The sequence below is a fragment of the Pseudopipra pipra genome, chromosome 2 (genome assembly GCF_036250125.1).
Source record: "Pseudopipra pipra isolate bDixPip1 chromosome 2, bDixPip1.hap1, whole genome shotgun sequence".
In the NCBI taxonomy this organism is placed as follows: domain Eukaryota; kingdom Metazoa; phylum Chordata; class Aves; order Passeriformes; family Pipridae; genus Pseudopipra; species Pseudopipra pipra.
The window spans coordinates 75555470-76132185 of record NC_087550.1 but is presented as its reverse complement, the minus strand read 5'-3'; the positions used below and the strand labels follow the sequence as shown (position 1 = coordinate 76132185).

Sequence of the window (576716 nt, the reverse complement as noted above, 5' to 3'; positions counted from 1 at the left end):
CTTAAGAAGGTATTGCATTAATAAAATCCCTTGCACCTGTCTCTGTAAAAGGGGATAAACACAGCAGATTTTCAGGGGGTGATTAAGAGAGCGTCGGGTTGCAGTGAAAGGCTTAAAGGGGACAAATTAGCCTTTGCTGTACATGGAGATAAGGCAAAGGGCTGCAAGGCTGAGCTACACATTACAAGCTTTTACAGGCTGATTAAAAGGTTTTGGGTTTTTTAAAGATGCCATGGGGATATCATATGACAAAACATCTTGAGGCTGTTTATATAACTAATAAAAAAAAGATGGTAAACTACTGTGCTGGAGCTACCCTTAGGGCTGCTTGTTGATCTTATTTATTGCATCCAGAATTACATTTGATTCGTAACTGTTCTCGTATTCATTCTGTGGAAAGTCTTCTGGGACACATGGGGAAAATGTGAGGAATCAGTATGATTTTATTGCATTTTAATATGAAAATATACTAGTTGCAATACTTCTATGAGCTTGTTAGTTTATAAATACGATCAAGTCTCAGCCACTGAATCCCCTATGTTCGTTCCCTTCACATTCTTATTAATTTTCAGATGGCAGTTGTCTTCAGAGTTTCACAGAACTCTGGGCCAAGAAAGCCCTTTTATCACCTTATCTCACTTCTTAGAGGTGGATATCCACACAGTTTTACCCCTATGTTGTCACGACTAACTTTTTGTGGTTAGAATAAGCAAGCGCTGAGGGAGATCTGGCTCACCATAAGTATCACAAAAGGTTATCAGGTAAACTACAGAGTAACAGGTCTTTGTAAGTATTTAGAGATGGTTCTAAAAGAGAATCAGAAAATGGCAGTAAATAGTCAATTTTCACTGTAGGTGTACAACATCAACGATAGTCCATAAGAGTATGTGTTGGGCTCCATAATATTCAACATATTCATAAGTGACCTAAAATATAGGTGAAAAACAAAGTGAAAATAATGTTAATGATACTGTGCCATCTGAAGTAGCAAAGACCAGGGCCAATTATGAAGGATCCAACAAAGAATCTTAGGAGATTAGGGAAGAAAAGAACTACCAAAATGAAGACAAGTTTAGGTAAAGTGATGTTCATAGCAAAGAATCATCTTACATTCTGAATTCTGAGTGAAACACTATCAATTAGAGAAATGATCTTGAGGCTACACCAGAGAAAACCCTTAAGATATTAGGTGAATCTCAGTAACAATAACTACTGAGTTTTTAGAAATGAAACACAGTATAATATGGAGAATGTCATTATAAAGCTGTACAAAGCATTTTGCTTTCTGTCTGTGCTGTAGGTACCCAGAAAACAAAATGATATAGAGGAATTGGATGAGGTTAAGAGAAGGGCAGCAAAGAATATGAAAAGCATGAAACAATGTCTTTACAAGGAATAAATAAGTATCCTGGGACTCTTCTGCTTGAAAAAGAAATGACTGAGGGGGAAATGATAGAGCATGTAGAGAACTGATCTATTGTTCTCTGCCCCTTGACAGCAAAGGAACTAGTAGGCATCAAATGAAGCTGTCAGTTGTCAGGTTCAAAACATGGTTACAGATAGACTGTGCCTCACTTTGACACAGTGTTATGGATGATAAAAATGTAAATGGGCTCATAGGAGGACTAGACAAATTCATGTCAGAAAAATCCATACAAACCTTTTCTGCCTCAGGTAGTCTAGTAGGCTAGAAGTATTTCCATATGCTGTTGTGGTTTTTCTCTGGACATTTGATGTTAGTACCTTTTGGAAAAAAGACCTTGTGCCAACTTAATCTTTAGTTAATCTTGTTTGATGTCCTAGTATCAATTGCCCCAGTGATGCCAATGTCTACAAAACCTAACAAGACAGATGCCAGAAAAGAATTAAGACAGTAAAGGCATTTATTGAAAACAAAGGGAAAAAACTCATCCTTTCTCTCCTTTTTGAACTGTCTTTAGTAAATTGTTGCACCTAAGGTTATCTTTAAAATCACTTTATACCTATAGGATAAAATTTTGTAGTCTAATATAGGTAATCATTTACCCAACCAAATTTTCAATCAAATACATCGTATTGTAGGAATTTGAGAGATTAATAACATAGTATACATGAGACAAAGAAATCAAACATCTTCTGACTTCATCTGTAGGTGACATGGAAGAGTACAATTGTAGAAAAGTGACTCAAGTGGGCATGAGGTTTGACCTGCCCTACTTCTAAAAATGCAGATGTTTACATGTGAGCTATACTTGTCTAAATTACCACTATAGTCAACACAGACTCAAGGAATACCTCCACGAGGAGTAAGGGAATGATTCAACAAATAGGAGTTTTCTTCAGATATGTAAAAATTTGAAGCACCCAGGAGCATTTTCTCTGATATGACAGATATTATACTAGACATACAACTGAACCGTATTCTTCTGGACTCACAGCTGGAGGTCTGACAGCCTGCATGAAAGCATCCCAAATGTTTAAGTAACTTAGTCACATTCTGTGTGTTTCCCTGAGCATGACGTGATCGGTCTCTACACTTCATCAATGGTATCAATTATATTTTCATTCATTCATTAAGAACAGAATAGCATAGCATAGCATTTAAAAGAATAAATGGAATAATTCCAGTTGGAAAGGATGTACAATGACACCTTAGTCCAAATACCTGACAAATTCAGGGTTGACCAGGTTAAAGAATGCTATTAAGGGCTTTGGCCAAATGCTTCTTAAACACTGAGGTATTGCCCACCTCCCTAGGATGCCTGTTTCAGGGTTTGACCTATTTCTCAATAAAAAAATGTTTCTTAATATTCAGTCTGAACCTTCCCATGTACAACTTTGGTCATTCCCATGCATATCCTGTCACTGGATCTCAGGGAGAAGGGATCAGTGCCTCCCTCTCCACTACACCTCCTCAGGAAGCTGTAGAGAACAGTGAAGTGGTTCCCCAGACTCCTTTTCTCCAAACTAGACAAGCTCAAAGTCCTCAGTCAGTCCTCACAAGACATAATTTTCAGTCCTTTCAACGGCTTTGTTGCTGCCCTCTGGATGCAATCAAGGACCCCAACATCCTCCCTAAATTGTGGGGCCCAGGTCTGCACAGAGTACTTGAGGTGAGGCTTCGCCGATGCTGAATACAGCGTTGGTGTATTCTTTCGACTGGCTCTTGGTGCTTTGTTTGATGCACCCCAGGATGGGATTTGCCCTCCTGGCTGCCAGGACACACAGCTTACTCACATTGATCCTGCTGCCAACCAGCACCCCCAGATCTCTTTCTGCAGGGCTGCTCTGCAGCCACTGCTCCCCCAATTTTCACTTGTGCCCAGCATCACTCTGTCCCAGGTGCAGAATCTGGCATTTAGACTTGTTAAATTTCATCCCATTAATCATAGCCCAATGCTCCAGTGTATCCAGATCTCTCTGCAAGACCTTTTGTCCCTCAAGAGTGTCAACAGCAACTCCCATTTTGGTATCATCAACAAACTTGCTGATGGTGTGTTCAGGTCCTGCATCCAGATTGTCAGTAAATACATTGAACAGGTCTGGCCCCCAGGACTGAGCCCCCAGGAGCACTGCCAGTGACTGATCACCAGCCAGAAGTAGCCCCACTCACTACAACCCTTTGAGCTCTGCCCCTCAGCCAGTTCTTCACATATCAGGTACAGTATTAGTAACATGCAAACATTTGTAAATGGATATAAAAATAGACAAACACCTAAAAACTATAATTCTAAATATTTACAGTGTACTTAGGGTTGACTCAAAATTTCACTGTGATAACATAAAATGTATTTTCATATTTCAAAATTCATTGTAAATACTTTAAGTATATTTGAAAGCTATGTGTAATGAAAATGGCATTTTCTGAAAATGAAGTAAGGATTGTTGTAGTAGTTTGTATCAAGTTATAATAAACCTTGACACATTCAAAATCAAATAAAGAGATATAAAAGCCATCTCATTATTCAGTAAGCCATTTATAATGAAATGCGCATTTTTTTAAATAAAGAGAATGCATTAGTAGTAGTTATGTTAAAATTATTCATTTCTCTAAACCTGTTGTAAGTTATGGATGTTTATAAATGTATTAACTTGTCTTAAGTCATTGACAGACAATCCTTTAAGACACTTTGAGAAATCTATTTCTGATTTAAGTCTATTATCTTCTCCAGTTAAAGCAAGACTGTAACATTTTAAAATAGCACAATTAATACTTGGAATTAATACTCCTTACTTTAAAAATCTATTAAATATGAAAGTTAGAAAACATTTTTGAATTATTTATAACAAGGAAGATAGTGCATTGCACTTTGAAAACAAATAATTTTTCTGTCAAAATTTTCATGCTATGAAATTTTGCACCTCTGAAGGATTAATATAGTGTTGATAAATTTTAAGATTTTGATGTCAAGATACTCTGGAATATCTTCTGATTCCTTATAAAAGTACAGAATGTTTGCTATGTTCTTTATTTGAACATATAGTCTTCACTTGCCAAAGTAATGAACCCACAATATTTGTAAAGCTACCTTGAGAACCTTGGAAAATGATACAGAAAACTGGAATACGTCACTTTTTATTAGGTGACTGCTGAATATACCCACAAGTTCCTGTCTCTTTTTATGGCACAATATAATTTATGACTTTTACATTTTGTTACAGATATTGTATATTAATAAGACTGGAAGAACATTTTGTGGATTACCACGCATGCAGAATTTCAGGAACTGAATGCTGTGAAAATGCTTCAGGGCTATATTTCCATGCTAGGGTTGCTTGCAGTGGGAGATAGATCTTTTTTCTGCCCAAGCCCTGGAAGTGCTGTTTGGAAGGCCTCACCTACAGGCTCTGCAAAGACGTGTCTGCCAGGGGGCTGTTTGCCGCTGGCCAACACAAGCATCTCAGAATTAAGAGCGAGGAACTTGCAGGAGTACAGGAATAGGCAGGCATTATACTGTGAGCTCCCAAAAGGTAGCATGACTTATGTTTGTTGTATCCAAGATATACCCTTACTGAGTTGTTTTTTCACGTTGTTTTCCATCTTCTACTTCCTGTCTAGAGTCTTTTTTATGCATGACCCTGGGACTGAGATAAAAGCCGCAATAAGGCAAAGACAGAAGGAACAGGTTCAGTGCTCTACATACGTTTTGAGAAAGGTATTGCTGCTGTTTTATAGAATAGCAGTCACAGATTTATTTATAAAAAAGAAGAAAAAGGAATATTTCAGTCAAGGAAGAAGTGGTATCACACAAATGTAATATGTAATTTTTTCATAGTGCTGATGGGTTCAACCCTATTCCTTGTAAAACTATCATAACCTAGATCTCACATATTACTGACTTTATACATTTAATTCATTTTTAATAGCAGGAATTGTGCAAAGGATGAGCACTATTTGTGTTCTACACTTCTAATTTCCTTTCATAAATTGCATCTCTGATTTTGTTCTCCACATACTAGGTCAGAATTATGTCTTCCTGATTTCCTTCTTCCTGCCTCAAAGGCCACTGAGGAAAATGTAGGGATTTCATAGGTTACCTGTTGCTGAAAAGTGCACAGGGAAAGTCATTAGTATTTATCCTCTGTAAAATATTGAATAATCAGGGAAGTAACTTTCCTCCCAACCCTCCCTCAGTAGATTTAAAATTAAATGGTAGCAAAGAGATACTCAAAGAATTTTGTTACCAGTTTCACCAGTACAATATTGGCATACGGACTTAGATAAAAAGCATGGAATTATTTTCCTAAATTGCTGTCATAGTGAAAAAAAATTTTCTTTAGACAGTTTGGACCAGCTATGTATTACTAAGCTGTGAATGATGGGGTTTTACCTACATTGATCTTTCAAAGGTAAAGATATAATAAATGCCAAAAATGCATATTTGTCTTAGCTAGGTCTGTATCTTGAATCTTAGAGAAAGAGGGGAAGTAGTGTTATTTTATAGGGTCTTAATTATGGCATAATTTCATGCTGAACCCCTACAGCATCAGGCACTGCTGTGACATTAAAGTCCTTTTGTGATATCTGTGTGGTGAAAGGTGGCAAAAAAAAATCACATACTTCTTTTATTTCAAGTGATTCTATTTTAGGGAAGGAAGTATTTGATAAGTGCAGATTGACTGAGCTCCTCTGTAATGCTGATGATCAAGAATTACTTGAAGGATGTGAAAGATGTTCATCTTTAAGGACTGTATATATCATAATGAGACTAAGGGTGTAAAAGGAAAAACTAAGACAGTGAAAGGTGGGATTAATCTCATCCATCCTCAAAATACATATTATAGACATAATATGTCATGACATCTACATATTGATTAATTGTTTTGATTCCACCTATATTTATTGAAAGAAAGACTTCTGGTTACAGTTCAGTTTGCCAAGTAAAATAATAAAGTCACTTAACATCTCAGGCTAGGTGATGTGAATCCCATCTGATCAGTTTCATTAAAAATTTTAGTGATCATTGCATCTAGTTTAAGAGGAAGACAAATTAACGTGGAGAATAAGTGAAACAGTAAATAAACAACTTCTGTAAATTACTTTCAGGAGCATTCTCAGCATGTGCGGGAGTTTGCAAGCTGGCATGAGCCAGACCTGATGAGGAGCAGGTAAACAATGAAATTATATGGACAATCACTGGACAGTGCTCGAGCCTGTTCACAGACCCTGATTTGCATACTAGTGGAGACATGGCTAAAGATTCCTCCAGACTAGAGCTAGACTCCAGAGCATACCCAAATACATTGACAAAAAAAAAGAGATTTTGAAGTTAGGACACTAAATGAATCTGCAGTGAACTGCAGCTAATATCTGTGCCCTATCATCAGGCTATGGATGGTTTCCTTAAGTCCGCACAAAGTTTCTTTCACAATATTCCATTGCTTCGGTTTTTGTTGCGGAGAATGATAGTTTAAGAGATGCACATTTCTGTTATGGATTATTTCTTCTTGATAATCTGAGATACAAATCCATGTGATCATAGATTAGCACCCGGAAAAAAGCACAATTGCAACACAGACAAGTTCAGTCTGGTCCTGCCTACCATCTCCCAAAGAAACTTACAAGGGATAACAACTTGGGGAAATGTTATCTTTTTGCTTATCTCAGTGAAGAAGGCTAAATGACTCTGCACAGCCTGGCTCAAATATGTGCCACACAGAAAAAAAATTGAGGTTTTGATTTCATAATGCATATGTGGTCAATGGCTCCTTTTTGTCAGTTAGGCTTTCTTTGTGAAGTGGTCTTTCCTTTTAGGAATGGACTCAGGCTAAATCTAGATATTTGAATAACAGAGTCTTGGCTCCTTCTTTGGTATGCCTCTGATACAAAGATGTTTCATTCAATTTCATTAATGTTATTTTGCAATTTACTTTCTTTACATATGCACTCTCATTAAAAAGAAACCAGATATGTATTTGGAAAATGTTAATAACTAAATGATATTTCTATTTGCTTAATTCTGAAAAGTAGATAAGGAAGAAATAGCTAGTGATAATTACCAAATTTCAATATTTATAGAAACCAGGCACTTGTGTAGATAATAAGACAATTCTCAACGTGCTTTGATGATGATGAAGTGCCAGTTTTCTGTAAATATTGAAATAAGGTAATTATTACTTGAACTATTCATTATTTATCTGGTTTCAAATCACAATACAGTCAAATTGCCATTTTTTCATGTGAAGCTAAAAATAAGTATTGTATTAACCTTTTATATACTTTCTTTTTAGAAGTAGCTTGAAAAGTATTTCACAAGATGTATTGAGATAGAATCTCTATACACACAAGCAAGGAAAAATTTGTTGATTTAGTTTTGAAGTTAAGAAATGAGGTTTCCTGTAAAATGAACTATCCAATAGCTCTTTAGTCTCTGATCCTGCAAACACAGACAAAGATAAATCTATTTGCCATTTATGTACATACTGTACACCCATCAGAATCAGAATCATTATTTTTATAGCATGTTGATTTTAAATGTATCATGACAAAGAGGATAGGTATGAATAACTGCATTAAAAGAGATAGGTAGCACTGTTGTGTGCTCTTTCTTGTGCCTCTTTCATTGTTATGATATCAAATTTTTATTTAATACCTCTGCAATTATTTCAAGCCTTACAGACACCTATCTGCTTTTCTAACTCAGAAAATGCAAAGCTTAAGAGTTTGTAGAATAGTAACAAACTGTGACTTGGGAGTTTGCATAACACTGAGCAGAAAGGATATTCTTTTAATGGACTATCCCCAAGAAAGATATTATTTACATGTATCCAAGCCACTAAATTTACATTATTTCCATCTTCCAGACATGTACTTGACCTTTTATGTTTGTTCATGTGCATATGTTACATTCAAAAATATGAATTTTCTAAGCATGCATATGAGACGAGAATAATAGGTAGTGTTTCTCTGGGTTCAGTCATGGGCACTAAGGAAATGTTCTGGCTCGGTTCCGTCCTTTCTGTGTCAACAAATCTAGACACCAGCATGCATATCAACCTAGGAAGTGAAAGTGCTCATCTCTCTCTATTTCTAGGTGAGGAAGCAAGCAGCATAAGGCAGATTCAATGTGCACCATCTGATGGAATTGACTGAGCATGCAGTCTTGCTGCAGACAGACTTCAGATATGATCTGTAAATTAAATTGCTGTAAAAGGGTGGTCATGTCTCTATAGCAACATCTATCTCTGAAAATTAGAGCATAAATATCTATAGGTAATCAAATCTTAAATCAAAATTTTCTTCATCTAATTTATTGCAACAGAAATGTGGTAAGTATTATATCCTATATTTTTAATATATAACAAATTATGCTTATTGATTTGTCAAGGTTAAGTTTTAATTGTAATGGTTTTTTTTAAGAATAAGTGTATGATAAGGAATCAGAAATTTTCTCATTGTTTCTTCACTGGAGACACGTAAAGTTGAATTAGCTCCTTGAAATTAGTCCTAGCCCCTTTAGTCATGTCTGTACTTGTACATAAAAGAGGAAGGAGAAACATCGAGCAGGCTTTGCACATACTGACTCTGTCAGTTCCTGGCTTGGTCCTGGCCCTTCTGATCAACATGCTTCTGCACAATGCTCAGGCATAGTTCAAGGGAAACTACTTGGAAGAAATAATTATTTATGGGCAGTTTTGGTCAAAACTGGCATCCTGTCACCCTTGCCACTCCTCCAAAATTATTATAGCAGTCTTTGCACCTTCAGCTGTTCCAATACCTTGTGCCATATCCATCCTGCACACCTTTTCCTATCCTCAGTTTCATGCTGTGAAAGATCTCACTGTGATGAGCTACAAGACAGTCTTCGTACTACCATAGAAAAAAAATGCACAAAAGATAGTTGCCATTTTCAGGGCCAGAAGAGGTCCAGGGTTAGAAGCTATGAAGATAGAACACGACAAATATGTTTTTCCTTGGTCTTCAAGGCCAGAAAAAAAAAGATCCTGTGCCTTATCTATTAATAGTTTGTTCAAATACTGTTGATTCTCTTCTTTAGCTTCCAGTCTACTCTAGTCTTTATAAAGAAGACCATTTATTATCATGCTTGTGTGTCCCTGTTTACAATGCAAACTAAAACGGTTGTGCTGCACTGATTTCAGATCTCGTGAAGGTGTTTGTAGGCCCATGTCAAAAAATACTGCTATCAGTTCTTCCTAAAAAATTCAATTAAAGCTATCTTCTTCACAAGCTTTGTTTTGTTCCCCAAACTACTTCTATGATGAACATGTATATTCATAATATTTCAGGTTTCTGTTTTGAGAATAAATATATAGAGATATCTGTTAAAAATCAGTAACAGAAATACTGTAGCTTATCATAAGGCAATTTTTAAAAAGTTCAAAAGACATGAACTTCTTTGCCCTCTGCTTTTATAGTATCTCTTTTCCTATTAGCATATTTATTTCTGTAAAAAGCAGAACCTTTCTCAAAGCTTCATATATTTACTGTTACTGGATCTATCAGGGGACAACATTGCCACCCTTTCTTACTGGATTTTTATGAAAGAGTAAACATATTACACTGAAAGAAATGAGACAAACATTGTGCTCTGTAATTTTTCCAACACCCACTTTATTCTCTTAGTTTCCTCTGAAAACTCTTTGCAACATGAGCATATGATTATTGGTAATCCTGTTAGACTGAATATAATTCATGCATGACAATCTCTTCAGTGTCTCACTTCCATCTGGGATTTCTTCATCAGAATACACCTGAAACTTGATTTCATTTCATAACTTAAAAGAATGTTCCATTTTTAACATTCTTCATCTAATATCAAACACTACTTTTCTCCTTGATTTTTTTCCAAAAAAACTTTGACTAAACAAAAAAATAAGGTTTTTATTTTGTTTGTTTTTAAGTGAAATGCATGGTGTTTACTAAATTTTAGACTGAATGTTAAGTGTTTTATGCATATACAGGCACATTTGACTAGCAAAACATTATTTGAAAAAGCTCCTAATAGAATGAAATTATGCTCATCATTATTGGATATACAAATGAAGTTGGGCTGAAGAGATATGACAGTGGGTTTTTTTTGTTGGTCAAAAAGTCAGGTAAGATACATAATTTCTTCTTTGGAATTTTTGTGCATTTTGAAGTGCTAGAGTTGTCGCTATGTTCTTTTATTTTCACATTGCCGTTTTACAGAACTTTACAGTTAGCGGAAATCCAACTCCTCATTTGTTTTGCAAGCTTTTCTGATAAGAGAACGGTTCTTCAGGATAAGTAACAGCAGGAACTGTATTTTTACTATTTGTGAAGTACCACTTCCTTGCCAGAACAGATTGAACTTCAAAGCCTGACTAAAAGCACCATACATAGTTTATTTATTTGGAAGATATAAAAAATAAAAGCCAGACCTGGGGTTGCTACAATGGTATTTCAAATAAACTATAGTGACAGCCACGTATTTGTCAAAGGCTGAATACGCTTTTCATCAGCCAAACTATTACTCTGTTCCTGAAGTTAGTAATTGATTGCTAACTTAACTGCTTTACTGCTGCTCAAACTGTCACACTGTATCCAGAGCACAGAAAAAAAGTACTCATATTTATGGATCTATTCCATCCTTTTATTTTCTTTAATAAGCAGCGTTTTTAATGGTTGCTTAATCAAAAATTCTAGTCAGACTCTTTTAATTGGTTTTTGACCTACATTCTATTATAGGCCTGATTAGCAATTCCCTAATCAAAGCTGAAAAACATTCTTCTTTGTGTTCAATAATTTAGAGATCCATATGGGAGCTGTATTGTTGCTCTTAGTCTCAATGTGAATTTAGTTCATTCTATGCATGTAGTCTTGAGATTCACTTGAGCAAAAATAATTTCAAACTCAAAAAAAATGCCTAATACATCCAAAAATGAAATCAGTTTCTAAAATGTACTTCTTCGTTGTTAAAGATATCTACAAATTCAATCACTGTGTATTTTGCTAATTAGCAAAATAGCATAATTGTTTTACAAGAAGCTCCTAGGACTAAGTCTTAGGATGATTACTTTGAACCATGTGTCCAGACTGCTTTTGAGGCTATCAAGTTCTAACAGGCAGGTTTAGGAAGGACATTCCCATTCACGAACAAGGCACAGAAGATGACAACCCTCTCTTTAGCATCCTGCTTCCCTAGTGCCAGGAAAACAAGAGCAAGGTTTGGAAATATTTGCTGACCACAGAATGCTGCAGCATTGTGATTAAAGGTTTTTAGGGCCAAAGATCTGCTTAAATCCCACTGGCCTGTAAATCACATCATTCCTGTAGCCTCCAGAAAACAAGAGAGTGATGTGAACAGCTTAAAGACCACACAGTCTTTTCTCAGAGAAAAAAAATGCCCTATCACAGAGGGTATAGCTTACAGTACAGGTGAAGAGAAATGAGGAAGCCTGGAAAGCAACTCACTGATCTTAGAGGACTTGGTGACTTCTGCCCTATTGTGGACTTCTTGGTCATCCTGAAGCTCTTCCTAAATCAGGGACCCTACCATGACAAGAGCCTCTTGCTTTCCCTCCAGCCTTTTTCCTTTGCCATTAATCCACACAGAAAATTGTTGTCTGATTTCAGAAGTGCTTTATGTTTAGGGAATTCTTTCAGAAAGCATCTCGGTTGTCTTGCTGTTTATGCTCTCTTCAGTATACACACAGACAAGCACTATATATCTGATCACTGTCCTCTTGGTGATTCATTCAAACAGTTGAACAAGGACTTTTACAGTTTACTGGGAAAAAACTCCAAACTGTGTTGTAGCTCAAACTGTCCCTCAGTGTATTGACAAGTAAAGAATTTGGAGGAAAACATGGTAGCGCAGCCAAAACTTTCATCAAAAACTGCATGCACAAGGCTAAACCCAAGGTATTTAATCTAATTTGCTGATGACTTTAGCTGCCTGGTGGGTTAAAGCAATACTCAAACCTTAGAATTATTTAATGAGCATTCTAAGACTATGGATGAGGGAACAAGTTCACTTGTTGATAATCCTGTGACGTATTTTTCACAGCCAGGGAATTTTATGTATCAGAATAGACTTTTTAAGGAATAGAAAATCTACCTTACATGCATATTCAGTGTGATACCTGATGCTTTGTCAGGCAGTTTTCCTCAGGGAACTGTGTTGAAATTCATTATAAATATTCAGCTTCTGACATGTCTGCAGATAAATTAGTACAATCCAGTAGGTAATTCCTTTTTTTCAAGAATCAGACACACTATTTTCATCACCAAGAAAATACAAAAGAGGCATATTTTTATATGCCTCGTGAATAGTGCATGAGAAGCAACACAATGTGATTGAAGTTCTTTTAAACAGGTACTAGGGCAGAAGATGAAAGCTGAAGAGATTTTGTGTCCTACATAGCCTTATAGTCATAATTTTCTGCAGAGTTTAAAATTGTAATGAGTTTATTCTCATTATGTACTTTTGTACACAAACATACACATCTACTGTTATGAAAATGCATTTGGTCCTTAGTGTTGTTTTCCTACACTGTGACAGGAGAAAAGATTTTCACATTTTTAACAAAATTAAAAGTCACATCTTGGGTGGCTATAGGGATTCTGTTGGTATTTATAGAATCAACAGGGATAAAAAATAAACACAACATGAAATTCAGAATCAATCTTAAACTCAGAAGAAAGATTACACTAATAAAATTTAGACCCTATCAGGTAGGCATTATCAGCACAAAGGTTATCACGATGTTGTTTGAATGTTTATACTAAAATCCCCAAATTGCATGCAAATGATAGAAACTGTCAGAGAAGACAAGTGAAAAACTCAGTGTGAAATGTACTTTTATGTCAAGGTTATAAAAGCTACCCATTTATGTACCGTATTCACTATGTCTACAATAAATTAGATGCCATATAATTTAATCTAAAACACACATTATGATTTCTGAAGCTAATGAAGGATCTGGGAAAAAAAAACTTCAGAGAGCACACACAAAAATTGCCAGGAAATCACTAGGGGTCTTAAACTACAGAAGGAAGTGAACTGTAATTGCTTAAAATCTTTATGTAAATGTTTAGCTAAAATAAATGATAGAGACTACAAGCTCAAAGGACATTCCTGCCTATTGGGTTTAAAGGCAGGTTTAGATGCCAACTGAGCAGGGTATGATCACTTTGGAATAGCAACTGTAGTGATACATTCTATTCAATTACATACTGAGAAAACACTTATTCCAATATGTGTCAAGTTTCAGTCAATGTGTGTAAAGTTTCAAGCAGAGTGTAACCTTTCACGGAAGAAAGATTCAAAATTTTCAGACTATACAAACATAAAAAAGAAACTAAAAATATGTGTTGACAAGAAAGATGAGCATCTGAATTTCACCATGACTTTATGAGGTTAAAGGTGAAATATTTTGTGGGGGAAAAAAGACAAACAAAAAATCAACAACAAAAAACCCCCACCAAACTCCAAAACCAAAACAACAGAAAAAGATACTTGTTTTCTTATCATTGTGCTGAAATAACCGTGCTCCCATTCCTTATGTATTTTTTTTGAGCACCTCAATCATAGAACATTCAGAATTTTAAAAGATTAGCTGCTGGTAAAATGAATACATTAAGCAGAGAATGTATATCCTCATCTGGATTACAATAGATTCTTTATTCTTCCTCAGTACTCTAAATTTAAAGTGAATATTGTAACAAAGTGATGGTAAATTTGTAGAGATGTAATGAGTTGTCATCTATTCCTGACCCTATTTTAGAAGTATATTACTGTCTTTATAGATGGAGAGATGACAGAAAAGAAAAAGATTAGGTAGGTATAGTATAACACAGATCATCCCATCTTTAGGCAGAATCACCACTTGCAGCCATCACAGCATTACCTTCGTGAGGACAGATGTTATCAGTATTGATCAATGTTGAAATTATAGAGATATTTCACTGGGTTCTCCAAGAGCTCAATACCTAATATTATTCCTCGGTTTTATCCTGAAAAATGATGGATTTTGTAAGTAATGGCATTCTTGGTAGTATTTATGTCAGAAATGGTACAAACTCATTTAAAGCTCAGAGATGGTTCCAAGCCTTATCAGTTAGAGATATCAACCCCAGAGCTTCTGAAAAATGAGAGCCGAGAATTCACCTCTTGTAACTTAGACAGTGCTGCTTAATATCCCTGTTTGAGATGGTAAGATGACATCCTAAATTGCCATACTCCATCTGCTTCCAGAGAGTGGGACATTCCAACTCTCCTGTCATAGGCAGGGAAACCTTCCACTAATTCAATCACAATGATAGGTTCCATTCTAAACACCTCTTTCAGTTTAAAAGCACTGCCCCAGTCAAGCAGGTCCTTGTCTTTCTCATCATACGGGCCCTAGAGCTGGACACAATATTCCAGCTGCATTCTCACAAGAGCAGAGTAGAAAAGAATCACCTCCCTCAACCTGCTGGCTACAGCATATGATTTGTTCTCTGCGCTGTGAGCGCACACTGCTGGCTCATACTCAGTTTTTAATCCATTAATACCTCCAAGTCCTTCTCCTCAGGATTTCTGTCAGTTCACTCATCACTCATCTTGTATCCATGTTTGTGACTCTCTATTCCACGTGCAGGACTTTGCACTTGGCCTTATTGAACCCCATGAAGTTTGCACAGGCACATCTCTCAAGTCTGTCAAGCTCCTTAAAGACATCCCATCCCTCCAGCATGTCAACCACACCACACAGCTTGGTGTCATCAACAAACTTGCTGAGGGGACCCTCAATCCCACTGTCTGTTTCCCCAACAAAGCTGTTAAAATAAAAAAAAAAAATCATAGAATCATAGAATCATAGAATCAATTGGGTTGGAAAAGACCTCCGAGATCATCAAGTCCAACCCTTGGTCCAAATCCAGTCCATTTATTAGATCATGGCACATATTTCTATGTGCTGGGATTTATAGTATGTATGAGGTCTACTATTGTGATAAAACCTTTACCTTTCTTAATCTTTTTCTTCAGAGACATAAAACATTCTTTTCTCTTTGTTTTCTGCTCCTCTTTAGGCATTCAAAATCTGTTTTGTAGATTTCCTCTTTAAAAAAATAATTGAAGTTTATTCTAAATGAGAGAAATCTAGGCTTAAGAATTCTGGATATAAAAGTTCATTTAGTACTTGAAACTCAGGTGACAGGTCTTTGAAATCAGTGTTTGAATAGAAATAATATTGAAATGTATTAAAAAAGTAGTTCTTGGGGAAGCAAAAATGCTTTGTTGATGTTTTTACAATCAATAACTGGAGTTCCACAAAAACTGAGGAAAACAAAATATTTACTGCTCAGTCCAGCTATATCAGTTTTTCCCTGGTACAGTAATTCCTATTAATTTAGCAAGAAAAGCTGTCAAATTTCATGTAAGTATAGAAATGAAGAATATAAAACCCTTTATCTTTAATATAACTTTTTTGGACTGTTCTTTAGTTTCAGCTATTTCACATTAATGGCTACATTTTCTTAACTCCCAATAGTCCAGATGGAACACCTCATACCAGTGGGATGAAATTGAACATGGAGTCTCTTTGCGGAAATCTTTTCTGCTTGGAGTTGGTAGGTACCACATTTTTCATAAATCACATACAGGCCATACTAATTTTTCTTCCCCATGCATCAAATATTTTTCCACACAGTTTACATATCTTTAACTCTAAAAAGAAGACATCATGTATTATGTGTTTAACTGAGAATAAAAAATAGAAAGAGATACCATCAAACTTCTGGACTAACAGTCTAAGGGTTTAAGTCTGTTTATAGTTCTGTAAAGAGCATATTAAGAACATTTCCCACAGACATGTCACAGTTAATATCATAAAATTGTATATAATATATCACAAGTGTAAATGGCAATATAATTGTGAGAAATTTACCTTATCAATTTAATTAATGTTATATATATTTTTAATAGCAGATTGAACAGTTGTGGAAAAGCCATTTATATTAAGAGAATTTGGGTGCACTGTAAAGCTCCCCTGCACACCCAAGTACAATTACTTGTGATTAAAACAAAATATATTAGATAATTGTTGTTCAAAATTGGTATATTATCTTAAAATTGCTAAACACTAGCTCTGTGACCAATTTTATGTCTTCAAAGCTGATATATATGAGTTAATATCAGAATACTCTTCTTAATTTTGACTATGTCAGTAAATAAGAAAGGTATACTTTCTTGTACAGTTTCATAAAATGTTCCCTTCTTTTAATGTTAGTGCATGCCAACTTTTCGAGACTAAGATATGAGTCCTCCATGCTAGATGTGCTACACAGGTAAGTGGAAAAACACCCAAAGCAATGTCTTGCCTAATTAAAGTTGATAATAAGTAGTATATTTTAAGCATTGTGAAACTAGTGAACTAGAGAAGAAACATGGGTTATAAAGGTTACATCTTTAAACATTAAGAGAAAAGCTGTCCAATTTCAAATTTTATTGACATTTGATCATAAAGCACATTAACAGCTAGACTGTTATAGAACTGGGAACATGTCTCATTGCAATATGAATGGTATCTTCAGTAATATATTCCACAGCAGAAACACCTCTGAATGTCAGAAAGCTTCACATTCAGTGAGTTTTTAATGGACAGGTGCATTTTACAGTAAATTTTTCCATTTATTGAGAGAACTGCCTATGGGTTGTGGGCAGAAGCTAAAGTGGGATCACAACTCACAGAAAGACATACATATACTTGCTGCAGAAAAGGAAAAAGTCTTCAAAATTTTTCACACAGAAACAACCTCTCTTCTCCCCTTCCACCCAGGTAGGTATCATGAATTTAGCCTAGTTAGCCTAACTGTTAGCAAAAAGCACTGTAACAACTCTTTTTTAGTAGAGGTAAACAAAATATAAAAATCCATCTGTTCCAAACAACAGAATATTTGAGTTCAACGAGATAGATAGCCAAACTATAAAAGCAACCTGCTGATCATCAAGTGCAAACATGTCTTGGACTATCCGGAACAAGCAGACTCTGACACAACACTGACTGCAATTTGGAAAAAGACTGTGATATGATCAGACTAATCATCAATGAGATATTTTCTACCCAGCCCTATAAATGAGGACAATCAAGAATACTCAGAGATGCCAGAGGAAGATATTCCAGCAGGGACCCAGAAAAAGGAGATCCTGTGAAACTGAAGGGAACCTGTGACTGTGCAGCAGGATTTGGGACCACAACCATGACTCCAACACTTCAGACCCTGTGGCCCAGTTCAAGAAATGCACATCACATAGCTGGGACTGCTGTGCTACATGAACATTGAGTAATTCATAAAGTTACATATATCTATGATTAAAGTATTTTGGTATCCACATGCATTGAGTATCCACACTGTGGTTTGGTCTTAAACCACAAGAATCGGGTTTCCATTGCCTTCTTTTTTTTTTTTTTTACACTAATGAGAAAATTAAATGGGAATTTTAATAAGCAATGGTTCAAGATTTTCTGCTTTCCTGCTACATTAAGAAACACATCCATTACATTTTGGAGAGCTGCTGCTCTTTAGAGGCTGAAGAAGTGAGACTGAGCAGGGTCAGAGTATGCAGAACTACGTGCTCACTAGAACACTCCTCTGAGTGCAGCTTCTGCACCTCATCTGTGTTACAAGTAGTTGCCAGTACACAACCTTAACCTTGCAGAAAATGTCCTAGTATCCTACTCAGGACTAGGTGTTTTCTGTCAGCCAGTATTTCTCCTGGGCCTCTTGTGGGCTTAAGATATAATAATTATTCTGTGTACTTCTCCACATGTTCTGTTGCTCTGGAGAGCAGTGTAATGAAGCTTGCCAAGATAGGTTTTACTGCATGAAATGGAGGACAGTAGTCTTAATTCTTTGAAAGCTGAAAATGGAAACAGTACATGTTTCTGGAACACCTGTTTCTCTTTTTCAATTTCTTAATTAAGGTACAAAATTTGTTTAGAGTAGAAAACTTCAATGGAAGAAATTGCCTTCTCCAAGAACAGAACAAAATCTTTGATGAGAAATATTTTGACCTGATTAGACAGGTAGAAAAGCATGTATTTAAATTTTCAATAAGGGACACATCCACTGGTAATGGAGGTGACTTAATTTTTTTTTTTATTTCCCTCCTACTCCTTACCATCTACATATCCAACAAAAAAAAGAAGTTCTAGTTTAGAGAACAGTGGCCCAGTAAAAATGCAAATGAAAGCTTATGCCAAAAGTGCAAATACTCTGCCCTGACCTTTGAAGCACATTACCAGCTTGTTATGAGAACTCACTGCATGAACTTGAGCTTGGTACCAGGTGTCTCTTGTTATGATGTCGAGTTTAAACACAGGATAATAGCAAGTGCCTTGAAAACGTATTTGAAAACAGAGAACCTAGACCTACAAACAACCCATAGATCGTCAATTGATTACTGGTCATTGAAGAAGTACAACGTTGACAGTGGAGAAAACACTGCTTTCAGCATAGTAAAGAAAAGAAACAGATAAGCAAGAAAAACTAGCTGAGCAACAGGACAAGGCATCTGCCTATGAAAGTAACACCCTCACTGTGCATTGCAGTCTAGTGGGCAGAGACTAAAGGCTAAAACTGCCAAGAAGCACAAACATTGTATAAAATGACAGGATTTGGAGTGGAGGTATGGAGACAGAAGTATTTATAACAGGAATTGTTCCTGCAGAATTGATGTAAGATCACTGGAATAGTGAGGGAGCTGTCTTCTTTTGCTGCCTGCTCCAAGAGCAGCAGCTCTCCCTCTCTCTGCCTGTTGCAGGAGCCCTTCATTCTTTTGACCTGCTAAGGCTGTTGTCCAGGATTGTGCGTGGAAGGGTATGGGAGGGTGTACATGTGCATTCACGTTTGTGTCTCTCCTTCCCTGCAATTTCTGTGTATTTCTTCTCTGTAACACTAACTTGCTAGTAAAGCCTTATTCCACATAAACAGTTCTATCATTTCCTCCACTGCCCTTTACCTTACTCTGTTCTCTTCATGTATCCTCATATCATATAGTTGGACAGTGCCTAGACTATTTTATAACTATTTTATAACCTATTTTTTTGAATCCTAGCACCAGTCAAAATATTCTACGTGCTGTATGCCAGGAACATGTTAGGAATAGGTGACTGTATGTATATCTGTCAGTCAGCTCGGTATTTTCTAATCAGTGGTGTAACTACTATCCTAATCTTTGTCCTTGCTCCCTTAATCTGAAAAATAATGACTTATTCTGTCACTTATGGAAGTTTGTTCCCTCCCTGGGGCCTAAAAAGATAATGCCTCATAAAGGTTACGACATCTTTATACACTTCATAGAATCATAGAATCATAGAATCAAGCAGGTTGAAAAAGACCTCTGAAATCAAGTCCAACCTTTTATCCAACACCGCTGTGGTTAGTAGACCATAGCACTAAATGCCATATCCAGTCTTATCTTAAAAACTTCCAGGGACAGTGAATCCATCACCTCCCTGGGCAGCCCATTCCAATGTCTGATTACTCTCTTCGTAAAAAATTTCTTCCTAATATTCAACCCAAACGTCCCCTGGCAGAGCTTAAGACCATGCCCTCTTGTCCTACTGCTGGTTGCCTGGAAAAAGAGACCAAACCCCACCTGGCTACAACCTCCTCTCAGGTGGTTGTAGAGAGGGATGAGGTCTCCCCTGAGCCTCCTCCTCTCGAGGCTAAACAACCCCAGCTCCCTCAGCCTCTCCTCATAGGACTTGTGCTCGAGTCCCTTCACCAGCCTCGTTGCTCTTCTCTGGACCTGCTCCAGCACCTCAATATCCTTTCTGAACTGAGGGGTTCAGAACTGGACACAGTACTCCAGATGTGGCCTCACCAGCACTGAGTACAGGGGAAGAATCACTTCCCTGGTCCTGCTGGCCACACTGTTCCTGATCCAGGCCAGGATGCCATTGGCCTTCTTGGCCACCTGGGTACACTGCTGGCTCATGTTCAGCTTCCTGTCAATCCAAACTCCCAGGTCCCTTTCTGCCTGGCTGCTCTCCAGCCACTCTGTCCCCAGCCTGTAGAGCTGCCTGGGGTTGTTGTGGCCAAAGTGCAGGACCCAGTGCTTGGCCTTGTTGAACCTCATCCCATTCTAATCAGACCATGTCTCCAGCTTGTCCAGGTCCCTCTGAAGAGCTCTCCTGCCTTCCAGCAGATCAACACTCCCCCCCAGCTTGGTGTCATCTGCAAATTTGCTAATGTTACACTCAATCCCCTCATCAAGATCATCAATAAAGATATTAAACAGAACTGGGCCCAACACTGATCCCTAGGTGACACCACTAGTGACCAGTTGCCAACTGGACGCAGCACCGTTCATCACCACTCTCTGGGCTCGGCCATCCATTTCTCCTTGACTTCATTTGTCTTAAATCCATTTTCTCTGTTTTAAATAAATCTGACTTATAGAAATTTGATGGTTATGTGGATATTTCAGCAGCTCATTTTCAAGGGCAAGACAATCTTGCAATTCAAATAAGAAATGCTAAATGAGAGCTAACTGATATAGTCAAAGGGAACATGTAGGATTTACCTTTACTTAGGAAAATGTGATTAAAAATGCAACAGCAGATTTCACAGGAAGTTAAAATAGTATCACAGAAGGTATGATAGTGAAATAGTATCACAGAGCTTTTAAGAGACGTGACATCCCTGGTTTGTAGTGAGCTCTCTTGCTAGATTCTAGCCAATACATATTTTTGATTTTGTTATGTTTTTCCTCTTTCCCATTTCAACGAAGGTGCAATATTTTACTGCGATTGAATAGGGTAAAGATTCCCAATAGTGAAATCTATTACATGGTGACACAGTCTCCAAAGGAAAGTAGTAGAAGCTTTATTGCTAAGTACATTTAAGTCTAGATGAGACAAAGCACTGGAAAATATTCTTTAGGGAACAATCTAGTGACTACATGAAATAGAAGACCAAATACCATTAACATCCATGTTACGGTATGAATTCAAGATTGTTGTTAGAGAGCTGCTAGATGAGTTTAATAACATAAAAACATCTGTATTTTGCAATATTTTACTCATTATTATAGATTCCAGGGTTAGTAATTTAACCATACTTCAAAGAAAGTATACAATAATAAGGACTAAGCCGTAGCCAAAAATATCCATCTGATTCTAAGTGGTTGTTTTTCACACAGCAACTAGAAAATCACATCAACAATCTGGCTATACTTCATAATCATAGATTCTGCCTAAGAATAACAATTCAAATAGCATGTAAGTGAATACATCCACTGATTTTCTAATTGGCTGGAAATGGACAATGGAGATAGAAATAAAATGCTTTCAAATAAAACATGTTGATGTACCAAGATAATCCTTTACTGACATAAGTATAATGCTAGTCTATATTAACTTCAGGGGTGGTGGTAGAAGGATCTGGAAAGAACACTGTCAGAAAATGTGTAGATCTCATTCAAAGGGAACAATGTTTACAATTTACTTTACAATGGGATCTTTAAACTTCTTATTGTTGGGGGGGTTATTTTTTTCTTCTTCTTTTCTTTCTTATGATTTCCACTTGTATTTGAGATAAATCATTGAAATGATTCGTTTGCACTTATAAATAATACCATCTAAACAACTAATAAATGGAAATGTGTGTCAATGCAGCATTGGAATTTTGCTAGCTTTAATGTCCTGATACATAGAAACACACCAGACACTAACCCAGGTGCTCTGTCACTCCCACTCCACAACAGGAGAGGGGGAGAAAATAGTGTGTAAGATAAATAAAGAGATATCACTTATCAATGAACAAAATAGACTTCACTTGAGCAAGAGTCCATGAAAATTATCAGGGGGCTGGAACACTTCTCCTTTGAAGAAAAACTGAGAGAATTGGGGTTATTTAGGCTTGAGAAGAGAAGGCTCCAGGGAGACCTTATAGCAGCCTTCCAGCACTTAAAAGGGGGCTTATAAGAAAGATGAAGAGAGACTTTATACCAGGGCCTGTAGTGACGGGACAAGGGACAATGGTTTTAAATTAAAAGAAGGTAGATTAAGATTGGACATAAAGAAGACAGTTTTTATGATGAGAGTAGTGGAACACTGGAATGGGTGGATGGCCTATCACTGGAACTGTTCAAGACTAGGTTGGGTTGGGATTTGATTAATGTGAACTAGTGGAAGTTGTCCCTGCCCATGACAGAGGGGTCAGACTACATGATCTTTAAAGGTCCCTTCCAACCCAAACCATTCTATGATCTATGATGAGACACACTTCCTCTGTAAATTGGCCCATCCTCTGGAAGCAGATGGAGTATGGCAATTTAAGATGTCACATTACAGTCTCAACCAGGGCTGTTAAGTGGCACTGGTTATGTTAACAGAGGTGAATTCTAAGCTTATTTTTGAAAATTAATGGAATTTAATGGCAATTAAAGTAGATTTGGATGGTGAGAAGCAAAGGCAAAATTTAAAACAACACCTTCCCCCCATCTTTTCCTCAGATCCAGCTCCACTCCTTCAGTCCCCACTCCTCTACCTCCCCCTGCCTTAAGTGACACAGAGAGATGGGGAATGGGACACCATGATCAGTCTGTAGCATCTCGTCTCTGCTGATCATTCTTCTTCAGACCTTTCCCCTGCTCATAAGGGGTATTTCCAGGGGCTTTAGGAAATATTCATGTGTTCTGGCATAGGGTTGTCCACTAGTTACAGTGTGGATATCTGCTCCAGCACAGTTCTCCATGGGTTGTAGTGGGACAACCTGCTTCATTGTGTTCTCCCCCACTGTCCATGGGGCAATCTCTTCTCTGGTGCCTGGAGCACCTCCTTCCCAGCTCCAACCCTAACCTTGGCATTTTCATTGTTGTTTTTCCCTTTTTTATCCCCTCACAGTGCTCTTTGGCATTTGTTCCCTTTCTTAAACATGTTTTCAGAGGCATCACACACTTGGCTGATGGGCTTAGCTGTGTCCCGCAGCGGATGTGTCATGGAGCCAGCTGGAAACAGAGTAGCCAGGGTAGATCACTCTTCAGCCCACCCACTTCTAAAACCTTGCCACACACCCCCCGTACACAACTATAGGAACTAAGAAAGCCAATCTGAACTTCTGACCAAGCATCAGTTTAAAAGATCTATTTAAACCAGTTTTATCGCCTTTCAGCAGTGACCAAAGAGGTCTGCCTTACATATGGGTAGACAGAGTTACAAGGAAGGCAAACACTGACATTTGTGGTGTTTCCAGCACTGTTTGTTTAAACACTGTTCATGCACATGTATGTGCCTTTTTCTGAAAAGGAAAGACTAGAATACTAAAAGACATCTATAGATGGAATTTTACTCCATATTTCTCAGTGGTATAATGCACCAGGGCCTGAAAACATTTCTGAACACTATGTATGATTCAAGTCCGTAACTTGAGATACGAGAGAATCTCTCTATCCAATACTGCTAGTACGGATTTTGTATCTTGTTGATTATTGTTATGAAGGATAAGCAGTACAAATATAATTCAGCCAGAAGCTTGTAATATTCCTCATCATGTGATTGGAAAAGAAAGTTTATGTAAATTTTATGTCTGTTCCGTGCTTAAATACTTTTTTTCTCTGTTCAGATGTCTAAAGCTCTTTTGAATTCAGAAAACAACTTGAAATATGTTGTTATCATCCTAGACATTTACAAACATAGCGTTATTAAAAAAAAAGTGGCTTTTAGCTCTCAAGGACAATGCTGTAAAAGCAGTAAAAGTCATCATACAAAGATTCATAAGTTTATATCTGCATAACTTATAATATCATTTTCAGTCATATTCTGTATCATTTTGCTTCACCTTCTATAGAATGTGGTTGTATATTTTTTGTGGTTGAATTATTATTAAGATAACCATTTATTTTTTTGACATACTAAAAGGTATTATGAAGAGTTGTTTAATGTAAAAAGTTTAGGGAAATAGATGTTTCTTGGGAACATCTAGTTATTTTAAAGTAATTTGAAAATGTACAGTCGAGTCCCTTATCTTCATGCTAGGATTTATGTTGAAAGTGATCTTTCTATAAGATAATGAAAGAATGAACTAAAACAATGAGGTATTCTTTTAGAAAGATGATGTTCTCTCTGTACAACTTTAGCAATACAGCTATAAAATGAAATGCTCTGATAGATTGCTTTTCCACTCTCTTAACTTCACCTTTGCATGACCAGGGGTTTTGTGTGAGAAACTTTTTTCTGAGCCTTATATAGTTTTTCATCTACTATAAGAGTCCGGGCAATTTCAGGTACATATAAATTTGTTCTTTCATAACAGGGAAACTATTTACTGGTTACGTAAAAACCGTCTGAACCCAGAAAACACAATGTGTGTGGTGGGGTTTTTTTCTTTTATTGTTGCTGCTGTTATTTATATTTATAGAAACAATCTAGATAAAAAACTCATTATTACCCTTAACATGAATCTTTCAGAAACATTGTTTTATAAATTTAGATCACTACATGCTAACTGATAGGACAGGAATAATGTCTTTTGAGTAGCTAAGTATTTCACAGTCCTTGGAATATTTGCAAATGTACATTTAAATCTTTCTAGGAATTATAGAAACTCTATGCTATAAATTCCTCTAATACTAGAACTGTAAATATTACCTTATGAAACATGCTTCTGTTTGTCTTTTATAGCTTGACCTGATTTAGCTCTTCTTTTAGAGACTTTAGATATTACCTGAGAAATATATTAGCCCTTTCCTTCCTAAACTCATGTATTGAGAATCGTTCCAGACATACAAACAAAACTATTAATAAAAAGGGTTTAAACATGACACCAGTCACTGCTAAACCAAAACAGAGCTCATTTTAAGTCAAAACAAGAACATAGTTAAATTTGAAATTATTGAGAAAAAGTTCCTGTAGCAGAAAAAAAACCAGAGTTGTACCAGAAAATTGTCATCTGGATATCAAATATTAGTTATTTACAAAATAAATTATTTCTCACATTCTGGGCTACCTAAGTTTTACCAAGTTAAGTGTATAAAGCCATAAATGCAGTAATAGTAAAGTATATCACCTCTATTAGCAGGCTATAACTTGTATGTATGGAAGAATATAAAACAGGATGTGCACAGGGCTGGCCTTGCTCTTCTTCCAGAAAACTACAGTGTGGGCCTTTTGCAGCTTCACTTGTATTTGAAATGTGCTGTCTGATGGGCACAGCCAGACCATTTTTCCATGAAATTGTTGAAACATTTCTTGACTTTCTGGAAAGTCTTGTGCTGAGTGAAAAAGTATTGAAGTTGCCTTCTTCAAACCTATTACCTGAGAATTTCTTTGGATCCTTCTATGTTCTCATATTGTATGATATAGTGACAATATTCCTTATTTACCTCCATGATTTATAACACTCTTATATACCACCTAGGGTCATGCAATGGTTTCTAAAGGAGATATAGAGGAGAAATATAGTATAATAATTGCAAAAAGGAGGCTTTAATCTCAATCAAATGGAGAAGATTTACCATGTCTTTTTTAGACTCTGGGTAGATGCCAGCTCAACAAAGAACTAGTAGTAGGAACTCCTTGCCAAAACCTTCACTATTAAGTAATTTTTTGACTATAGAAATGTTATTTTAAGTAAAAAAGAAAACAAATCCACAAACAAAAAACTCAGCTCAAACCAAAATCAAACAGCTGTTTAGCATGCAATCTCTACAAGTAGTTTTAAAATATTTAAATTCTGGTTCTTTTTGCTTACTGTCTCTCCATGAACTCTCAGCTCCTAAGTCCACTTCCTATTATCCACTATTCTCTTCAGTGTTAGGTAATGCACTCTGTTTGCTCAGAAATCACACTTAATTTTTCTGATTTATTTGTTCTCCATTATTTCCTCATCCTCCAATATTTTCTCTTCCATCTCTGCTATCAGCTTGATAAGAGTACATTGCTATCCACCTGCATTTTTCTTCACTGCATCGCTGTCAAATTTTCTTCATTACACTCATGCATCTCAGATGCATCCAAAGATATGTGATTTTCTTCATGGAACCTTTCCTTGATTTCCCATCAATTTCTTAGTTTCTGGAAGTTCCATGTCTTCTGTCCACATCATTTTGCATTATACAATCTCTCTTTTGTCAAGTTTTATTTTCTTTAAGTAGACAATAAAGATACGCTCAGATATTTTGAAATCGTAATTCCTATTTTATTCTCAAGCTTAAGCCAGAGAGATTTTCAATATTATCCTGCAGTTCATCTTTTTAGAAGCCACGTCAAAAGTGTCTTAACAAAAGGAATAAAACAAAGGTATTTAATATTTTTATGGCAGGTTTCAGGGTCACCCTTCTAATACTAACTGAGTCACTTCATTTTATATATTCAATTTCTCATAATTTTATGTTGTGAGATGGGTCAACATAACAGAGCAACATGTTATTATTTTCTTCTTACAAAAGTTAAAGTACTGAAGGAAAGCATACAGTTGAAAAATCCAATAACAAACACTGAAATAGAAATTTAAGTTTAGTGGTGTGCCATACTTTGGGGTTTGCTTTAGAAGAATGTTTGAGGCATGCCAGTACAATGGAACAAAAAGCTTACTTAAAGGGATTTTTCTTTTCAAGCAAAACCTGTCTCAATTCTCTGGAAATGTAGGAGCAGAGAACTGGAAAGGCACTTTCTCTCTCCTTTACAGTTCTGCACAGAATGGCAGTATTTTGTTTGATTGGTTTGGTTTTCTTTCTTGTCCATAAAGAAAACTGGAATAAAGACACCTTTTGTTTTGCATATTAATGTCTCCTTATATACTTATATAACTCACAATAGCGGTACAAGAGTATCCCTTCCCTATCCCTCCCCATTTTACGATTCCTTAGTTTTCTACTCAGTCACAGATCACCATTTTTCAAACAACAGTTGAATTATTTCAGGTTTGTCTTTTTTTTTTTTTTTTTTTTTTTTTAATCTAGAATGCCAAGAAACTTCTGTCGTGATTGTGAAAATCACGGGGTGCATTAAAATATAACAACAACATGAAAACAAAAATATATTTCATGTGTTTTGCATTTAAACATGGCAAAAGAATAGTCACTCATATAATTTACTGAATAAAAAACCCGATCCTGCTATTCCCATTTTCATTGAAAGGTCTCTAATCTGTCAGTAAGTCCTAGCAGTGCTGCTAGCCCACTCTATAGCAACAACACTGAACCAGATAACTTTCTGTAACTCAGCCATCATGACCACTTTATTGTCATCACATGTAAGGAGCACAGTGTCTACTTGGAAGAACTGTCTGAGAATCTGAAACAGAGCATGAAAGAAAAGAAGGCTTCCTCTGCCCTGACTTCTTTACTTCCTTTTCTGCATAGTTATTTTTCTGAACAAGAAGGGATTTGTTCATTCTGATGAGGACTTTGATGTTTTCCATTACACTGAAATACTCAGTGTATCAGGGGATTCTCAACAACATGGATCCACTTAATTAATACTTAATTATTCTGGAAATCCTACCAAAGCACTTAAAACAATTACAGCAATAGCAAATGAACTCATCATGAATTCATCAAGATGCACTAAATTAATTAATACTGGTTGGACACTCATTTTCTACAGATGTTGAACGCACTGTAGGATATTTTAGCTGAATCAAAAAAACAGAACTTCTGGAATGTTTATTTAACCTATGTCGGGACCAAATACCATTTTCATTTATCACCTATAGAAAAGCATATAAATTAAAACTTATAAAGCCTATGTGGCAAACTGCATTCGTATTTTTCAGTGAGGAAAATGACAGAATAGAATTCTTTTTAATACGGTGTCAATGGTGAAGAGAAAGATGAGTTATATATGTCACCTTGGAATTTCCCTTAAATAGTGAGTGTTTGAGAAAACCATTTCTTGTTAATATACTTCTACTCTTTATAGACACAGCCATAAGAAGAGTAGATGGAGCCTTGTGGGTAAAGAATTCCATGCAATGTTTTCACGTTGGAGATATTTAATCTATTTTTGGCCTGTAGAAAAAACTTTGTGTAGGTCAGTTGTCTTTCCATGTCCTTAACGTGTAGGAATAACAAAGCAGAAGGACAACAGTAATTACATAGTCCAGAATACAACACCCTCCATGCAGCACCACAAGAAGGAAAGATAAAGGGATAAGTCATCTAAGAATACATTTTTTAGTGTTTCACCAACAGGCACAGGTATTTTCAATAATTCAAATCTTGTCTGCAATTGCCCATACATAATATTTATTCATTCCTGAAAGCAGGTACGCTATCCTATATCAAATTTCTATAAGGAAGTTTTGCCAGACATTTATTTCCTCTCTACCCCTACCCATAATTAATAATACAGTATTTAGCAGAGAAGTTGGTTCTGTAGTAAGAGGATAATTTGTCGAAGGGTTATAGGCAGAAACAAGATCTTTGGAGCCTGTCATGAACAAGGGACCAAATTACAGTCAAACTGTGTATTGTAGTGTGTGTATTATATAACATTTATGGTAGGGATGAAAAAGAATGTGTGGGATTTTAACATGTCTCCCTCAAGAAGATTGGTGTGAATAAGGACTAAGAAACACTCTAAATAGCCTTAAAAAACAAACAAAAAATCTCATTAGATGCCTCAGCGGAACCATCTCTAGCACTGCTTAGCATAGAGGTTGTATGTTTTTACTGATCAGCAAAATAAAGAAGGAAAAACTAAGCCAAAAGACTGGAAATTAGAACTAAAAAACAATGAAAAATTATTACGTTAAAAACCAGACAAAACAAGCCTGTCTTGAAAGTTCAGACAAAGCAGTCCTTAGCATTTCCCAACTAAAGCCCACTGTAGCCTGATGTCCTAACTATATAGTAACCATATGTTATATTAAAAAAAAAAAAAGTGTTGTTAGGTAACTAGATGCAGATTTGTTACCTAAACATAAAATATTTGTTTGAATAATTTATTTTAAAATACCAAATGTATTTTAAAATAATATTTCTACTTCCATAAAGTTTCATTTTATATACATAACAAATATTGCCAGGAAAGCTGGATTCGGTATACCAGCTGAATGTTTTTAACATTTAAATGCAAAAGATCCTTAAGTAAATTTACATTTTCCCATTTATTTTTTACTACTACAATTACCACTAAAATATGAACCAGATAAGAGAGAATAAGAATATAATGGAATCTTTCTTTGGATAGGACAAAGTATTACAAAAATTTCAAACCTGTCTTTGCTGAGTTGATTAAACATCCATTATACACTTTCAATTTACTATGCTGTTTTAATGCCAAATAATTTCAGACTTACTATAGCACTTTTTGTCCTGGGAAGTGCTACTTATCTTTCAGCGTAACATAATTTAATAAAATTATATTTTTTTCTAAATTTTCTAATGGAAACAGATAGCTTAAGACAAATAATCCTATACCAATTAAATAGGGAATGCAAGACCAAAACATCAGGTATTTCTTGATAATGAGGACACCCAAGAATTCTCCATGTCATTTGTGACACAAAGTACTTTTCTTATGGAACAAGCAGGGAATCTATTTCACTCAAATTGATTGACATTTCTCAGAGGGAAGATATTGACTTTTATTAGCCTCTTTTGGCTTGTAGCTTTTTCTTTCACTCTCAAAGTCTTCAAATAAATTGTTTCAGTGGACGCACACACAAAGAAATAAAACTCCTTTGACTTGTGATAGAGCCTTTGCTACAAACAGCAATATTCATTGCAGTCTTATTGCAGAAACTCCAATAGAGGAATAATTCACATTGAATTATTAATTTCAAAGTGCCCTGAAAATTAAAAAATACAAATGAAAAATATAGAAACAGAGTGAAAAAATGCAGTGGCCGAATGGAGTACTTACTAGATATCAACTAAGTTTTAAATACCATTTCCACTTTCTTCCTAACACAGAAAAAAAAGATAACTTTTTTTTCCCCCCTATAGCATGTAGTTTAGTGGAAGTGCTTATAAACATTGAAGAACTAAATTAGCTGCCCTTCATAATCTGCACCTGGCTCATGTTTATGGTGCAGTGTTCATGTGATTGGCAATGACAGTATGCCTTATGCTTTCTGACCATTTAGAATCACTTTCTTAAAAATTAAAAGTCTGCAAAACAAGGTTAAAGTTTAATCTTTTGTTATGCTAATTAAGAGTACCAAGTAGTTTAAAAACAAATGTCAGATGTGTGAGGACCAGATTTTCATAGTTACTGATAATAAAAGCCATCTTTACTTCAGTGATCTTTTCACTGACACTCGTTAGCAAAGGTAAGGCTACTCAATATGAAAAAATGTTAAAAGTCATTCAAATGAGTCTGTAAATGTGTGCAAATATTTTTTTCTAAAGTATGCAGAATATGAAGGATGTTTGGAATAACATTTTTTCTATGTTTGTTTCAAGTATATCTGTTTTCTTCCTACAGATACTAAACCCTGTGCTTTAATAGGAATAAAACAAAGCAAACCAAATTAATTAAAGCAAACCAAAAAGATCAGAATGTGACAGAAAGACACCTTGGGTAGATACGTAACAGGAACAATTAACCAATGTGCTTCTTGCTGGTTTTTGTATCAGTTTGAATGCTTTCCCTGTCACTGTAATAATCTCTGATGAAACTGTGAGAACATGAATGGTAGCAGAAGAAGTGACCCAGTGCAATGAACAGTCCTGGGTAAAGAACTTACACTGAGGTCTAGTTACCTTGTTTCCTAGCATTTCCTGCAATGAAAAAGTTCCAAAGGGAAATCTGAGAAAATGCATTTCAAAATGCAGTAAACATTTTAGCCTAAAAAAAGGTAAAAACCCTTTTCCCTTCTCTCTTTTAATTTGGCTGGAGAAATGGAAGACATAACACCGGTAATTTTCTAAAATATGTAGGTTCTGTGACACGAGAAACATATCTGATGAATCCTATGCTGTCCTTTCAAACACCTCCTTTTGAAGAAGAGTAATAATTTCCTTCCTATAGTAGAGAATATTTTCCAATATTTCAATGAAGGTAAATTCCCCAAATATGAAATTTACGTAATATATAAAATAAGTGCCATTATTTGTTACACGACACAGAAATCCTTTCTGAATTCCGCTGTATTAGACCATGGAACAATATATTCCACAGTCCAACAGGAGATGGAGGAATGTATTAATAAGAACTTTAAAAAAAATTCCCAGTAGCAGTTAATTTTATTATGTATTTTTGCAAAACTTTGATTTGTTTCTCCTCATTTTAGCTTTTCAGCTGTCCTAGCCTTATCTTTTCCTTTTTCATGCAACTCCTACTTGAAATGTTGAAGGTCAGAGTTGAGTTCAGGTTCTGTACCAGAGTAACTTTTCCTTTGCCTCAATTCTCCCCATGACCTTTAAATCCAATTCAAGACAAAACACAATCTCACCAATAATTTACCCCAGTGGTGATCATCATAAACAAATGTGTGCTTTTAAAATGAGATCACAGACTAAGTCGAGCTACATAAAAGAAGAGATAAAATTAAAGCAAAGACATACAAATATTTTGTGTCCTTGTACTGCAAAGAACAGTTTTGAATCAGGTTCTAGCCTATGAAATATCTGATTCAACAGATCATCAACCAATGATTGCCTGATTTTTTATATTTTTTTAATCAAAATTGTTTGCCCTTATCAGAAAAACTGATATCACAATGACAAGGAAGTCACAGCTATCATTTTAAAACTAACATTGTTCCTTGGTGGCAACCACAAAAGTACAATGGAACAAAGATTTTTCATTCAAACTTTACTTTTCTTCTTTTTCAGCATTCATTTAAGACCCTTCTTACTTAAAATTGTAAAACTATACCCCCAAACTCTTAGTTTCAAAATAAGGAGGTAATATTATAAATATGCTTAGTTTTACACATAATAAAGCTGTGTCTGTTCAAGAGATAATAGAATTTCTTGTGGATGTATGAAGCAGTTGACACAACTGACCTCTTCCAGAGCTGTCACAGCTTGCAATGTAAATATGCATGAGATTCACATTTTTAAGCTGATAAAAGGCAAATTCAACATATTTGAAAAGTAAGGCTCAAAGGTAAGTGCTGAATCAATGAAAAGGCAAAGATCATCACAAAGCACAATGAAAACAGAAGAGGCCTAGAATTTGTTCAAGGACAAACTTTTAGATAAAATGAAGGACATTATAGTGGCAGTGGCTAATTGTTAAATCCACAAAGACCACGTTACCTTCTAATTTTATACATTCAAAAATATTCTTTCAGTTGCTAAAAGTCATCTTAGCAGAGAGGCTGCAAACATGAACAAGAAGTTATCCCAACAATGACAGCATAATGAGAAAGTCACTATAATCAGAGGAATAAAAATTATTATCCTAGTTATTATTGTTCCTGCTGAATTTTATGCATTGTGACAATGCTTTTTCTAAGTGTCATCTGAGTGTAATCTCAGTGACATACCAGATGGAATTGGCAGTACAAGTGTGGGGTTTTTATTACTGTGGTTTTTCTAATATAGGAACTGGAATAGAGAAATTAAAACTTCATGAATGTTGTTAAAAACATTAGCAATATTAGCAACACAAGCACAGTCATTGTCCTAAAAGTACACAAGAAAGATAGACAGATGAAGAATAAGGACAGCAAAAGTATTACAGAAACACAAAAGGCCAAAAAAAAAAGTGTAAATAGCTTTCTATCTCCTTGTCTTTATTTCCCTTTATCTGAGAAACAAAACAGACAAGAGGTAATGGGAAAAAGGGAAACTGCAAAATATGAAAAGACAAAAAAAGCGAAGAATGAAGAAGAAGATTTAGTGCCAAAAGGGAAAACATTAAGATGTTAGATGAATATAATAGCTATGGCTTCTGATATTTGTTATAGAGAAATAAATGATATAAAATAGAGTGATCATTAAAACAAATTTATAATGTAATAATATGAGTACCATGATACCGGATCAGAACAAAACTCATTCTTTCTTCCATTGCAGATATGTAGGTAAAGAATATAAGACACAGGACAAGTATAAATTGATCTTTCCCTAGACTGCCTCTCAAAAATCTGACAAATGGTAGTTTAAGAACTTTCTAGGTGGAAGAATAAGTATTGTGTAAGAATTTCATGCAATAAACTATGTGTCTAAAATCATTGCTGCTGCTTTTATGAACCCAAACACTGGGGAGAAAATGATCAGGAAAATGATCAACACAAATATTTTCCTCTAACTTTCCTTCCTTCTATATCTGCCATGTTAGAGCTCTATTCTAAATCACAAAGTGCAACCAGGAACTGGCCCTGGGAGAATGATCAGAGGTGATGTGCAAGCTTTCTGCTGGCAAGGATGGCAAAGATATGAGAAGAAAACAATAAGCATGGGATCCATTACTATATGGAACCCAGGAGCCCTTAGCCTATTTTTTTTTATGAACCAGTTCATCAGTCCTCTTGTTTAATGAAAAATCAACTTCTTTCCCACGGTACTTTTGATGTACCTGATTATGTAACTTTGCTGAATCCGTGACTACAGGATGATGTTCCCTGAATTTTTTGCCATACTGAATAAAACTGAAACTCAAAGCTGGATTTTGGCAGAACCCACACAATTAAAACTATTTCTATCCATATGTTTTATGATAATTTCCTATGTAAAACTCTATAATTTTTTTTACTCATCTTTCATTTAGAAATTTAACCTTTTAGTAATCTGCTTTCTATTCCCAAAATATATTTCCTCTATTGTAAAGATAGCATGTTCATGATATTTTCAGACCCAAGATGTAGTACAGTTAGAGAAAATCCAGCAAAAAAAAGCCATAAGGGTGGTAGAGTTCCAACTCCTATGGCTTAGTAAGAGAGTTTTAGTAAGAGGAGTTGCTACAGACTGAAGAGAAAATTGAAGACATGATAACTGTTCTCAATGTCCATAGTGGAGAAGTCAAAAAGTATCAGACTTAAAATAAAGGAAGAAAACTTTAGGCTAGACTTGGAGAAAGATTTTCTATTAGAAGGACTTCTAAGAACTAAATAGGTTACTGAGTTAAATTGTAGAGACTCAAGATTGGCAACCTTTAAGACCATATCTGACAAAGTATGTCAGGAATGACCTTGCTAGAGTTGATAAAGATTAACTCAATAAAGTGGAAGAATACCCCTCCAACTGCTGTAACTCTGATTGTAGCTCATTATTGCACCTGGGAGTAGATTGCACATGCCCATTTAGAAACAGAGAAAAATGGTATTAAGCATAGCTCTAAAGACATTGTTGTTTAAATACTTAAATTCAGCTTTTGCAAAAAAAAAAAAAAAGAATATATTTACATGGAGATAACTTTTTTATCTTTTTTACATTTAAAAAATCAGTCTTTGAAAAGAAATTGCTATTTGTAAACAGGTTGACTCTCTAGTAAACTTTATTGAATGAAAGTTATAACTGTTGTATAACAAGGAAATTCAAATTATATTTGTGGATGAGCAGCATGTCAGGGCTGTGCCTATGCACATACCCAGCACACTCAGCCATCAATTCCCTGAGTGGTTCCAGAACTTTGCATCTGTCGTTAGCAAAGATGAGACAAGGAACTTATCTGAGACAAAGTGGCTCACTGAACTGCTCTCTGGTTTCAAACAATGCATTCATATCCTTACTCTAGGTAGCTGTTGTTGGACCTAGACCAATTGTTAGGCACTGTTTGTATGGACAGATGTATTGATAAACACCCTGGGTATACTGTCAGGTAGTCACAGGAACTCTCCAGACAGGTCCTTCTGCATGTGCCTAAGATATTTCTAAAAAGTCATATTTTAGAATTTTTTCCTGCAGATTTGGAAATTTTTATTTCACAGAATGAGTAAGATTGGAAGGGAATACAGTGGGTCATCTGGTCCAACCTCCCTGCTCAAGCAGGGTCATCCTAGAGCCTGCTTCACAGGACTGAGTCTGGGTGGGTTTTGAATAACTCTCTGAGCAGCCTGTTCCAGTGCCTCACCACCTGCAAAGTAAAGAATTTCTTCGTAATATCTAATTTAAACCTGTCCTCTTTTAGTTTAAAGCCATTCCCCCTTGTCCTATCACTACATGCACTTGTAAAAAGTCCCTCTCCAACTTTATCATAGGCCCCCTCTAGGTACTGGTAGGCTGCTAGAAAGTCTCCCTGGAGTTTTCCCTTCTCCAGGCTGAACAACCTCTCTCAGTCAGTGGAAGTACCCATGCCCAACATTCCACATGTGCTGTATCCAGCCGGTCCTGGACTGGATGCTGTGGGAAGCTGATCTCCCTCTTGGGCCTGCATGACAGCTCATCTTGAGCCTCATCTCTGGCACTGTCTGCCCCCATGGTGCACCAGTGCTGGGGGCTGTCAGTGGTCCTGCTGCTGGTCCCAGCTTTGTCCGCTGAGCTCAGACCCTGTGGAATGGTGCTCACTGAGGAGATCCTGGCCATCCCTGGGGTCCTCCATGATGCTGCAGACATGCGCTGTTTGTGGACATAGCTGGTCCTCCTGGATGCAAAGATCAGGTTGGGACTGTTCCTAGATCAGCCTGACTTTGTGATCTCTTCACAGAGAAAGGTCATGAGCAGCAGGAAAGGGAAGCACCCAGCTACCACATGGACAGGCTGCAGGCTGCTGAAGGCAGCCCATGGAGGATGGGCACATGGCCAGGCATATGCTGCGCTATTATGGCACTTGAGGACAATGAGATTGCCTATCCCTGTGTTGTGGAGGGGTGCATCCAGCCCCAGCTTTTGTTCTGCTTTGTGGAGTATTCAACTTTTGCTTTACCTATTAAATTGTATCTATCTCAACCCTAGAGCTTCCTCACTGATCCTTCCAATTCTCTCCTCCACCTCACTGCACAGCAGTGAGTGAGTGGCTGTGCAGGGCTTAGCATATATATATGTAAGTATATAGATATTATATATATGTATATATAACAGCAAACCTCATTTTGACCAAAATAATATTGGAGAAATTCCTGAGTTCTTCGATTAACCCCATTTGTTTGTATGCATTATCTTCAGCATATTTATACTTACATTTTAATTTCTTACTTGATTTTGTAAACAGTGAAAATATGGCTTTAGCACTTCTAAAAAAGTAATATTATTTCAACGTATTTCACCCAGTATTTCACCTAATGTACCAGAGCTCTTGTAATGTAGCTCTTTCAACTGTTGTATTTTAAACTCTTTTGATTATTTAACCCTGCTAGGCTGTAACAAGTCATGGCCTTGTTCTTACATAAAATATTCACGTGCTTAACTTTAAGTAAAAATAACATCATAAAAATCAATGAGCTAAGCAGATGTTTAAAATTAATCATGACAATAAATGTTTGGAGATTCAATGCCTCTAAATTATATGTACCAAAGGTATTATAGTAACTTTCAAGGAATTACAAGAATTTTTACAAAAAAATCCTAAATGGTAGCATCAAATTAACACTTCTGTATATATTACTGAGTAATAACTTTGGGCATTACCTTTTCCCCTAAAAATTGAAATCCTAGGCCAAACCAAATGGAGTTTCTAATTTCTAGAAGGATGAGCCCTGATTAAGAAGCATATGTAGTGAAGGGAAGAAAGCAAGAGGGAATAGTAGCCAGAAGTTATAAACAACTTAAAAATAATTTCTGAGTGCAATATTATTCAGAAGAATTTCAGGGCTATTTCCAAATTTGTGTTATAATCAAGTGCAACTTATGCAAAATTTAACACATAAAAATGTAAAACAGACTCAAACATTTTGTTTGAGTTTTTGCAGGTGCCTCAATTCCTACTGTGTCAAATTACTTACATAGTTTACACAAGAGTCATGAGATAAAATTCATAAATGGATTAAAAGAAACAGTCACAACCTTTTAGTGTTGCTGGTATTCCCACAAGGCCTGTCTACAATGATATACTTATGCTTTCCTTTTTTTTTTTCTCATTGGTCCAGATCTTCCTGTCATTATTGGTTGCACAATAAGGTCCAGCTTCAACCTGAGATGTTCATCTGTCCCTGTCCGTATTCTAGGTGGAGAGTTAACTATTTACAATGAATCTTCCTGGGCAAGGATTTTAAGAAATGTATCTGGTTTCATGGATTCAACTCCAGCATCCTAACCACACATGTTGGTACAGTATTTTATTATACATAAAACCCTGGGGCCTCATTTTCTTATTTCATAAAAGATATTTTCCCTGGTCACATATAATTTGGGATTTTTGTTGAGGACATGTGTTTTCACTTCATCATACATTGAAAATTCTTCCAAATTAACCACCCTAGAGCAAACAAACTAGATAACTTGGTTAATCAAAATTAGAAAAGTAAACAGGTCCTGAATTCTTAATGGACTGCCAGTCTGGGAAGACAATTTGTATCTTTCAACTTGAATCGCGAAAACTATAGTATCTTTAAGATTACTTTGTTATGACTTTGAGGGTTCCAAGTCTTTCTTCTACTCTCTCATCTCCTCCTTTTATGGCAAAAGACATGATAACACTGGCCTTAATCTATGACTTTGAGGGTTCCAAGTCTTTCTTCTACTCTCTCATCTCCTCCTTTTATGGCAAAAGACATGGTAACATTGGCCTTAATCCCTCAAATAAAGCGACAGGTCAGCCTTTGCTATTAAGTAGCTTGATGTTAATTCCTACAGTCCAGAGATAAACAGGTACGTTTGGAAAGCAACATTAGGAAAGCAATTTCAAATTCACAGAGTACGATTTGTTCTTTTCCATTGTCAAGGCAATCCTGATAATGTGAAGATATTTGCTACTGCCCTGTTAATCTGTTTTTACAAAGAGCTGTCCATTCTCTAATCTTGCTCAATTTAGTGAAGGCATTCTGCTTTTTCACTGCAAGAATTGCATTGTATACAGAACTTTTAGGTCAAAACAAAGTTCTTTGTACTTTCTTTCTACCTTTTCAGTGATTTTTGGTCATAATCATACCTACATGGTTGTACTCACATCTAACACTGATTGATCGGGGGTGTTAGTGTTATTGGCTAATGCATTTTCCATGTAATTCATTTCCTTATTGTGTAAATATATACCCTTACAGGGATCATACAAAACCCTTTCATAATGTGATGAAAATCAGAGAAATCTCTTGATGTCCAAGCTCACTGTAACAGAACCCAGGGCTGAGCTTAAGTCTGTCAGGTACTTAAGTTCCCGTCTCTGTGACAAAAAATGCTCTGGTATTCCCAGTTGTATTAGATATAGTTGCTTCTGGCATCATATAAGCAGTTCATCTGGTATACAACCCAAAATTATCTTGCTAGGTGGTCTGCCTAGATCTGGTCACAGATCCAAAATTTTAGGGTCTCAAACCAGGAACTTGTAACCACACACTGTCTTAGCCCAGAAAAAAGTATTCAGTTTCTGGTCTAGGGTAGCTAGGCAAGAATGTGACCAAGGATGACTTCGGAAAATTATTATAAAATCCATAGAAGTAAATATAGTAATAAGAGGCAGAAATAAAAATAAATAAAAAAATAATAATTGGGCTCGGCAAATAGATTTTCTGCTGAAAGCTGTCTCAGAAAATATCCATTTAGTTCTGTTTGTTATAGAAATCATCATGAAGCTGTATGCCTCCTAGTCATGGAATACAAACCAGATAAGTCTATGTAAAAGTATGCATGAGACACATTTACACTTTTATTACAATTTCATATATTCTTTAATGTGATAGAACTTGTCCCAAATACAGAACTTGCAAAGTCTGTAGGAAAAGACTCACATACAAAAAGGCAAATATAGGTAAATGGTATGTTCAATAAGGAATAAAAATAACAAATAAATCAGAATTCTGCAACAAGCCTTGCATCTTCAAAAAAAGGTAATGAGGTTCCAATTGGCAAAAAGTGTTGAAATGCTTAGCCCACTTGCTCAACAATAATCCATTCATCCATGAGCTTATTCCTGAAAAAAGCAGTTTCCTACATGGTTCATGATTCTGAAAGAGGCTGCATATTCTCAGTATGAGATTTCAAGGCACAGAAAGGATCTCTGGAGTAAACACACATGTTCTAATGACATAAAGGCATAAAAAAATAAGCTGGAAATAAATTAAAAAATATTCATTGCTTACAGATAATTCTACTCAAATATTACTCTAGAATAAGGATGATCAGCTGTAAGAATAACTAGCTGCATATTCTGACTCATCAGTTGAGTCTTACACAGACTGACACAAGGTGAACAACAAAACTGGCACAGTGTGCAGGCTGCAACTGGCAGAGAAGAAAATTCAGAGCACATTCCGTTTACATTAAAAGTCTGATGCAAAGCCCATTGTTCAAAAACACTCTGCATAAAAGGTGCAACACGGACCACAGAATCCCTGAGGGATTCTGGAAGGGCAGAGTGGATACTGTCCTTGTCTTATCTTACAGAGTTGGTGTCATGATCCCAGGATCCTGATGATCGTAGAATCATAGAATGGCTTGGGTTGGAAGGGACCTTAAAGACCCTTTAGGTCAAAGAATCACAAAATCAATTAGGTTGGAAAAGACCTCTGAGGTCATTCAGTTCAACCTATGACATAACACCACCATGTCAACTAGACCATAGCACTGAGTGCCACATTTAGACTTTCCTTAAACACCTCCAGGGATAGTGACTCCACCGCCTCTCTAGCCAGTCCATTCCAAATCCCCTGCTGTGGACTGTGGATCCACTAGACTGAGTAGTTCAAAGCCCTATCCAACATGGTCTTGAACACTTCAAGGGATGGGGCATCCACAACCTCTCTGGGCAACCTGTTCCAGGGCCGTACCACCCTCACATTGAAGAATTTCTTCCTAACAAAGAATTTCTTCCCATGATGACTTTGCTTAATTCCTAATCAATCAGGGAAGCAGTGGACATATATTTCCTGGAGCCCCCTACCTGAACTTGACTATCTAGGAATGGTGAAAGAAACAAGAACTCTGTAAGAAGATGAACAAAACAGAAAAAATACCTGATTCACTGAAACATGAAATGCCCACCTTAAAGTTTCTCTGCTAAAGAAAATGGTGTAAATGATAGTGGATCCTATAGCTTGAGAGGCTAACTTTTCTGCCAATTGCTTAAAAACAACATGCAAGAAATAGATCTCTAAGAAAAAGAAAAAAAAAGACTGTGATTTAGGCTAGACATCTTAAATGTTAATATTTGGGTTTGATGATATTACTAGCTCTCTGTCAGAAATACCTGTCACAGACTTCATTAAAAAAATTAAATCAGTGACCTCCTTACTCAGCTTTAGAAGGGAAGACAGGTCTGCTTTATATCATATTAATTTCTTTAAATTACAGTCTGCAGTCAGTTATACCAGCTTATTGCATGTTTATAGTGCTCTCTCAAAAATGTTTCAAGTAGAAATGTCATTCATTTATATGATTATTGTTATGAGACTCTTTCTCTCTGCCTCTTTCAGGAAGGAAGTACAGGGAGTTTGCCCTGCATCTGTTTGGCAAAATGCAAAACACACAGGAAATCTACCTACCTTCAAGAGATTTCTGTTAATTGTGCCCCTGGATGTACACTGATATACAGATCCAGAGTGGAAAGACGTATTCTGAGACTTCCTATTAGTGCCCTGCTACACATATGAGTGCTTATACCATACTTTTTAGACCATGATATCAACGAATTTGAAACATCGGATCTCAGCTACCAAATCTTATGAATAGCCATTTAAAACATAGGAAGCACAAAAGCAGAGATTCAACAATAAATATAGACCACAATATTACAGATGCATAAAATTTATAGAATTGTAACAATATGTACAAAGTAGAAAATCTTATCTGGTTTATTCTAAGAAAGAAATGCAGAAGATTCAGTTCAGGTATCAGATAAAATTCAGACTGATTCCTACTTTATCCATGTAAGTTCAGCCAAGCATAATAAATCCTTCACAAACTGTAAAAGCATGTATAAGCTCACTTTAGTGAGAAAAATAGTATTGCTACTTGTCATCATAATAGAGGATCATCACAGGTTAATTTCCTTCTTGAAACCTCTGCATATGGATTGTAACCAAACCTCCAGATGCTTTAAGACAGGATAAACAGCTTACAGTGAGTTACAACGTCTGCAATGGGTAATTTTGAATCAGTAAGATTTGATTCTATTAAGATAAGTATCTCACATAGATTCAAATCTGTTCCACTTCTCTTAGCTAATTAGAAATTTACTTAATTATAATGGATAGTTTTCTAGGCTGTCAGAATTAAGTTTTAAACACTGCCCACAGTCTGAAAAACTTTTTTATTACATTTCCATTTCCAGGATTTTATTTAACCATTATTAAACTGTTGTGGTAAGTCATAATACATACAGCATGTAAGAAAAATCTTTTTTTTTTCATACTGTAACTTTCCCTCAGCTACAGAAATCACTTTTTTCCCTCTAGGGTGCTCTCCATGAATTACATTTGAACCTTCACTGTGTGTTTATGTAAAGAGAGATAATAATAGAAAAAGTTATTCCTCATTTAATTCTTATGTTAAATAATTGTGATTTCTATAACTCCTCCACATAGTCATCATGAAGTGCAAACTTTAATGTTCTAGCTGCAGGGTAAGTTAAGAACACATAATACAATAATTAATGGAGTGTAGGGTAAGTTAGGAACACACAATAATTAATGGATTGTAGGTGGGTCATACAAGTATAACATTTCAACCATCTATTTCTTCTTCAAAATGGTTATGTGGTGAACTGGTTCCAAAAGCCAGTGCACCACCATAGCAATGTAATTTCCTTATCAGGGCATCCAAAGACTGAACTATTCTGTTTAAGTGATGCAGTTTTAAAGTATCTCTAGAAATGGGGGGTTTGAAAATTGGCTCTCAAAGTAACTGTGAAGTTGAAATTGTTATCGAGTAGAAATACCAAGTTCAGAGCTCTCTCATTTTGATGTTGAAAACAGAAAAGAGTTTCATAACATCATAAGTTGCTTGCAAATATTTATTTGGTTCTTTTACATGGAGGGACAACTTAATCCAATGAAGAATTTAAATTACTTTACTTTGGTCATGTAGAAAAATTCACCTCTAGGGAAATCAAATTTTAAGAAACCAGGGAAATCATTTGAACATGTGAGTTTTCTATTCAAATTTGATTGGGATTATTAGTCTGACTAACCTGGTTGTTTTAAGCAAATGTACAAAGATGAAATAGTAATCTGACCACTCAAAGAGGTGTGCAGGGTAAGGATGTAACAGATATCGTCAAAGCCATAAGCAGATCTGTTACAAGCATGTGTTAGACATTTAGATTGCAGTGTCTTCTGTTTTCTGTCTTTACTTTTCCTACCAGTTGACATCTGTTCCCAGGCGATATCTCCTTGCCAGCTGATTTTGCTGCACCCAGAAAAGTCTTACATATGTCCTTCCAACTCTTTGTAAATGGTAGAGTATGTGACTGTAGAACCACCTTTTCCAAAAAAAGTCTTCCTGCAAGTCTTTTTAGAACAGTCATGGTCAGGTTAAGCACAGCACTCAGATTGTAATTTATCTTTAAGAATGATCTACTTCTCACTGAACTGTTAAATTCAGGTACAGTGAACTACACTTGTAACTAGAACTACACAAGCAGAGTGAATTCATTATTAAAATAATCAGTATAATAAGGGAAGATCTAGATAATTGCTAGTGGAGAAAGTTGCATAGTCAGTGTCTCCCAAATTACATTATTCAAATGTGTGTACTCTTAAAGACAATCTACAAAACTATCTTTAAACCTTTGCCATATTTTGTGCTTAAAAAAAGGCTACAACAAGATTGCAGAGTCTACAATGTGCCTCAAAAGACTATTTTCTGCCTCCTTTCTTCGGAATATTTCTGAAATTGTCATACACTTCTCCAGATTCTAATGTAGCAACTAATGCTTCATATGTATTTCTATGGTCCATCTATTCTACACAACATTTTGCTTCTGTTTTGATAATAGATTAGGAGCACTTCTGCAAAGCCTGTCTATAAATACTACAATCAGTGTTAGAACAAAAGTAGATCTAGCCAAAATATGTTAGTTCGTTTCAATAAATTGTTCTTATCATAAACCACTTAAAGTGTTTCATCGAATAAAGAAGGTTTCTACCTTCATACAACTTCCAAGAGTTTATAGGGAGCAAGTTCTCCAACAGCAACAGAATTTTAGCATGTAGAAGCTACGAAAGAAGACTTTGTCAAGATTTTGATACATAGATCTCTAATACATTAGCATATCATTTTTCTTCAGTTCCTTGGCTCTGTTCTGCCTCCTCTCTCTCCTAACAGCAGCCTTCTGATGCTTTCCTTTAATTGCACACTGCCCTCTGTGTCTTCCAATCTGTTTACTGACCAACAGTATGTGCTGGCATTTTGCGGTTTTTGAATAGGATTTGTGAAAATATTTGTAAATATTCCTGCATCAGTGTTGCATAACCAACTGTATGAAGAACTATTTGCATTCACAGGCAGAAAAATAATTTAACTTGTAACCTTTCCAGCTCTCCTGTTCTATGTATTCATTAAGATCTTTAATCATTTCTCCCACCTGCCCTCTTTTTTTTAAAGGTCACATTTGGTTTCAGATTGAAAAAGACCCTTTCTTAAATATATATATTTGCATATATAAAATTTATCAAAATTTGTAAGTAACATGTTTCATGTCATCAATTTACTAGCAAAAACCCAGCAGTACCTATTTACCTTTTCACTCTTTCTCAGACAATAGCATTTTATGACTGATTTCTAGGTCTATATGATCCAACTCCCAGTCATAGTAAAGAATGCCTAGAATAACCAGTAACAAGTAATAAAAATAAGATGAAAAATTGATTACACATACAGACATAAAATCAAAAGTTTTGGCAGCCTGAAGGATCTCTAAAATATACGTATTATGCTTATATCAGGAAAAATGTTTTCCACTGGAATGAAAAAAAATCCAGTTGATGTGCATTTTTTCATATACAATATTAATGCCTTCTTTTAGCTGTAATGCTTTATACTTTTTTCTTTAAACCTCCTTAGCTTGTGTTTAATCTTCTTAACTGAAGTGTCTAATTCACAATCTTAATTACCAAGGTTTTCCTCTCTAGCCAGTCACCCCTCCAGGGAATAATTTAGTAGACCTAAATTCTCTGGAGTGGTTTATCACTTTCAATTAGCTATTGAGGCAGCAGAAAGCGGAAACTTTCCAAAATTACAAGCACTGTACAAGGAGTAGCATGAGTTCATGCCTTCACATTTAAAAAAACTCGTGTATCAGTTTGCTCTGCTTGAAAGAGTTTTGTGGCACAATATTCACCCTAAACTTTTCCTTCCCAGCTGGAGATAGGCAGATTCCTGTTGCCAATAGTCTTGCTATTTATTCTTACTATACTAACTGCTAGAACACTGCTCAGGAGAATCAGAACAGAGCAGTTCAGGGTACTTAAACTAGACTGCCAGAATATCTTTATTTCTTTTCCCACTGACTGGAGCCTACATATGCAAATCTTGTAACTGAGCACCAGCAGAGGAATTCAAATTCTGACACCTAAATCTGAAAGACTTAACTTAGCCCTGAGTACCTTCCCTGTCTTAAAAGAATGTCAGTTTTATGTACTGATCTTTGGGAAGAGATCTTCCAGATTTCTAGATATCTGGAGCATGCCCAGATGTCCAAATAACCTCTAGTGAAAGGACATGTCGCAGAGCTGTAGAAGGTACCTCATGCTCTTTAGGCACACAGACATATAACCTCACTGCAAATGTGACAGAAAATTTTGCTACAGAGTCTCCTAGGTTTATTGTAGTGTCATAGAATCATAGAATAGCCTGAGTGAAAAGGGATTCACAAGGATCATCAAAGTCCAGCTCTTGTACCTGCACAGGACAGCCCCAAGAATCACACCATGTGCCTGAGCGATTTATGCAAATGCTTCTTGAACTCTGTCAGGCTTGATGCTGTGGCCACTTCCCTGGGGAGCCTGTTCCAATGCCAAACCACCCTCTGGGTGAAGAACATTTTCCTAATATCTAACCTAAATATCCCCCAATGCAGCTTAATGCCATTCCTTCAGGTCCTATTGCTGGTCACAAGAGAGAAGAGATCAGTACCTGCCTCTCCTCCTCCCCTCACAAGGAAGTTGTAGACTGCACTGAGGTCTCCCCTCAGTCTCCTCCAGGCTGAACAGATCAAGTGACTTCAGCTGCTCCTCATATGGCTTCCCCTCTAGACAATCTTCACAGCCCTCCTTTGGATGCTCTCTAATAGCTTTATATCTTATATTGTGGCACCCAAAACTGCACAAAGAACTCGAGGTGAGGGTGCACCAGCACAGAGTAGAGCTGGACAATCATATCCCTTGACTGGCTCATGATGCTTTTGCAGATGCTAAGTCTCAGTGCCAAATATACTGCAGGTCTACTGTATTTCCCCTTGCAAGTGTTGGAAGGACAAGGGTAAGTGCTGGAAGGTATCTTCTTTAAAAGGTTTGAACACCAAGGTGTCCTTGTCTGCCTCATTTCATGCTGAAATCTGGTTAACCATTACTGTGTTTTAGAAGTTCTCACACTGAAAACCCTATGCTAGAATAGCATTTGACATAGTTTTTATACTTAGTAGTGGTCTTTCTAAACAGAAAGTTACAATTCCAAAATTATTCTATGCACCTATATTCTGTGTTCTGTGCTGAGCAAGATAGTTCATATGAAATAAGAATATGTTGTCTATGGTTCCTATTAAAAAAAAAGAAAGTAATGAAGAATTGATATTTTTCAAAGTAGATCTCTTTTTACCATTTTTTTCAGCTTTCTGTTACTGCTTTTCTCCATTCTAAGCAAGACTGGAAGCAAAAAGTGCACTAGAAATTTTAGAAGGAAGATGGTTGTCATGAATTTGTCATGAATTGCCATGAGTTGTCATGAAGTTGTCATGAGTTGTCATGTCAGCTGTAAAATGTCAAAGGACTGAATTTTCAAATGTGCTTATCACTGTCAGTGAGGGAAACTCTCTAAAGTCCCCCATCCCATCATTTTCTTTGGGCATGATGTGCAGAAGGAAAAGCTTCCAGTTTCAAGTAAAGGAATAAATGGGAAAAAGAAGAGAGCTTCTGTCTTTGAAAATATGGCTGAGGCTTAAAAAAATTGCTACTCTGTTTCAAGTCTGGCCTATGGGTCCTTTTGCAGTTTTATGATAATGATAGAAGCTAGTTTTTAATATTACTAGTTAGGGAAAATATTAAAAATTAACCCAGTGCAAAGAACATGGTTTCTAATGACACAGCTGGCCATTATCACTTTTTTATCCTTGAAAAATGGTTCATAGGTGGTGCTAACTGTAGTCAGTCACTACCCACTATCTTGTGCTGACAGATAGCCACTCTGCTCTGGAGGGCACTTGCAGAGTGAAATTATTTTTAGTTGCAGATACTTAGGAGCTTCAAGTCATTACTATGAATCATGTGACATTAAACACTAGCGGCAAGCTGCCACCTCTGAAAAACCCTTTACTGTGACCCATGAGTATATGCACAATTAATATCAGATTGTACATCATTAAATTTTACTGTCTGACTTATGAATGAGTTCTGCCCTACAGGTATGGAAAGAAGAAACAGCAATGATCCTGCTTACCTGCCTGGGAACAAGTAACTTACTTTTGATGTGTCTTCCTCCATTACTTATAAAAAGACTGTTAATTACATTGGTGATATATCACCATACATTTTTTTTTCCTAATAGGGATTTCAATAAAAACTTACAGCTATTTATAGCAAATATTACTTCTTTCATCACTGACTAAAATTTATGTAATTTAATTAAATTATGCCCCGGTGATATTTTGAAAATGAAGTAGCTCTGAAGTAGCCCTTCAATGGAACTTAATTAATATTCTATCAGAGTATACTGCACATAAACCTAATTCTCTCAATAAGATGACACTCTCAATAGAAAAAGGTAGGAAAATCGGACCTTTTAACTTAGTATTATAAAGTTCATGCAGTTCAGATGCCCTGGCAAAGTAATTGTGCTGAACAAAAAAGACTGATGGAAAACTAACGTTTACTTGAGGATAAGTGTCTTCCAGAGAGGGTGCTCTCAGTGGTAGTGGTGATGCTGCATGTTTTGCATATTCAAACTCTGTCAGAATTTATGGGTGCTGCAATTAATTCTCATTAGTTTTGGCAAATGTTCAACACAGCTAGTTTTCTTGTCTTCTTATCCATTTATAGACAGCAGTCAATATACAATATTCTGTTTTCATATTTCTTTAAAATTTGCTCTTTTATTTCTCTAAATGCAGCCATCCAGGCTGCATCTGCACTATTTCCACTAGCTAGTGATATAATGTTCCTTTTTATTCACCCAGTCATACAAAGCCTTTCTCTGAATTTACTTGTAACTGTATGACTCTAGGTAATGACTGCAAGATCAAATTTTATGAAAATTTAACACCTAAAAGTTCTTTTTTTTATTTATATTTTGTTAAGATAAAATAACTCCTCTTTTCCATGAAATAAATTTTTGGTAATTTTAAACCGACATTTTTCAGAGACTTTTTCAAATAGAAAAGTAAAGTTTTTTATAAAAAGGGAAGAAAATTACATCATCCTTTACGAAGGTAATTAGATTTTGCCCTCACAAAGATAATTTTAATAGTTGCAGAACATAATATGAGAACTTGTATGGGCAGACACATATGTAGGCAAAGGGAATTATTTTTTTTCTCAGGTGAAGATAAATATTTCAGGGAAGGAAAAGTATTAATTAGCATTATAATGAAAATTTGTGAGTTAGATACAGTGTGTAGTTTTTTCACTTCAAAAAAATCTTGGTCAATACAGATTTATATATTAATAGCCATATTCAATATAATACGCAGAGAAATGTAATGTGTACACTACATGTAAATTAAGGCCCCTCTTTCTTCTTTCTTATCATTAAACATCTACAGAGTACCATCACAGTGATGCAAGTTCCATCCACAGTAAAACCCTAATCTTAATTTCCATGTTTTCAAGTGATTATATTAATATTTATATAAAAACAATGCATATCTATGCAGAATCAGATATTTTGGATGTCCCTACAGTATATACATTCTAGTTGACCAACATCACTATAAGATATAAAATAGTCAATTTTCTTGCAGACAGAGAGTGTGGACCGATGCAGTCCAAGCCTGCTGCTGCTATGATTCAGAGTCAGGCTATTGCTCTTGCACTTTGACATTAACAGAAAGCTAATGCATGCTTAAAACAAAGCAAGTGCAATGTGATGTTTCAAAAAAAAGGACGTTTTTTAGTATTATGTACTTTCTTGAATCAGGTCTCACTGTTTGTGATGGGAGCAGAGTGGCAAAAATGGTAGTTATGATTACTACAACAACTGCAAGTACTGCTGTTCGTATCTTTAGTGGCCTTTGGTTCTGTGGCCTTTTTCCATCTAAATGCTATGTAGGAAAGGTTGACAGAAAGGGAGTCTGGTTTTCATCCCCTCCACATCTGGGTGAGAAAATACTGCTCCCTTTAAGCTTCATTACAGGAATTGAATGCATTCTTTTAAACACTAGTGTTGTTGCATATAGATTACAAACAGTTGCCTTTCCAGAACATACAGATTAAGACAAGTAAGGGTTTCTTTAAAACAGGCTTGGACAGGAGATAAGCTTTGCATGGGCCATGTGTGAGCCATGTGTACTAGATAGAATATCACCCAGTGTGAACTGGCCTCTATGTAACTCTGCTCCTTGGCACCAGCTTTGCAGCAATCCCTGTTGAGGTCATTTCAGTCCATTTGATAAGTGGGAAAGGACAGCTTCCCTTTAAATCTGGGAGCAGAGTAAATGAAGTCTACTGCAAAGGTATCAGAGCCAGTTTGGCCAAAGGAGGAAATAAAACATGAAGTCATTTCTGAAATTACTCAGTTTATGGGTAATTGGTAGTTACCCTTTAAACTACCTGGCATTCAAAAGACAACATATTCTAAATTTCTGGCAGCCATTAGAATGTTAATGTTTAAGGTTGGCATAAATTAGACTTACCTGAGCCAATCTATTACATGCTACTCTTACATACTTCAGCTGAGCTGTTCATGTTTTTGTTACTGTGGATTACCTCTTTTTCCTTTATTGCTGTGCTTCGATACAGACACATTTTGTTTTAATTGAGTGATTATAGCTATCTTACAGATTTGTTTAGCAGTGTTCAGCTGTTATCTACATTTGTAATCCTCATCTTTATAATTAATGTTATTTTTCTGATATTTTAATGTGAAATCACTTTGAAAAAGACAGTCTTTAACTGCTAATATAAACTTTAAAGAGATATGCTTACATATGCAAATATTTTCAGATATTCCGAGTTGAGTATCAGTGCTGCACAAATTTGCCCAAGTGGTTCAAATTTCCAAAAGCTCTCAAAAAACTAGTAACCTTTTGGAATAACTTGAAGTTAAAGTGACAAATGAGGGATGATGCTGAAGTTTCAATAATTTCAAATGACCCTTGTTCATTTTTTTAACCAATAAAAAGAATGAAACAATGAGCAAGCTTAGATTTTGAAACAGAATAAAACAAAGCACGGAGACAAATCACCGACACAGGATCTGCAAGAAAAAAAAAAAAAAAGAAAATATTTTGATTTTGAAGAGGAACTTTTGCCTTCAAAATTACCCTGCTTCACAGAATGACCAAATCATTTATTCAGTTATTTCTGATTCAAGTGTACTTTGCAACTATGCAGCTGAAATTCACTGAAGGAGCAAGTATGGACAAAATGACAAGAAATGAGATGAACTGACAAGAAATGGGATGAACTGTGCGTATGTTCACTGTCACAGGCATAAATGATGCAAAAATGCGCTCACCTTTTGCGACTAGTTCTTTTGACTCCTTTATGTATCTTCACAACAGTCATTTTCACTTTCATTTACTTAGAGCCATATGCCTGGGGATCTTTCCCATTCCCTCTGAGCTGCAGTAAATTTTTTCTTAAAGTCTTCCCTGGCTCCCTTACCTTTTGATTCTATTAACTATAAACCAGATTGAGCATTAAAACTGGTATATAACATCTGAATTCATTATGTATGTTATATTGAAATGTAATTTCAATTGATTTTATACTGTAGCTGTCCTAGAAACTTTAATCAGATTCCCCCTTCCATTTTTAATATAAAACTCTCTGTTAACAAATAAAAGAAGACAAAAATACAGCCACTTAAGATCACACATAGAAACTCTTTGCAACAAGCCTATTATTTTTGAAACAATAGCAAAGTATCTTATATTACACAAGACTGCTTTTTCTTTCCTGATAGCAACTGTTTGAGTTTGCATTAAATTGTATCTTCAAGTAAGAAAAAGCCCTTGAAGACAGAAATGTAGAGTGTTTTGTTCTGAGATTAAAGGAGACATTTTCTAGGCTGCTGCACAACCATATATTAGTATACACTTATTTAAAAACTTTATATTTCTGTACACTTTTGTCATTATTCTTTTTACATAAATTTCACTTTGGAATCTAAACATGAATAGTTAACAGTTTTCAAATGTATCAGTGAAAGTGAAATTGTTCCAAGTTAAAATGGAAATGAAAGCTTTGAAAAAATATGAATCTTATTATTCAGTACTACCAAAACCAATTAATTGATAGAATTTACAATTTATTTTGAAATTAAATTTTAAATTTACTAGACTGATAATTTACCAAACTGCAAACACCAAAATGTTTTGAGTTTTATCTCTATAAATGTTTTCAACTGCTTATTGGAATTATATTTTTGGATTTTTGATGACCACACAAAGAAAGTAAACTGTTTCTACAATAGAACAAAAGAATACCTTTGCACGACTTAATTTCTCTATTAAGCTTTCAAAGGCACAGCTAAGTAATGCAAGCTTTTGCAATTTTTCTCTATGCAATAAGGAAGACATATTGTTATTTGTTACTCAAGTAGGTTGTAAAAATAATATAGTCCTTTGGCAAACACAATCCCCCAGATAACCTACATTTCTTCATAAAAAATCAAACAGATTTTTTTTACTGGAGTGCACTATTGGAAGAAACTTGAAGAATTTTTACTATCACAAAAGCAATTTCCCAGCATGAGAGAGCACTTCATCGTATTAATCAGTAATAACCATGTAACTACTCTGTACTATTACTTAACAGTTTTCATTTTGAGTATTTATAGTAAGAAGTAGCAGATGTTTTGAAAGTTAGGTGTCTTGGTCTGCTTGACATACATTCAGATGGATAGACCTATTTTAGTCTATCGGAACAGGAAGCCGGGTCACTCAGTAAAGAATGGTCAATAAAAATGGTGAAATAGGTTTTCTTCCAAGGACTGATAGCTGGATAATTTGAGAAAGGGATGGAGAAGAATCACGAAATACCTCTGGATCGATGGCTATTAATTTAAGAGCAGCACATTTCCTGAAATGAAACAGTTGATGTTGTTATGTGGAACAATTACCATTTTCAATTAACTGACATTTCACATAGCTTTGAGACTAGAGGAAGACAATAACCCTCAGCACCTAATCTCAGCTCTGCTGTTAGGTGAGCCTTTTGTCAATAGTTCTGTACTATTATTTCAGAGGCAAACCAAATACACTGTGAGCAGTTACTTTCTTTGTCCTCAAACACTAAGGACTCCATAGACACAGTTCAGGCACAGTTCAGATGCAATGAGCATTAACACAACAGTCTGCCATACTAATGTGTATATATATATGTGTGTATATAACTATAGATATTTAAAAATACATGTGTATGGTTTTAAATATCTGTATATGTGCACTTTTTTTGCCATTTCATTAACATGAGCAACTCCGAGATTTTATGGTTGTTATAGTGTGTCACAATGAAATGGTAAAATAAATATCAGTAATACAGCAAGTTATCTCATTAGAATGATATTAACTAGTCTGCTCATCAACACTATGGGTTTTATCCTGCTGTACAAACCACCATTTAATTTCATAGGCTAAATTCTTACCACAGATCCAGACAAGTCTCTATAACGACACAGTTCTTTTAAGCTGACTTTAGATCCCCATAGAGTCAAAAATTCAGGAGAGAAGAACAATCAAGAAGAGCATGATGCAGGCTGTGAGTCAATAGCTGCCAGCTGTTGTAATTTTGCACTAACCCAAATCTCAAGTGTGTGTGGGTTGGTACATCTTTCTTGGTACTCAATTTGGTTATTGTTGGTTCCTCCTGAGAGCCAAATAGTGATTTTCGTGACATTGAACACAGGACAGGTGAATGAAGAGCCCAGCAAACACCAAAGCCAGCTCAGGAAGAGAGATGGAACACATGAATGAGAGATGCAGCAGAGGATGGGACTGCAGCAGCCCATATTTACATCAGCTTAGGCTGCTGTGGAAACACAGGTGCAGTAACATATTAATAAAAAAATTAAATAATAATAAAATAATAATAAAATTAATCTGGCAAAAAACACAGCACTGTGCTAAATTCCTTGTGCTTTCAGTTATTTCTGCTTTTTATCAACTTACTGTTTAGAATGAAATGGATAAACAGCCCAAGGATCAAGCCAAGAGCACAGTTTCTTTTTAGTTTCAGCCACTTTGAGAAGCACTATAGACTTGAATTTTTTTAGACACAAAAACCCAGCTAAAATACTTTAGAAATCTATACAAAGTGAGCCACAACACGAGGAAAAAAATCAAACCTACAGTCAAACAAATACTAACATGTTAAAAAATTATAAAAATAATTAGCTGGATTGAAAAATAACTGACTGGATTGTGAAAGTACGGAAGTGGATCAGCTCATCTTTTTAGCCTCTGAATAGAGTTCTGGAGAATGCAGGTATCCATTGATGCAAGGTTTGACTACCAAGAGACAAGCAATTTTTTCTATGATGTAGGAGAACAACTTAAATATCTATTTAATATATTGGGCTGATCTTTAGCTTGCAAAAACTGGCTCTTGGTGCAATGTAGAAACTATAATTGGTGAAATATTTCATCAGGAAATGAATAAAAATGTTAAAGAATAGAATGGAATAAAAATAAACATATACCACTACTTCCCTAAGAGGTGGAACTGTTTTCAGTTTTTACCTGCTTCCCTGTCTGAGACTAAACTATAATCCTAGCCACAAATGTTAGTTTCTCTTAAAAAGAAATCCCTACAATTATTGTTAATTTCTTTATATATGCAAAATAGTTTTAAAAGCAATGGTTAGATACAGAATTGTCAGAAGATATAGAAAGTATTTATTTAGACTGAATATAGAGCTTAAGGAAATTTTCTGAATAATAAACTAATTTTGACAAAAATTCATTAATCAGCATTATCTTAAGCTTTAAACATGTGGCCACTGATTTGAAAAAAAATATTTATTGAACAATAACAATAAAACATTTTCTTTTCTATACTGTATATATTCATATTTTGTTATTCTTTTTCTTTGCATCAGTGTGTGTTCTATTGTATTCTAAGCAATGGTACTAACATCTGTTATAAATGTGTTGTTCACAGATGTCTCCTCTCATCGTCTCTTTAAGAACACACATGCAGCTTTGATTGTTTCTAGATTTGTTTCTTTTCAAAATCAGCAAGACAAACACACTTTTTACACTGGAGGAGTTATGCTTGACTGCAGGTGACTTTCATTTTCAGGAAGGGGTAACAGAGTTTGCAATGATTTGTAGCTCCATTACGCTTTAGTACCAGAATGCCTGGAAATTTTATACCCCGTAGAAATTATTTTCCTTTTTGAAAGGTTTCTGAGTGCCAGAACTGTGCAAATATCAGCCCTAATTTTAAGCCTGGAATTCTTAGATATCATTGGCTTGGTCCATTGAACCAATCTTGAATATAATTAAATACTTGTAACAAAAAATGGTTTCAATAAGTAAAAGACGTTAGATATTCTGTAATCCATGTATGGTACACAAATCTTTGTAGTAAAGTCCTGTGCAGATTTTTCTTGCTGCAGTTAATGAAAAAGAATTAAGATCTTAAGATCATTGGCTTCCTTCACAATGGGTGTAGTGCTGTTCTTGGGAACTTGGTACGAGTTATAGGCTTTACATAGCAAAATCAGGATGTCAGTTGCCTGAGAATTGGAAGATCTCACTTCAGAGGTCAATACAGCTTCTACACTGTGGTATAATAAATATTGAGCACTAAGATGAACGACAATTTGTTCCTGCATGTTAATCTTCATCCTAATATTTCCATATTCTATGTTCCATTTCTTGTCTAAATTTGAGGAAGAAAAATAAAGTCTGTAGCAAACTACTAGAGGACCCTTTGCTTCCAAATGTTAAGCACAACATCTCCCTGATGCTAATCTGTTTTCTTAGTTTTTGCTGGTCTTCTGACCTTCCATATTTGTGTAATGACAACTATCCAAACAGTCAATGCAAGGGAAATGAGGAAATTCTCTTTGAGAACCCTTTGAGTTCTGTGAAAACTCTACTAGATAAAGTTACTTGCTTCTTGTTCAAGTTATTTGTTTAAATAACTTATACCTTAATTACTCGGTAAAATGTCCAAGAAGGATCATTGATAGATTTGCCAAATTCTTAAATTAGAAATCCTGTTATGTAATTACAGTAAAATTCTTCTTGATTAAAACTAAATTAATATCGAATGTAAATAAAACATATTATCTATAACACCTACAAATGCATCAGAGTGTTACAAATGTATATGAAAGGTACTCTGTCTCACCTTTATCAATCTGACTTTCTGCCAGAATTCATGGCTTTGAGGCATTCCCTCTTTCTGCACTAACACTTTTTGCATTAACTGTAGATTAGATTTTCTTGCTGAATTGTAGTAACCAATCTCACTTCTGGAATCCTCCGGGGGTCCAGACAAATTTAATTTTTCTACCTGAAACTTTTATTTCCTCATCTAGGAGGCAGTTTGCTTATTCTTCTTAATTAAAGTAAGCATTATTTCACTCGCTTAGGGATATCTCCTTGTTAGATTAGATAACATCACCTGTAATTTAGTGACTAATTAATGTTTCCTCAATGAGCTGTAAAAAAATCTCATTTTGATTTCTACTTTGCCAATGAAGACTAAGTTTCACAAAATAGATTGAAAAAAGGCTCTGAATTCATGTGCATATGATTTAGCTGCATGAGTTATTGATGCCAAAAGATTGATCCCTTCCCTTCCCAAACCTTCCCTTCCCTTCCCAAACCTTCCCTTCCCAAACCTTCCCCTCCCAAACCTTCCCCTCCCAAACCTTCCCAAACCTTCCCAAACCTTCCCTTTCTTCTTCACTTCAGATGCTATATCTGACTTTTGGATGCCTTCTCTAAATTTCCTTAGCACACTAAATCAATTGAAAACTAAATTGGAAGACAAAACTGGATCTTTTTCAGCTGAATTAGTAATTTTGATCAAATCCTGGCAATGCCTGCGTTGCTTGGCAATGCAGGAAGAGGTGAAACTGCAAAACCAGAAGAGAAAGTGGAAGGACAGATAAGCAAGTAAAGAAAGAGGAGGAACAAGAACCTCTGCTGCTGGCAGCAGCAAGCCACCAGATTGATCCATGAAAGCATGGCTTCATTTTGCCTGTTTCAGGAGTGAGTGACTCTTACACCGAATACTACTTTCTGTACCATATGGACAGTGACAATACACATCGTATGTAAACACCCAAGTAGGATAAGGATATGCAACATGGATGATCTTAAGCAAGACAAGGGTGGCTCTTGCTTAAGATCACTCACAATCAGTTTGTGTGGTGATTGTTCCTCATTATGTGTCTTCTAAGTTTCCTATAACTGGATGGGTTTTTACTTGCTTTAATTTACATGACCACACTGTTGATGCCTATGTGTAATAGTGAGCTTTTTTCAGCCAGTTAATCAAAGGTATCTAGTTGAAGTGATATGTAGTGTTTGAGATATTCACAGGCAGCACACAAGACATAGGACCTATAGAAGTCATATGCTGTCATAGTTTGAGCCGCTCCCCCCAGGGCTGGGAGCTAGAGATGGTCCCAGGAGATGGGACCCAAGAGAGTTTCCCCTGAGAGACCAACTGCAGCTGTTTTTTTTTGCTCCTGTGAAATCAGATATTCACAACAGCCAGAAGTTGTTGAAAGAGTGAGAATGAGTGTGAGAGAGAGAGGCTGAGGGGGTGGATGGGGGCCCCCTGAACCCGGGGGGGGCCCTGTGCCCCCGCGGCCCTGGCTCGGCCGGAGTGTGTGTGTGTTGTGAGGGAGAGACTCACAACCATGAGGTGAGAGGGGGGAGGTCTTCAGCCCCTTACAGAGGGGCCGAGCCCTCTTTCCCTCCCCAGCCAGGCTGCGGGGCTTGAGACAGTTTATAACTGGACTGAGCACCCTACGGCCAAGGTGAGGGGGCTCTTTTTCTTCCCCCACTGCCCGGGGAGGCGGTAGTGTGAGCTCAAAGCAGGTGAGGCATTGGAGCCGAGCCAAGAGACAGGCCAGGAGGCTCGGTTGCCCGTTGAAGCTGTTGCGATTTGTTGCAAAAGCTGGAAGAACTCCAGGCAGAAATGGGAGATGGGCCAGAGGGCTCAGAGGTGCCGACGTTGGGTTTGGATGTGGGCTACCGAAACTGAAAGCTGCAGCAGCTAAGGAAGAGTGAGAGAGCCAAACCAGCAGGTTTTTCTGGGTGAGGACTTTTTGGTGAAAACTATTTGGGGTAAAGGATTGAGCAGAGACCCAGAACCTGTAACCTGGAGAGTGAGAATGGAATGTCTTACTCCCTGGGAGGAAAACTTCATGAACCAGGGAGAAAGGACTCAGAGCTGACTCCCTGAACCTTTTGTGATGAAGATCCTGATGAGGCAAGTTGTTTCCCTTGAAGCTCAGGAGGAGACCTCAGCATGGAACTGAGGGCTGATGGGGGTGCACGAGAACCCATTTTCCCTCATACCCCAATGAGAGAGAGACTTTTTAACTGAAAAGAGACTTTTATCACCCTGAAAACTTCTCCTGAACTGATGTGGGAGGGGTCAAGGGCTGGTAGGATTATTGTTAATACTGTGTATTTGTTTACTCTTTAGTTTCTATAGTATCTATTGTGTATAGTAATAAATTGCATATAATGCCTTCCCCCATACTGAGTTGTGTCTGTCTGAAAACTTCTCTTCGGTGTTGAGATAAATTGGGAGGGGGTTTGGAGCTTGGAGATCAGATTTTTTTTTTTGTGGGGTCAAACCCCCACATATGCATACATCAATACACTGAAAATGGTACTAGTGACTTAGACAGCTGAATCTCATTTTCTTTCTTGAAGAATATAAATCATATTCCTTTTAGAAATTCCTACTTTATAGGCTCATCTAAGTTTTCTATTCCTAATAAACAGGACTGAATTAATCAGCAAAGATGGAAAAGAGATGCTCAATAGCCCTGATTCTAGAATATGGGTTTTTTTCAACTACCTGAAAAAATTCTAGCTAGGGACATGTATTTATGAACATACATATACCTGTAATATATATTATACACAAATATGCTGCGTGCCAAATCATAACTAAGAATCTGTCCCACTGTACTCATTTAGGTCTTTATCTAACATACACATATTAATGTATTTATATGGAACATGGTAGTTAGTTATATGCTTGAAGCTAATGTTGTAAGATTGAGATCTTCCATAGTAGGCACTACCATCTCAGAATTTGTTTTGTTGAAATCTAAATTAGAATAAGGGAAGTACTAGATTGAACTATAGCTCTAAAAAGCAACGTTTCATATAAACCTCATGTTAAATGATGGGGTCAAAGTTTTTCATTATATACTTAAATTTATCTCCTCTTAGCATCGAATACCAGTGTAAATTCCACATGAGATAAAAACAGTCACCCATTCCATTTCTTAATATGAATTTCAATTTCATATTTTCTGTGATTACATGAAGGAAGCTTAGAAGCTAATGCATTTCTAAGTTTTTCGATATTTTAAAAGGCATGAATCACTTTCTTAGTAAGTTAGACACCCACTCCTGAGTTCATTTGTCAGGAGAATCTGCTGTTCTGTGTAAATCATAATTTCTGTGAAGATGAATAATAATCTGTCTTCCTACTATGATATTTCAATTCCTCCCTTTTTCTCTAACTAAATAGTCTTTTAACATTGTAATTGTTTGGATGAATGCTCCTTTGAAATGTTTCCTCTTTATTGAGATTCCTGCTCTACGTCTTTAATGAAATTGCTGGTTAAAGACTTTATATATCACCATAATGTTATGTCACAAAGGTCCTAGTTCTATCAGGAATCCCTCATGGAGTTTACATAGTCACAAATGTTCTACATTATTTAATTGCCTTTTCTCAAAGTTAGTTTTACAGACGCAGATGTTATCTTTTCCAAGGATATACTTAGGGCTAAATCTTCCATTGGGGTCAAATCAACCAAAAGGTTATTACACAGTGCAAAAGAAAACATTTCCAAGGCACTAAATAATAGTATAGTTGATCTGAACATCAACAGAACTGAACGTAGTATACACAAATGGTTCCAATAAAAATGTGGAGGCATTTTTTATTATCAGAAGCCGTTACATTTAGCTGTATGAACTTCTCCAAAATGATATATTTGTACTGTTGGAATAAAGCCATATCTAATATTACAAATGCACTCCAGGTGTTAGAGAGAAACGTCTTCTTAGGCATTTACCCAGAACTGCTAGAAAAAAAGAAGAGATGGATAATTTACTGTGTTACTTGGACAGATGTTTAGGCCTGGTTGTTATGGAAGCTTGCAATTTTCATTCGTGCCACCGCAAAGGATATGTTCTCAAGGGTAGACAAGGAATTGCTAGCCAGCAACTAGGCAAAATTAATTTATCAGGTCAGTGCTTCATATTGAGAATTAAGAGAAAAATGGGTGAATCTAATATCTAGAACCCTTTATAGTAGCCTCAAACCTACTTCAGCTCCAGTTCATAACGATTATTAAAATACAATAGGCAGGGAAAATTTGTGTGATTCAGCTAATCATGCAAGTGTATGTAAGGCATACTATTATAAGAACAGACTGGCATGGCAACTGTAATTTATTGCAAGTCTTAGTACCCTTGCAAGCAACTCAGTCTTTCAAGAAACCATCCAAGAGGACCTTATACATAAGCAATCACTGTTCTATTATCAAATCCATGAGTGACTGCTAGAGGAAGAAGCTGACACCGTTATTCATATTTTCGGAGGAAAAACCACCCTACTTACTGTGATCATAAAATTCATAGTTAAATCTGTGTTTTGTATGAGCTGCCTGTTTTCACTTGTATGTGATAGTCTCATATTTTTTTTCTCAGTGACTGATACTTTCCGTATCAGTTTCTTTATATTGGAAACACAGCCAGTCAAGGACATCAATACCTAAAATCAACATCTTATATTTTAGGCAGTCAGTCACCTAGAATACTGCATTAGTCAGTAAGCTCCTGCTGTAGTGTATTGAGAGTAAGGCAACAGCTAATAAAAGCCTTAGTAAGAACTGAGTCCAAAACTAAGGTTCAAAACATTTCTCACATGAAAAACTCTCTATTTACCAAATACCTTCCCATTTCACTGAATTTCCTAAGAAACTTGAAGATATGCTTCCAAACATGGCCTGAGCTGTCCCAGTTTAAAAATCTCATGATTTGCTTCCCATCTAAATGGGTTCTATTAAGATGTAGCAATGGGGAGAAGAATACTGCCTAACTTGTGCCTTGATTTTAGGGACCTAAAACAGTTGAAGACAATTACTCGTTCCTTGCACACACAGCCTAATGGTTTCCCTTTAATGGTACCAGAGAAAGGATTTATTCTCCTAACTTAGATTTGTAAAGTTAGGTGGACTGGATCTTATCTTGGGGATCTATTATATATATATATATATCTATTTATAAACACTGATTTTATTGGTGATGAATTATGCCTTAGAACAATATATTCCTTCCTATTGACAGCAAAGACAACTTCAGGTATCTGACTTTGATGTGGATATCTACACTATAAATTTGGTCAATGAATATCACCTTAGACGTTATTCTTGCTCTCTCTCTTCAGAATACCTTATACACATCAGCAGCACACAGTTTCCTGTAGCTGTGGACATTTTCTTTCAAAGGAAATTATTAGCCATTATTAGTAACATAAATTGCCATATCTGGAATAAATGCCAGATGAGCTCCCTAATGGTAATATCGAATCTCTTTGGCTAAGACAATGTTTCATTATGCGTTATATCCTAAAGTGGGTAGATGGGAAGTGTACCATGATCTGTTGGAGGTCAGGACGTACTGGTAGGAAGTAGGAGACACAAGTATCTACATACTGAAGACTGTGTTGAAGCAGAAAGCTCTGCTTTTCTCTTTCCTGTAACTATGACTACTATAAATGGGGAACTTCATATATCTTTCCATCTTTACGGAAAAAACCCAACACTTTGTGTAACCTGACCCTGTCAATCTTCATTGGACATTGTCAGCGTATAAAACATGTAAGGCATTTGAATGGAAAAACTGCTAAATCAGACCCTAAACTTAGCTGTTAACAGATTGCCCAGATGACATATTCCTGTTCTATGTCAAAGGCTGATGTCTAAATATAGTGATATCTGAAATACCTGCCAGTTTTGAGGATATCCACATAAGGCTACCAGGTTTGCTGAGGATATATGGGGAAATCTGTGACCCTCTTGACGTGAAGACTGGAGGTTACCTTAGGTCAACCTAAGGTCTGAAAGGTTACCTTAGGATATCTCAAATGCAAGTAGATGCCCAAACTGAGGCCACTGCATTAAACTGTACATCTCCATTGATTTGGGCACCCAGTTTGCATGTAGACACCTAAATCTGAGCATCTTAATCTGACAGATTAATCTCTTTACATTCCAAAGCAAAGAAAAGAAATAAAGGCATTATCTTCAAATTTAGATAACCTCCATACAAGCCTGCACTCAGTCTAATCCTAGATTATTGTATCTTAAATAAACGCTTTATGTATGATACAGATTCTATATTGAGGGAGAGTTTATAGTGTTTCTATTAAGAACTATGTGTTTTTAGGTGGTGACAATATTTGATTTACCTGCAAAGGTGATGCAGTGTGGCAGTGTTTATGGATGGTGTACCTATAGAAATTCATTGTACATATTTGTGATTGCAGATTTGATCCAAAATATCATGTTTCTAAGATCAGTCTTTAAAAAAGCTTCCACACACTTTCCACTCACTGTCAATGGGTGAGTGTAAATGAAAATATTGAGGGGAATATTATAGAAAGGGTAAGATGAATTTGTTTGCAAACATGAGTATCACTGACACAACTGCTTGAAAAGCTAGAAACATTTATAACTTTTGTTGGGGGGAGACATTAATAAGGCCAAATAAATCATATCTCATGAACTGCATTGGAATTTATTGAGGCTTAACTTTAGTTGGTGTTAGTATCACACATGGTGTGTGAATTCATTAAGGAAACAATACAAAAGAAGCTGGACAGTCACAGATTGCAATTCTAGGTGGAGAAGTTTGCTCTAAAATATATGGCCTTGGCACATTCTTCTTGCTCTTGGCAACAAACAGTATCATCATAGGGGCTTTCTATCAAATTGATTAGGATTCAATTTACCATGCTTTCCCTTACTCAGCATTTGTACTGACCTTTGAGAGAAACTAATCCATCATTACCTATGCAAACACATTTCATTTGTCTGCCTTCTTGAGAGTTCTTGTCAAATAAATAAATAAATAAACACAAGTCCTGACACAAGGAATACTCCTTCTAGGAAATGATGAATCACCAGGAAATTCTTGCCTTATTGGTAGTCCTCTGTGACAATCATATGACACTTCTATAACTTCAACAACGTTAACAAATGCTTGTAAACACTCTATCCATCTTTCATGGAATTGCATTACTTTAGCACTTGTCTTTCCCAGAAGCATTCACTCCTATTTAACTGAGTATTTGATTTAGAAATCACAGCTGTCCTAGTAAATAGAAAAATCTGCATCTAAGCAATAAATGGTGAAATTGAGTAAATATCCACAATATGCACTCCACCACTCCAGTCAATATCATAAGCATCTGTAATTTAAACATAATCAAGTGTTTCTTTTGTTGTCTTTGTTCTACAAAGCTTAAAATCAATTTTATCCATCAACGAGACAGTGAAGAATTTAATCTGAACAATTTCATAGTAGATGATTTTTTGAGTTTGTTTTTTTTTTTAAATAAGTGTAGTTAAAATCTGTCTCTAGACTCAACACTTCCTGCAGAACTTTCTCTGCCACGGATAACTAGATACCTATACTTTTCTCATACAGTAAATGTACTTTAATTTGCATGTTCCATTGAACTACATTTCTTTGTATTTCTCAGTTGTATGACCAGTTTTCTGGATGAAGCTACATGGAGTTTTTTGGTTATAGAAGATTTTTAGGCTTACGTGACATTTACCACCCCAAAAATGCTAGGAATAGTAGAAAATGTTACATGTTTTGTTTTTTTCATTCACCATCCAGCTTTGCAGACCGGTGTCATATAAAACCTAGGTTCATGCAGTTATGTTGTACATGTGTTTGTGCATGTACAAGGCTTTTAATTGTGCTGTCTCCAGCAAATTTTTAATCCAATCCTAGCTTCAACGAAAAATGTTGAAAAGGTTTTAAAAAAGATATTGTTTCTGTGTTTTGTAAAAGTAGCTAATGGAGAACAGAGGAGGAGCCTAAAGATGCCATCTCAAAAAAAAGCTGAAGCATGCACAAATATCTTCTTCATGAGTTCATACTTTAGGGGGTACATCTCAGTTAACCTCTGATGCACGCTGGCACATAACCCTAGAATTTTGATTCCCTGGTCATTCATGATGGAAGCTCTTTGGGATGCATAAGAGGATTTCATCTGCATGGATGACAGAGTGAAGAAAGCACATAGTCCTGATAGAGGCTGATGATGAATCCAGGTCTGCAGCCTTCGAAGCTGTCCTAACTGCTGGACCAGATGTCACCCAGACACAGCCAGAGACATGTTACAAATACTTCAGCTAACAATGGAAACTTCAATCAGTCACAAGACACAGAATTGTAGTAAATAGGTTTCACTGTTTCTGATGCTTACAGAAAATTGCCTTTATTTTCTTTGTGAAAAGCTTTGCATTTTTGCTTTCACAGAAACATGGGGTAATTTCCCTCTGTGCCATTCAGGTCTTATTCATGGGAAAGGAACAACTTTACTTGAAATGCATAGGAAACATCATTATGTTAGAAGTATATCTTTTCTAAAATGTGGCTCAGTGCTACATCTTTTGCATAAAATATTTACCCCTCTCGAATAGTCAGTTTTTTTCCTCTGTCCACTACCTTTTGTAACAACAAGCTTAAGCAAGTAGCCCCCACAAAGTTTTATGTATCGAATAAGTATAATGTGAAGAAAAATTTTCATTCTCTTAAGGATCTTTTGGTTTTAGCTCTTTAAAGAGATACTAGGTTTTTTTTCCTGTGCTAAAATAGTTAGGTCAGTTAAGAAGCTTGATTGTTAACATCACTGTTGTACAAAACAAAGGCGGCTGTTTTTCTCTGTCGTAGATATAACAAAGGATTATAACAACTGTATAGCCTATGATAACAATATAAAACCAAATTAACTCCATTTATGGTGTCTATATTCTTTCTTTTGACCACATACAAAACATTTCTAATTTTTTTCTTCCTGGGCTTCATGTAGGTATTTATTTTGATTACAGCTGAAACATTTTCCAACAAATGGACATTCTATTTATTATTTTGCATGACCACCACCAACGCAGTATTTCCATGTTTCACAAACATTAGTCTATTTATTGTTACAAAATCTAATGGTGACAGAAAAATATCATCTCCATTTCTACAATAGTGGCCAAAGACCCCACAGTTTAGAATACATCAGAACCTGGAACTGAACCAAAGACCCAAAGTCCCAGCTCAACACTTTCCTGTTAAGACTATCCTTCTAAATTTCCTTGCAGATTCCCTTTCTTAGTTGCCATTTCAAAAAATGCTCTACAGCATAAAATGATAATTACGTAAGCTTATTTACAGCTCATCAAGAGTTTCCACAACTTGAAACAGGGAGCAACATTTTGTTTAGTATGAAGGAAATCTATGTCAGGTGTTTTCATCTTTCCTAGAGTTTAAGTCCAAGTAAAAATACTGTCAGCATTGCTGTGTGATATTAATTCAATATAGTTAATTATCTGGATTGTGTGTAGCATGATATGACTTCTAATAGAAAGAGGAGAGGGCATTTTAATAGATAGGCCCATAGATATAGCCATCAGTATTATTACTTCTCAAAATCTTTTGTACCTTCTCATGGGTTTACTAGCCCCTCTGGGGCTGAAAATGGTTAGTTCCAGAGGGCTTCCAATGCAGGCAGCCAATTGAAAGTCTTGGTAACGCCTCTACGAATTACATATTTTAGTAGCCGGAAAAGAAGACTTGTTGCACACAAGAAATTAGAGCCATGAAGTAGCAGAGGGGCCGCAGGGCCCAGCAGGGTCTGGGGCCTTTCCCCCCTCAGCCCTGGCCTGGGGGCAGGCGTGGCACTGAGGCCAAGATGGGCCCCTGGCAGAGACGCGCAGCAGAGATTAGAATAATTCCAAAGAGCGAGAGAAAAAGTTGCCGGGAGTTTCCCAGCCGGCCTCGCCGCCTCCCCTCACCATGACCCTGAATCGGTGGCAGCACGCAGCACACGGAGCGCAGCAGGCCTGGAGTGGGCTCGGAGGAGCAGCAGCAAGCTGGATGAGCCAGAGTGTGCCTGCGTCCGGGAGCGGAGAAAGAGAGAACAGCCAAGCTGGAACATTCTGGGATAGGGCTGAGTCGAACCCCAAGAATCCTGTGACCCGGAGAGGGGTGACTCCCAAACTTGGAGGGGTCTTCCCTGAAGACTTATCCCCTGGGAGGGACCTCCATAGAGCAGGGATAAAAGTCTTAAAGCTTTAACTCCCTGTAATCCGTGGTGAAGATTCATGGTGAGGCAAGTTGTCCAGCTTGCAGCCCACAGATGAACCCTTGGTGGAAGCCAAGAGGTTGGAGGTGGGGGCAGAAATCCCCACACCTCATAGAAGAGAGAGAGAGAGAAACTTTCCAGCTATGGCAAATCGGAGCTGTAGTCCTAGAGATAAGAGAAGAAAAACTTTTATGTGCTGCAGAATTAATTTGGAAGACTTGTAGCCCTGAGAGTGAAAAGAGACTTCTCCTCCTGGACTGATATGGGGAGAGGAGAGGTGGTTTATCATCACAGAAAAACTAGTGAGAATTGCTATATATATAACTCTTTAGTTTCTATTCTGTTAGCAATAAATTTAACATTATCCTCATGTTGAGCCTGTCTTGCCTCTGTGTGAAACCTCTCTCACCTTTTAAAAATTTTGTGGGGGGTCTGAAAAATTAGGCCAAAGTAAACCCATGACATACCCATACTCTTGTGATTGCATTTGATCCAAAGATCATTGTGAGACTGTTAAGACAAGGTCTTTATTAAGAAAAGAACATAGGAAACCACATTTGGAATATAACTTTTTGTTATTTTCTTTCATATTTAAAGTTTATATATTTTTATCTATTAGAAATTTCTCAGGTATTATATATTAATAATTGTATATGTATAATTATATCTTATTATTAATAATATATATGCAGATATATATTATTATTTACCTAGTAATTAGATGTTTAATTGTGAACAAGTTAATAATGTCCCCTTTTACAGTCAATGGAGAAGAATCTGCAGTGGATTATTTATTTGATCCTCCTTGGAATGAAACTTATTCGTGAAATGGCTGTACCTTTCCATTGAGCAAATAAAAATACTTTTGAGGACTCAGGTTTTGATACTTCTAGAGGCCTAAATTAGGACAGATTAATTCTATCCCTATCTGTACAAATAATTTTGTCTGATCTGAAAGAAATATTCTCACGTTTTTCCACTTCACCACTATTTTGCAGAACAAGATGTATCTTGATACTGAATAGAATTACCTTTTTTGTACTGTTTGTTAGCACAAAAGCACTTCATTTTAGAGAAAAAAGCAAAGGTATTTTCTAGCTATTTCAATTTTTTTATACAATATGTACAATGATTTAAGTAATTCTTCTGTTTATAAACCGCGAACATCCTTTTAATTCTGTCCAAAAATTATACACATCATAAATCAGCTTTGAGAAAGACTGTCCTTCAAATTGCATCTATAACATAGTGTAGATAACTTCATAGTTCACAGCCACTTTTAGAGAAACACTGGGTTTAGATTTCATCATCTTTCTGTGAGAAAAAGAAATGCTTTCTAACTCAGTACTTGGGTCCATCTGTCAGGCAATACTGAAATAAATGCTTTCTATCATAAGCAGCTAAGACTGTGGGACACTTCTATGTGCTAAGATGCAAGGTCATCCAAGGAGATATGGTTTATACCATAATTCTTATGGTATAAACAGTAATTCTTAGAAACAAGTAAATTATCTAACTACTTCTCAAATAAACTTAAAAGTAATATTGCATCAGATAAAAGCCATCTGTTTCCAGTTATCACCATATATATTATATGTACCATGAGCACACACCTCTAAACATATTTTATAAATGGTATTACTACTTGTGTTATGATTTCTGGGTATCATTACCAAGTAAACTGAAATGAGTTTGTTAAACTGTGATTGAGTAACAGATTTCTAGCCTCTTGGATAAATTTTTATGAATAGGTTTACCAGACACTGTGCTTTTTAAAGAAAATTATATTCATATTGACCATAAAAGAAACCCAGAACCAAAACCAACCAACCAAACACAACCCCCAACTTAACTGACTGCAAAAGCAGGGCATCAAAATATTTTAAAATCTGTGCTTTCAGCTCTAGGGCTTGCATCTCCAAACACAATTTTCAATTGTCTAAAAACTACAAAGCAATACACAGCATCTGCCCTGGTGTACCTGCAGCCTTTATTTTATATGTAAAAGGTGTTCATTCACCAGCTCTCTTAACCTATTTATGTTAAGGAGCTTTATAAGTTTGTTACATTTGGGAGCCATATAACCCTAAGGCAATTCAGCATTATGTTAAAGTATTTTATCTTTTTGCACTATCTGTCATAAGGTAGAATTCCATACAGGAAGGTGTGAAATTCCCAGAGATATTCAGAGCACTGAGTGTTCCAAATAACTTAGGGCGTTTGGGTCTTATTTGGTAAAGCATTTAGGGATGTGCTTTAGCATTCTGCTGAATCAACATCTAAAGTCCGACTTCTCCTACACTTTTTTGCCACTTAATTGTCAAAGGAAAGAATGAGTAGGGTAATTACAACTTTAAACAAGCTTTTTGTTAAAAAATGACAGTACAGGAGACTGAGCTCCTCTAATAGGTAGTCACTTAAGTGTCAAAATTTAAGCAGGATTTCATGAACTTTCATGAATGTCAAGCAATATGGATCTACTGAGTTTGCTGTACTTTTAAGTAGCCCCTTCATCAACAGAAATAGGCATTTTGGTTTGGCAGAACCAAGTAACTGACCCTCTCCCTTTTCTATTTTTCATACAAAACAAACTATCATTGTAAGTAAGAAAACAAAGAAGCAGCAAATATCACTTAGAAATATTGAGTTCCATAATGAAAAATTTTAGTTAGAGGAATTTCTTTCCATAATAATTTGCTTTCAAGCAGGTTTAATACTAGTAGACATTTGCTTTGAATACTTTTATGCTAAGTGATATTTTATTTAACACATTCATTTATCCTCCCCAAATTCATCAGCCTACAGAGTAATAAATACTAGATTATTTTCCTCTGCATAGCATACATGTAATTATTTTTCATTCACAGTTTGCTAACAATATAGGCTTTTAATGCAGCCTCCAAAGAACAACCTTGGCAGTTTATCTAGGAAAATCAGTTTACATGACTCATGACAATAATCTTACTTATTTAAAAATTAGCCTTCCATTGAAAAGTTTAATTCCTGTAAACAACATATATTAGGTATATTTTAGCATAATCCATGTTAATTTAAACAGTGGCAAGGCAAGGACTGCAGACATACTGGAATGCTATAAAATAAATATTAAGGTTTACTCTCTTTTGAGAATAAGAAATCAAAGAAGCTTTTATAAAAAATTTAAATGGTCATTATTTGGCTCCAAACATAACCTTACACTCAGCAAAGGTTTTATCTTTCAGTATCAGAATTGTGATGAAGTCATTGTGGTACTATTAACATCAATATTTATTATGCTGCACTTCTAAGGAAATATATAAAATTTAATAGGAGTAATTTTTCTATATGTTTATCATGATCATAGGCTTTTAAGTGATCGCATAAACTGCTGAATACAGTTCCTTTCTGTTACAGGTACCCCCATCAAAAATTTGTCAGGCCTCACATGACAGTGAATTTGATTTCTAGTTGTTGCTGCTTCTATTGCAAGGATATACTGGAATTTTGCTTACACATCACTGATAAACCATCTCCTAAAATTCCAGACTAAATTCATTCAGGACCAGTGACAAATGCTTGTTCTCATTCAACACCACCCTTTTGCTAAACATCTTTTTCTCTCTCCAATGTTTACTCCCCTGATGTCTTTGTAATGTAACTATAATTCTTCTCCTAATCTTAATTCTGGTAGACTAAGTAAATTAAATTCATTCACTGTCCTCTTATAAAATAAAATGCTCTTCATCCTCCTGATAACGTTAAGAGCCATTTTTGCGTCTCTTAATTTTAAAATTAACCTTTTTATAATATGAATGACCAGAAGTACACACAGGGTTCCAGGTGATGTTTCACAAGTACAATGCCTTGTACTACAGTATTTCATAGAAATATAAGCTCTTAATACAATTGTTTCATCTAAGAATCTTTCAGATTCTACTTTGCTATTTATCAGATGCACCACATTGATCATGTTGTCTCATATTAATCACACCAAATCTTTGTCTGATTTTATAATTTCCAGTTGATAGTCTCAGTTTACAGCAGAACATCTTCCATGTAGATGTCTTAGCGCTGTGTTCAACATCATTAAGTTTCATGACATTGTCACTACTCCAGTCCTTAAGGACAGTCATATTCCTATTGTCTTATATATAAATGGTTCTTCCAATTTAGCCAACAACAAATTTCTTCAGAGTTTTCCTGTATCTTGCGTTTAAATTCTTACTGAAATAATTATGTAAGGTTACTCTCAAGGGTATTCTTAAGATACACCATTCTTAACATTTCAGCTCTGTATTTCTCCTGATGGACCAGTTGCTCTCACTAATTTTTTTCATCTCTTTACCAATTTTATAACTGAATTAATTCCCATTTTTCCACCTTGAGATATGAAATTCAGATGATAAAGTTTCCCCGCATTTTCTTGTTCAAGAGACTCAGTTGAGATATATATATATATATGTAATTAGATTATTCTGGCATTATTTATATATATAAATCAATGCAGTATTTTATCTTATTTTATTTTTACTTTTTAGGTCTTTGATTGTTGTTTTCTTCCTCATTTAATCCAAATCTTATAGAGCATGGCCTAGTGAGATGGCCTACATTGTTTTACCTGACTTCTTAACCATTCACTATTCTTCAGACATATGATAATACTGCAGATTTTAAAATTATTCTCTTCAAACTGCTTTTGGTTTCAAATGTCAGTTGTGTCAGAATAGTCAGTAAGATATAATTCACTTTTCTAGAGAAAACTGAATTTTAGAGCATTGCACTTCTTTAGTTTTATTTCTGTGTTAACACTTGTAATTTTCATTTCTATACATTTATTCCTCTTAACCTTATTGCCTTTATTTCCACATCTAACATCAACTCCTTGGTGAGAACTGGGACATATTTCAGGTAAGAATAAATGGGCACTGATTTCAGATTTTACTTTCTTTAATTCTTAACAATATTTGACATGTTGCATCCTCTGAATAATAGCTTGAAAAATTATTTGTGTTTTAAATATTTACCTTGAGGTCTTTTTATTTCAGAAGTTGAATGGTTATCATACCCTGCAGGTATGTATGCAGGTATGCAGAGAGTAAACCTTGTTTGCTTGCTTTTTCTTTGTCTGATAATAATATTGTGCTCCAAGCATTAGCAAGTATATTTTGTACAGTGTGTGCTGTCTTGTAGTCTACCAGTTATATGACGTTTTGTCTAATTATCAAATAACAGCCATTCAGCTTTGTAGATTTTTAGAGAGGATGCTTGTGCCTGAGCTACTTCCCCACAGAGAATGCAAATTGCATTCTTGAGTTTCATTTTCCTGACACATGCCAGATACCTTGTTTAGGATAAAACAGATATTTTTTTTTAAATATATCTTCCTATTGCCTACACAGCTTACAGGAGTAATTTGGTCCCATAGTTTCAACACCCCTGTTTAAGTGTACATTTACAAGGTTTTCATGTGAACTAGATCACTAATCTTTTTTTACTGTAAATGGAGATTTACTCAAGAATACAGTCTCGATGGTGTTGAGCTGCAAAAATCTAGGTGTTCTCTTTAGAATGAACTATATAACTTCTACTTCTGATCATGCTTTAGGCTGAGTTGCACAGCTATTTATATTCTGGAGAATAAACTAGCCCTAAATGACTGTTGGTCACGTATATCCAATGAGGTGCCTTCATATAGAATTGCAGTATTATTTTGCTTGATATAGTAATATTGTTCAGTTATGTTCATGGCAGCTTGCTGCAGAAAGAACAAGATCGAAGCAGAAAGGTTAAAATGTGTGGAATGCCCATGACAAACCCCTAGTGTCTGGGCTAAGCCTGAATAAAAAGGTCTGATATTTATTTTTATGTCCTGAGTAAACAAATATAAACTGTATACCTAGTTTGACAGAAATAAAGCATACAAAATCATAGAATCACAGAATGGTTGATTTACCCACTTAAACCTTATTTATTTGAAATTGACTTATTCAAGAGCTCTCTTTTCCACCTAGTGTTCTTACTTCTACTCCCCAAAGCATGAATTTCCCATGTAAATTCCCATTTTAATACATTTTATTCTGATATAATCCAGTAACTCAATCTCTGATTTTGTCTGGGCTCCTGAAAAAGTTATTTTCAAACACCGTGTCTCTGAAAGTGGACCAAACTATTTTAGGTTAAAGTTATGTGCGTGGTTTTTAAGGACAAATATAAGTTTAAGATCAGAAGTACAAGTAAATAATACTGAAACTTGCTAGAAATAACAGCCAAATCAAAATTAGAAGAGTATAACTGAAGCCCCCTGACTTTAAGATGTTTTGGGATGTGTGGGTGGTGGTGTTTGCTTCGTTTTGTTTTCAAGAACAGTAAGCATTCCATTATGAAAATGTCATAACAGTCAAACACAAATTCTTATCAAAGGCCATGGAATTGTAACCTATGTAGGGATTAGCTAAGGATTGCATTTAGCCCTATTTGAGACAGAAACCTTGAATTTTAAATTAATACAAAAATAGATAGATGTTACACTATATGATGTATGAGAGAAACTGAGAACTAAACAGGGTCTTGGAAGATGAGATTAGTAAAAACAATAGGTGTTTAAGATGTAAAGTATATTATAAATTTAAAAAAACATTTACTTAAGTTTCTTTGGATCTAAGTACATTTATTAATTATTTAGAGACGAGATAGTATTTTTGAAATAAACATGGAACAGAACATGTTTATGCTGAAAATAATTTCATTGTTATAGAAAAATAAAAGAACTAAAGAGCTCCTAGCACCACTTCCTCAAGGATCATGACATACCATTTTATCAGTTCCTTGGGATTTGAGGAAAAAGAACAAACCAATCAAATATACACTTTGATACTTTCTTGTATAAGAAGAGGCATTCCAAAATATAAGTAAAATACACTTTGGATGAGGCTTCCAACAAAAATGGCCCCCTTACATCCCTAACTTATAGACAACTCCTGAATGTCCCAGTTTGGTGCACTCTTGGGCCACAGCATATTTCCAGAATAGATAAGTTGGTTTTTTTCCCAGAAGTAGTAAGTTGTCAAAAGAACATTACTGAAGAACAGCTAAATGTACACAGTACCTAAATGACAGGCAGACAATTCTAAAATTTTCAGACATTTACAGAATGTTTTATTTGGAAAAACAATAACACTTTATAACACTGTATAAAATTGTAAAGAATAAATCAGAAAAATATACAGTGAGGAAGCTAAAGTTCTGCAAGTCTCACACGGATTATCAGGATGTTTCCCTATCAAGGAAAACTATTGCTCCCCTCTGCTTTGTGTTTAGCTAACAGAAGTTTTTCCCTGATAGGAAAAGAAAATTGTCTTCAATTTATTTTAGTAAATACAATTCCCTTGACCTCTAGTGTTTCAGGAGGGAGCAATTGTATCGATTTCAGAAACTGAATTAATGACAACAATTTATATGCATAACTATCCTTTAGTGCATTTCAGCACATTGCCATTTTTGTTCGATGTGTTTGCAGTGTCCCTTGTCCTTTGTGTTAAGCTTCACCACAGAATACAAGCAGCAAGGAATTGGTTCAAAAAATGTTTCATGTTCCTTGGATAGTACTTGCTGTTAAGCATTTAGGAGTTCACTGTCAGGATATGGATTAGAAAATGCAAATTACTCCCAAAATATGTGTTCCTTCATCTAGAAATATATTCTAAGTATACATTTGCATATAGATATACAGATATTCTATGGATAGATAGATATAATATGTATTTTATATATATATACAATATATATTTCTATGTGTATACCACGTATGTATTTATATAACAATATATGCCAAGTGTATTTTATATATATATATATATAAATATATATATATGTATATGTACCAAGTTTACATCTTTCTGCTTTTATAAGTAAGTTTCCATATTAAAAGATAATCAGATGATAGGGATTGACAGTGTGTTTCTTGCTTCAGGAGAAAGTATCTATGTATTTATACAACTGGAAATTATGAAGAAAAAAATTACATAGCCTGAGGGTGTTTTGGAGAAAAGCACAACCTTTCACATTTTTTGGGTCACCCCACATTTAAAGCTGAAAAAAAAATGTTCTATTTTAGCTGATGTAAACAATTGTTTTAAAATTCAAATAGTCGACGTTTGGGTTGTTTCTTTTTTATGTTTTTCTCTGGCGGGAATGATCATAAGCATTTTCTGTAATGAACACTTAGAAGTCAACATAAATTACATATTTTTTAATGCAACCAGGTAGCTTAAGCTTGCAATAGACCCAGAAAGTTCATTAATGGTCACGTATTTTGTGAATAGGGCAGGATCCTTCTGTTCTAATGACTCTCATTTGGCTTTATAAACTATAATCATCTCATATGTTTGTAAGTCTATGCCCACCAAAATCCCATTTGTATTCCTACTCTTTCCAAAACCTGGGGGCTTCTCTTCAGTGCTTGTTTATTTTCCAAAGAGTTTGCAATTTAAAAATCCCACAGAGATTTCCAGCATCCTTTCTGAGCTCTTTAATCTTTGCCTTTTGACTTAAAAGAGACAATTTTGTGCCAGTGATTACTTTTCAAAAGAGATTAAATACTAGTCCCTAAAATCATATTACAATTTAGCCCTTTTTTAGAGTGGAAGGAGTCAAAAAATCTCACAGCATTTGGCCACAGCCCAGAGAAAATAATTAAAAATTTAGCATCGAGCTAAGATCCAACTCTATATACTGGTCATGAGTAGATAACTTTTCATACAACAGGCACCTTTGGAAGAATCATGAATACTTTGAAATGCTGTCAAAACATTTACGTATCTCAGCCTGTTACTGAATTCCACAGAATAAGAATTATATTTCACTAGGTACTATATCCAGACTCATTTTTCCTGGTTCTAAATATATGACTAAGGTGACCATTTGAGGAGATAAGTTATCTGAATTATTGTTACTGAGAGACAGGCACTCGTTATTAAAATAAACACCTTTCCAAAGGATTCAGAAGTACAAGGAATGTACAGACATGCATAGATTGTTTCCATATAGTACCTCAAGTGAGATGAGATGAGTCACTAGTCTAGGGATCATCATGCACAAACACTCTGGTTTTAAAATATAGATTAATTTTTAAGATAACCTCCAAAAATTGCTTTTCTGCTAAAGACTGTCGATTTAAAGTAACGTGCAAATGTAAGCTATGATATTGTGAAGGAATCAAGTGAAACAGATATTAGACTGGTGCATAAAAATAAGAGATATTTCAGATCTAAAATGAAGTATTTAAATAGATATTTAATCAGGGCAGTTAACCGGTAATGACACCAATTTATCAAGAAGTGGAAGCACATTCACCTTGTAACCCCTCCCCCACACCAAACCCATTGCATTTTGAAAAAGATTGATTGAGTTTATTAAAAAGTCAACACTGTAATTTAATTATTATAAGACAATGTCAAACAGTGTGTAAATTCTGTGAGTGCCAGAACTATGGTCCTTTCTCAGGCTAAAGCCTGGTACAGTTAGTAGACATTTTCCTCTATAAGGAGTACATGATTGAGCACTGCATGAACAAATAGGAGCTACAAATTAGGATAAGAAGAGGAAAAAATACATTCCCCCCCCTCCCCCAAAGAACATAGGAAAGTACTGGTGTCAATATTTTTAAAAAGTATTATAAAAAAAAGACCACATAAAACTTAAACATATATGTTTAGCAAGACACAGTTCTCATTCTGAGGCTCATTTTTACACAGATAACCAAAAGTGGGTTTACAAGACAAAATCAGCTTTTCTGAGCCAAATATGTTATGAGATGGAGAAAATTGGAATTTAAAAGAAATAAAAGACTTCACTTTACTAACGAGTCAAGTAAGAAAATAGATATACCTATAGAAATTACTATAGCACCAAGTCCCTCTGACAGAAAATATGAAGCTATATTAGTGGGAAACATAATTTTTAAATTTCAATTTATTGCTCCAGTGACTAATTGGCTGACATTATTTGATCCTTTTCTCCTCTATGCAAGTTAATTAAATCAGAATTACATATTTATTTGCACATATCTCTCTTGTTACAGAAACACTGTGATGACTGCTTGACTCCTTCCTCGGTGTTTGTTTTGTTTTTAATACCATTTATGATCACAGTATAGTCCTGTGACACTAGCAAGAACAAGCAGCACAGAGACTCATGCAGGATTCTGACAGACATGTATTCAGGACCAGAAAAGAGAGGGAAAACATAGATTACATCAGCTTGACATGGTATGGAAAAAAAAAGAAAATCTGAGAACAAAAGTAGGCCAGAATTATCCTCTCCTCTATTTAGGAACTTTCTGTAATGTTTTATAGTTTGCAGCATGATATTCACAGAGATAACTGATAAACAATGCTTTTAGAGAGAGGAAGCAGCTAAGCTACTGATGTTTATAACAGAGGTGAAGATCTGTGAGCTTCATGAGATCATTGGTTTGAATGTAAATTGCATTCAGTGCCTCAAAAAATCGCAGTAATTTTATCATTAGTGTTGTAGTTTTAATTAAATAGGAAGGATTTTTAGTGATCTTTTTCATACCATCACAAAATTCAGAACATGGGAGACTGCCCCTCATCTGAGTTGGGTAGGGAAAGACTGTCCCCAGTGTCTTGGGACCTGCCAGAAAGGTGGATCCCTGAAGTGGAGCATCCCGTGAACTCAGGAGATAAAAGGCAGGCGTGTGGCAGAACTGCTCTCTTTGTACCTGTTCTTTGCCCGCTGGAGCACCAAGGACTTTTGGAGCCTTTTCCCAGGAACTGCCCTGCCTCACCTGGGCCATTTTTTGCCTCAGCTGCTCCATTTTCACATCAAACCAAGGTCGCCCCGGCCCAAGTTGAACTGTCTTAGCACGACCAGCTATTGTTGCCAGCCTGGGAATTCCCCTCTCAGGAGTCACAGCCGTCTCAGCCGAAGCCACAGCCACAGCCACTTTCACCGCTGGAGACCAGCACCACATCAGGTCAACCCCAGACCTGCCATTGACACCCACATGGTTTGCTTCATCAGAACCCACATCACCTCGGCAGCACAGGACTTTTCCTCAGAAGAAATATTCTTCAAGGTTTTGTTTTAACCTAGGGAGAAGGGGGTAGCTAGGTAATATTTCCTGCTATTTTTTTGTTGTTGTTTCTTTCCTGTACTGGTGTGGCCTCATCTCAAGCACTGTGTGCAGATTTATGAAGAATAGTTGTTTTGTTTATCTTGGAGAAGAAAAGGCTGAGGTGTCCTCATTGAAGCCTACAGCTTCCTCAGTGGGGCAGCAGAGCAGGGCGTGCTGATCTTCTCTCTCTTTCTTAGTGATAGGACATGAGGAAATGGAATGAAGCTACATCAGGGCGAGTTCAGATTGGGCATTAGGAAAAGGTTCTTCACTGAAAAGGTGGTTCGTCTCTGGAACAGGGTTCTCAGGGAAACGGTCAAGGCCCCAAGCCTGTCAGAGTTCAAGGAACATCTGGATGATGCTCTTATGCATATGATTTAGTTTTAGGTAGTCCTGCAAGGAGCAGGGAGTTTGGCACAATGATCCTCGTAGGTCCCTTCCACCTTGAGATATTCTATGATTCTACGACTTTGAACAATTTTAGATTGTAATTTTCCTGGGAAACAAAAGGGGTTTCCTATTCCACATAGCTGAACGGGTGTTATTGCACACTAGAAACCTCATTGATGATGACTAAGGATGCAGAATGAGCTCTTTGAATACAGTCTGATATAGAGTAAGCTCTAAAACCTCCTCAGAAAAAAGATTAGGAAAGACACTGAGCAGGCTGAATGGCTCTTTCAACCCTTAAAACAACTGGACTGCTGCTAAATTTAAGATAATTTGAAGTCTAATAGCTCTTGGCAAGAAGTTTGACATATTCTCCAGCAATTACTGTAATTTAATTGTAGTTATCTTACAGTATTAAAGTGTAGTAGGCAATTTCCTGTAATAAGCTTGATTAAGATACCTCTCATACATCTAACATCAGTTTTAAGTCTGCTTTAGAAGATGAATCATGCCCCACAGAACCTGTTTCTTTTCATTGCCTGTAAAGAGTATCCAGATGATTAGCTCGTAGGTAGAAGACTACTTCGTAGACAAATATATTTGGCCAGCTGAAGATTATCCTTCATGTCTACTATACATGTTTGGACAAGAATGATTCTCAGACTTTGAACTCATACTTTACCTTTTTTTCCATTTTAAGAAAAATCAGTGTTACACTGCAACACAATTTCCCGAAGTAGGAACTTCTCTATTTGCAAACATAATACTTCAAGTCCCAGAATCATAAGGTATAAAAGTAGTCTCAAGCCACAAAGAAAAAAGGGCAAAGTTAGGGTATGAGTCACATGGCGCACACAGGTAGTAGCAGTAAACATAAAGCCGTATTAGAGAACTAAATAATCTCTTCTGAGCATTAGATACTTGAGCTCCTGGTTTACCCACTATATTTCTAAAGAGTAAATTTTGGTACTAACTTAAGCACAGAACCATTAGGCAAGTCCTAAACAATTTATTTAAATATCCCAAGTCTTCAGAGGCCAGACTGTTTTAGTTGCAGTAAAGCACTAAGGCTCGTAAAGTCTGATGGAAAAATAGAATCATAGAAACACAAAACTGTTAAGGTTAGAAAAGACCTTTAAGATCATCAAGTCCAATCATTAACCTAGCACCACCTCCACGTTCACCTCTAGTGCTATATGTACACATTTTTTGAACACTTCAAGGGATAGTGACTCCACCACTTTCTCTGGAAGTCAGTTCCAATGGTTTACATATTTTCTGTGAAGGATTTTTTCCTAATATCTAAACCTCCCCTGGTGCAACTTGAGGCCATTTTCTCTAGTCCTGCCACTTATTACTTGGGAAAAGAGACTGATACCCGCCTCACTACAACCTCCTTTCAGGAGACCCATAAGGTCTCCCCTCAACCATCTTTCCTCTAGGCTAAACAACGCCAGCTCCCTCAGCCACTCCTCATAAGACTTGTGCTTCAGCCCCTTCATCAGCTTTGTTGCCTTTTCTGGACTTGTTCCAGCACCTCAATGTCTTTCTTATAGTGAGGGGCCCAAAACCGAACTCAGTACTTGAGATATGGAAAGTCAGTTTGTAATGACTAATTATTAGCTGAACCACAGTAAAATTCCAATGTTGACAACAGCAAGGATGATATTTCTGTTTAAAAAAGCATCTATGCAGAAAGCTTAATACAAGTTTCAGTATTCTTCTAACAAATCCCTTTCTCTGCCTATCAAACACAGTTATCAGCTAGACTGTATAGTAAGCAGAATCTCTTTGTTGAGATAATTCTTAAATTTTGTGTTGATCCTTTTTTCAGCTGAGTTGCAAATCATTAGACAGCCTTATTTAGAAATGTCTTGGTCTTTGTTATTAAGCTCTTAAGATGAGTATCTTAAAGTGCTCTCTTGTCATTGATTTAGACTGAGTGAAAAAGGTGTGTATTGAACTTTTGAAAAAAGTATTGTATTAAACCAGATGTGAGTACAGGAAGCAGACTTTTGTTAAAATTCTCTTCTTTGCATTTATTCTTGAGCCTGAGGTGAAACAACCTTGTTAAAGGTTAATTTCCCATCCATCAACTCATGAAGTTACCTGAGATACTTGAAATTCTATTTGTCATGTTTCTCACATTGTTATCCGTTTTATCAGCTTTCTAACTGTTGTGTTTTTGTTTCACATTGTCTTTCCGGAGGGATAGACCTTTGACAAAAATGTTGATATCCTTAATATGTAGAATAAGAATAAATGAATGAGGCAAAGATTGGGTTTGGTCCCTATACCATTTGTACTTCACATTCATGGTGACAAAGGCTAAACCACTGAAAAGCTAGAAACTGTTTCTATTAGAGATATGAGGCACTCTAGAAAAAGTGACAGAGAAGAACTGATAGGCACTTATAAGCAATAATTCAAGAACTAATATGGTTCATAGATATCTATGACAAACGACAGATCTAGTTAGTAATGCTAGTTGCTTTCTGTGGTTGTCTAACAGACAGAGAACACTTTGATAATGGCTCAGTCTTCTCTGAAAACAAAATGGTCTTCTTTGAAATCATTGTGGCTCATCTGCTCCAGGATTTTTCTATTCCAGCATGAAATTGACAGGAAAACATGAAAAAAAACCCAAAAATAAAACAAAACATAAAACGAAATAGAACAAACAAACAAAACAACAAAACAAAACCAAAACTAATCATAACCCCTCCCCCCCAAACATTAAGCACTTATGTTTTTCTTTTCTTTCAGTGATTAAAGCTGGCCCATCAGCTCTTCTGTTATTGGCACAAGTTTGGTTTACCAAGGCTTCAGCAGCCTAGGACTATGCGTTATTTGTGCAAACGATAAAAGCTAGACTGAGACCTCTTTGGAGCTTGCTACGAAATTAAGGAAGGTGATCTTTTACAAATGAACTACTTTATTAGCTAAAATTATTTTACTTCTTGGGTAGCTATGTTATCAAGATTTATATTTATCACTTGAGCTTTTAAACTGATTATTTCTAACATGTTTGCACAACAGATGAAAGTATGGTCTACAAAATAGCTGACATAAGACACTTGAAAAAGTGTCTTATTCCTTGAAAAGGAATTAACTCTAAGGCAAACGTATCATGTTTTTCCTGTGGGAAATGCTTTGTTTTACTATTGATCATCCACATATTTCATATCAGATATGCTTCTGGTAAAAGAAGAAAAATAACATTTTCAATTTAGATCTCACAAGCCTGTCTGCAGTATGGCAGAATATGTTACACACAGTGTATATAAAAATCAGTAGTGGTCTTTTTCTATATTTCTTTATTGTACTACAAAGAAATTGAATCAGAATTTCAGAATTTCAGAACCATTTCAGACTCAAAGTTGCCTCTTGTCCCGGTTTCTCTCTGAGTCCAGAACTCAAATAAAATATTCAAGGCCGAAATTTTCTAAATTTTATGATCCACTGTTGATTGGTAATAAAGATAGTAATGGGAAAGGAAAGAATGTAGTACATATGAACCTAATAAGTATACAAACCTAATAAGAATACAATACACTTATAGCACACATACAAAGGAAATGTAATTCATGCAAGGCATCAACAGAGAATAAGCAAGAGAAATTAAAAGCAATAAAAAAATTGAATTCTTAAGTGTGTAATACCCCAGCATTATGTACCATCTTTCTATATTTGGTGTCATGATTTTCCTGCCTGATTATAATGCATTTGTACTTTCATACACGGAAAGTTACATGTTGAGACAGAAACATAATTTTTACTATTAGTGAAAATATTATTGTTTAACTATTATTAAGGGAACCGGTAGGTTCTCCACTCCTTAAAGTCTTTAGATTACAGCTTCAAGTCTTCTTGGAATATATGCTTTAGACAAACACATTTAAGAGTTAATGTTAATTACTGATAATAGTATGTAGTTAATTTACATTATAAGTATGAGAGTAATGAACTGTTATGCCCTTCTCCTATTTTCAATGCCACTCATGATTTTAGAGAGACCCACAGTTTTCTTTCATCTCTCACTTCCCCTCCTTCCCATTTTGTAGTGTATTTACTGATTGCTTGTGAAGAAGACACACAATAGCTTAGATTGTCTGTCTGCCTCTATGAATCTTATCTAGACCTTTTGCAATGGGATTGTGGAAACAAGTTCCCTGACTACACTCATCCAATGGTTTGCACAAGACCTTTAAAGATATTTTCTGCTTTGTTCTCCATTCACTTCATAGTAATTCTTAGGACTTCATTTTCTTGCATGTTCATTCCTACTGAACACTGTTAGTTTTACAGAGCTACCTATAAATATCTTAAGAACTACTTCCTGAGTAATATCACCAGTCACTGAGTACTGTGTGGTCCTTTTGCATCTCTCAACTATGAGAATAATTTTTACTATTAATAAATGTGTTCACTTCAATACTCATGCTTTTCTTGAAAGCTTTTATCAATATGGTGAACAGCATGAACATCCAGATCCATAACAACCTCCTAATCTTGAAAAATTAATCATTCGTTTCCTGTGTTTTTAGTTGTTCTCAGAACTTCATTCCCAAACTTTTTACAAATCTTTAGTGGGCACTGGCTGGGGTTTTTTTGAAAGTCCAAGAGCACTCTAGTAGATCTTGTGAGTCATGGGTTAATTTTGCAAAAGGCATTTCAGCTCTTCCTCAGTGTATCACTTTAGTCTGTCTGCTTGATGATCCATTCTTATAAACAACCTCTACATCTTTCTTAACAAACTCATCAGGCATTTTTGTTTCAGGATTTCTTTTGATGATTCTTTGTGGCAGTATCTTGGCCACTGCCAGGATAGTTTCAATCTTTTTTTAAGTGTCCAAGTCTATTTTTTCCATGAAATGCTTAAAAAGTCTTGGGTGACTAGCATGTTGTCCTGGTTATTTGGTATAGTTCTTTTGTGAATCTGGTATGTCATATCTTCCAGTGACATTTTCCAATTTGAAACAAAATCTCTGCTGCTTTTCACATCTCATTTGGAACTTCCTCCAAGCTTGGTCTTATGTGGACCAAGGAATAAAAAAAATCCTTTTTTTATGCTATGGCCATGGATTGTTCAAATATTCCCTCAATACTTTACTTGTATATTGATCTTAAAAAAAATGGATGCAATTAGAATGGCTAGTAGTTGTTTGGAAGTGAATTTTATAATTCTTTGGTTTAGAACAGATAAAAAAGTGTATGAAAATTAGGGTCAGAATTATTATTTTACAGCAGAAATGTAGGATACTGGCATACCGTGAGAACATAATTGTTTCTAAAAGACATGTTCTTGTTTTACAATGAAAGTTGAAAATGGGACATTTTCTCTTAAACTATATGTAATACCTCACACTGGTAGTTAACATTGCAGTCCAGCACACACAAACTAGCATGTTTTGATTCAAACACTTCTGGTGGAGAAGAAAATGCTTATCTCTACATTTTACACTCATCCCTACAGAAGCTACCAACCCAAAAGAAGTTGTCAAAAATAAATTAAAAGCACATTTCAAGAGATGAAAATTCACCAGAGTATTCAAAGAAAATAAAACATCAGAGAAAACCCTCTCACTTTCTGACTCACCTTCAGTCCTGTCTAGTTTAAACAAAACTTGATGTAGGTCAAAACATTGAAAATTCCATTCCCAGTAAGCTTCACTTGGGTAAACAGAATGCTTGCCTTGAATATTTTTATTATTTTCCCCTCATGTAGTATATTCTCTCAACATGCAAATATATATGGGGTTTTTTTAATAAATCTAATATGAATGCTTTTATTTCAGCTAAAAAATGTTCTGGTGTTATTTGAATACTCAGGCTTTTCAAGGTAGTAATAATAAGAACCTTCTTTCTTACTCTTATTGTAAAAATGTCTTATCTAGTAATTTTGCTCCTTTTGCATTGTGAGCAAAGCTGAGACTAGAGTCTAGCAACAGATATGTTTCAGCTCCTTTATATTGCCAGGTAACATAAAAATCTGTATGCATAAATATGTCAGACATTGCTGGTTTTAATAATATAATGGGAAAAAAAGAACAAGCAGTCTCCAGTGCACTTGTATATGCATAAGCAGATTTTCAGAAGTGCTAGCCCTAAAAATTGCAGTTTGACAGACCTACTTATGTGAATCAAATAAGTATTTATTTTTCAAAGGTAAATTGTGAATATGTTATCTCTGACAATGGATGTGCTATGGTTCAAAAACAATTTCTCACAGGAGCTTTTTTGCTGCATTCATACTAAGGAGCTTTTTAACAGAAATACTTCTTTATACCTCTGGCAGTAGAAAAGAAGATGGTAAAAATAGAGCTTGCACTGTATTTAGAAAGTACTATGTGTGACTACAAGACCATCTTTGTTCACAGAACTATGACACAGATACATGAGATTTGAAAGATGTTACTGAAGTCAATTAATTTAAAATAATTCTAATTAAAATTAGATTGGTTATGGTATGCAAGTGGGGAAGTCAATTTTTCATCTCCATGATTTTTCCTCAGAGACTACAGTAATTCTGCAATACATCATTACAACTTTGAACACTGCTGCTGTTTGATGAGATCAAACAGAATGATACAGAATGAAACAGAACATTCTAAGATGTAGTATGGCTCAATAAAACAGCAAAATATTTATATAGTTTTCAAGTGAATGGGAAAATTGGTTCAGAAAGCTCTCAAAAGTTCTTCAAGTGGTTTTTTTTAAACATTGAAATATTATTTAAAGCATACAACTGGGGTTTTTTTACATATAGAAAAAAAGAAATGCTAAATATTTTTTATAAGATTCCATGGAACTGTAAAAGCAGGTTTTACCTTGACAGATGAATGTTTTGTAAATAACTACATGAATTTAAAGCATCAAACCTACTCCACTAGTACTTTAAACTGATAATTGCTACTGAGACAATATTTGAGGTTCATTCCACCACATCTTGGACAGTTAATCGGTCTATCTTTAGTGACTGTAGGGAGAGAGACCTAGACTTTTTGCATTCATCTGAATGGCAAGGACAAAGCCCTGAGCATCCTTGTCTGACCTCAGTGCAGGCACTGCTTTAAGCAGATTGGATGGGAGATCTCCTGAGGTTCTTCTAAACTGAACTGATATCCAGGTCTAGAGATGTAACAAGAAACAAGGACTAATAGTGTTTGCAACAGAATATACTACAGAAAATTACGTATAACTGAGACAAGCAATTTAAAGAAACCAGCTAAGCAAAGTGAAGAAACAATGAAGAAGGGGACTGCAGTAGCCAAGCAGGCAACACTAAATTGCTCTATAACCAGTGGATTGTCTTAAAGAAATTCTTAAGGTGGTCACTTAGAACTTTGGGGGCTCCAGACAGAAATGACCACCAGAGGTCCTCAGTGAAAGCCCTGAGCCACCTTATAAGGACAGGTATATATGCTAATTAGTGCTGGGAAATGTCACGAATACATAACAGGAATGTGGGGAATGAAAATGAATAATCATGTAATGCTAAATAAGCTGTAGTGAAGATACCTCAGTGTGCACTTTGGCAAAATGATTACCAGTGCACCCAGTGCAAACTGAAGAATGCCTGCCTGCTAAAACTCACAAATTGAGTCTTAGAGATTTCTTATAAGTGCCGATTTTAGGCGACGAAATAATTCCATGGTTCTGATTGAAGAATGATAGTCCAAACCACATTATGTGAGGTTCTTTTCACACTTTGATATTTATTATGCTTCGATTTAGATTTTTCACCCTGAAGATGGTCCTGTTGATCCACAGTGACATGAATATCAATATGAAGGGTGGCTCCTCTAAAAATGGTGTTATTACAGCATGCATTGACACCCAAATGAGTGTATTAGAAACAAACACTGAGAGTAGATTGGGAGGGGTTTAGGGCAAAGCATCTTCTAAACCATCACACACTTAGACCATATTGGAAGTCAGTATAAGCAGAGGCTTTGAGTTCTTTTTTGTCATCTAGATATTGCACAGTCGCAATTGAACTTAATTTGGAAAAGTTTTGCTCCTGAGATTCAGAAAACAAGAAACAAGGTAAATATCCTAGAGATTGTTTATGAAGTAATTAAAAATATCTAAAAATACATAATTCAATGCTTAGTAATATGATAATCTGTTTTTAACAAATGTGCAGCTATTTTGATGCTACCTATTAACACATATCACTCTGGTTCTCAGAAGACACATTAAAATCTTATAATGTCTGTTTAAATGAATGCCTGTATACAAAACAGTGTGGTGCACCATATGACAAATTTTTTCCTTGCTAGGCAATAATTCATTGTGTCTATTCATTTTAAACAACTACCTCTGCAGGAAATGAGTGATAAACAATTTATGTGAAGGGGACCTGATAGCTATCATGGTCCTCCGGAAAATATGCTTTAATCACAGGTTTGTTTAACAGTTGCAGTTTATAAGATCATAAAATGAAAGCAAAGTATTCTAAAACAGAATAAAATGCTGTTATACAAGGCCATTATTTTTTAATTCTTCCCCTTGTGATTCATATGTAATCTTGTAAAGCACATGGCAGAAAATAAGCTTTTGTCTTCAGTAGAATGTAGTAAGTTTAATGAATTCTGTATATGGTTGTTTCCTCTTTTCTTGTGTATTGCCATAAAGACAAAGTGGAGTGTTCAGATAAAAGTTGAAAACCTATTGTTACTAGAGAAATTGTAGTTTTGTAAAATTTCTTTGGTGATCTGATTCAGTGAAAATTTTCATAGGTTGAGTTACAGACAATATCTAGGCATACACAAAAAACACATCTAAATTATTGTTTTGTTTTGTTTTGTTTTGTTTTGTTTTGTTTTGTTTTGTTTTTTCCAGCAGATTCTCTTGTTCTCTTGTGGTTTAGTCTACATTACAAAGTTTGACTATTCTTGTGCTGAGTACTAAAGTCCAATACAGTCAGAACACTAACTGGAAGTGCAGCACCTCAGCACCCTTCACCTTGGAGGGGTAAGTTCTGTCTGGGAACCATTGCTGCTGGATGTTTGTTGGTGTGCATAGGTAGGCATTTTCTTTTGATATTACTACAGGCTTATGCAAGATTAAATGGATTGTGAGTTTAAAATTCTAAGTGTCTGAACACTCCTGCTATTTTTGATTGGAAGAAATAGCATTTCCAAGTGTGTCAGGCCACATACAGACAGTCTAGAGGTATATGATTTCTTCATTGACTGAAAAGGAATAGATTCTCATCTTTATATGTCAGTTAAGTACTGAAGTTAGCTGAGGTGAAACTGAGCCTACATAACTGACACAATTTTAATTTAAATTACTACTTTTTTTCTTTTTTAAAAAGAAAGGGTAGATGATGCATTGATAGGCATAAATAGTCAAATGAAGACTAGTACAGATATTATTCCCATTCAGTTAGTTTTCAAATATTACAGTGTGATATCAGATTTTGACTGGTTTTGATCCACACAAAAATGTTTTTTTTCTAAGTTTTTTAACATGGAAAATAACAATAATTTAAGTGACAAGTTTTTTCTTCAACATAGCCCTCATTATTTGTAATCATTCAGCCACTGTCTTAGTTCCCAGATACAGAGGTTGTGTTTATGTCAGTTACTTACGTCATGCACTACATATTCTATTATTACAAATTATGAAGTTATTGTATTAAGCATTAAGCTTAAAGTGTGTTCCATCTGTCTATGGCACCCTTTTTGATTTAGCAAAAGAGGATCATCTAAAGAAAGATATACTATGTCACACTACATAGTAGGCACTCTAAAGAAGTTGGAAGCACAGGAGAGGACCTTTCCCAAAGCTGCATGAAGCCCATATTGGAGGTTTTCTATGGATAAAGGAATATTCAGAAACTTCCAAAATTTATACTTCTTGGCATCTGAAAATTCCCCAACTTTCTGCAAAAATTTACTGCATAAATTTAGGAGGAAAAAACTTTCTTTCCTTGTCTACCCAGAGAACTACCCACTTCAAACAGTGCCAAAGAGAAACATAACAAATCTCTTGTTTTTTCCAGAGTTCTATTCCTCCCAAACCTATCTCACACACAGCTGCTTTCCCAATTGTCACAGTGAGACTCTCAGATTGCTTCTCACTCAATCCTTCCTGACAGAGCAGACACTAAAAATCAGTCTTCTTGCCCTAAGACAGAGAAGAAAGCAATCCATACTTCTTTCTTTGAATGGGTGATGGAGAGAAGTTATTTAAAAATAAATGAATTAAAATATCTCAAAAATAAAGATAATTAAAATAGTAGCTTATGTCTATTCGTGTCACTTCAATATCAGTCATGTCACAAATCATGCAAGCCATCAGTGCCACAAATCATTAAGTCACACTTAACTGTACTTGACTTTTATGGCTGACTGCATTGATAATATCTCTTGCCATTAGCTGAAATGCCAGTATGCTGGTGAAAGCAAAGCTGTTCAGTAGAAGGCTATCAGTACACTGAGCAGATTGTGGTTACTACTTTCAAATAACTTGTTTTCTGAAAGTCCTGTTCTCCTCTTCACCTGGATTTTAAAGCAAACAAACAAATAAATCCTGTCTCTCAATTTTGTACTGTCACACATAGGACTATCAAGAGGATGAGACAGAGCAGGGGATGACTATAGTGGAAATTTTACAGGTGTTACAGAAATGAGAGTCTATCATGCCAGTTCATTTAAGTTCCCTTTATGCTCAAAGTACTTACCAAGAAACTAAAAGTGAACAAGCCCTGAAGGGCCTATTCAAAAGTATTAGCAATAAACCAGCCCCCACTGTGTCATTTAAAAGTTACAAGTTCTAATTTCATGTGGGAGTTATCGGGAAAGTTTGTCTCTACTGTGATTATATCAGCCTGATTTTATTCCCCTTGTCATACCAAGTCTCCATCTTTTTTCATGCATAATTGGCACACATCGTGGGTATGTCTCTAATCTGCACAATTATCTACCTACACTGCTTTTCAATTAAAGGATCACAGTGCACATGGTGATAGCATATTCTTGAAAGGCCACAGTCTCTATATGCAAGTTAAGAGTTTTGCTATCAGAAGGGGATGCACGGGTTTTCACCTGACATTTTGCCTTTGGTGTAGCTCAGTATGTACAAGAAATATGAAAAGCAATCCTCAGTCTCTTTCACTGACAAATATTTAACTGAACAGCTGGGGACAAAAGTTTTGGTGCCCTTGGCTCTGAATCGAAATGTCAGTAGTAGCACTATAATTCAGCGTCTATACCTTCCTACACTTGAGAGAATGAAATCTGAGTATTACCCTTATAACAAGACACTTTAACATTTACCAGTGCATACATGGACACAGCAAATAAACAAACAGCACAAAAATGTTTGAATTATTGCAAGAGGTTTTGTGATATATTATGAGCTACATTTTCAAAGGTCAAAAAGCTATGCATATTGAACACAGAATTAGAGACCGTGTAGTACTACATGTTAACCAATTAAAGGATTTTTAATAATATATATTTTGCCTTCCACAGATGAAGTCTATATTCTAGAAAGTCAGTAATTACATTTTGGAGGAAAAAGATAATGAATGCTGTTTAATTTTTCTTCAGAAAAAAATTGCTTCTAAATTTTTGTAAGTCTAGCAAAGAGAAGGCATTCCAAACAAGCAGACATTGCTTTAGTGCCATCTTGCTTTTTGTTTGTGTTATCTTGAAGAAGAATCCCATTTTTATCTATGACATCCAGCTCAAGATTGCTTTTGATTTCACTTGCCTAAACAGACCAAGAAAGCAGGGTCTTACCCACAGTTAAGCACATCAAAGTCCAGTCTATGAACACACTCAGTATGAATCCACAGGGAAGAGTGTGTGGAATCCCATCTATTTAGTCATTCTGGTAATCACAGAGACATAGCCACTGTCTCCCATGCTCTAGCCCCTGTTCTAACAACGGATCTACGTGATAATTTGCTTGCTTAGTCCAGTGTTGTGTACATGAAATTATTAACTTCCTAGTTTTTGATTTTCACTAAAAAAAAACCATTCTGTAATTTCATTGTTTACCTGTACATTCTCCTCACAGCCATGTACTTTGTGGATTACTTCAGTTTCTGTTGTGTAATGTATCACACTTTTCCACTTTTCATCTGAGCTTCAATGTTTCTTCTGCTTCACATTACCAGTAAAAATCTCTTTCTCCTTCTTTCTGGGTAATCTGAGTCATAATTGTGCCTTTTTTAATAAATTATTTTCATTTTTCATTTTGCCTTCTCCAGTATATTATTTAACAAATTACATACCCATATCTTAACTAGGTCTGGATACTTTTAGACTTCAGAGAGTTAAAGGGGGTCTGGGATGTTAATATCACAGTCATCATCATGGCTAGGCTTCACAAACTAAGATTTGGGAAGGACTCTACCCACACTTGCAACAAGCACGCTGGTGGCTAAAGAGGCCAATGTGAGATAGACATGTCCGGTTGCAAAAGGCACAGCAGAAAGACTCCTTAGGTGGTATCGACAGGACATGGATCTTTCTACGATGTCTTTTCTCCTCAAGAGTGATCCTGTGTGCATTCTCAAAAGAAGCAGAGCATTATAGATGGTGTGTCTCCAGACCTCCCAATTGGATGATCGATATGGTTGAGATGTTGTTTCAGGGAGTCCTTGTATCTTTTTCTTCGGAGCTCCTCTCTTGCGGCAGCTGGTGGCAAGTTCACCACAGAGCATGACCTTAGGGAGGCGGCACCCATGCACAGATTGGACTACTATGTGACAAGAAAGTTCAGATTTCTACTGTCTCACTCCTATTTGGTTTATTTGTCATGAAGATATAAGTAATTCTGTCATGACTACTCTTCTATACATTTCTTTATTCAGCTGTGTTGTTGTGATAATTTAAATAATGAGTTTATTTTCCCACTCCCTCACCTTCTCTCATAAAATTTCCTGTTATTATATTCTCCTGCCTATACATTTAGCATGGACTTTCTCTACAAGTCATGAAGCAGTCCAATAAATTTTACTTTCTCATACTAACCCCTTCACCTATTACCAATGTCAATGCTTCTCACCTGCCTTTTTAAAGAGATTTTATTCTGTTCATCTGAATTAAAGTAAAAGATTTAAATGCACTGTTAAAAGAAGGGCAGATGCTTTGAATATTCTTCCATTATGAATCTTAGCAGTAAATTCTAATGTATTAATTTAATATCACTCTGTGGCCCAGAGAACAGACATAGATTATATAGATAAAATATGCATAGTTACCATGTCATCCTCTGCAGGTTTTTTTCTCCAATTTATTATGCTGTATATTTTGTCATATATCACCAGGCAATGAAAAAGGAGCGCTTTAAGTTTCTCCTTGTAGATGCCTTAGCAAAGTAGATTTAAAATCTCATAATTAATTCTAGCTGTTATCTCCTTAAACTTAGTATTAAATAAAGAAAAGCAATCCAAAGCATATTCTTTGTCCTAGATGAATAGTGAGTCTGTACAAGGTTAGATTCAATTCTGTGCCATCAACATCTAAGTGCCTGGAGGTTGACTATACACAAATTATCTACGCATCTATCACAGTCAAAGGGCATCTGGGGATCTATTCCACTTCTTTAGTAGAGACATACTGTGTAATTTGACATGCTTGACTGTCACCATAGCTTATTTTTCACATCTGATATCTGGCACTGGGCCACAGTATACAGACTCATTGGCTCAAAGGACTCCAAAAACTCCAGATTCAGGTGACCAATTTTAGGGATGGAGGAGCAGCTTTCCAAACTCTGCTGTGCTGTAGCTGTCTAAAAAGTAAGTCATTATGTTAGCATTTCCCTTAGGTTCCTGGTATGTTCAATGGGAAGACTAGATGTTTAAAGCTGAAGAAGATTATTCCTAACTCAGCAGGACCTCAGTATAATTCAGCCTGTCTGTAGTATATGCTTGCCTATATAATTCACCCAATTAGTGTTATCAGAGAGTAGCTCATATTTCTGTCCCTTTAATGCGCCATTCACATTTGATTCCTTGCTAAACACTCCCTCAGACACCGTGAATTATTTTAAATTAAATGATTCTTTATTCTTTATTTTCAAATGTCATGGTTTTGCACCTTTATTTCCTGATGAAGGTGGCAGAGCAATTCCGGTTTACCACCTATCTCACAACTTAGTTTTGTGACAAAGCTCTCAGATTTGTGTCTATAGCAAATATGATTAATGATCATTTGGCAAAACTATCTGGGTTAGTGAACTTGCTTTTTTTTTTGCAAAATATCACCTTGAAGTGAGTATATATTCAATATAATGACATAACTAGGTTTTAATTGTGTATTTACATATTTTAATATTCTCACTGTACAGATATAAACATTCTTATATCAAATTAAAAATAGAAAAGTCCTGCAATCTACAGAAAAAGTTGTCCCAAAAACAATGTGCACAAAAACAAATACTCAAAGGAATATAAATGAAGCAATGAAGAGGCCAGGGTCATGAAAGTTAAGCTTGCTCTTTTTTTTACTTGTCTCAAGAAATAATTATTTACTATAAATTTTTAAGATTGGTATAAAACTGTTGTGACAAAGGTAGAAATTAGAAATCAAAAAGAATCAGATAGTATTGCTATACGTATCTGTGATACAATATAAATTTCAACTAAATATAATACATTTCTTCTTAGAAAGGACTTTGTAGTCTGATCTTAACAGAAAGATGACATCTTCATCTTTTCACCTGATGAAGTTGGCAAAATTTATGTTTTAATCATCACCAGAACTCTAAAGGCAACATTTATTGATAGGTATGAATTTTTTTAACTTTCGCCTTTTTTTTTAGAATATGGTCTGTGAGTTCATTTTGACTCTCATCTGTCATGTTTTGGCCCAAGTAATATTTCCATCTACAAGTAATGACGAGGTTGCAACCAGATTTTAGATGCTGACTCTTTTCTGGGCTCACCTTGATTGGAATTAATCCCAAATACATTTAGCTGCTGAATTACTAACCTACTTTAAACCTATCATCAGGCTTTTTTATTTTATAAAAAGACATAGACACACCTTTGGTGAATGATGCAACCAATCTGAAGACAAATGTCTAAAATAGTTGGGAGAAATAATAATGCTCTGAAAGGGTCTATTTCTTCCCTATGACTATAAAGCAAGGTTATATGACTGTGGAAGGAATGCAACAGACAATGAAAGGAATTCTACTCATTGACATCCAACTGTAAGAGTACAACATAATTCAATGAAGAACACACTGAAAGAATTGAGGAGCACAGGATGGCATTTGTGTCCAAATATAACTATCTATTCTAAACTAGACATCTAGATTTGCTCTGTAGACAAAGCCACTAAGACTTTCCATGGCTCACTTCTGAGGTGGTGTTTCATGATGTGAAAATATTAAAACAGATGATGGTCTCCAAGTAATTTTGAAATATGGGTATACAAAATCATACTGGTATGGAGATCTAGGTGATTGCTTTGTCTTTCAGATTGCCCAGTTGATTCTAACCATGGCTAGTGACAGGACTTAAGGAAATGGCATGAAGTTGAGTCAGGGGAGGTTTAGATTGGATATCAGGAAAAGGCTTTTCACCCAGGGAGTGGTTGAGCACTGGAACAAGCTCCCCAGGAAAGTGGTCATAGCACCAAGCCTGAGTTCAAAAAGCATTTGGACAATGATCTCAGGAACATGGTGGGACTCTTGGGGATGGTCCTTTGCAGGGCTAAGAGTTGGACTCATTCTTGCCCCTTTCTAACTCAGGATATTCTATGATTCTACGATTCTAAGTACTAATGGTAAAATATTCTTGGCGTAGATCAGTTTTCTTCTTCCCCAAGTCAGTGAACTATCTGTGCTTTCCTCCTTTTTCTTTGAGGAAAAGCAGGCTATCAGTGCTGCAGTGTTCCAAGGAATGCCTACATCGCTGTTACTTTTCAGTTACTTAAGGAACATTAAATCTGTTCCCCTTTATTATAATTTAAATGGAACAGTGAAAAATAAACCAACAATCTCATTTGGAGTAAAATAGGTCTAAGTCTAGGAGTAGGTGTAGGCAGAGGTTTAGGCATGTAAGGCTTTTTATTGTGTGACTCATATTTAAGTACTTTTACTCATACATGCACTCAGTATTCAAGTCCCAGTTTAGTACTATCTTGAACTGGGACCTGAATATTAAGAGGTTCTCCATGTGAATTCTTTGTGTAGTAGATTTTTTAAGGCAGTGATTGTCATTAAAATACCTTTCATCACCACTCAATCTCTGAGAAATTTGAACTTCTTCGGATTCTTCAGGGCACAGTTTAAAAAAACAAAACAAAAAACCCACAACCTAAAAAAACCCAACCAAACAAACAAAAAAATATGTCCAATAAGTTAACATAACCAAGACTGATTCCTTATTTAACTCATTAGCTAATCCGATTGCTTCAAATAGCCAGCTGAGTGTAATGCAAAAAGAAATTCCAAAATTGTATACTTTTATATAACGTGGAGTTTCTATTCATGTAAAATAGTTCCAATTAATGAAAGATTTACTATTTGTTTCAGGTAGCAGAATAAAGGATCAAGAGTAAAAAATTAGATTAAATGCTATATGTTTAATCATCATACTTAAGAAATTTCCTAGACAATATGAGAGTATGAAGTCAATATTTGTGTGTGGGTTATGGAGTACCACAGTGTCCAACAGAAGCATAGCTAGGCAAAAATTTCTGTTGAAGCTTGTGGAGTGTGGTGTCCATGTAGAAGGTAGTCCATATGGCCATGTAGAAAGGGACAACATTCTGTGGGAACAAGTTAAGCCAACAGCACCTGGTTTAGTTAATTAGGATCAAAAAGGAGTGTTTTGGCCTTGACTGGTGTTTTTGACAGTGTTGTGTTCTCAAAGCGAACACCGCTTCATGGTCGGTGTGGTCTGCATGTTCTTCTGTGGCTGAAAACAGTCAAACATGATACGAGTTGTGAATGTGTGGAATCAAAACATCAGTTTAGCAAGATCCTGGGAATTCTGGTTAACTGAATGACAAAATGAGGTGCTGTTTACAAAGGAACCGTAATAAAAGAGAAAGGCTGAAAAAGATCGGTGGACAAATCCGGAAATCAACCTCTGTGTGGTGCACAGTTCCATTTCTTTCAGAATCCATATTTGCCATACATTCATAAATAATGAAAGTTAAATTTTCATACTAGATTCCCTGATCTGATCCACTTTGCACACAGGAATCTGGGGGAAAAAATCACATAAAAGACAATTTCTACAGATTTTCCCAAGCCTATTGAAGCCCCAGCATTACAGATTTGGCCCAGTGTTTCTGATTCAGAACTGAAATGTAACTTATGCACTGAGACAGAGTCATCAGAAAACACTAGAGAAGTAATCAAACCAATTTCTTCAATACACTAAAGCATTTTTTTTTACTCAGGTACTCAGATCATCTGATAATCTGATTATATCCATACAAAACCAGACAAAATTGGCAGGTTATTTTTCAATTTCCATTTTCAGAGTTGATTTTAAGGAAACCTGAGAAATGTCATTTAAATTCTGACAAAATAGGATCAGATATCCCCAAATTTAATTTTAAAAAGTGAAGGTTTTGTTGAATACAGTGCAGCAATTAAATATTAGCCTACTTAGGGCTTCCATATGGAAAACATTGTTAAAGGAAAGTTTGAGATCTGAGAGAAAGAAAGAACTACAATGAATATTTGCAGCACTTGAACACTTACAACATCAATTGTTTATAACTAAAGCAGACATGTCATGTCGATAACAAATAAATATCAACAGCACTTCTGAGGAAATGCCTGTAAATTAAGATCTATGGATTAATGTGTATCCATGGTGCTTCACTGTCAGAAAAGTGTCTTGCTTATCACACAGCAGAGCTACCAGAGAAACAATAGAAAACAAGACCAAACATATGAAAAGACTTCTATTTGAAAAGAGAAATAAACACAAAAGAGCCTTTTAGTTTGAGAAGGCATGTCTCAAGCAAATCTCACAGCAGTAGTGAAAGTGCTCATTTTCCTATGATAAATAGTTTCTTATGATCTTCTGAACTGCATCATCAATTATCAATTTCCTACCTTCTATGGCTCCTGGGATGAAGATGCAGACATATTGATCAAAATGTCACTAAATCATCAATTGGCAAGAGATGTCTGGGTGCTAATTTCAACACTTTGCCCTTTTCATCAGATTCAGGGGGATGTGGGAAAAGAAAGGAGTTTCCTACAAGGCAATCATTTTTCTGAAATAAACAAATATATTCTTATTCACTCCTTCATAAATAAACCAAAAGGTACAGTTTGCAAAAATAAAATCTATTCATTACTTGTAATGTAAAATCTTACAAGAGAGAAGAAATTTTAAACAGTGCTTTGTGTGATTTTGTATTTCAAAAAGTTAAGAAATGCAACAGAGTTTTAAAGATATGAATTACAGATTAAACAGTGGGAAAAATGTGCTTTGACATCAGTGTCAGAAGACAAGTACAAAATGTAACACAGCCTTCTGATGTCAGACACTGCAGACCTATAGGGTTTAAATGGAGTCCTCTCATCATTTGCAGCCCTCAGGGTTTCTTGATCTGCCTGGAGACCAACTAAAGATGGCTATTGCTCAACTTGTTTTAGTTTTAGCTTAGCTTTGTACAAACATAGTACAATGCTTTTTTGTTAGAATAATTTTAGTATATTTCTGTAACTAGCAAATTGTTAAAAAATAGTATTTATTCTTTGTAGTTATGACACCATGAACTGCAAGAGTAGTATATAAACAACCCTCAGTTAGAGCTGAGCATATTCAGTTATGGAATCCTACCCCCCATGACATTATTTTCACTTCTTGCATAGCATCTTGTTGTCGGAGAAGAGAGAATAAGGTCAATTGCCTGGCCTGTTTTGAATGGACTATTGTTGCGATACCTCTGATAGGAAACTTCCAAACAGGTTTGGGGGACCTTCAGTGTCCACTGAGAACAAAGCAGTATTTACTCCCATTGTGTTGTTAAGACAACACAAACACAATAAACACTAAATTGAAAAAGAAAAAAGCCTAATAATACAGGCATCAGATAATTCATTCCCCATAAGTACCTTAATTTTCAATGTCTTAAGTACCTGCTGTTCGTCAGGTGCTTCACAAAACTAATGAACTTAACTCCTCTTGTGTAAACTCTTGGTGATAAGCTCCCCAATAAGAAGAGAGAAACAATTCAGAGGCCAATTCATCCTGTCCCAAGAGTTGTCAGTTCTTTTCATTGTTTATGCAGAGAGGATATGCAAATAATTTAGACTGCCTGCCTCTGCTTGAGATTATTACTTAGGTATCATACCCATAGCAAAGAGCATTCAATATCAAGCTTCCCCCCACATTCATGACAGGTGTTTCAGTGTGCTTTTGAGTACCACTGAGTGCATTTTATTTGAACACTATAAAAAAAGTAAAATAGCTTTCTCAAAGCTGGCTAATTGTAAATTTTATTATTTGCAGCACAGGATCAGTATCAGCTATGTCCTTTTCTTTATAGACATAGGGCAGAATATATTCTTTATCCCAGAGAACTTTTAGTACTTTTTACTACTATTTTGCTAAACTCACTGAGTTTATACTTCTGGTTTTGAAGATTTTTTTTTTTACAGACCTTTATCTAATGCCCTGGAACAAAATGTTTTTCAGTTCTGATGCTGTGGTGTAAGCACTTGAATTTACAGGAAATAGTGTGACATGAAACTAATTTTTGTATATATTGTATCAATAAATCCACCCATGAGTAAAAATATGCCTGAGTTAAAGAGTTTATATCAAAATCTCAATCTTCCTCATATTCAAAAGTTTCTGACATAGTCTTTCAGAACAGTCTCATCACTGTCCTGAATAACAGTATCATTGATCTGGAAGCATTATGAAAGCTGAAGATATGTTGTGGTTTAACACCAGCAGGCAACTAAGTGCCACACAGTGACTTGCTCACTCCCCAACCCCTCTCCATTAGGATGGAGAGGAGAACTGGAAACAGGTAAAACCTGTGGGAAATAAAATAGTAATAATAATAGTAGTAATAATAATTATGATTATGAAAAGGAGAGAGAGATAAATAAAACCCAAGAAAGACAAGTGATGCACAGTACAATTATTACCCACTGACTGATGCCCAGAACATCCCTGAGCAGCTCCCCCCCAGCTTATATAAGGTTCTATGCTATGAAATAATCCCTTTGGCCAGTTCAGGTCAACTTCTGGCTGAGCTCCCTCCCATCTTCTTGTGCACCTTTTTGCTAACAGAGCATGGGAAACTGAAAAGTCTTTGATTTAGGGTAAGCACTATTTAGCCACAACTAAAGCATCAGTGTGTTATCAGCATTATTCTCATCCTAAATTCAAACCACAGCACTGTACTGATAAGAAAATCAACTCTTTCCGAGCTAAAATCAGGGCAATATGAAAGAGTGAAAAAATAAAAGTAGCAGAGCCAGTCAGGAATTATTAATCTGTCAATTATCTGCTAGCAAATATGAAGTCAAATTCGTACTATTACTAGAGTGAAATTATACAGAAATAAAAACGATACAAAGTTCTGTCTATAAACTTAAGATATGGAAGAAAGATTACTTAATGTTAAAAAAAATTTACTATCTGATAAATGTTCATAAAATCACCTATCAAATTTTGGAATTTTCCAACTATGATTTATAATTTCGAAGTGCCAAAAATCATTTCTGCATATGGAGCATTTTAATTCTTTCTGCAAAACTTCACACAGCTGTAGTATGAATGACATTTAATTTGATACAAAAAAATATGATTTTTTAACAGAAAAATTAATTTAAAAATTCTACTTATTAACAGAAAGTAATTATAAATATGAGAAGCATACTAGCAAAATAAATGGGGAATATTTAGTCCACATAAGAAAAAACCTTGTATGCACTATTTCATTTTTCATTATTCAGTAGTTATATTATCCAAAAAGACTTCAAAACAAGAAAAATACTTTAAGGCAATTTTCCTGTTATTACTTTTACACAATAAGCTCAAATTGTGCTGCTTTATATATATATATTATTTTATGAAGCTGGATAACAAGAGTTTTAACAAGTCTCTTCATTCTCATATTTAAATTCATAGTGTGATGGATTCATATGAGAACTTTTCAATGGTACAAAAAAGAAGTCACTGAATGACTTAGCCATACTTGATACATTAGTAAGAAAATACTAAAAATACTAAAGTGTTAGAGAATATGCCCACTGTATTCTATTAAATTTCATTCCCTATTTCCTTCCGTAATGATTTTATTTAGTTTAAATTGATTATTTACTCAGTTTAGAAAAATTACTCTTAACAGTAATAAGCTGCAGTAAATATATTACTTTCAAGTAGTAAAACGCATCTTCAGTAAGCCTTTTCTCATTTAGCCATATATATTTAAAAGTACTATAGATTACAGATTATCAAAGGAGACCGTTTTGAAGTTGTTTCAGGTTTTGAAAATGCATATGTAAAATACATGTGAAATCAAAATGCAGTGGTTTTACAAAATAATAGAGCTATTCTTTGTGTTTCCAGTGCTTTCCCAAAAGATAAGGAAATAATTTTGTGTGTCCTGATTTTATTACCTCATCTGTTCCTTCTTCATTTCATACTACTTCTTTTCTCTTTTTTATTATGTTTTAGGAAAAAAGTAATCCCCTTTGTATTATGTGTCCAGAACATTTACAGATGTTTTCAGAATTCTTTTTACAGCACCTTAAGGATGAGAGAGTTTTTTATTTCTGCTATTTTAAAAACAATTCTTTCAATATCTGGGAGATATTCTGCTGATCAGATTCAAACAAGATGAATAAAAATACTCCCTCTGTGGCAGTGACTCACAAGTTTTATCTCTTAACTCAATAAACTCAGAATATATCCTGTAAGTTATTGAACACTGGTGAACTGTATGCTATGAAGCATTTTCTCCTAGTTTTATACTATCCAGTTTAGAGATAAGAAAAGTTCAATTTTATCAACCTGGTGATTTTTACTTTATTTAAACTAAACAGTATATTTGAGAAATATAATGTTGGAAAATTTGGAGACTTACCTACTCTTAAAGAGTAGCAGTTACTTTCAAGAGTGATAAGTAAAATGGGAAAGAGGGCTGACATATCAAAAATGAGTGTATATACATATATATATATATATAAAAATATATATAAAATATCACTTTACAGTGGGTCTTAAACCTAATCATGGAATACTATTTTAATTTCAAATTTAGCCCTGTGTAAAAACCTGCTTAGAAAGTGATATTTCGTGATAACTCAGTATGCTAAATCAGTTCATAAAAGGATGGATTTTTCACCTCAGAACATTTTGTGAATGGAATTTTGTTCACTAGACATATGTATTAAGACAATTAACTTATTCAGCATTATCTATGAAATACTTGCTACTATCCCTGAATAGTAGCACATCAAAAAAAAGTCTGGCAGTTATATAAGTGCCTGAAATTCTGGATGCCTCTACTTCAGTTTCTGACTATATGAAGTTTCTAAAGTGTATTACTGGGTTCTTGTCCTTTGTCCATCGTGCAACAGGAAAAAAAAGTTTCAATACACTTACTACTTTCCTATTTCAGAGCAATTATGTCAGTAACAATTATAGGCTGATAAGGCCCACCTTAATCCCTTGGAATGTGATGGAACAACTAATCCTGTAAACCAATCTGATAACCTTCTATGATGAAGTTATTGGCAGTGACGTGGGCAGCAGCTGAAACACAGGAGGTTCCCTCTGGACATCGGGAAACACTTTTTCAGTGTGAAGGTGACCAAGCACTGGCACGCGTTGCTCAGGAAGGATTGTGGAGTCTTTATCCCGAGAGACATTCAAAAGCTGTTTGGATATGTCCCAGACAGCTGACTCTATGTGGCTCTGCTTTCAGCAAGCAGGTTGGTCCAACAGACCTCCGTAGGTCCCTTCTACTGTGATAAAACTGACTAGTATAGCAGTGGAAGAAATTCTGTTTATATTAATTTATTTCTCTCCACCCAGCTGATGTCCTTGTTACACCCAGCCCTATTTCAGTCCACCAAATTTCTATAAAGGTGATCATGTCTAGAAAACATAGTGTTTATATCACAAAATGCATTTGTAAGTCTTCCTTTTATTCAGGTCTGTCCAATTCTACAATTAGATTTTGTCAGAAATCGGATAGTCTTCCCAACCCTTCCAGTTAAGGGTTAGCAGAAAAGTTCTGACATCTAGTATATCTCTCACTGTGAAATGAAAGATGAGATGATCCTGTAGATACTTGAAGGATAGATTACCATTGGCTGTTGGGTTCTTTTCCAACCACTTTTCACTTGACTCCAGGTCAGGTGGATGAAACTGAACTGGAGGAAACACTCCAACAGCTAACCACTGAAGAATAATAATCATAATAATAATCATAACAATAGAACTAGAGTGGAGCTAGACTGCATTAAAATCCCTCAAATAATTATAGTGCTGGCCCTGGAAAACAAATATTTTTCTCTACAGATCTCTTACCAGGCCACATTACTTGTTCCATAGCAAAGTAGCACTCCACAAAGGTGAAAAGAGTGATTGCTGTCGGGCTCAGGGGAAAGGTTAGATGGGGCATGACTCCTAATCTTCTGTGACTAGTAGGCCAGAGTATTTACTCATTTTGTAAGAGCTCTTTAAGAAACATGTTTATATTACAGTTCTTGAAATGAAGATTAAAGTACATTTTCCTTTTACATAAATTTACATACTTAACCACTGCTGGCCTGGACTGGATTAATGAAGAGCCCAACAGATAGTGGCAGCATGTTCTCCAATTACTGGCCTCTTGGACCACCCAAGTATTCATCTTATAAACCACAATAGTCCAAAAGATCTTCCAATTCAATTTTAGATATCCTGTAAATACATAATATTTTTTCTACTGGAAAGAGATGAGTAGATTATCATGCATCTGCTTATTTTTATTTATGAAAATCTTAACTTTACCTACTTCTTGACTGTACACTTGAACTCATCTGTGAAAATATAGTGATGTATTTACCCAAGAGAACCATTTACTTTAGTCTCCTTAAAATAAACATTACAGGAAGATCGTTGGTGTTTTCTCACTAAGAAACTTACCTCATTTATGACATATGCTGTTTCTATGATAAAGTACTGTATGCAAGATGTATTGAAACTGAAATAATAATGAATTACAGTCTGAGCCAAATTAAAAATTCATAGCTTTGTTATGCCAGAATTCTACATGTAATTGTGCATACTCCACATACTCGCAGTGTGATAGTATTGGTGAAAAATATTTTTTTCTATTATTATTTCAAAAATTAGGTTTACAGATTTCAAAATATAGACTATATAGACCTTTTTTTTTACTAAAAAAAATCTCACTATTCTTTCTGGTGGATAACTAAATTGCACAGAACTTACTTTTCATTTGTAAGATGACTTTCTAGGAACAAGTAACTGTAACAAACACTTCATATGTGCTCAACCTCCTAGGCACTCCTGTTTTTATCTCATTTCCATTTTCCTCCCTAGCCACAACAAAAAGAGGACTGATGCATCCTATTACTTGGTAAAAGATGTGTGATCTCAGCACTCTGTTAAATCCTCTTTATTGTCAGAAGCTTGTTCATTCCACTGAAAGACAATGAACAACTTTGCAATTTTTTCTCTGTGTGCAATAAGGGGAATGTGTCACACAGCAGATGCTTTTATTAAATCTCAACAGAAACTCCCAGAACTAGCTCTAACAAATTTGCAAAAGAATCTGAATCTGTTTTTTTTTTCTTGTCATTGTTCTACTTCCTTAAGCAATTACTAGTGGCATCACATCTTTGTATGAAATTAGCAGAAAAGATTCACTCACATCTATCTGTGCATTGTTGACCATCTCAGTGATCCTTTTCCCAGTCCTTTGAGTAGCCCTGTAGACCTGAGAAAAATGCCATTTTTTGATGAGCCTCTGTAGAGCAGGTTACAAAACCTATTTCTTCTCCTTCCACAGGCCCTGAACAGTAATCCATGTGTGTCAACACTTTATGTTATAACAAATAGCAGCCAAAATGGCTGACTGCAGAGAATTATATGGTTTCAAAAATTTCTGTTACCAAAAAATCCCCAAACCCACTTCCAAAACCCCTGAAAAAAAAGGCTTTGGATGGGGTCTGGCAGTGTCAATGTACTTCATGCTGGCAGGAAGAAAGCCTAATTGGAAAGGATTCACCAGGGAATCCTCAGGGGCTGGCAGAAGTTCTGTTTCCTGTTCCAGAAAGAGGATAAAGGGAGTAGTGAGTTGCGCTCTCCTAAAGACTGAGTTGTATTATTAGTCTTAAGAATGTAGGAGTTTCAATAGTTGGACTTGATAATCTTGGAAGTCTTTTACAACATTAATAATTCTATGATTCTATGACTTCATGATCTGTGTAAAAGAGCTTAGCAGGTCTGCCTAGACTTGAGCAGAGTTTTCTGTATTGCTTCTGTTGGTGGTGTCTATAATAGAGAGACTAAAGGACCAGAGGATCTACTGTAGGACCAAAAGATGAAGATGGAAGGTGACAAATAGACCAGCAGTCTTCCACTCTTCTTTTCCTTACCATGTTTAGAATTGTAAACAGGGGATTGCTGCAAAGCTCTCCATCATCTTTGTAGCTACATCCAGCTTGCAGTGTTCATCAGGTATTTCAACAGTAAAAGAAGATAAATTATTTTTTTACCTGTACCTTTTCACAGTCTCAAAAGAAGTATTTTCCATTCAAAATTACCATTTTAAAAACAAAACTGTACAAGTGATGGGTTCTTTTTAACCTAAAAAAATTTAAATATTCATTGATGCACAAGTCAAAAGGCCTTGAGGTTGCCACAATAAAAAAGAACGACATAGCAAAGAGAATTCTTCAGAGCAATGCTTTCTTCATGGAATAGTTTACGTTTCCTTAGGCATTTATTTTGGCTGGGAGGACAAGCTTAGAAGTCAAGTAAAAAAAGTGACTTTGCAAGCTATCTCTAATTGTAAAGCCTAGAAAATGATTGTCTGTCTCTTTGCATAGAAGCAATTACTATTTTTATCATGCTAACTTTCTCTTGCTACGCTTGATAACGTATCACACATATTTGTCACTTCTGGAGTTCAGCTTAAGATGTACTGCATTCTTTACCCTAGCATTATGCTGAAGTGTACTGGATTTTAATTAGATAAGTTATCATCATTCAGTCAGAGCTGATACTGTTGCAACATCTAAATCGTACTATCTTTGCACTATGCTTTTTTTTTTTTATTTTCCATTAACTTTCTATGATTCTATGGTTATTGAAAAATGTCAAACTGGGATCATGATCTTAAATTAGTGACTGAATTATTTTAGGGTTTTATAAACTAATCACTTCTTTAACATTCAAATTATATGAAATGCACAACGGAACAGTGGTAAAAACCTTAGGTCTTCTCAGGTACAGCTAGGAGTCCTAATTACCAGCTGCAGAAACATGCTGCCTCATGAAGCTTTCTCTAGGTTTTTGTGAATCTGAACTTCCTATGTATGCAAAGAGGTTTGGCTTCAGTCAGAAATAGAGAGGCAGCTCCCACCTACTGCACCCTAATGTAGAGCAGGAGTCGCAAACACAGTCCTGATTTACACTGAGACAAAACTCAGGTATCCACTCTTGAAAAACTATCCTATCCACAAAGTTGCTATATAACATTTTGGACCATAAAGCTACCTTTTCAACGAAAAAGAGGAGTCAGAAATTATAACAGAGAACTTAGCTGTCTGAACGTAGGAGTGAGTTTCAGAGACTTGAACTTGCAAATTCAAAGGCTAAATCCAAGTGAGCCACTATTTCAAGAATACCCCTCTCTGTTGTCCCTTGTGTATCCATCTCTGTACTATGAGGGTTGTGATGACACTCCTCAGTACTCCATTTTCCCACTTATATGCAATATGTTGAACTTAATATAAGGTTGCAACTTCATTTTACATTTTTCACAAACAGCATCATACATGGACTACAATATTACAAAAGGAAGGGAATGAGAAGGAGCAGAAAAGGATTTGATGATCTTGTGAAACAGTTCTAGACATGTGAGCTCTGATTCTCTTATAGATTATGAAATGGGGTAAATGGGACTTCAGTGAAGTAGAGAATTAAGGCACAAATACAAAAACTTTAAAAACCATTTTGAGACTCTGCCTTCCAAAAATAATTATAAAATTATTTTGAAGAGATAGTGATTTCTGACTGTAGAGTCATATTGTGTGTTTCACTGCTCATTTGCTAAAGTTATGATAATATCCCAGACCTCTTAGCCTACTTAACATCTACTCTGGTTTGAAGTTTTCTATTATCATGCACAGGAAAAAATTTAGGAATAGAGTTTAATAAGAAGACATTGTGGTGATCAGGCTCAGGTCTTGGCCAGAAAAGAGCAGTTTGTTTACATGCACCTGAATACTTTTATCCCCTCTTCTCCCACATTCATTGTCTTCAGTCTAACTTGTCTTCTCCTTTACCTTGCCTTTGGCCTTTCCCCTAAGCATCCCATAGTAAAGTTTTGTTGAATCCAATGCTTTCAAATGTCCCAGGACAAGTCTGCCTTTTTCCATGAGATTAATTTTATTCATCCTTCCCCTTTTTTACCAGTTAAAAAGTTGTAGTTGAACCTCCTCAAGGCTTTGAGTGACCCATTCAAAGGCCTAACAGGCAGTGATCTGAGAGCTCTGGTCTTTTCCAATGTCTCTGTTATCTCCTGGTACTTAGTTTCTGTATCTGGTTGCTTAATTTATTATGCCTCATGGTTCTTTACATTGAGCAGCCCATTAACAAGCTTGCCTCACAAACCAGGTATTAGATTGCCCTTACATACCCTTACACTATGAGGCTGCAGATCTATCTGCAGATCTATCAGCTATTGAGACTGGCTTGTTACTCTAATAATTTACCACAGGACAGTGTTCAAAGAGAAATCCGATCTAATTAAAACCAAGTCAAGAGAGTTAATAAAATAAGCAACACTTTCCACAGGCCCAAGACCCACACAACATGGGACACAACCATAGAAGGGTCTCCAGAAGTGAGTATCAATTAATCTTTTAATATCAAAAATATTTAAACTTTTGAAAAGAAAAAAAAATCAACTGCTTTGTCAGTGAGCATTTGGCCAACAAATCTATGTAACAGGTCAGAAATAAACTTTTCAGTTTCATTAAAAAAGACAAAGTTTCATTAATAAAGACAATCATTATTTTACTTATCTCCTTTTTATTGAATATTTATTTTTAGAGTGTTGAGTATCAGTTTTGTACAGAATTATTGCAGCAATGTAAAAAAATTACTATTTTTCCATTAGAAAAAAAAAAAGATAGTGTAGGAAAAGAAAATTTCTTTTAAAGGAACAACACTTCTCATGAAATGTACACTTTCCATCAGAGTCTGAAATTTAAATATCCTATTTTTAAATGAAAGAAGATTAATAACAGTAAAGGCACTACAAAAGACACAAAAAGAATACTATAAGCTCCAAATAAAGTTTTTTATAGTATGTGGTGGAAGTTCCAAAATATAATCTGTTTTTAAATATGTTGACTGTGTGGAAAGTGCTGCTTGTTTTTAGAAGAGGTGGAGCAGCAGAGTTTATTTTTTTCACTACAGTTGCAAATGCAGAGATGTGTATGAGAATTATTTCTTAAAGCTGGCTCAAAATGCAATGTTCTAGTTTCCTTTAATAAAACAGAAAGTTTTCTGAATAAAAATGTCCAGAAGCAATTCTATTTTTTTAAAACAGTAACCCATATTTTAAGTCATTAGTTCTTACTGCCATTTTTTTCAATTAACTGCTTTCCCAAGTAGCACATGTATAATAAAATGTGGATATGTTGATTTATAGTAACTTTGACAATCAGTCTATATTTTCTACCTGCACTATCTATTTTTATGTCTAATAAATAATTTTAAGGCTATGCAAACTGTTAAATACTACTAAACAGTAGTAAAGAAATTATCTTTACTTCTCCAAAATAAAAACATGAGTGCTTCTAACTATTAAAAAGTCTCCAATATTAAGTATGCTTATATACGTATTTGCATAGCTAGTTCAAATTTATTAGGTGCACTTTCTCTGAAATCAGTTTTACTTTCCTGTTGAAAATGTGCATGATAGCGTAGGAGGATGCTAATGTGGAAAGACAGAGCAGTATCTTCCTGCTGCACATTAACCTTGACTTGCACACCATCATAAAAGTTGTATGAAGAGAATCTGAATAACACTAGATTAGGTTATGATTTTGCAAAATGGGCAGAATACAAATTCTATAAGTGCATTGCAATTAATAATACTTATCAAATGCATGGTGCTCTTATGTAGTTCAAAAACATAGTAATGGAATTTTAAAATGTCATCTGGGTTTCCCAGTAAATAAAGGTAACCCAATAAATGTTGTTCTTTTGAAATAAGTGGCACTGACTTTTCACTGGATTACAAACTTCTGTTCTAACTCTGTGAATTAATCTGTGCAGAATACCTAGTCAGTAAATTACACTTAATTGTTTCACTTCCTACTAAATATATCAGTGAAATGCAAATAATAACACTTATATTTAAAAAGTTTCTTTAGAAAAGTGTACAGGTAACAATTATTATCCTAGAACAATATGGAACTCAGCAGAATTTTCATGAAACTACATAGGGCACAGGAAATAGTGTTATGAGGAAACTCTGATTTGAAAGAGTACAGTTGAAAGAGTTCAGTGGAACTAACACAAACTATGGTTTCAAGAAATACCTGTTCCACTAGATAATTAACTAGGGAATGATAGTGAACATTGAGCAATTTATTACTATAAAAGAAAAAGCACATCCATATCCAGTCACTAGTAATCTGCTCAAAGAGATTTGTGTGGCATTTACTGCAGAGTTGTTCATATTGTGATACATCAATAAAAGCAAAACAGAAAATGGTCACCTGAAATCACCATGTATTACCACAGGTTCTCTCTGAGTATATGAGCTACAAGGCAATAGTAGAGGCGATAGCTATGTCTTAGTGCTAACTCACCTAAAAATAAAATAAGTAGCTTGGCTGCTGGTAGCAAGAAAACATGGAGGGTGTGGAGCCCTTTATAAACTGAACTATTGAGATTGTCAGGTGGCTTTTAAGACCTCTTATCCTGTCTTTAGGTGTTCCTGTATATCAGGTCAGAATCGAAGAATCATAGGACCATAGAATGGTTTGGGTTGGAAGGGACCTTAAAGATCATCTAGCTGTAATTGCCCAGCCATGGGCAGGAACACGTTCCTTTAGACTAGGTTGCTTGAAGCTCTATCCCGCCTGACCTTGAACACTTCCAGGGATGGGGGAGATGAGGCATCCACAACTTGTCTGGAGAATCTCTTCCAGTGTCTCACAATCCTTATAGTAAATAATTTCTTCCTAATATCTAGTCTAAACCTATCGACTTTCAGTTTAAAACTGTTACCCCTTGTCCTGTCACTAAAGGCCCTGCAAAAAAGTCTTTGTCTTCCTTATAAGCACCCTTTATATATTGAAATGATTCAATCAGTTGCTCTCGAAGCCTTCTCTTCTCCAGGTTGAACAACCCCAACTCTCTCCATCTGTCATCATAGGATAGGTGCTCTATCCCTCTGATAATCTTTGTGGCCCTTCTCTGGACCCACTTCAAGACATTCATACATTTCTTGTGCTGAGGACCCCAGAGCTGGATGCAATACTTCAGGTAGGGTTTCACCAGAGCAGAGTAGAGGGGGCGAATCACCTCCCTCAACCTGCTGGCTGTGCTTCTTTCAATGCTGTGCAATAAGCAGTTGGCTTTCTGGGCTGTGAGTGCATACTGCCAGCTCTTGTTCAATTTTTTGTTCCCTAATACCTCCAAGTCCTTCTCTGCAGGACTAGTCTCAATCCATACATCCCCCAGCCTGGATTCTACCCAAGCAGAAATTTTGAAACCTGTACCTTCAAATGCTGCCACCTGTGTCAGGGCAAAATTAACTACAGCAAAAAACTTCTAGGTTAACCTTGTTTGACTTACCTGGAGAAACATATAAAAAGCACACCTACAGTCATGACAGCTGAGAGACTGAGGACCTGGTGCCTCTCTGCTGTGAGAATCTATCAATCTGGAGGAGGCAAACGACTACATAAGTATTTCTAGTGCACATCAGGATGAAAACAAATGCATTCATTTAAACCAGTATGTTGGCTTTGCCTTCACATGAACTGGGAGAGCTCAGAGTTACAGAGGAGAGACATTTTCAGAAAAAAAATTCCTCACTGCCCCTCAGCAACTGCCTCCTAGCTGAAGTACAGTATATGAATATGACAGTGCAAATCATTTCAGAAAACACTAACATATTAAATAGGAATATAAATTAGTGCGCTAGCAATAAGAAAGCATGGTTTCACACATTCCCAGACTTATTCCCAACAAGTCAACTAAATCTATGCCTAGATTACAGATGTTCTTGCTTTCAATGCATAAAAAATTCTGCTGCCTAAATTTTCTGTACAATCAGTAAAGATGAATAGACATTTCCAAAGGTCTCTAGATGACAACATATACTGTAAAAATGTAGTTTTTACATGGTATACAGTAAAAATGTTCTACCTTAAATCAAGGTTTAAATCTTTAACTAAGGGTCAGAAACGAATAAATCAGGGCTGGTTTCTTTAGAAAGAGGAGAAAGCAGCAATGTTCCCTCTCCATAACATTTGCACAACGAATGACACATTCACTTTAGATGTGGGACACCAGGTCCTCTGTAGCCTCAAAAGCTAAAACTGGCCTCTGAAGAGACTCCTAGTACAGAGCATGTACTAGCACATGGCCAGCCAAGAGACCAGCAGAAGAGCAAACAAAAACAATTTGTGGCTTTTTTACAAAGGAGAGCACACAAGTGGGATTCCAATCTTTGATCCTTGGAATGTGGATGTGACACTCTCCTAGTGAAGGAAATTGTTGATTTCAAACAGTCTTTGTGCTTGTGCATACTCCAGCAGCTCTTCTCATGGTGTCTCTGCTGTAATTACTGTAGCAGACATTTTGGGGACCTTATCTGACCTGCACTGAAAAAGTTTAGGTTACATCTTGCTCCTGGGTAGTGCTTGAAAGTTGGTTTCCAGGACACTTTCGGGCCAGTGAGGTAGATGCCTTCTGGTAGGTACTTAAAGGGTTGGGTGCTGCAGGAAAGTAAATAGAATGAAGTGGCGGCTGGAATCCAAATGGAAATTTAGTCACTCAGTGTGTGGGCCATGAAGGGTTTAAGGAAACCAGGTTTAGTCTTTCCCTCCTAGAAGCAGAAATGGCATCTCACAGCTTCAGCTTCTCAGTTTAGTAAAATCAGTTTGGGTTGGTTTGGGGCTTGTGTGTGAGCGGCAGCCTCTAGAGAAATTATTTCTCTTATGAGGGCTAGACATTTAAGAGCATCTGTCTAATGCACTGGCTTCAGGCTAACCTGGCTGCTGATCACATACAATTATTTACTGAATGACTTGAACAGGAGGCCTGTCCTCTGATTAAAGACGGATTCAAGACAATGTGGTTTTGTGTGTGTCAAGGGTCATAATATAAGAAAAAGCTTCTTACAGCACTCAAGCTGTTATTCATTACAACCCTAATGAAATGCTTATGAGATGGAAAGTACAGAGTACAATTCCACATTCTTTTCAATAACCAAGCTAACAAATGCAACACAGTTTAATGGTAAAATGGAAGAAATACTAAAGAAGGAAAATTAGTTAGAAAAATCACATATACAAAATTTACCTGTATTCCTCAAGGCAGGTCTACAGAGATTTTAGGGCAACCCAAATGGGCCACATTACAGACAACGTATTTAGTGAATGCTCATATTAAAGCCAATTTATGTATTTGGGTTTTTTTCATATATTAATAATATTTCTTCTTCTCTAAAAAAAAAAGAGAACATGCTAAATTGTTCACTGTATTAGAAGGTCTTCAAAGCTCTCTTCCTGATAGCAATTTGGAGAAGGAAAATAACACCATGAGATATCAGCCTACCTTCATACCTGGAAGGAATTGCTTTGAGCCTCAGCAAAGAAAAGTCTAAATGATTCTGACTCTAATCTAGGTTGTAGTCAAGTTAATTTACTCTATGCAGTCTTGTCTTGGAGAAACACTTTTCAGATGAAGAGCACAATGAAGCTAATTAGATTGGAATGGAAACTTAATATTTTCATCTACTAGAGAAGAACTGTAACTTGAAGTGAGAGAAATTGGCAGGATAAGTAAAACAAACCTGGTGTGGTTCTCTGGGATGGGCAGCAAAACTTCAAGGGGCAACAAGGATCACTTTTTAACACATAGAAATTCATCTTAGAAAGGGTAATCCCTAACATCTCATTTTGTAACTAATATTTTGAACACAGGAACGTGATTGTTTTAAGGCCAAAAAAACACTATAGATTTATATAGTGTTCCAAAAACAGGGTTCCAAAACCAGGGAAAAATGAGAACTTGTATTATTTACATATGAGACCCTGATAATTGCTATGACATCTATAAAGACGTGGAAAGAATAGTAAATGAGAAAAGAAACTCATTTATTTACAGTGACAATTCTGGAGTACCATTAATGGCTACCTTGCAATTTTAACTGAGGAAATAAGGTCTTTCATTTATTTAGTATGTATTTGGTTTTAACTCACAGGGGAACTGCATCTCATGCAAAAGAAATTGTGATGTAAAAAGTTTGGACTTTCTTTTCCCTATATTTAATGTGCTATTTCATTATTTGGAACACAAAATAAAAGTCACTAAAAAAAGCAGAAAGGACATTGAGAAGAAACATTTATCAGCCACTTAGATGGTAAGCTGAAAATACTTAAGAGTTCAGACTGAATGGAAGTTTATGCTCAAAAATGTATTGAGGAAACCCTGTACTTCAACTTCCATTTTCTTTACAGAAGGCACTGCAAAACAAAATAAAATTGTTTATAAATGCATCCCTACTCAGATTATTTTTAATATTTTACTTAGCTATGTTCTGTTTCTCTCACAGAAAACCACCTTTTTTTTCTTTGTGTTTGATATTTTTTGTCTTCAGACTAAAGATGAGTTTTTCTTCCCTTTTTCTTCCACGACTGTTCAGTAAGAAGCTTTATTTTGTGACTTTTGTCAATGGCCAAAATCTGAGGATTTTGGCTGAATTTCTGGGACTTTATTCCAAGACATATTTTTGCTCTTTCTGGCAAGGCTATCTGCAAGTAGAAGCAAACAGGTTATGAAAGTCACACCTTGCTAAATTAAGGGTTCTGATGAGGAAAGAAAGCTATAATAAGATTTAACAAGTTAAAATATTGGTTAAAAACTTTCAGTATGTGAAAGAAATGAAGATGGTTAAGCTCTTACATTTTTTCAAAGTTAGGTCAAGTATTGAAAAAAAACCCCTGAAACTGTAGTAAGGACATATATGATGACACAGTATGATATATAGGAATGAAAAAAATAATACATCAATTTGCTATGCAGTATCGCAACAATTGGTTATATTGTGTGAAGTATTAAAAAGTAGGCTAATGGAATTGATTGACTGATTGATTGATTGACTGAGAAGAAATTGAATCAATACAAAATTTTCACTGCTAAATGAAAGATTGCCATCTGTCTTCCTTCTCTTACTTCTGCAGTCTAATTGCACATATAGGAAGTCATAAACTAGGTTTAGACCAGTCAAAAGGAGACATTAAAACCAAATCATTTTCAGTATTTTTTCATGTGCTGAGAAACTATGAAGTTCACTGAGCAATGTTTATAGGAAAAAGTCTGCCTAACTAAATTGCTGTAAACCATTTATTAATACTGCGGTAACTAAGAAAAAGAAACATCAAATCTAAAACCATTAAGAAGTTATTAAATCATGTCTCCTGAGGAAAGAGCACTAAGTATGACATGAAAATCAGGGTTTTATGAAACATTTGCAGCTTAAACTAGTGTAGTGTCATTTCTTACAGAAAGAAAACCAGACAGTGGTCAGTACAAGAAACATTGGAATAATGAACTGGCTTGGAATACCAGGGAAACTTCTAGCTGGAAAACGTTGAGTTTCATAGGCCTAGGAGCAAAGTCTAGTTAAAACTAATGAAGACAGAATAGAAAGGGCAAAAGAGTGAGGCTAGCTAGCATGATCTCCTGAGAAGTGGAAGAGGCAGCTTTTGGACTTTTGGTATCACACCTCCAGCAGCTGACGTGCAAATAAGGGTGCCTCCAGAACTTTTTGCCCCACCTACTCTTTTGAGACTGTTATAAAATAAAATACTACTCTTCTCTTTGAAAATGCTCAAATGCTTACACTAAGGCAAGTAATAAGGTTTATATATGATCTGCTGACTCAGGTCCCTAGAGATGAGCTGCAAACACTTCTGTCACTGTCCTCACAATTTCTAATAAACTCCTTTTGGCAGCTCACTGTTCTGTGTTGGATATTGTTAATATTATTCTAACAACTTCCAAAGGCACGGGCTACTCTGCAGCTGCTGCACCCTTCTAGTTTGCATGTGGGAGTGAAAGAATCTAGCTGTTTGACCTTGGTACAGAGTAGGCACATATCATTGAAAGATAGAGATGTGAGACCCAGATATAGAGTAAATGATTCTTTCTAAGGGAATTGCTGACGGTTATTCCACCACCTGTGGTGGTGTTCATCTGGTGGTAGTGCATCTCTAAAATGTGGAAAGGTCCTACTTGGTTAAAACACATGACTTTAAGTAAAACTACTTATTAAGGAAAAGTCTTAAATACTAACTACTCTATAGTATAAGAAGTTAAAGAAATCTCTTAAGGGTTCTTAACTATTCTCAAATGTACTAAAAGTTAAGAAAAAATGTTTTATCTTACAGAATTCTATAGCAAGAGAACAAGTTTTATTTGAAACTTTGTTTTCTCTTGTAACACACTTTTCAATAATCTTCTCATCCACTAAGCAATATCAGTTGCCCATTAACAAGCATTTTATGATAAACTGAGCTTCACTTGAAAACTGAGATGGATTTGAAGCCACAGAAGTGGGATTACTGTATTCGTTCTTCAGAAAATAGAAAGGAATATTACCATGTTTTCTGTGGAAAGAAGACAATTTATAATTCTTTGCCCAAACCCAGTAAATGAATACAAATAGCTTAATTCATCCCAGCAAGGGAAAGTCAGATTTTTCATCCTTCTCAAACCATTTTACAAATGTTTGCATTTATCTTGGAACACTGATTCTCTGCAACTAATTCAAAACAAGAAATTTAAACCATAATGGTCATTTTTAATAGAAGCTTGCAGGAAATCATATTTAAAGGCTGCTAGCCAAAGGCAACACTGCTGTTACATGTCAATTTGAAGTTCGTTTCTCTCTCTCTGGATTAATTTAATTTTGATTAATTCTGATATGGATTAATGAAGGTACTTGTAAAATTAAATTACAAAACATATCACAAATGCCTCCTGTCATAGTCCTACTTCTTTTATCACTTAGACTTTATCAGACATAGAGAGAGTGCAAAGTGTGATGAACTTTGTCTTTTGGAACCTGGAATGCATTTGGCTTGCAATCAGTTTGAAGGCCTAATAAAGATTTTGCTTCTGAAACAGTTCCAAAATGTTGAGAATTTATAATTGCATCTGTCTTGAAAGTATTATTATATTACCAACTGGATAATGTTGATCCAAGTTAGATTTCAGACCACTTCTACTTTTCAGAAAATCCACAGACACTAAATATAATTGTTAATGAATATAATTAAATAAGCATATCATTAGATGTCTTTGTAGACTCATTTAATGGAATTGAAACATTCCATGTTGAAAAAATAGTTAAAAGTATCAGTCACTAGAGAAAATTTTAAAAAATTGCCTCACTATGTTACTGGCAGCTTTACGAATTTTACAAGTTTAAATTTTTAAGTAGAGAACCCACAAATTTTTTTGTATTAATTCATGAATGTGCTCAAAGTTTATACAATTCCTTCCCAAAGATGAAAGAATGAATGAAGAATAAATAAATTTTGACCTTCCTGCAAAACAACTTTACCTTTAAAGATGGATCATGTAGGGTGATGCTTCACTGCATCCAATACATTAATAGTTATTGAGCTGATGGAAAGTCAATTTCACCAGAACTTGTTCTGTATCAGAAAGCAACAGTAAAAGGAAAAAAAAAAAAAAGGACATTCAATTCATGCTTCCTGTAAATGTCATTGTACATTTTAATAGGAAAAATGTCTTCAAAGACTTGAATGAATAAGCTGTACATAAAAATGAAAAAACGCCCACCTATACATATTCTTATCATGCTCTGGTTTAGGAGTTCACTGATTTCCAAGTTCAATGAACCTTTGAAGTCATGCAGGACAAGTGCCTTCAATAGCCAACAGTGTCTGGCAAAAGTATGACTTCTTCAACTCCTAAAACAGTACTAGAAGAATGTGAAATGATATAGGCATCACTATTATACAGGTATCTAGAAATAATTATAAGAGACAGCTAGTATCATTTGCTATGCCCATAAATTATTGCATACTTACCAGGGTATATGAAATAAATAACATCTGACAGGAAAAAAAAACATTATGAAGGTATTCCTGAACAGAGAAAAAAAAAAAAAGCAAATTAATAAGCTAGACACCCCAGAAGGTGAGAAAACACCTCCTGTTTTCTAACATTTTGGATTCTGGATGTGAAAAATACCAGACAGATTTACACAAGGATTGCTTTATCATATTTCTACTGTACTGAGATTAGTGTCAGTATATACTGAATATGTTTCCAGCAGCTCAATTATTTTAATTAATTGAACATATGCAGTGCAATAAGAAACAGTTATATGACATGGTCATCTAACTATCTCAGTGTATTATATTAAGCAACAGTTACATTCTAAGAAGACATTAAAATTAAACAAGTGATAGCACAAATCATGCACTGAAATTCAGATTCCACTTCATCTCTGCCTAAAACTATAATCTGAAACTAATCCCCTATGCCTGGTATTGAAATACTTGTGTTTTCACAACTCTGCCATCTTGGAGGTTTTTTTCCTAATGAGATGAGTACCACAAGCTGTTCACAGAGATTGTAAGAGCTGAGCTTTTCCATATGGAAACTAATGCGTAATTTAAATGCACCTTGGTGAACACTGGTGTTCCAGGGGGTCCAGAAATGCCTTACAGAGAAGTGAGAGAGAAGTATTTCCCAACTCAGCGTGATTAAGCACTCCATAAATCTTTTTTGTTCACAAAGTACAGGCATTTTTAAAGTTTGAGCTAAAGTGATAAACACTGTCCTAAGTGTTATTTCTTAAATGTTACTTAAAGCTTTACTCTTTCAAGACTGCTTTTTTGGTACAGACTTTTATATAGCTTATGTACTGGAGATATGTCCTTACATGGAAACCTTCATTAAACACAGATTAATAACTTTTCTAGGTGATAAACAGTGCAATGTAGTGATATCGGCTTGCAAACAGAATAATACAGGGCATAATAAGAAAAGATGAATAGCAGGAAGTCCACTGAAACAAATGGCATGTACATCAAAATCCTGCAAAGACTCCTAAGGAAAGTGAAAAATCCCCTGGCGTTTATATGACAAAAAAGGTCAATCTGAATTATTTTAAACAGTTAAACAAACAGCTTGTTTTCTGTCAATTATTATTTATTTCATGCATCCTTATAATTATGCAATCACTTACTGCAGATGACCAGACCCAAGCATGTTTTGTCTCAAATATTCTGAGTATTGTTACAGGAAAGGTGATCAGAGGCAAGGGTCCTGAGGAGGTGGAGTAGTGCTGTTCTGAGCCAACATCCAGCTCCACCTTGAGTCTCAATCCCTCCCCTCCCTCAATTCACTTCTGGGAGAAGGGCTGGCTGTGCATGTGTGAACAAAAGGCACGAAAAGTTTAATTTACTCAAGAGTTGTGCATCAGGTTAACTATAAAGGACATGCATTGGGCCCTCTCACTCTGTTTTTTTTCTGGCTTTTCTTTTTTCTCTCTTCTCTTTCTCCTGTCTTTTGCTTTCTTTGTTTATAAAGCATTGGCAGTGTGTACCTTTGAATACCAACCTGTTTGATGGGAACCCTGGAAAAGACGATAAATTATTATCACATTGAAATTAGTGTAGCTAGTATCAATCCTTTTAAAACTTAGCAAAAGCACAACATATTTGTGCAACTAAGTGCTATGTGTCTGATCTCATTCTCCATTACACTTGAAAAACAGATGTAGAAATGTGTACATACAGCCCCCAGCATTTTCTGTGTTTTCTCTCTGTGACAGAATGAAGTTAAGATGTTGAAAAATATTCTTGCAACTACACCTTTACTATAGCCTCAAAATTGCATTCTATAGTGAGAGTTAAAAATCCATTATGAGAGGCTTATTGGAAATATGAGTACATATCAGCTTTCTTCTTATTTTTGTCTGATCTGTCTGAACAGGTAGATTACACATCAAGACCACTAGTTACTGTATGTGTGCAAACCTTTGCCCATAGGGAATTGTTTAGTCAACTTTCCCAGCAATCATTCTTAGGATTGAAGACATTAAACATTTTTGATTAAATGACCTTGGTACAAAGACCAGGACTATACTGATGAGATTTACTGACTACAGAGAAGGACTGAAATATCTCACAGGAGTAACTGGATGTTTCTGATGTATGAATAACAGAAGAATAGCTCAGTTGATTAAAGCATGGCACTAATAACGACGAGGTCATGTATTTGATCCCCATATGGACCATTCACTTAAGAGCTGGACTTGATGATCTTTGTGGACCCCTTCCAACTCAGAATATTCTGTGAAACAAACAAAATAATGGAATGAAAATCACCAGTAGTATAGACTGACTGAAATACTTCGGGACTGAAGAGAAACAATAAAGAAATATTATTTGTGTTAGTTAGCTGCAAAATGACTAGGAATCATCAGAATAAGGCAATGATGGACAACACCAAGTATTATACTGGTTGCATCGTATGACATATTTTTAGTGTAGTTCTGTAAGACCACACTTCAAAATATACAAATTATTGTTCTAGATTGGACTTTGTACAAAGTAAAGTGAAAAAATATTTAATACAGTCTACCAGTATAGATTGTGGATACAAAATTACACTACAAAACCAATGCATTATGAATGGAGTATAAAGGTAGCCTTTGACTGCCCTCAGCATCCCCTCCTGATTCCCTGCTTATGCATTTGGGACTAAATAAACAGAATCTGGTTGTGATTGCAGTAGGAATGGCACAGTTCAGCTACACACAGTGAAATTCTCCTCCCTTCTCCTAAAACTGCTTAGATGCAGATGGCCTATTCAGACTTCCCTACATTTTGAGTCTACCATTAACAAATTTGCTGACAACACCAAGTTGGGTCAGTGTTGATCTGCTGGAGGGTAGGAAGGCCCTGGACAGGCTGGATGGATGGGCCAAAACCAACAGCATGAGCTTCAACAAGACTAAGTGCCGGATCCTACACTTTGGCCACAATAATCCCATGCAGCACTACAGGCTGGGGAAAGAGGGGCTGCAAAGCAGGCCCAGAAGAGAAGGACCTGGGGGTGCTGATAAGACATCAGCTGAACATGAACCAGCAGTTTGCACAGGTGGTCAAGAAGGCCAATGGCATCCTGGCCTGTATCAGGAACAGTGTGGCCAGCAGGACTAGGGAGGTGATTCTTCCCCTGTACTTGGCACATAGTGGTAGAACTGTGTTCAGTTCTGGGCCCCTCAATTCAGGAAGGATATTGAGGTGCTGGACCATGTGCAGAGAAAGGCAACGAAGCCGGCAAAGGGTCTGGGATACATGTCCTATGAGCAGCACTTGAGGGAGCTGGGGTTGTGTAGCCTGGAGAAGAAGCAACTCAAGGGTGACCTTAGCACTCTCTACAACTACCAGAAAGGAGATTGTAGTCAGGTGGGGATCAAACTGTTCTCCTAGCCAACTAGTCATCAGACAAGAGGATACAGTCTTAAGCTGTGCCATGAGAGGTTTAGGTTGGACATAGGAAGAATTTCTTCACAGAAATGGTTATCAGACATTGGAATGGGCTGCCCAGGGAGGTCATGGAGTCACCATCCCTGGAGGTATTTCAGGAAAGACTGGATGTGGCACTTAGTGCCATGAATTGTTTCAGGCCTAAATTGTGCCATCCTCATGCTAGCAATTCATGCTGTCAAGTGACAGTGTCCCAGACCAAGCTTTTACTTCATTTAGTGTAATACATAAAAATAATGAGTAGAGACTGTGAAGCTTTAAGGTTAACATTACAACACAAAATGGAGCTCCTACTCCATCCATGACCTTCCCAAGAGAATGGTTTTAAGACAGCATTGTCTGTCTGTTGGGAAATTCATTAAACATTTTCAGGTAAGCAAGAGACTTCCAGGGTCTAAAACTAAAGCAAACCAAGCAAAAAACAAATTAGCATTTGCATATATAAACCAGCAAAATCATAGATCTATGCCTTCAAAGTATTTTTACTAGATACATTATTTCCTACCACTGAATCCGCACTATAGTGATCTAATGTTGTCACTGAATGTTTCTTGAATGTGTTGCATAGACATTTTACCTATGTTCTTCAATAGTCACTAAAGTTTATCATATGTGGAGATTCTTTTGTTAGTTAAAATATCATGAAGTACACATTTCCATACTTGGAAATGGAAATTTACCATGACTCTCCCTCCTTGTGTCTCCTTGGCATAACTTGTTTCCTCAACATTTTAGGGGTGGTGTTGAAAAAATTTGTGTTTATATATACAGTAAATTTAGATCAGCAAAAGCTTTCAGACAGATAAAAAATCTTGGCTTTTTGAAACAGGGATAAATTAAATACAGTAAATGCTATTCTGTAAACAATAGTATTCTCTTTGTTTTTGCTTACGGAATAAAATGTTATTAAGAATAAGAATATAACCTGTGGTAAGAAAAGTAATATTATTAAGCTGACTTTCATAAATGTGAATGCTAATTATAGCTGCTAATCCAATGAGACACATTTGAGAGGTGTGGATAATCACCACAAATTTCACCTTTCTGTGAATATAGAATGAAGCATCAGAGACTCATTTCTAAGCATATCAACTTCTGTCAAGAGATTTTCATTACATCAAACATTGATTAAGTTAAACTTAGGTCTATCATGCAAGAGATGGCTTTGAAGTGCTGGTAGGCATCATTTAAAATGTATCTTTGATGAGACCTCTATTACAGTGTGTGAAAAGAAAAAACAGGAATATTGTCAACTTGCATAATGTACTTGGAAAGTACAAAGTTTTTGTGCCTTTTATTAATTTAAATCTGGAGACTGTGGAGGAGCAAAGGATAAGCAATGGAAATAATTATAATTAATGTTTTTGATGCTTGTTGTTTTTGCTCGTAGAAAGTTCCTGTTAACAAACCGGGATAAACTTTCCATGCTACTAGGATCTGTGGGAGATTTTGTATGTGGGAACAAGAGCTCATACATGCACATACACTGTATGTACAGAGGAATATATACACACTGTACATTTATATACACTGATAGATGCTTCCCGATAAAAAGAAAGTCTTCATTAGTTTATGCAAGTTTTATGTATTACGGACATAGACAAATGCTATCTTAGTATCTAGTCTCAAAGCACGCATATATAGTACATATATAATTATATATTTCTCAGTGTGTTTATCTCTTACAATAAAGTATTTTTTTTACATTTATTTCATTATTCTGCTACATGAGTCTCCACTTCACATGAATGTACCTCATTTAACCTCTGTGCCATAGCATGTATATTTCTGACACCACAATTTCTGCTTATTTACTGGATAAAATAAAGGAATACATATATTCCAGCGTTCTACATTGTATCTTTTCTGGTTCTTCCTGAAATCAATGAGAATGGTAGCACATTCTCAGGATTTTACTATGCTATGCATGTAATACTATCTTTCTTTTTTACATTGGCTAGTTTTGACTGGGACAGTTAATTTTCTTCACAGTAACTGGTATGGGGGTTTTGGATTTGTGCCGAAAACAGTGTTGCTAACTCAGGGGTCTTTTAACTATTGCTGAGCAGCACTTGGAGAGAGCCAAGGCCTTTTCTGCTCCTCACCCCACTCCAACAGTGAGCAGCGTGGGGATGTGCAGGGATCTGGGAGGGGACACATCCGGGACAGCTGACCCCAAGTGATGAAAGGAATATCCCACACCATATGGCTTTGTGCTTAACATATGAAGCTGGGAGAAGAAGAAGGAAGGGGGGAACATTTTGAGTGATGGTGTTTGTCTTTCCAAGTCACTGTGATGCGTGATGAAGCCTGGATTTCCTGGAGATGGCTGAACACCTGCCTGCCCAAGGGGAACAGTAAATGAATTACTCAGTTTACAGTTGACTTTATTATTATAGTCAGTAAAAGAGCCCAAAGAACACAAAAATGCTACTCAATATTTCATTAATGCCCAGAGAACCTCCTGTCTTCAAATGCAATAAATCTTTTGGAAGAAAACAGACTAATTCTTTAGTTTGTAGGAGGATCCTGTGATAAGTTAAGATCATTTCTCACAGCATTGAGTCACCTTCTTCTTTCACTGTTTCCAGTAGCAGTTTAGAGTACTATGTCTTCCAGGAGCCATTGCTCCAAATTTTACTAAAAGTCTTTTCTACACAATACTGTGCTCTGAGGAGTCTTCCAGCTCCCAGTAGGGTCAAAAGAACACTGAGGTACTCAAAATGAAGCCTTAAAAGCAGTTATTATGAGGTTGGGGCCTCGCATATTATTTTTTACATTGAATAAGATTACTATTTTCTAGACCTTTACTGTCATTATCCTGCTGAACTGCCACATCACCACTTGATAAAACTTTATAGACATTTTCTAGTACCCAACCCCTGGTGCTTTTACAGTCCTGATCAGTTGTCAGGGATAAATGCAAAGGACAAACTGAAGAGTACAAGGATTGTAACTCAGCAGTTGCATTCTCCAGGTTAAGTCTTGAGTCCAGCACTGTTAAGGAGACACATAGTGAAGCTTCCAAGGAGGATTCATGGGATGATGTTGACATCCAAGCTGACTCTAAAGGCTCCTTCCACAGACAATAGAGAGAAATGTGCTCATCTAGGAAATGATTCACCTCAATTCCAGGAACTCAGTTAAATTGCCTAAACAAGTCTAGTGACATCTGGGCTAGGATATCCCACATGGTGTTCCACTGACATGACAGAAGGGAAGAATTCTGTTGCAGAACCTATAATATCTGGTGGGGTTTTTTTTAAGCATCAAGGAAGCCATTTCAAACATCTGCCAAACCCTAAATTTTGGTTGCCTTAGAGCATCTGAAATACCTTTAAGACCTCAAATTAGCCCTAGATGTCTATGTGAGAATAAGATGTGCCCTACGAATGCCTATTTCTTTCCTTAGCAAAGATATTCAAGGATAATTAGATCAGACACAGATGACTGCAGTCAAGTGAGATGAATACTACTCTGTAGTGGTATTTGTAACCCTCCCTGGGGTTTGTAACCCTCCCTGGGAGGGAAACGGAACTAGGATAGGTCACCTGATGTATATTTTACCAATAAGGTATTCCATACCATGTCACGTCAGCTCAGACATAAAGAGACGAGAAGGAAACAACTTCCTTCTTCTCTTCCAGGACAGTTGCATGGGATAGATGGCTGTTTTCAGAGGAGGAAAACACCTTTCGTGGGGAAGTAGCCTTTATTGTTAGTTTTCCGTGTGTGTATAGTGCTTATAGTTCTCTTTTTTCTTTGTTGCGTATAAATGAAACCGCTTTTCTCAGCAGCCTCAGTTTTGCAAGTTTTTTTTTCTTTCCCCCCTTCCCTCCTCCTTTTCCCTCTGGGGGAGGTTGGGCAGAGTCTCAGTGGACACTGGGCGTTCAGCCAAAGTAAACGATAACACATTCTCAGTGGTAGTTAGATAGTGCTTTGAAAAATAACGACAGCAAAACATATAGGACTTCTTCTATTACTCCTCTCTTACCCTGCCTGCAGGTACACTGTTGCAACTGCAGAACTTCCAGGTCTTTATACTGAGGAAATTATGAGGTGTGTAAATACTCTGGCTTGGAGGCCATTTGCCTCTGATATGGTGTATTTCATGATAATCATATTGTAAGGGGTGTAAATACTACTCATTGTTCTTTCTTAAGGAAAGGTTTTATTAAGCAAACTACATTTGCTGTTATGCGAGAATGGTGTAGACAATTTACTAGCAATAGCAAGGCTACAAAAATTTCAGTCAGAAGATCCCTTTTTCTTTTTCACCTTTTTCTGACCTTTTTTAATTTAACTGTAAATCTGCAGTAAATGCAATGATCCTCACTGTTGCTTTGAATTAGTATTGTAGTTTGTTGCAATTCCCTTGATCTAGTAAGATTGTCTAGTCAGCTATCAACAAACAACATAGACAGGAGAAAGAAAGGAAATTAATTCAAACAGACAAAATTTAAAAGGGCTAACTATAATGCTTATAGATAATGTTGTAATTTTGGTTTTCTTCTGTTTTTAAGATCATATAAAAACATGTAAAGGGCTTTTGGTGTCTAGGAACACATTAGAGGGTGATCTAGAGTCATTTATAAGGTCTATTTGTGCAACTCTATAAAAAGGAAACCATAACACATGACCTTCAGAAGCTGAAGTGTGCCAATTGAGCGCTGTAATGGAGTTCCATGATCTGTATTACATTTTGTGGAAATAATTTCAGTTTATGGAGAGCTTGTGTCTGCTCCATGAAGTGTTGTCACAGCTGAGAGAGGTTTGTACAAACCAGCTTCAAATAAGCAAGGCTTTTGTTTGGCAGTACAGTTTCTAGTGGTCTAGAACTGTTGCATGTGATCGGCAAAGGCAAAATCAAGACACTTCCAAAAAAAATTTCCAAAGAATTTTTATTACCTTGCATATTTGGAATGGGGGCACCTATAAATAAAAACTATAAATATATCTTTTTTTCTTTTTTTTTTTTTTTTAAATTATGCTCCTAATGTAGGGAGACTACAACCATGTCCTTACATGTTAATATTGGCTCAAGTTTTGCTGATGAACCGCTTGCTTGTTTCTGTCTTTAGTCCTGCCAATCACAATCTGGAATAAGCAAGTCTATATTTTTATGTAAATATAAAAACATGGTGTACAAGAAAAATTATTCAAATAATTTCCTCTAGTAAATCAATAATACGCTATTTTACTAGAATTCACAGTACAATTAAACTGCAGAACAATCTCCTGAACAGTAAAATGATTTTTTTTTAACTGAGAGCCAGTACCTTAGAGGATAATATCTGTGTTAACAAAAAAAGGGAGATAATTAAAACCTTTATAAGGCATCTGTCATCCAACTATATTCATTAGGGATTATAAAGAACTCTACAGATTATAAAGACATTAAGAAAAATTCTAAAATCCCTCCCCAAAACAAAAGAGAAATATTAGAGAAAAAATAATGTTCTAACCTTCACATAAAAGCACAGATGTATTAAACAAAAAAAAACAACAAACAAACCTCTAACTTTGAGTACAATTCTGATGTGTAAACAAAACAATCACCATGTAGCATTTGCTGAGAAGAAGTGGAATTATGAGATACAGTGTGGATCACAGATTATTGCACTTTAATTTCTAAATGAGCTTAGACATCTGTGAAATTAAAACCCCAGGGCAGACAATTTATGTGACACTATGTTGAGAAAGGAACAAAGCTTTGAGATGCAAATTCCAGCTTTCCATTGCGTCAGAGCAGGTAACCTTGCAAACAACCTTCACACAGGTTGTTCCACTCTGACTGATGTCTCCCATATGTATCTATTTCTTCTCTCCATTTTCCAATCAAGGTGACAGCAGTTCCCTGTTCATTTTCTAAAGAGACTGATAAAAGCCAGGCTGGACCTGTACCTGTTATTAACCTCTCTTGTACTATTATTGCTTATTTTTCTCCTCTGAGATAACCGGTTACATTGCACTTGCTCATTTTTGCATGTGATGTGTTATTACATAAAAACGGTACTGCAAATGTCAGCCTCTTACTGGGTCATTAAAGTCAGGTCATGATATTTGAAAATTTGATGTTCTTAACCTTTTCAGGAATTAACCAAAATATATTATGGGATTATTTATCTTTGTTTGTTGTTTTTGTCATCCTTATTGTTGTTGCTTAGATCAATTATTCATGATTACAGGCCATATATTGTGCTATAAAAAGCCATGAAATCTATTTGATTTATTCATATTATTGAATAAACTATGATTTAATAATTAATAGTATTTACATACTTATTTTCACTGGCCTATTTGAGTCTCCTTCATCATTGTGAAAGAATAATTTTGAGCTCTGTATATGCACAAATAGTTACTCAAATGTCTTCTATATATATACTACAGTATGAGATAGAACAAGATGGGAAATGGCCTCAAGTTGCTACAGGGGAGGTTTAAACTGCATATTAGGAAAAATTTCTTCACCAAAGTGTTGAAACAGGCTGCCCAGGGAAGTGGCGGAGTCACTGTCTCTCAGGGTATTTAAAGAACGTGCAGATGTGACACCTTGTGGACATGGTTTAGTGCTGGACTTGGCGGTGCTGGGCTAATGGTTGGATCTGATGATCTTAAGGATATTTTCCAGCTTAAATGATACACAAGTAGAAATGCCATTGTTTTTTCTATATGAAAGTAAGGATTTTATGCCTACCATTAGCATTGCTGAATCTTCTTCAGTTATGTACACTTTCATATTTCTTACAAAACAAGGCTAAATAATAGATATTTCTCCTTTTCAATTGTAAATTAAAATATTTGACAAAATATATAGCTATGAAAATGGGCCACCCTGAAATTTTGCAGATCCGAATGAAATGCAAATCTCAGCTAGTACTTGAAACACATTACATGACACAGGGGCATTCTAAGATGCCAGAAATTGTGATACTTTCTTATATAACTGCAGGCCCCAAAGACAAATATCTCTAGGGTTCATTAGTTTTTGCCATCCCAGCATCATTTTGTGCCAACAGATAGGGAAAAAAAAATTAAAAAAGATGGTGTTCAAATACTTGCCATGTTTGCTTTGAATTGGAATCGAAATTCTTCTGAGAAGCCATTCAGAACAGAGGTTTTGAATCCTGACTCCATCTTCTACTCACATACTCAAAATCATATTCTCTAAAAAAATCAATTTAATTTTTTTTTTCTTGACTTCTTTAGTATAACACAGGAGTATATGGTTTCTGCAGACAAGATATTAATATGGGTTATCAGTTGTCTTCCTTTTGGGTATCAGATTAAAGATATTCTTATGTAAACAACATACAAAGGATATGTCTTCTAAAAGCACACCTAAATTTTAATTTATATGTGTCTATTTTAATCCATTTATTCAACACACTTCATGAAAAGAGGTCACCTAGAAAGTCTTCTACGAGAACCTTCTTTGGTTGCTAGTATAATAATTTTGGGGAAGTTACTAAAGAACTCTGTGTACATATTTTTCACTAGATTTTTATAGATGCTTTTATAGAAGAATAATGCCAATGGCACACCAGCCATCTGCTGTCCAGATTTAAGAAGTGAATTGTCATTCCTCAATCCCAAGGAAATATCACTCTTTTCCTGGTATATCCTTCATGGGTAAATGCTCTTGAAAACTTAAGACAACTCCCAAAGGTACAAATCGGTTTTTTGCAGTGACAATATTCAAACTCACTTAAAACATGCAGTTGACAATACCATGCTAGAGAAAATGGTTTGTGAGTCTTTTTCACACTCCTGAGAACTGCTATTGAAACAAAGTCTTTACAGACAGAAGAATATCAAAGGGCGGTTTTATAAAACATTGGTTAAAACATTCAACAGCTCCTAAACCCAAAATATGAACTGTGCAAAAGTGCCCTCTTATCATAGCAATCACTCTTATTTATGAGAAAAATGGCACAAAGTTGTCATAACTTGTAAATAAAATAAGCTATAAGAAATTATCACAGAGTAATGACTCTAGTAGTCATGAAGATCTGAGCTCCAGAGGTGATTTATTGTCTTTCTGGGAAAGTGAATGAGCACAGTGTAATAAACTAATTCCATGTAGGAATCTTTTTATGGAAAGCTTTTGCTTCGTGTTAGCACAATAAGCTGTTGCCTCAGTTGCTGACGTGACATAACCAACCAGGAATGAGAGCTGCGTCAGAAGGCCATTCACAAAGGGAAATATGTAATTCTTCCTTGGAGTCTTATGGTGGAGAAGCTGACTCCAAAATGTCAGCAGTACAGCTCTTCAGAGAAAGCAGATTATGCCTTCATTCATTTTTCTGGGGCATTTTCTATGGCAAATTTATTTTGCTTTTTGTTATTGTGTTATTACTACCAATGCAATCCTAAATCAGTGGAGCACTCATTAGAGACACTCCAATACTTGAACTATTTTTTTTTCTTTAAGAAATCCTCATCTTTTCATGTTTGTCTTAGACTTATGGACCAAGACTATATAGTTCACTGGTGGCTTGATCCAATCCATCTACAAAATCTTTCAGACCTTTGAATTTCTTTTTAAGACAGTGTCTATCTTCACTTGACCTTTACTAGGACAAGGCTGCATAATCTACCTTTATTTTTGAAATAAACATTTCTCCAGAGCTTTGACCCTTTCTTCAGAGAAATATTCCCCTGACACACTTGAGAAATAAATTGTCTAAATGAACTTTTTAATAACTTTTTACACAGTATCTAATTGTGGACTAGCCTAGCAGGCAGCCTCAGCAGGTGCATTTCTATCAAAATAATTTCACTGCATTTTCTATATAATTGAATTGACTAAGTTCTGCTGCATCATGATGTTTTCTCTCATTATAATGACAGCTGTGATATATTGCAAATTAGTTGCTTGTGTAGAAGAAAAAAGTAAGAAGAAAAAATATACATTTTAACTATAATTCTTCAAACCAAGCATCTGAGGAAGAGAAAAATCAAGCAACAAATCATTAACCCTAAAATACGTGGCAAATAATCTGGAATGTTAAATAGTTTTGCTCCAGAAGTACCTAGACTGTTTTCAGAACACTCATCATATTAGGAACAAAAAAGTTCTTTTAACATTACTATGTGCACTCAAAATATTATTCTTTGTATTAGAAAAAAAATACTAATACCTTAAAGAAACTCATGGTGTTCTTCAGTTTTTTAGCAGTGAAACTAGCTCTGAAGTTCTGCCTGCTAGTGTATATAAGATTTTTTTCACTTTTATCACTAGGAACGCCCATTTTAAAACATTCAGTAAATATAAGCAGAAAATATCATATGAATCATCTGAGTGCCCTCCTATAACTGCAATTTGCAACCATTTAGAAAGTGCCCTAAGAATAACTTACTATCTAAAAAAGAGAACTTATTCACTAAAAAAACCACAAGTAACAAAAAGAGTAAAATTACTCTGCATCTACATCTGTTTTCAAAAAATTACAGGGTGAATTTACAGTCACTGGGAACAGTGACTACAGAATTAAAAGTAGCTTTTATACGCTGCTGTATTGAAGTGTGTTCAATTTTCTAGTAATCAGAAATTAACTTCCTCAAATAGGACTTATTATACTACCATAATTGTGATTTCTGAGTCTGAATATTACTTTCTCTTTGTATTTGTAAGCACATGTGGCACAATAGATAAATAGTTAATAAAATTATTGGGCTATTGAGTAGATAATCACTTTCTCACTACAAGTTCTCAAAGATTTCACCTGAATTGAGAAATTCTTACTGTTCCAAACACCATTTTAATGTCAATTAGAAGCATTTATATCATTATCTTATACCCCCTCAAAACATGTTGCTTCTGTCAAAACCTTTTAGACACATGGAAGTACAATTTTTCACTACTCAATGCAGCACTTTTCAGAAAAATAAAGAATGATGAGATTAGATACTAAGGGAAAAATTTAGTTGTGACAGAAAGGCAGGCTGAAAGAAGAAAATTGTAAATCAGTAGTATTCATCTTATGTAAGGCCCTCTGCTACATGTGGCAGAATGTGTAGTGTGTGTGCTTCTTTAATAGTCCTTCATCTGAATGACATATCAACCATATACACTTCTCAGTAGTCAACAGCCTACTTCCAGCTCCAAAGTGCTCCTCTTTGCCTCTAATGTCAGCTAAAGGTTCAGGCATAACATTGTGGAGGGCAAGAGAAAGCTCTCAGGAAATAAAAATGATTACTTGTAGGGAGATTGTTGCCCCGAGGATAATTCATCAGATTTACTGCTTGTTCACTGCACAGACTGAATTTTTTTTAGGAACGATGGCAGCAGGAATAGGCTTCAATACTTAGTATGTGACACTATTTAGTGTCAAAGCCCATTCCAGGCTGGAGAGTGGAGTAAGCCCTTGACCTCCATTGACTCAGACAAAAGTTTATAAACCTGACTTATACCTAGACCAAAATATCAAGTATCTTTTGAGAAGTCAGGAGTATCCAAAGCCTCCTTTGGGGTTGTCTGTCATATATTGCAGAAGTCTTACAAGAGAACTGCATACTTCTGGATCAGCAGAAGAAGAATACCTTGAACACCATATTTAAAGTAACTGAACCACGTCATAACTGTTTATAGGCAAGTTCAGTATAATAACTAGTATGATCAGTGGATGCCCAGGACCCAGTTCAGCTGCTCACACAGACGCTATGTGTGGGCACTGCTTGATTAAATTGGGACAAATGAATCGAGGCCCTACATTTAGGGCCATCTACTTCATTGTAGATGTCTATAATCTGGAGCTTTATTTGTGGCACAATTTAATCAATTACTTGACCAATCACTGATTTTACTTTCGGGAAACATGAATTCTCCCCACTCTTTCTTAGAATTAATTGAAAAAAAAATTGGAATACTATTCCAATATTCAAGTATTTCAAGTATTCAAGTATTCAGGTTCCTCAAAAGAGGAAGGAAGATACAATGAAGGAAATATATTGAGAACTGCATTTTCAAAGGTTTTAGGAATTCTTTCTTCAAGTAAGTATCTATTTGCTTTTAGGAGTATATGAAATGTTTTCACAGATTTGTGGAAGGACATTGCCTAGAAATCAGGGCAAACTTCACAGGCCTCATTGTTCATCTTTTACAGACAGTAGAATTTATAGAAGTTACCTATCAGTGCTTATTCTAGCAGAACTTTAATGCACATGTGAAGTAGAAAATATTATTTAATAAAGTTTGGCACAAGCCTTAATATGATACCTAGAATTTTCTATAATCTCATAAAATATAGACTAATTCAAAACCTCTACTATTTAATATTGGACAAGTTATTAATGTAGCAGCAAATTAGCTATCAGAGAGTTTTTCTGCTAGGTACTAGTATTGCTGAATTTTGTGAAAGAAACTATTGTTCTTTCATTTTTGTCCTTTCCAGTAACACTCTTGCTGTCTCTACCTCTAGCTATTGCCACAAGGATTACAGAAATTTATATGGCTCTCAAAGGCCAACATATCATGACCTTAAATTGGAAATGGGTTTATGTAAAATTCAGTGGACTAGAGTCCAAGAGGGCATGTTCACCTAACCTCTCAGATAATAAGTATGTGGTTCATCTGATCTACAACAAAGGTGTCTAACATTTGCTTTCATGCGCTGCATTGGGGAGCTTTTGGATGAACAAGACAAAGAAGTTGTCATAGGAACAGAAACAACTCTAGTTTTTCAATCTCCCATGGGAACAGTTACATCATCCAGTGGAACTATCAGAACTTCTGTTCCTTGATTTCAGTTTTTCCCCTTCTGCCTAACATTTCTGGCTCTGTAATGGCATGGCTTTAACAGAAAGACACTATTTGCCTATGTAGTCCAGAACTTGAGAACTGCCAAGACATTCATGGGGACGCAAGCTTACGGCACCTGGGGAAAGGAAGGAAAAGTTCCAGATATTTTAGTCGTAAAGCTCTATTCTACCACTCGGATACCAACTGTTTGTTTAGAAAATGTTGGCATGTGAGCATACATTATAATGTTTCCTAAAATGCAAATTATGTCATAAAAAGTGAGATGCTAAAGAAACTCCGTGAATGAAGATAGGAACAAGATGATCTATGTGACCCTATCAATGTATCCTAAATTTCTTTTCACATTTTGCCACAGACCAGACGTGCTTTGATATGCAAGGTGTTTGAATAGCTAATTGTTATTTAAAAGTGTCATTCTGGCATAATCTGTATAAACATACATTTGGAGTGCACAACATCCTGTCAAATACAATTTTAAAAAAATCATATTCAGTAAAATGGTTATGAATGCCTATACGGGTTGCATATGATGCAAATATTTCTGGCTTAATTGAAGTAAACAATTTTTTTTTCCCCTTGTCATTTTTGTTATTTCCTCCTTCAGAAAATGAGATTCACCTTCAAATGTAGTGAAAACATATTTCCTTCCAATTAACGGCCTTTGGAAAACTATCCATTACATCTATTTTCTTTAAAATACTAAGTTTACTATTCAAAGTCAGAAGTCATTTGTAAAAATTTTGTTAGAGTAGTTTCAGTGTTTTACTTTTAATACAAATTTTAAATTAAACAGTCTCCCACTGAAATAAAGGAACGCAGTAATTATTTAGTTTTGTAGAAAAGAAAAACAAAATTATATTTTCACTTCCAAAATATTACTTAGTTTGAATAAATATTTAATATTTTTATAATTATATTTAAATTATAGTTAAATAAAGAATTTATAAATTTGAAACCTCAATGATACTATTTTCCTGAAAATTGTTTGTGAGAAGTGTTCTATCTACCAATTCTATTAATACTTATTTGGTAATTCATTTCAATTTCACTTTATTTTGGTGTTGACACAAAAATTGGACCATCTGCAATGAAATCTTTCAAATGGTTAGGTTACAAACAAAATTTACAAAACAGAGCCTTTCAGCTGCCATGCAATTCCAAAGCAGCAGCCTGTATTCACATCTGCAGTTATGATAACAGTATAAATCATCAAAAGACTAGGAATTATTTTTTCTGAAACTGAAGTTGCTATTGTTTGTATATGAAATTGCAATAGGGTAGGCAATGCCATAATGCTCAGTGGTTCATTGCCTTTTAGCTTTACCAGTTCTTTAACACCTCACTGGGTGGAAGAATGTGGATGTTCAGAAACATCTTAAGTTTTACAGCCAACATCTACAGGAGCTTTTCTGAAACACTGGGTACAGTACAGCTGTACAGTCAAGGAAGACCAAACATAACCCCTGGCAGCACTACAGGCTGGGCACAGAGTGGCTGGAGAGCAGCCAGGCAGAAAGGGACCTGGGAGTTTGGATTGACAGGAAGCTGAACATGAGCCAGCAGTGTGCCCAGGTGGCCAAGAAGGCCAATGGCATCCTGGCCTGGATCAGGAACAGTGTGGCCAGCAGGACCAGGGAAGTGATTCTTCCCCTGTACTCAGCACTGGTGAGGCCACACCTGGAGTACTGTGTCCAGTTCTGGGACCCTCAATTCAGGAAGGATATTGAGGTGCTGGAGCAGGTCCAGAGAAGAGCAATGAGGCTGGTGAAGGGACTCCAGCACAAGTCATATGAGGAGAGGCTGAGGGAGCTGGGGTTGTTCAGCCTGGAGAGGAGGAGGCTCAGGGGAGACCTGATCACTCTCTACAACTACCTGAAAGGAGGTCGTAGCCAGGTGGGCATCAGTCTCTTCTCCCAGGCAGCTATCAGTAAGACAAGAGGGCATAGTATTAAGCTCTGCCAGGGAGGTTTAGGTTAGATATTAGGAAGAAATTCTTTACAGAGAGAGTAGTCAGGCATTGGTATGGGCTGCCCAGGGAAGTGGTGGATTCTCCATCCCTGGAGGTTTTTAAGATGAGACTGGATGTGGCACTTAGTGCCATGGTCTAGTAACCACAGCGGTAGTGGATCAAGGGTTGGACTTAATGATCTCAGAGGTCCCTTCCAACTCAACTGATTCTATGATTCTACGATTCTATGATTCTATAACATTTCCTTATAAATTAATCAGATAACATCGAATATGATAAGCCATTTATGTCTTTGTAATTTTTCTCAGAAAGCTACATTCAAAATTTCAGAAAACATAAAAATATTTAGGTATAACTATAAATGTAAGCGGCAGAAACTAAGTTGAGAATTTATTTTTTTTTAATCCAAAGGTTCCAATTAATAATAACAGTAAAATATAAAATCTAAATGGTAAGACACCTAATAGCTTTTTATTAAATCAGAACAGTTTGTGGAGCTGCACATGCGGAAAAAAATACTTTGTAATTAATAGATCAATGGTGTGAGAAAGAAGGGGTGATCTGTTTTAATCATAAATTGATCTCCCTTATTAAGGTCATTGAAAGTGGCATTATAAGTGAAGGAGACATAGCTGAACAGTTTCATAAGCTAAATATTTTCCATAAAATACAAAAGCCACTGAAATTTGTAGGGTGAATAGAAAATAAATATAAATCAAAGGTGAGAGTGAACAATTTTAGCAACTTATCGTAATAATGAAACCATACTTTGCTAAAGTATTTAATGCAAGAGTGGTAACACAGAGCACATTTTACAAAAATACTAAATGGCAAGTAGGGATGTTTTGTGTAAGAACAGCTAGGGGTACAGGTAATTTGCCCCACATAACACATGTAGGAACTTTAGATCTTTGCTTCCAAGTACTGTGCTAAAACTTTGTTTTTCTTGTAAGATGTTAGATATGTCAGATGAATCATTTTCTAAAACCTTTACTTATGTCTATAGGTTACAAAATAATATATTAAAATGTAGATATTCTATATTGCAGGCAGTAGCTTACAGAAATAAACTCTATTCAATTTTCTCAGGTAGTGAGTCTTATTTAGTCAAAGCTTTCCATTTTATTTTCGTTGGAGTTAGATTCGCAATCAAATATTTCCTAGGAAGATCTTGAAATCAAACATGTATCCCATCCTCCTTGGCATGACTTCATACTTCCCAAAGCCCTACTTGAAATTGGTCAGCTGATTTACAGTTCTGTGAAGGCACTGAAAGCTATGCTGTTGCACCCCTTTCAAGGGTTTTTCCTACACAAAATATAATGCATCTAATCAACTTTGGGTGACTTCTATATTTCATAAAGAAGCAGTTATGTATGGCACACAATGGTTAACAGTAACATCTTGATTCATTAGGAGTCACACAGAATTGCTGACTTTCAGAGAGGCATTAAGTTATGTTTCATGAAATATTTGATAAAATCTCTACCATAGATATTTTATTATTAACGTAGTCATGGTTTAAAATACTTTTTTAGGATGTAGTCATTACTACGTGCCAATCATTATTCTTTTTTTTAATTAATGGGGGGTTTATTGTCTTTTAAAGCTCACTGACTACTTTTATAAAAAGAATGTTTATATACTGGATCACCAAGGGTTTATTCATATGAGCTTCATGTTCTGAAATTTTTATATTTCATATATTTTTCAGTGAAAAGGAAAGGAAGCAGGGCAACAGCTGACATACCTCAGTCTAGTGTTTTGGAGCTTTTTTCTACACTTCATTAGTTGAAAAACTTTCCTCAAAAAATGAGGACATTTTTTCGCATGTAGAGAAAAAAAAAAACAACATAATTTTAGTACAGACACACATGTGGACACATCTAGTCTGAACTATATCTATATGTATATATAGATATATAGATATATAGATATATGGGTGAAGCTAAAAGCACCAGGAAAAAACAGTCTCTTCAGTGAAACAACTCTATTTTCTTAATGGCTCTAGGAACATCAAATATGAAATACAAAATGGCTCTGAACTATAAATAAATAAAATAAAAAAGTTGAATCACATCTCTGGTAGAAAAAAACATGATAAAGGAAGAGATGTTGAAATTCAGTAGACTCTTTTCTCTCTGAATCTGATGTTACAGAAATGTAAATTATAGCATTAGCTCACGAAATCTTTCAAGAGCATTCTTTCGAAGGTGATCACTTGAGTGTATTAAGGACATTGCCACTGTTCTCAAAGTATGTTTTGCTGCACAAAGTTAAGATCTAAGTGGTTTTGTCATTGAAACAATTGTGTGTTTTCTGTCATAAACAGTTATGTATTGCTCGATTGCTATGTTGAAAAGTTTATATCTTTCATCTTTGCTGAACTTGTATTTCTGAGAAACATGAACTCTATTTTTTGTATGAAGTTTCTAAAGCACTTCCCTGTGGAAGACAGGTAGTACATAAACATAAGATGCTGTATCACAAAACAGGAGAAATCTTCCTTTATTCATATTCTGCTCATATTTCTGGGGGAAATCCTGACTCCTAAAGAAGTTAATGAGAATGTTGCCACTGACTTTGTTAGATCTGGAATTTGATTCCTCAAATTTGTCTTCTCTTATCTTCAAGAATCTCAAAGCACTCTTGTCCCTTTTTCTCAGACTCCCATTGTTCTTCCTTTACAAATTACCCCTTAGGTAGAAAGAAGGCAGTGTATCTGCAAACTCATTTTGTGTTTCCATTAAGATCTAGATCTCAGTGGCACTTGGTGATGCTGCTGCTTGTCTGTATCACATGTAACTTTGAGGTTCCTCCCCTTTGTAACTTACAGTCTTTAGCTACCATTTGAGTTAAAACCTTTTTCTTGATTATATGTCTAAATTGCTCCTTTGGGGAAAGAAATGGCTCTCTCAATTCTGATTAAAAACTTCCCTAGGTGGAAGAGCATTCTCTTTTTTTTTTTTTTTTAATTCATCACTTTGAAAATGCTTAATTTGAGCAACTGTAGCCATGTTACATTGTAAATATTTTTGTGATAGCTCTCTGTAGCGACCATGGACAGAAAATTCTTCAATAGATGTCTAAATAGGTTTCAAGAGTTAAGGAGCTTGTACGAGACTGGGTAAGGTAAAGGCGAGAAATGTTAGTACACACCAAATAGTAGAGAGAGGATGTGGTTTGCTCAGTCCTATTACTTTAAAGCTCCTGTAGCAGTTACTTGCAGATCTGTAGCTTACTCTGAAGCAAAGTCTTAAGTATGCTTGTGTAAGTATGAAGAAGATCCTCAAAATATCTGGACTGTGTCACATATACTAACATGACAACATTACCTATCCCTTTATCAATAGGTAGGCATACGACAAAACTCAGGCAGAGCCCAGTTCTCATTTGTACCCTTACCCAATATCACTATAGCTAAATATAACATGAATTCAAGTTTCATATTAAATTTCAGTTAAGCTGTTGGTCTCTAATTTCATGTTATAAAAAAAAGGATAAAGATCCTGGAGATATCAACCTGATAATTTACTTCATATGTCTGGAAACTCGGAAAAACACATGAGTGACAGAGTCTGATGGATCCTTAACACTGGAAAGAAAACCATTTGTGTTCTTCAGTTACCAGACACATGCTGAATGTCTGGCTTTGGTAGTCGGATACTGTGAAGCTGAATTGACAATGAATTCTAATGTGAGATATTATTTAAGGAACACATGTTGAACGGCATAGGTAATAAACTTTTGGCTCCAAAGAACATGAACCACTTCAACCTCTTTCACTACAGATGACATTACTTCAGTTGTAAAACGAAGAACAAATCTCTTTTTAAGTTCTTGCAGTCCATGAATTCTACCTGCATTATTGATATTTGCCCTTTTGCTTTTAGAGCAAGTACTCTCAATAAGCATTCAAGTTGCTATCATAAAATCCATATTAAAAGAAGTAATAAAAAACCAACTTAGATAAAATGCCCATTGGAAGGAGATGCTGGATAAAGTATATCCTTGAAATCCTTTCTCCCATTATGTGCTTTACTACATTTTGCAATATCAATAACCTAATAATATATGAGTAAATAACACCCTTCAGTGTATTATTCAACTATTCAAATAAAAAACCTTGAATTTTCTTACAAAAAATTGTAAACCAGATCTGTGACTGCTATAAAGAAATTAATTAGAATAATGTTTATAATGGATGTGTTTTAAAAGCACAGCCAAAATTCGAAGGATGAGTTGTTTCTGAATTTTCCCCACTACCCATTTATTTTCACCCTTTTTTTACCACCAATTTTCCCTTCTAATAATTCCATAATGTTCAATATTTTCACACTAAATATATCACTCCTAAGAAATAATAGCCTTTATTTCTAAATTCTTTAACACAGTCTTTAATTCAGCTAATCTGCCCACTCTTACCTCAGGTCATCTCAGGTCACTGCTGTCCACCTACCCAGCTGGTCTACCCTGACTGTGAGGTACTTCAAAAGCCTTACCCACCTTAGCAGGTATGCATACATTGCTAGGTGAAACATGGACATACATGGTCCATTTTCTAAGTCGAAGACCAAATAAATGGCCTAACAACAAAGGGCCATGTCTTATACTTGATCCTACCTGTTCTGTATGTCTCCATCAGATTTATCATATAATTATAACTTTCTGCCCTTTTTTTTTTTTTATGGACACAAATAATTTGAGGGCTGTACTGAAACATGTGAGCACAGCTGTCTGATAGCATGAAACTGAGGATGTGGGTGAATGCTTGCAGTGACAGTTCAAGGTGCAAAGAGACATAGCACTGAGCCCCAGGAGATAAACTCGCCTCCACTGTCAACTGCTCACGCTGCCCAAGGAGATCCAGCACAGACCCTGTCCACCCTGTGACTGAATGGGGTGCTGGAGGGTATGATGTTTGCTTGCTTTCCAGGTAATTTTTAGAAACATAGATATACTCTCTGAATTCATATAATTTCAGAGCTTATATTTGTGTTTAGGAAGAATAACTCTAGGTTCTGTCTTTTAAGATGTTCCAGTTACAAGATAAAATGTCCATCCTGCAGAAGAGGAAGGAACAACTCTTCAAAACAAATAGGAAGACACGCAGGAACTGTCAGCTGTTCCACTGCTTTGCACCTTCTCTGAAAGCAGATGGCTCTAAAACAAGCCCAAAATCTGTCTGTAAGATAAGGGCCTAACTCATATTTCCATTCAGGCAAAATACAATTTGGTCAACTTCATAAATCACAAGAAAACACACTCTCTTTACATCTCACCACTAGAAAAATCATTAAAGCACTTTCAGATGCAAATTAAGAAAAAGTAGTGCAAGATATAAATAGCCCAATTTAAACTTTAGATCACATAAAATGTTGAACCTCTGAACTCTGAATTATTAGAATATCTCAAGGTTCATCCATCATTGCTTACATACCAAAAATATTGGGTTGTCACTTCTATACCTGAAGTCAATTCACCTCTACTACAAAATAAGAAAAAAATTAATACAATTTTTTTTATACTGGCCTCTATGTGGTTTAATCACAACAAATCTCATGGATATACATTTTTTTTTCAAGTAAACTGAGATAAACCAAACTGATGTTAAGTACTTCTGCATATTTCTAGGAAGCATCATGGTTACTAATTTTAATTTTTTTTTCAAGAACAGAAATTAGTGGTGGTGCAGTTTTATTAAGGTCTACAAAGCATATACATAAACCTTTAAATGCAGATTATAATCTTGAAGTTGAACTGGCCTGCATTATTCCTCTGGCATGCTCCTATGTGCCTAAATGTCCACTGGCTCTGGTAACAAATCAGCCTGCAGAACTGGAACTGAATGCTATGAAACCATAATACTGAAGATATCATTTAATGCTGGCCATATGCACAATCCTGACTGCAAACTTTGTTTGTTCTTAAAAAAAATCATCATCATATCACAGGTGGGCAGAAATACGTACCAAGACTTTTTTAACATTTAGTCTCAGCAGCCTCTTTTTTTCTGGCTTTTGCTTATCCAGCTTCTGTTTTCCAGTGTTCAAGTCCTAATACACCTCACTAATTTAACCGAAATGTGCAAAAAGATTTAGTGTGATGGAAAATAAATTCTTCTCATTTCAACTTGCACAGCATATCTGTTTTATTAATAGGTAAGTGGTTATTGGAAGATATATATTCATCATTTATTCAGGAACATATAAATGTATGTGAATCATGGAGGAAGGAAGGGATATAGTTCCCATTTCCACATTTTCAATTAGATAATACTTTATCAGATTTTATAAATCTAAGCTGCTCCATGTTTTATTTCTTTTCAACTGCTCATATTTTCCTGGAATTAAGTTTTTATTTATATATGAACCTCATAGCAAGTTTTGTTAACTTACAAAAACAAAGGTTGCCATACGCCTTCATAAACAGAACTAGTCACACTTTTATTTGCTTTTATTAGTTTGCTGCATCAATATAGAGCAGATTGTTTTTGAAAGGTACAGTTTCATACTACCAAAGAAGCTCCAGAGAAGAACATACAATTTCAAAACTAAAGTACATTTCATGAGGAGCTATTCTTTAAATTAAGTTTGATTATATATGGCCAACCACAATGTCAAAATTACCATCTAAAAAATGATGGGGGCCCATACTACCTTTTTAACATTTTTTCAAAAAGCAGTATAACTGGAAAAAGATGCAAGCATTATAGTAATAAGCATACTGAAAATTATAGTAACAAGCACTCTGAACTATCTTCCCTTTACCTGTTTTCTTTTTTGTAGCTCTATACTTTTGGTTGCAATATTTGAAACATTGATCTCAAGTTCTTTATATCCTGGAAGTTACAGAAAGTTGTTCAATACAGTATCAAAATAGATTAAAGTATATGCGTTTGAAATGGATATTTCTAACAACTAAATTAGATTTTCAATGATCTCACTGGCATATATCTATTCAGATTGCAACAATTCATAAAATGAAGCACAGCTTCAGTGGTGTTTGGATTTATAAATATTCTAATCTCTTTCTCACAGGTAAATAGTGATACATATAAACTGTTAATGTCATTTAGGATTCTGAATTGCTGATTTCAATTGGTTTTGCAGTACAGAGGGTAAAATTTTCTTTATTATTTTTGGTTCTTTTGTTTCTATTTTGGTTAATAACCACAAAGTCATTCAAACTTGAATGCGGAAGATATGATGCACCTTAATATCATTCTTCATAATACCTTATTGTTTACATAAATTTCTAAGTTGCTCAAAAATCATTGAAAAGCTGTGCTTTTTTATTTAAGTAGTTATAATATTAGAGTACAGGAGTTAGAGCGATGGAAGCTCAGGGATAATTATATTTGTTATAATGGCTGCATTGGTATAGAAGTGCCATGAAAAATCACAAGTAATAAGTTTCAAAGATTCTCAATGCATATGAATTAAACAGAAGTAAGACAATTTAACAGAGTATTCAGTAAAACATCCTTACAGAAAAGGAATATTCACATCATACCATTATCACAGAGAATAAACTATACACCAGGCACTGAAAATTTTAGTGTTGCCATTTAATGAAAAGATAAGAATTAGTGTACCAAATCTTCTTTAATTAAGATGAATTAATTTAAAAATCAACGATGAAAACTAATGTAATAAACTTGAAATGTAGTGGAAAATAGCTTTTTCTAACCAGAGACTTTATAAATTAGCATTTTCTGAACATTTAACAGAAGAGTGTTTAGGGAGCTTAAAAATGTATATGTAACACTAAACAAAATGCTGATCTTAGTTTAGAAGATCAAACCCTATTTTTTAGCTTTTGAAATTAAGTGTTAGGCATTACACTATGTTCAGAGTTAGTGAAAAGACAAATAATTCAAAATTTCTGTGTGGAAAAAAATAGCTCTTTTACTGAGCCTCTAGAAGGAATACCGAGAAGAGCAATTAAGTATACAATAAGTGGGTGCTAATAACAAACACAGCATAAAAATGGCACATTTGGACTTTACAAAGCTAGGAAATCAGAATTCTCTAGATGTATCCCAGGTGCTCAAAAAATGTAGGTTTATACTCAGTAGTAGTTTGAACAACTGCCTTGATGCCTTAAACCCCTAATGTTTTTTTTTATTTTTCTAATATTTGTAAGACTTGTAAGTTTTATAAGTAGTCGAAGTAGATTTTAAAAGCAGTAACCTCCCCCCCCCCCCCTTTTGTCCCTTATCTCTTTCCCTTTCTCTAGCACCCTTGTTTATAGATTCCTTAACCCTCTTACCCCATTCTATGCTCCCTACATCAATTCTACTCCTGAATACAGCAGAGATGTTTGGTCTTTTGTCAAGGCAAGGCCTAGATTGTTGGCAGAACAGCATATCAGGGCCTAAACCACAGAGTACGGTCAAGAATTAGGTAACTATGTACCCTTTGTGCTCTGATGAAGACAAAGATGGGATGAATAGGGGGTCCCGAAATACACCCCAGACCCATCTTAAGGGGGTGGACCCCGGGGCGGACCAGAGTAAAGGCCACAGGGTGGGCACATCTGGGATTGGATGGAAGGTATTGTAAAATGTAACCTCTCAGGCAGGGCCTGCACGTGTCTAAGATGTAACATCTTAGCCTTGGCAAAATAAACCCTTTTCTTATCTCACCCCTAATTAACTGCTCTGGAGACTTTTTCAGCATCAAAATACCACGGCAACAGCCTCTTACTCTTGTCTACTTAGCTGAGTGAAGTGCCCTGTGTTCACCTGGAAAAGCAGTTTGTGTGACTGCATAGGAAAAACATTTAATTGAATGGTTGTCATTTCAGACAAGTCAGTTTCCCAATTTTGATTTCTGCACAGCTGCACAAACGCCCATGCTAGCACAGAACTGATGCAGGGACAGGAAGAGGTAGCTGAGGTGAGACAGATGCACAGGATGAAAGAGACACTAAAAAAAAGTTAATAATGAGCCACAGCTGGAATCATGTGGAAGCCTCATCAACATTGCAATAAATTAGGGTTGTTAATTCAGGTATCTGATGAGATACATGCAGATCTGTAGGTACAGCACTCCTGCCCTTTCCTTCCCAAAGTATACATTTAAAAGTAAAAAAAAATTGAAAATTCTCACTGTTTACATGAACTAAGAATTCTACTTCTAAGAAGCACTCCATAGAAATCAAAGCAGTGTTTTCAGGTATATCTAACAGCAGAAACTAAAATTAAAAAATGTTTCTTTTCTCATTTAATATAATTTTTAGAGGCTGTGTCTTTTTTTCCTCTCTTTTTTCAGCCGAGTGATGAAGCTCGTTTTGCCATTTCTTTCTAGAAAGTAGCAAAAAAAGAACAAAGTAACGTTTTTCTCATGCTGCAATGTTGCTTGGGGAAGTAACCAAGAACCTTGTATTAAGACACCCATTTCATTTTTCTAGTATGAAAGTTTTCTGTGTTTTGCATGGAGATGCTCTGTTACAGAGATGCTGTTTTCTCCACGAAATTTTGAGCTTCTCTTAAGATGCAAACAGTTAAATTGTCATCTTTTTTTCCTGATTTCTCTACTAATAGAAAAAGGTACCTGTACGCCAAGCAACACAAAATATGTAATTTAGGGATTAAATTTGTATTGCACTAAAATAACATTAACAATGCCCAATAAACTAGAAATTGAGAGAGAAGGTAGCACGGTACAAAAATAATGACATGCTCTTTCCAAACGTCATATGTCCCAGTCAGTTTGCATAAGGATTTTGGGAAGCTGAAGCTCCTCTTAATCTCAGGTGAGAGACAAAGAAATTTAGGGCAGACTACAGCTTTCTTCTGACTGTCCTTTTTCTGTTTCTAGGACAGCCCTTTGGTTCAGATACTCAAATATCAGATGTAATACTGTTGTTATATATGTGAAAGTAATGTGGTGTGTAGAGCAAGGAGACTCAAGTTACACATAGGAAATGTTTACTATTTTTCTTAAGAAATAAATATTAAGAAACTGCCCTGAAATTTTACATTATAAAAGCTATGCAGCACAGATTAGTAAGTTTCTACCTTATGAGCATTTACACAGTATCCCAGCACATTCAAGCTCATTCAAGCACACAGGACAAAAATTAAGGTTCACCTCTATTATTCCCTAACTTCCAGGTGCTTGACTTTGAAAAGCTCAATTAAATATTGTAATTTCTTTTTATATACAATAGGAAATAACTGGATCAGAAAGGAGCTAATAACTACATCATTGCAACTTGCTTGCTCCTGGGCATTCTTTGCATGTAAAAGTGGAAATAGTTTAATTCAATTTTTTTTTCCATTACAGCATCAGGGACAGCTTGCCCTATTACTGAGTGAATCCCACTATTAAGGAACAATTTAACTGATTAAATAATCATGCAAGCATTAATTTTTTTACTTATCTTGTATTTATAATATGTAAAGACTTTTTTTTTTTTTTAGCTCCTCCTGGTAACAGTTAGAAGCTTTATTTCATCTCCACTTTACTTCAAATAAAACATGATTTTGTCATGTATCATCAGCAGAGAGAGACTAAGAACATTCGCATACTTTGTGAGATCTGAAATAGAATCAACAACAGCAATGACTGGCCTGGTTCTCTGACAGAAAATGTAATAATTACATGACTTCTGGATAGACACTTATCCAGCACAAATGAACCATTAAGCAAAATAAAGTCTTCACTAGACTCACAAGTTCAGCACTTTGACCTCACTTTGCTCCCTCAAGTATCTAAATGCCAGACAGGAACTCTCACACAAAGAAAACTCACTCAGCTAGTATTAAGACAGACCCCATTTTACTATGGATATTTGATGAAGAAAACTTTGTCTTCACCAAGTAGGATAGAACCAAGGTCTAGTTACATATTAGCTTCAACAAATCTGAAACTGCTACTCTGCAAGCACAGTAGGTCCAGTGATTGTTTTTATATCAGCCCCATGTAAAGTAATTAATAACTTACAAAATAGATCTAATTAAAGACCCTATATCTAGCCACAAATCTGTCTTTCTTATGTCCATAAATAATTCACTATCAGTTGTAACAAAACTACAGTACAGAGGTAAGTTTTCATTGAATTGAGTCTGGATGACAGCACTTAAGTAGGTTGTCTTCTGGGTCTAAAATACTTTGGGGAAAATAAAGAACCTGGACAAGTAATTCAGAAACACTGTGTTTTTTTCTTTTTATTTAATCCCATTTCATCAAGTCACAATTGGGTTAATTTTATGTCTCCTTGTGTTTGGAGGAAGGTGGCAGGATCTGCCTGAATTCTGGATGTCCTGGGAGAGAAAGTAAGACTATGCAATGATCAGTGTACAGTCAATACCAATTATTCCTTTAAAAGATGGGGTACAAGTAATCTATATTAAGAAAAATATGTATAAATAAATTAAATGTCTTCAAAAGAACACACATGACTTAATTTCAATTGACTTAATTTAATGAAAAGCTATTTTAAAGGCCCTATAGCTGAAAAAGAATGAAATGGGAAAATGCAGCTCATAGTAAGGAAAAGACAGGTAAAGCCAGCACTGCAATGATTTAGCTTTAGGACGACCTTAAACTTACCTCTTTCAGTTTTGCAGCTAAAATTCTCTACCAAGCTCTCCTAATTTTGGAGAATGAGGCCAGATTCTGAGCTCCTTTCTAGTAATTTGTCACAGTTATCCTGTTTTCCATCATTATTTTTAACCTTCTAACTTCCTGTCCTTCCAGTCTTTGTTTTCATTCTGCTGCTTTCTCTTCCCCTGATGACTTCAGATGTTGCTTACGTGAGGAAATAATGTGGTATTTGACTCATGGCTCTTGAGCCTTTGACAAGAAAGCCTCTGAAATGAAAGATTATATTATGGGGGTCTAGAAACTCAAGTACTGAAAATGCAAATAGCTAGTATTTCTAATCAAGTTTCATGTTTAAGAAAAGCTCACAATCATCTTCTATGTGCTTAAAATGGACAGATATTAAATTCTATGGAGACATCTGGGAAAATGTCTCACAATGGAGTAGTGCAATACAGGAATGCATATATAGGTAAAGTCCTACCCACATTTCTATAGGGACAGATGAATATGAGGAACAGTCCACAAGGTATTTTTTTAAGAAAATCAATGTAGTTATTTAAAAGTAGTCACATACTGTACTGAGGAAAATTAGGAGAGAGGACTCAAGCCTGAAAAAAGAAAGTAGACTATCTGGCCTCTGGAATCAAAATGGCAGCTTTTTTAACAAATGAATTTAACAAATCCATTTCTTCCAGGAAGCCCACTGGTGAAATAGGTTCATTACCTGAGGATATTTTCCTTTCTATACATTATATGTAAATGTACTGATGTTCTAAAACTGGAAACTTTACTAGAAAAGAGAATTTTGTCCCTTAGGTTTATTTGGTTTTAAAAAGGAATATGTAATATAATCAACAGATTAGCTAAAAGATCCTGTATGAGTACCTTCATTTCAAAGGTGGTGTGGCTAAACAAATGAGAAATGTCTCTGCAACATTTAAAAAATGGGAGACTGCTCCTTGCCTACCTTGTCAAATGAAAACAGACAAGCATTTAATGAGTAGTAAAAGTGAGAAATGCAAGTATAATTATCTTATCTTGTCTCCTGTTCTGGTCTCCTGCTTGAAATCCAACAAGTATTCACATAAAACAAAGTTTATAAGTATTTCTACTCAAGTTGCACCATGTCCTGTGTAAAGAATTAGCTTTCATAATTCTCTACATATTAAGAGTACGCTACCAGGAAACTCGTGATACTTTGTTGAAATTTACTGGTTAGGGACTCAACAGGTTTTAAGGGCTTAATATTTCAAATAGGTCTGATCTGGATGGGTTGACAAACAGAATTTGCTGATAGTCAACACATAAGCTGCTCCAAATTGTGAATTCTTCACAGATATCTTTAAGGAATAAGTAAGCAGAAAAAAATTCTCTTATCACTGTCATGGAAATGACTGAAAGTATTACTTCCCTTCAAATTTTCACACATAGGAAAAATAAACCTTAATCAGAGAAATAAAATGTTTGCCCAATCAAGCACGTAAGAGCAGTGATTTATAATAGAAATTACTACATAACCTTAATTACTTATGATTTGCAAAAGTGAAAACTAGGGAGATTTGTAAATAATCGAGCTTAATAAACTGTCTTCCTCCTCCTCGCACAACATATTCTGAATTAAGAGTATACATTAGAAGTAAAAATTGTACAGAAAGTTAAAACCAGCAATCATGACTTGTTTGTAGAGGATGGATATTTCATTTTAACTAAAATCTTCCTCTGCAAATCCTTAAAATTACTTTCTTGGGATTATGGTGGATTAAATGACTGCTCAAGGTAAGACTGGCAGAATTAGGTCCTAAGAGATTTCCTATGCTATGCTGTGATCCCTGAAGAGTAGGAGTAGGAATTACACTACTAAAATTATGAAAGCCAAATGGGATTTATTAGTTAATATACGCTTTAAGAAACATTCCTACATTAACGTGAGTAGAGACAAGATGACTTAGAACTGCATATTTTAAGTGAGTCTAATTTGACACTTTCAACTTGATCCTTGACAAAGCTATTGTTGATTAATTTTATTTTTAAATGCAAGAAAGTATAATTATTTATATTACTGGAATATATTAAAATTATCAAATCATACAATAAACCCGATTACAGATGGGTTGGGTTTCTTTTATTACTTGTTTTCATTTGGGTTTTTTTGGGAAGATATGTTGTTGGGATGGAGGGAGAGATGGGAGAATACAAAACCACGGCCCATTTGATGGGAAAAAAAGAAACTGAGAAATTATACTATGATTTATTTCATGAAAGGAAAATATAACTCCTCATTGTACATTGAAAATGACACATTTGAGACACTGAACAAAATGAATTTTCTTAATACAGTACCTCAATAAAGAACTACCAAATGCAGTAACTTGATATCCCATCCACTGTAAATATTATATTTTTATCTTATCTGCTTTTGCAATACACAGTTTCTTACCAAAATATTGCAGTATTCAAAAACTATTCAAAATGCTTTCTGTAAGACTTTTTTAGAAGAACAAATAAAGCAAAGCAAAGACCTTTGAAACTATAAATATAAAATTGTCTGTGATCCTGTTTCATTCACATTTCTTCATGATTATAATTAAAAGACACAAAAAGGTATGCCTTGCACCTTTGGCAATAGCCATTCTATGAACCCAGGTGACCTAAAATTCCCTTATTCTCGTTTTCTCTTACTTTTCATTTATGTTACTGCTTTTGTTTTGCTTTGTTTTGGGGTTTTTCTTGTTGCTGTTTAGATTAGCCTATTTGTGTTTGAGACTGTTACTGTAGGTTTCATCTACAATAACATCTACATATAACTTCACCATCTACAATAACATGTAATGCACAATCCATAACAAGATACTAAACCACATGACATGGTATTGAATGGCAGCATTTCTGGAACCACTGTGTCACTTAGTTCTGTGGTGTGACTGAAGAAGTGAAATCTGTGCCTGTGAGGAGAAAGGAGACTGGTGTGTTTAGGGGCAGATGTTTCTTCAATAAATACTATGATGATGAAGAAGCACAAAGTTGCCTGAGTATGAAAAGTTAACATCAAATCATTTTTGCTTTTACTTCAACTTTCTTAATACACCTTGTTCCAGCTTAGTTTGAAAATAAAAAAAACCCCTCACAATATTTATATCTAACTGAAGGTGATTTGTATTATACAGACATAGAACACAATGAATGAAGTCATTTCTGCTTGCACAAGAAGAAAGTGTTCTGAAAAGCCCAAGAGTTAGTGCATCATTCAGCTAGTAATACAGGTAAAATATTGCCTATAATCACAAGTGTATGGTACCTGGTATGTGTGCAGGACTACTGTTACTGAATGCAAATCAGTCATTATCATAAAAACACAACCTTGAGTTTGCGAGTTCCTCATCTGCATGTACAAACTAGGGTTTCAAACATAAAAAGCAATTTTTTTTTCAAAATGCAAATTGGATTCTCACACCTGCTTGGATCTCTGACCTTCTGTAGAGACCTATTTGTTTCTTTTTATAGCCTTTGCACTTATTTATTTATTTTATTCTCACTGCTCATCATTTATATTCTTTCCCTAGGTCTCTGTCTCTGGTGTTCATTTTTCTCTGCTTGTTTATCTTGTTTGTTTATTTTTGCATCTCCTGTCTATCAGTTCTGCCATCCCATGTAGCTTTTACTGGTTGTCTTTACTATTTTTGGTTAAGCATTGCTTGAGGTAAATGAGATTTCATGTGGCTATGAGAGGTTTCGGAGGTATTTAGCCAGGTCCCAGGCTACGGAAGTTCTTTCCCCAGGTAGCCCCATTTCCAGGAGTCATTCCACCTTCTCCTGCATCTCCAAGACATGTGATTGTCTCATCCTCTCCTGAGGATCCAGTTCATTACAAAAGCCTACTCTTCCTCTCCCAAACCTGCCTAATAGATGATATGGACATTTTTCAGTTGTTTCTCAGTACAGACTTGCTCAAATGGGGTAGACACAGTTCAAGGTGTTCTACAGGGCAGACTCAGAGGCAAGGTCTTGGTTCAAGCTGTTATACTCAAGGAAATGAGAAGGATGAATAGGCTCTTTAACCAAAGACCTGGTTAAAGGATTTATGAAAGCCATACAAGGTTGAGAATCTATGCTCGTAGTAGCATCGACCATTCACCAATCCTCCCACGTGTTTAGTTGCTTATGCAGAAAGTGCCTGACTTTTTGGACTAGAAACACTTTGCCCTCCTCCCCTTGGAGAAAGCCAGCAAAACAGGCACAGGATTATTGCTACTTTAATCTAGATCCACCTTGTCCATATAAGCATGATGTCTAAATACATGGTGGCCCTAAATGCATCAGTAAAAGTTTGCCACACCAGTAAAAGAAGTGGGTGTTTTTAAGGTTAATTAGTCAATTTCCAAGGTGACAATACAAAGAAAAAGAGCTGATACTTATGCCACTAATACGTATGTGTTTACCCAGAAAAAAGCTGATAGTCTTTCTGAACTCTTTTACTATGCTTTTTCTGTTGAAATTAAGTTAAGCAAACTATACCTAAAATAGTTTTGCACAGGTTAATGAACTACAAAGAGGTTCAAAGTGGCCTAAATTGTACTTTAACATATTATTATTTCACTAACAAAATTAAAATCCTCACAAGGGGAAGGATGAGTAAAGACAAAAGACATCTTTGGAGAAAATATGCAGAAATTGATGGGGAAAGTCAATTCTAAAATCTTTGAGGAGAGTGACTAACAAGATGTGAATCACCTATATTATATATGTACATTTTTCTGCATACCTATGTCTGATAGTCATTGTATGTTGGACTGTACTTTGAAATATGTAGAGAGAAACAATAAAGAAGTATTGCTGACAGGAATGCTTTGCATTATTCCTGTGATTGATCATATAAATCATGACAAGCTCAAATCATCTGCCAGGAAAGACATTTCCCAGACCCAATGGTTTCAGGAATAGACATGGAAAAAAATATAAGAAGTTAGTTCTGGTTTTACTTTCAAGACTGATTAATAGGGTATCCAAAATCTCCCACCCAGCATCAAACAGTTTTAACTCTTTATGGCTCATTTCCCTTCATTTTCCTTTCCTTCCCCAACTCAAAAACCTTACTGATGACACAGTTCCCTCCAGAACTGTTCTGGCAATGTTCTCATTTTTCTTTTCTTTCTAATTTTAGTTCAATTTGCCTTTAGAGTACTTATTTAGAATCAGTACAATTTGGTTAATAAAGTAATGTGCCTTCCAGAAACCAGAGCAAAACCAGAAAAATATGTGTGAGAGAAAAGCAATTTGAGTAGTTACGACAAAAATAACTACTGGCAGCAACTACTGAAACAACTGGCAATGTATAATTAGTATGTAACACATTCTAGAATCCAAGCAGGTTATTAATTCTATAACCTAATAAAGTAACTAATATAACTCTGAAGTCCTAAGCATGAGTAGCAATTGGATAGGATATCCTTTTGTTTCAGGCATTGAGAATACAGCCCACTGTTTCTCAGTTAGGTAGCTTCACCTTTGACCAAGTAAAAATATCAGTCAAGTTTTGGTAATATTTCATCCAAGATATTGTAAATAGATCTCATGTAAAAATAGCATTACATACCAAGACAACAAGTCTAAAGTTAGTCAAGTTAACATCTATAAGTCTTTTTTCTTATGTCCCATAAAGGCAAGAAATATAGACATACATGTTGTGGTTTTCCCTCCAAGTAAGCAGCTGTAAAGAATTCAAAGAATTCTCATTTTATAGTATAACGATTCACATATGGTCAAAACATACAAGAAGGTTAATACTAAGAGAAATAATTGTCAGGAAACAATATAAGGAAGGTCATAATTTAAACAAAGCTGTTGCTGCAGTTTACAAGAGCATTCTTAGTCTTGGCCCACAGTCCTCGGTCTGCTACCTTTAAAAATGTCTTAGGAATTCCTTTAAAGCATTTTCATAATGAATAAAATTATTATGAAGTTGTTCACACTGCTGTATTTAATGTTGAATCAGCAATTTTACTGTAACCTTTGGTTTCACAGGTTCATAACTGTATGGTAAACATGTTCTTCAGACTGCAGCTTGGCATAGAGAAACATAAAACCATCATAAAAACAGCAATTCAACTATCAAGAAAAATGTATTCATTTGTTTTCAGATTTTGAAAGAAAAGGAGCTCAGATAAGTTTGGTAGTCTAAAAATTATTTTACTCTGAAAACTAATAAATACATTAAGCTTTAGTGTGCCTTTTTATGATTGTCCTGCTTTGTAATGAAAATAGGTTCATAATGACAAACTGATGTTATTTCAAAATTTTCAGAAGTATTTTAAATTATCCATAGTGCTCTAGAAATGTCCACAACTTTGTGTCAGGAAATAATCTGTGGTGACTTTTAGCCTTTTAATAATGCTTGTGTGTACAAAGAGTATGTTGTCAAGGTTGACCATAGCAGCCTTAAGTCTCTATCATATCATTCGTTCAATTAACCATTAAAAAAAAAAATTAAAAAATAATAATAACAATAAGTAAAGGCAGAGATAAAGATGTAATGCTTTACAGAAGGAATAATGGCTTTTCAGAATTAATAGCATTGTTTTGCCATTTTGATCCTCACATAGCTGCTAAATCATATATGGTACAATAACTGTACCATATACCATAATACAGATGAGAACTCAATATAAAACAAGTCAAGAATTACCTTATAAGGAGTCAGATAAAACCTTGAATATTCAGTGGTCCAAGGTGTGGATGCTTTGACTACACTAGAAGTCTTCCATTGGGCAGGAGGGGGAGATAATGGGTCTGGTCCTATTCCATACTCTTTTTCTTTTGCAAAGTACACAATTTGTCTAACTTCTCTGTTGGGGTCAGTCACACTGGGGAACTTCTTTCAGTGATGCATCTCTGTCCTCCTGTTAAACTGAAAGACTACTGAGTCTGTGGTTTTTATTTAAATACATGCTACCACAGAACTGTGCCTGCTGCATGACTTCCTATAAGCTCCATGCTTTTTTTGACCACAGTTCGAAGACCCATGTTCTGTATGGAGGACACCGATTTCTGTTGAGATGCCATATCACAAAACACTAGTCATTGCATATTCAGCTAGGTTTACACTGCACTGTCTCCAAAGAAATATGGGGCTTCACAATTATAAACTGGCTCCTTTTAGGTTATTTATTCATTGCATAAAAGCAAAGAATATTTTAAATACTTCACAAATGTTGAAGGAGGGACATTGTTTAGAATAATTCTTATTTTCAGGCTACTTTATAAGTTTCCCATTTGAACTATTGCATTAAACTCAGTGTTCAAAAGTCACCCAAAAGAAAGGTCACAAGACTAACTTTCTTCTACCAATACAACAAAAAAAGAAGTTGCAAAATACAAAGTAAAAGGACACCGGCAGGATAAATGTCATATTTTTTTTAAGTGGATGTCATTTCCTTAGCTACTAATAACATTAGATTTATAAGACTGAGAAAGGAAAAGGTAATTTAATTTTCACCATTTGTTTTGTACATTGTCAAAGGTCAGTCTCTTCACAGCACAGTATCTACTTGCATCTGATAGCATGTAAATCAGTTCACAAACAACTCCACAAAAGAAACAAAGAAAAACAGTATTAAAAAAATTAAAAAGAGCTTAATGACACAATTTATAAGCGATAGGAGAGATACACCTTTGTGAAGTATTGAGCCTTGGAGCGATACGAAGGAACCAGCAGGGCTATGTGTTTAGTAATAATCAAATAAACTTCTACAGTAAAAGAACAATTACAGCAAAAGAACTCTTCCTTTTTCCCACAACAGCTGGAGGTATCCAGACAGTTTAGAAATCCTGGATTAATGATCACTAATTCACCATAGACTGTCTTCTCTGATTACAACAAATGTATTTGGGGCTGAAAGAAATCTTACTGCTATCTGGCTACTTATCATTATTAGTGTTATAGTACGTGGATGATACTAAATTAATACAAAGAAAATAGTTCTCTTTCTGGTCAGTGCTTCAGTACCTTGAAGAGAGCAACTAAAATCTATTATAGCAACCAGTCAATGTGTATTGTGCCTCAGATCATTGTTCAAAAGTGTCAAGCTACTCTAATTTAAAATATTCCTTTCTTTACTGAAGACTTAAAGCAGTCACTAGAAGCATCAGGAAAGATGTCAGTACTACAAGTTGTGAGAGCTCTTGGCAGCAGGTGCACTTGGCAACAAAATGGAAAGAATGAACACAGAGAGACCAATGCTGCTGGAGTGCAAGGCACAAGCACATTAAAGTTATTTACAATATCATTGCAAAGCATAGCTGGCAGAATGAGAGGCACCAGGACAGAGCTAATCCTAATACAAGAATACAGGATAATGCACTGCACTAAGCCGGTGACAAGGTAAAAATCTTGTGCTCCGTATTGTTTGATTACTTTTCTACAGAGCAGGACAATCCCCTCCCTCGACCAGCTGGTGATGCTTTGCCTGATGCCCCTCAGGACACGTTTGGCCCTCCTGGCTGCCAGGGCATTGCTGACTCATATTCAACTTGCTGTCAACCAGGACCCCCAGGTACCTTTCCAAGGCACTGCTTTCCAGCATCTCATTCCTCAGTCTGTACGTACATCCAGGGTTGCCCCATCCCAGGTGCAGAATCCTGCACTTCCCTTTGTTGAACTTCATATGGTTGGTGATTGACCAGTCCTCTAATTTATCAAGGTCTCTCTGTAGGGCCTCCCTGCCTTTGAGGGAATCAACAGCACCTCCCAGTTTTGTATCATCTGCAAACTTCTTTAGTATACCTTCGAGTCCTGTGTCCAAGTCATTTATGAAGATATTGAACAGCACAGGGCCTAAGATGGAACCCCATTAGGGACAGGTCACCTGTCTGACGTTACCCCATTTGCTATTACCCTTTGCGCCCAACCCATGAGCCAGTTGGTCAACCACCACATGATGTGTTTATCCAGCTGTGCTGGACATTTTGTCCTCAAGGATCCTGTGAGAGGCAGTATTGAAAGCTTTACTGAAATCCAAAATGATCACATCAGCTGCTTCCCTTGATCAACTAGGTGGGCTACCTTGTCATAAAAGGCAATTGGGTTTGATAGACAGGACTTTCCCCTCATGAAGCCATGCTGACTAGAAAATATCAAGACAAAGAAACAAGTTTCCCAGCTTCATTGTTGGCTAGAGTTAAAAATGGCAGTGCTTCCCTTCACAGTAGGCAAAGCAAGCCATAATCTCCACTCCCTGTACATTCATCACACAAAAATAAGTCAGCTTCCATGGGTTAGAGGTCACTGAAGTGGCTCTGACCCATAACAATGCTTAGACTTGTTCAGAAGAAATGAGGGCCCTCATGCCTTTATTCAACTGATAGGATCATTGAGAAATTCTGTGACCAGTCGGAGGACCTCTGTTAAATGCTGGGGTGTTAAAAGAGCACCTAATTCAATACCTCACTTTAAAACAGAACAAGTCTTAGTCCCAAGACTTAGACTTAGAAAAATATTTGGTTTATGAAAGAATAAATTGCATCCAGCCAGAAAAAGACACTGTAGCAAACCTTTGCCAATACAGGAAAAATAAAGCTTTTATTCAAAACCCCTACTCCGATTCTAAACAAAACAGTCCAATTGCTGGTTACAGAGCAAAAGCTAAAGAAATCTGACTACAGTGTAACTGATATCTAGAAATGTCTTTGCCTCCTAATCTCATAGCATTGTCTGAGATTTTACTTTTAAGTAGACATTTCAATAGGAAAGGAATTTCAAAATTGAAAAATAACATATTGCTGCTTCGCAAAACTTAATGCAAAAAATTTTGAGATGCTATAAGTACATCATGTATATGTAACTAGGAAAGTAATTTCAGCAGAGGCTAAGGTTTGCATTCGACAAAAACTTAGTGAAAAAAATTACATGAAAGTAAATTAAATACCATGGGAAAACAAACACACTTTAAGAGGTTATTTATTTCATAGTACAATTAATTTATGTTATTCACAGAAGGCATGTTTCCTTTCACTGTCTCTATTGGGCATCCCAACTCTTAAGTATGAGACAGATGTTTTCTTTGAGCAACCAGTTAATAGTCAGCAGATAATTGACTGGTCAAATCTGTAGGAGTCCCTCAGAGGTTGTAAAACATTCCTCAACATTTGTAATATTAATGACAAGTTTATCCTTGCAAAGAAACAAAGACTGCTTAAGTTAAAAATTTCTTTTTTCAGTCAATTACATGAGTACTTTCAGTTCTGAGCAGGGACTGGCTTTGTCCATGATAAAAAATGGAACAGACTGAATTTGATTTATTAGGTTCTTGTAACAATTGTTCTTACTGGAACAGACAGAACACATGCATGTTTAGACTGTGAAATTAAAAATGAAAAATTATACCAAAAAGTATGAGAAAATGACATGCAGTCGTTATTATACTACATAAACAGTCTTGAGATACTAATAATTTTTTTTCTTAAGTTTACTTATGTTCTTAGAATTTTCCTCATGAATGTACTAAAGATTTAACTCTCCAGTGTTGCTAAGAAATTTACATAATCAATAAGTTCTCAAAGAACTTCTCAGATGTTAGTAATGAAAACTTGGCAAGCATTCCTACTATCAGTTTGGTAAAGTAAATACAAACATAGTTGTTTTTTAAAAAAGAAAGACTGAAATATTATGTGCATAGTTATATGATGCACTGCATGCAAGATATTAGAGTCATTATTTTTAAAAAAACAAGAACTTCCTTTGGCCAAAAAGCATAAGTTATTAGCTGTATCATCTTCACTGAAGCAGTAGACAGTGATTTACAACTGAGTAGTTTTCACCAACATCAACTTCTTTAATAAAAAAAGAGTGCCAAACCAACCAAAAGCAATAAAAAAACCCCCAGTCATATGTATTGCTATTCAGACGTTCAAATATCCCAGGTCTTTTCTAAAAATGCATTTCTATGTTACATATCTATAATCTGTTTATCAGTCAAACTCAAAATTTAAACCCTTTTGGAGGTTTAAATTTTATTTATTCCTTTGGTTTATCAGAAATTAAAAGATATTATTTCCATTGTTCTCAATTATTTTGCTATACAGTACTTCTTAAGTCACATAAAAACTTTTCAGAAAGAAATTAGATTTCTTTCTTGAAAAGTAAATAATATTTAGACACATAATTATCTCTGAGGATGTAGTCTACAAGAATCCTAGTTTCCATGCAGAAAAAAACTTGGGCAATTAGAAATTGAGAGAAGTGTTTGTTTAAAGTGCCTAATCTATTTTTTGAAAATCAGGTTTATTCTTGAGGTTGGATTTTCATGTGAATGTATTTAGATAACCTTCAGTTTTCTGAATCTCTCTCTTATCATCATAGAAAAGTAGTTACAAAAAAAAATTCATCCAGGTTTTCTTAATTACATAGAGTTTGATCAATAAAACTTTATTTGGAGTTATCCAATTTTCTTGATAGAATGTAAAAGTGAATATAGATTACTCTAGATTTAGGAACTGACTTTTAAAGTGAGATAAATCCCACTTTATATTACTTATAGTCATTGTTTGAACAAGAAAAGAATTTAAAAAATCTGTACTTCTTTTATACTTGAACTGAATATTAATTATACGTAAGCTGGCTAATAATAAAATTTGGACTCTCTATTTCAGTTATATATTTGAGGAAAGGATTAATAAAAATGTTGATAAATGAAAAAAAATCAATTTTCTCTGAGTATAAAAACCTAGGTCTCTTTATAATGCAATGCATAGTATTTTGGACATTATTTGTTCAACACAGGAAAAAGATCTTTATATTGTAGGCATTCATTAGGGCATAGGAACTTACTGTGCTATCTCCTATGGCTACGCAGCACTAAATTCTACAGTGATATAACACATGGCTTTTTTTATTTAGTAAGTCAAATAAAACCTGTAAGAAAATTATCTTTTCCCTGTAGCCAAAGACACATAGTAAAAGTAGGTAGGACTTTAAGTCACTCTTTAATATCTCAAGCTTCATTATTAAAACAAAAAAAAACAAACTATGAAATAAGAATGTGTCATGCTTATGCAAAGCAGGTCAGAATTTTCCTTGTGGGACAAATGACCTTACAAGCTAAGTAGCAGATAAAAAAAAAAAAAAAAAAAAAAAAAAGAAAGAAAATGCCATTGGAATGGATTTTAGATATTAAATGTGTAACATTTATAACCACTGTGTATAGGTACAATAATCTGTCAATGTATACGTGGTGGGTTGACCTCAGCCAACAGCCAAACACCTTCTAGGCCTCTGTCTCACTCCCTTCTCCCACAGGACAGAGATTCAAGGCAATGACAATATATAAAATTAGTTTCATTAAACAGCGTCTGGATAAGTCTACATGAGTATCTACCTAGTCAGTAACTGACTTTTTCTTATTTCAAGTTGTAGGCAACCCACTCATTATCAGTAGAAATGGCAGCAATTAAAAACTGGAAAAGCCATCAGTAAGACTATTATAATACAGTGACAAACACTAAGCTATTCAACAGCCAGAAAATTCTGTTCTAGGAAGGATTTATTTTTATTTTATTCAGAAATATCTCTTCCACATGAAAAGTAGATTTTCAAATATATTTACATTATTTTTGTGTCTTTGCAAGTTAATGATGCTGTAAGAGCTTTGTAAATATAATAAAAAAATGTAACTAGTTTGTTCAAAGACAAGGATTTAGAGAAGAGTCCTGAGAGAGATTAAGCAGTAAACAGAAAACTCTCTGTAATAGAATCTAAGACAATTATGGTACCAGTGATTGAATAACCTATTCATTTACCCTTTTAAAGGATCAAAAGAAAGAAAAGAATTTTACAAGCTGAACACTTTTAGATATTAAATGTAGCATATTAAATTAAGATCTTCCCTTTCAGACTGCAAAATCCTTTATAGCAAATGCTTTATTTCATTCATATTTAAATTATATGAGTTCATAGCAACCTCAGAAAAATCAGAATTAATCTGGGTTTTTTTAATGCTTGCAAAATTCAGGTCTTATCAGGGTCCTCAAGTCAACTAAGTCTACAGATCAGCATGGCTGTAAATGACAAACAATCAATTTATACTAAACTTCACAATTGAAAACACAAAATTTTGTCACTGACTTCAGTTTTTCATATATTTACAAGTCTGCTATTACACAGATTTTCCTTTTTTATTAATACCTGTAGTTAATAGACATTATGCTATACTCCAAGCAAAATGGAAATAAATACAAAAAAAAAAAAAGACCATTTCTTCAAAAAGCCTACAAAATTTTTTTAATCTCTGTCTTTAGGTTTAAGAATGAAATATTGGATTATAAAGTCTTGTAAAAAAAGAAGAGTACTGGTTGTCACATCACATTTCTATAATTTAATCCACAGCACCTATAAACAGAAGAAAAAACTATAAATAAAAATATTAAAATTTCCCCATTTATGATTTTTTGTTTCTGACAGCCAAATACAAAATACCTATATACTTAAATTTATGTTTATTTATAGATTTTAGTGCACTTGTTTGTATAATTTATAACTTAAAATAACTAATTGATTGATTTTCAGTTTTATTCTGATGCAAATCTTATGCTCAATTAAAAAAAAGGAAAAGAAAGATTGAGTATATAATGATCTTCAAGTTATAAAGTATAATAGGACTATTATGTCCGATTACAATTTTGAAAAGTAATTATGTTTCTTTTCAAATATCCTGAGTTATTTCATATCCATACAAATTTCATAAATCCTTTCAGATTACCCAGGTTCAAGTAATTGCTTCATTCTAAAAATAAAGTCTTTATACTTCTTGATATAGTTGTTAAAATATATGTCTCTTTTCTCTGGAATTCGACTACTTCAGAAAAAATATGTTATTGGCACTGTATGCACTGGGATATAATTCAGGACTTCAATAACTTCACTTATTTGAAGACCTTTCTCTGCGATATGGATAGATTAAAAAATTTCTGTAGGGATAAGGCTATATTGGAATATACAAAAATAAGATAAACTCAGTTACTTATATTTGGAAGATTTCTGTTACCTCTCAAACTGGTCTGTTTAGTACTCTTCAGGTTTGGTGATGGATAAGAGGATTTTACCATCATAAAAATATGTATACAATATGACATCTGGTAAATATTCAAGATATTAATCCAAGGTTATGGTATAGGGAAAAAGCCTCTTTTATACTCAATACATTTTGTGGAAGCTCTTCATATATTTTAACTATTCAGCAGTATAAGCAGGTACAACAATGGTCTGTTTACACTTTTCAGAAATTACAGAAGTAAAATTCTACTACTGACATTCACCATACGTTTCTATAAGAATAATATATATTTATATTTCATTTAATTATAATTTAATTTATCCAAACACATAAATTTGAATGTTAGGGTGTTTTTTAGCAGTGGTTCTATTCCTTTAAATATTAGTTCTAATTCCTTCCTCTGATTCTCTAGCTAGACATGCTTTAGCAAAACAAAAATACCAGAATTCCAAAAGCAGAGTAGTCACCACGAATTCAAGATAAAACATATGGAAACAAAGATTCAGGAGAAATCTTTCAATAGGATTTAAGAATAAGGGCTATTTTTTTAAGAATAATCTGGAATATAATAAGAAAGGAGGCTATCAAAAAGGAAGATATAGGAGAAAAAGTCTGGGAAACAGACAGCTATTTTTTAAGGATAAGGCAGAGTGAGATAAGTGATGCAAGATTTTGAAGCATTAGATGATTCACAGAGGTTTAAAGTAGGAAATATGACTCCTACTACCATGAAAGTACAAGGTGGGCACTGTTTTTCTGTACTTGAAACAAAACAAAGGGGTAACAGAAAAGGAAGTACATTTATTTAATTTCTAGTGTGGATGTATTCCTGTGTGCATGCACAAGTGGCTCTAAGGGACCAACATCAATATTGGAAATACAGATAAGATGGTGAGATCCATAAAGTGATTTGCTAGTAGAAATAATGCATATTCTGACTAGAATGTTTTTCACAACATTGAAGTACATTGTCTCACTCATACCAGTGAGTTGTTGTACATTTGGTGTAATATAAATGGACAGAAAAAGCCCAAACAAATAAAACAATAAATAAAAAAGGCTAAGAGACCTGATAATGAAAAGTTATTGCATTATCTAGAAAAAGCAAAGATTCCTCCTAAAAAGCCAGAATTTCTCTTCTTTGCAAGCATTCCTTATTGGTAGCAGATCCACCTAGAAGATTTCTTCTTATGAAAGATGATGTGTCAGAGGAAGGATGCTTCTGAAATTAGTCTAGGTTCAAAACAAGTTACAGTACCTTATTATTGGAAAGGTCTTACAGCCTACTCTAAAAAATACCTGCTGAGACTCAGATGTGAAGTGATAACATGTCAAGCTCCTAAAACTCAATTATGGCTTATAAATGTCACTAAAGGAAAAGATGTACACTGAATTTGTTAAAAAAATCCACCACTTGCTAATTTAACATCTTCTGTTTCTGCATTTTCCTTTGTAGGCATTTTATTTCAATTATTCACCAAGGAAAGATCAGCTCTTAATTTTATAGGCAATGAATGTTAGCACTTTGGAAGTGAAGATTTGAAAATCTCTACAGATCTTCTCAGAAAAGATAAAAATAAATCTAAAATATATTATTCAAGACTGTATTTCTTTAATTATGTATGTTAGACAATTTCATACCACACTGCATTTGAGGGATTTGGTTGGGTTTGGTTTTGAATAGGAAACTCTGGCAGGAACAGGTATTTCTCTGAAATAAATTAGTACTTAGTAGTAGGAATTAGGGAGTAGTTAGCCCCAGTACTTTGTTGTATCTATTTTTACCCATCCTCATTTCTAATGATCTAATCTGACTCTGTTTTTTTTTTCTCTAATCATCTTTCTGCTATGGGAGAGCTTAAAAACATATGGATGTCTTCTGTTCGAATGTTAAACTATATACTGGGCTTTATAAGATCCTGCGAAGAGGTGATGGGTAGCAGGCCTTAGTATGCCTCAAATATTTTTATTTTAAGCATACATACAATTCAGATAAGTATAATTTTATTGTCAACTAAGAGAACTGCACTAAGCACATAATTCCGTTGAAAAGTTCTCTTTAATGACAACCCAGAACAAACCATTCATTCATTCCTATCAGTCTTCGAGCTTTCAAAAAGACCATATATACTGCAACTAGCTGTGGAAAAGAAGTGAAGATCAATATATTCACTATGGAAGTAAATAGATAAAATTTTATACAGGTGTGTGATCTAACCCTGGCCAGCAGAAACAGCCTTACACAAGTGCTAGTTCACCCCTCCCCAGAGGGAGGATGGAGAGAATCAGACGGGTAAATTAGGAAACTCATGGATTGAGATAAAGACAGTTTCATAGGCAGAGCAAAAGGTGCACACACAAAGCAAAAAAAGGAACTCACTCACCACTTCCATTGGGCAGGCAGTTTCCATCCATCTCCAGGAGAGCAGGACTGTGCAACAGTGACTTGGGAAGACAAACATCATTACTCTGAATGTCCCCCACATTTTCTCCTTCTTTCCCCCTCCATAGCTTTTATCGCTGAGCATGGCACCATAGGGTATGGGATATCCTTTCAGTCAGTTGGTGTCAGCTGTCCTGGCTGTGTCCCCTCCCAACTGTCTGTGCACCCTCAGTCCCTGTTCTGATAGGGCACAGTGAAAAGCAGAGAAAGGTTTTGACACTGTGTAAGCACTGCTCGGCAATTGCTAATAGATTGCTGTGTTATCAATACTGAATTGGTCACAAATCCAAAACATAGCACCATACAAAGTACTATGAAGAAAAATAATTCTATCCCAGCCAAAACCAACACAACAGATAACTTCTTTTATTCTGGTCAGGGGAGGAAGGAAATATGCAGTTCTAGTCTGATCCGTCAGTAGCCTCAGTCTTACTGATATCTGTAGCCAAGATGGATAAAGGGCATCAGAAGCACAGCTTCTCACACTTTGGATTTAAGATGCAATTGTTTGCCTTTGGATTGCAGAGAATTAAAAGTTTCACACTTCATCCATGAGGAGAAAAAGGAAAAGCAAATATGATGCGACAGACTATTAGTCATTGCTTTAAGGTCACTATTAACCCTGAGGTGATAACCATGATTCAGAAACCTTTGTAGAAGACAAAATCGTAACAAGCTTTCCTTTTAATAATCAGCTAGTAGAACAGAAATATCTGTTATCTATTTTTATAATAATTTTCCTCATGTAGTTTCATCAGACACCATGTAGTCTTAGATTATTCACATAACTTTATAGTACAGAAGAGGCAACTCTTTTTCTAGTCTTTGATTGGCTTCCCTTAAAAAATACATTCCTGTTCAGTGTGGGTCTAGTTCACACAAGAAAAACAAGCATTGTCTTACTTTTAAGGCATCATACCAATTATTTCTGTTTATCTAAGCTGCATAAAGCCAAAAGGGCTTTGTTAATGTATGCTATTGTATATATGCTGTAAAACCACTACTATAAATAGGATATTAATTTCAATGCAAAGAATAAAATAATTCCAATAAATACAGTTGATTCAATTAAATCTTTAGTAGTTTATTTACGTATATTTTTATGGGACCCCATAATTAAAGAATCAGAACCTGGTAGTGGGAAGGAATTTAGTGGAGAAATCAATATTTTATGTTAAATGTGCTAAAAAATAATTTGAGTGCTTTTTATACAAAACTCAGAGCAAACAAGCTAACTGTGTTCATTCTCCACACTGTATGTCTCACAGCTAAATCCTCTACTAATAAAAGAAAAATACAAGATCTGGTCATTTTTTAAAATCCAGTCTCCAGTCTCTGACTACTTTTTCACTCTTCATTGCCTCAGAAAATATGAAAAAAGAAGCAATAATGCATTAGGCATTTCTTTCGCTCTTAAACTCTTGGTAGAAACTATCATTTTGTTTATATAGATTAAAAGAGGGAAGAGAGCAGATGTCTGAGAGTACACTGAATTCATGAGTATGATCAATATAACTTAACTTTTTAGACCAATATTTACTGAAGCTAGAGATGGTCACTGGCTCAGGAATGGGGTTTGTTGCCCACATAGGAAAACATGGTAATCCCATAGTATGTAGTATCCCCTTCCTTCTTTATTGTCCTTACTCTCACTCATTGCAATAATAAACTTGGGAATAGGAATAGATATGGTAGGGGTTATTATGAGGACTATGTTCCTCTATGGTCCTGAAGTCTGTTGAAAGGATTAAGTCAGCTAAAGTTGTGTCAGCTGTCTTAAATTATCAGTTTCTGGATATTTACTACCCTTGTTAAGGCAGAGCTCCATGAGTCATGGGGTTACATGAAAATGTCCTTTAATATATTTTAGCATTGCTTATAGTTGTGGAGAAAATTTGGAAATTTTAACAGCTTAAAACAATAAAAGTGGAATAAAAGGAAACAAAATGCATTAAAATACTCAGAAGAAAATTCAAACCTATTCAAAATCCAATTCTTGACCTGTTAATTTTTGCCATGTATATTCAGTGAAACCTTGTTAAAGCAGCATGAGGGACTGCTTGTTCAAAACACAACAGCAGTGAGATTTTATCCAAAGTGAAGGAGAGCTAATAGCTGGCTTCAGATGGATGGGTGAAACTGAAACATTCTGTGCCAAGAACAGTCCGAGAAGACAGTAGGAAAGCAAAGGATATGGTGAGGAAAAATACTATAAAACACTCCAGAAAAAGAACCAAGGGATCGAGCACTTTTAAGACAGATGTACTGAATTACAGACATGTAGTGGTTTGGACTTTGTTTTCCCCAGAGGCTAAGAGAAGTGGTAGACCCCAAGGGGTGGAAACCCCTGGAAGTTTTGAAGTTCTGTCCAATGGGCGCTCCTGCAGAAATGTAAACATATCACAACCAGACCGGAAGAGAAGAGTTGTAGTTTTGATTGTTGAGGAGAGGTGGCCATGTTGTAGAGCCACGAGGTAGGGGCCCTAAGCCCCCTGGGGCCTCTGGCCCCCTCCCAGCCGCGGCTGGGGGGATTGCAGAGGCTTGGAACAGTCCTTAGACTGGACTAAGCGTCTGTAGTATGCTGGGAGATGCTTTTTCTCCATGGGCACAGAGCAGCAGCCGGGACTGACCAGAGAAACGGTGGCAGAGAGCCAGAGATAAGGACCTGAACTGGAGGAGCAGCAGAAGCAAACTGTATTCAAGTCATTTGACAATTTCAGTAAAAACTTTTGGTAGAAGAATGTTTAATCAAAAATAATAATAGGCTGATATGTGAGTTGTAGTTTTGCCCCAGAGTAATCAATTGTTCAATATTCCGTCACTTGACAAAATATTCTTTCTGGTTCCTTCCTACATATTCCTTCAGAAATTTGAATGGAAGGACAGAGTAATCAGCTAATATTTCATGAAGATAGCTAAGAAGGCATAAATTTCAGTGGTGTAAAAGGCATCCCCAATTTTCCCACCACCTGGCAGTGCTCAACATGCCTTTCAAAACCATGGCACAGAGACCCAGCTTTTATTCCATATAGTAACTTCTGAATTGATGACAAATTTTGTGGCAGCTAAAGAGAGGAAAGGTATTACTAACTGAGGAGCTACTAAGCACACTGAACAGGCTGAATAGATGTTCTGGATGTGGAAACACATCACTTTTGACCAGTGGACTACAGGAAGACAGGGAATATAGGTGTTTTGGATTTTAGCAATGCTTTTTATGCTATCTCTCACAGAGTTTTGCTGAATAAAATGTCCAGCATACAGCTAGACATGCACACAACATGATGGGTGAACAACTGGCTGACAGGTCAGGCTCAAAGACTTATGGTAAATGAGGTAACACCTGTCTGGTGGTCAGTCACTAAAGGTGTTCCCTAGGACTCAATTTCACTGCTCTTCAATGTTTTTAGCAATGACCTGGACACAGGAATTGAGTGCACACTAATTAAGTTTTCTGATTATGAAATTAGGAGCCATTGATTTCCTCGAGGGTAAAGAAGTCTTTCAGAGAGGTCATGGTAGAATAAACTGCTGGGCAGTGACCTACTATATGAAATCTAACTAGGACAAAAGTCACATTCTGCACCTGGGATGATGTATTCCTGAATGGATGTATAGATTCAGGAAAAAGAGACTGGAGAAAAGTCCTGAAGAAAGAATCTGGGAATTTTGATTGACAGTAAAGTCACTACAAGTCTGTAATGTGCCCTGGCAGCCAAAAGGGCAAACTGCATCCTGGGGTACATTAAGCACGGTGTAGGTAACTGGTCGAAAGAAGTGACTGTCCCACTGTACTTAGCATGGGTGCAGCCTCACCTCAAGTACTGTGTGCAGTTTTGGGCTCCAGAATATAAGATGGACATAAAAATATTAGAATGTGGTCAAAGGAGAGAAACAAAATAGTGAAATAACTGACTGAAAAAAACCTTCCTCTTGCTTTCCTCCAACCCCCTACAGAGTTAAATTGGGCCTGCTTCTAATCACATAGAAACACCATAAACTCTAAACATTAGCTGACAAACCTGCTTGACCTCAAGACATGAACTCTTTAAATATTAACTGAGAAAAAAATATTGACAATACATGGCATAGAATTTGCATTGTATAGTGCTTGTAAATAATATTTTTCCACCTTTTGCAGCAGAAAACCCTGTATGGCTTAAATTCCACATATGCATTCTGGTTGAACATTTCATGATATTCACATTTGACAGTGGATTGGTGTCCCACTGAAAATCATACGTGCACACCCTCTGAATATATTTGCTTGCTTTTTTATGTAGGCACCATTCCACCTCTGAGGACAAACAATTAATTAATTGAGAGCTTGTTAAAAGGAAGGGTTTTTAAAGTGCTTCCTCCTATTGTAATTTTTTATAGATTATCAATTTCGTCCTTTTTGACCATCATGGGGTGCACAGTAAACTTCCTCTCTCTTCTCCCTTGTCACCAGCAAGTAGCATAGGTGTTGAGAGGTTAAAATGCTCAAATTGTTCTTAAAATAAAATAAAATAAAATAAAGCATCCTTTTAGGAAGACCTTTTGGGGAAATATTTTTTGGCTGCCCTGTTTCTTTACTGCCTGGGGAAAAACCTAGTTTCTAAAGCTAGTGATGGACTGCAAGAATTAAAAAAAAAAAAAAAAAAAAAACCATGACACTGCAATAGATAGATGATCTCAAACCTCTCTGCTATTAACTGGATGTAGAAGAAAATGAAATAGCAACCTAAGAAGACTATTTTTTCAAAGTGATTTATACAGTATATTAAACAGCAGGAAATTCTTTCTAGAAAAATCCTTTGGAGAAAAAAACATATATTAATGTTTGGTACACTGCTCTAGCACATAAATATCCAAGGTGACAAACACTGGAAAAGGGTTGCAGTTAATGAAATCATAACATAAAATAACTGTTTCTTTTAATTCCCAATATGTACATGCTTTTATTTATTTTTTGAAAAACTAAAAAATATTGCAGAATCTCATTCTCTTACCAAATGAAGACCCTGTCCTTTTAGGATACTCACAGTAATACCTTCACAAGAGCAATCAATCAGATGCTGTATCTGATAATATTCATACTCTTCTCCCCTGTCATCAGTCTTCACTGTTTGTAAGTGAGTGCTACAGTGGCATCTTCTGGCATAGAGAAGAATTAATTGCCTTCTTTCCATGAAAGAACATTGCTATTAAAAGGGTAAGTTAAGAAACAAGATTAAAGAACTGAAATAAAAAGCACCTGCTGTTCTTCAATTATCCTGTTTAGAGCAATTGAAACAGCAATGAATGGTGAGAAATTAAAATCCACTTCTTTGGTAAGTGGCCATTTGGACATGAGAGTTTATGTGTAAGGCAACTGCTTGTAGAGCTGTTAGTATCCTACATAATGACCTATAATTATGTCAGTTGATATAAGATGACAAATGATAGTTAATTAGAAAAAGGGAGGAGCAATAAAAAAGACAAAAAAAAAGGCAATAGATAGGATTAACTAGAGGAGGAATGAAATCTGATTATTCTCTGTGAATTCATATCTAAACACTTTCTTTTACAGTTTATAACTTGCATTTCTTAGAAATTGCTGCATAGGAAAATAAATTAATGTTTATGGATTTGGGGACAATGAAAGTTGCTAATGAACTGAATATTAAATTTGAAATTTTAGTAGAAAACTACTTTATAACTTCATAAAAATATTACTGAGCTCAAAATTTTTAATCATAATCTCTTTAATTATATATTATATTTTCCTTTTCAATGATATATTCTATGTCATTATGCATCACACATCTTGCTCAGTGCATTCACATAAGAAGCTAATTTAGAGAAGCAGAAGCAGCAACTTTCTCAGTCCACTGACAAGAGCCTTAAAGGGACATTGTTGCTGAGCAAAGCCCATGAGAAGTTCCCATTTATTTCTAGTGTCTATGGAATTTTTCATTTTCTGTTAATACAGGTATTGATCACTGGACCATTTTTCACAAGGTGAAGCTACTGGGATTTTGGTAGTTGGTGACTGTCTCAAAGGATCTAACCCTGAATTCATCAAAATACTTGGCACAGAAATGGAAGGAGCTGAAGTCCTGACTGTATATAAGCAGATCTACAAGCAAACACCTGTTAAATTACTGCAGACAGACATGTAGAAAGAGTAACAGATTTTGCCATCTGGCAGGCCAAACCTTCTGCAGTGTGTGTACATGAGGAGACTCTCAGCTGGTTCATGACCAGAGCTGGATTAAACAGCAAGTGAATAAAATGAGCTGGCTGTTTCCTCAGCCTGTCCTCTTGACATCACTTCCAAAAGTGATTCCCCCTTGATAAAGAGAGATGAGTCCCCCGTGGAATCTGACACACCAGTGCCTGATGTGCTATTGCACTGGGTTTATGTGCCCCAGCTGTGAGAGACTAAAAATTGAAAGTTATTACTGGCTTGAAACAACTCTGTGTGTGTGGGAGGGGACAGATCAGGTTCTGCCAAGGTGGAATGATGCTCTACCTCCCGCAACAGCCCCATCTCCATGAGAGCCTTCAGTGCAGCTGTCAGTCCCTGGCACACAGGGAGCATTGCCCCACACCGCACCCCCTGGAGCCCCTAAACCAGCCCAGAATGGCTGGAAGACCGAAAGCCCCACCTGGGGGCGGAGCAGCCACAGGAGTCCAGATAAAGTAAAATCAACAACACGGCCCTGTTGTCCCTGGATCTGTGGTAGTTGGTTCTGTGCTGAACTGAAGGCGGTAGCTGTAATTCTCTCTCTCTCTCTTCCTTTACTTCTTCTCCTTCTCCTAACGTCCTTTTTTTGATATTTAGGTAACTTAAACCTGGATGGGTTAAAATTTGCTAATCAATGCTTTCTAAAATGCCTTATGTTGATTTAATATTTGTTTTAAATTTTTGCCAAGTTCCCTTATTTTCCAAAGTATGCCAGTAAAAGTGTGTTATTTTGACCTCCTGAAACCATCGCATTTTTCCCTGAGCTTGTGGGGCGAGCCTGGGGTCCTACACTTGTGCTGGCAGTGGGGGCTGTGGGGGTTGCCTCTGTGAGGAGAGAGTTTGATGCCTTGTGCTGGACTCAGGTAGATTCAGTGACATCCAGTGGATCCACCACAGGGCATGGATGAGCCCCATTAGTCAGGACGGTGGTGCCTCTGAAAACATATTTAGGAAAGGGCAAAATGCTGCCTGGCACTGTAAGGAAGGAGGCGAAAAAAAAAATGTGATAGAAAACACCAAGGTGAGAGACGAAAGAGAGGGAAGAGGTGCTCCAGGCACCAGAGCAGAAATTGCCCTGCAGACCCTGGAGAGGAGCTCATAACCATGCTGCAGCCTGTAGAGGACTACATGCTGGAGGAGGTGAATGTTTCCTGAAGGAAGTTGCAGCCTTTGGAGAGGACCCACACTGGAGCAGGAAAGAAAATGTGAGAAGGAAGGAGCAGTGGAAAGGAACTGTTATGAACTGGCTGTAATCCCCGCTCCTTGTCACCCCTGCACCACTTGGTGGCAGAAGGAAGTAAAGGAGCTGGGAATGAAGCAGTGAAATAGAGTGAAAAGAGGTGTGTGAAGTGGTTTTTTACTGTCTGACTCCATTTTATTTGGCAAGAAAATAATTTTCTTCAAGTTGAGTGATGTTCAAGTGCTTGTGATGTTAATTGGCAAGTGACCTTCCTGTTGTTTATTCTTGACACAAGAAATTTTTTTGTCTTATTGTATTTTTTTTAACGTTTGTTGAGGATGGGGAGTAAGAGAACATCTGAGTGGCTATCTGGCCAGCACATCTATATTAATATATGGCAGAAGGCCATTCAGTTTGCCTTGAAGAGTTGGTCTCTGTTAAACAGTTATGGTGAAGGTCCACTGCCATTTGTGGTTCAACTATAGCAGCTAGAGGAGATACAGCTTCAGAGGACAGGCAAAGTGGGCAGCAGAGGCCACCTTCTCAGCTAAATCAATTTGCAAATGATAGTCAGTACTCTTAACTTCCTTGTATTTAAGGTCTGTCTAACTGTCTTATGTGTCTAAGTCTTGAAACTACCAGAGACAAGCACATTGTAAATTGTGAATGTATTCAAGGGTCTTATGATCTTCATTTAAATATATGAGTATGCATGTTTAGTTTATTAAATATTAAATCCCTGATGTGTACTTTTAACTAGTCAACCCTTCACAAAGTTTTAATAAATTTCAAGGTCTTCTGCATGTCACAATGTATGATTAGTATTTTTGTCTATAAGCAGCTTTTGCTGAACAATTTTATTAGGAAGCCTTTTCCTTAATTAATAGTCCCTGTTTTTGGTGTGGGTTTTTTTTGCTAATGACTGCATTTATCTATGAAAGGCAACAATACAATATGTACTAAGTGATTATCTTGCAGCTATTTAGCTCATATGTAGCTTCTTCCTTTAAGAACAATTGTCATATTCTGATTTTGCTTCCTGGTATTTCAGAAATAGTGTTTTTTAACAGCCAGCTATCTCCACTCCGTCTAACTACTGACATATTTTCCAAATGTCACTGTTTTAATCCATACTCTTAAGAGTATTTTACTTTCTGTATCACTATCAACTGTGTAAGAGCCACAAACTGTGTTTTTCACATCCCAACACTGATCACAGGATCCACTCTTTGGCCTTGGAGATGGAGACTTACATATATGAGCATTTCTATTTAAGACTATAGACATGGGGGGAAAAAATTAAAAAAAGAAACAGACACAATAAAGGTAGTGTACAAGGACATTTCTTCTTATCTCTCATACATCATTCTCTATTCAGACTTGTTCTCATTCAGACATCTGTATCAGACAACTTCCTCAAAAAAAATCGTCTCTTTGGCACTAATTTCTTATTCTTGGACATTTTATTTCATTCTGTCACTGTTGTGAAGGTTACATTTTTGTTTCTCCAGGTTGGGTCACACAGACATTTTGGCCCTGAATTAAAGTGGCATTGATTGACTTGTGTCCATAATGCTTAGGGCATTACTGATAATAAAATAAAAACAAGGGATCCATGTCCTTTCTAGAAATCTGACATATCTTTCCATCTAATCTATGTTCATAACAAGCCCAAATCATACGTCTGTAACAGGCACTCAGGAGGCCCTTAACTTCAGCTTTTGCTGTAAAAGCAGTTACCTGGGGATGACTGGATGTAGCACAAACTTGAGAAAGAAAGCCAAATGGGAGAAAAGATCCATGTTTCAGAGACCTAATGGATTTGACATAAAAAAGTGCTGGTGACTACATGGTTCCACAAAGGATGCTTTGATGAAGTCTGTGTCTGTTGAGCTGTGGCATAACCCTCTGTTTCTGCAACTGGGTAAATCACAAAGGCAGGAGATTTTCCCTTCCTTAAGCATGTCTACTGGCCTTGAGCAGTGTCTGCTTAATGGGGCTCTAAGTAAGAAAAATGACTCATGTTTAGTACATCTAATCTCACTGCTACTGGCCAACATCTGGCAGGGTTGTTCTAGTTAGACAACCTTTGAAAACACGACGAGTGGAATTTATCTCCAGTTTAACTTATCTAAATGTAGGTATGTAGAGTACAAGGTTTAATGTGAGCTGGCTCCTGCTGGAGTGACTGGAAACAGAGTTCATACAGACAAAATAAACTAGTGAGCACATATAGAAACAGACTCCTGAAATAATCTGCTAAAAAAACAGTATGTCTAGGCAACTGAGTCCCACCCATACAATTAGGTGTCTGAACTATCTTTTACAGGTATTTCATTCTAGAAAGTTAAAACCAGTATTTTTGCCTATTACCAGACTAATTCTAGAAATGAGGCATCACAATCATAGGCCAGATTGGAATTATACAGATGCCTAACCACTTCCCTTTAAAAGAACAAAAGAAAAGGGAAAGTCACTTGGTACCTTGCAGAACAATATTTTAGAGAATACAGATCATAACTGAGTATTTTAGAATAGGTTCACTATTCTTTAGGAAACTTTTGATGATTTACATTTTAATATATATATATTCACACATGTTTTGCAGATTTTAACAACTGGATCCTGCATAGGCTTGTATCTCACATACATATTATTTCTCGGGAAAAAAAGATAGTGCTAAGTTTCTGTAACAAACAAAAATTAATTGATTATCTTTTATTTAAAAGTTTAAAAATGGTCTCGGCATGAATTACTGAGAAGCAGATTAGTCAAGGCATTAGAGTTTTAATCACTAACAGTTGAAGACATAAATATTAAACTAGGTCTCTACATACGTTGCAAAGGGAATTCTCAGGATCACATAGACTTAGACTTTTTTTAAAGAATGTAATAAAGACTGGAGACACATGAGCGGCCCTAGAGCTACCTTTCATTATAAATTACCTTTGAGTAAACAAAAGTGTGATGGTTACTATCTATTTAAGAAATAGATAGAAAGATAACAGTCTGATATGATTCACATCTTTGCAAAAGGAGAACATTCTTTCATAAGTAGATTTGAAAAGTGTTTTACAGTTCCTTTTTAATTCAGTGAAATAATTCCTTTGTAATGTAATGGCCATGAAAGTTTTGCTTTGTTGTAGTTTTACATTTACTTTTGTGTTCAAAACCTAAAAGAAGTAGGTAAAACAGATACCAAGACAGTCTAATAACAAAAGACACCATGAGATTTACAGCCATTCCCACATTTTTTTTGCTTCACTCACCATTTTCTTCATCTCAGTTGATGGAAAACAGGAGTGATTTCTTCTCCTAGCAAACTAGGCCTTTCAGACAACATGAATTGCATTTTATAGATCTTATTTGCTGTATTTGCAAGTGCCCCCTCTATTTTTTATTGTAACAAATCATTAGTGATATTGACAATAAGATTGTAAAGTACATTGAAAATATTTAACCCTTATCTAAAAATAAGCATAATTAAATCAAAACCAGAGTGAAAGCAAAAGAGCTCCTTCGGGAAGGAGCTGCCTAACTAACTTTAGATACCCATACTTGAGGTACTGAATCTTGAGTCCTTTTACAATCAGCTGAGAGAAATAAGGATTGTAGGACACAATTCTTCTCATCCTAACAGATGAGTTTAATGTAAGCCTAATGAATTGCGTCCTCATGTGTTAACTCATTTTCAGTGATACATATTTCTTACAGTGACTATAAAAGAAGTCCAAATTTTTTAATTCATGAAGAAAAATCCCATCTCTGTACCTATTGTTATTAAAGTAAGATTACATTCTAAGGGGAAAAAAAAGGAAACATACAGTAGGCTATATCTGTCCTCCAAAAACAAACAAACAAACAAACAAAAACCCACAAAAACCAAAACCAACCAAACAAAAAACCCACCCACTTGGAAAAAAAAAAAAAAAAACACAAAAAATATGAAGAGACTTAAAAAGAAAAATTCAAAATTATGAGTTAAAGAAAGATCTCCTAGACATAATAAATTCACACATGAGGGCAACTAGAGATGAAAGTGACTATTTAGAAGGTCACTAAATATACCTTGACTTTTGGATGCTTATTTGAAGCAAAAACTCCCAGGTCTGTGAGGATTAGACATCACTACTTAGAGAAAGGGATTGATTTAAAACAAAACTGCTTGAAAGGAACATATTTTTGTGGGAAAACTCTTGCTCACTTTTATTTTGTATAAAGGAAAACAATAAAAATTCTCGTCCACTGAATTCATGGAAGTATATGATAGAACAGTAAAGGTGGTTTGAACCCAGTGATCAAGAGTTATAAAAAAAATTTCTCTTCGTATCCTCAATGCAGTATCAGGAAACACATTTCAAACAACACATAAAATTGAAAAAAAAAATTTATTGAATTATATCCAAAGAATAATCAGAAATTATTAGAAATATTAGTTGGCATTGGTTCAATGAAATAATACCGTAAAAACAATGCAGTAAAAGGCTCCAAATTTCTGATAACTTCAGAATTAGTGAAGTAACTTCAGAATAGTGGTATTATTATAACGTAATTAACTTAAAAATATAATTAAAACTTTGTAACTCCTACTAAAGTAATTATGTGGTCTCTCTGGGAAATACAAACTCATATGAAGTTGGTAAAATGATGCCTATGGACTTCAGAAAGAACTCAATCAGAACTAATTTCAAATCTAACATATTAGCCTTATTATTTTCCAATTAGCCATACTTTGCATAAACTAGAAGTGTATTTTAACTTGATTTTGCATATATCAGGTGCACATGCAAAAGTAAATAGTACCCAACCTAATATAGAGTAGATAAGGATTTTTAGTGTCTTGTGTAAGAAACAAATACATAAAGGTACACTTCTCTTTTTTAAGAGCTATTTCCTTGGTAAAATTTTCAAAGTTCTTGTCTGTTAATGGGATGAAACAAAAACCTTTTCAACTTTTTTTGAGGAAAACAAAGACCTAAAGTCAGACACTAGTGAAGTGCTTATTCTGGTTTTATTACACATGCCAGCTGTAAATCTTTAACCACAGCTCTAGAGACTTAGCCTGATTATTATCTCCCTCTAGTTTTTCCTGTTCTATCCAAATAACTAAACAGTCTTTGGTCCAGAGAGAGACAGATTTACAATAGGTAAAGGTAGGTAAATAGGTAAAAGTGGGAGACAACGTACTTGGGACAGTGTGATGCTTTTTGAAGGATTAACCTTGACCAATATTCCACTGGCTCATTTGAGGGCATTGGATTAGTAAATAACACAACTTTGATGGTATCACATAAAACTTCAATAATATTCTCATAGGCTATTACTGATTGGGAAGGTAAGGGCATCTCACCCTTCCTTCTCACAGAAAGACTGTCATAATCTGAGCTCTCCTCTCTCATTTCCTTGTGTTTTGTGGAACTTAAAATCTTTTGAAGAGAAAAATTTATGTAATTAGTACATTTCAATGAAAAAATTACCTTTCAAGAAATTACTATTTACTTTCAGCAAGCAGATACATATTGTCAACATATATGATGTTCAAAGATTCTTCTGTATGCATGATCAAGTGTTGGCACAGAAATACATAATGATATAAATATTGAAGCATAAACAAAGCCACAGTGATATACAAGTTCCGATGATTTCCACCAAAAAAAAAAAAAAAGAAAAAGAAGACTTGTGGATTCCTAAGCATAGACCTTCACAATGAAGTTTGGACAGGTAAAGTTGCTGAATGCATAATGACATAAAGCATTGTGGTGGGTTGACCCTGGCTGGACTCCAGGTGCCCACCAACCTGCTCACTCCCACTTCTCAGCTGGACAGGGAAGAGAAAATAAGAGGGAAAATAATTCATACATTGAGATAAGGCAGTTTAATAAAGCAAAAGTGAAATGTAGTGCACATACACGCAAAGGAAAAAAAACCAAAGACTTTATTCCCTACTTCCCATCAGCAAGCAATGTCCAGCCACTTCCTGATAAGTAGGGCTTCAGCACACGTAGTGGTTACTCCAGAAGGCAAATGTTGTAAATATCAAATGCCCCATCCTCCTTTCTTTTTTTCTTAGGTTTTTTATCTGAGCCAACACCATATGGTGTGGAATATCCCTTTGATCAGTTTGGGTCAGCTGTCCTGGTTGTGTCCCCTCCCAAGATCTTGCCCAGCCTCAGCCTACAGATGGGAGGAAGAAAGTTGAGAGACAGTGCTGGTCCTGTGCCAGCACTGCTAAGCAGTAGCCAAAACTCTGATGCTTTATCAACACCTTTCCAGCTACCAATGAGCTCCATCTCAGCCAGACTCAATACAAGCAGTGAGAGAAGAAACAAAGTAATTCCATTTGAAATGCCATGCAAAAACTGAGAAAAGTTACCAGACAACTTTCTCGAATATTATTATGCAAAAAGGTGTGACCTGCATATTCATATTATACACTGGAAAAAAACAAATGACAACATTTCAATTTTTAGTTGTTTCCTATTAAAAGAGTATTGGCGCTCTCTCTTAACAAGACGTTTTATCATGAGTTAATATTTGAGCTCGAGTGATGAATTTAACCTGAGTAATGTATTGAAGCTGTACCATCAGGTTGAATCATTTCAAAAACAAATAAGGGGAAGGGTTACATAAAATTTGCTGAGGGAATTCACAAAGAGGCAGAAATAAAGTCAGATAATACAAAAATTCATATTTTGTAACAGTATTGTCCGGTATTAACATGTTACAATCCATATGAAGATTTTTATGACAGAGACTACCAAAACAAAAACAAAGAAGCACAATTGCTCTTTAAAGGTTTTAAGCTATCATATAGCATTTAATGAACACCCTCACTGGTCTGAAACAGCACATCAGAGCAGTGCAATTATTACAAATGACCTGCATTAATAATATGAGGTTATGTTTTGCTGGTAATTACTTTATAATATTACCACTAATTCTGAAGTTATCAGAAATTTGGAGCCTTTTATTACAGGTATTATTTCACTGAACCAATGTACAAATATTTTCAGTCACAACTACCAGTAAAGAAACAAACTTCCAGCAAAATACTAATGTTTATTGCTTTCTCATTCATTTTTTTATATTTCTTGAGGAAAATGAATAAAGATAATAGATGTCACAGCTATTTATCTGGATAAAGAATGTTCTAAATGCTTTCTTATTTCCCCAGCAGTAGAATGAAGAGTAGCCCGTGCCACTCTTACAAAAGTGCTAGAGTACAGCACTGCCTGTTAAACAAATTCTCACTTACTACTTCTCAGTTTTTAGCAACTCCCAAAAAAAACTCTCCTGCCTACTGCTTAATGCCTCCCAAAATTGGTCACAGAGGATAAACTCCAGTATGTCCTTTTCTGATCTGGATTCTCTGGTGAAGGCTACAGCTCTTCAAGAGCTCTTTTTTGGAATAATCAGAGAAATACCATATATGGTATTGTGTGGGCAATGTATCATCCAGGTTGTGTGTCATCTGAACTACCTTTAGACTAATTTGCTATACTTCATAATAAAGTTGGTATCCTGGTGGAGATAGACACTTTATATGGTAATGGAATAATAAAAGAGTAATTTATCAGCCTGTAGAACACTGAGGGCAGGGAGGAAAGCTTACTTCTGTCCATGGATTCATGCATTTCCTTCTAACTTTTCACCAACATGGACACCCTCCAAGCTGTTTCCTAGAGAAAGGGGGAAAAAACCCAATTTCTTGTGATTGGTCTTCCAGATATGTAGACACTTTTAAGTTGTTTCAGTCAAGAAGTTACATACTGAATGGAAAAGTAATATATCATTTCCTTGTTTCACCTAATTTTAAGCCAAAAAGCATAGAAGCAAGTACACAGGTCCAGAAAGCCAAGTACAGATACAGTCCTTGCTCAAATAGACCTGACAGTGAATAATACATCAAGTTTCCTAATGTGGACTATAAAATTAATTCTGAATGGTACTCTTAAGAAAGGTGGAGGGTAAAAACACCTCCTGTGTGAAAGTTTTTGCCCTACGACAGAGCAAGGCTATATTCCCTATTTCAAAATGGGGTGGATTGTTCTGTGAGTTCCCTCATTTCCCATACCTCCTCCATAAGGAGGAGTCTCAAAGACATGTCTCAAAGACAAACCACCAGCTGTAGATGGAATTTTCGAATAGGGAATACACACAGACTGTTTCTGGATAGATTTGTAAGACTAAAAAGAAGTCTACATTCAATTCTATTGAAATATATCAAGTACCATAATTAAATTCCAGTTCTTCTAGCTAAACAAGAGATGTTTAATCATATCCATCCCACAAATACAGCATAAAATCTTAGTATAAATGCAAATATTAGAAGTTAGTGCCATATTTAGATCAAGGTTGGTGTTCACAGAAAGAACTTTTATTTTTCTTATTTGTTTTTCATAGAATTAAGATGTTCTGAACTGAGTGAACTATAAACAGTGAAGTCATGTAGCCCTTCAAAAGACACCTGAATAAAAACACCTCACATTAACATTTGGAGATTAGGAAGAATACTCTTGTGTGTAAGTAAAACCTGAAATCCTACTCAGACATAAGGGATGCCTGTCTTTACTGAGGTAGCACGGAATGCAGATGAGAGTTTAAAACAATATAACAGATGGCAAACATCATAATGGAGATTTTATTACCAGCTTCAAGTAGTTTTGGTCACAGAATATGCCATCAGAATCAGATTTAAAAGTGAAAAAAACAACTATACTGAAGTGGATGAAGGAGCAGAAAGAGGAGGAAGGATGTTTGAGACTTGAGAATGCAGTATAATGTCAGATTAGAGACACAGACTGATTTATTTATATGGAGATCACAACATAAAGCATATTCCAAGCTGTTTTATCTCTATTGCATATTCTGAAGAAGAAAATTATAATCTACAGATTAAGTAGTTTGAGAAATAAAGCATTTTGGAGACTTCTGTCTTCAGACAGGATGAATATCAGATGAGATAAAAATCAAGAAAGGTTCATCTCTATATACCTTAATCACAAGCACACCCTTAATATTTCTACATATTTGAGCCCTGAACTAGGAGATCTCTGTCTGTAGTAAAGAAACACCTGTGTGGCAATTTAAAATTAGCAAAGAAAGACAAACCAGTGATAGAGCACTTTGAAAATTGGTGATCTTGCTAAAAATCTTATGAGAATTTTGATAGATGGCATTGAGAACCTCAGAGGAGTGATACCAGGGTTAGCCCATCCTCACAGAGCTATATGAAAACAGATTCAAATCAATACATAGCTGATAAGTATTTGTTGTTATTACTGCTGCATTCTGCAGGAGTTTTTGAAAAGGTAATTCATTGTGACGCATGAAAGAGTCCTGTGGGAGCTCCTGGGTTAGAGTAGAATAAAACTAGCAAATGAAGTGTCAAGACTTTATACTGCTGTTTATTTTATGCATTTAAAGTACACTATCCTTTCTAGTACCATTTTTTCAAATAACTATTTTCAAATAACCAATTTACTGTATTTTAAAAGTACTTATGAAAGAGCAAACCAGTCAGCACAATTGTAGCACTTTGAAACATTGAATGTAATGTAGTGATTAACTGGTATGAAAACCAGATTTTTTCCAAAATATATTTAAACACTAGTGTAATGCTAGGGCTATCACTTCTGACTCACAAATATCAAATCTCTTCATTGGCCTCCTGAAACCTAAAAGTTATCACCACACTTTTGTCAGTCTCCAGCACTAAATGAAATCAATTCTTACATCTCTAGCACTGAGTGTGGAAATAATTAATCTTTTGCTTCACACATAAAATTGGTATAATTTTATGTCGGCAGAAATAGATCCCCTCCCTTCCTCTCTGTTCCTTCCAAGTCTGAGTATCATACCTGTGTTCAAAACGTAATGACATTGCATAAAAAAAAGAAGGCAGGTGTCTCTTTAAATTTTACTTTTATATAGAGCAGTGCACTGAAAAAGCTTATTAAGATCATTAATTTGTTGCTAACTGGATCATCTCCTTGGTGAAAATGTCTGCAGTAGGTAAGAAAAAAAAAACCTGGGCTTTGCCTAGGACCTTCAGACTCTATTATAGTAAAAATAGGTAGAAATCCTCCTTTCTTTCCTGGCTGGTTATGAGAGAAAGCAAAGTTGTCCAGAAGTAAAATATGCAAAAAGTTTTCTTGATAAGGAAAAATAATACTATCTGTATGTCTCCATAGAGAAGCTAATGCTGAGGATCCAACACACTGTGATCAACCTGTGTTTTATCTGAAGTTCAGACATACTTTTCAAAGAGTACTAAGCAATATCACCAGAGTGAACTAACTTTGCAGTTTAAAAACAAGGAGTTTAGAGTCTGACTTAGCTTGAAGTTGATAACAGTCACCTGAAGCTAAGAAAATTACATAAAATTATATATAAATTGCATAAATATAGAACATACATTAAAAATATCAGCTTAAATTCTGATTATATTTTTTAATTCTAATTTGTCACATAAAATCATAAATCTTGAGAAGGTAATTTTGTCTGCTTACTAAAATATATTTATTTTACTTTTTTTCACTTTCAATTTAACTTTAAATTCCCAAGGTCCTACTCATATGAGTAGGACTGAGTGATGCAAAAGAAGAATGTTTCAAGCAGCTGTTTAATTTATCTTAAACATACACTTCAGTGATTTCTGAAAAAAAAAAAAATTCTTGGTCTATATTGTAACAAAATTCTTACTAAATGGAATGTTTTAACAGTTCTCTTGGACAGTCCACATCTGATATCCCAGAACAAAGTAGGACTCTTTCTGGTATACATCCAAGACAATTTTAAGGTGAATTCCAAATAATAAATATATGCCAGCATAAATCCACAAAATCACAACAGCTGGAAGGTAATAGTAACTCAAGATTTATACAAAAGTCAAAATATTGAACAGTATGGATTCATATTTTTGTTCTATTTCTTAGAAAATGTTCAAATGAAACACCATTACATGCAAGCTTCACTATGCCTAATACATAGCTTATAATTCTGGAAATTTATAAGACATGTAGTATAAAGAGAATATGAAGGCTAATTATAATTTTGACATTTTGAAAAGATTACACTAAATATATCAATATAAAGAAAATTCTAATGCAGTAGAAGAGGCTGAAATGAAATATACTGTTCTTGCAGTTCTTTTGTAATTTAACACTTTCTTAATAGCTCTAGTCATATTCTAAGACTATTTTACAGTCTTTCAATACCATAGAGTATCATTATCAAATAGATATAATATACTCAGCATTCCAAAGAACATCTAGTTTTAAATATTTGATCCCTATCTTCTTTTTCAAAGTAAAATCTTCAAGGGCACTCTCAGGAAGTAAGTGTCCAAACTCTTTTGGAGATGTCTCAAAATCCCATCTGGAGAGTCTCTAGTAGGACTTGAAAATGTATAGACTAAGTATTCATTCAAGAAGATCAGAGGCTGATTCCAAACTGTCTTGTTAAGAATGCTCAGTCTCATTTTTTTCTGCTGTTCAAACAGAATTAGGCAACCATACACTACAGCTTCTCTACAGCCACATTTTTAAATTGCCTCTTCACTATCAAGTCAAGAAGGACCTGGGGTCTCATCCAAGCCTGAAAACATGCAGCATTCTCAAATTCAGTAAGTATAGATAAATTCAGGCACTTATACCAACCTTGACTTCTTACCTGTTAGTATTGAATTTTGCAATGCAAAATGCAAAATGCAGAAAAAAAATACAAAATGCAGAAATGCAATTTAATGATAATTGCATCTATTCTCACCTTCTCTTCCTATATTTCTACACTGGGAAGAAAAATAAGAGATGTAGAAAAACGCCCTGATTCGCAGAAGTAGTTCACTCACTTGTTTGCTCATGATTGGAGTTCCATGGCACTGAAGTGCATAATCAAACGAATTTTTTAAAGAAAATTGTTACAAATGTGTTTCAGAGGAAAAAAAAACAAAAACAAAATTAAAAAAAAAAACAACAACAAAATAAAACACACCAAAACAAAACAGTAAGGAAAACAGAAAGATGTGAAAGAAGCAATACTGGCATTATTGTTGAGTTCTTTAGTACATTGTTTCCAATGGTTCTCTATGAAATGCAGCTACCATCACTAAACATCATATTTTGCCACATTTCCATCAAAAATTAGTACAATTTCTCTTTTTAACTGCCAAATCTCTTATATTTTACAAGTAGTAACTCAAAGGGTCATGTCACTCTAACACCTATTATTTGACTAAAATACTATGTTGAGTCCAGTCTATATTATGCCAAGTATGTTTTAACATGAGTTACAATGAAAGTGATACTCATATTGATACCGTGCTCACAGGAATCCTACCAGTGCAGGCCTGTTCCTGTAAATCTTGGAAACATTATGCAGACAACATTTCCACATCTTTTCCAAGATAATTCAGTGGCATGTACTAGTGGAAAATATGCTAATTTACTATTTAAATGCACGAAGGAAAGAGAATCATGCACTTACAGTCTGTGATTTTCAGGACTCTTTTGAATTCTCCACTTCCAGATCCTCCGCAGCCATCTTCATCATCACAATCACCACTTATTTGTTCACCTACACCTCCACCGCTGCCTGTTTGATGGAGATCCCATTTATCATATTTTGGAAATGATTTGCCCTGCAACAGCTGAAGACAAAATACAGGATGCAAGTTAGCAGTACATGTGGAGAGCTTCAGTGAGTACCCAAAATTTCGTATATGTCTCTCTAGTAATCACCTGATTTGAAAAGGAAATTCCAGGGTCAACAGAATGAGAATTTGGATTTATTTTTTTCGTGTTTTTTTACCATGGCTTACAGACAGATTTAGAAGAGTGGTATCTGGAGATATATAGTTTATTTTTAATTAAAAAAATATAAATTGACTGTGTCTTTATTACTATAAAAGAAAATCAGGCACCAATTTCTGGTCCAGAGGCCAAGTGGAATGAATAGGTACATAGAATCATAGAATAGCTTGGTTTGGAAGAGACATCTAAAGGCCATCTAGTCCAACTTCCCCTGAAATGAAAAAGGACATGTTCAACTAGATCAGGTTGCTCAGAGCCCTGTCCAGCCTGACCTTGACTATTTCCAGGGATGGGGCATTTATCACCTACCTGGGCAACCTGCTCTAGTGCCTCACCACCCTCATTATAAAAATCTTCTTCCTCATGTCTGGTCTAAATCAATCCTCCTTCAGCTTAAAATTTTTCTATCACAACAGGCCCCACTACAAAGATTGTGACCATCTTTCTTATAGGTACACTTAAAGCAGACAGAGAGCATCTGTGCTACAAAGCAGATGAACCTAGACCTTTTAAAGACCTGTGTGGTGTCTACCAAGACTTAGGGTACATTTATTATTTTGTGTGAATTTTTCAGTTTGAAATGTCTGAAATAGTATAAGAGCTCTGTTGCAGCTCTGTATTGGTGAATCCAAAACATATTTGTGTGCTCTGGGTGTGTCATATTGACATCTGATGGAAGCTGAAGGAAAAAAAATGTGTTGGGACAATACGAAATGCGTGACCAAGCAGCAGCAGACCAAGCTAGCACAATCAGAGGAAGGGCTAGCATGGAGAAAACTATTTCCAAATTACATCCAGGCATTGTTTCAGCAGAATTAATAAAGTTGACTTAAAATAAAGCAAAGGGATAGGTGATACTGGCCTAAGCAGTGTAGGTGATTCGAATCCAGTACTTGTTCTCTGGATCCTTTTTATTTATCACCATAGAAATGGCCAACGATGCCAGCATGGTCTATAAGACAACTGTTAGAGATCTCAAAGTTTAACACATTTCTCCATTCTTTGGGCAGTGCTGGGTAATCACCTGAATAATGTTAATGTTTCTCATTAATCAAATGTACAGCTGCTGTCATCCAGTTTTTAAATACTAGGTGGTAGGACTGTCATGCATACAAACATACCCAATATGCCCTCTTAGATATTCATCGATATTCAGTTCAGTTTATGTGTCAGATACATATAGACATCATAATCTCTAAAGAACCAGGTTCTTACAAATGTTAAGAATTCTTATAACTTTATCTCATCCAAAATATCAGTTTGTGGAGGCTTGTACATTACAATTGCTTCAATCTGGCAAGCTTTCTTTACACTGGCTTAAATTTCACTGGTGCAGATTCTTTAATTTAATCATGAGATAGTTCTTTCTTTTGAAAGTAACTACTGATTAGTCTGAAACAGACTCAGTTGTTTTATACCTTCAAAAGTGTGGTTGCTTTGTTGTTTATACTGGGTTCATATTTTCAACCAATATACTGAGTTTATTTACAGATTAAGGAGTTGCTTCCCAGACTAGTTGATCTGTTAAGTGCTGTATAGTGCCCAACAAAAAATATTCTAATGACTACTACAACTCATATAAATCTCAATAGTTTTATAAAAACCACTTGCCACACTGCGTAAGAGCAGTAGAAAGCCATTCACCATTGAATCAGCAGGACCAATTTATGCAGCACTTTTAATTCAAAGATTTTATTAGGCATTTATATGTTACCTGAAAGATAAACTACCTAGCTAAGAGGAAAAGATGTTCCTTTGTATTGCTGCCCTGTTCCCTGCTCATTGTGTAATCCATGCCATACTTCTGCCAAAATAGTATTTATGGAAACAAAACACAGAGAGTTTAATGAACCACATTCAGTTAAACAGCACACTTTTCTTACTTTTTGCCCCTATTCAAATCATGACACATTTCCGAAGCAAGTTGTATGATAAGATACTCTTTATCCCTGAGCTCTGTGGCATAAAGGTGGACAGGTACTTCAGTAAGCCAGTATTTCAAACAAAAGTTGCTGCCAGTTTCCACAGTATACCATATACACATATACACATTATTTCAGCCTGAGAACATGCATCCTCCTCTATATTCTGTATCTCAGTCTTAAAAATATATTGGCTTGATAAGATCTTATATTTTCCTGCTTCTTTAGATTTTAGCCCAACTTAATTATTTCTCTTTCCTCTCTTTTTTTCCCTTTTTGTCTTACTGTGCATTATTGACTTAAAACTAGAAATTTGAAAACTCAGGTGATCCCACTATATTCTTTTAAAGGTAGACTTATAATTGAAAAAGTGTTCTTCAATTTTTTCCAAACTTTTTACTGTACTTGAAAAAGTAAAGATTAAAGAATAAAAAAGATCATTTGTTATGTGTACTTTGTTATTCTCTTCAGTCTCCTTAATTGTACAAGAAGAAATATTGTCTCCATATAAGCTCAGAAATCTCAGTGCTGGTTCTCTACTAAGCAAGACTTGGATCTAATACAAATTCTTTATGAAGTGCGTATAATTCAAGCTAGATTGGATTCACATTATAAATAAAGATAAAAGGCATTTAAAAGAATTATTCTGTTGTGCTGAGCTTTTTATACAGTTATGATTTAAGTGGAGAATAAGTACATATTATAACTGGAGAATTTTGTATACAGTTAATGAGTCTTCCAACTGAATAAGGAGGGTTACTAGTTATGTACTATGTGCCTCCCCAAAAAGTACAATGAATGTTCTTCCCATTGTGTCACAGTCTAAAATAATCACTTTTCTTTTTAGGTGTCCCAGAATTTTTTTCCATTCTACCAAATTTTTGTCTCAAAAAACCCCAACCCAAAACCCCATGAGTTTGTTTACTCATACGCTATTGTTTTCCAATTTCAATTAAAATAACAGCAAATATTGTTGGCAATCATGTTAGTTTGAATTATGGCAAGGATTAGTTCACCAGTATTGTAAGATTGGAATAGACACACCAATATTCCAGATTTGCTGGATCTTTCTCTTAATTTTGATGAAAGTTTATTGAACTAAGATTTTGTTATCTAAAACATGTCTTCTGCCAATGGCATTTTATTGTCAGAGAAAATTAGTGTGCTACTACTATGGTACATGTGCACAAGTGAATGATTTGGGTGTAAGGTCCTCTGGAGTCTTCAGCTTAAACTACATAGCTGTGGGAAGTTTGGCCTTCCCCCTAGATCTTTTAGTGCTCAGTTGACTAAATACCCCTCAGCATTTTCACTAATGTCTTAGTGGAATGCTTTCTTTGACACAAACAGCTTATAATATCAAAAAATATCATTAATAAATTTTGTGAAATTTCATCTTTTAGAATGCAAATGTTTGCATTACAGAAGTTACATTGTTGTAATAAAGTACTTTCAGGGTTCTGTAAATACATGACTCAGTACTATGTAACATTTTGGTAAGAAAATAAACTGCTTGCAGAAACAACATCTATGAGGGTCCTTGAAGCTTCTCTGAAAATCTCAGAGTCTAAGCATAATTGGGAAAATTATCACTAAGGATGTACGGTTGTTATACAGTCCTATAGGGTCTGGTAATCTTTCAAGATTATGTAAGACTTTTATTGATGATCTGGAAAGCACTATAAAAACCAAAATGGTAATGATAATTTTTTACTGCCACAAGAACTGGAGAACTACTAAATAACAAAGAGAAATGACAAAAACTGTCTAAGAAAATATCTTATCTGGCAAGGGAGGCAATCAAGTGAATTTTTAAACACATACTATAATAAAATACAGACAAATGTAAATTTGCAAGTCTAAATATTATATTGCATGCATATTAGAAGACAAAATATTCTGTTCTGTAAAATAATTGTGGGTGTCTGGGGTAGCCGGCAGACTATGAATTACTAAGAGCAGTGTTCTAGTCACAGATTTTAATGGGATATCTCTGGGGACAGAAATAGGAATACTAAGTCAGATTAGGGTTGTTATATTACTCCTAAATCCCATTCTCATGTCCTTTGTTCAAAAAGGATGGTACAGAAATAAGCTCTATTATAGTGATTAAAATGGAACAAAAAAACCCTTTTCTTTTAACCAAGGAGCTCATCCTTCAGTGCATCCCAAAAAACCTGACCTCAAGAATTTATTTAACCAGCCTTATAAGCCCTGTAAGCATCTACATGACAAATACAACATAATGGATTTAATAGGCCAAATCATATGAAAATAGCAAAAAATAAAAATATTTTCTTTACACATTCCAAGTTAATAATTTAAAAAATATGCAAGTTGTTCTATATCAAAATAATTTATCAATAATAAAGAATAATTATGAACAGTTATGGTAAGGTTATTTTATGTATATATATATATTCTGGATGAAACAGTTTTTGGTTTTAGAGCATGAATTAATCCAGGGGTTCAAGGGCAGGGTATGCATGTGGTTAAAGTAAACCAAAATGGTCCCTTCTGCCTCTCAAAAATGTATTAGTCCATATAACTAAATATGGTTTAAATGAGAAGACTGTATTCACTTTTATTTTCTTGTGCTTGCAGGAAGTTACAAGTGATTTAATCTCTGTTGTTTATCTCGGCAGGCAGCTAAATATCAGATAGCCATTCGCTCACTCTCCCTCAGTGGGATGAGGGAGAGAATCAGAAAAATGGTAAAACTCAGGGGTTGAGATAAAAACACTGTAATTGGACATGAAAGGAAAGGAAAATAATAAGGATAAAACAATGTGCAAAACAAGCAATGCAAAATGCAATTTCTCACCACTCATTGGCTGACTACCCAAGCAAGTGGGCCACCAGCTCTTGGCCAACTCTCCCAAGATTATATTCTGAGCATGATTTTGTATGATATGGGATGTCTCTTGGGTCAGTTGGGGGCAGCTGTCCCAGCTGTGTTCCCTCCCAACTCCTTGTGCACCTCTAGCCTGCTTGCTGGCAGGGTGATATGAGATGAAAAGTCCTTAACAGAGTAAGCATTGCTCAGCAACAATTAAAATGCTACTGTGTTATCAACATTATTCTCACCCTAAACCTAAAACACAGCACAATACCAGCTACTAGGAAGAAAAATAACTCTATCCCTGCTGAAACAAGGACAAGGGATCATCATGAATGATGAACACTGAAAGGCAAGGATGTTTATGTTTACACTATTGAAGTCGATGTGATACAAAAATCTAGTATCCTATTTACTTATTCTACACATCATATACCTTCAAGGGAAACACTGATTTCCTATGAATTTTATTTTATTCTATTTCAATAAAAATATCTTGATACTCTATTACCTTCAATATGAACTAAGCTCAGTCACAGTATTTCCGGTCTTTCATTTCATCACAGCATAAAATTTCCTTGTGAGGGGAAGAGGAGGAGCAGACACTGATCTCTTCTCTGTGGTGACCAGTGAAAGGACTCAAGGGAATGGCCTGAAGTTGTGTCAGGGGAGGTTTAGGTTGGATATTAGACAAAGGTTCTTCACCCAGAGGGTAGTTGGGTGCTGGAATAGGCTCCCCAGGGAAGTGGTTGCAGCACCAAACCTGACAGAGTCCAAGAAGCATTTGGATTATACTCTTTGGCACATGGCATGACTCTTGGGGATGGTCCTGTGCAGGGTTAAATGTTGGACTTGATGATCCTCGTGGGTCCCTTCCAACCTAGCATATTCTGTGATTCTGTGATTCATGTGTGCATCATAGGTGCTTCTTGAGGGAATCTCAAAGGAGCCCAGCAGTGAATTCAATTTACCTAATCAAATCAAATCCAGAAGAATTATTTCTAGGAACTCTTTTAAAATGAGAGGAAGAAACAATCCTATTTTTTTTTCCCTCCTCTTAGCATTACATACCTGAATACTTAAAAGTACTGCATTTCTTTTTGGTGATCTCATTAAAAAACTACTCATACATCTGTAGCCAGAATATCCTGCAGGGTTTCATTTTCTTAACAAAAATGAACTTTCTACATTAGAAGTCCAGTTTGTATTGGATATTGGTATTAAAGATCACTAGTATTACAACTCTCGTAGTCCCTCACGATAGTGCCCTATGGGGATTTTTTGAATAAAAAGCTGTAGCTTTGTGTGAGGTACATCAGCTCCTTTCTTACTTTTTTTTTTTCAATGAAATTTTAAAAGAGAGAATGAAATTTCTTATCAGCTATAGTCTTTATATCTTTGGGATGATACACAAAATAAAAGCAATACTTGTACTGCTATGTCAAACCCACTGTTTTCTGCCTGAGATCCAGGGCTACAACTCTGTTTCTAGTCTGAAAACTCTTCTTTTCCATAAAATCACCAACCAAATACCAGCTTGAAATTCTGATGGAACTAACACAATGCCAGCACTGCACAACACAGTTCTAACCTTTGTGTTTTCTTGATATACCTTTACCAGCTCGGGATCAAAACAGTTGCTACCTGAATAGTAGAAATAAGAATTAACCCAACTTATCTTTCAGCAAGAAAAAAAGAATTCAAACTTAGTATAACTTTATAAAAGTAGTACACTCCCAGAAACATTTGAAAGCAAGTTAAATACAAAAAGAAAATAGAAGAGATCCTTTACTTTTGCATTAGCCATTGCTCTACAGATAATAAAAGTGAGAAATGGTCCCTCATACTTAAAAAATTGAAACATTAAAAGCACATTTCCCTCTTCAGCAGCTGAACATGTACTTTTTCCTTAGATCAGAGCATTTTAAATTGATCTAGAATATGATATAGCAGTAGACACCTATAAAATTTAACACAGAACTCAATTACTATGAAAAAAATCCTTCAGTATTCATTTATCTCATAATGGGTCATAACAATGTTGTCTATAGCACAGTTTTTGTGTGGAGATTCTCTATGCAAAAATACTGTCACGTCCTATCTCTCCTGCCCCCCTTCCTACCACTAATACAAAAGAAGTTATGCAGAAACTTAACTAATGTAACCAATAAGCAGGAATCTCCTTACCTTAGTGAGATCAAGTATCACTTACAAAGGTATACCTCCAGTCCTTATCTGTGACTTTGTCTGGCCCAATGAGTTTGCCCCAAAACACGTCACAGCAAAAAAATACATACAGAATCTTCTGCATTATTTACCAAGTTTTTCTTAAGGTCCAACATACCTTCTTTACATTATCAGAATATAATCTTCAGATAGAATGCCAGTATAAACTCTTGCACACCATTTATGCCCCACTTAAGCCTTACACCAAAAGTTTTCCAATTGCTGACATTTTGTGCTAGCTAATGAATTCTCGGTAAGGGTAAAGCATGGCCTTCCTGTCACACATTTTGCCCCTTGTCCCCATTCTTGAGTTGTCATTTATTTTCATGATTTCTGCATACTATATATTCGTGTAGTAAGGCTGCTTTGCATAAATTGAGACTTATCATGTATGAAGGGCTGTATTTTTAAATCCTCTTTGCCTCCAAACTATTCTTAAAATAGTTCCCATTGCCTAATCTTGTCAAAATGCATCATGCCTGTTTTTCAAAATCTGGAAGAGAATTAAGGTATCCTTGAAGTTTGAAAGTGGAGGAGGTGGAGGAGGGGACGTGTAAATTACTTGAGAACAGGTTTCTTGATGCATAAAGAAGTAGACCATTTACATAAGAGTCTTCTCAGAAAGATTTGATAGAACAATTTTTTAGATCCCATTGGGTCTTGTATATGTGATAAGATTATAACTTTTCTCAGAAAAGCTAGCTTCAAGTTCAAGTAGCTGCCTGTGCTATTTCTCTGCAGCATTACTTATTCAGATGCAATCAAATACCATGGAGAATATTATAAAATAGAAGAAGCCTTTTTGAAATTTCTGAGAAAGCCTGGCTCATCCATTTTGCAGCTGTAATATGTGTGCAATAGTCTAATTATAGTAATCCTAATCTATACAGACTATGTTATTAAATGTGACATATATTTTAATTGTTGACAGATGGCTTTGAATTGTGTATAAATATTTATAAAGTCACATGTATTCCTATAGCTAGCACACACAAAAATTCCAGGTATATTAGTCTGTCTTTCTGAGTCCTTTTAAATGCACATGCAAACTCAGGATTTCCATTATAATAACTATTCTATTGTTTGGGTTATCTGAAGACATAAAGAGACCATTTTCTTTTTAAAGTGAAATGAATATTGCATAGATTACAGACTATTTTGATTACTTTGGAAATCATAGTCCTTTTTCATCAGTACACTGTATTGTGTTAGCCTGTGTTCTCACAGTTATTAAATATTGCCATTGTGCTGTTTATTCATAATCACCCATCTTCAATCATCACCTGCACAGGAGATATCTATAGAAACCTTTAAATCTTCAAGAATGGTGCAGAAAAACAGGATCAATCCAGCAATACCATCCACTGACATGTGAATCTAATGCATATGTTCATCTTATTTAGAACTTAGAAATTTTCATTTAAATCTCATACAGTGAAAAAGTTGGTTATTAACAAAACACCCAAAACAACCAGAAAATAGGCAACATTTACCAAAAATGCCACATAGGAAATACATTTCCCGGGCTTTTAAAAAATATCCTAGGACAGGCTTAAACTAATGAATAAGTGAAGACTGACAGATCACACTAGTCACAAAAACGGCTTATGTATTTTCTCAGCTATTAGGGTGGGAGTCACTTCATGGGGTTTTAGAAATCTAAATTTAGGCATCTGTCTGGGCAGAAAGACGGGAAAGTCCAGTGGGTAATTCATCTCAGCTTAAAGTTTTCTGAAAGATGTTTATTGAACATCAGATTCTTTGATGACATGCTGTTTTACAAAAAAACCCCAAACCAACCAACCAACCAACCAAAAACAAAACCAAAAAAGGCCCATCAACCGTGTAGGTTTACTCTTTTTTTTCACTGTAGGACTTGTCGATTAAACTTAAACACCTGCAGGATACTTAAGTGGTAATAGTCGCCTTTTAGAGTCACTAGACCATTTATAGTCAATGGAAAGAAACAAGCATCTTCAAGAGTCTGATCTCATCCTAAAATAAACGATGTAAGAATGCATGGACTGATTTTGGAAGGGTCTTATCTGGAGCTACATATTCCAAAGAGGGTTAGGTTTTTTCCCTCCTGAATTCTTGCACTAAAAGCTTATTCTGGTAAAAACTACTCTCCTGCAGAAAATGAAGAAAGGAGGCAACCATTTAAAAGAACAAAGTGAAAATGAGAAACCTTAGCATTTAACTTCAAAAACTGAAACTATGAAGTTATAGTCCTTTCAAGAGACCGTGATAATTTCTTCCTTGAAAGTCTGGTGAAGGGATAAATAAAAAAGGAAGGAAGGAAGGAAGGAAGGAAGGAGGGAAGGAAGGAAGGAAAGAAAATGTGTCAACCACTTGATGTCATTCTTCCTACTCTCTGAAAGGTAGAGCAAAAATATTTTTAAAGTTCTGAGAGTAAATTGTATGCTACTTGTTATATTAATTTTCCTTAGAATTAATACAATTTTTATGGCAAGTTTTATGCATTTTTTTAGCACACTTAGCTTTCAATTCTTTTTCATGTGTCAGAAATATTTCACACAAACAACAACAGATGTTGCCAACAACATCAGAAAGAGATGAGTCAGAATTCTAAAGCTTTCATGAAATATAAAAAATCTTATATTCCTCTCACATGAACCATATTTATTGTATTAATTTTTTTTCTCATATAGACCATCTAATTGGGGAAATACTGCAATCTCCTATTTGATGCAGTTATACATTTTTCATTTTATTAGAAGCATGAATTTCTACCACTAATAACTTTAATACAAAATTTTAAAAAACATTGTTAAAGCAAAGAATAAATATCATATACTTCTTTTAAAGCACTTGGGATGTTTTTCAATTAATCATAATCCAATTACATATGTGCATGTCCTAGCTGCTCTGGAGATAATATATGACAGATGGAATCTGAATTTTATTTCAAATGCTGGTAGAATTTATATATTGCACTTAACTTGACAAGGATTTAATTACTGTAATGTGTTCATTTCTGCATGGTTTTGTAATGTAAATTTATGTAGAAATGAGAATCATAAAGAGATCAAGTATTAATGCCAAAAAGTATAGAATACTTTTGGTAAAATAGGAGTCAAAATATATAGAAATGTTAAGTCTGAAGTCAATTTTCTAGAGTTTAGTGTGTTCCCTTTTCTCTTTATATCTTTTTAAAAATTGAATGTGTACTAAATTACAATCGTAGAAGTTGTTCAAGTCAGGACTTTTACATACAATCAATTGGATACACACAGTATAAATGGCAGTAAAATACAGTTGTATTTATAAACCCAATATTAACGGAGCTTCAATCTATGACATATAATAAAATTTGATTTTTTGTTTTACTGTAGTGTTCTTTTATATCCAGAGCTGGGCTATACTGCTGTATAATTGCAAAGAAAACAAAACAGTTCTAACGTGAGCTGATATAGTATAGAGCAATACTGGGGCCTACCAGCAGCTGTGCTCCAGCTTGGGAGAAAAGATACCCAACTAATCATAGAATCATAGAATGGTTTGGGAAGGGACTTTACAGATCAGCTATATCCAATCCCCCTGCCACCTTCCACCAGAGCAGGTTTCTCAGGACCTCATCCAACCTTGAACACTTCCAGGGATGGGGCATCCGCTCCAAGAGGCACATGTCCCCAAGAGGCAAAGATTATTAGCACAAGCACAGGCTTAGGGAAGAAGATATGGCTCAGCAATCAAGAATTTCTGTGTCTCAGTGTTGCTTAAAATTCTGCCAACAGAACAGATATCACTCATTTTCTTTCATATAAGAACTAAATTATTAAGGTTTTCATGCAAAAAATGAGTGACTTGGACTGAAACCTGTACCCTGCCCACTGTGAGTCATGCCCTTATTTCCTTCTATTATCCTAATTTTTATACTATAGTCTAGTTTCATTAAGGAAAAACAAAGGCATGTTCTCAAGCTATTCTTACAAAAAAATGTATCAGTGAAGAATGAATTCTTAATATTTTATGGCCCAGAGTGCTAAAGAGAAATCAGAGATTCGTAACCTCTTAGTTAAAAATCTGAAAGTTATAATCATTGAAGAAAAAAGTTCTTCCTTCTCAAAGATCCTGTAGCTTTGATCTAGAGGCACTCTCTTTGGAATAAACTGAACTAGGATTTCTCAACTGGTACTTTACCCATCATACTATTATTTGAAGGGAAAGAAGGGAAAGAGCAGCAGCTTCTTTTCTTAGATCAATGTTAAAAGATTATACCATTTAGCATAAGTGATTAAATGATCATCTCCACCAATATGAAGGAGCACACAGACACAATGATTGAAGGGAAACCAACACAAGACAGATAGAGATGGATGCCTGTCCCAGCCATCCCAGAAAACTCTCAGTCCATGGGCTGGGGGATTACCTGTCTTCTGGACTCAGTGGGGAAGGATCTCCATGGATCACTTCACGTGCTGAAGGGGTTACTTCCTAGGAAATGTGAGACAAATGAGGATGCAGGGAAAGAGTATTTAGAGATTGTACAAAGCTTAATATGGGTTGCTTGGAGGCAGAACCAAAGATGGGGAGACATCAAGGGGTTATGAGAAGGAACAAGCAAGGGAAAATAGAGGGATAAAGGGATGAAAAGGGCCAATCATCTGTAAATAGTGTCTCATCTGTACACTTGTCTGGCTGTGTTCTGCATACAACCTGCACAGCCTGCCCTGTCTTCTCATTCAACTCCATCTCTCATACTATTTAGGGTAAGAGACTGAAATGTATAATGGTCTGAGTGTCAGCTGCTGATGTGGGGATTATTGGCCACGCAGGTCCATCTCTCTGTGATGATAGCAACTAGTGGGACTGGAGTGCATTGGTATTCTGTGATTTTTATTGAGCAATTGGTAGTCTGGACTAGCTCAAGAGTCAGGTAAGAGGCCTGGGAGCCAGGTAGTGAAGCACACATAAATATGGGCTGGGTGCTGGAAAGATCAGAGGGTCTGTGATTTGGCCAGTGGAGGGACCAGGAGGCCATGTGCATGTTGATCTCAGTGTGTGAGGCCACTAGAGAACAGAGGATCCAAGATGGCTGGGTAGATGATGAGTGTCTAAGGGTAGTTGCTGAAAGGATCCCTAGTCTGTGTGTCTGGAGATATGTGTCGGCAAAGGGCATCTGTCCCAGAAGTAGGAGTTAGGCTGCCAGCAACTGGGGAGATCAAAGTTCAGTTAGTGGACAAGATAGGAGTCCAAAGGCTAGTTATTAAAGGGATATTGTGTATATACCTATATATATTTTATATAAATATATATATATGTATGTTATGTATTTTCCATTAAATGTTTTCATACTGACCAGTCAGAGAAGTAAACAGAATCAGGCAACTGGTGAAGTTTGTGTCTACATGAACACTGTATTTTCTATCTGTGTTGGTATGCTGCATATATATATATATATATATTCCTCATTTGCATTTGGGAATACATGCTCAGCCTCGGTACTGACTGAACCTGGTGACATGATGTTGCTGCAGATTTGACAAGCCCCAACACAAGGCAGTTGCATTCACTTTTTTTTTTAGGACACCTCACTCTCAGTCCATGTGTGTTCAGCAATTTTAAGAATGCTTCTAAACCGGGCTTTCCCAGAGCTGTCTTATTTCTGTACCTGCACTAGCAAAGCTTTGTGGTAGCTCTTCAGGGTGGGGCACCTTCACAAATGCAGAAAGTTTCATTTTTGAGAAATAAGGAAGTTTGAAGTCTCAACAAGGCCTAGGTGCTTCTGAGACAGAGTGAATAGGGGAAACAAATTTTTATTTAGTTTCTCACCTTCTGGTTTACTTTTTTTTTTAGGGTGAGGGGAGGTCAGTCCTTTAGGAAAGATGAAAAGAATCCTGAAGAAAGGCTGTGATCACAGCAGGTATGTCTGTCTGGTCAGTAGGTTGTGCAAGTTCTACATTCTGTTAGAGCCCTGTGTATATCAGTGAATATAAGATGGCAGTACAAAGTCAACATAAGAAAAAATGGCTATTTCTTGTGAGGAACATTACCTTTTTCTTGGCTTGACCTTCATTCCACAGATCAATTACTTACAATGCTTGATGATGAGATTCAAATTGAAAGTATTTTTCCCTTTTTTTTCCCCTAGTAAGCAAGGGCTTAAGGCCTGAACCTCAAGACAACATGCATATACAAAACTGTATTTCTGAAGAGTTAACAAACTGTAAACAAGTCTGTCATATATCAGTGTCTGTGTGTTGGCTAGCCCCTCACATGCTTCAATATATGTCTATTGTTTTAAACTAGTTTTGTTATAAACAATCACTCTTCTACTATAGCATAAATGAATGCTATAGCTCTAAAAGCTTCTTTTTCTTTCTTTAGAACATACTCTCATCACCATTGTCTTCCTATTTCACAAGCAAAATCTAGACTATGCACTATTTGATACATATCACTATATCAACATAAATTAGGGTCACTATCTGGCCAAGTAAGACATATAATTAATAATTGATTTGGTAAGTTATTTTGAGAAGACCCATTACCTTACTAATTAAAATATAAATGTTGGCAGAGTAGACTATATATAGTACACAGCTCCCAAGGACACATTTTGCTTCAGCCCACATTTTGGCCTTACTTATGTGAAATTAACCTTTTCATAGTTCTTTTTAACCTGAAACAATCATAGATTGCATAGTTGGTTAATGCAAATTTCCTGATTTTTGTCCCTGACTTTCAAAAAAAGGCATGATTTGGAAGGAATTAGTTTTGCCATATTAGTTTTGCCATATTCTACTGTATTTAAACAAAAAGCCCTTACTCTCCAATCTGTACTCACAGAAGATAATGAGGATACACATAGTAAAATATACAAAAAAATTGTTCAAATACTCAGCTCCAACAAAGTAATCAGAAATATGGCAAAACATGCTGCTTGCAGTAGTTCACCGTATTTTGAGGTACAATTTATTCTTGTGTAATAAAACCCATATGCTTTCACACTCTTCTATTATTTCAGTCACTGTCTCTTTTACCAGATCATTTTTGTCTGATTCCCAGCTTGCAAGTAGCATTAAGTCAGGACTGTCAAAATGAGGGCCAGCTATTACAGCAGACATATTTTCTATCAACACAATTCAGAGAAATAAATGTCCTAAGAGAACAAAATTTCACCTATATAGTTTAGACAGTGGGGTCTCATTTTATGATTTCAATTATTTAGTTTAGTTATTACAGTTTTAAGTATTTTGTGGTAATCAGGAGAAACTGATTAGACATAAAACTATAAGACATTCATTTTGAAACGCTTAATTACATTGCAAATGCTGATATTAACAGATCACATAGCAGTTTGTTTTGTTGCTTCAATGATTGCTAGAGAGTACTCTAAAAGCAGTAACAAATGCCCACTAATATCTTCAGAGTCTGCAGTAGTTGTAAACAATTAAAGGAAAGACACAAATTATGTACATTTATTTTCAAGCACAAGAGATGGAGAAAGGACCACTACTTACATCCACAACATTGCAGAGTGATGTCAGAACCGATTTCTTCAGTAAGAACAATAAAATATTCCTGGATATGGACAAATTAACAGAAATGGGTCTAGCATATTAGCTCAATATCCTCCTGGTAATCCTCATCATTCAAAACAAAACTGAAGAAAACACTAAGCAAACAGAAAAAAATCCAAACAGCAGCCAAATACACCAAGTTCTTTCAATGGAGAGAATACTGCTTCTAGGGCAAATGCAGTCCAATATCTAAAAAAGCATATATTTTAATTTTATTCTGTTATTTCTAGGCAACTATATAGGTTTAAAGTACCACCAATTTGCTTTGGTATTATCTCTGTGGCAAATTACTATCATGCTACTCAGATTTTTCTTCCTTCAACATGAAAATTATAAGAATGAAGCCAAACATATCAGTGTGACATGCTACTGGAAGAAAACATACAGAGAAGTTTGCCTTAACTCTTGCAAATTCTCCCTTGACATACTGTGTTTATTTCAGGAGTCTGATTTAAGAAAACAGAATAAAAAACACCTGGCTGCATTCCTGCCAGGCACTTTCATAGTTCATAGACTTCCAAAACACAAATGAAACACACTAACATCAAAGAATTCTGAGTTTACAGCAAAAATCTTTAACTTCGTATCTGAACAATATAGCATAATCTCATTTTTCCTGAAACTGACTCCTGGTCTCTTGAAAGTCTTTATGCAAAACAATCAGCATGCCAAAAGATTCCACAACAAAACAAAACAAAACAAAAAAACAAAACCGAAAGAAAAACAAACAAAATAAGTACAGACTAATTTAACTCTTCCAAGAAATCATAGGAAACTATTAAAGACTTCAGCTTACTTCAGAGCCACAGTATTTTCTTTGCTTTAAATGCAGGGCGTGAAAATTAATTATTACATTTTTGTATGAGACAAAAGTAGATAGTATAGGCAGTGACAACATACATAGAATGCTATGAAAAGTTAGTATTTGAACACTAATACTAAGCAATTATACTATTTGATATTCTAAATATAAAGGAAAACTCACCACATATTGACAAAGCTGAATTTTAGCTGTATCAATGGTATATTAAGTAGTCTACACACTGAGGACTCATTTTAGCGCTGGCACAGATAATAAGCAGAACTCTTTCAAAGACTGCCGCGGAAACTATGAAATGCATTTTGCTAAATCCCAAGAAAACCTGAATAATTTCTATGGTATAACAAAAAAATGCTTGGAAGACTGGGAATTAGGTGTTGTCTTAATGTTTAATTCCCTTCTGAGTTTAGGAATTTTCTCCCAAGTTAGGGTCTTGCAAGGATTTACTCATGCAATTTACTCATTTTCTGAAGACTCCACACAAAGATGTACACACCATTTAATAAATAAGTTGTGGCCGTTGCTCAGTTCAGCCATAATCATCCCTACTTTCCCCAGACATTATCCTCCAGACTGTATCATCTGGCAAGGGTCACGACTTCCAAAGAGGATATTAATATTTAAACTGTAGTTGATCTAATGCGAGCATTTAAGTTGTGTCTGTGCAATTTCCTCGTGTGGATACAGCTATCCAATCTAGTAGGTTAATACTTCATGTATCAACATGAATCCTGTATTATAAAACCAGTAATGACAAACAGATGACTGAGATGGTCAGTAATTATCACACACCTATTGAAATCCAGGATTAGACTGCCCAGTTTCCAATCTCAAATTCATAGAAAAGTGGTAAATTTGAATAGCAACTCTACTGTAAATTTTTATACTCTTTATTGCAATACTTAGCCTCATTGAGGCTCTATTTCTAAAGAAAAATTAAAAGCAAAAGGCTTAATACAGAGCTTTTTGAAATCAATCAGAAGACTTTATGTGGTTACAGAGGCTTGTGAATCAAACTCCCAAAGTGTGAAATAGGAATAGTCCAGCACAGTGAAAGTTTTAAGAGAATAATTGTTTTAAACCTATCCTCTATAAAAGCAAATGAACGATTTACTATGCAGAACTCAGACTAGTAGGGATTGTCAGAAATGAAAATCAATAGTAGAGGAATCACCGAGAGAAATACATTATATTAAAAATGTGCAGCAGCCTCCTTGGAGAAAATTTGAAAATTGAGTTATGTGAAAATTTTTATGTAAAACATGAGGAAATATCAGAGAAAGCATATATTTCCTTTTTCACTTTCACATAAGTTTTTCACTTTCAAATTCTTTGTTTGAACTCTAGGTAAGCCACAGCACAACTGAGCTTCGAATTCATGATTCATATTGTGCTCAGTGAAATACTTTCTAATCAGCCATTATTGCCTGTAGGCATGAAGCCAAAGAAATCATCAGAGTAGAATGTACTTATTTATTCATTTCTATCAGAGAAGCTAATGCCAGGACCTTTAAACCATCTGCTTCACTTAAGGAAAAAGTATGGACAACTGGTGATGTTACTACTGAAAAAAGCATTTAGAGGAGAAACATATGTTCCAACGGCAGTTTTCCTCCTGAGCGCAGAAGGAAAGAGGCAAGCAGCATATGAGAGCAAGCTCTACAGCTACTGTTCCACAGTTCTGCATACTTTGAATTGCCTTCCAAGACATAAAGGTTTTTCTTCATGTCTGCTGGTACTCAGGGGGGCAAAGGGGACAGAAAAAAAAACCACTGTAAGCAACCAAATCATCTCATGATGTATACACAGTTCAAAATGAACACACAAGGATTGACATATTGATGACAGAAACAACTATCTGATCGCTCACTCCAACACATTCTGGATAAACACCCCAGAAACTGATCTGGCAAATAACATTACAGTTTAGTGCAGATACAAATTTTAAACTCAACTTCTGTCTGTGCTACTTTTACTATTTCCTGGTTTATCCACACTTTGGGAATCTCCAGTTAAAGAGATTGTATAAGGCCCAAGGCATTAGTAGAGGGCACAGGTTGTTTGTCAAGACAGATAGAATTGTTTTCTTCCCCATTTTGAACTGACTCTTTCTGAAGTTGGTATCACGTGGGCAACTTGCGTGTGATAGCTTGCCTTGCCAGCATCTCAGCTCTTTCCCTTCCTGCCCTATATGACTAAAAAGACAGATCACTCCTTCACTTGAGTTTGAGATGAATCCTATCTTTTCACAGGGCACATGAAACGGCAAACAGAGACAGAATCTGACATGGAAAAGAAACTGACTGAAAAATTATCTAAGAGAGAGATATGTCCATGACCTTGGCAGTGCTCATTAAATGAGGACAAAAAACCAAACCCTCACCAAACCCTCCTGTGACCTTCATATGCTTTAAGCAAGCTCTGACCCTAAGGCATAACAATTCTTTCATGGGAGTTTTTTAACTTCTGTGTCCAGAATAACATGAGGAAGCTGTGCCACCCCATCAGATAGTGGGTTTCATGCATGAAAAAGCAAATACGTATGGCAACTTTCCCAGTCATGTCAGGTAACTATGTGGTCCACAGAGATCCAGAGCAAAATGTAGGTGAATAGCAGAACTACCTAAACAAAATGCTCCCTACAGTGAAGGGATCTGGAACTATGTATTGGAAAAAGACAGTTTTTTACATATGTAAATAATATATTCATAGAAGTGGCATTTACATGTATATTTATCGTGTTCAACAGTCCTCACAGATAGCACTGATTATAAATCCATGAGTACAAGATTAGTCATTGAGAGGCCATCCTTGTGAAATGAACAGGGTTTGGTCTTCATTAGGCAGGACATTCCTAGTTGTACATACATGACATATTGTGGCATATGTTGTGGATTTTTAATACTAAAGAGTATCTTTAAACTCCTCAGTTTCTATAGATTATCAATAGTTTGTGTAAATAACATAGCTGTTATCTTTTATTTAGGAAAACTAGCCTGAGATAACTGCATGCACTGTTAGGATTTACATATGACATCAGAATTGCCTTATTGTTTATTGTACTAAGCAGGCATCGTGCGAAGTGCCTAGGAAAAAACATGCTTTAGAAAGGATTTCTGAAGGAAAATGTAATCAGAATTCTAGTTGTAACAAGTCTTTGAAAACTGCTAAGGCATATGATCCTTTCAAAATTAAATCTCTAAGTGCAATGAAAATTAATTGGGAGTGTATACTCATGCCAGAAATATAAAGCTAGAAACATGTATCTGTAGAAGTAACAGGTGCGAGGTTGAAATGGGCAGCATGTCTATATCAAAAGGGACAGACGGGAATGTATCTTCTAAGGGTTCTGATACAACTACTGGGAATTCTGGCAGAATACAAAAGGATCACATTCTCCCTAAATGGCACCTCCTATTGCTACTGTAAGAGATAGAGTACTGAACTCAATGGACCACTAATTTAAATGGAAAGGACCTCTCTGGTGTTCTTAATCATTTGACACTGAAAGAGTTAACATAACAGAATACCCTTTACATAACATTAATTAATAGTGTATCACTTTATGGTGAAGGAAAAAAATAGAAGAAACTTTAAAGGGAGGGGAACTGCTGTAATCTAGGGCTAGAATAAAGATGATGTTATATTTTAATATTTTAAAGTTTTCAGTGTAGCTAGCCTATTTCTGACTAACATCACATTCTGGTTTTTAGCCTGGGGATACAAACAGGCTTGCTATACTGTGTTTTTCCAAATACATATACCATTTGATGACATAGATATCATTGTGTATAAGCACCTTACTGAGCTTCAGAAGGAAGGAAGGAATGAAGGAAGGAAGGGAAGGAGGGAGGGAGGGAGAAAAAAGAAAGAAAACAAAGAAAGAAAGAAAGAAAGAAAAAGAAAAAGAAAGAAGGAAAGAAGAAGGAAACAAAGAAAGAAGAAAAGAAAGAAAGAAAGAAAAAGAAAGAAAGAAAGAAAAAGAAAGAAAAAAAGAACGGAAGGAAGGAAGGAAGGAAGAAAGAAAGAAAGAAAGAAAGAGAAAAGTAAAAAACCCCACCTGTCTTTTCCTAAAACAACAAAAATGAGTGGTATTCCATATTCCACAAGCAAGTTTCCATTGCCTTTAATGATGCATAATGGGGCCCTCAGTCATAGAAAGACAGCCACATTTCTGTGTAGCACCAAGAACCCATTTACACTGATGAAAGAAATAGCCACCTAAAACTGAAAGTTTTTGTGCATAATAGCTTTTTATGAAAAAGACATATGACCCAATTTCATTTTGACAGAAATCACGCAGTGAAATGGCCATCTAAGGTAAAATGTTTCCATTAAAATTCATTTGTGCTGTGAGCTTTAATTCTTAATATAACTTGGGACATACAGAATTTAGGCACAAATGCAGTTGCTAGTAACTCATGCAGAATTTAGCACAAAAGTTGTACTTCCAGGTAGAGTCCTTAACTTAGAGAAAGAAATTGACTTCCATGACATTTGCTGCAGTTACAACATGACTGAAAGGTAAAATCCTACTCTCCTTCCAGGCAGAAAAGGGAACAAGTCCAGAAGAAAACAGTCTCTCAGTAGGGTTTTTTAAATGGTTTGATTTTAAGCAGGTTTCATAGATATTTGCATCAAAGTCAATGAAACAATTCAAGTCCTTGTAGGATGAAATAAGCCTGTTGAACACTCTGTACCAATGAAAAATCAGTTAGAACAATGAGTAGCCTAAATATTTTGAACCTTATTCTCAGTAAGTGTAAATTCCTATTATCCCCTGAGTTTATTTTAACTCCACAGATTTACACCAATTGAAGAAATAGGGGAATATAAAATATTTAAATGCAACTTCCTGAAAGAAGTGCGACCGTTTAATCATTATTTTGTCTCTAACAAAGTGAAAATATAATTCGGAAAGTTATTAATAAGGCCATGGTTACATGGCTATTTGTGACAATATTCCATTCATTTATAGCATATAAGGTAAATATCCTACTAAAAATGAGCTAATAGATTCTGTAAATTTCATAATATAGTAAGATCAAGAAAAACAGCTAAGCTATTCTCCAATGGCTTATAGTCATCTTATAGTTTTTCTCAGAGACTCAAAGACATTAAAGATGCTAAAATACCAAAATCAAATAAAAGGGATTTGAAAATGACATTATTTAAGCATTGAAATAAATTGTGTGCAGAGCCATACTAAGAATACAATCTATTCTGAATTTCTTTCTTTCTTACATTCTGATTAAACATATGAACTGGCCTCTACTGACATTTTAAAATCCTGGTTTTAGAGTCATGTCATGCTTTAAATAATTCCACTTTGAAATAATTGATTCACGAGCAGTTTATCTGATTTACTTCACTACCAGATAGCTATGAAAGGACAGAAATGTTTTGTATCACAAGCTCTGCTACTGGGTCTTTCACCAAGACTGGATTACCTTATGCACTGGACCTGTAGTGGCTATCGGTAATGACACCCCTGTAAATTACCTTAATAAATGAATTTAGGGGCCCCTGGTGGTCTAGTGGTTAGGATGCAGCACTCTCACCGCTGCGGCCCAGGTTCGATTCCCAGTCAGGGAAACTCCCCCGGGCAGATGGAGCTCGTCAGCCCTGTAAGGCCATCCATCTAAGAGAAGGTCACTCTAAACAAACCTACGTCCTGAGGACCTCGCTGCCGCCATCCGAGCTCGCTCGGCCCTGGCAGATGAACCTCAGGATTAAAGGGTGGGCTCAGTTCAGCGCACACTGTGTCTCACCTAAAAAATCCACTGAGCAGGCTCGAAGGGTAATGACCTTTCCCAAATCTTCATTTGTGAAGACTGGCCATGATGATGAAATGAATTTAACATTTATCTTTCAATGATCACTGATTTTTAGACTACAGGTAGAGAAAAGTGTTTCTGGATTTGTGTTAGCTGTTTCAGATCCCTCTTAGGTATCATGAACACACACTTTAAACAGTCTCATTTGGTGTGATCAAATACAGGAATGCAAGCAAGATCCTCATTAATGGTTTCCCATCATGATATAACAAAACCAAAAAAACCAAACAAATAAACAAAAAAGGGAATCTGTCTCATATTCTGCATTTCAGCATTCAAATTGAAAGAAAATCTGACATCAGTTTAAGATGAATATAGAAAAAACAGAATCAAGAACTGTAACTCAGAGAAAACAATACTTTATGCATTCAAAAAATTAAAGAACCACATATAACTGAGCATCTTGCTGGCATCAAGGTAAACATACTAGAATTATGCAGCCAGTGATCTAATCAGGAAAAGCGTGCTGCACCCATGGAAGTTCCCTCCTGGAAAGTTCAAGAACAAACTTGTTTTCAAAGTTGCTTTATTAAATGTCCCTGTTAGTATCTGCTGTAACAGAATGGCAGCAGCTTTTAAATCCAGGTAGCGAAAGAAAAAAAGACAGGACAAAGTGTTAACGTTCAGTGCTGCCATTACAGTTATGAAAGTATTCTCTTTAAAAGTAGGCACTATGTAAAATTTTAAATGATCTGATAGAAGGTATGCAAAAAGTTTTGAGTTAGATCCCTTCATATTAAAACTAAGTTCCACAATCACTGCAAATATTATCTTGATCAAGTGTGGTTTGCATGCTGAGCTAACTGTTGTGGATTTAGGTTTGCTCTTTAGTTTTTCTTTTTAATCTGAAAAGAAGAGCAGCAACTGGGAAGAAAAATATTTTTTGTTGACTCCTCTACCTACAGACTGAGAGCAGTGGAATAAGTAAAAAAATGAGGCCAGAGATGAATGTAAAAGGTACAAATATGGCAACATATCGCTCAATGCTTCCCAAAAAGGGAACCAAGCAATCAGGAGCTGGAGGTGAAGAAAGTAACATGGAAGTTAAACAAAGAGGAACTATCTTGCAAAAATCATGAGACATGAAGGATTTACACTTCACCTGTGAGGTTTCAAAATGTCAGTAACTCTGTCTCAAATCATGCAGAAGAATTTCCGCTAAGGGGATGTAGCCAGTGGTGAGGCAGCTACAGTTCAATGTAGGGAATGGAGAGACACAGATACCATCTTGTGATACCAGTGACCAGACAATGTAGAAATGACACATAGGAAGCTGGGTCTGAGCCATCTTGTCAGATTCCCTGCTTGACCATTTGCTGAGGAGGAGCCCTGGATGGCTCCAGGGACCTGGGCATCTGTCGGTACCATTTCGAACAGATTGCCAAGGAGCTTCTCAGGGGGATCAAGGAAAGCCGAGGACTGCCACTCATCCCTAGCCCATTTATGGGAAGCACACACTTCTGACATCAAAGAACAGAGAAGTAATCTCTGTGAAATGAAGTGTTAAGCACTGGTGTATGCTCTGAGGCATGTCTTCCACTTGAAACTCCTGGAGCAACAACTAATGAGAATAAGCAGTGACAGAAACCACTGACAAAATTATGATTATTGAATGACAGCTACTTCAGAAAGTATTCTAACTGTTTCAAATACTTATTTATATACATATTTATAAAGAATAAAGGCTATCTACACGTCATATGTGCTTATCTTTAAGAAATGGTATGACGTGCTGTCTCAGCAGTTGAACCTTGTAGCTCCCCTTTTTTTTAATTCCTTACAGAATTTTGACCTATACTTTATCAGATAAGCAAGCTGAAGAGAACGAAACTGTTTTACGTATGTTATCTTATCTCCTTAACACAGTCCACAGACTTTTATGCTATATTAAGATTGTGTAACTCAGGAGCACTTCTGATTTTCTGGACTCAGGTATTGACACCAGCCTTACTGCCTCTATTCTTGGGGATGAAAAGTGGTGATATCTGATGTTGACATCATGATACAGAGGAATGAAAACCTTTTTACAGAAAAGAAATTTTTTTGGAATCATCTGATAACAAAGATCAGTCCTGCCTCTGCCAGCTCCAGCATATAAACACAGCCATAGCCTTAAATTTATTTATGCTTTTAGACACAAGTCTCGGAATTAACACAGATGATACTGCCACTGTTTGTGCACAATAACAGCACACTCAGACTTGGTTTCAGTGGAGTACATTTGTGCTTACAGACTTCTCCATGCCAATATTCTAGCAAGGTATATTCAGAAATTACATTGAATATATATTTAACAACCTACAAACTTCTTCCAGATATCCTACTGGAAACTGCATATTCAATATCAGTAGAGAACAGTTTCCATATTTCATTGGCAGATTCCAAATTTAATCTTTATGATATGTGGATTTTTTTCAGGGATATGCCACATCAAGATTTTATTTTCATACATTACAGCTCATTTTAAACTTCAAATAATCCCTACGATTAAAAGACTTGTTCCTTGGGGTTCTTCAAGGCTGTAAAGTACAGCTCAATAAAATTCATATAATCGTGTTGCTCACCATTTAGAAGACCAGTAAGTCTCATTCTTAAGAAATCTAAAATGATCCATTATCCAGTTTCATAATTTTTCCTGTATCAAACTAAGTAGATTTTTCTTTTTAAATTATTATTTTACTACCAATATCTTCAAAGACATGGAGGAGCGGATCTAGTCTGTTAATTCAGTTTAAGCAGAAAACTGCCTTGTGCAACAGATAGTACTCCTGTGAATTTTAATTGGTTTAGTCTGCTGTAGTACCAGAAGACTAACACCATTATACAGATACTTTGAAGAGCCATCAATCAGCCAGTGCTCCAAGTGAGCAGGAGCTGAGCTGTGGAACCTTTCACCAGCAGGATCAAAGTTTCTGTGCTTCTCAATGAAAGAAGTGTTCTTACTGCTTTTCTTGAACAAAACAGTAAGAATAAAATATAGAATACAAAGTGGAAACCAAAATCCATTCCAGTTGGTGGAAAGGGGGGAGAAAAAGCCAGTAGATTATTCAGTGAGGTTCTCTCTCTTACCTATTTTTGTTCTGCATAATGTAATCAATCTCTTCATTACCATATTCACTTTACATTTTCCCATTTGACTGATTTTCAAATGGAATCACTGTCACATAAGGGCCCTAGATAGAATTACTATGTCTTTTGTGCTAGCTACTGCATTACATTTATAATACAAAATCTGGTGCTCGATTTTTTGTCCTTTTCACATCCGCATTTCAGCTTGTCTCTGACCGACATCATTCCTGTTCCTAATTACACTCAAGACTTTGCACGCACTTGAGGATGGATTTTCGTTATTTAACGGTAGTTTATTTCTTGAGTGCTCATAACTTACAAAGTAGCTGCACAGCACACTGTATATGAGAATATGCATATAGGAATATAATAACACTCTTTGAAGTTTCCAAATCTAAATCCCTGTGACACCTTTGCTGCATTAGTCTCGATTCTGAACAAGAAATAGACAGGGTTACTATTACCACAGTTTTTGAGAAATTCCTCTTATTTTGTGAATAACAGTTGAAATAGTTGGGTTTAGAATGGCATTTATAAAGTAACCAGTAGCTTTTACAATCATTTGGCTTATTCTGCTTTGTTAGCAAAACTGAAAACTGCAAGGACTAAATATCAGCATGTCAAAACTTTCAGACACCAAACCTTGAAGCAATTGGAAAACCTATAAAAAGAAATTTTGCTAGATTAAATAATTCTAATGCATGTTTCCAAGGTTTTCTGGATATTATAAACCCACAGTAAGCACTACAGTCTATCTGTGTAACACTAATGCTCACAGTTGGTGGTACTGGGACGTTCAAGAGCATATGGGTCCCAGATAGGTTCCTTTTCCCACATATCAGGAAACCATAACCTTCGAGTCCTACACTCTCTGATTCCTGCACTGAGACCCTAACCAAGCCTCCACTTTACAGTCTCTAACTAGGAGCTTTACACCATGTCATCAGCTTTTCTTTCCACTCCTTCAAACTGATGCCTTCTCCATCCATTTAACTTCCTGCCTACATCCTTGTCACTGATAGCTGTAATCATCTCGGAAGGTATGTAATCCCACAGACAGAAGTCATCACCTCCAGACAGTCAGTTATTACTCTGAGATTGCTGAGTGCCAGAGATTTAGATTTAAGACCTCCACAGAGGCAATTGTTAATCACTGATATGTCTATTATCAAAGGGATATAGCTTAAGGGATATTGCAACTAAGGTGAGCTTCTCCACATAGGTGATGGGATCATATGGATATGTTTCCTGTAATAACATTTCAAGGCTAAAATGTGCTAGGAAGTTTTTAGGGTGGCTGAAGCATTAGCTTTTATAAAAGATTTCTAAATCAGTAGTGCCATATGTTTCTCTCAATGCCCAGAATTTCATAATCTAATCAGGATACTGTTCCTGAGAATCATGTCTGGACCAGATTACTCCAATCCAGAATACTGAAAATAATAGTTTGTAAGTGTTTCTGCAGGGAAATATATTTGCACATTTCAATTTTTCCCCAAAGATCGTAGAGCTTGAATTTTGTTGTCCAGAAAGAAAAAAATGAGATTGTGCTGTTTCATTGCTTATCTGCCAGTACATCCCTAGTATTTTTTAAAAGCATTAGTGAATTCCAGACAAATTTGATAGAGGGAGGTCAGCATTTCTGTACACATCTTTGGGAGTCAATGACTAACAGCCATTTCAAAAAAGAAGGGAAAGTTTAGTTGTGTTTGGCCATGATCAACTAATCAGCTGGGGAATCAGCAGTCTAACAGCACAGATGTTAGGGGAAAGAAGTAGGAGTGTTCAGAGAACACATCTGAACTATATTCTAGTAACAGGCTTATGATGGTCTTGGGTTAAAACTGTGACTATATAATTGATTAAAAGTTCGTCTGGACCAATAAGAAGTAATCAAAAACTCTAGCCAATCTAATGAACTAGTGCATTTTATTCTTTCCATACTTCTAATTTCAAATTAGAAATTAGAGTTTGCTTTTATTTTTCCATTAAATTTAGTGTTTAATAACTGTGAAACATCTAGAAATTAAGAAGTGAAAGTAAGAGTATTATTTGAGAATGGGTAGATTTGGTTTTACAAATCCAGATGTATTACAAGGTTTTCTTAAAAAATCTCGTTATTCAAAAAACTGTCAGAGTCTAGCAGGAAGAGAAATAAAAAATACATTGAGAACCTACAATTCAAGTAAAAAGTTTTAAACTTTTTTTTTTTAATTAATAATATGGGTTGGTACTGAAAAAAATATTTCACCTTGAATGAAATACAAAACCACTCCGACTAGAAAAGTTTCATAGAGCTTTATTGGGCATTGGTGCCACCTACTGCAAACCAATAAAGGCAGAAAACCTAAATCTGAGCAGTGCTCAAATACCCAAAAGAAAATGAGTGAATTGCTATCACATATAATCTCTAAACACATAAGCCTGGGCTCAACATGTGGGCAAACTCACTGACAAAATAACATCATGATACTGTCTAGGTTAGTAACTTAAGAGAGTGCTTGCAATTGCATATACCAAAACAAAGAAATCTGTCCATTCCCAACTTTGAACTCTAAACTAAAATCAGAAATGGTCATCTGTGCTCACAGAATTCTGAAGTGTTAAGAGGTTTTTTTGTTCAAGTGACAATCATTCAAAATATGTGACTATAGGATTTTGAAGACCACAGTGAGGTCTCCCCTCAATCCTCTCTTCTCCAGGCTGAAAAAAAAGAGTGGTTGCCTTCTCTCTAATTGGTTGAGGTCTCTCTGAAGAGCCTTTTCTGCTCTCAAGGGAGTCCACAGCTCCTCCCAATTTAGTGTCATCAGCAAACTTACTCAGTATTCCTTTGAGTCCTACATCCAAGTCATTTATGAAGTTGTTGAAGAAAACTGGGCCGAGGATGGAGCCCTGCAGAGCTCCACCAGTGACAGGACACCAGCCTGCTGTTACCCCATTCACTAAAACTCTTTGTGCCCAACCTCTGGGCCAGTAGCTCACCCATCACCTAACAGACTTATCCACCTGTATGCTTTTTCCAGAAAGTTACAGTGAGAGACAGTATCAGAAGCTTTGGTGAAGTCCAAAAAGATGACATCTACTGGTTTTCCTGGATCAACTAGATGGGTTATCCTGCCATAGAAGGAAATCAGGTTTGAAAAGCAGGACTTTCCCCTCATGAAGACATGCTCGTCTAGGATATTCTTAAAGGAAATAAATTTGAAGTCATTGCTGTTTCTAAAATAATGTTTTCTGGTTTTGTGTATTGCAGGCTTCTCAACAAAAATAAACCTCAAAGATCAGGCTTGGTTCTTAGTGTCTCAACTGCTCTAGTCTCCTCAAACTGCTACAGATAATGTACAGAAATAGAAATGGCAGAAACAAGAAAGGGTTTAGATAATGTAAACTTGCTATAATAGCTAAACAGAAATATAAAATTATAAAAAGGAAATGGAGTAAAACATGACAAGAAGAAATTCTGTATCAGATGTTAAATCAATAAAGAACTAAATTTATTTTAATATTGCACTAGAACTCAAAATTAAATAAGTGAGTACATTCACCGTATGTCAATTTCTTATCAACCTCATCCAGAGGATTCTTGTCAGACAAGATTTTATTAATTCGATACAATATATAGTTCAAGAAAAAAAACTATTCCAAAGAGAACTCTTGTTTCCTTAGTCTCATAAAATGTCTTCATTTTTGCAGTGCCATTGGCAAAGGTAGCAGTAAAATGCAGGGGTAAGATTTTAAAATTGATAGGATCCTGCTAAGCTATAAGATACTTCTTATAACCACATTCTAATGGTTATTGCATAGGGAAAAAAAGCCTCATGAAAAGCATCACAGGACAGACACATGCAGAACCAAAAATATAAACCCCAGTAAAACTGGTCCTAAAACTATGCAGAATATACTTTACAATTACTAACTGACCTCATATATGCAGTGACAGTGCATATTTGTCAGCATAAGAAATGATGTATCCGGTTTCCATAATCTTAGCATATTTATAGCAACATCAAAACAGCTTTAAAGCAGTGAAGAGTGAAAGTCCCTTTCTCTCTAATGCTGCATGTTCTGCATCAGTCCTCACTGGTCTCAGAAAGAATTCTAGAAACAAGTACAGCAAAGTCAAGCCCCATGTCTCCTTATATTATGTTTTCAAGTACTACAGATGAGTAGCACAGGTGTGACAAAGTACAAGTACAACTGAACACAGATGATGCTTTGAGGCAATAAGATCTCTGTAGTTAGGAAATCCAAGCAGACAAATAGATCTGCAAAAGGAAAGGGACAGGAAAACTAAAACAAAAAATATGGACTGGAAGAAAAATTGACAACTCGTTGCCCTCAAGCCTCAGACACTATGGTAAAAACTTAGACTTCCCCCATCACAAAATACTTTCATATCCTTGAATTTTATAAACCATATGTAAGACCTATCACCAAACTCATAAGAAACTTAGCTGCTGGGACAAAATCACTGCTAAAATAATTTTCAAAATTAAGTTATTGAGGTTTCACTGGGGAACTTAAAAATTAAACTCTGTGATCGTTAATGAGATGATAACTACAGTGTTTAGGTAGAATGTGGACTGAGGTTCCAGACTTCTCTGAGATGAGCAGAGCACAGACAAGAAGGTGAACATGTGCATCCCTTGAAAGGATTTTTTTTTTACTGCAGTACAGAATGAGAAAAAAATTTGATGTTGAAAATTAACCTTGGTTATTTTTCACTAAAGAGTAGATTACTGATAGTAGCTTTTGCTTTCATCTTGGACATTTTATCACTAAATATTTCAGCTTCAGTAGGCTATTAAAAACTCTATATTTGCCATAAGACTAAAATATTTTGCCTGACTTCTCCTTTTCAACCCCCAGCAGCATCCACAGAGGCTTTTGTCACACAACACTGGTTTGGTGTTACTCATGCATTGTTTTTACTGAGCTATAATGTTCTGACAGTTACCATGCGATTTCTAAGTCTAGCCTGCTGTCACTCTTTAATGCTCCTGCTCCCAAGAACCAGACATATGTTTAGTTATATTTAGAGCATAATTCAACAAAATATTTAAGTGTATGTTTGAATCTATTGTTATGAGTTTTGTAATTAAAAAACTTAGAATATATGGGGTTTAAAGTATTTTTCAGGTTTTATACAGACAGTATTCTTCATCTTTTATGTGAAATACATGATTTTTACAAAAATGTATTTATCAGATCTTATCCTTTCAGTTAGCACTCTTGGGAAGTGTGAAGAGTGAACACTAGCTGCCATTCTGTGAAATCACAGCCAAAAGCTGGATTTTTTTAATCTCAAAGAAGTCAACACACAAACACTGCATCATGAATAGCCATAAAACAAAGGGATGCATAAACTAATTAAGATTCAGTCTTAGCAACTATTAATTGTATTTTACTTACACCTACAGGCACCATTAAATTTTTTCATTTTGATACATATAAAAGGAAGGAAGGAAAAAGTTGACTCTGGTCTCATAATCTTAACAGTTTAAACAGGTTCCTATAAAAAATAATTGGAAGCATTTGTGAATTCATAGAAAACAATATTCTTCTCACAGGGTTCTTCTGATTTTAATAGAAACGGAGCTCTGCAAAAGACATATAGGGCCAAATTCAGTAAAGGTCTCTATGCCTACAGCACAACCAATACCAACTTGGGTAACTGGGCTCTGTGTAGTGCTAATGATAATAATATGTCTTTGACATTAAGCATGGAGAGGTCCATTGGCAGAATGTGCCTCTCATAGAGGAAATGTGAAAAATAGGAGTGTGAAATGCAATCTTTTTTTCCCCAGAGTTTAAAGATTCCATCACCAGGAATCAGAACCATTCTTTTGGATAAGTAACCAAGGAACCCAGGTACTCCTAGGCTGTGACTATGATATCACCTCCTGTGTGTATGGTGCATCTCATTTTCCTGTTAGAACTGCTTTTACTGCTTAGCAAAGAATTTAAGGAGCAGGGTGAGATACTTGGTATGTGCCCTTGCTATGTGTACTTGCTACAAGGTCTTTGTTTTTATGCAGTGATGTTTAAAGCAAGGATTAATTGTTCCGGAAATAAAATGCTAAGCTGAGTTTATGTTATGGTCCTCATGAAGTGCCCATGTCTTAGATTTGACACCTATATTACAGCCCAATTCATAAATGTAGGACAGAAATTAATCTTTATTTTGTTTACTGCTTTTGATATTGAGCGACTTCATCCAGTAAAAGGTGTCCCTGCCCACGGCAGGGGGGTTGAACTAGGTGATCCCTAAAGTCCCTTCCAACACAAACTGTTCTATGATTCTACGATATCACCACGGTCGTTATTATCACTATCTTATGAATTAAAGACTACTGAATTGTCCCGCTAATCATAAAACAATGGTTAATCCTTCTTTGTCATGGACATATGTCCATCTTCCCACATTTCCACTGCTTCTTTTCATTGAAATAAAACAAGATCTCACCTCCACCCTATCCTTAGAATGACCCTACAGCAATTCTTCAGTTTTCTGGCAGTTCCCAATTCAATAACAGTAATGACAGCTTCTCCCGACATCCATAATTCCTACTTTTCATAATTTAGCAGACTTTCACCACAAAATACTCCCTAAAATCCTCTCAGTTTCCTCCAGCAGTACTTCCTCTGGCTTCAGTAGTACTAGATCCCTCTCTTCCTTTTAGTGCACAGATAAATTAAGTCAAAATCATTGCAGTGCCCTATTATAGAGTGACATCTATTCCTTTTTTAGATGTGGCTGAAGAATGCTAAAAGGTCCAGAAAGTTATCAGGAGCATTGGCAGACATAACATCATTGCACAGGCTCTAGTTTCTTAGGAGGCTGAAAATTTGTTCACATCTGATTAGCAAATCCATCTTACTGGAGATATCAACATTTAGATATTCACATTTCTCTAGGTAAAATCTATTTTGTATTGCAAAGCTACACTGGGCCACTGGACTCATGGTACAAATTGACTTATTGAAAATATTTTGCTGCAGGGCTGCTGGGAAGGTGTTTATGATGTTATATTGAATTAGGTCAATGATGGGCAGGTAACTGTCTTGTAGTGAAAAAAATCTTTCTTTTTTTTTATTCTTTTTTTTATTTATTTTTTTTTATTCTAACAACAATCTGTTGTATGGAACAATATTTGTGTATCTTATACGTACCTAAATGCATGTTGGTAATGCATACTCAGTTTCCATGCTGTAGGGATGCATGCTACAGGCAATTAAAGTTTAAAGCAAAAAAATTAACAGATTGGCTCTGTCTTGAATCCAAAGTGGTACTCAGACATGTTAGTTCAGTTGGTAACACTGCCTGCTGTTCAGGTTCATATTGCAATGTGGTTTCATGGAATTTTAAACCACATCTTTCCCTCATTTGAATAGGCAATTTCCTTATCTGAAAATAAATTACTCCTGGAGGTATTTTGGTGAGAGGAAAAAGTTTCCGAGCATTTCTCATACATAAAATATATCAAGTCCATGTGAAATGCCTCAAACAGAACACTCAGCTTGTAGCAGAGGCTTTCAATTTTACCGTTTATTCTCTGTAATAGTTACAAGCCGTTTTTCCCTTCTTTTCAAATTTTGAATGGCATATTTCATTTCACACATCCATTGCTTTCTGTCCAGCACTGTAATTCAGCTAAAGAAAAAAGCTCAGTATTTGAAAATGTCAGCTCCCCAAAAGATATTTGGAAGTCTGTGAATGTTAACCTTTCTAACATTTGCTTAAAGCCATCTGAAATTAATTTTCCTCTCTGCCTTCCCGTATCTGAATAAGGAGAAAGAACTACTCTAAGATGCCTATTTAAGCAGAAACTGATACCAAGTGTATGATCTCTTTGGGGAAAACAGGCCTCCTAATATATGTAAATAACTCCCATTCACATTACCATAACTGCAGAGGAACAGATTTGCTCCCAAGATTTTTATTCAGTAAATTAAATTCATGATCACCCCTCTCAGTTCCTCTTCCTTATTCTCATAAAAAGTATTTTTTCTGACATTTTGTGCACACCTTTCTCATCAGTTCACTGTTCATAAAATTAAATAAATAGAGATATATAAATAGCTTCAAACAATCTTAGAGCTCAGAATATTTGTTTTAACCATTGACTATCAATTTATCAAATCAAGATTACTGGCAAAGACATAAATCCTGAAGGAAGCTTTGAATTTATTATCTTTTCAAATGAAACTTTACTGCTTAGCCACAAAACACAACTGAACAACAGAGTAAAATGCCTCAATTTGCTGGATCATCATTAACATGAATGTGACACTGTCTATTATATGTTTGATTGCATCCTCTCAATACAAAGTAAAATGAAACTGCAGATCTTATTAAAAATAACTTACCATGTAATAATTTCAAAGTAACACAAGAGAGTTACAATTGTTTGTGAAGAACAAATAATAATCTTAAAATGATTTATGTTTGAAGCAAGTAACTTTTTATATTGATACAGTTTGTTCTCTCTATCACAACAAGGTTCTTAAAATTCTAGTCCCAAAAATAAATAGTATTTACTTTACATAATAGGTCCCATTCAGATGAAACTATATGAGTTCACTGAGGCAAATCTGAATTTTTTACCTTTTTTCTTCCCTCTGTGGTCTTGAGAAAAGGAAAAGTCCCACTCTCTACTGCTGATGTATAATCATAGCCTCCTGCAAAAAAACTGCTCTGGGACACGTAAATGGAAAATGACCATGGCAATCAGAGCCAACGTTAGAAAATGTGAGGCCACAACAAGACTCTCCTTTTGAAATACTTAGCTTCCCCTTTTCTTTTCATAATCACATCTGAGCTCCATCTAGACTCCACATCATTCATTATTCATCCACAGTATTATCTTCCCAAACCATGCTAGAGCTTGATGTCCACTGCTCTCCCAGACATTCATCTCCTTAACTCATGACAAATATACCCCAAGCCTACCCCAAGAGACAGCAGAGTTTCCATTTTGCACAGCAGACCTCTCTATCAGGAATTCCCTCTATTCTTGACAGGAGATGTGGTACAAGGGACATCTGTACCTACATGTAGCATCTTCTCCTATGCTACTATTTTGAGATGAAAAATCAATTACAAGGCTTTAAATTAGAAATAGAAGCATTCAAGGTCCTTTCCTAGAAGCCAATACACACTCTTCAGCATTAACATCCACTTTCCAAGAACACCTGACTACTGAGAAAATGTTTCCTGCTGTTCCAATCTGTCACGTGTAGATTCTTAATTGACACCTTCTCAAGTGACCGATTCAATATGGACCTGCTGGCTGTCAAAGTAAAAAAAAAAATGTTCTTCCTCACTTCAGAATTATATGATTTGCATTAATCACATCCACAGTATCAGGCAGGCCTTAGTCCAAGCTGAACTCCTCAGCTCTCAGGAGGCAGTAGGGTACTCATGGACACGATCTACTACCAGTTCAAGATATCTGGTTTCCTTCAGCTCTTAGGTCTTCCAACAGAGACTTATCTGCTTCAGTTCTGCTCAAAAAACATCAATCTCTGTGTTACCAGAGTGCCAGTGTACACTGTAAACATTACTCTCCATTCATACTCCACTGCAATTTTCAGCCAATACTGAAACCTGTGAAGCTAAGAATGGATATATCCCTTCAGGCAAGTGACTCAGTGATGAAGGACTTTTATAGACATTTATGAAGCCTGCATCCCTAAAACCATGAGGACTATCATGGTTTATTTCAACTTGCTTTATTTCTGAGAGGAATCTGGAGAACCACACCATGTGAATGAGTTCAAAATGCCTAGTTTAACTTAATAAAGACGGGGACAATCGCTGCCATCTCCCTAGTACCCAGGAAGGTGAGTACAAAGGAATGTCATATGAAATATATGGATGTTCATAGGTAGTCCAGAGGCAGCACCACTACAACTGACACCAATGGCCCTAATACTTTATCCTTTGCTATTTTTCCCCAGAACAGGATTTCCACTCTGATTTTCCCATCCACACTAAGAAAAATAGGCAATAAAACCAGGTTAATAGAACATACCCCTATATTTACCAAAAAAATGCCTTTTTTTTTTTTAATCAATGCATACATGCATGCACAGTTTGATGATGCGAGGTTACTCAAATCCTCTTCCGTGTGCAATGTAATCTGGGGCCTCCTCCCAGACCCTCCAAACCTCTCAAGGGGAAAAAGTGAATAGCATTTTGGCCTCCCTGCTGTTCCCTGAGGTTGGCCTAGTCAGGTTGGAGGTGGATTTCAGATGAATCTGATGTGACAAATGTTGGTCAAATGGCAACATGCCAGACAAGAAAATGCTCAAGGCAGGTGACCAGTACTTCTCTGTTGCTGGTCACTTCTTTCACCTATGTACCTATGTAGCCATGAACCCCTGAGGGCTCACACCTTCCAAGACTGCCCATCCATACAGAGAAGTATAACTGTGGGGAGAGAAAGAGATGAGTCACACAATTTTCCGGAGGAGGAAAGACAGCACAGCAAATAGTATCCAAATGCAAACTGATTGGTAATAAACCATTTTAAAAGGCTAGTGCAGCTTAAAATGAAGGCGCTAATTAATCTGTCATTGATTTACAGGATCAGCCAGTCTGACTGAGAAAAAAAATGCAGAAGAGGAGAGAGGGGGGGAAAAAGGCACAGTCTGCCTACCTGCAGCAGACACATGATACATCAGCCTGATTGCCAAAATAAGGTGAGTGATAGTATACACACAACAGTCTTGCTCCTCTATCTTCTGTGATACTTCACTTGTCTCCCAGTTGTTTACAGGCTTTGATAGCGCTTTGGCAATGATTTTACAGTCAAAGGCCTGACAAAGGTTGATATAGCATATATACTTAGCTATACCAGATAGCAATTTTTTAGAGGTTTGTTGGTTTTTTTCTGCAGCCATCAATTTCTATAGATTGGAATATCTTGTCCTTGGACAGTGACCATCAGGGCTGAGCTTCCCAGATGCCAGGAAATAGCAGGAATGAATGAAGCCTAGAAAAGCAGGAGAATTCATCCTGTAGAAACCAGTGCCTTGATCACCTCTGGACCTCAGTACCTGCTCCGTGCCAGGGCACAGTTAAGTAAAATTCTCCTTTAAATTAAATAGCTACTCCAGACTAGAGCCAGGTTTGAGCCCCACATCAAAAAGTAAAGCAGAAAGTGATTCAACTTAGATAATTATTCTCAAACTTTAGCTGCTTAACCTGAAAATCTACAGAAAAGATTGGTGGATAGGCCCCAACTTCAGCTAAGTCTGACCTCATAAAGTCACTGAACTGTAATTCTGTTTCCGGTTATTTGCAAAGTAAATTGTGTTTAATCATTGCCAGAGTTTATTTGACATGATATTTTCAAAACTGAATTATTGCATTTTTTGCACTAAAACCAGACCAGTTCTAATCTCAAATATGCAAAAGCACATGACTGTGCCAGTGATTATGATCACAGAGCCTACATATTGCAGTCTCCTCCGCTTTATGCAATTAGCATTTATCACCCATTTCCCAGAGAAATTACATCTGCAAAGAAGGTTATCTTGACCAAGATCCTGTATGTAACCTGTATGTATGAATTTAATAAAAATCTTAAACAGAAACAATATATAAAAATCCAGTCTGTCAAAGTCTCCGAAGCTGTAGACAGCATGGAAGTGATAAATCATTTAATTTTTCTTTATAAAGCTGACAAGACTTCTGCACTGGAACCTAAACACCATTAACAGATATATTGTTTGCTTGTTTGCATCTAGTGTCTGTAAATATATGTAGTCAAAGGTCAATAGAAATACACTATTTCACTATAGTACTTACAAATATGCCATCATCAGCCACATGGTTGCTTGAAATAAAGATACTGGCCATTCTATGGAATAAAAACACTGAAGTTGTAAAATAGATCTTTAAAGGACTGTTATCTGCTCTTTATAGATAGTGGTACTATTTATATCTCTGTGTTATGATTACTGAACATTTAAAACTTAGTTTAGATGGGACAGTTTTGTTCTGTATTGGGTAGTGTCAAGGTTTATGGCTGTTTTTATTCAGCACAGAATGAAATCTACAGGTTCAATTGGATATGTGACACCAAGTTGGGGTTTTTTATAACTAGTATCAGAATAGTTGATTTTAATTGATTGTGCCTTGTTTTATTCTGCTTTTCAAATACATGGGGAAAATGAGAAACAGTTTATTTTCATAGGAGTGACAGAAACACAAATTTCCTTGATTGTAACTGTACAATGTCACATGGCAAACTTGAAATTCCTTTCAGATCATATTGAGACCAAACACAAAGTGTGGTAAAACTGACTTAAATGGAAGAAAGTAGATTCATACAAAGGAATTTAGAACCGACAAACAAAACCACTTTTCTTCTGTATCATTATAATAATTGGTTTATTATTCAAAACCGGGTGTTGATGACTATTCACCTCATTTTTTCCTTTCCTGGTTTTTGAAATCTTATGGCAGCATTTCTCAGCCTGCATCAGGGAGGTGCCCTGTTCACAATGCCTGCTACCCGCTGGGGTGGTGGAACAGCTGTGGCTGCCGACTCTGCCCTGCCACCCCATGGGGGACCCTGCCACTCCTGGCAGTCCAGTCCCTGTGAGCAGCTTGCCCATGCTAGCAGAAACCTTGTCTTTGATGGGTGGAGATGAGAGTCTAACCAGCTGAACTTACTCTCCCCACAGACTTGTCAGAATTAGCCTCAGAACTAGGGAAACAGGAGGGCACACAGGCAGGGTCATAGTGCTGCTCTGACAGCCTTTCTACTTTCTCTGTCCTCCAAGACCCAAAATAAGAAAGGTGTAAGATACATCTGAGCTCAAGGCTTGCTCCTATGAAAGAAATAATAGGTAAAAAGCCTTGGTTTCACATTGACCCTCCCTCTCTGCTTTCAGCCATGTGTTCCACCTTTTTGTTGATTTTGCAGCTTACTGTGTCCCTACACAAATTGATTTCATTGCCTATTCAGTAAAATTTAAGAGGAATTACAGAGAATTAAGAGCCCTTATAGAGCTTATGAAGCCAGGCAGGGAGATGAATCTGAAAATTAACTATTGCTAAAAGAAATCCTCCATATATGTCATATTTGACTTGTGTTAGTTGCCTGATCCAGTTTATCACATGGTCATGTTAATATGCCTGTAGGTGCAAAGCATCCAGCTGTGCAGGACAGGGGAGAGGAAAAGCTGTTTCTTTCAGAAGCTGTATCAGTTGATATCAACTTAAAATATGACAGCCCAATGAAAGGTGGAGTAAGAGTAGTACTAGTCATAAATTTTCAAAGAGTAATTAGTTAGGATATGTATTCAAGAGGTATAGGAAAATGTGGTTAGGCATCAGTATCTCATTGCAAGCCTAAGGAAGAGCCAAATATAAGTTTCAAGTGCGAAAATCTGTTCAGTCTATTAAAAATTATATGATATTTAATCACCCTGAAATCACAGTTATAGTAATAAGCTCAAAGGTGTTGCTTATTTTGTTGATTAAGTATGTAACAGACATTGTTATCGGCATTGGAAAAACTCTAAGCTCTACTGACAAGATATTTGTAAAGATGGTGGAAACCAAACAGCCTTTTATCCTCAGTTGACTGCCCCTGCTTGGGTTTTTTGAACAGTGGACTTGGATAATAATAGCAGAATCAAGATGTTTAGAATACTACCATCCTTCCTGCATTTTAATGATGAAATTAGATTTTCTTAGATAACTTAGCAATTTTTTTTGTTGTAAAACAAACTTAAAACCTCTGAAATCCCTTCTTAGACTGATTTGTTCAAGAAATTCTTTCAAAGATTTTTTCATCCAACAAATCAACAAAAATATGATTTTGCATCCTTCTAAGTATGTCTTGTATGGTGAAATAAGGCCTTGCCTTGTTTCACCAGGCCTCTCCTTCACACACAGCTCTCATCTGAACTCGGCGCATTTCTGCTGTACAGATAAATCCAATGAATCAGATCCTTAGTTAGAAACTTCTTTGAATAAGAATTGTGTACATGTGAAACAAATTTTATAAGGAAATATGTATGATAGCTGTGAGACAGTTTTAATGTGTGTTTTTTCTGTGATTTGGAAATAAAGTCATTTTACAACGAAAATGCTTTAAAAACTGCTGAATAAAAGAACTTGGAAGAGTGTGCAGAGCTCTTTGAAATCCATTTTTGTGGACAAACTGAAATGGTCCACACAATTTTGAGTTGTGTATGTTTTTTCTTAACATTCCTAAAATAAACTATGACTGTAAAATAAAAGTAATTTCAAACCAAAAAAATTATAACATTTAATTCTGAAAATATGAAAATATGTTTATTCTTTTTTTCAAAAGTAGATGTTTTGTCAAATTCATAGATAGTCAGAAAACTAACTACTGCCAGCATAAGTCTTAAGCAAAAATTGCATTCACTTTTCATACTCTGTTGTATAGAATACTTAATACTCAACATTAGATGCAAATTAAAGTCCTGTACACCCCAATACTCTGTAAAAGAAATGTCAGTAAAATTGATATGTAAAGTGTCAGTGTAAACTGTGCACCAAATGATGAACTATTTTATATGACCAAATTTTCTCCATGAAGAATTATACTGAGAGGGGTAACTCGCCAGCCACTTGGAGACAGAAAAAAAAAGTAGAGAATGACCTTTTAGAGATTGTGTTTCAATTACTGATATTTCAGATAGGCTTGGCTGAAAAATTTGGGCAATTTTTGTGAAATACTTCAGTCCCATATGAGGAAGATAATAATAAAATATTACATAATGTAAACAAAAGATATGATGTCTATTTTATGAAGTCTCATTTCAGAGCATTCAATGTTAGTATTGTATTTAGGAACAAAATGCATCTCCTGGATAATGATGTCAAGTGAAGAAAACCAGAATAAATTACAAAAGTTCCCAGCTGTTACCTAAACTTCAAAGCACACTACTAAACACACTGACTATTTTAGATCACAAAAAACTTTGCAACAACTTCATGCACTCACATACTTAGTAACATTGAAAGCTAGAAATTTCTACCGAGCTTTTATTAAATTACTTACCAAGAATGAAGAAAAAAAAGCAAAAAAACCCCCATCCACCTTAAAGAGAAACAAAGAAGTCCCTGTGTTTATCCACATATTTGTGCACATATTGCTTTTTTTATGTTTGAAGATGTGTGGATAAAAAGTAAAACAAAATGATCAAAGCTTTCTCAAATTAGGATGCATCAGTAAAGTTTTCTCCCGGACCATGCAGAGCTGCAAGGCAGGCTCTGTCCTGTTGAAGCCACCTATTCATCATGTTGGAATATGTTTGCACCAAAACCTGCAGTTTAACATAAAGCTGTAGGATTTGTATTATGTAGTTAATGATAAGGAAGACAAGCATCAGAAGATGTAAGAAGTATGTTTCCTGAAATAATAGACGTGAGGCAGTATAGAATAACCTCCTCCTAGCCATGCCTCCTTCCTGCAACTGCAAAAATTCACCCTATCCTGGCCAGAACCAGGACACAAAGTAAAGCATCTGTTCTGACTTTCAATCTTCATTAATACATATGGGACACAGAAATTTTATAAATTTGTCAAAAGAAATGAAACCAAACATCTCACAAGAGATTTCCTTACACTTCTCACATTTTAATTCACCTTTTACCACCACAAAGTCTTAGTATAAAAGTTTATAAAAACACTGAACCACATATTTTGCATTAAAGCTTCTGGAACACTGAAAAAGAGATTAGAAGAGAGTTATGTGAAGTTATTTAATTTGAAACTGAGTTTCAATCTACGTTAGTGCACAGAAATTATTTTTACCAGAGACTTACTAATAATGGACAAAAGAATACAGATAGTTCAGTGTGAGTGGGCACACCAATTAAAATGCCACAACAGAGTCATTGGGAAATCACAGTCTTTCTGTTGAAGCAATTGGAGGTATTCATACCAGCTAAGCTTTATTTGGAAAACACTGTAATTTGATTGTGATATATGAAAGTAAATTACAGAAGTTAACTGATACACTTACTTACAATGAATGTTTTTAGTTAAATCCTACTAATCTCATAGGCAGATTCTCCTGACTTCATTGAGTCTGCAGAAGGGGAAATAAAGGCACGAACTGGCATTTACAGGTGTGGTTACACACCTACACTTAACAATAGGAAAATTAGGCTAAATTGATTAATGGTGTAAAGCACTTATTTGTTCTCCATTAGTAACATTTTATTATTATTATTTTTTTAGATAAATTCTTTTGTTGTAGTGGCAAACTTCAGACCAATATTGCCACTTCTTTTTCAACAAGTAGAAAAAAAATAAAACCCAGGGATGTACCTAGAAACTGAGGATGTGACTTTTCAGGATGAAAGTTAGTTACTTATAGCATAATTTGATCTGACCTTCTATAACCCATAGCCTTCAAATCTGTTTTACAATATCAGCCTATAAATATGAAAAATGTAAAATTCCTTAATCACAAAGAAGCTAAAAGCAGGATGACATTATAGAGCAGTAATTGGTTTGCTAGGGGCCAAAGAGAAATGTCACAGTTAAGCTTCTGAATTCTTACTCTTGTCTTCTTGCTAATTATTTTCTAACTTCACTACAGTTCTGTGCTTTACTCTTGCAAGCTTCCTAGTGGTTTAAAGTTCAGTTTAGATTAGCACATCCTAGTAGTTGTAATGGCCATGGGCTTCACATCTGTTGTAAGAGGGAAAATAGTCAGAGACAATCATGTAAGGCAGTGGAGGTAAAAGCCAGCCTGTAGGATATTTCATAGGCCAAAGAGGCCTTACATTTCAGATGTAAGTTGGTGGAAAACTTTCAGTTATTTCTATCGTAGAATTCTCCTGCCTGGTGTCTTGATTAAATTCCCTGTTCGGAAAATCAAAGCAACAAAAAACCAGCTGTGAAAAACTCAGTTTGAACATTAGGTCACAGAACATTTTTTTACTCTCTTTAAATGACAGTTAACAACTAATAAATCATAACAAAACATTTCCCTTAAAAATAATTTGTGCAGTGAAGCAGTTAGCTACAAAAACCTCTAGCTAAAGACAGACGGGATGCAGTCCCAGCAGTTTTAATTAATCAATTAGCAAATGTGATATATCTCAAAATTAAAATTAATTGCATTTAATTAGAGGCAAAACTCCATATTTATCCTTAGCTCTTAGAAAGATTTTTCCAAGTTAGTACACTAAAGAGACTATCAAAAACAGTGTTAGAAAATGTGAAAAATATTGTCCCATTTACATGCAGGAACTTTTAGCACAAATGAAGTCTGTTTATAAAGAAGAAATAAACATAACATATAGGAGCTTTCAAGATGAGTACAAGAAGAGATCACCAAGTACCCCTAGCAAATATTCAAGTACAAAAGTCTCTCTGAAAGAAATAGGCCTTAAAGCTACTTAATTCTGTGAATACTGAAGAAATAATTAGTCCTCACAAACAGCGTGTCCCTTTTGACTAGAGAAAAAAAATACTGATATAATGAACAAAAGAGCAGATCAAAATGCTGACAGACACTAAATTTTTTTTTTGTCATTTTATTCTAAAATTAATAATTTTGAAAAACTTAAAAAAACTAGATATTACATGGACTTTTCACAATCAGACTAGGGGAGTTTCAGTCCCAGTGAAGGTCAATGGGACCAGTGCTTTTCAGACACATAGATTATTTATTGAAAATCTTCCCCTAGCGTATGTCATCCTCCATGTATTCTTTTCTGCAATTACAGAAGAATGGTAGATCAAGCAGACAAATGGAAAAAAATCGGTAGAAAAAAACCACAACAACATTTGAAGAACTAAAATAATCCAGGTTGCAGATTACGGATGTTATATTTATGTCTCCATACTAATATAGTGTACACACTCCAGCACTACAGCAAAATTCAGTCATGAGTGGTACTTTTAGTCATTTCCATTTACACTGCAGACATACCAAATCCCAAACTCTACAGTTGATCAAAATAAGACTGCATATGTTACTTAATTGCTGAATCCCTCTAATATTAAAAAGATTATATTCAAATTATATTCAACATTATCACTTCACAGAGAGCCAACTTAATCTAGTTCAACTTCCCTCTTAGAAAAGTTCTATATAGAAAAAAATGACAGTCCTTTATAATTGCAATTTAAATCTTCAAGAAATAACAAAATTAAGGTATGTACCTTCGTTTATCAGATTAGATGTTTTTAAATTATTGGTTTGGAAATTCAGTGATGAAAATTTTTCCAGTCCTTCTGCAGCACTTTCCATCAAAGAGCACGCTTTTATGCTAGCAAAAGAATAGCAATGCAGCTTGTGTCTTCAGAGAATTAGAAAAGGTTTTATACAATACATCTTTTAATTTTATGCTCAGTGATGAAGCTGTGCAATTTCCTATGTGGATAATAAATTTTCTCAATATATGTGTTGCTTCTCCAGTTCCAACTACATCTCTAGGTGGCCTTTAACAACAGACATTTCTTTTTTCTTTTTTTTCACTGACCTACTCTGTAACTAAAAAAATTTGGAGTCTTATTGCTATAAAATGCATATATATATATATATATCACTCGCTATTAGAAACAGCTTGTGAAACTGAGCATTTAAAGGAGTTTTGGCCATCACTTCCACCATTCAACAGGCTGCAACTGTGGATCAGCTTCAAAATTGCACTTATCTGCATTGTTTAAATGCAAAATTAAACCTTGAGTTTATCAGTAAAACGCAGAATTATAGTTTTATTTTAGATTTTCATGTTTTCACTTTATTGAAATCACCTGAAATGAAATTGGGACAGAGAAATACACAATCATAATAAATATAAAATAAATATTTTAAGGATTTGAATGGTAGATTCTGCAAATGATCTCAGAGCATGTTGCTATAAGCAGACCTGAACTCACCATTATCAATTCCTGAAGGTAAACAAATCTGGAGAAGGAGGTATACCTAACTCCCTCCTTCATGACTAGAGAGAGCAAAAAGTCTATTTTTTAAAAAAATCCAACATTTATACAATGTGCAGGGTCCCTCTTCTGCTTTCAAAATTTTCAACTTTTTTGGTGTGGGTTTTTTTTTCTCTATGAGTTTACATATCTGTCTCATTGAAATGTCAATGAATAATACCAAATCTTCTAATGAGGCAGGTTTTGACCTCAGGCTCTTTCAGTTTCCTGCAGAGACCTTCTACACAGCATATTTCTTTTAGAGACCTCAACATACAAGTAAAATTTATAGCAGAAGCCTTTTTCTTCTCTTAAAGACTGTGATACAGTGAAGGAAATAATTCAGTAAGTAAAGAACACATTGCAGATTCATGCATAACTGAGTGTTGTGCTTCTTTGTGTTTAAAATGCAGTCTAGTAAAAAAACCCCAAAACAACAAATGAAAAATACCAACAAAACAACAGAGAAATGAAGAAACAACCTGCCACATGCACACTTATAATTACATCTGTGCCCCTTTCAAGTGGTGGCATTAAAAAGTCTTATTCTACAGAATCTCATTGTGTATAATAAGTATTCTTAAGGATAATAACTTACAGTATGTATGATAAGTTTTATGATATTTCCAGCTTCCTTTAACCACAAACTCAGCTACAAGTATAATGCAGAAACTTCAACCTACCACTTAACACTCATAGTCATTGTAATAAATATCAAAGGTACAATGAGAGTAAACAATGTCATATTTTAAATTCAAATGTTTTTCCAAAGGTTGACTTCAAATATCAAAACTGGAACTCTGTTATGTTACAGACACAAAAATGAAATACATACTCTACTTAAAACAGCCTAAAATATATGCATGTAATAAAGGAAAATAATAGAAAAAAATCACTACTATCCACATTTCAGAAATTCTTAATTTAGATGTATTGAGATTCTATAACCAGCTAAGTTACACTTAATCGCTTTGGGCCTTTGTCAATGTGAATTTTAACATTGGTAATCCATGTTTCTTGAATTTCAAATAAGTAATTCAACCACTAACTTCAAACCTTAACTTTTTTGTATAAAACCTTAGCTGTGCAGATAGTGGATGCACTTGATGTTGCCTCAATACACTTTGGATTTCACATCATCTCTGAGAATGTGGGAAACATTCGTTGTTCAAGCCATATCTCTGACAACTTTTTTGAAAGAAAACATCACCACTCTAGCCTATCACCTAAATCCAATGCTTGGTATATGTAACATAATAACCTTCTCCAGCAGGGATACTAATCTCCTAAAGTATGACAACTTCCTTTGGAAGACAATTTTTTACTCAGACCCTACTCGTTCTTATAAATAATCAAACCTGAATTTTATTTTCTTCATGAATTTTCTATATCTTATTTCAGTGTTTCAAGTCCTTGTCCAGACTCAGTATCAGGTCAAGTTTCTAAAGGACCTAATTTATGGTTTTGAAAAATACTAGTGTAATGTTATCAATTTACCCTCTTCTTTCAGTACAAAAATATGCTCTTAATATAATTCTCTTTTTTCCACTTATAGCTTCAGTGTACCTACCCCTCATCATATTGACTATATGCTTCTGAAGGTTATTTTTAAACTCATTAAAACCATTTTTTGACTCATGATTTACATTCATTTCTCCCTTTTGCTCTTTTTATATATTTACACACACACCTCTGCTCTTGTACATATTTATTGTACATAAATACACAGCACTTAAACTCAAATTTCAAAATGCTGTGTATGATAGTAATACCACCAGAGGAAAAAAAAATTAGTAAGTAATTCTCTATCATTTTGTGACTTGGGTGATATTTTTTATCACCTTACAGGTTTTATTTTTATTTCTTATTGTCTGAATGAGATTTTATATATATATATACACAAACATATATTTAGGTGAACAAGCTTTCTTACCTGCAAAATTGTAATTTGCTGTCACATAATTAAGCTTTCTTAAAATATATGTATGTTTTCTTGATCAATTTTCATTTCACAGATTTGACTTGTGTCTCAACATCTGAAGATATAAAAGGCTAATCTGTGAAAGTTCTATACCTCCATGCTGAAAATGTATTTATGTTTTTCTGTTGATTAAAAAAGCATATGACGAATACAAAAGAAAAAAAAATTGTCCATAACCTTCCATAACAGTTAAAAAGATTTAACTGTTTTAGTCAAAGAAAAATGGTCTTTTGGATGATTCAATGAGTGAAAATAAACAGAGGGGATTTATTTTCACTGGAGGAAAGAGTGAGGAATGATAGCTTGGCTACCCACATGCATATATATCCACCTGACATGCACCTGTTTCAGATGCTGGTCTTTTTGTTCTTAGTATATTTGCTTTGTTTTTGCAGGTGAAGGAAGCCATTGGGGAGATGCTTAATTGAACTCTGGTATGGGGGACAGACACAGAGAAGGTAGAATGGCTTCCAGCTTTCACTTACAAATTACACAGAATCCTCAGGGATCTTTAACTGGCAGACATTTGGAGGAAATTAAATGCTAATGTGTGCAGTTGCACTTCCTACACCCACAGACATCAAACGTATAAAGACACTAACTTCTCTTCTGTTTCAGCAAATTCATACTAAATGCACAAGGTATAAGGTTAAATCTTATGAAGTAAGGTAAGAATTCAATATAAAATCATGTACTTGCAGTATAACATGAGCCTAGACATTTTCAGCATTAAACTGTTTAACTAAATGACAAACACTTTTTTTAAGTGTGCAAAGATATGGCACTACTGCAGAATTACAGAAGGTCCTTGTTGAATACTACAATGTGAATCATGCCCAGGAGAATACAGTTAATGATGTTCTGGGATGACAATAAAGTTCTTAGGGATAAGTTCTCAATATCTGCATCCAGAGAAGAAAAATGTTTTAAGTATTTCCCACTTAAGAGCTTCAAAAAATAGTTCAGCAACTCAGGAGAAAGAGTGTGTACCAATAATGGCACAAACTGAATCAGGTCACAGTGGAAAACTCATCTTCTTTTCCATACTCCTCTTTTTTCTAGGTTATGACAAATGTTTGCATTTGTATAAATGGCAAATTATGGTATTATGAATGTTTTGTTACTATTCTAAAATGTCAGAAGGCTGGTGTCTTTAGGAGGGAGCAGAGTGTAAACTGTCAATTTAGGAAATAATGGTTTGGAAAAAATGTTTTGAGAAAGCATTGGATGACCACATAAGTGGACTTTTAGAAACCAGTCAGCAACCAAATATATAAAGAGTTGACGAAATTTATAAAATGTATGCTTTAAAATAGGAGGGGAAAACAGATTTAAAAGGAAAAAGTTGATTCTGTGATTTTGTATATCTGCAAAGAATAAAAAAAAAAGTCCAGCTATTTCCTTAGAAACCTAAAATTGGGTACTAGCTGAACGCCTCAGCTGAGTTGCTCATTTTGTAGTTATTGAAGAGAAATAGCTAATTTAAAGACAACTTAGATTACTAATGGTTTAAGGTTACTAAGGGTTTTAATGCTGAGATGAATTATGTCCCAAGTTCTTACCAACACTAATGATGGACATTATTCTATTGCTTGTCACAGTTAGTATAAGTTAGACACAGTCTTTGTGTGTGTGTGTATAAGCTTTAATTGATGCTGTAAGAAAAAAGAGTAGCTAAGCAGAGAAGTAACCTAAACATAAACTTTCGACAGTGTGAAAAGTTGTGGCTGCTGAGATCCTTTGACATGGGAAGACTGAATACCAGCACCAGTCATTTGCTGGGCATCCAGTGAATCTGAATGAGCCAGTCAAGGTATTTTCTACATCATCCTAGCATGGACAGCATTCAGAGTTGCTCAGGGAGAAAATCTGAGGGGCCCTACAGCCCTGCAACAAGGTCAGGACCATCTCATTGACTTCCAGCAATGCCAGTGAGGAGAGAAGCACTTGAAGCTAAAGGAGGATGCATGGCACATCTGGAACCCCTGTGCTGACACTCCAGTCTCTCCTGGACTTCATGTTGTCTCACAGAGAACAGGAAAGTCATGTAATTTTAAAACCATGTATATCTGTGCTGAAAATGTTTAGGTATTTGTTTCTTCTGGTATCAGTTTCCGCACTGTCATTTGGTCTGACACCACAAAAAAAAGATAGCTTGCTTCTTAAAAGTATGTCCCTTCCATATGATGGCAGTATAGAATACAGACAAGCTAAAAAATTGAGCCTAGTAGAAAAGATGGACAGAGATGGGATTTGTTTGTAACTGCACATATATATGCTACAATAAATTTGTTACAATTTAATAATAATATTAAATAATAAATAAATAATAATCTTGAACAGATTCTCAGACAGTCATCTTTAAGATGGTATACATAGCTATATGGTTTCACCTACAGACCTGATTCAACAGCCCCCATTCAAGGTGCATATTTTTCCTACTTATATTTTGTAACTACATATCCCATGGTTTGTAGACCTGCAATCACTGACCTGAAATTTCTAGAAGCAATATTGATAAAGGTTAAGTGTTTTGATGTTAAAGTTCTTTTTGAATCACATCTTTTGTAAGAATAAAAATTTTTTAAAAAACTTATAGTAGAGGCCTTTTCAGAATGTTGAAACAGTCTGATAAAGTAATAATTGAGGTGATAAAAAGGTTCCAGTAAATGGAACAGTAAAAGAGCATTTTCTGCAAAATAATCACAGAATATGCCAAGTTAGAAGCAACACACAGGAATCATCAAGTCCAACCCCTAGGTCTGCGCAGGACCATCCCCAACAGTCACATCATTTGCCCAAGATGTCATCCAAAGGCTTCTTGAGCTCTGTCAGGCTTGGTGCTGTGACTGCTTCCGTGGGGAGCCTGTTCCAGCGCCCAACCACCCTCTGGGTGAAGAATCTTTGTCTAATACCCAATGTAAACCTCCCTTGACACAACTTCAGGCCATTCCCTCGGTATGGGGGACAGACTCTTCTCCAGGCTGAACAGACCAAATGACCTCAACTGCTCCTTTTACGGCTTTCCCTCAGGGCCCTTCACCATCCTCATTGTCCTCCTTTGGACACTCTCTAAGAGTTTAGTTGTGGCAAGGAATAATGGGAGTTGTAGTTTTCTGGGTTCTCACGCATACTCAATCAGTACTTGATTGTCATTGGTTGGAAGACCATGTGACATGTTTAAGCGCTGTATTTAAACCAAAGAGTTTTGTAATAAACCCTAATTCTGTCCTGGCACTTAGTGTGTCACCAGCAGGGTTCATGCCTTATTCACCACCTCAAATGGCTGTCCAACAGGGACTTCAGCAGGTTACCGGGAACCAGGAGCTTTAAGCTCTGGGGAACCTGTCTGTAGGTGTCCATCTCGCCACAATCAAAAAGGAAAAAAAAGGAAGAATACAGCGCACTGTATTACCTCTGCAAAAAGGGACAAAAACGAAGAAAAAAGGACAAAGAAATGACAACAGAGCTTCAGCACACAGAGGTAACCAAAAACTGGCGAAATGGGAGGTATGTTATCCCATAAGGGGAGGTTTTCCCCAGAAATTAAAAAGACAGATGAAGCTATCAATCTCTCAAAGCTAGAGAAAGATGGATTTTCATGCTTTTTGCCCCTATTTCAGAGTTGGAAAAGAATGAAGTTTTTGAAAACCGACATTTTACAACTTACCTTTTAGTTAAAGGAAAGGGTACAAAACACTTCTTGCATAATTGCCTTTGCACAAAAGGAAATAATGTGTTGCCCCTCAAACATAATAACAATGGTTTACTGCATAACAACTGTGTGGAATTAGATTTTGTCATCTTCTACCACTATTCCTGTTCCTATAAGAACCTTCCTACTAACTCTTTAGCTAATATGAGAAAAAGAAAGCAAAACATAGCAAACTAAAACTTTATTAACTGTTCACTCACATAACTGCATTTTACATTTTCAAGAAGATATAAATTTTACTTGTAACATTTGTAGGTTTTTTTTGTTTTCAAATCAGTTTTCTTAAAAGTAGTGTAAATTGTTTTCTTAACAATAGAAATAAAGGGTAAGAAATAGTTTAAAAACATTTACACATGTAATAAAATTTAACATCTCACCATTTTAAAGCCCAATATATTCATTAATTCATAATTTTAAAATATTGAACTGGCTGATACATTATTAGGTTTAGCAGTTTCATATTCCTCTAACTATGCTAAAGAATGCAGATAAACCTTTTATCAATCAGCAAACAAAATTGCTACACATATTATAAAAACTGGAGCAATATAAGCAATTTACTAGGGAGCTAAATTTGAATTAAACAAATTTACCCACAGATTAATGCTGATTAATAATGAATTGCTGGACTCAAGATGAGAAAAGATTTGAAACTTTCTTTTATAGCGTAAAGAGAGAGAAAAATTCTCTTTGTTGCCTAAAAGCTTTTGCTATTGCCTTTCACTATGTAAATTGGTGTCATTTTAACCAAAAACATTTATCTCCACACCAGAACACTACAGCTTTAAAAATTTTTCCCTATTTTTCATTACTTTCCCAGTAGCTTCATTTGAATTATTAAAAATAAAAGTTATTAGAAGTTATTAAATTCTCAAATACATCCACATACATGCAATTATCATAACAATGGCTGTCAGGGCACTGCTGACTCTTATTCAGGTCCCTTTCCACAGCACTGCTTTCCATCTCATTCCCTGGTATGTATGTACAACAACAACAACTAACTAACTAACTGAATAAGTAAAACTAATAATATATTAAATCTCCTACAATTGCAATATGTTCCATACTAGTATATAAAACCCAAAACTTTGGTTAACTTTGTCATCTTCTTCGGACTTACAGGAATGCAAGGATCACTGTATAATTTTGTTTTAATAAAGCAAAAAAGGATTCAGAATTTAAAACTTTTTGTATATTTTTGCCTGATATAGAGTGGAAAGAATGTAGTAATTGAACCTTTCTATGTTCAGAAATCTTAAAACTGTAATGAAGAGGAGCAGTTAATTTCAGGAAAAATAAAAAGATGTTTTAAAAAACTTTAAAAAGATGGAGCCATTTTGCTTTTAAAAAATCTGAAATTAATGTGTTTTATTTTCAAAATATTATAGAAATTTTAATTTTAACCTGCATCATCTGTAATTTTTAAATGATTTGGTCATTAGATTTTGAAAAAGTGATCAAATATGTTTCCCACATGAACTTAAAAAATTATTTTTATGACAGCAACCCCTATAGCCTAGAAAACACAGAACTGCCTTGTGTGTTTGAAGCATATTTTTCTCAGCCTCAAAGATACCTTATCAATGTATTCAAATGCCTAATGGGGAAGATTAAAGGAGATGGTGCTAGACATTTCTTGGTACCACCCAGGAGCAGATGAAGGGCAATAAGCACAAACTGAAATTCAGTAACTTCCATCTAAGAAAAAAACAATTAATAGTGACAGTGTTGAAAGACTGGAGTAGGTTGCCCAGAAAGGTTTGGAGTATCCATCCTTGTAGATATTCTGAATCCAACTGGACAAAGTTCTGAGCAACCTGTTCCAGTTGGTTCTGCTTTAAGCAGACTAGAGGATTCCAGTGACTCCTTCAAACCTCAGCTACATGTCATTCTTTGAATAGAAGGCAATAAAGCAGTTAAAGTGTTAATCCAAATATTTAAAGGAAACAAACAAACAAAAAAAACCCCCAAAAACCAGATTACATTCAAGACATATCCTTCTGCTGAAAAAGAGTTTCTTAACACAGATTATCAGACTAAAAACTGTCTCATCAGAGCACTTCTCATTGACTCAGAGCAGAACCAAGTAAGGCCTCAGTTTTTAATTTCTGTGCTTACTGTGCTGTTCAGAATGAAGGCTCTATATGCATTGGAAGTAATCCATCCTGATGCCTGCAAATTAGACCTACAGTCCGTGTAGCTTGCAAAAGCTGCTGTGAAATAGTAGGGCAGAATAAGAACTGTACTGATTGTGGCACAAAGAGAGAGAGAGAATGACAGCAACTCATTTGATAGATTGGTCAAAAATTGTCTTTGCCTTACTGGTAGCACTTCTTTTGTTCCAGCTTTGTACTTCTGCTGTTGCCAGGCTCAGTTTCTTACAGTGTCTGGAAACAGAACCCTCAAGGCAATCATTGTTCTTTTTAGTCTTGTTTAGTAATAAAGCATTCAGTTTCTGGAAGTTTGTTTGTTTGTTTGTTTGTTTTAAGGCTAAATTCAGAACTTAGGGTTAAAATACACTAAGAAAGCATTTCTTAGTGCTAGGTCTATATATGCTACCAAAAACAAAGCAACTTTTTTTTTTTTTTACATACATGTTATGGAAAAATATATACAAAATCAAGGCATGCCAACCGAGAAAGTAAACTTCAGAGCACACTTTTTCCTTTACCTTGTATCAACATAAAGGATCATTTTTACAATCCGAAGTTAATAATTCTGATAATGGTTTCAACAAAGTTAGTAGCAAGATTGAATGCATTTCAAAGTTTTTTAAGAATACTCTTGATTTTCTCTGAAAATAAACTCCCACCACATTGGGCTAAGCTTTAACCTCCTCCCATCTGGTAGTTTTAAAATACTAGACCAGTTAAATAAAGTTAGAGGACTCTTATTACTTTAATATCTAACTCTGGTAGGTAATAAGAATACTGCAGAGCATCTTTAATGCACTATATGTAATTAGCTCTTCCACAATTATGAACTCAAAAAAAAAGTCTCCACTTGAAGAACACCAGTAGGATACCAAAAATCCAAAGGAAAACAGAAAGGCTTGATACATTTGTTTGATACCAAAGTATCTTCCTGTTCACTGGAAGATATTTGCTTTACTAAAAGTTTCCAAACTTACCCCCCATTTAATACTTTAATTCTTGAGTAGTTATTCTCACACAATCATGCTGATTAGTGCCTTCCTTGAAGCTGAGATGCTAGCCAGATAGCTGGAAGCTATCCAGTGGCTACTTAGCAGAACCCAGATAAGATTTATGAGAAACTATTGCTCATAGTACAATGTTCATTCTTGTGAAATGTCAGTAAGTTAACTGGTTTGTATCAGAAAAGTGAAATTCATATTGCCAGTCATAGCATATATCAGTTACAGTTACAGCCACATGCTGACATCCATCATCATTCATTTTCCAGTCAGGCATATATGCACTGACTTTACTTTTGTTTAGGGATCTTACTTCCCATAGTGCTTGGCAGTTACTGTAGAAAAGTCTAAAAAAATGCTGAGGTAGTATCATGAATTTTTGGTACTTCACTTACAGTTTAATTATTTTTCATGAAGTTATGATACTAGCTTGTTGCAAACTTAGTTGGGTAAAAAGAGACCTTCCCATATCAGGAGTTTCTTTTTCATGAAGTTCTCGAAAAAGTCTAGGATTTAAGATAAGCTTTGTGAATTATTTTTGAACTGCTAGGTCTGAAAAGAACTCACATTTCTATGGACAAAAGAATTAATATTCATGACTGTAGAAGCATAGTCACATCCTTGTGTTTTCATGCCAGAGTATGCAGAGATGAGTAATTCTATTGAAATGCATATGATTAAAATGCAGATCAGCTAAATGTACCTTTTCATCTTTGCAGGTTGCAATGTGTTTTGTGAACCAGAGGATTAAATAATAACTTTGCCCACATAACCCCACAGAACACCTCCACAGAGGCTGAGTTTTCTTTTAGAAGAAAGAAAGGACCATTTCTCTTTCTTGATGTGAAAGACAGGATAAACATTATCTCCAGGGCAGACTTACAACCCATAAATATGGTTCCCCAGACTGTGAGAAAGACTACACTGAAACCACAGTGCTGTCAGCCCACATATTCTGGTCTAGGTGGTTTGAAGCACTGTAGTCTCTGTGCTGTGTATAATAGATCTTATTCTAGGCACCTAAGTAGTCACCCAATATATATTTTGCTTAAGGTCCAATGATTTAAAATTTAGGAGTTGCAGCATCAGCCCTTCCAAATGCCAAGAAAATGAATCTTTGCTTTCAAAATCCTTGGTTTGATATGGCTTGTTTCATTTGAATCAAAACCAGCATTTTTTATCTTCAGGAAAATATCCCAGTCCCAAAATCATTGAGTTTTTTTCCTTCCTCTTTGGTGTTCCCTGCCTCATTTAGAAAAGGGAGATGTCGATTTTCATGTTGGCTAGGTAAAGGATCAAAATTCTCACCCAATGTGTGTGTTTGGGATGGATACACATACATATATTGACATAATTTCTGGTCACTCCTTGCTGTCAAAATTCCTATTGGAACAAGCCCCTCTAAAAAGGAATCTAAATAAATTTATAGACTAAAAATGTCACCCTGTAATATATAAGCTTTGCTGACTCAAGTTACTTTGCATTCTATTAACTGTCGATATTAGTACTACGAAGAAAGCTATTACCACCTCTGATTTGAGGACCTAATATATCACTTTTTATGGGACTCAGCACAGTGCTATGCTAACACGTTTATCTTCTAACTCAGAGATCTTGGAACAACACTTCAGAGATTTTGCTGTTTGCTTCACAAAAAAAAAAAGAAAAGGCTCTTCTCAGTCATTAGAACTGGAAGCAGAACTGGCCCTGCCACAAGAAGATGAACTATGCCTGAAGAAGTGATAGGCCTGGCACTGCAAGCTCCAGGGATGAGGGGAAACACACTGAACAGAATCTACCTGTGGTACTGACTGAGCAGAAGTATCACAGAGAGGCTTTATGTATGGAGTGGCCCTGTGAAGTAGTTGTGCTGTTATGACTGGAGTTAACAGTTGGAATTTATGGATATAGTTACAATAACTTGTGGATTCAGCAAAATATACTGACAAGGCAAAAAATCCTGTACTAGTTCTGTTTGTGTGTATATATATATATAACATTTTAATTGCTTTGAATTAAAATAACCTCACCACATTACATGACAGTTAAATCTCCCTCAAAATTATTTCAATATTTTTACAAGTTTCATAAAACAGTATTTTAAATGTCTTTCTTTCATACAAATAAGGAAATAAAAACAGAAAGCAAGATTGTGATATGTGTGATCAAAATTGAGTAGCAACCTTCTGTGCAGTTTTGTCCCTGTTTTTCTTATGGAGTCAAGTGCTATCTGGAATAAGTATGTAATTTTATCAGCTCTCATTAAAATTGTGTGCAGACTGTTACTTGGGAATAGACACATTTGTCTATATTGGAAATTTAATTTATCATTGGTTATAAGATCATGATTAATTTTTGTTTATGGTTTACCATCGATTGCATATACTTTCCACAGCCATAGCAATTTAGAACATAATAAATAATAATAACGTTTTATTTTATTTTACCTGTTTCTACAAAAATTATCAGCACAATACAACTGAAAAGAAACTATGAAAATGCTGAGTTGACTGGGGAAGATGAATTGCTACTCTGTTCTTTAAACACGTGCTTTTTAACACTGATCCTACATACAACTATTCCATAGGGTCCTTTGGAGTGTTAGTTACCCATGCATTCTAACACTCTGCTTTTGTGGAAGCCTGGTAAAAGATTTCAAAATATCAATTGGAACAAATATGTGTTCTTCAGGATTTCTGTAGGGAAAACATGACCAGAAAAAATGCAATAAACAGCTTTCCATAAGCTGCATTCCATTTTGTCTTAATGACAAGGAACCCCCAACAACATATATCACCAATGAAAAAATGAAGAAGCTGACAGCCATATGTATACATTGAGAACTGGGAAATACAATAAATTGCTAAAGGAAACTAAATTTATTCATGAAAGTTCTAAGGCCAACATTGGAAACAAAATATTCTAACACTGATACGTGACCTGAAGTTGACACAGATGGCCAATTCATCAATCAGTCATAATACAGCACGTCAAAAAAGTATAAGAATATTTCTGTGTTTCAAACAAAGCCAGGTGAAATATTCCACTGTAAGTGATAAGAAAATACTTTCTATCTTATCACTAAATAAAATTACATTAGATGACATGATAAATATTTAAAATCCAGTTTAGATCCTATTTTTAAGTAATAAAATTTGGGTATTAAATTTCATCATGTTGTTAACTGACAGGCTGTAGTAGACAATTCAGAATATATATGCAAGCTAATCAGACTAACTTGCGAGGAAGAACACTGAAATTATGGATCAAGGAGCAGTCTGCATGACTGATGTTGATTCTTTAATAAATTTTAGGCTACACTGTAGGCCCTGGGAAATTTGGGCCAGCTAATGTTCTCCCCAGCATTTTGAAGTGGAAATTGGTTGACGAAGGCAAACATGGGTCTGTTAGTTTCACAACAATTTCATAAAAAAAAAAAAAAAAGAAAAATGTATATGTGATATGATCTATAAATACTTAACAGATGGCAGTGAAATCACTGCCAATTTAACTCAGTTCATATATACATACATGTCTTCTCAGACAAGATTTATACTTATGTGTATTTTAATATACATTCATGTTTATGTGCACGTATGATCATTTATATGGGTGCACATATTCATATGCATAATCATCACTCAAGGCAAAGGAAATTACTGATAGAATCAGTTTTAAAGATATTTATTAACCAACCTGCCATTCATTTCAGCCTTGCATGGCATAATATTAAAAAATCATTCTTTGCCATCTTAAAATCTCTCTATCATCTATTCAAACAAAGCAATATGACATTAAAATTTCTTATGCTGATATCTCAGTGAGGAAACTGGTTTAGCTGTCTATTGAGAGTCAGGAAAAATTTTCTGTGTGATAGTAATGTGGAGGGGTTTTTACTTTCTCTAGAAGAGAAAGGTGGTTTAGACTTGTGCTTCCCTCTTTTTTCCTATTTTCTTTCAATAAAAAATTAATGTGCACCATGACAAAATTATCTTTTTGCCGTTAGCTACCAGAAAAACAAAACTTTAAGAGCTTTGTAGACATGATTTGCTTGCTAAAGAGTTAATACTGCAGTGGTTTTGGGATTTCCCTGTGCAGGACTAGGTGAAGAAGGAACAGCGAGAGAGGGTTGTGCACGCAAGTGAAAACCTTCCTGATTATAATGAAGCATCTAGATAACTTAGAGTTTGCCAAGAACAAAGGGGAACGTAGACAACAAGGTATGCAGAACTCATCACAAAATAAGGAGAAAGATTATCAACTCAAAAGAAATAAATATATGCTGACTCATCAAGCAGTGGTTCTCTGCAGCAAAGTCTGTGCAGGACAAAGGTTCTAAATTCTTTCTCCTTAGGATTCCTGTAAATCCTAAATTAGATCTATATTCTCATTTAGACAAATGTTGAGCTGGCTTGTTTCTCACACTCACTACATGCCTCACATTGATCCGAACATAGCATCATTAAAGTACATACCAGATTTCTATTTCAGTTAGAACAAGATTTGACCAAAAAAGCTTTGGGGGAAAAAATATAGTCTGAGTAAAGAAGTTATGTAAGATCAACTAAGTGATCTTTGCCATTATATGCTTTCTTGCACAGTAAGTCTTGGGTTCTGGTTTGTTTGGCGTTTTTCTAAGTGAATATTTAGAAATCATAAAGCATTATTTCATACCTAAAATCTGTGAATTACATGAAGACAAATGTAGTAATATGACATAAACCTGCAAAAACCTGCTCTGATCTACATTGCTTTTTATTCCTGAAGATACTATATAGAATACCATAATTTGTTTCCCAATGAACAACTGGGAAAGTGTCCTTCATGATGGATCAGTCTGCCTCAAAATGTAATTTAAACTTCTTTTCTTTTTTTTAATAGAATTGAGAAACTGATATGTGAAGGTCCTTAATGAGAGCACACTTACTCATAACAGCAGGACAGATAATCTTTTCCAATTTTCCTTTACCACCAATAGACTTTTATAAAAGCAGAAAGGCTTGTTCATATTGTGTACATGCAGTTATTTTTCTTTTCTTTTTCTATTTTTAGACAAAATGTAGATATAACTTTTACAACCTTTCATAAAATAACTGGCAAAAAAGTCTACTGAACATTATATAAAGTTTTGGCATAGTGTAATTGCCCCCCCTACAGTCCACACCTCAATATTCTGCATAAGAAATTTGTGGAAGAAAAAAGTAAGGCATCATGGAGTGACCAAGTTCCATGCATGTCCTCAGTCTAACATGCCAGACATTAATCTCATATGGTACATCTTTCAAAACTTCATATTACTCTTAAAAGAGCCCAGTTCTTCAACTCACTCAACACTGAAGAACAGTATTTACATTTACAGGATAGATCTGTGTAACCTTGTTAACACCCTTGTTCATGATCTAATGTGTGAGAAACAAACCCCTCCAACTGAAGTACTAGATTTAGAACTTCAGAATTTTATTGTTAAACCCACTTTGCTTAAATAAATACTAATTTTAATTTTGGTTTGCATTGATTTTTAGCTTCTTTGGCTTCATATGTATTTTCCTTGCAACCTCTATAGAAATATCTCTTTTTTGTAGCTCAGTTGTAGCTCGCATACTAAGCATTGCTAGACTCCTCTGTGACTGACTACAACTCTCCAAGACCAGGAATTTTCCTTGTCTTGATACCTTACCTACCATATAGACCTATTCATCTGCAAGCTATTCAGTGCCTTCCACATGTCATGCACAATAATTTTCTGTTCCACAAATGCAACAAAATGTGCCAATTCTTATATTCTCAGTTTTTATTTCCCCACAGCCTGGGGCTACCTACAAGATCATCCAGTCCAACTGTCAGCTTAGCGCCGACATAATCACCCCTCAACCATATCCTCAAGTGCCAAATTCAGATGCCTCTTGGATGTTTCCAGAGGCAGTGACTCCACCACCTGCCTGGGCAGCTTATTCCAAAAATTTATATTATCTAATCTGAACCTCCCCTGATGCAATTTAAGGCCATTTCCTCTCATCCTTTCACGTGAGACATTGCAGAAGAGGCTGATCCCCACATCACTACCAGCTCCTGAGAGGTAGTTGTAGAGACCAATGAGGTTCCCCCCTCTGAGTTTCCTTTTCTCCAGGCTAAACAACCCCAAGTCCCTCCAGTACTCCTCATAGGACATGTTTTCTAGACTCTTCACCAGCTTCCTTGCCCTTCTTTGGACACACTCCAGCACCTCAGTCCTTTTTCAAGTGAGTGGCCCAAAACTGAACACAGTACTCAAGGTGCAGCCTCACATAGTCAGACATCTCTCTCAGTCCAAACCCAAGATTTTGTTTAAATGTATTAATTGAAGACAGGTGGTTTTGAATGTCTTCAGAAAGACACTGAACTGATGAGTTCCATCTTCACTGGTCTGTAAAGCCCTTTTTATAGTTATTGAAATATGGGCCATTCCCTTTAAAAGTAAGCAGTGGAGAAGTCAGGGTTTTTTCTTTTGCAAGTTAGGTGTATTTTTAGCATTCCTGCTAGATCAGGCCCACAGGAAATAATAAAGAAAAAGTATTTCTGGCCTGTTTCACTTCAACAGCACATAAGGTATCATCTTTCTTTTTTTAGCATGAACACAGGTTAAGGAAGATGGAGCTCTTTCCATGTTATGCACTACCTTAAAATCAACTGCAATTGCCACAAAGGCAATAGAGATGAATATTAAACATAACCCACTGTTGACTCGTATATCTTAGTTTTTCATTTGGTTTCTTTGAGAATATAATTTCCTCTCTTTCCCAAATTTCTTATTATTTCATTTTTCTTTCATTTTCTCCCCCTCCTCTTTCTCTTTTTTCATTCCAAGCTTTTATCAGAGATAAAGAAATTCCTGCTTTTGACAGACAGGATTTAGATTCCATCACCTCAAAATCTGTCCAGCTTTCAGCAGGAGTCAGAAGCTCTTGCTAAGACAACTTGTTTTCCCCTATCAAGCAACTAGCTTGGGAAAAAAGAAAAAAGACAGATTTGACACAAAATGTAAGTAAGACTGTCTCATGGTAGCAAACCCTTTTAATCCCAATCAGATGATCACTTTGATGTTTCATGCCTCTGTTGTCTTATTTGCCCTTTTAATTACCAAACTTTGCTAAAAAGTGAAAAAGCGAAACAAACATCACAAGTGTTTAACAATACTGTCATTCATGCTAACTTACCTAACTCTCTCTTTAATTTTGTTCTCTGTAGACAATGAAAAGAAATATGAATCTGCAGGTGATAATTCATGTGTTTAAGACATACAGTAGAAGTTTCCCATTTCTTCCATTTGTTATAGAAGAAGCAGAGAAGTGCTGCACAAGAATTTGATTTTTGGACATTTAAAGTTATGGGCTAAAAATCCCCCAAAAGTGTATTTTTCATTAGTTTGCATTCCGTGCAATTAATAATATATTCTGTGGGTAAAGAGATTTAATAATATAGCTAATTTTGTGATTTAACAAGTGTTACAGAATTACTTTAGAGTTCAATAATTTTGTTCATGTCTGCAATTTAAAGCAGCACCCCCACTGAAAAGATATTTGTTTTAAAAGTAAAAAACCCCAAACAATTATTTATCACAACAATTAAGGGAAAAAGGAAAGCAGATAAGTTCTGTGGGAAACCTATACCTCCGGTTGCCACATTGGCATTGAAAATGTGGGGGTTTTATTAACTGGCATCCTTACAGAAGTGAAGTTTGAAATAACATTTGAAAGACTGTTTAGTATTGTGTTCATCAGTAACCCAGGAGAGAAGATAGAGGTCCAAAGTCTATTCTTAAGAATATCACATTTTTAAGAAACAGATGTCTCATTAAAGTGTTCCTTTATATCAGATTTACAAAGTGGATAATTAAAATACTAGTGACTGTATCAGTTTATTCTATTTTTTTTCTGCATAGTTTTATATGTAGAGTTATTTGGGTAATTTTATTTGATAGGCATTACTGCAAAAATGTGATTTTGGACACATCAGTTCAGCCTTTGCATATTGTGAATGTTACCAAAGACTTAAAATGATACAGTTTGATGCAGAATTTCTGTATCAAAAATATTGTCATTATTATAAGAAGCGCACATAGTAGTTTCTCAAAAACTCTATCAACAACAACCACAAAAACAACAATGAAAAAGGCAGTAAAAAAACCACCTATAGAAAAAGTCATGTTATAGCATTCTGTCATTATTAAAATATCAGACAAGAACTCAGACTTGCAGGTTTTGCTCTAAATACTTTTAGGACTTGTTTGAAAGCACTGAAACTTTTGGCTATGTATATAAAACAAAATGAAAGGCATTCAAAAACTAATGCACAATATTTTATTCTTCACATATACAAAAGCCAAAATCATTTTTTTTTCTGCCCCCCTCCTTCTTTTTTATTCTTTTGCAGAGGTGTGGGGAAAAGCTTGGTAGAGCAATGATGGAGAGAAAAAACATCACAGATCCATAAAAATTGGAAATGTAGTAAATGATCCGTACTTATTCAGAATTTCTTAATTTTATTGAGTGTCAACAAGAGACTAAGAGGTGGTCATGCGATAACAAATATATATTCTCAAGGGAATTCTCCTTACCATTAAGTAAATAGTCAAGATCGTTATGCTACAAGGGCATACAAATCTTCATTGCCTGCACAGTAAGTGATAATGTTTACTGAAAAAGGGAATATGTACTTTCAATAGGCAGAATGTAAAAGAATTTGTAAAAATCTCCATACTTTTTCAGGGTAGTTTTGAACCTTTTTTTAAAGAATGTAAACAAATGATCAAAAATTAATAGAGGTATTGTAGACTAATAATTTGCCAGTTTCTTTATTGATAAAGGTGAAAAATCAGCCCAATTAAGCATTGCAATATTTATGTAAAGTAATGTAATATTTTATTCACTGAACATTGCATTCAACCACTAATTATTTCTTTTTACTTTTCAATTAATATTGTACTTGTAATGATGCAAACATAATCTCAATTTTTTCTCTGTAAGCTAAATAATGACACCTTTTAACTAAGAAACTACTTAATCATGTCATTGCCTTTTGATTTTAGGCTCACCTGATTGAGGACACTAGGGCTTAGAGTGAGTGTTAAGCCAGGACTGTCTCAACTTAGGCCAATCAAGATTTATGTTTTAAAATTATCAGCCTCTTCTTTCATACAGTTTTTCCACTTTTTACAAGATTCTTAATAACCTCCAGACACTCCATAAATCTGATGAATCTGAAAAACTTCAAGACCATTGGAGAAACTTAGCTAATTTCAGTGAAGTCAAATCAGACTCTGGATAAGAACAGGAAGAGCAATTTTTTCCCCTAAAATGTTGCCTCCTAAATCAGCAAAATGGAAAAAAAGAACTAAAATTTTAATTAAAAATATAATACAAGCATATTACTATGACAATAAAATTATTTTTCTTTTAAAAAATCTAACAAAAATAAAGAGGGTTTTTTGATAGTGTCCCTTTAATCAGTTTTCACCTCACCGAGTTTCAGTATGTTACACTTTGTTAACAGACAGCTAGATCTTTTCCCTGTTATAGTAAATCAATGCAAAATGTATCACTGATTTCAGGTAGAAGTAAGGGATAGCAGGGAGTCGAGTCATAAAAGGGCAAAAAAGAGAGTTAAACACATTTGTTTTATTGATTACTGTTGCCAATATCTGCAAAACCATTAAAACCTTGATTATAGAAGAAGGGGCCTTGATTTTCTCCTTGTGCTGGACAGAAAGATAAAGAGTGCACAAGAAAGTAAGATACAGAAATGAAAGAGTCTTCCAGAAATTATATTTACCAAGTGATAGAAAGACTTAAAAATTCTGTATGTGTACATTTGCTCAGTGTAGTCCAGCTTTTTACGTATAAATACACCTTAATGCATGTATATCCTTCAAAAAAAATAATTAATTAAAAAACTGTTAATATTTCATTAAACAGTACTATTCAACTGCTCTTCATTAAATGAAATTATTGGAAGTTAATCCACACAAAGTTATACTTTAGTTGTAGTTTGTACATGCACAAGTAGTTACCAAATTAAGACTACGGGAGAAGTTGAGAGATGACTATCAGTAAGTTAGCAAAACAACTAATGAGAAGATATACTTCCTTTATCAGCATTGCCTAACATACATTTGTTCTGTGTGAAGAATTACTAATAATATTATAGGATTTCAGTAGTTCAAGTAATCTAAATATTAAGGAATATAACCAACCTCACTACACTTACTTGGATCAGTAGAAATAAATGGTTCAAGAGACATATTTTTCCACAATAGAGTGTCTACACCCTAACTTCAAGTATTAAGTTTAAAATGTAAGATTCTGTGTCACAAAATGAGCTTGTTGCGATTCTTGTCACAAAATGTGGACAAGAACCCTGTTCTGCTTTTATTTAGTAAGGTAAAACAGAAAGGCATCAAATATAACCTCACTGTCAAAAGCTGGGGTTGAAAACCCTATAGTTCATATGCACTGTTCTGGTGCTCAATGATCTGTCCTAAGCACTGTCACACAGTTAGTTGTACAGGTGTGCCTGCTTATGTCTGAGCTGAATCTACCCTGAACAAATGGCACTAGAAAGACTGAGAATGCAGGAGAGACTAAATCCAGAAAGTGCCATAGGAGTATCTAGTCTTTCCCTGTGCTCCACAAATGACATATAGCAAGGCACAGAAGACCAGAAACACATGCATAGGAAGATACAGTGAATAATGTGGGTCTGGACTATTCACCTCAGTAACTGAGAGACAACACGCAGTTGTACTTCACTTCGTTGCTACATTAACTTCTGTTGTATCCTATGTAGCCTTGCTTCAATTGTGCCACGATGTAGAGAATGATATGGTGGGGACCAGAAAAACAAAAGTGACTTATTCCACTTGGCATGGCTGAGAGAATAAATGGGTATAAGGTAGGTTTATGTTCCCATAGATTCTGAGGCTACCTGAAGGCAGCTCACCCAGCATTAACTTGAGCAGTGTCAAGTCTTCAAATTTACAGCACCAATAATAATTCTCCAGACACTGTTGTAGCCACTAGAAATTCCCAAAGTACCACCACCTACTGCCCATATACCTTCCTTTTCTGAGAAAACCTGAGGGGCAGACTGATATGTAACAGCATCACAAAATCACTCACCTGGCCCTAAGCCCAAATACACCTATTATCATGTCAGCAGTGCTTCCAGTCACTGTGTTATTGTGTTATTTCCCATGACTTTTGCATTAAAAAACAAGTTTCATCAGTCTGCCTTAATGCAAAACATTTCTAGTTCCCAACTTGAACAGCTCTAATAGTGCCAGCACAGAAATATATTCAATGTCACATGTCAAAGGAAAGAATGAAGCCCCCATGTTGTGCACACATGATACGCACAGAGGCACTTATGGTGCATGATGAGCATAATTTTGTGACACAGGCTGAACAATGAGGCAATTACAGCAGCCATCCTGCATTTCACAATCACCACTTCAGAAAACATTTTGTATACACAGTCATGCTATTTGGGAAAGAACTTACACTCAGAAGAGATAAGAGCTGATTGATTGAATTCTCTTCGGAGAGTATTTTAACCAAGCATGCTTTATTACAGCTTACTGCACTTTAGTTTGTGTTTATGAACATGCAATGCTGAACATGCCTTGATAGACAATGATGATGTCTCTGTCTGACATGACTGTTATCATACTGTGACTTTATTAGCATATAAATATTTTTTCATTAAACTTTTTGGATGATATTCAATTCTCATGCAACTCCAATGGTTTCACTAAGAAAAGAGACAAAATAGTGTACTGCAGTCTAGTTTGATATTAGTCCAAAAATAAGTAAAAACCCTTGAAAATGGGATGTTTTCTACGCTGCAATCAATCTACTTGTAAAATGTAATTTGAATTTAAAGTTATCTTAATTATCAAATTCACCTAATTATATTTAAATTCACTCAGTACTCTGTAATAAATGTTATACTTGTAATGGATAGGCTCAGCCCATTAAAACAATAATTTTTTTTATGAGTGAGATGAGGCCAATTTAAAAGAAAATTAATCTGTGGATGAAACAAGGATTCAATTTCAATAGTCTAATATCTCAGACATAGTACACTTTTACCAAGGGCACCTCCATCAGTATGCACCATATTATTCTACAATACAAAATATACTGACTTTGAGAGTCTTTTTATTTCACTACTATGGCCTTCAACCAATGGCTTTGGTTTTCTATATAATAAGAACTGTTCTACATTAATTGGTATTTTAACATAAAAAAACAGAAGACAAAACCAAAATCTCAAATCTGAGAAGTTAATTTTGGAAACGATTATTTTTAATTTCAAAAACTTCCACTGAAAAATGACAGCCAGCTCTGAGCTTCTGTGTAATTTATGTCCATACTTTCAAGTGAAGCTTGTGTTTTCTAATACATTGTCAGCACACAATGAACCAGCAGTTGCAATTTGCATAAGCAAAGACATTTTTAAACTAGTTCTTATGTAGGAATTAATACTTTATTTTTTTCCTGGCAGATTTCCAGAGTCCATGGAAAAATGCTAAAATAATTCAATGCATCACTCTTGCCAATTCATCAGTTCTCTCAAGACTGGCTCCATTGCAAAGTTAAATAAATATTTCACATTTATAAATCTGCATTTTTGCTACCTAGTTCTTCTCTGGAACTAGAAGTTAGGTATTTCACCTGTACTTAGAGTTGGTATTGTACATAAAATTATACAATATAAACCTTATTTAACTGTTACAGTTGCACAGTCAAACAGAATTAAAGATGCCATATTCATATAATTCAGTTTCTTGCTGCATATGTATTGTAATCATCTAATAAAAATTAAAACGAGAGTCCATGAAAGGGCCAAGTTGGCATCTCCATAATATAGGATTTCTGTTCTATACTTTCAACAACAAAGAACATTATTTCTTATCTTGAAACCCTCTGTCTCACTCACTCTGACCTCTTGCTCATCTTCAGTCCTGTCTTTGAACAAAGTTATACTCACTGAGTCTCCCAGAAGATATTCTTTTCCTACTGATGAATTTCACCCCAAAGCTCTTAGCTGGATTTTTGTTAAGCATTTTATTTCACAAAAGAAAACATTACTTTCATTCAGAGCAAACTGGCAGCACAGGATGACTGCTTGTATGAAAGAAACTCCACTGCTCATTTTTATCCTAAATAGAGTTTAAGTACTGAAGAACTCCTCCATCCTTTGGAAAATGTTGAGACACTTTTTTTTCATCGTATGGCTTGAAATATACATTTCTCCTAAGAATGCTGTAATAGTCAGGTTTAAGTATTAGGGCTGGAAGGGAAGGTATCTATATGCTTCTACACCTGAAGCTCATCCTGCACATATATACCTACACACACAAATATGTGTTACAGTAGAACAAGCATGATTCTTGTTTCTTACTGATTAACATACTCAAGGGAGGAGTTGCACAGCAGTCATTTCTGAATCTGCTGTTTAAATGAGTTAAAACTGACTGTGATTTTCTTGTTTCAAATGCTAATTTATTTGATGGTAAAGACTATATTATTGTCTGTTATATGCCCATAAAATATTGACTAATTTCATCTTAGTCATCCTCTTTTCCATTTTTCTTCCCTTTCAATCTTACTCATAGGTAAAGTCACTAGATAGCACACATAATGAAATATATTTAACATAAATAGAAGTTTTATATCAGGCATTTTAATTCCCATACACGTACAAAAGAGAGGCAATTAAGATTCATTTTGAGTTCTCTTCCCTTCTTTATAGCCAGTAATAAAACTTAGTTAATAAAACACAACTATCATTAGGGCATTGGACAACTACAGATTATCCCAAACTGATTTAATTCAAGCTTGTAGAGTCACATAATCAGAGTTCTCCAAGTAGCATCCAAATATTGTTTTGATGTGCTTCTTTAGTAATACTTACGTGGTCCTTTAAAATGGAGTTGTTATAAATGTTTCCATGACAGAAAACACAAGTATTAGGACGAGAATAAAATGACAGAGCATAATGTTCTACCTGTACTGCCCATCAGTGGGTCTTCTGCTACTTTAGTGACTTTCTTTCTTCTTGTTCTTACAGCCCTTAAAATGTCAATAAGAGACACATTCCTGTATATGCCAGAATCAACTGTTCTGTATTGGATGGAGAATATTACTTGGACAGCAAAAATAGAGCTAGAACTTATTTCTCTAGAATTCAGTTTAGACCAGATCCTTTATGATAAGTTATCACCTGTTCTTTTCCTTATTTGATGTGTTTATGCTGTGTTCACTTAATACAGAATGTTTTTGCTGAAATATTATAGACCGTTTTTATTACTGAAGAACATTGCTGAAAAAAATCAATTAATAAATAATCACAAGCTTAAGTTACATCAGACACCTTAAAAAAAAGACTAAAGTCCTCTTATTTTCACCACTTTTACTCAAACACACATTTTATATGGGTATTTCGAGGTCTTTTTCTGAATTGTAATATTTTTGGTATAGCAAATAACAAAGTGTGAGCTCTATAAAGTCATAGATCACGTCCGCATGAAAGAGAAAAGATGAGCAGTAGTTAATGAGGCTCCTTCCTACAGAGGGGATAGATGCACCAATCTTCTAACCAGCTCTGACATCTTGGAAGATTTGTTGGTTAGGGCCAAGATCAGTGAAGCCCCTTGCAGTCCGTACGCAAGGCTTCTCAGCCTGTTGAAGCGTTACCTCTTCCTTATCACAAGCACCAATAATACTGCCAGGAGTGACCTGGAGTATATCAAGAGTGTCTACAGAGCTCTAGGGTGAAAAGATGTGGGCAGGTGGTGTTCTCCTTAAACCTCCCACTGAGGTAGGAAAGGCTTAAGCAGAGATGGACTGAACCAACTTGTCAGCACCTGTCTATGTGGTCACGTTGCAGGTGGGGCTTTTGCTTTTGGGATCCTCTTTGAAGAAGTAGACTTACTGAGCAGGGATGGGTTAGAACTAAAAGAATGAAACATCCAAGAGAAGTGTCTCAACTGCATTCCAAGGTGCATCAAACAGAGCATAATAAGAGGGTCAAAAGAGGGGATTATCTGTATTCAACTTTGGTGCAGCCTCACCTGGAGTACTACGTACAGTTCTAGGCTTCACAATTTAAGAAAAACACTCAGGTCCTTGAATGTGCCCAGGGTAGAGCAGCAAAGCTTCTGAAAGGGCTGGAAGGCATGTCCCATGAGGAACAGCTGAGGACTTAAGGCTTGTCTAGTTTGGAGAGAAAGTGCTGATCTCTTCTCCCTGGGATCCCATATGTGGAAATGGTCAAAGTTGCATATGGGGAAGTTCAGACTGGATATTAGGAAGCATTTTCTTACTGAGAGGGTGGTTAAACATTGGAACAGGCTTTCTAGAGATGTAGTCAATGCTCCAAGCCTGTCAGTGTATAAGAGGCATTTGGACAATGCCCTGAAGAACACGCTTTAACTTGACCTGAAGTGGTCAGGCAGTTGGACCAGGTGACCGTTGTAGGGCCCTTTCACCTGAAATATAACATTCTTCTATCCTATCCTACCCTATCCTATCCCATCCTAAACAAACTAGACTCAGCATCCTAATGAAAAAGACTTTAAACTAGGTGCACTGGGAGAGGGCTACCATAACCTGAAGATAAGTGACAGTACAAGCTGCAACACAAACGTATGTTTGGCACGCAACATGGCAGTTTTCATGTAAAAGCAGTACAATTTGGCCCATTTCAATTTCCTGTAAAAACTTGGAAACATAGGAATTACTTATGAGGAATAAGAAATTCATGCACAACTGCAGAGTTATTACCTGACTGGGACTACAGTGACCTGGTAGGAAAACTCATGGCTGAAGCACTGATAGAGTGGAATACCAACTCCTTATGAAAAATATAGTGGTTAGGTACGGAGGAGGGGTTTGACTTTATACAAATGAGCAACTTAAATGCATACAGCTTTGCTTTGGGATGAAGCAGTTGATGAGGTGTGGGTGAGGCTTTGAGAGAACAGACCAGCACAGCTGATACTGGCTCTGCTTTGTATAGCTGGAGAAAGCCTCACAGACACAGGCCTTCATACTCACGGGTGACTTTTAAGTACCATGTCTGCTGGAAGAGCAATATGACTGGGTGCAAGTTCAGGAAGCCTTTGGAATGTATGAAAGAAAATTCATTGATGCAGGAAACCAATGAACTGATCAGGGGAGATATTTTGCTGGACCTGCTAACCACAAAAAAGGAAAAATTGATTTAAGTTGTGAAGATGAAAGGGCAATCTAGGCTGTACCCACCATGAGACTCTGGAATTTAAGATCCTGAGAGGAATGAGCAACATAAAACAGCTAAATTACAACCCTGGACATCAAAAAACCATGTTTTAGCCCCTTCAGGAGCCTGTTTGGCAGAATCATTTGGGAACCTGTCCCAGAAGGCAAAAAAGCCCAGGAGAGCTTGCTAATCTTCAAGGATAACTTTATCAGAGCACAAAACCAGTTTAATGTGTAGAGTAGGAAACTAATACTTTGCATTTATTTGGCACTTGTAAGACTACATCTAGAGTGCTGCATCCAGTTTTGTACTCTCCAGAACTAGAAAGACATGGATGTACTGGCTCAACAGAGTGTCACCAACATGGAGGGAGTGCTGGACTACATGACACTCCAGGAGAGACTTTAGCTCAGAGAAAGGAAGACTCAGGGAAGACCTTACTGTTTACAACTACCTGATCAGAGGATACAGAGATAACACAACTGGACTCTTCTTCAGGGTAAATATATGATTGTAAGAGCCAGATAATATGAAATGCTAAAAAAAAAGGTGTTTTGCCATTGTTTCTCCTGCCAAAGCTTCCTGCCAAAGCTTCCTACCAAAGTTTCCTGCCAAGGTTTCCTGCCGAGGCTTCTTACCAGAGCTTCCTGCTGAAGTTTTCTGCCAGAAATCCTATTATTGTTACCAGTTATCATATCTCTTCAAACATCTGAGTGAGGCTACGTACCAAAAAACCACAAACAACCTCCTTTAGATACCATATAAACTGAAGAAGAATTTTGGTAAATTAGCAGAGAAGAAGGGGAAGAAAGCATCTGCTGTCTGCAAGTCTCTCTCGGGAGACCGAAGCTGAGCACCTTTCTCCCTCTGCCCCACCCCTCTCCTCACCACCGCAAGCTGCCTGTCATCCGGAGCTGAAACTCTGCCAGCCTGGAGAGGACTGAAAGCTGCCGTGCCACATGCGTGAGTTATACCTTGTCCTTGTACCCTTACCACATTTGTGAGGGCCGAAAGCGCTGCTTGATGAGACGAAAGAATCGGAATCCTGCATTTCGACCCCGCGAGACCAGTGACACGGCTCAAACACGAGCAGCAGAGATGCATCTTGACTACACTGCAAAAGAAGTAAGCTGCCAGACCCCTGAAGGCTACGGAGATAAGCGTCGAAAGCAGCAGAGAAAGAAAAGAAAAAAGGCAGAAACTGCTCCTTCCCCCCCCCTCCATCTAGGCAGAAAGGTAGTTTTGGTGGTAACTTTCCTATGCTTCTAAAGTAATCTTAGCTTTTTTCAACTTTTCCCTATTTTTCCCTCTTTTTCTCTTTGCATCTCTTATAATTAATAAAATAAAAATATCAGGTTTTGGTATCAACATATAATTTTGCTCGGGTAATATTCAAAGCTCAAGTTCTTTCTGCAAAAATTTAGGTGGACTGTAACAATGATAGGCCAAGAGGCTATGGACAGAAGTTGGAATCTAGTGGTTACTGAATATGTAAAAATGCACTGCAGTTGAATGTATTAAGGAAACGTATTTTCATTTTTCTTGCTCTTCTTTAGGCCTTTACTTTAGGTAATACTGGAGGATGGGATAAGTGACTTCTCAGACCATTTGGTCTGACCTAGGATAGCCATATTGAGCTTTGTGTTACAGTTCCTCTGCATGCCATAATCATAGAATCATAGTATGATTTGGGTTGGAAGGGGCCTTAAAGATCATCTCATTCCAACTCCACTGCCCTGGGCAGGGACACCTTCCAGTTGCTCCAAGCCCCATCCAACCTGGCCTTGAACACCTTCAGGGATTGAATATTTACAAGTTCTCTGGGAAACCTGTTCCAGTGCCTCACCACACCACAGTAAAGAATTTCTTCCTAGTATCCAATCTAAACATACACTTGTGAAGGACTAGGAATCAGAATGGGGAAAATCTCAGAAGTGGAAAAAGATGTACAGTGATTGAAAGGACTTTATGATACAGACTTTACAGTTATTATGTATATACACATTGTATGCTTCCCCAGAATTTGTATTTCCCGGGCATGTTCAGCCTTGTCCATTCCCTCGCTTTCCTGCGGATTGGCTGGAGAAGCTGCAGAGAGGGGACAGCCTCCATTCGCCCCTTCTCCGCCTGGTTCCTCCCACGTTCCTGCCTCTTTTGCCCGTGTCCCTATCCTGGTTTGTCCTCCCGCTTGTCTGTCTCATGCTCCGCCCTATGTTCTGGCCCTTTCCCCTCTCAACCTGACAAAAGATCGCGTGCACGCGTGAATAAAGCATTCTTCCTGCATCCCACCTTTGTGTCCTGGACCCTTGCGGTGCCACGGTCCTATCCCCCCCCCATACCTTTTGGACCGCGGCATACACTCTTTCAGTTTAAATCCATCCCCCCTTGTCCTTGGTAAAAAGACCCTCACCAGCTTTTTGTAGGCCCCCTTTAGGTACTGGAAGGATTAAACTTCCTCTAAGGTGTGCTTGACTCATATGCCACAAGTCAGCCTGTCAGATAAGGTATAAAAAATGACACTCAAAACCATCACTCAAAAATAATTACTGTGTTTACTTTTCTTTTTATAATGCAACATAGTGAATAGGAAGGGAAAATTTCAAATATGTGTTTTGTACTAGATCACCAAGGGATGTTTATTATAACACTGTAATTTAAAATAATTCACTGTGATATTCTGTTTTGATTTTCTTCAAGAAAATCCTACTCATTTTACAACTAGAAATTCCCTATGCTTTGGCATGGAAGGGAATAATTTCTCTGTAATACTTGCATGGATAAATAAGAGCTGACAGATGGTATAATACACAATAAAAGTTTCTATTAGGTTCAGAATACATATTACACAAACACAGTCCTTATGTACATATAATCCCAATAGCCCTGGTCTAGATCTTAGTGAAATCAACAAGACTATGCCAATTAAATCTGGTGTAAAAGATAAGAAATTTAACTGTTTTCCACTCATTTCATACTTCTAATAAAAAATTAATAAAAATTTATTGCTAGTATACAGTATTGAGATGCATTGATTTTAATAATTTGTAATCACTCTCATTCTGTTTATGTACTGCAGCCTGAAACCACTTGATTAAGCTAACTATATACTTAGTTAAGACAGCAAGAATATATAAAATAAATGCAGCAAAGCAAAGGAAAATGTTGTTTTCCTTTTAGTTTGACTCTTTCGGCATGCATTCACTACACGATACCCAGAGAAAATTCAAAACTGTGGATCAATAAAAGAACAGAGAAATTAAGTAAAGACAACTCTTACAAAAATAATAAAGAAGATGGGAAAAAAAGGATATAGGATATACTCTTCTGGGGTTCTGCTGCAGCTAGTTAACTATAAACTAAATTTGATTAAGCAATGACAATTTGGAAGATTTTATGCATGACAAAAAGAGACGTGAAACCATCCTTTGTCTTTCTACATAAGAAGTAACTCTAGCCCCACTAGAACTTAATCTAGCTAGGATTCTAAAAGAAAATAAAAATGTTTCTCTAAATACATTAGCAATAAATGGAGGGCTAAGGAGAATCTCCAGCCTTTTCTGAATGTGAGGGGAAAAAAGTGACAAAGGATGAGGAAAAGGCTGAGGTACTTAATGCCTCCTTTGCCTCAGTTTTTAATAGTAAGACCAGTTACTGTCTGGATACCCAGCTTTGTGAGCTGGAAGACAGATATGAGAGCAGAATGAAGACCCTAGAATCCAAGAGAAGATGGTCAGTGACCATCACTATTTAGACACAGACACACACAAGTCTATGGGGCTGAATGGGATCATAGAAATATAGAATCACTAAGGATGATCACTAATATAATCAAGTTCAACCACTGAATCTTTCATAAACTCAGCCAGCATGGGTTTACAAAAGGCAGGCCTTGCTTGAGTAAGCTTATCCTTTCTATGACAAGATGACCCACTTAGTGGATGAGGAAAAGACTGTGGATGTTGTCTGCCTGGACTTTAGTAAAACCTGTGACACCATTTCCCACAGAATTCTCCTGGAGAAACTGGAGCAGTGGTGAATGGAGTTACATCCAGTTGGCAACTGGTTACAAGTGGTGGTCCCCAGGGCTCAGTATCGGGGACAGCCCTGTTTAACAACTTTACCAACAATCTAGACAAGGGGATTGTAGGCACCCTCAATCAGTTTGTAGATGACACCAAGCTGGATTTTAATCTTGATCTGCTGAAGGGTAGGAAGGCTCTGCAGCAGGATCTGAACAGGCTGGATTGATGGGCGAAGGCCAAGGGTATGAGGTTCAACAAGGCAAAGTGCTGGAATCCTGCACTTGGGTCACAACCTCATGCAGCACTACAGGCTGGAGGTAGAGGGGCTGGAAAGCTGCCCAATGCAAAAGGACTGGTCAACAGCAGCTGAACATGAGCCAGTAGCATGGCAAGGTGGCCAATGGCATCCTGGCCTGCATCAGGAATAGTGTGGCCAGCAGGATCAGGGCGGTGTTCATTCCTCTGTACTTGGCACCAGTGAGTCCAAGTGGGAGGGCTCCATGGCTGAGGGAATTGGGGTTGTTTAGCCTGGAAAAATGGAGGTTCAGGGGGCACCTCCCACCCTCTACAACTGCCCGTCAGGAGGTTATAGTGAGATGGGAGTCAGCCTCTTCTCCCAGGTAAAAAGAAACAGAAGAGGAGAAAACAGCCTCAAGTTGAGCCAGGGGAGGTTTAGATTTGATATTAGGAGTAATTTCTTCACGGGAAGGGTAGACAAGTACTGGAATAGCTGCCTAGGGAAGTGATTGGGTCTGGATGTATTTAAAAGATGTGTAGCTGTGGCACTGAGGGACATGGTTTAGTGGTGGACTTGACATTTCTGGGTTTCCTTGGCGATCTTAGAGGTCTTTTCCAACCTAAACAAATCTATGATTCTATTACTGGTAGCTGTGACAGGAAAAGGAAGATTTTCTTAAGAATTATTTTCTTTTCCCAGAGAATTGCTTCCTTTTGAAAAACCAAAGTAGAGGAAAAAGTAGCATCCTTAAGGAAAAAAGAAAAATAATTTATAGTTGAAAACATCTTTACACTTTGGTTATATTATAATCATTCTGTTAATATTTCGCATAAATGGAAAATTACAAAAAAAACCCTTTTTCAAAGCCTTTCAATGGGTGACAGGCACCATAAACCTGGACTTTCCCTCTCTTTTATTTACCCTTTTCCTTAGTTTGGTTTTTTTTTTTTTTCCAAAAAAGCAGGAGAACCATTAGAAAAATGAAATGTGTTAATCTGAGAAGTTTTACAACATGAAACTTCTATCTCTGTGTCAGAACTCAGTTACTAGTTTTGTTGTAGCGTGCAGTTAGCTGTGGAAATGATAACTTTAATGAAGACCCTGTTTCCTTATAGACAAATGGAGTGAACTCCCAAGGGCATCCCCCATGTGTCATTCTCTCTATGCTTTTTGATTTGATCAAATTGAATCTTTCATGCTTGATGAATACACAGGTGGTGTCTTGTAAAGTTGCCTGCTCCTTGGATTTTTCATAGCCATTTCTAAAATTTATGTTTTCCTGTTTTCAGTGCCCCCTGGGGCAAACACAGCTCCACCTACTTTAAATTATTTTTGAAACTTATTTTTTATCAGTATCTAACTCCTGTTACTTTCTTCAGCTTATTTTTTTTCAATGTCTTTCAAGTCAGCATTCTTGTGCATTTTACAGACTTGAAAGGAGAATTTGAGAGGACAGTAGTTTTGAATGACACTCATGCTAGCCCACGTATCTGACCATTAAGTGCAAGCTCATGTAGTACATAGAAGTGACACTGAATAAGTGAGAAGGGTGCGATTTGTCAGTAGTGGTGATTGAGAGTACTTTTTTCATGGTAACCTCTGAATAAAATATGTGAATGATTACAAATACAACAGCCATGAGGTAAGTGAGGAAGGAATACCAGTTAGTTTTACAAATGGAAAGCGCAAAAGATAAAACAAGAAAAGTTTAGATATTATGGTAACTATAGACAAAACAATACTGCACTTTGCCGAAAAGAGAATTGCTAAAAATTTTTCAGAGGTACTGCTGATGTTAAGTTCATTTTGGAAAATGTTGTGATAGGCTTTCAGTGGGTGGAGGTGGGGAGGGCGCAGGGAAGAGTGGTTTGTATCTTAAATTAAGTATGATAAACAATTGTAAAAAGATTTCATGAAGAAAATAATACTGACCAAGTTCAGATAGCTCTGTACTGATCCCCACTGCCTAGGCTTTTAGATTAACCTTTCAAACCCTACATTTTTGGTTTCCACACTTAATGCAGAAAGCTCCATCTGAAGGATCACCAACCACAAAATTAACTATACCAGTTAAAAGTTAAGAAATCTGAATGATTTATCAATAGGACAATGATGGTTCTTGGATAAGGAGCCAACACTGATGAGAAAACTGAAGTGCAAGCAAAGGAAACTCCGGTAAAGCAAAGGTAGAGTGTATAGCTTTGGAGAAGTTATTTCACACTGCATTTCTGCAGTCTTAGCAACCAACAGTTATAGTATCAGAATGCATAGGTTTGCAGTAAAAAATTGATTTAACCAGGCTTTTAGGATTCATCCACTTGAGCTTGAATTAAACCCATCGTAGTGGTACAGGAGCATGCAATGCAGAAAGGCATTTATTCATGACTTCCTGATCTCATAGGATAAAGAGCTAATTTTCACGTTATTGCACTGGTCAACCACCTTTACTAGTAAACATTATTTTCCCCTCAAACATGTCTGACTCCTTTTTCTCATAATTATTTTTCATAAATTCCCAGATTAAAGCTGTATTTTCAGATTTTCCTTCTGAAAACTGTTATAAATGAGGAAAAGAATTCCCAAACCATCCTCTATTTGTTTGCTTTAAATATTGAGCTAAATATGTTTAAAAAGCAGGTTCTAACTAAAGGGATATCTTTTCTAAACATAACAGCTTTCTCTGTGTTTTTCTGTACTTTTCCACACCACTTTAAAATATTGACTTTAGCTCTCCATTGTAATATTGGTCTTCTTAAAGACACATTTAAATGACAAATACTGTTTGCTGTCTCTACTGTACACACTTTTGTTTAACTTTTCAAGGATGGCACTAAACCTGCCTCCGCTTATTGTAATCTAAGACTGCTAAACATTTTTGAGGAGTACTGCTTGCAAAGGCATGGCCACCAGTCTTGTGGGTATGGCCTACCCACAGAATATAAATATATGCATATCTATTATTTTTTTTGCAACATAAAAGTAAGACACTGGTTTAAATTTATTGTTTCTTTAATATTAATGAAACTAGGACATGTCAGGTCCTGGTTTGGAGGTTTTCTTCCTATTAGCAATGAATAAAACTACCCTAGCTAGTGAAAAAACTGTAATACATTTTCACTCACAGGTTACTTGTAGCATTAATATATTAGGACATCCTTTTAAGGCTAATGGCCTAATAACTTGCCTTTTTGCAGCTTCTTAAGACTAATTTAATGATTCAGTTCTGTTTGGGGGTGAGGTTGAATATATTATTGCTTAGGTCACTATATCATCTTAAAAGCAAACAAACAAAAGCCCAAACCAAAAAAACTCAGCTGCAAGTTAATACACAACAAATTTCTGTGTGCTTCCTAGGGAAAGTCAGAGGAAGGAAGAGATGAAATGAACTATTTAACCCACATCTCTCAGCTTCTTGCCACAGAACATTCACATTCCCAGGTCAGAAATGAGATTTTTTTCAAGACGCTCAATTTAACCTAAAAGATTTTGGGTGCCACTGAGAATTTCTAAAACTCTATTTTAAAAAGAAGCCCTGATTGTGGTACAGCATGGAGTAAAGATGAAGACTGACATGAGAAACCAATACCCTCCATGGCTAGAGCAATATCCTTTTTCACTCCATTATCCACAGGAAGAAATTCACGTGCAAGAATTCAGATGTAGCCAAAAATGCATGTGTCACAGGCATGTATTTATCTCTAAGCTAGGAATCTAAACTATCATCAGAGTCAATGAAGATCCAGTAAATACAGTCAGTAGAGTCTACAGAGCTGTTTGTGTCACTCTAAGACAAGACACTGACATTTGATCTGCTGGTTCTCTAGACACTGTTGATGTGCTGGCAAGGGGCTCAATGCACTTGACCGCAGGTATTGATTCAGTGTCATCTGAGACAGCAAAGTCTATCCTGCATGGGCTCCAGCTGTTGCTCCTCTGTGATACCTGTGGGCCCCATGCCATATCTGCCAGCCATGCAGGGGCCTGAGACAGGCTAAGTCCTTTCAGAGATGTGTGTGTTTGAGCAGGAGAATTGAGGTTTGCTGTCTGAGTATTTCAGTGGCAAAGTGAATTCCATGTCACATCCAGATTTCTCCTCACACTTCTACTCTCCCCATCATCTAGATTTAGGGACACAATGAAGCTCTTTCATTATCAATCAGTGTTTGGGAGGCAAGAAGAAAAACTCTTATTCAGATTACAGTCTCAGATGATATTCTACAGTATGAAACTGATACAGTGTTTAACTAACACTGTTTAACACAGCCTTATAAATCAAGGTCAGTAAAACTATTCACAGCATTCACTTAGTGAATACTCACTTAGTCTGAGCACTCTTTTAGTACATTAATATTGTATTTGGGATGCAGAAATATTTGCTATAGGTAATTAAGTAGTCATAGCCACAGATATGACTGACTTAAAGTCACTACAAAAATTATGCATTTTTATTCCATCAAGTAAATCAGTTATTTCTACTAGTTTTACACTAAATATTTGCAGAATGATTTGGAACATGCAGAACTGGAAATTATATTTGGGAATTATATTGTACACACTGCATGAGGCAGCCTTTAATCTTTTACAGCTGGGAAGCTTGGGTAAATTAAGAATAAAATTATTCTATGTAACAGGTATAAATTAATACGACAGAAATTTTTACTTGGAGGATTTTTAAAAGGCAGTCTTCAATAGTAAATTTTAAAATGTCTAAGCTTTAGGTGTGCTTTTAGTATTTATTTAAAAAAAGCAAATCAGGATTATCTCAATCTGCTTCCTCAAACATCCATTAAAAAATCCTTCATCATTAGATTTTACACAAAAACATATTAGATTTAATATAATAAATAGATTTAACATAAAAAAGAAACATTACAATAAGCATTTTAGATTATTAAAACAATTTCATAAGCCTTATTCATATGAATGTAATTTGTGTTTCACATATTCATGACAATGAAACCAAACTAACTAGCCAATTTTACTTTTTGTTATGTATGTTTGAGTTTTTTAATTGCTAGTTCTGTGCCTCTCTTTCAGCTGCAAAATGGACTTAGAACACATAATTGAAGTATTTTAACTTTGGGTCCAAAATGGTACTTTTTTTTATGCAAGGGATAGATTTACCTACAAAACCCACAAACAATTAAGAGTTTAATATTTTTTTCTAATTATTTTCTAATTTGATCATACAAAAGCAGAAGCAGATTCTGCAAAGCATTCAGGAGCTCTTTTTTTTTTCTTTTTTTTATTTTAATAGATGTCTTTCTATTTATACTAAGAAAATTACCATTATATTTTTGTATTAATCCTAAAAGCTTTCTGGATATGTATTTTCATTAGACAGTGATGCTCAGCATTACCAAGATAAAAGAATTAAGAATATATTTAACAATATGTTAGAGAAAGTAGAAGTTTGGCATAAAGGCCATGTTTACAAGCTATATGGACATATAAATAAATAATCACGTAATTTATTTCTTTTACTTATGTGATAATTTATTTATTTACTGTTAATTTGGGCAGTGAGCACTGTTACAATGGAAATTACTGAAAAAACATCTGAGATTTTTAGACACTTTAGGGTACATGCAAAACATGATCAGTCATCCTTTATGTTGACTAAAAATTGATGATACAGTTTTGATGTCTTAGTCACTTCTTCTGCAGTACAACTATTCAAATTGCATGTATATGAACCAGTTCAGAGGTCAATAACTTAATATTTAAAGGGTTTGGGATTTACATATTCAACAGGGGGTTTACATATTCATGGTATTAAAATTGAGGGTTTTCACAAGGATGACATAAGGGGAAAACACAGGTTAACACATCTTGGGGTCTTAGGAATTACCTCATGGGAAAAGCCCTATTTTATCTTGGGGGATTTTACAGGGGGGATTAGGTACTGGATCTACAGGATGCAAGGGATACAGAGTATACACATGCAAAGGGGGAAACACAATGGATTTTATGCAGAGGTCTGATAACATCAAAGCACCTCTCCCTGTTTCTTGGCAGAGCATTTCAAACAAGTGACATCTGTTCTGGCCCTCAAACAGTTTTTTCCCCAGCTACTGTGATTCAAGGTTTTCTGTTTAAACCTAGCAGTTTCTTTTCTCATATCCAAAATTTGGAACACAACAAACCAGTGCCAGCAACATTTTACATATTCAAAAACAGAACTGCTTTGATTGCTCTTTAGCCTTTTTGATCAAAAGTGGAGTTATTCTGCAAGTACCAAGGCTGCCCCTTTTTTATTCCCTTTTCCAATTTTTTTTCATGGGTGGGGTTTGGCTGTTTTTTTACACTGTGAAAGAAACTGTCACTAAGCTCTGCTAAACTGAGTGGAACTTGTACCTGCAATGATCCCGTCTCTTGTGAAATTCTCTTTAAAATATCAACTGAATTACTGAATTTTTAGTTCACCGAACTGCTTATCATAGCACTTGGAATAATGCCTACTTTCTCTATTTTTCAAGTTAAATGCATTGCTTTTCCTTATCACAACATAAGTGGCTTCTGAATACCACTCTTCCATATTGGAATTAGGTTGTATTTGTAACATTCTTGAGCATTAGTTTCCACCTGCTTCACTCATCACTGCTTTCCTTGCTGGTTCACTGTGCAACAAAAAGTTTACCACACTCTTGATATTTTTAAGCTGTATATCTGTTAGCTGTATATCGAGTTAGCTGCCTACAGCTAGTAAGTTCCCATTAGTATCAGGTTATATGAGAAACTAAGGTCTCCCAATTCAGGATTCTTTTTTCTAACAGTCATCATTTGTCTAAGCAACTTAAACTTCTGGTTAGATCCAGATCATATATTGAGAACCTGTATGTGGACAAGATAGCTCAGTCTGTTTTCTCAGGGTAAGGTCCAACACTAAAAACATGCTTAATGGATACAAAACTCTCATTTTATCAGTTTTGGTTTTTGTCAGTATAACCTCCCTCAAATATTTTATGTTCTTTTTCTCAGAAGTTGTGGTGTTTGGCCAAGCTCTTTTGTTTGTGACTATGAAGATAACAAATTGTTTTAAACAGTAAATCTTACCTATGTATTTGATCTGACTCAATTCTTCATCCTAAAAGGAACTTCCACTTTGACCTTTACCTCAAGGATTTGTTCTCCCAGTGATTTCTCAGTTCTGTAAGTCACCCATACCCTAGTTTCCTGGTTGACATAGCTGAAGCAATGAGTGAACTGAAGTGACTAGAATTTTATAACTGCTCCTTCAACAAAGATTTCAGCTCTGACTGTAAGTTACCTACTAAAATGCTCCCAGGCAAGTTTTGATTTGACTGATTGGAATAACTTCTCCCCCCAGCTTCATCTGTTCTTGCATAAGAGATTACCATTCCTAAATTACTGGCAATCAAAGACTGGTTGCTGACACATTCAAAGTCACAGTCTGGCATATTAATTTCCTATGTCACTGATTTTACTTTAAATAAATATAGCAATTCACGAACTGGGAGTAGTTGGCACATATTTGTTTTTGGCAACTCTGGATTCCTTTAGAGAGTGATTAAAAGAGCATGCAGTGACAGGACAAGGGGAAATGGTTTTAAACTGAAAGACAGTAGGTTTAGATCACATATGAGGAAGAAATTCTTTAATGTGAGGATGGCAAGGCACTTGAACAGGTTCCCCAGAGAAGCTGTGGATTCCTGCAAGCGTTTAAGGTCCGGTTGGATGGAGCTCCGAGCAACCTGGTCTAGTGGTAGGTTTTCCTGTCCATGGCAAGGGAGATGAAGTTAGATGATCATCAAGGTCCAACCAAACCATTCTATGATTCTACGATTCTATGCTTTGGACAATTTCTGGAGAAAGACACAGCAGAAGAGATGGAGGAAATGACCTCTTATATTGCATGAAGAATGAGTTTGTCTGGAGTTATTGCCACCTTCTTGGAAAATATCCAGACATTGCTTTAATTTCTTTTGTGAGGCCTCCAGCTAACTTTTTTAAATTTCTGGGACATACTTGAATCCTTCTTCCTCCATTTTGGTTCAGCAACGTACAAGTTCTTGCATTGTCTCCATGGAAACTGAATCTTATGGTTGTCATCAGTACTGTCCTTTTTGACTAGTCGGTTACCCAAATGCTGGTACTGTGTGGGGTCAAACAGTCCCTATGCAAACCCCTTCATATACTAAGAATAAACAACAAGTTCCTTTCAGGCAACATTTGGTCAAAAATCTTTCTTCCCTAGCTTTCTCTGTATTGCAGTCTTTTACTCTTTTCTCTCCTTTTCTTCAGTCCTCTCTTTTTTTTTTGGCTCTGCAAATAAATGCTCAAAGACAGTTTTCTTTCACATATGTCAGCATATGCCTTTATTCTGTGAAGTGACACCAACCTGGGTTTGAAGGAAAGGCTTCTATCGTTTCAGTCAACGAGCTGTGTAGAAGGTTTTAAAGCTTCTATCAAATCAGGAAAGAGGTTCATATCCAGCCTCAGTGAGGCTGAATCTGGCCTATAATAGTTCCAGTAGTCATGGAATCATATTGATTTATAAGCCAATTTGCATGATGACATTGCAGATGTTAAACAAAGCAAGTTTTCTTTCATCTACCATCAGATTTGTATCTTTCTTCTGACACACCTACTATTAGAAATGCTTATGAGTTTATGCCAGACTAATAAAATCTTCACTGAACGGAAACTTAAAGATAGTCTTGCTCTGGTATAGCTAAGCAACTTACTTTCTTTTCAATTACGTATTTAAAGGAGGGGACAAGAAAAATTGTGAGGAATCTCCATGGCTTTTCTCTAGACATGGTTAGGTGATCACTCTGACAGATTCCATTCTTTTGGTTGCTGGTTTTCTGCTACAGAAATTTGTAATATCTTATTAAAATTCTCTTAGGGTGTAGAGATGTTTCAAGAAGCTTATTTCTTTCCACTAATGTTTAGCTGCCTGATTATCAGTTCATTTATGCTTTCCAAGGAATCATTTATTTTTTTAGGACAGTGTAATTTTTGTGCAAACCTGACTGTTATCTCATTTGCTTGCAAAGTGACAATTAGTTCCTGATATATAGCCTCTAGTGTACAGCGCTTGTCAGTCACACAAAATCAGCTCAGTCACTGATCTTGAAGTCTGTAGGAAAATATACTAAAACTTGTGTAAGGTTTAGGGGGTTTTGTTTGGTTTGGTTTTTGGTTATTTTTTATAGAAATAAAATTAATGTTGACACATATGCATGCATATTATCTGCTCTGAGGCAGTTTTTATGACTTGCATTTACAACTACACTACTCTGCATCTGATTTTCCTGTTATTTCATTTTCTTTGAAATTTTCCAGAAGAATTATGTTTTAGACAGAAAATCCTTTGATGCACTTCCTTAAGATGTTTTCTATAAAAAAACTAGCTGTCTAAAGAGACAATTTATTTGAGTCAGAAAATTACTTTCAAGTAGAAAATTAAATTAAAAATCTTTAAAAATGCATAAGAAACTTTCCCCAACCACCTAATTACTCATTAACACAATTATTTTGAGTTTAGAGTACTCTAAACACAAGTATTTAGAGTTTTCTATGAGACGTTAACAGGACTTTTACCCTTGACAGCAGTGAAAACCTTTTTAAGAGAAATCTTGGATCTGAGAGAAAATCATCTAACACAGGAGATGTCTTTATTTAAATAGGTGGTATGACTGATAAACTTTTAGGGACTGAAGTGATCTGAAGGGTACAAAATCTGACCATCATTTTTAACTGAGGGAAGACATTGAGGCAGCAGATAGAGGCAGCGTAAAGAAACTTCAGCGTAGTATGTAGGAGAAAAAAGTGCGTGGAGAGAAATGGAACATACATTTAGGTTAAACCTACAGATTTGGATCAGTTCAGATTTGGAAAGACAGGGGAAGAAGAACATAACACTGTTCTGCAACCCTGAACAGAACTTTGTTCCCATCCCCATATCTGTTTCAAATTTTCTCCTAATGTTTACAGTGTAGAATTAGTTTCTTTTGCCTCTAAGTTAGAGCAAATCAACCTGCTAAATATATACCATTTAAAAAATATTTTTCCATTAATGCAAATAAAGTCTTCATAGCAATAGTACAAAGGGTCCCATTCTATTCCTGCTAAAAGTAGCAGTAAAATTCAAAGTGTTTTTAATTCATGTTGTCAGCATTAATGAATGTTTAACCAATGTAATACATTTATCCTCTTATCTACAATAATGGATTCTAGTAGCAAAACAACAAGGAAGAAAAACTATACAGTGTTAAAAGATAAGACAAAAGTAAGTCCAGAGATAACATACATTATTTACCAGACACAGGCTGCAATTCAAAGCCTAGAGGAAGAGGAAATTTTTATTTGGTATTGCTGAGCTTAGCATGGCTACCACAATATCCTCACTAATCCACAATTGCAAAGATTCACTTGATCCCTTGTCCAAATTCTTTTTAAAGCTCATAACCAGTTCCATTTTTCACAAAGTTAGGTTCTTATGGAAAATATTCATATACATGTATAAACTTGGAACTTGAAGTTCACAAATATAAAAACGTCAGGAGAGGAAAATACTTAGATCTGTCAAAACATTTAGCAGAAAAAGTTTACCTTGAGCTTTATCAGGTAATTGCATAAGGACATTGATGAGGACAGTCTTCATAAAGGGTGAGAAGGAGGACCCAGGAACTACTGGCCAGTCATTCTCACCTCAATCCCTGGAAAGGTGATGGAGACCATCTCTATCCACATGGATGACAAGAAGGTGAATAGGAAGAGTCAGCATGGATTCATTAAAGGTAAATTATGCTTGACCAACTGTCATGGTTTGAATAGCCCCAAAATCCAATTCCCTGGCTCCATCCCCCCTCCCACATCTCAACCTAATGTGAGATGGGCTTTTCCAGACAAAACACAGACTGTACCATTGTAGAGTAAGTGTAAGGCTATAGTAATGTAAGTTAAGCATTAAGAGTAGAGTTAAGTTTGTGATAATGTTTTATTGATGTGTAGTAGAGAGATTTTGGTTATATTTTAGTTTATTGAAGATTGCATGTTGATTAGAGTTTTTTTTTAAGTTGTGATATGTTGACAATTTCGCAGGAGCGAGGGGTGGAGTGTTGTCGTGGTTTGGACCTTGTTTTCCCCCAGAGGCTGAAAAGTGGTAGACCCCAAGGGGTGGAAACCCCTAGAAGTTTTGAAGTTCTGCCCAATGGGCGCTCCTGCAGAAATGTAAACATATCACGACCAGACCGGAAGAGAAGAGTTGTAGTTTTGGTTGTAGGAGAGGTGGCCATGTTGTGAGCCACGAGGTAGGGGCTCTAAGCCCCTTGGGCCTCTGGCCCCCCCCTCCCAGCCCCTGGCTGGGGGGCTGCAGGGACCTGGAACAGCATAAAGCTGGGCTAGGTGCCTGTAGTTATGCCAGGAGATGTTTGTCTCCATGGGCGCAGAGCAGCAGCCGGGACTGACCAGAGAAACGGTGGCAGAGAGCCAGGAGATAAGACCTGAACTGAAGGAGCAGCAGAAACAACATGCAGCACCGCAGAGAAGACTCCTGGAAGGAGAGCTGAGAAAAGAGAGCCAGCAGCTGAGACAGAGTTCTTGGGGGTAAGACTGACACCAGATCTCCCAAAACTGCCTTGAGACCCCTCTTGGAGAAGAGGGACATGGACTCCTATTTTAGAGGAGCCTTGGAGTATGCAGCTCCAAGAGAGAGAGAGAGAGGAGCTGAGAAGCTCAGAGCGTCCCGGAGCTGGACCGGGACGGCCAGATGGAATGTGGGGGGAGTTGACCTTGGCTCCCCCCCTCCTTGCACTGCTGCCACAGTGGCAGCCTGAGAGGCAGTGGCACAGAAGCCCTGCAAGAGATACCAGACCTTCACGAAGACCCCCCTGTGTCTTCGTGATATGACGTGGTGATACGACCTTGTCTGGGGTTACGAAGTCCACGGAAGACCCCTCGGTTGAGGCGATGGGGCCGAGGGAAGTTGGATATCTCCCTCGTTGAGTGCTGGCAGAAAGCCAGCAATCAGCTGCTGCATGTGGAGAAGAGAGACAGAACCTGCTGCATTAGAAGATCCTGCTGCTTAAGGACTGGAAGGGATCTGTCCTTCTTTCCCTCCTGGACTTTTATTTGGAGGGGAGAGGAGACCTGATCCACTGTAAATACATATGTCATGGTAGAGATAGTTTGTGATCATGTGTATAATGTGATATGGTATTTATTTGTACAGTCATTGTAATATATTCCCTTTCCCCCACTTTGAGTCTGGTGTGTTTTGTCTGGAAAAGCCCATCTCACATTAGGTTGAGATGTGGGAGGGGGGATGGAGCTAGGGAATTGGATTTGGGGACTATCTCAAACCATGACACCAACCTAACTGCCTTCTATGATGAGAAAACTACCTGGAAGGATGAGGGGAGAGCAGTGTTTATTATTTACTTCAACTTCAGCAAGGCTTTCGACACTGTCTCTCACAATATCCTCATAGACAAACTGGGGAAGTGTGGACTGAATGGACAGTGAGGTGGATTGAGAACTGTCTGAATAGCAGATCCTAGAGGGTTGCAATCAGTGGTACAGGCTCTATTTGGAAACCTGTCACTAGTGGTTTCCACAAGGTTCAATACTGGGCCCAGTATTCGTTAACTTATCCTTCAATGACTTGGATAAAAGGGTAGATGCCTTCTCAGCAAGTTTGCTGACAACACAGTGTTGGGAGGAGGGATCCATATGCCACAGTGCTGTGCAGCCCTTCAGAAGGACCTCGACAGGTTGGCAGAGACAGACGGGCAGAGAAGAACCATCTGAAATTCAATAAGGGCAAATACAGAGTCTTGCATCTGAGAAACAATAACCTCATGCACCAGTATAGGCTGGGACCCAATCTGTTGGAAATCAGCTCTGTGGAGAAGGACGTGGGGATCCTGGTGGACAGCAAGCTGACCATGACCAACTGTTATCATTTACCTTGGCTGAATGCTTAGTGTCCACCAAGACTCCGCCCAACCCCCCCTGAGGCAAAAGGAGAAAGGAAGGGGGGAAAGAAAAAAACTTGCAAAACCAAGACTGTTGAGAAGGCAGTTTTATATTTACACAGAGAGGAAAAAGAGAACTATAAGCACTATGCACACAGAGGAGACTGATAATAAAGACTACTTCCCCATGAAAGGTGTTTTCCTCCTCCGAAGAACAGCCGTCTATCCCGCGCAACTGTCCCGAAAGAAAAGGAAGGAGTTGTTTCCTTCTCGTCTCTTTATATCTGGGCTGATGTAACACTGTATGGAATAGCTTATTGGTGAAATATACATCAGGTGACCTATCCTAGTTCCGTTTCGCTCCCAGGGAGGGTTACAAACCCACTCCACCAACAGTGTGCCCTTGTGGCCAAGAATGCCAATGGTATCCTGGGGTGCGTTAGGAAAAGCACTGCCAGCAGGTTGAGAGAGGTGATCCTGCCCCTCTACTCAGCCCTAGGGAGGCCACATCTGGAGTGCTGTGTCCAGTTTGGGTTCCTCAGTAAAGAGAGACATGAAGATCCTGGAGCAGGTCCAGCAGAGGGCAACAAAGATGATCAAGGGTCTGGAGCATCTCACTTACAAGGAAAGGCTGAGGGAGATGGGCCTGTTAAGCCTCAAGAAGAGACAACTGAGATGGGACTTCATCAGTGTCTGTAAGTATCTGAAGGGAGGGTGTCTGAGGATGATGCCAGGCTATTCTGGGTGGTGCTAAAAAATAGGACAAGAGAAAATGGGCAGAAACCGATGCACAGGAAGTTCCACCTGAATATGAGGAAGAATTTCTTTACTGTGTGTGTGACCAAGCACTGTAACAGATTGCCCAGAGAGGTTGCAGAGTCTCCCTCACTAAAGATATTCAAGAACCATCTGGACACAATCCTGTGCAACGTGCTGTAGGATGACCCTGCTTGACCAGGCAGATCAGATGACCAGATGACCCAATGTGGTCCCTTCCAACCTTACCCATTCTGTGACATTAAAATTTTAACTATATACAGTAATACTTGATACCATTAAGTGACATGTACATGTATATATACACAGTCTGCATGTTACAAGGAAATTTCACATCTCTAGATACATGCACACACATTGACATTATTTCTTTCTTGTTTTCCTTGTCTCTCTTGTACAGTTTCTCTTTTCAGTCACATTCCCTCCTCTGTTTGTTTCTTTTGTTCTTTCTTTGTTTGTTCCTTTATTTTTTTATTTCTGAGGCATACATGGTATTCCACTTTTCCAACTTTTTTTTCTTCTTGCCTATCTTACCCCATTAAATATTTACTAGTATATATCTGATATTTCCTTTCCCCCCCGGCCCTAGATCTCCTGTTGCATCTTGCCACACTTTTAATCTGCCTTTCAGTGAGTCTTTTTAACTTCTATTCATCTTTTACTGTTTTCCAGATCTCCTCCATTCAGTTATTTAGTTATTACTATTCAGCTTTCCATTTATAATATTCACCTTCAGATCAGACTCTTTGGGGCCATCATGCAGCTCTTTCTTTGTAGTTGTAAACTATGTGCAGCACACACATATAAGCATCACATTACAGTTTCAGAATGTTTTTCTACGCAAAGCTTAAGTTATACTTTAATTCATTTAAATATGACAGCAATAGATGTGACTAGGCAGAAAAAAAAGTCTGCGTTAGCATATTTGGGAGATGTAGTGAGGGGATATATTGCTTTAATTTAATAAATGATGTATTTCATTCACTTTCAATCTTGTTTTGAAAGTGCCCCATTGTCATTTTGTGTGTACTCCGCCCAATGTAGCACTTCTTGTCGATCTTAAAGGCAGTCAATAAGAACTACTGCAGCATTACACAGAGCTTCTCTGTCTTTTGTTTTCTGCATAGATATCAATTTGTTAAACAACCTGAATCTCTGATGACTTACAAAACAGTTCAGCTAATGGTCCATGCTTTAATGCATCTTATCAACAGCAAACATCTGCCTAAAAATGGCTGTGCTTTCATGACAGTCAAGCTCTAGGGGAAATGTGAAGTTAGATGTCATTTTGCTGATCAGGTTTAAAACAAGGACTGAAAGATAAAAGATTCCTGGTTGTAAGCAGCAACTCCATGTAAATAATTTATAGTCCAAAAATAATGTGCTATTCAACACTCAGAGGAAGGAGTCTTTTTTCTGTGTCTGTTTTATAATTATTCCTTTAGAATTATTCTAATTAATATTCAAAGATTACCAACTTCTTATCTATAAATGAGTTCCTTATTAATATTACATAAGCTGTCATCCTTTCCTCTCATGAAGCAGAGCACCACATGCTGTAAACAGTATTGACAGGCAAATACATGATTTGGAACTGTAGAAAAGTCATTTACCATTCATGAAGTAACTTACTAATAATAGTTGCCTACTTATGAAAACTCAAATGTTAAAGTTTTAACAGGGCACTGAGATCAAAAAGGAACAGTAATAAATGACCTAAAACTGAGTTTTCATATAGCTGCATAGAATAAAGTGCTGCATTTGAACTGCACGCGCATATGCAAAACATTCAAGAGTTGTAGTTGCTTGGGAAATTCAGCACAGTAATAAGACAAGCAAATGTAAAGATCAAAAAAACTAGTTGTAAATAGCTTACCTACTGGCCATAGCTATCAATAAAAAACAAAAAAGAAAGAAAAGTATCTTTCCATCAGTGTGCCTTCCGGGAAACAGGGGAAAAAATCATAGGTTCACAGAATTATAGAATACGCTGAGTTGGAAGGGACCCATCAGGATCATCAAGTCCAAATCCCGGCTCTGTACAGAACACACCAAGAATTCCACCATGTGCCTGAGAGCCTTGTCCAAACACTTCTTGAACAACACCCTAGCTCAGTGGACAAAAGCTAAGTAAATGTTGCCTTCTGTACCCAACATCAATTAGTCTAAAGCGTGTACAAATAAAACACAATAACAATAACTGTAAAGCAGTGATCTACCGCAGGAAATTTCATAACTACATGCTGATTATTTTGACAAGTTCAGCTGTTTAATATCATGCCTGACTATGCCTTTATGGCTGATGGTTTTCTTCTGTTCAATATGACAAGTTTCAATAAATTTGAACCCAAGTGAATTAAAACTCTGATTCATTTACTTTGATTAAAATCCCATATGCACAAATCAAATGAATGGTTTGGCTTTTGCTAATTAATTTTTAGAAACTTATGACTATCTAAGAATTCATCTAGCTGTTGCATATTCCATAATTCTACTCCACAAGCATGTATATAGATCCAGCAAGATCCAGGAGACTCAGATGCTATTCCTTACAGGAGTGACCAAAGTCATATTATGCCCAATACTATTTTTTTTTTTAATAAATAAAGAGAGAGCAAGACTTTGCTGGCTCTTAGCATAAATTTAAATCTGGTTTATATGCAGTAAATGTCACATCATATTGATCAAAGAAACTACTATATTATTAACACTGGAATAATGTTTCCTAAAGGACACAAAAGGATTGCAAACAAATGAGCAGCCTGTTTAGGCAGCATCACCAAACCATACCAAGATCCAGTATTTTAAAATCTAAAGTTAGTCAACACAACACTGAGATGGGAAGGAAAACATACATGACAGTGTTTCATCCACTTAATAAAACAAACCTCAGTCACAATGTAATTCCTCCTGGGAGAATCTCTGCTATGATTCTGCCTTTAAAAAGAATGAGAGTCGAAAATAAATTTATTACAGTACATCTCTAATTTTTTCTTAGATTAAAAGATTTCCACAGCAATAGGCAGACACACAAAATGGAAAAAACACTTTTTCTCTAAATTAGTTCTGATCTTTGCAGTTTTTCTTACATATGTCTCATACACGCTTATCACTGTATAATGTCATCATATCAATTTCTGTATTTCCTCTACACGTTGGAAAATGCTGACTGAAAAAAATGTAGCAGTCATAATAAAAAAGAAACTGGTAAACGAAAAATAACTAGAGGTATGAAGAATTTAGGAGGTAGAAGTTGTGTGAAAAAATAAAAAGCATTCTTTCTTGAGTGGGAATTATTACTAAGTTTTCAAAACTACATAAATATTTGTGTTAAGACCGTAGACTAAACAAAAAAGAAAAAAAATCACAAAAAAAACCAAACAAAAAAAATCTAAAAAGATCAACCAAAACAAAACAAAATTATAAATCATTCATGTTTCAATTTACCGAAAACCACTGTTATCTTCTAAAATATCCAGAAGAATTATTGACATAAATTATAAATATAGGAATCGGTTTCACCCAGAAGCTTAAGACCCTTTTAATTGTTTCATGAATGAAGGCTTTGTGCCCCAAAACATTCTTGATTTGGTTATACGCAAAAAAATTGCCCGGTTTTTTCTTTACTGGCACCATATTTTATCTTGGGAGGATGTGTAGAAAACGTAATTTTTTAGGCAGCTTCTGATCTGCTTTTTTTTTTTTTTTAAGAATTATTTTGATTAAGGGATTCAATTTGGGGATTTAAAATCGTCCTTTTGGAGATCTGGAATATACAAAGTCCACTTTGAAATGAGTTACAGAAAATTGAGGGGCTACTAAAAAATTATCTCTCACAGAAAAACACTCTCATGGAAGACAAATTTCTCATGGGGAAATTTTGCAGTGAATCTTTTGGAGATATTTTCTTGTTAAAACATAATAAATATTTGGAATATCTTTGCTAACCAACTGTGTGAGGGCTTATATTGTTTATATATACCTAAAATAACATGGAAGGATATTGCATCATGCATCACCTCTAGCAGTGCATTTTTAAAACAGCAACATTTGACTCAAATGCTAATGTTCCATAGAAAGGTTATAAATTCTATCATGTGACAGTACTGTTTTAGGAAACTTCATTAAATGCAAGAGTATAGAGAGGTTATTATGTTTCAGAAATCCTAATAAGTGATTTAAAAACCGAAGAAAAAAACCTCCAAATATTTTCATTTTTGGAAGTGGTAAAGTATTTTCTCCTTGGCTTTCTCATAGTTTAAGATAGCAATATTTTTTCTTATTCTTTCTTTCCTTCCCCTCCTTTCTGAGGGAATGAATATGACTTTTAAATATTTAAAGTATCTTTATTACTTAAAATACTTCTTTTCCTGGGCCATACATTACCCACAACTCTTTCTTTTCAGTATCCCTTATTTTGCTATCATATCTTCTCTTAATGCCCCTTGCAGAAGATTGGGCCCTGAATCCTCTCTAATAATGCTTAGCATGATGGTGATAATAATACTGGTAACTTTACAAATCTACCATACCAATGCAGAAAAGAAGCTATTCAGTAAAAATAAATACAGGTGACTGAGCAAGGCTAAATAAAAATTAAAAAAAAAAAAAAAAAAAAAAAAAGTCTTCTGGAGTTTAGAAATCAGACCTGCTTTCCACTCAAGCAGAAGGAATACATAGTTTTGTTTACCTGGACAGCAGTTTCTGAAATTGTTTCAAAGACCTAACAGGTATGGTCTTGCTCACCAATCATATTCAGGAGTGCAGGCAGGTGCCAGGCTAATTGCTGCAACACAGGATTCATTTGTGCTCTTGCAGAGCTAAGGAGTAACTGGTGTGTTTCTGTCACTTCCTCCTTGAACAGCACAATGAGCTGTGTCATCAGTATGGTGTATGCTTGTTTCTGTGTTACAACTTTGTTTCTCCCCTACATGGTTTCTGTGTCCCATAAGCTCTGTAAAGTCATTTGGATGCATATGACAGCAGCTCATTTATCAAGCTGGTATTGCTCCTGGGATTCAACTATATTTGAACATAACATACTGATTCTGAAAAACAAGAGCATTTTCTTTTTAATTGCAATTACAATTGAGAATACAAAATGAAAGTGAAATTTATAATCTTAAGAGGTGAAAGCAAACAAGTTTCTTTCATACGTAACTTCATTTCACTGGCCAATAAATATAGAACTAACTATGCACCTATTTGCACAAAGTTCTGATCATGCAAATGCTTCTAAGCAGAGGCCAAAAATTTCTTTGATTCTTATCAGTTTGTACTGGGAAGACCCTTTCTGATTTTAATGAAAGTTTTATTGACTGAAAATTAAGTAAGGCCTTCACATTTCAGCTTTATAGGATTACACTTCTGGATAAAGGTTGGGTGTAGAAGCAGGTCTACAGGATGTTAATGACATTGATAATGCAATATTTTCTGTGGTTCGCTCCTTTACCATGATAGAGACCTAAATCATTGCTATTTAAAACAGGGGAAAAGAGCTGTGACAAGGTAGTTATGGATGCAAGTACATGTGTTTGTGTGCGTGTATGTATGTATACTTAGATGGATATTTATACACATGAATATGTATAAAAAATACATAGTACTGTTAAAATCGAAAGAAAAAATCTGATGAGCTTAAGTTTGAAATTATAGGATTGTTCTCTAGCTTTAAAGCCAGTCCTAGTTTGTAATCATGCTCTGAGATAATTTGGTTTGAAATTCAGTGCACCCTCAAGAAAGCTATACTGTTTCTCCTCCTTACTGCCCTGTCGGAGGAGATAGCAACACTGCCCCAATACTTCTGTGTAAAATATAGTGAACCCTACCTGTCAAGAATCCATTTGTCATACTCTTTCTTTTTCAGTCATTGCAGAGAAACCTGCAAGACAGTTCAAGGACAGTATGTCTTGAGTACTAGATACCAGCTATTGTCTTTTAAGAGCCCTAAGATTCCATCAGGGGAGAGAAAGAAGAAACACAATCCAGTTCTTGCCCAAGGAGAAAAAGCAACAGTAAAAACAATACTTTCAGTGCATATAAAAATAAGAAGCCCTAAAGTCTGTACAATTGCACAAAGTGATTTCTGAAGTTTTGGTAAACATTTCAGAATTCCAGTTAAAAGAAGATATTAACAATCAGATACAAAAGAATTAGTACTGTCATTAAATAGAACAGCTTCTAAACATTTTATTTTACAACTGGTCAAAGAATACTGACTTCCCATTTTCCTGGATTTTTTGGTATATGTGAAAATCTCATTGGCTGCATGACTGTACAAGAAACAGAAAGCAGGAATTTTTTGCTGTTCCCCAAGAAACTTAGCATACTCTTAAAGAATCATATACATTTTTAAGTTTGCTTGAAAAGCAACAAGATAAAATTTATGTACTCTTTCCAGAAAGACATGGAAAGTTCTTCACTTGAGAAGTTACAGCCTTTAATCAAATTTATAATCCTATGGTTTCCTTTATTTTAGGGTTTTTATTTTAAAACATACACTGAAATCGCTCACCACAGTCACTTATATTTTTTTTTCAAAATGTGTAGGATATATTAATTGTGCTTTCTTTATGACGCACACTGCAGGAAAACCAATTTTGAATGTTTGGCTGTATTTCTTGTTCCTCAAACTAGAAAGGCCTAAGAACACAAAAGAAATTATCCATTTATGTCCCAGGGAGTGGAATTTAATTTTATCTGAAACAGACGTTTTGTGGCCATTTGTAAACAGTATGACTAAAGATCTTAAGTGTTCACAGTAGGCAAAGAGAAAATGTATTTGCATTCCCTGAAACAGCTAAGAGATTATCTTTACCCTAAAATAAATTATTAACACATTATAATGAAGAAAATATTTTTCTTAAATAGTAGTACATAATGAAGCCAGTGTAGGGTAGACTATTCTGACTTGAAGTCCAATATAGATCTATGAAGAGTGTAATTATGTAAATATATGTATTTGGTGGAATAAAAGAAGTTCGTGTGTAACAGTCTCTAAGCCAAAAAGAATGGAGACATGACGCCAATGATGAGAAGCTTCTCTTCGCATTCTCCTTAAATTTTTACTGAATATAATATCTTATTTTTCACAAAATCATAACAGATCATGCATGTTAGACCATGTAATAGCTATATCACATGCATGCCTGAATTTAGGACACAGACACCTGCTGTACAGTGTCTCACTTCCAGTTCACTGTGGTATCATAGGTCAAACTTGCTGGAGGGGCAGACTTGAGACATCTCTAAAACTGCCATCTTCTCTTTTACCTCAAATCAATCAAACGCTTGTCTTACAAAGAAATCTATTGCTGTTGAACTATGAAATTGGTATTTTCTCCACTGAAAATAAGAGAAGAAAAAACCCAATGTTTAGAATAAAATTACAGAATGGTCTAGACTGGAAGGTACCTTTAAAGACCATTTGGTCCAACTCTCCTACCATGTGGAGGGAAATCTTGCATTAAGGTTGTTCAAAGCCCTGTCCAATCTGACTTTGAATGCTTCCAGATGGGACACTCACAACTTCTCTGGGCAACCTGTTCTATTGCCTGGACATCTCCTTGTAAAAAACATCTTCCTCATATCCAATCTAATTCTGACCTCTCTTTTCAGTAAGTTCTAATATTTTCCTATTTTTTGTTATCAACAGTTGAGAAAAAATAAATAGAACTTCTGCACACAAAAAAATGTAAACATCATTTTCAACTTGTGTAAAGGTAACTTATAAACATTTTGTTTAATCTTTTTAATGTCAATTTATTTAAAATATTTTTACATATTCAGTTTAAACTCTTATCAATAGCCATGAAGAGTCCTCTGATACCCAACCATTCTAATGCTCTCGTCCCAAGTTGGGCACAAAAATATTATGGGAGTCAGCTGAGGTTTCTCTTCCTTTGTTTCAAAATGCAGTCATTTTATCAGAGTAGAAAATCAGGGTGGTCAGACATGATTTACTTCTGATAAAACAACTTCATGATTTTCCCAGGGAATGCAGTAAAATTTATAAGCCTGTAGTTCCTTGGGTTGACCTCCAGGCTTTTCTTTTTTTCCAGTCATCAGGTACCTGCCCAGATTTCCATGGTGTTCCAAAGATGATACAGAGCATCCTTGCGTTTCTTAACTCTCTTGGTTACTGCCTACAAGGTCCCAAGGATGTGTATGGGTAAATTTGTCCTTTGCAACTGTCCCTGTTTCCACTCCTGGTATACTGTCTTTCTGGACTGGAGCTCTCATGAGCTCTCAGTTCAGCCAAGCCAGTCTCCTGGTCTGTCTCCTTCCTTTCCTTCTGTCTCCTTCCTTTCCTGAGTATCACAAAAAACTTTTCATGCTGGAAAGATACTTTCCTTAACCTTAACAGCTTCCTGAATAAACCAAAATATGTTCAGTTAAAGTCCAAGTTGGTACTCTGCTACTGTCCTTCCCTACTCTATTCAGGATACTGAACACCACAGTTTCATGGTGATTGCAGCCAAAGCTACTGCTGACAGACATATCCCTAGGAAGTTCTTGTTACTGAATATCAGTTCTATCTGCGAGTCATCTCTTAGCTGGTCCATTTGGCTCCTGTACCAAGAAGCTGACACGCTTTGGAAGTCTTGCTTGCATTTTGCTGTGTTGCCCTTTCAGCAGATAGAAGGGAGTTTAAACTCTCCTATACGTGCCAGGGTCTGTGATACAGAGACTTTCTCTAGTTATTTAAAGAAGATTTTGTTGGCTTTCTGACTGTGATCAGGTGATCTGGAATGATTTCTGACCACGATGTCATGCTCACTGACCTCTCCTTTAATTACAGGTTACCATGCGCTGTCAATCAGCCTGTTGTCTGATGTAGTCAAGAGCTACATACCTTCAAGCTGCTTCAACATAAAGGGCAGCCTCTCCTCTGCTTATTCCTTGCCTGCCCTTCTTGAAGAGTCTGTATCAATGCACTGTAGCACTCAAATTATGGAGCTATTCCACCACATCTCAGTTATTGCATCATGATAATACCACAATTCAACATCCCCACATGAAGCTTGTAAAGATAAAATACCCTCTCCAGGAGATTTATGGCAAGGAGATTACAGCTTGTTTCACTTAAGAAAGCTTTTCCTGCACCTTTCTCAAAGATAGTTTGGATGTTTTCTCCCCCTGCATTCCAGAAGAGGCTTTCAGGCTCTCTCTCTGGTATGAGGAAGGATAAACACTCACAGACATGTTAGGGCCCTCCGCATTTGGGGAGGGCTAGAAGGGGCCAGCGAAATAAAGCCCTGAGGAGAACAGGAGGTGTGTCCTTCTCAGGCCTGGTGTTCAAAGCACCGTTATGATTTTCTTCATTAAGTCTAGTGTTCTCAAGTTTGGAATAAATTTCCTTCCACTGCATGGCATTTCGGGGGGAGCTGTGTGTTATCTTAACTCACAAAGCTTTAGTTCTTCCTGCTCTTTTCCAAGGCCATATATGGTTGTGTATATTTCGGGCGGGCTCATTTTGCCCTGGTTTACTGTTCCTGGAGCATATCTTGTTCTTGTCACCTTGCACCCTTTGCTCTGCACCCCTGTCCATTGCTTCCACACTTAAATGGGCTGTAATTGCCCTCCACCACTGGATGTAGTCAGAAGCTTTCTTCACCAGGTTTGTCAGCTTGTTGGCAAAGGCCTGTAGGTCTTTACCCATCAGTCCTCAAATTTGGACCACTTTTACTGTAGCCTTATTAAAAAACAGAATGAAAACATGGCATATTGTACAGAAAGAATTCCTTTGAAATCATAAAGAAAGTCCTTTCATGTGTAGAAGCAGTAAAATCACATTCGCAAAACTAATAGTAATCCAGCTATTGAAGTAAATAAAACTGAAAAACATGGTCAAAGTTGAAAATTAAAAAGCACTAAAAGATACACAGGGCCAACAAACAAGATTTTACCAACTGCAACAGTTTTTGATAAATCTCTAGCCTAAGTAAAGGGGAACTTTTATTTTTGTAATATATTGCATCTTAAAAATGAATTCAGTTTTTATTGATTTTTAAAGTAACACTTGCAAGTATGAAGGTAATAGCTTTTTGATTGATTCAGTCAGAATGAGTTAGGCTTTATGAATAAAGGGGAAATTAATCAGTAAGGGTTGATTTAGGGCCTCTTTCATAATATGGATTTCCATTTTTGTGTGTCATTGTTCTGTTGTTAAAAACCTGATGGACTGTTTGCACTGAGGTAAATGATTAAATGTCTGTAACTGGGAGTGACTGAAAAGTGAGGCCATCTTACAAGAATTAAAGCCTTCCTGAAATTAAATGCAACAATCAAACCTAGCTAAGAAAGTCTGTAGGAACCTAAAAAATCAACAAGCAGAAATGGAAGCATTTTCCATTCTAGGCAAAGCAGCTCAGAAAAGAGAACTATTTCAGAAATTGACTTTCAGCAAGTCATAGATGAGCACAAAGACACACCATGAGACTTTTCTGGACAAGTCTTCACTCTTTCCTGTGTTTCAAAGGGGAAAAGTCATGAATAGCATGCACCTCACCAGTGTACCATAAGAAAAGTATAAAAAAGGCAGAGAGAACCCTGTGTAGTTCTTCACAGCCTGAAAGAACATATTCCTTCAGGCAATCACACATGCAAAAAATGAACACGGAAGATAAATGCCAAGTTTATAATCACTCATATTTGGCACCACAGATGGCCTATTTAAAAGCAGTTTTGGGTTAAAATAAGAGAATGATTTCCAGATGTTTATAAAAGAAAAGAATACTTAGAGCTTTTTCTTTTAAAAAAGCTTGAATATATTTGCATTTTCAAGGTAGCATTAAAGACACTACTGTTATAAAACAGTAAGACAAATGGTACAAGATTCTTTGCTTCTAAATGCACTGCAATGGATGCATAGCCAACAATAAAATTACTATAACCGCTTTCCAAAAAAAACCAAGAAATTTATGAAGACTTTGGTTTGCTTTATTCTATCCCACCAGTATTTTATAAATCTTGTTCCAGCCAGCTAAGCTAGTTAGAAAAAAAACCTACGTATGGACTGTATTATGGACGGAAATACAAAAGTTAGAGAGTGCTCGTGGGTGAGTCAGAGGAATCAGTTAAGGGTCCAAAAAAGTTTTCGCCAAATAACTGCAGATCTCTGCTATTTTGGCAAACTGTGTCATTAGGAGAGATCAGCTCAGAAACAGTCTTTCAAAGCCTAAGGGATCTTCGAAACTTGCAATCAAAGAGTATTGATGGTAAACTGCCAGCTAGCTATGCTCTTTGGACAGGTGTTCTTCTTCCCACCTCTCAATATTCTCTCCCCTTTGTTCCTCATGTCTTTATGCTGTGCAGTACTCCACAGACAGTAGTCTTTATTGGGAGCATCACGGCGTTATCCTTGCAGACTGCTCTGCAAGTTGCCACTGATGCTGATATCTTGGTTAGTTTACATTACACCTCAATATTTGCTATCACTTGGTTTCCCATTAACAACTTATGTAACCTGAAACCTATATTTTGGGTGCTTTTTATCAAAAGAGCATAAAAACAGTGCTAAAAATAATAGAAAAATGGCATGACAAGAATCAAATTCTCTTATTTTGCTGAAGTAGATGTACATGTTATGAAAATCTGGGAGCATGAAGTATTGAATTAATGATTCTTCAGATTGAATACTTTCAAAGGTCTTTTAATAGTAGCTTCACTCTCATGCTTATTTTCTAGTGTTCATTTTACTCTGTTTTTTTTCTTGCTAATACAGCAACAGTGTTCTCTGTGGCCACTGAAATAAAGGGTTTTTAAGACAAAATTTTTTTATATATAGTTCTAGGAGAGAACTGGGCTATAAACATTTGGTAATGCATTTTTTTGCCTCTTCATGTCAGATAGCATATTGCAGACAACTGTTATACTAAACACATCTTGAGGACACTTTTCAGTATCTTCTGTTACTAATGCACTGGAAATGGGATACTTTTATTTTCTCCTTGGAGAGAAAGGAGTGTAATGGACTGGAGAGGTGAAGCTGCCATTGTTATGAACGGTTTATTAGTTTTGGAGTTTAACGATTGAAGACTGACCTTGATATTTTCCTCTTTGAAGGCATAGTATCTATATGCACTATTTCCAAAATATTTATATATATATATTTTTAATAAGTTGCATTTAGTGTTGAAGTACGTGTTATTTATTGTCCAAGTGTGTGGATTCATTTCTAGTAATACAGTGCAATTAAACATGCTGCCAAGATATGTCTATATGAACCCATGAACTCACAGCAATACCAAAATATATATCACAGTTACATAATTTACTTTTATGCTATTACAAAAACAAAACAAAACAAAACAAAACAAAACAAAACACAACAAAGACATAGCAATAGTAAAATGCAATGATTTTTGGTGAGAACATTTTATATTTAAACTGAAGAACTTCCTTATAACAATACAGCCACACTGTCATAGGACTGTACAATCAATGGCAATTGAGGAGGACTGAAAATTGGCTGGCCAGGAACAAAGAGCAGGGATCAGTGGCACAAAGTATAGTTGGAGGCCAATATCTAGTGCTATAACCCAGGGATCAGTACCAAATCCAGTCCTGCTTAACATCTTCATTCATGATTTGGATGATGGGGCAGTGTGTACCCTCAGCAAGGATGCTGATGACACTAAACAGGGAGGACAGGCTGATATGACAGAGGGTTTTGCTGCCATTCAGAGGGTTCTCTCAATAGGCTGGAGAAACAGTCTGATGGAAACCTCATGAAGTTCAGCAAAGTGCAAAGTACTGCACCTGGGGAAGAATAATTCCAGGCACCAGTACAGGCTGCGGACTGCACAGCTGGAAAGCAGTTTGGTAGAAAAGGACCTGAGGGTACTGGTGGACACCAAGTGGAACTTGAGCCAATGATCCTGTGGCAAAGGCCACCAACAGTCTCCTGGGCTACTTTACAAGTGATGTCATCAGGTCGGAGTAGGTCATCCTTCTCCTCTATTTAACACAGGTGAGGTGACACTTGGAGTATTGGGTTCAGTTCAGGGCACCACAGTACAAAAGAAAGAGGAAGCTACTGAAGAGAATCCAGCGAAGGGGCACTAAGGTAATTAACTGAGTGGACTATCTTGTAAGGAGAGGCTATGAGAGCTGAGGCTGAGGGTATCTCATAAATGTATACAAATATCTGAAGTGAGGGTGTAAAGAATAGGTTACCAGGCTCTTTTTGATGGTGCCCAGTGGCAGGACTGGAAGCAATGGCACACTCTGAAACATGAGGTCCTCTCTGAACATCCAGAAACACTTTTTTCCTGTGAGGGTGAGCACACACTGGCACAGATTGCCCGAAGTGGTTGCGGAGTCTCCATATTGGAGGTATTCTAAAGCTTTTTCTGGGCAAATCACTCTGGGTGGCCCTGCTTGAGCAGAGGGGTTCGGCCATATGAACTCAAAAGGACCTTTTCACTCTCTGTGGAAGGGTCTGTGATTCTGTGATAATTTGTGTTTCTGTGATAATTTGTCTTCAGGTTCCTCTGTTTTTAGTCTGAGTTCCTCTTGAATTGTGCATATTGCTGTGCAGTTGCAATACTGTTTGCAGGATGGTTGTGTTAAGCAAGAGCCCATTTTTAGCTCTCATAGTTTTCTTTTATTGTAACTTTTCTTGAGTCCAATCCAATATTATCTCACTAGTGTCTGTATGCCCCCCTTAAATAAATAGCAGGGTAGAAAAATCAAGGTTTATCTGTTTTCTAGTCAACATTGTCATCGCTTCATTTACTTTTATGTTAATAGAGTAACTGTTCTCCAGATTATAATACCATCCATACCAAAAGCCCCAACAGAAATTCAAAGTGCAGAAAGACATAATTCACAACACAAGGAGACTTATTACGCAAAACAGTATCTCAGAACAACAAAGAATGCAAAGGAAGGAAATAGAACTATTAATATAAATCATTATGGAGTAAACACCATATACACGGTACTTAAAGAACCAAGCTTAAATTGAATATATGTCAAAAGAGAGCAAAATTTAAAAGACAATAAACATCACAAACAATTAGGAACCCCTAATTTCCCATCTCTCAGATCATGTTAAGAAAACTGTCCTTTTTTGCTTCTTTCTATCCCACACACTATGTTGTCTTACTGAATACACTTCAATTTCTGATTTTTATGAAAGTTTGAATTAAAGAAAAATGCTGATTTTGTTTTTGACAGTAGACAACTGTCATAAACAGGAAACAGTGTGCCTTTTCATAAACAGTGGTTTCATATTCAAAATTTTAAAGACAAAAAACTATACAAACTGAATTATAATAACTAACTGGTATTAAATGGAAGTAGCAAATAAAATATTATTTCTTAAGAAAAAATAGAATAAATGAAGTATGATTACATAGATCCATCTAAGTAATTTTGATTCCAACACAGATAACAGTATGTGCAAGATAATCAGCACTTATTGAAAAAACTATTAAAGAACAAAGTTTTAATTTTTATTCCTTTATTTTAGATTCAGGGGTTCTCATGAGAATAGTGTGCAAAACCAGTCATTTTAAGCTATGTTAATTTTACAAATCAGTATCTTGGTAACCCTCAGTGGCAAAGGGATTACTCAATGAAGTTCTTGCATTTTTTTAAGCAAAAAAAGTTCACCAGCAGTTTGAAAAAAAACACTCAAAAATATTTTTGGCAAAAATAGTCAATATTTATAAATGCAGATAATTTTTATGTAAATCTATGACTAAGGGAAAACTGTCACTAAATCAAAACAAAGAATACTACTAAGTATTTTTTCGTGATAGTATTCACAATAATAATTGGATGAACTTCCAACAGTTGATTAAAAAAACTTATTTCAGAATTGTCATTTAAATATTTTTTCTGTAAAAGTAAATTCATAATAAGTAACATTATGCTAGCTTTTGAAAAATTGAATATGGACGGCAGGAGTTCTGGAACACATGCAGATGATCAATATGATCTGGCAATGCTCAGTTTATTATTTAAATGAGTTAACTTTTATACAGTTTAGTTTTTTCCGGGTACGTGCTTACAACAAGGTGATTGGATAGCTCAGTCTGTGCACGAGTCTCATGCCTTCACTTCATTGGTTCTGGTGCTCTGTCCACGTGCTCTGACATCACTCGTGCCACCCAAAGTCCCTCTTATCAATCCGCCTTTAGGGGCTTTCCGAGATTCTCCAGGTGTCCCTTTATCTCTAGTTTTCCCACAACTTTCAACTATAAACACAGGATTTTCTCATACCTCACAACTATAAACATAAAGTATTCATACAGCTAACAATTATAAACTCACATAATTTCACACAGTCTGCAAGTATAAACACAGTGTTTTTCACACAGCTTGCAACAAGCTCCAAAGTTATGTCAAATGAGGCCTAGTGCTCTTTAGAAACATGGATTATTCATAATGTGTCCATTTTCCTGCAAATATCCCACAACTGCAAACCAGATTTACGTTAAACATAATACATTAAAAAATAAAGCAATCAGTGAATGCCATAGGTAATGGATGTAGATACTGTAATTAATCCATTTTGTTATTATTAAACTTTATACTTGAATAGGGGAGAGAAAGACAAACCTTTGATCAAGTCTGATAAGAATGAAAAAGACTAAAGTGATAAATACTTAAATATCTTGTTCAAAGCCTACTTGCATTTTTTCACAACTCAAAACTGCTTAACCAAACAATTAAGTTTTGGAAAGTACCTTGGGAGTCTAATAATTTTTTTTTTGGAGGTTAATTTTATTTCTATAAAGAAGAAAAAAAGATAATTTTTATTTAGAACCCTTTAGACAGTATCCAGCTAGGAAATAATATATATTGGCTTACCAAGACATGGCACAAAAGCAAGACTAATTTTTTTCTTTTTCTTTTTGAAAAGTCTCACGTCATCTACAAGAGTTTTACAAAAAATATGGCTCAAATTTCACCACTTCTACAGTTAAAAATCTTCATGGCCACAAGGATGGCAAAAGATATTAAATGTTCAAAAATGCTTTTATGAGATATTTCTGATTGCAAATATTTCCTATTAAAAGTTCAGTGTAGGGAGAAAGAGTTCCTTATGGTTCAATTCTACCCTTTTTACCTATGTAATTGTGAAATTACATGTAGAAATATCAATATAGCAGAAAATGGCTAAAATAAATCTACACAACTATTCAAGAGTCAGCAGATACTCAATTTTAATAAAAACTTTTTATATATTTTAGGGAGTTGTGTGGAGTTTGGGCAATATTCTGAGCCTTTAGTTCTACTGAGTTTACTGATAGTAAGATTATTGATTCTGTCAAGGTAATAAAGTCTGAAATAAAATCAGTTCATCAACAGCATCTCAGAAACATTCAATAGAATGTGGAAGATACTACTACGGTAATTTTTAAAGTAGTGCTGCTTTGGCTAAGTCCTAGCTATTATTATCTTCTTGGTTTCATTAAAAGCTCATCAAAAGAATGCAATCATCACTTCCTCAGTTTAAAAAAATAAAATAAAAAGGAGCATTTTTTTCATGCTAATACTGGAAAAGCCGATAAAAGATTTTTATTCTATTATTTTGAGGAAGCAGCCTATCATAAACAACTTTAGGATAGAAAAAACAACATTGTAATATTTATACATGGTTTGGCAATATTTAAATATTTAAGTGAAGCAGAAATAACCGAAAATATAAATTCACACCCCCATCTTTTCTCTGTAATAATAAGAAATGCTAAACTTAAACATAAAATCTGAAAAGCAATTAGGAAATGTTGAATGTAATATTGTAGTGCAAACAGATTCATTAATTAACAGCTAATATATTTACCCAAGTTTCACCAATCACATCAAAATATACTATTATATTAATAATAATATTATTCAAGCATTTATAGAATAAGGTATAAAAAAACCTATAAGGATTAGCATATAGAATTGCTAGAAAAAAATAGTGTCATTTTTACATGGTTTGTAATTCTAGAAGAATCTATAAACTTGAGGTAGCTTTAAAAACAAAAACAGTGTAGTTCCAAGCTTCCCCGGGTGCACATCTCACCATATATAATTACTATATTGAAAATAACTGGGAAGATGATGAATGTGTGATAAGAATCTGTTCCTGGACCTACAGCTGTGCAAAAAATAATAAGACTACATTGAGTCCAAATTACTGGGAAATGTAGGTGGCTCAAATCCATCTTTTCATCAGTTACCAGGCTCAGGTTTCCTCATATGCCTCTACCTGATGGACATTAACTTCATAGAATTTCTTAATTCTAAATGGAAGCCTGTCCAGCACAAGCTCTTGTTTCACATTTTTATATTTCATCCTATTTCTACTATTGTGGCTTTTAATCGTTTCTATATGATCTGACTTTTCTTCAGATTGCCAAATGTTGTCATTTCCAAATTTGTAAAACACTCCCTTTTAAGCCAAGCTCATTTAATACCGGCTGCAGTCTTTGAGGAACTATCCTAGCGATCTTCCTCCAGTCTAATAACTGCTCTTTAAACACAGATGGTGACTTCCTTTTTCTATTTTTTTTCTTTTTAACTGAATTTCTTAACTACAAACTCTATAATCCCTCTTCTTCCAACTAAGTCTAACTTAATTCATACAACATTTTAGTGACCGTCTTACTGATACACAGAAATTTTTCTACGATACTCCTTCAATCAAAGATTCTACAACACAATGTTTGCGTGGTATATTATATTGCTCTGTCACAGGCTCTCTTTAAACACATGTTGTCTCTTAGCACATTTTCTGCTTTCCCCCTCCTCATCTTTTCCTAAATTGTGTCGTGGTGGTGTGTTCCATCTTTTAGGTATACAAAAGCCTGAACTGAGGCTTCTAATCTGTTATTTATCTTGATCATTACATTTCATTTCCATGACCTCATTCCCATTCACTGCTCTTTAGATTCCCTATTCACCATCACCTTTGTTAGTGGAATGTCCGTACTGAAGCTCAGTTCTCTCAAACAGGCTCTTTACTAATCTTTACTAATCTTTTACTGTTTGTTTTACTATTGTCTGTGTGTTTAAGTCAGCTTGCCTTCTAGAAGTTCCATGTAATCCCTGCACTTTCTAAAAATCGCCTTCCATCAGGTCTCTTATTTCCAATAGACATTTACATTTGTATTTATCCATTTTGATTTGGATCCTCACTTTGTTATTTTATTTTTTCCTCTTGTTTCTTGACATTTAAATGAGAGTTTCTACAGTTCAGATACATTTTGTATTCAAAATCATTAACTTAGCAGAGTTACTCTCATATTTCTAATGTCATACTGCAAACAGATCACAGCTGTTTAAAAGCAATCCTCTCCTACCTATTTGCTGCTTTGAATCACCCAAACCAACTGTAGAAACCCTCCAAAAACATGTATGAGGAAAAGAGCACTGAGATGTCTGGCAGATGGGAATCCCTAAGATTGGTATTTCTGCTAAAGTTTTGTGTCATGAAAATTATCCTGACTTAATTATTTACGTTCAAATTACTCCCAAGAAATTAACTTATCAGAGGGTTTTAATGAAGTTTACATGTCTGGGGAACTGCCAATAGGTTTTAGAAACCTACAGGATTTTTTGTGGTGCTGAAAAACAGTCAATCTGTTCTTGAAAGACAGCTGCCTTAGGTCCACAGGAACAGATGCAAACAGAATTCAGTGTTGTCCACAATGAATGAGATTCTGTTTCCTTGGTCAAATGTATCTAAGAAAGAGATCTCAGTTTAGACTGTAGTCATTCTAGGATGACATTCTAGAGTATGATTTACACCACCTCAAGCCTGAACTGCTCCTAGAGGTGTCTTTTTCTTTCTTATAGAGAAAGTCTCGCCACCAGTTTAAATGATTCAAGATTTAAATCACTCAAGGTCTGAGCCCAGGCTACAACTTTGCTTCCAATATCAAAGTAACGATAGCTATTCATGTTATTTTGTATTTCTCTAGAAATACACACAATATCAATATACTATTTTCCTATCCTGAAGGAACTTGCATATTTCACACCCTGAATAATGGAACTGTCATACAAGCTAGAGAACAATAAAGGCAAGACTCAAAAATAATCACTGTAGCGTTTGAAACTACTTCTTATTTTAAATGCATTGGCAAACAAAAGAGAGAGGGAGAGGAGGGGGAAAAGAGAAAGAAGTTGAGCAGCATCAAAACCAAGGAATTTTATAAAATTAAATCTTCACCTGAGCCACTCATTCCTGTAACATATAGAAGTACAGAGGAAAAGTGCAGTCTCAGGGTGTACAGAACACATTCCCTGTTGATCTATAATACCAGAATATCTTACAGAAAATGGTTTTGCAAGTAATCAGATGAGGGTTTACTTACAAATATTAGAAATATTTTATAGCAATGAAATAATTTTCTGTATTTTATGTTGCTGCTCCATGTAAGTGAACTCATTTCTTATATTCAAAAAATTGTCTAAAACATTTTAAAAAGTATCACAAGACAAATCCTCTAAATTTCTCTACTGTGATCAGAATACAGAAAGTAAATACACCCCAGTGAATCCTGCTCCCAAAACAGTCCTCTTCCATTTTCTCAGAATATTTGCAGTCTTATTTAGACAAAGGACAGTAAAATTAAATTATTTGGTAGCAGCAACAACAACAAAACTGATGTGACATGAATCATCAGCAGTAAAAATTCTAAAGTATTTTCTCAAAATTTTTTAAGGGTTTTTGCTACAAATAACATCTAAGACCACTAAAGATGAAAAAGAATGTAATCCAGTTGCTTCACTTTTTATTTATTAATTATTTTTTTGCAGAACTTTATGCCCAAATACATTTCCTCTCATTTCTTAAAAAAGGCAACTTTTACTTCTCCATTGCCCCTACTTCCAAAATAATCTGAGCCAGAAGGGTGCTCTGAGGTAATTGCCCATTAGTGCCAGAGGGGAAGCTGCATTTCATCCCAATGATGATCCTCTTCCAGCAAGAGCCTGCTTATAGTAGGAAGGATGAGGAGTAATGGGATTTGCTAAGATGAGACCTGGTCGTGACTGGAGTACAGGGGGTGTGGGATAGCTCTGAATAACACTTCTGGGAGACAATGTGGAATTGTCATTGGAGGTAATGCTATCCACTCTTACATTAGGCTAAAGTAAAATATAAGGTGGAAAATTTTATACTGATGCCTTAAAATCTATAAGTTTTAGTATAGCTTATTAGGACATTCAGACTGCTTTGTATAAGATTTCTAAAAATGCTGTTTAATTCTTTGTTAAGAATTTCAACAGATGAGGGATTTTAACGAGGTGGAGAGTTCTCTATCTATCAAAATTTACTAAGAAAGAGAAATAAGACTTAATATAAGTAATCAAAGCTGCTCAGAAGCCTTGAAACTATTCCAAAAGGCATGATACTGGGTCAGAGGAGATGAGGAAGAGGAAAACATGATGAAGATAAGGGGTCTTTCAGACTCAAATTTGGGAGGCATGTTGAGGGTGGTATTAAGGGAGGGATGGTTTTGGAAGTGGGTGTAACAGTATTAGGTAATGCTTTGAATTATTAATTAAGTAACTAAATAAAAGCTAGAGGCTTTTGTAACTCTGCATACACACTTCTGAAGAAATTAGATTCTTGTGCATCCGATGTTGTAATAATAAAGGGAATGCTGCCTTCTAAAACTCACAAATTGAGTCTTAGGGGTTTTCTTTTATGACCCAGTTTTACTTGGGGCATAAGGAGACGGGCAAACGAAACTTGCTATATTCAAGGGACCTAGACAGTATGGTTAAGGGCCTGACATGCAGACTGGGCAGTTTAGAAATCTTCAAATATTAATTGGCAGGACACAAAAAGACCATTAAGCCATGAATAAATTGAAAATATTAACAATTCACAGCATATGAAAGAAAACTAGAACTCAGAAATTTAAAAGCACTGTAAGATATCCCTACAGCACATTCTGTGAATTTCATACACAACACTATTATATAGCATCAGATAATATATCCTAATGGAAAGCAATAATGTTAGTTAAAAAAAAAGAGAAGAATACAACTAAGAAAAATACAAATATTTGAAATCTTCCACTGAAAACCCATAGAAAGTTTGTGGGTTTATTCACATGGGCTTCAACTGAAAATTCTGGAACATTCAAGAAAATTCAGGCTACTTCTATTTTGAAATTAATAATCAAAACACACACAAAAAAAGAGAATTATACTGAGATGCAATTCATTATAAGATTAGGCTAAGATATGTAAATTTGTCAAAATTAAAAATCTTCAATTAAGTCTTTTAAAACTGAATATGGAATCAAAAATCAAAAGAATGGCTGAGGGGAGAAAGTTTTTAAGAGAAAATATTATACAAACATCAAATAAAAGATGAAATAGAATTTATATATTCACAGCTTCTTATTTGTTCATATTTTTCAATTATTAACATTTTCACTTAATTTTTTGTTTCTGTTAAATCATTTATTTCTAAATGGTTTTTTTTCCTTCAGGTTGAAAAACAGCATTAGGAAAGATTTGAAACAGAATTAAATAGGAAACATAAGAAGACAGTGAAAAATATATGAAGTTAAAACAATCTTTTCAATCAAAACTGTCATTTAAAACCAATACTTTTTTCTCTTTTAGAACTTCCAAATAAATGCTTTCTCAAAATCTCCCAAAACTGTAATTTTTATTATTTACTATGTTTTCATGCACCACTATTTCTTGATGAAACTTCTGTCGCACAAATGCTCCTAACTGAAGAGTTATCCTCCTAGATAGGAAGATACACATCTTTTTACTGAAAATAGTTATCTTAAAACTGTTTTATGAGGTGACCTCTTCACATATAAGCCCCCAAGACATATCAAACTGACTGTTATATTAGATTTAATTTTACTTACACCAAAACCACAAGTGTTTGTTTGCAACACCTCCAGAGTTTAACTACAGTTATCCAGGAGAAAATGACACCTAAATCTGACCAACCCAGTATTCCAGAACTGCAAAAGGAGGCAAGTCTGCTATTCAATTATTATAGTATGTTCTGGAAAGCATCTAAATAAATATGTCTGCACTTCACCAGCTAAATCCTAAATTTATGCTCTGATCTTAGCAAATTCCTCATAGAAGACTTCCTTAAAAGTGCTGAAAGAAAATCAAATATAACCAGTGATTTCTTGAAGGATCTGCAGAGAATGCCAGTATAATTCATATAAGCAATAAAAAAAAACACTCTTAATATTACATGTAGTAACTAAAGAAATCACACTACATTACCTGGCTATGGTGAAGCCTTTCAGTTGTTTAAGTAAGATACGTAATAATTTTTGGATAAGAACAAGTATAATGGTACACGTAGATTTATACAAAACCAACCAAAAAAGCTCTGGAGATAACATTTAAGCTTTTAGGAAGAAAACTGAAGACCAAGCCCTCCAAGTAGCATTTACTGACGTACTTTCAGTATCACAAGTGGCTCCAAAAACAGAAGTAGAGGCAAAATTTTAATCTACAATTGAAGAAATAGTGCAAGTAAAAAAAAATCTGATCAATCAAGAACAGTAGACACTAGAAATTAAGAGAGCCGTTACAGAAGGGACTAATTGCAGCTGAACTGTAAGGGAACCAGATGGCTGGCACTTCAAACAAGGCTTCAAATAGGTTGTAAAGGAGTTCCTAAACAGAAGAATGGGGAAAAGCTGACAGCTATGATAAAATATGTACTGGATACATAGCACTGAACTGTGGCATGGACTTGTAGATGTTTGGAGAAGGACTTGTAGTAAATGAAAACATAGAGAACAATAGTCAAATGGAAAGCGGAGAAAAACAGATGAAATGGATCAAGTTATTAAAACAAATAAAAACCCTTTCTAAAGGGTTTCCATGAAACTATTGAATGCCATGCTCCATGGTTATGATGCTACCTATCTGTTCAAAATCAGTATGGGACTTACTTGGACAGCAGATTGTTACATCTCTGCATATTACAAGGGTGTTAAATCAGGGGATGAAGAAATAAAGAAAGTAATGGTGGATGGTTTTATGGTACAGGTCTGGTACAGAAGTTTGCATATTTTCACTAAAAAGTAATGTTGTTATATTTGTTGACCTATTATGCTTCAATTTTATGTTTGCACAGATCTGTGTGCTTTGACATTAAAGCTCAAATAGAACAAACTTAGCGTAGACCTGAGTAAATAGTTCTGTTGCAAGGCAGAGTCAGGGCAAAGCAGCTATGTGAAGATACAAATTACAGTTCAAGGTAACAGAATTTGAATTTTGCAACCTCTTTCAACTTTATTACTATGTTTTTATCATAGTCATTCATTATTTGCACTTTAAAATGCCTCCCTATCTCCCATCACAACCACGGCTTAAGTTTTCACAGAGGCTATAATACACTTCTCTCCTGCTTTCCTGTATGACTAGTCACTAGCTAACAGTAAGACCTTAATTCAGATATTTAAAACTAATTCTTGCTGTTTATAGTCATGACTGACTGGGAAGCAACATTCCTGTATTTGAGCTGTTTTATCATTGTCCCAGGCCTGCATGTCAATGGGAAGCACAGAAGGGCGCATGCCCATTAAAATAAATGCTGAATATGACAGGAAAATATTTTACAGAATGAGGTGAAAGCTATGTGATTCTTTCAAAGAGGAAGAGGAACTGGGAAGGGTCAGGAAACAAAAACAAGAAGCTGACGAGGGGAAACTGGACCTGGTAAAATAGTATTTAAAGGACTAAGGGTAGGACACCTCTCTTCACTGAAAATATACATCCATTAACAGGCAGAAAAGAAATGAAAAAAAAAAATCTAAAATTAGCTTACAGTACTTTTATCAGCAAAAGCCTTTAGTCCCCACAAAATTCCTTTTTGTCATTTGCACAGCTTGGATTATAGGCCAGTGTACCAATAAGTAGATTTATACAGTAATCACATGTCAAGTAACACTAGATGTTGGATAGTGATTACTTTTAACGATTTGGCTCAATTGAAGCAACAAGCAAGTTACAAGACGAGAAGCATCTAATCAAATTTTATCATACATGAAAAACTGTGGTCTATATATTGTGCTTAGGAATTTAGAGATAAGAAGATTGATTTAGGGTTCTCTTTAGACATCCATTTCATTGTCTATTGCTTGAGGGTATTTTTTATCCTACAGCTGTTTACATCTACAGCTGTTTACAACTGTTTACAGCTGTTTACATCAATGCAGTGAGACAGTCTATAGATCAAACTGAATGACTCACCGGGGCCAAAAAAAAAGCCCAGAGAAAAGAGGAAGTAGAGGTGCTTCATCCAAATCCCATTTCCAGAACAGCACTTCCTACGATTATCAACAGTTCCAGAGTAGGAAGGAGAAAGAGGTGTCTCCATTTTCTCTACAAAGTATGACCTACAGAGATGGACCTTTGCAAACAACTTAGGATGGGTCTTTGACAGCAGAATGCCTAGATCTTCTCCAAAACTTTCATCTGTCTGTTTTTTATTTATTGGAAAGAGACAAGGGTTAAGAAGGCAAAACACAGCATTAAGTAACTGGTAACTATGCTGGTTTTAAGTCAACAAATAAGACAATATTACTTTTAAGATGTAAGGTCTTGAAAAGTCATTTAAATAAATGAATGCATTAAACAATATAAATTAGACTGCACCATCTTTCTAATAAAGTATGTTAAGATTGGTCTGGTTTTTTAAAGACAAAATTTGAAAAATATTTTTCAAAAGTAATAACCTGTCTTGTAAAGAAATATATAAATGTCTATTTGTAGTGGGTTTCTGTGGCTGGGTTTGGTAGCAGAGGGGGCTACAGGGGTGGCTTCTGTTAAAAGTTGCTAGAAGCTTCCCCTATCCTGTGGAGCCAATGCCAGCTGGCTCCAGGATGGACTTCTGTCGCTGGCCAAGGCAGAGCGAATTAGAAATAATAGTAATGCCTCTGTGATAACATATTTAAGAATAAAAGATTGTAGCACAGAAGACAATTCCAGCCAGGGAGGAGTGGAGTGAGAACATGGGAATAACAATGTAGACACCAAGGTCAGTGCAGAAGGAGGGGCAGGAGATGTTCCAGGCACAGGAGCTGAGGCCCCTGCAGCCGGTGGTGCAGCCCATGGTGAAGCAGCTGTGCCCCTGCAGCCCATGAAGGACCATCAGAGTGCAGAGACCCACCTGCAGGCCATGGAGAAGCCCATGCTGGAGCAGGTGAATGCATGAAGGAGGCTGTGACCCCATTGGAGGCCCAGGATGGAGCAGGGTCCTGCCAGAGACCTGCATCTCATGGAGAGGGAAGCCCATGCTGGAGCAGGGTTTTCCTGTGTAGGACTTGTGGCCCCTGTGGGGGACCCACATCAATACAGCTCATTCATGAAGGACTGCACCCATGGAGTAGTGACCCATGGGTCAGTTTAGGAAGAACTGCTGCCTGAGGGATTGACTCATGCTGGAGAGGTCCATCAAGGACTGTTTCCCATGGGAGGGACCCCACGGGAGCAGGGGAAGGACTCCTCTCTCTGAGCAGTGGCAGAAACAACAACTAAGCTTAAACCCCATTCCCCGTCCCCCTGTACTGCTGGGGGGGAGAAGGGAGAAGATGGAAGGAAGGAGGGGTGGAGGGAAGGTGTTTTTAAGACTATTTTATTTCTCACTCTTTGGCTCTTATCCTGTTAGTAATAAATGTAAGTACTATCCCCACTTTGAGTCTTGTTTTGCCTGTGAAGGTAATCAGTAACTGACGTCTCCCAGCAGTTATCTCTACTCATGAATTCTTAGCTGTTTTTTCTCTCTCTCCTCTGTCCAGTTGCAGAGGGAGAGTGAGAGAGCAGCTTTAGTGGGTACCTGGTATCTGGCCAGGGTCAACCCACTACACTATTCAATCATATTGCTGTCAAATTTATGATTTGTTCTACATGTAATGTATTTTGACATTTTTTCTTCTATGAATGCATGTTTTATTATATGCTTATTTTAGAAGAAATATAGAATCAGCATATTTATCAGGCTTTTCTTTCATCGTTGTTGGGTTTTTTTGGCTTTGTTGTTTTTTTTTTGTTTTTTTTTTAATGTAGTAGTCAGTTAAATACAGAGAAGTGTAATATTTCTTTACTGAAGGGAACCTAAGAAACCTAACCACAAATCTAACACATAACCATATGCTGCCAGGATGTATTTGTATTTGCCTGTATTTTCTCTTGAAACAAAAACTGAATTAAAAATTGTATAGCACAGCTTTTTTTCTGGCACTTCTTTTAAGTCCACAGTGCTGAACAGCTTTGCTGTGACTTCATGCAGATTAAATACCTTTCCTTTGACACTGATTCTTCAACCATTTGCTGACTGATTCTCTCAAGACAAAACTAAGGTTGTGCTGATCAAAATTTGTGACCCTAATCTATATGGTGCAGTTTCAGATTCAGTTTGTAATCCACATAGATTTTACACACACACATTACAGGATTCAGAAGCAGTTCAATGCTCCATATTATGCTGTTTTCTACAATTTCCAACACTTGCAGATGAGTTCTTTAGGCAACAAACAGCCCTTATAGATAACATGATACTTCTGTTTATAAGATTTCAGAGCAACAGATTGCTTTCCAGACTGATATTTCTTGTGCCTGCTGAACACGTTGCTTATTTTACAAACTGACAAGGAGAACAAATTATGATGATGTCTGCAGCAAATGACTTGCTCTGTATTGCTGTCCACAGGTCACTGACTCAGAGGATTTCCCAGGACTGAGACTAAAACGAAATAGCCTGTCTCAAATAGGAACCATTCAACATGCTCAAAAAGGATGTATTACTTTTCAGGCCAGAAAGTCTGTGGACATCAACTGTTTTCCCTTCAGCAGTTAACCATTGAAATACCACTGCATTTCTTTTTTTTTTTTTTTTATTTCTATTTAGGATTTTGGTACCTGTTTTGTTTTAGATGTCACAGTTTTGCATAATGACTGTTGCACATATTTTTAGAAAGAATTCCCTAAAGAAGCCTGTTTCCCTCATGCTTTCTGTTTTGTAATTGTTGACAACCTTTTTTCATGGTCATAGCATTTAGGAAGACTGTTCCCATGTGTATTACCTGGTGTCCATAGAGATGGGTTCACACAGTATCATTTTAGAATCATAGAATAGTTTGGGTTGGAAGGGACCTTTAAACACCATCTAGTCAACCCCCCATTCCTCCAGTAGTGTTCTCTGCAGCTGTGGCACTTGGACTGACAAGAGGAAATGCATTCCCATTGTATCTATCAACAGTTTCAGAATTGTCATTATCTCTGAACAATTTCTGCTCCTGTACGTAATCCACAGCCAGCAAACTGAAGTGGGGACTGTCAGAGGCTGGATTTGTTTCTCACTGATCAATGGGTCAAATCAACAATTTTGCAATAAATACCATAGAATACTAATATAATTTTCTAAATCTATTAATGGGATATGTTTTACTGTTATAGACATATCACTGGCATTTTGGTTCACTGTCAACCTGACCTGTAAATGGAAACTACAGAATGAATAATGTTGTTTGCACTGCAAGTAGCTGAGGCTTGTATGTATCTCTACAAAGTCCAATTATTGCCCCACAGGAGGAAAAATGGATGTGGTTCTTCAGTCATAAGAAGAAAGACTCTTGCATGCTGAATTCCTAAACTCATTTCGAGTAGATTATACAGTAAGTGGCATGGTTGCCATTGCACAATTGATTCTCTAAATGGGAAGGCCAATAGCAAAAGTAATCCACAATACCACTCTTGAAAACAATCCACTATTGAAAGTATCCAGACATAAGTCAATTGCTAAACTGGTGTTCACTAAAAATTAAGTGCATTTTCTACACCACTTTTCTTCTCCCTCCTCACAAGACATCACAGAAGACAAATAAGTTATGTTGTCCAATTAAAATAGACATTTACAACTTCCGCCTTTAATAAAATTGAAATAAACAATAAATTTAAGCAGTTTTTTTCTTTTTAAAACAATAACAAAATGCATGCATACACCCCCCAAAAATCCCATGATATTTCGAATGAGAGATTCTCCAAAACCAGGTAGCTAGTTAAAAATTTGGCAATGTCAGACATTATGCAAGACGTCTGACATTATGCAATATTGCAACCATCTATACAACTAATGGGGTACCACCTCACTGCATAAGGAAGGGATTTTCTATTCTCTGATGAAATTATAAAAGAAAGCAAGTCCAGCCTTCATAAACGGTCTGCTATGCTTCTGTGGACCCCAACAAAGTTAATGAGAGGCTGAGCAAATACCACATCAGAGCCCTGAAACCCTCTTGAACTCTCTAGTCTGTCTCTGTTACGTATCTCTATATATATTCCTTCCTTTTCCTAAGTTGGGTAGGGGGACAAAACTTTCTTAGAGATATACAGCAAAAATGACAGGAAGTGTGAGAAAAAGTATTAAAAAAAAATAAAAATCCGTTTTTAAGAGAGTCAAGGAACAAAAATAAAAAATCATAAATAGGAAAAAATAACGTCCTTTCTACAGTTTTGCAAATAGTAAGGTAGGTCCAATTTTCAAAAGTAAGCATCACAAAATGTGATCATATTGTTTGTTATAGCTATAACTCTTCCAAAATCTTAAAACTCTCCTTCACTTAATATTGTACTGAAAAATGAGAAGGCAGAACAAGGTTCCGTTTTTGCTAAAAAGCCTGATACAAGCAAGTTTTACCAGCTATAACAGCAAAAAATTTAGGTGCAAAATAGACTTTTATAGAGAGCATCTGCACCATAACTGATACGTAGGTAAGTGTCAATGTTCACCTAAGTAGCTAGAAAAGGCTGTCTTATTTTCTGTGCCACTGTTCTCTGCACTAAGTGGATAAGAATTGACAGTATCATTCATTGATTGCATCAATGAATATGTTTTCTCACCGTGTACAGTGCAGGGCTTTATAAGAAATGGAATAAGCAAAAATAGTGAAAATACAAATGTTAGGGATTTTTTGTTTAATTAGCTCATAATTTATAAAAAATTGAACAATAAACTTAATTTCAGAAAGCTCTGTACATTGTATACTCTTTTTCATTTCAGCATGAATCTTATTTTAAAAAAGATACTTCAGAAAAATGATCATTTGTGCTAAATGAATGGGACTTTGATTAGACTTTAATAACTTTGGCAAGCTAGTTAGTGAAAAACAAAACAAACCAGGGAAAAGATTATTGGGATTTTAATTAAATTACTGATCAAAAAGACTATGTGGCTGGGGACTGTTCTTCTCAATATCTCCTAGGCAACAATGGGAGACACATGGACTAAATTTTAGGCCCTCCTAATCGCTATTCTCTTTTCTGCCTTCCACCTGTAAACCTTAAGACGGTTTGAGTTACACAGAATTTTCCAGGACATACAGTCATCTCAGAATGTTCATGTAACTTCTAGAGTTTTGACTTACAATACAGAAGGACCTTTGTGAGCAACAGAAAGGCTTTATACCTTCATTTTCATCACAGAACTGTGAAGAAAACCTTTCCACTCTCAAGACATACAAAAGCATCAGTGATCCTGCACTCTCTTGTGTATTTTTGATGTTGGAAGCTGAAGTATATTTTAAAGGGAGGAGGATGACACTCAGAAAATAATTTCCCACCTTATTTCTTTCTAACTGTTTAATATTTTTACAGAAATTATGCCAGTATCTTACCTGCAATGGCAATAATAAAGTATTTAACATATAACCAGCATCAGTTAGCAGTCAGAGACAGGTCATGGGTTGAGCCGCCCCCCCAGGGGGAAGCTGGAAGTGATTGATCCCAGTTGAGTTTCCACTGAGGGACCAATCAGAGCTGTGTTTTTGCCCCTGTGAAATTAGGATATTACAACAGCCGGAAGTTGTTGGCAGAGTGTGAGAGAGAGATTCGGAGCCTTGAGGTGAGAGGAGAGAGACCTGTGGGCCCCTTGCAGGGGGGCCAGGCCCTCTTCCCCCCTGGCTGGGCTGCAGGGGAGCTCGGGACAGTATATTAACTGGACTAGGTGCCTGTGGCCAAGGCTAGGGGGCTTTTTCCCCCCTCACTGCCCAGGAGAGGCAGTGGTGTGGACTTAAGGCCAGCCAGGGGGTTGGAGCTAACCCCTCCCTGGCAGGCAGGCTCGGTATTGGAGCCGAGCCACAGGTGGACTGAGGGGTGGTCCGGAGCCCGGAGAAGCATCTGCGATTATGCAGAGCTGTAAGAACTCCAGGCAGAGGAAAGACACCGAAGCAGTCTTGCTGCTACCCTTTTTCCCTCCCCCTACAGGTGGGGGAGAGGGAGTGACCTTGAGTTGAGGCTGAAAAAACAGAAGACGAGCCGAGAGGCTCAGAGGAGGCTCTACCCTCTCAGAGGAGGCTCTAAGTGAGGTTTGGGCAAGAGCAGCCGAAAACCAAAGGAGGAATGTGGGGGGAGGAATGCCTCCCTGTGACACATGGAAGCTGAAGCTGCAGCAGCTGAAACAGAGAGAAGCCAAACCAAGCAGGCTTTTCTGGGTAAAGACTTCTGGTGAAAACTATTTGGGGTAAAAAGACTGAGCAAAACCCAGAAACCTTGCAACCTGGAGAGGAAAGAGCTCTCTGGGAGGAACCTTCACGAACCATGGAGAAAGAACTCAAAGCTGACTCCCTGGACCTTCGAGATGAAGACCTGATGACGCAAGTGTTCCCTTGCAGCTCAGGAGGAGATCTCACCAGGAGCTGAGGGCTGGTGGGAGTGCAAAAAGACCCCTTCCCTGATACCCCAGTGAGAGAGAAACTTTAGCTATCACCCTGAAAACTTCTCCTGAACTGATGTGGGAGGGTCCAGGGGTGGTAGAAGTTCTGTTAATACTATGTATTTATTTGCTTTTCAGTATTTATTGTGTAAGCAATAAATTGTAATATAATTCCCTTCCCCCACGCTGAATTGTGCCTGTCTGAAAACTTCTCTTCCGTGTTGAGGTAAATTGTGGGGGGAGCTTGGAGACTGGATTTTTTAGGGTCAAACCCCCACAACAGTGTGACAAACCAGCTCTCAGTAGATGTGATTAAAGACAGGAACAGCTCACAAAACAAATATAGAACAGACTTCTCTGTCAAGTAGGAATACCATAAAATGACACTGTAATATTCTGCTATCATGCCTTGCCAAAGATGGAATTTATCCAAGGGTTTGATTTCAAAAAGGCAGTAAGATTGTATTAATTCCAGAAATAAAGAAAAAGAAAAAGAAAGAGAAAAAGAAAGAGAAAGAGAAAGAGAAAGAAAAAGAAAAAGAAAAAGAAAAAGAAAAAGAAAAAGAAAAAGAAAAAGAAAAAGAAAAAGAAAAAGAAAAAGAAAAAGAAAAAGAAAAAGAAAAAGAAAAAGAAAAAGAAAAAGAAAAAGAAAAAGAATCAACACATCACTGGGGAAAAAAAAATAATGCCATCAAGATAAACTGAGGTATTCTGTACCTGCAGGATTGTTCTAACTTTGGAAGAAACTAAAAAGTGAAAAAGGCAGTAAAAATAAAGTAAGCAAATTAACATTTAGATATGCATTTGTAACATGAAAAATGAAACAAACTTGTAAGGCAATCTTTCCTCTTGCAACAAAAATAATAAATAGGCAGTTTAGGAGTGAACACAGCTATACAATTCTAATACCAGTGAATGTTGAATGACTGCTGCACAAAGTGAGCTGAATTTTTACTTCACGATTACCTCTGCAGGATACCTGTTATTCAAAGGTGCAAACTGCAGGTTACACCACATCAACCAAAAACATTTAAGAAGAGAAAGTGAAAAAAAAAGGTCTGAAAGTGAGTCTCCAAAAGCATGTTACTGAAGAATGTATCAAACTAAGTGTCTGAGACTTTCAAATGCTGTACTCCTAATTCTGTACTCTGAATTCTCTCATTCCATTCAGTCATCAACAAAGTAATCAGAATGTCTGATTTGTGACTTTTATACAACTGTTTGAACTATTATAAGAGGCAGAGGGATTGTAACTATTGGATGTTTACCATAACACTAAACTAAGGAGGCACAAACTTGATATCAGCGGTGAAAGGGAAACACAACTGCAAGTGCCACATCTTGTGTATGAATAATTTAAAAATGTGGTTCTTTGTATGTGCAGATGAGGATTCAGGTAACATCACCATTTCCAATCTGTGCTTGAAAAGCTCTTACAAAAACACATATATGACCAGTAGTAAAGGAAAAATTAGACTGTCACCTACATTTAATGTCTTATGAGGTAGGGGCATTTACTCCTTTAAAGAATGCAAGCATCAATACTATCAGGGACAGTTCACAGTCCTTTGTGGAGAAAGTAAATATTATTTCATGCATATTAGCGTGCAGTCCAGTGGTCTAGCAGTATAATATGGGATCCTTTCTAAAGAAGTTCAGACACATCTGCACCACTGCACCTGGAAATTGGAAATAATTTATTTTGACAGAAGCATTAAAATTTCCAATATAGTCACTAGTGGTAGGTACCTATGGAGATCTCCAGAAGGAGATTTGGTCTGCCTAATTTAGAGAGTCAGACATAGGAGTATCTTCTGCTATGGCAAGATTTTCTAAAATTAGGAAGTCTTTAACCTGTTAATAGAAGCTCCAAGTAATGTGTATTATTTTCAGAAGCGGTAGCTTTTTTGAGATTGTCATCTGAAAGAAGAAACACATTGAAATGACCAAGATCCAATTGCCTGTAATCACAGCTCCAAAATATTATACTTACTTCATAACCTTAGTATTTTTACTTGTAGGAACAATAAATTAATCATGTTTTTAAATTATTGAGGAAGAAAGAAAAATAATTACCATTATTATTCCTGCCATATGCAACTGACTTTGCATATCTTGATTGCCTATTAGAGTGATAGTTGCAGATTGCAGTACATAAAAGAATATGCACTGAACCCATTATTTGCCTGCCGTGAAGACAAATGAATCAAGAGGATACCATCATTTAAAACTCTCCAAAACACCAGTCTGTACAAGTAAGGATTTTTACAGAAGAAGGTGACTTTGTCAAGCCATATTCAGCATTGACTGGTTCAGCAGAGTTTATGTCAGTTCCTCTAACTGCACTTTGTCACTGTGAATATGAACCTGTGGAGTCCAGAGCACAGATTATAGCTGTCGGGGTCCAACAGAATCAAAAAGTTCTACTGATTTTTTGGTAAATCCACTATTTACAGAAAAAGGAGGTTACTGTGAGCCTCTCACAAAGGAGAACTGCACAGAAACCACAGCCTGCTGAAAAGAGATACTGTCACTTACACAACCAGTTTGATTTCAGGGGTTTAAAATTTCTAACAGGAGAGAACCTGCAAAACAGAGTATGTTTAAGCATTGTATACTTACATATTTTAAAGATGACCATTTGATTGGGATTTTTATGCATTTGCATATCTAACTGGCAAGAACAGAGGAGATACTAAGAGAAATCTGTTCTTTTCTGTATGCAGGGCAGAATGGTCTTGGTCTGTTTTCTGATGTAGACATTAAATATGAGCACGAAGGGATCTCAAAGATGTCTGTTCTTTTGTTATTTGATAATATTTAGTAATTTTTATGATAAATATGTTCTGCCTGATTTTCTGAGAGCTCACTGTAGCCTCTCTTTAAATGGGATCTCCCTTTACATCTCAAAATAATCAGTTCCTTCTTGCCTTCTTGCTGGGAATCTTGAAAGTAAGAAGGGAAATTCAATGCAGTTGGTGATAAAAGTGATCATCTGCTTTGAAGGCAAAGAGAAAATAAGGTTTCATAAAACAATGAAGCTTTCAAACAGAGTTTTTATACTCTGGATTTACTACAAATAATTACTTTTTCTGGTCTGGAAGGACAAAATCTATTTAGGAGATGCTTTTCAATTTATCTTAAATGATGTATTCTAAATGCAAAACTAGCCACCATCTTCAAAGTAGTCCTTCTACAGTTTAATCATATTTTTTTAACAATTGGAAAATCATATAATCATAAAATGAAAGATGTGTGTATATACATATATATACATATGTGTTTGTAGATGCTAAATATTTCTCTTTAGAAAACGGTACATTTCTAATCTGTGTGTTCAAATTGACTATCTTTTGAAAAGGGATCAGAAATGTGACACAAGGGTGAAATCCTTCAGAACAGACACCTAACTGCAGGTGTCTACAGTATAGATACCAACACGTGGGCAATGTACCCAAACTTCTTATGTATTGTGCAAGACTAAAGAACCTCTTTAGTCCATCTTATCTTGAAGCATACATTTACCCAGGGCCAAATGAACAGTTCTCTAAGGTCTGTGGAGTAGATCTGTATATAAGGGAAGCTTAAACACCAAAATTCAGGTGTCTGATTAAAGAACTGAACTCCACCCCTGCTACAAACAACAGTCACAGGTTGTCACTGCTTAAATTGCATTTCAGGGCATTTTACCATTTTTACTGTGAAAAGTACCAGAAGCAAAGCTTCTGAGTCTTTGTGCATGTTGATATTTACCAAGTGGCAGAGATTGTTCAGTCCTGAAGGCCTCAGTACCATCACAGGCAGTACCAGCAAAAGAAAATCAGGCTATACTGTATATACACAGAGCTCTGACTGTGGTTGGGAAGGAAGGACCATATCTTATTATGACAGGATGAGACAGAAAGAAATGCTATTTTGATGTCCTTAATCTTTAAATGTTTAAAAGCTGACGCGAAAAGTCGAATAAACCTAAATTACCACTCCCATTTACTTTCTCCTAATATTGAGAGCAAATAGCTACATACAAAGCAAAATTAAATAATAAAAAAAAAATTACTTGTTTATCAAGGTTACAGCAACATGGGATTTGTATAAAAATATATATAGTTGCTTCCATAAATAGCAAGGTATATACCAACCTGCCAATCTATGTCACTGTAAAACTGAATTAAAGTATGTCAACTTTTATAAATTCCAGGAATGATTGGTTCTGAAAAGCATGACAAATGTTTTGTTTCTATCAAATTAGCTATTTAAAACTTTGAAGTTCAAAGTATTACTGCTTGAATAGAGTGCTAAAGTATAACTCTGCCTAAATCTGAGGCAACACCAGAATCCATTAAGCTCCCCTTATTTACCTGTCCATCATAAGCTTAATATGTGATTCATCCTTTTCATATCACAAAGGACAAAAAGGTGTTCTTTTGTATTTGAATCTGTAATTTGCACTCCTCATCTTCCTTTCCCAAGCAGTAAATGGTACAGAAGAAAGCTTTTTCTGCAGTTTCTTCAGCTCTTTTTTTATTGAGGAAAAGCAGTTATATGTCAGGTCTCTAAGGAATTTGATGGTCTCTTTATCCTTTGACCCTATTATCATACTCAGAGCTACAAGAAAAGAAGCTGTCCCACAGAAAGATAACATATCTGGAGCCTAGTAAGAATTTCAGTACGTAAATTATATGTCCTTTTCCCCAAGATCCACTCGACTCTTTTGGGAAAAGAGAAAATAAGCTCTCAAAATGAAGTACTTTATAATGGAAATATTTTATTCCGCTCTTTCAGATACTCCCTTGAGCAGAAAACAGCACAACTCCTAGTCTCTAGAGGAAAACAGCACTATCAAATATACAGTGCAGATTTAATATCAAAGGATAAGGGCATTCCTGATAGATTAAAGACCTTGGGACTTACCCAGTAAGATTTGCAAAGTTTGTCTCTGCATACTATTTTGTAGCTATTAATTAAGCCATAGCATCTCTTTGTATGGAAAATTTTAATAAAGAAGAGAGACAAAAGCACGCTAAAGCTGGAGGAATACAAAAGATATTTCTTTCAAGAAGGAAGGAATAATGATGGCCTTTGAGCTTCATTCTTGATGGCACTTCTCCCAGAAAACAACACTACTGATGGAAAAGAAATTTTTCTGTTGGGTTCTTTTTTTTCCTATTTCACCACTCTTTCTTTTGTTGTCAGAGAAGAGCTATTGTTCACAAATTGAAATATAAGAAGAAGAGGGCTTACCATGCAGCAATCAGTAATATTTAAACTCCAGAAATCATTTGAGAAATTGCATTTAAAAGCTACTGAGAAGATGCAGAAAAAAAATTAAAGCAAGCCCTTAGATGGAACTAAATGCACTAGACAAGGAAAAGACTTGTAACATCTCTAATTCTCATGTTTGAGGAATGAGGTAGAGAAAGGGTATGGAGGCCACAAAGGTGCCAAGTGTGCATGCTCTCCCTTTACCAGTGCAGGTGAGAGGATACTGGGTTAGATGGGTCACTGACAAGAAATGCCAGTAGAACATTCATGTCACTAAGTCTTCAGATCAGAGTGAAAACTTATATTTTTAAACTGAAATACAGAGCTGTTGGCAAACTAACTACTGCCTTCAAGAGAATCAGGCTTTTGTCCTGTAGTTCTGCCTACCTGTGCATGTAAATACAGCATGTAACCAAAGATACCTGTAATCCTGTAAACTTATTACAACACTTTATTGTGTGGAACCATATTGGAACTGACTGCCTTGTAAGCCTTAAACTAAGTAACTCATAGATATGTATATCAGGTAATGCACACCAACTCCTTTAGCAAGCATGTGATTTTCATTCACACTTCCTCGTTTTTTAATCTGGCATCTAAACAAGAAACCTTGCAGCAATATTAGTTAAGAAAGAACCTAGATTTAGTAAAGAGGGAAGAGGGAAATTATGTTTTATTTTTATTTAAACATATGCACTCAATTAATATACCTAAATCAGTGTTTGTGCTTCTGTACCCTTACTGCGATGCTAAGCTGTGGTACTTGCAGGTACAGATGGCCCAGCTGCCAGTCTCACTTCCTACACTTATCTACCATATGCAAGCTTTTTAACTAAATCATTTTTAATAACTGAAGTGAGACAGCAACTGGTGTTTTGCTGTTGATGTGCATTCAGCAGTAACTTGAATTAACAATTAACCTTTAATGTACACTAAATTAATACTTTCATTACTAGAGTGGTAGTTAGTATTATACTGTATCTGTAGGAAAAAGCAGCTTACCTGAATAACATGTTTCAGCTTGTCAATAATTCGACTTATTACAGGATCTGTTCCCTTCACTTTTACTTCTGGATTTGCAGACTGAGCTTTGATTCCATTGCCAACCACACGATGTGTATAGCTAGTTTAATACAGAAACACACACAAAAATGGTTTAGTAACTTATTCTACTCTTAGAGAGTCATCTTTTAGTTTGTATTATCTCTCATGGCACCAACATTCCACTGTAATGAGATGCATTAATTTTGTGCACATATTTTTCACAAAAAAAGAAATACAGTATAATATAATTACTACATTCCACAAAGTTCTGTTATTTATTATAGCTTTAAGTTTGCTACAGACTTCAACAAGGAAAGTTATCTACATTTTGAACCACAAAACATTGTGCCCTATGCATGGCTTTTTTGTGTCTGTGCAAAAAGACTGTTCTCCACTTTGGTTTTGCTAAATATGAACTACATGATGATTGCCTAAATGTATCACATTTCAGTTTTAAAACAGACTCCAGGTTCTCCACATACTACATGTTCAGAACTAAACCTGAAGTTTCCTGGTGTTTTTTTGAGTGCACATGCAGACAGAATACTTATTGCAGGACAACAGTCAAATTGTGCATAAATTATTTAGCATTACGAAAATTATATAAGTACAGAGGTCAAAATGTACTTAATATATAGGTATGTAAAAAAGAAGAAATAGAAACCAGATATATGCTGATTCCAGAAAGAACTACTCTAGTAATTAGAACATTGTTTCTAATACATCAAAACTCAAAATACGGGAACTAAACTAAGAACCTAGTAGAATTCTGCGGCTTATTAAGATGCAATTCTTCATTCAACTTACCATGTTATATGTAATACTCAAGTTATGCAAGAAAAACTGAATATCTACCTTCTCATCACAGATATTGTAAAGTATGCAAATCCCCTCCATATGTTACATATTGCTTGCATACCCTTTAAGAGGATAGCTCTATACATCTCTGTCTCAAAAGTATTTTGCCAGCTGTTATGCTGTCAGAAAAAGAAAGGAAATAACCTTAACAGAAGTGGAGTAAAGAAAAGTCTAATTCCTGCCTGTTAGATTCGCATATGAGCATAGATAACACAGCATATTCAAATTTTGCTAATTTTTTTTAATGAAAAACATTACATGTTCTCTTAGCTCTGCAGAAAATCTTCCATATATGCTAAACACTGAATGTAGTTCAGTAAAACAATGTTGCCACATAACAATGATATTTGATCTTTTCTTAAATATCACCTTAAATGAGATTCAGGATATTCCTAAGGAAGTGCACACATTGAATATATGAATGCTCACAGTCTTCAAAAAGTGTTATTTTGTTTTATAGCAGACAGCTTTTTGTGCTGTCTTGTAGCAATGAAGCTACTTGCCAGCTTGAAGTGATGGGGGAAAGCTTTGTATAGAGGTGTGTAAAAAATCCACAGCGTGCCTATTAGTGGGTGATTGTTTAATGCAGCAATTTGAGAAGGGTCAACAAATCTTCTGGTAGTTCTTAGCTGAAAAAGAAAAGTAAATGTAAAAACCTTCACCAAAAAAATCCTTTGACAGTCATTTGTCTAACTTAAAATAGATGAATCAATAAGGAATTCATTCCAGCTGGACAATGGTGCACTTACCAGAAAGACAACTGGTTTAACTAACATATTGGTTTAACGCAACACAGAAATTTCTCTTCATACTGTAACACTATAAAAAGTCTTGAAGGTTATGGCTATCCTTTCTATGCAGTGCTCTTGTTTTCTGTTGCACAGCATGCAAAATCTGTGTTCTCACTTTCTTTCACTCAGAATTCTTCAATTAACAGGTTTTTTTTTTTAAATGCTGCAAACCCAACTATCACACATTCACCTGTGAACTGCCGCTGTTGGGATAGCCACAAACATGACATCACACACTCTTCTTCCAAAAATAAGACCTTTATTTCATACAAACGTTGTTAATTTATAGTCTTTTCTAGCCAGCGTAGGTGCCCCTACTACATAAACGTGTCAAGATTGGCTGTTCTATAGCTTCTGCAAACTCAGGATGATTCAGCAGACAGTCCAGGATCTCCGGCTATCACAGCTAACCCGCAGCTCCATCTTCCCTGTCCACCCTCTCATCTTCAATGTTTACATTCCTTCACAACCTCGCAACTGACACCACTCAAATTCAGGGCCCAAGCTGCCCACAGCTCAGTCACCTCCCACAGTGAACTGTATAACTTTGAAAAAGAATACCCTTTCTCTTTTTTTTAATTCAATTGACAATACTCGTTTCTCTAACCATGCAGGAAGAAATCAATCATACAGAAGCTGAGACTTCCCTAGGCACCAATTTTATCTGTTTAGCTCACCTGGGAATTATTTGGCAATGATTCATTCAAGACTGACCATCATTTCTTTTTCAGCTATTTCTACATTGAAATCCACAGCCTTGCACAGCTGGTATTTGCCATAGGACTAACACTTCTTTCACATGAGCAAAAGTAGCTAGGAAAGTAGTGCTGTCTGGTGAGTGGACCTGATATTAGGAGTTCCAGTCATGTTCCCCAACCTCTTCAGAGCTGACATTCTCTGAATTCCTCTTCAGCTGTGGTTCATAAGGAACTGTTGGATTTACTCACCAGTAAAAAGTGTTAGCAATTACTTTGGTTTTCTTTCTCTCCCACTTCTACTCATTCTCTTATAGTCATTCCTTTTCATATTCTCTCTAAGCAAAAATACATATACATCTGCTCTCCAGATAGAGGAACTCTACTATCTATTACTTTTTTCTTGTATTGGAAATCCCAACCCATATTAAATTTACTTCCACTGGAAGGTGATCCAGATTTGACGAACTGACATAAAAACTGTCATTTAACTTTGAGTTTGTTGTAATTACATGTTCTGACAAGTTATAAGGCAGACTGGAAACCTTTTTTCTTTCTTCAGGTGTATAATAAGGCATTGACAAAAGCTTATGAAGTATTGCTTTATTGATTATTATCATAAAAGTAAGATTATGGAAGTTAACCTCTTTTTGTTTAACCTATTCTTTTGCTGCTTGAAATGGTATCTTTTGCATACAAAAGTTATAAATTACTTATATGTTGTTGTTTCATATTCCACATATCATTGTGTTTAATTAACAAATGTCTATAAATGTAACATCTTCAAATATACTAATGTAAACTAAATGATCTGTCAAAGCTAAACAAGCTGTTGGGAATCTGAGCATGGTACACAAAACTTCATCCCTGTAGCTTTACATTTACATGCAAAATATGTTTCCCTTAAGTTGGAGAGGGGAAGGAAATGTAAAAATCTCACACTCTTGGTTTGAGAGACTTCATTTATTATAAAGTTTTAATACAGCATTAATCACTTGCTGTTTCTCTAAGTACTAATGTACAAGTAATGGCAAAAACATTTTAAGGATCCCCACAGAGGTAGTCTGACTTGAGTAAGTGTTGCTCAGATTTGAATCCTGGGGAAAAAAAAATGACAAATTTCTTGCTAGAGAAGTAATAGACCCACCATCTGTGCTCATTTCTGTACAAGCATGGTAATGTATCACATTGCTTTAATAGGCAGACTTGGTCCCCAAGTACTATTCATTTTCATCAACACTAAAAAAAAAAACAAGCACCAATATATTTGTATTCTATAAACATGTTTTAAAGTGATGAACAACAAGGTGCCCATTTCCTGAGCTCATATATGAATATTCATATAAATTACCTATTACTCTCTATTGTTTCTATGAATATAGTTGGTGGGGTTTACATTTCATTCTATCACAATCTCTGATAGAAGAGAAGATCATGCTTTATTGGCTATCACTATTTTCTTGGTATGTGTAATTAATTCTTGTAAGAATGAGCAATTTTGGACATGGTGCTTAAGGCAGATCTGTATCTCTATATCCTTCCAGCACAAAATAATCTGTTTTATATTGTGATGACAACAAGTACTGATACACCATATTTATTGTTATGATTTTCCCTGTCAAGCTCCTTTTAGGCAATTGGACCATGTTTCAAGCAGGAGATGAAAGCAACGAAAGGTGTATTATGATAGCGAACGCTACTCTGCAGAACATCTCTAAGTGTCCTGGCAGTCAAGCCTCTCCCAAAAGACCTGGTGATGTTCTACACTTCAGCAAGTTTATCTGGTCATCCCATCCTGATGTATCTGTTTCAACTGCTGCTATCACCTTCTGTCATTGCTGCCTTCTGGTCTCTAACAGTATTTCCCAGGGCTCAGTATTGGGCTCTGTCCTGTTTAGTATCTTTAGCAATGGTTTGGAGAAGGGGCTCCAGTGCATCCTCAGTAAGTTTGCAGATGATGCCAAGTTAGGTGGGAGTGTTGATCTGCTAGAGGATAGCAAGGCTCCACACAGAGATCTGGACAGACTGGATCATTGGGCTGAGGACAACTGCATGAGGTTCAATAAGGCCAAGTGCTGGGTCCTGAACTTGTTTTGCAACAACCCCAAGCAGTGCTACAGGCTTGGAGGAGTTGTTCAGCAGAAAGCGACTTGGGGTGCTGGTCAACAACTGGCTGGATATGAGCCAACAGTGTGCCAAGGTGGCCAAGAAGGTCAATGACATTGAGCTGTATCAAGAATAGTGTGGCCAGCAGGACCACACTATTGAGTACAGATTGAGTACAGATTGTCCATCTGTAATCAGAACTGGTGAGGCTGCACCTCAAGTACTGTGGTCAGTTTTGGGCCACTCACTTCAAAAAGGACATTGAGGGGCTGGAGTGTGTGCAGAGAAGGGCAACGAGGCTTGTGAAGGATGTAGAAAACATGTACTGTAAGGAGCAGCTGAGGGAACTGGGGTTTAGTCTGGAGGAGGCTCAAGGGGGACCTCACTGCTATCTACAACTACCTCAAAGGAAGCTGCAGTGATGTGCTTGATGGTTGGACTAGATGGTCTTGAAGGTCTCTTCCAACCTTGATGATGATCCTGTGTGACTGTTGGGCTTTTCAATTTTGCTCAATTGACACTATCAAGAGCTACTCAGGAATCTCTATGTTAAGTTGTTGAGTTCCAGGGTCATGATACTGAGACAACTGTTCTGATTGTGAGGGGCTTAATGACTGGGGTGCATTGTCTTACCTCTGAAACGTTCATGTGTATCAGGTTACACAGCTGTAGGAGTGTCTATGTACACATAGACACTACCTGACAAAGCTCATTTTGTTCATCACTTTATGGCAATAGGGTTCCCATCTCCATTTGCAGCATTTCATCTAAAATGTAATCTTAACTGATAGCATCACAGTAAACTCCATGACAGCAAACAGACAACAACCACTAACTCCTCATCTGGCAAAAATGGAGAAGTCTCTCCACTGACTTAATTTTCTGCATTTGAAACTAGTTTGGTGTAAATGATGCAATGCTCACTTCCATCTGACTGTTTGAAGTAAGCAGTGAAATCCTAGTGAAATAGTTTTAAAGTAGGTGTTTACTTCCTGTGGGTGCTTTGGGAAGGTCCAGACAGTAAGAATATAATGTACAAGAGACCAAATAACTTTTAAAAAGTATATTTATTTACTGTATTTGCTTTTCTGTTTTCATCTCCTTTAACTGATATTGATACAGTAACTAAGCCGCAACTTTTGCAATATGTTCCCCCCTTCATTAAATGGATTTCCTCGTTTGTATGTTCTGGTTTATAAAAGTAAGCATTCATGCACTGGCATTGCTAAGGGATTTGCTTTGTTCAGCTTCTCATTGAATTCTAAATTACCTCAGAACTTAAGTTGCTGGCACTTACAAGTTTCAAGCAAGCACCTGTATTTATATAGTCTCTCCGTGTTAAAGAATGGTAAAATAGCACAGTGTGCCCACTACATTTTGTTTTATTTCAGACATGGGATATGACTTTAATAACTTTTTCTCAGCTTGCTTGCTTTATGATTGCTGGTAATTGCTGGTTTACACCTGCTATTGCCTGCATCTTCATCACTGCTGGGCATTTCAAAATTCTGGGTAACTGTTAATTGAGAAATTAACAATTACTTGAATGCCAGTAAAAAAGTAAACATATGCAGCAACAAATGAGTAAGAGTGTTTAGTGATGCAAAATTTAATTAGTAAAGATGAGCAAATCAAATAATCACTGCAATCATAAAAAATGCCTGAAGTTCGGACAGGAGTGTTGGCTGTTTTTTAGTCTTATGTAGTTTTTTTAAGAGTAGATACTGCAGTTAGGTGCAGAAAGTTTGCTCAAAATATTTTTCACCCAGCTATCAGAGACAGTATTTGTAATAATTCTAGGACAGATCCCATTTGTCCTAGACTTTTTCAATACTTTTTAATTGATCAAAAGCCCACTTAAAATAAAATAAAATGTCTTTGAATTTTTCAATGACAATGTATTTTTAGATCTGTAATTTGGTATATATTTGAAAAAATCTGATTGCATATGCACTTATTAAATTTACAGAAAATATGAAGTGTGAAAAACAACTCAGTAAAATTTGTGTTATTTGTGTGTCGGAAAAAAAAAAAGTTCCTGTAATCATTTAGACTGAAACATGACTAATAAAAGGTATGCATTTAATTTTTTATCTGTTTTGATAAAGGAAAAAAAGTAGTAGCCTTTGGACCTTTTTACACTCGAAAACTAAGTGTAATGTCTTTGGAATATTCTGTTTAAAATAGGTACTTAATTTCGAAGTTGTTTATTTGGGACTACATTCACAGGAGTATGATAAATAAGACTGAAGTATGTAATAAAATACTACAGAGCCTTTCAGACTATCTCTTTCAATGAATTTCCAGGTGTGGCCCAGACCTTTTTTTATTTTGTACAATATCTCTCATCATCAATAATTTCCATTATATTCAAATCCTAAAAAGCTCTTTTGAGCTCTTCTCAAACTCATAAATCCCCCAACATTCCATCATGATCTTAATTTGAATATGAAAATTTTTGAGAGGATTTTATATGTAGTATTTGGAAGTCAGTTCATCATCATTTTAACGTTAGCTGCGTCTTCCAAAAAGTAGTTCTTAATAAGCAATATGAAGTGCTAAGGCAATAGCTTGAAAGCTTCCTTAGGCAGACAGGTTTCCCTCTGGAGACTTCCAAAAGCACAACTTCTTTCCAGGTGCTGTGTATGGAACATGTATTTAGAAGGATTGTTTTACTTTGCATCTGAAATTTAGTACAGGATGTGTGTGGTTTAAGTCAGACTATCCTTTTAGCAAAGAACGAAACTTTTATTAAAAGCTAAATTTTCTGCTTCAGAAGAAATGCTGCAACACACATACTGTAAAATCATTCTTTACAGCTTTCTTCTAGCACAACAAATAAATTCCGATCACACTTAAAAATCAAATAGTAGCACCGTTGTGACAATTTTGAAATACAAGTAATTTTAATGGATCTCCATTAACTTGTTAAGGTAATATATTTCAAGCTAAGGTTATAGATATTGTTTTTAAAATACTATTTTTTCCTGCTGATTTTCCTTATTATTTTTCTTGAGGATTCTGTGAATGAATTAGTCCACATTAGCTGAAAGAATTCTGGCACAATTCTGCCTCAAATGTTATGAAACTTTAAATACATCCCCCTGGAACTGCTGTTATTTCCTACTGTAAAGAAAATTTCTATATCATGTTTCCAACATCAGAGAATTTTGTTTTGCTTTACTTCAAAATTTAATCTTTATTCTGTTTCAAAAATTCAAGAACTTTTGAAGAATTCTCACTCAAAAGTTACCATGGAAATCAGTCTTCTTGTCAATTAATGGTAATCACTGTAATTCCTATTTATGTGTACATATCTCAGCAGTATGTTGCTAATTGCTGGCCAGAGACATTATTCTTATATGTGATGCAAAATGAATGTCACGAAAAAGCATGACAAAACATGCCTGTAATGCACCCTAACAAATTAATGTGTTCTAGTAATTGCAAGCTCTGTCAAACAGAAAAGAACTGAAGAGGAGCTTTGAGACATATATTTCATTTAAACTAGGTGCCTTGGGTAAGTCACATGTTTAAAATTGAGAAAATAAATTCTTATTACATTAGAAAATAACTAAACAGCAGACATATGCAAGTGCACTAAATCTAGATAAATGAGAATAACAATATCTCCTTCTTCGTGTAGTATTCTGGAAATCTTCTAACAACTGTAATAATTCTACTGTACCTTCATTTAATGGAGCAAGGAAATGAGAGATATTAATTATCATAAACAAGCACATAAATGTTTATAGTAAATAGTTGGCAAAACAAAGGAATTACCTTGGAAAAACAATTCAAACAAATTGGAAGCACAAAGCTGTCAAGCCTAATTAGTCTAAAATTGAGAAATCTGCTTCTCATATAGGACACTAAAATAGTTCTGCTTGGAAATGGCAAAAGGGTCGTGTAACAGTGGCATTATGTACGATACCAAACCTTGAAGACAGAAGTACAACATTTTATATTTTGTCCAACATAATGCTTCAGTGCACAAACCAAAGTATCCCCTAGGGACTTGCAATGCACTAGATAATTTTGGGACTGATACCTGACACAGTTAATACTTATCTCACAGCCCCATATGGACTACACCACTACAAATCAGAGTCAAAGGTGCACTCTCACAATCCATTCTTTGTTATTGAGTGGTTTGGGTTTTTTTCCTGAGGTAATTTATGGAAAATTAGAACAAAATGACAGTTAAGTTATGGTGAAGGACTATCAAGCAGATAATTAATCTGAATATGACTATTGACAAAAGAAAACAAGGTCATTCAGCAAATAAAGGTCATATGAAGGAATCGACCCAAGCCACTGTGCAATGCTAAGAGTGAAAAGCTATTTCAGCAAATTCACTGACATGAGCCACTTGACAGAATTTTTTCCTGTTTATTCTAAAGAATGAAATCCCCTGTGCTGTAAAAGCTGCTTTTTACTGTCCTCTGTTGTCCGAGTACACTCCAAGTTAGCAAAAGGTTGGTGGATTATTAATAAATCACTGTAAGTGGCCAATCCATCTCCGTGGCTCTGGATTCATTGTATCTTCCTAATTTCTCTGAATGTGTATGAATAATGATGCAAACAAGGAATCAATGACACATATCCAACAGATGATGCTTTTCATCTTAAATGTTTTTTGAAACATATGTGCTGAAGAGTAATTGTGTGGTGTGGAGGGGCTTGTTTGTTTGTTGGTTGTTGGTTCGGTTTTGTTGGTTTGTTTCTTTTTTCTCCCAAATAAAACACTTTATCTGTTCTCACTTTCATTATTATCAAATCCTAGAGAATATAACATTTTCTTGAGGAGATAGAGGATGTATTTGTCTCTTCATTCAAACTAGTTTTACAGTTAGGGATGCATGCTTACTTACACTATATCTGTGTAGAAGGAAAATCCAGCTGTATTACTCTATAATCTGGATCGGGAAACAGTTTTCTCAGCAACTAGAAGTTTGTTCAGCAGTTAACCCATAACTTTTTTTTCATTTCACAGCTTTATTATTCACGGTACCTTTGCTGGAAGCATGTGCATTACCTGATTTGCAAACTACCTGCATTGGTGCATTACCTGATTTGCAAACTACCTGCATTGCCTGTTCTCAGAACACAGCGCATAACTCATATGAAGAACAAATACAGAGTTATGTATTAGAAGTTCTATAGCATGCTGTATTTTATTAAATAATAGAAACAAGCATTACAGTATAATGCCAGTTATGTGCTACTGTTACTTACTCTTTATGGGAAATTAGGCATTTCCTAGAATCCTGTATTTAAGCAATTACAGTTAAGTAAGGTTTCATTCTCTACTGGTCCTTAACTAACCTTATACCAAAGACAAGTACAGTTGCCTTAACCTTTGATGCTTTTCACCCTCCATGAGAAGCATGATGAATAATTTTTGAAGTATTTCAGGAAAAGTCACAAAGAATATGGACTTTAAATCAATTCATATTCAAAGATAGTGGCATATGCATGAAGAGCTCCAATTTCAGAAGCCACTATGAGCAGAGTAATGAACTGAACTTCTGTTCCGAGTAATGAACTTCTGGAGAAGGCTGAAGGATTGTCTGTGAACCCACTAGGCAGTTATTTGACCTGGCCTATTAAGACTTGTGTCTTTCATTTCAAATTCTGTTAGACAAAATCATATTAGTACCACGAAAGCATGTTTTAGATGCACATTTTTAATATCTGACAGAACAGGAATAATGTAAATACTATATACAAAGCAGATCATGGTACAGGGAACATAAGATGGGATAAAAACACATTCAAGGATCTTTCAGAGTTGTCCGCAACATTTCAGCCCAATGGTTCTTGCATTCATGTGTGATGTAGAGCTGTCTTCTAATGTTTCTTTAAAAAGATGAACTCATTCCTTAACCTTTGTGGGTACAATCAATAAATATATGAGCTAAGAAGGTTGACATAGCTAATGTTTAAATGTGTAAAGATAGAGATTGTACTGGAGGCTGAAGAGCTTTAATAAACTTTTGAGTTTCCCTTTCTTCCCAATCACCCCTTCTTGCGTCTTCCTTTTACAAATTTCACTCATCGCATTCAGTTACTGCTTTCTTTTAGTGATAAATGAGTGCAGGTAAATACATTTGTTTTCTCTTCAGTGGATGAAGGTTCACAGGACAACAGTAGTAAAAATATTTGTACCAAATTATAGGAAGATCATATTTCCAGGTCCTAATAAAAATAATTGCTTCAGTTTTGTTGTCCCATGAATTACTGTAATTGTTCTTTGTTTGGCCCCATTGTGACAAAATTACAATGAAAATGTGGCAGTGACTCAGTTTTGCCTTCTTCCCATTCACCCAAATCTTAATAACATAGATCTTTAGACAAATTTTTTAGTTTTCCCAGGGGAATGCCCCCCAGAAGAAAGAAGAACACAAAATTATTAGCAACTGTACTTCACTTACGTATCTTTAGCTATTTAAAAATAAGACATCTATTGCCTACAGAGTATGGAAAGAGAAAGAAAAGAGAGAGAAGGGCCTCTTGTGGGAAATACAGCACCTAGTGCAGGATGAAATGATGACTTGCCCTTTATATTGGACAACCAGTCTAGACATAATACTGAACTTTTAAATAACTAAACTGAAATTACATTGCATTAGCCTTGGGGTACTCATTGCCAAAGTCATAAGCTCCCTGAAGGAAGTCTATTATTCTATCTGGTTTTCAGTTTTCTATTTGTAAAGTCTTACTTGTATCATGGAAAATACTATGAAAAGACAAGAGTTAAATATTATGATGTGTTTAGCTATTTCAGTAATGGGAACTATATACCTGAGCATCAATGAAATGCTTGGCTTGAGTCAAAGAACTTGGCTTTTTTTCTGTAACATGCAGTTCAGTGCCTTCTAGAAAACAATGCAGCTAATGACAAGCTTTTATCTTGCCTTTTATGGCTAAAGAAGTTCGAAGTATTTAATTTACTAAAATATGCAGTAGAAACAGACAAATTGAAGGACAAAACTTACATGAAATTTATACAGATTAAAATGGACTGCTAGAAGCAAGGAAAAGAAGGGTTCCACTTTATTTCTTTGGGATCAGAAGGAGAGGAAGTCTATTGTCTGTTGTAAGTTTGGAAGCTCTGTGCGACTGCTTAGTATGCAGTTTGAAGTGAGAATCAATCTAGATAAGGCTATTCTCAGAGATTTGATTTTTAACTTCACTTATGATATCGCCTCGGTTACAGAAATTTATGTCAAGTAGGCAACAAGGGGTTCAAGGATAATATAAGTCAAACAGGCTATCTTCCCTATGGGAAATGCTGTCAAAGAAAGACAAGAAAATGGAGTGAAAATTTTGCCAAAAAATGTTCTTCAGGGAAACTGCACCTTACAGCAAGTATCGTATGACTGAAAATATTAAATGAACCTTGTGTTGCAAAATTATATGTAACTCCTGTGTATAGTTACGTATTTGTGTCTATGTATATATATGTATACATATGGACATGTATATGTATACTCAAGTATCTCTGTTCTATATCATGAAATGACCAGAATGTTTATGAACAATGGTTGAATTTTAAAAGCATTGTAATAGTGAGGATTTTCACTGAGAGAAAAAACCACACTTCAGTATCATGGGATTTGGAAACGTACGGGGGTGTGTCTCTACGTATTCATGATTTAACATTGAACAAGCAACAGGAAAATAGGTCTTCACACTACAAGAATGTTGCAGTGACATTTTAGTTGTAAGTTTTAGGTCATTGGCTGATGTCAGTAAAACGACAGCCTAATTTCTTACGCAAAATCTCTGGAGAGAGAGCAGTTTAAGAAACCAGCAGTCACAGGAATTAGTATGTTTCTTGAGTGAAACATTTTGGTTTTATCATTTTGTATTTATCAATATACATAAATTTCAAGCCACCTTAAAAATATTTCTCTTCAGTAGGTTGCTTTATATTAATTCTATCAATTCTTTGAAGTTTATTTCATTGTCAACTGAGATGATTAAACATAATGATTCAGGTGACTGATGTGCCTGAGATTTATTTCATGTTGTAACACAAGAAAGAGCTGGTAACAGGAAATTCTCCTCTCTGTTGACATCAGTAGGTCATTCATTTATAGGCTGATTTGGTCAGAGAGAAAAAAGACTGTGCTTTATTTTTAATATTTGAGGAGGAAATGAAGGAAGATAAAAGTTCCCATATCTTTACACAAAAGTACCTATTCTTTGTTTTACAGTTACTGGATAAAATGATGAAATATGCACTATGGAAGAAATTGTGATATCTAATTCCTAGCAAGCCATTCTAATCACTAGTCTAGAAGAATGGTCATTCTTGCAGTGTTTTTTTTAACTCATGAATCTCAAATTAGTCCATACAGTCTGAAGAATTATCAGTGGGACAGACTAAGAACTGTGTTTGCTGATGCCTGCAATGGCCTATATCCCTCTGGACTGTGAGATGAGCAGTGGTTCTGAACTCCCAGTCATTTAGAAATGAACCTACTCCCTGCTCTGGCAGTATGGTTCTAACTGCTGAATTAAAGGAAGCAGGAAGCTATCTCCAGTTTTTTGTTGTTTTGGTGTTTTGGGTTTTTTGTTTGTTTGGGGGTTTTGTTGTTTGGTGGGTTTTTTATGCATCCTAATCAGTTCACATGCTCTGATAACACTTAACAGATTGCATATTGCATATAAAACAGTCAAATCATTTAAATTGTAAAGCCCAAAGAGGTTGGTGCTAGAGCTAATTCAGCTGTTCCACACTCTTATCCCTGGAATAGGTTTTTAATAGTCAAGGATGAAAGAGAACTTGGCAAACAGTTTAAAGAGGAAGTGTCATATAAAGGCAAGCAATAAATAGATGGAGCAGCATGAATAGCCATGCAAACTTTTGATGAACAGAGGGTTGTGCATTCTTCTTTAAATATGGTGCTACTGACAATTATCTCCCCTCTCTGGGGCTAGAACTATTGTATAAGTGGGTCTTAGTCCTAACATCTTAAGGCCATTCTTCAGACTGTGGGGTTTCCTCCTTGATTTTATATTTTCTTTAGGAGACTGTAGTTTGTCAATAAAATACCTGTTGAAACAACAGTACTCTGACCATTTAAAAATATTTGTTTAAACAAAAAAAAATACTTTTTTTTTCCTTGAGGATGCTCCTTATAGCATAAGGTCTGATTTCCTAATTATACAAAAGATGCTTTATTATGAAGGAGATAAACCCTAAAACATGAGTTATTAGGGAAACTTTATCACAAGCACTGTGAAGCACTGGAACAGGTTCTGGAAAAGTTGTGGACTTCCCATTTGTGATTTGATGATGGCACTCCCACATTGCCATGAGTCTTCTGTAAACAGACAAGGCTTGGAAGCAGCTATTTAATCTGAACTGCTGAGCTCTACACAGGAAGCAGCTATTTAATCTGAACTGCTGAGCTCTACACACAAGACAATAAGGCAAAATTCTAATTTTTGTGAATAATATAGTAACATGATCTATTATTTCAACCTTTTTGGTCACTTCATACTTACATTTGAGTGAGCATTGGAATATATTCTATTTTTCAATAGAATATATCTTTCCAACCAATGTAGAAGGAACACAGTGAAAGTCAAGTCAAAAAAGAACACTTGGGTCAAGGTATTCAGGACACATCTCAGAAATACTCATTATTCAGCTCATTGATCTTGCTACTTTGTTTTCAGAATAGGACTGAGCCAACAAATAGCATTGAATAAATTTTTTTCAGCTTATAGCATTCACAGGGAGCAGTATTAATACAATCAATATTTTCTGACTTAATGAGGACCCAATCTTATGGTCTTCATTCAAAGGAATTTTCAGTTTAAGGTCCTGATCTTTCAGTGAATCTATTCAAAGAGGTCTCTCTCCAGGTAGATAGGGAAAATATAGACTTCAATTGGAAAAAGGATTATTTTTGTAATATCAGTGTTCTGGACATCTTAGAAAAATATTGAAACAAAAGGTGCCATATCCTGGTTTTATATTTATTTGTTGGAGGTTTTTTTAAATATAGCAGCAATATTATAGACCAGTAGACTGGGGGACTTCCTAAACAGTCTCTGATGTTATTAAATGAGTGTGTGGCCCACCAAGACAGGTGCATGCATGTCCTGCCCTGGGACCCCAACTTTCTTTTGTCTTAGATGAATTTTGGCAAGTGTTATCCAAGTTTATGAAACCGAAACCGTTGTACAGATGGTGAGAAACAGTTTCAGACTCCTTTAGACATTCTGCTATAGATCTGCCAGCTCAATTATGTTTCCAAGAGCTTTACTAACCCTTAGCAGAAGCAGATAGGGAGAGAACTATCAGTGACTTTGAACATTCTAGCTCCCTTTGGCGAAGTTTACAAATGAAATAAACATTTTTAAAAAAGAATGTTTTGAAGAAAGAGATTGAAAGGAAGCCAGGATAAAGCACAGAACTGAACTGAAATTTATCTGTTCTCAAGCTGTGACATAAACATTGGACAATTATTCCACTATTTATCTGTAATTTCACTAGTTTATTAAAAAAAAAGACATTAAAACTACTTGCTAGTGCACCATTGGAATGAAGTCTAATTTTTTTTCCTCTGGAGGAAAGCAGTTTTGTAATTTCAAAATTCATCTGAGATGACCCAAGTCTGAGTATCAATAGAAACTTTTTTGTCCCTGGAGAAAAAGAGACATTCATTACATCATTTATTTGTCAAATATTTGTTTAAAAATTGGATCTTCAATAAAAATTAGGTGTGTGGTCAAGATTTCCTTCTCAGGCACGGTTACACTAAATTTACATTTTCCACTTGGAAAATTTCCAATATTCCACTTTATTTTTGTAAATGTAAAAAGAATCTATTGCCAAGTAATACTATCTCCTTTGAGAAACTATGTCTTTTCCTTTTTTTTTTTTTTTTTTTAACCTGGATGTAATGTAATCAAACCCTGGGAAAATAAAAAAATAAAAATTATCAAGATTTTAAATTTTTTCTTGATTGCAATATTTAATATATTTATTATAAATATTTTTATGTAATTTCTAAATATGTTTGAACTAAATCAAGTTCTATAATGAATCACAAGAACATATCATATGTATAATGTTAAATATATATTAGTTTTCTTTGCCAGTTTGCTCCTAGGGATGACATCAGCCTAATGAATTTAACATCTTTTTTCTTTTTAGTTTGTGTCTCATTCTGTTTAACTATTAATTGTAGACTATGATCAATAAACAGTACCAGGAGACATATTTCACTAAATCATCAAAATCCTTTAACTCATGAGACTTTCACTATATTTTCTCTCCCCCGCCCAGCTGAGGAGGGGAGTGATAGAGAAGCTTTGGTGGCACCAGGCGTACAGCCAGGAACAGCTCACCACAGATCTATGCAAAATAAAATCAAGAAGGCATGGAAGAGTTTTTAAATGTTCACAGTTTCTAAAGTTAACACTTACATGTTTATCTTGCAAATAGCATGGATCATGCAGTCATAATCTTGGCTGCACACTGGGCTAGGGGTTGATTTTCTAAATAGATAAATTCTTTCTGAAAAGCTTTTAGTTCATTTCACTTGACTATTTCCTTTCCCTTTAATTAGAAGATCAACCACATAGCTCTCCCTCAGCTACATACATGGACATCTTAAGGTGCCTTAGCTCGGCTGCACACATCTATGATGTCAAATCCTCACACACAACTTACTAATGTCATTTGGAAAGCCTCAGATGACTCATATAGACAAACCAGACTTCAGGTCTGACAGAGGACCCTCCTGGGATGTCACATGGATGCAGGGTACGTAGAGTACCTCCAACAGTGCAAGGCACTGATGTTTAGGTGTCTCAAGCAAACTCTGCATGAGTGCCACATAGATCTCAACAACGCAGGTTACAAGCTAATGAACAGCATGAGACATAATAAAAAGCATGAGACATCTTAGTTTAATAATAGGCTTTGTGTCATACTTGCTTACAACTCTGAACTGAACTCCTACCCTATAGACATTTCAAGTGCCTGAAGATGAGCTGACATGATTACAAGTCAACAAAATGCTCCTCAATTTATTCCATTTATTTAACCTTTTGAACTAGGACCAATGAATTTGCACCAAAAACACAAGCCATAATATAAATTATCTCTAGGAAACTAAACATTGTAAACAATGGTTAAAATGCAGGTTTAAAATATTGGGATGGAAGTCAGTAGATGATTGAGACACTCACATTTAGATACGAAGACTATCTTCCAGCTGCTGCTACAGGTTCCTCAAAGTGCCTTATAGGCCCTGCACTGTTCCTGCTACCCTCCAATATCACGTTGCCAAGAAACACAATCACTCCCTGGAGATCTAGTGACACCCTCAGTGGAGTCAAAAAAACCAACACACCTTAAAAGTACATTTCATCAGCTGAACCACTTTGTAAGCATCACTAATTGTATTGATTAGGGACTTGTTGGAATTGTTTAAACACATGTGTCCTAGTGCTGTTTGAGATGCTGTCAGGAGTCACATCTAGTCAACAGCTGTTGCTCCATAATTGTGCAGATCTCCCATGGTATATTTACCTGCTCCATACAGGTGATTCTAGTTACTCTGAGTATTGCAAATAGCACATTACAAGCACTGTACCTTATTAAACAAAAATTCAGTATTATAAATCCCTGAACTACATTGGGAAAACCTGACATGCTTAGCCATAGTTGTAAACTAACGCTAATATTAATATACTCAGCAGTTTCTAACATCTGTATTGAATTTGATAGTTTAATTCTATTTATTATTTAAATAACAATTGCACTCAAATAACAATTAGACATAAATCAGACATAAATTTAGCTCTTGGATTTGTTGTTTTGTTTTTGTGGTTGGGGTTTGAGCATATTTTGCTTTGTTTTTAAGTATTTGTGTAACCTCCATATGAAGACTTCTCAAATTTTTAGAATTACCCTCTGGGTTTTGAGTACTTCTGTACTCCAGGTTGGATAATGCCAGCCAGTCCTGATCTGACGGATGTGAGCTCAAGGTACTTTAGTAATCCTGTGCTAACAAAGGTGCACAGCTTTCAGATTGAAGCTGGCTGGCCTTTAGCCAGCCTCGAGTACAAAGTAAAGTGAGGGTATGTTTGTCTGCAAAAGACCAGGAAGATATGCTGTGACTTGCTATAAATCAGATTCCCAGCATTTCATGAAATGATCACATTTGGCACAGCCAGGTGTTGAATTCCAGAATCTCCGAAAACATCTGTGGCTAATGTTTGAATAAATATGTCATATATGAAGAGACCTCTGTTGACATAATAAGACTGCCGACTCCACAGAAATGCAAGAAGGAAAAAGTCCCAGTGAGATCTAGGAAACTGGGAAGTGTCTATGTGATATAAGAATTATACATGCAGCTCTTTTTTACCCAGAGCTACTATGTTAAGTACGGGATGAGGTACAAAGATAAAAATACTTATTCATTAGAATGCATGGACCAGATATATGGACTATTTCACAACTGGGTATTTTGGAAGTCACTTATGTTAAAATAATAATGTATTTGGATTAGACACTTTGTATAGATTTGACAAACTACCAGTGTAAATAATGTGAATGTAATTCCATAATTTCATATTTACATGGTTTACAAATGTTCAGAAAATGAAAATATTGCAAGAGATAAAATGACAGACAGTTATGAGAAATTATATTTATACCATCACAACAACCCATTTTGTCAAGCCACATCACGTGAGAAAACAAGATTTTCTCTATAAACATAAATAATAGGACTTGAGAAGATTTTGTCTGTTGCTATGTAGTTTTTTTATAGAAGATAACAGCTTGACACTCAAAATAATGTTTACTCCTGGCTTAATATTTCTGCAGTGAGAAATCCATGACATTTTACAATAATCTTAGTGACAGACAAAAATATGAATGCAGGAAAAGTCTATAGTTCTATTTAACCTAATCAGAATCAGTTAAGAACTCCATCAATATTAATTCTGATGATTTTGCCACTTACATACAAAGAGGTAGTTTTCCTGTTGTTATACTGCTATATATGTTTGAATAGGGGGAAAAAAAGGCACAAGAATTTTTTTTATTATGTAAGAATGACGAAAAAAATTCAAAATCCAAAGTTTTTCTGAACAGTGGTATGAAAGAACACAATAAACAATGAACTGTAGGGTTTTTTTACTGCTTATTATAAAACTTGCAAATTTTATATTATCAATATCCAGTTGAGTAGAACTCATGTTTGGAGTAAAATTACGTAAGTTTATGCCAATCAACTTCATACTTAGTAGGCAAACATGAAATACCAGCAGATTTTGACTATTGTTTAGGTCATTAATCCCAGGAAATGTACCAAATAAAATATGCATCTTTTTCAATGCAGAGAGATACAAAAATTCCTTTGGTTTCTCACAAACTTCTTACAGTATAGTGCAATGTGTGATGCATCATAGAACCATAGAATTGACTAGGTTGGAAAAGACCTCCAAGACCATCAAGTCCAACCCTTAATCCTACACTGCCGTGGTTACTAGAACATGGCACTAAGTGCCACATCCAGTCTCTTTTTAAAAATCTCCAGGGACGGTGAATCTACCACCTCCCTGGGCAGCCCATTCCAATGTCTGATTACTCTCTCTCTAAAAAATTTCTTCTATCATACACACAAATTGTCCAATACCCACACATACAGTGAACATCTTCATACCCGGGGAATGCATATATATATATTCATGAACAGACATACACATCTAACAAACTAAAAGTATGGCAATTGATCAAATCCCCAAAGTGGGATTTTTATACGCCATTTCTCAGGTTAGTCTGCTGTAATGTACTGTTAACAGAACAAAGTGTATAATAAAGCGGTCAGACAGTCACTGTAATATAGAGTAAAAATTACTTTTGATCTGCTTTAAAAAAAAGAGGCTTTGTCAGCTATTAGACAGGTCTCAAGTGGGAGGTCATTATCTGGAGGTGCCAGATACTGTATGCTCCGTTGCCCGAGTCCCTCTGTAGTCATAGGAGAGACAGGGGCAACTTTGAAGGGAAAATTATCCCATGTCACTCTGATTCAGGTTTTTTAAGAGCCTCTACCTTTCCACTGGTGACAACCCACACACCACCACAATGGAAGACTCGGAGGAGGTGGGCAAGAAACATTTACTCAGGGAAGAAGATAAGGAATGGTCATCAGTCACTGGTGAGAAAAAAATGGCAAGGACTGGAGGGTAACCTTTGTTGTAGATACACATTGTACCAGTGGGCCTGCAGATTGTAAACAGCCTTCCCTGAGATAATTAGGAGAGAGCAATATCTTCCTGAGCTAGCCAGACCAGCATTAGGTTAGGGAAAAACATATAGTGGATCAATCCAACAAAAAGTATAAAAGTTGCACAATTAATGAAAGGAACTTTGAACAGAGAAATGAGCTTGAGTTGGCTTTTACTCACGTGCTCCTTCACAGTAGCTGGGGACACCTGGTGTCATGACATGTCAGTGAATATAAACAGACCAGGAATGGGAATCATGTTTGCATTGTGGTTCAGCTGTATATTGCAACCACTATGTTATGCTTTTGGTGTGATTTAAGAATATTGATGTATCACTTTGTTAAACCAAAATCTCATGTAATGCCAAGTATCTTCAAATAAGTAAATGTGATATTAAACATTAAACTGTCCTTGTGTGGAATATCTAAAACACAGCCAGACAGTATTGGACTCTAACACCACTGCACATAGGAGGCAGGAGAACACAGACCCCTTGTCTAGGAGACAGGCAAGTCCTTTAGTTAAGATTTGATGAATAAGGGACAAATGAGATGTTCAGGATTCAGGCCACTGGATTTCAAGTAGCATGGTGCCCATTAGGATTTCAGGGACTACGCGTAGCTGAGTTTAATCAATATAGGACAGTCATTTAGGAAAGAATATGGCATAATCACATTCTGAGCAGCATTTTGCCAAATGGGTGTCTCCCTATATACTGGGTACATAGGCATTTTTGGGGAGCTTAGGATGTTTTCTGGGTAATTCTCCTTCAGTAAACAGCAAAAAATAAAAAATTATGTAAGGAAAAAAGAAATCTCTATTTCTCATCTGGGCCTTATTCTTACCAATTAATAGACATTTTTCTGATAGTTCTGTGAGCAAATGATGGCCAATGTACACCCTCTAGAATATGTACATGTATTAATCACATTAAAGAAAATGCAAGTGTTCTGTATGTTATGATAAGACAGTATGATAAAAATCCCTTACTATCAGTACAGGAGTTGCACTTCAGCAATCACTTCTGGCTGTCAAAATAACTGATTCTAACAGGAAGATTCAACAGAGAAGAGTAAGTGCAACTATATATTACACAGGGAAAAAATTCATCACAGTATCATGTAATTTACAGACCAATGAATTGACTGGCCCAGGTTCCTGAATTTTTAATTTTATCTACTGTCAGTACAATCACTGTAGTTCATGCCAACACCATATGTTACCTCACATATATGCCATCCCACTATATATATTTCAGATAATGAAGATCTAGGAGATCTCTACTCACTTGGCTGAATCACTTTTAAGGTTTAAAAAAACTTGGATCTCTGCATTCATTTTTCTAAAGATTGCATTTGGTCCATGAACAGGCTGTATTAGGTAGCAAAACAGATATATAAATGAAACATTTTTGCTTAAATAAACCCTTGGAAAAAAGGTTCAAAGAGGAAGAAGTAGATGTAAAAACTTTTCTAGGTAGATTTGTGTTTTCAATTTAAAATATTCTTAAATGCCATTTGAAATGATAATCAAATAACTAAAATACTAATGAGATTAAATATGCAATAATACATTTTTCTTCTATGATATGACAAACTCTAAGATCTATCAATATGGTTACTGAACAAGTAGGAATAGATAATTTTATATTTTAAATTTGAATTTTAAAACAAATTTTATAAGTTTTAAGAGTAATGGAAGCAAAGCTGGTATATATAGGAACCCAAAAGACAAAGACAGACATGAAAATGAGAACAGCTGTAATTTGTACTGGAAAATAGTATTAAAAGACTTGAAAACACATGACATCATGGAAGAAAATTTGAAATATCTCTTGTCCAAAAGCTACAAAAAGGACATACACATCTGCAGCATTATTTCCACTCTACAGTTAAAGATAATTAAAAACTGTTGCATTTTTGTTACACTCCCTTCACATATGTTAATGTTCAGCCACAGAAACTGTCTATTTGCTGATATGTATATCTACGTAGGTTTCTGTATATATGCTGCCTTGTACATCTTATAATGAGTAATTTTCAGACTGAACATCACTGTCATAATGTGTTTCAGTCAAACATTCAAAGCACCTTAAATAATTCGATGCACACTGGGTCTTTGTTCTCCTATATACAGCATAAAGCAAAAATAAAGCAAGATTGGACTTCGCTTACAGATGTTATAAACTGTAACATAAATGGGCATAGTACTATTTTATTCCCAAACCAGAAATAGGATTTCTTTACAGTGCTGAGCTATGGATTAACAGAATTAATTAACAGAGCAAGTGGCAGTTACCATCTTTTTTAAAAATAGAACTGCCTATCATTATAACGTTAGGTGTGGATCTCATCCAGAAAGTGTTTGATAGGCGTGTTGAGAACATGCCTTCAGATAAGGCCTGTAGGGGATTTAGTGAGAAAAAAACCTAATTTAATGACCAGTGTTTGGATTTGACATGAGATAATCACGCAGCTGCTCAGCTTGAAATTGCCTAAGATAATTCTGCCTATGCACAGAAACAGAAATTTTGCTTCCCTGTTAAATTTTCTGATGACTGTTGGTGTTGTGGTAGGTATTTTGATGATCACAGTTTCTTACATGCACACATAAATTCTATGGACCAGAGCCAAATTTATTAACTGACTTGTGATGCAGAAAATCTCTGGCAGAGGCAGGGAGTGGCTTGATTCCTGGAAGCAAAGGCAGCTCATGATTATAGACCTGATCTGGAATTAAGGGAATGGCTACTTTAATTCCCTGCTCTGTCACAAACTTTCTGTGACCTTCACCAAGGTCTGCTGGATACATCTATTTATATGTGTAGCTATTTCCAGCTTTTTTCTAAATGAATCAATGGGAACATCTGAAGCATGCAGTTACATACACACAGCTCTGTGAAGCATGGCTCTTCCAATAATTCCTTATCAGTCAGATTCCAGGACTGAAAATATCTAAAATTATTAAGTGTTAGCAGTTATGAGATCTTCCTCAACTTAAAAGAAAAAAAAAAAAAGCTATTTCACAGAATCACAGAATCTGCCTAGTTGGAAGGTGTGGTGGTTTGGGCTAGGCCTTCCTTGGTGACCAGTTTGTAACCAAGGAAGGGTCCAGATTTACTCAGTATTCCCTACGATTTTTACGTAAGCCAGATTATAAGAAGAAAGGAGGAGAGGCCTTCGTCCTCTTTCCTTCCGGCGGCTTGGAGGTGCAGGTTCCCTGCTGTTGAGTCTGTTGTGTTGGGGAGCGAGGCCTGGTTAGACCTTGTCGACCTTGGGAGACAGAGGTTGCCGGCGATCGTTCCGGAGCGACTCTCGGTTGTCCCAGGAGAGTAGTGAGCTATTTCTTTGATAACTCTTTTAGTTGTTAGATATCGTGTCACTAATCGGGATACATATATATATATATATATATTATTTTAGTTTTGTTCCTTTTTTTCCTTCCCCTTCCCTTTCCCCTTTGAAATTGTATATTTTAATTATATATATAAGTATAAATATATTTATATATATCACTTTGGTTGTCTCTCTCTCGCTTCGGGTTTTCTTAGTTTTTTCTCCCTCTTCTCCCTGAGGTTTGGGGGGGGGGGGGAGGGACTTCTGGTGGTAAGGTTTGGAGACTTGGCAGGGAGCCAGCTTCAAACCATATCAAAGGGACTCACCAAAAGCATCAAGGCCAACTCCCTAGCACCACACACGACCATCCACAAGAGTCACAGAGAATTGTCCAAACACTTCTGGAACTCTGACAGGCTTGGTGCTGTGACCACTTCCGTGGGGAGCCTGTTCCAGCACCCAACCACCCTCTGAGTGAAGAACCTTTTTCTAATATCCAACCTAAACATCCCCCTACACAACTTCACACCACTCCCTTGGGTCCTGTCACTGGTCACCACAGAGAAGAGATCAGTGCCTGCCCCTCCTCTTCCCCTCACAAGGAAGTTGTAACTGCAATGAGGTCTCCCCTCAGTCTCCTCTTCTCCAGGCTGAACAGATCAAGTGACCTCAGCCACTTCTCATACGGCTTCCCCTCAAGGCCCTTCATCATCTTCGTTGCCCTCCTTTGGACTCTCTCTAATAGCTTAATAACTTTCTTATAATCACTAGCTTCTTTTCTGCTTCTTTTTTGCTCGATATGAGCCAAATATTTATTTGAAGACACTTCCATCACTCTGATTCAGGCATAATTCAGATGGTATTTCTGGTTAAATTTTACTCCTTACAGAGCTGTTAATTCAGTATTGTATGTTTAGCAAATGGGATCTTGGAAAGTAGCTCAGTGAGTCAGGTGCACCAGAACTTTAAGTTGCTCATTCCACAGTAGATAGACATGGTTCCCTTGGTCTTTGGCATTATTGACTAGGACTGAGCCGTGAAGTTGAAGTTTGCTGTTCAAACATCTTTAATAAAAACAGTTCAATAGGATGACTAGAATTTTGCTTTGTCACTTCTTCAGTTTAAAGTAATAAAAACATTACATCCAATTCCAAAGAATGAGAAATTAAATATTTCATAAAATGCTGAACAAGTTTAATGTGATATTACACATTTCCAGAAGTCAGACACTACTGCATCAGTGTCCTAACCAATGGTCTCAAAATCAAAAGTACAGTTACTGTTGCATTTTTTTTCCTGTTGTAGCACTTGCTTTTGTTTCAGGCTCTGGAAGATTTGGATGGCAAAGAAACTTCATAAATAAACCTGTCATCCTTTTAAGCTGTGTTTTCAGAAAAAAAAATCTTGATAGTGAAATTGGAAGACTTAAAGAAGGCCATTCATGTTACCCAGGAGAATACAAATCAATAAAAGTTCATGGCTCAGAGGTTCTCATTGATTGGAACATACTGGTAGCACAGTAATTTCAAAAACCAATGCAGGGTTTGTCAACCACACCACATTTTGTGATTGTAGACAATAAAACTCTATGACCTAGAAACAGCTCTCTACAGTACAGGCCTCTCAATGTCTTAATGTGCTTGACTCTGACATGGATCAGCTGAATACTGACCACTTGGAATGTATTTCAGAAAATTTTAATACTCACATAGCATAAAATGTTTAATATAAAGAAATCGATAAAATATTGTAGGCTGAAGAGCACAGACATTATAAAGGCAAAAAAAGAAAAATAATATTTCAAGGGAAATTGTATCTTATGAAAAGGCACTTAAATGTCATGTAATGCCCCTTAAAGAGGTACCAAACTAAACTCTTCTATTCATTCATTAGATGTTGAAAACATTATTGACTGTCACAGTCAATTCATGCATGCTGCTATGCCAGTAATTAACTTCAAGTCAGCGAGGGAGAAAAAAAAATCCACTCCTATTGCTCAGAGACGTATTTCAGTTAAGTTCTCAAACAAAAATAGTTTTCTCTATCAGTTGTTGCTGTGAAAAAAATGCAGATTATGTCTGAACTGTACTGGAGCTTATTCTGATTCTTGGGACACACTGCTAATGCCATGTTCACAGTTCCAAACCACGGAACCAAACCATGGAAAAAATTTCTACATAGTACATTAACTCATGCAGAGCCAAGTAAATATTCTTGAATATTTAATTGATGTACAAATCAATAGATAGATAGATATATAATTATGATAATATATAATGATCTCCATTTTCAGTCATGATAAAACCTGCTGATTGGTTAAAAAAATTAAAGATAAAAGATACAAAAGATACAAAAAGAAATAATATAGTATCTTAAGTATCATCCAACTTTATTTCAAATTCATACTAAACTGTAAAAATCATTAATTTTCAAGCATATGCTTGGTCTTGCATTTTAGCATTAAGTAATGGGTTCAGTGCAAGGCCCAAGCTCTACAGTAAGGTGAAATACCAAGATTGGTCTAGAAAATCCAAGAATGTGATTTATCTCATTTTCCCTTTCATGTACTCTTTCATGACTGAAGATAAAATAAAGCCTATAAGAGCAAGGAGCCTCTTTCATTGGTTATAACTTGTTTTAATAATGCAAAGCAGCATATAGAATAGAGAACAGAATAAAACTGATTGTAAATTACAAACACCATTAGAAAAGATGCAATAAAACTGAATGTTTCACTTGGACACAAAAAAGTCACCCTAAGTTATTCAGTCACAGGTTTGCAAATCACCCATCCACCTTTTTCTTCTCACATTTATGCCAGACAGGCCCTTTTATACCCAGGGAGTTTGCACATGACACTCATAACAAGGAAGACATGCACAGGATATTTGTATAGAGCAGTTAAACAGGTAAAGAAGGAACAGGTCATCTGTTTATGAAGTCTGTGTGGTAGTCAGGCACTCAAGCCTCATTTCCTGAGTCAAAATAGCTGTACGACTGAAGAGCAACAACCCCATGATTTTATATTTCTTCTGTTATAAGTGTTTTAGCTTCAAACCAGGTTCCATGATCCATCAGGAGCTGTTATTCTGTTTGGCCTTAATCCTTTCTTATTTTCACTGTAAAATGTGCATATTCCTTCCCATTACTTCATCACTCGTTCCATGCTCATAATGTACAACCACAGGAACTGGTCTGTTCTGAAGCTTGTGAAGAATAATCGCTCAACTCAGTCTAGAGAGAAGATTTTGTAAGACGGTTTTTTTCAGTGTCTGGAAACAGACTTGACAGGGACCCTTTTTTTTTATTATTATTTTTTTAAATATATCTTCCTGACTACTTCCTGACTACTCACACTCCACCTTTGTCTCTAAAGCCACATAGCAGGAGGAAGAAATTGCTAGTGTCCAGGCAGAGATTTACTGCTGAGTGAATCTGGTTCATTTCTCACCTGCTGCCTCTGCATCCGTGTTAGAAACACTGGCTGCCACAAAAGGCAGATACTTCCATACCTTTCTAGTTTCATTTGATCATTTTCTTCTTTATTACTTTCAGATAAATATTTCAGGATAGAAAAACTCACATTTTATGTTTATATATTTTTGCTTTCGGTCTTTTTTTTTTCATTAGGTTTGTAATAAATAAATTATATTTGTATGTTATCTAAAGGCCCATTAAATCCTATCCTTAGTGGTGTGCCAGAAAATTATTTGGCTTCAGGCCATGTGAACAAATATTCTGCCAGCCTCTTCCAGCTAGCTAAGCTGACTGCTTGCTGTAGAATTTTTCTCTCAAACACCTGATATCCTTTCTCTGGCATGCATGGGGTCCTGTCCTTTTTGCTTATACAGAATCCAAACAGTTTTCCCATCTTTCATCTTCTCATAATTTTTCTCCTCCTCCTTCTTGTAGCCCACTCCTTAGCACCTTACACACTCCAGAAGTGGAAGGCTGTATGACACAACCAAATCTGTAAGTATTAGTCATACTTCTTTCTTGGTCATACTTCAGGACCAGCAGAATTTGAGAAGCTCATACATCTGCATTATTGTGGAGTGTCCCTGTGGCTGGTCTGAGTGGTGTGGTTTTGGGTAAACATATGAGTGAAACTTAAATGGGGCGGAAACTAATACAGAATGGACAGTGTCTTTCATAAAAAAGTAAAGGCAAATGCAAGAGGAAATTTTTCTGTTAGAGTCCAGAAGACAGCTTATACAATAACACACCAGATTTCTTTAAGGCAGGACTGAGAATAAGAAAAAAAAGAGGGTACTCATGAGGTGCTTAACTCAGACCCAGACATTAGAAATATTTTAGGCTGAGATACAGCACAACTGTTTATTTATGTTACAGGTCTCCTATGGGCTGAGGAGCTGGTAGCATTATGGAGATACATTTCTGCATTTTTTTATGCCTCATCAACTCTTCCTGACAGCCTGCGAATGTTGTCTCTTCAACAAAATTGTCTCATTGTCCACTTCAGCCTCATATTATCATTTATTAGCTATCAATTACAAATTAGCAATTATTTATTATAAACTACCAATTGTTTCTTATCAATTACTTATTATCTATTATCTATGATTATCAACATAAGCATTGTTAAAATCCCAAAATAGGTACAGACTGGCACTACAGATTTTGCAGTATCCTGGACACTGCAGACAGGCTGACTCCATGGCTTGAGCAGTAAAATTTTGACATAAGGTTCAGAGACAAGGTCTTTCGAGGTGTTACCAATGCTGAGACCAAGCTTGTATAAAGCCTGCATATATTGGATGACCTTAATGCTAAGACAGTACTTTTTAAAGAAGGTTTGTCTGTAAGGATGACAAACCCAAGCAGAAGTAAACACCACTAGAGCCACTTAGACATATCCGTAGAGCTCTCCCAGGTAGCAGTGTCCCTAAAAGCAAACACTTGCTGAAAAAAATTGTCTTTATTATATTTCAGGATACTCTGTCAATGTAGAAAAGTCTGACTACAGTCTCCATCTTGTAATGCATGATACACTTAAATACAACTGAAGTAAAACAGAGATTAGGTTATAAAAAGTAATTTCAGATGAAAAACCAGTTCTACCACCCTGCAAATCACTATTTTTTGTTTTAAGACCAAAAGAACAGCACATCCTACAAGCAAGGAAAACTCAATTTCCAGACTTAATAGGCTAAAAAAGTAAATAGAGATTCCTTAAGTTTCAAAATTAATCATGAGTGGTTGAGATTTCTTTGCCGCAAATAATTATGACTCCAAATTACAGCAAGGTTTCATTTGCATATATCCCACCCTTACCAAGCAAGACCAGTTAAGGTATATTGCAAAGAGATATGTCTAAGAATATACACCCAAGAGGACCATTATAAAAATATGTTTTTGTATCCCCTGTCAGTTCAAAACATTTCTACATATGGTCATGGCTTAATACTCCCATTGCTCTTCTCATGCTCATGTTCTTTCAAATCCTCTCTGCAATTAGTAGTATGTTGGAGTGAGCAGGGTGTAAATCACCCCCAAACTGGTGTTTTTATGATCCCTCCTGCTGTTGTTCCTCCTCTTACAGATGCTTCTCCTTCTGTTATTTTCCTATTTTACAGAATAGGGGCAATAATCTGAATTTTGCAGACTCATCAGTTGACAAACATTTTTGAAAAAGAGTGCCAGCCTTTAAGAATTCCAGTTTTCATAATGCTTGTTTGGTAATTTCCATATTAATTTCCAATCTGGTAGCCAGTTTAGTACTGAATACTCTACGGGGGCTAATTTGGCATTGGGTTTGCCACTCTAAAGTCACATGAGCTGCCAACAAGAGTGTGGCAACATTATCTGCAGTTGAATTTCAAACAGGAAACATGGCAAAATGAACTTTTATGAATGGTACAGAAATTTAAATATTTTATTTAAAATATTGAGGGGGGGTTTTGTCCGATTACTATTGTGTCATCTAGTATAATTCAAAAAGCTTATGTTATCCTCTCCACTATGTAAAAGCCATAGCAACTGAATAATCCTCTAGCCCCACAGTCAATTTGGAAGACTCATTCAGGAAAGATAAGTCCCAGAATGCCATCTTTTCCTCAAAAAGCAACAGCTTCAACAGAACAGTCATCAAGTATTCTTGGCTATTATTTCAACTAATAGAGCTATTTAAGGAGTAGGTAATTAGGCACATCATGGATTCATCTGCTTTTCATTTCCAGTGCTTGGGAGATTAACAAAATTAATCCAACTGCCAATAAAATCTTTAAGAGCTGAAGCAACTATTTGGAAAATTGCCAAAAACTAAAGGTAGTATCTATATCTTAAAATGCCTGATTTGCAAATCAACTCCAGTATATCTTCACCCTAATGACACTTACTACATGCTTTCCCTTTAGATACTCAAAAGAAACCATGCTCTATTGGTTATGCAGGTATTTGAATTTTGTCTCATCTTTTATTCTGCATTTAGTGATCCAGCAAAAATCTGAAGGGCCACCACTTTTATAGTCAAGAGAATAATGAATTGTACCAGGCCAATAATGTACCTTGACAGAATTTTTCTGGATTTACCTAAATTGAAATAAATTATCTTAGAATGACAAACCACAAAATTATGTTTAAAAGGAAAAGCAATGAAAGAAAATGGAACAGGATAGGCCTATGGTAATATTTAGCATATTTCCCACTTAAAAAGAGAACTTAAGAACATTCCTTTTTTTTATATTTTTTCTACCATTTTGACTCTAGTTAACAGTAACTTACTTGATGAAATTCCTTCATTTTGTTATAAATTATAACAAGATATCTCTCTCAGTGGGAATACATTTCATTTCTTCCTCTCATTGTCTTTACATTTCTTTCAATATATTGAAGAAAATCTCTTTTATCTTTCAATACAAAAGTTTGTTATCACATCCAATTAGTCAAAACTAAATTGAATTCTCTGTACACTGGTCATATCTTTTTGATGTCTGGGTATTGAAAAAAGGAACACAACATCATTACATTAAATAAAGAAGGGCACAGACTCCCTGCTTTATGTTCATATTCTCTTCATATGCATTTTAGAAAATCACAGTAGATTTTTCCTTCTGCCAATTTCAAGCTAATACATAACCAGTTAGGCAGAAAAAGTAACAGAAAAGAGAATATTTATATCCTGCAAGGTCAAATTATATTTTGAACTGTTCCTTAGCAAGGATTTGGAGTTTGTAATCTTCTCTTTAGCAGACTTATGATTCCCCCAGTTCTATTCATTTGAAATGCCTGCAGAGACCTTTTTCAGTCTTTACAGAACAATTGAAACATTCCATCTTTCATCAGAAATCTTTGATGGTGCGTTGACTACAATGAGGTGCAGAATTGTAAAGGCTTCTTCTGTCCTTTGACCTATTCATTAAATGAGATATCACATGAGCAGCCTTTGGAACTCCTGAATTTCTGACCACATGGGAAAGAAATATGGTCATAGAGCACAAGAGTTGCTTCCTGCCTAGATGATCCATTTCTAACCCATTCCCTCAGGTTTTCTTTACATTCCTATTGTTGCTACATGATCTCCTGAACTTGTTTTTTGTCTATTATATTCTTAAACCCACATTCAGCTACCGACCTTTGCTTTGCAAACCTTTTGCATTTTTCTGCTTATAAAAAAATATACATTTATTCAAGAATTTTCAGCTATTGTTATATCATCGTGATTTTTATATGAATAAAAAAACCTTCTGCCTAAAATATCATCCTGATTCTCTTTGCAAAAAAACAGTCAAAACTGAATAAACACAGAATTACATCTTTCTGATTATTATCTTTTCTCATCACAAATTCTACCTAGAGTTTAAAAAAGGTGTCCATCATATAGTATATAATTTTTAAAACATACATTTGTGGAATAGTCATTATCTTTTTGGGGTTTTTGCACATACTAGAACACAACTATAAGTCCTGTAAAATATCACACCTAAAAAATAAATGTAAGATCTATAATCTACAGACATACCATCAATTACAGTAGTGTTTATCATACTCTGAGCTGCAAATAATATCACCATGTGTGAACAGCCAGTTGATATCAAGATGATATAGATAATTAAATGAAAGTAAGACCATTTGTTCCATTTTACTCCATTTAATTTGTAAAAATTAATGTGAAATTCAATTTTACAATTCTAAAAGTCAAATAAAATATAAGTTATTTCTTTCCACAAATAATAAAACTTTTTTTTTTTTGCTATTAGTAAAGACATCTTTAGTACTTGTAATGGAATTTTCAAAAAATGGTGCATTCCTCAACAAGGTTACAACTTTCATAGAAGTCCGGTATTTTAAAATGAAAAAATCTTGTAGAAATATCTGACTTATAATCATCTATTAAATAGCACTTTCCATAATGATATGTATATTTATAAAGATAAAATATGCTCAAAATAATTTCAAGTCTTTACAATGCAAACTCATTATAAATTAGATGTTCGTTTTATCTTTAGAAATGAAACCTTCTATCTGAATACATACACTAGTATAGTAAATTGTTCTGTTTATGTTGTCTACACAGTCACATTGGTCTTGGCATATTTTTGTCCACCCAGATACAAATACCTCCATCACAAATACATGTAATAAATTGTTGAAACAAAACATAATATGACATTTATCTCTCCACTCTCATGTAAAAAAAATGTGGTCATGAAAATCCACACAGTTGTTCTGCATTATGAAAAAAAAAAAAACAAAACCAAAACCAACAAGAATTTAAATTCTATCTGTATGTTTACTACATGGATAAAAATGAATTTATTAAAACATTACATGTAGTTCAAGTAAAGTACAAGTAAAAGCAAGACAGTCTTATTCAAGAGGAAGAAGTCCCCTTAAAAAAAACAGGATCATGCCCTCAGTAGACAGAGAAAGAAGGCATTAAACAACCTTGCTTGAAATCAATATAAATAAATGATGCTTACTATTTAGGAAAATGAGGCTTTTCCGAGACAGTTCCAGTCTTACTAGGTTCTTACTCAGCTATTAATATTTCAATTTTCATTTTTTTAATTAAAAACTTCTTAAGGGTATTGTTATAGCTTGTTTCTGCTGAGTAAATGAAACTTAATCACGGTATGTGTTTTCTCTGAGTGATTTATTTATTATTTTTAACAATATCATTTGTTAACTTGGTAATAAAACCCAAAATCCAAGCTGCAGATTTTTTCAGCTCTGTGTGGAAAAATCTGTAACTCCAGCTCTCCAGCTGCAAGAAATTATTAGCTTTACAGACTCTGCAATCAGTCCCATGTTTGCATGCCAGGATACGCCTATTTATTCACTGTCAATACTGACACTCTATATGTGTAATCCCACCACTTTTAGGGATCAGACTCGTCTCACAAAACCTAACTCCTTTGTCACAAGGCTGGGATTCAGCCTGAGAGCAGGATACCTAAACTTAACTGCATATATGTGGGCCATGTTATAGACAATGGGAACTTTATTCACTTGTGCAAATGAAAGCATTGAGCATTAACTGAGATCTAGAGGATCCAATGCATCAACGTGGGGGTAGCAAATGTGTCCCAGAACCTAACATGCACCCAAAAGGTATATGAACTACAGTTGTCAGGAAACACTAACTACAGTAACACAAATGGTGCTAAATACCTCTCTTTGGACAACTCAAGACAGCCTCGGATGTCTGACCAGCTGGATCATTCTCCAGGTACCACTGACCAAGCTGATGATTCCTTGCCTACAATAGAAGTTCAGGTACTGGACTTTCCTGTAGACGTGTGGATAGATACCTAAATTAAGTGTCATATCAAATAGAATCCCACTCACAAGTTTCCTTATTTAGGGCCATGAGGAAGAATGAATGATAAGAAGCCTCAAGCCAAGTAATCTAGTATCTCTATATATTCAATCAGTTCAACAAAGGATTTTATAGACTATTGTGCTTATGTGTAAATTTCTCATTTTCTAATTGATAATTAACTTGTTCATTAGTCTAAATATTTCACAACCTTGAGTAGTAACATCAAATGTGTATTTCATGCTGTTTACCTAGATGCACCGTAGTTCGACCTCTCTCATTTCGTCTCACATCTGTATATCCTTCTCCATAAAGTACCATTGGTATCTGGTAGCCACAACTCCTAAATTTTTATGAAATATATGTATACTGTTCATTAGTTCAGGGTTCTGTAGGTCTAGTGCTACTTGGCTCCTCACTGAGAGAAAAGAAGCCTTGGAATCCCTACAGATCCCAAGCTCTGTTACACACAGTCAGGAGGAGAAAGCTCCCACCCCAGGTTCTCTGATTACTTTTCAAAGGCTGTCAGAGGCACTTCGCTTTCCGAGAAAATAAAAAAAGTGTGCATAGGCTTCTAATTTAGGCAGCATTAATCACATTGCTTAAGCATCAAATCTGCTTTTTAGATGCAGAATCTAAAGGCATTTGGGCAGCACTAATGAATCAAATTCCATGACATGTAGAGCAAAGTATGACATACACATTGAATTTTCCACCTTACTTCCAAAGTCCTCTCTGCTAAATATAACACATTTCTCTTTGCTTACTATACTTGCCGTTGCAAGGCACAGTTATATGTGGTTTGCATTGAATTTATTAAAAGATTAATTGAATTATACACTCTAATCTGTGATTTAAAAAAACACGTGTTTTCCAATCCTGTTGTAAGAATCCATTTTTATTATCAGAAGTGTAGTAACAATCCTGTCAGAGAGTATCTTAATTCATCTTGAGAAGCCCCATCCATATGTTGTTTCAGACTACCTTAATGGATAATTCTGTATGCATAACCACATTCCACAAACATAGTGTTAAGCATACACTGAAAAATTGAAATATTTTTCAGTTCTTTTGCTGGCAGATGATGAATTCCTAGTTACTTATTTTTTTTCTTAATAAATTAGCCAAGGTACAAAAAACGTGTGTGCATTCTATTTAAAAGAAGCTTGATGTCTGTACCTGCTTTAAATATCTGCAGTTATTTAACTCACAGTTGTTGCATTTGTCTTCAAATGTTACAAAATGTTCCCACAAGACCAAAAACTAGAATAAAGAAGTCCTTGTGACAAATGACAGAAGAAAGGTTTTATTTTGAGAACCAGAAAGAAGAGCTCTATATGTAAAGAACTTCTAATTTAAAAAAATACAATAATGTTAAATGAAATCTGACAGCAAATATTTGTGGAATGATTCTTCAGCTTTTATTTTAGATGCATAGACAGATTAATAAATAGATAGACAATTATCTGGTAAATACTCAAAATATTAATTTTCTTGACACTTCGGAGAAAAATATTGTACTCCTGAGTATTTCTAACTACTTCACAAGACAGACAATTCGTTAAAACAACAGGCTATTAAAATATGGGCTTTTAATAATGGGAGATCACTCATGATTTAACATTGAGTACTTTATTTTCTCTCTATAATAATAATTAGTAGAACATTTTTACCAGTTGGGTAGTGAACACTCTTGAAAAAAATTAGATTATTATCTCGCATATTATGGTGATTGTGCGGTTAAGGCCAACACAGCCAAATCTGTATCAGCCATGTTTTTTTTTCCCTGAAGGAGACAAGATTCAATCAAGTCTTTTAGATCTGTACCCTCAAAAAATGCCTATTTTTTCAGGTATATAATTTGGTCTAACAGAACATATCACTTCTGTCCATGTAACAAATTTTCAATGATATTTTTACTTGTTCATGTGAAAAACTAATCATTTGTAAAGTAATATCCAAATTTAGTCTTCTGAGTAATGTTAAATAGAAGAGTTGACAAAACTAGAGTCTCTAAGAGAGCCGTTTAAAATTATTATCAGAACATTTACTTAAAGCTTCAATCAGAATGTTCTGAAATATTTGGGCCTGTTCTAAATTAATATATTTACTTTATTACAATATGTGTGGTGCAGTTATTAAGATGAATTCTGCAATTCTTTCTACTTGATAGGCCAAGAGACACAATCCTTCTCTCCGACTGGTGTAGCAAATAAATACACTTTTTAAAGAACTTTGTCCTACGCTGAAAGAGTTTCACAATGTACTCTTTCTTTCAACAATCTTTATATTCTTATAATAGAAAAAAAAACCCAAAACTATGTTGTCTTTAGGATACAAACTTGGGAAAAGTCATACTTCAAATTAATCTTTGCAAGAATGAAAAGATGCTTTCCCTTACATTAAAAAGAAACAAAAAAAACCCCAAACCAACCAAAAAAAGAAACTCCTCCTGACAGATTTCAATAACCGCTTGATAGGCTACATATTAAGTTCCAACTCCATTATTACAAATTATCATGCAATACTGTATTACTCAGTTCCAAAATAAATGCTTTCAGAGTGCTGTATAGTATATAATGAAGTTCTAAAGACTATCTTAAAATACCCTCTCCATAACAATGTTAGAAATCATAAATTAACGAGAGGGAAAGGGAAAGTGAAAAGTCTTAATTATCAGTGCAAGACAACATCTAAAGGTTATATTTTAAATATCTTTAGCATGTGAAAGTAAAACAGCTCCCGAACAATTAACAATGTTTGTACACTTAGTTCCTCAATTAAAATATTTATTTTTAAGATTCTGAAATTAAACAAAAAAAGGCATACTTCCTTATGACAAAATGCTATAGTGAGCCTGTTTCTCATTTATACTGAAGACCATTTGCATGTTACTGGCAGGATTAAGGGGACTTTCAGTGAGTGTAAATGTAATTTACGATCAGCTAGATTTGGAGAGCTGATGTCTCCTGGTTCTGCAGTTACATTCTAATGCATAATTTACATATAGCTGAAACATTAATGTCAGCTGAAATAATTAATTTTTGAAATCCTATATAAACTTAGTACCAACCTTAATTCTTAAACAAGTTGCTAGGTGGCCTTTAATTTATATGATGTACAGTAACCTTTTCCACTGGTAAATGTGCAGTTTGATCTGCCAATTAAATTAAAAAGCTGTTCATGCTAGGGAAGATGTTCAAAGTATGAGTACATTTCAGATAGGAATACTGTAAAGGTTCTTTTCTGTTCAAAATGTAACAAGATAACTTTTCTTCAGTACCTAGCATTAACACAGATTTTATTATACTTGATGCTGTCCTTCAGCAAATGTCATAGAAGAAAAAAAAACAACAAAAACCCAACAGCTTGCTAATAGATCATACTAACCACGGAATCACCTAATTCTGTCTACTGCACTTGAGAAATTTCTTTGGATTATTGCTACCTCCTTATATTTTATTAAATCAGTTGAGCTCCACAACTGAAGACTGAGAGTAAAATTCAATTTATTTCTGAAAGATGATGCTGAGTGTTAAGAATAATCGCATGAACCACAGAGGTTATACATAAAAATATAAACATAAATAGATAAATAAATAAATAAATAAATGTATGTGAAATGTGAAGTCACTTTTAGTTGCTGATAGGCCTGAACTTTGATCTCCTTTCTAATCATAGCACCAATCCATGCATTTGTGCATACTCCTCATTCCCTAGAGACCTGATCATTGAATGAAGACAGAAAAAGCTAGAACAGAAAGTTTTGTAAAAAGAAAATTAGAAAACATGCAAAGCCAAGAGTAATTTTCAGACATGTCTAAGTGGCTCACAACCCTTAATCTTAGTTTGGAAAAATGACTAGGAACATTTTAAAGAAGCTACTTGAAGACCTGCGAAAATTTATACCATAGTAGACTCAGTCACTTCTCAATACAAAATTTGCTAATTTAATCCACTTAGATACTGCAGCTTTCCATTGGCTCAGTTTTTCAAAACTGTGGAAAAGCATGAAAGAGCTGAAAAATGTGCCACGAGATTGATCCAGATAGTTTTTGTCACTTCTGTCTCAAAGGTTTGTTTAATGGCAACTTGGAGCAGGGGGAATATCCATTATATAGTACAGCTATTGCTGTGTAGAACATGAACATATAATTTTTTTCTTTTTACTAAATCATTGTGACACCATCTGCTCAGCATTATTTTCACACTCTTTGACCTATTCCCACATATCAAATTAAAAATGGTCAGAAAACAGAAATATTCACTTGATAGTAATAGATGAAAAAATACGATTTGTCCTGTCACTGCTTTGGTAAAATTTTAACACATCACAAAGCCTTATTGAAACAACTACTTAAACACAGAATCTATGTTCTTCATTGCCAATACAGTCTATTCACTGCTAATGACAAACACTCAAATAGTCACACTATTCTTTTTTTTGATCCACTCATACTTTTTCATAAGCCATACATACTCACGTCAGCAATACAGCAAAATGCTGGAACAGAGCTAAAGAGAACACTCAAAATACATACAAGTCAACATACATATGGATTTGAAAGGATGAGCAATGAAGACACCAACAACATTAAATATCATTTGCCTTACAAACAGAAAGAGTGGATGGCAGTAGAACTACTACGGTTTTAAACAGTGAATGAGATGCGTGCACACTCAATCTTAATTCAAGTTTTTCTTGGTTTCAATCTGAGACTGCATATCAATCTAACAGTCAAGCTTTCCTAGAGATACCACAGGTATTACAGAAGGATGTGCCTACACTGTGGTGTACCCAAAGCCCTGTCTACTCATATAACTCAAGCAATTGACTGCAGTGTTGTGCTTACCTGGGTAACATCCCCAGCTTTTCTTTTTGAGGGAGTTGGTGCATTGGTTTCTCTCACAAGTCTTAATCAGGATGCGGCACAGATGTTGCCATCAGCAAGGTATTGGTATGGTCACAGAAAAGGATCAACCATGGACATATTAAGAGGTAGACCTCGTACTTTTGTTTTTTTTCAAGCAGCCTGACAATATGCTTTATTTAAATCTTATTGTATTCTGCTGCAATCAGTATATTCAGTTTTGTGATAAAACTGAACATCAGCACTAATGAATGCAAGTATCATTTGGAATGTGATCAAGCAAGTGGACATGACATGAAGGTAGAGGACCAAAAAAGAGTGACAAAGCCAAAGGATGGTCTAAGAAAATGATCTTTGCAGAATGAATGACTGGGGCAAAATTAGACATGTCAGTTCAGTGAGCCTGGTTAGTATACCTACATTATTAATGTTACTGAATCATTAGCAATCTGGAAGTAGATTTGAGAGAGTTTTGCAGTACTTGGGGCATTTTCTGTGATGCTGTAAACCCAGACTCCCAGTTTACATCAAGTGAGAACCTAATCCAATTACAGTAAATTCTTTCTAACTTAGCTGTGCTGGTTTGCGGTGAGGTAGAGCTAGTTTTCTTCACCAAGGTTAGTATGGGGCTGTGTTTTGGATTTGTGCTGAAGACAGTGTTGTTAATATAGAGATGTTTTTGTTATTGCTGAGCAGTGCTTACACAGAGCCAAGGCCTTTTCTTCTCATACTGCCACACTGGCGACGAGACTGGGGATGCATGGGAAGTTGGGAGGAGATACAGTCAGCATAGGTGATCCCAACTGCTCAAAGGAATATTCCACACCATATGACATCATGCTCAATACAGGGTGGGGGGAAGGAGGGAAACAGGGAAAACATTTGGAGTGGTGAATTTGTCTTCCCTAAGTAACCATTACGCGTGATGGGACCTACACCTGCCTGCACGTGGGAAGAGATAAATTAATTCCTTGTTTTGCTTTGTTTGCATGTGTGGCTTTTGCTTTCCCTAGTAAACTGCCTTTATCTATGGCAGTTTTCTAGCTTTTACCTTTCTGATTCTCTCCCCAGTCCCACTAGTGGAGGAGTGAGCAAGCAGCTGTGTGATACTTGGATGTTGGCTGGGGTTAAACCATGACATTAGCTAACCTAGTTTGTTGTGTTGACTGTATTCCATTCTCTTTACTAGCAAGGAAAACAATATCTATGACCTTGGCTACTTTCCTGTGAAAGCAGCGCTTTATCTCAGGATAGAGAGATGAAGTATGTGATTTGAATAAAGCTGCTAAATAGAAAGCTGAGCAAGAAAGTGCTCTATGGAAAATGCAGAAGTAATGTATTGGCAAATCCCCTATGAGCTTTGCAGGCTGGCAGGTGTGACTGAAGGCTCTCTTTCTCTGGAACAGCGATATTCTTAAAATCCTGAGTATACTGAAAAAAGTAGAAAATGTCTAAGACAACAGTATTATGGTAGCTGCAAGCAGGTTAAGGCTGCAACAAAATGTAAAAGCAAAATGGGAAAGAAATAGAAACACTTTTTTTTCTTTCTAATTTTCTGGGACATTCAACTGGAATATTTTGGGTTTCCATTATACTGGAGTGTGCATAGAGATCATGGGGTTTTCTTTCTTAAAGATTGAAGCAATTGCTGTCCCCAAATTATTTATTAATAATTTATATAACACAGCTGGTGTTCCATATAAGCTGCTGGGCATTTGTAGACACTACATTGAGCAGTTATATTTACAGTACTCAAGAGAAAGTGGTGTGGCATTTGTTTTTGAAAACGCCTAAAGCATCTGCAAAGTACTATAAAAAAAATAAATAAAGTCTGCACCACCTCACTGCAACAGCAAATGCTGACTATTTAGAATTAATTTACCTTCTACTATACCCCTGATAGATTATAGGCATTTATGTAAACTGCCAGGTGAGGGAAAAAGAAGAGCAGATTGAATTTGCCATGGATATTCAGAGATTTCAGAATGATAAAAACTATATGAAAGTATAAACAGGAAAATCTGGTACAAGACAATGTTGTTCAGTCCTTCTTTAGAAAAAAGGAATGGATGGAACCCAGGTGACTTAGAACAGGTAAACCTAGTAAAGGTTATGGCTTTACTACTTGATGGTACTGTTTTAAAAATCACCATCTGAAACAGCAAAAAATGTCACCTTTAACTACTCAGAATGACTGATGCCACATGTTTAGGACTTAAGTGATGTTTCAACACTGAGTATTTATTATTGAAAAATAATAATAAAATCCATGTCTGCAAAGGAAATTAATTAAAATGGTGGGTAACTAGAAAAGCTAAAGGTGCAGGAGACAGAAAAAACTAGAAATATCAGCATTTTTGATCGCTGAAATTTGCAAATGTAATACTGTGGTTTTGTGTACTTTGATATTCTCAGGACATATTCCTGGAAATAACTTGAATGAGAAAATTAGAAAAATTGCTTTTTAAGAGAGTGGAGACATTACATGGCATAACTACTCACAGCACAAAGCTTACTAAATATGCAGTAGTCATCATGTGATTTTGCTTTTGGTAGCAGAGCACAGCTGAGGTTCAGCAGACCTTTTCTAGGTCTATGTACTTATGTCTGGCTAGTTGGGTTTTGATTATGTTTCCTAAACTAAACTAAGAGTTTAGCAAAATGAGAGCTATCTACTCTTAGAATCAATCCTAATTATGCCAATTTGATTTACTGAATGTCTTTAAAAGATTTAGAATATGTACTCCTTTATGCAGTTGAGAGTATACGGGAATCCCAGTCATCTTGGCTGCCACAGAATCATAGAATCATATTATGGTTTAGATTGGAAAGGACCTTAGAGATCAGCTAGTTCCAAACCTCCTGCCCTCCTTCCAAACCTCTGGGCAGGGATACCTTCCTCTACACCAGATTGCTCAAAGCCCCATCTAATCTGGCCTTGAACACTTCCATGATGATATTGTGGACCCTGCTCTGAAAGTCTTATAGAATTAAGACTCTCCCAATAACACAATTAATATAAAAAGACTGATTATTTAGTCCAGTATTTTGCAGTCTCTGTCCTCTGCTTAAGTAAAACTGGTCTGTACATCTCACAGTTTCCATACTGTGAGACTTATTTAAGATAAGCTGCACATTTGTGTATACTTTTTAAGTCACAATTTTAGAGATCCTATGTTCAATGCCCTTAAGAGGTTAAGTGGCCATGTTTCAGCCTGTTCTAAAGTTTGCAAATCTTTTTGTTTTGCACTGCAAGTCAAAAGTGCAGATCCTGACAGGTCACTAGTTCCCACATGGTGGTAAACTATACTATGAGATTTCACAGCTGTCACTGAAAAAGACTAATGCCTGGAGCCTGCTTAGGGGAAGACAATATAGGCTCTACCTCAACATAATCTCTACTGTTAAAAGCTTCATTTGAAAATACTCTTCACTAATATCTTACTTATTGTAAAAAATATTCACTTCTGGGAGGGTAGAAAGAGCACAAACAGTTTTTCTTTTTTCCTTTGATTCTGTGAACATATTTGCATGTACTCTAGCTTAAAACACCGTGTCTGCCTTCTGCTTTTGTAAGTCAGAGTCCAGGAATAATTTTCTATTATACCCCAACAGGAGAAAAATCAATAAGTGTTAAACTTGTCTCTCTAAGTGCCTGCTAGACAATGTTTATGAAAAATGCTGACTCCAACAATATGGAGGGAGTCCATGCTTATCTGTAACAAAAGAAAGAATGCATTACTTTTCCTGTTACCTTGTATTCTATTTCAGAAAATTGGTATCCAAGATGCTAGAGCACTTGCTCAACTTCCCAAGTTGATTATTTGGTAACAGAAGTCAAAGATGACAGATTTATCAGCATAATTAATTATTTTTGCCTTGCATATAGTACACTGATGCCATCTACAGACATGTGTAAAAGCATTCCTAAATGCATCCAATTCAATTTATGAAGGTTGTCTCCTGGATATTAATTAATATGTTTATTTCACTATGACTGGAATACTAATAGTTTAACCACTGAAGATCAATTCCTCCTTGACTGATATCAAATAAAAGGCTCTCAGAGTTTGGCAGAAACTGAATCAGGCCCTGAAGCAGCTTTTTGTCTTATAATACCACTACCATGCCACACACACACCCTCCACACACACCATCCCTTCCTTTTCAGACTAAGTTATTTCCTCTAATTTTGCTACACGAGACAAACTGTTCTCTTGACTGCAGATAATACATTTTGTTTGATTTGGATAGACTGACCAAACCCTTCGGAGGGGTAAACTGTTCTGCTACATCATATTTATCACTTCAACACACTGTCTCTTACTTGAGATCATCTCAGCAAAACAGTTTTACCTGGTAAATGCCAGGAAAAGACTAGGGCTGTAATTCATACCCTCGTGCACAGCCCTGCATTGCTTTTACATTCACAAGGTTCTTCTTCTCCTCATTTATCTTGATTTTAAGATTAAACAAATGCAGTCCAATAAGATTTGGATTTTGTTAAAACAAAATCCTTCCTTTTTCTTAGCTTTAATCACATCCCCTAGACAATTCCATTATCTCACCTTTCACTAAAATTTTGTTCAAGATATACTTTGTACTGCAAGAACTGCAACTATTTATTTCTGGAAATATCACACTGAATCCAGACACAGTCACTAGTTCATTCTGAACAGCTGTGTTTTATTTGCATTTCTAGCAAAACTGACATTGGAAATGTACTGCCTCCTACATCTGATGAAAGAGGGAGGTTCTAGCTGAGATATCAGAAACCTGACAGCATGAATGTAACTCAGTGTTCTCCCTGCTCTGAGGTTGTACTTTCTCAAATACATTCATGTAAATAAATGCATCAGTCTTTATTACTCATCATGATACGATATTCTTACAAAGTCAAACCTTTAAAAGTTCATTACACTGACAGCCTTTTTCTGTTTGAGTAAAACATGAGAAAGGAAAGCAGCACCAACAGGCAGCACAGGTACACTGAGGGCAAATTATGTCTGACCCTCCTGGGGTCATCACCCGTGATGATGGCCCTGTAGATGAAAGTATGCTGTACAACCTGACTTTAGTGAAGACTCTAAAATGACCAAGCTGATCAGATATGGTTTGGGTTAATGGACTGTAAGGTAGGTGTTACATTGGCTGGATCACTAAGCCTAAAGAGTTGTGATCAGTAGAACAAAGTTAACTGAAAACCACTTAAGTAGGGTCAACGCTGGGGCTGACGTTGTTTAATGGCTTTATGAATGGCTTCCTTAAAAAATGAAGGAAATGAACTTTCATCAGTTTAGTGGGTGATAGCAAATTGTGGAAGAGCAATCAATATGCTGGAATTGGGCTGCAGTTCAGAGGTATCCCTCAGACTGGAGAAATGGGCCAGCAGGAATTCCTTTAAGTTCCAAGAAGGCAAAGTCCTACTCCTGCACTTCTATCGAGGCAGCTCACAGGACAGTTGGTTTCTTGGTGTCCCTTAAGTAGAAGGAAAATGTTGGATAAGAAGAAATTATGGTTAACTGAATAATAAAAAAAAATTAATGTAAATGAAGGTTCTCTTAACCATAAGTAAAACACAGTTAATAGTAGTATTCCAAGTATGAAAAACAGGAAAAAAAGACTAACTCATTTTAAATTAGAATTTATTAAGGTTATGAAAGGACTAATACAGCAGTAGTTGCTCCTGACAAAAAAATTGGACATGACCAAAGTCACCTACTCCCATCCTAGGCTTCTTATGTTGGCTTCCCAAAGTGACCATGAAACTGAAGCCTTTATATACTGTTCCTCCAAAAAGGCAGAAGGGCTACCTAGACCTGATTGAGGAGTTAGGATCTAGCTCACAGATTGGCTTTGAAAGGATATACATTTTTAGGAACCATGAGAGGCTCTAAAAGATTTTATTAATGATGGAGGGAGTGGTGAGGAGAGACAAAGAATCTCTGTCTATGAGGCAAAGAATGCTCTTAGATTAAAAAGATTTGAGAAGAAATACAGGGAAATACAGAGTGAAATGTCCAAAAATAATAAACAAAATGGCTACATACCTACTTTCCATTGCAACCAAATTGTTCTAAAATAAACCCTTCATATATATATATATATATATATATATATATATAAAAACACCCATCATTCAGTGGCGCTTTACTCTAATCCACCCCAAGGGATCTATTAACAAGAACCTCAGGGGCGAAGGTACAAGCAAAAGCACAGTTGAGGCCCAAGCATGAGAGTTAGACTAGAACTTAGTATTTGGATGGAAGGTGGAGGACTTTGTAATTGAAGAAGAGAACTGATACACCAGACACATTCCTTTAAACTCTTGTTTAAATTCCAGAAGTATGTTGGCAGGTATAGTACAGCTGTACGGTTTGGGAAGAACTTCTTCATTTCTTACTGTTTCCAGTTTTCCATTCATTGAGTGCACTAATATTGCCTTTCTCTTACTGAAACATTGGGATGATAACTCAGTTAATGGACAAATGACTGTCTAACAATACTTTGACTGACTATGCAAGCCACAAACACTTTTGAGTTCTCAAGTGCAGTTCAGTATTTGCCTAAATTGGAAATGTTTACAAGGTAAGAGAAAAGGGCACGTTGTCCATCCTCTTAGTCCCTTGCCTGATCGTTCCCAAAGAATATCCAGGAACATGCCATAGGATAGGAATCCTGGCATTTTCCAGCAAAGTGCAGATGTGGACAGTTACTTTGGTCCTACAAGTACAGCTCAGAAGCTCAAGAGATTGGTGCAATATAAAAACTTCCAAAGCAAAAAGGAGCTCATTATTCTAAACATACTAGACTAGTTTGTTATCATGCAATTGTATTCTCTGTATCGCTAATAAAAAGACAAAAAAGATTTTGAGTTTTCTAATATTGACACCACAGATGCTGTTACCACATGGTGTTGCCACAACTCAATTTAGAACCTAATTCAGAATGCATCTGTTTAAATGTATTCAATTTAGGATACACTGTAATAATTTGTTTTAAAGGAAAAATGAGAAAACTAAACACTAAACTCTCCAGCAAAGACAATGTGTGTCTGGGAGATGGAAAATTGAAGGAAAGCTAATTACTTGAAATGGTGAGTATCCAACACACAGAGAGCTTGAATATTTCAATTTGTTTTCCAGTATATGTGATTTATCTGTATTATATTAAATTAACATTTGTGTGCTATGAACATTCCCTGAGACCAGGATAAACAGGTGTTAAACAGCCATTGCCTATGCTAGTGAGATCTCCTAGTCTTCCAAACAGGGTGACTGCAACATATTGCTTATTGGGAACAGTGCCTAGAACCTTCAAACTCCCAAATTATGCCTGGGAATTGCTTGCGGAAGTGCCAGCTGATACAAATCAAAGCTCTTCCAGGGATTGTTCTAATAACAGGATAGATGACAATTTTCAAATGCCCTGGTACATCCTGAACACGATTTATTTTATACATACATATAAAAAATAAATACATACATATAACATATAAAAACATATTAAAATATTTATTGCTCATGTGACCAGAAGTTCTGCTTGTCCAGGTTCTCCTAATTTAACAGAAACGCCAGTGAAAAACTTCCAAAGATTATTTTGCTTTACCCACCTTCTCCTGTCAGATCACACTGGGAATTCCCAACACGAAAGCAGGACATTTGAGATGGATACCAGCTCAGCCCATTCTATGGGGAATTTTTATTTTTAGAAGTTAGTTCATCTGGATGGGGAACTGACTGGTATAGTATATAACAATAATTTAAACTTACATGTGTCTGAATTTTAAATACCAAATGAGCAATCACCATGAATAAATACAAAAGAAAACTATCAGCAGTAGAGGTACATGTCGGCTTCTATAACGATATTTAGACATAAATTATCCAGACTTTGGTCAGAGCATATAATTTTATTTTTGGTCTATAAACTCACTAATATCTTGCAACTCACTTTGAAGACTGTTCTTGTGCTCAATTCAAGCAGCACTGCTATGATGAGCAATGGGTGTAAAAGAATCCCTGTACACGTAAAAGAAATGGCTGCCAAGGCAGCTTCATATGTGCAAACTCCTTCCCTTTGAAATGATCCTTTTAGTTCTGGATCTAACACACTCCATAATTTTTCATAAAGGCTGCACAGCCCATCTTCTCAAGCCTGCACTGGGTAGAATTTCTATTGGGGAAAAAAAGGGATGCAGTGGGAAATTTTTTAAGTCGGTCCACTGCTAATGAGTACCATCTGGCTGGAAGGAAAGCAAAAAGCTGCTGGCTTGATCAAGTTTGCTTTGTACCTGATTTTTCTTGTGTTTTGTAAAGAGACATACACAAACCCTGGACTGGCAATTTTTGGAGAGGACTTTCTAAAACTTAAAGATAACAATTTTTAAAAGTACAGAAAAATAAATGTGAACTTACTGATATAGACCTTAATAAAAGTAATTTCTCTGAGTTTCCACTTCATATGCCATATGCAAGGCAATTATTATCAATATCATTACTTCTTACGACATACAGATGAAAGCACCATGCCTGCATACATCATTCCCTCAGTTTTGCAAGCATGGACATAGCCTTCCTCAAAACAGCAGCTGTACTTCCTGTGAATGGCAAAGTCCTCTGAAGCAAGACATGTTTAATAGCATTATGTGGAGAGTAACCTGCATATGACACTCTTTAGCAAATAACTATTTAATCTAATGCTATCACTTAGTATAATCAGAGATATGTCTACAGCCCGTGTAGACTCAGATGACTGAAGTCCTGACAGGAACATAGTTGTAGTGGAGGATTTTTTGCATCCAGAAGCCTGATTATTCACACGTTCCTATGTAAGTCCAAGGTGCCCTGGACTCCACACTACCCATATACATACGAGTTCAGTATATAAAATAAACATATACACTGGACAGTGAATTGCAGTTATGTCACACAATCATGGAAAGGTTGGAGTTGAAAGGGACCTCTGAAGATCATCTACTACAACCTCCCTGCTAGACAGGGTCACCCAAAACAGGTTGCACAGGATAACATCCTGCTGGGGTTTGATTATCTCCAGGGAAGGAGACTCCACAACCTCTCTGGGCAGCCAGTTCCAGCGCTTTGTCCCCTTCAAAGTAAAGAATTTTTTCTTCATATTCAGATAGAACTTTCTGTGTTTCAGTTTATGCCCGTTGCCCATTGCCTTCTTGCTGGGCACCACTGAAAAGAGTTTGGCCCCATCCTCTTGCCCAGCCTTAAGATATTTGTATGCATTGATAAGATTCCCTCTCAGTTAACTCTTCTCCAGATGAAACAGTCCTTGAATACAACAGAGATACAGTAAATCTATAACAACATTGGTGTTTTTCATTCATCCTTTTCAGGAGGGTATTTAAACATACACCTAATTATACCTACATACTGTGTCCATCATCATTATTTTTCCTTCCTTTCACCTTTGGGAGAATAAAAATATTTTCAGTCACTGTTCAGTAGGCTTTGGGGTAGGTTTTTTGGTGGCTAACTCCATGCCAGCAGTAAGCTGTGAGTCCCTGCTCTACCACAAGCCCCTGCAACCAATCAGCCAGAGAAAATATATTTTGAAAAGAAGGATGTTGATACCCTTTGCTCCATTCTGGAGCTTCTCTACCTGTAATCTGGAGTCTGTGGGCTGGCAGTATGAGGTACTGCTATTGCATCACCAGACTACAGTAGCAGAAATCTTGGCCGCCAGACAAAAGGTAATGAAAATTTCAAAGGTACAAGGCTCTTCGAGCTGCAGAAAATGACAGAGCTGTCAGTGAAATCATAACAGAAGCATCTAAGTGAAAAGAAAGACACCACCAATAACAACAACAAAAACAAGTTTTTTTTTTCTGGAGATAACTAAAAGTGAAGGTTACAAATACTATATATGTATTTTAGGAGGAAAAAGTCCTTTCCAATACTCAGGCAGTTGTTTCTACTAAAGGAGCTGGCAGAAGAGGGAAAGTGATTTTTTTTTTTTCTAAGGACAGAAAAAGTACCTCTCACATTAAACATTTAAAAGCCTGTCAGGACTGAAGAGTAAACATACAGATATGGATGGCATTCTGTGTCCTGAAGTGTAAATGCCTCCTGAACTGCAAATATTTAGCTGTTCCATAGTCTGGTCTTTAAAAAGAGAGCTATATTTTCATCCTGCAGACCCAAAGGGAATTAGATCCCATACTTGCATAGGTACTGTGTTGTACTGCTCAGAAAAAAATACACTAAAATTGCATTAATTTCCATATACCTGTGGATTGATTTGTCATGATCCTTTTTAAATTATTACAATTATTAAATTTTTAATATATTAACCTAAAGACCAAGACGTGAATATGCTTAAGAAACAGGGGTTGTTTGATATATTCTATGTTTTATATAGAAAAAGCTATATTCAAACATGAGTTAAGCTTTATGATACTAATATTGTGTATCATATTGAAAAGAAAATTACAAATCACAAAGAAAATCAAAACCAATGCTTTCAGTTCTATGTATGTACGTGCATTTTATGCAATATTTACAAAGTTGCCAGATACAGGAAGGAATCCAACAGAGAAGAAACTCAGTCCTGCATCACATGTTTTGATCTGCTCCAAAGTGTTGTTTAAAGCATGAATCTTTTAGTAATTTCACCAGTAGTCACATAGGTAAGGCAAGGTTTAGAGAAGCAGTGGCCAGAGATCACTTCAAAACCTTTCCTAAATCTTTCCTTCTGAGAAGGCTTAAACAAGCAGCACAAACCTTCCTGCAGCTGCCTCTCTGTCACAGCCAGTGCAGCAAGAGCTCCCCCCTTTGTTTTCAAAAATTTTAACCACTTTGCTCACTTTTGACTCTTGAAAGAAAGAAGACAGGAAAAAAAATGGTTTTTTAAAAAACCATTTAAAAAAAAATAGTTCTTTATTTCAACAGAAAATATATAACCTGAGTACTTTGAGATATTTTCAAAATCATCCACTTCAATCCAAATTGGGCTTGCTTAGGGAACAGGCTGTTTCGAAGAAGTCAGCCTGGGGAGAAGTGACTTTTCAAGGCAAATACTGTAGTTGTTTATTTTATTGAAAGTTTATTGGAAGTTGTTTAAAGGACTCAAGCATACCCTGTGAAAATCAGTAATGCACATATATTGAAATGCAGTAAAAATAACAAGAAAAAGTAAACAATTCTGGAAAATCACCTAAGACACTATCTAAGAAAATTTACTAAGGTCTCTCTAAAAATATGACCAAATTTTTGAGTAAGCACAGTCAGTAACTGCAATTTCAGGAAGCATAGTAATTAATGCAGAGACTTTTAATTCTCCTCCTCTGGGCATAGGCTGACAGCAATAAGGAAGATTTCTTATGGTACTGTATTACTGCTTGCTTATGGTAATGTGCCTAATTCTCAAACTATGGCTGCATGAGTCAGGAGGAAAGTTGAAGTGTATCTTATTTTTCCAGAGAATGTTTTATCTCAGTCTTAAATATAGGGGGACGTATTTCTATTATCATATTATTTTAATGAAAAAAAAGATATTTCATAATAAAATTAAAATACATTTGCGCATACTACAGATTAACTAATGCTTTTCCTGAATTACATATTTGCTCTTTCAGTGCACCTGGCAGGGTGCTTCAAAGTGTCTGACTCATTTACTTGTAGCTCCCCGATGTGGCCAATGTGTGAATATATTGAAGGAGAGAGAGCTATCCAACACTTTTCCAGTTGCTATCTGCTTTCATTCCCAGTTAGGCACCAACAGCTTTGTCCTTAGCCTTCTCCTTCTACCAGAAAAGATTACATGCTAGTGCGAACTACTAATGTTTTGGGGGTTTTTGTTTGGTTTGGTTTTTTTTCAGTATTAGTTTCAGGAACTTAGTAATATTAACTTCAGGAAGCTTAACATCTTTTTATATCCTGTAAAATGATGGTTTTTATATAAAACAAAACACTGAAAAAAATAAGTAAATACAATCAAAACAGTATTGACGAAGACAAAAGATACAATTGCCTAGTAGAAAAGCTTTTCATTTTTTAAGCAAATTCATGGTCTGATAAGACAGGAACTGTGGATATTTTAAACACTGTAGACGCAATTTCTTTTTCCACTGGAACAACCTGTTAAATGAGATAAATATACTATTTTGAATTACATGCCATCGAGCATTACATTCACTTACAAACAATTATTTTGTTATGTTCTTTCTGTGAGAAGCTTAAAGGTAAATCCATTCAGGTTATTTGTTGTAGTATCTATGTGTTTGCACAAGCTTGCTTAATTTAAAGCTGGACCACGGATCTAGATTCTAATATTCCCTGAGGGTGACTGGAGACATTACAGATCTATTGTTCATTCAATACAAGTACTTATTGAAATGAACTATTAGAATAAATGCATTAAAAGTTCCTTCAGTGTTAACTGCAAAAGAGATGAACTATTCTGAGAGTTTAAGAATACAATCAATTCTGCACTAGCGTTGCTGAACTGATTCATTCTAGCAAGAAAGATTTTAAACTGGGAAATTACAATACAGTTAAGGTTGCCAGTTTGCATTATTTTATTCTTAGCTAAACCTTTCAGGCATTCATGAATTGACCATAAAGATTTACTCTGCCCTGAGGCTACCGTGATATATACATTAGGCTGACAATCTGTTCCTTATTCAGCTTGCTGTGTCTAGATAAGAAATATTACATGTTATCCTGTATCTGCTTGCAAAGTCTGACAAGGGTATAAAGTTAAGAATCCAATGACAAATTTTATCCTGTCTTTTCTCATATAAATTGACAATACCCTGAAAAAATTTGGTCACCCAGTTTTGATTATCCTCATGATAACTAAAACAGTAATGATACTTTATCAGAATACTTTACAAGCATGATTTAATTGATATTCATTATATCCCCATGAGGTAGATAGGTAAGTGTTATTGCCCTTATGTGGGGAAACAGAGAAAGGCAAAATGACTTGCAAAAGGTTGTACAATGATTTAATACTACATCAAGATTAAGACCAGGGCTTTTCTGACATAACCCTATATCTTTTCTTCTGGATTATAGTTCTTGCCACATTTATTAGTCAACTTGGTCTAGTGGGAGGTGTCCCTGCCCATGGCAGTGAGGGTTGGAACTAGATGATCATTAATGTCCCTTCCTATCCAAATCATTCTATGATTCTGTGATTCTATTATAAAAGTCTTTGAAACTAAAGAAAAATATTTTTACAATGTATAAACGTAAACACATTGGTGTTGAGAAGATTTTTTTTCTTCATATTTAGTTCTGTGATGAAAATGAATTAAAAATTTATCCTGAATTAGTTTTGAATGTCCCTTTTAAAGTCACACTGGCAACATCAAATATATATACTCTTCCAGTCATAAAGCATACGAGATAGCTGTATAAGAAGGAGATAATGAGACATAACATTGCTTTTCTATGTGAGTCTGATAGTTCTGAGAGTGCTTGGGTATTTTGGGTTTAGCTGTTGTTACCGAACCTGAAAATGCTCTTAGCCAGAGCACTGTAAGAAACTGTCATCTTTTCTTTCGCTCCTTCTATGATTACATGGTACTGAATACCCAGAATAACTTCCAAGATCCTAAAACATTAACTTATTAAATGTGTCCAACCTTTTTATTTTGACTTTAAAAAATACCCAAGAAAATATCAGTCTTCACAAGTATGTGTTATACAAAAACAGACTACACGAACACAATCACAGACTACATTTCATTTCAGGTTACATGATGCCATGAAGACTTCCTTGGAGTTAAGCTTTCTCAAGAACTGTTTATCCTCTGTGTTGCAGTTCCTTGCTGCCTGACTCCCTCTGCACACTATTCTGATTTAAAGGGTGTAGTGGTATCTCTCACCTGCCTCATTTCAAAGAATTTGCTTGAACGCTGTAGTTTTAGAAAGGTTTTTAGGAAATCTAGTACTGCTAAAAGAAAGAATGATATTTTTTTTGAAGAAGAAGAAGGAGAAGAACGTGCTGGAAGGAGAAATAGTTTTAAAAAGAAATGTATTGCACATTGCTTTAGAAGAATGAAGTCCTGAAAATTACAAACCAGAATTCTTTTTTTGATGCAATGGTTGCCAGTATGATATTGAGCCTAGGGAACACACAGCTTTTCTGAGTTTTAAATTATTATTTCTGTATCTGTGGATTTACTTATCCAAGATAGGCTGCTGAAGTAATTGAAAACAGTGTCTAACATTTCTAAAGTTCTACTGACACTTTTAGCCATTCCCTTCTTTATAAGCTCTCTGCTTGCATTTTCTGGGAGCATCTTTCAGTGGAATAGAGTAGATAATTTCCTTTTATCTTCCATTGTCACTTCATGCCTTCAAAGGCTGTGAATATACCCTGTATTATAGTTTGAATAATTAAACATTCCTTTTTGTCTGAAAGCATGAAAAAATATCAGTTCAGGCTTTGTTTCTCTGTTTCAGAGACAGAGAGAAAAAAATCTAAGTAACTTTGACTATATTATACTAGCATATAATATAGCATACATGTATGTTATTATATCATAAAAACAGCATCAGAGAAAGAAATCGCCTCTAAAGCATTTAAAGACTGTGCCCAAAAATCATCGCAATTAAAACAAAGAGAGAGGAGGAGGGAAAAATATCCTCATGGCTGAGTATTTTCATTAAACTCAAAGTCCGTCAGTGAATATTTATCTTTATTCTTCTGTCTGGAAGGAAGGCCGAAGAAAGACTGAGCAAAACACTTCTGTCAATGAAGCTTAGTAATCAACTCCATCAACAGAAGTCCTCTTACTTCCAGCTGTCATTCAGATGACAGGTTATTTCAGTATATCAGCAAAGGGCCAGCTGGCAGGGGGATAGAAATGACAGCCTTGCTTAAGCAGTGAAAAATATTTTCGGCAGAATTAGCAAGGGTGAGATGCCTGCATATGCCTGAGGATACAACTATGGCCAGAGAAAGGATGTATTTGAGCAAATAGGCATATTTATTCTCTGTTTTCTAGTGAATGTAGAGAAGTTTTTTTTCCAATTAGCAAAAAGTATGTTACTCAGAGATAACTTAGTGTTTGATTTGTTTGACAGGTTGGTTTTTTTTCTCCTCTATTTCCCAGTGTTATTCTCCCATTGCGGGAGAACTCAGAATATCCTGGGATTCTGTAATCTCATACATTTAACTCTCAAAAGTTTCAGCTCAACCCTGTTTTATTGCATGACATACAATGGTTTCTTTGGACTTCTTGTGACCTTTGTGACTTTCCTTTTCCTCCCTTTTAAAATCTTTAGCTCTTATTTTCTTATTACTTCAGATTCTTCTCAGTCTCTGTCATTTTTTCCCTGCCGTGCATTCCCCTGATTTCAAATCCTCTTAGAGGTTTAACTCCAGTTGACTTTAAAATTATCTGCTTATGGATAAAACTCATATTTTGAGAACTTCCATAGCAGAATTTGAAGGTCCAGTTTGCAGTGCTGTAGTACAACTGTAAGAAACTTGCACTGACTTTAGGTGAAGGCATCAAAAGTTGTTGAAAATCAGTCGCTGACTGTGAGTATATGCAAATGAAAACCTGACTTTCTTCTGCTACTCATTTTGTGCATTTCTTTTATTTACCTTTAGTTTTGACAGTATCTTTTAAGTACTTCTTTTCAATCCTGACTTTTTTCCATCAAAGTGTTTATAAACTCCTTTACTGAATTCTCCACTTGCATAGGCAGAATGTGAATTTAAAGTGACAGATTGCAAATTAATTGGACTTGGAATTGATTGGTATTCTGTATTCTACTTAATGTTTACAATTCCAATGTATTAAATAACTATTTTCACCTAAAAAAATCATCTTGTTGAGTTCAAAATGTAGGGCACAGGATACACATAGCTTCTATTTTCCCCAATTCTCTCAAAGTAAAAATATAATCAACCCTAAAATAAAAATTATATTTTATATACCCATAGTTACCCAAGCTATCTTATATAATACAGTAATCACATAAAAGTTCTGGAAATTGGTCAAAGGAGGGAACTTGTATAAGGGTATCTCATATCACTTATTTTCATGCTGAGGATTGCATTATCTACAGAAGAAAGTATACCTAAATTAATGTTTCTTATCACATACACACATGATCCCACCTGTTTCCTATGGAGTAGATATCACCCCATCAGTACTCATGAACATAGGTTGGATTGCAAAGAAACAACTCGAATTTTTAAGCAATGTCTCGATTGAGTATCAATAACTATTTTTCCTCCCCCAACAACATTTTAATAATCTATAAATTTCAGATTTAAATTTAAAACATCTACAAATTTTAAGGTTGCCCCAAAGCATGTTTTGCTAGTTCATTTATGTGTGCCTAATGTAGGTTCAGAGACATAAGGTACCAAACAGCTGTCCTCAACCATCCAAAGCACTTCAACAATTCACTAAAAATATGATGAAGTGCTCCAATTTCATTATGGTATAGATTTTTAATTTTTAGGGAGATTTCAATAGCAATAAGATATTTAAAACACAACACCACCTTTCTATTTTTAGATTGTTTGACAAACATGGATTTTAACAACCTTTTTTTTTCTTTTCCCATAAGTTTGTTTTCATTGCTATTACCTTATAAACAGTGAATTCACTGAAAGAAAACAGGAAATTTCTCAGTTAACAGGCATTCTTGTAACAAAATATATATGAATCTCACGGCGTCTACCTTCCCTTACTGGGATGCAAACACTGAACTCTCACTGAACAAATTTACTGGCTATACTTCTAATGCCATGCTGCCAGATTTTAGAGGATTTTACAGCAAAATGCAAGTTTTCTCAAGAAACTAGTGAGCTCCTTTCCTGGGTAAAGGAAGGGCCTAGAAATCTCAGTGGCCACTGAAAGGCTTGCTGTGTAACATCTTTGTCCACAAAATGTTCTTTAAGAATGGCCTAACTCTACATTCTTAAACAACTTCAAGCCATCTTGCAACCCTAAGAGCAATGCTGCTATTTTTAAAAGTGCAGCTAAGCAAACTGCAGACACAACCCTTACCTGTTTCTCATGACAGAAGAAAAGATGAAAGTGCTACTTACACTGTGACCTAGCAGCATTCAATATTGTTTAGTATTTGGATAGCAGAATGACAGGTGCCATATTAATATACAGAATCGCTTGAGGACATAAAAAAAATCCCGAACGAACTGATCACTTGTAAACTAGTCTTTAAAATGCATGACTGCATTATGTTACTAATAAAGGCACCTTGGAGGTAATGCTAGTGAAAGCACAGATGGGTTCTGAGTACCATCTCCAAATTCTGTTGGGAATTTATTACATTATAGACAGAAAGGAAAAAGGTGGACTCTTCTGAGATTCCTCTCCTGAGAATTCCATAATGTAGCTTACAGCACAGTCATTAGCACGCTATTTCAGACATAAAGGAAATGTGGAAAATCAACATAAATGAACCACAAATCATTAAATTAATTTTTCATTTTCTGGAAGGTATCCTTTTCTTTTCCCTCCTATCACCCTTTCCCTGATATCATCAAAGAGTGCTTTAAATCAAAGCAAACCCAGCTAAGATGGAATATATTATTCCAGACTGGAATCAGACCCAATTTCACTGGGACAGCTGCAAATCATGTGCCCAGCATTCCCATTTCCCACATCTCCCACACCTGTAGTGTATTACAAGAATTAATATTCACATGGTGGTACCTTTAAGGTTACAAGTAAAAATAATACAATGAAAAAAAGAAAAAAAAAAAAAAACACAACCAACCAAAAATGATGACTTTTATAAAATTCAAGAATTTATTCTGACTTTTATAAAATACAAGAATTCATGCTTAGGAAAAAACTCCCAGGAAAGACACACACACAAAAATTGAACATGCTGCAGAAAAAATTAGATGTTCCACACCTTTTGAAAGAATCCACCTCTGCAAATCCACAGAACAATTATATTAACCTACTGCATTTTAAATTACTATATATGATGTGGTTTACTATATTTAGGTAAATGAGACAGAGCCACTATGTTCTTAAAATCTGATAATACATGTTTCTAAAAGTTGATTGAATGGTCATTTTCAGTGATTCATAAAGGTCTAGGTCAAAAGTTGATGCTACCAAGCAGAGCAGATAGGCACTTAAAATGCTGAAATGACTGTCAAAAGAAATTAATAGGACTGAGGTCAGTAAGGAAAGAAACTCCCTCATTTTTCAAGGTAATGTACAATTCTGCTTTCCTGGCTAATATAAAAGAGTTAATGTACCAAATGAGTGCTTAAATATATACCAGGACATTTTTTCCTATTTTTTAGTAATCTTTGTACAGGAAGAAAGAAAACTGTTACTATAAAATATTATCTCATACAAATATTTAAGGAAAAGAGTAAGTATTTGGTTGGCTGTACACTGTAGGCATCACTGACTGTTTAGTTATGAAAATTGCTCAATGGCCTCTACATCTTCTCCATTTCTTTTTTCTCTGATACTCCATGGGAAACAATGATAGATAGCTTATGTATGTTTAACTCTACAAGATGTTGACAAGTTGAATTAATTTTTCCAAAGTCTTTTGTAGTTTTAAAATGATGGATGTGACCCCTTGTTCCAGATGCAGCAGGCTAGTTAAAACTATGAAGGGATGCCATATTTAGACAACTAAACTGGTTTAAAGAATTGTTGCCACTATACAATGGTCTTCAACACAGATGTTGACTTTCTGGGCTTTTTTCAAATTAATTTTCCTTTCTTTTCCCATTCTATACAGTTAGTCCATCTGTTCTTTTAATAATTTGTCTTATAATATCTTTCATCTTTTGTACCTCTGTCTAAGCAGTAGTGAAAATCTACATATGCTCTCTTTTTCCTGCCTGCTACAACATGACAACAGTCTCCAGTTCTGTTTTTTTTCTAACTCCCGTTGTGTAATTTTGCCATATGACCGGTGATCTGCTCCAACTTGAACCATCAGCACATTTCCATCCAATGACTGGAGCTAAGCTTGACCACAGCTGATTCACTGACTCTGGAGTGCTTTAAACAGCCTGGGATCTGATCAGGGCATGGAATCCTGTTGTACTCATCACCCAACAGCAAGGATTTTGGGAGCCAACCAGTGGTGTTGGATCATATATATATGCATTCTGGTTCTACTATCTGGTTTTGTACCAAATTTTTTCAAAACAAATGTCTGGTAAGATATTCATCAGAGTTATGGAGAGTAATTGAAGGTTCTACATGTGAACATAATTTAGATAAACTTACAGGATGCCATTCCAACCATACTCTGTCAAAAAAATTCAGTGAGGTGAGCCTGAATTATTGTAGGGTAATATAAAGACATCCCCAAAGCCATGTGACTGCTGCAAACCATCAGTAGGTGCATTGGGGTTTTATGGCATTGCCAGGGAGGTAGGAAACAGATGATAATTACAAGTGAATCTGGGAGGCACTTTTATTAACTTCTTTGACCAACTGATGGATTTAAACCACAGCTCATTCAAAAATTTATGGAACCCAGTAGAGGTCCCCATTCTGCATGTTTGACAGTTGCAAGCTTAACCATAAATAATATGTAAATAATTTACACAGAAGTATAAATTCATATATAGCTACTTTTATGTACAAATAATTAAATTTCTATCCTCAACTATTTCAGCTATAAACACGCAACTGTTTCACAACAGTTTATAGACATACCCAATGTTCATATACATTTGAATATAAGAACATTGTAGAGATTGATATTTTGCAGGTATGTGATTTTATTTTTTCTCTTCTGCACTATTATATTTAATATTTTGGGGAAAATAATCAGGAAATATTAGTATGCATTGAAATTTTTTTTTTCTGGGCAAGGGGATAGATTCAATATGCAAGAGGAATGGAAGGAAGATAAGGAAAATGAGTTTAAGAACTGTATTTTATTACTCATTATTTGCTTGAATGGGTTTTATAACTAGTGATTGATAATTTCTTCTAGAACGAAGGCAACCTTACAGCTGAAAACTTAAATAATAATAGCAAAATACAAAAAGCAATGTACTGAAATACAGCACAAAAAAGATCTTAAATTCATAAAAAATACGGACTAAAAAGAGAAGCTTGAAAATTTCAAAACCTAAAATTTCAAACAAATATTTTATTATGAATCTTTTGAACAGATTTTAATACTTCAGATTTTTTTTACATAAAAGCTGTTTCCACAGACACTTCATCAACTTCAATATTAATATTCTCAAACATGTGATTTGGCCATAATTTTCCATTGCTAGCAATGTTTCAGGTAATACTTTACTAATCCATAAACTTCAGGCCCTGCAACCACATAGAAAATACTTAAAACTACTTCTGAAGTCTAATCGAATCTTCACATGAGTTAGTATTTTTTAGTATTTCTTTCCCAAGAACACCGACGTTTAAATTCCATAGTTTTTGTGTTTATTTCATCTGCCTTCAAACATGTTTCACCTTTTACTATTTTTTCCAACCAACAGTAATTCCAAAATTCAAATTAATCATATGTATGCCACCTACCTACTAGTAAAGGTACTGAGAAAAAGTCATGTTGTTTTCTGTGAAAGCAAGAGCAAAAGGAACAATATTTTAACAGAAAGAGACATTGATCTTCTTAAGCAAAAAAATCCTAACTTGTGAATTTATCACTTTAATCAATTCCAAGTCTCCTTCACACCTTACAAAATATAAAGGTTATGCTTTTCAAACAAAATTTGAATTTTGATTTGAAATATGACAAATGCATCGATACAATAAAAAATTAATTATTCTTCTTGTGAATCAAATGTGCATTGTAACTAATCAGCTTATGATACATTAATGGTGTTGGAGTCCTGAAATGGATATTTAATCTACAACACAAAGACAAATCTTTAAAGTGCTCTAAAACTGCTTTGACAGATAGCCAAACAGGTGTATTTTAGATAAACTCATTCAGCTCATGCCACATAAATACAATTTCATAATGGAAATGTAAACATTACTTTTACTGTAGCCAGTTTGCCTTCGTTGTGTGTCGGATATTTCTACTACAGGTTTGTCACCGGTGATTAATATGAGTAAACTAGAAGGAGTCAGAAATTAAGTAATAGAGCTCTGTATCATTACATTTCAAGTTCCCAAGATTAGGTTCATGTACTTCACAGAAATTCTTTTCCCTATCAAGTGTACTTGATCACACAATCACAGCGAGCTACCAAATGCTGCAGCCATGAAAACAGGATGTTCAGATGCAACAGCAGAAAGCATACTGGTAGGTATGACAATATTAAGCTATACTGCTGCCAGGGATTGGCACCTCCATACAGTGCAGCCAGTTCAGCTAGGCACTGCCCTGGGAACCTTTCGCATTGCACTCCTTTGAGCAGGGAAGTTTGTCGTTAAAGAGTTTCTTTAGAGTAGCAGAGCCATACACAGGCTAAGGGAAGATGGTTGCTTCTGTATAGACACACTGTTCAAAACTAGGAATGGACATAAGGTACAAAACTGCAATTTAAAAGTGGGGTTCAAGGTGGCATGAGAATAGGACTCAACATCCTGCAAGCTGTGTAGCAATGTCTGAAGCTAGCTCCCAGGTATTGGCACCTTAAAGACCTCAAAGTAGCTTTAAACATACTTTCTACTATTCTCAAGAGCACTGCTTTACTGGGGAGAAAGGAACAGAGAGTAGACTTTGGCCTGTTCACAGATCTGCTTTGACAAAAATGTCATGGAAGACAGTTCCGGAGAAAGGATAGGTCCAGAAAAGCTGGTTGTTTTTCAAGGATCACCTTCTCCAAGCTCAAGAATAGTCCACATTCTTGTGCAGGAAATCAAGCAAGGGGACAGAAGGCTTACATGGTTGAACAAGGAGCATCTGACTACCCTCAAACATAAAAAAAAAGTCTGTAAGAGGTGGAAGCAGGGTCAGGGCACCAAGGATGAATATAGAGATGGGGTGCAGGGATATAGGTAAGTCAAAACCCACCTGGAGCTGAATCTGGAGAGGGTCATGAAGGACAAGAAGGAAAGTTTCTACAGGGGTATCATAAGCTAAAGCAAGCCTAAGGAAAATGTGGGACAAAACAGAGCCCTGAGAAACCAGCCCTAGATGACCTGCTCTGAGCAGAGGGTTAGACTAAATGTTCTCCAAAGGGCCCTTCAGCCATCCTATGACTGCATAACGACCCCAGGGAACTCATCTGCTTATACAGAGAGCAATTTGCTTTTTTTTTACTGTTCCTTTATTGTTAGGCATATCAGAGAACTCAGAGAAGACTTCTGCCTTTATATAGAGAAAATGCTATTAACTCTTAACACCATTATAGAGACACTTAATTTCATGTGGAGTAAATGGAGTGCCGACAGAATAAATTATAATAATAATTTATTTATTATTAGATCGAATAAATTAGATTTTCTGTGCTATGCCAAGATAATTTAAAAATATTAGTGTTGTTCTCCACTCCATGAGCCATTAGGGATCCTACACAAATACCCAAAACACAGAAACATGTTGCATCTTCCATCCTATTTCAGGGTTCCATTGGTCTTCCACAGCTTAACCTGCTCCTTTTGTCAGCAGGTTAATAGTTGAATTACAGATTCATGAGAAAAAAAATGGTTCAGAACCTATGCTAATTTTATATGAATAATAGAAAAAACTATTACATAAAAAAATTATTATTTTATGGAAAAGATTTTCTAATTTGACAGTAATCCCAGCTCTTACAGTCTGATTGAGTGCCTGACCTTTCTTTCCCTTGAATAGGCCTTTTTATAGCTCGCTTCTAGATAGCTTGATCAAGAAGGGGAGGAAAAGCTGCAGTTAATCACCTTCTTCTCTAGAGATCAGAAACAGGTCAAGCATAACTGTCCAGTATCTGAAAGGGTAGTGTTAAATAAAAAGAACTAATGTCTTTATGTATATCATGATAATGTGGTAATATAGTTGAAAATTCTTTATAAAATCAGCCATATTTATGAAATACAGCAGCACAGTCCTTCCTCTCTTTATTATAAGACCCTTTACACAAAAGCAAAACTTGACATCCTCTGGTGAAAAGCACATGTGAAATATTTAAGTGACTATGTGGCTTTTAAAGTTTCAGTCAATCTTTGCAAGAGCTTTGGCATAAATACATTTTTATCTAAACACAAACATGAAAAGAAATACTACAGTTATTGATTGCAAAAGTAGAGCCAGCTGGTTACTATTTATTTAACAAATAACTCTGCCAAACAGAGAGCTTCTTCCTCAAAGACTTCATTATCTAACACCCCAGCTTTGCAAGGACTTTTCTTATGTGTGTGGTTACATACACAAGCAGTTTCTTTGATTTCAGCAGTACTTCTCTGACTGCATTTACCTTCCAAAATGCCTTTTTCTTGTCCAAGTTTAAGCAAATGACAAAGTCAAGGGAAAGGAAGTCTGCAAGAAGGATGAATTGGAGGGATTTGGGCAAGGCTTCCTATGTTATCATGGGAGAAAGGTGCTGCTTCTTCAAAAGAGCTGCTTAGAGAAGGAGCTTAACTCAGGGCTTCCCAATCACCTTCCTGCAGAGTCTGTCCAGCTCTGGTTGCTATTTAGGAGATTAGCCCATGAAAAAGCCCAAAGTCAGACGCCTAAAGCCCAGGCTAAAACCATGCTCCATTATTCCCAGTGTTTGCACTCCAGGAACTGAAGCACATAATCCACTGTGTTGTAGAAGTATTAAAATATAGCTTTTTTTTTAGTGTATAAGTCCACTTCCCTGACTAGACTAGAAATGCAAAGTAGCAACATGAAAGCTCCATCCCCAAGATATTTTAGCCAGAAAAAATGTTCAGCTTTCTTGTTCTTTCACAGGCCAGGCATGCGGAGATTCCAATTTGAGAAACATTTCCCTTCAGCAAGAAAAATATTTCATAAACTATATTTGTGGTGGTAGTATTAGTGTTGCAGTTTAGCCCTCAAAACACTTCCTATAGCTAAGAAGTACTGAAAATCAAACTGTTATGATAAAAAAACTTACAATGTTTGGCAATTTTGATTACCACATATTGTAGGTCAGATAAATTTGCTACTCGGTCTTTTAATACTATGCCAAGCTGACACACACACTCACATGTATATGGGAATGACATATTCATCTAATTAAGTTTTAGTTGGTAAGTATCATGTTAGATTTCATTTACAGACAATGTCACACAGCAGTAATAAAATCTTTTTAGTTTACTTGGCGAATATATTAATGCTTTCAGTTTACAGAATTTTCTTTTTTTCCTATCTCATATGTGTCAGAAGACACAGAAAGAACATAGGTATGTAAGTCAGTGTTGTTCCATCCCTAACAGAATCTACACTTGTCATTATGCACAAAAAGAAAAATCTTAGTTGTTACCAATTTTATAAAGGTATCATTACTTCTCATGGCTTAAATAATTGTTGTAAACAGTTATGTCTACAATTTTTAACAATTATATAATTTTAGCAAATTGCTCATTTGTTTGGCTGAGAAAAAAATTATATAAGATAAAAACTTCCCTAACATACAAATATATGGTTGACCTGAGAATTTACAAAAAAAAAAAAAAAAAGCCTCTTTGAAAACTATTCATGTCTTTGAACACTAATGAAGACTGAAGACTTTTTTCCTATTTTTGAAATATTTTCAAATTCTGACATCTCTTGTAAGCATACGCTGAAAGAAAAGATCTTAACACTCAGGCTTTACTGCCTTTAAAATTTACATTTATTTTAGCAGGATGCTGTACTGCATAGGTAAAAGATATTAATGAGAAACTACTTCATCTGGATTAATCCCATTAAATATGATACCTTATAAATATATATAATGGGTTTTGGTAATCAGCTTTTAATCCAAAGAAACAAACAATAATGATGAGTGGTATTTTAAATTCCTTCACTTAGCAGTATATATACTTCAAAACTGAACAAACAGATAATCTGTCCTTTTACCTAGTCATCCACCATTTGGTGATGAAGCTGAAGTGTCCCTGACTGTGTAAAATTTATTCAGTGTTCCAAGATTTCAGGCAATAGGATAAAACCATCCCACAGTCTAAGGTTTTTTCCAGCTCTGAAGCAAACACTAGGGAGTTTAATCCACTGTCAGAGACATTTGCCCTTTCAAAAAGCAATGCAATCTCTCAGACTTCAGAAATGCAAAGCAGCTGTTTCAAAACAAGATGAACTAAGTCTGTTAGTCCACTGAATGACTGCACTTGGTAGCTTTTCAGTAGTGGAAGAAAATCAGACCTAATCTACTGCAGAGCCAGGTGCATTTGGCCACCCTTCTGTGAATCTCCTGCATTTTTTCCTTTTCTCTGTCTATCACAGAGTACAGTATCACTGTGCTCATTTTATTTATCTCCTTTGGTTTATTTATTAGTATTGGACCAGGTGACCTTTTGATACTTCTTACTGAAATGAAAGGATTAGCAAATACACTGTCCTCAGACCTCTACTTTCAAGTTCATGTTTCCTCCAACAGTCAAAAATTTCTGTGTCATTCTGCTAAAACAATCGCTTTGCTCAAGATGATCACAGTGGCGGGATTTTGAAAAATGTCTACTCCTTTATTATAACAGAAAAACAATGGCAAAAATCTATAAATCAGTAAGCACCCATAAGGTTTTGAAAATTACTGGATTTCATACCAATAACAACTGTGGTAAAAACTCTAATTTTTTAAGTAGCACAGCCATACAAATTGCTGATACAGCTGCAGCTATGTCAGAATAAAATGCCTAATACATGAAAATTTTTCCCCTTGAGTTCACAGGATCCGTTCTGCTGCAGGCATCTTTACACCCATAAAACAGAATCCACACTGAGTGAATAACTGTACCCAGGGAGCAGAACAAGCAAACCTTAATAACAGGCTCAGCAAGAGATCTCAGTCATTCTGGTATCTTTTTGTGCAAGACAGATTGGGAATGTACAAGGAGCAAAAGCCACAAGTAATTTGTAGCATTTCAGAGTTACATTAACACCTCTAATTGTAACTGACAGGGCAATTAAGCCTGAAAAACATCCCAATACACTGCCTTGTACGAGATGATTGTCCCACTGAAACAACAGATCATGTATTTTATTTGGAGGAAAAGTGTTTCGCTTTATTTTCCTCCATTGAAGTAGATGTCCCAGTTCATCATGCCTCATTAGAGGTCTGTGTTGCTATAAACATGATTATTTCAAACAATCACAAGCCTTTATATCGAGCATATTATTTAACAATTCCCTTCTCAATAGGAGTGTCAACAAGGTTCTTTTTAAAAAAAGAATGTTAATTGTTAAATAACCCATTAAAATAATAAGTCTTAGCATAATGAACAGGCAATAGACTGAATACAAATATATCACACATGGCCCCCTCTTTTTTTATATTTTTTTTTTTAAATCCAGACAATTTGTCTCATGTGCCTGGGTTTGCCAGGTTTTGTACACTGGTTTTCCTACAAGTCTCCCTTCCTCCCAGAACCATGCACAGCTTCCTGTGGTGAGCCATAACAATCCATGGCCAATATCAGTAAGTATCTATAATGGAATAACAATTCTGTTAAAGAACAGTCACAGATTTTACTTCTTTTTTCTGTAAAAATTTGATACTTATGGCCCAATATCTGCAACACAGATACCTATGTGGCAGAGAATACTTGATTAGATCTACTCTAATCCCAAGAGACTGAATGCCCATTCGTAGTCAGAGTGCACTGGATGAGATCTTCAGGCACACCTGACTGTTGAGTTTTGTCTGAAAGGAATCCTGTTTATTTCCCCCAAGGCTGTTCCACAACATGAACTGAAGTAACTGGAGATGACTGAGAGATTTGTGTCAAAAGCGCAGTCCTGCTCCAAATTAAAATTCTAATGTAAATGCATCTGCATCTTCTTCAAGTAGAAAGCAAGTGGATAATGAGTCCGTAATTTAGGAGTCAAGAATCCCTCTCCAGTTTCTGCACATATGCTCAGGATTTTAACTGGGTGGGATTTTTTTTCTCCTCTGAGAACTCTCCCAAGTCTTGGCTGTCTCAACTATTTAATTTTCCTACTAATCATTTGGGATATACATTTGTATATCAAACATTAATGATATGTGGCCATAATTTATACAGCTGTGATTCAAGCTCAGAAAGCCAGGCTTAGGGAAATCTCACCACACACTTTATAAAATATCTAAAATATAGGTACAGAGAAGGAGAATATAATCTTTTCACAAGGATGCACACTGACAGAATGAGAGGCAACATGCACAAGTTACTCAGGGGAAATGCTGTCTAGATATATGAAAAAAGCACCCTGTGATTAGCTGAACACTGGAATAGGCTGCTCTAAAAATCAGCAAAATCTTTGTCATTGAAAATGCTACTCAGCTTGACAAGAGTCCTGAATATCCTAATCTATAGGATTATTGACTTGTTACTGAAGTTTGTACAAGTAATTCCAGAGGTCCCTTCCTAACCCAGGCTTTTCTCTGTTTCTGAGCCCTGACTAACAACAGAAGTTCTACACACAAGGTGAAAAATATTATCTTTTTCTTTTTTCCACTGGAATCCTGAACTGCAGTAGTTCATGCACATTTGTACTTGGAAGAGGATAAATTATAGCATATTTTTTGGTTTTCTTTTAATTACACTGCAAACAGTGAGAAAGTACAGATACATATGTTTTATATCCTCCAAAGTTTCTGCCTTGTATGCTACAACTTGGTTTCATCAGTAAAAGACAGCAGTATGCTAATGTGAGCAGGGCTTTAAAGAAGCTGAATATCTCACAAGTTTGGAAACCCTATATGAACCATCACAGGCAGAACCAGCCCTCCCCTCCTCTTCTGATAAAGGCTTTGGAGGAAAACATTGAAAAATAGAAATAACAGCTAATAGACTAGATAAGGAGGCTTCTTTCCAGCTGAAAATGTGAGGGATGATTTGAAGACTTTGAGTTTCTGTCACTTTTAATCTTTCTAAAGAAAGGAAGCACTCTTTGATACTTTGTAACTTGGCTTTTGTCACAGCAATGGCCCATTACAGATGGACAGACTATTTACCAGATAACTTTATCCCTATGTGTTTGGTCTGGTCTGGACACCCTTTGGGTTTTGGACCAGGGCAGAGTGATGGCTATTCAGGGATTACTTCTGATATAGAAGATACTGGTGACTGTCTTCCATGTCTCTTCTTCAGAGTCATCAATATCCTTGCTTTTTTTTCTGTACTCTAATTCAACCTTCTCTGCTCTCCTCCTTTTGTTAAATACTCAGAGTATTTCCTCATGATATACTACTTAAATACCAGTGGCTGCCAACACTTGCCTATATTATTAGCTTTGTACAGCAATTGCAAACACTTAGATTAAATAAGTACAGAATGAGTCAGAAAACTCAGTAATACAAACTGGAAAACAGGTTTGTGGTTTGGGTGGTTTGTTTTTCTTTCCTCAAAGCTGTGAGCTGCTTGTTTAAACATAGCTAAGGCCAAGTGATATTTGTGCTAGAAGAGATTTTAACTACACATTATAAGAAGTTGAAAATAATGTAATCTTTTTTTTTTTTCTAGAATACAAGGCATTGTTGCAAATCACAGCTCTGATCCACTGACATGTTAATGAGCTTTTAGATTAATATAAATGGAACTGCATTGTTGTATCAGGCTGGTATATGGCATATAGCACACTGGTCACACCCAGCAAACATCTAGAGAAAAGGGGCAAATATTAGAAGACTTAATAGCAAGATTCCATGCTGTTGCTAGTTGACCTTTTAAATCTGAATTAGAGCAACTAAAACCAACAAAAGCAAGCAGCACTTCCCCAAGAAGACCACTCACAAATATTTGCTTGCAGAATAAAGGGCTAGTGGCCAGAGGGTAAGAAGTGGTCATGGCACCAAGTCCATCGTGGTTAAAGAAGTGTTTAGATGATACTCTCAGGCACATGGTGATTTTTGGGGTGTCTTGTGCAGGACCAGGAGTTGGACTCGACTATCCTTGTAAATCCCTTCTAACTCAGGGCAATCTATGATCCTATGATAAGGCTTCTCACTGTTGGGATTGTGACTAGGAGAAGTTACAGTCTTCTCCGCTGGGTGGCAACCTAGGATACAGCAACAGCGAGAACAGCTCTCTCCACAGAACCACCAAAAAAAGGGATTTTGCTCCTGTTGCTGTTTCATTTGGCACTTCTGTGAACATGGGAGGTGGGAAGTAGTAAGAAAATATATGTAGTAAGAAATACAGTAAGGAAATGAAAGTAATGAAAATAAATTAAAATCCTGTAGTAAGAAAATGAAAGACACAAATAAGGAAAAAAAAACCACAAAGATTATGTCTCTGATTTCTTTAAAATACTGAATGCATTTTCCCTGACAAAATTCCCTAGCACAAGACTACAGTATGTATCTGTGCCTCTCCATTTCTGGCAGACAGGTGAAGGTTATGCAGCATTACTCCCAGATACTCACAAGTTTAAATGCATAAGCTCAGAATTTTTCCAAACACACATATAAATGAAGAAAATTAATTTATTACAACAGATGATTTTCTAGGACGTGAGTTATACTGTTCCTAGAGAAAGAGTTTGTTCTCTTTCTATGAAATGTTAATCTATTTTATTCAAGGTCTATTTCATGTTTATAGAAAAAATAAAAAAAAAAAAAGACAGTGCAAATACCAAATAGTTTAAACGTTTTGGAGATTGATGGGATTATTAGAAAACACTGCTCCTCTGAACAACAAATGTAGGATCTTTTTACATATGGCTTCTCTTCATGTATTCCACTACAACTTGTGTACACAGCTGAGACAAGAGTTTTTCTTGTCGCGAGCATCTGTTTGACTCATTCTGTGTGCTGTAGCTATCACTGTGAACTGTTCCAATGGCAGTGTTGAAGCATCTGCCACATAGGCTTTCTCTACAGAGGAGTTCAGATCACAGAGGAATCTGAAAGAAGAAAGCAGTGAAAAAGCAAATCAATGAGTTTCAGCTGATGTTCAGAAAATTCAGGTATTTTTTACTTTCTGATAACATTTAACTAGCTTCTGGTGACATTTAACTAAGGGTGGTGTGCAGTGGTCAACCTGTAACTACAGCTTTCTGATGCACAGGGTAGAAATGACCCATGTCTGTATTTTCTTTTTGGTAGCCATGGAATATGCTCTGAACTACCTCTATATGTTCATGCTGGTTTTAATCGGAGTAGAGCTAATTTTCTCCATCATGATTAGTATGGGGCTGCATTCTGGATTTGAGCTTAACAAAATATGGAGATGTTTCTGCTATTGTTGAGCAATATTTACACAGAGCCAAGGCCTTTTCTGGTTTTTGAACTGCTATGCTGGCAAGGAAGTTGGGAGTGCATGGGATATTTGGAGAAGACACAGTTGGGACAGGTGACCCCAACTGACCAAAAGAATATTCCATACCATATGACATTATGCTCAGTATATAAAGTGGAAGGAAGAAGGAGGAAGGGGGTGACATTTGATGCGATGGTGTCTGTAATCATTACACATGATGGGGGCCTGCTCTCCTGGAGATGGCTGAACATCTGCCTGACCATGGGAAGCAGTGAACTAATTCCTTGTTTTGCTTTCCTTGAGTATGTAGCTTTTGCTTTCCCTATTAAGCTGTCTTTATCTCAACCCATGGGTTCTCCAGTTTTTATCCTTCCGATTCTCTCCCTGATCCCCCTGATGAGGGAACGAGTGGCTGTGCGGGGCTTGGTTGCTGGCTGGGGTTAAAACATGACAATGTTCTCTTAGGGTGCAAATGCTTTTCCATCACACTTGCACATCCTTGAGAGCAAGATTCAGATGATCTAAGCTATGCAGCAACTCTGTTCTGCACACTCCAAGTGGTTACAGTGGTTAGAAACAGCCAATCCACTTGCACAAAGTAGGATGTGTCTCTCCAGTGACTGCACAGACTCAAGCAGTCCAGATGCCCAAGTTTAGATAGCTATAGATGTCAGTTGAATCTCATTCCAGAAAATGAAGTCTTCCTTGTACACTCAAATATGGCATTGTCAACATATGAATCCAAAAGAATCAACCGTATTGATTAAAATATGAGCTATCTTATTTTTCATTTTAAATTCTTCACAGGTGTCCAAGCAAATAAACAACTTCTGCCTGTTTGATTCAATTGTCTTTTTTTTTTTTAACTACAAATATATTTCTTTACTAAGCAATTAAAAATATGAAAGAAGTAGAAGAGTCTAGTTATCAGCACTTGAACCAACCGGTAAAAAAAATTCTTTCTGAAAAACTAATTCTTTAGATATTAAGATATGGATTTGAAATTAAATAATTACTGACAAGATCTCTGTGAATATAGTCTGTGCTGTCAAAAGGCTGAAGGGTAGTATTCCAGAATGAGCTTTCATTGCGTTGGATCATAATAAAATCCTCCCTGTTCTAGAAATATAGGCTGCTAAGGGCTAGATGTCTTTATCTTGAGATTCCTAGGAATTGAAAAAAAAATATAGTCATAATCTGCAATTACAGAGGCTTTTTTTAAAAGAAAACTATAATGGTTTATTCAACCTCTCTCCATGAGCTGCTGTCTAGAACCCCTGTACCATTTCATTGCTGCTTTTCTACCATTCACTACCACTGACCATGTTTACTACTTTTCAAGGGAAAATGAAAATCCTTATATCAAAAAAATTGTTGGAATTTTTAAATAAGTTTTTATTTATTTTAAACAGTTTCTGTACAAGGATTGTACAGAAGTCTAAGTAGACTAGAAAAGTTGTTTGGATGTTTGCACTTAAGCCAATAATACTAGCTATCTGCCATTCTATCTTTGTAGATTTCAGAAATAATTAAACAGTGAAAAAATGCAGTTTTGTTAGACTATAACATAGGATAGGCTTATTACTTCTATTACTGTTGTACTTATGTGTGATTCAGAGGTTTTAAAGACATGGGGGTATGAAAGTGAGACATTAAAACAAGGATGGCTAGGAATCTAGTTGTGTACAGGAACATAAGCATCTCTCAAATATTGTCATCATCATATTTGAAAAAAGGACATGATCATACAAATTTTTATAGCACTTTATAAGAACTGTTTATAACAACTGCTTGTCAGAACTGAACCTCAGCCAGAGAGGTTGTGGAGTCTCCCTCACTGGAGATATTCAAGAACCACCTGGATACAATCCTGTGCAATGTGGTCTTGGATGACACTGCTTGAGCAGGGAGGTTGGACCAGATTACCCACTGTAGTCCCTTCAAACCTGAAATATTCTGGGATTCTGTGAACTGGAGACTTAAAACCTGAAGTTCTAGATACCATAACATCTCCTAGTGAAAATAGGCTGGGGAAATAGAGTGAATCCAAAAGGAAAAGTTAATATTCTTTCCATTAAACCGTAACTCTTTATTCCCAACTTTATCTAACATTTAAATTGAAACTCTGAGAAACTATGCAAAACACAAAGATTTATGCCTTGTTCAAGAATATGTTCCATGCTTGACCAAAGGCACTGAGAAAGAGCTTGGTCCTGCACAGTTATTTTATACAGCTTAGCCCAGTGAGCTTCATACATCACTTTGACCAAAAGATCAGTACCAGCAAAAATTGATCAATGGTGCTATATGATATTACTTGTGGTATATGGATCAACACATGTGTACCTAGTTTTCGAGTGAAATACCTCAAACACTTAGGCATAACTAAGTGTTCTGGATCAATCTCCCAGCTTCAATACTTAGTCTTTAGGGTATTTTGGGCTTTTGTCTCAGCACTGATACTTTTTATTAGTGTGAGATTCTAGATATTTACACTTTGATAAAATAAATTCCACCAATACCTTTAGACTGATGCCCTTTACAGACAAGGGAGAGAAATAAGTCCTTCTAGGAAGTTCTATCCAACTATTTGAAGACTAAACAAATTGCATTCTACAAGGGTCCATTTATCTCTATTGAAAAAGAGACCAAAAGGCCCATTTAGATGTGCATTTCTTCACACAAATACCTGGAATAGAAGAATAACTTAAGTTTCAACATGGCAAGCTCTTATTAACATAAGACAAAAATGTGTTTAAAAGATAACATGACATAGGTTCACATCTCACACTCCTTAGGAAGAGAAGCTACATCTTATTACACAGCAGTATGCTAGAGTGCAATCCTTCCATCCAAGGGATTTTCTCAAATATACAGAATCACAGAATCACAGAATATGCTGAGTTGGAAGGGACCCACAAGGATGATCAAGACCAACTCCTGGCCCTGCACAGGATCATCCTCAAGAGGTACACCATGTGCCTCAGAGTATCATCCAAATGCTTCTTGAACTCTGACAGGCTTGGTGCTCTGACCACTGCCCTGGGGAGCCTGTTCCAGTGCCCAACCATTCTCTGAGTGAAGAACCTTTTTTTAATATCCAACCTAAACCTTCCCTGACACAACTTAAGGCCATTCCCTTGGATCCTGTCACTGGTCACCACAAAGAAGAGATCAGTGCCTGCCCTCCTCTTCCCCTCACAAGGAAGTTGTAACTGCAGTGAGGTCTCCCCTCAGTCTCCTCCAGGCTGAACAGACCAAGAGCCCTCAGCCACTCCTCGTACAGCTTCTCCTCAAGGCCCTTCACCATCTCTGTTGCCCTTCTTTGGACACTCTCTAATGGCTTAATATCTTTTTTATATTGCAGTGACCAAAGTTTGAAGGAAAGTCTTGCTGATAGCAGAGAGATATAGTTTATTGTGGAAGAACAGCTCACTGTGAGACTGGACTGTGTTTTGTGCTTCATATTTTCTTTCTCTGTCTCATAGGTATCAAGTACGTATTTGGGAATCTGCACTGTCTCCAGTTGCAGGAATTTAGTAGCAATTTAGTTCTGCTGCTTTAATCAGTTCTTCATAGTAACTTCTGATAAGAAACCTTAGGTGCTACCTGAACTTGAAAACATTTCAGATTTGGACACGACTATTCACACTAGTGCTTGACTGGGTCACTTACTAAGCCTGCAGCATGGCTAAACTCAAAACACCACTTGGAACACATTAAATGCATTAACTTGGCTGACTGATTAAATTTCTGTGTGGGATACTACAGTTTAAAAATTAAAATTCTTTCTGAGTTAAAGTAGTTTCAGTTTGGTTTATTCATTCAGTGAACTGAAAAGGAGTTAACATCACTGATTTCTAAATTCACAGTCTTCATTAATGCAGCTTAATCTTCCTGAGTGCCCACAGGTGGACAGGTGCTAAAAATCTTTGACCCTAAAAATGCAGCGTTAGAATAGAAACAGCTACAACAACATCGTCATTTTAATGAATATAAGCCAATTTGTGATTCCAGTCACACAATTCTAAAGGAATTCCAGTAGAAGCTGAGCTGCTAAGGAAGATAAGAAACCATAACTTTTATTAAAGAAGACAAAATGATATTTTGAAGTACATGCTCTTAGATTCACAGTTGTGAATGGCAGATTAGTTTTACTTCATTAGAGAGGATCTTTTGACTACAAAAGCAGCAAGAAAAACACAATTGGAAAGAATAATATTTATTTCTAGAAAAAATAATGAACTCACTCTTTGAATACATTAATAACTGTATGAATATCCATTTTTATCACCTGTATTACATAAATGACATTATTAAAATCAATCTGTACACATAAAAATCTACAGAATATTCATCAAAATGGGATTACATAAAGCAATTTTTTTCTTACATGGAGAAAAATTTACTGCAAACTTTCGCAATTAGACATATAGGAAAAATCAGTGGTTTTTACATAAGAGTCCCAAGCAATTTCCAGACCTCTATAATCTCCCTGCTTGGGTATCTTAAGTCAGCTGTGAAAATGTAAAAAGCAAAACCCCCAGCATAATCTAAGTTTCAGTAGCACACTTACATGGTGCAGGATGCTCAATGAAAATAAGACCTACAGCTGTCAAGAGGAAAGTCTTCAGCAGATGCCACATAGTAATAAGAATGCTGAAAGGAATATCTGTAAATGCTGTGGTGCTGAACATCATTACATTGAAGTTTCCTGTCTGGACTGGTAAGGCTGCAGTGTTCACAGAAGATTCTTGTGGGCATTACAGTGAAAGATCTCATAGACAATATTTCACAGTACGAAATATTGTTTAAATAATTCATTGAGAGCTGTTGTATTAAATTACCATGGCTAGAGGTGATAAATAACTTGGGTTAGAAATATAAAATGTTTCAGAAGATCAGTGTGTGAAATAAGCCTCACTGTAAAATATCATTAAACATATTATTTGAAAGAGAACCTATATATCAAAGTTGAATTCAGTAAGAGCATATTTCTTTTATAAGAACTTCAATAAGGCACAAGTACACAAACTTTCCATCTAGTATAATCTACTATGACTCATAGTTACATATTTTATGCAAAGCTTATTTCTCAACTATGCAGTAAAGCCTCTTCCGTGATTTTTCCTTGGTGTTAATATGAACTGTTATACAAAAAGGAGATGATAGATTTTTTTTTTTTTTGCCTTTTCATGTCATAAACCGTAGTAAAGTAGTCCTGAATTCACTAGAAAAACCTATAAGAGTCATCAGATCACTAAAACTAGATTCTGAAGCCTATGTTTTTTCTATGGCTGTATAAATGGAAGATCAAAACACTCCAAAATGAAGGTATGATGATGGTCACTGTTCTTTCTCATGCCTATGTTTCAGTAGTCTTCTGTGACTTTAAAAATAATTCTTTTAACGTAGTGCTAATCATGTTTTAAATTCAATACAGTTTTAATTTAAATGCAGTAATACAATAATAATACAATTTAAATTCAATATAATTTGTAAATTTTTACCAACTTAATAAAAATTAATTCACTTAGTGTTAGAACCCCTCTTTTACAGCCTTTGCTGTGCATGACAAACAAGTCCAAGGTTTCTGGGACAAACATTACAGAAAATTATGTATTTGTTCAAGCAAACAAGGAGAAAAATAGAACATTTGTTTTGAGGTAATCTAATGCAATATATATTTTGCTGCTTTTAAGTAATTAAACCTGTTCCATCTTGAAGTGTCATGAGATTTACCTAAGCATATACTGAGCAGTGATATTACCAATATTAAATAGTAGAAATTACTTTTGGTTTTATAACTCATGGCAAAATAGGGAACAAACCGCACAATTACTATAAACAAAAGGATCATATGGCATTTCACGTATTTTCTATGTTGACATGAAAATATTTATTCTAAGCCCCTCTAAGCCCCTCTCATTCCTTTGACTAGTGAAATACAATTAAGAAGAAATTATTTCTGACTGGGGGGGCAGGGAGGGAGAACAGCGGTGTTGCTGGTTAGCTGTTCAATGTACCCTGATGTCAGCAATTTTTCAAATGAAAATGCATCAATTGTAATGAAAAAATCCTCCTGAATTCAGGGACGACCTTTAGAGCCCTATCTTCTTATACATCAGATGACCTGATTTTTATTATAGCCCCAGTGTCATATACTGGTGCCTTCACTTACAAGCATCCCAAAAGAGGCAGCAGCAATTCAAAACAAAAGTACTTCAGAATTTAGGCATTTGGGTTTTAAACTTTATTCAATTTTTATTGTCTTTACAAAAAACATTCAGCCTATGAATATCTTTATCCACCATTTCCCTCTTAAGTTGACTTGGTGCTGTGGTACCTGAAAACTTCTGGTTCCCCTGCTGTGGAATGCTACTGGTATTAAGATTTTTGAGTTCATGGGAAGACTGAACATTCGGTTCTCGGTCAGGCATTTCCAAATTTGCAGATTTTGAGAAAGTAGAAATTTACAGTTGTTTTTTCTCTATGCATCTGTTTCTGGTCATTGTTAGCAACAGTATATTAGGCAAAGCAGTAAGAGCCATAATGGGTTGTTCCTAGATTTTAAGTAGCTCAGGAAATCTTTCACATTGGTGTCAAGTGGTGCCTTTGATGGCAGTTTACATTCTCCCTTATTATAAAGTGATGACTAGCTCAAATTAAAGAAAATTAAAAGCAATTCATTATATCTCCTTATATTACCATTTATCTTCTTTTGTTGGATAAGAACAGAATCAGGATTGTACTCTTGTTTCAGAATATTTAAGAATCAAAAGAGAAAATTCCTTTCCCCAGCCTAAGAGCTGTGCTAAAGCTAAGCATTTATTTGATGATAGATGCTTATTATAATCACTTTCTAACAATTTGCTCAGCAATTAAAATCAATCATGCTGTTTAATTTCTCTTAATTTGGACACTTCAGATTTGCATTTCATATGAAACTCTTCCTTCAAAACTTGATTAGCTGTTTTTAATAATCTCCATTAGTCTTGAATCCTTCAATACACATAATTTTATTATTTTTTTCTCTCACATCTATTTTTGCTTCAGTTGAATCACTGGTCTCAAGATGTACAGTACCTATTTTGCTCTCCTCTGTGGATTTTTAATCCATCTCCCTCCACATTCTAGCCAGTCTCTCTGGGCCACGAAAGCTGTCTACCTCAGTGTATCTGCACTCCCATTATTTTAGCTTTAATGCTAAGGTGCCACCAAAATTCCAAAGTGATGCATGAAATTCTTCTCATATGCATTGTTAGTGCATAACTCATTAATTGCAATTCCTCTTTTTCCATTGAAACTAAGGAATCCCATGACACTAAATTCCAGGTACTTCACCATGACACTGTATTGGGTCTGGCTGAGATGGAGTTAATTTCTCCATAGCAGCCCTCGCAGTGCTGCGCTTTGCACTGGTAGCTGGAAAAGTGTTGATAACACACCAGTGTTTTGGCTACCGCTGAGCAGTGCTGGCAAAGCATCAGCACTCTCTCTCAACATTCCTCCCCACCTCCCAGTCGAGGGCAAGATCCTGGGAGGGGACACAAGTAGGCCAGCTGACCCAAACTGACCAAAGGGATATTCCATATCATATGACATCAGCTTAGATATAAAAGCTAAGGAAAGGAGCAGGAAGGGGGGGAATTTGCTGTTTACAATGTCTGCCTGCTGTGAAATCACTATGTGTGCTGAAGCCCTGCTTCTCGGGAAGTGGCTGAACACCACTCGCTAATGGGAAGTGGAGAATAAACCTTGTTATTTACCTCTTCGCTTGTGTGTGTACAAACTTTCACTTTTGCTTTAGTAAACTGCCTTATCTCAACATATGAGTCACTTTTCCAGCTTATTTTCTCTCTCCTGTCTGGCTGGGAAAGGGAGTGATAGAGCAGCTTGGCATCCAGCCGAGGTCAACCCACCACAGACACTAAGTTTATGCCTTTAAAAGTGAAGTTCGAATTTCAATTTCATGCCCAACCACTGTAGTCACACAATTGGGTAAAACAGTAAAAGGGCTCGAGATTCCTCTTAGATGTCTTCTCCCTCATGCTGCAGTGATGTGGACCTCATGAGCGTGGTCTTGCCCGCTACTGATCTTGTCAGGCAGGAATACAGGGATGTCGGGATTCCGGTCTCAGGTTTTGATAAAAGCATGAGCCTGTACCGTGTGACAGGCTAGATCCAGAACAATTTCTAGTGCAGAATCAAGGGCCATATTTCCATGTCATTGTGATTTGAAAAAAAAAGTCTTAAGCCGAAAAGGAAAAAGCTGAATCATATGAAATGTAAACCATTAAGTAAGCTTTTATTTCAGTAATGCCCATTTTTAGTTTTTCTGACCTTTTCCCATCCACGCTTGATAATCTCTTAGACATTATTAGAGAAGGCAAAGTTTATAAGATTTATCTGATATACAATATTACAGCTGTTAAAAACCTTGAACTGCTTCCTTTAGGAAAATGAACAGAAAAGGAAAATAAAGAACTGCAAAGATCTTTTAAAAATATATCTGTCTCCTGTCTCCAGGGCTTTTTGCTACTTGAAGCTTGAAATACAGATACAGCAAGCAGTCTTAGCAAACTCTTCAGGTCCTGATAGACCAATATTATGTAGTTTATGATACTGTTTTCTCATGTCAGGTGCAAACTTGGAGTCATCACCAGCTATGGTACATGTTTTTAAACAGAAGGCAAAAATGGATGGGAAAGGATGAAGAATCTCAGTTTATCTAATTGAGATAAATAGAGATTATCAAATCTCTATTTATCTTTAACTTATTTGAACAATACAGGCTTTCCCCTATCAGTGCCAGAAACACTGCACAGATGAGTTCACCAACATCTTTACTTATTACTATACTAGTGGAAATGCAGGGTGAGGGAAGAAAAAAAGAAGAAGAGACTTAGTGTGCAGGTTGAGGTGTTCTTCAGTATTTAGAGAGAAAAGTGATGAAGCCTGCTCAGGTCATTATTGCTTCTAAAATGTCACGGTATCCTGGGATCATGGCAATAGAAGTTGAACAACATAGGATTTAGATAATCCTAGATTCAGAATCGTAGGGTTAGAGGAGATTTTAAGAGGTTATCCAATTTGTATCACTAAGAAAAATCTGCTCTTGCTGCATCATTTCTCAGTGCCTTGCCTGTTCTTAAATATCCTTCTTCAGGCAGATGCTGGACAACAAAACTATTTATTTTTGACCCTTACTGTCCTTGCTACTAGAAAATTCTCCCTAATGTTGAAGCAGAATATATTTTAATGTTTGCTATGCGTCCTAGCCATTATGAAAGCAGACAACAGACATTTCTCTTTCTGCTAGCAACAGCCTGTTTCCACCTAACATATTTTCCTTTCCAGGTTAAACAAATATAATTCTTTAACTCCTTTTTTTTTGTAAGATGAATTTCCTAGAGGTTCTCCATTGATTATAATGCATCTGGGAATACTCTATGAGTATGCCACAGTTTTCCTGAAAATGCTAAACTTGGGCTCAGGCTAAGTTTCACCAAGACAATTTTGAATTGCTTACCTTGGGTTTTTTTGCATGTTACTAGTCCCTTTCAATCTGGTTTGCCCACACAGCACTTAGGTTCACAGCCTCCAGTCCACACTCCCAAAGCCTGATATCTTCATTTCCCTTCACAATATCCCCAACCACAACCACCTCTGATGTTAGTCATCCCTCATTAGACCTCTTAGCTCGTTGATTGATACAATCAATCAATTACAAATGTCATTTCACAATCTGGGGGGCAGATCAGGAGACTTTTTTGCTCAAATACAACTTCCTTGTTTCCAAGTTTGCAGAATTTGTTTGTTTGAGTGTGTTTCTGATCCTGAGTTTGACTTTCCATGGCCAAGAGAAATCTCCAGACACTGTACACCCAATGTATGTGCTCCTCTCCCATAGGCTTGTGCCACATATGCCTTACTTTCACAGAAGGCACACTGATGTGCCTAAACACAAAAAGAAAAGACTGCCTATTTTTTGCCTGGATCATCACTTCTGTAATAGTAATAATAGTAAAAAATTCCTTACCTTAGAAGTTTTTCCCCCTTCCGTTACAGAAGAAAAAATATAAACAAGTAGCATTGAACAAAGGGCACTTTTACTGAATGAGAAGACAAAATGAAAGGGTGCAAGAGGAAAGATCTGAGCACTTTCATATAGCTACTGAAACAGAAGAATATGTACCACAATGTGTTTAGCGTACAAGCAGAGGTATTGAGATGTAGGAAATAATCTGCAGGTGTCAGAGTATCCTGCTCTTCTGGTTTTAATCATCACTCTTTACTTCTAAGTATTATCTACATCTCAGATCTTCAGGAAGCTAACACTCATATTTACTGACAAAAATATAAATACAGATACATTAATATATATATGAAGACAAAACATTTTAGTAAGGAAATTTATAAATTAAACTTATACCAAAGTGGCCTTACTTTTAAGACACAGTGCTTTTGTCCCCTGTTATATCTTTAGGTGGATCCGAAAATTGCTGAAATCTTTGGACCAAGGTTGCCAACGAGACTACCAAGGGGGTCAAACGCTCACTGGGTCTTGGTGCTGCCGAAGCACTGCACTGCCCAAGAAGATAAAGAAAAGTAGGCCTGTAGATGTTTGCTGAAAGGATGTCCATTTCTTTAGATATCAATAAATAAATGACAGTTCCTACCTAACTTTTTAAGAGATACCTAAAGGTGCAGGCTGCCCACTGTTCCTTCTACTTGGTACCTGCTATCTCACACTACTAACTCACCTCACAGCCTTTAGCCACCTTCTTTGATAAGACCTTTGATACTACCTATTAATACCACTAATGTCACATTAACATAATGATTTTGAATAAAAATAATTGCAATAAACCTTTCCATATTTTGGTCTTTGTCATCACAATGACTTCCCACTCACAGAAATATTTGTTTTGGTGATCAAAGCAATAAAGCAAAAACATAGACACCAGCTCTCTGAAAGTCTTTCTGCTATCCAAAAATGCTAGCATTTTATAAGCTATGATTCCAGAGACACACATCCAGGAGCATAGCAGTTTATTATCTCTTTACCATTGCTGCTGAGTGATGTCTGCCAAGCTGCTGCATACATAAAAAAATACATGCGTTTCACCTTTAAAATGTGTCTTCATCTTTTAACTCTTAGCTCTCTCTTGAGAAACAATATATATTAAGAGATTACTTTGTTCTTCTTCGCTTCCAGAAAAAGTTTTAAGCTTAAGTCTGTTATCACACACTCTGCATTGAAAGGAGCATTTTAAAAAGATCAAGATGAAACAAAAATCCATATCCTTTTTCTCTAACTGTATTTTGTAAATGCCAATCCAGCTTCTTTTCCAGTGTTTATTTAGATGCTGCAAATTTGAAGGGAAAATGTCTGAAGAACGGTAGAATTCTTTTTTTTTCCTCAAACACAGATGCAGAGAGATTTTGTTTAATGTTTATTGTTTACAGGTGAAGCCTGAGAGAAGGAAACCCATGCCGATTTATTTTTCGAACTAATCTTGACATCGACAGAGGGAAACAACTTGACTCAAATGGAAGCTAGTTTAGAGAAACTAAAAAAAACTTACTTAAAGTTTTTTGACTTACAAAAAAAAAAAAAACAGACAAGAGTCAGAAAGGTACCTTTTTACGACATCTTCTCCATTCCAACACGGGAGTCCATCTGCAGCTGCCAACCCGTTACTGCACATCTGGTCAGCCAGGCCACCATAAAAGGCTCTGTAGAGCCGGAGGTGGCTGATAAATTCCCTGCACAGGGGAACACGAGAAATAATAAGCAGTGTCAATCAACACATTACTGTTGTGCATTTAAGCAAGAGAAAAAAGAATGTGCTTATTCCATTACTCTCCACTGGTTCCAGTGATATTTTAAATCAATTTGTCAATTTCCTGTTAGATAAGTTTGATTGTTTCAGATACACTTTCATAGTTTACAAAGTTGATATTCCCACTGATCAAATAAAAAAAAAAAACACCTACTTTACTCATGCTCTGGAACAGGAACTATTTTCCTTCAACCTGAAATTTTTTGCATACTTGTGATACTGTTGGTAACGCTATACTTGGACCAATAAAGGAAAAAATGTTCCAAAAAAAGCAGCATAGCAAATAAAAAAATAGGTGCTTATGAATAAGTCACCTCTTTTTCACAAGAGCTATCAACTAGTCCCCTACACATCTTTACAGATAATACAACGAATATTTGTTAAGAGTTATGCAGCGACTCAGGATTTAGGTAAGACGGGTAAGATGTAGGTGTTAAATATTTAGTGGAGATTTAAATAACTGCCTGAAAAATTACATCAGTTCCACCATGTGCTGTGCTAGTATGTTATAAATTATGTATTGTTATTTTAAATAATGGTCAAGATGCCCAGAGCTAATGATAAGGTTTTGTACTTACTTCAAAACAAATTAATTACTTTTTAGTTAGTATGTTCTTAACTGAATTGTGATATTTTATATAAATTCCTTGCTTATGTATTGAAAATTTCTTCCTGGGACACCTCTTCCTGCTGTGAAAAATTGAAATATTTATTCATTTTGGTGTAGAACATCACACTTTACTGAGTAATCTATGACCTGCTGGCACACAGAAAAGCACCACCAAATGCTGTACTCATTGCTCTGTAATCCAGCAAGCTTCACTTTATGTTAACTTCTTGTATAGAATATGAAGTTGAGAAAAAATGCCAGAAAAAATCTACATATTTCTCCATATTCTGTCAATGTAGGTCTAAAATGGTATAAGAAATTAAATTAAGTATTGTTTACTTCAAATTAAAACAGATAAAAGATCAGTGATTACAGACAGTTCATCATTTAAAAAGCCATATGTTCTTTCATGTAATACAGCAAATATTTTACAGAAACCACAGTGATTTTGATTTACTATGCCTATTAAATGTGATGTGCTTTACTAATTCTAAAACTACAGTTATGAAAAATCTCATGTATGGTCAATTTCGACTATGTATCATATAATTGCCTATGTGCAATAGATTTTAAATATGTAAATATGACTCATCCACACTCTCCTAGCCATGAATAGGCACATCTTTTATTTCTTCACACCCAAAACTGAGTCCAGTGTGCACAATGCGTTTGCAATTTCCCTACAATTCCTATTGAATGGGACTGATTTCATTTTTGTCTATGCTTTACATTTACATTTGGGATGAAAACTAGTGTTTGGAGTCCTCACAAAGTGAGTAGTTGGAATTTCTTCTTCTGAAGAAACAGAAATAAATAAATATAGCTGGCATAATATCTTGTCACAAACTGCATTTTAACAGAAAAGTCATTCAGTTTATTAGTAAATACAACCTGAGGCAAAGCTAAAGTTAATAGAGAAGTAATAACTGATTTCAGCCCCCACTGATGTCTGACCAAAGCAGTTAGAAGGGCAGATGGTATGAATGTCAATTTTCACATCATCATCTTCGAGACCAGATAGCATGTAATTATGGGCAGCTGAGCACAAATGTGCAATTACAGTCAGTGGAAGCCGAAGATACTTTTTATCTGTTTATTTGAAAATGTTCTTTTTTTCTTTTTTTTTTTTTCTCATTCTCTGTGCTAAAAGCTGTCTGCAATATTAAGTTCTGAGGAAAAGCATTACATACTTTCAAGTTTGTATGTTGCTATGGAAGGGTCTGCTTAGCTTTTTTTTAAAATTCCTCTAGCAATTTTTTGGCATGAAAAGCATAGAGAAATTTCTTTTTCTTCTTGTACCACACAGTAGCAGAAAATACCAGCTTAGGTCCAATGGTAAAAATAATTGAGAAAAAGTTCAGGCAGAAGCAGTTCATCATGTACTTTAAAATGTAAACTTTCATCTGGAGATGCAACCGAAAAACATTAGGAAATCAGGAGTCACATATTTAATGCAATTTTTTCGTTCATTTGTTTTCTCTCAGATAACTGTCATTGATAAAGTCTCCAGTTTGGAGAAGCCTATTCTTTTCTGCTAAAGCCTGTGAAAGTTGCTGAGAGCAAGCTGCTGCCAGAAGTACATAGGCAGTAAATAAGGTGGACTTAGAGAAGAACACTTCCTTAAAATCAGGCTGCAAGCATTTGCTGAAATCTCTCTTTCATGTGAGGTTCTTACAGTTGCCATGGGAATATAAAGTGAAATATAAAGTGATTGTGACTAATAAGGAAGGAGGTGATTCAGGAGGCAGTAACTGCAGGTGATACCAACTATGAAGCTGTTAAACTGAAATCTGCGTCAGTGGATCTCAAACTTTCTTTCCCTTCCTCCTTTCTGGTGCAAAGCCTGTGGCATGCCATAAAGGGTCTCCAGAATCTCAAGGCAGGCAGGTATCAAGGGAAAACAATGTTGCTTTGTGTTGCCAACTGTCTTCTCCTGCCCCTTAGGGTCTCTCGGGATATCTCCCTTAAAGTCAGTCCAGTGTTCAATCTTGGTTTAAGTGACATTTTAGAACATGGTTTCATGTTTGCAGAGTGTTAGTGATCAGAAAACATCAAGAACTTGCTTAGCTACACATAACTGAGAAACATGTGACTGTATAATGGGTATTCCCTAATGAACTTCTGTTCTGGCTAAAGCAAACTTCTCTTTCTGTTCCCATAATGTTTTCCACAACCTGTGCTATGTATTTTGGTTTGGGTTTTTTTCTGTTGCTACATGAGGGTTGTTACACTAAAAAGAATGGTCTGCCTTTGAAGCTCAGAGGCTCCTTTTCTTCTCCAGACATCAGGAGTGAGCAATTATTCCCTGCAATTTTCTCACTTCTGTTTCTTTCTGCACTGCAAAACAAAATGAGAGGAGAAAGAGGAAAGAAAACTTCTCTGTATTTTAGCAAACACTGTGACAGAAATGAAACTTCTGATTTTAAATTTGCACTTTATTTGCATAAGACCTTTAGTCTCACTGCAACACTATCCTTATGTCTTACAGTGCTATTACTACTTACAGTCATTAAAAACTTGATTCACTTGTCTAAATATAAACTGGCCTTTCAGATGCTTTCAGCTATGCAGGATACCTGCAAAAAGCTGGAAGAAATTAAACAACTTACAGTACACCTGCATCCTTCTTGGCAGGAGTAGCTCAGTTGGGATACCCCAGCGTATCCTTGAGTGGCACTGGATGCTTGTAGATGCGTGGGCAGCTGAAATGAGTTCTCATTTCCACAGACTATAACAGTAGCTTAAACATTTAACTCGTAAGCAGTTAGGCAAATTTCACCCTGCAGTGCCGAGACATTAAATGAAATCTCCAAGCCTTTGCAGTCTCCTCAATTCACTATATACTGGCAAAAGAGCGAGAGAAAAAACTAACAAGCCTTGCTTGAACAGGACTTTCAAGATTTAGTCCCAAATGCTTAGTTGTCTCATTTTTTAAACTAGAAAAGTATGTAAGAAAAGCCTTTTTTTCTGTGTTATCAACTTGTACAAATAGTCTTCTATAAAAAGCTACAGTCAGTTTTTTTCAGATTTAATACTGCCTGCTGATGTGCAAAGTTAAAAGTAATTTGAATAATTACACATAAAGATAGAGCTAACATTCATATTCTACCAATGTTATCCGCTCAAATACTTTAAACCACATCAAATGACTCTGGTCATATGTCCATTATTTCAGAAAACAAAATTTAGTCATAAAATTACTCAATCCAAAATATAACAGAATAGACAGTGCTGAAATGTTTCATTCTTTTGAGTCTTTATTCTCTAGTAATGTATGCCATTGCATTGAATATAATCTATTCTGTTGTAAAATTAATGGCTTACTTTAGTCTTTCTTTCTGGCTGTAAAACTAATGTCTTACTTTCTTCTGTTGGTGAGCATTTCTTCACTGTCTCTTGAGAACATCTTCAACCCTTGATTATCTTTGTTCTGATCAAAGGAGCAACCTGGAGACTGTGTAGGCTTCCTTACAGGAGGGCCACATATCTTTTTCACCTAAACGGAAAAAAAGCCACAAGAAGAAGGAAAGAATACATGTAAACAATAATTATTACGTATTTCTCAATTCAGTTTAAAACCATTTTAATAACAGAGAGATAGATCTGCAGACATTAAGCTAAGAAAACTATAATTAATTATAATACTTCTCAACACTATATCCGTAATGAATGAGCAAACACAAAATTAGTCATTTTATAGTAGGAAAAAAATAATAAAGGCACTAATTTTTAAGGAATACCAGGTGCATAAGAAAGTCACCACATGTATTTTTTTGATTGTGGCTTTTTAATTTCCATAAGGGAAGTGTATTGCTATGCAGACAGTAACAGTAACCTCAGAGAATAGGATGTGTTGTGAACAGCAGCATATTTCCATTTTTTCTGTGATATATCCCAATGACATTTTTAATATGCATTGAACTTCGTGATTTCTTTCAAGGTTGATAAATTATTATGGTATGTTCAGCACAGTTACACAGAGCATATAGTGAATAGTGAGCATAGTGGAAACTTGCATTACAACATTGAAACATGTTAATTTAATGATCCAAGATGTAAGTTTAATGATTTGGACCACAGATGTTGAAAATATCAAGCCATTTCATGTCTGGCTTTCTGATCTGGATGTCAGTAGATACAAATTCACAAGAACTCCCATTTTCTTCTTTGTAAATGTGATACTGAGCATTTTGTACGATAGAGGATATCAAATCGTGTTTATAGCTCATTAATCTTCCTAGACACTGAATAAAAATAATTAGGGCCATATATATTTATTAAGTAAGAGATAGTTCATGCTGGGAATCATATCAGACAAGATATTAAGCAGACTGAACAGCAGGTATTTCGTGTAAGCTAGCACACAGGCATTGGTGAAAAACTAACACTGCGTGTGATTTACGAAAAGTTGGTTTCAACAGGTGGTCACCTTTCTTAAAGGAAAAAGGGAGAGAGGAGATCGCTGTTGGCTCTAAGACAGGGGTCCAATTTTTGAAGCTACCATGAGAAAGAGGAAAGAGTGTGTATGTTATACAGCAAGGATTATTGTTTCCTTTCGCATTTAATATCCCCACATGTAGGAACAGAGAAAGTAAATAAATCTCATTTTCAAATTATCATCATACATAAAAGAGAGAAGTGCAAGTCTCAGGGACCATCTTTCCAACTAAGAATTGCTGTAGTGTTAATTAAGAAATACATTTAATATTTAAAATAGAATAAACACAATTTTGATGAGTTTCTTGTTATGCATGGTGTAAGAGATGATAATGTAAGACTCATTGAAGGTACTTGCTTAGGCCAGTGAAAAGAAGAAGAATCAGCATTATTGCTACACATGAATATTGAAAGCAAGAGTAAAGTTGAAACCGAACAGTCCTTTTGGGTTGTGGCTCACATGTCTTAACTCAGGCAGCCAAGTTATAGCTTGAATCCCCTTCAAATGAGATGCATGAATTTACCTGCAAGACATGCCTCTGGACATACGACTAGCGTCTTTTAAGGGATTACACTTTAAACAACCCTTAAAGTATTAATTTCACCATTTCTTATCAGAAGCAGCGTCTCTTTGGGCAGCATCTTACTACATTTGCTCTTGTCCTCAAATTCAGTTTCCAACCACCCTCACACTATTTTCCCCATTAGCTCTTCTTCAGAGCACCTTATAGCACACTCCACCAGCTTAACTGGACTCTCATTTCCCCCCATTTAAGTCTCTACACTTTTTCTAGGCTTCATCCATCCTTATGTGAGTTTTCTCCTTCAGTGCTGCACTTTGCCAGCCTCTGCAGCAGCCTATCCCATCAGCCAGACTACACTAATAAAACGCAAATATACCAGAGGGACAAAATATTTTCATCCTTTTACTTGTCTCACTTTTCTCATATTCTCTTATCCTCGTTGATGTGACACAGGGAGCTTTATGCTTATGATCAGCTTTTATGACAAAGCAACTGATTGATTGAGTTGTCTCAGTTCCAGCTTGCCATGCACTTTAACTACTGTCTGTCTCACCAAGAATAAAAATAAGGGTTTAACAGAGAGTGAGAGTCAGATCGAGATGGGAAGGAGACTCTGTCTCATGACAGGCATGGATTAGGTGTGTAGGTTATTGTAGGTCTTAGGCGCCTTGCCTATCTGAACAAGGCACCTTCACTGTCCAGACGCTCACAGAGACTGACTGCAGGGTGGGAGCCTGTGAGGAGAGGAGAAATAGGGTGGAGATGACTCACTGGCTAATACAGCCCCTAAACAGATGAGTACCAGTTCTTCAGATCAAGGGGAAAAAAATAAAATAAATAAATAAATAAATAAATTGCCTCCAGTCACAATAAACTGAAACCCCTCTATATACATTCATCTTCCCTAGGAAAACAAGAGAATCCACAGTTATCTATTTCCTGAATTTACAATAAAGTCTTGTTATATTTTACTCTAATAGGAACAAAAAAAAAATAATTTTTACAGTCATAGTGCCTTGGAATATGCATGATACTTGTTTTATGTGTGTTATACATATAAACAGTTTTTTCAAAGTACTGTCTAACAGCTTTTCTCTTTGAGTCAATGTCTCCAGAAATGCATTGTGCAATACTAGGAAATTTGCATTCACTGATACATGTAAATACAAACCTTAGTTCCAAATATAAAATCTTTCTTAAAAATTAATCTTGGGTAAACTTTATACATAAAAATAACATTAAAAGTCAGTAATTATCTGAAATGTCTTTTTAAGAACTTAAGATTTTTTCTCAGTGTTTGAAAATTCTGAAAATTCTACTAAAAAGCATTTGCCCAGCACCATGTACACCTCTGCCATTCTCACAAAGATATGCATGACAGTAATCATACTGCTGAGAACTCAGTTCTGCTAATAACAGCAACAGCACAAAGTTAGCTTACCAGTCTTTAGCAGAGTCACTTACTTATTCAGACATATTTTGTTCAGAATGAGCTACTTCAGCCTGTACAATGGTAATGTCATCCTCTCCATTATCTTTCTCATATCTCTGATGTTCAAACCCCAGGCACCACTGACTGACCAACTGTGTTGGTTCTTCTTTGTGTGTTTGGTACATTTATGGCTCACCCCGCTGAACCCAACCTGGCTTTTTTAACTGTTCAGTATTGTCTGTCACTTCTATGTAACATTTAAATCATTAACTGTATGTGCATGACAAATTTACTTCTGCCTCCCACACTAGCCTAGTCTTCATTACCACCTGGTTTTTTCAGTAAACTTGTGTATATGAAATGGTCATATATTCTTATCTTGCCTTCAGGTGCCTGTTCTGTCTGTGAGCCAAATAATTTATAATAAAAATATTTCAACATTTTGTTTCCCAGAGATGAATACAGTTTCCATAATCATGTCTGCTTCTTTTTTTTTTTTTTTTAATGCGTTCTTTGTATCTCAAGGAATGAGTACCTGTGGTAAATGTAACACCACCTAGTTGTATTTCCTGTGTTTTCTGAAGGACTACAACTATTAGCTGCATTGTTTCTTAATTTTTAGTCTTTGGGCTGCAAAATTAACCTTGCAAGTAAAAATTCATGTAGTGCTATTATTGCTAGTCTTGAGAGACATTGACTGGAATCATAACTTTAAGAGAAGGGGAATGAACTAATAAATTACCATTTTGCATCAATATCTGAGTAGAATGCTTTCTTATTATCTTCCAGTTTCACTAGAATGGTATCCCTTCTGAATGTTTCCACAAACTGAGTGGATTTTTTTTGCTCCAGAAACCAAATCACTGAAGAGTGTGTAAAATGATCCTCAAAGGGGATCAAAAATACCCTGAGAAAAGTGAGACTGAAAAATCACCAGAAATATTATTCAGGAGAAAATTACACATCTCACTGAATTTCAGGAAGAATTAAAGACTGCTATAAAATTTTAAAATAGACAAACCTCAGCAACTTACTAGGAATTTTTTTTCCTTTGGTGAAATGTTCTTAAGTGCTACACAATATTTAAGGACATAAAAGGAAACATCAGAAAATGATAAAACTCCTGATTTTTACAGTTCAGAAAAACCTATTGTCATTATACTCAGCATGCTGCTATTATGCACAATTTGTATGCCACAGTATGATGACTGGGTTAATTAAAAGCTCTTGTAATAACCATGCAGTTAAATTACAATTAGTGCCGCCCATGAACTTTATGGCAGTTTGATTTTGCTTGGTGCAATTCCTTAAAATGTCAACTTACGGTTACTTACAGTTTGGAAAACTGGGGCATCATAAACCTTTATATTTACACAGGACTAGACAATGATGGGAGCATCATATTAATAATGGTCAGACACTGTTCTCTAAGTTCACATGCTCAATATAAGAAATCTGACACATTCTTTGTTTTGGTTTTGGTTTGTGGGGTTTTTTTTCCTCACCACAGAAATTATTCTTTCTGACCTCAGCATTTCTACTGAAATTATTTTACATCACATGACTGAAGCAAACTGAATGCACAGTCCTGTAATGCACTTCAAACTAGATTTGCCAAGTGATTAGTGACGCTGCTACTGTGACAGAATTAAGACTCGGGAATCCTGAGACCCTCTGCTCCAATTTGGGTCATACACTGTTGTGAAATACACAGAAAAGATGATCATCTACTTCTGCAGTGGGTTCATAGTCTTTTTCACTAGTTCTTACTGTTGTGCACAGAGGAAGAGGGAAGAAAAAACTTCTCTGTATACAAAATCTCTTGGGCTTAGACTCAGCTCTAGCCGGGAAGCAGAATCAGGAGTCTGAAAATTGCCCTTTTCTTTATGTTTAACTCTTCTATGTACGTTTTCAAAACTTTAGCAAGCACTGTGAGTTTTTGATACATACATACATATATATATATATATATATACGCATATATATATATATGCTGGATTTCCTGTAAATGAGGTATTTGTCAAGTATTCTCTAGATTGATCCAGTCTTTCAGACCTGCAAGGCATCAGAGTGGCCATAGTCCATGCAAGCATTAAAACACAAATTCGCCACATCCCTTACAGTTAAATCCCCTCAATCACTCCTGAGCAAATGGACAGTTGAAATCTAATAACTCTAAATAAAAGCAAGAATGAAAAGGCAGGCTGGTTGAAAATACATTTGTTACAAATAAAATTGTGGTTAACTTAGTTTTTATTTTCTTTTCTAGAAGTACACAAGTGAATACTTTCTTTGAGAAACAGATTCTTGATGAGTCACAAGCATTTCCAGCACCAGATTACAACTCAAACTACCCAAGATATTCATCCAGAAAAGCAATGAATTAATATTAATTTATAAAGTATCCTTGGTTTGTCTTATTCCAGTTAAACCACAAGAGGGAGCATCAGTATTTCAATATTCCCAAGCACTTCAGCAGCCTACTACCGGTTTTTTTTGCTTGGAACAGTTGCTCATTTAATATCAAATTCCGTTTCAAAGAAAGATGCATTTTGATATGTGAGAAGGTGCACACGTGCATGGAAGAATAAAGTATTCCCTATCGAGACAAAATTCAAGTTTTTGAAAACAAGGAGAGCAATCATGAGGTACAAACATCCATGTTTTCCTTCAGAACACGAAAAAAGGCGTTCACACGAGATTGTTTCAGTAAAGAGTGGTGGAGTACCACCAGTATTTGCAACCCAGAAAAACTATGTAAAAATCGTGTATTATTTCCTTTGCTTTCCTTGCAAATTTTGTGTTCTTTATCCTTCACTAGTTGATTTTAGCAATGTCTTAGGCATACCGAACTAAGCAAGCTCTGGAGTTAGAGCGGCAAATTATGTTTCACACCTAGGCTTATGCATTTTACAGAACTTGCAGGAGAAGTCCAAGACAAGTGAAGAGGCAAACATTGTGAATAAATGCCATGAGAAATAAGAGTAAAGCTGACACTTAAGAGTAATACCTGCTCAAATTACTAAACAATTTATAATAAACTGCAAGTTAAATCTTAAACAGGCTTGCCAGCTAATGACAATTTCAAAGCAATTTTATTCAAAATTGAAATTAAAATCTCAGACGATACATAAAAAGTTGCATTTATAATTTTTCAATGTAGATAAGAGTTGGGAATGATTTCAAACTCAAGAAAGGACAAATCCAATTCAAAGTAAACCCATGAAATGTAAGAGTTTGCTCCACACTCACCAAGATATTGTTGAGGAAACATAAAGGCAAACTGCAGATATACAAAATGAACACCAACCAGCAAAGCAGAGGTAGCCTCATCAGGAAAAATGGAAAGGATTACATGTTGCAAATAATTTTCCATGATATATAAATTGAAGTACAACTTGGAGATACTGAAGTAATTATTCTACTCGGTTGGGCAGTAGTGCAGTATCAGTGCCATTGCTGTACAATTTCTTGGGGAAATGCCCCATCACTGGAAGTGTTCAAGGCCAGGTTGGATGGGGCCTTGAGCATCTGGTATGGTGGAAGGCATCCCTTGCCCATGGCAGGGGGATGGAACTAGATGATTTTTAAAGCCCCTTGCAATGCAAACTATTCTGTGATTCTGTTTCTACCAAATCTTCCATCAAGATGGAGGACCAAGGAAGAGACAAAAATGCTAAGTTTGCAAGCCAGCTTTTTTTAATTAGAATTTTTTTATATGGTTTTGTAAAAGACTGCTGTCCAAGCTGTTGAATTCTAGGAGCCACAGTGCCCAACTTTCATGTGACTGAGACTCATACCCTCCTCCTACCACTACATCTATCAAAACTAGTGCTCCAGTCCTTTTTCTTGAGACTGTTCTCATATCTTATCAGTGTTCAATTATCTCTGCTTTCCTTCATAATTTTGCATGTTCTGATTGTAAAAAAAAATTTAATAGACCATTAAATATGAGCTACTTAATATACTTTTAATTTGTGTCTTCTGGTCTTTAATTACTAAAACCGTAAATGGTTTTAATTCTGCTGCTCCATTCACGAGGGACTAACACTCAGCAAGTCTGGCAGTAAAAACAGTTGCTCCTCTCAAATGAGGCTGGCTGGGAGGGAAGGAAATTATTTTTTTCTTCTTTAAATGGCTTAATGTTAGGGGAAATCCTAATGTTCTTAGCCAAGTAACCCTGTAGCCAGAACACAGCACTGCCAGTTCAAATTCTTCAAAGGCAGTTCAACAAAAAGTGCTTCTTATGAGAGGCTGCCAGCTCTCCCGATCCAAGTCTGCTTCAGTGGATGCCAAGGTGTTTCATTCATGTTCAGTGAAAAACACTCTGTGGTTATCCTCTGAAAAGGAATTATATAAAACCAGCAGTAGCCCTTTCCAAAGATCAGCAGCTTGTGTGTAGTTTGACTGATTTATTTATGTTCTCTTGTGGTTCAAGTATACTTTATTGCTCATTACTTCTGTGTGCCTGCAAGTACAGTTCTAACACAGAGGGATAGCACTGTGTTTTCTTGTCGGATACGGGCAGAATTCTTCATTATATCTAGGTCTAAGTCTATCCAGGGTCACCTGTGTAAACCAAAAGAAATTCAGTAAGAATGTGATTGTCAGTGAAAGCAGAAATGGGGCTCTATAACCTTTATTAAGTATGTTACTCACTTAAAAAAAATATTATAACTTACAAAACATAAAGAATTAGTGAAGGCAAAACAATTTGGCTGCATCAGCATATCTGCATAATGTGTTTGTATTTTGTGGAAGACTGCAATTTATGCTCCAGAACTGTGAAAACCAGAGTGGTTTTGTAAGACTCTGCAACAAAAGTATGCAAGTTAAGAAAATCATGTTCACTTAGAGTAACAGTCATAACGCAATATTTTAGCATAAGATACTGTCAATACCTCTTTAGATAATTGGAGGGTCACCTTCTCATGATAATAAGAATAAAAAAAATCAGAAAAAAAAAAAGAGGATGGAAAAGCCTACTATCTAGTTAGTCAGCATTTCGGAGAATCTAGGTGTTTCTCCTTCATTCTGAACTGCATCTTACAAGATTAGCAGTTTTGCTTCCTGCATCCGTATATTAAGTGTTTCAGTGTCTCCTCACTCTCTTCTTTGAACCTGGAAAAAAACAGGTTTCTTTGAAAATCTTTTGTGACATACAAGATAGTCACTTATTCATACATGTTCATATCATTTCTAGGACCAAAATAGTCCAAAAAGCTCATTTGCTTCAAAATATCTGTATTTGCCCTCAAGAAAAACCTTCCTTTCCAATACAAAGGATTGGTAGTGGTTTAAAGAACAATTGAGATAGCAAAAGTCTGCTCAGCTCAGTAGCTCCCTTTGTAAAGAGTTATTCAGTTTCACAATGAAAAAGGAAGAACAGAGAAAAAAGAAAACATATATATATAGCTTACAGAAAGGATTCTTAGCGTCCTTTGACAGTTGTTCATACCTTTTATTCAGCTTTGGAGAAGGAGTGAAAAGTCTCCTTTCTTCTCTTTTTGCAAATGAGAAGAATCAGACTACACCATTTTCAGCCTCTTAGAGCATCTTCCTTCCCTTCAGTTCAGATGCCCAGTGAACACACTGAGACAAGGCTGCCACAGTACCAGAGTTAGATATCTATCATGTCACCTAAACCCAGAACATGATGGCAGCCCAGACTGTTTACTCCACACCTTCAGACCTCTGAGTCCCTGTGCAGTCAAAGGAAAGAGGAAATCCCTTTCAAATCTTTTGCCTAACAATCTGATAAAAAAGGAGAAAAAACTTGAAGTTTTTCTATGCTTCCCTGACATAACAGATCTCAATCTTAAAAAGGGAGTGCAGCAAATTTGAAACACAGAATCACAGAACCAACTTCCAAATATTCAAGTAATTTCAAATTGTGAAGTGGATTTTTTCAAAACACATTAAATAGGAATGCATAATGCATGCCATGATGTATTCCTACATTATTGACTTGGCAGACTATGTTGAACATATCTTATATAAACCTGCACTACTCCAGCATTACTTGCCAAAACAATGTGTGTATGTTGATAACCATGGTGCGTTAGACTTGGCTGACAGCCAGATGCCCACCCAGCTGGTCTCTCATTCCCCTTCCTCTACAGAACACGGGGAGAAAAATGAGAACAAAAAGCTTACGGGCCAAGATAAAGACAAGCAGATCACTCACCGATTACTGTCATGGGCAAAACAGCCTTACCTTAGGGAAGACAAATTAATATATTGCCAATTAAAAATACAGTACAATGGTAAGAAACAATGTTCAGACTAAAAACACCTTCTTCCTAGCTCCCCACTCCTTCATCCCAGGCTAAATGTAATTCCTTCATTCCCAGCTCTTCTGCCGGCCCCTCAGTCCCTCAAGTGCTGCAGAGGGGTTGGGAATTGGCAATTGTGGTCAGTCCATAACACTTTGCTGGTGCAACTGCATCCCATATAACAAGTAACTCCACTATAGGAGATGCAGGCGAGGAACCTGGGCAATTTGGAAAATTAATTAAAAAAAAAAACACTTCTGAGAAAAGTGTGAGACATGAACTTGATACTGGATTTGAACCTCTTCTCACCAAAGGTAAGAAATATGTCCTCTCTCATTTCCATAAATGAAAGGAAAATTGGGAAAAAAAAGAAGAGGAATTAGAATTGATGTATCTTGAAACTGGTATATTCAAATGCTGAGAAGCTGATGAACGTAGCAACTGACTTTAATTAGACAGTTGTGGTTTCATGGCTTCATGTTCTGCTATTACATTTAAGAAGTTCTTGACAGAAACAAGTGCTTCCAGTGTTGGCCACACATCTGCCAATGTATCATAAACCTTAAAATAAAAGACACCAAGAGGATATTAGTACGTGTATGCACAGCAATGTGTATTAATTTTATTTTTTCTTTCAAATATGCACTTGAGAAGTAATGCCCTGATAAATGAAAGGAGCAGATCATACACTAAGATACATTTTTCCACAACATGTGCACAACTGCATGTATTATTGCCTCTGCTAATATTCTGTGCATGATTCCAAGCCCTGTTTCTACACATCAGAAGCAAGTAGACCAGTTGCACCGTAAAAGGAAACCAATTTTGAGCATAATCCTGCAGCACAAAGCATACAGCTGCCATTCCAACATATAAGAAATGCTCTAAGATGTGATTAGCACTATTTTAATGTTAAATGTTGTAGCAGATATCTTGTTATTAGATAAACACCAATTTCACTTACAAAAAAACAGCATGGGCACTTACAGTAATATATAGTGTGTGATAGGAATGCCAGAAATAAGGGTAATACTTCAAATCTCAGTAAGTGCAAGCTACTGAAAAGTATAGCAAGGATAGATCAAACCAGAAAATATGGGAAAAGCTCTCAAGAAATGTTTAGGTATGTTTAGGTAGGAATAAAGCCTACTATTTAATGAAAACAACTTTTCATTAGTTACAAATAAGCTATAAACACTTGATTTGGTGATTTTCACTTTGTTTTCAGAGTTCTCCATTCTGTTTTCTGATGAACAAAACCCAGTTTAGCTTCAGAAGAAAACTTTTTGATAGCAGCAAGGAGCTTTTCCATGAAGAAACAATGGAAAAGTGAAGCATAACACTAGAAGAATCTGAATTAGATGGAGGTCATGACTGCAGTAGACCAACTTCACGCTACATAAAAAAAATGGCTGATATATAAAAATATGCCATACTTTATTACACAAACAGTACAGTTTTTCACAGCTACAGCTGGAGGCATTTCTGTAAATGAAGAGAAAGGGAAGGTGACGGTCTTCAACTATGTGTTAAGTTAGATATCAGACTTTCTTTTAGAATACCATCATATTAGACTTTAAATCTAATTACTGTTCAGCAGCTTTCACAAATCAGCTTATATTGATCTTGTGAAGTAATTTAAATTCATCAATGTATCAAGTAATTTAAATTCAGCAAAGTAATGATGGCATAGTCATATGCCAAAAGCTTTAGGCAGAACTCCACAATTTTATTTCAAAATCTGCTTTGCTGAAAATGACAGGGTTTGGTTTTTGGCTTTTTTTATTTAAAAAGTATGGAAGAACTATATGGCAACTGGCTTACTTTGTCTTTTACACAGCGCTAATGGGAACACACACTTGCTGAAAGTTAAAGGAGTACAAGATGAGCCCAGATAGATAGTTTGGTGACAGAAACAATACAATGAAGTTTCCCACAATGTCAAATCTAGGCAGTATCTGTGCAATCGTTAAACCAAAGCTCATTTTCCCTTCACAGTTCATCATCAATACTTCCATTTCTCCTGGGAACAAAAGTACCTACTGTTGATATATAGCTTGCCTACCAACTCATTTGAAAACCTCTGTCCTTTGAAAACCCCTGGACTATCACTCTGTTGATCTCAATTTTTATGATCCTGCTGTGGGGAGTTTTATCCAGGCTTAGAGACTGTATAAGGAGAAATTCTTTTCCTTTGACCAAAGATCTCTGAAATTAAAACAGACAGTGTATACTGACTTGAGAAGATTCAGTTTTAACATGCTCACATGGCAGTGTTCATCAGTATGAGATGAGGCCAGTGCCCACATCCTGCACTTAGAACATGAACATGATATATCCTTGCCTTGTCCCTGATGTCCATGTGTGGGCCCTATCCAACCACAGCTGATTCAAAGGGGACAGGCTCTTCAATAATAATATTCACCTTGATACACCCACCTTCTAAAGCATTTCACAGAATCACAGATTTATTTAGGTTTGGAGGAACTTCTTGAAGTCATATAGTCTAACATACCTATTCAATCAGGGTCAGCTACCGTTGATTGTCCAGGTTCATGTCTAGTTGTGTTTCGGATATTACCAAGGATGGAACTCCACAACCTCTCTGGACAACCTACTCCATGGAATTTCATGGTTTTTGATTTCTGCCCATTGCCTCTTGTCCTGTCAGTGAGCAAGGCTGAGAAGAACTTGGCTTTTTCCTCTTCACTGGCTCATATCATGTGTTTATACAGGCTCAACAGTCCCATTTCTTTCAGCCTCTCTGCATATGACAGATGCTCCAGTCTCATGATTCTCTTTGTGGCTGGACTCATTTCAGTCACTCCATATCTTTCTTGTACTGGGTAGTCCAGAACTGGACACAGCACTTCAGATGTGGTCTCCCCAGCGTTGAGGAAAGGGAAGGATCGCCTCCCTCAAACTGCTGGTAACACTCTTCCTAATGCTGCATGGAGTTATTCCTCCTCAGGTGCAAGACTTTTCACTTCCCTTTGTTGAACTTCATCAGATTCCCCTCAGGCCAACTCTGTAGCCTGCCAAGGCCCCTCTGAACGGCACAACCATTTGGTGTACCAGCTACTTCTCTACAAACTTGCTGAGGGTGCACTCTGTCCCATCACTCAGGCCATTAATGAAGATATTAAACAGTATCTGCCCAGTATCAACCCCTGAGGGTCAGAGCACTAGTGACTTGCCTCCAGCTGTACTTTGTGGTACTGATCACAATCCTCTGGGCTCAGCCACTCATCTGGTTTTCAGTCCTCCTCACTGTGCATTTTGTCAGTTTATATTTAAGGGTGTTGTAGGAGACAGTCTCAAAGGCTTTGGTAAAGTCGAGGTACACATCATCCATTGCTCTACCTATAGCCTATCAATTTGGCTGTCCTATGAAGGATATCAAGTTGGTTAACCATGGCTTCCCCTTTGTAAATCCATGCTGATTACTCCCAGTCAACTTCTCAATGTGTTCAAAATGGTTTCCAGGACTGCCCAGGGAAGTGGTGGATTCTCTGTCCCCAGAGGTTTTTAAGATGAGACTGGATATGGCACTTAGTGCTATGGTCTATTAACCATGCTGGTAGGGGATCAAGGGTTGGACTTGATGATCTCAGAGGTCCTTTCCAACCCAGCTGATTCTGTGATTCCATGATTCTATGATTAGTTGTTCCATCACCTTTCCAGGGATGGAGGTAAGGCTGATGGGCCTGCAGTTTCCAGTATTCTCCGTCTTACTCTCTTTGAAGACACTGGTGACTTTTGATTTCTTCTAGTCTCCAGAAGCCTCAGTCTTCAACCTCTCCCAGTTTCCATGACCATTCAAAGACAATTGAGTGGACACATGATGACATCAGCCAGCTGCCTCAGTGCTTGAGGGGGGTTCTTCCCAAGCCTAATGAACTAAGGTATGTCCAGTTTGCTAAAGTGCTCTAAAGTTAGTCCCCAAACTTGTTCTTCTCCACTTCATTGATTCTACAGGCTACAGTCTTCATTGATCCACACCTTCCCCACAGTCTCTGGCCCTTTAATTTCTGAAGGTCAGTCTTACTAGTAAAGACTGAGGCGAAGAGGACATTGAATACCTCAGCCTTTTCTGTGTCTGTGTCACCAGTTCCCCCGCCCTATTCAGCATCAAGCACACATTATCCATACTGGGTCCATCCTGAGGCAGAAAACTCTGCAATCAGCACTGACGGTGCTTCTTTTTTTTTGCCCATACAAAGTGCACCTGGAGCCTTGTGTTACACAGGGCTCTTTTACTAAGGAGAGTGATCCTCCAAGCAATCATGACAAAGGAGTTGGAGCATGTGTAGAGAAGCATGGAAGAGAAGGAAGTTAGGCATTTTAATACGGTAAGTTGTCCTTGCTCTCAAGCTGCTATTCTTTTGCTGCAGCACTGGAGAGCTCCCTCAGAATGAAGCTGTCTGTATTTCTCCTTATTGTGTAAATGCCAGAAAAAGTTGTCTACCCAGCATCAGATGAACCACAGACAAATGTAGTCAGCTATCTGGAAAAGCCAGATAGATATTTGTCTAAACTTAAGTATTTCCAATCAGATAAAGTATACCTAGAATGTCTGCAATATAGAAATTTACTTTGCAGTTTAAATATAAACAATATGTGCAATAGACCAAAGCAGTCATAAATTATACAATGCTGTGTAATATGCTTAATTTGTAAAATAATAAGTGAATAGGTTATTCTATTACAATTGCCAGTTTTACTGTGGCATATACAGTAAATTAGACTGTGAAACTATGTTTTCACATAACTAATTCTTCTTATGTGTAGGGCCTTTGTTTCTTTTTAACCAGGGTTTTGATTTTTATAAAGTGAATAGAATGGAATAGAATAGAATAGAATGAACTATTTCAGTTGGACTAGACTATTATCTAGTCTGACTGTCTGACCGCTTCAGGGCTGACCAAAAGTGACAGCATCTTACTACAAGCATTGTCCAAATGCCACTTAAACACTTAACAGGTCTGGGACATCAACCACCTCTCTAGGAAACCTGTTCCAGTGTTTGGCCACCCTCTCGGTAAGGAAAGGTTTCCTAATATCAAGTCTGAACCTCCCCATTTATAAAATAGTGTTTCAATATTTGTTTTAAAAATAACAAAATTTTGAATGCATCACTTCCAAAAGATATATTTCTTATTTAATTTTATGTTAGTCATAAGAAAATTAAGGTGGCAAGAGCAAATGTACATTGTTTCCTTTTGAAAGTTTCAAAATCCAAAAGTAGGAGTCATGAACAATGCTAAGACTACAAAGCAAGAAAACAAAATCAAAAGAAGCAAAATAAAGATTAAAGCCCTTACCCATTTTGCTAAAGGGTATGCAGCATTCAGTCTTCAAAATCACAGAATGATGAAAGTTTTCTCCACTAATGAGGCCAATTAGATAAACTAGTGGCATAATAGTCACTAAATTTGATAATGAATGCATGTCCCTTCTGTGTACATACTGTTGGGTGAACTGAAACGCATGGAAATAACATTAGAAGACATTCATATGACATTGTTTAGACAGACTGAATTGTATTAGGATGGATATTTCTTCCTTTTTTTTTTTCTTCCTTTACTCTATTTTTCTGAATTTTCAGTTTTATTGGAAACGCTTATTTTCATTCTTCTCTTTTCCTGGAATTTTATTAGATGGATAACTCTTAAGTTTTTCAAATAAAATCAGGGGTGCATATTATAAGTACTGCTTGGAAGTACAGCCTAATATTTCCCTTAGAGAAAAATACTGTAATTATATTTCTGATCGTTATCAAATCAATGATTTCTTTAAAATAGGGACAAAAATAATTATTTTTTAAATAATTTCAAATAGCTCATGAACTTACTCCACCTGATTGACTAATGTACTCTGAGTAAGCAACCAAAGAGCAGTGCCTATAAAGCACTAGGTGTAAAACTGCTGTATTTATAGGCATATAATCATCTAAATAATAGATTTTAGCTACTAAGGAAGTGGGTTCACAGGATAGCTGGTTCAAAAGATCCTCATTTCTTGCATCTCCCTAAGTGCTTTAACTTGTAAAGCTATGAAAGTTACCACATATCCAGGCACAGCACTTCCCACACTTAGAAATGCTGTTAATCTGGTTTTTTGTTCACAATGAAAAAAAAGCTTATAGCTTTCCAAAAATAAAATCTGTAGTTATAATATAGCTTGCAGTTGTATGTTTTGTACATATTTGGGATTACCAAAAGCTATCTTTTCATCACCATCTTTCCAATCCTTTTTCAAACCTAAAATATTAATTTGTTTAGTGCACTTCTACAGCACTTCATGTTCTGGAATGCAATAAGGCTGTGTGACTTTTCACTGGAGACACCCTAATAAAAAGTAGCTACATAAAACAGATCATAGAAGGAATAGAAAAAAATCCCATAAATATTTATAATGCTTGTGAATGTCCCTTTAATGGGAATTTTAAATCTAAAACATCACTATATTACAGCAGTTCTGACTGTTTGTAGCTAGTCATTTAAAAATAACCAGTAAGAAAATACAGCCCTAAATATAGTCTATTAAATTCTTCCTGCTAGTATTCTATGACAGAAGAAAGATGTTGCTTTCTTTACAGTATTTAACAGCTGATTAAAAAAAAAAAGGCAAAACAAAAGTCTCTTTTAACACAATATAATTATGCCTATTTTTTAGAAGACACATAATTTAAGATTTTCTTTCAGTATTAAACTGAGATGAAAGGACTTAAGAACTTCCATAATTTTGATATGTTTGTTATCTGCAACTGTTTGCAAAACTTAGAACACAGTGAAGACATAAAGCTTTTGAAAATCCCATTCTGAATTTTTGTAGGCTTATATTACATGCAAAAGTGCATACAAGAATTTTACCAAACCCGTAGCACAAATTCCTCACTTTCAAAATGAGGAAATGCCAGAATTCCTCTGTGGTTTTTTTTTTTTACTTTTCATGTTGTGTTTCTGATTCCCAATTTTTATATGCATATATAGCTTATAGCCTTTAATATCATGGTCACATACTTAATTTTCCTTCAGATCCCAAAATCATCAGTGCCCAGAATAGCCAATGAACAACTAATCAATATTCCTTTTAATCTCTTTTATTCAACACTAAACTCAGACACCATTGATCTTTTGGGAATCACAAACAACAGTTTCACATAAAGTTCGGAGAAAAGACTTAATTATAAAGCCTTGTGAATTTTCTCTTCTCTCCTTTTCCTTTCCCCTTTCTTTTCAGCTCTTGCCTGACATCAGACTCATCTCACCTCCTCTCAGGTCCTGCGTTTGTTCCACTCCAATGAACCTCAGCCGTGTTACCCGAAGTGTGGCAGCACACGTCTTCAAACACGAAAACAGAACTGTGGCTCAGAGTACAGACAGCTCCCTCAACCAGCTTGACCCTCAGCTGTCAGAGCAGTGTGCACACAGGGAAAGGGGTGGGAACATAAAGCTAAACTGCTCCTACCAGAGCAGGCCTTGGGCAATCCAGAGTGAGACTGGATTAAGTCACTACACTGTCACAGTCACTACACTGTGAGTGACACAGGAACTTGCCCTTCCATGGCATGGGACAGTGTCATTAATCCATGCATAAAGAGAGTGGAAACACACTTATGCTGAGAATAGTAGGCTCCATCTGTACCAAAACTTTGTAAATCTTGCTAAAATCTCTTTGTCCTTCTGTCTGAACACTGACAGTGCCTGAATAACAGAAGAGAGGTAACATGAAACAATTTATTACAACTCGTAAACAAATTACCATAGGATTTTTGTTTTGGGAGGGGTTTTTTGTTGTTGTTTTAGGGGTTTTTTTGCTTGTGGGGTTTTGGTTTTTCGGGGGTTTTTTGTGTGCTTTTTTTTTTTAACATTTATACAAGGTTTAAATGTGTTATAAAGTTCTTATGCATTCATTCCAGCTGTACAGTGCCCTCTGTGGTAATCTCCTTGGCTAAACACAAGCTCAGAGACCAGCACAAAAGAACAGGATGAATCTGCAAGGTGCTCTGTAACAACAGGTACCTTTAGCTGTTACCCAATGCTTAAGAATTACATACCATCTTTTTCAGGCTGTCTTACTAATGCTTCCTGTTCTTGCTTTGTATTATGCAGCTCTCTTAAGCCTATATTACATTATATCTGCAGGAACGTACATGCAGATATTTGCTAAAAAAAAAGGAGTTTGGTCCAACTCCTACCAGCTAAAAAGCATAGAGTCCACTATGCACTGAGCAATACCAGTAGGTAAATGGACATATACAGACTTCAGGAACAGAAGTGTCATTAAATATATATCAATGCGAATGTGTGAAAATACATAAATATGTGAATAGTTGTACAACCCACACTTCCCCACTAGATTCTGCAGAATAGCATAAAATAATGCCCAGGTATCGAGATGATGAACAACTGCTGCACTTATTTGTCAGTCAGCAGAGCTGTGGGAGGTAGGAATTAAAGGTGAATTTGAAACAGGAAGAACAAAGGAAAAGACAAATTCCATCTACAGACAGCATGGCATTGCTCTGCTGACCCAAGCAGAAAAGGGAACAAGTTGCAAATTACCAGAAGAGGAAGCCATGTTATATTGGCATTAGTGGTCTTTCCACATCACACAGAGTTTAAAGTATGAATATACATCAGATTTAAATATTCATACAACATGTTAGAAAAATTCCTTTATGTATGGTAATTTACACAAACATACACATGAACAGAAAAAACTCTACAACTACATGTATCACTAAGCAGGATACTCTGTAGATTCTCATATTAACACTTGCATATGTATATATGATACTTCCAAACATTTAAACATTTTTTTCCCTGTTTGCTTCTTTAAAACTCACAAAATATAATAAAATTCACTTTTAAAACTGCAGAGACTGCCATTACTTGCTTGCTCATAATCATCTTTTCCCTGTCTATTAGAATCACTGATGCATTAGTTGCTTATCAAAACTTGAAACAGTTCATGAGTCATTTCAAAGATAAAATAAATCAATATTAATGAGCCAATTTCAATGGAATTCATGTCCTCTGCATCTTAAAGCTGAAAAACTGTATTTATTACATGTCAGAATTGTCTTGGTACCTAATAAATGGGAAAATATGAAATATACTGACTAATTAGATCACCATTGTTCAAGGGATCATTGCATCATAGTCTTATTTGGTCAAATTAAAGATCAAAGAGAGAAAGGACTGGTCAATTAAAACAGAAATTAACTGAAAGAGATGTTTAGATCTGATGCAGCTTGAGTGAAAAATGAAGAATTTAGGGTAGAAATTTTGGAAGTTATTCTATATCAGACAATCTTAACAGAAGTAAACATATGATCTTCAAACAAACACACTGGTAACAAATATCATTACATAAGAAATTTTAGTATTCTTTACATTGTATGAAGAAAGGGGAGAAGAGAGGCATAGAGTTTTCAGGAGTAACAAAAGCATTTTATTTTGGATCAATATGAAATTTTCATTAAGCCAAAACACTAGGAGGAGGGGTCTTCATCCATTTAAATTTTTTTACTAAAATTCAGTGAAATACACTATTTTGGAGTAAAAACTTTCATATGGAAAACATGAGTGTGCTGAGAGACTTTCAAGTCTGGGTCCATGACAGTTCACTGCTGAAAATCCAAGTCTAAAACTTTTCAAATTAAATTACCCAGGATGAAATAGGAAACACAAGTCCTTCCCTTGAGCCTTTACTTGCTTGTTCTAGCTTGTTCCTGAATATTATAGGCAAAAAAGATCCCACAGAAATCAAAGGAGCAACAGGGTATATCCCTTAAAGGCAACTGTAGCTCTGAAATAACTTGAATTAGATAGACATCAGTGAGCCACTTATGAGCCAAACTGTTAGTGAAAAACCTTTTCCAAAAAAAAAGATGGTTTTTCTCAAGAAGTTCAGCAGCAGGATATTATGGTTCATGTAGCTGGCTGACATAAAGCAGTTAAAATGGGAAATTCACAGACTGAGCAATTTTCCAGTTACTCAGTGACTAAGCAGGATGAAGAATCAGTTTTAATAGACTCTGAGTCTTAGTAAGAAATGAAAAATGCTTTATTTATTATATTAGGTCAAGTTGTTTACTCTCAGAGGTCCTGTCAGCTGCTTAGCAGAAGAAAGTGCTTCAACCTCACGTACTGAGGCAGGCTAGGGCAGTCCTAGAAGTATTACTGCACCTCAGCTGATGCCACGCCACAGGGACACTCAGACGCCCTCTTCAGACCAGTGTGTACCGTGAAACTAAAGACATCTCCCCAAACCAAGTTATCCGATCCAGCATTTAACATAGAATATGCCACTGTCAGTGAAGTCTGAATGTAAGAATACAGAGAAAAATACAATTACAAAACATAATATAGACTAAAAATAATACATGAAAAATTCAAATTTTGGTACTTAACCTTCATAAATTAGAAGTTATACTAGGGTTTTTCCTAATGTGTAGGTAAGTAGTGCACACTTTCCCTAACAGTATCTTAAAATTCTTCATGTCATGCATTCACAGCTAACAAAGCTCTCACATAACTCACTTTTTCTCTCAAGTATATGTAAGGAAGGACTCAGTTTATGTTACAAATGAACTGTGCTACTTCCTCTGAAACCTAAATAATTATGGAAATAATATATGCAAAGTCACAGGTTCTCTAAGGCAGGCCAATAGTATCTAAAATAAGGATTGCTTAAATTTATCATTATGTGCACACAGGATAGCAACGAAGTGATTAAAAACTTTTCTTATGTTCATGAAAAACATTTTTTGTGCTCCAAAAATTGCATTGTAAAATGAAGCTGAACTCAGATACAAACGTGTTCCTCACCATAAAAATGGCCAAACAAGTAAGAATTATCAGTCATACTCTTCCTGCTGTCACTGAGTGTATATAAACCACCTTCTTACCTGCTCAGATAACTCTGGCCCATGGATATGAGCCTGTACCAGAGCATCATTAACAAGCGAATGAAAGTTGAGAAGCACGTGCTCAATGTCGTGTGTTCCACTCATGGCGCTTGAGAGCTCCTCCAGGGACCGAACATATCCCCGCCAGTGAAGATCAATTTCTGCTATGCTGGCTAAGCAGCCCCGGATGATGTTGAGGCAGTAGCCCATGCAGGGCTTGCTCAGCATCACTCCCTGGCAGTGGGGGCAATACTGCATTCTCAGTAAAGCTCTGCTGCAGTCTTTGGAGAAATGCGGGTGATCTGTTGTATTGATCACTTCAATCCCCAAATTCAGAGCCTGCAAGAAAGTCCGGCTGGATAAGAGCGATCTTCCCATTTGTCCTATGGCCTTTTTGGGAATATTGCCAAAGGGCCTGATGTCTCTTCTCGCCATTCGGAGGCACTCTGCATATTCCAGTGAAATGTCAGTCAGCCCGGGGTTAATCACGTGGTTGTAGACTACTGGAAACAGAGTGTCAAAAAATCTATTGACAAATTTCTCTGTGCTAATGTCTGTGCCAAACACGAAGAGTCCAACATCAGTGAAAAACTCCTGAACACGCACAGTAGCCTCAGCAGCCATGTTTCTATATGCAGTGCAGAAAAGTGTGCTTGTGTAATTCTCAGCCAGTCTGATAAGCATTTCAAAGGTTTCTGTAATTAATAAATCAATCAATCAATCAATCATTATTTTTAAGGTTTAAAAAATAAGAAATCAGAGTAATAAGAACTTAAAACAGTTACATTAGGACAACTTACATTTATCCCAAATGAATTTTTGTATTAGAATTTTTGAAGAGAAAAACTTCTCACAAATTATGACAACTGTCTTTTGCATATAGGGAAACACTTTACAAATAATGTTTCGACACAATTAATAATCCATATGTTTTCTTTGCAGATTATATTAAACACAGCCTAATAAAAAGCATCTCCTTGGATGCAGCAGCCCAGAATAGCAAGGACAAAAATTTAAGTCAAACTGATTCTTGGTCTACATGGCTTAAATAATAAAAGTGCGAAGAATATTAAAGGTTTATATGAAAATAGTTATTTTTGTAACTGTAAATTCAGTCCTTTACACAAATTTTGCCAATGCTTTAGATGAAAATTGTTAGGTAATATTAGTAAAATAGTGATGTTTCAATAATCCCTACAGAATTACATTAATAAGGTTTTTATGACCCTTTTCTTTTTTTATTATTACTTTTCCTAGATGAAAACCTAGATGAAAACATCTAAAATGTCTGTCTCAATCCACGGCTGCAGTATCCTATTACCAAGAGCACAAACAGTAGTTGAAAGAATAAACCCGCTGCACATGGATAATCAATAAATTTTACAATATGGTATAAACAATAACAAATCTTCAATAGTGAACTACATTGCCAGTGCCTCAGCAAACCCCAGATGAATGAGTACAATAATCAACTGTATAATCGATTGACTATTTGTACTTTTCTAAACAGGATATTATGATATTGACCTCTTGTGTTCACAATTCCGCATCATGCAGTTTAATTGTTATTTTAGGATTTCTTACAAAATTTGTTATTCAGGTTTATTCTACTGTCACATTTCTACTTTATAAACACCAAGGCTATTCCAGAGATTTGTTTTGCTCTCAGACAGTCTGACAAACAGCAAAGCAGACCTATGTTTACTTTCAATACTGAACAGCGCCAATGAATACCTTACAAGGGCAATCCATGTCATTTATAACACATTCAGACACCTCAGTGACAAATCAAGTTATGCTGGTTCAATACTGCAAGTGTATCATAGAGGTAGCAATGTGTTTCTTTATCTTTTAAATCTATGGGCTCAGACTAACATAATCAGTCTTAATTATTCAGCCACATAAAATAAGTGCTGAGTTTTCAATCAGTATAAATCTAATAGACATAAAATACATTTTAAATATAACCAAGATGAGTTATACAAGCTCTTTTTATTGTTATTAAATGACTTTTTTAATCTGCAGGCTCAGTGCCTCTTATCTCCATCCTTTATGAGATCTTCATATTAACCACTACACAATATCCTACAGAACTTTCTGCAGTACTACTGTCAATAATGTCTAGTATTTACCAGAGATGACATGTCAATTTTATTTTTCTTTGTCTACAATTAAAACTAATGTTTGTACATTCCTAATTCAAAAAACAGGGTTTCCAATATCTTAATCCATTAATTTTTTGAAAGAACAGGTCTATTTATCTTCCTGATTTTGCTAAGAAGGAACAAAACTCAAGGCTACGAAAAAATGTAGATATACGTGTTTTATGTATTGCATTTATTCACCTGATACTTCATATCAGTACATATATATACAATATTTTTTGATAATAGTGTATTTAACAAAGTGATCACAAAGTGATGCAAAATAACTACCAAGTCATTGCTTTAAAAGATTTGCTCTCTTCATATTCTTTAACCTTTCTGTTCCTGAGAGCTATAGGTAGTTCTAAACTGCAAAGATGTCCCAGTTTAGTCATCAGTCCATTGGATTACTAACTTTAAAAGAAAACTCAAAAGTATACACATGCCCTGTTTACTAGAAAAATTCACAAAGAAAACAAAAAAGAAATATTGTTTTTTATTTCTAGACATTAATCAGATTTAATGGAAATACCACACAGAATGAAATAGAATCTGGATTGGATTTAAACCAGCCCTGTGATTCTAATCTTTAATAGTTCTGGCAAAGTGTCTTTCTACTACAGGTACCTTGGAAAACTAATTTGAAATAAATTTCTATGAAACCATGTTGTTCTAAAACAACTTCTTTTTTTTAAGTTTACCCTTTTTTCACACAGATCTATGTACTATAGAAGATGCTAAATAAGCAAATGCATGGTCTAAATTCTGAGTATTACCTTTTGAAACACATATAGTACTTAATGCAAAGATAATCTAATAAACTAAAAATCCAGTATTAGTAGTGGGCCAACAAGTTGTGAAGTCTTACAGTTCAGCAGTAATTTATCAGTCGACATTAAATATTATAAATTAATTCACAATTAGCCAGGGTAATATATAAAAATCAATAAATTATAACCAGACAGGTTAAAATCCATCCTTGAATTATGGATATTGTATTTAGCAAGACTGCCTTTCACAGTCCAGAGGGGAACCAAAACTCATAAACCTGGATTACCTTAACGAACAGCCCATGACATACAGGAACCCAGATAATCAAATCCAAGCAAAAGCTGAAAAACCTAACAATAATATGAATTCATTTTTATTTGAAAAATCTTATGGGAAAGTATAAACTTGTTGACAGCTGCCATTAATGTCTGGTGATTTCATAAGTTTTCCTTCTGTTTATGAGCAGCACAAATAACCTAGAAGCATCAAACTCCCTCTCCTAAAGACTTATACTCCAATCAAATGCATCTTGTATACGTTGTCCTACTGGAGTCATGGGGAATGTCTCAGTTAAAGTATACAACCTAGCTAGCAAAAGGCATTCAAATATTGTGAAAAAAAATTGTGGAAAAGAAATTAATCCACACAGTATTACATTCATAATATCGTTGTTTTAAATACATCAAACAGAGAAACATGTATAGATGGGAAATTCAGTGTACCTATTCCTAACTACAAAGTAGTACACAGTACCAGATACACTGCAAAATCCCTGAATCATTTGCCATATCAGAAAAATGAGCTGGAAGAATAATGTTTTCAAGATATATAAATGGATTACTAAGAATGAACTCATTAGGGCATTGCCTGTGAAGGTTATTTGGGAGAGAGATAAAAAGGATAAGCGTGAGCAGAATAGATTTGAGACTCACTAAAACTGCTCCTCATTAACACATATTTAAGTTAATCCATTTCATAGATTGTAGACTCATCGCTGAAGTCAGTATGAAAACAGGTGTAACAGATTAAACCTGCAGCACAGTCAACTTTGTGTTGTCAAATGCTAGTGATACACCTCAGGCTTTGCAGCCCAAAATACTCATAACAGACTTCAGAATTTGTCATATCTTCTTTGGTCTTGAATTTATTTTAGCTGTCTTTGAAAAAAACAGAAACATTTAAGAAACTTGAATTAGAATTAGTTGACCATTGTCTAAGTTGTCTGTATTCCATGGCATATTACTCAGATATTCAAATATCAGGAATTTCTCACATATCCTGTGACTTTGAGTTTGTTCAGTTATACTGTAATTTTTTTTAGTTGTGGTTTGTGTTAGGGTTTGTATGGTCTTTTTAGCATCAGGACATGAGGAAGTCAGTATATGACAGCTTTATTTGGAATATTAATAGGAATTTGCAATCATACGTAATTTAGGCTATAAGCATTAATTACACTAAAAAGAACTGTTGCACTTTGAAAAGAAACAGCAAATTCTCTGAAATCCATATTTAAGGTGTGTCTCCTTTTTTCCCATAATGAAATTGTGAGGACTCATAAGAAATTCTTTCCCAAGTTAACCAACAAATAGAATGTAGAAAACATGTCCCAAAGCCAGATAAGATGAATTTCACACATAATTGTGCTACATCCTTTCCTGAGTCTGAACTGATAACGATACTTCTCATTCTTATTTTATAATCTACTTAATATCATCATCAGTGTTAATCTGTGCTTAGTAATCCTGATACCAACTATTTTGCCATGTGGAATTTGCCTTCTAAATCAACAAATTCAGATGTTTTTTTTCTTTTCCTTCTTCGTCTTGCTCTCTATACATTCAAGAACAGGCCCTGCACTGCAGGAGGACTCAAGTTCAGCTGACCTTACACCATGATCTCTAAGTCTTGTAATTTGCTTGGGGTTTTTTTATGAAATGTTGGAATAAATTTATCTTTTATCCAGTTCTCTGGAGTTACATTAATTTTTATGACTTAATGGAAGTCACCACAATTGATTCACAGCATTAGTTTTGAACTTTTCAGTGCAACTTACTGCTGTTGATTTTAAAATATCTGGCCTTAGGATCTGCTATTTAACATACTCCTAAATAGTAACTGGAATGTAAAGTATTTAATCATATCTTGATAGTTTATATTTTAATACTGAATGACTTTCATATGAATGAAAGAATAAATGAATGATTACATTTATGAATATCATAAAGTTATTATTTTATCTAGTTATCATCAGTGATTCCACTTTTCTCCCCAAACTGTGCTTCTTTTCCATTTTTTCAGTCTGTTGTTATCCTTTTAATAGTGCTGACAATGGAAACATTCATCTAGTCATTTTGGAAGCAATATGAGCAGATTGTTTCGTATGGTGCCAGGAGAAGAAATAACTAGCAATTAACAGACCTCAACCAAACCATTTTTTATCTCTTGGATTCTGTTTATGTTCTTTCTGATTTTGCATTGTTCCATGTATTTCACAGGCAATGTTTTCCCAGAGAAAAATATTTCTAAATTCTGAATATATTGCTTATTACCCTGGAATGAAATACACTTGGAGTTGCAAGCAGACCACTGAGCGGAATCAGAGCTTTAAAACTTCTTCTAATGAAGTTGCTTGGAAAATATTTTGATTTAAAATGTTGTGCATGGTTTCCCAAAAGGACGTAAATTGATACTGAGTTAAGATAACTATTTTTACACATTTGCCATAATAAAAAGGATGGCAAGTCATCTCGGATGTATGAAAAGGGTATTTTTTGAAAAAAGAAATTCGTAGCAGGAGGATGCTGGGATAGGAGGGTCAGAAAATTAATTGATTAGAAGGATAATTTCACTTCATATAATTTCAAACATATATATGATAGCTAACAAGCACTTCTAAGACAGGATTCATTTCTCTGATTTGAGATTACTACTTTGAGTTGAGATGAACTGCTAGCTGGAAGTGATTGTTCCTCTCCCTTTACTATAAAGTGATGTCACAGTGAAGCCCTATGATTTTTGTAAGGAACTGGTATTAAGACACAGTGTCCTTAAACAAAATGCAATACTGAAATTTATACAAATAAAGAGATGATCATGCTTCTATAAAGTAATTTTAATGGTAGATAAATTACAAACTTCTTATGCATTTATGCCAATCTTCTTTCCCTCTGCACACCTGTGAATATGCTTTTCTTAGAATGAAATAAAGTATATTCTTGGTTTCAGAGAGCTGCCTGAGCATCATGACTATACATGCTAACTTTATAAAATGTAATTATCAGGGAATCACAGGGAAATTGCTCATGCAGAGAAAGAACAACTTCAGGAAGATTTCCATGAAGCCATGCTAATGACTGACAAGAGACAAGGCTTTTGCCTTTACATTTAAAAGTTTAGAACCTGAATTTTTATTTATTTTTTTCCAGTTATCCCAGTTTTATGTTGACAATGTTCATTCAACTTCAGTAAGCTGATTTTTAATTTATACATGTTTAAATGAAATGTTAATTGGGTTCTAGCAGATGCAACATTTCTCACACATCAAACAAGTAAATATATTCATTTTGTATCACTGAATATTTAATCTTTCTTTTAAGTCTTGGTTGAGGTTTGGTTAGTGCCTGTATCCAATAGTATGAGGAATTCCACACTAAAAATTGTCATACCAGTCAGTCAAAGGAAGTTAAGGAGTTTGTTTACTTAACATATGACTATATGTAATGGGTTTCAAGAAGCCTCCAGAGAGCTTGGTAGGGGATTAGTTGCATTTTTTATCTTTCACCTCACTATTCTTCACTTTATATTTACTGAGAAGAAAAAAAAAAAAAAAAGATGAAAAAAATGTCCTTTAAGGCTGCATTTCTTAAACATCAGTGCTTTAGCTCTGGTATATCAGCAATTAGTGATCTAATCACCCTGATACGTGATACATGCAAAATTCTGCTTAATGTAGGTGATACAAAAAGCATTTTGGTCTATGCCATGTACTTCAGTACCTAGTTTTCAGACTGCTATAAAAAGGAATGAAGTATGCACTTCCAAGTTTCAGACAGGTTAATAAATGTAACATTTCTCACTTGACAAGACAGAAACTCACAGAAGGTGGATAACCAGGCAGACAAAAATGTTCTTTCACAATTACAAGGGGAAAATAGCCCCTGTCGACAATATAAAAACTCCAGTTTGCTAAACTGGTTAGGAAAGGACATACAGATTTAGTATATAAACTTATCAAAGTTAAGTGAAATTCAACTCTGGGGAAGTCTCAGGAAAAAGAAATTCCTTCTAGAACGACTTTTTTATTCTGTGTAGCTGCTTTTGATGATAACATCTTAAAATCAGATATTGATACGGATTGGAATAGTCCACTGTACTTTGATTTATCCTTTTTTTCCCAGTATGACTCCTGATTTTAATACAACTGATTTCTACACCAACTTCTAACACATTCTTTAGAAAGAAATAAATAATACAAGGTAAATGATCCATAGCTGCTTGTAGCTTTGGCACTTAGAATGATAGAATCATAGAACAGTTTAGGTCCCACTGAGACCCCTTCTATTCTGTCTCCCGTAGGCCATGGATCTCCATGCCCTACCTCTGCTGAGGTGGCAGACTGAAGGACCTGCCATCTGATTTTTCAGTCTAGTTCTCTGGACTCGTGGCATCAATGAACAAGCAGTCAAAACCAGAATTTCTTTATTTATTCTGGATTTCTTTCTATAGTCAAGAAAGCAGACAATTCCATGAAATTTTTTTAAATATCCTCTTCTTAAATACCAATCCAATTTCTTATGAGATTATTATCTCATCTATTATTTTCTGACTTTGTTTTGCATGGTGTTTCTTTATGTCTATTAATATTTAGTCAGAGCTCACTCAATGAAGCAGAGAACAACAGATGTTAGATTTAAATGCAAATCAACTGTTTACTGTATAATTACATAAATATGGGTTGAATATGGGCTGAATATCATTAAATTATTCTCTTAAGCTCTATGTCTTAATACTCTTTAGACTTCACCAAGTTCTTTCCAAATACACAAAAGATAATTTGCCTTTTTAAATGCTGTTTTTTACTTTCATAAAGATCATGAATATATACTTTTACTATACAGCTTTACTGGGGTGCTAATAGCCTTCCACCCTGCCACTATTTGTAGCTGCTCTGCTAAGCCCCGTTCTGCAAATGCTGCTGCAGCACTGCTGAGTCACACATTCTCAAGGCACGTAATGCTTTCCGTGAAGGAGCTGGAGATACAAGCTGATGGAAATATGTATCTCTTCCAAACTATAAGCCCACGGAGATTTCTATCCCATCATGTGACTTGCCCCACCATGTAATGTGACAAGGGGTACGCATATCATGCATCACTCAAAACTGGATCAGTCCCTTTACAGCTGTGTATCCTAGATCATGTAGGACTGAGATATCTATCACTAGAGAATGAAACCTCACAGAAACGAGGGGTAGAAGGCACATGCGATGTGCTCCAACCCGTCCTCTGAACCCATGATCTTATATTTTAACATCTTCATCTGAAGAATTCTTAAAAAGTGCACATTAACAGAGAGGCCACAACCTTCAAGAAAATCATTCCAGTGCTTCACAATTCTCTCATTTGCTCTCACCAGTGAGAACAAATCATTTGCTTCTTCCTCCTTTTAGGTATTTCAGATTAGATCCTCTCCCAGCGACAGCAGACATCTCTGAAAACCAAATGTGTCTCCAAAGTAGATGTGCCTACATCTCAGCTACCAGTAGAGAGGATGATGGCATGATTCATCTGACCTAGTTTAGGTGTCCACATGGAAATAAGATGAATCATGCTGTTTTTCTCCTCTATTTATACAGAGAAACAGGGTGATTAGTTCATCAGAGAAGCTAGAAAATGAATCTTACTCCTGAAAACTGTTATAAATCTTTTCTCTTTATTAAAATGAACAGTCCTATTACTCAGTCATAAAGGGGTCACATTCTGCCTCTATGTAGTCAAATTTAACTCTAAATACTTCCAAAGGGAAGTCTAAATGGCCTAAATTATGTGCTTAAGTGGACAAGCTGCATATTTAGGAGTTTGAAATTCATATATAGCTCTGTCTGATAAGGTACTTCAAAAATGTTTTGTTAAACTATTTCAGGATTGGATTGCTTCTCTAAGTCATGTTTACCTTGGGAAACACTAAGCTCTATACATCATTTCAACAGAACAACTGCTGAGCCAGTCCTCTTCCAATCTTCAACTCATCTTACTCCTATGTCAGTGCAGAATCTGCATATGACTCCATTGAATGACATCCCTCTATTTTGAATTCTAGCTTTATTTTCCAGCCTGCACATGCGCTTTTGTTGCCCTCCTTCACCTGTTGAGAGCACACTGATTATTTCACCATTCAACACAGTAGTGAAAATGGTGTCTGTCCTTGCCCAAGAACCACATTTGAAGATTCTTCTTCTAGTCTGACCAGGAACACTCACTAACCAATTAAATGGACATTTCCAAAAACTTTAGCATCTGTTTAGTGGTAATTTAATCAAGACAATTCCCTACTTACTTATGAGAATGCCACGTTGAATAGCATAAAGAGACTTAGGAAAGACAGTTGATTTAACATCTGTGCTTCTCACATACCCACACTTTGGTTCCATTTCCCTACAGGGAAATTAGACTGGTTTGACCCAACCTGTCACCAGTAAATACAGTCTCATTGTTACTGTTTAATATGTTCTTGTGTTTGGCTTCTAAATAGTTCAGTATTTTATTCTCAATAACTGAAATTAGGCTAAGGAAACTAAAATGCTCTAATTTTCTCCTTTTCTGTTTAACAACAACAACAAAAACCCAACAAATCACCCTTTTCAGTCTTTTGTTATCTCTAGAAATCCAAAGACAACTACTAACACACTTCAGAATGTGTATATTGACAAAAGCAACCAATCAATGAAAACCACGTGGAAAACAATTCTGAAAACATCCTTTCCATCTTACAAACGCTGTTCCCTAGCTGTACATAGGGATCCTTTATCTGTTAACAGCATGATCAACATGAGTGATAGATGGACTTGAACAGAATTAACTGTTTCCAGGGGAACCTGATAGGACATGTGAGAACATTTTGCCCTTTTCTCCTTTTTTTAATGAATCCACATGAGAATCTTATTTATGGTCCTAGAGTAACATATTCTGTGATGTCATATATTAATACACATTTTTACTCTGTAATACAAAGCAAAAGGTTTATTATGGAGCTTTACATTTTAATGTTCTAGTTCATATATAACTTTGAATGCATGCATGTCAATACTGATGAAAGCAGTGACATTCACTAAGCAATTGATAATGCCGAACTCAAAACCTTCAAGAAAGACAGCAGATAAAGATCACATCAGCTTTTTACCCCATCACACAAGTTTACAGGGCAGTGATTCATCTCAGCTACTACCTCAGCTTAATACCATAGTCTCTTTTTCTCAACAGTAGAAAATTATGGGAAGTTTAAGGTATGATTCATCTGACACATTTTAGATGTTTATGGGAAAATGAATCATGTAAAAATATTTATGTGGGCAAGAATCGTGCCGAAAAAGTGCCTCTCATATAATTTTCTGCTGAGAGAGCTGATGGTGACAAGCTCAACAATCCACTCTATTAGTGGATTATCCACCAATCATCATTAGTTTTACATGTATAGCTTGGTTATCTTAGTTATAAACTTACATATAACTTCCACATTATTGTCATGTAACAGTTGGATCTGAATTTCCACTTAGAAGATCAGATCAAGCTCTAATCAGATCAAGTTTCTTCCAGAGATTTATTTGTCCAGAGACTGTTTTCTTGCAAGTAGGTAAGTTTTTAAAATGATGTATTCATCTAACTTCCACTGCATGAATGCAATCTATATCATAGAAAAAATTCTGGTGAAAGTAATGAACTCCTAAATAAAATACAGAAACTCTACAGAAGATGAACAATATACCTCTGCAAGTTGGAAGGCATTTTCCATTTCTTTTGACGTTATTAAGTTTAATGTTGAACTAACAGTCACACAAAATAACTGTTTATGCATTTTCTTTTATATATGTATATTTACCACTAGACCCATAACTAAAAGCTTACTCCCCGGGTTGTTTCAGATCACTCCTACTACTTCTTTCCAAGATTGCTTGTGTGGTTCTACAGACAGGTTTACTACAGGGGCCACTTTGAAAAAACAGTATAGCTGAAACTGTGTAAGCTTCAGCACTCTCCACATTCTTTCAATATTGCTCCAGAAAGCTTCCCATTCCCTTTATCTTTCTGACACCCCATGGCATATAGCAAAGCACTTTGGGTTCATTTTGTTGGGTACGGTGCATCCTTCCTATTACTGAAGACTGAAAAAATGCTTTAAAAAAAAAAAAGGTAATGTAAAATCGAGAATGCACACACAGGCAAGCAATACATGAAAAGGATATGGTCCTCCTGCTCTAAAAGGAGCTAGCCCTAAATGGTGTGGACACAAGCCACACTGTATTATTTGGCTGCAGTCTGATGTCTCCTGAGACCTGTGCAGTTGCAATGCTGAAGTACCTAATATGTCCAATCTTCCTTCTGTAATCATGAAGACAGTGCTTTAATGTTCTCTCCCTCTTGTGTACCTTTCATCTCACTTCTGAATTTTGTACTTGGTTCCTGGACTACTGATGGGGCTCTCTCACCCTCTACTAATAGAGATCAAACAGATAAAAGAGATACAAGACAGAAAAGATTGAAAGTAGCATTCCTATTCTCCGCTCTATTTACCAAATGCCTTTGAATTCCCTGCCAAATCCAGTTTCTCAAGAAGATCACATATTAAACTATTTCCTGAACTGGCCACTTTCCTAGAATTGACAAAGTAGATCTCAGCTCTTCTCCACACTGCAGTCTATGAATGGGATGGAAGAAGGAGAACCAAGAGAACTGATCTGCTGTGACCATCCAAGGAAATAAAACCCTCATTTCAGTTCCAATGGTATATTTCTTTTAAAAGAAAACCATGCAAATTAGTCCTACTTTAATCCTAAGGGATGAGCAACAATTGCAGCTCTTGAACACAGACTGTTACTCTGAACACAAGATATACAAAACATGTAAAACCTTTCTCCATAACCACGAAAATAATCTGTCTGTAAGGCAATAAAATACTCCCTTTACAAATCCCACACATGCAGGAATGATGTTTCCAAATTAGCAGATAACATAGTGTGAAAATAAGAGGAAGGTGAACAGCCAGAGAAATTCTTCATCTCCTGAGACTCTTAGAATTGCTCTGCTATTCTTTTCTGTGACTAAAAGTCCATATGGTTAATTGGTGCATATTAAATATCACAGGAATGTTCTGCTGTGAGAACTAATTTCTTCTCTCTCTTTATTTGTGGGTCTTAGTGGAATGACATTTATAGCAGAGATACAGGATCATCCTGTCCTTTCTTAAGAATTCTGTGCATTGCTGTCAGTGGTTCAAGAAGACTTTCAAACCAGCATGACTGCTGATGAAGGACTCTCCTTGAAGACGGAAAATTTCCCTCAGAAAGCTGCATTTGACTTGAAGCAAAAGGCAGGGAAGGAATCCCCTTCTCTTCTAGCTGGCAGATAATGCAAGTTAATAAACCTCAACGCTGTTGTAAAATAAAAACATGACTAGTCACATGGTAGGAGGCTCAGGAATCAAGCACATGTACAATGAATAGCACTGGTGTGCTTCTGAAGCTGCAGTGAGCATTATTTATGTGAAGCTGAGTATCAGAACATGTTAAACAACTATTTCTTTCATTCTCTGGCTTATTTCTACCATGACCATTTTTTGAAATTTTTTTTTCACTTGACATCTTGCAGCATGATTTGGTTCATCTGCATAAGTGACTTGACAAAGTGGCATGAGCAATAATCATTGGTCATTTAGGAACCATGGAAAACAAGTAGCATTGTAAGAGCCATTGTGGATCAACTGGAAATATGGGGCTTAGAAAACTTTCATGTACATGAGAAAAGATGACACCCATATATATTTTTTTGTGGAAAAATGCACCATAACATAAACCATTCCACTGAGCAGACACAGGTCTGTGAGCACTCATGTTACAGTAATATATCTCTATAGATGGCACATACAAAAAAAGGATTCAGAGGAGTAAAGATAAAAGGAAAAAAAAATCTATATAAAAGAATTTTCTTTTATTTTCTCTTTCAAGTAGAATGTTCCCTGCTTCTTGGGCTTTACTGGTTTTAACTAAGTCTACAATTAATACCAACACAGCTTTAAAATTGCAAAGTTCTGGCTTTATTCTGTCTTTTAACTGTTGATGCAGTACTACATGCATCATTTAGAACTTGCTTCTACAATCCCATCAAATGAATAGTCTTCAATAAGAAATAAGCAAATACGCAAATAAATAAGTATTGTTTTTACATTTCTCCTTATGATGGCTTATGTAAGACAATGGTGCAATTGTATTCTTCCTCAATGGTGTTCTGAGATGGGGAGAAATAAAGTGGATAATATTTTCGCCTTTCTGTATGTTTAAGAATTCTAATTTGTAGTATCATAACAATGAGACAATTCCTGCCAAAGTATCATCTTTCCAAAGTATAAAGGATTAATTTCACTTTACTTTAGCCATATAGAAATCAAACACTTCACTTACGCTAGCTAGCTGGATAATCAGTGGGTTCAGATAGGCACCTCCTCATATTTTATCCCTGAGGCAAATCTAAGATTACTGATTAATTAAAAAGATGCTTTAACTGTGCAAACCATAGTTCCCACTCACACAGACAACTTTGAAGGGCAATTCATCCTGATTATGGCAACCATCCACCTTAGGATGGGATGAATTGCACTCTGGCACTCCTTTTCTTTCTTTAAGAATTATGCTGAGCCTAAATAAGGCAATAGAGCAGATACTCTTTTAACTACTTTACAGATGATTAAAATTAGAAAAGAATAATCCCACTCAAAAAGTCTGCAAATTCAATCAGGTTCAGTCCTAGGTGGCTTTAGTACTGAGTTTACCTACCTTACGAGTCATCAACTGCCACAAAGATAATTTCTTTTAATTAATGAGAGGGGGGGGATTTTCTTCTGTTTGGGAACCTCTGGGTGTAAAATTCATTCTGCAAAGGCCTTCAAGTGTAAATGACTAAACAGGTATGAAACGTAAATTTGCCCCTTTCCTGATGAGGTCTAAAAGGTCTAACCCATTACATAAATTAAATACTTTCAGCAAAGATTCCTTAAAACTCAGGAATTAAAACTGGGGAAAAAAATTGAAGTGGTAAAATCTGTTACTGCTGTACTGATTTTGTCTGGCACTAATAAGATATTCTACAACTGACAATTTATTCAGTTGAACCCTGAAATGTTGGTTAGCACTGGAGAAAGGGACAAGGAACCTCATACTGAGAGTCTATTGAATGTATTCAGCTCAGTGATACACTATTAAACATATCCTTGCAGGTTAGTGTTTTGTAATTATTTAGTAATAGGTATACCTATACATGTACCAGTAATATATTTGTTTTTAACTTCAATGAATGTGTGTTACTTGATATACAGGTCAGTTATCATCCACTTAAGAATTTAATAATACCCATTTTCTGTTCCCACAATAAGGATGCAGCACACTGCTATTTCACTATATTTTTTCCTAAAGAATACTATACTGTATTAACATGATTTTATTTGATTCATCCCATAGAAATAGATATACTCCCACAGAATACATCCCATAGAAAAGACATACTGCAGTGAAAAGTCTGCACTGTGCTAACTTTATGTAAAATACCTTTACTAGCTAACTATTCTTTCCATTGCAGTCCACCTTGAAATAACTTTCTGAACTAAATCTTTACTTCTAAAATCTCCACCTACAATTAAGTATTGTGAATACCTTTATTTTAATATACACTAAGACTCCAGAATAATTTTTTCTGGGTCTGTCTGCACACTTAGCTCATTTCCTGAATCTGTTTTAGGATAAAATCCAGTATGCAGCAAGTCCTCGTCCCAGAAATTAAACTTCAATTCATTTCCCTAAGAAGGTCTATGAACAGAACATCAAGGAGAGCAAGTCATTGACTATTACATAATAACACTTCAACTTTTTAAGAATGCTTGTATACAAAGTTGAGCCAGCTATACAGACAGATTTCTAAGCAGCATCCCAGCATACTGAAGGTGAAAGAAAACTTTTTTGTAAACCAATGCTTTCTGATTTTTCTAACTTAGCCAGAATCTGAAGACAACTGTGAGTATTACCAACACTTCAACCAGCAAAGATTTCTGCCTTCAGTGGAAAATGGAGAAAACAGCTCACCCGATTCTTCAGAGTATATCCTTTTCTGATTACCATTTCTATCTTGCTTTAGGGAGATTATTTATTATTTAAAAGCTAATAACCCAAAGATATTCTGACAGTTAGTTATGAGCATCAGTTTGAAATAAGACACAACATAATGTATTGTTCATGTGTAAGTGTAGCCAAAGTTGTAGCTCACAGAGTGGCTTCCTGTACAGCATGAGACAGCCTAATTCCACTAACACTCCACAGATAACAGTTTTCAGACAGAAGAGAAATTACCCAGTAATAGTTTCTAAGTTCCTCTGAGAAAAACGATGCAAGCCACTGCTGTGTGGGATCACCTGTTTCTGTATTAGCACATAAGCATTTGCTAATGTTTGATCTTAAAGGCCAGAGGGGAGACTGAGCTTGGAAATCTCATACTGTTCACAGTGATAAGTCATTGTTTACTGATGTTACAGGCCCTTGATCTTTTTTGTTGTGCTGTACTGCAGTCTGACTGTGAAACACAAAGGAAATTCATTCATGCTGTGTGTTTGTGGAACTCAGTGATTACTTGTTCACAGGAAGGAAATCTGAGCATGGGGTGCTAGCCAGAGAGATCCTGGATCAAATCCTGACAAGAAAAACTACTGCATTTTCAAATAGTGTGTTAAGTACACTCATTTGAAGGAAATCAATTGTTTGGATTAACAGTGAGAAAAGTTTTATTACTTAGAAAGCAAGAAAGAAATCTACTTTGGAGAATGGAGTGTGAAAAGTTTTCAAAGCAGTTCAAATTTCAGCTTACGTTTTCATGCTGAATGCATTAAAAATTGTGAAAGAAACTTATCTAATTCCTTCAGGTAGAAAGCAAGTGTGGCTCGATTTCTTATACTCTGTTCAGTGTTATAGATTAGTATGCAAAATAACACTATTGGTTCCTTGGAAGCCTATAAGAAAAGCCAGGGCTGTTATAGTATTTTGTAGTGAGACTAATCCTGCACGCTCTCTGACAATCAGGATCCAAAGGGTTTTGTCATGGGGACCTCAAATTTTTTTATGCCACCACAGTTAGGTTAAAAGATAAAACATTAGAAATTGAAGTGTTTCTACGTATTTATGGAAGTACACTTTTTGAGCATCTTCGGGAATTTAAAAACTGCAGCACCTATACAGTTAGGTACCCACTAAATGGTAGGTTTTCAGAGTACAGTTCTGACGGTACAATCAAATTTTCTCCAGATTCTGGTATTCACTCTCAAAGCTAAGTTTGTGAATGAGTCATCTAAGAACATTATTGTTCAATTTGACTTCTTAATGGCATCACATGAAAGACAGTTATCAGCTGTACACATTAAGTCTGCTCACTCACTTGTATTAAGGATGTCTGCCAGTTTACAGCTGATACAGAATACATGATTCAGCCGGCTATCACACATCACACCGAAATTTGTGTGTCAGATCTTAATGTGGGAAAGAAGTCTGAGCCCACTGAGGTTGGTGTTTAACTACCATGTTTGGTGCTTAATTGCTTCTTTAGACTCAGTTCCTTGATCCAATGTTTTTAAAACAATTTGCAGACTTAGAAGCTTTGCTTTCACTGAATGTCAAGCACTAAAGTCTGAGCAGAAATTCTAGTTTTCTAACCGTGCAGCAATAAATAATATAGTATACAAACCGCTTGTCAGTCATAGCTGTAGCAACAGTGAGCAATTAAATAGCACTTTGAAATGGTGTATTTCATTAAGTGAACAGGTTAGAGTGCTGCTATTAAAAGGTATCCAGTCAAAGACTGAATCTACTAGATTCTTAGAGGTGCTAACAGCAACTACTTTGTAAAAAATCTCCTCCAATAAAATAAGGAGGCTTCTGGATCATGCAAAACTGGTTCCATTTTCAAGTATAGTTCTGCTGCATGTGCCATGTGTGTTTCAGTAACAGAAATACCAGCAGACTCCATACAAAACTAGTAGGCACTCTCATCATACGTGCTTTTGTGATTGTACATACGTGATTTTGAGTATTGTACAGATTCTCTTTTATAGTCGTGCAATATACTTATAATGGGAAGCTATCTTCTGAGATAATAGACTGAAATGTATTATGTTACTTAGGACTGAGAATTGAATGATATGTAAATAGAAGTAAAATAGTTAATATTTCCCACAACAATGCATGGTAGTTTGGATCACTGAATAGTACTGAGAATTTTGAAGCTTCAAGTTCCTGTATCTCCAAACTGAGCAGAGGGACTATCTATGAATACCTAGGAAGTCCTGTAATTCCCTCTATTTCATAGAGTCAGAGAATCATCTAGGTTGGAAAACACCTCTAAGATCAACAAGTTCAGCCATTAACTCAGCACTGCCAAGTCCACCACTACACCACATCCCCAGGTGTCACATCTACATGTCTTTTAAAGACCTCCAGGGATGGTGACACATCACTTTCCTAGGCAGCCTGTTCCAATGCTTGACAACCCTTTCAGAGAAGAAATATTTCATAATATCCAATCTAAACCTCCCCAGCACAACTTGAGGCAATTTCCTCTTGGCCCATTCTATTCTTTTGCAATGTTAAGATAATATTCTTACTTGCATGAGAAGGAGGTTATGAGGATTTATTATTTGATCAACATGTTTTATACATCAAGAGACATAAATATTCTATCTGCACTTATGTCTAAATGAAGATAGGAAATTTGCCTGAAATATCATTAATATTGAATCCTTTTTCCATATTAAAAAAATATATAAAAGTACGTGACTTGTCATATGTGACTATCATGTTTTCTATTACTGACTGCATGTTCTGTTATCTGTTAACTTCTATAACAATGAGAGAAGAAAGGTGAGGGCTACTGCACTAGTGCCAAACTAGAAAGACTGAACAGATAAAGATAATTCTTACATGCATCTAAGAAGTACTGTCTGAAACATAAAACCAGAGACAATTCTGCTCTCTAACTAACTAAATATCTTTTGGGAAAGTAATATAGTGAAATGCAAACTAACAATCTCTTTGGAAGGACTGATAATAATTTGTTACACAAAACAGAAAGTAAGAATACATAGACCCCAGGAAAGAAGACAGATGGAAAAACACATTGAGAAAAGTGAAGGCACAAAATGTGAAACAACTAGCAAGGAACACGCAAGGTAAACAAAGAAAAATATCAATAAGAGCATTAGCTGCAAGAGGAAGACAAATAAAAGCTGGTCCACTGTTCAACAGGGAAAAAGCTATCAAGTCATGGCACTACGAAAAATCTAAATGTTTAGTGCATTTACTGCTTCAGTCTTCACTAAAAAGATAAGATGCAATCAGGCAGACAATGTAAATAACACAAACAACAAAGCATTTAAGATGGAAGAAAGGAAATAGGTTAGAGAATACACCCATTAGTTAGTTGGCTTTAAATTGTTCAGAAATGACAAAATTCAGGGAGTACAGAGAATTTGCTGAAGCAATTTCAGAAGCACTTAAAAACCCATGGATGATGAATGGGATTCAGGAAGACTGGGAAAAAAAATCCAACAAGTTATCTATCTATCCTTAAAATAGGGAAAGCAAGAAAAAACTAGAGAACTATATATCAGTCAGACTACTTCTCATTTCTAGAAAAATACTGGAATATATCAGAAAAAAAAAGAGTGGAAGCCTCAGCAGAAAGGAGGATCATAGGCTCTTGTAAAAATACCTATGTTAGGTGACAATAGAGTTTTTATTATTTTTAAGTACAAAAGTCTCAGTTAAGTGAATGTCGGTAACATTTGAGTAAAGAAATGAGAAACAATTTTTAACTATTAATGTTTGATCATCCTCTTTCTTATTTGTATCATTTATCATGTTGCTCTCTCTAAAGCTTTTGTATTCTATACCTACCCCAAAATTTCAGCCAGAAGAACCAAATCTGGAGATTACTTTTCCCAATGGTTGCACCAACTGGGGAGTACAGCAGCTGTAAGCGATGCATGGCGGTGCAGACATGGATGCCAGCAGCACAAAGGTCAAGAGGAGCTGAGCAGCCCTACTGCTGGACCTGGGGTGAGCAATCAGCACAGGCAGGGCATGGATTTGGAGGAATAGGGAAGCCCTGTGATGTAAGAGGGTTTGCAAGAAAGAAGGATAAGGTCTCAGGACAGAATACACTGGGGTACTCGCCGTGGACAAGGTTTAGGAGACTGTAGATAGAGCTGGAGCCTCAGACAAGATGGAATCTGGGGTGGTCTGATTGAAAGAGGGGATTATGAAGAGTTGTGGGGTTTTGGCTCAGAGAAACCCAGGCATTAGAGCTAGCAGGACAAGGAGGCTTACATGAGACTTAGTAAACGTCTGCACTAAGTCTTCAAGGCTCTAGAGCAGCTGTGGTGATAATTCAATTCTGGGCAGAAGAACTATGATTTGGCATGTGAAAAGCTTTGGGTCAGGACAACAGTGAGTTTCAAAAACTTTTTTCTCCCTCTAAACATCTATAACATGTTCTTGGTATGAAAAGGGATCACATGCACAGCTTGTCCTCAAGCTGGTATAAAACTACTGTGCATGTTTTTACCTCCCTTCCACATTCTTCCTTTTTTTTATCCTTTTGTTTTTTTAATAGGGAATATGGTAGCTTTACCTCACACAGAACTCTGAATGTCACCCTCAGAAGAATGCCTCAATTTCAAAAGCTTCTATCCTGAACTTTTAACTTATGAGGAATATTTCTCTCCCCTAATATCTTCAGTGTAAACATCGATATATGATTTAGCTGTATAGCCTCTCTTTATGGAGAGAAATACAGTGAAACATACTGCTGTATTAATCCTCCCCCTCTAAAATGTACAACTAATGTGGAATAGATCAGTCATGACGTGCAGATATCCATTTCTCTCCCCAACTATAAAAATTATTACCTGAGCTGTAGAAACCTAGGCTGAAAACATCTATAATTAGATGAGCTGAATCACAGCTCTTTGCACTATAAAACCTCTTTCGAAAATGTTATTCAGAACCATTCAGGCACATTAGTAGTTAAGCTATATGCCTAAAAAATGATTGAATTCATGGCAGGATTAAACAGGTATATTTTCATGGTTATCATAAAAATTAAATATCACTTAGATTCCCGTAGTCTGAGTATATGGTCCGAGATCACATTTTTTTCTTAAATCAAATATATTATTATCTTCCTATTTTCATGTGAACTTAAGACTGGTTATTATCTCTAATTGCATGTCCAGGAGTGGCTCCTACATCCTATTTAAATATGGAAGCCAATCTTGCACAAACAAGCGACCATTTTCAGACTTGGATACCTACAATTCATATTGCAGAGGGTGATTTGTAAAACTTTCCTACTCCTCTTTGCCACATCAATACAGTTCATTTTCACTCAGCCAATAAATGAATCCCTGTGAGACCTTAGGAGTATAGCACAACTTCTGCATATCATCCAGAAAAGCCAGTGAAGTACACTGAGCTTCAGAAGCTGTTCTGTTTTGCATTCCAACAGCAGCTGCCAGTGCTCCCTCATGCATTTGTTACTACAATACTAGATTGAAATTTCCCTCATTAACTAACACCATTATGCTGTTTGGCTTATTACTGTCATTTGGAACTACTGTTCTGTTGTGCTTTGCAGAATCACTCATGTGTGCAAACAGTTAATTGAAGGGTGGAGCCGCTTTGTGAAGTTAAGAGTTCTACACCTGTCCCTTGCTCGTCAGAAAGTGCCAAGGCAATTATCAGAATTTTTTATGAAAGCCCACTTTATATATATATATGTATCTATGTATGTGTGTGTATATACACATATGTATATATATGTGTGTATGTGTGTGTAGTATGTGTATCTATGTATATGTGTAAGAGGATTTAATCTACTGGCATGTCCCTGAATGAACTTACAACTTTACAATTGGAAGTATATCTTCACTATATGCGCTGTTTACTGGAGGTTCTTTTACCTTTAAATTCTTGTATCACATCTGTTTTATCAACATTATGTTTATTCATTTTCTTGCATGGCTGGCTGAAGAGCTCAGAGCAGCCTGTCTAGAGAGCAACTATGAGTAAACATACATTCACTTCCTTCTTCGCTGCAAATGAAAGCAACTGAGTAATTTAAAATCTGGGCGTATATAATCATTTTTAAGAAATGTTTTACTATATGAATCTTTCAAATGATGAGAAACTTCTATGGTTCTTGAAGCTTTCTTGGCAAGGAATTTCTTTTAATATACTTGGAAAGAAAACAGATGACTAATTTAATAGAGAAGGAAAATACAATAGATGAAGTTTTTTATTTCATTTATGCAATATTGTTATTTTACTCCCTTTCATTCCTCTCAAAAAACAGCTTTGTAAGTATAACTTCTACATCTAAACATATTGCTGCACACACAGTCAGTGGAAACATAGCTAATAACACTTATAACACTGAACTAATATACCACCAATATGATGGCCATATGAAGTTTTATAACGTCTTATAATGGTTATGTCAACTCTTTCATTTATATGTTATAAATACTGCCCTCGTGTGAAATGCATAATACATTTTTCTTATGGAGACAACATATAAGCTTCTGATGCTTTCCCTCATAATAATTCCCCTTTATCTCCATTTAACAGATGGATCTAACATTTCTTGGGTATTGAGAGAGCAAAGGGGTCCAGAAAGTATTGTTTGGCTTTCTAGATAATTTTGGATTTAAATCTTCCTGTGTTTCTTTCCTCTGGCTCAGCCCATCATTCTTTTAAATAAACAGCTTTTTTTTTTTTTCTCTTGGTACTCAATATCACAAACCAGTGCTTAATTCACAAAATCATTGGCTCATACAGCAGAGATGGACAAGCATTACGGGTCCTACTGCCCTGCTTCCGAAGTGGGCAGCCTTAGGATTGCAGGTCCAGGTTTGAAACGCTGAGAAGATAAGGTATAAAATTCAGTCAGTAAATCTGGCATCTCTTTGGTATCTATATTATTCTACATTATTTACATTCCGTATTATTATTGTGGATCAGCACTTTAGACATCTATTCAGCATATGTTCTGATATCTTTAAAATCTGTATAGAACAAATATTTTAAAGTGGCCAGCAACTACAGACACATGACAAAAAATGTGTGACCTTTCTGAGCACATTTCATGACAATGTTAAAAATCAAAGTAACTTCTTTATCTCCCACCAAGATATCAGCCTTGTTGGCCTTCCTCCTGATTCTGATCCACAGGCACTCAACTTTATTGTTACTGACTTCGAGTTCTACAGAGTCAAGAGACTCTCTAACATACAGAGCCACCCCTCCACCTCTCCTACCTTGCCTGTCCCTCCTGAATAGCTTGTAGCCACTCATGGCAGCACTCAAGTCATCCAAGTCATCCCGCCACATTTCTATGATGGTGACTACGTCATAGCTTTCCTGCTGCACGATGGCTTCCAGCTCCTCTTGTTTGTTACCCATGCTGCGTGCATTGGTGTACATGCACTTCAGCTGGGCTGCTGATTTCACTCTTAACTTGGGCTTTCCACCCTTAGGCTCCTTTCTGGAGAGCCTGGTTTCAATCCCTTCCCCTTTCAAATCCAGTTTAAAGTCCTCCTGATCAGTCTCATCGACTTACGGGCTACAGTCCTTTTGCCCTTCCTAGACAGATGAAGCCCATCTGGTTTGAAGGGACTAGGTACAACAGAATTTGCCCCATGGTCAAAAACATCAAAATTCTGCCGGTGGCAGCAATCCCTTAGCCATCTATTGATAAAATGGGTTTTCCTACTCCTCATTCATCCTCGCTACTGCAGGAACTTAGGCAAACACCACCTGTGCTCCTGTCCCATCAACTAATCGACCCAGCACCTTGAAGTCCTTTGTAATCACCCTGGTACTTCTTCCATTAATGTCATTAATGTCATCACTGCCAGCCTGGACTACCAACAGTGGATAATAATCTGAGGGCTGAATTAGTGAGAGAGTCTCCTACTAATATCCCTCACCTGGGCCCCGGGAAGGCAGCAGACCTCCCTGTGAGATGGGTCTGGTTGACATATAGGGCCCTCAGTTCCTCTCAGAAGGGAGTCATCACCTACAACTACCCTTCTTGTTTTCTTTGTAGCTGTAGTTGTAACCCGTCTGGTAGACAGGGTGCAAACAGGAGACCCTCCAGACAGATCTTCCTCTTGACTGTCCTCTGCCTGATTCTCTGAGTCCCGGGCCTCATATCTCTTCTTTAAGAGCATCTGGGGGGATGGTGGGGGTTGGGAGGGGATATTTTGTAGCATCAACACTCAAAATGTTACCAGCAACTGAAAACTGATTCCAGTCCTTCTTCATATTTCTATAATGAAAACTCTGTAAAACCTTATCTTCAGCAAATCACTTATTAAAAATAACCCTGTGAAAGAGCTAACAGCTAAGTATTTTCATGGTCAAAGTATATTTCTTGTTTGTCAAATGCAAACAGCTTACCACAGCGTAAAGCAGTCAAGTTACCTTACAATCTAGCTATTTATACCTGGTTTAAGAATCTTCTGTTACATATATTTTTCTATTAATCATAAATATTCTTAATTTCTATAACTTTGCAGTTTCAGAAGGTAAACATCTGTGTCTTGCAAGGGACAGGACTGGGCAGCCATAGATTCCCTTGTGGTAAAGCACTGCTGCACGCCCTATTGGGATGTAAAGGACAACTTAATAATAAGATTATTCTTTACAAGTTACTAACAGGAACATTTTCAAAGTAAGACTTTTTTCTAATGACATAGTCACAAATTGTAACTGGAAAGTCTCACGGTTAACCACAATGATGTGAACTTTCCTACTACCTCTGGGTATTAGAAGAAAATCTTTGCTTTCTCAAGCAATTCCATGATCAATAGAAAATCTGAAGAACAAAAGAACTAAAAAATCAGCCTGATGCAGTTCAAAAGATGCAAAGAAATGCTTAGGGATTCTACAGTATTACAAGAATGTTTTTGCTGACCTATGTGAAGCATGACAGGTATAATCCAAGCTTCGACAGGAAAGATTAGTAAAAATCCAACCACAAAGACATGCAAAACACCTAACTATGCTGCTATTAAAACATCACTTTTTGATATGCATGCAACAAAGTGTCTAACAATATATTTTTTAAACATCACCATCTGTTTCACCTTGTGTAAGGGACGTGAAAGTACATCTTATGCATGGTATATTGCCATAAGCCAATTAAGGAAGGTAAACTTCATCTTAGAATTAAAAATTAAAATATGAAAAGATATGTTTTTCTTCACAATCTTTAATGATGCTATTTTCAGTTATCTCAATAAGCCAATGCTCTAGAAAAGAAAAATGGGTTTTTCTTCATTTCTGCCTCAGGGAAAAAAACCACTGAAGCTGTACCATTTATCATCCTGGAAGGTACTGTATATATTTGAGACACCTATGAAAATATCATGTTTTGTTTGATAATACAGGATTTTTTTAATTTGGTTCACTCTACTTAAGATGTTGACTTGCATGAGGTCAAATAAAACAACAGAGAAACAAAAGGAGATTTGAATAAGATGCATCATCCTAGAGCATCCCAGGTTGGAAGGGATCTTGAAAGATTGACTGGTTCGACATTTTGTGGGAAAGGGAGCCTAGGTCAGATTATCTAGCACGCTGTCCAATTGAATCTTGAAAGCCGCTAATGACAGGGACTCATCTGTAAAAGAAAAAAACTTACTCAATGTAAAAAATTTATTTCTTATTGTTAGACACCAGATCAGTGATTATTGGGTCAGAACCACCTTATGGGGGGTGTGTGGAGGGGGAAAGGATGGGTCGAACCTCACAGAGCTGGGGTTGTAACCCTCATGGCAAGCCCCTGCAGCCCACATGGGGAAGCCCTGGAGTAGCTGTCAGTCACAGACAGCTTGGGAAAACTATAACACACCACACCTCCTGGAATCCCTAAGTGAGGCTCAGATTGGCAGGGACAGTGAGGGCACTGGCCCTCACCATGACATGGAACCCCCAGAGTGGCTGGTGGGTAACAGACCTCACCTGGTGCAGTTGGCTACAGGGACCAGAGCAGATAAAACCAAAGGCATGTGTTTGCCTTGTGTCACAGCCCTGTCATTGGATGCGCGAGACCTGGTCTTCTACAAGGTTCCAATGGTAGCTATATCATCTGTCTCTCCCTCTTTCTCCATCTCTCTTCTTGATCCCTCTGTGTCTCTTTCTCTGCTCCTTTCTTGATGCTTTGAGTGGCTTGGAGCTGGAGGGATTGGAATTTGATTTAAGTGTTGTGGAACTGATTGTTTCCTGACTCGTGTTGTGGAATAGTATATGCTGAGTCAGCATTGTGGTGGAACATTTTTGTCTAGCTTGTATGGTGTCCTTTTGAACTTTGGCCCAAGTTCCCTTATTTCCTCCCCTAAATTAATAAAGAAACCCCTCGGGAACAAGGCCGTGGCTTATTCTCTTGACACTACCTCAAGGTATTAAAGAACCTTCTATCTATATTTTGAAGTAAATCTCCTAGCTGAGCCCGTGAGCTTGCAGCTCCTGGGGCTGCAGTGTTACACTCACAGTGACATGAAACCTCTCCAAGTGCCACCTGGAGCCACTGCTTCATGTCACCTCCATTGGCTTCCTGTGAAGGGAGAACCTCTGTCCTCTTTGTTGCTGCTCTGTAAGTACTGCTAAGCTGAGTTTCAGCTGGTGTTAGAAGTCCACCCATCTGAGTAACAATAGATAAAAAAATCAGTCCTCTTACTTTGCTTTTCTTGAAAAATTTCATTTAAAAATGGTTGAGAGACCCCAGATAAAGGGACCCACCATGTTTGCAGTTCTCACAAAGAGCTGAAAACTGCCAGCACTTCAAGTTGCACCTGGAAATCTCCTATAATTCTGTTCAGGTGCATTAGCTTTACTACCTGTCTTGCTTGCATTAACTCTTACATTAGGCTGCTACAGTCATTGACTTGGCAAGATTAACATTCCAACTCTACTGAGCATTTAAATACAGGCTTATGCATATTGCTGTTTCGGAATGGATTTAAGCACAGTTAAATGCTTGGTGCGCCATGCCATAACCTGTGCAAACCCAAAGTACCGTGTCATTTTTGTATTACAAATTCTTCTAAACATTTCCAAAGTCATATAAGATAACACATATTCCCTTATTATCTCTAGTTGTTTAGCTGTCATAACTGACATATAATATAGAGATATGTAGAGATATAATGCTTTACAGAGCTTTAACTAAGTGTGAGACTGCACAGCTCTACTGGGAAAGGCTCCAAATATGCAGCTCCCTACTCACACCAAGAGGCTCTCTCCTTTCACAGCCAAGACATCTGCAAGACAAGACTGAGAGATCCCAACATATAGTCATAAATCCACAGTATCACTGGTGATCTCTTTTGAGGTTGGTTGGGTGTTTTGGGGTGGTTTTTTGTTACTATTATTTAACATAAAGAAATGCCTAAAAATAGTCACACAAGTGCTCACAAACTAGCAAAAAATGTAGCTCATCTCCATTTACCTCATTAAATCAGAAATTAAATGTTTTATTTTGCCTCTTGCCAAAAGGATTAGCTGCCCCATTAAACAGAAATCTTCATGAAAACATAATGCAGATGTTACTAAAAGAGGTCAGTGAACAATATATGGAAATTCCAAAGTTCTTGTGCTTTTTAATCACGATAAAATCTTTTCGTTTTTACAACATTTCAAATGTCTACCTTCTCCAGACATATTAGACTTATTACACACTGGGATATGTAATCCCTCTGGATTCATTCTATACAACATCCCACCAAAATTAAGAACCACTACCCCAGTGCTATTTTATTCCGTGGAAATACAGCTTTCCAGATGAATCCAATACTGTGTGGGTCTGTCCCTCCTGGTCTCTCTGGGAAACTGAAGATCCCTACCTGCAGTGCAGACATGCTGAAAACAGCTTCTTACCTACCTATATTAGATTAGGTCCCATGTAAAACAGCCAGATGTAAACAAAAAAAGAAAAAAATAGAAGAAGAACTATTTTCAGTATAAGCCAGATCACAGATAAGAGACCTCTTCTAGGATGTAAAGAAAATAAACTGAAATAGTTTATACTCTTAACCACATCTAAGTTCTTAGTTTCTGGTAGTACACTTAATTAAAAAACGCCTCTTCTATCACAGAATCACGGAATAGTTGAGGTTGGAAAGGACCTCTGGAGTTCCCCCTGCTCTAGGGCCACCTAGAGTCAGTTGTCGAGGACCATGTCTAGATGACTTTCATATGTCTCCACAACCTCTCTGTGCAGCCTGTGCCAGGGTTTGGTCACCATCACAATGACAAAGTTTTTCCCAATGTTCAGTTTGTGTTTCAGTTTGTGCCCATTGCTTCTTTTCCTGTCACAGGGGACCACTGAAAAGAGCCTCCTCTTTGCATCCTCCCTTCAGGTATTTACAGACATCGACAAGATCCCCTCTGAGCCTTCTCTTTCCAGGCTGAACAGTCCCAGCTATCTGAGCCTTTCCTCACATGAAAAGATGCTTCAGTTCCTTGGTTGTCCTTGTGCTCTTTTGCTGCAGTCTTTCCAGTATATCTCTCTTGTAGTAAAGAGCCCAAAACTCGACACAGTACTCCAGGTTTGGCTACACCTGTGCTAAGTGCAGCAGCCAAAACCAAGATGCTGATCTTATTAGTAAATATTAAGGAGAAGGAATTGAAAACCTCAGTATATTTCATGTCCTTTGTCACCATGACCACTGCTCATTCAGCAGCAGGTACAGGCTTTCCTTGGCTGTTTATGTATTCACAGTCTCCTTTATTGTTACCTTTGACATTCTTCCACGTTTTCAACTTCAGGTGGGCTTTGGCTTTCCTACCTCTGTCCCTTTAACACTGGACAGCAATTCTGTGCTCCCCATGAGTCACGTGTCCCTGTTTTCACTTTCTGTATACTTCCTTCTTACATCTGAGTTTTGCCAGGAACTCCTCATAGCATTTTTTCCTGTCTTCCTGGCCAGTGGGTTGGACAGCTCTTAAATTTGATCCTTGAATATCAACTGGCTTTCTTGGTCCCTCTGTCCTCTGTGACCTCATCCCATAGGACTCTTTCAAGAAGATCCCTGAAGAGGTCAAAGTCTCCTCTCCTGAAGTCCAGACTTGTGATCTTGCTTTTTTTCCTGTTCCCTTCTCTTAGGATCCAGAACTCCACCACCTCATGGTCACGGCAGCCAAGGTTGCCTTCAGCCTTCACATTCCCAATGAGCCCTTTCTCGTTCATGAGTATGAGATTCAGTAGTGCACTCCTCTACCATTTGTGGCAGGAATTTGTCAACAGTTCAGGAACCTTCTACATTTCTTATGTTCTGCTGCGTTATCCCTCCAGCAGATATTGGGAGGGTTGAAATTTCCTGTGAGGACCAGGACCTGCACATGCAAGGTTGCTTCAGGCTGTGTGCAAAACTCATCATCTGTGAAGTAAGGCAGGTGTTTTCCTTTCCTAGAATAGGCACTTCTTCAGTTACGGACTAAATCTGAGCTAACAAATGATTCTCAGCCAATATCCAAAAGTGCCTAATGAATTTGTTAAGACACAGCATGTTGGAAGGGAGACAGACTCAATTGCTGGCTATGATTTAGGAACACTGCAGGTGTCTAAGACCCAAATAAACAATATTTAGGTAGCCTGCAATCAATATGAATCTTGGGGAATGTTGTATTTCAGACTTCTACGAGTAAATATTATTTTTTTTAAAAAAAAGGAAAAATCTGTTACCACAGAACTTTCTGTAGTGTAACAGATTAATCTGAGTATTTAAATAAGCTTTGAGCATTTACACTTAAAATCACAGAATCACAGCACAGTGTGTCATCTGGTCCAATCTCCCTGCTGGAGCAGGGTCATCCTAGAGAACATTGCTTAGGATTGAGTCCACACGGTTCTTGAATATCTCCAAATAAAGTATTTGCATGAGTGGAATTAAAATTTAGGCTTTGTGTGACAGTTTTGAATCCTCCCATTGTAAATCTCATCCATTGCAGGATCAGGGAACGGTATATGAACATATTTTGTAACATTTGTCACTGAAGGGTTAAATAAAATCAATCCAAATGATTGTGAAACATTACAATGAATACAGTATAAGAAACTAAATTCTACATGAGTAGAAAACTGAAGCACATTCCTTGCTCAGGAATGATGAGTTATGGGTATAGGTATTATGAGATAACGTGTGTCTATCATGGTCGTTTGCTGGTATTCAAAACTAAAGATGCAAGGATATGGTTAATCTAGCAATCAAAAAATACCATTAATGAATATAGGATGAAAACAATGCCAAAGTAAAAAAAAAAGTATATATAAAAAACCTCAAAAGGGGAGAAGAGTTTAAAGGCTGGTCTGGTACGATGCCAAAATACAGTAATTTGAGGGAGTGTCTGGTACACGTACTGTGAATACACATACACACTCTTACACAAACAGTCTTGTTTCCTATTAATTTTTACAGAAGTTGAATTTCCATAACTTTGTGCATTATAGATATTAAAGAAGTACTTTTTGATTACAATGTAGTAAATTGAAAGGCTTTTGTCATCATGGACTTTTGAAGTCTTAAAAATAAACACTGTGTAATCCCATATTGCATACTGAAAAATAAAAAGTGAGTACTAATATATGATTCTGTAATTGAATATAGCAAGAATTATCATCAAAATCTTTCAAAAGCATACATCTGAAAGCCTTCAAGGAATCAAAATCCTTTATATAGATCCTCACGATATAAGCATGACTTTTCTCTCTTAAAACTAGCTTTAGGTAAGGTACAAGAAAGGTAAGTATTGGCACTATAACATGTTATCATTACAGCTTTGTGAGGTAACTTACTATAAAAAGTGATGGTTGCCACAGATAACTGCAGATCAGTCTGAGTAACCAGAAAGGAAAACTGGAGCTTATTCTCATTATAAGACATTTTTTCATCAGTTCCCTTGGTAATAAAATTTATTGTCTGTTTCCAAATGCACTTGCAATATTTGGAAAATAAAGGAAATGGGGATGGAAAGAAAAACAGTGTGAGTGACGTCGTTTTCCATGGTACAGTTGCCTGTGGAAACCAAAAAGTTGTCACTTACTAAAAGGGTGGCCATGAATACTAACTATGGCTCACATCAGCCAAGTGGTCAGTCCTGAAACGAAAGTAAAAAGTCTACCATATGCGGATTAATCTACTTTTAAAGTGAATTTATTTCTTTGACTTTAAATATAATTCTTTGACTTGACAGAAAGTGTATATGCGAACTAATTTATGTAAATCCTATTTATGTTTTTATTGTTACCAAAAATAATTCAGAACATAATACATGCCCCTACTTTCTGAGTCTGCCTAATTTTATGAGTACCTATTCATGCAGTACCCTCTTTGCTCTGGAAGCTCTTTTGCCATTTAATTACACTCCACTGCAGTTGCTCATTTCTGAGAGTTCTGCACTTTTCTTCTGCCTAGAATGGCATTTCAATACATGTTTAGGTAGACCAGCATCCAAATCCCACTTAAGATTCTTAGGGAAGCCCCAAGAACTTGCATCATCTGCAGAGGAAGGGCAACAGGTATTACAAAAATTTTCTATAATATTTTTGACATCAGAAATAGGTGTCAACTCCTATGCAAACCAAAGGAGAATGAATTTTTCTGGAACCTGAACACTCACACAAACAGCACGTTTTCAGCTGAAGAAAGAACCCAAATTACACAGATTAGACTGTTTTTCAAAAAGCAAATAGAAAACCTTCCACACATTTGAATCAGCCCTTATTTACCCATAATGATTTCAATAAAATCAGGGAAATATCTTAGAAATTTTGATTTTTCTCAAAATTTTGCAAAATGTCATCTTTATAATGAAGATAAGAAACTCGATAATAAATGAATGCTACCCCAAGATAATCACTTAAATTAATAAAAAAATCACTAAATGTTAACAAACTACTATTTTTAATTAAACAAGATTTTAAATTCATGCTTGAAATTATCATATTCATAAAGAATAAATATTTCTCATAATAATTCATAAGTAATTCTCCAAATATTCATAAATAATTTCTCCAAATCCAAGTGATAAATCGAAATCCAGACCAGTGTATGTGCTATTTGAGCATCAAGGAAATTTTGAAGATACAGTCTAATTTAAAATCACAGATACACAGATGTAGTGGCCCTACAACCCAAGTGAAAATTAAGTATTTGTACAGCCACTGAAAGTTCTGAGGATCAAAAAAATGAAGCACATTTAAACTACTTTCAACTATATGTTTCCACCAAATAAGGACTACGTTTCCATCTTTCAAATGTGTAATATTTTGCTACTTTGGGTTAAAACCTTTCTTGTTTCTTTTCTTTAATTATTTTTTCATCAATCACAATGAATAAAGGAATGAGGAGTAAAAGGAAATGAGATTCCAAGGTTGTTTTTTCCCTCATTTTAGTCATCTGCTCTACACGAAGTTTTTGTTTTATTTGAATTTCCTAAAAATCTCCCCTCAAATCTCAAAAACCATCTGGAAGAAGAAAAAGCAAAGGGGAAGGAAATGAGAGCACTAATATTTGTGTGACATTCACTGCTCCTAACTCTTTGGATTTGTTTTGAAAGTGGATCAAAGAACTTCCCAGGTATTTTGTACAACAAATTCCTCTAACATCAAAGTCCTGTAAGAATGTCACTATTTTCCTGTAGTCACTGATGAAAAATCTCATTGGTTTCAAAGTTTATTTTTGCTATTCAACAACGAATTGTAGTCAGATAAGAGTGACATGAAACAGCATAAATTCCCTTAATTACTTGATTTTTAATTCATTTGATAAGTTTTATCTTCTACAGGTTAAATCCTTGTATTTGATTTCTTTTCTATTGCACTGAAAACCCTCAATTTATGAGACAAATGAGAGAATAAGAAGACCACTGACATGAACTAAAAAATTACTTTGTTGAATAATTCTTGTCAAGTGAGAAATAATCTCAGTGTTGTCTTCCCCATACATAAGCTTCCTAATGCAAATTATTTTTCTAAAGAACTGCATGAGCCAGGTTCTAAGCCAAAGCTTTACTGTTATTACAGCTGCTTAAACAGTTACCAGGTGAAGACAGAGTCCTTAATGTTTCTTAAGTTAATGAACATTTAGCAGAGGTCTCTTTAACACCAAGTACAACAAGAGCATGTAAATACAGTAAACCTTTTCCCTGAGCTTCCAGTTGAGAACAATTATCTTTGTCAGTAACTCACAGCAATTGATTTACTGTGATTTCAACACTAATTATGCCCATAGGGAGTCACCGTTCTGACAAATTACTATTTACCTTCTCATGTGGAGCCTAAATAACGTGATCACAGTTTTCTGAATAGCACTGTCTCTTCATAACAACTTCACACATCTCTGAGAATATAAAGAATAGATCAATTACTAGTATCTCCTTATTTCTTTGTTTATTTGCTAGTGGTGGATCTTGGAAGACATGAACAGAAGAGCCACACTGTGATATAAGAGGGGATAATTTTTGCTCTTCAAGTTACATTCAGAAAAGGTAAATTAACTATAGGCTGTTGCTGCACAGTATCTATTAAGATGATAAAATGAGGCTACAGCTGCCTGAACTATGAATTTTGGATTGCTTTAATGATTTCTTACATTTTTAACTTTAATCTCAAATGAGTCCAAAGAGTAATGTTTGAGTTCTGAGAGAGAAAATCTGCTTGAGGGAAGATGCTCAAGAGCAAGCAAACTAAGCTACACGGTAACTGATGCTTCAACAATTTACACTAAGATGACCTCACCTTCAAAATGTCAACCTTTAGCTAAAAAACAGAGCATAAACTATTGAACACTGTGGATCCTTTGACCTTGTAACATAAAAATCTAGAAATTACAAACAACGTCTTCCAACATCAAGAGTGTACCTTCAGAAATAACATGAAATGTTATTTCTGAGAGAATGAAAAATTTCACATTCAAGGCTGCACCTCGAATATTGTGTTCAGTTCTGGGCCCCTCACTACAAAAAAGACATTGAGGTGATGGAGCATGTCCAAAGAAGGGCAATGAAGCTGGTGAAGGGTCTGAAGCAAAAGTTTCATGAAGAGTGGCTAAGGCAGCTGGGTGTGTTCAGCCTGGAGAAAAGGAGGCTCAGAGGGGGGACCTTACTGCTTTCTATAACTACCTGAAAGGAGGCTGTACTGAAAGGGGGGTCGGTCCCTTCTCCCAAGTAACAAGTGACAGGACAAGAGGCAGTGGCCTCAAGTGATGCCTGGGAAGCTTAAAATTAGATATTAGGAAACATTTATTCTCTGAAAAAGTTATCAAGCATTGGAACAGGCTGCCCAGGGAAGTGGTTGAGTCCCTGTCCCTGGAGGTATTTAAAAAACATGTAAATGTGTCGCTTAGGGACATGGTTTAGTGGTGGACTTGGCAGACCTAATGGCTGGACTTGATCTTAAAGGACTTTTCCAACCTAAATGGTGCTATGATTCTAAATTCAGAACTATTTTTCCAATTAGGTTAGTCATTAGCATTTTCTGGGTCAACTTTCATGTAGCATACATCAGACTTAAGTGCCTGTAGCATGCAAAAATCCATACTAGTTAGTGTACACTCCATTTTTTTTTTTAATATAGTCATAGAAACATAGAATGGTTAGGATTGGAAGGAACCTTAAGGGTCATCTAGTTCCACACCCCCTGCCATGTGCAGGGATGTCATTCACTAGATCAGGTTGCTAAAGGCCCCATGCAGCCTGGCCCTGAACACTTCTATGGATGGAGTATCCACAGCTTCTCTGGGCAACCTGTTCCAATGCTTCACCACCCTCTGAGTAAAGAATTTCTTCCTAATATCTAAGTTAAACTTGTCCTCTCTCAGTTTAAAAACAGTGCACCTTGTCCTGTCCATTGCAGTCAACATAGCCCATGTCTGATTAAAGAAAAATAATGAGCTCAATAGCACTTAAACACAAAATGATTAAATTTCACAGCTATTGCATACTGCCATTGTGCTGTCCATATTTTCCCTCCTCACACCATAACACAGAATCTTTCCACAGTTTGTAAAAGAGGTGATGATTTACATGTCATATAGTAACAGATTTTGAACAGAGAATACTAAATGTTTTCAACAAAAGACTAGATATGGAGCAATTTAATGAGAAGTGTTTGTTTTCATTAAACTATTAAGAACATTATACCTCCAAGACACATCCTTAAATCCTCTAATAAATTGAGCAAGGCATTCTTCAAACTATAGTTGCAAATAGCACACAGGAAGAAATTTATCAGTACTGAATGATGAGCCTGGCCTGTTTCAAGTGCAGAAAGTATTTATGGATCTTTGCCATCAGCGACAGCATTCAGTCCAGATCCTGCTTAACTGTTCAAAAACTTCCAGACTGAAAAGTGAGTTATTACGGTCCATGACATTTTTCTGCATGATAGCCTTGACTGGCAAAGAAATTTCTGTCCATGGTACCAAACAAATTAACATCCTGCCAAAAAGAGTACCTTTGTCAATAAAATGTGGGTTTGCAAAACCTCATTCCCAGAAACCTCGCAAGAATGATAGACGACAGAATGATTTATCAAATTAATCTATCATGGACAACAGAAAAAAGAGTAATTTTTCTTCTAAATGTTGTTAATGTCACTTTGTAAAGTAGTATAATCAATGGATACTATCACTGGCATCCATAAAATCCACAGAAAAAGATCAACAAGATCTTTAATAGAGGTCTACAACTTAAGCAGTTTTGCTTACTGTAGCTGGAAAGACTGACACAATAGGCACGATGACAGCATCTGCAAATGAAATCTGGCATGCCATGTATTTACATGCCAGCATCTGGCTTTATTTTATTTCAGTTGGATTTGATCCTGTCCTCGGGAACAGAAAACAGATCTCTAACAAAATATCCCAGGAGGGTACGTCCAGTTCTCTAAAGCACTGAGTGACAACAGAAGCTGTTTTAGCAGTGAATTCTACATGAGACTGGCAGATGTGACACGAGCCTGTAAGACTCTTTCTGAAGCCACAGCTAGTGGTTAGACAGGGTACTACAGGGGCCTCTAAAATGGCACTGTCTCTATTTTGCTACCCAATCTTATTCAATATCTGCTATATCTTCTGCATCTGAGTATCTTTTCATATATGCTGTATGAAACTGGGTGGTTCTCCTGTTTGTGGTAAACACGTAATTATCTTTCAACTACAGCGTATCAAAGTTACTTGTATAGCTACTTGAAATGATGTTCTGACAGCTTCTGTCCTCTGTGACAATTTATTCCAACATTTTCCTCTTGCTTTTGAGTATTTTAAAGCAAGAAGAACGTAAGAAAAAGTATTTGATTACAAGAAAAAGCAGTCTTCTAGCTTAAACATTACCAAGGAGAATGATATCCCTTGCATCTCCATAACATGAACTTTGGTAGCAACTTGCAGAGTGTGTTAATTTATTTTTCCTTGTTCTGATACTTGTAGATCTTGATATCTTAGTGAGGCGTGCTACATTTTCCATTTAGATTAATTTTAGTTGAACAGAGTTGGATGCTTAGGTTTTCAAGGAAGAACCACCTTCATTCCAGGCATTTTAATTAGCTCTGTCTCAAGCAAAAAATACAGAAACTATCCTTGATGGAAATTAGTTGCATAGGATGAGTTTCATCTCACCTAGTTTAATACAGTTGTTTTAAATAAACATGTTTTAATCTAAATCAGTCATACACATTCACTTTAAAAGAAATAAAGTGAAAAGAGAGAACTCCAGAAGATAATTCACTCAATTCTTAAACATGTTAAATGATTTGACCGTTGAGAAGTTTTGATGATTCCATAGGTCCAAGAAGAGACTTTCCATATATATATGCAAACTATCAGAGACATTACAATTCATCTGCTCTGATGTAAATATCTACATCTGAGCTAATCATACTAATCTATACTTGTAGTATCAATACGGAGAACTTGGCTGTTTAAAGCACAATTCATCTCCTCCGAAAGTATATGGCAAAACATGTTGCCTTTTAAGTGTCTCTTTCTTTCCAGAGACTTTAAATGATGTCTGGACACCTAGTTTAGATACAGACCTCCAAAACTTTTATACCTGAATTTTGACAAAATTCAATTTCCCGCAAAGTGTAAAATAACTCAGAACTGTTGTGAGGAAATGGCCTCCCTGTGAGAGCAACACCAAACTGGTTTACAACAATTGCTTAAGGAAAAATATTGACAGCTTTCAAGAAAACTGACAGAAAAAGGAAAATTCTGTTACAAAAATAGTAATTGAAAAAGGCATTCTATTCTATACTATAACTACGCTGACAAGAAAGTATTCAATTTTATTAAATGAAGAAAACAACACAGTGTTCATCCAAGGCTATTACAAATTACCTCTGGAACAAATAATTTGGACCTCTGAAAATATATATATTGTAAAAAAAATGTGTAATTTCATCCTACTTATGTCCAATGCTTCAGCTAACTTCAGTGAACAGAATATGTGCAAAAGCAACCACTACAAATCCTTCCATGTGCTGAAGTTTATAAGACCACTACACACTGCTACTTGCTTTCTTTTTAGACACGCTGTAGAGGTGATGGAAAACCAAAGTACTTCCCATGTTTCTTTTTCCACACTCTCACTGCAATGCAAGTTTTTTATTTTTCTAGCTCTTTGGCAAAGACTGCAGAGTAACTCACCCTTAGATGATAGATTGTAGCCTCCTAAGAGCCTCAAGAATCACCTAGTCATCATTACAGAAAAATAATTAGAGCATTATAAATAATTTAATATTTAAATCTATATTAATTGAATAAATAGAAATTCTAAGAACTTACCAGAAAAAACAAGCAAATTGTTTCCTTACTGTTCTCACCCCTAACTGGTTCTTCACTTCTGAAGTAGTTATAATGTAGTGCATTGCTAATGAACTATTTTTTCATTAGGATTAAGTTTAAGACTTAATCACACTTTTGTTAGGATTCCACTGAAGTTACTGAAACACCAAGCTATGGTTTATCACGTGCTATTTACTAAATCTTGTCAGGTTCACCTCTGGATTGAGGATTGTTTAAATGCCTTTATGAAATACAAAGTGTATGACTGCTGTACTTCAGCAGTGATTCCTTCAAACAATCATGAACTGATACTCAAGCAGTTTGCTTTTAAGTAGCTATGTGAATGCTTCACATTTGCTTAGCATATTCTTTTGCAAAGTCTAGACTTACTCAGTTGATGAACTTGGTAGCAGCTTGATCATTCGATTCTTAGTGGGAAGATTAAAAGTAGAGCATTTCATCATTGTACTCAATTTCTACCACGGCAAGTCAAGAGAGCAAAGGCAAAAAAGAAAATACCTAACCTGAAATTCGCATTAACACAATTCCTAATCAGATGCACGTCCTGATAAAAATCCCACATAAAAGCTCTTTGCTTTAGATATCACAGTCAAGAAAAAAGCTCAGTTCAGCGCAGTATAAAATATGGCTTCAAATCTCTTGTGGTTCAAAAAAAAAATAAATTCCCAAATGCCAATGTTAATTGCTAAACTTTCGAAGAATTTTAATTATTATGTGCTGGTATAATAGTGTGTTATTGAAGGCAGACTTTGAACTCACTGATCAAAGTGGTGTAAGAGTAATTTCGAGAACTTCAAGTCTACAGATATCTGTGACACTTAAGCTTCATCTCTACTAATGACTTAAACATGTCTTTTTCACAGAAGACAATTTGTGTGGAATGACCCCATCCACTCCTAACCAGCACAGTGACTTCCAACAGTAGGTGTTCTTGACACCTAATAACCACAGAACTATACACGGGAAGTTTTTCATAATTGTGCTCGATGACTAACAAGCAATCAAGGGACTGTTCTGACATAATTGCCAACCACAGGGATGGTCAATTCATAAAAACACGGATTTATTTTCATAGACTTAAAGTTCTTAGCTGCGACTGGACATTTCCACAGGTCAAGACTGACAAGTGGAAAGCCACTAATAAATACACAGTGCTGATTAATCAAGACAAAATGCTTTAGCATCTTTTAACTTAGACAGAGGATATTTAAAAGTTAGGTCCTTGACTTTGGAAAGGTGACTCACAGGAACAGCAGTAAGTGACTGAGACTCCACACAAATGGGGCTAGGTGTAAACCTCTGAACTGTACGATGATTTAATCTTTTAATAATGCTGGTTAGATGAGTTCTACTGCTGCACAACCTGAAAAATGTAACTTACCTTCCGTAAGTGCTGGAAAATCCTGAACACAAAAATATTTTGGAATTCCCATTTTCTGTGAAGCGTCTCTGCTTTCATCATAATTTTGTATTAAGTATCTCCACTTACTTGCCATATGTATTTGTCACTTACTCTCCATTATCAAAAACCCGATTCTGAAATTCTGAGTCAAACTGATTAAGCCTTAAAATATCACTAGTGATGGCTGTAGCAGTGAACAAGACCTCTGTCTTGTTCAAGGAAGAAGCAGTGTGCCATTAATGTCCTGTGGTCAAGAAAGAAGCTTAGATCTTCAAATTCTCAGACTTAGCTTTCAAGGAAAAGGAGAATTTTTAATGTATAAACAATTAAAATTTGTGGTGACTGGTCATTTTTTATTCTGGAGACAACGCATTATATTTTCTAATAATCATTTCAGAGAAAGATGCAGCTTACAACATAGGGCTAACTTTAAATAAAATAACAGAAATATACCAAAAAGGAAACAGGGCCTTACTGACAACTAAGAGCAAAAAGATCATGTGAACATTACCCAAAAAAATTAGTTATTGACAAGACATACACAGGATATGGTCAATAGGATGAAACAGAATTCCCTCAGTGAATAACAGATAAGGAAATAAGGATAAATATATCAAAGCATGAGATTAGCAATCCAAATGCATTCTAATGTGCCATCTTAGCTTTTTTTTCATTAATAAGTATTTACTGAACTGGGACATAATAAAAAGAGAAGTCATGCTTTGACAGATTTCGGTAGAAGACAGTTAGTTAACAGTGACATCTGGCTTAACAGTTAGGAGCACCCACAACACAAATCAGCACATACATGCAAGAGAAAGTATCATTCACCACAATAATCCTTTGACTCTTTTAAAATGTACTTTAAAGTACTCATGTTAAAAAAAATACATCTGTGCAAGATGTACTTAGTACATCCACACAAGGCTTGCAAATCAAACAAATCTTTGTAACATGACTAATCACTACCATATTCTGGTTTTAGAACTTTTAGTGAAACATATGAAATGTAAATTTTAGTAAGTGTATATGTGATTGACTTCTTTGTGAATTCATTAAATGATTCGTTACTGAATATAGCAACATTAAAGAGGAGAAATTTAATTCTAAATTTCTTAAATGTATCTTTCCAAAATTATATATTTCAAAATCAAATATTAATATAAATCAAAATATAAATAATATATAAATATATTTTATTTATATATAAAATATATATATTTATATAATAGATACATAAAATATAAATCAAAATATATATCAAATATCAATATAAATAAAAATCATATATTTTACCTAATTACCTTCTGTTTTAAATAAACATAGTTCTATATTAACTTACACTGAAGTTTCCCAATTAGCAAATAATAAACACAAGCACACTGTAAGTGAAAGAAAATTAAATTTCTTTTCAGTGTACTTCTCACAAGTGTGATACTTACAGGAAAAGAGTAATTTTTCCACTCAGAACATAAATCACAACTTGATTCCATTTCATTTCATAACAGCATGGTTGGCTCCAGTCTTTTTCTATCATAACTAAAAGGGCTGTGGACACTCTAATTTACTCCAAAAAATGCAACACTTCTGTCTTTCTTTCCTTTTTTGCACATTTGCTGCTAAAACGATTTTCCATCTTAACATACTCATATAAAGAAGTTAATGGAAAGCCCCTTGACTCTGCTTTATGCTCTGGAAAGTGCTTTTTTACAGAGAAAAAAAAAACAAAACCTCTGTTAAAATGCTCCCTTTGCTACTGATGTAGAGGTTGAATAGAATAATTAGACTGCTGCTTTTCCAAGTGAAGAATTTTATGAGCTTTAAAGGATATTGCCCAGATCACCAAGATGTGCAACTTCAACATCTGGCATGAGATCCTTCACATAAAGCTCTGACAAAACTGACCTGTCACCTTAGAATAAATTATCCTTTCCCAGTAACAAACTAATGGGGTTCTTAATTGATTATGTTCTGTTTTGCAAAAAAAATATATAAAAGATCTGTATCAGACTAACAATTTTAAAATTACTTAAGGCAAAGATATGGATCCAAACAAATTCTACACGATTATGAAAGCACATTATCCTTGTTAAACATCAGTAGAAAATCAATTTATAGTATTTAGATTTAAAATCACTGTAACTTAACGTGTAAGCTAATAATTATATTATAAGGAAAACATAGTTCCAGTTTTATGAGGCCACTGCTTTTCCTTTTTCTGCAGGTCTATTAAAAACCACATTATATTTGATAAAGCAGGTAATTATTTTTCCAGTGAAGCTGATGACAAAATCTACATCAATTTTTTACCCCTAGCATTTGGAGAGGCAAAGAGAAAGTGAGAGGGGGAAAATGAAAAGTCTCCTAACCCTTTTGGATGGAGTCTCATAAAAAGAGCTTTACGGAACAAAAACTAAAAATACATGGGAGATCTGCTATCTAAAATTAGGTCACTACCCTCATAAAGTAGAATATCAGGTCTTCCTTCCCCCATTATTTCTGACTGGTTTTCTTTAAAAAGAATAGTGATGCTTTTTATTAAAAAAAAAAAAAAGGCAGCATGACAAAGGTTTTTGCTGCCAATAGAGAAGTCTAAACTGCATCTTATCAGACTGAGGTATCTCCATGACACTTTACCAACAATACTTTGAAAGGACAAGGGAGCAGATGCACCTCTTTCAGATTTTTTGGTACTTCATTCGCACACAGCAAAAAATATGAAGCAGTCCCTAATCACTACAAATACTTTCAAAATAATCTTCTCAACTCCCTAAGGCAATCTGCATTTAAAATTCTTCTTTAAGAGCAAAAATATTAGGCACTGTAGAACTTGATTTTCAAGTAGGGGCTGTGCACAGTATATGGTCTGACTCCACAAACAAATTTAAGCGAGTTTTTTGACATGTCATACTTCAATCAACATTTCAATATGACAATCCAAAAGTATTTATCAATACCCACTCAAACTAAATGTTAACAAATCCTCTAGACTATTATTATCCTCTAGTAATTATAATTCACTGAAGTTTCTAAAATATTCTTTTTGACAAATACTGGCAACATGCCAGTGCAAGATGGTATGTACCTTGTTACTGGAACAGTCTAGACTTGGCTAGAGTATACAAGATTTTTCATGCTTGTCTTTCAAAATACAGAGCAAAAATATCTAGGTTTTAGAGGAAAGATAATGGTGCTGGTAAATAAAAGGAGAGTTATTCTGTTAAATATAATAATTACAAACCTCTGATGAAAAATACTTTTTTTTTACAATGTGTAAAGAATTATATAATGAGTATTCAGAATTTTTGTTTGTATCTTATGACAATTAAATTTTTAATCAAAATTACTAAAAAAACCCAATCTATTAATGATTCTTTCTAAGAAAGAACTCTGCAAAATTATCATAGTTTGGGGAATTTCTTTTTCTTTCTTTAGATAGATGAGTTTAAAAGTACAAATGTCATTACCTTAATTTTATTATTAATCTACTTAAGGTTTATGTAATTTAATGATCCATATCTAATAAATGAAATAAATGCATCAACTTATAATATTATATGGACAGAATCAGAAAAAAGGTCCAGCTATACCAATATCCTGTCTGAACTGGTGGAATAGATCCCTGGAATGACTCCCTGGAGTCATTCTCCAGAGTCATTTCCAGTTTCCAACCATTTGAGAGTGGAAGTCTTCCTTAGCCAGAGATGGCAATTTTGCATTTACTAGTCAACTACTCTATGGATATGAACTGATGTAAAATTTTTGCAACTACTCCATCTTGATGGAGTAGTTTTGCTGTCAACAGAGAAGTCTAAACTGCATCTTATCAGACTGAGATATCTCCATGACACTTTACCCACAATACTTTGAAAGGACAAGGGAGCAGATGCACCTCTTTCAGATTTTTTGGTACTTCATTCGCACACAGCAAAAAATATGAAGCAGTCCCTAATCACTACAAATACTTTCAAAATAAAAGTATTACTACTCCATCTTGATGGAGTAGTTATGTATCAGTGTCATAGTTATGTGTTGTGAGAAGAACCACCATCTCAGAAGTTCATTTGATGCTCTCTAATTCTTGTATTGAAGAAGAGTAAAAAATGGAACTGTTTATTCTCTCCATCCCAATCATGATTTTAGACACCTCTATCATACTCTCCCTTGTTAATGCATTTTCTAGCCCAAAGAGCCATTATTAAAGACTATTCCATACCTACTTAGTCATTCCTTATACAGATGCCTTTCCTATTCTACAGTCTACAGTATCCATTTTGAGATGCACAGAAAAGAGCTGAAAGCTTTTGAAAATGCAAGCCTACTAAGGCTTTCTGCTTTAGTATCCTAATGCTTTGTTTTCTTTTTGTTGTTGTTGTGCAGGGTTTTTGCCGCTTTCTGAGCACTCTCATGTTCTGACCACTGTGGGACATTGAACTGACACACTGTAGTGGGTTTCTGTGGCTGGTTTTTGGTAGCGGCAGAGGCTACAGGAATGGCTCCTGTTAGAAGCTGCTAGAAGTTTCTCCTGTCTAGTGGAGCCAATGCCAGCCAGCTCAAGGATGAGCCTTCTGCCTCTGGCCAAGGCCAAGCCAATTAGGAACAATAGTAATGCCTCTGTGATAACATATTTAAGATCAGAAGGCTGTTGCACAGTGAAAATTCCAGGCAGGGAAGAGCATAGTGAGAACATGTGAACAACAATGCAGACACCAAGGTCAGTGCAGAAGGAGGGGCAGGAGGTGCTCCAGGCACTGGAGCTGTGGCCCCTGCAGCCCGTGGTGCAGACCACGGTGGAGCAGCTGTGCCCCTGCAGCCCATGGAGGACCACTGGGGTGGAGAGACCCACCTGCAGCCCATGGAGAAGCTCATGCTGGAGCAGGTGGATATTCGAAGGAGGCTGTGACCTCATGGGAGGCCCATGATGGAGTAGGTCCTGCCAGGGACTCTCCTGTGGAGAGAGGAGCCCACATTGGAGCAGGTTTTTCCCAAGTGGGACTTGTGGCCCCGTGGGTGATCCACGCTGGAGCACCTCATTCATGAAGGGCTGCACCCCATGGAGGAGTGACCCAGGGGACCATTGCCTGAGGGATGAACTCACGATGGAGAGGTCTGTGGAGGACTGTCTCCCGTGGGAGGGACCCCACGGGAGCAGAGGAAGGACTCCTCTCCCTGAGCAGCGGCACAAACGGCAACTGACCATAATCCCCATTCCCCATCTCCCTGCATCACTGGGGGAGGAGGTAGAAGCTGGAAGGAAGAAAGGGTAGGGGAAGGTGTTTTTAAGATTATTTTACTTCTCACTCTTTTGCTCTGGTCCTATTAGTAATGAATTCAATTAATATCCCCATTTTGAGTCTGCTTTGCCCATGACGGTGATCACTAACTGACCTTCTCAACTCATGAATTCTTCACTGGTTTTTTTGTCTCCTCTGTCCAGTTGCAGAGGGGAGGGAGAAAGAGGCTTTAGTGGGTACCTGGCATACAGGCAGAGTCAACCCACTACACATACTCATAAAACTATCATAAACCCACTATGTCGGCACTGAGTAGAAACAGCTCAGAATTGCTATTTTTTACATAAAGTAATATTATTTCTTTTTGCATAATGATATTCAACTGAGTAGCAGGTCATCTGGTCTTCTAACTTGCAGCTGTTCTGCCTCTCAAAAGATACCTCTGCAGACCCACACAGCTAGTCCTTATTTTCACTACCCCGAAACAGTATCATAAGCAAACCTTCTCATTTTGCTATCCCTTTTCCAGATTACTTGAGATATGACAAACTGCATCCCAAAATATATCCATCAAGAACTCCACTGGTGTCCTCTTTCCACTCCGAGAATAAAATACCTATTTTAATCCCCCATTTTTTATCTGTTAACCAAACAGGAACCTGCATCTTACTTATGGCTGAGTTATTTTCCAAAAGTCTTTTGGAGAACCAAGCAGATTATATCCACTGCATCTCCTTTATCCATTTAGCTGCTGATTGTTTCCAAAAACTTCAATAAATGTGAAGAATGACCTCTTTTTACAAATCCATGTTGACTCTCCCCTGACATTACTCATCTATGTTCATTATTGCATTTACTAATATGTACAGTAAATCCTTTTTCAGATGAAAAATATCTTCAAACTCTAAGCTGAATTGAAAAGGTTGTGAAAGCCCCTAAATACATAGAAAAAGCCCCTAAATACATAGAAAACTTTCCAAGCTCATTGTATGATATTTGATTCTCTATGTAACAGAAATTACATTAGCCCTGGTGGGAAGCTGAAACAAAAAGTGGGAGTTGGTGGAGACATGTCCTTATATGAACCATTCATACAATTACATAAAATTTTACAACATTTAATTCAAGGACACACATTCTTCTTGTATTTATTTGTAAAAAACAAAAAACCCCACAACTAAATAAAAAACCAAAACCAACAAAAAGAAACAAACCAAAACTCAAGGGTCTAGGGAAGCAATAAAATATCAATGTAGCAGCACAGTGCTAGTATGTGCTAATCACTGTTGTAGCACAGCATTAAGCATTTCTGTGAAAATATCCAAGATTCTCTTTACACTTTGATGTGAAATGTTTGTTTCTTTAAAGTGTTCTGCATTGCACTGATAACTCCCTAAACTGTTTGATGCAAGGCTGGTTACATGTGTTACCCTTAATGAATTCCCTCAGGGCAGCTATAACCTATGTTCCCATATTAAAAGAACAGACTAACTTTTTTTCAAACTAAAAGGTTGAAACTGCAAATTAATCTATAAATAAAATGTTATTTCACACTCAGAAACCTCAGGACATTCGAAATTTCAATGTTTTCTCTATCTTTTATATTAACAGTCTCAGTTGTAGATTTGTCAGAAAAATCACAATAATTGAGTCAGTACAACAACATGGAAAATTTTTTCTCACATATTATTTTCTGTGGTTCTGAAATACATATTAGCCCTTGATCACACTTTCATTAACTGGAACAGGAATATCCTGTAAATCACTGAAAACTATTGCAGTAGATTTCCAACAGAAGACAAGCGTGACAAGGACTGAATACAGAAATCAGTTTTCAGTTTTGACAGTGATTTCTTTATAGCTTCTCGAGCTCCTCTTGATTTACTGGAAAATGAAGTTCTCCTTTCTTCTGATTCAACACCTAAAGGTCCTCAGATTTTTTCATATTTTCATATTATTTACAACTACAATCTGCCACCTTCATACTACCCCATTTCTCTGCAATGTTTTCTGGAAAGCTACACTAATTCCTTCTGCATGTTAATAGCCATTTGGTCACACTATCGCAGGTTTCAGAAATCCTGTCTCTCTGTCTAAATTCATTCCCACAGCAACTGGAAAATACTGTAATAAATGTAATTTGTTAGACCTCATTGCACACATTTCCATTAACATGCAGCATCAGTTCTGTTTATATCTCCTGTTATATATAGGAACACTCACAGAATGATATTCTATAATGCCTATTAACCTATAAAAATACAGGACAAACTTACATGAATTTTTAGCTAACAACCTAAGTACCAACTGCCACTATCAGTTCATCTTTAAGCACTACTTTCTTTGACTATGTGAACTTGACTATCATCTCAGGAAAAAATGTTTTAAAAATATAACAAAGAATTTGCAAATGGTCTCATTAAACCTCTGTGAAAACAACTGACACGATCCCTAAGCAATGAAATTTTGAACTAAAATGTACTTGGTTTAATCATTATGGGTTGAACAGAACAGAAAACAGAAATCCACTGAAAGACTGATGGGTCTATATTAAGGTGAAGATCTAAAGTAAAGAGTTGGGATTTGTGTGTATGATAGTAAGAAAACTTTTTATATCAACTGCTAACACTGTGTAACCAAAGCCAACAAAACACATATGCACAGGATATATGTGTACCCAAGTCCAAGCAAGACCTTCTTGCATGTACATCCTGTACATATATATCCTGTGTAACTTTTGATTATTCTTTCCTCCTGATTGGTTTAAATAATTATTAGCTATTCTCTGAAATGTCTATTAACTGACAAAATAAATTAATCTCCACAAACAGCCACACCACAGTCACTTTTAGTATATGTCATATTTCAGAAGAAGACAAAAAAGATGCCAAATGCCAGAGAAACATTTTTTAGTTGTTAACTAGTGTTCATTAGCCTTTGTAAAGGTAAATGGTCTATAGCTTCAAATACCTAAAGAATTCTCTCCAGACATGCAAAGCAAAAAAATGTACATACACAATTGAGGGCATGATCTTTACAAAATGGTTATTCTTTGTGTTACTAGAACTCCTGAGGTACAAGTAATTACATTACTATAAATAACCTTAAAAAAATTAAAATACATTAAAAAAAAACAAGTACACACACAAAAAACCCCCTGTTACCAGAGATACCAACTAGCTTATGATCCAAATAGTTTCTAAGTTATCCTGCATCTGACAAATAAATACAGAAAATCAAAAACTCCAGAAGGAAATGACCATGAGAATGTTTAAAAGGCAAATATATACTTTGTTATACAATATTCTCCTTGGAGATTTAAGCTGCCAGAAGATAAAGGAATCTAGTAAGACTGTAATAAAAATAAAAGATCATATTTTCCCAAAGGAATTAGAATAGCTTTGTAAATTAATAAATAGAAGATATTAAAACTCCCCTACAAAAGAAAGGCTTCTTGATTTACTATGATGTATGCATAAATGCCTTTCATTCACAATGTTAAAAGGAAGATGAGCAATAGTTAAGGGCAAAGGCTACACTTTCATTTCAATAAAACAAAGTGTAAATGAATGGGAAATAGATTAATATATCAGATACAGATGGAATACATTCTTTGGAGAAAAACTCAAAATAGGGATCTAAAAAGAACTGGTTTTGGCATTACCATGCAAGACCAACAGACACATAATTGTTCACAGAGGCAGATAATTTTCAGTCATTGAATATATCAGAATTCAGTGTGATAAATTTGCAGAAGAAAATTATCATTAAGCACACATTAAGAATGATCTGCCAGAAATAAAGATTAAACACAGGATGCTTTCCCAATCCAATCCTCCTTGACATAACAATTTGACTTGTGTTATGGTCAGGACAAGGGCTTTAGTCCTGCTCTGTCCGCCACGACCTGTTGCATGGTTTTCTGACAGGTGCCCTTGGCCACCATACATGAAATGGACAGAACAGCTGCTTAACCCCTCTGTCATTCCTTTGCTCTCTTTTCACCAATTTAGGTCTCTCTTTCTCCACTCCAGTCTCCTCTCACTTATACAACCCATCTCTAGCTTTTTCCCTTTGGTCCCTGTTTTGCTACATTCATACTCAAATTTGGAACATCTGATATGATTACCTAGGTAGTTGCAACTGGTACAGTTACCTATGTACTGCCAAATTGGCAAGACTCCATTCCTCTAATGACCTTCAATGCTTCCTCCTGTTGCCCATGATATTCAGCCATTTCTCACATATCTCCCACTTGACGACCTAAGAAATCCAGCCATTTCTCATTTGCAATTTCTGTCAGCTTTACACACTCTCATTGGTCACAAACACCTATTTCTCCTGTCATATCCAGCAGTTTCTAACATCCTGTTTGATTATCTCAACCTCAGAACAGGGCCTAGTCATTTTCCCACAGCCCATTCTACTTCTCTCCATGGACAAAACAAGTAAAGCCACTGTGTTTAACCTCCTAAGTTATGTGACTAGAATTGGGAGAAATGAATCTGAGTGGGAGGATACCTCCGCACAGGACTCTGTAGTGACCTAAGCTTGCTTTGCCTACAGACTTGAGCCCACATACATACAACATGAGCTGGGCTTCTATCTAAAAGTTGTTCAACTGCCTGTGTAGCCTCTCAGCAAAGCAACCTTCCTTGCACTCCAGATCTATCCTTATTTTGAAATTCTTGACTTCCAACTTGATTTCTCACAAGATCCCTAGTCTGTATACTCCTCCGCTGCTCCCATGAAAAGCAAAATCCCAGCAGTGTTTCTTTATCTCTCACCTAACACCTTTGCTGAAAATTCCAGGAATGTGGACACCAAAATTCCTTTTATACATCAGATGTGCCAAAATTTGTTGTCACATATTTTCAGCGTAAGAAGTCCTGGAGATTCTCTGCCTTCCTCTCTTCATCTGGTATGGCACAGGGAGGCCTTCCTCCTTCCCCACACACACTAGAAAAAAAAAAGAATATGGGCCCCATTTTTCTGCTAGTTCCTCTCCTAAAATGTTGGAAATTATGGGAAAAAACCAGGAAATTTTCATCATTCTCTTGGCTTTGGAAGAAGATGGCTGGATTGCACTTTGTTTCTCATGTCAGGAAGGGACAATGGGAAATGCTGCCCCTAATGGCAGTGAAAGAACACTGTCATCTTGCATTCAGCCTGAATGTACAAGGCTTACAACCAGTCTTCCACAAATCCATAGAATCTCCGTGTTTTTGGGGGGCTTAGTGCTTCTTGGTTATAGAAAAAAAGCAGTTTATTGGACTTATAAGGATAATTTCATTTACATGTAACTTAGCTGGGTTGGGTTTTCAACTTTCCACCTCTGACTTTTTAGAAGTGTCAGCACTACTTTGCATATTTTCAGGAGCAGAATAGAGTAACATTATCTGTACACTACGGATATTGCTCTTTACAAGTTCTCCAAAAGTTCCACTGAGCAGCAGGTGAAAGCTTTAAGTCTTTAGGACAAAAACACCATAGATGGCATTGTAGAGGAAGAAATGCAGTCATCCCTCATCACATTTGGCTAATCATGAAAGGAAAAGCTGCAATATAAGATATGGTAATAAATATCACAGGCAGGTTAAGGAAAAAAACACAATATAAATATATATTATTAAGAACGAAGAAGAAGTATGGAGAAAATTCAACTTTTGTATATGGCACTATAGTGATTTGCATCATAAAATCATACATAATTTAGATCAGTAAAGCTATCTGACAATTAGGTAGAATGTTTTACAGTAAGGCACTTAGAGGCTTGCTTAGCTTACTGAAACTATTATTGAGAATGGTGTAATTACATTCATATGGAGAAAATGCTGGATATTAAAAGGCTCTTTAACAGAAAAGTTGTTCACATGCAGTGTGATTACCTACTGTATCATATTATCAAAGAAAACAATGGGTTAATTTTTTCCTCCTGACAGTTTCAAATCAAAATTGAATACCGCTCTGGAAAATAGTTTTAGCTACATTTTACTTATTAAACTCAATATAAATGTAGAAACATAATGTCTGACTAGATCATCTACTGATACATGTTAGCAAGAGATTTTGTCATAGTTCAGAGGGGGCTTAAACTGTCAAAAACTAAAAGTAAGGAATTATATGAACAGGTCTGTGGAAGAATAATACACTTTTCTCACATGAAGCTGGTGAGACTGATGGTGACTCCTGAATTTACAGCTGGTCATCAGTAAATACAAACTAGCTACATGTCACAATTATGCATTATTACTGTAGTAGAGCAAGACATCCAAGCGGACACAGGGAATAGTGTCGTGTCATAGCTAACTGACTAGGGAAAAAACAACTTTAACACCAACAAAAAACAGAATGCATTTGTTTAGGTGTGACTGTGAGTAAGTGTAAAAGGAAAGTTTGTAGTAACTGCAAGAAACCACATTATTCTGACCTAACACAAAAATATTTACAGGAATATTTAAAATATGCCAGCCACAAAATGCAATGAGGGTAAAAAAATGGGTCATGCTCTCCTATCTACTCATACTCATTGCCATAGTGTATAAGCAATTCTGAGAAAATAACAGTCACGGCAAGATACTTTTTCCTCTTCAGTCAATACCTCAAGTACAAACGTCTGTAGAGAGCCAGAGAGCTCTTATATGTGACAGAGTGAAAGTACAAACAGGAAAAATGTGCCAGTGTCACTCGATCTTCCACTTTTTATATACTCTGGGAGCTCCTCATAAAGCTCAGCAAGTTCAGATACAAAAAATTCAGAGCTGATCTTACATTACATTGGGGTTGGGCACCTAAACAAAGACCATAACCACTTCAGACTACCTCTGCACCAGTGAAAGAAAAGAGGCATCTTGGAGATCAGGTCAGTGTTGGGTGGTCTGTACATTTCAAGCACAGGTTCTGCCCACCAACCAGCTGGTGAACCTTATGCCATCAGCACCTAATTTTCATTTCCTTTTTTATTTCAGTTCAAAAGTGTCTGAAGGCTTGCCACAGTCAGTTGCAGCACCTTTCCCTAGCATATAACAGAACCTAATGTGTTGTGACAATAATGTCTGAAGTCCACACAGGGTAAAGACAGCTGAAAGCAGTGTCATCCAAATGGCCTTTAGCGATTAGTCTCTGTGACGAACATTTCAGAGAGCACGATATGGCACTAGTCAAACGTTATCTAAGAAAACACTAATGGCTTGGGCAACACGGATATTTAATAGTTTCAACCTTCTTCCCAGGCTATGTGCTACTTATCAGTACAGATGCAGCTCAAACTAAAGCCAGGGAAGACGAATATGGGCCTAAAATCATACTACTGTCACCCTGAGTGGGAATACCTAGTTGCTGAAGGCATGGCCATGGAGTGATGTCCCATCTCTGTGACCACATGCGAGCATGTGCCTGAGTTGCACCTCACCCTCACTGAGAACTGTCAACATAAATCTACCCTTATGCTTGCTAGACGAATTAGGCTTCTTTTTGTTCAAAAGCTCACTGATTTCTCATTTTATTCCCTAGCTACAGTCTGTTTGCAAAGAGCTGAGAGTTGGTACGTTTGCAAGCAGCGGAGACTTTTCTGGTTAGAACAACAGACATCTAGAAGGACCTGCCACATCTGCATCAAAAGGAACATTTATGACAGCAGCTAATATCAACATCTGCCTCTCTTTTTCCTTCACTTTTAAAATCTTTCTAGAAAAAGGCTTGCCTACACCATGTTTTGTGTAATACTTGCTCCCCAGGAAAAAACAACCAATAAAATAAAATAATAATTTAAAAACAACATATTTCACACTCTTTATTTATCTTTCACACTCTTCATTTGTAAGAAACAGTTATTGAAACAATTACACTAAAACCAAGCAGAGTGAGAGTACCACATTAATAAGGATTATTACAAATCTGCTGAGAGATAGTCCCAGTTGACTAAGGACAACACACGTATGCTCATTTACTGGTAAAATGAAAATACAAGAACTCTTTTATATCCTAATGAAAAAAGGGAAGATGCTCAACATGGATCTGTCCAAAAGTTTATTTTGCCCAAAAGTTCCCAGCAAATGTATGGAGCACATGTGAAGCAAGAGTTAGAGGAGAAAGACTTAAAAAATGTATAAACCAGAAAGAATTGCTAGTATTTTGGCTAATTCCTGAATATATATTAACTTATAGATTAATGCCCACTTCTGAGATTTTGCTGGTCAGATACAAGAGTAAGGAATTATATTCCTTCCTCCTTTGATTCATAACTGTCTTCTGAATTATTACTTACCACCTTAAATATTATTGTTTATATTGGATAAACCACATCTTTATTACTTTTAAGCTGAGACAGATGTTAAACTTCAAGACTGTGTTTTCATCAGATGGATGGAACTTTGAGGGATAGAAGAAATATTTTAAATTAAACATTAATCATATCTGCCATCGCTGTATCTTCAACGCACCTTAGCATTTATTCCCAGCTTAAATTCTGCTGAATTTCAGAGTTTAATTCAGAAATTCTATAGTAACTTGTGGATCTAATTTGTGGATCTCTCACATTTTATACTAGAACTGTTGTTGTCAATTGTCTTGAGAGAAGTTTGCAAATTATTATATACTGCTATATTTTCAGTCTGCACTGTACAGAACTCATTCAACAAGTTTGCAAATAAATCCTTATGAAGCAGAATATGTTTCTGATGCATTTGCTGGATTATAAATATCCAATAGGAATTATACTATACTGTGAACAAACTGTGTCACCTTTTAGTTAAATACCTTTTATCATTAGTCATACAAAACACTTGAAGTGACAATACCACCCTACTGCTTTCCTTCCCTGAACTTAGCCCATTTACAAATGCATACACAATGGGGTTAATGAGTACATCTTGGGATAAATGTATCTACTCTAATAAAAAAGACTACAAAAACAGAAGTTATTATAGTCCTGTAATCATAGCTGCCTTTAAATTATAAGCACTGGAAATAGCTCAAAAGCACCATGACTTAGGCTGTAGTCTCACAAGTCTTTGGCTGCAGTACCAGACAGACACACAACAGTTTGTGCAGCTGCTCCATCAAGCAGATCAGGGAAAGGATCCAATTTAAATATAATACGGAAGGAAAAATTATCCAGCACTAGTTTTCTAATGTAGTTCATAAAGAAGCCACAAAAGTGGTTGGGCAATTACAAAGAGCGTAGGACACAGCACACTGTCAAAGAGTTAAGAGTATGAAGCAAGGAAGGAACGGGAATACCTTAAAGTGCATATCAATGCTAAAAATAAAGAAAGAGAATATTAAAAAGAGTTTTAGGAATAACCATGATCAAAACAGGTACTTAACTGAGAAATTGCCAAACAAAGCTATCCCATCCTGTTTGAACAGAATTCTATTCCTCAGCATAAATGGTTCTGATACAAACCAATGAAAATAAAATGGATTAAGTCAAACGAGACAAAACTAGCTACACTTGTTAAAAGATATCTCCAATACTCAGCTGGCTCGCAAGCCTTAGAATGTATTTTATCCTTCCAGTACCACAGACACATACAAAGTAAGGAGATATGTAAGCATGGAAGCTGAAAATAAAAGCCATGCTCACAAACAGGTGAAACTCATACCAACTTTAATTCAGGAACCTGTGTCAAATAAGGAAGAGGGGTTTTAGGGAATCCCACAAATCCAACAGAGAGAATCACATTCTTAACTCCATCAGCTGAAGCCCTATTTGCACAAGAAGGTAGAACATAGACATTAGCAACCAAAATACTTAAAGATAACGAACACCTTTTAATACCCAAATCCACAGGGGCAACCCAGTTCCTACTGAAATCGATGTGATTTGATACCTCAATTGACACTGTCTAACTTCAGGTAGCAACTGAGGCACTGAGGCAGGAGATGAAGAAGTAGGCTAATCTTCCTCTGCAAGCTGAATACAAAGGAGCCCAGAAAAGCTAGGCTCCTAATTTAGGAGTCCAAGTTAAGTGGAAGGCAGCTGGATTTTGGTACCTTTGTGGATTTAGTCCAGCTGCTCAAATGCACTCCACTTCAGTACAGACAACAAGGGCTTGTGGCTCTGGGCTCTTTCTCTTGTTAATGGAGAAAGGCATCTCCAGGAATCATGACTGGTGAATTGCATTGTCCTTTCTCTCCACAGCCCACACTGGGAGGTGAAGTGCCTAATTCAGGACAGAATTACTTTCAGTAAATTTTCTAAAATTTATAATCACTGTGAGAGAACAGGAGAAAGAAATAGGTACGTTTCAATGGCAAATTCAGATGACACGTCCTGGAAAAGTCTTTCAGCACATCCTCTACCGATGAATTAATTATCTCAGTGATTCCACCACTCAGCTGTCTTGAGTGACTCAATGCCCCATCACCATGCTATCAAACTAATTTCAGTGACATGTACTTTCTACTTGCCACCTCTCAGATAAAACACATAAATCCTGGACATCAAAATCTTCACACATTCAACATATGAACAGGTGGGGAAATACCTATCCTTTCTATGTGAGTTTATAAAAAAAGAAAAAAGGATATAACCTGAACACAATAGTGCATGTTGCAAACCCTCCTGCTTTTACTGTACTAGAAAAGAAAACATGAATTGAATACTGATGGATTACTGCGCTTGTAGGTTCTGAGCTCCAGTAGGGAAAATTGTTTAGCTATAAAATGTTTCTCAAACTACTTTCCTTCTGGAAAGCAGGCAATAATTTGAACTTTTGAAACAAATGTAACCACAATGGTTTTCTTTACTCTTCTTGAAAGAGAAGTATTAGAGTAACTATATTTATAAACCATTATATGCAATCCTTCATGGTTATTCTTAAGAGAGTTTTGAGTGAAAAATTTATAAAGAACAGAGAACATTGATTTCACTTTCATGTATATGTAAGTGTGAAGGAAAGGGTCAAAGGTAAAAGTAGAATTTCTCACAATACTCTCCTTGTGAATAACGGCTGAGAAGTATGGAAAGCAAACTAAATTGCTTAACTTTCACATTATCAACAAAGCTGTCTTTTGAAAGAGCAGTTAAAATCTCCATCATCTGTTATGTTTGATCAAGTTAGATTTGACCAAAATACTCGCAGTGTCTGAAAAGAGAGCTCTTTATTTTCTTTAAAGGGTTTCAGAGACACGTAAGAAAATGGTGTTTCTTTTGACTTCTAAGCCTTTTCGGGAGAGGATGCAGGAAACAGTAACCATAAGTACTGCTATCAATCAGAACAATATAAATGATGAAACAAATGGTGTATAGTTAGAAAAAAGGTACACTGAAGCAATTACTTATTTTGAATTTCTGATACCTTAACACTAAATATTAAAAAAATCCACAAATTCACAGAATCAATTAGGTTGGAAAAGACCTCTGAAATCATCAAGTCCAACCTTTGACTGAACACAGCCTTGTCCACTGACCACACATCCAGTCATTTCTTGAACATCTCCAGGGATGGTGACTCCACCATCTCCTTGTGCAGCCCATTTCAACGTCTAACAACCCCTTCTGTGAAGAAACTCCTGCCTTGGTTTACCTTGAGGCTATGTCCTCTTTTATATGCATCTGTAGAGAGGAATAAGGTCACCCCTGAGACTCCCTTTCTCCAGTTTAAACAGCCCTCAGAAAAGAGGGAGCATATGATTCTATCTCTACATATGGCACGTCAAACAGAATGACTCTTTCAAGTTTTGATCTATATCAAAATACTGTCCAACATTCAGGATCTGAATCTGGCTCCTAGATATTTTAAGGAGCAACAATATCTGAAACAGGAAAATTTACAAATAATATATGACTAGGTATTAGCCCATTTGTGCAACTCTACTTCTGACACCACATCTCTCTTTTCAGGAATCAAGATATTTTCAGTCCCTATTACGGGACTGCTGACATCTTAACACAGCAAAACAATTGTGTAGCTTCAGCAAAGACGCTAAAAGGATTCCATTATATCATACATCTTACATGCTCTTCCTTGGGAAGCCAGATTTCTGCATGCATCCCAGTAAACTACAGATATATTCTTGTCTTCTGAGTAAAGAATATCTTATTCTCCCAGTCTCATTGCATTCAGCTAATTCCTAAATAGCAGTGTTAAAAATCCTACTGGCTAGAGTTCCACTGCTATCAACACATAATGTCAATAAAATCTGATTAAAAGCAACCTGAATGGGATTCGGCTACTTAACCATAAATAGACAATGGAACAGAAAGAGCCCCAGAGTAACTGTGATAGCCAGGAAGACGTGGCACAGGATTCACAGGAGACCTCTGCTTCTCCAGAAGTGCCCTGGAGGTCAGGTAAGAGGTTTCAGTTCATCAAATATAGTATTATATGTTTGTTCTTAGGAAACCAAATAAAAAAATGTGTCTAATTTGTATAATACACAGGAACAGAACTGCTCTGCTTTTAATATTACTGATTTTAATCTCAGAGTCAAATGAAAGCACTAACTAAAATTAACTAAACTAAAAATAGATAAAGAAAAGAAAGTTATGAGCATAAGAAGGAACATCAGATACATCAGACAGCAAATCTAGATGCATGAGCAAGAGAATGATGTATTCAATTTAAAGAAGTACAATTGATATCAAAAAGGAAAAGGACATTAAAAAAGAACAAGAACCCTTCATGCTCTGTGAGCTGGCTATGAATTGTTATCTTTTCACGACTGGATATATTTTTGTTTCTCCACATTTATTCTGCTGAGGAACTCACTGCATGTATCAAAGGCATTATCAAGGATTCCATCTATCCTGAGAGTGCCTACCACCTGTATTTCCTTGGCAAAATAACGGAGTTTATTTTTGCAGTAGATTTTTTTTTTGTGAAATTGGTGTAAAGATGATGCAGACAGACCACAATCTCTTTTAAAGAAAAAAAGAAAAAACATATCCGTAGACACAAAGGAAAATTATTAAAAAAAAAAAGGTTTGTAGACATACTGCAGCATTCTCCTGAAGTTAGATATGCTAGAGCTTCCTAGCACAATATTTGGGAATAAAGTTTAATCTTCTTCCCTGAAGAACATATTTCTCCCTCCAGCTTAGCAAAAAGCTTTTCAATCACTTTTTAGTTCATTGTTCAAGCTCCTCTATATTGTAGGCCCTGGCTTTGTCCTTAGCCAAGCCAGTTGTCTGTGGCCTCCTCAGGCAAGGAAGAATATGATATCTGTGCTGTATATATCAACAGAAAAAAAACAAAACAGCAACAGAATACATCTGGATCTCCAGGTTGCTAAAATATCTAACACCTAAAACATTGACTGTTTTCTTTAAGACGTCTTAAAAACCAACAGAAGTGGATTAACTCTCTGTACACATTACTCACTCAGAGAAAAAGCAATAATACGATTAAAGTATTAATACATAAACATTGGTTAAAAATCAAAACAAAATAAAAACAAACAAACAAAAACCCACAACCCAAACATTTTTCCGCATTTTAAATTATCTTCTTTAAATCTGGAAAGAGCCAGATGGGGCTTCTCCTTGGGACTAACAAGCACTATGGAAGCAAACACCTTTCACTAGTCCTGTGAAAGGTCAGCCAACCACCCTCTGACCTGGGATGAAAGATTCTCACGGTGGGAAGGAGAGCAGGCAGAAGAAATCTAGCTCTAACTTAATCACCAAAAACTCAGATAAGGATAGAAAGAACTATGGGTTTAGTCCCTGCTACAAAAACACAGATCAAGGATGTCATGTCGGTGTTTGAAGCATTCTGGTTTTGACTGTTGTTTTGAATCCACCAGCTGTTTAAAATAAAATACATAAATATAAGAGAGAACAGAGTCCAAGTTCCCCTATTGTCTATTTCTAGGTAGGCATCTTTTCCCTCACAGAATGGAAAGAAAGGGAAAAAACCACAAAGCATGTGTTTGCAGAAAAGTAGCATGATTCAAGCCTTAGGAAAGATTTCTACCATTGTGATCTCACAAGCTAAATACCTGGAATCAGCTGATATATCTAATTTTTGAAAACTTATCAAAGCTACAAGACAAAACAGTCATCATGGCTGGGCTTTGCGAACGAAGATTTAGGAAGGCTCTATCCACGTTTGTTACAAGCACGCTGGTGGCTTGTGAGGCCAATATGAGATAGACATATCCGATTGCAAAAGGCACAGCAGAAAGACTCCAAAACAGTAAATCACAAGTAAAAATGCTCATCCTTTCACTTAAAGCATTTCACAAAGGTTCCTCTGAAGCATAACTCTACTAGGTTAGTAACAAGAACCAGATTAGAACAGGCCTTGATGTTCACCAGGCAACTAGATATCAGTGTTGAAAATAGATCTGGGAGCAAACAATACAAAACATTCTCTCAAAAACTCTTGCAATAGAACTTAATTGAGACAGTATTGAGTACAAGAATTTTCCCTTTGGATTAATTTTCTTACATCTAAAGTATGCTATCTACTATAGTACTGTTCTTACAACTCTGGTGACCTAACCACACAGATGATACTGGAATTTGTAGATACAGGTAATAATTTTTATGAGCTCAAAAAACATGGTTAAAAGTTTATCCACTCCATACAGATCATAAGAGAAATTACAGCTATCTAAAAAATTCTGCCAAACTTATTTTATATAATAAAATGCAGAAAATGATAAAATTTTAATGATAATTTATATGATATAAAAGTCATACTTTTTTGCCCTAGCATTTTTTCACTTCCTTCAGCTAGACACAGTCTCAATCCTATACACTTACCACGGTAACAGAGGCACAAATCAAAAAAGATAGTTGAAAGCAAACACAAACAACAGCTCAAAATAATATTCACTAGAGAATCACATATTAAAAATAACCTGGTGTCATAGTTTGAAATTGGCCCCCCTGAGAGGCTGGGGGGGCTCAGAGGTGATTGGGTGCCAGGGCAGTGTTCCCTGGAGAGCCAAGCACCACTCACGTTGTTCGCTTCTGCTCAAAATCATATATCACAGCACCAGAAGCGGTTGGCAGTTCTGTCTTGGTTGTTGTGCTGTTGGTGTCTGCTGCGTGTAGGTGGAGAAGGCCAGGGGGTGGCTGGGCTGCCTCTCTTCCCCTCCGGGGGGGAGAGGAGAGCCCTGCAACCCCCCAACTCAGCCTTTGGCTAGAGTTAGAGTCAGCATTTGCAGTGTGTGCTGTGAAGGAAGAGATTCACAGCACCTGAGGTAAGAGAAGAGAGGCAGGCTTTGTAGCCAAGTCCTCTTCCCCCTCCTTTTCTGCAGTGAAGCTGTAGAGGGGGGCTTTTTCCCCGCACTACATTTAGGCTGGTGGGGGGTGGATTTTAAGGCTCAGCATTGAAGCTGAGCCAAGAGACGGGCCATGGAAGTAGGCCTGGCGCTCGGGAGAAGAGTCCCAGGCGAAACTGGAGACGAGCCAAGAGCTCGGGAATTGCCTGCTGAAGCTGACTGGGGGCAGCTGAGAACTGATGTAGAGGAATGAAGATTCCAGGATGTGGACGCTTGATGAGCTACACTGCAGCAGCCCACGAACTGAGGTGAGACACTGAGAGGGAGAAATCACACAGCAGCAGAAGAGCAAGGACTCAAAGCTATTTTCTTGGACTTCGTGAGGAGAGAAACTGCAACAACTTGAACTTGGTGAGGGGGGAGCATTCAGGAGCCCAGAACACTCCCACAGCAAAAGACTGTGTTACATATCAGCCTTAAAGGCTGCTCCTGGACTAAAGTTAAAGGAGGGGCTTGAAAAGACTGACTGATAGTAATGTAATATATATATATATAGTTGCCTTTAGTTTGTATAGTATTTATTTGTGTAAATAAATGTATATACTTCCCCCTTCCCCTACAGAAGCCTCTGGCCTGAAAGTTTCTCTCCAGTGTTAGGATAAATTGTGGGAAGGGGTGGGGGGAAGCCTAAAAGTTGGATTTTAGATTTCTAATGTGGTTTAAACTGCCACACCTGGTTTCACTCAATTTGTAGGTAACTTGTAAGGCATGTTAAGTTTTAGCCTGCAAAAAAATGGAGGCAAAATATTACTTCATGTAAGGTAAAGATTCATTTAGCAAATAATAATAAATCATGGAAGCTGGTTTCCAATGTCATTCTTTCCCTATATACTGCTACGGTTTTCATTTGATAACCTGAAGAAGACTTGGAGCAGCGATGGGCAGGGATTATTCTTCATGGTGAAATAGCAGTGTTGTAAGATGTCAAGATGGTGAAAGTATCTCAGTCATGCACAACCGTTTTCCATCTGTGATCAAGTAATATAATGTTTGACAAACATTAAACTTTGAATTAAACTTGACATGCTCTTCTCAGAATGTTTTTCTTCCTTCATTTCACTAGAACATCAAATAGAGTTTTCTTGGTCTTAGGAATTTTTATTTTTAACTTCTCAGAAAAATGCTGTAACTGTCCTCACACTGTATAAGGTTTTACACTTTCTGGTAGGCTAAGTCAAAAATCTATCACTTGTTCTGAATTCTCAACATTCACAGTGAGAAGATGTCATGGTTGGCCTTCTTTCAGTGTCATAGAAGACACTTTCACGTAAATTGGCCAAATTAGGGAAATACTTCTTACAGCTTTGACTCATACTGTGTTTCAACAAGGCCAAGTGCTGGGTCCTGCACTTTGACCACAACAACCCCAGGCAGCTCTACAGGCTGGGGACAGAGTGGCTGGAGAGCAGCCAGACAGAGAGGGACCTGGGAGTTTGGATTGACAGGAAGCTGAACATGAGCCAGCAGTGTGCCCAGGTGGCCAAGAAGGCCAATGGCATCCTGGCCTGGATCAGGAACAGTGTGGCCAGCAGGACCAGGGAAGTGATTCTTCCCCTGTACTCAGCGCTGGTGAGGCCACACCTGGAGTACTGTGTCCAGTTCTGGGACCCTCAGTTCAGGAAGGATATTGAGGTGCTGGAGCAGGTCCAGAGAAGAGCAACAAGGCTGGTGAAGGGACTGGAGCACAAGTCCTTTGAGGAGAGGCTGAGGGAGCTGGGGTTGTTTAGCCTGGAGAAGAGGAGACTCAGGGAAGGCCTCATCAGTCTCTACAACTCCCTGAAAGGAAGTTGTAGCCAGGTGGGCATTGGTCTCTTCTCCCAGGCAACCAGCAGTAGGACAAGAGGGCATGGTCTTAAGCTCTGCCAGGGGAGGTTTAGGTTGAATATCAGGAAAAAATTTTTTACAGAGAGAGTAATCAGACATTGGAATGGGCTGCCCAGGGAGGTGGTGGATTCACCATCCCTGGAGGTTTTTAAGATGAGACTGGATGTGGCACTTAGTGCCATGGTTTAGTAACCACGGCGGTGTTGGATGAAGGGTTGGAGTTGATGATCTCGGAGGTCTTTTCCAACCTGGCCGATTCTATGATTCACTGAAATTTAAAGCTAGATGATGCAGAGAAGAGAGGAACTATAGTCTCCTAAACACAACCCGAACTTTTTTTCTTTAGGTTATATAAGGAGAGTAGTGTCCTCATTTGAGGAGCAGAAAAGAAACTTTCTGGATTCTCTACAAAAAGCAGCTGATTAGTTGGATACATTGAATACTTAATACTGCCTTTGATTTCCCCCTTCATTTCTCATACTTATTTTAGGTTTTAATCTTCTCAAGAAAGGACCGTTGGTTATAGTTGTACACTGTGCAGGTGAGGAAATTGAGGGTGTAAAGTTCTACAAAAATGAAAAAATTAAAATGACATATCTATCTTCTTTCTCCTTAATGACCTAATTCTATACTTCTCTCATTACTTATCTAAGATTTCGATTTTTAGGATTTACAAACTTCTGATTTGTTTATTTGGTTATTTTAAGCCATTCCTCTGATCACTACACAGACATAAGCTGATGCTCAGATATTTTTAAAAGATCTTTAACTGACATGGGTATTTTTAATTATTTATGTCTCTAGTATAAATGCTCTTGATCGGTTTTATAAGAGAGGAGATTTAAGAAGATATGCACCTCTATACATTTTCCCAAATCTGTTTGACAGTACGCTCCTGTTCCAGTTGCATTAGGTACCATAGCAACTGCAAGGAGAGAAGCCAACTATCAAAGAACTATTTCAGGTAGGGAAGCAAATCTGTAGTTAGAAGCAAGAACAAACCTACGATCATGATTTTTTTTTTCCACCCTACTACCTTGTCTATTCTGTATCTAATTCAAAAACTGTGATATTTCTAAAAAGCAGCAATTTGAATTGCAATTTTTTTAATCTTTTTTTTCCCCTCAGGCACCAGTGACTGTTCTGTTACACTGGTGTTGTCTAGGGCTTCAGTATAACTTAGCCCCTTACTTTTAAAATATACATATACACTACATACAGTCTATATAAGTAAAAAGGCATAAGTATTGGAGTTATTTAACTCCATTTAAAACAGACATATTTGAACTCATTTCCTTTGACCATTATGGGACTAAAAGCCCCTACTTCACATGTAGACACTAGATATTGACCTCTAGAGTCTGAAAGAGTGAACTTGAATCTTCTGCCCAAAATACACTAGTATTTTCTTTTCTCAAGGTTATGCAGGATATCCTCCATGGGATCAGCGGATATGACAGACGACAAGCAGGACCAGCATTTCTCTGTAGTGTTAGGTCTGGCAGACAGACAGAACGCCCTATGACAGCTAAAACAGTACTAGATAGATTCCTGTTGTGCAGCTGAATCAAGCCCTGAACCTCATCCTAATGATTTACTGGGATGAGTACCCTTTTCCTCTTGTAGGGTCACACTGCAATAAGTCATAAACTTTTTTGTTCTTAGACAGTTACCTCTTCTTCTCCTCATGGTGCCCTTCTAACTTCTCACTTGGATCTTCCACAATCTTGGCTAGTTTGTATCACAGTAACACAGAGGGAAGAAGCAAAATTAAAGTTCTTTAAACCACAGGGGTCATTAATCTGCCTCACAGTAAGGAATCAGTGCAGTGACTAGGGGAAGGGCTATCTTTAAAACTTAAATTATAATAAATACCCCCAAAAACATTATCTTTAAAAGGAAACAGAAGGTTTATGATCACCAGGTGTAAAAGAAAAAAGTAATTTTAATAAACCATTAAACATAAAATGGAATTATTAAATGAGCTACATCTTTCCCAAGGGGGTAATCACTACAAAATTTCCTTAAATATTAGCTTCTACTTAATAACACAATGAAGAAAAAGACCTTGAATAAAAGAAATTATAGATTTTAATCTTCTGCTCCAAAGGAAACCCTAAAATTAGATGGCTATTTCAATTTATGTTTAAAACAACAAGAGTAAGTCATGAAGTACCAAGTCCCTCATGGGACTGATCAAAATTGAATTTGCAGTTTCCTGTACTATTCTGACAATCATTTACAATAAAATCAGAATGAGAAAGGGAAATTGTCTGTGGGAGAACTGAGCCAGGTAATAGCTTCAGTATAACACAAGTCATATAGCAGAAAACAAATTAAAATGTACACAGAATTTTAATATGGCTGAACTAGGCCTTACTTTGCTTATAGGATTCTTCCTTGCAGCTTTTAAGTAATAGATCAGGAATGAAAAACTAAATACTCATTGGTGATAATCAGGTATCTTACATTACCAACAATTTGTTTAAAATAACATGAGGTTAAAATTGTGTTAGGTAAAATCAAGAAAACTGGCTTGCAAACTATTTTAGTTTGAAATTGTACGGAAATAATGGAAGCACAAAGGAAAGCCATATTATAACTTCAAATTTCTGGTCCCATTGTGTACATCTACAAACATCTTAATTTATAACTACATTATTCCATCTTACAAAACACAAAGAGCTCATAAATACCATATAAGGAACTAGGACTTTTCAATTTTTTCATTATTTTTAGATACCTAACAATAAATAATTATATTTATACATACATAACATATTTTACACAAATAGGGAACAAAGACTTGGTATACTTCAGTAAAAAAATAACACATTAATTTGATTTGAAAGAAATCCTCTCAGCCACATAATAAGCCTGACTGCAGAACATCTATGCTATACTTTTCACAAGTTCATTTTAACAAGCAGCCAGCCTTTGGCTATCATGGTGATAGCAGTGGAGGGGAATGTCCATTGGAATTTAGATACACCTCTTTTCATTCTTTTGAGAAGTTAGTAAATTATATCCCATTCAGTACATAACTCCTTGCTTTAAAGGACTGATGACCTTAGAGGATTCATTGAAAAGGGCATCAAAATGGATGAGATTCGGACACTGGAAGCATATCCAGCACAGAGCTCATACACACCTTGAAAAACACTTGTAAAGTGATTCAGGCCTGGCAAGTGAAATTATGCTAATGCAGACTATATTTATACATTATAAAAATAAATAAAAGTACTCACTGGAGCAGCAACCTTCCTTTGTGCCAGACAAGTACCCAGTACCCTTTGTGCCAGACAGAGCTAATTTTTCACTTTGCTTCTGTCCCAGCGAATATTAAGTAGTTGTATATGTGTGCCGTATAGATCAGAACATCATCCATCATCCCCATATCACCACTGGCTAATCAGAGCTCAAATCAGTCCAGCAGTTTAACTACCTAAGTAGCCTCATCTCCTTGGATGGTAAGATTGATGGAGAGATAGACAACAGGTTAGCAAAGGCATATAGTGCCTTCAGAAAGCTTCATAAAAGAGTTTGGTGAAATAAACACTTGAAGAAAAGTACAAAGATCAGTGTTTACAGAGCCATAGTGCTGTCTACTCTCTTATATGGATCTGAATCATGGGTCATCTACCGCCACCACCTGCGACTCCTAGAACGCTTCCATCAACGCTGTCTCCGTACAATCCTAAATATCCACTGGTCAGATTATGTGACTAATACGTCTGTTCTAGAACAAGCAGCAGTTACAAGTATTGAGGCCATGTTACTGAGAACACAGCTGCGCTGGGCAGGGCACATCTCCAGGATGAAGGACCACCGCCTCCCTAAGATCTTGCTTTATGGTGAACTTGCCACCGGCTGCCGCATGAGAGGAGCCCCAAAGAGGAGATACAAGGACTCCCTGAAACAACATCTCAGCCTTGGCCATATTGATCATCATAACTGGTCTACTCTGGCCTCCAATCGGGAGGTCTGGAGACACACTATCTATAACGCTGCTGATGCCTTTGAGAAAGCACGCAGGATCACCCTTGAGGAGAAAAGACAACGCAGAAAGAATCGTGTCTTGCAGAATATACCATCTAAGGAGTCTTTCTGCTGTGCCTTTTGCAGCCAGACATGCCTATCTCATATTGGCCTTTTTAGCCACCAGCGCGCTTGTAGCAAGTGCGGGTAGAGTCCTCCCCAAATCTTTGTTCGCGAAGCCTAGCAATGACGGATCAGAACAGCTGCAACAGGGAAGTCTAAGAGTTACGCACTGCAAAATAAATAACCCAGGAAACAGCCAACACTCCTCAGTGAAATCCGCTGTATTTTTAGACGCTATCCAAAACCATAACATAAATGGCTATTGTACCAGTGCTGAACAGCTATGCAGCTGATCTACAGTAAATCTGTAACATGCCGTATTGTGACCTGCTATACATATGCATTTCAAATGCACTGAAATAGCAAATATAAAACATTCTCTTCTGGAACTCAAGGTTGAGCAGATCTCTGTCATGGCACTCCTCTAGTCTGCACAGACCTAAGTTCTTAATGCAAGCTGAAATTCATAGATTTATTAAGAATTGACATTACCTGTGTCAATACTTCTTTCAAGAATCAAAGTACAGTTACCTGTGCCTGCTAATGATCTGTTTAATATTAGTAAAAGTTTGTTTCATTACCCCTGTTAAAATCACTATGTCACTTACTACAAGACACACATACCTTTGTGCTTCATTCAAGAAGAACAGAAAGAAAAGTAGATATTCACTTCCTATTTTGCATGTAAGCATATTGCCCCATGATAAGCAAAGAGGTGAACAATAGATTTCACAATATGCACACATAATCTACTTGCACATTTTGTACCTCTCCGGCAGGAGGGAAGCAGTTCTCTCCAAGCAGTCAGCCAGCTTTCATTTACTTCAGGTTAAAAGCAATCACATCCATGTAGTTGATAGGCTGGAAACTCAAATATTAGCTTACTGCTCAATAACCTACTCTTGTTCACAGACCTCACTCATGCCCTTGAGCTACCTCAAACAAGGTGGCCGTAAGGTTTCAGAGTATGGAATTTCTGAGAGCTGCTACTCATTGGGGCACAGCTTCAGACTATTCAGTGCAGGTAGCTAAATATTTGAAATTTAGCTTTCATTGCAGTCAAGGGTGACACTGTTTAACCATAGCTTCTGGTGACATTTGACAAGACCTGAGGTGTTTAACAATAACTCTGGGGTTTTGTCTCCACAGGAGCAAAATTCTCCTCCCAGGTTTATGTGTACAGTACAGTTCTTTTTTGCATATTTCCTGGCTTAATTACCTCTTTACTATACTTCTATCTACTTCAAGTACAGGTGTAGTTATTTACAGGAAAAGTCAGTACTTAGACTGTTAAATTTTGTAATACTGTATTTTAATGTTTATTTTATTAATTCCAATTTGATGCAATTCTACTCTCCCTCACTTTTCCTTTTTGCTGTTTCAACAGGACGGTTTTCTAATTTAAAAAGTCACTTAAAATGCAATCAGATTTACCCACTCTAGATGCAAACATATCTATCTTTAAAAATTCCACTTAAAACCAGATAAGGTTAGTTTACTTTTGTTGGGAAAGAAAACTGGTTTTACCTCTCACAAAGCCTTTGAAAATGCAGTACATGACTCCACTTCTTCTAAGCAGTATGTCAGGTTCACCAAGACGCAATTTGAAAAACAAAAACCAACAAACATTAAAATTAAGACAATGTTGTAAAAACTGCAAAATTCCTTGAATTTCCCATGTAGAATATGTAGTTCGAAACAGCATAATTACTAAGTATCTATTCAAGTGAGTCTACAGATCTATTAGCTCTATACAAAACAGTTCCATTTTAAGACTGGTACTGAAAAAAATTGCGTACAAAGTTTTGAACAAGTTCTTGGTCATTTAATACTGGGATATGTTATTCTAAATTTAAACCCATTCTGCAAGCATCTTTGTGACAGAAGCAATCCATCCCATTATGTTATAGTAGAGAACTGTGTAATCTTGGAGAGAGATTAATGAACAAACCCTTTTTTGTTAGAGCATAGCATCCATAGATTAAGCTTAAAATTAGTTAAAACGTTCAAATCACCTAACTTTTCTTGGCAAATCACATTTTAAACCTGTCTTAAGGTCTGTCAAAAGTCTTTTGAGCAGTCTAGTCTAACCCCTGGCCTGCTTGGCAACTGTTCTCTTGTCCAGCTTGTTTCGAAGACCTGTGGACATAGAATCCCCTAAAATTTTAATCAAGAGCATATTAATGTTGTCATTGGAAAATTTGCTAATATTTGCTAATAATGAGTCTATATTTTCTTTGATGAAGTATGACAACATTGTTTTTTATCTACTACAGACAAGAGGATAAACAGAAATTTCATTATTTCTTATGGCTGACCAGAGAAAGCAGCTCAGAAGATTACAATGTATTTTCTAGCTCACACTATTTACTTTATCTACTGACTAAAACTTTAGCATATTTAAATGTAGAAATTGTACTGTGACCTCAAACAATATTATATAGCAGTTTGACTTCATTTAATTCTGGTTGAGGATAAAGTGGACATTGATCTATTGCGTAGCAATAATTTCACAGGAAAACATCAAACTGCATCAAGAAAACCTGATTCAATATACTTCAGAACTTACATTGCAAAGGCACTAGATTTTTCCTACACAGTAGGAAAAGTGTCAGGCAATGCTCTATTGAAAAATGCAGTTTATTACCTCCTGCATACAAATACACATTTGCCAAGTTCACTGTTTCAGTGCCATGTTGACACATTCAGAAATGATTGATGCTTCTATACTTATAAAAACTATTGTACAGTACCAGAGTTGCCAAATACAGTAGCACAAAGAAAAGTTCATTTGCTTTGGACTCCACAACCGAATTCTTATCTCTAAATTTCCCATTCAACCAGACAAGCTGCTATCTTGTTCTATGTCATACATGGTCACTTTTTAAAGGGTTATGAGCTCTCTTGTGGAAAAACAGTGAAGTGACACAAGATCTGCTATTCTGTTGCACAGTGCTCCATATCACTGCAGATCAGGTTTAAAAAGCTTTCTTTTTTTATGGTTACAGCTATCCCCATACAGTGCTCACAGTCTTTACCTCAAATATTAAGAAATACTAAAAAGGCAGAGATGTACAAGAATGTTATCCTATCAAAGTAACTGTCTTGACACAGGATTAGCATACAGCTCAAGTTCTCTAGTCACCTTTCCTGACGGAAGAATGACTTACTGCTCTCCATAATGTCTCTCCCACTTATCAGATTAATATCTTATTTAACTTTACTCTCACCTTTACTCTCACCTTCTGTTCCCTTACCAATCCTCAAAGGTATTAAAAAGAAATAGATTCACAATGAAAAAAGGAAACATGCATTCTGACGCACCCTGAAACATAAGGAAAAAACTGTAACAGTATTCACTAGGAAGAAGTACACAAGTGGTGCAATTTGCACCATATAGCTTGACCTGACCTAAGAGACATGGAATTTTTGCAACATTTGAAAACTGCCAATAGTTACTGCCAGCAGGCAGCAGTTACAGACCCATAGAATTTTGAAAAACATTGGACGGTGACAAAGATATGTCATTATATATATGAATTTACTTTCATGCAAAGATACATGCAAACACATACAGAAACAGGCAGACAGCTGCCTCATTTCACCAGTACAGTCACCCTAAAGTATTTGGTAGATAGCTGTCCTGAAGACTCAGGGTCTCTACAGAGTATTTAATGCAGAGTGAAAACACACCTCTGAAGACCTCCAGAGTCAGACACAGATTATTTATTTTAACTGCCTACTTCTCTTTACTGAATATGTAAGAAACTGAGAGAAAATATTAGCTATTTGTTCTGTTTGGATCCAGTCCACCCCTTTTAGGCCAAGACATCCAGCCTCAACATATTTTGAAAAGAGGCACGTGACAGCAGTGACAAAGTCCACGACACCTGCTCCCTTTCGTACACACCTCAACAATTCTCTTCACACTTTCTGCCCAGCTCCTGAGAGGTCTGTCCAGTTGCCAAAGTAGCAGAAGAGGTAATCATACTCTTAACTGCCCAGCCCAGCCTCAAAGATCTGGTGATGAGATAGACACCCTGTCGTACAATGATTCAGACTGTAAAGGACCTTAAGTAGGTCTCCTGTCCAAACTCCTGCTAAAAGCACCATCAAAACTGAATTCAGACCAGGTATAATGTCCTACTATGTTCCCAGAATTCAAAACTGAAAAAATATCAGCAGCATCCTATTATGGTTTCTGAATCTGAAATCATTTAGCTTGAATTTTAGTTAGCAATTATTGGAATTTTTCAGTAAAGAGTGGCATGTCCGACAGCATGTTTTTCCATAAATAACTACTTCAAGGTTACACAAGGCTTTAAATCTAAATAATACCAGAATCCATGGAACATTCTCTCTCAATCATACTTCTTTACATAAAAGGAAAACAAAGATGAAAGTACTCCAGACTAAAGCATGTACTTCAAAAATATGTGAAGTGTATAAGGTATATAAAATAGATATACTTTAAAGTATAAGTATTTTAAAAATATTTGTTTAAAAGCAAATGATGAAAGACAGACAGTGGGAGAATCAGTGTAGGCTACATATTTGGGAAGGATGGCTTGCATTGCTGTAATAAGAAATGCTTACACGTGTTTCACCAAAAAAAATAAATACTATAATTCTCAAGCAGTCCTGAAATTATCCCACTAGAGGGAGGACATATAATCACTAAGCTACAGAGGCAGGCTTCTTTCTTTGCATCACTGCTTCTTGAATTTCCTTCTACACTGTAAATTAGCACTGCTAGGAGAGTTAAAAGTGAATATGTCTCATATTAGCCTCTGACATGGTGTTCAGAGAATCCCCCTGGGCTGACAGGCCATAGAGTTTTAATGTGTACTAGCTGAGAAGGGCCTGGAACCAAACGCCTGAATAACCACTCAGATTATACCAGAGGGATTCACAACTATTTCTCCTCAAAGGCATATATGTATCCCTGTCTTTCAGGTAGAATTCATCAATGAGGGAGATGCACCCTGCATGCATTCTGAAAATACCCCACTGACTAAGCCCCACAGGACATAATAGCAACAGAAATACAGTTTTGGGGTCCTTATTTCACTTAATTTCATTATAATATCATTTAAGTCCCATTCTTGTGAAGACTGAGAAATCTTGGAATTGCACAAGTATATTATCTAGGTAGCTAAGGGTTTTTTTCGTGCACTGGTTTTTCTTTTGGGTTGGGGGAAAGGAGGAGATCTTAAAACACTGAGGCAAAGAGTACAGCTCCCACTTACGCGAAGTACAGTTAGTCACTGAGCTCTGCAGAGTCTACAGCCCTAGGTCAGCAAAGCAATACAGAATATTATACTCTTATGGTACAAAAAAAGCTAATACACACAAGTTGAAAAGAAGAAAGAAGGCAGAGGAGAGCAAGGGAGAGATTTCTTTGCACATTTTACCAATGATCTCCTGAGCATAACACCCATTGACAGCTGCATTAAGCAGGCTAAATGGCAAAACTCCCAGAAGGCAGAGAGCAACTCCAAGTTGTTTTAGCATTAGACAGCCTAAATTTCAAAAAAGGGAAGTCTTTAGAACTCCAAAGTCAACTTTTCTGCCCATTTTATGACCCTATCCTGCTAATCATTTCAACTTCACAGGTTAAAAACGACAGTCACCAGAAGGACAACTTTCCAAGCCTGTATGAAGTTACCATGTTATCCTGTCCAATCAAGTGGTCATAAAGGTCATAAGTACATATTAATAGACAAAAAACAAGACTGTAGGACTTTGTCCTCAACACATGTGAACTGTATATATCCCTTTCTACCACTTACGATCTCATATCGCCGCTGTTCTTCAGATCTTCCCAGCTCCTAACCAATTTCTGCATTAACTTATGCCTTATTAAATCAGAAAAAAATGAATAGTATATGCAGGGTAATTGTGAATAGGCAAGCCCACCACCAGTCCAAATAACTATTATTTATCTAATATCTTCCTATTTATGCATTAGAACAACTATTGCTCAACCTACAATTTTTTTCAATAGGTTCTAGAAACTCAAAAGCTTACAAAACTAGATCCCAAAAATGAACCTCAAAACCAAGCTACCCAAGTACATCTATTAGAAAAAGACAAAGAATATGGTGGGTGGGAACACTCTAATAACAAAAATCTCTCTTTTGTAGCACTCCAGGCATTAATTTTGCATTTTAGTATCACCTAAATTAAAGAAGTTCAAGAGGAATGTCAAGTTACTGGTTTTCAATTAAAATCAAAGAATCTTACTAAAATAATGTCTTACTTTTTCACAAATTATATTTTTTAAATATATTTGTGAAAATTTCAAAAGCAATGCAGCTCTTAATCACTTGCCTTATTTAACACTCCTTATTTGAAAGCATAAAATCATAGTGAAAAGCTAAAAATTAACAGATGACTTTTATTACATGCATAAAATAATCAAAGACGAAAATCAAGAAAAGCATGAAGAAGTCTGGAAACAAAAAGCAGAAAGCCTTACCTTGAAAAGCAGCTGTATTACGAGATATTAAAAATTTTAATGTAGCACTTGATTTTTGAAGCACTTGCTGTATATCTTGCTTTGCTGCAGTCTGATACCTTTCTTCCATCTTTTTAGTACAGCATGTTGGATTTCTAGAAGTACAAACCTGGAGATCAACACCTAAGGAGAAGGTAATAAGGTAATTACATGGATTAATATAAACCAGAAGTATGCAAAACACAAACACATAGAAAACAGCTACTCTTTTCCTTTTTTTTTCCACATAGGTATTGACACATAAAAGAAATACTTAAAACTTTAAAGACATTTGGTCTCCTTAAGCAGAAGGCGATACTAATTAAAATTCCATGGGAAGACTACACTTAATACAGTTAATAATGTCATATAATATAATTTCCCTGACACTGAAATCTTGTTCCAGTTGTGAATGTTGATACCTAGTGTTGGTAAAATATATTGAATATGCATTGTACATCACCATACAGGTGGTAGATGTCCCATCCCTGGAAACATCCAAGATCTGCTTAAATGGGGCTCTGAGCAACCTGATCTAGTTGAAGATGTCCCTGTTGATTGCAGGGGTCAGACTAGATGACCTTTAGAAGTCCCTTCCAACCCAAACTATTCTGTGCTTCTATGATCCTCCAGAATACTGAACTGCTGGACCAGCTCAAGGCTCTTGTGCTTCTTTAGCTAACTATTGCTAAATATTACAAACACACCAGCAGAAATCCCATTCCCTACAGATTCATAACAAATATGCCCATATTAACTTTTATATGGGGCAGTCCTAAACTCCAGTCCCTTACCGTGTCTTTCTCTAACATCAAACGTTCCCATGTATCCATCATGCTGACTCACTCCTTCATTAATAGGTTGGGAAATGTTTCCAGAAAGAAGTATGTTTTCAAATTTTGGGCACAATGAAATTCCAGAGGAGTAATTCAGTACTTTTATAACTTTAAAACTGAATAACCAAGCATGAAAAGACCTTATTCACCTTCCTTGTTATCGTGTGGTATTTAAAATCTTTTTTTATATATACTATATCTAAACAATGTTTTCTAAAATAAGGAACAAACACATAATGAATGAAGAAATATGTGAGAATTTAAATTATATTAAAACAAAATTTAACAGTCCAATCCTAATTCTGTTCTCAAATATGTTGTTTCACTGACAGGCATCACAAGATTTCTAGCAAGCATCACTCTTTCTTTATAACAGGTAAAAAAGGACGATTATGATTGGAATGAAAAAGGTAAGAAATTAAAAAGTCAACTTAAATCCACATTGCCCTTGACTCTGCACCCACTTTCAGCTCTTACACCACCTCTGTGTACCTAAACTTTTATTTTCCTACCACTAAACCTACAAGATTTATCATTCCTTTTAAATCATGTTTCTGCAATTTTTTCTCTGATAAATCATTCTAAGACAGTATGAATATAGCTATAGGGAATGGGAGGCCCTACACACTTTGTATTCTAAATATTCTGTTAGTTGTCTTAAGTAAATTAGGTGTTTTAAAAAATATATTCCAGAAACTTAAGAAGGAGAAGTTAAGCTACTGAGGGCTGAATTGGAGTATTCTAGAAAAATGGTGAAATGTTTAAATACATTCTCTTAAACTCATGTCCCTTTATCTATGTGTAGCACTTCAGCTAACAGTGAGAAAAAGTGTAATTATTTACATACAGCAATCCCAATTCTAAAGCAGGAACCCATTGTGTTAAAGAAGATATAGAAGATTTCTTAGAAATCAAATTTTAAAAAGCACACAACCAGAATGAAATTGGTAAATTATATGGACCATTAAAAAAAAGTAGAGTTATCAGAGTCCTTGATGAACACTTGACTCTACAATACTGCACAGAGATAATTTGATTCCCATGACAAATAAACAAATTTCCCTTGCTAATTGCAAATAATAGTCTCAGATTTGCTGAATATTTCCTTCTAGCATCATTGTTTTCTACCTTCACAATTTCTTGTCACTCCATCATAAAAATGTGAAAAGATGTGGAAAGGAGAATACATTTAAACCTTCAGTATTAAAGACTGAAGAATTTCTTTTAATTTTTAAAGGATCTTTTCTGCTTCATGCTTTAGGTTATATGATATAAGTTTTCAGGCAAAACTAATTTATTTTAGTGAGAAGTGATGCTAGGATTGACATAATGCCATATTTATGAAGACAGAAGTTTGACTATATATACAAGAACAGTTTACTGCCCATGGTAAAAATGTGTGCCTTGAAGTAAACCCATTTTGCAGACATAAGCTGCAGTAAATATCATTATGATACAGGAAAATCATTACATACCTTAAGAAACTCTACAACAACACAGAATTCACAAGTCTGACATTGCCTTCACGGTGGCATGCAAAAGGAAGAACATAACCTCTGAATGTGAACTAAAGCAAGTGCTATCCCTGTAAATCTCTTTGAAGTGGTTTGCAGTAGCAGTTTAACACACAGGGATTGGTACACCTACAAGCCACAGTGCAGGAAGCTGAACACCCTCACTAGCACAACAAAAAGTTAAAACTCTAATGCAGATATGAATCACTGAACTTTTGCAAGTAAGAAATTTTATTTCTTAAGTGTTATACTCTATCTTTTTTCCTTGTATAGCCTAATTTTTTGAAGGCTATTTATCCTCACAATTTATTTAAAAATATAAATTTCTATGTTCTTCAGTATGCACATTTTACAAAGTCATTTGTTCTGTCTGGCTCCATACATTTTATGGGGACAAAAACCATTAAACAAATAAATGATAATATAGATAACCAAGAGATAACCCACTGCTTCTATATTGTTCTTAAAAGAGCTCTCTCTACTCTTCCTTCAATGTGCTCTTTCAGTTTACCAGTACTGCTGAGATACCTCAGGATCACTTTGGCTTCTAAATCCTTTTATTCTACCAGATGCTGGAAACAATTATTCTAAACCTGCTCCTCTAACTTCCAATTTCACAAAGCATCCTGAGAACCCCGGTACACAAAATTATATATTTATACATAAATATTTATTTTATAGCACAATTCTTAGCAAATTTTCCTATTTCTTGATTTCATATTTTTGAAGTTGGATATGCCTAGCTACCCTTAAATTCTTCTTAACCTCAGAAAATTTTAAGTATGATTATAAGAGCCCAACAAATCTGTTAGAATAAGAAACACAGCAGTAGCTTGAACTAGAATTAAATGAAAGAAAAAGGTAAATTAATCTAGATTAATTAAGCCATGTCTGCAGTAGGACTTTCTTCTGTTCTTCTTCACAAGCTGAAAACATAACTATGAAGAAAACAGAATCATGCAGTGTCTCAATGAAGATTTATGTACTCTTTTCATAACTTGCTTCTCTGCAGTGGAATGTCCAATATACAAATTTTCCAAAGATGAACTCAGACAGAAAAGCTAGCATATCAATATAGAATACATTTTCAAGATCACAAATAGAATTAATTCACTAATCAATTAAGCCTAGAAAGTCTTAAAAGCAGAAAAACTTTGACAGTTTGAATGTTGATTTCCAGGTGGAACTTAAAGAATACACTCATATCTGTTTGTTTGTTTGTTTTTTTTAATGTCATCAACAAGAATTTAAATTTCCTAGCTGTTCTCTAAGGGTAGCCAAAGGCTGATCATGGTCTTTACTAACTATAGTTTTGAGATACATTTATGATCCTAAATAGTGGTCTGAGTTATCAAATATATCTTTTTTAGAGCATTACAAGCAATTATTCTGACTTTATGATATATGACATTGGTTTCTTAAAGGAAAAAGTGAGTTTTGTAAGTCACTGGAGTAAGTTTGATCCAAATGGAGTATGGACAATGCCTTTTCTTTGTTTATGAAATCTGTAAACATTCTCCACTTTCTTTCTTTTTCTGTGGGTTTTTTCATGTGCATATGTAAGGATGCTGGGGGAATCAATTAAACAAGCTTGGCAGTTGGCTAAATTGCTTCAAGTTTTACCGATGAGCCGAAGTAAAATTTTCAGCTGGCTGCCCCTTAGGGAAGAGGATGGCAGCACCCATAAAGCAAGAAAGACAACACAACAAAAATCCAACTAATGAAGTAATCCTTTAAAGTATGCAGAGTGTTCACTTGAAGGTGATAATTCATAACTTGTGAAGGTCCTGTGTTTTTTTTTCTGCTTTGCATTGTGTGTAGAAGGGCAATGCACAGCAATCACAATGTATCAGTATAAAAAGGGGCTCCCGAATTTTTAACCTGTCAGCAACACAGTGGTGTCATTTGGAGAGGGAGGGTGTATTTTCACTAGTTAACTTCACTACTGAACTCTCAGAGTGTATACGGATAGGCTTCAGCTGCCAGGAAGAATTTCTGGGAGCAGTGTCTTCTGGATTCAGCAGTTCCTATAACACCCTTAACACTGGAAAACAAACAGGTAAAGCTGGAGCTCCGAATATGCCCAGAAGAACCAGACACATTTGGACTAACTGAGGTATGATGAAACAGCTTGAGTGGCCACTGTGCAGCAATGGACAGATATAGGTTCATGAGGAAAGATGAAGAGGGAAGAAGGAAGGTTGTTCTTCACGTCAAGAAAACTGTTGGAAGGTATGGAATGGACAAGCTGGTTGATGACATGTGGTGACCCAGGACCAAAGCGTGGATGACACTGTGATATGAATTTGATACCATGCAAAGTCAGGAGAGAGAAGTAGATTTGAGTCCTCTTTAAAGCAAGATAATGAATGAATATTTGTTTATGGTTTCAGCTGACTCTTCAATATCATTTTAGTCTCTGGATTTTATGGCAAATACTTTTTTAAGCAGCGCCTTTTTAACATGGGTCTCATTCCCAACCCTATGGGAATTTTGTTTTATACTTTTAAATCTGCTAATCACGCACATATAAAGTACATTTTATTGACCTACTTTTGTTCCAGCTCATTAAAGACAGCTGCTTTCAATGGCCAGGAAAAGCAACATGCAAAGAACCCAATTGACTAAAAACTGAGTGATTGCTCAAAATCCACAGTAGTTTTGTAGCTGTTTCTTTATAAAACTGCAGAACAAGCAACAGCTTACGGATAATATTTCAGAAGAGGGTATGAAACAGGTCGTTCCATTTCAGCACAAGCAATATTAAAAAAACCCCCACACTTATTTTCTGTGTTTTCACACCTAAAAACCTTCCCATCTTCCACAGGAATTGTTTTATCAAGAACCAATTTTGAAATGCAGAGAGAAAACATTTTCTGCTCCGATAAGGCATATTGGCTCTTTTCAGTATCAAATTCTGATGGTTCCACACTGTGATCTACTTTGAGACAAGATCACAAGACAGCTAGATGAGAAATAACTTGTAATAAAAAACTGTAATAAAAATATATTGACATAAACAGTTACAGCACAGGAAAGGTTTTAAAACTGAAAACAATCTAGATGGGTGTAGGAAAGACCGCTCAGGAAGAAAAATGTAACTCTTCTGAGATGTAAGTTTACCTATCTGGAACTGATTTCAAACTTTTATTCATGGTCTCAGCCGTACAAATCTGTATTTTCAGTACCTTGAGATAAACAAATGCTGACAGGATGAAGACTTTAATTGCCAGGAAGAGAAAATGACATATGTGTAGTAAATTTCCCCCTGTCTACTTAGACTTCCAAGAGATGAAATCCAGACTCTGAAAAATCCCAAAACAGACCTAGGATTGTAATGACAAAGAATCTCTCAAAAGTCAGCACTAAAATGACATATGGCCTGGAAGCAATTGTCAAATCAGTGGTTTATTTCAAAATGGATTTTCAACCTGTATCAGACATAAATTCTTCTCATGCTCATCCTTAAATATTTGTTAACTCATTTTTGTTACAAGCACCGCTCCAGACATAGCATTAACTGCCATCACTGTGGTGGTTGCAAAGTACTTCAGCATTGCTCAGTAACGAGCAATGGTCAAGGTCAAGGCACCTCTCCATACACCCACACTCCAGCTCACCAAACAAAACATGTAATCATGTTACCCTGCATTCACTGCCTACCAAAAGACCTCCTATTTTTAAGACTGCTTGAATTGCGGAGGAAGGGAACCCACAGCGCCTTGGCATTACAAAAGCATTATTTTGGTTCTCAAGAGGATTCAAAGGCAAACCCCGCCAAGTGAGGACAGGCCATCCCTTTTGCAGGACACCAGCCCTGAGCAATGTAGACATGAGCCAGTCTATTCCACCCAGCATGAGAACCAGGAGTTGGTCCTCTGTCCTCTATTGAGCAGTACGGCCACCACCTTTCAGGTCATCCCAGTAAGATCAAGTCCTAAGGCTACTGAGCACTGCTGACTTCCTAGAGAAGCTAAAAGACGGAAGATAGAGATAGGGAAGCTGCTACATAGTTGAGCCCATTTTTTTGTTGGTTTTAATCTCAAAATATTGTAAAATTTTTTTCACAGTGATAATTTTGTGGATCCAGAGGTGAAATGTTCACACATACACACAATTATGTTGTTGGTAAAAGTCCTTACAAAAACAGACATCAGTTACTGATATGACAGAGCAACTCACTTTCTGTCTCTGACTAAATCCTTTTCCAGAGCTCTAAATGTCAGTTAAACAAATAGAGTAATTAGAAGTGCCCCTGCCTGCACACACCAAACAAATTTTAATTTGACTTCAGATAGAACAAAAATCCAAATTACCTAAATGTAAATCATACTAGAAACACAAATTAAAATTCAAATATGATCTTGGAATTGCAACAAAATAACCTGTTCTGGATTTCAGACTGACTTCCATTGTTACTTTAAGTAAAATTAGCAAGAATATTTTCACTTGAATTAACAAGTGTATCACAGATCAACTCTTTCTGAGATTATCTCATCCTTCCAGCATAGTTTTTCTCATTTATTGAACTGCATATTCATAATGATTCTCTACCAAAAAGCCTTGCAATAAAATTTAAACTAATCAGTCTTCACCCTCTTCTGTGCTTCCTGTTCTCATAATTGCATACATGATCTCTCAGAGTTTGATGAAAAGAAGCCTAGACTGACTCCTGGAAAAAAACCAACTAAACAAAACAAAAACTAAACCAAACACAAAAAAGCAAACAAACAGAAATCAAACAAACAAGCAAACTACTGAGAAAACAAATATCTCCAGCCCATTTTTTTCCCCACTTCACTGGGAATTGTTTCAGTGCCAGCAAATGTAACATTTTTCAATAAGCCACAGAATTCAGCTTTTTGGTGCAAACAGAAGCCTGAAAGTTTGTTCACTGACATACCTGCTGAAAGTCCTTTGTCAAAAAGGCAAGAGTGAATGGTTTACTGTCCATCTTATTCTGCTGTTCATAGGATTATATCACAGAATGGTTTGGGTTGGAAGGAATCTTATAGATCGTATAATTCCAACCTTCCTGCCATGGACAGGGACACCTTCCACCATATGGTTGCTCAAAGCCCCATCCAACCTAGCCTTAAACACTTTCAGGGATAGGCCATTCACAACTTCTCTGTTCTACATATTTTGAGAGAAGAAAATCAGAAAAGAAATATCATTTGCAACCAAGATAACATGGAGAGCTCAGAGCCCTCATTTAACCTGTCAGAAAAATGAGCTGCTGAAATCAGCTAAAAGCTCCAGCTTTACTAGCATGGAATTCTTCAAGAAGGTTGATTAGGTTACAATACCAGAAATCGAACGCAGGAAATTAAAATATGTTAAAAAAAAGGTATTTTGCAGATAACCTTTTTTTCCAAATAATCCAAGTCATACTGATTCACGAAAACAAAATAAAAACTCCAAACCTAACCTTTGAGGCCTTTTTATATTTATTTCATGCTTGGCATAGTGTTTGATTCTTGATTCTCCATACAACAAAAAGCACCCTTTACGATTTTTAATTATTGAGGTTTCTCTGTACAGTCCCACTAACCCTGCACTTGTAGCACAGAACCACACAAGAAAAAAAACAAAGTACTTTTGCAATTAACGTTTAAAATAAGTATGAAAGAGATAAATGTTTCAATATAGCACGTGATGGGACTGAACATTAAGTCTGTACTATAGTTCCCAAATCACATCTACAAAAGACTACTAACAGTTAGTCAGGTGTCTTGATTGCTGGGAGTAGCAATAAAAACCTTAGGTTTGGTAACTATATTAATTCATTTTGATTATTAGTTGCCAATTTCAACACTATTATATCCTGTGCTATGTGAACGACAACACAAGCTCAAAGTTGTAGTTCCCGTATCCTTCAAGATCACCTTCGTGCATATATGTGGCATTTCTACATACAATGACAGAGGTATTTTTTTCTCCTTTAAAGATACACAAACTACATATAACAGCTGCAAAACTAATTATATAAAACAATGCATGTGTTTTGAGCTAATATATATTCAAAATACAGACACGGGGCAGTCCCCAAATGAAACAGAATTACAATTTGCATCACTTACTATATAAGGCTGCTTAGTTTTTATTACTACTAAAAAGAGGAAAAAAAACCAATATGAATGGTACAGCCTTTTTATTTTAGTACATGCAATGAACACAAGGCCAGTATAAGCCCTATAATTTTACTGACTGTAGAGGTAGCCTTCCACTGTATACAAATCCATACACCAGCTAATATTCCTGCTCTTCTTTAGCTAGTGATCCTACTCCACCCAAAAGGTGTGGCTCAGTTTAGGACATTTAAACTAAAGTGTTCTTACACAAGCTAGGTCTAAGCTACCACTAAAATAAAGACGTAGAGGCAATGAAATAGAGGTATTTATGCAGCTTGTTCAGAAATCAACACCAATACCTGATGATAGCTGATTGGCTCCTAGATGCCACAGGCTGCACTGGCCTGGCATTGTGCTTGCGCACCGGGAGCATCTGAGATGCCAAAGGTATCCCACCCACCACCCAGGAAGATGTAAATCTCCCAGAGGTATTGTATCTGTTGGCCCCATGAGACATTCTGGAAACCCTAAGGAAATTCAAATGATGCCAGGTGCCTACATTTGAGCAACCAAATTAAACTTTATAAAGGCAACTTTGACACCTATTTTCATAAGCAGACACTTACAAAAAGTGTCTGTGCTGTACATGTGCATGTGTGTGTCTTCTACACAAACACATTGCTAAGTGCCATCAGAAAAGGTTTTAAAATATTTTTACATCTTGCCTCAAAAGAAGGCTTAATACAAAAGATCAGTAGCAAAAGTGACATTTCTTTCCTCTTCATATTATGTTTTCAGCCTACAAAAACCTTTAATCACACCTAAACCTTCTAAAATACTCATTTTATCTCCATTTCTTTTGTCATTGTCAATTCAGGATAGATTTTAATGTTCGCAGTTATTTGTTGCATGTATCTCTGAGACAAGTGCTACTCAGAGCAAGTGCTACAAGAGCTACTCTGACACTCAAACAGGGCTCCTTGAGCGCTGGTGTCTTCCAGGCTGCCCACAGCAATGCAACTCCTTCAAAGAGTGAAAGGCTGCTGACCATGCAGTTGTACTGCACCTCCTGCTGCCCACTGCTTGCAGGGGCAGCAGCAGAGAAAGGAATTCTTTTATTATTCTTATAATTCAGAAATGGCTTTTGCTTCAAACAGGAAACATAGAAAAGTCAAAAGAAAGAAATGAGAGTGAGTGGTGGTATAAAAATACAGGGGAAGGGAGGAGCACAGCAAAAGAAACATACATAAGGTACCGTACAGTTCTTTCCTCTCGAGGCAACACGTTTCCTCCCTATCCCAGTACACAAGTAAATGTATAGTAGTCAAAATAAATGACCATGAAAGAGAAATTGTAGTAGTTAGACTAGGATATGGAATATATACATATATTCATACACATATAAACAGATACCATATAATTCATACTGATATTATTCACACAAATAGCACCAAAAAATTAAGCCACTGACAGGGCTTTAACTCAGATTTCACTTTCTAGACAGTTCCTGTCTAATTAGGCTTTCCAATTAAAGTGTTTATTTTCTTTTTAGCAAAGACAATTAAAAATCTTTAGCCAAGGACACCACAAGAAGACAACAATGCATGTTGTCAAAAGTACTGGTAACCTTATAAATATAGTATTTTGATTTTTAAACTGCACACTACAACTGTGTCAAGTTTAGAATTATCTGTCATGCTTTAAAATAGTCATTAAAAAGCTGTGTTTTGAAAGAATTCCTTTAAAATAAACCCAGTATGCCTCAACTTGCAGAGTTAATAAAAACTACACAGATTATCTTAAAAAAAGAAAGAGGCTATTGATTTTTTAAAGTGAGGGGGACATTAATTCAGTTTTGTATTCAGAAGTAATTTTCTGTCAAGAAAGTACTGATACACATTTACTAGCTGACTGTCATCCAAACATGAACATATCTTATAGATATGTATATCGCTGACCATGAAAATAACTCCTTTTTAATTTTGTGATTAGCATCACTGAAGTCAACAGAGGTTCTCATGAAGCTGGAAACAAACCTCAGATCTAAGGAGGTACATCTTATTACATATAAGCTTTGCAACGTCATTTGGTACACTCTTCAAGAAAAAAGTTTTGTTGTTGATACAAATGCTAGATATACTCAAATTACTATTAAGACATTACTTTCCCGCGAATTTAATTCCATACAGCGACAGGCAAATATCCGGCAGAGAAAACGTGCAGCCCCACCGCTTGCAGTGGTGTAATTCTCATTTCACACCAGAGCAACTCCACCACCCCCAGACGCCGTTCGGTGGCTCTCCCCTGCCTTCAGGGTTCGCGCTGGCACCGCTGTACCTGTGCCTGCCCACGGGCGGCTGGAAGCAGGGTGAGCCCCAGCTGAAGTGCGCTCTCCTGCGCGATACGGCATGGAAGTGGGTGGGCACAAGGGGGTTTTAGGCAGGTGTCAGGGTGCTCCAGTGCCCGCAGCCCGAGAAGAGCGTTTTCTCTCTTGAGTAAGGGGCCACGCATCCCCCGCAGCCACCCCTGATGTCGCTACGGAACCCGTTCCCCCCGCCGCGGGTGACCCGAGGCGCCCCCGCGGGTATCACCCTCCCACCGCCGCCGGCGGCACCAAATTCAAACCTGCCGTCCCCCACTGCTCCCAGTGCCTCCTGCCCCGCCAGCTCTCCCTTACCTGCCCGCGGGGACTCCGGGACACCGCCCAGGGGGCCGAGCCGCCGCAGCTGGAAAACTTTCTGGACCGCATCGCAGCTCGGCGGCGGCTCCGCACCCGCCGAGGCGGCGGCCAGGAGCAGAACGCCGAGGCTCAGGACGCCGAGGCTGAGACTGTTCCCCCCCATGGCCCGCCGGCAGCTGCCGCACAGACCGCGGCCGAGGCGCCCCCAAGTCGCCGAGCAGGGGGAGGCTGCGCCCCGCCCGCCGGCCCCGCCGGGACCCGCCCCCGGCCCGGCCCCTCCCACCGCCCCCCCGCACCATCGGGGGCTCCGCCGCGGGGACAGCGCGGGGGGTCCCAGCGCCGGTGCCGCGGTGCCTTCGCGTCGCCCCACGGGGCTTGGAGGTGGGCACGGCCCGTTTGGGGAGGGGAGGAGACCCTCACCTATACCCGGAGTGCCGAGGGTGCGGGCTCCGGAGGAGGAATCCACAGGGAAAAGAAGTGATGTCATGGTATGTGAGCAGTAACTCCCAAAAAGCACGCAAAAAAGACAGACTTAATTTGTAGAGCTTTGGCGAACTACTTGCAACAGGCTTAACACTGCCAGTAAAGTACGCCGCTCAGATTGGCTTCATATGCCAGACTTTTGCTTTTCTGACAAAAGTCTCCAAGAATTCAGCGCTCTTCATGGTATCTTCAAAAGTTTCAGTTTCATCAGGCAAAAGTGACTAAGGACGAGTTTACAAAATCCTCTCATGTCTACAAGACAAAGTGCGATGGTATCTGCTAGAGCAGCCAAGGAAGATGGGAATCATCAATTTATCTTTAAAACAGCATCAAGAATCCCCTCCACGCACAAATGTCACACCTTACCCATTGGAGCCAGAAAATCTTCTTAGTGTTTTGAAGCTGCTGGTGGTCATTCAGCACTGTAAAGCATTAGGCTTTCAATTTAAAATAAATCTTTGATCTGTGTCAGCAATTTCAACACAGGACTGCAAAACCAGTTCTAAGTGTGATTTATTCTATGCATTCATTTGAATACGGTTAACAAATTGACACATAAGTTAATAAAACTTGTACTAGAGATCAACCATTTCACTGCTGAGCAAAGCAATAAAAGAATGGCATTAACATTATCCAGTCTACTGAGTGACAGTTCATAAGAAGGGGAGAGGACTAATATTTCTCTTTTCTGAATCATCTGTACTCCAGGATTTGGCAACTTCATTCTGTCAGCAAGCTCCAACACATATTACATGAACTGTCCTTTAACACAATTTGTTCTACTGCTCTTATACCTTGATGTTTGAAGAGTGAACACGGCTGACAGGTTACAACCTTCTTGATAAAGCAAACTACAGCAAAAGACATTTTAGGCCCCCCATGAGGAAAAAGGGGGAAAAAAGAAAACAGTGAGTCCTCCTGGAAAGAAAAAGATTTGGTTTAGATTAAAAAAAAAAAAAAAAAAAAAGAATAAAAATGCAATACCTTGAGTGGAAGCTGGTAGTAGGAAGTGAACCCCTTGTCAGTCAGTAAAACACTTTTCCTTAAACAAAACACTTCTTTAAAATATTGAAAAATACACCAGGGAAAACAACCTGAATATGAGAGCCAGAGAACATGGGATCTTATTCAGCAACATGAAGATGGCAGAGCAAATTGCGGGAATGATGAAATGCCATTCTCAACATCTAGTACAAGATAAACACGTGAAAATAAAGTATTAGGAGATATGAAAAAATTCCTGCAGGTTAATAAATTTTAAGATAAGTATTCCTACTTAATAATAAAAAAAATAAATACAAGTTTCTCCTTTACCTCACAACTACATCGAAGTTTGCCTACAGCAGTAGATGATGTTGGGCAATCTCTAGAATCCCATGGTTTCAACTGGAACTAGTACTTCCTTGCATCTTCTGCTGGTATCAATTCAGAAAAACCTCTACCTTCCAGCTCTACAGGCTAATGGAAAAGGGAGGGGTTTTCAGTAAGAAAGTGAATATACGTTTTAACTAGCTCTTTCCAGACAAGGAAGATTCTAGTTTAGTCCATAAGGTGAAGTGGGTTTTTGTTTGTTGGGGAATTTGGGGGTTGGGTTTTCAATTTTTTTTTCTTATTTTAATAAATTTAGCATAGCAAGTGTGAAGGAAACAATTAATTCTCATTTAATTTTCTTGCAGGTTTTAGGCTTCAAAGTTCCCTGGTTTTAGTGTTAAAAAGGTATATTTTAACTAACAAGTTTAATGATCCAATATTGTGGAATATATTTTTGCATGTTTTTAATCATATGCAGAAGAAAGGGACTTATTTTAACATGATTGTGTATCTGTATATATATAAAGTTTATGAGAGATCATTAACATTGACTACAGACTTATAACTTCTTGACCAAAGCTTTAACACATGCTCTTCGTGGCTCCTCATGGATATCTAGCTCGCAGCTCAAGGAGACTAAAGAATAGCCCTAACACAAATTCTCCCTTTGCCTCTTTTCCTTAATCATGAACAATACCACTGAAATGCTGGCACAATGCCAGAGAAGGTTATACCTTCAATTTATCACTCTAAATCACATCAAGCTAAAACGAACCTTTTTATTATTTTTGGTACACGGCACTAAGTTTCCTGCTCATCTCCTTTGGACTATCATCTTGTAGCTACTGAAAAGGTTTTATATGCCTGTGCCATCTTCCCTGTCTGCATCCCTTCACAGAGCTACTACAAAAATAACCCTTTCCAACCTGTCACTTTGACCACATGCACTTTTGTCACATTCTTTGTTGTGTCAAACACAAGTCACTTGGCTTTAATTGCATATCCTTTTACTGTTCCCGTGTCAGGATGCAAAGGGGAGTTCCAGCTTCCAGAGGACCTGTCTCCACCTCCAACTTCTGAAACGATGAAATGCTTTCATGCTATATCCTATTGTGTCTCATGTATCTGAAAGTAGTTCAAACGTTCATGAAGCTGCCACATTTTTCCAAGTCACCCTTCAAATCTTTCTTTACTGCAAATCTTTTTACTATTATTTTGATATATATCACAGCAGTTAAGGAAGCTTTTTATTAAGAACACAGACTGTTGTGTTGACTAGTATGTTCACACCATGTCCCAGTGGCAAATTCTACCTATCTACTTCTGGTCTAATACATGTTCTCTGTAAGTTCTTAGTTCCAATACTATCCTTTTGCTTCTCAGCTTTGAACAGAGTGGGGATCCTAGCACTCAAATTGAGTTTCTTGAAATTATAGTAACAGCATGGGAGGGAGGGGGCAGGGGGAAACAAGAGCAAAACAGTTCTCTTATTTTAGGTTGAGATAATTAAGCTAGTCAGCTAAGACTAAAAGCTACACAGCATTTGTGTTCACAACAGTCCCACGCTCTTACCAATGACCCTATAAACTTAGTAAAACTTCACACACAACTCTAAGTTTAATTCATCTAATCGTCCACTAAATGTAGAGCTGAAATAGAGTTGATACTAGTCTTGCAAAAGTTTGACCTGATTTGCAGATAAATTCTCAAAAAATGTTGGTTAGGTTTTTTTAGTTCTTTTAAAAGAAGGAAAAAATTATGAATTTTAACTGAAAATCTTTTTGAAATCTGAATGAGAAAACAGTATTTTGTTTCATGCTTGCAGTGACAAGAGTTGCCAGCTGAGATGTCAGGGAGGGACAGATGAGAGAGAGAACACTGAGGAAATAGATGCAGACCACAGAGAAGTATTTTACAACTATAGAATAGTTTCAGTTGTTAGGGAGGGACCTTTAAGGTCATCTAGTTCAACTCTCCTACAATGAGCAGGGACATCTTCAACAGTCACAGACAATCAGCACTGCCTCCTCCCGCCCCCAAGCGCGTAACAAATGCTATTCTACTATTAACTTATATTGCAATCTAAACTTCAGTTGACGCCTCCCCCGTGCATTACGGCCCCAGCATCCCTTCCGTCCCAGCTCGCGGCCTCTCCGTAACTCCCCGTATGTTCTCCATCTTCCCGGTGGAATCACCCAGCCGCCGTGTCCCAGGGAAAGGTCCCTGGCAGGCAGGCAGGCAGGCCGGCCCGAGGACGCGCTGCTCCCGTGCTGCCCGCTGACGCTGCTCCCAGGGGGTCCGGCAGGGCCGGTGCGCGGGCAAACACAGGGCTACCGATCGCCACCGGCTCCAAGAGTGCACCCTCGGCTTGGGATCACAGCCGGGGAAGGCCACCCCCATGGGGGAAAGGGTCCTCCCCTCGGCCCCCCCACCCCCGCACCACCCCCCCCCCCCCCCGCGAGCTCTGCCTTTCCCCTAAAGTGAAAGAAAAAAGGGTGTAAAAGCAGAGCCCTGGGATCCTGCCTGCGCAGACAGAGCTTCAGTTCTTCACAGTAATTCTAAGTTCAAGAATTCGTTTCAGAGTACTGTACCCAGAAGTTAATTGCACATCTATTTTCATAAAGTTTTTATTTATTTAATAATTTGTACCTCAAACATAGCTCAGCAGTCAGCCATGTACTTTGAAAAATATTTCTCCTTACTGCTAGGTACACTGTTTCCATGGAGAATTCCTTAGATATTCTAGGGTGAACACTCAATCTCTTGTTTTCTTTTCATTTTAAAAATCAGGGCAGACCTATGCACTCCTAAAAGTCAGTAAAGGTTTAAGTTTCCATTAATAACAACTTCTAGGCATCTATTTTTAGATCACTAGGAGCTACATGCTACCCGTGTTGAGCAGGTGACCTACCTCACCATTAGGTCCCATCTGAATTGACAAACTAAGTGAAAGAATTCCAACCAAATCTCAGGTTCAGACCAAAACACAGTAAATCAGTCACATTTTATGTAAATGAGTAGCAAAGAAAATTAATGCAGACATATTCCTTTTCTTCAATACCATTCATGCATTCAAGATGCAAGTGACTGGCTGTCTGTCTGCTTAACACACATCCAAAGTTTCCCCACCTTTCCCAGGTGAACATATGAGATATTAATGTATTTTTAAAGTGACAAGGCTATGCAGTGAAGTCCCTGATGTTATCTTAACATGCACTGTAGTAGTTGTAGCAGCTGGTCTGAGGAAGACCTGAACATGAGCATACCAAAATGGAGTACAGGAAGGAGGGAGCACTGGGCTCCAATCTCTTTCTACACAACCAAGTATTTAATCTAAAAGTGCTAGCACTGATCTCTTTTTGCCTTATAAATACAGAAAATACAGCCACAACTTTCTATTCAAAGGCTGTTGAACTTCTTCCCAAACTATACACTACTCTAAAGCAGGACACAATTTCCATCAGCACACAAAAAAACCTGATGAACTTGATAATGAAATTCACAATACAATGTCAATTTCCAATCTTATATTTAATTTTTTTAAAATAAAAATCATGGTGTATAAAGATGTTAATGTCTATATGCCCATAAGAACTTGTTAATGGGTATTTCTCTGGTATTATAGGTATGAGATATCCAAAATTACTCCGTTACAGGAAAAAGCTTCAAGTGGAAATTGGGATTACTGTGGGTACCAAAGCCAATCACCACTCAACAAGGTTTCATGAATACTGCTATCCTTGAATTACTAGTGAAGCAGTACTTCATGTTTATTTCTCATTTTGTATTAAACAGAAAAATGAAATTATTATCTGGAAACAGTTAGGCCCAAGTCCTCAGTAAAGAAAAAAGAAAAGTATGCTTAAGGAGATACTTAGATACCACAAATTTTCATACTGTGTCTTATTGCCACTGAAAAGACCTATGTTTTTTCTTATATAGACACAAAATCTTTCACAAACTGGAACCAAACTGCTCCCCATTAATGAGGTGATTAGTCTTAGCTCGAGGCATATCCTGGATGAGGATCTCAGAGTTGTGTGTTCCTCCTGTCCTGCCAACAGCATTAACATATGTTTCATGGAAACTACATATTACGTGTAAGCGACTTAAAAGTCCATTGGAGGAAAAAGAATTAGATATTGTAGCATGTAAATACTTTGAGATGTTAGTTTGCTGTTGTCCGCTGACTGTTCCAGAGTGCTGTCTGGACAACACAAGCATGTAAATTTAATCAGTACTTAGTACTAACTGGTTTCAATAAAATTTAACAGCAATATGTTAAAATAATAGAAATATTATTAAAAGCTAGGAAAAAGTGATTGCAGAACATATTTGGAAAGTATTTTCTAGGCTTAGAAGAATAGATAAGGAGGTTCTCCAGTAAATACTGTATCTCTAACTATATTGCAGCCTTGTCTTCAAGTGCAACTCTTAGATGACTTTAATATAAAAAATTAGTTCAAAAATCTTAACTTAAAATGAAAAAAAAGAGAGGGTAAGTATTGAACTGATACATTTTTTTTGGTTCACTTTGCTAGAATATGCTGTTTGATAAAACATTGCTAAGATATTATGATGCTATACAGCAATCAAAAGTAACACAAATTCTGATCAGCAAGGCTATTTTTGTTCTTTTGTCTCCTCCAGGAGACAAAAGGAAACAAAAATGAAGGGTCTTGATAAGGAATTATGTTTGCACATTAGAAAGGCTTCTCATGTCCTTCCCCCTTTTTTCAGCCCCAAACAGAACTTCATCAGCCTTTAACATTTATACAAACAAAATGCTACACAGAGACTGCACTTGCATGAAACTTTGGGTCACTGTATGCTTTCATTGGCTGCGTCTTCTCTAGCTGCTCTTTCCCTCACTAATTTGGAGGGCTAAGCTGTACCTGCAAGGGTGCATTTTTACAACCTTGTTCATCCTATTAAAGTCTTGTGTTTATTAAGCGTTCCTGCAATGACTGAAAAGACAGCTAAGCAGTATCTTCTCTTCCATTAAGAAGTTATCATCTTGCTCTATCAAACTCCACTGCCCACTAAATCCCTTATTTCCACACTTAAACAAAAACATTTCCCCCTTTACATAAGCACTTGTGCAAGTGTCAGTTTAAAGACTGTCTATATGGTATTTGCTCATCTCTGCCTCTTTTCCAGAAATGGATTGACTATTCTCTCCCTCCTTTTTCTTGGTCAGGATGGCTGTCATCTCTCCTACCTGTATAATTCTGCAATATGGACCAGGGATGCTGTCAGCTATACTGGTTTTGAGAATATTGCTACTGATTCTGAACTGGCACTTGAAAAAGGAGCCCCCTATAATTTATCTTAAGCTACACAGCAATAGTGGAGTTTATGATTATTTAGAATTATGAGGGGGTATTTACACATTGGTTTAAAATGCAAGTTGGAAGTGTTTGGCTATTTACTAAGTTCCTGATTCTGATTTTCCTTTTACATTTCTAACTAGTTCAGTACAGCTAGAACTGAATTAACTCATTTCAGCATTATGCACTGTGATAGCTGCAAAGCGTTGGAGCCACCAACTGTTCAAACACGGCAACAGCTACCTAACTTCTATTCCAGAGTAGTGTATACAAAACACATCACACAAAGTTCTGTGACCACTGAGTTTTCTGCATTACTGAAGACACAAGATCATATTTATCCTATTAAAATTCTAAAAACTTTGTATTTGATAAAAAGGATACCTATCTCAATTGGTTATATTTCTACCTCTAAAGATATGACATTAATTTAACACCCTAAAAGCTCTTCCTTACAATTAGACACTCAAATGAAAGACAATTACAGATAACTATGGAGCAGATGCAGTTTCTTGGGCACCAGTTCATAAAAAACAAGTTGACACAAGCCTTTCATAAAGAATTTTATAAAATCTGTCACTGCAAACAATTATGTCTAGAGTTTTAAAATACTTAATGGAAGTTAATTAATAAATTAATCATTAAAATGAAAACACACTTTAAAGCATACTGTTAAAAATCCTACCTGTTCTTCTCAAAGTATACCCAGACACAATAGCCAATACTCTAGGTTTTTAAAGTTTATCTTGAACTTTTGTCTTCAAATCCAGAAGACAAATGTATTAATTAATCCAAATGTATTAATTCCCCCTATTTCATTTCCTCACAGTGCCTACTTTAACCATAAATTTCTGTCATTGAGCTCTACTAATGAGTTAAGGCAACCAAATGTCTCAGCTATCCCAAGCTCTGACTTTTTGTGGAGTGAACACACCATTAGCAAGTTTGCTGATGATACCAAACTGGGAGGTGCTGTTGACTCTCTAAAGGAACAAGAGTCCTTGCAGACAGTTCTAAATTGATTGGAGCATTGGATAACCACAAGTGGGATAAAATTTAACACGTATGAATACCAAATTCTGCATCCAGTACTGGGAGAGGAGTGGCTGCAGAGGAGCCCTGCAGAAAGGGATTTGGGGGTGCTGGTTGACAGCAGGATCACTGTGAGTCAGCTGTATATCCTGGCAGTCTGGACAGCCAACCACATCCTGGGATGCAAACACAGCATCACCAGCCAGTCAAGAGAGGTGGTTATTCTGCTGTATTCAGCATTGGTGCAGCCTCACCTCGAGTACTGTGGCGGTTCTGGGCCCCACAGTTTAACAATGTTGAGCTCCTTGTATGTGTCCAGAGGAAGGCAACTAAGCTGATGGAAGGGATGGAAGGCATGTCCTATGAGGAGTGGCTGAGGATTTTGAGGTTGTGTAGTTTGGAAACAAGGAGGCCAAGGAGCAACCTCACTGTTCTCTTCAGCTTCCTGAGGAGGGGAAGTGAAGAGGGAGGTGCCGATCACTTCTGAGATCAGCAACAGGATGTGTGGGAATGGTTCAGAGCTGCACAACAGAAGGTTCAGACTGGACAATAGGAAGCATTTCTTCGCTGAGAAGGTGGTCAAACTCTGGAACAGGCTTCCTAAAGAAGTGGTCAATTCTCCAAGCCTGTCAGTTTTTAAGAGGCATTTGGACAATACACCGAAGAACATGCTTTAATGTGTTGAAGTCATCGGGCAGTTGTACTAGATGACTGTTGTAGGGTCCCTTTCAGCTGAACTATTTTATTTTCACCTGAATTCAATCAGCACAAGTGGAGGAACACTTGGACAATGAGCATTTCTAAGTTTATTGAGAATTTTAACCAGGAGGCAATGGTATATAGTGCTAATTTCAGTTTGCAAAGCATCTTGGAACAAGCTGAGTTTATATCACAGCACTGCAGTTTTGAGGTAGCAGATGTAATTGAACAAGCAAGCTACTAGGGAAGTCAACTATACATTTCAACTACAGGAAACCCAGAACAGTTTTACTTCATCTTAACACAATGTTACACTTAGTACTATGAAATAAAAAGTCAAGCATCTAAAAAATTATATATACTGAGGCAGACTTCACAGTAAAAAGAGAGATCAACTATGAGAAGTTTCATGACACAAACCATTCTTCAGATATTTAAACCATCCTAGCTCTGTTAATATTGCATCACCACCTAATTCCCTGATGGAGAAACAAGATTCCTACATAAGCATATAAGAAGAGCTGTGGCAAAATACTAGTCTGTTCTCTCAGTATCCCAACTGTAATAGCAGACCCCTAGGGAAAAATATAACATTTTCCCTTCATGTCCTTCCAACCATCTGTACGTTCAGAACTACTTGAATAACTGCTTACACTTTCTTTAAACGTCCCTTAAGGGATTCCACCCTACTGCCCCACCAGTTTTGTCCAACTGCATCCCCCCACCACTCCCAACACATTTGGGCATCTTCCCATGTTTGCAATCTAACTAAGGCAGAAAAGCTCAGAAAAGCTCGCCCTGCCAATATTTCAGAATTTCAGAAAGAGAAGAAAACGTTATGTACTTCCAGGTCCAGCACCTGCACTGTCCACAGTTTCCTGAATGCCTTAAAAAAACAACAACAAAAAGACATGAAAAACTTACTTCCCTCCCAAACAGGTTTTCCTGGAAGAACGTAGGCATTTCATGTGTATTCCCTCATTCTCACTGGTGGTGTCTATGAAACTAAGTCTTGTCAAACTACAGTGATTCCTTCTCCATTTCCTGATCATTTGTAGCAAATACTAGGCAGGAAGTCATTTTACTAAGCAGCCTATTCTTTGCCTACATTTTGTGGACGTAAATACATACTAGCTTTTGTATACTAGTAGCATTCCAACATGCATATAGTTATGCACACAATAACTATATGTACCTATTCAGAGACACAAATATATATTGTAAGAGACAAAAAGTATAGAGTAGGGAAACAAGAGTAGATGTGAAGAATGAACAATTTCTGAAGCTTGAAGAAAGTAAAAAAAGCTCCTGGTTTGTTTATAACACATTTCTCAGCCCCCTCAAGAAAAAAGATAAAATGTCATTTGGAAGCATAGTTACTTTTTTTGACCTTGTATGCTTAGGGCAAGGCTAGCCCTGAAAAAAAAGTCAAGGGAAATCAGAGAAATTGCAAATATCTGTAGTTTTACTAAAGGTTTCCCCAAAATGATTCTTGGAATCCACAGTAGCTATTAAAATTCTGACTAACATACAGCAAATTCAAATTAACATTGTAATATTTCTAAACAATGCTATAAAAGGTTTTTAATTATCTATGTATGAACAGTGGACTAGAAAACTTTTAAACATAAAGTTGAGGAAGACTGATAGAAATGCTGCACTTTCACACTTGTTGGCAGATCTAGAGAGAAAAGCCTGAGAACTCTTAGCAAAAGACATACATAACCCTGATACTAGAACAGACCAATCAGGTCAATCAGGATTATAAATGTCTATACTCTTACTATTCATGAAACTCTTGGAATAAGGAACATGCAAACTTCCCACCAATAAATCTGGTGCACACCAGAGAACCAGACACTAGGGAAGTTCTGATTTTGCTGGGGCCATAAAAAGCCAATAGGATGTTACCAGTGAGTAAAACAGAGATAAATCTCTATTCATCAAACAGAAGAGTGAAGCAGCTAGCTGTGGATATTCAACTACTGATTAATGCACCAGTTCTACAAGTTACAGCTACCACATGAAAGAACACCACTTATCCTGCCTTTCCAGTCAAACACAAGGTGGTGTTGCTGCCCTATGGAAGCAGCACTCTGGTATCTTGAGCACACTGAACACTAGCCTCAAGCCCTGGCACTATGTATTTATCAAGTGCCATTAAGGAAATGTCCCAGTCTGACCATTCACAAGACTCTCTGGCAGTCACACTCCCAAAGCCAGAGACTTTCAGTGGGACCAAAGCCCCTTCACAGGGGGCAGACCCAGTGAGCCAACGGGTGCCCCGCTCGACTCCCTACACACCCAGAAGAGTCAGACCAGATTTCCTACAGAGAAGTCTCAGATGTCACATTTCATAAAGCCATTTATTCACGGTTCAGTAACACAGAAACAGCTTGAGCTGATGCGTCCAAAGAGGGACCCCCAACCAAAGACCCCTTGGGCTTTTATACCCTCACAGTCCACCCATGCCCCAGCCTTGCTCTTTCTCCTGAGTCCACAGCTCCTGCCCCCCACTCTTGTGTCCATCCACCTCGCTGGGGTCACCGGTCTTCACCTCCTTTGTCATCCACAAGGTTGGCAATTCCCAGCCCCTGCTGTCTCTCTGTGTCCATTCACCTGCCTGGCACCATGCATCTTCATGCCCTTTGTTATCCCAAAGGTTCACAGTTCATGACCTCTTGTCTCAGGCTTCCACCCAGAGCTCAACCTGTATTTCAATCTGCATCTCAATCTGCAGCTTGTGAGACTGGTCCAGCTACCTGGACCAGATGTATTCCTCAACAGCGTTGCCTTTATTTCTCTGAATAGCACTGAACTTGGATGTCACACCAAAAGCAAACACCCATAAACAAGAAATTTAAGGCAATCTGGCTAAGCAGACTTTGAAAAGTCACACTTTCAAGCAAGGAGCTGGTTTTACCACACCACCAAGGATCACTTAATCCCAAAGAATGCTTCTGCACAACACCTTGACCCAACCTAGAATCATGGCCTGCGAATACCAGCTGGAGCAAAGTGTAACAAAAGCTGTTACAACAGTGGTTGTTAGGGTGATTGATCTGGAGTTTTCTGTTTTGGCCACTAAGGAAAACTTAACAGATTTCTCACTGTTGCTCATTGCCTGAGGCCAAAATCAATCAATCCCACACACCACAAACCTGAAATGGGGCATAGAACAGGTATTTTAATTACCAGTGTGATGTCACCTACTTTTATATCTTTTTATCTTCCCATCATATTAAGGTGATTTGCTATAACCAAACAAAATCTAATCTTTACCAAGCAGGGACTTTTATTATCCTCCCTGCTTCCTCTTATTCCCTCCACTGCTCCCTCCTTCTCCCCCGTGCTGCTCCCCCCTCCCCCATCCCATATCACCAGTGCCTCTGCATGGAGTCTGTCTAGCTCTAGAGACTACTCAAGTAGCCTTAACACTCGCTTGGTAGCTCCCAATGGTAGTTCACCATCTAGCTCTCATATTTCCTTCTCTCCCCATTTCTCAGCAGACAGAAGAAACAGATGCATATTTTTATGCAATTTTGATCTAGGTTCTGTTCCACTGTGCTTTATGAGAACTCTAGAAAATATCTAAACTTTTTGTCCATTGTTTTTTAGATTCTTTGGCCAAGATTCTTTTGCAATTAACTTTTTTAAACGACAGAGAAGGGGCAGACTTTCCAAGTGCCTTCAGGCTATAGAGGGAAGACTCAATTTATCACTAGTAGAAAATTTATCACTAGCAGAACCCTGAAATACATAGTTCATATGTTTTATGAATATAGCACATCCCTGAAATTTTTCTTGAATGCTGGACAGTTCTTTTGTTTCTGCAATGTGTGTAAAACATGGTTCCATTCTTCTTGGCTGGCCATGTTTTTCATAAAAGAAACATAAGGTGGAAAGTAACCTAATTTAAATGTCGTAGAAATCCACAGATTTTTAGAAGTAGGTGATCCCTAACATACTATAGCTTACCTATCACCAAAAGGGAATAGGCCTACCAATCAATACATTTTAGACCAAACTCTTCATTTAGTACTAGAGAAGCACTTACCAAATGGAACTACACAGATGCACAAACGGAGCAAATAATTTTCAAGCTTAACTCCACACAGTTGCAGATACCTGGATATGGTTCCCAGCTGTCAACACTGAATACCTCAGTACATACAATGCTGTCGATGCTCACACAAACTATTTCCCCAGGTTACCACTCACATGTCAGAGCATGAAGTACGTCTGTCAAGTCTAGTGATGCCGCTTAAGTTTGGGTGGGAATGAGCAGATAAAGGGTAAAGCTCAGATTCCAGGTTGTGTTCAGACATGCTATTTTGACAATTGCTTAATGAAAGTAACCCAGAAATACATCCAATCAGCACAAGGTTACTGGCAACATTCTAGGGTATGTTGCCAGGAAACAACTTTGTGATTTGGGGAGACAGTAGCGTTAATACAAGAGTACCATCATCTTCAGTTGGAATCCAGGACAGTCTTTGAACACACCATCACAGAATACAGCAGGAAGGATTCTCCGAGGCTTTGATTCCTTTTTTAACCACTCTCCATTCTCACAGTGAAAATTTATTAAGACAAATCTTTATTTTTATCAAAAGGATAAAAAATTTTGAAAACCACTAATCTGAAGTAGTGACCTATGAAGATTCCATTCTCTGTATCCAAGACATTTGTGTCAAAACAAAGGGGAACTCTCCACTTACCCTCTTAATGGAGTAGTTCAAACCTCTAACACTCCTGCATTTTCTCTTATAAATGCAAAAAAAACCCCAAAACCCTCCCACCAAAACCACTAAGCCTCCCTATGTAAAATACGTCACCAGAGAGAATGGGATACCTTAGGAAAGTCAAAATATTCTTGGGTACATTCAACAGCCATGTTAGAATACAAAAAGTATAAGCTGAGAATAGTCTACTGGTCCAGCAGACAAAGCTCCACAGGCATTTTTTCACCCTACTTCTCTGGTAAAAAAATCACCTCTCTCCAGAAAAAAAAAAAAAAAAAAGAAAAAAAGAAAAAAAAAAAAAAAAAAAAAAAAGAAAGAAAGAAAGAAAGAAAAAAACCCCAACAAAACAAAAAAAACCCCAAAACACAAAAGCAGAAACACTAAATAAAAAGCACAAAAAATAAATCATGAAACTAAGTTGGCAACAAATACAACTACTCCAGTTTTATGAGCCCAAGAGTGGCAAAACACTATCACTCCAAGCACAGTTTATTTTCTAGGCTTTCTTGGAGAAAGCACAGTTCTAGCCTCCCCAGCATACAAGGTTCTCTTCCAGGAAAGATTTTGCTACCCTTTCCTCTCCTACTCTACTCTTTAGTTTTAACCTCCATCCACCTTAACCTCCTGTTGAGAAACACAATAGTCACATAAAAATATGGTATAAGTAAATGTGGTTTTCCCCTCCAAATTCTAAGTGCAGTATATATTTAAATTCATGTATAACTACATCTTTCTACTGACTGGGTGTTCCATTATTGGCTGAATTTAATAAACAAACTTTAAAAAGGGACAAAAATAACTTTGAATAGTAGATACCAACAAGTGAACATCTGTTGTCAAAGTGATTATTACAATCCTTAGATGCGAGTTGCTAGGAAATAAAGAATCTTCCTAATTCAGAATACAGCTTCAAACAGAAGCTGACTCAGACCTGGCCAGACAAAGAACATGCTCACTTTTGTTTGCACTGATCTCTGTGGATAACCCATATTACTACAGATTGCTCGTGCAGTCTCTCTGAGCAAAACCTGCTTTCACTACCCCGCTAAAGCAACCTCTCAAATGCTAACTGCTAGGATGTATTCATAACTCAACCATTTGGATTTTAACCTGGGATCAGTGAGCTTCTGCAAATGGAGACTCATCAATCGGGAGAACAGAAAAGAACTACTTCTCTGAATGCTCCTGGGCACCCAGCTATTAAAGCACAGAGACTGAGAAAGAATGAAGAGCCAATTTTTTTTTTTTTAGCACCTCTAGTCTGTTTTCCCCAAGGTCTTAAGTGTGCCAAGCTTATAGGCTGACTGTTGAAAATACTCCAAGAACCTCTCGTATGTTTCTGAAGCGTAATCTACTATAAAATACTCTACGTTCATTCTTGCAATTATGTCTGTAAGAGTATTTGGGATTTCCAACACCTAACCAGTTCTTACAGCATACTCACCTGCACAAAAATCCAGTCCAACACTTTTAGAAACACCAGGTATCTGTTACTCCAAAATCAGGGCTCTACCAGAAGATGCTGACAAATACAAGGAGCACATAATTTGGTCACGTACAGAACATTAAAAACCACCTGTAGGACATTCAGACTGGAACTAAACTATGAACTGAGCAGTTCAGAGAGCACAACTTGCTTATGAAAGTTAACCACCCTGTGCAGTGCAACAAGGACTCGAAGAATTTCCATGTGATGGAAATTCTTTCCACTTCTTAACACTAAATAATAACAAAGACTATTTCCTCCACAATCCTGGAGAATATAAGCATAACGCAATTTCAAAGAGATTCATGACTTGAAGTGCACCAATTGTTTTGATACACACATATAAATACTCATTACTTGCTGTTATGCTTCATCTGATAATACTGTGATGCACAAAACTACAGGCCAGAACTGCGGTATCTCACTGGAACTATTTAACAAAATACAACCACAAAGCTTAACCCCACATATAGTTAAGTCCAACCGTAAAATCTAGGAATCACTGTTCCATCAGCATGTTTTACAAAAGCTTTTGCTAGAAGGGATTTTACCTAAATTAAAACCCCATTAGCAGAGATTATTACACTGACACTCTTTTCTGCAGTTAAGAAAGTTATCCCTACACCATTCTTGTTTCATCATGAAACCTTTCATTTCAACGTTTTTACCAATCAGAAAAAAACTGATCAGCCACCTAGTAGTGCCAATTTCCAAAAAGTCTGACTGTAGAAAATAAGTTTCAAGACATAGCATTTTTTTGGTCCTTCAAAAACTAAGAAAGTTAAATTAATAAATAAAAACTTGAACTCAGGGTTCTTACAAGGTTTAACACATAAATATCTTGTATTTCCAAGTATTACAGCAATATTCATAAGCTACAGTTGTTTCACAGATAAAACATGGACCTCTGCCAAATTATCATGGGGTGAGAAGATAAAATTATACACACATATCAAAACGACTGACTAGTCACTCAGTACTTCCTAAGTGCTCATATTTTACATCTCTGGAGAGGACAGTTAAAGAATTAGAGAAGTGACTAGAAAAGTGCCAGTCCTCTACAACAGAAGAAGCAGATTTCTCTCTGCACCAAGTACACTAAGCAGGAACTAGTTAATTTTTTTCTATAGCAGGGAAAAGGATTGCCATAAATGCACTTATAAGATGTGGGTATCTGGAATCTTTTAAATATTCTATAACATGTCACCCAAAGGATTTCTTATTGTTGTACGTCTTATCCATTGTTAAATTCCAGACCATTTCTATCCCAACTGCTGACATGCCCCACAGCAGGACAGTTGCTCCAAAATTCTTGTCAGTCACAGCAGCATACGAGGCATACAAAACAGATTAAGTAACCCAAGTTATACTAGTCTCCTGCCTTAACTGAGCTTTCTACTCTTTCTTTTCCCATCTTTTTCATCTTCCCTACCTTTAATCACAACCTTGATCACCTTCCACCTCCCACGGAATATCACAGTTTCTAAGAGGAAACAGGCCCACATATCTGTACTACAACTGGGACATGACCAGCCACCACTTACCTCCAGGTCAGATTCCTGAAAACACTTCTCTTTAACTCAAATCACTAGATCAGACATATTTTTGCAGTGATCACAATATATATCATTTGTACAGGACTCAAGCACTCATCACAGACTTTTCCTTTCTAAACGTTGCTCTGTTAACTCAAGACTACATATTGATAGCTTGCAATTATCAGCTAGCCCAGCAGACAACAACCAAAAGCAGTCTGAATCCCAGATACAACCAACCACCACCAAAGCAATTCTTCAGAAGATCTCAGCTGTGTTCACCAAACCTGCGTAAACATCCTGTTCCATGCAGAGCATTTTGGCCACATTATTTTTTTCCTTTGGGGAGGTCCCTTCTGTCAGCTGAAGTGGATGCCTAAACCTGGTATAATTTGTGATGCTTCAAGGAATCAGTCCTTTAAGTACTAATCTCCCTGCGTCACAAAATGACATCGAAGGCTACACAAATCACAACTATTTGCGTTTACAGCTTTGTCTGTAGTTCGGTACCCACGTAAAGAATCTGATCCATTACCAGAGAGCCTGAAAAGTTTTTAACCAAGCATTCTGTATTTGGACATTTCAGACTAGAATTACTCGTGTATCGTGTCATCCTAGCAAGTTCAATGCAATGAACAAACCCTAACACCCTCGCCCCCCAATAAACAAAACCACCCTATAACCGAACATGTACATAAGCCCAAAATGAGACTAAATTAACAGGATTGCTCATCCGTTAAATGGGGAACTAGGTAAAACTAAGTTTTATTTAACACTAAGAATGAAACACTATAACAACTTTAGTAGTTTTGACTTCCTTATAAAGGTGGAAAAATCCAAACTAAGAAAAAGATCCATTTAACAACTCTCAGTCTTTACTCACAGGGCCCCTAGTCAGTTCTCCTCCACTGGCTGTAGCAATTAACAGCCTTGTATCACTGTAAAGACTAATATATGCAACACTGTTTGTTTGCCCTGTTAAAAATGGCCTTCCAAATTTCAGAACCTGTAGGATGCAACAATGGCAGGGTGGAAACTCATGCCTAGCCTCACTGATTCCAGACGGACAATTCTCATGTACCAAACTAACGGGTAACAGTTTCTTCTCCTGCTGACCATTATCAATGAAGACAGATGTTGTACTGATATAAAAGACAAGTGCAGCAGATAACCCATCAGAAAGAATACGATATAGTAAAAGTAGAGAATTCTTTTAACAACACATTTATTTTCTCCCCAGTGTCTTCTCCTTTAGACATCATTCAAAAAGGTGACACAAAAGAGAATTACCAGAAATTTATTCTTCAGAGCAGAAAGAATCACAACATGATGCAGTCCATTACTTAAGGTTCACTTGCTTAATCTCCTGTACCCATGACATTTCTGTGGTTTATATACTGAATGCTATTTGCCTATTCATCCAATGCTACTAGAACCAGACACAGAAAAGGTTCCAGGGAATGAATTCTAGTTTAGTGACTGGGGGAGGGAGGGATAAAGGAAGAAAGAGGTGGTGTGGAAACAAAGCCCAGCGAGTCTCATATTTGAAGCAAGCTGTGGTCTTTACCAAGTAAGACTTTGTAGACAAGACCACTTATGAACTATACAAATACAATGGATGTACTGCAGAACATGGGAGTCTTGCATTTGTTTTCTCATGGTAGCATCTCAGCTATGTGTGAGAGATCCAACTCTGTGTCAGCACAGCAGGAGATGTTCTCCTCTAGTCCTGTTCATTTAATGCCTATGAACAAGCTATTACTCGAAATGCCTGTTCCGAACAGTCATCTCACTAGTTGATTTGGTATTCTGAAGTCAGCACAAGAAAGTCAATTCTAAAGAACTGAGCTGGCTTTTCAGCATCATCCAGTGACAAATCAGTAAAAAAAATGCTCATTTCCCAGCATGCTTCCAGATTCTAAGAGTATAGAGTTTTCTACAGTTAACAGACAAGGTTTTCCTTATAAGGCTAACTGTGCTATACCAGAACTACAGGGAAGTAATAATACTGCTTGGAATTTCTTACTTTTTGTTTAGCAAGACAGACTAAGCTATGCCCTTCCTGAATAATACACTTGAGAAAAATAATTTCACTTTAAACAATTCTTAAAAATCCACGCAGGCTTATTAGCACCAATCTCCCAGAAGCTCCTATGTCTCAGACTAATTCATAGCAGTTCACTTGAAAAATGATTACCTGTATCAAAGCCAGTAGAAATATGCCTTCCATACATGTGACAGTTTTAACAAAGCTAAATACAGCTGCAGAAAATGCCTCTTCCTATTTCTGAAGGATTAAATAACTGGCACTTGTTTTAGCTATCTAACCACTCCTTTCCAGTCAGATCTGCTACACCAACATCAGTAGCAAGGCTCAACTTATTTCAGTAAAACCAGCTGAACTCAGCAGCATTACTTCTATCTCTTCAGTCTTCTGTCAACTAGTTTAATGTCTTAGCTACACTGAAACCAACATACACAGTTAACAATTATTTGAGGAAACACTCAAAGGACTGAAAAAAAACTAACAATATACACAGAACTGGATGTAAAACAGGACTAAGACAGGACTATATCCACTGATTACATATCCATGAGAACACTACTGATGCATTTGAATTAGATGAAACAGACTATAAAGTATTACAGGTATTTTCCAAAAACAGCACGTGACCAACTTGAAACTTCTGATAACCTAAGTTATACAATCAATAAGCCAATACTGTATTGAAAGCATGCAAGTAAGACTGATATTACAAAAGCAGTGCTGTAATTGCTCCTTAACTAAGGCAGAGCTTACCATGTCTTTAAACTGCTGTATGACTGTTACAAAATAATTTCTCAGACTTGCACCATGTAAAAGTTATTTACTTCGCAGTAAATAACTGAATTAAAAGTCCAGGTAATTAAACGATGAAGTTATGGAAACCCTTACAAATGTCACATGGTTTGATATTAAAACTACATACACTGCAACATACCTGATACACAATTAAAGATTCCATGGGCACAAAAACCGCTTGTGCAAGCGCTTGGTTTAAACAAGCTGCAGTGTTAAAACTGTAATATACATCTTCAGGCACTTCAAAACTTGATACTTACATGGCAGTATAAATATGATCACATATTAAAATGCTTCCTGAATTTCAACTTTTTTAATAATGCTGCTTTTACACTCAAAAGAGTTAAACCTGCTATGACCAGACACTTATCGTACAGAAGTCAGGACAAGACAGTTTTCTTCATCTGCTGACTTCACAGACACAAGTTTCCTCTAACCAACAAGACTAAAAAGAAAATTTTAAGCTTGGGAAAGGAATATTTTGTACAAGAAACCTATCTGAGCTATACATTCTACAGAAACAGAGATAGAAAGAAAAAGGGGCAGAAACTGAGCAGCATGTAGTAAAAGCTTAAGTTGGCTTGGCTACTTCAGAAAGAAACCTAAAGATGCCAAAGCCATTTAAGAACTTTCAACATCTTGCTAGAGGACAGAGTATGCTGCAAGACAGCATTGCAATATAGTGTTCAACACTCTCATGAATGACCCACTGAGCTTTGTATTCCATTTTAATTTGAAGCAAGAACATCAAGGGCAGCATTGACCCAAATATTCCTAATTTTCCTACCACAAAGGAACTCTACTTTGCTTTAGAGTACTATATAGGGTCTGGCAGCTTTAAGAGGCAATATGAGTGTTTTGAATTTAAGGCATCCTCTGGAAGCCTGTTTTAGAACTAAACCCATTAATGTTTGAGCTACAAGTGTAGATTACTAATGTGCAGTCATTCAAAAAAAAGCAAGATGGGCTGAATGTTCCACTTGCACATTTTAGTGACTGTTCCTTACCATGTCTTCCCCAACCAATCTCAGCTTCTCTGAAGCAGTTATTTGGATCAGTTTTGCTTCAGAGAAATTCTTCAGGAGGCTCAAGAGATGTTTTATATCATTGCTATGCATCGCATGCTAAGTAATTCACTCAAAAGGTTATGAGTTGGCCACTGTTACACTAACCATGAATGTAGATACTCCACAAAAAGCTGACACCTGACTATTAAAAACTCCATAGCCAATGAATGATTAAAGCTCTACCTGTAATCTCATTTATTACTCTTGAATTTGACAAATTCTGGATGGAAGAACTAAGGCTAAAAATGCACTCTACTACCATTTAGAACACAGAGAGTTGCAATATGATAAGAAGCATTACAAAAGAATGCTGCTGAATCCTTCATGTAATTCAAATTTGCAAAGCAAGCTTATAACAAACAAGTTATAGAACTTTCATCCAGATTTTCTGATACCCAAGATCCATTTCTTCCCAACAAATTCATGAGGAAACTGTAAACAAGCATCCACCTCAGTTTAATAGAAAAGTAATAACCTTAAAAAAAAATAATCCATAATTAAGAATTTCAGCAAATACATACTGTCAGCGACAAATACAATATATACAAACAAGAAGCCAGATACAAAAAACTGAAAGTCTGGTTACACAGAGAATTACATGACATTTTTTCAAGAAACTTAGAAATTTTAAGTTTCACGGATCAGTGAAGGAGAAATTCCTTAAAGCTACAAAGGTGTTTCAGCCTCTATCCCCACCAACCTCAACAGGCCGGGACAAGTGCAATACCACAGACATACACAGCATTGCAACTGATCCCAACCTGTGTAGAAAGGGGTATAATTTTTCCACACTCACTGACTGACTTGTCACTGCCACAGTCAGTTTTGCATGGATTTGCACAGCAGAGTATCATACAGCTGGATGCAAACCTGCAAAACTAACCAGAGAACAGTGTTCAATTAAACAACAAATAAATTGTACGACACAATATGTAGTTCTACAGCTAGCAGTACTTTAAGTGCTTATAATGCAGTAGATTAGTGAACACTACCTGCACTATAAGCACTTTAGTGCTACAAGAGCTGTCATTCACTAGACTGCTGTTAAAATAAGGAAGGCCACAAAATATCCCATAACCAGCAGAAAGCGTTCCAACTTCTTGATGTAGATTATAACAGGCCACCATCAGCTTTGCATAGATTTGCACAACCACTCTCTTCTTGTAGTGCAACTATGCAAAACTAACAGAAGACTGCAAAGCAGAAAACTACTGGAACATCTACAGTCTTAACCTGAGTGACTGGATGAAGACATAACTTCTTATGCCAGAAGGAGCACTTAGGGCAGTAGATGCTAATCTACTTCACTATCTGCACTAGATGCACCTTAGTACAAAAAGCACTTGACAGCACCACACTGTACCTTTCCGTTCTCTGAAGTCCTGCGAGATCTCCTGAGGCAGTTGTCAACATAATGCTACAAGTGCCTTCACTGCAGTAGGTTCTATATATCACTACCTGCACTGTAAGCACTTTGACATTACTCTGACGCAAACAGCGTTTTTTTAGCAATTCAAGATATGTTGTCTACCTTGTACCTGCTGAAAGAAAAGAACAAAGTGAGTCTTAGATCAGGATTAGAATTGCAAGCTTTGGAACAAATATTTGCACTTCTTGGCTAAAGACCTCCTTCAGAGTAAGCTCAAGCAGCCCATCAGCCCAATCCAGGACACTCATAAGCGATACCAGGAGTATCAAAATGCTGATTGACAGTAGAGGAGCTCAAGTGGGAAAATTAGTTAAATGCTTCTCCCATACCATTTGTGGAGGTAAAAGTAACTGAGTTTTCATTGACAAATCTGAAATTTGCTAAGAGCTTCCACCAACTCTCTCAATTAAAATAAAATAAATTATAAGGCCAATAAGTATTTAAACAAAGTTTATGCATTTCCAGGACACCAGGAATTTTAAAATTAGATTGAACACATAATACCATCAGCTTTCTGAAGTCCAGAAAGCATCTTATGAAATGCCAGGTGGCTTCCCAAGTTTTCCAATTACACTCTTTGCTGTCCAGTTAGAATATTTGCTACCACTGCCACAGATACCCTGTCTCAAATTACAATTCCTATTGTGGTATTTAGATTAGCCTATCTAGCAACAAAAAACAGCTACTAATGATGGCTGTAAAATATACTACCACAACCAAATTACAGCTACTTATTAAAGACCTGAGGTTCAGTAAAGCAGGACAGTGCTATACTCAAAATTTGAAAAAAACATTTTATTCCTTCTTCAATAGGAATATGGACTTGAAAGAACATGTAAACATAGTCTCCCTTGCCTGATACTTATAGCCAGCTTAATACAGTACTTTGAAACTACAATAAAACTTCTGTTAGACTGACTGAAAAAAGACCTTTAATCAAAGAAAAAAAAATAAATCCCAAATATCAAATTTAAACGTTTTTAAAACTTTCTCATTGTCCAGCTGCTTTAGTTGAACAAATGAGTGCTTGAGAAACTTGCACTATTCTCCTCTAAATGAGTGAAACTGTGGACTGCTATACATACCTCCAATCCCAAGGAACTCTTTGGAATTTAGTGGTCCTCACTGAAGTCTAAGCCTGAGCCTCAAAAGAACTGGTTCTGCCTCGATATTCCAATAAAATAAAATATAAACTTACCATCATCCCTTAAAAGGAACTTCCTCCATGCACTGCTGCAACATCCACATAAAGCTTCATTATGTCCTGCTGCACATGTCGATACTGCGAAAAAAACCACCGAGTTATCTGCTTTTTATTGCAGAGGAGCGAACAAAGTCACCGAGGAGCAGGCAAGTTCCATAACCCAGGGCTCCCCATCCCCACTCCACCCCCCAGCAGGGCGGGAAACGCTCCGCAGCCCCTCAGGCGGCCACGAACCGCCTCGTGCGACATCCCGCACGCGGGCTCACCCCTATTCCCGCTGAGTCGCTCCCCGCCGCGCCCCGGCGGGAGCCCTTCCGCGCTGCCCCTCGACAGGGCCGGGCCGGGGGCGGCGGGGCCGCCGTGCCCGGGCCGGGCCCGCTCCCGCTCGCGCACAGCGCAGCACGTGCTCCGCCGAGAACACAGGGCCAACCGCCAGGGGGCGCCGCCGCGGCGGCGCGGAGGTCACAGCCCGGCTACGGCGTGACGCCCCCCCCACCCCGCCCGCCCGGGCCCCGCCGAGCCCCGCAGCCCGAGCCACGCCAAAAGGCCGCGCCCGCCCGCTCCCGGGGGCCGCCCGCGCGGGGAAGGGGCCGCGGCGGGGAGATGGGAAGCGGCTCCCCGGGCCTCCGCTGCCCACACGCGGCTCCGGGCCTAACAGGGAACAATCGGCCCCAGCACGCAGCCGCCGCCATGTCCCCCGCCTCCTCCCCCTTCCCAGCAACATGGCGCCGCCGAGGCCCCGCAGCTGCCGCCGCCGCGCCGATTTCGTAATGAAGCTCGCGGCTCCCGAACGGCGGCGGCGGTGCGGGGCCTGTCCGGTGTCCTCTACCCGCCTGCCCGGGACAGGCGGGAGGCCCTGCGCTCCGGCAGGGAAAGGGGGGGGGGTACCGGGAAAAGGGGGGTGGGGGGGAAGAGGAGGGCCCGCCGCCCCCGCCCCTCCGGCGAACAAAAGCCCATGCGGAGGGGCCCGGGACGCGCTCGCAGCCCGCGGCGCTGCCCCCTCCCTGGGGCCCCGCGCCACCTCTCCCGGGGGGGCGACGGTGCACAAAGCGCCTTCGCTGGGAACTCCCCGAGAGCCCCCACGCGGCCCGCGCCCTCCCCTCCGTCCCTCCCCGCCCGCCGCCTCTTTTACCGCCGCTGCCGTTCCCCGAGCTGGGCGTGGGCGGCGAGCGGAGCCCCCGCGCCGCCGCCGCGGCCTCTGCCCCACGTGCGGCTTTGTTCTGGCGCCGCCAGCTCCCCCCCGCAGCCGCGCCGTGCACAGCGCAAACTTTCCCGGACGGGCCTTCCCCCCACGGCCCGCGGGGGCAGAACCCCCGTCCGCGCCCACCCCCGTCCGCCGCTGCCATTGTGCCGCGCACGCCGCCCTGCCCTGCCCTGCCCGCCCCGGGGGCTCGGCCGCTCCCCGCGCCGCCCCGGCCCGGCGAGGCGCCCCAGGCCCGGAGCGCGGCGGGAGGGGGTGGGGGGGCGGGAAGGGGGCGGCGGGACTCACTGCAGCAGCGAGCGGCGCGCACGCTTTTTCAAATCTCCCTCATTCCAGCCCCTCCCGCCCCGTGTGCGAGCTCGGGAGGCGCCGCCGCCGCGGCGGCCGCTGCCATGCGCCCTGCTCCCGGCTCCCCCCGCCACCCACCCACACCTCCTCCTGCCGCCCCGGCCACTCGCTGCGGCCGCGCCAGCACCCCCCGCGCCGCCCGCCCGCCCCCCGTCCCCGCGCTGCCTCCCCGGGCTCGCCCCCCGCGCCGAGCGGCCGCCGCCGCCTCACAACAGGTTTCCTGTCAGCGACACGCGCGCGGCAGCGACACTCACCAGCCAGCGGCCGCCGCCACCATCTTCCCTCCTCCTCCTTCTCCTCCTCCCGCGGCCCCGGCGCGGCGTGGCCGGCCCGGCGGAGGGGAGCCGCTCCGCTCCTCGGCGGGGCGGATGGGGGGTGGGAGGCGGGGGAGGGGGAGGGAAGTGGCGCGAAGGCAGGTCCCGGCGGCAGGAGCGACCAAGCTCGGGGACCATGTGGGTGAATGAAGGGCGGCGGCTCCCGCCTCAACGTAAATATCCACAAGCCCCGCTCCGCCCTCATTAGAATAGAAAACAAAGTGCTTCCGAGCGCCGCGCCGCCCAATCGCCGGCCGCGGCCCCCGCCCCCGCCCGCCGCCGCCTGCTGCGATTCATCCACGCACCAGGCATGCACCGAGCCCGCCGCTCCCCCGGCCTGCCCCGCGCTGCACGGGCACCGCCGACACCGCCGCAAACTTTGTCTCCGCCGTTCCGCTGGGGCCGGGCCGCGGCGGGGGAGCGGGGCGCCCGCCCTACCGCACCGCACCGCGCACGGCTCCCGCCGGGGGATGGCGGTGCCGCGCGCATCCTGCCTGCGCAGGCGGTGGGGAAGGGGAGGGAGGGAGGGAAGCGCGGGGTGGGGGATGCACATGGTGGCCCCTCGCTCGCGGGAGGGCCGGGAGAGGCCCGGCCGTGGGGGGCGGGCGGGGTTGGGCCCGCCCGCCGCCGCCCTGCGAAGTTGCGCTTGGTTGGGAAAGTGGGGGCGCCGCGCTCGTCCCGACCCGGCCCGCGCCTCTGTCCCGGCGTGGAGCTGTTGAGGGGGTGGTCCCGCATGTGGGTGCACTTGTCCGGGGGAAACTCCTCCACTTGGGTCTGGCGGAAAGGGAGAGTAGGAAACCCGAGTCGCGAGGGTGCCAGTGCGAAGGTGTGGGAGGGCGAGCAGCAGCAGCATCCCGGGCCGCCGCTCTCGGCTGGGGGTTCCACCCGCGACCGGCGGACCCCGGGGGGGCTGCTCTGGGCTCTGTCCGGTGGCAGCCGCCGACTTGAGCAGACTCCCTGCGGGCGGGCCCGGGAGCTGAGCCCTACCCGGAGCCGCTGTCGACTGCGGCCGCACCGAGGGCAAGCGGGTACCCGCGGCCGGGGGCGGCAGAAAGTCCGGGACCTGTGGGACGGATGGATGCTGTTTGTAACAAAGCTGTGTAGATGCGGGGGTAAAGTGCTTAAATGCAGTGTGCGACTAGGTTTTCCTATGGCCCTGTGTCATCCTTGCCTTTGCCTCAGTTTTCTGGACTCTGATAGAAAATGATAGTTGGAGATCAACATGCACTTCCTCGACATAGACGCTTATTTTACAGACTCGATTAATCCTGCATTTTAAAAAGTGGAAGTGCCTTTAGTTATTTTATTTACATATTATTATTTTGCACAAGAATTATATTTTATAGATGAACATTTCTTCAGTTCTGTATGTCATTATAAACCAAAAAATCACTTCAACTTCTGAATAAAAAGACCAGAAAAACTATAGCCTGAATTTGCCATTTCCAATGCACTTTGAGGTTTTCTTTTCTGTTGTATTATGTTGTTGTCCAACGATTTCTGCAGACAATAGAATAATTTACTTTTGTCAATTATTATAGTTACCTACAGTATATAGCAGAAAAAGTTTGCCTACTCTCAATTTGTCTTGTTTTGTAGATTTTTGGAATAGGACACTATTAGTTCCTAAGCTTGTAAATGCATTTCATTAAAGCTACAACATTCTCTTTTAGGTGGGTTTGTGGTATGAATTTAATAAACCAGAGAGTTTGGGGGGGGGTATATGTGATGTCAAATGTCACAGAAGTTGACTATGAGTTTTTTCTCATCCATACCTTGTAGTTAGTGGGTTTTTTCTCTTAAATATGTGTTTACTGATGTACACAAAAAATATTTTGCAGTTCTGTTTTTGATAAAGGATCATTTCAAAACTATATCTGCTTTTTAAAACCACAGTAGTGGAAAATGCAGTTGATCTTGGCAATATTGAAGTTGTTATTTCCTGCAGCTGAGACTCCTTTCTTGCTCCTTAGTCTTGTTTACCCCCCCCCACCATTTCTGTAATTTTTAAAATTTTTTTCTCGCTTTTTCCCTGTACTCCTGTAACTTTTGGCAAAAAGGCCAACAAAAGGTAATCAATAAGGTGCATACAGAAGGATATTTTTATTCTTACTGCATTGGATGAACTCCATGCTTTGCCAAAGTTAGTCGCAATAGTCCCACTGATTGAACAGGTAAGGTTTTAATCTTTGTTGTATATCTGAAGATTCCAAAGTTCTTTTGCAATTCTCCTCAGAATCTAGAGTAAATGAATTGATAGGAAAAGTAACATTACAAAATACAAAACTGTCCACTGGCTGAAAAGAGCCAACAAAAGCATAAGCAAGAAAGAAAGCATGCAAGAATAGTTTGTTTCAGTGAACTTTATTCATTTGCATCAGAGGGGATATTGCATTTAGTACCTAGGTGTCTTGTGTTCCTCTCACCACACCTAGAAGAAACATGCTATTGATGAAAAAAAAAAAGTATTATTTCACTGATCCAAGTGGTTGGGCCTATAGGGTCCAATCTGACTCCTGCTGAAACTAGTGGTCTTCATAAAGCCCCTGTGCACACAGGTCAGGCACAAGCACAGGTGTCGCTGTATTTTTTTCATAGCTCTAGTGGATTCTCCTGCAGATAACTTTCTTTGAATGTAATTTTGGAGTAGAAGCCACTAAATGAGAACAGCTTTCCTAAAGAGGAAAAAGTGACACAAGTGTAAATTCTCTTAAAGGGAAAATTTTTAAACAGTAAATATTGTTCTGTATCTTGAAGAAAACACTCAAAGGCCCTAAGACCACTCCTTTAACATGTATGAACTCATCTGTTTGTCCTTTAAAGAGTAGTGCCCTTATTATTTTTCTTCACTACAGTAGCCGAGCACATCACATTTATCATATTTAGCTTCACAACAGTGTGATGTGGCAATTACTATTCCCATATAACAAATTAAGAATCTGACATAATAAGGATCAGAAATTAGTGTTTTCAAAGCCAAAGATTACACCTTAACTAAGGCTAGTTTGCTCTGTTTTAATTGCTATAAAGAATATGGAAAAGATCAGTATACTTTATACATCACTCAAGATCACAGATAATGTGTATGTTATGCAGTACACACTACTAAGAAATCTTAGGAATTAGCTGTTTTACCAAGCTGCCTCTAAACAGAAAAGGAAAAAAAATGTTTTCTGAGGGGAAAATAAAACTTTTATGTTTGTTAAACAAACATAATTATCTAGTGATATGTATAGTAGTGATGCCAGCTCCTTGTCCATACGCAGTTACTAAATGAGAGTGTTATTAAAAAGAAGAGTTTGCAACATTCTTTTTGGCGACTTTAGGGTCTTTTATTTCTAGAGAAATAAATAAACTAAGTAGTGACAGACCAGCAGAAAGTGCTCTAGTTTGGTATTTTACTCACAATTAAAAAATTCACCATTTTTAAAAAAATTGTATTATTATTTCAAAATGTTACAAACTGTTTATCTGTAACAGAGGTGTCAGAATTAGGATTTCAGTCAGAAAGCAGAAAGAATGAAAAATCCCCAAGTACCTTTTTATGTTTACTTGGCACTGCTAATGCATGAGCCAGTTAAAATTAAAAAAATTAACTCATCTGAATTAAAACATTCTGGAACTACTGATGTTTTCAGACCTAGTTCTTACAGTTTCAAAAACACTAAATAAAATTGCCAAAACAGCAACCAAAATGGTGTAAAGAGGCTTCCCTGTTTTTAGGATTAGACTATACTTTTCAGTCAAACCATTTTTTTTGTAATCAAGCCTTTAATTCCTGCACATTTTATCATACTCAAATACATGAATCATAATTTCAAATATTTATATTTAGAAGGAGGCATGGACTCTGTAGGGAGGTGAGTTATAACAAGATACAGGAGTCCTCAGTCACAGGCAGTTAAACATCTATATTTGATTATTATTCTTGGGAGCGTAGTACTGCTATCATTCAACCATTAATTTTATTTCCCAGTGTTTATGATGTTATCCTATCTGGAGATCAGTGTTTGCACAGACTCTACCTATTCATTTCACTTGTAAAAATGTTCCCTTTTATATGTTAGTTTCATTTGAGGTATGGAAGTCTTTAATCTGTCGGTATTTTTCAGCATCTGTGGAGAGATGAAAATTTAACAGCTGAAGCAGCATGAAAAGAGGGAATGTTTATAACTGGAGAATGTTACATTTGCAGCAGTGTTTCCCTTACCTCTGTCCTCTGCGGCTCAAGTTTCGTGCACTCTGAGGCTGGAGTGGCTGGGTAGAGGCAGGGAGGACTCTTACCCTCCCCTCTCTAAAGCTGGCCAAAAGTGTCTGCTGCTGTGATTTTTATGGAGCCAAGTTTTGCTGCAAGCTGTGCCTTAGGTTTCTTGAGAATGCTAATAAGAAACTGGAAATACTCCTCAATAGGATGTTGAGCTATTCTGAAATACTTTGTGGAAATGTTTCTATTACTGTGATCATGATCCAGACATGGCTATAGGAAACAAATGTGTTGCTGAGAGGTGAAGGAATGAAGATAAGCTGCTTCATCTTCAATTATTCTGTCTATCTCAAGATTTTGCTCTCTCAGCTGTTGAAACTCTCTTTCTTGCTTACTGTTTCAAGCTGTTTACTGCCTTTCATTTCACAGTGCCTAAGTATCTTACCTGTGTTCTCTTAAATACACAGTCTATGGAGAGGCAAAAAAAGCCTCTGAACAGCTGGGGGAAAAAGCACTAAACAGCTGGAAAATAGGAGAAACCACAGCATTTACTTCAAACTAGATCTAAATTAGATCTAAAAATATGGGGGGGCGGTGAGGAGAGGGGCAGAGCACAGGTTTGAGAGCGGTAAGAAGAGATTTGGAAAGTAAGAAAAAGAACTGTTAAGAACAATCTCTGTAAAGAAGGAGAAGAAAAAGTTGAGAACAATCCAGACAGGATCTCTCCATGATGAAGTTTTGCTTTGACATGGTTCTTATTAATGTCCAGTCAGTCCATACTTCAACTTTTCTAGGTACTGATGGATGTAATTCTTGCCTTCTGTTCCCTTTGCATCCATGCAAAAAGCACATACTTTTTTTATCTGCTTTGTGAACAATCAACATTACTAAAAGCATGGTTTCAAGCCTCACAGTGCTTTATTGTTGAGGCTAAATAAATGAACATGCCACGAGAGAGAAAGCAAAGTGGCTGTTGTACCCTTCCACAAAATCCCCTCTTCACACTCGATAGGAAAGTTTTTCCTCTGTTGCGTAGGCACATTTACACAAATAATTATGGGATATACCTTCACAAATATGTAAGAGCAATTCCTGAAATGCATGTGGTTATAGAGACATGGTTATCTCTTGGGGGTCCCTGTACCTGGCTTAGCTAACCCAAATGCTTAATACAGCCACCTGTCTCCTGGATTAATTAGAGAATGAAGATTAACAATGAAAGAGTGGAAAAGGATGAAAATGGTAGATGGAAGGACTGGGGCAGCATATATCCTCTAGAGATTTGGGAACATGAGGATTAATAGACTAATAGAGAAAATTAATATGGAAAAGGGAATTATTGTGTAATGAAGAGAAAATTATGAGTGGTGAAAAAACTGAGGGTTTGACAAACTTTTTATGTTCATATGAGAGCAAGAGCTGAATACCAAGGCACAGTAGGACCTTTTGAATGTTACAGTAATACCTGTAGATATTATTATAGATGTTCTTCAGAATAATATCTGTAAACTCTTGATATTTATACTTAAGAATTTTATACCTCTGGCTGTCCCCTGAATCTTCAGGACTGATGCTAAATTGTACTTCAGGTCTTCTGATGAGATCTCTGCTTTGTTGGTAGCCTTTGACTCTGAAATTAGTCAACGTGTAAAGGACCACTGGCACCAGGACCAAAGTAATACCAGAGGAGCCAATGTTTTTTGAAGCATTTGGCAGCTTTGTTGACCAAAACATAATCGTGCTGTCCAACCAGAGTCCCGAACATTTGGGATGCACAGTGGACTGAGGTGCTTGAGAAATACATATTCATTGACAATATGCAGTAATAAATGTTATACTTCCCTTTAGTGCCTACATCTCTACAGACAATGACCATTACACATCAAAGATATCCTTTGACATCCTTTGAGTGTATTTGGAGCTGGGTGGACCCAATGTGCCCTCACCCCAAGGGAGAATGAAGCTGTCCAACCTCTATGAGCTGCATGCTCTCCATCTTGTCACCCCCACCTTTATTTTGCACTTCTGCAAACACTCAGTCCTTTATGTCTCCAGTGCCGGCTTCTGCTCCTACAAAGCTCTGTCATGCAAACATACCTTCTTCTGGAGTGAGGAACTGTGAGAAGAATATAGATGAAAAGGATATACCTACAATTTTCTTCTTATTTTAAATAATTTTAAGACATTAGTAGGAACAAACTTCAGGTATTTATTTTGTCCCCTTTTATGTAGCTTTAGCTCAAACTTCTTAATCTATCACAGCAAAATATAGTAATTTCATTTTTTTCCAACATTATCTGGGCAGGTAGGCTAGCGATCTGCAAACTTCTTGTTAGTGAGAAAAGTCACTCTGAATCCAAGGGGATGACTGTTCATATGTATATATTGAAGACCACATTGACTCTACCCTTCGTTGTGGGACTGTGCTGAAAATACTATACTGAAATACACATATATAGTGATGCATGTATACACCAATAAAAATGGTAATGATGTCATAAGCATTCAGCTGGCCCTAGTCCACTGTAGAATATTTGGCCTAGATTTTAGCTTTCTCAGTAGCTTTGTGTCAGTAAACCTAATGGTTCTTAGTGACATCAGAGCGCACATAAATGAAAATCCTTTGTCAGGTCAGCAACTTGTGAGAATTTACAACTGTTTCAAACACTGGTTCTAGAAGAGAAGAATGATAGGACCTTTCATAAGAAGAAATTCTGAAATGCTTACCTCCCATTTTAAATGGCTTCACAGGCATTGAACAAAAATGTTTTGATTATTCTAATGATGATTTTCACTAGATGCTACTAGGAAGAAGTTGTCTGTATCAGTTAGTTCACCTGACTTGAGTGCTCTGTTGCTTGGTAGTTATTGCTGACTAGCCCACAGCCTTCAGTAAGTGTAGAGTAGACAACATTTTGCTGAATTTTATGATTATTCATTGTCTTTTCTTCTTTTCTCCTACTCAGAGTGATAGGGAAGCCAGTGAAAGGTTTAGAAGTGAGATAATGTAATAGATGCTGTTACTGTGCTGACAACAAACCCCATCATTCCTTGTTTCTCCTTTTCTGCAATGCATATTGCGTCAGTAGGAAGGATAATTCTATGTCTATGAGAAATGGAAACTTGGAAAAGAGTTATCTGGTCACTAGCATTGCAGTAGCAGAATGGGGGAAAGGAGAAAAAATGGTTTTGTGTCAGTGTCTTTGATTAATTAGTTTGACCACTACCTGCGATACATATTTTAGACATGCAGTCTACTTGTACAGATAGGTCCATACACATCAGATGCAAATAAATATGTGTTTTCAACTACATTTAGGCAAATTCCATCACCTTTTTGTCAGTTTCTTCAACCTTTTCCGGTTGTGCATATCTCAGTTACATTTTTGCAGTACTATCTGCATTCAACTTCTTTGAAGCTAATTCAGATTCTTTCATGAACAGAGATTCATCTTAACTGAGTGTAGTAAGAGTGTTGAAGAGCTGTGCCAAAATGTAACATGGAACTTAAAATATTCAACTACAGCGAAACGAATATCATGGTCTATGGGCTTTCGGATACAGGAAGTAATTTTCATGGCCTTTACATATGGTGTTTATTAGCAGAGTAAATTTTCAAAAAAAGTAATCTGGACCTTACTTCTTTTTCAGAACAAAATTAATCCACTTTTTTTTTAATCTCATGTATTTACCTGAAAATAGCAAAATATAGGAACAATTATAAATATGACTATAATGAGTGAATGAAAATATAGATATAAAAATGTTATGAACAAATACTGTTCTGAAGGATCTGACAAATATTATTTGCAAATTAAAAATTCAGGAATCACAACTTCCATATTCAGAGGACAAATAACTTTTTATTAAGTTACAGTAGGAATTATTGTAAAAAATTTTTTTTTATTCAAATATACTGTTAAATCTTTTGCTTCAAGAGACTCCTTCAAAGTCTATGTCAAATGATATCTTTTTAACATAGACTTAACATTTTGCTTTTTAATATGTTATGCATGTCTGTAAAGAGGATGAGGGAGCCCATACTTTATTTTAGTGGAATAAAGCAAAACTCCACTAACATTTACTTCTTGTTAGAATATGATTGAATTTGACCAAGCATTTCTATAGTGTGAAGTATGCCTGTAGAAACAGATTCTGCTTATTCAGTGAATCTGCTCCTTGCATATAATCCATGTCATATCTAGTCTACCGTTCAAAAAAATCTGTTTGATGTAACCCTTATTCATTAAACCTGAGGGGGAAAAAAAAGAGTGTCCGTGAGAGATTGTGGTATAGTTTTCTCAAATTAACTTTCATCATCAACAGAGCTGTTAAGTGAGCTTAATTTGTGAAAGTTCCTTCTTTCTTCAGGGAATAAACAAACAATATAGTTTCATATTACTTCAACATCCAGAAGCCACTACATTAGGATTGAAAAAACCCCCGAAACCCTGAAACTTTTATGCAATCAATTACATTTGCTGTCTTCATCTTTTTATTTAGGAAAAGTTAACTACATATATTTCAAGTCATGAATTTCCTTAAATGTAAGAAAACACGAGTGAAGTGGCATATTGTACAAATTCATTATTTCATTTTGCTTATGCTCCACAAGAGTTTGACCATAAAGTTAGAAACTTGCACAACAATGTATTATAACTTAGAGACTCTTAATCTTAACAGACAAGTTAAAATTGAAGCCAATAGTGTTGAATTGTCAGCATCATGTGTGTAAAAATAAAGATCTAATAATTTTAAAAATTAATGAGCTGTCAGAGTTTCAATTAGTTGTTTGGTCATTTTTACAACAAAAAAAATCTGACAGAAATGTTAAGTTCCATCAGTGGAATAGGACCTCAGATTTATTAAAATGAAAAAAAATAGAGAGACATTAGATTGAAGAAATCTGATGGGTTTTGTCATGGAATGATACACTAAAAATAAAAAATGTGTGAAATGATTTGGTTGATATGCCAAATAATTTGTAATACTTTGATCTAACATTAGGATTGGAATGGAACAAATACAAGACAAATGCAGAGGTAAAATAGAATTTTTATTAAGAAAAACAAATAAAAATACCTCATCATTCTCTAAGAAGTTATTGTAATCATTAAGACACATAACAGTTATGACTGTTAGATATATCTTTAAAAAATGTTTTCTAGAATTACACATTAATTAAGCTTTGTCATGGTTCCTTCTGGAGCAATGGTAAAGCTATTTTTGACCTCAGCCGCACCATTTCCCTACATGAGCAAACAACATTATAATCTCTATTTTTAGCTCTCATGAAATGCTGATTGCCCAAAAAATATCTTAGCCTTTTTCTTTTAAGAAAAAAAAAAAGAAGAAAATTAATCAAAATGATCAAATCTTGTTGCACTGTGTAAGATAAAAATTGTTGATGAAAATGAAAACATTTTCAAGAAAAGCCTCAAAAGTATACTTTCTCTGCTTATCCTCAAAATATTTTCTTCTTTTGCTTTATTCCATCATCTCTTTCCATCTGCATCACTCTAGGTTTTTCCCTCAAGAAGACTTCTCAGCCTATAATTAGCACAGGCATAATGAACATGTTTCTGGTACACAAGCTCACTAACAGCTGCTTTAGGTATCACACCATCACACTACATTGTAGTATCCTGTGGATGCACTTGGAAAATGCCTTTTTTTTTCCCCCCCTGCTCCTGATCGCTCATGCTGGGGTTTTAATACACTCATTGCCTCCTTATGTGCCCAAATAAGAATAAATTAGAAATTTGAGTGCAACATTTCGACCATGGCATATTACTTTGTTATTAAAGAAGTTATTAATGAAGTTCAGAAATGTAGTTAGAATATTTACTGTATAGATGTATTTACAAACTGATATGATCAGCTTGTCTTATTGTGTCTTTCAGTCTGGAAGACTGAAAATGGTGGTTTGATGTAATGTCAAAATAAAAAAAAATCAAAATTTATTTTCATAATACACATATGCATATGTTATTGGTAAAATGCTATTGATGACAAGAAATCTGCAGTGGTGATTGTGGTGAGAAAGCTGAATATTTCCTTAGAGATTGTTCCATTTTTTTCTGATGAATGCAACAAAGAAAATTATTCATGCCTTTTAGTTTTACAAAACAATTTCAGCTTTGTTCAGTTACACCAGTCAACTTCCTCCAGTAAGTTTATCTGGTGAGGAAACAAGAAATATTAACAACTTAAAAGTAATCTGAATTTAGACTCCTACATTTTGTATAGGATGAACTGGATATTTTGGGGGTTTGCAATGTACCTATACCATTGTGGCAGCTACAAAAAGGTTTACTTTTTACCATAATGAAGAAGTTTTTAGGACCTTCAAACTGAAAACTTCAGACTCAACTCTTCTGAATAAGAGCATAACCAATATGAAATAATGAGTTTGTACAATATGTACAAATGATTATTTTTTTCAAATTGTAAGCTAAACCACTTTAAGATACTACTTTACCAAAAGAGAAAAAAAGTTGCACTACTCTGTCTTCTTCCACAGCCCAGTATCTAAGCAAAATATTTAACTTAACATTGACACTTCTCAGTAGCTTTTTCTGGCCAATAAACATGGGACAGATTTATCAGTAACATAATTTTAGGAGACTTTGACACCTTATGGTAGCTAGCAACTTGATCCAACAAAGGCAAGACTGAAGACAAAAACAAATTCCTTGCAGAATAGAAGAGGGTGTAGTCAAACTGATACTGACACAATATAAAGTGAATTACAACCCAAGACCTTATGCTCTATCAAGCCAAGGAATCAACTTTCATAGACAACAGAATAGAATAAGAATGTTTTAGATGTAATCATAATAATAAGCAGAAATAGAGACAACAATGGGAGAAATGTGATGATATTTAACTATACTTTCAAAAGATACAAAGGTGTTCGGTTAGTTGATTTTTAATATCTTTGTCTTTATTCTGATTTTGAGGATTGTGGATAATGTGAGATGTGAATTCTCCTGTTTCTTTCCATATGTTCCTAGAGCAAAAATAGTTTCCTCTCTTCATATGGATTTCTCCAAATAAGGAATGAAGAAGTGGTAAATTAACTCCTCATTACTACAGAACAAATGCATGCTTCCAATATGCTGACTTGAGGGGAGAAGAGGAATGAGGAGACAGCTCTTTGGAAAACTCTGTTGAAATCTGTCTTCCAGAAATTTGCCACTTAATTACAGATTTATTTTTTTAAACAGCATTTAATTATTTGTCTTAATACATATAAATGCAAAAAACCCCAAAAAAACAAAACAAAACAAACCACAAACCAAACAAACAAAAACAACAACAAAAAAACCCCAAACACCAAAAAACCAGCCTGAAACTTCTGACCTCAGTAGGAGGTCAACAAGTTAATTAAACTGCATTTTCCAATAAGTTTCATTACATTTGTAAATCCTTGATTCTGGTAAGAATCAAGGTAGGATGATCCTGTCAAAAATTCACCACTATGGGACAACATGATTCAAACAGCAGAGGTGACCAGATATGAAATCAAATGAGAATGTCAGGTAAGAACTGAGCTACAGAGCTGTAAAGAGATCCACAACAAAGAGCTGAATATTTTTATTGGTGTGTGCTGTTACTCAGACCTGTGGATCCCAAGAAATTATCTTTGATAAGGGCAGATTCTACCTTCTCTTTCTGTTTTGATTATTTCTTCAGCACCACTTGTACTTTAATGTACAGCGAATACAACATCTGTTACAAGATGTAATAACATCTGTTGTCAATGATTGTGGGCAAATAGACTGGGCTAGGTGCAACAAATGATCCAGAATGACAGCAATTATGGGTCTCTAACACAAATATATATGATTAAAATTAACAGCATAACAGCAAACATAGACTTTTGCATCCACTAGGACATTCTACTGTTCTTTGAAAAAAATAAAAACGCTGGAATTTTTTCAAGTGATCATGCTATAGCTTTATGGAAAACAAATCCCTAAGTATAGTATATTCAGGAAAGTATGTATGTGAGTATGCATATGTATGTTTAGAATTAAAGACATCAGGCATTATATTATGATGGCGTTCTATTTAATGTTATTATAGTCTAGAAAGTGGTATTTTTTTCCATTCACATACATAAATTTTTGTAAATGAAATTAGTATTCAAATAGTTAAACGTATTTTTGTTTTAAGTCAAATGTTTTGACCTTTAGAAACAGCCTATTTTTCTCACATTCTGGCTTGCTATTCTGCTTGAGTTTAAAACCAGCATCTGCTTCCCCATTGTTTTATAAGAAATCTTCTGTGGAACAAGTGATATATTCATTGCAAGCATCGAGGTTAAAAACAAGTTCTTGACCTTAAAAATCAGTAGACAGAATTATCTATTATAGTCCTTTTATTTTTGTCTTCTTTCCTTACATCAACAAAATGCATTTATTATGTCAACACCTTTAGCCCTTCTTCTTTATGCCACTACCTTTCCTGGTATCTTCATCTTGTTTATTTTGAAATCCTTGAATATTTTACTGGGAACAAATCAGTACTTTTCAAGGTTTTCAATGCTAAATTTTCAAAGATATGTATTTTAATTTCCCACATGTAAGATTTGCTTGTTCCTACATCATCTTTCACATAATTATCTCTGATTTACCTACTTCCTTGAAATGTATGGACATTGCTGTATGAGCTTAGTTATGGCTTTTGTCTGCATTTACTTTGTTCTCAGTTCATGGTTTTGAGTATTAACTGTTCACCAGTTATGAATTGCTGCTAAATAGACTTGAATTTCAAACTTGTATAGTGTGCTCTCTCATTATTTGATTCCATGTCTTACCAAATACAGATAGTTTTTGTAGGAGCTTTTTTAGGTGCCTCTTCAATCACATGATAGTTCAACTTTCACTTTTAAAAAATTTTCATGTTGCTGGATGCAGAATAAAACTTAAAGCACTATATGCTGTAAAAGTGAATGTAAGTAAGAAAATTATATCACTTTATATTACTTTGCATCAGTGGTTTGGTTTGGTTTGGTGGGGCTGTATTTTGATTCTGTATTTTGATTCTTTCTAAAAATTTGCATTTTCAGGACAATTTTAGGTTTTGACTGACGTTTCATCTTTGTGAGTTTTTATCTTTTATTTGGTATTGATGTCTCTTCTTATAAATGATTATTTAATTTATAGATTGATATGCATATCTTATTTGGTAATAGTTCAAAACTTACAAACCTGGAAAATGGAAAACTAGGAGAAGGCTGCTGTTTATGATACTGCAGAATGCCATTAAGGACTGAGTTTCCCAGACATGCTGAATGTCCTTCTTGAATACTCTGTCCTTATACATACCTGGAAATGCATAGAGAATAAAAAAATAACTAAAACATTGTATGCCTTTAGATACTGGATGCTACATATTGTTATGCTTGCAATGCTAATCTATGCTGTAAAATTAGCTCTATTAATATAGGTATCCTCACTGGCAACCAGACACTGTTTCTGTGCAAAGATATCCAATGAAAATGAAAGGCAAATACCAAGATTCACATATTCAGCTAGGAAAAGCTGAGAAACTGAAGGCATAACTTAGATGCCCAAATACTGATATGATATGAAAATGTGTGCAGTTCTCTAAACTGCTGTTTGATGACTCCAGGAATGTTTAGAAATTGTCTCATTTTTGTATGGGTGAAATAGAACACACATCTTATGCATCAATATTAACAATACCTGAGCATCAGCAAGCTCAAATAGAGAGGAAATTTAGTTTTTATTTCATGCACGTAACTACTTCTATTTTTTATTTTTGAAGGGGCATGTGCTATTAACTGACATTAATCAGAAAACAATTACCACCTTTGGCAAAGATCTCACAAATGCTTTGCTATACCCTGAGAATATGGAGTTTATTTATTCATAGTTAGAAATACAGAATGTAAAGTCCACATAAAAGTGAAATGAGGTGAAAGAATCTGTGAAGGACCAGGAATCAGAATGGGGAGAATCTCAGAAGTGGAAAAAGATGTACAGTGATTGAAAGGACTTTATGATACAGACTTTACAGTTATTATGTATATACACATTGTATGCTTCCCCAGAATTTGTATTTCCCGGCCTGTTCACCTCCCTGCTCCTCTGTTTCTCTGCCGATTGGCTGGAGAAGCTGCAGAGAGGGGACAGCCTTCATTCGCCCCTTCTCTCCCCGGTTCTTCCCACGTTCCTCCCTATTTTGCCCGTGTCCCTGTCCTGGTTTATCCCCCCGCTTGTCTGTCTCATGCTCCGCCCTATGTTCTGGCCCTTTCCCCTCTCGAGCTGATAAAAGACCTGGTGCACACGTGAATAAAGCATTCTACCTGCATCCCACCTTTGTGTCCCGGACTCGTGCAATGCCACGGTCCCCCCCCCCCTTTTCGGACTGCGGCAAGAATCTACGTGGATGACAGAGGAAAAATGCTCTCAAAGCATTTTTCTACATTTTTTAAAATATAATAGAAATCTGACTCTTGCTTTTCCTAGACTTTTTCTCATTTTCAAGTAGTATCTCAATTAGAAACTCAATACACGATTGCATGTCTGGTCTGTTTTCATAGACACTTGACACTTTGATTGTGAGTTAATGAATTTTCTTTATTTGATTTGAAATATAAGTTTAGATATGCAAGCATGAGTCTACATTTATCTAATACAATAGGATTGTTACTAAAATACTTGGTAAAAAATGATGTCAAACCAGATTCTAGTCCATATTTAACATTCCTGTTATGGAATAGCATTTAGAAAGCATCTTTTGTCTTCTCTTGATATTTGTTCAGTGGAAACTGAAAGTAAGAGTGCTTGAGTCATCTCTACTTGTGGATGAATAAGTGGACAAATGAAATAAATTAACCCTTAAATCTTCAGAGCATGTGGGACTGCACAGCCTCAATACACCAAGGCTTAACCTCTCCAGAAAAGAGCAAGGCTGGAATTCTGGAAGGCTCTTAATGGTGGCTACTTTCCTGCAGTGTTATCATAGTTAGTGTTCAGTTAGTTATGAGTATCTGTATCACGTATTATGTTATTGTTAGCTTTTGATATGTTACATTTTAGTTTGGTATAAAAGGCAATGTGGGGCCTCTAAGGGCCAAGCTTCACAAAAAGGAATGTGGACATCTAACATGGATATCCTGTCTTTATTGGCTTGGAACAAGACATAATAAAATAGAGTTCTTGCAAGCACCATGAGAGACAAAGGTGAAATCCAAAAATGGATCTTCATTTTGCTGCCAGATATGGTCTTGTAGCTGAAGTTCTGAAACTTCAACTTGAAAATACTGAAATTCAGAGCAAATCTTCAGTCACCTATCTTGCCTACAGCCATTTAAGATTCAAAGCGTCTCCACAGCTACATGGAGAACATAGAAGAACACTTACATGGATGGATGACATTATATTTAACTGCAATAATTGCAAGCATGACTTCTATCCTTCAGTATGGTTGCTGGATTCCTGCCTTTTACTTAAGTTACTGTGCCACTAGTCAGTCATGACAGACTAGATGGTGTGAGAGACTTGTGTTCTTAAGTCTAATAAGAATGTAATACTCAGCTTTCTGGATAGGAAAAAAAAATGAAGGAAAAAGAAAAGAACTGTCACATAACTGAATGGTGCTGGTATAAGACACCTCCACATCTGTTGTCAAAATGTCCCCTCAGTGTACAAGATAGTTTAACTCATTCATAGGACTGTGCATCACTCTGATTGACACCAAGGGAGCCTGGCTTAATACATTCAATATCATTTCACAGTTAGACAGAAAGACATTAAGTTTTGTCATGTAAAGTTACTTTTTGGATGTGGATCTTCAATACTCAATGAATCCTATATGGCCCATTTTTTATCCTACTGCACAAATTGGGAAGCACTATAGTCTGTGGATTTTACAGAATGGTTCCTTTTTTCTAAATTCCAGTATTTTTTTGTCGTGATGTTTTTCCACCCTGTGCAGAATTAACCTCAAGTTTTTTTCTAAAACTGTAGCATTTATCTCTACCTTCTAATATTTTTATGAAGCTTATTTACTGTAAACATGCTGAATTTGGTTTTTTGTTTTTTTTTTTTTTTAATATAGCCTAGCTACCCATATTCATACCAAAAACTAGACAAAAAAAGAAAAACATAAACAAACACCCCACTAAAGAAAAACCCCCCAAAAAAAACCCAAATCCCAAGAAACCAAAGCAAAACAAAAATCCTATTAAATGTTTTCTGAACCAAAAAATAACCAATGAGTTAATGTGAATTCAAACTGATTTTCTTCTCTGTCACTAACTGAGAAATAATTCCAGTGTTTAGTTATTGTCAGGTGGTCAGCCAGTATAAGTCAAGACCTTTTTTGGCCATAGGTGAAGTCGAGTTCAACACTGTTGCTAGGATTCACCTTAGTAAATACATATATTTAAACTTTAGAATCTACACTTGACATAGCCATCCAGGCTTCCTTTTCTCACTGCAGAGAACAGTTTCTTCTAGAGTGAACTTTTTACCTACGGGAATACATAATAAATTCCTAAAAGTGCCTTTTCCTTCCCTTTAAGTATAAAAGAAGTCTACACTGACCAGCTCAAGTTTAGGTATTATAGATACCTAAAACTACCTGAGTTGTATTTACTCTGTACTGGCAAGATGTTTCATTCTGTTTTCCACTCAAAATAGTATGCATTCCTATATCTACAGATCAGCCGCCAAAGTCTCATCCAAAACAGTAGCTTTCGTGCCTGCAAACCGCAAGTACCTTTGATCACACTTTGTTCCCCCAAAGGTTAACACCGTATGTAGGCATTCATAATACTTGATATATCATGGATCTTGAAACTCCTCCCACACACCTGTTGAACAACACTGTGTTTTATACTTTGGCATATACATACTATACTTGATCTGAACTCTGTCTAAACATGACACAACTTCCAAGTTCCTAAGTGTCTACATTCCCATTTCACTAGATCTTTCTTCAGACTTTATGTCTCTAGAGTTTGGAACAACAGGATTCTTACCGCTGTGTCAGTGTGTTTATTGTCTGCATATAGAAGAGTTTTGAAGAGCTTCAAACTGAAGTGAGAAAATGGTATAGTTTTAAAAGTTCAAAGAAGAATATTGAATTGTGTCAAAGTATACCTCCACAGTTTCAGTCTGGGACTACACATACAGGATGTTTCTGTAAAAAGGAGATACAGAGGCACAAGGTATGTTAGCAGAAAGGAGCAGAGGCAGAAATAATGACCTTCTGGTACCTTACCAGTGTTCATTTTATGATCAGTTGTGAAGAACTTTGATGTGAGCAAAGATCTTCACTTAAAGCAAGGAAATATGTAGCTTTGTAGCTCGAATGATTGTGAAGATGTGATATAACTTGGCAGAAATTGTTCTGAAAAAAAGAACTTCATTCTCATAAAAATAAGATATTTTCTTTATAGTTATCAGGGACAGTATTGTGAAAAATTCAGCATGTTACTAACCCGCAATTGTAACATCAGATGAGGGTAACTGTAGTAGCAACAAGCTTGTCCTTTCACCCCTACTTCTACTTCCTTTCATTCCTTTCTTTCAGCTGTGCTGTTCAGGCTAGGGAAAGCAAAATGTATTTTAAGATTATTTTGAAATTCAAGAGAATAATAGCGCCTGAATGGAAAGAAGAGCAATATTTATATAGAACAACAGTATTTATATTAATATTTAAGAGTATATGGCTATGTCCTTAGCAAACATCAAATTATGAGAAAAGTGTGAATAAATACACTCAAGAACCTTGAATAATGCAACAACATCTTGTCAGCATAGCAGTTGCTCTATCATTACTCCCACTCTAGCCTGTTTCTGGACAGTGATAAAATACACTTTCCTAACTCAGTAAGAGATACCTGAGTTCTGAAATTATTTGATAAAGCAACCTTCCTTTGTAACTTCAATGTAACTTGAAATCCCTTCCCTTTACTTTTTTTCCAGAGATTTGTAGAAGCTGTCTTGAATAGTTAGCCTTTTCTCTACTGGATCTTGAAGCAGAACGTCATTTTAACATTGCAGATGCAACTAGAATTATAGGCTAGTTCCCTTTGTAGACAGTGATGGTCCTTCAAATGGATGGCTCCTGTCTGCGAAGGATAACTGGCATGCATCATCCTTAGATGTTCCTGGCTTTCTACACTAAGAAACCTGGGCAACTAGTATAGGCCAGCAACAGATTTAGACTGCTACAGCTGGATTGCCTAATTCCATCTTTCTGTTAGTTATCCTTCCCAACTCTCTTTCCCTACAGAAATATTTTGATTAGATAGAAGCCAACCTAAATTTTGTATGTCTTTATATTGTATATTTGGAGAATGACAACAAAATTTTTTTGTTCCAAAGTGTCTACCATCGGTATGACTGTGCCACTGGGGACTAGTTTGACCTTTTGAAAAACATCAAGCCAAGGTTTGCCCACTGGATAATCACTCTAGTGATTGTATAACAAATCTGAAGCGCAGCAACAGAAGCGGATGGATGTCTTGACAATGTTGCCAGAGTCAAACATGCCAATGAGATAGGAGAAATGCAGGAAAAAAAAAGAAATGAAACTTGGAAGTCAAAGAGATAGAGGAGAATCACAAGAACCAACATAAAATGCTGCTTCTAGAAGATCTCTGAAGTGATTATGAAATGAATGGGCAAGACATGGATTTTTCATGGGATGTGCTTAAGAGAGTATGCAGTTAGGAGAGGGAAACCTCAGTAATACAGACATCTGTGGTTTTGTTTCTGCATAATCATGGACTACAAAATATGCAAGCAATATTTTGGAAAGGGAGAACTGGCAAATGAGCCACAAACCAACAAACCATTAGCAACACAGACTTCATTCTGTCTTTAATCAAGGCTCTGAAAGAAGACTAGATGCGGTATAATAACTCTTATAAGAGCCCCTAGTTTTTATATAGGATAAACTCCAAGGTTTTATCCTATATCTGATGCTTACACATAACTGACTAGTTTAGTGCAATAGTATACCTACTTTTCTGGATGAACAGAATTTAAACGTAAGTGAAGAGAAAGGAGATTTTATTTCCTCAGTAAGTAAAAAATACTAGAGTTGAATACAAAGACAGTGGACTCAATGTACCATATGACAGGCCAAATTTGCCATGCCACCTGATTAGTCAACCTGATTATAGTCTCCAGGCAGCTTGCACATGTGACTTAAAATAGCATCTCTAATGTCTTTGTAGTAACAGACCATGTCAGGAAGAAATTCAGCTGGTTGTTTATATGCAAACTACACTTTTGTAGCCCATAATTCATAACATCCTAAATTTAGGAGGTGATCCACTCTCCCTAAGGATCGGAAGCATCATGATGTACTCACCATGACCCAATCAAATGAAAGGCAGCAATAATGTTACAGTTCAGATTAGTCAATTAGAAATGCCATCTTGCTAGAGGGCACCTTTCACCACAATCTGCATTGCTCAGAAAGCAGTTCAGTTAGACAGATAACACAATCCAAACAGAAAATTTCCCAGCTGTCCAGTTTAAAGACGAAGTTTAAAATTGGTGTGCATCTTATTTTAAATTCGATTAGAACATGGGTTTCTGCCAAAAGGAATAAAAGGCTGTTTTAAAGAAATATTTCAGTGATATATATTATTTTCTTCAAGACATAAAGGATAGCATGAAAAAAACCATGAAATTGAAAGTAAGGGAATTTAAAATGAATTGTTTTAGACAGAACTTTTATGGCAAGGAATGAAGACAAAAAAAATTATTTTCCCTTCTCTTTATGTTGGGGTATTGCTGCTTCTAGCTGGTTACAACATTTTTTGCCTTTGGTCTTATGAAATAGTATAAATTACATTAGCTGAAGCTGAAAGGTCTCAAAGAGAGTCTGTAATCTCTCAGCATGATAATCTGGGAGAAAAGCACATTTCGAAGCTTTTGTGTGTTTTGTGATACATGAAACAACTATACTTACAAAGCTTTCATTTTGCTGTAACTCTTGGAAAAAATATACTGCTGTTTGAGTCTATTATCACCTTGTTGGGCTCTCACTTGTAATAGTTTGCAAACAGTTAGCCTAAGTAAATGTATGTAGAAAACCTTCAGAATAACTAGCCCTGTGACTCTAAGGGTGCAGGTGGATTATGATAATTTTTGGAAAATTTTATTATATAATGTCTAATGTCTTTCTGTATGTTTAACATGCTTTATTATTCCAATAATTTTTCTTCGTCAATTACTTCCAAATAAGCCTGGTTTATAAAAATACCAGTATAAGTAAGTAAGCATGATACACAACAATAAATTATTATCAGGCCAACTGTGCATGCATTCTCATAAAAGCTGAAGGCATCCTGGAAGAACACTTATTACTTCACAAATATCTGAAACTCTTGTCCCAAAACCAGGGACAGGACATTACATTGTCGTTGCCTTTAGTGATCATTAGTAAAACAGTTTCAGATGATCCCCTAAGGAAACAAGACCTCTGTGGCAACACTTGCTGTGTGGGTATGGTATGTATATGCTACTAATTTAATTTCAGTTACTTCCTGCTTGATCAATCAGTTTGGACAGAGAGTTGGAAGTATGAAAAATATGTAAGCTCTTGTAGTTTTCATAAAAATAGGTACTTGGAAAGAGAAAACCATATTAGTATACATAAAAGAAAATCTTCTGCATGAACTCAGCCCATCATAAAGGCCAAGGACTGAAGAGGAGAAATAATTATAAAAACAAATCAAACCAAATGAACAGCTTTGTTAAGGTCTAGCAATTCACTGCAAGCTACAAACTTGTCAGTATAAGAATTCAATTTACCTGACATGGACATCTTGCTTCCACCTACAGCTTAGATAAGAGTTACCTCACCAGCACTGGCCATCTGAGAGTTATTTACCCCAAACTAGTCATATGGGCTATGTCTTTACTACTGAGTGATACAGGGCTAAGGACAAACCCTCAGACCTGAAAGTGAGTAGTGTTGAATAGCCGTAACTAGTAGTGCTGTTCTCTCTCCAGGAAAATTAGGTACTTTTTGAGAAGATCTGCTTCTACAAACACATGAAACTTAAGTGTAAGGTATCTAATAAAGATGGACAGAGTTCAGCTTCAGATTTTAATTTATTCTGGTGCTCACTGAGCAACCTTAATGTCAATAATTGCATCCATATCTTATTCAGTGGATTTGCCTAGAAGAAAATAAGTTGGAACAACCTGAGGCACTTCCAGAAGTAAAGAATTAAGTATTTTAAGTAAGTATATATGCAGTGTTCGAACTCATTCCCCCACGATTTTTTATTTCATAGTAGGGGATCCACGATCAGTGGAGCTAACAGACAATTCTAGAGGACGAGATGAATTATCCTAGAAAAGACACCTCTGCTCTTGATCGTAGTTGAAATGTGCGCAGTACACTTAGGCTAGACAATCAGCTTTTAAACAGTTTAAATTAGGTATGATTAATCCCAGCCTGGAAAGTACTGAACTGCTCTCAGGCTACCTGAGTTCCTCATACAGTCAATGAGGAAGGCTAGGTTTTTTTGAAGATACCGTAAGGAAATTCAATTAGCTTAACTTTGCTTGTTAAACTGAATCAGGCAGAATCACCCTCTTGTGAAACAAACTCTTACTATTGACTATCCAGGAAACTTAAGCACTTGCTTTAGAAGGATTGCTTCAACAAATTCAAGGCGTTTAGGTGTCCAGTGAAGATGAACAGGTTTATTTTTTCAGATTTCATTAGTACTGGTGCTCAGTAAAGAACCTTAGCATCATTAGAGCTATTAAATTTTAACATTTAGTATTAAAATAAATGTTTATATTGTCATTTTTATAATCTGTTACCACAATGGCAGAAGATTACAAAAAAGTTACAAAAGGCATGCAGTAGGAGGCAAAACATTGTAAAATGTCAGATTTTTCACCTATACTGTCAATGTCATTTGTATTATTAAGAACTTGTCTAAATTGACAAACGTAGGAACATTTCCCAGGTAGTGGATCCAGGTGTATTATCCAGCTGATTTCTAGTTGGATGACAACAGTTATGGCCCTTTGGATGAGTAGAAAAGAAACTGTGGCATAGTCAGTGTGACCCCTTGCTTGGCACACCATAGTTCATGCTGTGAAGATGTAAACAAAAGTTTAGGAATGGCACTTTAGGTCATGTCTGTATATACACATACACATACACATACATATATAAAAATACTTTTTTAGGTATATTCATAAAACATTATAGGAGTTTTGAAAACAGTTTGTTAACTAGAAGATCATTTAAGCTAGAAGCAACATGCAAATAAATAATACAGTAGAAATCAAACAACCTCCCTGAAAGTAAGGTGAGGTCTATTTGATGGATGTCCTCTGAACAGCAGACACATCAGGCTCAGAATAATAGCATAGAAAAAAAAAAAAAAAGAGAAAGAGGATACATTTGTACCAGAGGGAAATAAAATTGCTCAAGGCTGCAGCACTGTGGAGGCTTGGGAGAAATGGTAGTGTTTTCCTATCCCTAGGGAATCTTGGAACTGATTTCAGAAGGCAATACTCTGGATGGGCTGTAGCTGAATTGTTTCCTCTATGGCTAACATATACACTAGGAAATCCTTATGCTCAACCATGAGCAGACCTTAAGGAGTTACTTAAAGACATATTCTAAATTTGCCTTTTTATGTCTTTAGTAACTTTCCAAATCTTTTTTTCCAAGTCTTTTTTTTCCAAGTCTTTTTTTTCCAATTCTTTCACTGAGCAGTTTATCCTCCTTTGCTAGGACAAGCTTGTTTCCTCCTTTAGGCTTTTCTGCAAACTTAGGGAGAATTGCAGATAACAAACAGGTCCCATTAAAGCAATGGCACTCCCATTAAAGTGATGCTCTTTTATTTGGTTATCCTCTGGCTAGCAATCATCTAGGGCAAACCCTGAGGCTACATCTATATGACTAAATAAATAGGATAAGGGCTGGTCTACTGGCCCTGATGTGAGCAGCGAACACACCCATAAAACTAAAATAATTTCTCATTCCCACACCAGATAGCCTCTTGCTTACTGCCTAGCAGAGAACAGTCTCTGTCCGGCGGTATTTCCTAGACAGCACCTAAATATTTTCTGACAGAGCCTTAGTTAGAAAGGACTGAAAGCATAGAAGCTTATGTGCTAGCAAATCACATTTACAGGGGATTGCTTGCTAGTAGTTCTTGAGCATATATGCCCTCACCCTGTTTATTAATACTACAGACATAGCAGCAGGGTCCAGGCATGATTGAGGGGAACGCATTTTTAACAATTATGGTTCCTTAATTTTCTTAAGTTATTACAGCATTTGTATCTGTTGTGTAAGTTCTCCATACTAGGAGTTGAGAAGTAGAACTAAAAGAAAAATATCAATACCATTCACTTCACCCCTGTACATTTTAGGGTTCCTTCCAAGCCTGTTTTTTTCTCCATCTCCTTCTTTCAAAGGCATGCTACAAAAAAATAGAGGGAAACAGAAACCTTTAATATAGTCACTATTTCCAATATAAAACCAAAACCAACCTCCAAAAAAAGAACAGAAGTACAGTTATGTATGGCATACAATATATTCCTCACCTTAGCTATTGTATGTCACAAAATACCTCGAATATTTTAGAGTATTCACAAGTGGCTGCATTTATCAAATTCTATACTTTAGGAAAAAAGTAATGAAATACACAGAAGAACAGACACACTTGGAAGTGGACCTACGTTTTCAACACAATTTTTTCAGTAACGCAATTTTTGTCTGGAAACCAAGAATCAAGAGATTTAGCTCATCATGGATTTCTAAAGAATCTGATTCAGAGGAGCTGCCACTGTTAGTGCTGTTTGAAGGCTGAGATTCTAAGTCACAAAACAATTTAATCTTTTATATAGAAATTCAAAAGCTTTTTCAATCTGTAATATCTGGGATCTTTTTTTACACATTGGAAAGGAATAGCTAACAAATAATTCAACTGAAATTCAGTTTTGTTTGGCAAAGTTTTGTCTGTAATGTCCTATACACAATACTTTCTCTAATGAGTTCAAGCAACCTTAATAGATTCATATGATATTAGGTTGTCAATTCCTCATCCAAAACTATTTACTAGTGCCACTGTGTAAATTTCGAGCAGTCTGAAGTGGAGTAAAACTGAGCCATGTAGTTTTGGTTTTCTGGAGAACCATTTGTTTAAGACAGACAGAGATTTTAGGGTAAGGGAAGTAAGTGGGTGCAAAGCCAGCCAAAATGAAATGACTTTTCCAAACCGACATAGCAACAGTCACTGCACATACTTTATTAGTTCTATAATCTTACTTTCTAAAAATAGGAAATCTAGTAAGTTAAATAATAGTTTTTTGAAAGTTTGTCTTCATAATATTTTGATAAAGATGTCACTTGAAGATGACAGTGCTACTGAAAATTTCAGAGCTGCAAGAGTGGGAAATTAAAGGTTCATCCTGGAGAAGATATATTTATTTATCTATGATAATATTAATTATGTATTAATCAGTGTTTCAAATTGACATCTGATGGATCACTCCACATCTGCTATGACTACCTGTGTAGTAGATTTCAGTCTATAATCACTCAATATTGCAGGTTTTTCCACCAGGGAAAATATTAACAGAATGGATGTATTGTAAACCAAAGACTGAAACAGCTTCTTGTGCTGATTAGGGGACAGCTGAACATGATTAGCAAGTCTCCTAAAAATTTGAAGGCCTAGAAAAAATAATTCAAAAGATGAATGGTTATCTCAACCTTGAGATTTTGTTGAAGTAATTCTGATGTAAAATGGATAAAACAGAAGAGCAGAGCATGACAATGCAGTCAGAACCTTAGATATGGAAATAGCAGTGAGGAGACAGTAGAAAAGGAAATTGTGTATGACTAAAGAATGGTTCAGTTGGAAGGGACCTACAATGATTTTATAGTACAATTCCCCCTGAGAGTTTCTCTCATCCATCAGGGATGGATGTTTCATTTGTAAAGTTAGATTTAATTCCCTCCATATTATTGTAAAAGTGTGGAAATAGGTCTAGACAATCTGTTTAAAATTAGTGATGTTAGAAAGTCAGATGACATGAACCACACCTTTTTTTCTTTTATTGAGCCAATGAATACTTTACTAGGGTTTTAAAGTTTTTTTTAGGTTTTGGTGAGGTAGATGTCATAATACATTTACACAAAAATAAAATCTTCTGTTACGTTTTTAATTTGCAAGCTTCTTTAGCCACAAGAAATTACCAATCTGTGATAGTTTTGCTTGTATTTTCTAGCTTTGCTTACCAGGCTATGAGGTAAAATTCTGTAAACTAATATGTCTTGATACTGATACCTTAAAATTAGAGACTGTCAGTGCTGTACTGGTTTTATATGTATGTTCTTGAGGAGTGACAAGATCTTCCAAGCACGGAGAAGCCTCAGGTAAATGCAGCTTTGGAACATGCTCTTGTTACACTGTGTCCTTCCCAAACTCAATATTTAATATAGCACACTATCAAATGCAAGTTCATATAACACAGTCCTGGTTACATACACAGATCTTCCTGTTCAGCCATTTGTGTATAAATTTTGGTTTTCATGTATCCATTCTTTCTCTTGAAGTGACAAAGATTTCAGATGGAGACACCCATAGAAATGACTTTACAGTATCTGTAAATATTTCAAAACCACTGTTGAAAAGCAGGGAAAGAAAAACCCAAACAAGCCAAGTAGAAAAAGAAAGGTTAGTGTTCAGTAACCTAATATACTGTAAATAAAATTGATGCTGGTGTATTTTCACAGTTTTTTAGGCTCCAAGAAGTGAAATGATGGTGAAACTGTTACATGTCAAAATACATAATCCAGTAAATCTAGGTTTTTAGGAATGCAGGCAAAATCTACTCTGCTGATTATCTGTAAATACAAGGCAAAGCTCTAAAGGAAAGCTGGGTGGCAAAGGGTAGGATGTCTGCCAGTCATTTCTTTCACCATCGGTTGAAAGAAACAGGTGATTCTTTGGTGTAATTTAAAACATATTACTAAAGAAACCTAAAGTGGCCAGATGAATTATATCCCAGTAGTCCTTCTCTCCCTTGATTACAAGGAGAGCCCTAGGATGACTATGTCAGATGCAATTGTTTATGTGACTGATGTCTACGATCTGTAGAAAGGAATTTTACCCTAAAAATCACTATGGAATGAAGCTTCATTGCTTTTGTATGTCTAAAAATTTTAAGTGTAAAAATTTTGAAACCTTTATGAAAGTTTCAAATGAAACCTAAATTTGTTAATGTAGAGATTAATCTCACATGTAAAGTAACATTCATAGAAAGAATAGTCTGTCTTCCAGTTTTAATTTTAAAAAGGAATGTGAGCTGGTACTATTTCCAGCTGTTTTGAAAGTTTTGTATTAAAATATATGGAATGTAATCATGTTCTCTATGCAGCTGGGATAAAGTGGGGACATTGGCTTTTTTTTATTGACACAGTTAACAATGCAATGTTAAATTTAGCTGAAATAATTTGTCCAAATATGTCTTTTCTTTAAATTTTCTTGAGGAATTCCTTAATTCCTTTCTTAATTACCATTTTGTAATATCCAAATAATGAATAAGAACTGTTTGGTTAATTTTCATAAACATAATTTTCATGCCTTAAAACTTAACAGTCTTTAAAATTATTTCTACCATTTAAAAATAATTTATATTCTTTTCATACTCAGAAGAGATCTAACTTTATACTTTCATTAAAGCTAATTTATTCCATTTTTATATGTATATTATTTATATACTATTATTTATATTGTCTTTTAGTACACCAATAAGGTGGTATTTGTTTAATTAATTTCTTAAGCTTTATACATAAGGCCTTTGACACATTCTGAAATATGAATAATAACACTGTGATTATCAGGAAGCTGTTCAAAGTTTAATGTATGACTGGATGCTGCAATTATTAAGTAACCGCTGAAGCACTTCAAAAAAAACAACCCCTCTGTTTATGGACTTTCCTCAAAAATACACTCTTGTGGGAAAAAAAGTAAAATCTAGCATTATTAATAGTGAAAATTGCTATTTGGCGTAACTGGGAAAGTGATCTTTGTCCAAATGTCATTAAAAGCACTCTTCTAAGACTAATTCCAGAAGTGCTCAACTCCATTATAACTCCATTATAAAAATTGTGTGTTGCTATTTCCTTACCATTTTGAAAAGCTGAAAAAACCCCAGTCCATATAAACCATTTAACATTATTTAAATTTGTTTTCGGATGCACGTGGAAATCTCAAATTAAATTAAATCTCAAAAGGTACATCTGCAGTATGAAATGGCATACCACTCCAGTTTACCTCTGAGTTCTCATCTCCTCACCCTTCACACTGTGTAAGCATTAGCTCCTTTATGGTCTTTTTTTTCTGGACAAAAATTCCCAAACAAACAAACCCAGTTTCTTCTGCAACAAATCCAGATACAGCTTTGGGCATAGTTCACTCTACTTGTAGTTCTGATGGTTTTCAGGTGTAACATTGTACAGCTCTCAGCAGAAACCTTTGTTGTCTACTTGTGCATTCATGAAAACGCATAACCATACCAGAGGTTTGATGAAATAAATCTGTACAAAGCAAAGGAGTACTTGTTATTCATTATCACAACACCAAAAAAATTGAGAACATTAAGTTGTTTTATGTCGGAAAATATAAAAATTGGCCTTTACCTTTTAAAGAGTTGGATAACTTTTTTGTGTGCTCTCTTTTCCTGTTTAGCTTGAGCTGCTGTATGCCTGTTTCTGTGATGGTGGAAACAGCCAGTGGATGAAGAGCACACTCCCACTCTGGTATTTACATCTCATTCTTGTGTGTTGCACTGCCAGCCTTGTTGCTAGCATGTGCACTGTCTACACTTAGCACAAGAGAGAAGTAAGACTGATGAAGTTTTTACCAAGGCATCTAAAGGTTTGAGAGGGATAGATCCCATCATCTACAAAGGAAGAACTATCCCATGATGGTTCTCAGTGCACCTCACTACAGAAGCTGCGTGGATAAGACCACAATGCACCCTCTGTCATTCTTTGATGCTACTTTGTGCTCTCAAATATTCCCATATATCTTCATTTATGTTGATGGCACGAAGGTTCGGTCTTTCCTCAAAAATATTTAACACCACTAATAGTGCTTGAATCAAATTCAACAAAGGCAAGTGCAGGGTCCTGCACATGGTGGGAAATAACCCCATGCACCAGTACAGGCTGGGAGCCCACCTGCTGGAAAACAGCTCTGTGGAGAAGGACCTGGGTCCTGGTAGACAACAAGCTGTCCATGAGCCAGCAGTGTGCCCTCGTGGCCAAGAATGCCAATGATAAGACTGGATATGGCACTAGGTGCCATAGTCTAGTAACCACAGCGGTGTTGGATCAAGGGTTCGACTTGATGATCTTGGAGGTCTTTTCCAACCCAGTCGATTTTATGTTCTATGATATCCTGGCGTGCATTAGGAAAAGCACTGCTATCAGGTCAAGGGAGGTGGTCCTACCCCTTTACTGAGCCCTAGGGAGGCCACATCTGGAGTGCTGTGTCCAGTTCTGGGCTCCAGTACAAGAGAGACATGCAGCTCCTGGAGCAGGTCCAGCAGAGAGCTACAAAGTTGATCAAGGGACTGGAGCATCTCTCTTACAAGGAAAGGCTGAGGGAGCTGAGCCTGTTGAACCACGAGAAGAGACAACTGAGAGCGGACCTCAACAATGTACACAAGTATCTGAAGGGAGGGTACCAAGAGGATGGAGCCAGGCTCTTCTTGGTGGTGCCAAGCAATAGGACAAGAGAGGCATAACATAAAGGGCATAACATAAAGTTCCACCTGAACATGAGGAAGAGTTTCTTTACTGTGCAGGTGACTGAGCATTGGAACAGGCTGCCCAGAGATGTTGTGGAATTTCCTTTCCCGGAGATATTCAAAGATATTTGAATGCAATCCTGAGTAAAATATTCCAGGGGACCCTACTTTAGCAGGGAGGTTGACTAGATGATGTCCAGTAGTCTCTTCTAACTAAACCACTCTGTGATTATGTGAAAACCTGCAAGTATTTTTTGCACTTTGGTACAGGCTGTAGGAACAGTATTATGGTCATTAGGGAGAAGAAAAACATCATTCAGACATACTCCTTTTTTTCTATTATCACTTTTTCTTCAGAGAGGATTGAGAACATCCATCTGTAAGGAATTCCCTTAGACCATTCTTAGTACTTATTTCTTGCTTAGTTATCTTAATTTTGAAAAAGGAATTTGTGTAGACACTATTTACTTCTTAAGGAAAACTTGATATTCATGTTTTTCTGTGGATGAAGTTAACAGATTGAGCCACAGCACTCCTGACAGAAGCCAGCTGAGGGCTGACCACAGATATGATGTAGAATGCAATGGTAAATATTATTTAGCATGAGATCCAGTGTAAGATGAGTTCATTTTTTCTTCCAGTCATCCCAATCGACACAGAGACACTAATCCTAAAAAAAATTTCAGCAAGTATTTTGTTGAAGAAACAAATATTGTAAGCTGTGTTAGGTCACTTATGTAAATCAGCTATTTGAAGAATGAGAAAAAAGATATTGAATTGTAGATTTAATTATAAGATTTATTTTTCCATATCTTGAAATGTAGATTTAGTCCATGACTACTGGACCATAAAGAGATAACTTTTCAGATCAAATCTCACACTTCTGGATCCTACAAAAAAGCACCTTTTTTTCTTGGCTAAAATGCAGGAAACCTGAGATGCTCTTTTAATGTATTGTAAATGTATTGATTACTTATAAATTAGTAAACTGATAAGAACACCCTACTTTCTTAACTGTCACTATTAAACATTGTTTACAAAAATGTAAGGAGATTTCAGCTGCTTATCCTTTCCTTTCTTGTTAAATACTGCAGTTGGCTATTTCGCATTGTAGATACCGACAGCAATGCTTCAAATTTCTACTTTTGACTAAAGTTAGTTTCCGAGGAAACTAAAACTCAGTTTTGTTTCAAATAATGAAAATCATGAAAAAACACAACTTTCAGGACTACACTAAAATTTATGAAATTAATTTTTTGTTGTTCAAGGCTTGTGTCTGCTTCTGGAGGAGGCCACTTGAATATAGTCAAGTGTATTATCACAAATGAAATTAATTTTATAGTTTATACGGCATGTTGATAAATTAGGCTCTTTAGTCAGTAGTTAATAATTACAGTTCTCATTGGTAATGCTGCTCCTTTATGGTACTGAGGTAATCGTCTAGATTCAGATTTATCATTTGATTACTCCTAGTATCTGTCCAAAGATCTACATGCAACAAGGAGGCACAACGTAACACAACACCTGCTTCACAGAATTATTAACTTTTAACAGCACATGATGTCTAAGGGAAAGCTATTGTCTTTTAATACTAAGATTGAATTTTTTTTCAAAATACTACCCACACCTATTGAGCCAAGAGACTCAAAAGGGGTCAACTAATTTATTTCATAAGTAGTTGCAGGACAGGGATGTCTATAAGCCAATAACTCCTGTATTAAGGTATTGTAGTTTAACCAAGTGTTTTAAACCAGGACATAAGGTTTATCCCAAAGAAAGTTTCTTCCATCATAGAAACAAATGAATGCTTAATCTCATTCACCCAGTTATAGATGCATTTACAAATGTTGGGACATACAGCAGTAATGTGCAGAAATAACAAACCATGTGTGGTACTGCACTCTCTGAAAACAAAAATACAAAACCTTGCTGGTAAATTACACTACATTTTTTCCTTTTCTGTATATTCTTCTTTTGTAGAGAGATAGAACTATTAAACTTGACAAGCATTCAAATCACAGAGTTGCTAAATAATGGTTGGAAGAGGTTTCTGGAGGTTATAAAGTCCAGACTCCTACATGAAAGAGGACTGTTACCCACTCCCAGGTCAGCTTTGATGTCTGAAACAGTCCAAGGACAGTCCCTGATGTTATTGACAACTCCTAGTCTTGAACAACCCTCCGGCCTTTTTTACCCCTAATGTCCAAACTGAACCTTCCAAGCTCACACGTGTAGCATTTTTTCAGTCTTTACATCACCTGGCACTAGTCACCTTCATAGTGGCCCTTCAGGTAGTTAGAAGCAATCACTTGGCACCTCATGGCCCCTCATTAGCCTCTTCTTCCTAGGACCACCAAAGCCCAGTCCCTCCCTTCTTTGTAGGGTATGTTTTATGCATTGACCATTTTAGTCACCCATTACTGGACCAGTTTCTCCTGTAACTGGGGAGCCTGTCATCTGCCAGCTCCCAGTGCAAAGTAGAGAGGAACAGTGATTTTCCTCAATCCCTTGGCCATCCTTCTTGTAAGTGGTTAGCCAGTAGCAGCACGCTCTGGACCCGCGTTGGCCACGGCCTCTGCCCGATGCTTTCCTGGGGGCCAGACCCGTTGCCTGGAGCAGTGGGGCCACGCTGGATGCCATGGTGGGTGCAGACCTTGCTCCTTCCCCGCAGGAGGTTTCTGCCAGCCCCGCCACTCCTGGGAGCTTTCTGGCCGTGACCCGACTCGGGGCAGGGCGTTTCTCCAGTCGCAGCACCAGTCGGGACACCTTTACGTGACGGCGAGGGGCTCTGTTCCCAGGACAGCAGCGGTGTCGGGCGGGCAGCGGGCGCAGAGCCCGTTCCGAGTGCGTGGGCGCCTCCCGGACAGGCAGATGCCGGGGCTCGCTGCCGTCTGCCGAGGGACGGGGATTGCCGCCCACAGCTCTCCACGGCGCGGCTCCTCCCGGGACACCCACACCTCGGCCCTGATCGGGAGACGTCCATCCCGACGGAGACCCTCTCGCCGCCCGGCGCCGCCCGCCTCGGCTCCGCCGGGCCCCCGGCTGCCCTCCAGCGGCCGCCGGGCCAACCCCGCCGATCTGGGCCGGGGCCGGGACGCCCGGCTCCTCCCCGGGGCGGTGAGGGCGCGGAGGGACCTACCCTGCCCGGCTGCAGCAGGGAGCGGCTCCCGCCCCCGGCCGGGGAAAGGCTGCGAGGGCGCTGGGCTTTCCACAGGAGAACGAGCTCTAAGGAAATCAGGGGAATCAGATGAAATCAGAGGAATTAACCCGGGAGGGAATTTTGCCTGCAGATTGTGTGCCAATAATCCCAGGCTCACACTGCTGTCAGCAAAGTAGTAACCCACAGTGGTTTTATATCTTAACTGGTCGGCGCTCCTCATATCCCCTGCTCTGTTCATTCCGTTTGTTTGTTTTAGGAGAAGTGTTCCCTATTACTTAAGAAAGGGGGTGATCCATCGTGTGCTGCCTCTTTAAGATGCTATATGTAAAGTTTGGTTGCTAGGTCCCTTTTTTTTTTCTTTTTTAATGAATGCCAGATGTAGGGAGAAAAAAGCAGTTTATATTCCAACAAGCCTACAGAGTGGATGTACATTTCTGGCTGTTAGCAAAACACTTGCTAATTACAATGCTTATTCCTTCCTTCTCTTTCAAACTTGGATAACTTGCAGTGTCCTTTATGCTTAACTGTGACTGAATGTTATGGTACCAGTGGTATTTTTTTTCAACAGCGCAGTAAATGTTAAAAATTCAACTAAATTCTTTAAATACCTTAATTGAGTTTGGGAAGAGCTAGTTTTGTTTTTTGTTTTCCCTATTTGAAAGCTAGAGAAAGTGACATCTGAGTCGTGAACAGATGGCATCAGTCAGTCAGCACAAATCCTGCCTAACGTTGGTGTTACAGTATAGTACTCTACTCAAATGAACATAAATTTTGGACACCAAAATGATTTTTAAGGAAGTTTGTTAGAGTAATTTTGTTCATGTGGTACATTGCTTCAGTTATTACAATTTTTTATTTTTGGAATGGCTAGATAAACAAATAATTTGCAACTCATCTATAATTCTTAAATATATGGAAGTTTTTTATTTTATTTAACAAACTCAAGTTTTAAGTAAAGCTTCTGATAACTTTCTGATAAGAAATATCCAATTGATTATTTCTGTTCTTCCTATTATACACTAAGCAGACTGGTTTGTTAGTACCTTTGGTCTAATCATGGTTTTTTTCAGTCCTATTTAGTCTATATTGCCTTTTCAGTAGTGTATCAATCAGTCTTCCTCCTATTTTTTCCCCTTACCAGCCCACCCTCTGCCCACATGCATGGGAAAATTGCCTCACATATTATTCTTCTCCCAGCAGGCAAGTAGGAGGTGTTTTATGATACCTTATTCTTCTGTAATAGGGAAGTCACAGAATTGCCCTACTACATGCACTTATTTAAATCTCTTTTCAATCTATAAATCTATGTATACAATTTAGGGGAAAAGGTAGGTATCAAGAAAGTAAGAAAATTTGTAACTTTGGTCTGGATCTAGTTTGTGTATGCTTACTGATTAGAGTTATGCTTTCCCATTTTTGGTAAACCCTTGAGAATGACCGGAGTAAAGGCACTCTACGATTTGTTTAATTCCCATGCAAGCTTCTGATGTGGTGTGAAAGAGCTTATAGGCCTTTCTTAAGATTCAGGATGGGGAAGGAAACAGCTTTCACTGTCTGTGGGGGCACAGCTTCTCTTATCACCCTTTGGCTGTGCTCCATTATCACCTGGGAGCTCAGGGAAGCCAAAACTCACCCTCTACTCCACAGTCTGGAACTCTGTAATCACAACCACAATCTGCTCTATACTCCCTGATCCCCCACCTCACATTTCTCATGCCACCTACCATCACTGCCAGCTATCCTGTTTTTGTTACCAGTCACAACCTACTTGCTCCTTTCAGTTATTGTGAGCAGACCCCAGGGCTTCCACTTTCCCACAGAGACCAGAGAACGATGTTGCTTCTATCTGGCTTTCTCTTTTGAGCTCATGGTACTGTTTCCTGTGGGGTGACCCAGCAACCTTTCCATACTTGCTCTTAAGGCACCTTTCAGGAAAACAAAGTTACTGGCTGAAATCCCCTCTGAAGGCGACTGGCCAGCTTCACAGGCACATCATTTCTCAGGTGGGTACTCTAATCATGAGCATTTCCCCTCACCAATGCTCCTGCTTTTCCCACACAATAACCTGGAAAGAGGATTTTGCCTCCTGAATAAAGGGAAGTGCTACGAAGCCTGGGGTCAGGACCTATTTTGGTTGCACTTCTCTCCTAACATCACCTGATGGCCTTCTTTGGGAAACTTGCTGTACAGTGACTCCGTCCTTCTGCAGAGACATGGAGGCTCACAGTAAGAAGAGGGAGACTGTCTCCTAATTAAGACACAGAATTACTCTTTGTAGGATCTCAGCAATGACTTACGAGGAAGCTGTAGAGTTTTCTTCATAGACTAGTAAAGAGCTAGTTTTTAACTTTGATGAGTGTTTCTTGTAACAATAGGTAGAAGAAAAACATTCAGGAAAAATGGCTTGTGAGGGAAGGAGAAAGATGTCTCAGTCATCCCAGCTTTTGATGTTAACAAACCACACATAGTTTGTCATAGTGGGTACTAAATTTCAACCAAGGTGTCTTCAAGAACCAGTTGTTTTAGTTTTTTACTATTGATTATATTCAGAATACAGGATCCTAATTCATGTGCTAAAAATCAGGTTTCGGAGTTTAGCTGCCTGACCTTGTCCTACAAAGTGAAAATTCAGAGCCTAGTCTGGGCAACTTGAACATAATCCAGAGGCAGCTACCTATCAGAGAACAACCTGTTCAGACCCTCTCATGGCTCAATATTTTTAACTCAGCCAGCTTCACCCATATCAGCTATAGGTATTACCTGTTATGCACCTAACAGAGCATCAGCTGCACAGGCAGGATACAGAACAGCTTCATCACGTGAATTGCACTTGAAGTTCACATGCATGGAATTCAAATTTTAGAATATTATAATAAATCTTATGACAGAAAATGATTCCTTCTCACACTGTACTTGTAAATGTGAACCCAGGATAATGTAAAATGACAAGAGGGATTGTGGTTTCAAGGGGTTTTCTTTAGGGGAGGATAGTATTTGAAATAGGAGACTAAGCTTCAAAAGAACTGTATTTTTCCCCTAGGATGAATAGTCTGTAAGGGGAGCAAAGTCATAGCTGTTGAAGGAATGCTAAAAAAAAAAAAAGAAAAGACTTTGAGTGCTCTGCTGTAAGCAAACAGGAGGCGGTATGTTTTTTTACTTTAGACTCCAAATGTTACTGCTTTTCTAAATCCCACATTTCTGATCACTGAGGAAATACATAGTAATGCTTTTTACCTAAAAAGTGCTACTAATCTTCTTTTGAAATTATTTGAACGAGTCATGAACCTCGAGTATTTTATTCCACAGCAAATAACTCCTACTTAATTTGAGACCAATAAAAAAAGCTCCACATATGATCATGTTCATAGAAGATATTAAAGCAAGAAGAAAAAAAAACAAACAAGAAACCCAGCCAAAACCAAACCCAAAAAACCCAACCAAAACAAACAAACAAAGACTCCAAGGAAAAGTATAACACAGAAATCTTTTCCTAAAATGGTTAAAATTTTAATGTTAAATATGTTCTCATTTGTATAATGTACATTTGTATTTGTGCATGGGTGTGTGTTCACAGATGAATGCTATAGCTGTGACAACTGAGAGATGTGTTTTAGATTATGTGTGAAAAAAGAAAATACCGATTTTTTATTTGTTGACCATTTAGGCATCTGTATTATAAACCAAAGAATGTGGAATTATCTAGATTATGTTAGAACAGAACAGTCTAGAAGGAAATGTAACCATCTTGCTTGAAAAACTGTGTGGCAAGCAGAAGATTACAAATGCACATTTTATTTGCTTTAAAACTAACATTTTTATCTTCCAGAAAAATTGTCAGTAAAATACAGTGGAAATGAGAGCAATCTTCCCTGGTTATTAACAACCTACCTACATTTTTATGGTTCTATAGTAAGACAAGAAAAAAATCCTTATGAGAAGGAATCCTTAACCTGTTCTAGTTAAGTTTGAGAAAAGATGTTTTAAATATTTTGAGGAGGAACAAACATTTTATCGTCAACTTATTTTTTCATCAGTCACTTCAATTTGTCGAATCCAAGAGAGATTCCTGGAACTTAAAGAATCTGAACATGATATAGGCAGAACAGATATATTCTTACCTCCTTTCCTAAGAAGAAACAGTCACTTTGACAATGATCTTCAGGTAGCAAAGTAATTGAAAAACAACATTCACAATTTTAAGGCAAGTTGCAATTTAACTCTATTGAAAACACAAAGTGAAATGGAAGAAGAAATATACAGCTGCAGCAACAATAACAGGAAACCAGAAAAAAAAAGGGGGTGGGTTCTACCTCTTGTTCTGAATATACTCAAGATAAAAGTAAATTTGACTTGCTTCGGCAAGTAGTTGCATAACAGGTGTCCTGAAACTTGGAACATCCTACACCCCCCTCCCCCCACACACCCCCAGAGACAGACACACACAGATACACACACCAGGTATCTAACAGGTAGCTAAACTTGGCTTCTTTGGTAATTCTGGAAGTAGGTTCTCAGTTATTCAGACCTGGACTGATTTGGAATCCTGAGTCAAAGGACTTTTAAGTTTTACTCAGAAATTAATAATGCCCTGGAACCATGGGCATTAGATTCACTTTGGAAACAGCTTTCCTTTTGCTTCTTCTCTCCCAGATTTTCATTAAACTTAAAATTTGCAAAACTTTGTGTTATGGATGTTAGAAATGAAATAAAATGTCAGAAAGATAGATTATTTTCCAAGCAGGAAATCTTCTATTAAAGACTGGCACCTTTATATTTTCCCTGAACCTTTCCAGTTCTATTAGGAAGCATGACTGCTACTGCAGCAGTGTTATTATAGGATGGCAGCTATGTCCAAATGATAGCATTCAATAAGTTTAAAATTTGACTTTGATTTTGCTAATTTCTTTTTTTTTTTTTTTAAGAATACACAGGAAATGTTTAGAACAAGACAGATCTACCTCCTCCACTCTAGAGTACATTCAAAATTTCTTAGATTGCATGCTCTTTCTGAGCTGTGCATGCTATGCAGCATGTAGAAATGTGTAAAATATTAATACTCTTGAAACTTCAGAATTTTGACATTTTGCAATCTACCTGAATCAAACTAAAAGAACCCCAGATGCCAGACCATCTCTTCATTTCCTTCCCTATATTTGTATAAATTACTCAGGCACACAGAACCGTAATAAAGCAAGGCTGTGTCTCTCTACACCTGGAATGTGCAACACAAGAAACTCTTTCTGGCATGTCCTGACGTCAGCCTTGACCAAAAAGGAGTAAGGACAGAAACTACTGAAGTGTGGTCACCAACACTTGCCCAGCAAGTGCTGTAGCTATGGTAAAAAGATCTGATTAGATTATACTGTTCTTTAAGGACTAAAGAGCTTCCAAGAAGTGTTAAAACTTAGTTCAAAGTGGTAACTGATATTTCTGATATGGACTCCTTTAATCTATTTTTTTATCGCCATCCCTGTCATGGATGTATTTTTTTATATGTAACAATGAAAGACAGATAATTTAGTCCCATGTTCTCTTTCACTCAATATGATCTCAGTCACCTGCAGTTCTCACAGTGCACAGTACTCATGTTGGGATTCACAATAAGAATGAGCTTGGTTCTAGTATTCAAACTAGCTTTTAATTTTTCATTTAAATACTGCAATTAAAATAATATAGTACTAAATACAACACCAATAAAAAAAGCAGTAATTTTTAATATACATGTCTAGTAGATATTGTGATTTTGCCCTTTCATGTTGAATATGAAATTCAGAGGATTTTTTTTCTGAGATCAATACTCATGCTTGTAATGACAACAAGTGGCAAAATACTATAATATAGCTGGAAAATGGGCAGTGCTTCAGTGTTAACGTAAGTAACATGGCTTTGGGGGTTGTTTTGAACATGACTGTAGTATCAGAAGTAGTGGCAGGATCTCTCCTATGTATCTTTACTAGAGTAGATACTTTTGCAGTGTCTTCAGTTGAACTGAAGCAAGGTTTCAGATTAAACTGACACATTTTGTTTCCCAATTCAAAGGAGAAGGAAATTGGTTTTCTACTAGGAAAAATATGTTTAATTGATTCCAGTAAGTTTGAAGCAGACTGTCACTAAATGCTGATGCACAGTAAAGGCAGCAGTGCAGGTAGAATTTTACAGCAAGTATAGTACCAGAGAAGGGCACCAGTGCAAAGAGAAGTTGGCACACATGGTGTGAAAATGATACAGAAAAGAAGCCAAGGAACAAAATGCAGGTTGCCATTAAGCACTTAAAATTGTGCAGGGGCAGCAATAAGGGGAAGATTACCTGTAAAGAAATATAGGACTCAAGAGTTATTTGTGATTCTTGGAAAGAAAGTTTTTCTTAGAAAAATATTTGACATTCTTGGCTGTCACTGCTTTCACTGGTACCCTATATGATAGCTAGTTGTTCGTTATCAAATGACTAAGTACTAGCATATTTGGTATTGACTTAAAACACATTATCTTCATGCTATTCTAGATTTAGCAGGATGAAAGAAGAAATATGTGGAATGAGTTCGTCTTTTAAAAATATATATATAAAACATGCTAGCTCTATTATTTTTTCCAAATCACTAAAATAATGATTTGGAAAAGTCAAAAATGATGAGGAAATAAGAAGTGCCTTTGGAGATCTTGTAAAGTTATACAGGTTTGGAGATGAGGTTTGAACAAGGTGAGGAAACTTAACTTGCACTTATTCTCAATGTGTTTCTATCACATGCTATATAGCTATATACATCTTCACTTTCAGGAATGTACAAGTTGTCTGTGTAGTAGTTTTTCTAACCCTGTGCTTATCCTCTTTTTTTTCCATATATGTGATTGCTTGCCTGTAGGCAGGACCCTGATTTTCAGAATTCATTCTCTTTCTATTCTAGTTAGATCCTGTTACAGCATCTCAGTTTCAGGATTGAACAGCCATATATCACTACAGCCAAAAGTAACTTGGGTTTGACTATCAGAATATGCTCTGTAAACAAGGATTACTTAAACTTGGCAAAGTAAAGCTTTTAATGACTGCGGTTTGTTTTTTATGAAAAAACAGTGGTATTAAAGTAATACATATTACCAAGACTAGCCAATCTTTGATATTATATTCACTCAGTACTGGAATGTAAACCAATTATTTTATTCATGTTTCTCTTTATGTGTACGAATTACAGCAATCAGAACAAATTCTGCGTTTTTTTTTTAACAAATTTCAGTGATTCAATAGTACATACAGTAAAAACTGACTGTACATCACCCTAACATCCTTCTGGATGCCCCTGAAAAACATTGCATGTTGAAAGTGCTTTTCAGCAGGCATCCTGATCTGGAGGCTGGAGGATCTGCACTTCAGTGACATCATGAGTGCATTGGCCTCCAGTTTAGATACCATTGTAAGTTCTTATGGTAATAAAAACACAGAAATAAATAAAATGTGCAAACAAGATGTATTTTCTAAACAAGGTGACAGTATTATGGATGGACAAAAAAAATCACAAAATGTGGCAATTCCAGCGTTTTCAAAACTGCTCTAAGGGCATTTTTAAACTGGCTCCTAGCAATGCCAAAGCATATGTAGGCAAGATAACAAACCATTATTAAGCGTTTATTAAAGTTCACTTTCTTATCCTCTTGTTGCTGTGCTCATTCATGTCCACAGAACTCTAAGAGAAGCTGTATCTAATATATACAAAATCTAACAATTAGAATAATTGATTTCAGAGAAATTATGCTTTTTGTTAATCTCATAGACTGCTGGTTTGTATTAAAATACTTATTAATCACCAGCCAGTAAGTCTCTGCTTATTATGTAAAAAACTATTTTTCCATTTTCATCTGTCATTTTCTTTATGACATTTTCCTGCAGTATATTATTTACTAGCTACAATTTGTGTTCAGTGAAAAGTCCCATTAAATGTCATGTTTAATATATTTTTAGATAACTAAACATGAGATTTGATTTACCCGACTTTTAATTAAAAGTGAAAATAGAATAAAATGGGATTATTATGATTAAATTATTTTATATCGCTAACATTAATATATAATACAGACACCAACAAACTTAATGAAGTCTCTGCTACAGGTACTATTGTTATATTATTACCTAAGTTGCTACTGATTATCTTATAAAACTAACAACTTTAAGAAAAGCAACCAAAACACAACTGGAATAATCTGGTTTGCAGAGGCTATCTGAATTCCAAATGCAGCACTCATGTCAACAAAGGAAAGTTTTTCTTTTCCTTTATTTTACAAAAGTCTTTAATTAAAAAATAATTTAATTTAAAAATCATTCACTTAGTCTCCTGCTAAACTACCTATTTCCACACTTCTTTGTGGCCTGGTTTTTAATTTTGAAGTCAAAGAGCTTCAAATGCAAGGAAGAAATCCATAGGAGACATCAGTTCTTATTATTTTGTGTTTTTCAGGACCAAAATGATCTCCAACCAAACTTGTTGGTGGAAATGCATGATTTTATTTTCTGAGAAAATATAAAATTATATGTTAGTATTGCTTTGCCTTGGTGAAAAAGAATTTAATGAAGGTATAGGGTATGTTTCAGAAAGAAACTAGAAGTGAAAGTTAGGGAGTTCTCCATCTCCTCTGAGAGAGATACTAAGACAATAATAAAATAGCAGTGGTGGTTGGGGTTTCCCCACCTGTCTGCACTGGTAGTCCATACATGTATTTTTCTCATCTTGAAGCGGCAGAATACCAGCTCTGTATATTCATGTCACAGAATCATAGAATGGTTGAGGTTGGACAGGACCTCTGGATGTCAGCTGGTCCAACTTGCTTCTTCAAGCAGCGCCACCTATGGCAGGTTTATCAGGACTGTGTCCAGATGGGTTTCTTTAAATGTGTCCAAGGATGGAGGCTCAACAACCCCACTGGGCAACCTATGCCAGTGCTTAGTTATCCTCCCAGTGAAAAAGTGTTTCCTAATGTTCAGAGGAAACCTCCAGTGTTTCACTTTGTGCATATTGCCTCTGGTCCTGTCACTGGCCACCACTGAAAAGAGCCTGGCTTTGTCTTCTTTGCGTGCTCTCTTCAGATATTTGTACACACTTAGAGTTACCCCCTGAGACTTCTCCACACCAAACAGCCCCAGCTCTCTCAGCCTTTCCAAATAAGAAAGGTTCTCTAGTCCCTCCACCATCAGCTTTGTGGCCCTTTGCTGGACTCTTTCCAGTATGTCTATGTGTCTCTTGTACTGAGTACTCCAGAACTGGATGCAGTACTCCAGGTGTGGCCTCACCAATGCTGAGTGGAGGGGAAGAACCACTTCCCCGACCTGCTGGCAACACTACACCTAATGCATCCCTGCATAGCATTAGCCCTCTTTGCCACAGTAGCACATCTCTGCCTCATGTTCAATTCTGTCCTCAGCAGGACGCTTTTCCATCTGGGTGGCCCCCAGCCTGTATTTGGTCCCTAGGGTTCTTCCTCTTGAGGTGCGGGACTTTGCACTTGCCCTTTTGGAACCTCAGATGCCAGTGTCTGCATTATTTTTTTAAAATTGATTGAAGGAATTCACATTCTTGCTTCTTTGAGGTAAATAACTATAATTTTTTGATATGTTTTGGAAAAAGTAAGATCACCGCCTGGCACGTGCAGCTCAGTCTGTATTTAACTGTACTTGAGGAGTCTGAGGTAAGGAGGACTTTCAACGGAGTTTGTTATATGTGAGTTTGGTTGCACTAATTGACCTCATACTGGGTTAGATGTTTTTATAATGCATTTTCTATTTCCCTCACTTATTCTGTTACACTTGAATATATTCTTTTCCATATATTTAAAACATAGCTAGAAACATTTATTACAAAGGAATTGAAAATGTAATAGAATATATTTTTTGCCATTAGTTCATATTTAAATATCCTTAGAGTAGTCACATTTATGATAAGAATGACTGTTGAAAAATAGAGGTCTTGATTCAGCAAAATATATAATACATAATTTAGTTTTGAGGCCTTGACAGTCCAAATGAGTTCAGTGTCTAAACTACTCCAGTAACATATACTGTACATTTTTATTGTATGTTACATGAGAGTCAGAACTCATACCTAATACCCTCAGTTATTTGTATTAGACTCATATATTCCATTTATTTCTAGGTACAATCAACTATGTAGCTATACAGCTGCCCTGCAGTGCATCTCAATTATTTTTATTCATCTAATCAGTAAATTTAATATTTTTGGTGCCACTATCTGAAAAGAGTGCTACTTAGCCTTAATTAGAAATTCAGTTACAGGTTTTGGATGCACAAAGCGAATTATTTAGAAATCATTTTGTTTTACTTGTTGTGACACACTGAAAATTCCAATAATATTTATTTGGCTGATAAATATATACGATTTGGTCACATACAGTGTTCAACATATGAATATATATCTTATTGCATGTTTTGTGCTTATGCATTTATGTCCAACTGATTTTGTGAATATGGCACATTGCTTTGCCTAGAAAACACGTGTGTTTTGCCCCTAAAACGTAGGAATTATAAATAGCACCTAAACCCTCATATTTATTTTGCAGCAACATACATTTTTTCCTCTAGATGGCAATATATTGCAAGAAATATTGTCAATCTGTTTGCAATACTTTTAAACATTGTATTTGACAGTCTCCAGAAGGTATTTAAAGTGAAATTACTCTTTCTTTTCACTTGAATCTTTTTTGAGGGTTTAAGTGTAACACGATATATAACTGAGAAAATCCTATAAAATTGCAAGAAGTAAATGAGTTAAGTAAAATCATCAGTTATAGTACATTCAGTGCTTAAATACTTACCTATAATTGATGGTCATATGGACTTTTACATCAAGGTAACCTGTATAAGTATTTCCCAAGTATTTAAATACTTTTTACATACATTACTGTAAGAAATGCGGCTTTTATATTTCCATATCAAGACTTCAAAATTCCATACTGATTCATTAAAATTTCTGTTTTGATCAGTAATTAAAATACAATGTACCAAAAATAATATTCTAAAACAGTGAACAACACTGATATGGAAAACTAAGTATAATATATTAGAGGTAGCAATGCTGTTATAGAATTGATGATTCAAGAATACAGCAAGAATTAATATGTCAGGAGAGGTGGTATCTTTCATAGACCAGCTGACAAAAGCAGGATGTTAAAATAGACATTTTTCCAGGTATCTCAGTCAAAAACTTGTATTTTGCCCTTGTTCATACATTTTTAAACCTGTCTTAATCTTTTTCTGTTCTAGTATACTGTAGATTGTATTTTCTTGAAAACATTAACTAGAAACTCAGGGATTTCATGGTAGCAATACACCAGCTTACAGTAATATGGAGCTTATTTATTTTTATGTATGCTTTTAGAAAATACTGTGTGCTCCTATTGAAAAATATCGAATTGAGACACTATTTGAATTTCACCATATAACACATTTGAGATATCCTTTTTTCTATACATGAGTTTGATTTTTTTGTCAATAAAAATAAATGCTGATACTTTATTGGAAGATTTTCACCTTCACCCATTTCAGCAGAATGTGACAGATCAGTAAATGAGTCCAGAAGTTTATTCATAGTTTATCTTCCCCTGAAACTTCCAGTATGGATTCCTGAGGAATTACACAAAAGAAATATTTTACCCCTCACTTTTTTTGAGTCAAGAGGTGACCTGGTGACATGATCCTGAGGACCCTGAGGATAAGCTCTGCAGCTGGGAAGGTCAACCAATTGTGAAGTATGACCGTAAGAAAGAATGGGAGGGGGCAGTGAAGGGGCTCAGAAATGTCAGTTTTATGGCAACATGTCTGCAAATGTACGTAAGTGTCATACACTTTGCCTCAGGATAACTCTGTGGGTTTAGGGATAGATTTCTCTTCACTGTATACTTGCCCTCTTAAAAAGGAAGTGTTGAACTGGTATTTTTGGCCTTCTGGATCTGATTAGGAGAAATAGGGGGCGGGGGGAGTGTGGTACCTGAGGCTAATAGATATGGAAAGGGAAGGCACAGATGGGCATTTTAGGATACTGGTAGTGGAAATGCTGTGGGCATTTCCTTTGAGATGGGAAAAGGATGAAGATGACCCCACTGTTGACTACAGATTTTAAGAGGTCTCAAGCAAGAAAAAACGCTACCTGATTTCACTGTAGCAAACAGATAAAAACTGTAGGTGAGAGTTAAGAAGGGAGTACAGGAGTTTGCTAGATGGTTTCTTTGAGATAAACACGTGAAGGTTAAAAGACTAGTGAAGGGGTGGAGCTGTTCGAGGTAAAGCATAAATAGCATAGGGAGATCTGTAGATCTTTCTGTGGACAAAATACTTGTGAAGCAAAGAAATTAGTGCAGGAAGAAGTGAAAAAGAACTCCAGGATCCCTCTTAGCTAGTTAGAATGCAAATCACAATTTGAACAGTGGCAGTTTCAGAAACTGTTGACTATAACGTTACTGTGGTGTATCTGGAGCCTCTTTGTAGTGTCCAGCCACAAAGTACTTCAAGTGCAGGTAACACTGAGTTGAGCTCTGGGGTGAAATTCTGAATGTGTTAAGGAAACAGAGTGCAACATTGCTGCACTGCTGCATCTTCTGCAGAAGGTGTTGGTCTTTGATCAGCAGTATGAATATGCTTCATATAATACTTCTTTCTTAAACTCCTTAAAACTCTATTGTAATGCATTAAAATACAATAGTTGACATTAGGAGTTAGTGATGTGCTTTTGCTGCTGCTGGTAGAAAGTAAACATCAAAGAACCCCTTAATAAAACCATGAAATTGATAGTGAAGAAAGATGCACATTTAAGGCAGAGCAGTGAAGCCCTTTGAAGCTACAAGGCTGTAGTATTACAAGTATGTCACATACATGGCCCCTGTGAGGCCGTGTAGATCTGGAGGATATTTCTTACTGTGCAAAGTTATTAGAGAGCAAGTTTGAGAGGAAAAAGGACTAGGATAAAGGAAATGTTCAACCTCTGATCTAGAATAGAGATGTATTATGGCTTTATTAATATAATAAATAAATAAACCCACACAGACCCGGCTAGTTGAGGGTTCAGCAACCAAATCCCTTTATTGGAAGCAAACACCACCTTTTATATGCACCTCAAAGTAACACCTTGACCAACCACCAAGTGCGTGGGAGTACATTTGGGACTACATCTCCCAGGATGCTCCGTCCAGCATCCCTAAAACACTCCTCTTACAGTGTACAACTACTAGACACCAATTCTTCCCACTGTTTCATTTCTTCTTCCCATGACCCAAGAAACTGCTTGGATTAGGGGATCACTCAGGATTTAAGGTAGCACAAGTACTCAGATGTGGTGCAGCTCTTCTGATACAGCCTTTCTTTTTTTATAGCCAAAGGGAACTGTATTTGCAAATCTGCCACAGTTTAGTGATCTCCAGCTGCTATATCAGCACTATAGGATAACTTACAAACCTCAGGCTTCTCCTTCTCAGTGCTGAGACTTTTTCACCTTTGTCTCTGAAATTAGTGAGATGTGTAAAAAAAGCATCAAACTGTCTCTACCACCATCATCTTTGTCATTTATATCTCTTAGATCAGTGAATTAATTTGCCAAAAAGTGTTAATCAGTAATTATAAAAATATATATTATTTAAAATGAAACTATAAATCAGATGTGGGTGCATAGGAGTAGTGGTTGGAATTCATTTAACTAAACTAGATTTCTAAGAGACAGTCATCTCTTGTTGGAACTGTCACCTCAGACTTTGATCCTTACTGTGAAAAAACAAGCAGATCCAAAAAGTAATTAATTTCATCAAGTTTGACCCGAAAGTGTCCTTTTCTCTCTATTAACTAGTTTTAGACACTAGATTTAGGTAACTTGAATCTCACTGAATATCTGCTCTGAACAGCCCTAGCCTGACTTGGTATGTGTTGTCAAAAAAACCCCTGCTCTAAGATCTAAATGTATAAGGACTTTTTGTATTTTTGTAATGAAGCTACAAGAGAGTTACAGCAGTTTAAACTGAGAAAGATCTGGCCTGCAATGTTGTTGTAATGTTTGCTACATTAAATGAAGTCACCCTATTTTCCTTAGAATGGTACTAATACATATGTTTGCTAACCTGTTATAAATTGAGGTTTGCATTAAGGCATCTAAATTTGTTAGATATTTTCATACTCAGATTTCTGTAATGAACGCAAAGCCTTAGATGCTGTGGAAATAATACTGCACTGTCTTGAATCTTTTAAACTTGTTTCTGTCCATGCTAACTTTGAATGTAAAATGCTGTAAAGCAGCAGTATCTATTAACTTAGTACTTGTTTGGGGTAGTAAATAACTAAAGGCCAAGGAAGATAACAGTGATATTATCTTGTGGCAGAAGGTCATTAATTCAAAATTGAATTAATTATTAAATAATTGATTCTGTACTCCATATGCAGAGGAGAAATTACTTCTATGAGCTATTCTTTAAGAATACTATTGTTTATGTTAGTGCTAAAATCAGTATCATACAGTTATGCACTGTAACTTGAAAAAATCCTTTGTGATAATTTCATTCTGTAGATTCCCTCTCAAGGGAAAAGAGTACAAACACAAACAACAAATACAAGTTGTTCTTGTATCACCTCTGACATAACAGGGAATGTATCATTCTTGAAATTCACATTGTCTTATCTATATTTTAAAAGGTCTCATGTAATATCTATACTAATTTAGGAATTCATTCCATTTTCTAGAAAGTATGGAACATTTTAGATTAATTTAGGAATAAAGTAGGATGGATGCTGAAGCGTTATGTGTGATATTAGCATATGGATGAAATCACAGGAATTAGCATAATTCCACATAGTTTTTGAGAAGCCGATGCTATGAAAGGTGACTGCTGTTGGGATTGTGACCTGTACCAATATTTATCCATGGATTCAAACCATGCTTAAAATCCTAGACAGCTTTCTGCAATACCAGCTTAGAAAGGGTCTTTCCTTCTATGTTTCACATATAGGCTCACAGTCAGCTGGAGACTGACTTGCCGTTGGCTTTTGACCAGAGCCTTTATGAAATTCCTGATCTATGGTAACAATGGTCACAGCTGAGCTGTTTCTGATGGTACCAGCTTCTGCGTCAGAGGATTATATACAGTTATACCCACCCAGAGAAGTATATAGGGTACACTGTGGCCCAAATTATACTAACTATGTGCACTTTGGATGATTAAAGTTTACTTTGTCGCAGTATTAAACTGAATTGTGAATGTTTCCCTCTTTAACGTATTTAATGAGACGATGGTTAACCCTTCTCCTCTAAAAGTGATATCTGTCCTCCCTGTTCTGCACCACAGTGTTCACCACTTTGCTTTTGGTGGTACTACTGTTTGCAAGAGAGTTGCCAAATTAGGGAGCTACTCTGGCAGAGACCTAGCACTACACAAAAAGAGCTTGTGTTGGCCCCAGCACTGTCAGTTCCAAGCTGTCTTGATGCCTGAATCCCTATGTACACACAAGGAAGACAGTTGGAGTAAGGAAAGGATGACCTTCTCATCAGCCAAGTCAATTTAGATTAAACTGTGTCCTTAGTCTGTACCAGCATAGTTCAAAGTTTCACACAGCCAGGGTGTTCTTCTCATTATATTACTAAAACTCCCTGTATAAAAAAGATGTTAAAACTTTCAGAATAATGTCTTTTTTTTTCACATTTAAAAGGAAGATAAATCAGTCAAACATTCTGACAGTATATTTCTAATTTAAAGAAAAAAACCGAAACCCAGTGGGTCAGAGAAAGCTCTTCCTCTGTTTTCCCATTTGGGCTTCTGTCTGTTTACTGATAGTGATTAATAGTCAACTCTTAGTTTTCTAGGGTAATTATATATGACAGATCATTAGGACTGCCTAGAAGGAGTGATGGAAAATGTTATAACTTCTGATATTTTTTAAGACACTGTTTGCCAAAGGGTTCTGTTTCCAGTACTAAGAATCAGATAATATGCAAATTTTTTCTAATATAAGACAGAGACAGTAAATAAAATGTATTGGAATAGTTCTATTTATTTTCATTGAGTTTCTATCAGTTGTGCTTTCTTGCTTGCTTGAGGGGAAAAAATCTGATGTCTCTAAGTCATCTATTTTAAAAGTCAGAATATGGTTTTGTAAGTTTTTTGTAATGGTCTGGGCCTGCATTTCCCCAGCTGTAAATTGAGACTAATTTTTCACAGAGGTATAAGGAGATATAATTAATTAATATTTAGGAAATACTTTGAAATCAACAGATGGAACTTTTTTAAACTTAGTGCTACATGAACAGTGTTCCAGAGAGCTATGTTACTTGGATAATATTCTGCCAAAATATTCTGCCAAATATGTAAGTATCAATCAATCTGTAAAAATGAAACCAAATTCAGAATTGTTAAAATTCAGTACATCATGGAAACTAATTAAATTAACCAAAAACGGAATGTCGTGCTCCTGACATGGAACAGAAACTACCTGACGTAATTATTTTGAAGGAACTTTCATCTTCCATATGTCAAGAATGAGTTTTTCTTTTATGAAGCTATGAAGAACTTACTTTCTTTGCAGAACAGACCATCATGGGATAAGATTTGGACACATAATTGTACAAAAGGAGTTTTACTTGATTAGCAAAGGAACAGGCAAAGACAAATTTTGTCTCTAACAGTGCTTAAATACAGATTGACCCAGATAACTTTAAGGGAAATGCCAGTTAAGAGTGTAATTGTTCAAATCTCCTTGAATATCCACTTAAGAGAAGTATATATTTCTCAGGACAAGAGTAATTGTAAGTGGGTCGAATGACCCTTTAAATCTGCCTGATTTACTCTATTTTGTGGATAGGGAACTTGTATTACTGTTATGGTTGACTGTATGCCTAACATGGTGCCTCAGTTGCTAAATTTATATCATGAAAGATATCACCTATTAAAGTAGAAGTAAGCAGTGCTAGTAGCAAGTCCAACTATTTTGTCTGCTTTTAAGAAGTGAAAAAGGAGTAAAACAAAATACAGAATGTAAAACAACAACAAAACCCCAAGACAAATGCTGGATTTCTGGTTATTGAGATTTATTTTATTCTTATGGTGTTATCCTGTTCATGACAAGGTAAATCAGTAAAAACACTAAAAGAACCAGACATAGTATAAGCGATTCATGAATGTGCCAAAATTCTATTTGTGCATCGTTTTTATACATAATGGCATGACACCAGACAGCTCAAAAGCATGCAGATGAACCCTCAGTTTGTCAGGATTTCAGAGAACAAAAAAGCAGCCTGCAGCTAGCTTTCTCCACCTATGCCTGGCACAAACATGTTATCTAAATGCTGTATTTTATTGCTAAATTGAAAGAACCAAACAGTGAAATTTTAACATCAAGCAAGAGCTAAAGCTGGCAGAATAAGGAAAAACAATAGCATTCAAAGAAAATAACCACAAAAAGGAGGGAGTAATATGGTCCAAAAATGAATAAAAGAGAAGGGACCACATCCAAGGTTGTAAAACATGGTCAGAGATAAAATATTCCCAGTGGAAGTAAATGGGAGAGGCACTATATCTCATAATGTGGTCAAGTAGAAAATTCCACAAATTATCCTTTATGTAGCCACCAAATACCACTTTGTGTCTGCACTGTTATCCATTTTTTGGCACTGTATATTTATTTCCATGCTTTTTAGGGGCTACTATTTTAATTATTTTAATCCCCTTGTTGTTGTTGTTGGTGGTGGTGGTAGGCTGTTATCAACAAAAATATGTAACATATGCCTACTATTGGCCTCATCACTCAGAGCACAGCACATTTTGGCTATGTTAATGTGCACTGAATGAGGCATGTGAGTAAAGCTTTGACCCTTCATTTAAAAGAGTTTTAATTTTAAGTGCCTTTTAAGATCCCTCATAATTACTTCCCAATAATAAAACAAAAAGAGTCCACATCTCAAACATACCTGCATGTCAGGACCCCGAAGGGACACAAATGTGAGGTTATCTGACAGAAATGTAAATACAGTAGGTATAGAGATTGTGAATCTTGTTCTAGTGAAATGCTGCGTGTGTACGAATACAGATGACCAAAATGGCTAATGCAATATCCAACTGCCACCAAAGTGAGATGGTTCTACTCCTCCTATCCCCATCATTGTGGTCCCCCTGTGCATCCCTTTTCAGACATGCTGAACAATTTTTTTGATAAATTAACAGAAATTTAATATAATAAAGAAGAATTAATATTTCAGCTCTTTCAGAGGCTGAAATCAAACAAAAGGGCATTTCTGGAAAAGCCATAGATATAGTAGAAGAGCAGTTGGGTATGCAGGCAGAAGCCTGGGCAAAAGGTTGGGTGTCCACAGCCACCTCCTGTAGCAGCAACTGGCTCATATCTGTCACCCTTAGAGAGAGAAAATCCCCAAGAGCATAAAAGAGGGAAGTAACAAAGCATGAAATAACCCCCCTGATAATGTATCTGCCATTGGGGAAAAGCTAAAGAAAGAGAGCATTTATGTTAAATGCTTATAGCTCCAACTTTCCGACTCTAGGGAGGAATAATTTTTATATCTTTTATAAGAAAAAATTAGGATTACACCAAAAAAGTGACTGATTCTACCATCAGTTTCTTTTCTGAATGGAAACAGCTTATGTTTTATGAATTTTTGCTACCTATTTATCTCACAGAAGAGATAGCAAAACTGTCACTGATTGGAGTTCTTCTAACAAAATGGAAGCAAGTTCTGCTGAACCAAAGTGGAGAAGTGATTCAGGGAAAATGCCTTGGAAAATCTGAGATGGGCAAACCCCCCCAAATATTCAAATAGAGACCAAATGAAATTAAAGACAATCTGACATTGCCCCACCTCCAAGATATATTTTCTTAAAAAAAAAACCAAACACAAAAACCTGGAAAATTCTGGCCCACTGTAAGGATTTTGAAGATTTTCTCTAGCTGGTCAGGGGAGCACAACTGAAAAGCTTACAGAGTAAAATAGGCAGATAGAATAGATGGCCAGCAACCTAACTGTCATCTAGAAAAGGTTTCCTCCAAAGAAAACTTTGGTCAAATTACTAACAGAGATGAGCTGTAAGAAAGACTGATAGAGTTGAAAAATCACAGTCATAGACTTTCAGGGAAAAAGAGCTACTTGCTTTTATATTTGGACCACCCAAAGAATTTGCATAGGATCAGGATATTTTTGCAAAAGTTTTCTATATTTTGTAACCCAAGACCTTGCTGGAACAGGTTCAATTTGCAGTGAATCAATTCTAAATATTTAGGAAGAACTGGAATTGCACTTGGAATTGATTGAAAGTAAGAATAGGTCCCTCTGAGTTCTAAAATTTGCTAAGCTGCAAACCTTAGAAGTACAGCCCTGTGACAGAAAATGATTTTGGCTTTTGAGTGAATAGATGAATCACGTTAAATTCAATTTATGGAACAAGAGAGTGTAGCAATAATAGGAACACAATATTTGAGACTTGATAAGTGGTGAAAATACATCCACAAAAAGGGCTTTTAAAAAGAGAGAGACAGGCAGATCTGAATGTTATTAGTTTTTAAGAAATCTTACAGCAGCAAAAACTGGAGGAGCAGAGGCTGGCCAAGAAATTCCCTTCTGTCACTATTTGTTTATTTCTCATAGTTGAGTGGTAATGATAGGAATATGTAGCTAAAGACTAGAAAGCTTAAAATATACTGGACAAGTGCAGAAACTGAAGGTTTAGATACTGATTTATTAATGAGTTAGTCAAAAATAACTGTGAAAGAAAACCATTCAATTGGTCCTAAGTGGAAAAAAGCAAGGATAGAGCATGATCTGCCTGAAAATTCATATTTGAAAGGAAATTTGAGCAGTTAAAATAAACCATATTGCAGTCTCCTCTGGGATCTTCAAGGTTCAGTGGGATGTCTGAGTATACACTCATCTCCCTCTCTTTAATGAGTCCAGGAAAGCAGAAACTTTTACATGTTCCATATATGGAATAATGAAATTCTGGTTTAAGATCAGAAATCTATGAGAATCTAAACTGTCAAGGCCTTAACGGGTTTAAAATGGGGAACAAGTTGAAATTTTTGTTTCTCTGACTATTTTTACAAGCTGCAGTTATTTAAAAAAAAAAGTATTGATCACAGCCTATCAAATCATAGTATTTTCACAGTTTTTGGAAAGGACTGATAATAGTGGCCCAGTGTTGGTCACAGTAGATCATACTGTTGATCTACTGTTGATCATAGAGAGTTTTCTAACCTGAAGTTAATCCTCCAGGTGTAAACTGTTTCAGGAGAAGGAACAATCTGTGAGAAAGTCTTGTTTATTAATACACATTAAACAAAAAAACAACCTCCTCCAAAAAAACCAAAACCAACAAGCCTTTTATATTGGCAGCAAATATTATTACGTGGATTTTGAGACCAGTTGCAAGAATCATGGGTTTGTATAACACAATTCTAAATTGTCCTAATATGAATTATAATGCTATTTTTCATTGCATGAGAGGAAGTTTGTGGTCAGGCGGAAACATGCATGTCAGTAAAGGTCTTTAAGTACAGAAATAGTAAGAAGAGCAACTCATGAAGAGACTGGGAAAAAACTTTAGCTTAATAATGAAAAAAGTACATTGAAACCTGATATAAGCTAAGCTTTGTTGAGACGCTAATTTCAGTGCTCTAAAAAAGCAAAGGAGAAACTGAGAAAAGAAATGTTTACTCAGGTACAGAAAAGTTCCATTCTTGTCTTATAATTTCAGAACTGAAAATTTTCCTGCTTTATCTCACTGGTTGCTGGAATGGTGTTCAGATAAACCAAAAATTACCAAACACAGGATCGTGCTAACAAAATTGTTGTTCGGAGGACGATTTCACAGTCACCTAAAAATCACTGAGTTTGTTGTTTATGGTTTTTAATTTTTTTTTTTTTGTCTTGATTTGGGTTCTTTTTGTAATCACATTGACCTTACACTGTGATGGTGATTAAAAAGACTTAGTGAGATTCAAATGGTTGAAATGGCCCCTTCTCTTGAAGTGGGCATAAGTCTGTAGGGCTGGTTCACTGCATTTCTTTCTAACGAGTGTTGGGTATACAGTCAAAAAGAACACCCTGTGTGCCACTCTATTACCAGTTCATGAATTTGAGCAAAGAAACCTATCAACTAGTCCGTGTGAGGTACTGAAGGGGTCAAAGTCATTTGGACTTGGCAACAACCTCCTTCTTACAGTTGCTACTTACAAATATCCATGTTTTCTTAAGGATTGTTATTGATCTACTAAAGAGAAATAATGAGAACATTTAAAACCAAGGTAACCCTGCCATTAGTTGTACAGACATTGGAAAGGACTATACATGCTACTGATCTGAGTATATAACGTGACATTACGAGAACTGATTGGATCCTGAGCCATCCATGTGGGTCGATAAGGACCATGTGAATGACTGATAATCAGCATGGCCAAGCACAAAGGTGCAGGAACTGAGATTAGCTAATACGACAGAGGTCACTTTCTAAAAAATAATCTGTCAGTTGATCACACATATAATTTGGTTTTGCTATAAGTGGGAGCTTCTCAGTCTGTTATTGGGGAACCAGAGTAAACTTGATGAAAACTTCAATGTTATGAAATTATTATGAACAAATAGGGGAAAATATCCTGGCAGAAAGACAACGCAGTTGTGCAAGTAGCAGAACTTATTAGGCTGGTTATTCTTTTCCTGTTTGTATCATAGATCAGCAAAGGCTGCATTTCTCAATGCCAGGGTTTTACAGGAAGGTGTTGACAAGTCACAAAGTGTTAGAAAACTTTAGATCATTTTAAAAGGTGAAAATAATTATAAAAGTTATATAAAATAAAAATTATTCTGATCTTTTTCTGGAATTACCTTAATTCACTCAGAGCGAGGAATTAAGAAGCATCTAGTGGGCTGAGTACAGCTAAACTACCTCTAGTTGCTACCAGCCCTGTAGTTACTTCAGGGAAGTGTGCATTTACACCTGCACTCAGGAATTACAGCTCTCTGCCATGCAAGAAATGAGTTGGCAGTAGTCAGGATTGGCTTTCTGACAGGAATATACCAAACACAGAAGGGGCCCAAAAGGGAGTTATGTTTGAGCAATACTTTAGACATCATAATTTTAAAAATGAAGACAAGTTGGTGTGTAAGAGATGCCATGTGGAGGTTGCTGCAATTAAAAAATTAAGACCATATGTCTATGCTTTGAGTTCCGCCCCCCAGTAGTTATATTTGTAAACTCCTTTTGTGATGCAACAAAACAAAATAGAGTGTTTATGTTGTCTTTGGTGAGTATATGACATATATGGTTTTCTCTAAATATCAGGTTTGGTCATAATATTTCTTGATTGCCTATAGAAAGAGCTTTTAATGATTGAACCTGAAGAAACCGGGAAGTGTCACCATGATATTTATCTGTGCGTATTTTTCAAACACATAATCTTATTATTTTCCTAGATCTAGATTTTTCTTTCTCGTATAAAAACTGCCTTCTTTTTGTAGGCAATCCTTTTGACTACAGCGGAACTGGTTATGATGAGCATTACTAATCAGAGTGAGTAAGGTTGTTGTAATCTTGTCCTTAATGTGTGTCTTTTCTACAACTTATTTATAAAAAGATCTTTTACTTCTTTTTATTTCTACCTTGGGAAAAATGATCAGAGGAACAATTTTTCAATTGTATGTACTAAATTCTTTGTGGTATAACTCAGGAGAGGGGAAATTTTCTAGCATCCTTATCTCTTTATATATTTAGTACATACAGAATTTCATTGTGTGTTTTGAGTATTTTTTCTTTTTTTTTTTTTAAAAGCAGTTCTTGATTCTAACATATTTTGTTGATATAGTAGCTATTAAAGACCAAAACTGGTGAAAATGTTAATGCTTTCTAAGTGACCACCCAGGGAAAATGCAGTAACCATTACTGTTAAAGCTCCCGCATTGGCAGAAAGGATGACAGATAAACTGGAATGTGTCAGTACTTCAATTCAGTTACATTGAAATGTAAAGAGTCCAAAAGAAGCTTTGTTAGATTTTCAAAAAGCTAGCACTTGGATTCATAGCCAGCTGCAACGGCACAGTGCAGTACTGTCTATTAGTGATGTCAGTCTCAACGCCATTGCGCAAAAAGGTTACTGAATACCCCTAACATCACTTGGGCTGTAAAATGAACTCCTCACTCCAATGAACGTCTTCTCTTCTTGCTATGAAGACAGTACAGTGAGAGCATTTGCTAATTCATTATCATTCTGTTGTGTTTAATTATCACTTTCATAACTTTTTCTTTTGTACTTAACTCTTTTTCTACTTCCCCTCCATTTTATACCTGAAAGACGATAAGGTTTATTATGATAAAATTGTTTATAGACACTATCTTCCAATTTACACACTCCACACACCAAAATTTAACTTGATTTCTGCTTTGGTCATTAACCAGAAGGGTAACCTGTGTAGTATGGTTTTAAAAAAGAAGCTTCTGGCTCCATGCAAGAGAATCAGAATGGGAGAGATTTAATTTGAGTTCTAGGGAGTTAGTTGTAACAGCAAGGACAGTGGCTTAAATATGTGCATAGATTTAGCTGGGTTGGGCCTAACCCATTTTTTTTCCCCTCAAAGCCTACCTCTCATGGCACTGTGCTAAACTGAATGGCATTTGTATCTGAGTAGGTGCAGCTTACATTCAAGTGGGTAAAACATAACACACCCCATTTTCAGTTCAAGTTTACATTTGCATACACTGGGGGGACTCTGTTCACCCATAGTGTTTCCCCTCTGAGATAAGCATGGCTAGAAATAGGTCATCTACTGCCTACATCTCCCTGTTCCAAACTTCACCTCGCCGGCAAAGAACAATTTTGAGTTGCAATTGGAACTCATTGATTTCAGTGAAGCCTCATTTGCCATAAAACTGGGAAATTCAGTTGCATATCAAACTCCATATATTCTGCCACTGAAAAATTTAAAGACCTATCATGCTGTCCAAAGCAGTGAAAGGTGCGGAAAAGCAAATTCTAAAGTTCATAGGGTGGTAAAGTTCTTCAGATCCTTAAACAGCAATTGCATAACTTCTAATGTAAAGCAGTCTCAATATTTCACTCTACTTCAGATAGAAGGAAAATACAACTCTGCAGCAGAATTTTAAAGTTGAATCAGGTGCAGTAATGTAACCTTATCTGAAATACTAACAAAAGAGCAGTTGCCCAGAAGAAATGAATGATCAGCTTATGCCCACAGATGGCTGATAGGAATGGTAAGCTATTTTTCACCTAGTTTGGTATGTTCCTTCAATATTATCATTGCAAATTGAAATGTGTTAATGATTTAAAAAACAAATCCAAACCAACTGTTGCTGACAAAATAGTAGATTACTTTAAAGGTAAATCTCTATCATGTTCTCTGAAACATTTTTACAGGAAGCCTTGGGTCACATAGAACCTACAGTGTGAACAAGTCCTGGATTGTAAGTTTTTGGGAACAAATAGGTTTCAGCTGTCAGGCAAGGAGGGAAGTAATGTGCATCTTTCTGTTAGGATATATTGTAATTTATATACAATGTCCTTGTCTTATATGTGTGATTTTAAAAACAAACAAACAAACAAACAGTGTTGTTGACAAAACTGTAAATACCCCAAATTGTGAAGTTATGAGGAGGGCTATTATTCTGTCTTCTGGGGAATGGGGACGTGCCATGTGTTTTCTTTTGTATTTATAGAATACTGTGAACACTGGGACCCTGATGTTCTGTTGCTACTCATATAAACAATTGTATTTATTTAAATAAGAACAATAAATATTTATGACCTTTATATTTTGAGTTTCATGATACAAATTCCCAGTTCATATTTACATTCACATCCTTACATAACAAGAACATTGAAAGCCAATGAGTTGTCTACTTTTCTATATATTAACTTATACACCTAGAGTAAAATTTGGGTTTGTATTTTGAACACATCTTATCTGTTGATGCATCTAAACTGTGTAATTTTAGTTGTTAATTGTACTTATAGATAATTTGCTAAGAGTTTAAGTGGAACAGTTGCTCATTAGTGTGTGACAAGGATGAGCAGTTGATTGAAAAAAGTAATCAAAAAAGGCAATTAAATCAATATGTTTTCAATGCTTATCTATAGTTTGGAATAGTACCATCTAAAAGTAAAGGCATAAGTTGAGTTGGATTCAATTCTGATTTCTTTGGAAAGGTTCTCTCTGTCACAAAAAGCATTGATTAAATGTATTAAAACAAAAATCTTGCCAGTTCCCTTGTTCTTTAGGGGAGTTCCTATAGTAAGCATCTAAGAAGTGGTATGATTTTTTTTTTTCATAACACTTGCTCTATCCCCAAAGGGACATAATTGGGAAATCCCATCTGTGCATATCATCTGCTGCCTGTTAAATTACTTTGCTCAAATTGAGTTTGGTTATATCAATCAACCTCAGACTTAATGCAATTCCTGAGGAGGTGGTTAACCTTAGTTACAGTTACTGGCAAGAGTTTAAATTATTATTGTTCACAGGGAACTGGGGCAGATTATTTTCTAGAAATATGTTAGGTTTCCTCCAGTTAAACTGAATACTCAGATATAGGTCCAAACTCACAGATTTGTGAAGGTACAAGTTCAGCTCAGTCAAAATAGAGTGCTAAGATGATCTCCACATTTAGAACAAGACAGAAATACTTGAAAGTATTAATATAGTATTAATATTTCAAGTCTTTAAAATGCATTTAATAACTTTAATTTGCTGAATTAAAGTATGAGAACAGATATCTCACTACCTGTGAAAAGGATATAACTGTTTTTAAGCAAGGAGTAGCTTAATGGTGAGCCTTTCAAGAATTGCATTGATGATGATCAGAGGGAGCTGCTAGAACCTCCTTGCACCCTCTGAGGTTTAATCAGCTCCTTCTGTCTAACCCAAAAGTGAACTTCATGGTAGATCCTATTTTCTAGAATTGGATGAACTGAATCAGCTGACATTTATTAATTTATTAGCTGTTATCAAATCAGAAATTTGAATCTTCTCACATCACTAAGGTTTCAAAGAACTGGTACTGACACAGTGCTATATCAGTACTATGTTTCAGGTAGCCTTTTATTTTTATTATCTTTTCAGGCTGCAATCTGATTGTAACTATTAAGGAAAAATAGAAATTAGTACAAATCAATCCTTTTACTTCCCAATGATCTTTTTCTTACTTGTTGCAAGGGTCATATGACAGAATAATTTGTTTACTTTTCCAATATGTGTACTAAAAAAAACAATCCACTGAAACAGTGAAGTCTTAAGTCAGAATATCAGGTTATGAGTAGGCAGTAATAGCGCCAAATAATAAAAGGCAAAACAGCCAAACACAGAGAGAATGACTAAGTTGTTTAAGATATAACAAACAAAAAAAAAAGAAAATGTTCTGTGTATTGTTCTGCCTAAAGGATGACTGAAAGGTTGATTTATGGAAGATCATATAGAATATATGTATAAAATTTTCGTTATTATTTTCAGATTGAGAGAAATAAAATATGAAATAACAATTCATTCCACTTGACTGGACTTCATTTCCAGCAAAAACCTTCCAATATATATTAAAAATACAATAAAAAAAGACATTATAGTGAAATCTGTGGAAAAAACCTGCATTCAGTTTGATTAAAAAGAAAAAAAAGGTAAACATCTACATCAAACTGCATACTGTTCTGGAAGGAAGTTAAACAGTGTTGAGGCTCACCCAGAGGGATGTGAGAGATGTAATCTGACACAAAGACGTCTCTTGCTGCAGAGGCCTTTGAAAGAAAATGTGTTTCCTCTCATTCTCAAGATTATACAATATTTGGAAACATTCAGTAGTTCCAACTTTAGTACTTCCAGTTGGTCTCTGATGTAGGTTACTTATGTATCTTTGAAGACTTGCAGTGGTAGTATAGCAAAACTCTGAAACAAATTTTCAGGATTAAAAAAAATAGCTATTTTAGGCTTGAGAATGTCTGTAGGCAGAACTGTATGTAAGATTCAGCCTGAAACTGAAAATATTCAAAATTAGTCTTTTACTCCTTGACAGCTAAATGTATTAAAGTGTAGAATGGTCTCTCAAGGGAAGCAGTGAAAATTCAAATACTTGGTACTTTTAAAAGTAGGTTTGGCAAATGCGTAGTAGATGTGTAATAGCAAACAATGCTGCTTTGGCAAGCAGAAGGACTGCATAGCTGTCACCCAAACTGCTATCTTGTAAGCTTGAGGGGTTCAACTGCTGTTTAACACCGGTCCCAGCATGCATCTTTTGCTCAACTAAGCAATTGCTCAGTAATGTAATTTTGAGACCATACTAATGAATTTTGCAGTTTTGAAATAGCATGGATAGAATGGACTATGGAAGACATAGAATGGGTCATAGAAGACATTTTGTTTGTTGCCCTAGGTCAACATCCTTGAAGTTTGCTTCTGTTCTGTCTCTGTGATGCTTTGAGAATCCATTTATGAAACATATAGATGATCTCCACAGGTCCCTTCAAACCCTAACAATTCTGTGATTCTCAAACATGCATTTCCAAGAATGACTTTTGGCACTCCCATAGTCAGGACCTAGGAACTTTTTTGACCTGACTCCATAGGGTAAGAGCAATGGGATTCATCACTGGCACACTCTTCTTTGGCAATACAGGTAAGTTGAATAGTTGGTTAAAATAGTTCATTTTAGGGGTGATTGAGGCTGTCACTGTTTCTCTACAGTGAGGTTTATGTCCCAGCCAATGAGATCAGAGCCATCAGTTTCTTTTGCCTGACACCAAGACCTAGTTTCTCTCACACACTCCCATAGGAAACTAACGTTTTCCTTCTGATGAGCTGAACTGTCAGGTCTTGTCAGCTAGCCAAGTCTTCCCCTACTGTTTGACACACTTGTTTTAATTGTAGATTCCCAGCTAACTCCCCATTTATAAAGTACCCCATACCTCAGTTGCATTTTCAACAATTTTTCACCTATTTTTTCTTTGTCACCTCCAGATACCCTCTCTTACACTTCAGATACGATTGAAGCTTCCTTACAGAAGTTTCAGCAACTGACAATCAGCATGAAGCTCTCTAACACAGTGCTAATACAACATGCATCTTTTCATAGCAGTACTAAGCAGTACTGGTTAGCCTCTGCAAACTCACAATTCCTAATCTTAAAAAATCTGATTCTTAGGCTTTGTCTCTGATAAGGGGAACATAGCTGCTACTGCCTTACTCAATGCTTTTGACTGAAATTCTGACTGCATCAACAAAAATTAACAATTTTAATGTCTTATCTTAGGAGTCATAGTCAGCAAATGAAGCAGTCAGTTGCATTGGGAAAAAATGTGGCATGTAGGTAGAGGCAATATCTTTTCTTAGAATAGCCCGTATAGTTGGAAAAAAGAACATACAATCCCTCCTTAAGTCTGGTGTAGAAACAACAGACTTCAAAGTTAAATATGAGTTGACAACACCTGCTCAGTTTAATTTGTTTTGATTTCTCTTTACATTTGTGCCAAATTAAAGGCTAGAAGTAGCAGAAAAAGAAATGAAAAAGAAAACAGAAATGAAAAAAATTACCTTTTTGTCAGCTCATTTGGTTCATCTTTTGTTTGCTTCCTTCTACTTGTTCCTGCTATCAGCTGGATTATTTACTCCTGCCTTGTATTGGCTTTAGCATCCTATGTGATTGCAGCAGATTCAGTTTTTTAACCTGGCCAACCTTCTTCATGCAGCCTTTGTTTTTTTTGATTTTTTATTTTTTTTTGGTTGGTTGGTTGGGGTTTTTTCCCCCTTTTCTGCAAAGTTAGAGCTCTTTTTGCCATTTTAATGAGATGAATCAGTTTATCTTGTGATCAGATTATCACCAGCACTTGTTCTAAGTAAGCTGTAAGAGTGTGGGCTAGTGCAGATGGAAACGAAAAGCAAAAGTTTCTCCTTTGAAAAAGAAAAAGCTGTTCAGTCCCTGCTGTGCTGCAAAACTGTACTCTGAAATACGGGCAACTGGATGCTTGCCCCCAGGGGCAATGGAAATGTTTCTGAAGCTTATGGACATTTCTTTTGCCATATATCCAGGATAAATGTGAGTGGTAAATTAATTGGTTTGAGGAATAGGTAATTGAAAAAATAGGACCCAGCATTCAAAATACAGAATGGCTTCCAAAGATGGAATTAAATTCTGTTGTCGGAAGAGGTTTCCTTTAAATAGAAATTCAGATGAGGCACTGTGCCAATATTTGTTTGAGCTATATGCATGACAAACTAGAAAAACTACCTACCTATGGAAGTCATCAAGAAAGACCCAGAGACAGACATAAAAGCCCTTACCTTGCAAAACACTGCTAAGACACAAGAGACTGAAGTGCTGGTAAAAATGAGATTTGGGATTCTAAGAAGCGGTAGTTATTTTAATTTGCTGACATTTAGAGGAATAAAGTATTACTGATATAATATTATATCATAAAAATATTATGTTTACCTAATAGAAAAAAAAACCCTCATAAAACTTTAGATTCAGCTAATTGTTTGGGTAAAATAAAGGGTAAATTTTTTTCATGGATAAAGCTGTGGACAAAAATACTGGTAAAACATGCTTGTCTTCCCTAAAAAATTATTAAAAAAATAAGATGCTTTGATATTTCAGAATTTTTTTATCTGATCCCTCTCTTCATATGATTAGGAAATTTTATGTGGAGGAAAGCAAATTAAGGGAGATATAAATGTGGTTTGTCAGCTTTGGTTTTTTTTTCTTTTTCCCTCTGACTCTTCTAATTGACTTGCGGTAAAACAGTTCTATTTGTTCTTTCAGGTACATATCTCCTGATCAGCTGCAAAGATAAATCTTATTGGATGAGTGTAGCTATATACACTTAGTGAGAAAGGTAAATCACATGAAAATATTCCAGTCAACACTTTGATCTTAATGAGCTTTTTGCTTCACATGGTCAAAGAAAAA

At 36.3% G+C, this 576716-nt stretch overlaps 1 protein-coding gene and 2 long non-coding RNA genes across 6 annotated transcripts; 1 reads left to right on the top strand and 2 right to left on the bottom strand.

Annotated features, from left to right (window-relative positions):
* Positions 1-14747: 14747 nt before the first annotated feature.
* On the top strand, positions 14748-17786 carry LOC135406993 (uncharacterized). Its single transcript, XR_010426621.1, has 4 exons — positions 14748-15010; positions 15940-16018; positions 16678-16735; positions 17516-17786. It is a non-coding gene; the product is annotated as an uncharacterized LOC135406993 (long non-coding RNA).
* A 73349-nt stretch (positions 17787-91135) lies between these two features.
* Positions 91136-490097, bottom strand: GPC5 (glypican 5). 4 transcript variants are annotated; one of them, XM_064645992.1, is made up of 11 exons: positions 489593-490097; positions 478474-478635; positions 407113-407807; positions 386886-387019; positions 382711-382836; positions 303042-303162; positions 179463-179625; positions 122099-122210; positions 114082-114212; positions 113840-113933; positions 91136-101728 (listed from the first exon to the last, which is right to left on the bottom strand). In XM_064645992.1, the coding sequence occupies exons 1-8, from the start codon at positions 490080-490082 to the stop codon at positions 122203-122205; spliced, it is 1899 nt and encodes a 632-aa protein (XP_064502062.1). In that variant the 5' UTR covers positions 490083-490097; the 3' UTR covers positions 91136-101728; positions 113840-113933; positions 114082-114212; positions 122099-122202. The 4 variants fall into 4 exon arrangements, with proteins under 4 accessions (XP_064502062.1, XP_064502065.1, XP_064502064.1 ...); XM_064645995.1 differs by lacking the exons at positions 91136-101728; positions 113840-113933; positions 114082-114212; positions 122099-122210; positions 179463-179625 and adding an exon at positions 187182-187268; XM_064645994.1 differs by lacking the exons at positions 91136-101728; positions 113840-113933; positions 114082-114212; positions 122099-122210; positions 179463-179625 and adding an exon at positions 278472-287831.
* Positions 490098-524513: 34416 nt separating this feature from the next.
* On the bottom strand, positions 524514-575512 carry LOC135409877 (uncharacterized). The gene is made up of 5 exons (XR_010428405.1): positions 575342-575512; positions 538214-538290; positions 536801-536946; positions 532309-532414; positions 524514-528160 (listed from the first exon to the last, which is right to left on the bottom strand). It is a non-coding gene; the product is annotated as an uncharacterized LOC135409877 (long non-coding RNA).
* Between the last annotated feature and the right edge of the window lie 1204 nt (positions 575513-576716).

Excerpts from the sequence above, each read along its gene's own strand:
- GPC5 (XM_064645992.1), bottom strand. The coding sequence starts at position 490,082 with ATGACATCACTTCTTTTCCCTGTGGATTCCTCCTCCGGAGCCCGCACC. Across the intron at positions 407,808-478,473 it reads TAATACAGCTGCTTTTCAAG|AAACCTTTGAAATGCTTATC; the intron begins GTAAGGCTTTCT and ends TATTAATTACAG. Across the intron at positions 179,626-303,041 it reads AGCTGAAACATGTTATTCAG|CTGTTGCAGGGCAAATCATT; the intron begins GTAAGCTGCTTT and ends TTTTGTCTTCAG.